This window comes from Myodes glareolus, chromosome 1 (assembly GCF_982192425.1).
Source record: "Myodes glareolus chromosome 1, mMyoGla1.1, whole genome shotgun sequence".
NCBI lineage: Eukaryota > Metazoa > Chordata > Mammalia > Rodentia > Cricetidae > Myodes > Myodes glareolus.
The window spans coordinates 113329269-113905984 of NC_142026.1; the positions used below are offsets into that span (position 1 = coordinate 113329269).

A 576716-nucleotide genomic window follows, 5' to 3' on the forward strand; every position below is an offset into this window, starting at 1 on the left:
CACATTCTGGAAAAGCATCAGTTAGGAGTATGGAAATATATATATATATATGTGTGTGTGTGTGTGTATGTATGTATGTATATATATGTATGTATATATATATATGACTTTCTAAAGCAGGCTAGCAACAGCGCATTAGAATATAGAGCGAGAATAATCAAAAAGGACACATTGTTCACAAATTGAAGTAAGCTGGTCTATTCCTGAAGCCAACATTTTCCTTTCCAATATTCTGTTCTTTATCCCCAAGAGGAAAAACAATCTTTTTGAGATATTTTCTCACTAGTCTGAAACTCATAACAATCCTCCTGCCCCAGCTTCCCAAGGGCTAGGATTGTAGATAGGTATGTGTCACTAAGCTAAAAGAATCTATCTTAAGTAGCTCTGCTTTTAGGTCTTCAACACCATTGAACTAACAAATGTTTACACCTATATTTCTGGCGTTAGCAGCTTCAAATAACAAGTATAGCTCGCTACAATGAATGAGCTCTATCCTGACACCCTTTCCCTACCCTTCCACATCTGCTTTTTGCCTTCGAGTTTTTTTAGGTTACATTGCTATTTTACGAGGTTTACTAATTGAATGGATAGCTTTAAACAATACGCTTTAAATATCCAGTTCTTGACTCCTCAGAGTTTGCCATGCGCAACACATTTGTAGTCAATAAGACGAGGAAAGGTACATAGCCAGGAACCTCAATCAGCCTCCGCTCTTCCCTCCCAACTCCAGCTGATCAACATCTAGCCTGAAGATAGAGATTCCAAATGACTGGAGCTACTGAAATCTCCTCTGGTGATACTCAGAATTGGTCATGGGCTAAGCTAATGTAGGTTATGTGTCTCAGTTAGGAAAGAAGAAAGAAAGAAAGAAAGAAAGAAAGAAAGAAAGAAAGAAAGAAAGAAAGAAAGAAAGAAAGAAAGAAAGAGAGAGAAGCGAGCACCATGCAATAAATTCAGAGTTCAAAAGGAAGGAACTGAGCTGAGAAGTTCAGGAGTCCAAGCAGCTAAGAGACCCAGTGAGTGAGGAGAGGGGAGAACTGAAGGAGGCACCTGAATTGCACAGCTGCTGCGTAGGCCTCTCACTCAGGAGAAATGGAACCACTGAGAGAGGAGGCAAGGAGGGAGATCCGGAAAGGAGACCTGCAACAATGTCTACCAGAACCACAAGTGCTTCCCTGCTTCTGGAGCACAACCCACAGCAGGAGCGAAGGGGACAGAAGTCCTGAGCTTCAAAGGCTGACGTTCAAATCCCACCTGTGCCTCTTGCCTTCTGTGTGACCCTGAGGCTGCTCCTCAACTTCTGTCAACCTCAGTGTTTTCCTCAGAATGTTCAGAGGATGTGCGAATCGGGCGTTAGACCGACTTTTACTAGTAGGAAAAGCTATACGTCTAAGAGAATGAGAATAAGACAAGTAATGGACACCTCCAGGCGTATGTCAAACTGATGAACAATTTATTGCTCCTTTGAGTTAACTGGGCTTGACAGTGAAAAGGGATCAAACTAGGTTTCGTGTTCCTAGTTTTCTCTAAAAAGCAACCACTACTTTGCTTTCCTCTATTCTTACCAGACATGTTTAGTAAGACCTGTCATGCTTGACACTTACAAGCTCCTTACAACCATCACTTCCTGTTATCAATGGAGTCAGCCAAGTTTCAATCAGTTTGCCAGTGGCTGGGGAGTTAAGGTGACCATCTCCACAGCTTCATCAGAGTAGAAAATGATGGGGGCAGGGGCTGACCACTTCAGGTTTGCTGCGGTTGTTGTTGATGGTGGTGGTGGTGGTTGTGTGTATATGTGCGTGTGCATGCGCACATGTATGTAGTGGGTGTTATGTGCCACCATGTCAGGTTTTTACACCGATGTTGGGGATCTGAATTCAGTTCCTCATGCTTGGACAGCAAGCCAACTTCCTGGTCTCCAGCTTTGTAGGCCTTCGTTTTTATTTTGCCATTTATTTGTAAATGAAAATATCTGATTTGGGCAGCTTTTCAAGAATCCAGTCAAACGATGACATCTATGCAGCCATAACATGAGGACCAGGGAGACTGCCAGCTGGTTGGCTTTGTTACATCTCCTCTTTCTTGTTCTCATTGCACATTAAAAGCTGTATTTTTTATTCACAAGCTGGTAAAAAATACCAGCTAGTGAAGGTCAGCAAGAGCTAGTCTCAGGGCAAGTCAAGACATGGCTGAACACATGCTAAGATTTCTGTCTTCTGCGGTCCAACAGTGATCCTCTGCTGTCTGGCATTGGCCGCAGCTGCTTCTCCACAGGAAGGAGTCAGTGCTTAATGGTGATGGTTTTTATTTCAGTGAAGAAGTCGAATGAGTCTTTGGCTCCTTCTCTTCCGATTCCAGAGTTCTTCATCCCCCCGAAAGGCAGGTTCAGCTCCCTGATGAGCCAGCAGTTGGTCCAGACCAAACCCGACTGGAGCTTCTTAGCCACCCGGTGGATGCGCCCCACATTGCTTGACCACACTGTAGCTGCCAGCCCGTACTTAACGCTGTTAGCTCTTTTAATCACCTCCTCTTCACTGTCAAAAGGGACAACACATGTCACTGGACCAAATATCTCTTCCTTCATGCAGCAGGACTCATCCTTAATATCTGTTATCACCGTGGGCAGCATGAAGTAGCCTGCCTGGTGTCTGAGGGGAAGACTCAGCTGGTCCACACCCTCACCACACAGAATCTGGGCCCCTTCAGCACGAGCTTTCATCACGTAGCCTCTGACCTGAGGAGATGAAAAAAACCATAATTACACACCTCTTGCCGTTTGGTGTTTTACGCACACCAGCAGAAAAATCAGTATTCTCTAATGATCAAAAAGCAATACAAGGTCAGTGCTTAGGAAGCAAGGGTTTTGTCAGCACTCAGGGGCAAAGCCTAAAGGCTGAGGAGTTCCCCCAAACTTGAATATTTAGCCCTCTTGTAAATGGCAGGGAGATTATCTCATGCCTAAATATCAGGCACTAATATAAGTAAATTCATGTATTGTCACTTAATTCTTTCTATATTCTATCAGCTATTTTTATCTCCAATTTGTGCCTCAGGAAGTATATAGGGTTCATGCAGCTAGTAAACAATACGCTTAATCCATACTCAGACATACCCTGTAGTTAGGTAGAAAACTCTCTCTCTTTCTCTCTCTCTCTCTCTCTCTCTCTCTCTGTCTGTGTGTGTGTGTGTGTGTGTGTGTGTGTGTGTGTGTGTGTTTGCAGGGGATAGAGGTGTGTTCATTGTAAGAAGTTGGAAATTCCCTACAACTGGGTGACAATGCTCTTACTAGACACCACAGGCTAACAAGTAAAGTGTCCAATGCCAGGAATGGATTACCTCCATTGAAGTTACTGGCCAGTGAGGTCTCATAAACCTTCTTTATTTTTGGTTACCGTCTTACTGAAGATATCACATACTTGAGTCATAGAACATGGGGAAATGAAGCTGTTTTTGATATGGAAGCTTCATCCCTACTGGCTAGCTTTTATAGCCATGGAAATTGCTACACATACTTCAAGAGGAGAAAAATAATCATCTCTCCTGCCCATATGTAAACCCTGCAGGCTACAATAACAATATTCACACAGATACGTTCATTGGTGCAATATTAGCATACATATCACGGGGGTAACCAACCATCTTCTGGTTGGATTTAAGATCTGCTCTACAGAAAGGAATCCCTTATCTGGTACTAGTATCAGTTCCAAGAACTTGTGGCTAGAGAGGCCATTGACCCCAGGGGAGAATCTACTATTATTATTTTGTTAAAGAGACATAACATAGTATTAAATGACTCTTAATGATTTATTGTTAACCATAGATCAGTACATCTCTTAATCCTCATCAGAAAAGCTTTTTCTTTCAGAAGATGGTAATAAACACACAGGTCCACAGCTGGTCATAGGGCAGAACATTGGAGACCAAAGAGTATTCAGTCATACACGGACCATCCATACCACACCACCTCCTTAGGGATCTTTGCAGAGGAGGGAAATAGAAAAACCGGAAGAGCCAGAGCCAGAGGCTGACTACACGAAACAGTGCTTTCTGCAGAAAACAGGGCAATTGCTCGTGTGAAGTCACACACAAGACCAGCCCTAGCTCTAGGCAATCAACTTTCCAGCATGGAGGGAGGAAGTGAGCACAAAGTCCCACCCCCAGTTGAGTAGCTATAGGTAACAGATGCTGCTGGGAGAGGGAGAGTTAGCTTTCTTAAAGGTATTGTCCCTGGTAGATTGACAGCACTACAGGGGATGGCCACGCCCCCGAGAGTACATAGACAGCACTCTGAACTTGATGGGGTAGAAACTGAAGACACAAATGTGGGTGGGTGTGGGATAATACTTGGAGGAATTGGGGGAAGGGTGAATATGATCAGAATACAATGTATGCATTTCTCAAAGACATAATCAAAGGGTTTCAAAGGAAGTGGGAAGTGAATAATATGTAAGACTTAAGATGTCTTAAGTAGCTAAGATTCCAGAAGAAAAAAAAAAGATTTCTAGATTACTGCTGATTACACTCTAAAAACAAATGTAGGCAATACAGTATAGCTGATTATAATGTAAAATAAATTATTTCCTAAGTGAGCCCAGTGACTCAGAGATAATGACATGAGTGCTTTCTTGGATGGAGGCTGGGTAATTGAGTTTCTTTTCCATTTGGAGTCCACGCTGAGTCATCCCAGCAAGAGAGATGTCCAGAACCCATGGGTCTAGATCTGATCCCAAGTACTTTAAGCCAGGCACCAAAAAGAGAATTTTCAATCCCTCTTCCAATGAATACTGTGCACTGCTGTGCTTCTTGAGATTTTCTAGTCTCAGAACACAGCAGTGAATGAACTTGGCCCCTTTCTGCTCAAGGGAAGACAGCCACTGAGGGAAGAAGTACAGATTTTGTGTTGGCAGTCTGAAGAATTGCGGAGCCAGCTGGAGAGATGGCTCAGTAGTTAAGAGCACTTGAAGATCTTGACAAGGGCCTGGTTCAGTTCCCAGCACCCACGTGATGGCTCACAACCATCCCTAAATAGCCAATGACCTCTTCTGCCCTTCTCAGGTGACAGACATACCCATGGTACATAGACCCACATGCAGGTCAAACACTCATACACATAAAACAGACCTAAAAAAAGAAACAATGGAAAAAATAAAGCATTGGAGAGTTAGAGGACATTCTAGGGAGTGTAGTTTTATATATGATGGGCTGAAAAAGTCTCATTCAGAGGGAACCATTTGCTCTCAGGATGGGGAAGAGAGGCTCAAGCAAGTGTCTGAAGGGTTCCATTCTACTCTTGGTCCATGAGAAACAATTTTCCATAGCTGATAATTTCTCAAAAGTAATATTTCAAAGCCTGGTATGTCCTCTGCTTACACCAAGTTTCTCTCTAAGACTTATGTGTGTATGTGTGTACATGTGCCCATGGATACCAGAAGGGAGAGTTGGATCCCTTGGAGCTGGAGTTACAGATATTTAAAACTTCCCAGTGTGGGTGCTAGAATCCAAATCCCACTGAGCCACTTCTCCAGCCCCTGAGTTTCTCCTCTGCCTATGTGGCTTGGACGATGGCCAAATAACCTGTTGGATTCATTTAAATAACCTGTTGGATTCATTTGCGTAAGTTTGCTATGCAACTCTCTTACACACACCCTCTCTGTCTGTCTGTCTGTCTGTCTCTGTCTTTCTTCCTCCCTCCCCTTCACCATCTTTTTTTAAGACAGGGTTTCACTATGCAGCCCTGGCTGTCCTGGAACCCACTATGTACACAAGGCTGGACTGGAATTCAGAGATCCACCTGCCTTTGCCTTTCAAGTGCTGGATTAAAGGTTTGTACCACCATCCCCCGCCTCTGAGTTTCTCTCTAAATAAGAACTTTCTGGAACATACATGACATAGATCACTTACTTTCTCCAAATGTGCTTTACTTATCAAAGCACCCATGCTGGCTGACGGGTCAGAGGGCATTCCAACTTTCCACTTTCTGGTAGCTTCTACAAACCTCTTCAAAAATTCACTATAGATGCTCCTCTGGACGAAGATCCTGCTGGTACAGAGGCAGATCTCCCCCTGCCAAGAGTGAAGACAATGATAAAGCTGGGGACATTCTTCATGGAAAGATGCCCCATGTTTTTGATTATCTGCCATGTATCAGGCACTGGTCCAGGCAATGAGATCCAGCTGTCAGCAGGACTAGTCCCTACCACACGGAACACATAATCTCACAGGAAGACAGACAACAGCAGAAGCAAACATCCACTACATGATACAACTTCAGAAACTTATCAGAACAATAGAGGATCACTAGGCAAATGATAAAATTAAGGATTTTTAATGAAGGAACCTGTGAACAGCACTTACAGAGGAGATATTTGAAGGAACTTTTGGTTGATACGAAGGAGCTGGATTAAGTAAAGACTGGGAGGAGAGAGGTTCCAGTGGTTTGAGTGGGGAACCCACTGTGGGACTGGAGCTGGTGTAGGTGACAAAGCAAGGAGGTGGGTGAGCTGAGGACGGGAGTGAAGGGAAGATGGCAGGAAAAAGAGGGGAGCAAGTTGGCACTCTCAAAAGTTCAGAAGGACTTTGTTTCACTCTCAGCATCATGGAAAGGAAACCACAGAGTAATGTGATCAGATTTATATTATGTCTGTGTGTATATGTGGTGCAGGAGAATTATCTGTATTCTGTCAAGCATGTATTTTAATAAAACGCTGATTGGCCAGGCGGGAAGTATAGGCGGGAAAACCAAACAGGAAGTAGAGGTGATGCAATGAGAACAGGAGAAGTCTGGGAAGCAGGAAACTTCCTCAGTCATTCCTGTGCAGACCACCGAAGAGACATCATGTAATCTGCCCAGCTGAAAAAGGTACTGAGCCATGTGGCTAAGATAGATAAGGATAATGGGGTAACATAAGTTATAAGAACCAATAAGTAGCCTGACCTAATGAGCCAATCAGTTTATAACCTTATGGAGTCCTGTGTGTGATTTCTCTTTGGGATTTGCCCGCTGTGGGGTACCGGGCGGGACAGATAACAAACCGGCCCCCTCATGTTACATATATGCATATATGTATGTGTGGGTGTGTGTTTGATATGTGAATGCATGTGTGTGCTTTTATGTATATGCATGTGTATTTATCATATGTATGTGTTATATATGTATGCATTATGTATATGTATATGTGTGGTACATATGTGCTGTGTAAACTCCTTCAGCCAATAACCTTTAAGATACAAATGGCTACATTGGGCGCCATTTTTAGGCAGAGACTGCTCATTCATTCCCAGCTGCCCAAACACGAATAATCACATAGAAACTATATTAATTACAACACTGCTTGGCCGGTTAGCTCAGGCTTCTTATTATCTAACTCTTACATCTTAAATTAACCCATTTCTATTAATTTGTATATAGGCATGAGGCTGTGGCTTATAGGTAAGAATCTAGCATCTGTCTTCTCACCTACTCTCTCTCTATATATATATCTCTTCCAGCCTGGCTATATTCTGCCCTGCCATAGGCCAAAGCAAATTTATTCATTAACCAATAAAAGCAGCACATATACAGAAGTACATCCCACATCACATACGTGATGTGTGTGTCTATATGTGTGTGTGTGTCTGTGTGTGTGTGTGTGTGTGTGTGTGTGTGTGTGTGCATGTGAGGGGGTTATGTAGTGTGTGTGTGTTCATGTGGAAGCCAGAGAACCACCTCAGGTCTCGTTACTCAGGAGCAATTTGCTTTGTGTTTTCCTCTTGTGGTTGCTTGTTTGGGTGTCTTGTTTTTTTAGAACAAGGTCATCTCAGTGGCCTAGAGCTCTCTGTGTAGACCAGGCTGAGTGACCCCTGAGCCAGAGGACCCACCCATCTTCATCGCCTCAATCCTAGGACTACAGTGTGTGGCTGGCTTTCTTAAATGGGCTCCAGGGGGTTAAACCAGGCTCTCACACTTGCATGGCAAGTGCTTTACCAACTGAGCTCTCTCCCCTGACCCTGAGAGCTACATTTCCAGATGATCATTCACAACGTTGTGTGCAAAACTAAAACAGAAGGAAACCAGAGTGAGGAGTGAGGGAACTATTCTAAAGGCTGAAATCAATGTCGGTAGCTTCTACTGAGCAGGTAACAGTGGGAGGGGAGCAAAGACGTATGTTTCCACTGAATTCAGGATTCTTGATTGGTGTGGGACCCCTAAAGTGTAGGAGACCTTCATGGATACACTAGAATGGTAATGTTTTAGAATATGTGTTAAAGATAGAGGCAACAAATTTATTTATAGGTCAGATATAGATACAAGGAATTGAGCAAGAACAAGGCTGTTCCAAGCTTTGGGCTTTGCACCACTTTGGACAGTATGCCGTTCCGTGAAAGGACAAATGGGAGGCAAAGAGAAGAGTCGTTTTCCAGTGGGTGGGGAGAGGGGAAGAGCAAGGGTTGTGCTGTGGGCTTGTTAGGTTCCAATGCCCACTAGATACCTAAATAGAGATGCCAAGTGTTCAGGGATAGGTCCTGGTATGCTTTGGAGAGAAAAACAATCCTAACTGTCATTTAAATATGAAATAGTTTATAAACCACATCGAAACATTTCAAAGGAAAATGCATGAAAGTATATGCATGCACAAATATTAATAACATTTTTATCACATTAATATTTGGTGTTTACAACAATCCTAGGGAACAGGATGCATCTAATTATCTTGGTATTTGCACAAAGGTTTATTGTCCAAATTAAGCAGTTGATGTTCTGAAATAATAAATTCTTTTCCCAATAGCACCACTATCCCATCTGCCTATGTGACTTGGAAGATGGCCAGACACCTGTTGAGTTCATTTGCATAAGTTCCCTATGCAAAGGGTGGAGAGACTTGAGAGTTTTACCAAATTTCCCATCATTTCATGCTAGGAAGACATAGTTCACACTGAGATCGCAGAAAGGACGACTCCAAAGGGAATGAGCAAAGGAAGGAGCTCATTCACTGAATCCCTATGCCATGCCAAGCACTGATTTGGATACTTTTTCCCACAAAAGTTCTGCAGTGTGTTAGCATTCTCAGTTCACAGTTAGGAAACAGAGTTTTGAATTAATATATACCCAAGGTCACACTGAGAGTTTACCCCTTCCTCCCCTGAAGCCAATTATCTTCAATTAAAGGAGAAATATGCTTTGCCTGGAACTCGTCAATCAGCTAAAGCAAATAAAGAAGTTATTATAGTTTGCTTAAAATCCATCTGTTGTCTTGGCTTGATCTTATCTTTTTCTCATTGATACCTTAACATACCCCTCTCCCTCAAAGAAAGGTTTGGTGGGCTGAACCAAGTCCTAAAAGGACCCTGGTAGCTGAGTAGCCTCAGTCTGTGTCCCCTCGCTTAGCACGCGGCTACCTTATACAATCTGTCAACCCACTTCCCCTATCTCAATTCTCAGAGTGTGTGCCTCTCTTGTCTTGAAGCACTTGATCACTAGTTTAGTGTTTACTGGACATATGCTAAGTTTAATAATTAAATCACTTTTGTTATAACGTTGAATTGTCTACCAATACCCAAACACTGTGTTTCTAGCTATCTTCTTTGGAAATTATGGTAAAAGAAATGACTATCATTACCATTATCATGAAAAAACTCATTGAAAGCCACTAAACATTCCCAGAAGCCCTCGGGAAGGAAGCATCATTATCGTAAAGGTAAAGAAATGAAGGCATCGCTCCCATCTGTGGGAAGAGCTGTTGCCCAGTGACTCTGGTCTAGGGTTCTTACTCCTCTGGGAGGCTGTGATTTTGAAGAACCTGACAGAAATGACGGAGCCCACAGAAATATTTGTGATGTAATAATAATAGAAGTGGCAAAGGTGGCCTGAGGTTCCCTGCCACTCCAGGCTCAGAAACTTGCTTTGGAGTGTTACAGGAAATAGGAACTCGGGGTGTAAAGGCACCAGGGATACTTTGGGGAGAGAAGAAAACCTACTAATAGGATATGTGGGTGCAAAGGGGAGACAGGCGACTGTGTAAATAAAGAAATGGAGATGCTTAGAGTTGCAGAATCCGTCATTCTGCCCATGACTGGTACTCGATAAAAGTCGTGTGACTCAAGACGAGGAACTTGACAAAAAGAAACTGTGCCCGCACCAGGCCACTCCTGGGTGTCAGGATAACACTATAACTGATCCTACTTGCAGAAAAAAAATAGCAGGACCATCATCAAACCCCGTGGACTTGGCTCTGTGTCAGAACAGATCCCATCTGATAGGGTCCGTGCGAGCGGGACTCATACCTGGTTAGCAAAGCTGGACTGAACGGTTGCTGGAATACACTCCTCCAGACTGGCATCCTCAAAGATGATGGCGGGATTCTTGCCTCCCAGCTCCAGGGAGAGCTTCTTGCAGTGGGGGGCACTTAGCTGGGTAATGCGCTCAGCTGTGGGCTGGCTCCCAGTGAAGGAAATCAAGGGTACCTCTGGGTGGGACACCAGGGCCTCACCAACCTTGGGCCCCGTTCCAAACACAATATTGATCACACCCGGTGGAACACCTGGATGGGAAATAAAATCAGCGGTTTTATTCTCCTAGGTTTATGGAGGACAGCTGAAGAAATACAGAAGTTCTCCTTTGGGAGTCCCAAAGCTGGGAGGGTGGGGGTTGTGGGTTTGGCAGCCCCTGGAGATTTTATACTGGCTGATGTATAACAGCAAAGCCAATGCTACAGCGTCATCTCCGCTCATAGACTCCATGAGCAGGCATGTCTCTGGGCGCTCTGGCCTGGAAAGATGCAGGGTAAAGGACTTGCTGAGAAATGTGTTCTACAAAACTGGCTAAGCTCCAGGGGCTGACTTGCAGGTACTATCAAGCAACCTGAGCGTCTGCGGGTGCTCGCTCCAACTTGATACCTAGAAGTGGCAAAGCAGAGTGACGGTGTTCAGTAAACAGCTGTGTGGGCCTGCAGAGATGTGACGACAGCGACTGTCTCGGCCCAGAGAAGCAGGAGGGGTCCTTGTCCCAGACGGGATAATTTTTGACTTGAGGCCCTGCACCCATGGTTCCGTACAGCATCACCACCACCCCAAATCATGCAACAAACACCAAGAACATCCAAAAACAGGCACTTCGATCATTTCTACAGCAAGACACTTTAAACATATATTTACATGTATATGTTTACTTCTTTTCGGGATTAAATTCTTGTCGGGGGTGAAGGACTGTGCAGGTGCCTGGATGTGTATTCACATGAATGCACACATGTGTAAAAGGACAGATGCCGAGCACACTCTGCCACTATACGCTATATACATTTATCCAATCTAGGCCAACCTTGGTTGATACATCACAGCTAGAGGAGCGCTGTGTACCACATAGAAGAGCAAAGAAAAGTCTAGAAGGAGAGCCACTGATAGAAGAAAAACAAGGACAAGTTTCCCCCATCCATGGATGAGGCCCTGCAGTTCCAACATATGGCATCTCTTCCGGGTCGATGGGAGAGTAGCGCTATAAGGGGGGCTGTTAATAAATCGTGTCTGATATTTACTGTGATATTTTTCCAGAGGCTGACAGAAAACACAGGAGTGTCGTGTATATATCTCACCATGGGACAACGAGCTCATTCCGCAGGCTGACCGATTTCCACGCACGTCAGCCTTCTCGGTTTGCCTGGGGTCTGACAGTCACGGGTTAAGAGGCAGCAGCTTGTGTGGTTTCTCAGTGTCATCTGCCATCTGAACCAGACAGTAATAAAATTTTTGTACAGATAACTGCCCTCTCAACTCTTAAGAGATTCTGGTTGCCAGAGAAGTAAAACAATTTAGTGGACAAACAGAAATTGCAAAATAAAGACTGGGGTGAGTGGTTGGTAGATTGGTCAGGAACACATGAACACACAAGAATGTAGCCTTTCAAGGGCTAAGGCTTGAAAAAGAGGTACAGCCCCCTTCTCCTCCACTCTAAGAACCCTGTAGTGAGGGCTGGCTTGTTGGGGTATCTGTCCTGCACAGTACCCCACAGTCGGCAAGTCCCAGAGAAAATTAACCACACAGATCTCTATAAGTTATAAAGCTGATTGGTCTATTAGGTCAGGCTACTTATTAGCTCTTATAACTTATGTTACCCCATTATCCTTATCTATGTTAGCACATGGCTCCGTACCTTTCTCAGCTGGGCAAGTTACATGCTGCCTCTTTGGTGGTCTGCGCAGGAGTGACAGAGGAACCTCCCTGCTTCCCAGAATTCTCCTGTTCTCATTGCATCACCTCTACTTCCTGTCTGGTTTTCCCGCCTATACTCCCTGCCTGGCCAATCAGCATTTTATTAAAATATGATTGACAATACAGACAATTCTCCCGCACCAGAACCCACAGTCAGCAAGCTGGCAAGAAATCACTGATGCCCATGTGCGCACCAAAGACTTGACTTTGCAAAGAATGGAATTAGAAGGTGGTCTGCTTATAATGAAGAATGGGCACATCTGGGAAATGGGAGAGTGGGCATGGTCTCCATCTTCTAGGGGCCTGGGGCATCTATATAGGTCATCTCGAAGACTGGTTGGGAGGCCTCATTCCTCCCAACAAGGACTCGTGCTATTCTCCAAACAAGCCCAGGTTTAGCCTATCATTAAAATCCCAAAGAGCTAGCTAAACTCCACTGGAAGTTAATGTGCATGCTTTATCTTCTGAAGCATCCAGACGGAGGGAGTGGGGAAGGAAGGAAGGAGAGAAAGATGGAGGGAGGTAGGAAGGGAGGGAAGGAGAAATAGGCTTCTACTTGTTGCCCATTCTAAGGAGTCGGGAGAGCCCTACTGAGCCTTCTCTGTGCCGAAAGTCAGGAAGCACATAACATGTTGGCCAGACAGAAGGTGATAAATCTGTTCCAACTACCCAGTCACCATTCCTATCCTAGCTGTAGGGGTTCACAAGATAAGGAGTCTAACAGAGAGAGGCCTTTCAAAGGCCCCTTGCTGAGATTTAAGTGTCAGGACAATGCCAGGGTTCTCCATGCAGAATCCTATCCCAAATGAAACCAGGAAGGAAGCCTAAGTGAGGACATTAAACCATTAGCTGAAAGAAAATGAGGAGCAAACTAGTAGGTGTTACGGCCTATCCACTTCAGCCCCAAATGCAAAGAGGCTGAGGGATGTGTATTAAATCCCTTGGAAATGGCTGGATCTAGTAGTCATTGTAACTAGTATAAACCTAGTAATACTCAACTTCCAAGATTGACTGGTAGCTCAGACTTAAATCTAAAGTGATTGTTGATGATAACAACACGAACTGGTTGGTGTCTTTGATGTTATCAGGACTCTCTATAAGCCTGCAGTATTTACTGCACAGCCTTCACCCTATAGGGTGACGCTATTCGTGAGTGGCGTCCTGCTAGAGTTAAAGAGGGAAGGAAGGGACAGTAGAAGAGAACCCTGCTGCGGATGAAGACATGACCAGGCAGGATCAGGGTTACAAAATGAAAAGACATCTTCGGAGTCGGCGCTGAGTGAAGGTGGCCTCTGGCAGTTTTGCCCTCGCTCCGTGCCTCCTCCCTGCCCCCACCACACCCTGGTACCTGCTTTATCCAAGAATTTACACAACATCCACGCGGTCACAGAAGTCAGCTCACTGGGTTTGGCTATTACGGTATTCCCAGCAGCGATGGCTGGAGCTATCTTCCAGGTCAGCAGGTAGAGTGGCAAATTCCAAGGGCAGATTAAACCAGCTAAGGGACAAGAGCAGAAGCAGGGCTATGTCTCAGACCAGCTAGCAAAATTCCCTGCTGCCTGGAAACCCAAATGTCACTTCCTGGTGGCCAGCTTCAGGAAGGGCTGTTCTAGAATCCTTGTAAGCAATTCACTCCTTACAACAGCGAAATCAACGCATGCACCATGGTCTTGGGGAGCCACGACTATAATTAGAAACCAGGGCAACACAAGCTCTGGGGCTAAAGGCTCTTGACAACTTGTCAATACGGTCTGAAGAGAATGCATATTGAAGTCTGCAGATTGAGCTTTACTTTTTATTTTTATTTTATTTTTGGTTTTTCAAGACAGAATTTCTCTGTGTAATAGTCCTAACTGTCCTGGAACTCACTTTGTAGACCAGGTTGGCCTTGAACTCACAAAAACCCGCCTGCCTCTGCCTCCCGAGTACTGGGATTAAAGACGCACACACCACTGCTCCGGCTGACCTTTCCTTTTTAAAGAAAGCCTTCTCAGGCTGGAGAGATGGCTCAGCAGTTAATAACATTGCCTGCTCTTCCAAAGGTCCTGAGTTCAATTCCCGGTAACCACATGGTGGCTCACAACCATTTGTATTGAGGTCTGGCGCCCTCTTCTGGCCTGCGGACATACACGCAGAAAGAATATTGTATACATAATAAATAACTAAATATTAAAAAAGAGAAAGAAAGAGAAGAAAGTCTTCTCCCAGTGTAGTATTAGTCAGCGAGGTTGCTGGTTCCTGACGGCTTCCGCTACTCTGTTTCTAACCTGCTGTCACTGAGACATTCAAGGCCAGGCCTTGCTAAACTGCGTGTGCAGCAGGCACAAAATGATTTTGAATGTTCCTCTAGGGAACAGTTCTGCTGATGGACTCTGACGCACAAGCTGCGAAATCCAGTCTGGCAACAGAAGATCTTAAAATCAAATTCTGTCCACATGTTCAACTGTACTCTGACCATGGCGGTTTGCTGGGTAGCAACACCCCTGACTTTTAGAAGGGACATCCAGTCTCTGGACTTTGTGACAAAGTGTTGTCATCACTTAACTTTAAAAATGGCCCAAAGACTCCCAGGATATTTTAAATAATGTTAAATAATTGCGTATTAGGTCCCATTCACAGGTTGGGCGTGACTGGATGTATCTCTATGCACTGTTCTTAAACTGTCCATTTTCTGTCATAGCCTGCACACATTTACGCTCTCCCTTATAAACGAAACACTTTGAGAGGGCAAGGCCAGCTTGGTCTACAGAGGGAGTTCCAGGACAGGCAGGGATACACAGAGAAACCCTGTCTCAAGAAAAAAAAAAAAAAAAGAATTCACTTTATTTTATATTTTGTCCTATGTAAGTATATTTTATACTACTAAATTTCTCATAGAAAAAAATATGTCCTTTAAGAGTTACAGAATGTGTTTGCAACAAAATACATTCGTACGTTTCTTAATAGGAGATCAGAGCTTCCTACAACTCCTTGGAAAATGTTTTCTAGAGGGTGTTTCCACTTGTTTTCTTTTTGTGGCCCTGCTGTTTGCAGCGGGCAAAGCATGGCGTTCTTCTCAGGGAAACAGTGACACCTACCGATTACACTCAATCATTGCAGACACTTACACGTTAATCAAAGGGCAAGGGGCAAAAGGTTAACTCTTCTTTACCAGACAACCGGCATTACTTGAAGGAGCATACACTCATTTATTTAATGCTTCTTTGTTTGCTTTTTAAGACAGGGTCTTGTGCAGCCCAGGCTAACCCCAAACTCACTGTGTAGCCAAGGAAAACCTTGTACTTCTTATCCTCCTGCCTCCCCTGTCCAAGCGCTAGGAACACGCCTGTTCGTGCATCCAGCTGAACTACACATTTATTCATTGACCCAAATTTCTCACATTATTGAATCCTATAAAGAGAAAAGTGAACTATTGTCCCAGCTTTTCGGAATCCGGAAGCAAAGACGCAACTCTGCAGTCCGTGCACGGCACTGTCTGGATTTCTTGTTTTCTTATTTTAATCATAAGAAACAAAGCGCTCCTTATCTCATCCCCTTTCCCAGCGACCCTCCAGGACATTTCTGGAAAAGGCGGAGAATTTGATACAATGAGAATGAACTAAAATCATGTTTAAAGTCAACGAATTTTCAACATAAAAGAGAAAAATCAACCCCTCGCGTTTCCATATTCTGTCCCTAGTAAGCGCTTGTCCAGAATTTTCTGAGCATTCTGACACAGGCTTTCCTGGAACGTTACCTACCAATGCCCACAGGGGTACGGACAGTGTAGTGCATACAGTTCAGGTGGTCCATCTGTGTGCACTCCGTCGTGTGGTGCAGGATAGAGGAAGCAAAGAACCGGAAGTTCTGAACAGACCGTGGGATGTCCATGGTCCTTGCCAGGGTGAGAGTTTTCCCTGTAGGAAATGGACAATGTAAATGGCTGCCTGTGCTTCCCACGGAGTTAGCGCTGGCCCTGCTGCTCGCCTCCCCGTGCTCATTTCCAGCCCATGGGAGGCTCCTCCTTCCCTCGCAGAGTTGACTCTGATTGGCTCAAGCCATGAAATATTTAGGTGCGAGGTTATAGAATGAAATATTTAGGTGCGGAGGACCTAAAATAGAGCCAGAGTATCTTTGTCCCGCGAACACCTCTTAGCTTTCATTGTGAAGCTACCAGATGACGCCACGTCACCCACACTGGCTCTGGTGTGTCAGCAGCTCCGAAATGATGTGGTTTAAATAGTCAGGGTTAAAACAGCTCAATGTGCGCATCGCATATGAATGCGAAAGGTATCTTAAACATCCTCCACACACACAGAGGAGTCATCGGAAGAGCTAGTGAGACCCTCAGCCCAGTATTCTGGTTTCTGGATGGGGTAGGAGGGAGTCTATTTAAACTTCTCCCAGATGCCCTACAGGAGCCAAGGGAAACGGACTGCCCCCAGAACAGGAGCAAAAGAGGGTGTGTGTGTGTGTGTGTGTGTGTGTGTGTGTGTGTGTGTAGCCCACATGGTCAGGAACTCACAATCCTCCTGCCTCAGCCTCAGCCCCCTCCATGCTGCCATCACAGGTGGGCACCACCACCTTAACCTGGAAGAAACCTGCTCTCTCTGAGTGTCTGCCTGCTGCCTCCTGACTTTAGGTTGGCTTAAAGCAGGTATATTTTAACAGCACGTGACTAAAAGACATTTATAAATTTTACACATTCACCCTATCCCCATGTCCTTTGGGAAGCAGTAAAACCATGGGCATAGAATAGTGACGATAGATCAGAAAATTAGCCGATGTCCAAATTGTCTTTACTCTGGGATCCTCAGAACAGAACAGGGAGATGGCAAGGCCACCCCTAGTTCCTCCTGTCTCCCTGTCGTCATACACTGTTGTGGATCCTTGCAGCTCCTTTAACTAACTTGGCAGGATGCATTCCGCCATCACTGAGCTTTGGGTCCAGCCACTGTCTTGTTTCAATGGGGCAGAGCACATCAGCCACAAAACTTGGCCTTCTGCATCCTGCATGTTTTTGCCTCCATCTCTACTTTTGTCTTGATAAGCAAGTATGTAGGTCAGCTTGGCACCTCGGACAGGAAGACATGACTAACTTGCCCTTGAGAGCAAACTGTCTACCAAAAGGCGAGAGATTGTCTGACAAAGTAGAGTGGGGATGCTAGCAGCCCATGGACTGCAGTTTTCGCAAGCATTTAGTAAGACACACCTGTACTCGAACCCAGTCTCTGTTGGTAAAAAGAGCTTGGAAGGCAGACAGATCCTGCCAGGGAGCCCCCCTCACCTTGGTCTTTAGATTCAGCCTGGGCTAACTCCTCCAGGGACTGCTCCACTAAATCAGCCAGTCGGTTCAGGACCAGAGAACGTTCCTGGGGGCTCCGGGACGACCAGGCAGGAAAGGCCTCTCTGGCAGCCGTCACTGCAGCTTCGATCTTTGAAGAGCAAACCAGAGATGGTCACTTCAGCACCGCTACTCCTGAGCAGCTGGCAGCATACGAATCCTTGGCTCCCTTCATACCTAATGGTCATTCTGCCCAAGTCCGGCTACTCAGCATGTCCTAGTGCTAAACTACCCGCAAAATAGACAGCACAGGTGTTTATGTAACCAACAAACAGCATAACGAGAAAGGAAGGGTCATTTGCTCTCTGCCTTCCGCTGCCCTCAAGGTAAATCCAACCATCTGAGTTCTGAGTCATTGCCACCATGGGTTCACAGTGATCCGCTGACCATGTGACACCATGTGCCAAAGCCTCTCCTGTCTGCTGGTCCCCTTAGCGATTTGGTCTCAGGCCAACTCACATGCCGTGGCACAGGGACTGGACCAGACTCAGGCATGAATTTCTAGCAGGCCAATGATAAGCCCAGGGATGCCCCCAGCTTCTGTGAATAAGGCAGCCCAAGTGGCACCAGGGATGGAATGGAGGATCTCAGGAGTGTCTGGGCTGCTGGCACCTTTCATGGTGAAGAGACAGAAGGACTAGTCAGCAGTTTCAAAGGGCAGCCTGAGGACCTATGGAGAATACATGCTCATCATAGAGCTGACAGGTGCTTCTGGTATGCCCCATACGAAGAAACTACAACAATCAACAGCAAAGACACTAGCAAGTTAATTAGGAAATGGACAAAAGATGTGAACAAAATGGACAGAAGATATATGCCCAAGATAAATGAGGATATGAAAATATGTCCCATCAGTAGTCATAGGGAAATGGGCATGAAGTCATTTCAGCCATCAAAAGATTCTGGGCTGTGAGTGTGGCTCCGTGGCACAGTATTTTCCCAGCATGCCCAATGCCCTCAGTTTGACCCTCCAGAACCAAGGAAAAAGGGGGGTAGGAATAAAATAAAACAGTGACAATACCAAGTGCTGGGGAGCATGCAAAAAAAAAAAAAGCCCTGTCATCCTCTGCTGATGGGGATGAGAAAGACGGGCACCTGGGCAGAACAGGACAGGGTGTCGGCTCTTAGTCAGGAACACCCTCTTGGGCATTCATCCCAGAGAAATCAACACTTATCTTCAGGCAAAGAAAATGTGTACAGGAGGGTTTACAGCAGTGATAGTCATAGCAGCCCCAAACTGCAAGCCACCAGCTCTCTGTGGTGGGTGAAGGGTAGCCCACTGTAGCACATCCATGCTTTTAACGCACACTTCTCTGCTCTGAAAGGAGCAAGCTGCTGCTCTAGGCAATGTCCCGGAGGGATCCACAGAGCTAAGCTGAGTGACAGAAATGCGACTGGCTACCTTCACCAACTGCAGTCTTTCATTTCACAGATAAAGCAATAACAGCCCCGAGGCCTAAGCCAGCCAGGCAGAATGGGGATCTAGGAGAGGTGAAGGCTGCCTCGCAAAGGGACTGAGCATAGCCATTGTCTCCCACCGCATGCAGAGCGAAGGCAGGTCAGATGCTCGGGCTTCCAGTTCAGAGAAAAATGCAAAGACAAGTGCTGGAGGTGGGGAGGGGATCATGCGCCACCTCTTCCAAGGTTTCTAAAAGTCGGTCATCAAGCAGCTTGAAGACGTGGTTTTAATTTTAAAAGATGAAAATTTTCATTCATTTCCCAAAGAATGCACAGTTTTGGATCTAGGGTGGAAAAGGAAATCTGCCACGATGTGTCGAATCTCTAAAGCTCTTAATTCAGCGCTAACAGTTTGTGGAGTCTCACATTCTCGATGTGATTGCATCCTAGGGCTGTTACAGGCACATGGCGTGACTAACCTAGTCACTCACTGGCTAATTTGCATATCTGAGGAACTATAACCAAAAGCATAAAGTACTTAACGCTTCTTAAAGCTTCACACCTAGAGTATTGTGTGCTATTCGTAGTAAGAAGGCTGAAGCACAGAAAGATCATATGTGACTTGCCGGATACAGTGTGGGGGTACAGATCCAATCTGTGTGGGTCCCAAGACCGTTAACTGACACCCTATAGCACTGTGGTTCTCAACTTTCCTAATGCTGCATAAATTTTTGTTGCTACTTCGTAACTGTAATTTTGCTACTGTTATGAATCGTAATGTAAATATCTGATAGGCAGGATATCTGATATGAGACCCCTGTGTTTGATACACATGGGTTGAAAACCATTTCTATGGCAGAGCAGGTGGCTTTGCCCGGCCCACGGAAGAGAGGCCTATGTTGGAAAGGAGAAGAGTAGGGGGCTCCAAAGAATAAATACATGAAAACAGATAGGCCCTCTTGTGGCCAAAGTGCAAAATGCATCTGTGAGTGTTAGTATCTCACTTGGCTCTTTTTCATGCACATGAACACACATACACACACACACACACAATTTTGCAAGTATCCTGTAACGTCATCAAAGACACAGCATTTGTGGAACACACAATGTTTGCAAACTGGACTTCTATATGTACTAGGAGGTGCCAAGATCTGTTTTATTCTACTTCCTGAAGAAGTTAGAGCAGTTACCACACTCGTTACTTTTAGCATCTCTTTGGACCTTGGGACTTGGAAGAGCAGAGGAGACCATTAGATTTCTCATGTAGTTGCTTGCTGTCATTGGAAGCAAACAAAATTGCCGGTTACAATTTAACTAACAAGATATCCAATATCTGTAAACTTTAGTACAAAAGTCTAAAGTAACATTTTTCCTCTAGAAGATGATTTAAAGTTTAACAAAGAAGAAAAGAGCTGAAATTTTGAAGAAAAAAGGCTTTGAGTATAGGAAGACTGAAATGATATTATAATCTAGTTCTCTGTGCTTTAAAAAGAATACAACAGTATTCACTTGATAACTTCACATATATCAGCCACACTTACAATGGTAGGTACTTTTTATTCTCCATGCAATAAGTTAACTAATCAAATGAATCAGATATTTTACCAAATTCCCCAAGGAATCTTAATTCCTCATAACTAAAAAGGAAAGGAAAATGGAAAGGAAAAAGACAAGAACAGAATATAAGCCATTAAATTTTTTTTTATTGTTAAGTATAGTGAAAACACAAGAATCTAATTTTCAGCTCCATTAGTCAAACGACTGGTTTTGCTTCACTGGGTATTTGTGGAGATATGAGGAATTATTAGATGGTGGTTTAGAATAAAGTACTGGGCTTTTTGTGTTGTTCTCAACTGAAGTTTTTAAAACTTATTTTTATAAATCCATGGAGCTAGCAGACACTTTGTAGAAAGAGGATGCATTTAATATGACAATAGTTATTAAGAACAATACATTGCATTAGATACCTATCATAGCCTGTCTGAGAACTACAAAAATTAAAACCAACTGTGCCCAGAGCTGTTAAGTTGGCAACAACTGTCTTCTGTTCATAGTAAACCGAGAGCCACTCTGCCTCATACCTGTCCAGTCACAAGATAAATGACCTTATGAAATTCTACACTTCCTTCACCCCCTGTATACAATTCCACAGTTTGTCAACACAGTAAATGCATTTCCATTTTCTAAGTAAATGCACTCACCTCTTCTTTCCCGCTGTTTGGTACTTTGCAATATACTTCCCCTGTTGAGGGATCATATGAATCTATATATGAGTTACAGGGTAAAAACTTTCCACCTATGAAATTTTCCAACATCAAAAGCTCCTTTTTCCCAGCAGCCATGTTCAGGGGAATGCTCTTCAGCCTGACCAGGAGCTCACTGCCCCTGTCCTCAGGACTTTGGGCTGACACTCACCCAGCCCCAGTGTCCTCATTTGCATACCATGGACCAGGAATCCTGCTGCTTTCCAGAACATTCCAGATTCCAAACTCAGGAGAGGTCTTGAAGGCAACTGTTGATGCATTAAACTCTGATGCATTATGAGAAATAGATAATGTGTTAAACTAACATCATCATGTGTTCACGGGCTCTCAGAGCCGCCTGTTTCTCCAGTCAGCAATGCAGATGATGATTTCACGGGAGTCACACCGTGTCCGCTGTCTAAACACTAACTGCAAAGCAGCATGAGGAAGTTGGTTCCACAGAATAATTTTCTTTCTTTCTTCTTTCTTTTTTTAAAAATTTATTTATTATGCATACTGTGTTCTGCCTGCACGTAAGCCTGTAGATCAGAAGAGGGCACCAGATTTTATTACAGTGGTTGTGAGCCTCCATGTAGTTGCCGGGAATTGAACTCAGAACCTTTAGAAGAGCAGTCAATGTTCTTAACCTTTGAGGCTTTTCTCTAATCCCACAGAATAATTTTCTATGATGTGGTTCTCATTATTTCCCCCTTTCTAGAGAAGAAACTGAGCCTCTGAGAGGTTAGTCAGCATTCAAAGTCACACCCAAGCAAGGGATGAAACTTTCGTCTCACCACCTTGACCTCCACACAGATATGGAGGACAGAATTCCTGTGTGCATCGCTCATCTTTATCTTCATCTGGGCTGCCGTCTCCCTCAAATGTACCCTCCATCCCAAACCAGGGCTACAGCGATAGATCACAAACCCTATATAAGCCATGAAAATAAAGGTACAAGCCAAAAGTGTATACAACATAGACAGCAAACCATAGACTCCTGCTCAGTTCTACACACTGGTAAGACAAAGGAACCCAACAAGAAAAGGTAACTGAAGTCTGTAATAAAAGCAATTTATCTCTGAGAGAACAGGTGGCCATGCATGTGTCAACAGGTGTTGGACTCATTGTTAATAAGAAATGCGGCGCCCAGAAAGTCTCTTCATTGGGTAACTGGACTACAGATTGGAGGTATGAAAAGCACACATGTTCCTTCCCCCATGCTGGCAGGTGCACAGAACACTTCTTGGAGTACCTTGCCAGATCACCATGCCACCATGCCTACTTTGTCTCTTGATCTCCCTTCAACAAATCTCTCTAAAAATATTTGCTACGGGACAAGAACTGAGAGCAAACAAATGACCATGACTTGATTAATATAACAGTTCCTCGGAATAAGGAATATTATGTAGACCTTAGAAGGATGTGTTGCTGACAGGCTCAGTGTGGCACATAGTCCCAGGCTGAAGCAGGAGGCTCCTTAATTCCAAAAAGTTGAGGTCAGCCTGGGAACCATTGCAAGACCCTACCTATCTAAGAAAGAAGAAGAAGAAGAAGAAGAAGAAGAAGAAGAAGAAGAAGAAGAGGAGGAGGAGGAGGAGGAGGAGGAGGAGGAGGAGGAGGAGGAGGAGGAGAATGAGAAGAAGAAGAAGAAGAAGAAGAAGAAGGAGGAGGAGGAGGAGGAGGAGGAGGAGGAGGAGGAGGAAGAAGAAGAAGAAGAAGAAGAAGAAGAAGAAGAAGAAGAAGAAGAAGAAGAAGAAGAAGAAGAAGGAAAGAAAGAACAAAACAGACAAACAAAACTGTGAAAAGGTGTGTTAGTGAGAGAAAACTTACTGACCAATGTGTGTGGTAGTCTGTGTGTGGCTGTACAACTGAGGGCATGAGGTAGAGGAAAGTTTTCTTCTTTTTATTCCACATACTTAATATTAAAATGACTTAATATTTGTGATAAGCCTGTGCTCAGCTGCTACAGCAGGAATTGTGTCGCTGGGTGGTAGAAATCAATGTTCTAAGGTTTGTTAATCAGCATTAGCTGGCCATGCAGCTCCCCAGTCTCTTTCTGCTTTGCTGTCTGGATGTTGTACAAATTCTGTCTTACTCCCGGTGCTTAGGAGCTGCAGATCACTCTGTGCGTAGGACTGGCCTCCAGCTGCTTCCTGCAGAAGCTTTGGGAGCAGGATTCATTTTCCTTAACATAATTGCATTCTCTAGAAAAGCTCCTCCCATTCAGGAAAACAACAAAGCTGAATAAGATAGCTTTTTTTTTTTTTCCTTCTCAGCCTGAAAATCTTCACATTTCCTTTTTCAGGTTACCTTTTTCTCTTTCATCTCATGTTAATGGTTTTTTGTCATGTTGCTGTCCTTTTGCTGACACTCTCTGTTGATGGGGAGACTGCTTGTTGATTTCCCGACTGCCCAAACTCAAAATAATCACATAGAAACTATATTATTTGCAATATTGTTTGGCCAATAAGCCAAAGTGTATTTCTAACTTGCTCTTATATCCTAAACTAAGCTATCTCCACTAGTCTATGCATCACCACGAGGTCGTGGCCAGGCTCCAGCGGAGGCATCTGTCCCTGGTGGTGGCTACATGGCTTCTCCCTGACTCCACCTAATCTCTCTCTCTCTCTCTCTCTCTCTCTCTCTCTATATATATATATATATATATATATATATATATATATATATATATATATATCTTCCAGCCTGGCTATATTCCATTAATCTATTGGTCTAAAGCAGCTTCTTTATTAACCAATAAAAGCAACACATATACAGAAGGACTTCCCACACCATTTCCCCTTTTCTGTCTAAATGAAAAGGAAGGTTTTATCTTTAACATACAAAAACAGATATCAAGCAAGAATTAAAGTTACAATATTTATATCTATTTTATCTTTTATCATAACTAAGGAAAACTATAACTATCTGTTCTTCAACTCCATCAAAGACTCCAGGATATAATATTACCTAAGTAAACAGGAAGTGCATTGTTAGCAACTTTCAAAACTCTAGAAATAACAGAGACATCTTGCTGCCTGGACAGTCACCCAAAGTTCTTCTGTACCATTGGGACATCCATCTTCAGCCTACAGGCCCATAGTATCTGGCAGACTTTTTTTTATGAAGCAGGAAATTCCAAAACAGTTTCACCTATATTGGCAGTTTGTCAGTCACTTTTCTATGTCCTGCATAATGTCTGGCAGACTCTTTCATAAAGCAGGAACTCGAAGGACTGTCTCTCCTTTAGGCAAGTTCAGCAGTCATCTCTCCATGGGTCCCACATGTCCAGCTCACACAGCATAATATCAAACAGTCTAGTCAAGAGCAATTTCTTGCCCAAATGACCAACAAACTCCATAAGGAGCCTCTTCAGTGCTCATCATCCTCTTGAAGGAGATTGGTGCTGTCAGGAGCAGATGAGTCTCACTGTCATAAAAAAAAAAAACCCTCAGTTTTTCAAACATTTAAATACCATATTCTGAAGTTTTCTGAAAGATTTGAAAGATATCTAACTGAAATATAACTCTATATCTCTAGAAAACCTAACTAACATGACTACAAGCTTAACCATTAGAGAAGATATCTAGCAACCTATATTTCTTAATTATACATTACATTTTAAATGAGTTACACAAGCACAATACTTTAATCAAGAGCAGAACTATACATATAACAAAACTGACCTTAAATCTGTATCAATAAACTAAGATCCATACCAATGCAAATCTCTATAGCATATCCCCCTTTGAATGTAAACAAACATTTATAAACAATATTTGGGAATTTGGGTGTAGTTTTCTCCAAACTGCTTCTTGCTTTTTGTTGGGCAAAGTAATTTTTGGGGTTGTTCATGTTGACCTTCTGGGGGATCTTGGGCATCAAACCACATTAGTCTGGAAGGAATCCACAGGTTCTCATCTTTTGTGAAAACAAAAGAAGAACCTCTTTTTTAAAGCAACAAATTTTTAGATCCAAATTTTGAAGTCAAGATACCTTTAAAACATATATGTTGTATCACTAACTATATAAATGATAAAAATACACATATATTATGTAAGTGGCATTTACAAGAATGCTCAACAGAGTACAACTGCCAAAAGACCCAAACTAGAAAAACAAAAACATAATGAATTTGTAACTTAAGGGAAAGTTGTTGGCAGAGGTTTCTGTCCCACCCAGTCCCACAGTTCAGTCCTAAAGAAACACACAGGAGTCTATATTAATTATAAACTGGTTGGTCTATTAGCTTGGGCTTCTTATTAACTCTTATATCTTATATTAACTCATAATTCTTGTCTGTGTTAGCCACATGGCTTGGTACCTTTTATTAGTGATGTATTCTCATCTTGCTTTCTCTGTGTCTGGGTAACAACTGCAGACTAAGCCTATCCTTTTCCCATAACTCTCCTATTCTGGTCGTCCCAACTGTGCTTCCTGCCTGGCTATGGCCAATCAGTGTTTTATTAAGCCAATATAAGTGACCAATCTTTACAGGGTACAAGACCATTGCCCCACAGTACTTCCCCTTCTTTTTAAAATAAGAACTGTGAATCTAATTTCCTTTGTTTAGCTTTTTTTCCTATTATTCGTAACAACTTGTAACCGAAACTCTAAACAAAAACAAACATTTATAATCCTTTTTTGAGGGGGGGGGGATGCGTGCATAGTTTTGCAGTCTACTTCCTGCTGATTGGGGGCTCTGATAATCTTATGGGGACCGAAAGAAAATTTAGGATTATGGTCAAGTTCTGACTGCGAAGCTTAATCATCTCAGCCAATAGTCTCGAGGGTGCTCTGGATGTAGAACTCAGAGGAAATTCCAACAGAGGTCCTCTGAAATGTTGGATCATCTAGGCCATCTACTCCTATTGAAGATTTTTCAGGGGATCTTCCTTAATCAAACCTGATTTTTTTCTTAACCCAGAATGAAGCCACAGCCTCTCATTTTCTGTAGAAACAAAAGCAAAACTTCTTCTCAAAAGTAACATATCTTTTAACTTAAATTTTGAAGTGAAGACTTTTTTAAATATATGTTGGATTAATCCAGCAGCATTTATAATTAAATGTCTTTTAGCAGCTGCTGCTCCTTCCTCAGCCATCAAACAATTCAAAGACAACAAACAGCACACAGTATCTAGATTCTCTGTGTATTTTTATCTTTATGTGGCTTTATTTTAAACTCTATTTCTTTTTTAATTTTTGGTTTTCTGAGACAGGGTTTCTCTGTATATCTTTAGCTGTCCTGGAACTCACTCTGTACACTAAGCTATCATTGAACTCACAGAGCTCCACCTGCCTCTGCCTCCCAAGTGCTGGGATTAAAGGTGTGTGCCAGCACACCCAACTACTCTCTCTCTCTCTCTCTCCCCCACTCTTTTTTAAGGACTTTATCCTTTTTATTTTTTCTCCCAAGCCTGCATATATTTTTAAACACACCGTAAACCATTTCAAGGTTTGTTTGTTTCTTGTCTGAATCCATCTTTAGTGTATATCTTTCTTTTTCTGACCACATGAGTCTAATTTGCTAAGCAATATAGCTAGGATTAAAGCTGTGACTTTGAAGACTGGATCCACCCCATTTCTTAGCTTTCTAAGAGTCTAACTTCACGGTGGAGGTATTGGCGGGAGTCATGTTTAACGCCACAATTCTATGGAGTTTAAAGGTCCCTGCTACCACCAAGAAGTATACGGTCAGCTATTCATAAACACTATTTAAGTGTTTAGTAGTGGGGCATCTTAAAAGGTTTTTGCAGCTAAAACTGAGTCAGGAAGCCTCACTTAAATGAGACTTACTTGCCTCTAGCAAACAGAACCCACCTGAGAAAATGCTGCTACTAAGAAGCTATGCTTAACTCTGTTCTTTTGTGTCTATAATTACTTTCCAAGTTCTCTCAACTTGGATGTGGATATAGTTGTCCATGTTAGGTGCCCATTGTTAGCGGAGACTGCTCATTCGTTTCCCAACCACCCTGACTCGAAGTAATCACACAGAAACTATATTATTTGCCCAATAGCTTAAGTATATTGATAGCTAGTTCTTATATCCTAAATTAACCCATCTCCATTAGTCTGTGAATCACCACAAGGTCGTGGCCTACCAGAAAAGTTTTGGCAGGTTCCAGTGGAGGCATCTGTTCCTGGTGGTGGCTTCACGTACTCTCTCTCTCTCTCTCTCTCTCTCTCTCTCTCTCTCTCTCTTTCTCTCTCTCTCTCTCTCTCTCTCTCTCTCTCTCTCTCTCTCTCTCTCTCTCTATATATATATATATATATATATATATATATATATATACACACACATACATTCCAGCCTGGCTATATTCTGTTAAGCCATTAGCCTAAAACAGCTTCTTTATTAACCAATAAAAGCAACACATACACAGAAGGACTTCCCATACCACTCTCTGATATTTTTCTTTTACACATTACATTGGTCATATTTACATAAATAAATATAAACATCCATGTTTAAATGAGTGCAGTAATAGACACACAGTCAGGGTCCATTCTGGATCTAAGACACCATGGTTGGCTTTTCAAAGTTGAAGACAAAGAAATGTTTGTACAGATGAATAGATGCTAAAGACCAGAAAGAGCTCTGGGAACTGCTGTGATTATTCTTTTTGTTATGTGTGGGCATAGAAGTCTTTCAGAAAAAAATAATCAAAATATCCTACGAGTAATTAAACACACATATGGAATACCACTCAGGAATAGACAGGACAAATTATCAACAAATACAACAACTTGGATGGGTTCCAAAGGCATTATGTGGTATCTGACTACCAAGCACAGTCTCAGTCATGTAGTCCAGCTGGCCTGAGCTTCTGAGACAAGATACGTGTACTCTGGATGGCACAGTCAGAGGAGTGGAGCCCTTTGGAGCCTGGAAGATGGTGAATGGGGCCCAGGATCAAGCACTTAACTCGATACATTTGGACTTTAGTTTAACTTTGCCTTGGTTCTTCCCTCTTGGGAATAAAAAAACTAGTTGTTGGTTTTCTAGGAGTCCACAGTTGAGACTTTATACTTTTAAAGAGACATTGGAGTTTTAGAAAGACTTGAAATTTTAGAGAAATTTGGATATTTTAGACTTGGCTATTTGTAATATTTTATATTGACATTAATTTGCCACTTTAGATACAGATGAGACAGGAAAGATTCTAGTTGAAAAGTGATGTTTGTGTAGCAAGTTGACAAGGGGTCAGCTGGTTAGTCTTATGTTAACTTGCTATGAGCGAGAGTCACCTGAGAGGAAGGAATCTCAACAGAGAAAAACCACAAGATTGGGATGTAGGAGAGACTGAAGTGCGTTTTCTAAATTAGTGATTGATGTGTGAGGGTCCTCGGTGCTCTAAGAAAGCAGACTGAGCAATGAGGAACAAATCAGTAAGCAGCACTCCTCCATGGATTCCTGCCCTGACTTCCCCAATGGTGGCTACGTGGAACCAGAAGACTGAAATAAACCCTATCCTCCCAAGCTGCTTATGATTATGGTATTTTATTACAGTACAGCCACAGGAACTCTAAGACAGTGTCCCTGCATCCAGTCTCCTTTCCTGGTCATGAGACTTTACCCAGAGACATGTTATTTGACTCCAGCTAGTTATTTTATTTTCCAATATGTGCTTTTTCTTTCATCCCCTGTAGTTTTGCTTCAGGCAAAACTACTACTACTACACTACTACTATTATTTACTGTTATTATCTGTAAAGAGTATGCCATTGCAATTTGAGTCTACCATTAACAGTTTACATCAAAATGGATTTGCCAACATTTAGGGACTATTAACAAAAATCCAGTTCATCCATAGTTTTTACCTTATGCTATTCTTCTGTAGAATCCCACTTATGACCTCACATTACAACTGCTATTCTTAGCAATGAGCTTGATTTTTTTTGTTCAATGACCTCAGTTTGGGGGTCAAGACTTTTGTACACCAGCCTTCTAATGGAATTTGACGTTTTCCACAAGATTAGATGAGTACTGCAGATATTTGAGAGGAAACCCATGGAGGTCACCGTTATATTATACATGCTGGTACCTGTGATCAACAAGACTTCACTGCTGTTCATCTTGACCACCTGGCTAAGGTAGTATTCAACAGGTTTCTCCAGTTAGAAGTAATATCATTCAACTATTTTTCCATAAAGCATTCTCTAGAAAAAGGTCACATGCGTAGCCCAAACTTCAAGTGGTGAGGGCCAGTCATTTATAAAATATTGGCTTAAGACCCTGCAGAGTTTGAGAGCTGAGCCTTGAATTTGGTATGAGCTTCCTAGCAGCCCAAGAAGCCATCAACCATAGCAGGTACTATGGGAGCCTCCTTGTTTATGTCTAAATGCTATATTCGTATGTAAAGAAATGTTCTAGTGGTGAAGCTTAGCTCACCCCAGCACTGGGACCCGGCAGTCAAAGCAGTGGGGCTGGCGGGTTGACCCTATCGGAAAAGAGGATGAGGAAGGATCATCAAACAGGAGAGCCCCAGGGCCTCACACAAGGCTTTAGGGACAGCTGGGTTCCTGGCATGGCCAATAATCAAGCTGTCAAACACAGTTCGAAGGCCAGGCCCTAATGTAGTCACACCAACTGCAGAGGTCCCGGCTCTAGTCAATTTGGATGCTGTGTCCTATGCCAATGTCCCAGAAGACACTACTGGTCTGCAACTTCAGTCTGGCCACCCGGAGAGTGGAGTTGCTGCAGACTGTGTAGAGGCAGGGGGCACTGGGCAGATTAGATTCCCAGTACAGCAGCTGATGGGAACTGGAGAAGTGAACAGTGCACTGGAGGTGGGCTCCTCTTCAATCTGCATCCCCATTCCTCTACAGCCCCCACTCAGCCCCCAGTGCTCAGTTATTTAAAGTTCATGTCATCAAGATTAACTGACTGTTCTTTAGTAACATGGAACGTGTGGAGATGACGCTGCTGACAATCCAAGGTTTCCTTCATCACTTAGTTAGAAATACACGCTTATATTATGTTTCAAAAGATAAACCTAAGCACAGGAACAGCGACTTCGATGAAGATGGCGGCACGTAGTCACCCACGGGGCAGCTATAATATGCCATAGGATTATACATACTCTTGATATGTTCTGGCTTATGTGCTCAGCTGTATATTATCAGTGCAACAAGCCTATTTAACAAACGCATGAGACTGCTATTTTAATATTAGTTTCCCTACTTATTTACGAACTATGAAAATCCCACATTCACAAGTCATCTCTGGAACATTCCCTTATCTGAACAAACTATAATTACATTAAGCCTGGAAACCAAACATGCAAAGGTCACATACTGGCACTTTTGGTCTCAAGCGAAACAACTTAGGAAACTGATAAAGAATAAAACACTAAAGTACTAACAAGAAATGAGAAGCTAATTAATACCTAGTAGTATCTGAGCTTATTGCAGCGAGACATATCCATGTTTTTGTAGGAACTAGCCATGGGAGCCAGGGAGTCTTTCTTTCCAACCTAGGGTGCTATGGTTTGAGTGCTTGCATCCCTTCAAAACCCAGGTTCAAGTTTAACACTGCAAACAGTATTTAGGAGGGAACTCCGGGCATTAAGACTGCTCATGGCTCTGTCAGTGCCCTTGCATGGGACAAGAGGGTACAGTCACCCTTTGTGCCCTCAGCCACTGGAGCAGTGTTGCTCTGCCTGGTGAGGTGGCTGCAAGAGGCATCTGGAAGCAGGGAATGTTTAACATACACCCAATTTACTAGCACCCTCACCTTGGTTTCCTGGTTCTAAAGTGTTAAGAATTAAGTTTCTCTTGCAAATGACCCAATTTAAGGCATTTGGACACAGAACAAACTTTTACATGGACTTTGAGTGGACAGCATGAGCCATGGTGCGCTCTGCTAAGGCCCCATGGATGACCAAAGTCTCTTGTGCATCATGGTTTTAGGTTTGTGGTTTTTTGTTTTTTTTTTTTTAAATTATTAACCTTCTAAAGACATTCTGTATCTTCTGTCCTCTACATGGTCACCTCTCATCTCTGCCGTGCATTTCTCTGTCCTCTGAAGGGGTCTTCTTTGGTGTCCCACACTCACCACCATGCATTCAGGAGAGGATCTGTCTCATTACCAGAACTGGAACAGACTGTCTTCCTACTGCTGACTTCATCAGTTCTGGCACCTTTTTGGCTGTTGTAACCCTGTGCATTGTTGAGCATCCATTCCCTGTATATCTACTTTCTAGAACTTTAAAAAAACGAAAACAGACTTTCTCCTTTGACTTCTGACCACGAATTTCCCCTTTTTCTCTGATCCACCTGGGTATGTTTTCTGATCTCAATTCCAAGCCATATTTGTGTTCCACCTAACATGATTGCAGTTTTATAACTTTTGCAATTTTATAACTTTGCCCTCTAGAAGTTAACTTTGTAAAATATGCCTGGCATTTAAAAAAAATAACTTCTTGCTTGCATCCCTACCTTTTAAATAAATATAGGCTTATGACATTTTCACCATCTATTTCAATTCTCCAGCCAATACTTCCATAACTGCAGTCCAAGGAAGGAAACTAAAACCATTTAAGGCACTTTAAAGCAAAAGGTGAATTCTGTGTCTCTGGCCCAGAGCTGATTCCAAAGCAGCATTTAAGTTTTCGCTGCTGCTAGCATTTACTCATGAGGTTAACAGTGTGTTCTTTCTGCATGTATGTTCATTCTTTCTAGTTCTGTATGGGATTCCTTTACAAACTTTGCTCGCATGATTGATAAGTATGAGAATTTGAACATCTGTAATTATATCACTTAATAAATTTTCATTATGCATTTTGGGGGGAGAGTAAAGGTCGATATATATATATATGTATATATATATATATACATACATACATATATATATATAGCAAGTCTTGAATTCATGATCTTTTTCAAATCTCATTAAATCTGGTTAATTACAGATTATTGAAAATAGTCTTAAAACTTGTTATGGTTGTTGGAATAGAAAATAATGTAGCCATAATACATCTTCATTATTGAAATCAGTTCACTTATTTCAATGTTCTTTTAAGTCTATTTTACAACTGTGTTTACATTGCTAATTTACATTTTAAGATGGCTTCTCTGTGGAGAGGATGCAGTCTGGCAGGTAAAGGCTGGTACTCACCGATGGGCCAGGAAGCTCTGAACACTTATAATTTTCAAAAGAGCAAAGTCATTAGCCCCTTCATTTGATTACTATTTATACTAAACTCTAATTTAAAATGCTACTCTTATCATGCTTCCATATAATACACATATAAGCCATATATCAAATTGCACCCTGAACTTTAACAACCTACAACTCTCAGCTCTACTTTGAGTTCTAGTCACTTCAGTGTTGGGAACATGTCCCAGGGACAATTCCAATCAAGGTCAATGTTTTTATGGCTTTCCCCAAACCTGTCCTTGCTGGAGATGGAGGGTTTGAGAACCACTACATCCCATCTATAGCCTGGTCTTGCAGAAGAGTCTATGGGTCTCAGGGACAAACTAACAACACCAAAACAAGGCAAGCAAGGCTGTATCCCAGCACAGGTCATGAAAATTGCCCCTCCTAGACTAATCCAAAGATAGGGTTACTCTGCTTCAATTGAGTCAAAATGTTTTGTTACTTAAGTCAATTTAAGATTGTTTTCTATAAGTATCTATAAATAACATATGAATAGGACACTTCTGTCTTCACAAGATTCATCTCTACTGACAGCTACACAAATGCTCTTTATTAAAGAATTTGGCATGAGGGCAATCACCTAGGAACTGCACCCTGCAGCAGTTCAGGATGTGTGCAGCCGACCGTGTGGATGCTATTCGGTTATGCAGCAGCAGGCATATGGGGTGGTACACACCTGGAATTCTAGGACCTGGCCCTTGTCCTTCATGCCTTTTCTAATTTCTGAAGTCTATGATAGAGTCCTTCAATCCCAGGCTTGCTTAAGAACAACATCTAACCTAAATTTCATTAGAATCAGGAAATGGTCCAACAAATCCTTGTTAAGTCGATAAACCTTCAAGTCTGTTGTTGAAACACTGAAGAAAAGCCTGAGTCTTTTTCATAGGGAGCAGAGAAGACCAGATGTAGTCAGTAATTAATTCCACAGAAGAGCAAACCCAAGGTCGGGTTAAAGTGACTAAGACTCAGCTTGATTTACCATTAGCATAAAAAGCCAAAACCATGTCAGCCAGAAAAGATCCCACACAGCTCCTGGGGTCTCATGTGGTGATGGGGTAGACTCCCTTGTGAATATTTAAGGAATACAACACATTTTTGCTAAGGCGTTTTATTAGCTGGTTTGTCAACTTAAATAATACCTTAATGACCTAAGAACAGCTTTCAGTCACCTCATATCACACTTCTGAAGGTAGACTTGTTGAACGGAAGGGACAATCACATTTTCAACACAGAATAGATGGTAAGTAGATTTACCACCAGCAAATCTTTCCTTAGTGTTAACGTGAAAAAGCACCAGGTCAAAGACTGACTACATCAAAAGCCCCAGTTAGATGCCCTTCCGTAACACATTCATAGGAGACTGAAAAGAGAAAACAAAGACTGTTTTGGTTTGGCCGGAAGTTGAGTCCGTTTCATGATAATTTAAGTATCCTCGTATAATCCCACAAGTCTCAGGGAAACAGATACATTTTACTACCCTCCCCACCAAAGGGAAACACTTTTGAAATCGAAGTATAATATTGTTCTTTCTTTGTCAGGTGGCAACTTGAAACTTTTGCAGGAGTGATTATTAAAACTTCATGGCAGCTAATTATAGCTTTAATTTCTCTCGCCTACAAAACATTATCAACTGCACACTGTTTCCATAGCTGAGGCACTGGACGCCTCCACGGCTGACTGTCTCTCTGCACTTGGAACATGGTGGACCCATCACTCTTTTATCTGAAAAAGAAAGAAAAAAGTGCCGCTATCACTTCAGACCCTTTACAAGAATAATAACAAAAGCAGGGGACAGTGAAATAAGCTTTTCTTTTTCCTTCACTATTTTCCCCCTTCCCCTGTCATGCTACTCATTTGTTTTTTAAGATAAATTACTCATGTTAGTTATGGACATATAGAAGAAAATCCAAATTACTGAAATTCCCTGGTTCAGTTCTGGCTATTTCCTTCAAAATGTCACCGTACTTTATCATATAAAAACCAGGCGGTGCTGGCGCACGCCTTTAATCCCAGCACTTGGAAGGCAGAGGCAGGCGGATCTCTGTGAGTCTGAGGCCAGCCTGGTCTACAAAGCAAGTTCCAGGATAGCCAGGGACTGTTTCCAAAGAAACCCTGTCTCAAATAATGAAAAAAAAGTTATGGTTAAGAAAATGTTACAACTACATTAATTCAATTTTTTGAATGAATTATTTCAAATACACTGAAAGCCAGTAATTTAAAGAAAAATAACAGTTTCTTCTACTAACTAGACCCCCAATTTATTTGATCCTACATATATAATACTTTTCTCCTCTCATCATTTAGAGACTATTATAGTATAAATTTTAATTTCTTGTTCCAATATCGTGTGTTCCCTTAAGCCATAAGATCTCTGCAATCACCCAGAAAGGTGAAAAAGACAGATTAACTATGGACAGTCAGTGGCTTCAGTACCTCAGTGACGACACCAGCAGCTATTGTGGAGCCGCTGTACCGCAGCATAAACCTCCCCAGCTCCTTGAAGTCTTTGTAGAGCTCCAGAGCTACCGGTCTCTGCGTTTGCAGCTCTACCAGTGCATTCTGGCCCTTGGTCAGCAGCCTGTTAGGAGTGGAGGAAAGAAAAGGGACCGATGGATATGCAATACAGATAAGAGAGCCCCTGAAAAGTGAGCAGTTCACATCCAAGCCGCTTATCAACTCAATCTTCCAATCCAGGAGAGAAAGTTGTATGTGTGTATGCCTAAATTCAAGGATATGCCTTTGAACTTTTCTGGGTTAAAATAAACGAGGGTAATTCTAGACTTAAGAACCATTAGGGAGATGTCAGGTGGGAGTAGGGGTGTGTATGTGTGTGTGCGCATGTGTACACACTCACTCGTGTGCGAGCCTGCATGCATGTGAACCAATCTGAAAACATATCCTATCCCTTAAATGCTCAAACACCCATTCTAATCATTCCCTGAAGAAATCTACAAGTTTAGTTATTCAATGAAGGGAATGATACACAGTTTATCAGGACACTAAATCTAATCCTCTTTTAAATAAACGCCGTTATTTATTTTCACAGATCTGATGAGTCAGCCTTCGCCTTCACACACGCTGCATATATTACACTAGGATTCAGCAGCAGGCACAGAGAGGAAAAAACATCAAGATAAGAAGGGCCCATTTCAACTGAAAAGTTCTCCAGATAATCGTCATACAACCCAGACACAAACAATCCCACAGAGAAGAGCATTTATGAAAGCCACTGAGTCGGGTAGAATCTTGTCTCTGCCCTTGCCAGCTTTGTGACCCTTTGCTGATTCATGTGATTGCTGAGAATCAATCATGGGAAAATACTCATGACAAAGTTTAGAAAATATGGATCTTTGAGAAATGTCATCCTTATAGTTCTGTGGTGTTTCCCAGAGCATCACGGCAAACACTGACATGAGAAGCTAAGGGCTCCTTCGAGAGACGTGCAGGCAATCCTTTCCTCCTGAGGAGCAGACTGCTTTCAGTTCTCTTGGCTGGCACTCATCCCATTAACCCATTGGGCACCCTGGGCCTCTTACACAGGTGCAAACGGTGAGAATACTCAACGGCACAGAAGGGGATTTTGGGTGGGATTCCCCATGGGGCTCAAGATGAGGGAAACCCCAAAGTGCTGGCAGCCAACCAAACTAGGACAGCCTTCAACTCTACCGAATTAGAGCTGTATTTTGCAATATGCACTTGCATTATTTTATTTTATTTACAGTATGCTTAGTTTCTCAGACAGTACTTCCTGTGTCAGGCAAAGAAGAGCTGTGCAGACCTCAGCCTGGACACTAAGGATGATCAGAAAACCAACATGATCACCTACCATGTGGACGGGAACACAGTTACATCACAAGTTGGAAAAAGGAAGGTGCTAGAGAACATGCAGAAACTTTTTTCTTAGGCTAGGGGACAAGCTCAGTGAGCAGGTGACAAAGTTAAGAAAAGCATGAGACTTAAATCTAGAACAAGTGGCAGGCAAGGTAATATTCATCTTTAAGAACACAGGACTAGCTTTTGAAATGTCTTTGGTCCATCAATATCTGTGCTTGATACATACATATACATTTGTACTTATACTTTTATTTATAATTCATATCACCATCATACATAACTTTAATCATATCTAACATTTATTCATTCCTAAACTAGAGCTTAAACGTTTATGTAGGTGTTTGTATGATGCACATGTATGTGTAGGTGAACGTACACAGGGGTGTTCAGGCATGGGAAGGTGCAGGTCAGTCTTAGATGACATTCCTCAGCACTATTCACCTTGTTCTTTGACATGGGCTCTCAACAAACTTGCCAATTGTGCTAGGCTGGTAGACCAGTGAACTTTAGTGAACTTGGCTCTGCCTCCTGGATGCTGCCATTACAAGTAGGTACCAGGTCACCAAGCTTTCTTCCATGGGTTCTGAGGATCAAACTCAGGTCCTTATCCTTGAACAGCAAGCACACACTTTACCAACTGAACTATCTCTCCATTCCTTAAATGTTTATTAATACACACACACACACACACACACACACACACACACACACACACACAATCTAGTCACTAAAAGGTAACTGGTAGAAAAACTGGACTCCATTTACCTCAGTACACACATGAGCTTATGTAGTTAATTTGCGTACATTGATAGTGTTTATGACTTCTCCACTAAAACACTTACTTAGGCTTTTTCTTCGTGACTTCACCAGTACTTTTGTTCAGGACACTGATCAATCGCTTAATCACAGCAGGCTCGCTGACGGTTTGGTAGTGTAACAGCACCTGAAGCAAACCAAAGCAGGTCACACTGAGAACTATTTGCATAGTACTTGCAGCCTTTTCTTTTGGCACATGACTAATTACACTCCATCCACCACCGTGGCCAGAGTCACTGCCCAGGGGCTCTCCAGCAGCCCCCACCCAGCCACCCACTAGTGAGGTGCTCCTTCGCATTTATCCTGCACTCAGTGTAAACTTTGGTAGGCTGCAGAGCCTCCCTGTTCCCTTTTCCACTGCAAGGGCAAAGAGAAGAGTAGCTTGGGATTACTGCAAAGGCTAAAAAGCAGCTACTGTTTATAACACTTACAGCCATGGCGACGCATAAGGAGCAGCAGGGAAAGCATCTAAGCCTGAATTCCAAGCCTCTCATTTAATCTGTCTCATTTTCTTGTAGGTCAGCTTCCTTGGTGGTAAAACAGACTTCACAGCATTGTGATGAGAAATAAACGGGGTGAGATAAAGTGCTCAGAAGCACAGAAGTTCAACAAGTGAACTGTTTCACCATGAATCATGAGGGAGGGGCTCTGGCATGTTCAGCAGTGATCACTACATCCACTCTTGGGCAAAAAGAATAAAAGCTCTTATATACCGAGAGAGATAAAGGGGAAAGCAACATTTGTAAGCATACCTGAGTGCCAAGCATTGTGTGACAGATTTTATAGGCAGTAGTTTTATTTCTATAGGAGATTAGACTGGGTTTAAAGTCTAACAGACATACATTCAAATCACTTTTACCTGGGCCAAGCTCCTTGACTTGTCTACCTGCAAAGTCCCTTACTGAAGCTCCACACACTACAATGAGGATGATCACATGTCACCTTGTATTAACAGTACCCAGCACATGGGAAACATCACACTATCTATGGCCATCCTACCCTGAATACTCCTGCTCTGGCCTGACTTTGGATCAGTAGATCATACACTAGGTACTGTAGACTATGTTTTCACGTGAAAGAAAGAGCAAAAGGCCTCAATCAGTGAAAGCTATAAATTGCTGTCTCTTCCCATGTTGGCTACAAGAGTCCTCCAGAAATCACATGGATGCAATCTTCTGTTTTAAAAGAGAAGCTTTTATGAAGAAAGGGAGAAGCTTCAGTGGATTGCAATCAAAGTCAGAACGCAGACTGATATTCTTATTCAAATAATAAGCCTTGAGTGTGCTCCCAGTACATCTACAGTGTGAGAACAGCAGACCACATTCCCAGGAGGCTGCCCTACTTTAAAGGGTTTGCAAACATCAGTTTGAGCCATTCAGTTGTAGAAACAGATACTTCCTATCTAGAATTTCTAACCAAAATAGCTTGCACTTGAAGAAAGAGAAAAGCAAGCCTGAGCTGTAGCTCAGAGGTAAAGTGCCTGCACAGCATGCACTAGGCCATGGCTTCTATCCCAAAGGAAGAGTGAAAAAGAAAAGAAAGATGGTGCTGGGGGGCTGCAGATGTGCAGACCTAGACTTGGGGAGCTTCTAAAAGTCCTATCAGAAAGCGTAATGGCATACTGAAACTCCAACACTTCAAAAAGGTCAACTGGTCTTCTTTTTCAATACTTAATGATGTGAAATGCAAAGATTTCAATATAAGGAAGTCCTGAGCAGAGGGATGTCACAGCTGTAGCGGCAAGAAACAATTCCATAGTCAATGGCTGCAGGTCCTAAACTATTCACTGTAACACAAGTATGTAAGAAACCTCTTCAGGACCAGATTCCCCACACTCATCTCACACACAACAGGGTCTTTATGGCCTACCACATATCAAAGAAAAGGGGCACACAAACTTCACTGAGTTTCTCCTACTATTTGCTGAGCTGTAACATCAGGACTAACAAGTGGATTGTGAAAATGTGGGGCTACATTTGATTTTTCCTTCTCTCTCCACAGCACCGTATATTAACTAAAACAATCTATTTACTGTGGAGGGCCGGACCACATTCTCCATTGCTTCTAGGAACAAAGGTAGAGATTGACCTCTGTGACCCCAAGGTGTGGCGGTACACGCCTTTAGTCCTGATGCCTGGGCGGCAGAGGCAGATTGACCTCTGTGACCTCAAGGCGTGGTAGTACACGCCTTTGGTCCCAATGCCTGGGAAGCAGAGACAGGCAGATCTCTGTGAGTTCAAGGTGATGTAGCACACGCCTTTAATCCCAGCGCACGTGCTTGGTAACTCTCTACCGCTGCGTCCCTACCTACTCCCGAGGCATCATCTGGGATAATGGGCAGCGGACCAATCCAAGAGTGACACGTCAGAAGCGAGGACTGTTTCCTTTATAAGGGCTGGGTTCCCCTCATTCTGGGTCTCCGCCATGTAAGCTTATGCTCTCCCTCTCAAGACGCATAAAGCTTTACTGCAGAAGAATCCTAAGTGTCCCGCATCGTTCTTGCTGGCGAGGCCGAGCGCGGGGCAATTTACAATCAAGAGAATTACTGTATAATATCTTGATGTCTTAATTAATAGTATATGTAAAATCAAACTCATTTCTAATCTAAATCTACAGCACTGTGCCAACGGGAAACTGTTATGTCTCACAGCGGAAGTGATGAAAACCTGCGTCCTGGCTTCACTGTTATTGTTTACCTAGTGACAACCTCATGCGAGTCTCTACTCTGCTTGAAAATATCAACAATACTAACACAGGTCCAGAACTCTTACTCACAACTCTGAAAACTCAAAGCATTTTTCAAACTCTATTATAGACTCATCTAAGCAGAGAAACTTGACGTGAGGCAATTCTGTCCTGTGTATCTCATGAGTTACGAACATTAACAAATTCTGTACAGAGAAGAATGTGTTGAACACGGTGCTGGGTGTGGTCTCTCCCTATTAGGAGTTCCATATAGAATATTTACAATCAGCTTTCTAATAAAATCTTTAACACTTCTGAATTCTGAAATACACTGATCTAAGGGCGACAGGGATTGAGCCAAATCATCTAGTGTCTCATTAAGCTATAATGTTAGGCAACAAATAAAAATTTTCCATAAGTAGCCTGCTAAAAATATCAGTGAATATATGTGAGTTGATATTCGATAAAGGTGCCTATGTTAGTTACTGGGGATATAACATGCTTTGTTTTCAACAGATGTTGCTAGGAAACTGGATGAGCAAATGTAACGGAATGACAACGAAGCTTTGCCCAACATCATATATGAAACTAACAACCACATCAGGTAAACTGCAACGCTCTTAAAGAAAACAGACAAAGGCTTCATGATGTTGGCTTTGGCCCTGAGCTCATGGACATGACACCAAAGGTACAGATAAGAAAAATAAACTGGATTTCTCCAAAATTAAAAGGTTATTACATTGTAGGACACTAAGAGAATGAGAAAATAACCACTGAACAGATTATACTTCTTAGTTCACTCAGGACAATGGCTGCAGGGTTTGTGTGGGGTGATGGTGCTCTTGAGATGCAGCAGTGATGGTTATCCAATACTGACAATGTACTGAGTTATATATTTATGATGTAACTATAATTAAAATAAAATATGAATTAAAATGTAATCACTCTTACAATGTCTTCTTTAAAAGTGTAAAGCTGTCATGACAGATAAGGGAAATTTACATTTACTTCTGTATGTACTATTATCAGAATTGCTAACTAGTAATTTGAATTGTTTAAGAAGGACTTTGTTAATTTCTTTCTACCCAAGTGGGTAGATATAACCATGTTTCCCAATCACATTCTGATATGCAGCAGAGTCTCGTAAAGCAGTTGAAAAGCTTCATTTGATGCTTATTTTTAAGAAACTGCTATAGGTAAGAAGTGACTACATTGATATAGAAATAAGAATCATAAAACATATGATGACCTCATAGATATATAATCATAAAATGAATTAGAATGTCTCAATTAAATTTCTTCCTGTTTTCTCAAACACTATCATGGACTTTAAAAAGTTGAAAGATCAATTACTATTCCTGCTTACTTCATTTTTCTTCTCCTGCAAAAGTTCCCAGGCTCAGAATCAAAATAAAAAGAAAATAAATGTGATTATTAAATTCTGATGTATATCTTTCTAGATTAGAATAAGATGTTGATTTGAAACAAATAGTATATATTTATGTAAAGACAGGAACACTGCATGGTAAAAGTGACTTTCACCTTCAAAGGGTTAAATGCTCAAATCCACTGAGACACATGTTTGCTGTCACAAGTGTCTGTATTACATGATCCGATGGGGAAGGAACTGCCTGTCTGCTATGTTACAAATGCATGAACAACATGAGTGTGGTCTTAAGTCTCTGAGAAGAAAATTACGTAAGAAATAAGAAAATCTCAAGTAACGTCTCTCTGGGATAAAAAGCACCATGAGAAGTGAAGCAACCGTGGGCTGGCCAACGGCACCCTGCAGAGCAGTCACACCATGCAGGGTCGACACAGCAGGAGTTCACCAGTGTGGCAGAGCTCGGGATACACCTGCAGTCTCGGTGTGCACACATGCCAGGTGGATAGTGCGCAAGCATGAAAACACCATGAAGTCAAAACAGCAGACATCTACGGACTTTGCAAACACAGAATACTCTTATTCTCTGTATTTGTGTGACTTTCTAACCTTTAAAACTAATCTATCACCTTTATACTAAGAAATACCAAAAATAAGTATATTAAACAAAACAGAAGTACCTAAATTAAAAAGGCTACGTAAGCTTTACTACCCAGTAAAAAGTCTATCATTTTCCCCAGAAAAACTATGTTATTATCAGTTTGAATCAACTGATTATGAAGTATCCTCTCTTGAAAAAGGTCTCAGACTCAAGAATCAAAATAAGGCTGGAGAGATGCCTCAGGTTAAAAACACTGGCTGTTTTTCCAGAGGACCTGGGTTTGATTCCCATCATCGCCTGTAACTCGGTACCAGAGGATCTGATGCTCTTTTGGGCTCTGCGGGCATACACATGGTGTGCAGACAACATGTAGACAAACACCCATACACGGAAAATAAAGAATAGAATACATTTTTTAAAAGAATGAAAATAAGGAACAAAAGAAGTATTTTCAAATTATAACTTATCTTTTTAAATTAGAAAAAATGTTGCTTTGAAACGACTGGCACATTTTAAGGTGAGTTAGGACTTTTCTGAGTTCACAGAAGCAAGGACCTCATACAGAAAACTTACAGGAAATCCTTTAGTTATAGGAACTTCAATATTGAAGATGAGGATCCGGGCTCTGAAGCGAGTGCAAGCTTTGATAGGTTCTTTGGGGCCACAAAATATGCAGCCAACACTATAACAGAGAAAGAGAGTATGAATGGATGGGCACGAAGATCACTTGTAAAGAAACTAAAACAATTAAGCAAATAAGAATGTGTTCTAAAGACCACCCACCCCCAAACTAAAGCACAGCTTCATGCATTACAGCGTTCATCTCAGCACATGATGCATGTGTGTCAACATGAATTAACTCCATTTTAGATGGCATTTGCTAAAATTATGTTTGGCCAAATAAAATTCTGGCTAAAACGTAACTAGTGGATCGCAAAGCTCATGCACTCCGATACATGTATCCTGAGCCTGACACAAAGCTCATGCACTTCGATACATGTATCCCGTGTCTGATACAATGGCTGTTTAAACTCATGTACTCTGATACATGCATCCCGTGTCTGATACAGTGGCTGTCTAAACTCATTTCCTTACTCACTTGATTTTGATGATATCCATCCCAACCACAGTGAGACTAACGTGATCGCCCGCTGCTGCCCAGTCAACAGGTTCATCGTGCAGAGTGATTCCTGGAAATGAGTAAGAACCAAAGCCTACAGTGAAATACCTCTGCACGGAGCCTTAAAAGCCCAGGGAGTTGGTGTCGTGTGCTCATCACCGCACTCATCGTTTTCAATTTGAATGGGTTAGGAGTGACAAGTGGACCAAGCGTGGAGGAAGCACAGTTCCCCTAGACTTGATGCTCTAGAGCACCATCCTAAACACAATGGCTGGTATCTGCCCACAGCAGGCTGGGCAAATTCATCAAATATTTCAAACTCACATGATTAAGCAACAGTCTCCCAGCAGACTTCATTAAAACACTGCTAGTATATTCATGGGTGCAGGCACAGTTAAGTAATCCAAATTATTAAATTACGCCTAGTGACATAAAAGATAGGACTGGCAAAGGTGGCTAGAAATATCTTATTCTCTTGAGCTGCCTTCCCTCCCTTTCATCTTTCCCCCCAAGGAAGTCCCAAGGCATATCCTAGGCTGGCCTTAAACTCTTTGATCCTCCTGTCTTTCATTCTTAGATTCTGAGATTCTAAAAGTGTGTCCTTATACTGGGAAAACTTTGTTTTCAATTAGAGAATGACCTAAATGAAGCCTGTGTTCAGTCTGAGTCTTCCAGAGTTCACTCATCTAGCCCTTAACTATTCCTGCTCAAAGACAACTTCTTCTCAGAATCTGCGCACTATGATTCACTGCAGGAGAGACAGAGTAGGAAAACAGCAATAAAATTTAACTTAAAAATCACCACATTCCTAATATATTATATAGGTATACCCAATCACCTCAGAACAGTTCTGAGAGCAAATCCTCAGGGCTGTATTTAGGAAGAAGGTTCCTTATTCCATGGCTTTTGAAACAAATTCTGTGTTATTTCATTTTATGGGTTAGACTTATAGGTTAAATTACTTTTTTGCTGGAAGTTGTGCCTTCCAATGAAGACAGTGTGCAGGCCAGTCATGGTAGAACTGTTCTGGACTGACATTTTTAATATAATATAATCCCTTTATTTCTTCATAAAACCCTATTTTTCACCCTTATGTGAGATGCTCTTTTAGGACAATATTCTTGGCTTCGAAAATTAGCAATTTAAATTGTAAATTTAAATACAAAATTGATTACTTTAAATATCACTCAAATATCAACTAATTACATTTAATTTTTAAATGTAATCAAAAATGGCTATATTTGTGTCTACTAGGAAATGGGGACTTGAAAATATGAAGTAGTTGATCTAATAAATTAGAGACTGTCTTGACTTAATATTTTTAAAGGGTTTTTCATATTTAATGGCCAATTTTCCAAAATACTTAACATTGTTTCTTCTTCCTCCCATCCACGTTCTTGTCCCACACCTATTTTCTGCAGGCTTTCTCCTTGGTCAGACATTATAAAAGGGGCTTTCTTTGCTTTTATTTTTTTTTTTCTTTGAATACTCCAGACACTGGATATGTTTTTTGTCATTTGTGTTTTAGGGTTTTATTCAGACATCCCAACTCACATTGTAGTCTAAAAGGCCCGGAAAAAACTGCAATTCTCCCTCCCTAGCTTCCCAAGGCTGGGGTTATAGGCACAAGCTACTAGGCTACTAGGCTGTCACTAGAGTTGTTGCTACCTGATGGCAGTCACACCTCCGTTCTGGGGGTAATAGGGCACCACAAGTGTATCTCACATATTTAGAGCAAAGAGAACATAGCTCCTTCTGGCAAACCTAGTGAAAACAGAGGGCAGAGCCAAGGGCTGGGACTGCCCAGAGAGCAAGGCAAGTCTCAGAGCAGGAGGCCTCTGAACTGCAGACCAGAGGGAAAGCTCAGTCTCCATACGGAGAACAGGCGCACAGCAGAAAGGAATGTGCAGCTCCCACAGGTGACCACAGGGACTCAATAGTAAGGCCTGTGGTAATTTTGGGACCATGTTCTTAACTCTCAGCTGCTGGTTAGTTAAAATAATTTTTTTAGTTTATTCTATAAAAAAAAAACTCCTTAGCAGACAGAAATTTAGTATTTCCAAAGCGTTTTAGTTTTTAGTGAGTATGTGAGCGTGTGTGCGTGCGTTCATTCAAATGAGTACATTCACGTGGAGGACAGATGTCAAGCTCAGGTGCTGTTCCTCAGGCACCAACAATCTCACTCTGTTCTACTGTTTTGTTTTAAGGCAGGAGTTCGCTGAACAGTTTGGCTGCCAGTGAAACCCAGAGACCGGCTTGCCTGCCTCTCCAGCACTGGGATTCCGAATGCCCGTGGCAGCCTGTATGTGGGCTCTAAGGAACTACACACAGCTCTTCTTGTTGGCAAGGTGAACTTCAGCAGCTGAGTCACCTCTGCAGCCAGCCAGTGCTGTAGGTCTTAATCCCCTCAACAGCAGAAGCAGAGAGCTGCACACGCAAACAACAGAGCTACGGAAAGTGGATCTTCTTAAAGTAGACATTATTTCTCAGCTAGCCGGATACACCATGGCCTCTGGCATGCAAGAAGAATAGGGTCACAAGAAAAAGAATCTGTCATTCCCATATAACCTAGGCTGGCCTTAAATCTGTGATGGAGTGCCTAAGCGGCATAGCAAGACTGCTTATCCAAACACTAAGAATGGAGGATGTGACCCAGTGGTATTTCTGCCCAGCAGGTATTAGATTCAACCTCCACCACCTGAGGGAGTGGGGGTAGGAAGACAGGGCAAAGAGTGGCAGCAGAGGACACTCAAAGTTATAAACTTCCAAGTACAACTATGAGCACAAAGTATACGAAGAGCGATAGAGGATTGTAGCAAAATGTTAACCTGTCCAAAAGGTTATACTTCAGCTTATAATTACTATAAATAGTAGTATTCTATTAAAACAGCTTCCATTTTACTCAGAAGTCACAGAATTAGCTAGAAGTCAGATTAAGGTTAAATAGAACTGAGAACTTTGTAAGTTAAATTTAGATAAGAATATATACACACGAAAGCCTAAACTTGGACGGAAATAGTTATCAACAATCATCAACTCACACAGTACACCTCTGAAAAAACAGTGGAGGTGGCAACTTAAGTTAGCTCTACTTCTCTTTAATATCAAGTTTTCTGTGCTTGTCTCTTACTAATGTCTTCTTATATTTACCTTAAAGACAGAAAGGGAGGGGTAAGCAAAGGTATCATGTATAGGTATAAATGTGATCAAAGCTGTTATTTGATTCTGAAATGTAGAGTCCATGGTGACAAGCTGCCTGCTACTGACTAGCTACACTATCAGGCTGGATTCTTTCATTTCTTCTACAAATTATAATTTTATAAGTATCTGTCTGGTATGTATACAGCTGGCTCAGTCTTACACCAGATTTTATGATTCAGTGCCCAAAACAGAATACTACCAGGGTTAGAATGTTAGATGTACACACAGCCATGTGCCACAACAGAAGAAAAATCGTTTAATGTTTTCACATGTTAGTGTTCAACAGTCAGTATCATTTTGACAATGAGTTACAATTTCAGTAAGAGGATATTTACTCTGGAGTTAGAATTAGACTACTGAAGAAGAGATCTGCTGTCTCAAGACCTGTCAGCAAAAGCGAGCTGCACACTGGCCATACCTTTTGCAGTACAAGTTTCATTGGGTGGCATTGCTAACAGTCGGTCACCAGTCTGGACAAAACCAGCTTCAATTTTACCAGTCACACAAAAGCCAGATCCTTGATCTGAAAAACATACCAACATCATATGAAACATATAGTAATGTTACCTGAAAATTAATACTGTGACATTGCTTTCCTACATAGGTACAAAAGGCCAGGAGTTAAACACCAACCAATGTCATGTTGGAAACTTAATACCTCTTCTAAATATTCACACTCGCTTCACATTCCAGTTTTTCTTTCAAATAAAATTATTCATATTATAAAAAAGAGGTTCATTCCTTTCCAAATGTTTACTGAATGATTAGTAAACAGAAAGCTTTGGAGTAAGATAAGGAAATAGGCCATGATCCATAAGAAACTTAACCCAGTAAAGAGAAAGACAAAAGCAAATGAACTCAAGGGCCACAAATGTGATTTAAAATAAACAGAAAAACTGTGCACCTAAGAATTCATGGTGGCACACGGGGGTGGGGGTGTAGCTCACTGGCCCAGCACATGCAAGGCTCTGGGTGAGAGAGGGTGGGAGGCAGAAAACTAAGCAATAAGATGCTATTAATAGCTTTGGTTAACTTTAAATGCCTGTGGAGTCAGGTGGCCAACCCATAGTCTACTCTGAGGCTGAGGTAACAGGTTCAGGGTGGAGACATAAATGTGGGCAGTAGGGGAACTTATGGACATTCCTTCATGAAAAGTGTGCAAAGTAAGAGAAAGGAGACATGAGAACACTATTTCGGAATCTGAAAATGAAGCCCACACACCCAGGTCACAAAAATGAGGTGGCAGGAGAAAGTGGGTCAAAGAAAACCAGGAAGAAAAAAGTCTCACAATGGCTATGACAACAACCATCATCAAAAAGAATGCAAATTTAAGTACAGCAGGAGTCAGAACTAGAGAGTGTGTCACCCCAGGACAAGCTAAAAGGAACAAGCAAGGCAGAAGCTGGGAAGCTGCACAAAGAGCGAGCAGGAGGTCATCACACCAGCTAAAAGAAAGCAACCGCTTCTGGTGTTTCTAAGAGACAACGGGCATTTGAAAAGCACCACGATATTCCCGCTAGCTCTACCTCTCTGGGACTAATCGTGACTATGACTTACCTCAATTCCACCCCGTCCCTCTGCTCACATTCATTTCTTACTCATTTACTAAGCGTGCATTGTGCCAGGAACTGGACTAGACCCTGCAGATGCCTAAAACTCTGCTTGCCTTCAAGGGTTCACCCAATAACTGGCAGAGACAGCACTGTAATAATGAATACCAGTGCAGAGAAGGGGAAGGAAACAGTGGGTGCCTTACAGGTGGGCACAGAGCAATCTGTAAAACTCGTTCAGTGCAAATGCACTCTTTGCTTCTGTGTGATAATGGAGATTTAGGACACTACTGACATCTTTTTATCAACAATATTATATACCTCGTATCTTTTTTTTTTTTTTTTGAGACAGGGTTTTTGAAGCCAGTTCTGGAACTAGCTCTTGTAGACCAGGCTGGCCTCAAACTCACAGAGATCCACTTGACTCTGTCTCTCAAGTGCTGGGATTAAAGGCATGTGCCACCACTGCCTAGCTTAGTTTGTATCTTTTATTCTATTACCTTTCTATAGATGTCTAGATAGGGTCTTCTACATATTTTTAAGCTAGATATATTCTTAGGTACTTAGAATAACACCCTCTCCATCAGTCTGAACTTTTGCCTCCCTCAGTTCTAGAGTACAGAATTTCGTGGTTTCTTAATCACTAGTCTTTTATCATAGTTAATGGCTCTGATTTCTCATATTAAATTCCCTCTTTGTCTATGTGATACTATGCCTCACTCAGACTGGCACAGGTGCTAAGAAAGAGGCAAAGAAAGGAAGGGATACTAAAGTATGGAAATGGGGAGACAGCGCCAATGGGATCTTAAATATATATTTTATCAATTTTAAAATTATATTTATTTAGTGTCTCTGAGTGTGGTGATTGAAATCACCACAGTTAAAGTGTGTGATGCTCGGAAGAAAACCTTCAGGAGTTGATTGTCTCCTTCTGCCATGAGGGACCAAGGGATTGAACTCAGGCTTGGTGGCAGATGCCTTTACACAGTGAGCCATAGGAAATGATGAATTGTCCAATTTGCTTACAGACAGGAAGATAAGGCTTAGGCTTCTTTGTCCCTGACAGGTGAACGCAGAGTGGGAAGTGGTGTGTAAACTGAAGGGTGTCGGGGCTCTAGGACTGCGCCGTGTGAGGTACTAGTGACAGCCCGATGACCGTCCCACACTCATGCAGAGAAGACGAGCACAAAGACAATACAACAAGGAAACGAGACAGAGTGGGCGGGCAGGTGACACTGCAACTCTACAGCACAGCACTCACCTTTGAAGACGTCTGACACACACAATCTAAAAGGTTTGTCAATGGAGCGTTGAGGGGGCTTGAAGGAATCTGGTAGAAAATCGCAAACATTTGAATTTAAGTTATGGAACATGGACATTGCTCAGCAGATGAGCACAGCTTGCACAGGCCTGGGTTGATCCCCAGCGCCTTCAAACCCAAAGGAGGAATTATTTTCCCACTATCTCAAGAGTGCCCATTATTGTCTGCTTCTAGAAAAAAAATTATTTTGTAAATATTAACAGTAAAGACTGTCATTTATATACTTTACATTTATAAACCATATTTCCCACATATCACTTCATTTAATTCTAACTAGTCTATCAGACAGGGAGGGCCGCCTCAAACCTCATAACAAGGCTTCAAAGCACTGAGAATTACTTTAAATAGAACACATGATTTCAAAACTGAGAGCCTAGTTTCTCTGATTACAAATTCTATGCGTTTTCATAACTCTAAATAATAATTAATATCAGGTTTATAGTGCATCAAAAGAGCGTGGCAGCAGTGTTCTTACCAATTTGTTCTAATAAACAGGAACCTTTATACCACGTTGTGAGCTCACTCGACTGTGATCTTGTGATTAAATTTTCACCACTGAGACCACTCGTGGGGATGAAAGCTACATCACTTTCCTGTTAACAAGATGGGAGACAGAAACTTAATTACAGCATTACATAAGCAAAAAATGCAGACTCATCATGACTACAAGTGAATCAAGTTTGCAAAATGAACAGTAACAGACTTATCAAAAGGTGACAGGAACCAGCAAAGCACAGCCCTGAGGTTATCTCAGTCAGTATTTTTCAATTTGGAGGAAATTTCAAGTTTTTCTTCTAACCATTAAAGCATATTTACTCAATGATGCAGGCATATTGCAGATTTTTCCTGGATAAATTCTTTTCTACCAACATGCCTCCATGACATCCTTAAACTTTACTATCTAAGCTGGTAGGTAGGAGGAAACCTCTTATTTACATAAAGCTCAGGCCAAATACTCTATATATGCACATTTTAAAAATCAGGCGTGTTAAAGAATATATTATGTACATATACCAGAAGAGAAAAAAAATAAAATATATTTAACAAGATAATATAAATACAGACGGGAAGGGTGGGAATAGATATAAATAACACTAAGGGTTTATAGATAAGCTATGAGGTATCATATTATTTTATATTTTTCTAAAATTACATATAATATGAAAATGTATGTGTATACGTATAGTTTTAATGATGTTATTCCACTTGGGTAATAATACTACCCTAAGAGCAATAGACTAATAAAAACTCCAGTACTAGACATAAGAAACATTTCAAGTGTTGGTAAGAGGAGGCCATGAGATTCCACAAACAATAGAGGGTATTCCCGTTGCCACTGACTGTCTCCCAGAAGTTGCAGGTAAGACCCACGTACTTCAGACATGGGGCTAGGAGGGATTGGACTGATGTGTCCTTAAAGTACCCTACCTGTGAACTAGCTAGCTCCCGAGGGAGGGGAGCAATCAACAGTGCTATCCAGCTGAGATGCCTCTGAGGTGCAGTGACGAGCAGCATGGGAAGATAACCCTATATTAAGGTGCAACAGAGGTATTTCCATCTCTCCAGTAACCAACAGCTGTTTAACTGGACTCAAGGCCTGCTTAACAGAAGAGAAATCATGCCCGCTACTGGAACTATTCAACCACCATGGCTAGTGAGGCTATGGATCTTAGAGAACGTTGCCACTTTACTAAACCAGCATATCTCCTAAGTGCATTCTAAATACTTATTCTTTTATCCACAGAAAACTGCAGCTTCTCAACCTCATGAAAGAAGCTTCGCATTGCTGCAGATAGAGCCCATTACAAAAGTTACAAATGATTCAAATGAAGAGAACAAATGGTTGTGGGGCGCCAAGCGCCTACTGATACACCTACAACACAATCCCACACACCTAAGGCACAAGAATCATGGTGGAGAACTGGACAGAAAGACTGTAAGAAAGAGCCAGAGGACCAGGAAGTCTGCTGCAAGATTGTCTCCTAGAAATGATAGGGAAATTACATCCACGATACATCAGTAATATATATGCTGAGTAAGACCTAAACAATGATAAAGCCAACGGCCACACTAACACCCTTAGACAAAGAATAGCCAACTAAGGAATGCTGAGAGGGAAAAGAGGTCTTCCCCAAGGAAGAGTCCCCTAATTGATTAACCAGTACCAAAAAGATAGCCCTGGAATCATATATATACAAGCAACACTAAATAGACTCAGCAGGTTTTACTTACATATCCATACATATATATCAAAATTACATATATCTCAAAACAATACCACCTGACAAAAAAAGAGGCCATGACTTGGATTAGAGAGTGAATGGGGGGGGGGAATTGGAGGAGGTAGAGGGAGTAGAAGGGTGAGGGAAATAATAAAATATTTTAATTAAAAATTACAATATATAAAAATTTTAAAGACCAAAAAAGAATAAGAACAAAAAAGAATATTAACATAATAGCTTGTTTTCTTATATCAGTAAAATAACTTAGAGACATAACCAAACCAATTTAATTTAAAATTATCATACCTTAAAACCTGCTTGCTTAAGAAAATGCCCAAGTTTTCCAGTAATCTCTTGAAATCTTTCTTGTTGCCAATTTACCTGACAAAGATTCAATTTATACTTAGAATTATGCATGAGAATGACACATAAAATCAAAATTTCCATAATAAAATGTACATAGCCAAATATATAAAATATAAGCTAAAATTAAACCTCAGAAAAAAAATCTTACCATTAATATTTTATGATTAACTTTTAATAATCTAAGATTAACTTTTCCTAAAACAGGAAGCCAACAATCTCTATGAGTTAGAATCTACTAGTTATGCTAAAAGTGATTTCAAATTTGGAGAGAAAAGTAATTTATTAAATAGTGCTTTGAACAAACATTAGACTAAAATATAAGGACTAACATCCACCTCTGCCAATCATCCTAACCAAGTATGAAGAGTCAACTCTAGATTATATGCACAATTTAGGACTATGTACATTAGTGGCTACAATTATGTGGAAATATATAGCACAAGATGAGTGTGAGCAATAAAGTTCTGAATCTTATGTAGTGGCTAAAACACAAGTACATATCAAAAAGCTTTCTAGTTTTCTCTACGTTTGAAATTTTTTATACAAAAATGCTAGAGAAAAATTAATACTATATGTAATAAAAAACTATAGAAAAACTAACAAAGAATATTGGTGAATATTTATCAGAAGCTACGGTAAAGAAAATACCTAAACATAAAAATAAGCAAAATACATACTTCTATGTCCAAATTATCAAAATGGAAAATGAGTAAACTATACAAATAATTTCAAAAGGAAAAATATTCTTAAATATTATTACTATAATAAAACAATGAAGTTAACAAATGAAATATGTTCTGTACATGAAATTCAAAATTAATTTTTTCATAAAAGTTGATTTGCCAGTTTAGGGTCATAAATATAACCATATACCACATGCATTAAGAGTAAATAATCAGTACATTTCTCAAAGGCGCTCACATCATGTCTGGCAAGTTTCAAAAGTAGTAAGAGGCCAGAGACCCAGAGAACAAACCATTTTAAAATATACACTCACGTATACCCATAAAACAACTAGAAGTCGTCAAAATTAGGTTGTCTGAATGGATCATATCATTAATATAGCCTACAATAAAACCATAAAAATTTCTTTATCCAAGAAAACATTATAATCCAATGGTTGTGATGAAGAAAAAATGAAAACGCATATCTACAAAAATGGCATTGTATTTTTATACGTAGAATGTATGTACATATAATGTACAGTGGATGTGTAATGAAACGGTAATTGAAAAGTTTTAATTTTCAAAATGATATTGTTGCTTAAAAATTAATAATACCATGTTTCATTAATTAAAAGATAGCAAATTTGTTTTTCTGGATATGGTAATTAAGTTATTTGCATTTTCCTAAGTAAACCTCTGACTTATATCTGTGGGCCTCTACATAGGCAGAATAGTACCCATCTGAATTTTTTTAATTTGTTTATTTTATGTGCATGAGTGTTTTGCCTCATGTATGTGTGTGTGTACCACGTGAATGTCTAACGCCTGTAGAAGCCAGAAGACAGTGTATCCCTGGAACTGGTGTTACAGATGGTTGTGAGCTACCATGTGTGTTCTGGAACACAAACCCAGGTCCTCTGAAAGAGCAACAGATGCTCTTAACCCGAGTCATCGCTTCAGCCATTAGAATATCATCTTAATCAACATCTGAAACAAATTCTCACAAAGTCCTTCAGCTACCTGATCCATTTTATTGACAGCCACAGCAAGCTGTGTCACTCCAAGAGACCGGACCAAAAGGCCATGCTCCCGCGTCTGTCCTCCAGTCTCAAATCCAGCTTCAAACTCTCCCCTGCTGGCATCAACAACTAAAACAGCTACATCAGCCTGTGGAAGGAGAGAGAATCAAAGCTAGAAATAATACCACACTCCTTTCATGCAAAGGGCAAGTTACTCAATGAACCACGTGGTCAGATTTAAAAGCAGGCTATAACGTGACCCCAACCTGAAAGCAAACACCAAAGCAAATGGGAGAATACCATGATGGCTTAAGAAAGTTCAATATCTATTAAAGACTTGTGTGACACCAATAATAATGACATAAGAAGAGGAATAGAGTTGGCAAGACAGCTCAGCAGGTAAACCTACTTGCTGCCGAGCCTAACTAGCTAAGTTTAATATCCACACGGTGGCATGAGAGAACTGATTCCCACAAGGTGTTCTCTGACCTCCATACGAATGATGTCTCTCAAACACAGTCACACTCACACATACACACACATTCACACACACAATAAAGAACAAAAAGAAAGTCTATAATTGATTAAATAAAAATTAAAATGCTTAGCAAAAGGGGGGAAGAGGACATAAAATTAAGACATAAAGATGATCAATAATTTCAAGTGTCATCTTTACCAAAAAAGATGAAGAAGAAAAAAAAAGGGACACAGAGTCCTATAGAAAATTAGGTAAGATATAAGCCAGGGATTTGCTCAAAAAATGCAAATAGCCAAAAAGTTTAAATTTAAAAAGTTTCTCACTTAAAAAAAAAATCAAAACGACATATTCCCAGATCCTTTTTTCAGATGTCACAGGTTAGTGATTTAAAAGACAAAATGATTCACTGGAGGCAGTAGGGAAATGTTCTTGCACACATTTGTTATGGGACTAAACAGTCTCCCAAAGGGCATTTTCAAAGTATCAATAGCCCTAAAACTGTACATTTTACTTCCTATCAATTCCACATTTAATAATTTATCTTACAAAAAGGATTATGCTACAAAGATATTCAGATATGAGAATATTATCTAAAGTAAGAAAAATTATGACAAATTACCAAAGGTCGCAGTTCATCTTCTGCAGCTACTAAAACAGAACCTTGTGGGTTATTTGTACACTGTATGAAGCTGCATTTCTGTGATTGGTGTAATAAAAAGCTAAAAAGGCAATAGCCAGGCAGGAGGTATAGGTGGGACTTCTGGACAGACATAGAGAGGAAACAGGAGGTGCAGCAGGAGAAGAGTAACTCTACATGGCAGAAAGTAGATTATATAAAATAGGCTATACGAGCTAGCTGGGACAAGCCTAAGCTAAAGGCCGAGCTTTCATACTGAATAGGTTTCCATACCATTAGTTGTGAGCTGGTTGCTGAAGGAAGCTGGCTGCAGAACCCTGTATCCCAGAGTTCTCCACCCTATGACTTAGACATTTCTCCTTTCCTACACAAATCCACAGACAGAAAGAAAAAGTTCACGTTCCCTGTCAGTCTTCTGGTTCCCACAACTCCTGGCTTAGCCATTCTTCATTCAATTCTACTTCCAGAGCTTAAAACATTTTGCAAAAAGAAAAAAAAAATGCCCCACTGCTCTTCTTCCAGGCCCATTCTTATCTATTATTTCTGTCAATGTTTTGTCTGGATATTTTTCAAAGAATGCTGCTCATTTTCCCTTACACAGATTTTGCTTAGAGTTACAACTGTTGTCAGAGATACTCAGATTACAATGATTAATGCCTTATATTCCCCTCCTGAACCACCTGTGACTGGTAATACTGTCTCTCAAAGGTCTGCTGATATCCCATTAAGTGCTCTGGCCTCTTGGTACAGTTCACAATAGCTTTTTAGTTGTTTGACAAGTTTTATTGTTGTTTTCTGTACTGTGTAGTTTATAAGAACTTCACAAAGATTATCATATAATCCTTATATGATATGAAACGGTCATAAAGTAAGTCTAGAAGCTACACACAATACTACATTCTTTATAGAACTTTATCATGCAAATTACACTTAGCACTCATAAGCTCGGCATGGTAGCCTACACCTATAAACCCTGCTTGTGGAAGGTAGAAACGGAGCTCAGAGTTAGAGGTCACATGGAAGAGTCTGGACTATGTAGAAAATTCTAGGTTAGTCTGAACTCACAGCAAGCTCTAGTCTCAAGAAAACAGAACAACAAAAATAGTATTCAGGCACTGAAGGGACAACCTACATATTTTCATCTTTTACTTACTCAAATACTCTTTCTAGCTTAATTCTACTTCAAAGGGTTCATTATCATGCTAGACTTTAATTTTAGCAATAAATGGGGTGGAGGGATGTTCAAGAAATCTACACTTACATACGCTAATTTTGACACCAGAGTTCCTATCTCTGATACCTCTGCAGCTGAAACATGGGAAGAAGCTTACATGGCATACAGAAGTAGATCATGAAAAATATATCTCATTTTTTACCTCCGGAAAGTAAAACTTATAATTTGAAAATATTTGATGAGTTAAAATCCCATAACTGTTAGCTTGGTGGGTGTCAAGAACTGAAGATACAATCAGTGTGGCATCCTCAGTTGAGATAGTGGTACCTGGGCTGCTCCTGTGATCATGTTAGGAATGAAGTCTTTATGGCCTGGAGCATCCATTAATGTAATAACTTTGGTTGTGGTTTCAAACTTCGTCATGCCAACATCCATTGTTACTCCCCTTAAACAAAACATAAGATGGTTAAAATCTATTATATAAGTAGTGATGTGGACTAGACCTCTTAATAATAGGCTAAATAACAATCTAAATTCTTCATAATAATAGGAACTCTTTTACATATTTATTTTGTATAATAAAGCACAGGATTGAAATATCAGCTATAACCATTATCCCTGTATGCTTTGAAACCAAGGCTGTATACATAGCAAACTCAATCAAAATGATAGCTATTTTCCATCTCCTAATGTTTTGGAAGAAACTATAATTGTGAACAAAGAAAGCTATATATACACATCTCTAGATGAAAGAAAGATACATAGAGAAAAGATAATGTGGCAAATTATACTTTTGAGGAATTAGCTTTTCTAATGTTCTAGTGTTATATCACTATTATAGAAATAAATACAGAAAACTTTCACTTGCAAATTTGTCAAATTAAAATTTGAAAACAAGAAAAAAAATCAGATGCCCAATTCTTAACAAAATTAAGAGAGATAAAGGGAGGGGTTTTTTTTGTTCATATTCCATTTCAGCCTTTTAAGAGGGCAAACCAGGACCTCTTTTCAGCCACAAAAATGAAGATTTCAATTAGAAGAAATCCTTAGAAATGGCTAAAAGAGCCCTGAGTCATGTGACCTCGGAAACATAAAAGGAGAAATCAGTGGGCAATAAACCAGGTTTGCTCTAGACCAGTGGTTCTCAATCTATGAGTCACAACCTCCACAGGGGCTGCACATCAGATAATACATTACAGTTTATAACAGGAGTAGCAATGACATGGTTGGGAGTCACTATATTAAAGGGTCACAGCATTAGGAGGGGAGAGAACCACTGCTCTAGACCATTCAAACTGAAAAAACTCAGCCTTCCCTTCATAACAAGCGTCCCAACACTACAATAATAAACTAGAGGTCTGCCATGGCAAAGGGAAGTGGGTCTCCTTAGTCAAGCCATTTGAGCTTGCCAAAGTGATGCCTAATCCTGCTTAATGTTCTCCCACACCTAGGGGCTCATGACGTTTCTTAAGAATACGAAAATGTCATGCAGCTTATTAATTTCCAAATATTTAACATGATGAAGTAAAGAACACGTCAGTTTTTAAAATGTCATCTGGCAACATACAGAAGAAACCTTCTATTATGTACTCAGAAACTTCCGCTGTCTACAGAATGGAGGAATAGTCTAAATCATAGCATGGTGAGAAAGAAAGCTAGCAACCACATTATCACCGAATAAGCAGATGTTACAGCTGGACATCTCCAATGCCTGAACGTTACAGGAATGAGTGCATTATTAGCTCACTTGCAGCTCAACGCTGACACATAATTGGTACGTTTTACTAAGCCCTTCCAGCTTCAATTTCACTCTTCTCAGTCTATTAATCCACATAATCAGGGTACACAAAGAAAACAAAAGCCATATTTTTTAATAATCTGTTAAGCCGGTAAGAATTACTTGGACTTCTGATACTGACATCACATACAGTTCCACTGTTTTTCAAAATATGGCAAATAACAGGTTAAAGGGTAGAAAGCAGCTTTGCAATAATAGAGAGAGAAAAAGATAACCACATGAGGGAGAAAGGCCATGATGATCCAAATACCCAGTTATGAGAAGCACTAAACATTAATACAACCTGCTTTACTGAGAACTGACTCAAGTGATCATTAGAGAGGATTGCAGGGAAATGAACACACACAGCAAAGTCTGCAAATCCAGGTACACTCTCTAACCATACTCTGATTAAAGTCACCAGAGATGTCCGAACTGTTAACTTAGAAGAGCTTTCACAGGGCTCATGGGTGTTAGTTGCTCTTTTGAGTCAGCTGTTCCAATCTGTCATTTCGCTTTATGTAAGTGGCCTCCACGTCTCCATCTCTGATAGTCTTAAATATGATATACACTTATGCTTTAAATAACTTCAAAGAAACACTCTGACTCTCTGGCCAGAAATATGTGATTATCTTCATCCTTCTGCTAGCATCCATCCAAATGAGCACTAAGTCCCAAGAAAGGATGAACTGACTACACTCAATTGCTTCTTTTTGTACCAGCTCATGAGAACATAGAACATGAATTAGAAAATTGTGGAGGCCTCTGTTCTGGACCCACTGGGAATTCTGAGTGTAGGCAGAAGACAGTTTTACTCTTCACCTGCATCTATAATCTGATGCAAGACTGAGTCAAAGCAACTTTAACTCCAGTCAAGAGCGTGTGCTAACTGAGGGAGTGACAGCTGCCAGCTCCTCCTGTGCAAATCATCGCAGGGTCTGCAGGAGATCTGGTAGGTGGTTTTGGTCTTTGTTGTTTGGTTTTAGATAAATATTAACCTATTCTCACAGAATAAAAGCATGAACAATGTACCAAACAAAAGAATTTTTAAAGTTTTTTCTAACACATTTTATATGTTTTACATATTCAATACACATTGCATATTTATTTTAAAGGACTGTTATCGATTTAAACTGAAAATTTTGAAATATAATGACTACCTTTCCCTTTCTTCTCCAGTCTCATCCAAGACCCATGCATATGCAAAGGAAGCCTTGCCAGCCTTTTTAGATTCTTGCTCATATTTATGCATAGTTCTTTTGTTTACATTACCCAGCAGATAAAGCAAATGGCCCATCAGAGTACTTTTCCCAGCATCAACATGACCTAAGGAAGATTGATTCAGGATTAATACCAGGTTCATTTTCAGATAGTGTTCACACTGAGGCATTGCAGGATTGTATTCAATAGCTTAGGGAAGTATTTGAAGTAATAAATATCAATTTTTATCAAGGTTAAAACACCTAAACAGGGTTTGTGTGTGTGGGGGGGGTATTGTGCACACTGTTTTAAAGAGGGCAATTTTCCCCATTTTTTAAAAGAATACTTCCCATTTTCAAAATATTCACCAAATGAAAATGTCATAAGCCAAGTCTGATGCCCTCCTTGGTCACACGGCATCATTTCACCCAGGGTGGCTAGGATGCATTATGATGCAATGCCTCTTTGCCTGAAGTCTATGCTGCCCCCAGGGGCTGTGAGCCTGGAGCAGATCCTCCTGACATGGCAGAACAAGGGCATACCAATGACCACTAAGTTGAGGAGCTGCTTCCCGCCCTGCCGCTTCTCCAACTCTGCCTTCACGTCTATCTGCTGCCTCAGCTTGCCAGACTTTTTGACTGGTGTGGGAGTTGAACTCAGCTCTTCTGATGCTTGAATGGAGGGAGGGAGGAACGCAGATTTATGAGCACTGGTCTCAAGTACATTAGGAGAAGCAATGTTGCCATCGTCACCAGGAGGTCCTTTGTGAGGAGTATGCAGACTATCTCCGTTTTCCTCAGAGGTTAAACTACAGAAAGAAGATCAGAAGAAAATGTCAGGAAACCTTTTCAACTGCTGTCCTATTGTGTCAGAGCACAGAGATGCCTCCTTTTATAATTCCTTACATTTCGTATCTAAGCTAAGTGATTCAAGCCTGTTAAGGTAGAAATGAAAAGAGAGCAGAACCAGTCCATACAAATGCAGACCTGTCTACCCAACATTAAGATGCAGTCAGGTAGGGTGGTGTGCACTGTCAGCAACACTTCTGCATTCTATGAGGTAAGAGTTGCTATTTTAAACTTTCAAATGCCTCTGGGATCTGAAAATGACCATTCTGGGCCTCGGCCTACATTGACTATTATGACTGAAAGAATAAGTTGGGGACAATTTTTTCAGACACCTTCTCATGTAATTTTATGATCTTAACTAGTTAATGTGATTTCTTATTTCTAAACAAATTTTCCAAAAGTGAAGCCATTAATTTGTAAATCTACAGGTTTAATTTTTCTTCTTGAATTGGGCACTTAGACACTAATTTATACTAACAATTTTGAGTACAGAGTATCTGTCTTACATTTGATGTTTCAATCAGTTCTATTTACCTGTGTCCTATAGGTACCGCTACAATTCTCAATGCTGATAAAACAGAGTGCCTTCCAAACAATGAATACATGTGTGCAAATGGAGAAATGAATTGTCAGTGTATATTTTATATTCTCTCATTCAAGTACTGACCTTGTTTAGCTTCAATCAGGACTGGGTGTATGTGCGATGGTATGATCAGGATTGTGTATATCTGCATTGGTATGATCAGGACTGGGTGTATGTGCGATGGTATGATCAGGATTGTGTATATCTGCATTGGTATGATCAGGACTGGGTGTATGTGCGATGGTATGATCAGGATTGGGTGTATCTGCATTGGTATGATCAGGACTGGGTGTATGTGCGATGGTATGATCAGGATTGGGTGTATCTGCATTGGTATGATCAGGACTGGGTGTATGTGCGATGGTATGATCAGGATTGGGTGTGTCTGCGATGGTGTATTAACTATTGGTGTGATCACCAATGTTTCGACTTTATGAAAGGAACACTTTATTGACACTGATTTTCACCAGTCCCTTGGGCATGAATACTTCTATTTCTTCATCACGTTATCCAGTATTTTAGTTACTGATTTAGGAGGTCTGTGTGTATTTCCAATACAATATACTACTTTAAGCATATTGGCTGGCTGCTAAAACTTCTGAAACTTTCCACATTTAGACTGTGATGTACTTAACATAAGGGTTGTGTGTCTTATTTATTTTATTCAATCAAAGACTCCCTTGCTGGACATAGTGGCAAATGCCTTTAATTCCAGCATTCAGGAGTTAGGGGCAGGTAGATCTTTGTGAGTCTGTGCCCACCTGGTCTACATAGTGAGACCCTCTCTCAATCAAAACAAAACAAGGATCCCATAACAGAGTTAAATATAACATAATACGTTACAGATAAAGAGTATCTGCATTAATTCAATCCTAATTAAGAAAGGACATTAGTAACTTTATAACTTGAGTCACATGACAACCAGAGTCCCATTTCACTTATCACTGAAATAATATACACTGGAGGAATTGTGTCCCCTAAGCCTGAGCTCTTTTCCACACTAAACCTGAAACTGAGTGAATAAAACCTTGCTTTCAAATTCAAACACTCTGGTGGGAGACCATTAAAATTCTTCCCTACCTAGAATGGGGACATATATTATCATTACCACAGATTTTTATAAAAAGGCAAAATAAGGCACCAGAGACTGCATTTTAAATGCTGAAAATAAAAGTCATCCTTGCTAAAATCCGATGGCTCCCTCCATGCTTTGGTGAGTGAAGCATACACAACTTACAAAGAGTACTTCTTGTTTGCTTTGCTCTGTAAGACAGAGACTCATGCAGCCTAGGCTACTCCATAACTGTGTGTAGCTGAGGATGACCCTGAACTCCTGACCTGTCAGTCTCCACCTCCCACGTCAGAACAGCGAGTGTTGTCACCACACAGCGCAAAAGTGGTATTTAGAGAATAAAAATTCTCAATAATCTTAAAAATGCTAAATACCAATCTTTTACAATTTATTTGAAACATGTCTCTAGTAAAAACTCCTAGAAGAATTCTAGAGACTGATTTTAAAATAGCAAGTACTACCAATGTTTACTTAGTAATTTTTTTGATATTCTAAATTCTAGGACTTAACTGTATGTGTTTTTGATACAATGACATCTTACTCAGCATAAAAATTAAGAGGGGCTAAAGAGATAACTTACTGGTGTCCAAGAGCTTGCTGTACAATCATGAGGGTCTGAGTTCAGATCCCCAGCACCCACATAAAAGCTGACATGGTGTCACATATTTGTAATCTCAGTGCCGGGAGAGGAAACATGTGGATGCAGGGTACCCTGGCTAGCTGTCTAGCCCAAATGGTAAGACAATGGTTAAGAGTACAGAGGACCCAAGTTCAGTTCCCAGCAGCAACTAAGAGTGGCTTAATCCAGCCTCCTCTTCTGGCCTTCACATGTACCTGCATTCATGGGCACACACCCCACAAAGACACACTTACACATAATCTAAATAGTAAATCTTTAAAAAATAAAATTAGCAAGGTGTGAGGAGCAAGCAAGGATAACACCCAGTAATCACTAGCCTCTGCATGTGTGCATGGGTAAATGCAGACATATATACACATTCTATATCCACACACACAAATATATACTCTATCTACACGCAAATGTGCAAACACATACACACTATATCCACACAAATATGTAAACACACAAATTCACTAGTCATATACACAAGTGTGCAAACATATACGCTCAATATATTCACAAACATGCACTCATGCATCATACATCCAAACACAAATATGAAAACACACACACATTCACTACATCCACATACACAAGCGTGTAAACATATACATTCATACATACACTCAGTACATCCACAAATTGCGCAAACGTATATACTCACTACCACCAATACAAACACGCACACATACACACTATATCCAAACATATAAATATACAAACACACAAGAGTTAAAAGAGTCTCAAGGCAGTATTTTTATGTTATTTTCAATTTTTTTCTTTAATTTTATTTTGTATGTATAGTATTTTGCCTGCATTTATGCGCTGCAAGTGTGTGCAATGCCTGCAAAAACCAGCAGAGGGTGCCATCATCCCCTGGAACTGGCATTACATAATGGTTGTGAGTTGCCATGTAGGTACTGGGAATTGAAGGACTTGAACCTTAGCACTATGGAAAAATAGTCAGTGTTATTCACCACTGAGCCATATCTCCAGTCCATGGCAAGTTATTAAAAAGTCAGAGTATGATTCACCGACTCTCAAGTGCTGCTTGTCTACACCACCCAGAGGTGCTCAGAATGTCCTAGTTCATAGAACTAGAGACTACAAAGCAGTTTGGTTTTGTTTAATGTTAGAGTACTATCACTAATGTGAGGAAACTCATAGTGAGTCATACAATGATAAAGCTAGAATCAAAACTAAGTTCTCACCCCGTCTCTGTCCTTTGCTATATACAAGGCATGAGACACTTTAATGATAGTGGTTTAGTATAGGAAATTGAAAAAGATGCTCTCATCAATTCATAGAAGACAGGGCTGAGGGACTGAGTCTTACCCAGGCACTTCAAATCCCATAGTTTGCTTCTTCCCAGATACAGTCATTTTAGCAACTTTTGGCACAATTTCAGACTCACTCTGAGATGACCGAGATCCAACTGATTTTCCTAATTAAGGAGTAAAATATAAAAGGACAATTAATTTCCAGAAATGAATGGCATATTATCAATTAGAGATTGTGATTAATTTACAGAGAATCCATGTCTTTGTAAACCTGTCTTCAAACAGTGAGATGAAGATGCAGAAAGACTATCGCCTATTTTGGGAAATCCCCGACTGTCTGGACACTCATGTTTAACCTCACCAAAATCTCTTTCTAATTTTGAGCTGACTGTTGAGTTTCAGTATTAAGAGCTAAGGTGGTTTCTGCACGGGGCCTTATTCTGACATTCTACCTAGATCCTCTGCCTACCTCTCTGACCACACCCTTTCACAATACTAAAATTGTCTGGACAGTTAGCAGATGGCTAACTATTTTTGATCCCCTGAGATTTATCAACTGATGAACAAGCTCAAAGTCTGATGAATTTTGCTAGAACCCTTCATGTGCTTTACTTGCAGGCAGTACTAGAATCTGTGAGCTCTAAGATAGCCATATACACAGGAGACAGGACAATGTAGAAAAAACATGAAGGAGAAGCTATGAGCCAGATCAAAGGAAGATTTCATGCATTTGACTCTTTATACATAATTCTCTACATTTAAAATGTATTTTTTTAATTTTCAAGGAGTATCAACAGTACTGGATTCACAAAACAAAAAAAAACTATATGTCACACTAGAAAATATACACACAGTACCAAGTTAATTAGGAAAGATAAATGAATATGCAGAATTTACTACAAATGCTTCCGATTTGTCCACTCTAGGCCAGTCTTGCCAGAAATGAAAAGGTGAACAAGAAGAAAATATTTGTGCTCAGAGTCCAGAGGGGGAACATAAAATAATTTTTAAAATTTATTAGAGTCCATACATGGTGCCATAAGATCTTATGAAAGCACATAAGAATTAGAGAACCTCTCTAGGGAAGTAGGAAGTAGAGGTAGATGATCAAATAAATAAATACATACATACATACATTCATACATAGAAAAATTGTAGGAGCCTACCATTAAAGCAAAGCACACTCCAAAAGACAGGCTGTATACTGACCCTGCTGCAGCAGTCATTCTAAGAGAACAAATGGACCATGTGAAGCTGAAGAGGGCCAGACACAAGACCCTCATGCTTGTTCTATAGAAGTTGACACTACCATAATTTGTGACCAAATAGCAGGAAGGAGAAAATGAGGAGACTAAGGGACAATATGTGAACACATTCCTTCTGATGACAAGAAATTCATGACATGAAGATGCATTCAGAAACCAGATCATGTAAGAACCAACAAGTGGGCACGCCACCAAACCCATGCAAGGCTTGTACTGGAGTATACATTTGTGACTCAGGAGTAACTGGAATGAACTGGAAAGCTGAAAACAAAGACACGTGATTGCTAGAGAAGGAACAAACCTGGAAGTACTTCAGCATTTAATGCCAGAGGACGCACTTGCCAGAGATGGGGAGCCAGCGAAAGGTTGACACCAAGGAAGGAAACTGAGGAGCCTGTGGCATAGAGCTGGCGTCCACAGGAGCTGGGGCTACTGACCATTCAGTTGATAAGAGGCTGAAAACTCAGTGCCCTGGGACATACTAACTTTAGATTAAGGTCATTGGGAGTTTACAGGGGAAAGAAGAAAAGGCCAGAAGAAGCAGGAGAGTGGGAAGCAGAAGCGCATGCTTTCCCTCCACCTGTGACTGCAAAGTCGCCGTCACAGGCAGTTTCCAAGTTTTAGTGACTCATCTGGAAGTACATCTGACATGAACTAACATGAGGCTATTTGTTTATCTGCAGCCCTGACTTCAGACAGCTCCATTTCAGGGTGGGGTAGCACTGTGCTTGACGACAGAGCTTATCTGTTACTATCAAAGGCAGGCTAGCAGCCCCATGTGTGCACATGTAAAGGTTTCTGTAAATCCAATCTGGCCACACAGACTTGAAACGATCATCATGGGTGTGCAGAGTGACTAAGAATGCTTGGCTGGAAATGGAAGTGGGGAAGAATGGTGTAGACTCAAAAGGAAAGTGAGAGAGCTCACATTAACATGTATAAGAAGGCAGAAGGATCAGGAACCAAAGGACAGCAGGCACTGGGCTGCAGATTTTGATGTCTTGGAACTAAAAGATGAAACTTTCTCACAATTAACTCCTTCCGGAGACTGAACAACAACAAAATAATAATAATAACAATAATAAAAATAATGAATAATTGAAAGGATTTTTAATAACAAAAGAATAGACTTAAAAAGAAAGTAGGTGCAGCTGGGCATGGAGGCATGCAATTTTAATCCCAGCGAATGCAGGAAGAGCTCTGTGAATTTGAGGCCAGCCTAGTCTACACAGTGAGTTCCAGACCTAAGAACTACAGACGAAGAGAGAACACACAGCATTTGCCTTTCTGGGTCTGCCTTATCTCATTCAGTCTAATCTTTTCTAGGTCCACCCATTGCATCCATGCAACTGTCATGACGTATACATATTTTACGGATGAATAATATTTTTTTGCAAACATTCAGACAAGTCCATTCATCTGTTGCAAGATATTTAGGTTGGTTCCATTTCCTGGCTATTATGACCAGGGTGGCTATGTGCACAGTTAAGCAAGGGTCTGTGGAGTAGGATATGCCAAGACATGGCATAGCTGGGTAAAGCGGTACATTTATTGTTAGTTTCCTGAAGATTCTCCATACTGAGTTCTAGAGTGACTACTCCAATTTACAGTCCCAACAATAGTGAACCAGTGTTCTCTCTTTGCCCACACCTCACCAGCATTTGTTTTCCATTTGCTTTGTTCATCTTAGCTATTCTGACTAGGATGAGATGAAATCTCAAAACAGTCTCAAATTCCATTTTTGGATAGTTACTAGCCATTTTAATTTCCTCTAGCAAGTACTCAATTTAGATTTCTAACCCATTTTTAAAGTGGATGATTTGTTTCCTTTCAGCCTTGTGTTTTTTATTCTTTGTATATTCCAGATATTAATTCTGATTCAGGCAAAGATTCTCTCCAATTCTTTGACTTTTCTTATTCACTTGATTGTTTCCTTAGCCTTTGAGCTCCATATCCTCAAATGTCAGCATATAACACATGGTAACCATAGAAACTAATACATTATAAAGAAACCATAGAGGTGAGGGCAGGGGCATCAGGATACAGGTGATCGAAGTAGAAAACAGAGTAACAGAAGGATGGTCAGTACAGGAGGGACAAGGGACAGTGAACACCAAGGTTGTTGGATACAGCCTCAAGGAACCATGTTTTATGCTTACCTAAAATTAAACACAATACATAAGCGTATGTGGACACACACACACACACAGACACACACACACCTTAAAGAAGGCTAAGCCACTTGGCTATTCTCCTGTCAAGAACCATAGACTAACAAAAAAACAGTGTTAGGCACAAGAAACCTTTCAAATGGTTGGTCAGGGTATTCCAAATGACTCCTAAAAAGCAGTACAAATTACAAATGCAGCCCTTGGATGCTTCTCAAGGATTAAAGTGGGCCCCTCTTGCTGAAGACACCACACACTTTGGACACAGGACTCAGTTGATTGAAGATCTGACCAGAAAATTCCATGCAAGCTGCCAAAGGGCAGAGGGGAACAGTTAAACAGTCTTACCCAGCTTTGAATACCTATGGGCCACAACAAAGATCAGCATGGCACTGAAGAAATGCATAGGGCGCAAAAATCAGCACACACATGCTGGTTGCAACCAATATCCACAGACATAAAGCCTATTCAACAGGAGAGAAATCATGTCTGGTACTGAAAACTTAGCTGCCCAGGGCTCAAACTAACTTAAATCCTTCCTTACTACATTCTAAATCTTCTCCTTATGCCTACAGGTAAGTGCTGCTACCACCCTCACCATACAAGCCTCTTTACAGCACATGGAGACCAGCACAGGAAAGCACAACCGGACACAAGGCAGAGACGAGCAGATCATGGGGAGCCCAGCCCCAACAGATCCTTTTACATCACAGCTCCTGTGTCTATGGTTCAGGGAACTCTGTGCAAGATGGTAGAAAGACTGTAAGAGGCCAAATACCAGGAAGTCTGAGTCTACTCTTAGAAAAGGCTGCGTGAACAAGAGCAGAACAATCACAATATCAATGGATATGTGAATGTGAAGGGGGGAAATCTTGGGTGAGGGGGTCACCTCTAAACACAGACCAACAGGCACTAATGACTGCAGAGAGAATTGTTAGTCTCTTCCAGGAATGAGCCACCTTTTTGGTTGTTCAGTGTAAAGTAGTCAGTAGAAAACCATATATACACAAACAACAAAAGCAGACTCAGTAGGTTGTATTAAAATATATATTTGTGCATACACAGATACACAATAATAAAGAGGAAGGTGCTATCAAGATCCTCCGACAGCAGGGACAGAGGACAGGGGACAGAGGCACAGGACACATGATGCTGGAGGGGCAGGAAAATGAGCCAAACAGCTACAAATAAAGTGAAACACGCAAGTGCATAAACAGCAAGAAACACTAGTGGCAAAACTAGAGGGGCTGGCTTCAGGTGAGAAAAGCAATTAAGTGTTCAGCAGACGTGAAGTGTTAGAGGAAGTGAGAGACACTTCAAGAATTGTAACAGCGACGGTGACGCTGCTGGTGATGATAGTGGTGATGCTGGTGCTGTGATGGTGATGCTGGTGATGAGAGTGGTAATGATAGTGATAGTGACGCTGATAGTTGTGATGGTTATGATGATACAGTAGTAATGGTTTTAGGTGCTAAACGAGGGAGAAGACACCTGAGTAAAACAAAAGGAAGCAAGGTGGACTTTGACTTCTGTTGTAAGAATAAAAAGTACATGATGGAAGCGTCAATAAAAAGCCTATGAGAATTCTACACTCCCTTTAAGGCTCATTTTTAGTATCTTCTACAGTTTCATGAAAACCCTTTTTTGATTCACTTACACAGTGAGTATACTGAAATGCTGTAATTTTTACTTTTAAAGGCCTTGTAAGCAAAGAGAAAAGTCAGTGTGATCTTACACAATTTTTAAGGATGCAGTAAATATTATTTTGGTCTGTTTTACCTGTAAGACTCAACATTTAAATATTTTTTTATTAAAAATAAACACAAAGATGCCAGTACTATAGATAACAATACCAAACTCATCAAAGTACTTTATTAGCTGTCTGTCCGTCCGTCCGTCCGTCCGTCCCTCCCTCCCTTCCTTCCTTTAGAAAACCAGAAAAGCCACAGGCCATTCTTAACTTAAAAAAATGCAAATACACATATGATTTTGTGTGCTACTTCAAAGAGTTCACATACTATAGATAACAATACCAAACTCATCAAAGTACTTTATTAGCTAGCCTGCCTTCCTTCCTTCCTTCCTTCCTTCCTTTCCTTCCTTCCTTCCTTCAGAAAACCAGAAAAGCCACAAGCCATTCTTAACTTTAAAAAAAATGCAAATACACATATGATTTTGTGTGCTACTTCAAAGAGTTCACATACAAAGTCATCCTCATCCCTAGTAACATGCTGAATGGGAAGCAAATTCTACTGAGGTCACATTAACAACTAAGAGAGTCGGTCATAGATCAACAGGATTTGATATATATATTTCAAATTACACACACACACACAATCATATCCTCTCCAACCAAATGAAAATCCACTCACCCTGTGACAATCCCAAGGAATTAAGTACATTTCAGGAAACACAAAATGCAACAGCAGGCAATGGGTTCTGGATAGCAGACAGGTCTTTAACCTTCGGCCCGCCCTTCTCCTAACAAGCTGGAGCTTTGCTACCGTCACTCAACTTTCCTCTGAAATCTTCCTCAGTAGTCACAGCTGCACCACCACTCCTATGCCAGAACTGGAGAAGCTGGTCCTCTGAAATCTGATATGGTTATGACAAGTTTCCACACAAAGAGGTCAAAAAATTGGTACTCAGCTCTGTGAATGTATGTATGACTTCCAAACACTACTTTAACTCAGATTATGAGCTAGAAAGAAAATGTGTCCCTCCAAAGGATTATCAAGAGCCTTGCCCAAACCATGCAAGATCCACCCACCGACCACAAGGTACACATTCTGAAGATTCATATTTGATGATCAGCACTCAGTCCCTAGTAGAATAGGAAAAAATTGCTTATGTAGTCCATCCTTCATTAAAACATGTTATTCAGTTTATCAAATTGCTTTCCCGCTTTATAAATAAGGAATATACAAGTTAAATGATTTCACTATAAGGCTCTACATCCTAAACCAAATCACCTGCCTGTCTACCCTGTTCACCTTCTTCATGCTACAGTTACCTCTGCAAAAAGCTTTCTTAGAAAATGGCACCTTCGGTCTCTTTAGCTGATGCTTTCTCGTGGCTCCCCTGCTTCCCTGCTAGCTAAATGTGGGCCTCTTACTCAGAAGGCTCTTCTTCAATGTGTACTTTTGTGAAGGATGCAAAGGTAGACCACAGCAGCACAGAGCATTACTGACTCCTGCTAGATTTAATGGTGGTTATTCTCAAAAGCTTATCACCTACTCTGAGACACAAACTCTAAAAATTGAAACAGACACAATATATAAGATAAACTAAAAATATGTGCCTGAGTACACAAGGAAACTGGAAGAAGAAAAAAGGGGGGGGTGCAGAGGGGGAGAGCAACAGAACTAAACTCTACAGGCACCGATCAAACAGATCAAATGAGCTTTTAAGAAACATGCATGTATATATATACTCCTCTCCCTTCTCTCTCTTTCCTTCCTCTCCCTCTCTCACACAAACAACTTCAAAATGACTTCTTTAAAGGAACTTTTGCAGATTTATACTAAAGAACTTTTCCATTTAGTACATACAAAGTAAAAGCAGTATTAAAAATTCTTACGACAATTACTAACACTGGTAATTTTTAAACAGGAAGGTCAAATTGAAACTAGGCAAGAGAAAAACGATAGAAACAACATGTGACAATGGTGACTTATCCATGAAAAAGCTATGTCTTGACATTCTATAATTCTTTTATCTACACACTTATAATGGACTTTTCAAGTTTCTGCTTTAGGATCCCATTTACAACTCACAGATATACTGCTACTCTCCAGTAGTCATTGATTTAAAGAAGTTTCACATGGATAGAAACCTAAGAATATGCTATCAGAAAATATATAGGGAACAGCCTTATCAAAAACTGAGTTTATCAAGCCCACAAAACGAGTATCTACTTCAGGATGAAGTTGAAAGGTATATATTTGCAAGAGCACACTCACACAAAAAAATTCCCAAATCAGACTTTCATTATTAATTCATCATTAAGTGCTGTTTTAGAAGAAAATCTTTAGTTACAAAATAATTATTGAAGCTTGTGGTCAGTGAAGTTCATCTTTGCAGTATTCGGTTTGGACATTCCTAGCCCATTTATCGTCCTTGCTTCCTTAGTGACTACAATGATAGGATCAAGAAACACTGGAATAACAGAGCACACGCCTTGTCTTCAGCCCAATTTTTTTATTTGCTTAAGTATTATGCATTTAAGTTTCTAGAATACATAACAAAAATAGTATAAACCTGATAGTATAAGTCCAGTCAAACTATGTTGGAAGAAAAACATGGTTTTGTTGAAGTTCATTTGAAAAGTGAATGTCAGAAAATGAGCAATGAATGACATTTCAAAATTGGGAAAAATGAACTTGCAGCTTTCATGACTTTCTATAAAACAGCTGGAGTGATTAAAATCAGGGACTGTCACAAGAATAGTTCAATAAACTAGAAAATCTGAACTACACCATCAGCGAGGATACATTTGCATGTTTGTTATACACAGTAACCAGTAAGAAGTAAACACAGAAAAACATGGGACTAGAAACACACAAACCAGCAAATCATTTCTTGCCAGCATTCAATGTTCTGAGAAGCGGCTGAGGGATGAAGGATAGTGGGAATTTTAAGTGTGACTTCTTTCCTTACACAAGTATTACAGAGGAAAATCCATTCTGGACTCATCAGATGCTCCAGAAGTAGGATTCGTCAGTGTTACTCACTTTTTAATGCTGTTATTTGCTGGTGTGAAGGGACTGTCCTCAGCACTATAAGATATTTGGCAGCATGGCCCAAATCTTTCCAGACTGTGGGGCAGAATCCCTTCCGTGGACAGTAATTAGCAAAGAAGGGCACAGCACGTCCAATATCTAAATCCGCTCCCCCACAAACCAGCAATCCTTAGTAACCTTTTCCTAGCTTCCAACCATGAAACTTCTCATTTATTGAGAATTCCTTTCTTCAGAATTTTTCTATACGGTCCTTTACTTTTCTTCTCATGGATATGACTCAGATTTGTCCCTTACTTCATTAACTACTCAGATCCTTAGGGCCAGGTGCCTATGGTGTCTGACAGGGTGCTACCTTCATCCCTTTTTCAACAAATCACTTCTTTCCTGTCACCAGGATCTTTTACCCTCATTTACACACTCAAATATATTCAGTGTCTCTGTCCGTGACCGTGTTCCTTGTCAACACAGCCCCAATTCCTGTATGCAGACTAGTTCTCTGACATCAACAATCTATTTCCTCATATACATGGCAATGACTACACCATATCTGTGCTCTGTGCAAGTGTCTTAACTTTGACAAAAAACTGTAGTTTCATTAATGAAATGAGCCATGCACTGCTAAACATTGGCTTCTTTTATTTAAAATTAAAGATTCATGAATTTGAAATCAAGTAAACCAATACTTCTTAACAGTGCATGAATCATGGAGGCCAACTTCTGCACTGTATGAGGAAACATCTTTGGATTCACTCTATAGAGATGTGCTGAGCTTCTAAAGTAAAGACCACAAAACTGTCTCCCGTAGGTAACAGGCAATAAAACACAGTACCTGAGTTTATGCACACTTTTGTATCCTGTGAGAGTACTAATATGTCTATCCCATGTCAAAGACTCAAGTTACCAGTCACTCAGAGGTTAGTAACATCAATAAAATAGGAGCTCTGCTAACCACATAGCTCAAGTTTGAAGCCAGCCGTGTTACTACATGGTCTCAGTAAAACAGTGATATCTATGTGATGGGGTGTCTAAGGAACTCAATGAATCCATTTACAAGCAGTGCTTTAAAAACAAAAGTCCACTCCCAACAGAAAGCACACAGCCTGGCAGCCACAGATTATAGATAGTAGCAACAAGTCATTCATGACGGAAAGATGAAACACACCAAGCGTGTGGCACTGTGTACACGAATCAAAGAGTAAGACATGATTCTAATGCAAAGGGAACTGCCCAGGATGTGCTTCAGAGTTAACACTGAGCTGCAATGATCCAGCATGGACACAGCACATGAAAAGATTAGGGGAGGTGGGTTTTGAGATTCTACCCAACCCTGGAGAAAAACAAGAAGAATAAAAGGGGATGAGGGTGCAAGACTACAGTCCATAGAGGATTCCGGCCTAAACAGATGATGAAGACACCAAAGGGTTTATCTTATAAGACACTGTTTACATACTGAGTCTTTCAGAGCTCTTCGGGTTAAATTATGATAGTGTCCTGACATGGGGAACAAAAACAGGAGCTACAGTCTGTTTGCAGACAGTTCACTCTAAGGGATGTGCCTGACATCAGGATAAATGAAAGGGAAAGAAATAAGGCAATTAAGAGAATTCTGAGAGACCAAAGTAATGGCTCCAGATGGGCAAGTACTAGCACATACATGGAAACAGAGGGACGGTGACCGCAAAGACTCTAGGGTGAATTGCATGTCATCAGGAACCTGTGACTGCTAAGATCCTAAGGAAATCCATTAATAGAATATGGTGATGAGTTAAGTGGTAGAAGGGGGAAAACCAAACAGGAGCCTCAGTAACTGCTAAGGCTAACCAAAATGCTGTGAATGAACACAGATGCATGGGGGCTGAGATTCCTTTATGAATGGAAACCCACAAAAAACACTCGATTATATGACTACAGAGCAGAATTAGTGCATGAGCCATTAAAACACTAAAGTCACTCAAGACTCATACAGTGAACACAAGACAGCGGCTGAGTGGAAACGTGAATGCCCGGTGGGGAGGGCAGCAGAGAGTGTTCACTCACTTTCTTTGCAGACCAATGACTTCTTCAACGGAGCCAAGTTTCCCACGCATGAACTGTGGATCAAATCTGTTCAAGCCGATTTGGTCAAATCCCTCATTTTAGACAAATATTAAATGACTATCCAAGATAACACAGATGGTTAATGTAACTTTTCCTCATTTCCCCCCAAGGCATCTTCCCTTGTTCCACTGTGTCTTCTGAGTCCATCTTCTCAGAATGAGGGACATAGGTTCCCAAGCTAAATCAAGGTCATTTTAAAGTAAAATAGTCACAAAATCATCTTGAGTCAAGTACCTAGAGGAAATGAAAATGTGTTGTTCACATCTTGATCCTGTGAATTGAGGCACATCATAAATTGCTGAGATACTCTGAAAAGGTAATGCTAAAATCAATCTTTCTGCAAGGCATGGTGGTACATGCCTTTAAATCCAAAGGCAAAGGTAGTGAGCTCTAGGCCAGCCTGGTTATAAATCAAGTTCAAGGACATCCAGGGCTACACAGAGAGAATGTCTTAAAATTATTATTTAACTATACTATTGGGTTTAATGTTTAAATTTCAAAGTCTCTTACGAATATACTGAATGAGGTTAGTCTAGCAGTTAGATCCCTCTCTACCCAAACAGATAAAGTTTTAGTATAAAATGATTTTAATTTCTACTGGGAAACTAGACGCATAAGCCGTTGTTCCTCTAGGAAAGACCTGGACAGTTTTCTGTTCATTCTGAATTTTTGGAGGTAGAAAAGGGGCATCCAGGTCCAGTAAGATGCTATCCACTTTAGGTCACAGGTGAAACAAAATCCTAAAAGTGACTATTTGAATAATTTCTAAGCAATGTGAAAGGCCTTTGCTGTGCATCTTTGTGCACATACACATGCGTGCGCACACACACTGGTGCCCTGCTCCCTCTACTCTGAAAACTGTTCTCACTGATGAGTAGAAAACGGTGCCGATTAATCTGCAGGTTGACTTAATAGCCTTTGCCAAACAGAGGTACCTACCCTCCCACTGAGTGGTTTCATATACCCACAGGTATATGCAGACCTACTGAAATCAGGAGACTTTTGAGGGGGTGGGGGATCAAGACAGGCTTATACTGGGCTGTGTAGCCCTGATTGTCCTGAAACTCACAACAATCTGCCTGCCTCTGCCTCCGAGTACTAAAACTAAAGGCGCCACCATCCAGCTAGATGACCTTTAAGTCTGTGCCTTTAGAGTTTTCTTTTAAAAATAACTACCTAGTCTTTTCAATAGGAATCTTTGCTCCATGCAAACATTAATCGTTACATGACTGCAAAATACTTGAACACACACACACAAAAGTGCTTGAACATACACTATCACTATGAAGTGCTAAACAATAAAAACTGTTACTTAAGGGGGAAAAAAATCTTCTTAAACACAATCAAAACAACCAAGGAGCTTTTGCCCACCTCTATATAAAACCCACAATAAGATGCAAGAAATACAAGGCAGTTTTTATATATAAACCTGCAGTATCAGAGTAATTTTAACCTAGACTAGTTCTCAAGCATCGGTGAAAACCCTGGGTTTGCTACCAGCACCACCAGGAAAGAAACAGAAGGACAGACAGACAGACAGAAAGACAGACAGGGAGGAAGGGAGGAGAGAGGGAGGGAGGATTGATTCAAATGTATAGAGTGCACAAAAGGATGCAAGAACACTAATTTGTGCTTTAATTTAATAATGTAGGCCAGTGAAATGATCTGGCCAGCAAAGGCACCTGCAGCTAAGCATGAGGACCTGAGTTCCATCCCTGGGATCCACCATGGCAGAAGAGAACTGGCCCCTGAAAATTGTCCCCTCCCATGTAGTACCCAGCCCACACACAAATAAATACTGAAAGGGGTTTAAAATGCATTTATACTTCTTAACATTTTAAAGAATAGTAACTAGGTTCTAAAAGCTAATTCCTTATTTTAAAACACATGTGGAAAAGAGAAAACAGGATGCGCAAAACTGTATGCTTAGTATGACCTTAGACCTGAAAGAACACACATGTACAGACTGTGACTGTTTTCTCTAGATAAGAAAACACTAATTGACAACTCTTTCCTGACCCAACCTGCACCTTCTTAAATGAGACTAGGCCTCACTGATGCAGCCCAGGCTGGCTGGGAGACTCCAGGGATTAGAGGTGTGCCAGAGCACCCACTTTTGTCTGATGCGGGAGAATTGTCTGTATTCTGTCAATCATATTTTAATAAAACGCTGATTGGCCAGGCAGGCAGTATAGGTGGGAAAACCAGACAGGAAGTAGAGGTGATGCAATGAGAACAGGAGAATTCTGGGAAGCAAGGAGGTTCCTCTGTCATTCCTGTACAGACCACCGAAGAGACAACATGTAACCTGCCCAGCTGAAGAAGGTATGGAGCCATTATGCCTAACATAGATTAGAATAATGGGTTAATATAAGTTATAAGAGTTAACAAGAAGCCTGACCTAATGAGCCAATCAGTTTATAATCTTATGGAGTCTTGTGCATGATTTTCTTTGGGCTTGCCAGTTGTGGGGTACTGGGCAGGACAGAAACCCCAACAAGCCGGCCGTCATGTTACATATGGCGCCAACGTGGATAACTGAATCCACAGAAAGCTTGAGAAAGCTTGGGAACGAATAGAGTAAAGCATGTTTTCTTGGTAGCAGCAATTTCTCGGTTCTGCTCTGCTTGCTAAAGGCAAGCAAATGCTCTCATCTAAGAGAGGCTTCCTGACTCAGCTTCAGCTGCAAAACCTTGCAGCTCATTAAGAGGTCCTGCCACGAAACACTTAAACGGTGTTGATGAAAAGCTTAATGCACGCTTTTCGGTTTTAAGCTGTAGCAGGAAAAAAGCTGTGCTGTTTTAAAATGTCGGCTTTCTGGGCCGTCCTGCCAGGGCAAACTCTGACTCTTTCAGGCAGGCAGTCCGACTGAGTGTGGTCTGTGAGCAGAATGCTGCAGCTTGCTTGCTGACAAGGACCTTGAAACGCCATAGAGTTGTGGCAGTGAACACAGCTCTGGCTGGTACCTCAGCCTTGAGGCTGAAAAGCTAAGGAATGAGCTGAATCTAGCCGTCAAAGCCACGGCTCTCCATATTGCTTAGTACATTAATGGCTCATGTGGTCAGAAAAAGAAAAATATACAGTAAAGAGAGATTCAAAGAGGAAGAAAACCTCTAAATGGTTTACAGTGTGTATATGCAGGCTAAAAGTTAAAGTTCTTAAAGTTAAAAGGAAAGAAAGAGAGTAGTTGGGTGTGGTGGTACACACCTTTAATCCCAATGCCTGGGAGGCAGAGGCATATTGACCTCTGTGACTTCAAGGGGTAGAGGTAGATTGACCTCTGTGACCTCAAGGTGTGGTAGTACACGCCTTTAATCCCAATGCCTGGGAGGCAGAGACAGAGCTCTGTGAGTTCAAGGTGTGGTAGCATACACCTTTAATCCCAGCACTGGGGAGGCAGAGACAGGAGGATCTCTGTGAGTTCAAAGACAGCCTGGTCTACAGTGTTATTCCAGGACAAAGATATACAAAGATCCTGTCTCAAAAAGTAAAAGTAAAAATAAAAGAAATAGAGGTTAAAATAAAGCCACATAAAGATGGAAAATGCACAGAGAATCTTCATACTGTATGCTATTATGCTCTCTTTAAATTGTTTGATTGCTGAGGAAGGAGCAATAACTGCTGAAAGACTTTTGTTTATAAATGCTGCTGAACTAACCCAAGATAGGAATTTTGAAAATACCTTGGCTTCAAAACTGAAGTCAAAAGGTATGTTACTTTGGAGAAGAGATTTTGCTTTTGTTTCCACAGAAAACGAGAGACTCTGGATTTATTCAGAGTTAAGAATAATCACCTTTGACCAAGGGAGGCCACCTGAAAAATCTCCGATAGGAACAGATGGCCCAGATGACAGAGGTCTACATCCAGAACTGATCCAAGACTGTTGCCTGAGATGATCGAGACTCACAGGATACTCCAGTCAGGACTTGAATTATAACTCTAAGTTTTCATTAGGTCCCCATAAGATCATCAGCGCCCCCAACCAGCAGGAAGTAGCCTGAAATACTACGCCCACATTCCCAACAAATGGACTGTGGGTATTTTCCTTTGTTAAAAAAAAAAAGGGGGGAAATGATGCGGGAGAATTGTCTGTATTCTGTCAATCATATTTTAATAAAACGCTGATTGGCCAGGCAGGCAGTATAGGTGGGAAAACCAGACAGGAAGTAGAGGTGATGCAATGAGAACAGGAGAATTCTGGGAAGCAAGGAGGTTCCTCTGTCATTCCTGTACAGACCACCGAAGAGACAACATGTAACCTGCCCAGCTGAAGAAGGTATGGAGCCATTATGCCTAACATAGATTAGAATAATGGGTTAATATAAGTTATAAGAGTTAACAAGAAGCCTGACCTAATGAGCCAATCAGTTTATAATCTTATGGAGTCTTGTGCATGATTTTCTTTGGGCTTGCCAGTTGTGGGGTACTGGGCAGGACAGAAACCCCAACAAGCCGGCCGTCATGTTACATTTGTCTACATTAAAAATATTTTGCTTTCACATCACAGAAGGGTAACTTGGAAATTTCAAAAGAAGGAATGCTTTTTTTCTATTTTTATGCTTCAGAAACATTCGAATTAAATTCATAATTAAACTCCTTTCAGGTAAAACAAATTCTCAACCTTACGTTTTTCATATTAAAACATCATAAGTTCAAAAACATTTAAGATTAAAAGAAAGCAACAACAGGGTTTTCCAGGTATTTTTTTTTTGGTCACCAATCATTTTCCTGAAAGTTCATTTCAACATACCAGTCCATATTAATTCACACATTAAGATTTTCAAAGTTTCAAGAAATTGGTATTGATTTTCAAAAGAAAAACTATTTCAAATAAATCATTTCACTGAATCTAAGCAAACAATGAAATTCTAGTTATCAGAGGTACAGTAAGAAAGTACATCAACAAAGCTAGAGACTAGACCACTTCCTTTGACAGTACAGTTCCACTTTGGTCTGAGCTATTCATTTCAGAAGAGCTACAGAGCACAAATCCCCACTAAATCATCATTCAGAACCCATCTCCAATAACGAGAAGGGAATAAAAAAAAAAAGAATCACTGGGACCAGGTTTTATTTTTATTGAAGTACCATTGAATCCACTAACTGGTGAAAAAAAGAAACTTAAACATCCAGGGAAATGGCTCAGAGGTTTAAGTGCTCCTTCAAAAGCTTGAGGACCAAAGTTCAGATCTCTAGAAATTAATCTAAATGCCCAGCGGGTATGACCACCCACCTGTAATTATGGTGTCAGAGAGCTGGCACAGGGGATTCCTAGACAAATTGGGTAACAAGATCAACAATATGAGTAGTTCTGGTTTGATTGCGACCACAGTTCAATGAGTAAGGGGGACAAAATGATGGTGGATTCCTTACATTGCCCTTGGACATCCACATACAGAGCACACACGTGCATATTCATCCACTTGTATACACACACATGCAAAAACGTGCATACACACAAGCATACTACACTCATATTCATTCACACACATATAGTAAATAATTTTCAATCTGTGTTTCATCATAAGTCTTGATACAAAATCTAATACACAAAATAAAACTATAATCATTAGAGCAATCAATAACAATTTCTACTGGTCATTTAGGAAATAACTTTGATAGTGTGCACTAACAATTATCCTTTAGGTTTGGGGAGACAGAGTGAGCAAAGTGCTCACTGCACAAGCAGGGTGATCTGCCGTCAATCCTCAGGACTCACAGAAAAGCCAAGCCAGGACAGGGGTGAACCCCAGGAGCTCACCTGGCAGCTAGCCTAGCCTAGCAGACAAGCCCCTGGGTTGTATGGAGATAGTATGTTTCAAAACAGAAGGCGGACGCTCCTCAGGAGTGACACCAAAGACTGACTTTTGGCACATATGCACATACACACACAAAACATACACACATCTGGGTAAAATTACATTTTATTTATAAATATTATATTTATTTATTAATGTTAGAAATAAATATACATTATATTTATAAACATTATTATTGTTGTGACTAAAAATTTTGCTTGTTAGGCCAAAAGCACAAGAGTCTAAATAAAAGTCTAAATCCATATCCCCCTCCCAAAAAAAGCCCTCTAGGTAAGTACACTGCTGCCCTTCAGCATTCCAGCTTAGGCTTTTGTTCCATGTCTTCTAAACTCTGGCAGATTTCTTGCATATCCCTGTAAATTACCTAATTACCTGCTAGAAACCTCTCCCTAACAATTCACATGGATCTGCTCAGGCACAGTAGGTATGAGAAACATCAAGAAGGGGGCTATGGCAATACTAAGTAAACTGCTAGAATGGACCTGCTTCTCTACATACTGTGCAAACTGAGTGAGAATTAGCAACTTCCAGTCACAAAGTCAGGAATACTAACCATCTGGATAAAGAAAAAGTCTGAGAAGAAATAAAAATCAAGATATACAAAGCTAGAAACCAGCAAAAAAGTTCACAGGAGTTCAAACCAACAAGCACCCAAACTGTTTTAATGATGCATGCAAGTGTTGATTTCATTACCATTTTATTTAGATGCCACGATGCCATGTAGTTTTCCTGACATGAAACACCTCCCCCGCTCCCCCTCTCCTCTCTCTCTCTCTCACACACACACTCTCTCTCTCTTTCACAAACTCAACCTCACTTTTCTCCACAGTGCTCAGAGAGATCAAAACCACAGCCTACACATATTGAAAGCAATATACCTTCCAGCCTAGAGCTTCTCTGCGGATAAATAAAAGCCCTATTTGGTAAAGGTATGTTCAAGGATGTTCTACAAACAGAGGTAAAACTGGAAATAGGCATATGACATAAAATGAATGAGCTTCTATGTAGAAGAATTAAATGAGCTACAGTACATCTAAATCATAGAATATTATGACTCCATTTTTAAAAAAATTTCATTTTAAAATGAAAATTCCATTAAAAAATGGAATAATCACTCTACTAAAAATAGGTTATAAAAGGAAACTGATTATATCTTAGTGCACTCTTCCTAGGAAAAACTCCCCATATATTTTTATGTGAATACTTTAAAGAATGCATATTAGAATGCTAAAGCCCAAGTGACGAAAGCCCACAGACAACTCAACTAAACAAACCCTCCACAGCAGCCAGCTGTGTAATGCTAGCGCCTCGGTTCTAGACTGGACTGAGAACCAAGCTCAGTTGCCTGTCTCCGGCATTGTCCATCTGCAAGATGCTACACTCGCAGATTCACATGGAAGCCTACTTCTCATAGAAACGGCAGAGCGGGGCATTGGCAATGCTAATCCCTCACAAGAAGCTCCAGGTACCACAAATACAGTTCTCGGGAGCACACTAACAAGTGGCACCACAACAGCACAAAAAGTGCCACATAACTGTCCTGGCCACTCATTCACAAGTAAGAGTCTCCATACAAACTCAAACCCATCAGTGTAGCATGAATTCTTTACTAAAAAGCTTCAGAGAGCTGTTAGGATTCAAAATTAAATATAAGGAATAAATGAGTGTAACACTTCTGAAGAGTAACCTCAGTATGCCCTGAGCGCTCACAGCAACAAACCCTTCCATCCAGCAGTTACACTACAGAATCATAACTTTCAGCAAATGACTGAAACTGCACAAATTTTACAGTAGTAAATAAATGAGCAACTTGAATTCATGAGGCATCTGATAAAATTAAGCCAGACACCTAACAATGGAATACTACAAAACTCTTAAGGGGGTTGGAGATAGAGCTAAGAGCACAGATAGTCCTCTGAGAGGACATGAGTTGAGGTCCCAGCACTCGTGTAAGGTAGCACACACTGCTTATAACTCCAATTACAGGGGATCCGATGTTCTCTTCTGGCCTCTGTAAGTGTTACATTCAGGCATGTGTGCACATGCAAACACACACATATAAAAATAAAATCTTAGAAAAATAATTCTAAGGAAACTAGATAAAGTGCTACATGCCTGTAATTACAACATTTGCAAGGCGGAGACAGGAGGGCTGAGAAGCGGGCCCAGGCTCCTCCAAGGCTCTCAAACCTTAAGGGAAAGAGAGGTTGTGCATAACCTTTTATAGATCCCTAATGCTAACATATTTCCTGATTTTTTTCCTATAAAAGGAATATAAAATAATCAAATGTTGGCTGGACTGAATCTGATCAGTCCTTTCCTTCCCTGTGTCCTTCACTGAAGAACTCAATAATAAGTAGTATCAAACAAGCATTCAAAAGTTATTCTATTAAACACCTATTGCAAAAGAATTAAATAATTATATGTAAATAAATGATCTAATTATAATATTGGTAATATTTAAAAAGCAAAATTACAATTACAAATACTACATAATATTCAAGCAACTTACAACTAAATAACCATTAAGTAAAAAGCATAAGAGTCTAAAGTATATTATTTTTAAATTAAGAAATTCATGCTTCAAGTTTTCCAGTGTAGGTGGATATATAAAGAGAATCTTAAAACATCTGAGAACATTACAAACTACTGAAGTTTCTTCACCGTATTCAACCACTTCCTCTCAAAAAACTCCCACATAATATTAAGCCCAGAGCCATTCTTAAGTTATCTTTACAAGATGTATAATTATTGTTGTTTGAATAAAAATACTCAGTAATGGATAAATTGGTTACATTTTTCCAAGAAAATACATTTCCAATGGAAAATTAGAAGTCATTTAAATATACCTATTTTAACAGACTACAAAACAAGAACAACAGTAAAACGAAATATTATTTAAGTGCATATCTGAAAAGTTATATAGACTCTCATATTAATAACCCTTCATTATAGCAGTCTTCCCATCAATCACAGGATGAGGTAGGAAAGGAGAAGAAAGACTACATCCCTAACACCACTCCTAGCTCCCCCATCACCCTGCAGTCCAAGGTAGAAAAGCCAAGAAAAACAAAGGGTCTTACCGTACGCATGTGCTTCCTTCCGGTTCTGCTTGCTTCTTCCAATTTCTTGACTCCTCTAAGAAAAATCCTGACAGCTATGCTCTAAGACTATTTAAATAACACGGCCTATGCTGTCACAGCAGGGCATACAGACACATTACGTGAAGTCTGCTAATAAACAGAGCTACTACCAAAACACGGTATTTATTTACTTATTTTGAGGTAAGGCCTCTCTACATAGGCCTAGTTATCCCTCAATCTCACTATGTAGACCAGGTTGGCTGAGAATTCAGAGAGATCTGTCTTACTGTGCCTCCAGAGTGCTGGGATTAAGGGTGTGCGCCAGCACAAATGAGAGGAGGAAAATAAATCAGAAAAGATTACCCCATGATTTAATGCCTTCTCCCACATGCTCTTAACAGCTCACTCATATGAATGGTAGCAGAACTGTATTGAGAACCCATTCTTAGGCAATGTGTATTTGCTACCAGTATGATTTATATACATGTTAACACAATTATCAAAATTAAGAAAGATGTTAGCATTTAGCATACTATTTTAGAAATTACACTTATTACTATAAAAGATAAAAGGTGAGTCAGGTGGTGGTGGTAGTGCACTCTTTTAATCCCAGCACCCGGGAGGCAGAGGCAGGTGGATCTCTGTGAGTTCCAGGCCAGCCTGGTCTACAAAAGCTAGTTCCAAGACAAGCTCCAAAGCTACAGAGAAACCCTGTCTTGAAGAACCAAGAAAAAAAAAAAGGTAGAAGTTTTATGCTCTGCCTCCAAGAAAGAAATGAAATATTTACAAAGCTGTACTACATATGAGTCAAGAACAGAATATAGCAAGGTCAAGAACACAAAGTGGCCCCAGTTCAGCCCTACACACTCTCCACTCTTCTTCAATGGTGTTGTTGAAAAGTGAAATTCCAGTGGCTGGACAGATGCTAGCAGCTAAGAGTGTGTCCTGCTCCTGCATGAACTCAAGTTCTATTCTGAGCACATGTTGAATAAACCACTTTAACTTTAGCTCCAGGGGAATCTGACACCATCTTCCTGTCTCCATGTGCACCTGCATCCATATGCACATGCAACCCCATAACACGTATCATTTAAAATATGAAATAAATATACTTTAAAGCTAAAATAAATAAGCAGAACCCCCTCTTTCAAATAAAAAATATTCAAACATGCCAAGACAGAGGTTATAGGAAGATACTCTAAGAAAAATAAAAAACAACTTAAAAGCAGATGAATACAGAACATGAATGAGAGAAGAATAGTCTACCATATGTAATATAGTAAAAATACTGTGGCTAAGAAGAGTTAGAAAGGAGGCTGGAGCAACAGTTACTGGGCACTCCTCATCCTCCACAGGATCTGCTTCCCAGCATCCGGTGGGGCCAGACAACCACCTGCACCTCATTCCAGGGGTTCTGATGCCTTCTGCTCTCAGCAGGCCCCAGGCACCCACACATACAGTACAGCCAAGGACTCAAACATACAGAAGAAAATAAAATCAAAGAGATGGAGGAAGACGATCCGAAAGAAAGCTCAGGGGAAGAGAGGAAGGGTAGAACACTGCTACAGAAATAAGAGCCACAACAGACTCAGACTAGTTGTGCAACTGTGATCTGTCCATTTAAAGAACAGGTCTCCAGCTGATGGCAGTGCTTTGGAAGGTTTTGGAACTTCTCAGAGATGGAGCCTCACTGAAAGTGGGTCATAAGAGGACAGAAACAGGGTTTATAACATTTGCTGCTAGCCTTGTGGATTTAACCCACAAACCATGAAACTAAATCCTCGCTTAAGCTGCTTAGTAGGTTCATCACAGCAACAAAAACAGTAACTAATTCACTAAAAACACACAAGAATATAACACCTGGGAGGAATTCCAGGCAAACAAGGGGGCTCCATCTCCGACTTGTCATGAAAAATATAAGCCATAAAATCATGATCATGTACTACTAACTCAAAAAACATTTTTCAGTATTATGAAAGAAAGATAAGAAAAAGGATTCAATGTAAAAAGACAAAGAGGGTCTAATATTAAGACGTCAATCCATTTAAAAAATAACTGAGGACTGGGTATAGTGATAGAGACCTGTAATTCCACCACTGAGAAGGTTGAGGCAGGAGGAACTAAGTTTGAGAGAGCCATCCTCAGCTACACAGCAAGTTATAAACCAACAACTATAAACTAATTTTATGAATGGATATCATCTTAAATAAAATGATAGCAAAAAGAAACTAGCGCATTAGAGAATAGTCAATGTGCTGCATTGTCAGACTAGACTTGATATTAGAAGATCTATTAGAACACTAATAATGTAATACTTAATGTTACCTAAAGCCATCTGTATCCATTTTGACAGTGTTTCTTGTCTCCAAGGGCATTTTGTAATCATTAAATAACCTTTCTCTAAAACTTAAACAGGGGAAGAAAGCTATTTGAAAGATAACACAGAAAAAACTATTGCCAGGCGGTAGTGGCGCACACCTTTAATACCAGCACTTGGGAGGCAGAAGCAGGTGGATCTCTTTACGTTTGAAGCCATCCTGGTCTATAGAGTGAGTTCCTGAACAGCCAGGAAGGTTATATAGAGAAACCTTGTCTCAGAAAACAAGGGAGGGAGGGAGGGAGGAAGGGAGGGAGGGAGGGAGGGAGGGAGGAAGGGAGGAAGGGAGGGAGGGAAAGAAAAGAGGGAGAGAGGGGAGGAGAGAAAGGAAAGAAAGTCAGTCAGTCTACAAAAAACTGAACAGAAATTCAAAGCTACAGCAGGGAGAAAGGGAGGAAAAGAAAGAAGAGAGGGAGGGGAGGGGAGAAGAGGAGAAGGGAGGGGAGGAGAGAAAGGAAAGAAAGTCAGTCAGTCGACAAAAAACTGAACAGAAATTCAAAGCTACAGGACCTAAAAATGTATTAGTAGAGCCCCAAGATAGAGAACAATTTAGTATATGTCACAACAGGTGTAATAAGAAACCTACCTCTCTATAAAGAGGAAAGATGCTGGTAGGGAAACCAAATTTATTTTGTTAGCCCTCAATGTCACTGAATCAAAGACACAGAAGTTAAAAATAAAAGAATCTGTTAAAGGTATTAAAATACTGAATTACTCTATATTAATTAATATAACAAATCAGAACTTTCAAACGAAAGGAAAAAAAACAAATTTGATTTAAAAACTGAAAAAAGTTTATCTTCTAAGATATACCCTAAGAGCTGAAAGTAAAGGTACACACCTTGTTATCCCAGCACCTGGGAGGCTGAGGCGGAAATGGTTATGAGCTAGAGCCAGCATGGGCTACACAGTGAATCTAGGCCAACATGGACAACAGAATAAAACTATCTAAACAAAGCCAAAATTTAACACATGGCAAAATAGGAATCAGAAGTAACAATTATTATAAGGACTAATCTATGTAGCCTGTGTGTGTGTGTGTGTGTGTTTATAGATACATATACACATACACACACATATCCCTAAAATTTACTAACGTTAAAGCAGAAAAAAAGTAGACAAAAAATAAGAAATAACAGCTTTAAAAAGAATACAAATAACTTAAAAATATGGAAAGGCAATAGAAAAAGTACATATCTGCAGGTGTGATAACAATTTCGTATGGGGTGAAAATAAAAGAATACAGTGTGGTACAGATGCATACAAAGACAGCATAACCCAGGATATTATAAAACTCTATATGAACTCTGGTCTGAAGAGAACATAGTCAGGTACAAGAGGAGAGGGAAGGGAGAAGAGGCTCAAGGAGGTGTGCCCATAGACTGCACAGTGTAACATTAAACATATCAGTTAGAAGAAGGGCTTAAGAAAGAAAAGCAGAAAAATTAGGCAGAAAAAAAAGAAAAATACATGAACACTTCAGAAAATTTACTTTGGGTCTAGTATATGAAATACTTTAAGAGAAAATGCACTTAATCAAGAAACTACTTAGATGTTGCTGTAGTTCTTCAAAAGCTAGACGTCTTGAAAGAACTCACTAAAGATGGGGAATAGTGAATCAGACTCCCTTGATTCATGGATCCCAGATCTGGGTATTCAAATTTTCACTACCATAAATCTGCAACCCCAAATCACGACTCAGGGCACTGCGGACATCACTTTCAGACCTGCATGGAACACTGAACAATTAGAGCCATGAACAGATAAGTTCCTCGGTGAGGGCAAACACAGCAACACTATTCTCTTGTTTCAGCTCTAGTACTGTAAGCATGTGCTTTTCAGGGTTCATTTGCTATCATGGTTTTTTATTTTTGCCTTCTTGGGAGAATACTGATATGCCTAAAACCCCAAGGCATAAGAAAACTATGAGATACTTTATGAATACAAAGTGAATGTTAGATGAAGTAGTACATTATGAATCTCTGTGAGCTCAATGTCAATGTATTAATGAGATACAGTAATACATACTAAATAATGTATCTTTAATAGAGGCACGTGTAAAACAAAGTTATATGCTGAGTGGCTGATGGACATGGAACCAGTGGCTTATCAACCATATAGAAAGAATGTCTCAGTATATCCTAATTCAGTATTTGCCATCACTCAGTGAAATGATTACCCTACATAAGAACTGATACTATCTGCATGCATATATGCATACATAAATGCTTCCTCATACATTAGATATTAAGTGTGGCAATCAGTTAAAGTAGCAGGTCAGGGAGAGAGGAATCAAAGATGATGCTAGGTTTCTGATCTGAGAGACAGAGGGTGGGACTGATAAGACAGGAAAAAAGCAAGGAAGCAGCAGTTCAGATGCGGAAAAGAAAGTTTCAGGATTACATGTGCTACAACTTGCTATAAATACATGTCTACATCTACCCACCTCTTTGAAGTAAGAATCCTCACACTCTTACCTTGGCATGTCGCCTGCACCTAAAATGTTCTGCTTTAAATAGCACAATACAACCCAAGCATGACAAGGCAGGAAATATGTATTCAATTCTTCCTCCTTCCACCATAACCTCTGAAATCAATATTCACCCTAACTCCTAACCTGTACGGCTAATTATGTTTCTATATGACTCATAAAATAACAAACAACACACATATACATGCATGCACGCACACACATCCTACAGAAAACAAGAACTACAAATGATGAAAATATTAGAAGAAACTCTTCACACCAAGATGGACTGTTTTTAGTTCATTTATAGACATGAAACAGTAGTACTTTCCATATTAATTACAAAATACCATTCTGAAGTATCAAATTTCTATAGAAACTTCTCAGGGGTAAGTACCTAACTTAAGAAACCCTCAGAACTGTAATTTCTTTCAACATAGCTTTTATAAAAATGTACATATACACTCAGAATGTGACATATTTCCAACAGCCTGAAAATCACTTACACAATTACCAAGTTTTATATAATTATAGGTACAAACGTAATAGAAATATCTATTAATTCTTCCCTTTCTAGTCAACATTATCTTTGTTTACACACATTCCATTACTAAAATAACAGAAAACAATTTCTAAGCTACTACATAACTCATTTTATAAACAAATATTTATGTATTTATTATAAATAAATTTTATCAACAAATAATATATATATTGTGTATATATATATATTTGTGGACCTAAAAAAGAAAATTGATGATACATCATTTTTTCCAAAATTTAATAATCCAAATATAGGTTCAAGGCCAATCTAAAAAATAGCAGCCATTTACAAACTTGTTCTTCTTCTCTGCACTGTATTATCTTTAGTGCTTCCTTTATAGCCAAAGCACCTTCCTGACACTATCACTGGGGTGACAACTAGATGCAGGATGGCCCAGATACTGCAAGAAATTAAGATTGAAAGCCAAGAGGGTAAATAGGTGAGAACACAAATGGAAAAAAAGGAAAAGCTAAGTGTTCTGTACTGAATGAATTCCTGGTTCTAGACAATCGATTTTAAGAATTCTGTCCTTTACAAAGACAGGACAAAATACTCATGGACACAGTAGAACAAAAAGAACAAAAAGCAAAATTTTTGAACATTTTTCACATCATTTAGGACTAATTTTATTGTATTCCTATGTAAATAGAGACATGTGATCATAAAACAAAAAAAATGGCTTTGTTTGTCACCATGAACATCTGAAAGAGAAAATAAAGTAAGCCTTACACACTCAACATCCCTGAGCTACGAAGACAGCAATTGGTCAATGAGCAGCAGCCAGTATATATTTAGTGTAAACACTCTAACAACGGTTTATTTATCAATGAGCACACCTCTTTGCCAAGGACCATGGCAACAAGTGGAAGCAGCAAAGAGGTTTCTTGGCTTCACACTCTGAGTCTCAGAAACTGTGACATTCCCACAGCCAAAAGGGCGAGGCCTTGTCAAGTGTCAAGAGGCCTTGTCTTGGCTAAGCACAGTAGCCAAGACAAGTGGTAGTTTCAATCCTAATCAGCCAACAAAGGAACACATGGTTCACTTAAAACAGTACAGTTCTCAAAGTATTGTTTTTCTTCTTGAAAATTACTGTCATTAAAAAGTAAAATAATACTATCACACTCTTCAGTGTGGATTAAGTGAGAATTTGTGGCTTTATGTGCAAAGAGAACCACTTGCATAGGGCTTACTCTATCCAGAGTAATGATGCGTCACAAACTCTCAGAATACAATTCCACTCTAAACGGGACAATGCCTATACATAACTCTAATTGGTAAGTCACATACAGAAGTCAGCTACCGAACTGATGGAAGTGAAAGACTAGACAACCCAAGAGTAGCTGGGGGTAACCCAAATGTTAATGCTAATCCTAAAATGCATGTTCTGGTTTTTACAATCTCCTAGACATTATAAACAATGAAATACTCAGTTACAAATTTTATGTGGGACTCGTGCTGTGGCTCAGAAGAATACTGGATATGACAGTATTATGTACAGCTAAAACTACTGGAAAAACTGAATATACACACACAAAAAAAAAAAAGAAAGGAAGGAAGGAAGGAAGAAAGAAATCAAGGAATAGTGAAGTAGCTTCCAGAAAAAAAAAATATTCCTACTTAGATGGCAGCTACTCAATGTTCACTAAGAAATGGCTTTATGCAAGAAATATAAACACTATTTTTTATTCATTCTAGGCAAAAGGTCATTATCCCTGATAAGTAATTTTCCTTGATATTCCTGATTATTAGAAGTTAAGTTGGTCAGATATATTTGGCATTAAAATTTTACTATACAATTCTCCAGGGAAAGCAGACATAAGTACCACCTGGAGACCATCTAGAACCACATTCCCAGAGGATCCTCAGAAACCAACTCAGACATCTGAAAAGCAGTAACAGTGGCTGTATTTAGAAAATCTTCTCCAGGTGAGTCCCAAATTCTAGGACCAGCTCTACTGAAGACATATTCTTCTCCTACTGACTACAAGCACTCTCATGGGATCTGCCACCTCTGATGGGCCACTGCCAGGCATAGTCATCAGGAGCAAAAAGGAAAGGTCTATATCTCATTTACTACAAAGAAACTATTAAAGAAATCTGGCAAAAACCTATTAAAATAACATGCGCACATACTTCCAAACACTTTCTATATGTTTATTTTAAAGAAGATGCCTTCCAAATCTATAAAATATATAATGTATAAAAATAATTTATGTATTAGTTCAGCTGCAATATATACATGGTCCCTTAAAAGATTTTCATCTTATCATTAAAAATGCACCTCAACCATAATTCATAGTACTTTCAAAAATCCAGAATTTCAAAAGTTTCTAATAGGAAAGTTTTAGTAGTCACCTAAGAAAAATAATAAAACTACGAATGATGCCAATAATACTTGAAAATATAAGCATATCTCAACTATGCTATGCACCCTAAAAACAAATTTCATACTATAAGCCCAAGTAGTTGCACATTGATTTACGAAAAAAAAACCACATAAAACAGTTCATAGAAAAAAAAAATCTCCCCATAAAACTTAAGAAAGTTGTATGTCAAATGAAACATCTGAGGTGCAATTCACAATGTTTCCATACGCACATTGTAAACATACTCTATGAGCTAGCATTCAAATGAAACCAGTCATTCATTACTCCAAAAAGACATTGTTAAAAACAAAAACCAAAAAACTCTCAGTGCAAAAATCCTTACCAACTTAAGTTGTTAAAATGGACTTAAGACAATTTTAATAAAAATCACAATTTGATCCCATAATCGAAAATGATCCTACAGAGACTTTACATTAAGATTAAAAAGCTTGCAACAGTAACTGAGTTTTCCTCTCATTACTATTCTCTAGTAAATGCTTTCTTCTGATTGGCCTTTACAATGTCATCCGGGGATGCTGATTTGAAGTCAAATGGTGTTATTGCTACAAGAGGACTCATTTCTTTGTCCGATACATCTTGAACTTGTCTGCTATAAAGGAAAGTCTTGTAGAGGTCAAGAGTGCGCCTCTTGCAGCTCTTCAGCGGGTAACGAAGACACAGCGTTGAAGCAAAAGCTGAAGGCCTAGCAGCAAGAGCCTTGGTCCACGCCAGAGACAACGGTGCTTTCTTAGCAGGGGAACGTCTTTTACTTTTCTTACTATCCTTAGTAGAACTGGAATTTTTCCCTAACTTTGAAGTTAGAACTTTAGTGTCTGCTGTTGGAGCAACTGATGGGTCAACTACAGGCTTTGAAACAAACTCTGGAGTTTTTATCAGGACACTAAGATCAATATTTGAATCAATTCCAGGATTCCTCAATTCAGATAAACTGAGCTCAAAGGAATCTCTCTTAATCGGAGAGTTGTCTAGTTCAATCGTTTTTGCAATCAAATCAGAAAGGGACAAATTCTCCAGGTCTCTTGTGGGAGAAGTTTTGGAAAACGCCAACGATGACAGAGATCCTGTTAACTCTGATACTTCATTAGAAGACGGAGAGCGGGTTGCCAGTTGTGACAGGGGAAGGGACCCCAAGCTAGCAGGTGACTGGTTACACAGGTCGGATAAAGTAAAGCACTGGCTGGGACTGTTTTCTCTGTGTTCCTCAACCAGCTCAGCTAGGGATAGACTTTCACACTGGGAAAATGGTAAACTGTTATTCTTTACAATATTATTCTTGGCACTTTGTCCAGCTTCGGTGTTTATACTGGGATTAAAATTATTTTCCAATGAGACAGGTAAGTGCAACGGGTTATTTAAACTTCCCAAGATGGTCTGCAGTGGCATGCTTTGAAAATCAGGTAGCACACTGCTTTGAACACCCAGAGAACCACTGGCTGCTATGTTCCCTCTCATTAAGGACTTTAAGTCTGGTATTCCTTTGAAAGTGAAATCCTCCTCGGGAGCACACTCAGATGCAGGACCATCTGGAGTCTTACAAGGCCCACTCTGCAGACTGACTGTGGGGGACAGACTGACTGACGGCTGACGTGTACAAGGATCTCTTGGCACATCATCAGTCAGGGGTGTCAGGGACAGCTCCTTTGTTAACTTACATGATTCTAGTTCCTTTTCACTTTGGGGTCTGTCAAGTTTCTTTTTTCTATGAAGTAAATAGTGACTTGGCACAAGTGAAGAATTATGTGATCCATATTTTGCTATTGCACTAGAATAATCAAAAGATTTGCTACTGCTATCCAAATGATTTTCTGATTGAGGGCAAGAATTTTGAACATTTTCAACTGAAACTTCATTAGAAGAAAATAAGACTCCTTACCTTACAAGAGCCATTAATGTTCAGATGAGCAAGTTGACATTTGCAGAAGACAGTCACAGCAACAAAAAGAGACATAAAATAAGGCATTTAATTACTAGGTGCTTCCTTTGATTACAACTAAAGCGATACATGTTCATTATTTAGCAACAGGGACCATGAGGAAAACAAAAGAGGAATATTACCTCTAACAACCTAAGATGACCTTCACACTATTTTCACTGCCATATGTGAGCAAACATTCTAATTTTCATGGATTTATCATGGAATCATAGATTTTATGAATGTGAAGCTCTATCACAGTGAAATTGCCATGATTACCATTTTAAAACTTTTTAAATTTTTAAAACTTCTTTTAAAAAATAAAAAACTGGGTTCATTTTTCTCTGTATTTTAATACATTAAAAACAACAAGCAAACACCACCTGTGATTTCCTGTGTTCTAGGGACACTTTATTAATAGAGAAGACATTATCATTACAATCAATTAAAAGTACACCTGAACCGGGTGGTAGTGGTGCATGCCTTTAATCCCAGCACTCGGGAGGCAGAGGCAGGTGGATCTTTATGAGTTCGAGGACAACCTGGTCTAGCAGAGCTAGTTCCAGGACAGACACCAAAAGCTACAAAGAAACCCTGTCTTGAAAAACCTATTAAAAAAAAAAAAAAGTACACCTGAGCCCCAACAGAAACATACTGATTTCACAGGGGTAGGCTGCGTGCACTTTTGCAGAGGTCTAACCCAAAGATTAAAGGACATATCACTCCAGTTAACAAATGACCACACTCCCACTAACAGAATCACGCCAATTAATACAACTTTACCTCAGTTCTCATGTCCACAAAATTCTAAACCCCAAACCTACAAATTTAAAATTAAAAATCTATTCTTGTTTTCTTATGCATTAGCTAAAAATGAAATATGAAGAGTACAATTTTAGTACTTTATATTATTTAATGATACTCAAATAACATGAAATCATAATTATCTATGACCTAAGTACAGAGGAATTTTTATCATTAAAAATTTCATTAGGATTTTATAAAGTTCAATAAGAAACTAACAAGAAGGAAAATGTTTTATTTTATCTGATTTTATTTCCTTTGTGCTGTTGGTTATGCAAATACACAGGAAGCGAACACAAAACTCAAATTAAAAATCCCCAAACTGGGGGCTAGCGCTGGCTCAATAGTCAAGAGCACTGTCCATCTTCTCCTACCGAGGACCATGGTTTGGTTCCCAGCGCCCACACAGAGGCTCACAACATTCCTTAACTCCAGTTCAGGGGATCCAACACCTTCTTTTGTCCTTCTAAGACACTTCATACATGTGGAGCACAGATATAAATGTAGGCAAAACACTCATATACATAAAATAAAAATGCCTTTACATAATTGCAAACTAGAAAGCCAACTGATAATAACTGAGATTACTCAAGTAGCCAACTAACAACTCAAGCAAATTAACGTTTTGCTCAGCACCATGAACAGTGGTCTCCAGGCATCACACAAGAGCTACGCGAAGTGAAAGCATACCTTTCGAGGCCTTTCCTGCAGATACTGCTCTTTCGCTCTTCTCCCTCACATTGTGCACATTGTCTCGTTCCAAAACCACTGACAAAGCCTTCTGGACATCAAACTTGTTTTTCAGAATCGCTTCAATCAGTATGTCATCGGGCGCAGCGTCTCCCAGCACCTCTCGCATGTGATCAAGGCATGAGTACAGACGAGCTAGAACACAGAGCAGAAAAAGCTGTGCTATACAGCGTCTCCAAAGATCTTCACATTTGACCAGAGAATTTTAAGTTATACTAGCAAGTCAAACTCTCCTTTCCTTCAGTAGAAATTACTTACAATGGTTATATTTTATCTACTAAGCACTGTCTTCTCACATCTCATAAATGAAGAAATGAATGTTTCTAAATAATACTTGAAAAAATACATATAAATTGTATACAATACATATTCTCAGTACAGGATAAGGTTACATGTTCCCAACTGCTTAAAAAATACAAATGGATGGAGCTGGAGAGATGGCTCGGAGGGTCAGAGCAGAGAGGTACTATTCTTACAGAGGACCCAAATTTGGTTCCCAAGCACCGACATTGGATCAATCAGATCAGTCTGTAACTCCAACTCCAGATAATCTAACACCCTCTTTTGAGGTCTCCAGACATCTTCACTCATGCGTACATGCCAACACACAGACATACACATATACACATAATCAAAAATAACAAATCTTTAAAAAAATAGAAATGACACACTAATATTTTGAGACAGTCATGGTGAAATTTCTCCCAATCACTCCCTGTATGCCTAGACAGGGAAGAGGATTGTGTGAGACTATTATAAACTTGTTGGTGATCCCAGGCAACCACTAACTAGATTTCTTACATGTCACAAACCGCTAATTTTTTTCCAAACTAAATGAGCTCTCTCTCCATTACCGACAAATATTATCCTTTAAAATTATCAAAATAATTTAAGGCCAAAATAATCAAATCTAAGAAACAAAGAAGGAAAGGAACATTCATTTTTAAAACCATAATTAAACCTAGGATTGCACTGCTTAAAGATTTTCATTTTTCTTATAACTAAGCTATGATTAAAAAAAGTCAGTATAACATAATCAGTCTTACATCCTTAAGAGCTAAAATGGGACCAGGTACCTAGAGGCTAACGAATCACAACAGATACTCATTTCTGTATATGGCACTTGGCAATTTCATACTGATAATATCCAATCCTCACAGAAACTCTGTATGCCAGACTTGTCACAGAATGTAACTCACATGCACCTCATAAGTTTCTGTGTTGAAAAGGATAAGGCATCTACTATCAAGACTTTCCTTAGTAAAAGCTATACTGCATGCTTAACTGCACTTTCTAATTACAAAAATAAATTCCTTAAATACCAAGACAATTCTGCTTTGGCTCTCTGTAAGATTTACACAGGCTTTCCCTGTTACTAGGAAAGAGTTATGTACTGAACTAATACATGAATCACTGAAATTGGATGGCAATATTTAGCAGAACAGGTATCAGAACGTCTAATCATTAATCATCTATCTATCCCTACACATTCATAAAGAGGAAAAGTACTAAGGAGGTGAAAAGTGGAGACTACAGTCAGGCTGACCTAATTAATCCATAGCCTATTCGTGTTCCTATGAAATAAGACTTACCAATAAGGCCAAGCAGACCCAGTACGTTAATAGAGAGCCTGCTAAGCAGTTAACATGGGTCACAATTATCCCTGCTATGTAAGTAGTTACATGTCAGGATGGAAAGTTAGCCTCCTTTCTCAAATAACTTGGACTTAATCACTGACCACAGAAGCACACGTGGCAGAAAAAGGACCTCTACTCTACTCCTGCCTTCTTATTCCTCATGACTATGCTAACACTCCTGAGTACAGCACTACCTCTGCAATCCACCAGATGTCCAAGTCAATCCACAGAGTTGACAAAATTTAATTTCTCCTACTTTCTGATTTATGTATTTATGCCTTCCTTCTATTTACCCTGATTTTGTTAGCCCCCGGCATTTAAAAAATATTTATTCCCTAAGGAGTGCTCTTCATGTATGTATTACATCACGCCCAAGTCTGCTGCCCCAGAGGTCAGAAGTGAGTATTTGATCCCATGGAACTGGAGTAATGGATGCTCTGTGGACCACCATGTGGATGCAGGGAACTGAATCCAGGTCTCCTAGAAGAGCAGCAAGTACTCTTAACCACTGAGCCTCCTCTCTAGCCCCAGTAATTGTTTTATTAACATATTCAAAGATCAGCTTACAGATCTACCATTTCTTTCTGTTTTCAAGTCAGTTATAAACTTTACATTACAACCATGTATAGGAAAGTACAACTGCCAAGGGAGAGCAGACCAGCTCCGCCTCACTCATTCTCCAGACAGCCTTACTCACGTACCTGGCCAGCTTACTCTATCAATCTATGGTTTGAGAAATTCTTGAAGCAATGTCACATGTGATACGTATTAGTAAAAGGAAGCCGAAACATAGCTATTCTTTTCAAATGTTTAAAAGAGTTAAAAATATGCAAACAATCAATGCTGCTACTCCCACAGGTTCCATCTTGACTTCACTCACAGACACAACAGCTGCAGTTGTTATTCTGGGTTACTCTGCTTTTCAGAGGTTTCTTCCTTAAACCTCTTGGAAGCTATCCTTCTTGTAAATAAAAGAAGGTCCTGTCATTAAGTCATCAGCTCTCTAAAACCTCACGGACCACAGTTCTTTAAAAATTGTTTAAACAAATCACTGGAATTTCTCTTCCTTGTAAAACATGAAAGAACGAGAAAACTCAGTCAAAAATCCCAGTTATTCAACAGCTGATAGGCTTAATGAAATCAAATTCTCAGTCATACAATCTAACAGACTTCTCAATAGACACATTAAATAAGACGCAAATTTTCCTTCAAAGAATCAGATACGCTTGTATCATTACTGTTCACATTCATTACTATGAATAATCTCAATAAACTTTACAAATTTTTACCTGTTGATTAATCATTTTCAGCTAATGAAGATATCCTATTTTTAAAAAGCCATACCTTGGTCAAGTTCACTTAATTGGTGATTTAAAAGAGAATTAGAAGACTCTTTCAGATCTTCATAATCATATTCTTCTACAGGGTTGTCACGTCGTGAGTAAATGAACTGAGCAGCTAGAATACAAAATGAAGAGTGCTGTAATATAGCCGGCTCCTAACATTTTCTTATTTTTTAACACAAATTAAGATAAAGGAGAAGGGACTATAGTTCATTGGTAAAAGCTTCCCTAGTGTGCATAAGGCCCTGGGTTTGATTCTCGATACTGAAACTGAGAAATCCCACTGAAGCAGAAAGAAATAGAGGAAAACATCAGTATGTACTGTGATGAAATTATAAATATTCCAAGACAATATAAATCCTACCCAAGTTCTAGTCAAAGCCCTTGGACTAGCACCTCACTAATCTCTCGTTCTTCCTTCCTTCCCCGAGTCTCCAAGACCATTCCATTCATTTCATCCTTGCCCACTATTATGCTCCTTTATTTTCTCTTGGCACTGATATTTTAAAGCACATATCAAACGTACTTATTTGCTTAAGAAAACACTCAAAATGTATTTGCATAGTGAAGTCGACATTAAATTTTGCTATCCAAGAAACATTAATTTTGCCAGATTCCAAAAGATTACCAAAAGTTAAGTCCTAAATTTAAAAATATACATTTTTAGAATTATTTTCTTTAATTGACTCTTTGTGAATTTCATATCATACAACCCAATCCCACTCGTCTCCATGTCCGCCCACCACCCTTCAAACCTCCCCCCAAAAAGAAAACAAACAATCTCACTGTGGAAACTGCAGTGTGTCACAAAAAAATATATCCTTTGACCAAAAATGTTCATTGCAATGAGACACAGGTCTGGTTCCAGGCCTCAGGTTTCTGCCACACTATCAATACCAGATCCTCACTGGACACCTCTCCAATATCCTCTCTCTTGTTGCATTGTGTCACGGAGACCCTGCAGTTTGGATTACACAGGACTGGCCCCTCACAGACTCCGGCAACTCAGGGATGGGGTAGATGTTGGAGTGGACCAACTCAAAACCCTGGATCTGGGTCTGGGTGGTAGCTGAGTTGGTCATCCCACCTGCTCTCCTGTGCCCGTGCTGCCAGGGCCAGCTCTCCCACTTTTCCCAGGGGAGGGGTACAGGTGACTCTCCCGCCTGTGGAAGCTGGCAAAGGCAGGACTGGACCTCCTGCACTCGTGCCATCGGGGCCGACTCTCCAGCACTGCCCTGCAAGGGGCAAGGTCATCTATCCTGTGCTGGCACCACTCCATGGCCAACAAGAGGCAGGGCCAGTTCTCCTACACTCATGCCCTCAGAGCTCTCCCACACCCACACTACCAGGGCGAGAGGTACAGGCCTGCTCTCCTGGGCAGCCAGCAAGGAGTGGGGCCAGCTGTCCTGGAGGGGCATGTCCAGCTAAGCACCACACTCAGATGTGGCTTCAGGCAGCAGCCCAGACCAAGGTCATCCACTTGGCCTTTGATGGTAACACAGGCCATGGACATCAACACAGACACCGGCTACAGTAGGGCTTCAGACCCAGATATGGCCCTCAGGGGCAGCACACAGTGACACCACAGCCCCGGGACATCAGCATGGCTCCTCATATAGGCCTGTTCCTCACCACCATTGCATCTCCAGTTCTACCTCTCTCCACAGTGCATGAACCACTCGCTTTTCTTTCTCTTCCTTCTCTCCATCCATCATGTACTCTATCTTCCCCATCTCTCCATTCTATATTTGTTCAGTGTAGTGGCATCTGCTGCCCCAGCCTGCTTATGTGTTGTCTTCCATGTCCTAGATTTCTAGATTTATGTAATGTGTAAATATTTTGCTTCAGTGTAGGTCTGTATATCACATGCATGCTAAGTGCCCTCACAGGTCAGAGAGGGCACTGGATCCTCTGGAATTGAGGTTATGGGTGGCCCTCTGCAGGAACGGCAAGTGTGTGCTTAACCCGAGTCATCATCTCTCCAGTCCTCAATAGGCCCTAAGTTTTCAACAACTCATTTTCCAACCATACAGCGCCACCATAAACCAGCGACAGGTATCTAAAACTTTGACTTTGGCAGTAATGGTGCACACCTTTAATCCCAGCACTTGCACTTGGGAGGCAGAGGCAGGATCTCTGTGAGTTCGAGGCCAGCCTGGTCTACAAAGTGAGTTCCAGGACAGCCAGAGCTACACAGAGAAACCCTGTCTTGAAAAACCAAATAAACAAAACAAAAAACCCAAACCCTGGTTGCAGATAGTGGCCCACGTTTCTCTAACATGCTGGCTGTGCTACTGAGCCGTCATTCATGCAAGCCCAAAGTCTGGGCACATTCACCTCAACTGGACACCACTGAGCTTCATCCTCAAGACTGTTCGACTGCAAGAAAGTGAAGTCAGTATGTTAACTGACTTGACATACGCAGCACAATAAAGTAAGGCACTATGGGTATTCCATCATTTCACTTTCCATAAGAACACAGTAAGCCCACTGCACAGAATTCCTACATTTGACTAGAGCATGGCTCCAGGAAGGTACTGATGTTGGAAGAGAAACTACCTCCAAAATTTATAGATAATGCGGAGAATATAAAAGTACAGCTCATATAAAAAATTTATAATCAGAAATCAGACAGCCACGAGCCAATGAACTATAGATTAGCAGGTAAGAAAACAACTGTAGCATCACACTTTAAAATCCAAATTTGTAACACAGTTACCAAGTATTAGAGAAACAAATTAATATAAAGGAGGTTAAGGACATAGTAAAAAAACTACAGACTCAGTAAGGGAAAAATTCAACACATGCAGAGAAACTGAGAACTAAACTGCATGTTTCCTTTCCTCAGATTAGGTCATCAAAACTGATAAATAAGGGCATGAAGAGGGGACACATGAAAGATGTTTTAGTTTTAAAAAGGCCACTCTGACAAGTCAGCATTCCTGGGAAGCCTCATTTCTACTGCCCTGTAACTACACTGGACCAACTCCCGCACTCTCAGCCACAGCCTTGTCCCACGGATGCTTAATGTGAATATTTGCCTTTGCACCACTACTTTATACCTCGCTCAGCCGAGCTTCTGCCTTTGTAAACCATAGCCCTGCACCTGTATTCACAGGAATACATCCCTCTAGACGTGCCAGCACTTTCACTAAAATGGTTACTGGTTTTGTTAGGTTTCTTAGGTTGAATGACCTGTCCTAATCTTATTTTCCCTGTAATTATTTTTACTCTTACTTTTGAATACCACAAAGTATTTCAGAAAGGCACACATGTGATTTACATATATGTGTACACTTCTGCAACTTATTCAAGGAGATAAATTAGTATTACAGATAAAAGACTGAAGAAACATCCTGTTTCACATTCTATAATACCTTTTCCATTGTTAAAATCTCAGGTTAGAGTCTTATAACCAGAGAGCACCTTAACGTCATGTAATGCTTAGATTGATAGACTTTTATTTCTAGTGATCTAAATTAAATCCTTAAAATCTGTGACATTTTAGATTTACTCTACCAACTATAATAAAAATGGTGTCATTTTCTGCCTAGAGATTTACAAATTGTTTTCCAGACTTTCCTAAACTCTTTTCTGTTTAGTCCAACATTAACTGTGCAATTTCTCCAACTATGTCTCAAACTACTGTGACCCAAGAAATTGAAATCAGTCCAGTGCTGACAGAGATGAGAAATCGAACACTTCCTTCAACAAACCTCATTCCAAAGATTTCCATAGCAAAGCAGAAGTTCTTACTTATAAGCTCCTATGCCACCTGCTAGAAGCTTCTATTTCTGGATATATCCCTTACTGTTACACCTTCTCAAACAAAAACTTCCAATTTCCAAACTCGTACTACTATAGCCATTGAAGCCCTTGCTAGTGATTGGGATTGCCACAGAGGCCAACAGAATAAGGAACCATAGAGGCTGAGGTCAGGAGGAGACAGGAAGCGCAGGACACAGCAGGCAGAAGGTAGTCTAAACTCTGAAGCTGAAATCAAAGCCCAAAAGGTAACTAGTACAAATAAAGATCAAAGCAAGGGTGAGAATATAATAAAAGTAAGAATTTTTTTAAAAAATTTTAAATCTTAAGCTTCAGTGCATTTTTTGAAAGTTATTCATGTTAATTTTTAAGTTCAGGCTATTTTGACATACATGAAATTCCAAGGAATTACAATTCTAAGTCCTGAAACTGCCCACAACTATTTCCTACACATTTGTGTGCATATTAAAGGCACGCCTCTCAGCATCCTCCCAGAAAAAAGGCAAGAAAACTGTATTTAACAATTATTCTATCTTTCATACCAGCAAGGAAGCTTAAGAGAAACACTGCCCTGTGGGACATGGGGGGCATATCTTTAATCCCAGCACTTGGGAGGCAGAGGCAGGCAGATCTTTGTGAGTTTGAGGCCAGCCTAGTTCGCATAGTGAATTCCAAGACACCCAGAGCAATATAGTGAGACTCTGTCTTGAAAAAGTCAAAATAACAGATAAAAAACAGAGAAAGAAAAGAAACTGTCCTGCATGCTCCAGTTCCAACAGGTCCCAGCGTAGTCTGCTCGTCTACTCTGTACATTATCCGTCACCTGCGAAACTCCATCCCTGTACAAATGCCTCCAGTCAAAGGGAACAGATATAAAATGAAAAAGGCCTTTCATAATCTGGTTCCCACTTTCTGTTCTGGTTCCTATTTCCCATCCCAGGTTTTTTCCATGCTATAACTTGTAAGAACTCTGAATCTCTCAGAACAGACAACATTCAGTAGCCACCACTCTACCTACATACTCCCCAGTTTCCCAGCCCACTCACCTCTCCTGTCAAGCATGCTCAGGAATGTTCTCCACCCATCAGACTACAGCAGTTAACTGTCTGAACAGGACCTCACACCACTGCTTTTCCAGTAAAAAGACCAGAAAGAGCGGAGAAGGAGGAAGGGTGTTCTTCTTACACACAAATTGATACTGGGTATTGGTTTTGAACTAAAATATATCAAAGGGATATTTTCAACTCACATTAATTGAAACAAAATACATTATTCAAATTGCTTTACCTAGTTCTTTTGTTATTACTGCCCTGACATACATTCAACAATCAGTATGAAAAATCTTTGTAAAGGAAATTTTTAAGAGTTACATTTTAAAATCACTTTTTATCAAGAAAAATATGCTCAGAAATCAAAATACATGTATTTGTGACTAAAGTTTAGAAGTTTGTATTAATTGGCAAAGCAACTCAATTACAGGCTTTATCAGACCATGAGTACAATATGCTCTCCTCTGGAATGAACAGAAGGTGGTTTGATTTTTATTCCCTGAGCTACTCAACAATCATCTGTTCATTAATTCCTTAAATGAGACATACCGTCTAAAGGGTATTCAGATACTGAGATGCCCTATCGTCCCACCTGAGGAATTAGCACCCAGGATGGCCCATGGGCATGTCTGTGGGGCGTTTATCTGCATAAACCCTTTCCTCCTCAAGTTGCTTCATGTCCTGGTATTTTCTTACAGCCACAAGGGAGCAAACTAGGGCAGACACCAACCATGACGGCAGTAATGAAGAGTGGTTCTGCTTCACAGAGCAGCAAAGCCTAAAGCTCTGCCACAGGCTGCTGCTGTAAATAACAGAATCTATTCTAAAACTACTCATTTCTCATTGGAAATTACCTGAAAACACACAGTAAAAAATAATCTAGGCCCAGCACATGGTGCTCAGTCCTGCTATTCTAACTTCTGAGACTCTGAAACAGGGAATCTCTGCTGTGGGACAATGCTTTTCTACACTATGAATATGTATTACTCTCATTGGGTAATGAAAGGCTGACAGGGCGTAGCTGGGCAGGAAGTTAGGTGGGAAAGCCAAACTGGTAATGATGAGAAGAAAGAGGGTGGAGTCAGAGGAGAGGCCAGCTGCTGCCGAGCAAGCAGCAAGTGAAAAAAATGAGGTAACAAGTCATGAGTCACATGGCAAAGCATAAATAGAAATATGGGTTAATTTAAGTATATGAGTTAGCCAATAACAAGCCTGAGCTACTGGCAAAGCATTTATAAGTAATAGTAAGCTTCTGAGTCGGTTATTTGGGACTGGGCAGTCAGGACAGGAAACGTCCATTTACAAATTCCAGACTGCAGGTTAGCCTGTGGTGCGTGCTGCGATCCAAGCCAGCAGAGGTTAGGGTGTGTTCTGGTCTAATGCTACTGCTATGCCACACACGTTCCTTTCTGGACTGTTTGTGGTGGAGTGTTTTGGTTATTGCTGTCTTCCTACAAGGTGGTGTTGGGCCTCACACATGCCTACTAAGCTACATGCATGCCTAGTAAGCTACATTTTGCACCCGGTAAATGTGCTAGAAAATCAAAAAAAAATTCACATTCTCATGCTTTTGTTAAAAGTGAGTTTATCAAAGAAGCAAAACTATTTCACTACCTACTGTTCAGTGCTGTCAGTAGACTTCTTATTGTACACAAAAACAACTCACAGCTTGGGTGTCCAGAATCTGAACAATGCAGGATACACATCAAGCCATGAGAGACACACAGAAGTCTCTGATCAAGGCATCAAGTAAGGCAAGCCCATACATGTAAATGTCTGGAAAACAGGCTGGCTTCAACTCAGAGATCAGCCTGCTTCTTACTCAAGTGCTGGGATTAAAGACATGTGCCACCACACCTAGCAGACCTTGACTTTATTAGCCTCTCAAATCCATAACTAAGCACTACTATTCTTTTCCTAAATAAATGGTTCCCAAATGTCAGTCTAATACTCTAAATACCCCTGATCAAAAGTTACTACTATCTACCTTCAGAGATCTTAGGAATTCACTATGATCAACTGACATTTTAATGAATTTATATAACTATGATATAGAGACTATTAGAAAAATAAGTCTTCAAAGTTTTCCTTAAACTGATTCATTTTTGTTTAAAATGGGTAAGTGGGTAAGAGCTCTTACTATACAAGCATGAGGGTCTGAGTTCAAATCCCTAGTACCCATGAAAACCAGGTGTGGCCATGTACATGTCTGTAACCCCAGTGCTTTGGGTGGCAGAGATAGCAGGATTCCTGAGGCTTGCTGGCCAGCCTATGAGAGATACTGTCTCAAAGAAGTAACATGAAGAGTGACACAAGATACCTGAGGCTCCCACACTCTCTGTGTATGCACACAGCATGCACCTACACAAACACAGACCACACACACACACACACACACACACACACACATACACACACACAAAACGCATAAAAAATTATTCATGAGTAAGAAACTTTTACAGGTGAACTTGGTGGGGCATACTTACAAACTCATCTAAGTATGGCCAAAGCTAGAGGATTACCAAGAATTCAGGGCCACCCTGAACTATATATATATATATATATATATATATATATATATATATATATATATATATATATAAAGTCTATTTTCTGTTTTCAAATAGACCATTATAAAAAACTTTACATTTTAAAATGTGAGCATATAAATAAATACACACATACACATATCTTGGTTTGTTTTGTGACAGGCTTTCTCTGTGTAGTCCTGGCTGTCTGGAACTCACTCTGTAGACCAGGTTGGCCTCCAACTCACAAAGATCCACCTTTCTCTGCCTTCCCAGTGCTGGGATTCAAGGTATGTGCCACCACTGACCAGCTTCATATCTTTTTAAAACTTATGTATTATAGTCTTATGACTCTAATCCAGGATGAAAATCATACTTACTTGATCCTTTTAAACAGCCAAATCAAAGAAATAGTTTTTTGGTTTTTTGTTTGTTTGTTTTACAACTTACCTGTTGATGGTGAAATACAATAATCATCCTCCACAGACTGGCCATACAAATCATCTTCTTCGAAATCTAAAATACAAAACAGATTCATTGACAAGTTCAGTCTTCTATATTAATGAGAAAACACCTGAATTATCTACAAATAAATTAAAACAGCAACTGCCAAGGAACCTAAATGTCTACTTTTCCATAAATTCCAAGAATTCTACCCACAAAGCAGACATCCACTTAACCTAAATTACTGACAATTTATTCTTTAAAAACATACATAGGCCTTCTGTTTTTTAAGCTGACTGGGCTTTATTTAATTCTCCCACATCTACCATGTGATCAAAACTCAGTAATAATCCAGTAGATTTATACATGAATTGTCTAATTGGTCACAAAACCTAAGGTAAGCCACCCGCTGAAAGGGAGTGTAGGGTACAATCCAACCTAAGTCACTCTCCGTGAAAACCAGGAAGCCTAACTTTCGTGACCCTGAGACTTCAAGTGGAGTATGTAAGTGGAGCAAGTCAGCCTTGGCAGAGCATGCTCTCTAGTAAGGCTCCAGCTGCCACCTTTACCTTCAGCAACCACCTCTAATGTCTTGTCTTCAAAGTACAACACATGCTTCAATGCATAAATTATAGTTCCTTCCAGGAAAAACTTAGTTTAGTCAAGTACCTGGCATACGTGGGACACTAAATTAATGTGTTCACAAGTTAATGAGTCAAATTATTTAAAACCGTGAAGGAACATAAATTTATACCTGAGACTCTTAAAGAGACATTTTCAGTACAAAGTGTGCACATTTCCAGCTCTGTCAATGCCAAAAGTCTAGCAGCCCAGAAAAGCGTGATTACAAAACTTTATGAGTGCTCAACATGAGAGATAAAGTGATGGGAACACACATGTGAACTTCTCCAGGATAGAACATTCAACTCAGTTCCACAGGAGAGAGTAGCCAGCTTTCTAGTCACTCAGGCAGCAGGAGCAGCATGCTTAAAGGCTAAGACCAAAAATCATGGCAATTAAAATTTGTATGACTGCTAGTATTGGATAAAAATATGTGAGGTTCAAAAAAAAAAAAACCAGACTTTAATCCCAAATTTAAAAATGTTATTCACAACCCCCCCAAAATATATCTTTTGATATAACAAATCACTTTGACTAGTTCAGGTGACCTAAAGAGCTACAATATTAAAAATAAGGAGAAAATTCTTCTTGCTATCTTCCTAAAGCGGTTCATTTATTTCTTAAACAAAATGTTAGTTTGGTTTACTATACACACAGTATTGCACCAGCCACTGGACTACACATAAGATTAAGCCGGGTTTTTAAATAAGCCGGGCTGCACATGCAGAATAGTTGTTTGCCCATTATGCACAAAGTCCTAAGTTCCACCTGGCAGTACTACATAAGCCAGGTCTGAAAGTCCATGGCTGTCATCTATCAACTGGGAAACAGAATCAGAGGCAGGAGGATTAGGAGTTCATCGCCCTTGGCTAGATAATGGATTCAAGTCCAACATGGGCTACATGAAACTGTCTCAAAACAAGAAAAAACACTAGCTGAGGAGAGTCATGAAAAATACTCCAAAGGACACAGAAAAAAAGAAGCAGGTGTTACAAAGAGGAACCAATAGGTTTTAGACCTCAGACTAAGGAAATTAAAATACTTTTTATGAATTTTTAATTATTCAAAGTCCAAAGGGAAGCCTAACTGGGGAGAAGACAACTAGACATTGAAAACAAATCACACTTTTGTAAGCAGGGAGGGAGAAACATTCCATGACAGGACAGGACAGGCGTGGTTATGATGTCACCAACTGTTACAAAGAGGTATAACCTGACCTCAGGTAGCCAAGACAAGGTGATGTCACCAACTGTTACAAAGAAATATAACCTGACCTTGGGTAGCCAAGACAAGATGATGTCACCAACTGTTACAAAGAAATATAACCTGACCTCGGTAGCCAAGACAAGAAAGTATTCAGCACTGAGCCTCAGAGAACACACAACTCTTGTCAAATACTTCGCACAAAAATCCTGATCCTCTCTGATTTGGACGCTGTCTTTTACATGGCTCCAGCAACATAACCAGCTGCTCCTTTTAGACAGCCCTTAACATCTTTAGCAGTACCCAGTACTCAGTTATCTCTGAACGAGGAAATAAGGTACTAAAGAGAAGAGTGTCCTTCCCTTCATATCTACAAAATCTCTCCCAGTCTAAAGTCATTTCTCAGTTGCCGAGGCCTCAAGGCATTTTATACATCCGCTACAAGACAGTGGATGTTAGCAAAGGAAGACATTCCAGGCAGACTGGCAGCACAGTCTCCAAAGGCAGCACAGGGTGTTAGCTGTCAGACCCTATCCGAACACAACGATGCTCACAATCTCCCAGGGGTGTCAATAACAACCGACTTCAACAATGCACGTTCTCCAGTTTACAAAGCTGTAGGTCTCACTCCTTTTGCATTAGCTCACACTGTCTTTATTTTCCGCTTCTGTGATGCTTGGTGGTACCTATTATTATCCATTTATTGCAGGGCATATAGTCTTCCTAAAAGCACTTTGAACTTATCTCCTTGAGAATAGATTTTTTTTAATTAAAAAAAAAACCCAATGAGTCCTTTTCTAGGACTTCCCCTCTAGTGTTGCTTTTCATTTCCATTTTAAAATACATTTAAGTATTATCGGTCATTAACTGAGTATATGCTTGAAGATCAGCAAATCGACTTAATTTCTTGAGCCTTTTAAACGTGAATCTTTTCTGTTTCTTACGTTCCCAATTTTGAAATTCGCTGAAAATTCGGGTCAAGCGAGAATTCTGCAGTCAAAACACACGAACACTGGCAAAAATTAAAAAAAAAAGTTTTAGCAGGTCGGCTGAACGTAAGCACTAAGCCAGCCTGGGTTTAAAAATAAGTAACGCCTCGGCGGCATGTCTGAAGGAGAGCTTATGAGGCAGAAGTTAGAAACTGATACCTGGGTCCCCAAATGAAACAAAGAGAAAAAGGGTAACGTGTGGATACCAAAGAGCATCGAATCCCAACGTCGCCAAACATCCGTAGGCCCGTGAGCTGCCACATTCTCCAGGGGGTCAATCCAGAAGGCAGCAATCATGCTGTCTTCCTTCCCTGGGACTCTGATGTCCTACCCTTTCCCCCTCCTTCTCCTCTCTTCACCACAAACACCAGTTCTAGTGTGGCTCCGGGGTCCGCACTCCCATCCAGGCGGACGTACAGGCCAGGATCCCAGCTGGAACAGCTGAGACGACGGCCCAGCGCGGCCCTGCCACCCACCTTCATCGTAGTTATATCCTCGGACGTTCCGATGCCGAGCCATCGCGGCACGCAGGGCGTCTGCCACAGTCCCTTCCAAAGAACTCGGCTCAGACGCAGAGAAAGGACCAAGCGCGGCCCGCAGACCTGTTCCGCGCCATCTTGGCTTCCGCCAGGTCTCTGCGCCAAGCGTCTGCGCATACGCGACGTCCTACGTGCGCACGACGCGACGGCAAGCTCTCAGGGTCACAGCCGGCCTCCCGATAGCGCGTGCGCACTCGGTGGGCGTCGCAAGGCTCCGCCCACCAGCGAGTTAACTGAGGTGGATTTCCATGCCGGAAATTCTCTCAGCTCTTTCCACGCTGTTGGCAGTGAAGATGACGAGCAGTGATCTTTGACTTACACCAGCGTTCAGGATTATTTTCCAGATTTGGTTTTTGATCACCTGAAAAGCTGCCTGTTTTGCTCAATAAGAGCAAAGACTCTGTTTCAGCTTTTAGGCTATAGGTAAACACGACAGGCAATCCACAAACGCGTGTGAATGTGGCTTAATAATTAGTCCACGCTTTAGAGGAAGAAAGACATTTTGAACAAGTAATTAAAATATAGCCGCACTGGGTCACTATGTTTTGTGGTAATTCATGGCTTCAGGTATGGGCTCCATCCTCCATTAACAACCCTAGTAAACAACTGTCTGGCTTTAGCTATGTAAACTATTTTCATTACCGTGGATTAATTAAGAAAGATGCCTTAGGCGTTGATTGAGTACATAAACATGTGAACTTGCTAAGAGCATTTAGTACAACTTTTCAGACACAGCACTAGCCTTGGGGGCTTGTGATGTAATGCATAAATCTATAACCTGTTATTAAACAGCCTCGTTTCGTAAAACATAAGGCTAATAGTGCTGTGTAAAGACAGCCTCATTATCATCATGAACAAACCGCTTTGTTGTAGCTTGTTTTTGCAATGCCAAGACCTTGTATCAAAAGGCAGATGTCAAATTCTACCTTACTCAGCTTTTCTTATCCACAACAATGAGAAAACACAAATTAAATTCATATTTGTAAATGGCTCAGGTTTGAGTTCTGACTACCGAATCGTTATTCTTAACTATCATTCTTTAACATGGCTCCGAGGCAAAATTTTATGCAAAAAAAAGTAGACGCTAGTTTTATATGATTTTAAGTGTTTTATTTTATACCTTTAAGTAATTTCTATATTGCAGCCCATCTCTTTGTAAGTAAGGATATTATCTTACTTATATATTATCTAACTCATGAAGTTGTAAATGACATTTGCCCATGTTAGAGTACTTAGCCCAGAACATGAAAGCGCTGAAAAAAATTAAATGTGCTGGACATGGTGGCTCAGCCCTTTAATCTCAGTACTTGGTAAGTGGAAGCAGGAGGGTCAGGAGTTCAAGGTCATTCTCAGCCACACCGGGAGTTCCAGGCCAACCAACACTATCTGAGATCCTGTTTCACAGGAAGTTGTAAAACAAATGAAGCTCCTGTCCCACTGAATCCTCAGCGCTGCTAACTGGGACTCACATGCAGCCCTTGGAGCAAATGAGTTATGAACTGACCACATAAATCGTACAGGGCAGTGAATAAGGAAACAGTCCTTCTGCCTAACAGCGTACGTATTTGGTTCTGTGGATCGGTTCAGTTTGGGTTGATTTGTGAAAAATATCAATGAAAATAGCACACTCTTTGTGCTTGTTAGTGTCGTCACGTTGACATAGTCTACGGGAGAAAAGACGGTTACTGAGAAGCTGCACTTGATTTTGTTTTTGTCAGTCTAGAGTCCTTAAAAAAAAAAAAAGTTTCTCAGACTTTAAGTGAAAATTCTTCCCAAACATTTGGGTGCCATTTGTAGCACGATTAGTTAAATTAGTTAAAGTTAGAGTTACCTGGAGATTGCCTTATCAGATTGTCCTGGGAGGTGTTGTCTTGCTGGCTGGTTGATGTGGGAGGTTCCAGTCTCCTCTGGAGGGCACCCTCTCTAGGTGGGTGGGCCTGTGCTGTGTCAGAAGCCTGACCAAGCATGAGCCAAGGAGGCAGTCGGTAAGAGGTGTTCTCCAGTTTCTGCTTCGGTTTCTGCCTGAGTGCCTCCCCTGGATTCTTTCAGTGATGGACTGGAATTTGAAGGTGTGAGCCAAATAAACCCTTTCCTTCCCCCAAGCTGCTTTTGGTTGCAGTCTTTTAACACAGCAACAGAACGAAGCTGCAAGGCCCCCTGTTAACAGTGATACTGAAAACAATAAACCGTACATAAAGTCTGTAATTTGAAATATTTACATATTTGTAAATTCCAGCAATGCCACCAACCCAGTCAAGGCAATGAATATATGCAGACTCTCAAACGTTTATATGCAGAATATAAAAATATCCAGGGATACTTCTGCCCTTCATGACTCCCCGACATAGCCTTTGGCAACAGCTGATGGGGTTTCTGTTACTAAATGCCTGTTTGTATTTTTAAAAATTTGGTGTAGTCAAAAGCTGGCAGTATGTGTTCTTTTTTATGTCTTCTTTTATTCAGCGTAACTATTGTGAGATTCAGTCACATAGGTGCTTGGATCAACAGTCTATTCCTCTTTCTTTCAGAAAGAGTTCCATTGTGTAGAAATGTAAGAGAAAATGCGGGCATCACCCGGTGGCCACCCTACTTGACATAAGGTGCTTCTAAAGAAGAAGTATGGCACACCTTGCTCCTGAAGTCAGAACACTGCATTTTGAAGTAGACTGCGCAGTTGGTTGCTGGCCCATAGAGAGCCTAGACTCGTCCTATTGCCTCTAATGTGTTTCTTCCGCACAGAGACTCTAATGAGAGGAGTTCTCACTACCCAGTCTGAGCTAATGTACTAACCAATCATAGGACATAGGCTTCCACTGTGTAAGTGGTTACTCACGTGCAACAAATCAGACACTCTTCTCGGAAACCGTCTCCAGAGTGGTTTAGCTCCATGCCCTTTGCCAACCCACGGGCATTGCTGTCTCATCGGAGGACGCCCCGTAACAATGGCATAGAAGGACCAGCTGTATTCTTCCGTTAATCTATTGTTACCTACTTTGTTTGTTTCCAGTGTTAACTACCGCAAATAAGACTGCAGTAAATATTCATTACAAATACGTGTATGAAAATAACGACTACTTTTCCTAAATGATGTGAGAGACACCTTTTGAAAAAACGCCAGCGCTAAGGGTAGAACTCAAAGGCAGAACACTCGCCGGGTGCACACAAAACTATGGTTACGATTCCCAGCCCCACAAAAGGGAAGAGAACAGGAAGCACCCAACAGTTTCCAAGCACGGTTAGTCCATTGTCAACACTCTTGAGCAATGGAGGTGGACTTTTTCACAGCCGTCCAGAACTTCTCAGCAGCCGAAGGTGTTTGACGTTCTGACGAGTTCTTTCATGAAGCGTTGTTTGGGCTCACTGGTTGGTTGATAATGAGGTGTTTTCTTATTTCTGAGTCTGGAGAATATTTTTATATTCTGAATACAGTTCCTTTATCAGATACTTAATTTGGCAATATTTCTCCCAGTGTGCAATTCTTTTCTTTCCTTCTGTTAGGGTGGGAGATGGAACTCGGGGCCTTGTGATGCTCGGCAGGTGTTGGACCAGTGAGCTGCATCTCCAGCCCTTTTCATTCTTTTAATACTATCATTTGAAAATATTGTTTTGTTTTGATGAAGCCCTATTTATTTATTTATTTATTTAGGCTTTCATGGATTGTGCTCTTGATTTCCATCTAAGAGATCTTCACCAAAGCAAAGCTCACATAAATTTTTCTCCTACTTTTATGGTTGACAGTTTGAGGCTTTACATTTAGGTTTAGGATACATTTTTCAATTGAATGTTGGTTATGGTGCAGGCTTAGATCACAGCCCATTTCTTGAAAAATGGCTGTTTGTTGTTCCCACACCATTTGTTGAATGAATTCTCCACTGACTCCCTTCTGCATGGTCATCACGGACGTGGTTCTGTGTGGGGGTGTCATTCCCGACTCTGGGTTGTATTCCATTGATGTCCAGTGTTACCCCAGCTTAACAAAAATACTATAGCTTAATAAATTTTGAAGCAAAATAATCTTTTTTTCTTTCCCTTGGTTTTAGACAGCTTCTCACTGTGTAGCACTGGCTGGCCTAGAATTTGCTCTGTTGACCAGGCTGGCCTCGAACTCACAGAGATCCACCTGCCTCTGCCTCCTGGGTTCTGGGGTTAAGGTGTGCACCACCACATGCAATTAACGTATTCCAGCTTTGTTCTACTTTTCCTAAGTTCTTTTAGCCAAGTTAGGCATTTATCATTTCCAGATATGCCACATTAGCATAGAATAACAGTCTAAGATACCTAGATACATGTAAGAAAAGATGTAAAAGGTTTAAGCTAAAGCAAGGAAGCATTGCTGAGGAAAACAAAGTCCATTAAATGAAGAGATGGAGACTGGAAAGGTGGTTCTGGTCAAGAGCACTTGCTGCTTTTGAGAGGACCAACTAGGTTTCCCAGCAGCGAAGTTATGTGGCTCCCACCCTCCTGGAACTCCAGTTCATGGGATCCCATCCTTTCATCTGGCTCCTGAAAACATTCTCACTCAGACACACACACATACACATAAAGTTAATAATGATAATGACAATAGATAATAATAATTATTTTGTTAAATGACAGAATATTTCCCCACAAATTGATCCATATTTATTGTTATTCCAAACCAAGTTTTTGGTGGAAATTATCCACCAGATTCTGCACTGTTTGTTTCAGGATCGGGGACTGAATGCAGGGCCTTACGCGTTTTAGGTAACTACTCTATCTACCATTAAGTTATATTCCCAAGTTAACAATCAGATTCGGGGACTTACATTTCATAATTCAAATGTGATTTAGGGGAGCTTGGAGGATGACCCTGTGAGTAAAGTGCTTGCCAGACCAGTATTTGGATCCCCAGAACATACATAGAAATCCAGGCAAGAATGGCAAAGTGCATCTGTAATCTCAACACTGAGAAGGCAAGGATAAGCGCTCCCTAGTGATCTCCAGCCAGCCAGCCCAATGGACGAGGTCCAGGTTCAGTGAGAGACTGTGCTTCCAAAAATAATAGGGATAGTAACTGAAAAATGCATCCAACTGACATTGATCTCTGGACTGCTCTCTCTCTCTCTCTCTCTCTCTCTCTCTCTCTCTCTCTCTCTTCCCTCTCTCTCTCCTCCAAAAATGTAATTTAGATGTAAAGTTCCTAAAATGACCAAAATATTCAGAACAAAGAATTGAGCTAAATGAATTACATTACTAACTAGATATATAAACAAAGCAACAATGTACACATCTCAGAGACATATTATGAGCAAGGATTCACCACTGGATCTCTGTAGAGCCTTGTAGAGGAAGATCAACTATTCTATAGTAACAGAAAACAGAATTTTGCAGATCCTTTTTATTTATTTTATTTTATTTTTGGTTTTTCAAGACAGGGTTCCTTTGTGTAACAGTCCTGGCTGTCCTGGAGCTCACTTTGTAGACCAGACTGGCCTCAAACTCACAGAGATTCACCTGCCTCTGCCTCTCAAGTGCTGGATTAAAGGCCTGTGTCACCATGCCCATCTGTTTTATCCATTTTGACTGTGGATTTATTTTAAATGTTTTGTTTATGACTCCCAGCATACCATTTGAGATACACAAACTTTAAGTTTATCACTTAACAATCAATTCTCACTACTTTCTGTTTCTGTTTTCTACTCTGAAGTAAACAGTATTGATTCATGGAATTTGAATTAAAATGACTTTTCTATGGCTGAAATTCTTGGCAGGTGCTTAAATACCAATATGCTTTTTTAAAAATAAATTATAGTGATTTCTGTACTCTATAATTATTAAAGTGAAATGAAGGAAGTGATCTTTATCATAAGAAAGGAAGTGGGTGGGATGATAGTTAATAATTATGACATTAGACATGACAGTTCCCAAAGGTTCTAGAGTTTTATAATTAAATGTGGGGGAATGTTTAACACACTCTACAAAGTATAAAAATGTCCTAAGTCTTAAGCCTAAGGAGATAACTTAGTCTGTAAAGTATTTGCAGTGCAAGCATGAGGACCCGAGTTCAGATCCCCAGCACCTACATTAAAAGTCTGGTGCAGCAGGTGTCTGTAATCCCAACACCAGGGAGGTGGACACAGGAGGACCCTTAGAGCGGTCTGGCCAGCAAACAGTTAAGTTGGTGAGCTCTGGGTTTCATGAGATGTCCTGTCTCAAAAGCAAGGTGGAGAGTGAAGGAGAAAGACACCAAAGTCAGCCTCTGACCTCCCAGTATGGACAGGCAGGCGCACATACCTACACCAAACACACACACACACTGTCCTAAGTTCTTTGAGACTTTTGTAGTTCTTTGCAGATTATTTTAGGACTATTAATTACATAATAACTAAAATCTATTCATCCGTACTGTTGTTGCTAACTATCTGTAAAAAATATATATATAAACAAATAACTTTTCTCTTATTGAGCTTCCGAATCATTACCTTACCCTTTTGTCAAAGCTAATGATATTCTCGTCTTCCATGGGGCCTTTCCTTGCTTTCCTTATGTTACTCCTTGTTCTTTTTCTAACAGCGTTTCTTTCTTTTGCCTTTCATTTTTTGAAGGGCAGAAACGTAGCTAAGTAGAAATGGGCACTGTATGGAGGACTAGGTCCTTAGAGCACAGCCAAGATCTACTTCCCACGGATGATCCCGAGGACTGGGGCTTGACAGATGTGCTGACAGCGTACCTACACAAACACGGGGGTGTCCAAGGAAGCTGAAAGAGACCTTCAAAGAAGGCTCCGTGGTGCTCTTCACTTCTGTGTGGCTTTATGGACTGAATGTGGAATGTATTAAGAGGGTGGAAAGGGGCTGGTGAGTCATGAACATATCAAGCAGAGTGATCCCTGCAAGAACAGAACAGAACTCCGAGTTCCATCTAGAGACACGACTTTGCAGGGGAATACCCGAAGAGCGGTAACACCTGTGCGCCACCTTCTACGGACTGCTTTCAAGCCCCAACCCTGTGCTATCCAGCTGTCAATCATGTTATCACGAAAAAGAATAGTAAAGCTGCTTCACAAGTTCTTTACAAGACTCACTTTTCAAAAGTTCATGTTGTCCTAAATGCTCGAGTAAGCGTTAATCCTCCAGATTAAAACCTTTCACTGCAAACATTTTCAGTTCAAACCCCTAGAGAGACAGGATTTCCACGATGTTTCCATCATAGCCTGGTTCCTCACCTCACCTCTATTACCTGGCCAGTGGCACTCCAGGTCACAGATCCTACTTAGAAGGTTTCAAGTCCGGTTGTGTGTTCTGTCCCAGGGCATTAGGATGTGTTTCTTCAGTCTGTCCTCACCATGTCCTCTTTATTGCTCAAGATAGTACCATCAGTGTCTGCTGTACTGAGATTCATTCCGTGAGAATAAGAACATCTCTTCTGTGCCCTTTACTATCCTCTGCTAGAGCGTGCATGAGAAGTATTCCAGCCCTGCTTGTGCCCCCGTCAACCTCCTAACTGGACAGGAGTTCCTCAGAGGCAAGGCTGGTCTTTAGCTACTTGTCCCTCCAGCAGCCATTGCCGTGAGAGCTGCAAAACTGGGCTAAATCAGCTAAAATGTGCCGAGTGACTCGAATGAAGCATTTATTCAATTACTCTTTATCAATTAAAAACTCGGGAGTTGGATATCGGGCCAAGAACCTGAATGATCAGAGAAAGGGTGGAAAAGCGACCAGTGATTCCCCACCCCCACCCCCTGACCCCAGCTCTCTCTTGTTCTTCAAACTAGAGAGGCTGAGACCCTCTCTGATCCCCACCCTGCTACTTCCTGTGTAGGAAGGATCAGTCTGTCCTCGGTCCTCCAAAACCTCTATGGTTAATTTTGGTCCGTTAGTTAGCTAACTCTGCCCCCTGATTCAAAGCAAACTCTATTGTCAGCCTCAGGAGCATGGGAATGCGAATAAAATGCACTTGGATGTGTGTCTAACATGGAAATAAGTATGCTTTGTGAGGTATTAAAATTTACAACTTGTAAACATTAATATAAATAAGCCTGAAAAAAGGAACCATTTGCAAAGAATAAGAAAGTGACTAACCCAGGAATAGAGGCTGTTCCATTGTTAGTGTCTCACAGGGACACTCTTGAATTCCAGGTTGGCACTAACAAATACATTCTGAAGGGATGTTCTCATATAAATTTGAGACATGTGAAAGTTTTCAATATTACTGAGTGGATTTGGGGGAGGATGAAAGTTGAATAGGATGCTTAAAGAGTTGTATGTGTATAGCCTCCCAAAATGAAAATGTAAGTCCATGTAAAAGTTGTACATTGATATTCATGAAATCATTACCCACAATAGTCAAAAAGTAGATTGGGAACCTCCATTAGCCAATGACTAAATAAATAAAATGTTGGATATTCATACAATAGAATATAGCATTTGGCAGTGAAAAGGGCTCACGTTATGATGGTAAGTTGTAATACGTATAAACCTCAAAAACTATACATTAAAAGAAGGAAGTCAGTTAACAAAGACTACATATCGCATGATTCCATTGATAAGGACTATCCAACATGACCAAAGCTGTAGAGACAGAAGGTACACGCTCACTGCCCAGGGCTGAAGAAATTGTGCAAGGGTAGAGCTCCTGGGTATGGGTGGGAATAGAGAATGACAGTTAATAAGCAGAGCCTGCTTCGGGGCTGGCCAAAACATTCTGCAAGCAGTCATGCTGGGGGCCACACAGCACTATTCATCACAAGAACTGCTTTTAAAACTCTACACTTAACTGGGTATCTGGAGTGCATTTTGTTACTTAGCAATAGTATTGTTACCTTTTTCTTAAATGAAAAAAAAAGTCCTTTTCCACAAGCTGAAGGAACACTCAGTCTGTTGAAAGGCATCGTCTCTGCTGCCTGCATGAGTGAAGTGAGCAGCTTCTCTAACTTGGAGGCAGAGGGGCCCTGTCCCGTACAGCAGCCATAACTAAAGAGCTTATAGGCCATCCAAGTCATACACGGCATTCTGTCATTTGCCAGCCATAACCCTGAGTCAGTTGTTTCTCCATCAGCTGCCTTCATTATCACCCCCCAGGGGAAAGTGTAGAAACTGAGATGCCTTAATTGGCAATGAGGATTCATGGAAACACGTAGAGCAGCTCCAGTCATGTGAGTAGCCCAGCCGTGTACTTGCTCCTTGTTCCCAACACCCCCATCCTAATTCCCACAGCAGTAGGACGCCCCTGCTGGTTCTGGGCTGGTGCTTGGTGCTCGAGTCACGTGGGAGGCCCTTCAACTGTATACTACCTTTGTAGGCCTACTGATGGCTCTCCATGGCTTTCTCAGCTCTCGGGGGCAGATGTAACATTTTGTGCACCTGCCATTCTTCACTGATGAGAGTCTTCAGTCAGGGACCACACCTTCTCCTGTCTAGCTCTCAGCATCGCTTCTGCTCTATGGCAAGTGGGGACTTTGGTAAGGAACTTCAGGTTTGTACAAAGGAGGTTAGGCATGCAAAACCACCTTTCAAAACTCCAGGATGTATCTAACCCATCTAGAAATCAATCTCTCTCTCTCTCTCTCTCTCTCTCTCTCTCTCTCTCTCTCTCTCTTTCAACTCTTGCTGTGTGGTCTTGGCTGGTCTCAAACTTCTAGGCACAAGTGGTCTCTTAACACATCCTCCCAAGTAGTTGAGACTACAGACATTGACCACAGTGGCCTGCTCCATCTGGACATCTTAGCAGCTACTACTCGGGTTAGAGAGAACTGTTCTTTATGAGTATAAAATTCTTTAAAAAAAAAATACCTCAGTAAAAGCCAATATAAAAACCCATAAACTTGGTGTTTATCTTGCTCTATCCACACTTGTTGCACACCCCTTATTCATGTATACACCACTTCTAGGGTGTCTAATCTTCCCATTTGTGGGTGTCGTTGTGAACACTTTCTGTGTACGCATCACTTAGGGGTCCACGTGGTCCTTTAGCAATGAGAAAGAGTTATAGCCACAGGGCAAAATGTTTCAAGGCACGAACAGAATATTAACGAGAAAAATCAAAAGGAAAAGCATTTTTAAATCCCAAGGGGAAAAATGCAAAGCAAAGCAGATTTGTAAATCAATTTAAAGCGAGAAAAGATAGGGTTTAAAAGGTTAAAAGAGCCTCCGCTCTCTTTAGAAGTCATTTAGGACAGTGAGCTGTTGGAGGAATTTCCCCTCCTTGCCCTGTCTTGCTCTGTGCCTTTGAAAAGTGGATGACGTATAATGTCAGTGCATTGTTTGGAGCTGAAATCTAGAGAAACTCTGAAGAAGTAAGATAAAGGATGGTGTCAATCAAAACCACCTCAGTTTCTGGAGATGGCTCTGTCTAGATTTTCTTAAGAAGAACACTGGAAAATGTATGTAGAGTCGAGGTGTTGCCCATCTTGAAAACAAGACATAGGGCATTCATTCACTCATTCACTCAGCCGTGTAGCCTGTGTACTGACCATAGGTTTGCAAACTCTCCCCAAACGGTCACAGTGCAAAGAGGTTACTCGACACTGATGTTTTGTGATACTGATGTATGCAATAGGGCTCATTTAGAAGACTTTGCTAAATTCTCTCTCTCTCTCAAGATAGTTTTCAATGTGATTACACAACCTCTTTCAATTCCTTTTAAAAAAGACCTCTTCTTATTTCACAAGTTTTGATTCTACAGTTAACCAGGGAAGAACAATTTCTGACCCTAGTTAGGAGCTACATCACTAAACTGATGTAACTAAAAGGTGTATGTCCATGTTGAAAAATAAATAAACAGAAAGGGCCCTGGTCCTTCTGTCACAGAACACCCGGCAGTAATTAGCCTTCTGATTCCCTGCCACCATTGTGGTTGATTATCTTCTCCTAAGGTGACCATTCAGTATATCCCGTCCAGAATGTTCCTACCATGTGAGGCTGGTCCTCCTGCACAGAGAAGAATGGGAGCACTCTTCTCTTGAGAGATACCTCCTTCTGCTAAAGCTGGGTCAACCTGTGATGGCAGCGACAGCAGCATCATGCACCTGCTAAGGGTAAGCAACAAAAGATGAGATCTTTCCACCTGGACATCTTGGGAAAACTCACTCTAGAAAGCAAGTCACCATATTAGAAGGAAACGGAACAACTTCCTGGAAAGATTTCGTGTAGCGTTCTGGTGGTGCTTCAGTTGAGGGTCCAGATGACAACTAACACCTGTGACCAGATGTACCCCTGACAAGGTTCCAGACGTCATAGGTTCCAGACGTCATAGCTCCCAGCCTTCCAGCTGATGTCAGCTCAAGAGGGACAGTCAGTCTTCACCCATCCTCAATGAAGCTTTAGGAACAAGCATAACTGCTCTTTATTTCAAAATACTGGTTTCTATGGTGATTTGTTACATGGTAATACATAACTTGAACAATTATTAATACAAAAACCATAGGTGAGTACCTACATATGTCAATGAAAAGCTCCATGCCTATAGACTCATAATTTATAAATGTCAATTGATTAAATGGTTTAATAAATACAACTGACTGTGATCATTTGTGGGACAAGAATCCAAGTGTAGGAAGTGCGTTTTCCATGACGTTGGCTTCAGACACAAGCCACAGTTCTAAAAGCTGCCTCCTGGGTATACCATGAAGGCTCACAAAGGAACTTTTTATTCCTATTGAAATGCATGACCCAGGAAGGTGAATATGTAACAAGGACTTGGTTTACTGACTAGAAAACGCACATTATGAAATTCTGTAGTCCCTACTCTTTCACGTTACCCAACACATCAGTGCCTTGTAAGCTTTACGAAATGGATTTGTGCTTTAAAAAAGCCACAGCTCAACAATGAAACTTTTGATGAAGGTTCTCATTCCCAAGTGATGGTAATGGGGGTTGTTTATGATTTTCTAAATTACTATAGGCTTTCTTCGTTTCGATTGTGCTGATGATAATTGATTCCGATCTACCTCAAGGACTGCCTGTTCCTTAGGCTACCTTTTGATTAGAGATTGAGAAAGAGCAGGAAATTAAATAACAGGTGACTCATCATGTCACCAGGGCAGTCCCGATCAAATTTAATAAACACAGCAATTCTCCATGAGAATGTTTTCAAATGTTCTGGAAAATTCCAAAGAATTAATTACTCCCTTCCAGGTATTTCAGAACAAGCAGAGAGAGACTGAAGTGATTTTGTTCCCATGCTCAAGACAGCCTAGAATTCACTGATGTGCTCAGCTGTATAGGTAAGAATTGCCTTATCCCCTAATCGTAGCTTATTGCTATTCAGTGAGAAACAGTAAAGTGCTTGTCAGGAAAATTTTAATAGACACTATGATATTGGGCCATGTGATTGACAAGAATACAGAAAAAGCCAGTCATCCGCTGCCTTTCTTTATCTCAATCTGCTTTATTCTGAACTCTGAATGCAAGAGTGTTGGCTTGATAAAATCGGAATGGTTTATATCAAGAATATATATCTTGGGGCTGGAGAGATGGCTCAGCGGTTAAGAGCATTGCCTGCTCTTCCGAAGGTCCTGAGTTCAATTCCCGGCAACCACATGGTGGCTCACAACCATCTGTAATGAGGTCTGGTTCCCTCTTCTGGCCTGCAGACGTACACACAGACAGAATATTGTATACATAATAAATAAATAAATATTCTTTAAAAAAAAAAGAATATATATCTTCTGACTAACTCATTCGACTTTGGCAAACAACAACAACAACAAACAACCTTTCAAGGGTGTGCTAATGTTTAGAAAGGAAGTGACCCAGAGGAGAAAACCTGGAAATGTCCCTCAGACGCCATCGGAGGCAGTGTAGCCCAATGGGTAAACAAGAGATTTAGGAAGAATCCATTGTTGTGAGTCTATGGGGCCCTTCAAGTCATGACAAATGTCTTGTCCTTAATGTGTGTCCGGGTAACATGTATGTGATCCTGGAATTACAGCAATACTAGCATCCATGATCTTTGAATGTAAAAGCAGCGAGTACACCATTATAACCTGGATATAAAGTGCTCCCCGAGCAATTGTGTTATGTGGTCCTTCCGTAGCATTCAGGGACGGCATCACAAGGACTTTGATTTCACCAGTTGAGTCCATCCATAAATTCATAACTGAGTTAATAATTAGGAGATGTGACCTATTTAAAGGAAGTGGGTCCCTTGTCCATGGCCTTGAAATGAGTGTCATGTTTCCTCTGTCTTAGTTAGGGTTTCTAATACTGCAACAAAACACCATGACCAAAAAGCAAGTTGGGCAGGAAATGGTTTATTTGACTTGTACTTCCACATTGCTGTTTATCACTGAGGGAAGCCAAGACAGGAACTCAAACAGGGCAGGATCCTGGAGGCAGGAGATGATGCAGAGGGCATGGAGAAGGGCTGCTTACTGATTTTCTTCCCTGGCTTACTCAGACTGCTTTTTTTTATAGAACCAGGACCATCAGTCCAGCGATAACACCACCCACAGAGGGTTGGGACCTCCCATATATATAACTAATTTTAAAAAAATGCCATGCACACTTGATTGCAGCCCTATCTCATGAAAGTATTTTTTTTTAATTGAGGCTCCTTTCTCAGATGACTCTAGCTTGTGTCAAGTTGACACAAAAGTAGCCAGAACACAGGCACATACCCGAGCATATACACACAAAAGAGATATATAAGGGACAATGGAATCTCTGCTCTAAGATTGTTTATAAGCAATGTATACAAATTTGGACACTTTAAAATATAAATAACCAGATAAATATTAACACTGAATGACTGGAAGACCATGAAAGAACATGTTACATAGGAAGCTCATGTGTACTTCAAACTGGTATGCTGCAAGTCTGATCTCAGACAGGTAGTTGATGCTAAAGACTTTGTAAGATAATTAACTAAAAACGATAGAACTCGTATAAAAGGGACCAAGCTCTCTTTTCTCCATATGAAGACTCAGGAAAAGATGGATATCTACAAACTAGGAAATGTTTTCTCACTAAAGACTGAATCATTGTTTGCTATTATAATAGACCAAAAAAACAAAACAAGAAGCCATGGGAATTGTGCAATTAAACACAAACTCACTGAGACTGAGTTAGGAACCAAGTATGAGATAATGAGCATCATGCTGTAGGGAAAAAAATATGAATACCTTGAAACTCATTCACCAAGAGATGAGAAAGCCAAAAGCAGGTGAGAACACAGAGACCCAGTACTTTAAGAACTGCCCTGTAGTTAATGGGTCACTTTATTCTGAGTTATCGCAGAAGGGAGAACTTTGTTAGGGGATGGTCTCTGTCAAACAAGAGGACAATGTAAGTAAGATTTTCCAGCAATGAAATAAAGAGTCCTAGGAAATGGTGAATTTCCCATTATGAAAAACTTTCTGTTAAAAATGTAAGCATTTTAGATTTAGGGTCAGGGTTAAGCTGGCTGTTCTTTTAAGTGCAATTATTCTGTGGTTCTATCTTCGGACGGCCAGCTAGAGGCTGGACAGGTGTCAGCCGTCCCTACTCCCTGCTCTCCCTTTGGACCCTAGTTTGGGGTTGGGCACTCACATTAGGTGGCTCACAACCACCTGAAGCTCCAGCTCCTGGGACTCCACAGCTCTTCCCTGTCATCCAGGGACAGCCGTACACACACACACACACACACACACACACACACACACACACACCACATCACAATAAATAAATGAGTAAAGTAAATCTTTAAAAATAATAATCAAAGACAGGAAGACATTTAAAGTATAAAAGAAAGAGTGAAAGAAGTTAAAAGAGTGTGCAGGAGAATAAGCAGAAAACACGAAATAGGGAAAGATAAGATCGGTAAGGACTTTTAGCCAGGACCAGCAAAGCCCTCTGACCTTCACTTTGAGTATTGGTGCCTTGCTCCAAAACACAAATAGAAACAAGCAGTTCAACAAGAATAGAAGGCAGACAAACCAGAAAATTGCTGTAGTGGCAGAGGAGCGTGATCATTGAGCCTTCAGACATGTTGTTGCGGTTGGGGGGGGGGAGGATAGCTCAGAAACAGAACTGATCACCAGCACACAGGAGACTACTTTGCTTGATCCTCACCACTGGGCAGAAAGGGTGAAGATGGGTTTGCAGGGACTTCGATGTTATAGGAATCTAAATGGAAGAAGACTAGGATATGGGTTAAATCGCTGGCCATTGTCTTCTGTATATTTTGTAACTTATGCCAATGGGAGGCATGGTAGAGAATTAAAGGAAAGCTGAGAAGTTGGGAACGTGAGCAGAAAAGGTGACGTGTGGATTATCAGGAGGATGAGTATGTTAACTCAGCCTGCGGAGTTTACATACAAGGCTTTCACGCGATATTCCTAGTCAACAATCCCTTTCTGAAAAGTTCATAAGACAGGCACACATGTGCACATGTTAACAATTCCCATGTATTTCAAGAAGACAGTGTGCTAATAATATCCTTGCATCTTAGTTAAATTCCAACCCAAACAACTGCATTCTACCTTCCCAAGTCCTCTGCTGTGTGACTGAAGGAAGTCTGCTTCACTTCCTTAAAAGCAAATAAAACATGTCTAGAGTTATTTGTACAGTGGCACTATATGGTAGAGTGTGATTCTTAAACTTTTAAAAAATGGTTAACAGAACTCCCTGCATCTCCAAAATAAAGTCTCTTTAAATTGTGTCTGCTTGCCTTTTTCCCAGCGATAATATTTTGGATATCTATTTTGTTACTGTTCTGTATTTATGAACTATCATGACTAGGGATATAACATGTCATAATTGTTTTTATATAACATTATATTTTCTTTTCTAAAGTTAGATTGGTAAAACATCTTTTCAAATTTCCTCATATTTAAATGGTTTTCTGTGGAATACTATTTAGGTTCACAGTAGAAGCACCATGGAGTAAGTGGCATATGCCTGTCATCCTAGTTCTTGGGAAGCTGAGTTCAAGGGCAGCATAGGCAACATCATGAAACTTCATCTCAAAACTCGAAAGAGGGATGGGATCCATAACCGAGTAGTAGAGTGTCTGTCTAGCACATGTGGCGCCCTGAGTTCAAAATTCATCACCGCCAAAAGATTAGATAAATAAATACCTAGGTACAAACAAAGAAAAATCAAAAGAGGAAAAGAAGAAAAGAAAGGTGGGAAGGGAGGGGGGAGAGTGGAAAAAAAAGAGAAGAAACCAACGTCAGGCTCATCTTGTTTCTTCGCTTCCCCTCTTAGGTCAGGTTTTTTCTGACTTCTCTTTCTATGGAGACAAGACATAACTTGGCTTCCTTGTTAGAAAATCCTGGCATCATGAGAAGGTGAGACTTTGGCCCTGGCCCAACAAACTTTCAGGGTTGTATTCTTTCAACTCCATTCTGGGGGCTTAACCTGATAACCAGGAAGAAAAGAACTGCTCAGCGGCGTGTCAGCTCGCTATCTCGCTTGCTTCACGTGCTGAAAATGTACAATCCTATCAGCCATTGCTAGGATGGATGTCATATCATACAAAGCCTAATCTTGTTCAACGGATGCTCTTTTAAAATGCCCCAAATCTACTCGGGCACCAACCTGATAACAAAGCCATGCCTGCAGAGCGATGATTCAGTTCTATCAATGAACTTGTCACTCAGACCTCAACCAAGAAAATAAATGTGATGGGGCGGGTGGGAGTTAAAAGCATGCACAGTCTTGATAATAAGAAAATATTAGCAAAAAAAATGACAAAAAGAAACTTTTCGAAAGGTCCACACAAAATGCTGTCTTGTATGTTTTTCAGTCCTTGTGGCGTGTACACAGAAGACAAGTTGTAAGCTGGCCTGAAAAATTAGATAATTTTAATCTTAAGAAATCTTTCGCTTGTTCTTGCTGTGATCATGATTTTTTAAGTTGAGGCTACACATTCTGCTCTGCTGCATTCTTACATTGCAGCTGGAAGCATAAACTTTTAAACTGGGACTATACCTCTTCCATGCTTCAAGCATTGTAATTGTGTAATGGCAGGAAGTGAGGGCTAGTTCTTAAATGCACCTTCAGAAATTACAGCTGGCCTCCTTACTTACCCCAGATTCTTCTTATTTTCTTGCTCCCAGATACGTTCATTACTTGTGAGTACAATTTATATGTGATATGACTTTACTTACATAAATTATTGTCCAAGCATAGTAGACTCAAACTAAAGATGAAGGCTACAATTTATACATTCTTTAATAATTTGTTAAGATGCTCTGGCTGTATACATTTTCATGTGAGAAACTTCCTTTGAAATCCAATCAAACAATACTGAGGTAGGAATGTTTGGAAATTTTTATTAAGTCCTTCCCTTTAGAAACCAGGCTTTCTTAATTTATCTAGCCCCTCAGCTGGGCATAGAAATACACAGACCTGTAATCCTTGTCCTCAGGAAGTTGTGTCAAATGAACTCAAGGTCTTGGCCAACCTGGCCTATACAGTGAGTTTCAGAGAGGCCCATCTGAAAAACTAAATTTCATTGAAAATGTTTAACGACTACCCCTGTCTTAACCACTGCTCTGCTACTATGAAAAGACACCATGACCACGGCAATTCTCATAAAAGAAAACATTTCCCTGGGAGCTTCCTTGCAGTTTCGGAGGTTCCATCATGAGAAGGTTCCAGCATGAGAGCATAAAGGAAGGCAGTAGTGCAGTAGCTGAGAACTATATTCTGGTCTGGAGAGAGAGAGACAGAGAGAGAGAGAGAGAGAGAGAGGGAAAGAGAGAGAGAGAGATTACACCAGGCATGGGTTTTTCAAAGTCCACCCCCAGTGACACCATGCCTCTGGCGCTAGCAAGCCCATATCTACTCCCACAAGGCCACACCTCCTAATCCTTGTAATCCTTTCAAACAATTCTACACCCAGATGTGCAAGCATTCAAATATATAAGCCTACATTTTTACTCAGACTACCAAACCACCTGGCCCCTGTAGGCTTGTAACCACATCATAATGCAAAAATGTATTCAGCTCAACTCCAAAAGTCCAATAGTCTATCACAGTCTCAACACTGTTTAAAAGTCCAAAGTCTCTTTTGAGATTCAAGACAATCTCTTAATTGTAATACCCTGAAAATAAAAATAGAAAAGCAGATCATGTACTTCTAATACTCAGTGGCAAAGAATACACATTACCATTACAAAAAGGAGGAAGGGGAGCCTAGTGAGGAAATACTGAGCCAAACAAAAACCTCAAATCAGCAGTGCAAACTCTGAATTTTAGATCTCCATGTCTAATGTCAAAGGGCTTTTTAGATATCCAAATCCTTTCAGGTTTGTTGACCACAATACATTTCTCTTTCTTGAGCTAGCTCCACACTGTGTTAGCAGCTGTCTTCAACACGTATCCCAGGACTCTGGCATCTCTAATTTCTTGTGTTCTCCAAGGCACTCCAGGCTTCATCTTCACAGTTTCAGGCAATGGCCTCTCTGGGCCTCCATGCAGGGACACTCGTGACACATGCATGGCTTCTGAGCCTTTCTTTAGCCACAGAGGAAGATTCCACAGCCCCTTTATTATATCCTTGACTCTGAAACCAGAAACACAAGGGCAAATCTGCCAAGTTCTTCTGCTTAATTGGACTGAAATCTTTCCCCTCCTTCAATTACATTTACGTCAACTTTCCTTTGTTGATTGCTTCTTTCATTTTTAAAATTTTTCTCCAATTACTTTTTACAATTTGGGATCTTAGCTGAGTGGGGTATGGTCCTGAGGTCACCACTCCATTTATTTCACTTAGCAGCAGGCTTTTCTTTAAACCTTGAGCACTTCCTCGTGCTCCTTTTCTCCTCAAACTGGACAATCTGTATTTCTTCTTGTCCCGCTTGTTCCTTTTCATTATAGATCTTCATAAGAGTGATTTCTAATAACCACATGACACAGTCAATAGTAGGCTGTCTTGAAATCTCCTCTGCCAAAGCCATTGATCAAAATAACTTTACAATTTAGTCTCGGGCAGATTTTAAGGACAAGGGCAAAAAGCAGCCATGTTCTTTGTCAAAATATCTCAAGAACAGTCTGTAGGTCACTCACAAATATTCTTCCCCTCTGAAACTTCTTGGGCTGCCATAATATACACTGCTCTTGGCACTGATGTGGGAGAATTGTCTATATTCTGTCAATTATTCTGTCAGTTTTAAATAAATGCTGATTGGTCAGTAGCCAAGCAGGAAGTATAGGCAGGACAACCAGACAGGAAGTAGAAATGGGGCAATAAGAAAAGGAGAATTCTGGGAAGGAGGAAGCCCTTCCGAGTCCTGTCCAGACACCAAAGCAGCAGGATGTGACCTGCCCCACTGAAAAAGGTACTGAGCTATATGGCTAACAAAGATAAGAATAATGGGCTAATGTAAGTTAAAAAGAGTTAATAAGAAGTTTGAGCTAATGGGCCAATCAGTTTATATCTAATGTAGACTCTCTGTACAATTTTCTCTGGGACTAAAAGACTGTGGGAACCAGGCAGGACAGAAACCCCAAAAAGCAGCCACTCATGTTACATGGTACCATGGTCTTCCATCCTGCTACTACTGTGTCCCATTAAGTCCTACAAAAGCCTTCAACTACTTTTCTAGTCAAAATTCCCAGAGTCCACATTCTGCCAACAAGCAGTATGGTCAGGACTGTGACAGTAATGCCCCACTCCTGGTACCAACTTCTGTCTTCGGTGCTGTTCTATTGATGTAAGGAGATACAAAAACTAAGGCAACTCTTACTTAAAATAAACAAACAACAAAGAAAGTAAACATTAAATTGGGGGCTTGCTTACAGTTTCAGAGGTTTAGTCATTTAGTTCATTATCATCATGGCAGGAAACATGGCAGCATGCATACAGACACTGGATGAGTAGCTGAGAGCTATATCATGATCTGTAGGCAGAGAGAGAGAGAGAGAGAGAGAGAGAGAGAGAGAGAGAGAAAGAGAGAGCACAAATGGGTCTCGCATGGGTGTTTGGGACATACTTCCTCCAACGAAGACACTGTTTATAATCCTTTTCAAATAGTTCCACTCCCTGGTTACCAAACATTCAAATATATGAGCCTATGGGAATGATTCTGATTAAAACCACCATATTTTCCCTCTGAGGCAGGCAAGCATAAGAGATAGATTAGTTTGGTTATTTTGTTTTGGTTATGCAGACACATGCACACATGCATGCACCTCACACTTAGCAGTCTAGTTCCTTCACTGACATGCACTATGCAGACACCCTGCTCTTCAAACAATGCACCTAGCACCCTCAGACTCCCTAATACCCAGCTGTGTCAGGTTACACATATTTCCACCTCTGAAGAACAGTGTAATATTCACCTCCACAGTATCAGTCAAATTTTAAAAATTTCAGGTAAGTATATTCCCATTGTACACCTTAGGAAGAATAGAAAGGCTGATCAAGCCTGAAATGGTTTGGAGTCCATATACAGTAAGGCGAACCTGTATCCTCTCTCTAATAAATTTTTAAGAAGAACCCCTACTTATCATTTTACACTTGTGTGTAGTTGGTTGTGCATATTATTAAAATAAAAAGCATTATAGGAAGGGACGTGTGTGGTAGAAAAAAAACTGAGTCCCTTAACCAAAACAGAGATTTACCCAAACTATGATATTTGTAAAAAATACCCTCCTCTTAAACCGTCTAGGTTTAAGGAAGTCCTGAGCAATAATTGGAGTTCTTGCATACTCTCACTCCTTTTGCTCTTTATAGTTTATCTACCTCTAATTTGCTACTTTATTCTGAATAGTTAGTTACTACTTTTGCAAAGCTGTGTGAGCTCTTGTTTCCAATACTTTGGATAAGAGGACAAGAACCTGGAAACTGCAAGCCCCCACCACCAGTGACATTCCCCTATGTTAGAAAGCACACAGAGTCAAAGGAGTATTTAGTTATCTGACAGATTGTTCAGAGAATTTTATTGTTCCTGGAACCTGAGTTTGTGTTAAATTATATAGGCTAAGCTAACATGGTTATTTTTTACAGTGAGTGAAAAATCTTTATTGCAATGATTGAATATGATGATATTCCAAATCATGAGATATTGTGTACCTAATCACAACTGGAAAGCAAGCAATAAAATGCTATATATTCAAATATTATTTTAAAAACCTATGTGAACAAATTATTGTTATAATAATGATACTGTGTGCTGACAATTTTAATGTTCAGTGCCATGGAACCCATTTCTGCTTTGTTGAAACACGTTTTTAAAAATGTATTATTAACTAAAATCAAAAGTATTTTCCCTAATTTTTGATCATAAACATATTGACTTATAATAAGCCTTATTTTTGAGTTAATATTAAAAATGTAACTTTTCCATAAACCAATTTCTCTCAAAGAACCTTCTCATTGTACCTTTTACGTCTTTGCTCCTCAGACTGTAGATGATGAGGTTGAGCATGAAAAAATAATGATGTAAAATGTGGACTCCATGGCATAGCTGGAGCTAGGTCTCACATACATGAAGATGATGGTTCCATGATGTATGAACCCTCAAGTGAGGTGAGGAGCTCCACATGGAGAGAACCCTTTTCTCTTCCTTTTGGCAGTATGACATCATAGGAATTAAAGATGATGGATAATGATGATCTCAGTGATGCCCACAGAGCAGAAGAAGCTCATCTACTTTATTCTTTATTCTTAATATAGAATTCTTTATAATTGTCCTTATTCTTAATATAAATTGTCCATCAATTTCTATTTATCTTACTTTTCACCTTGTATTTAATTAAGATACTGAAATACACTTACTTTTTCTCTCTTCCTTTAGTGTCGGAGGCAAAATCATAACAACTGGATTTAAAGATTAAGCTTGATTTTATTTTGGCTTCTAGTGATTTGTGTTCTTGAAGCGTGACAGGGCCTTTCTCAGCTCTTGGTGGGCTTAACTTGGCAAACTAGAATTTGGGCAATCGTGATCATCAAAGCCACCTTAAATCAATGGCTTGCAAATGCATTGTCTCACTACCCCAAACAAGAGAATAGGTACAAAGAGGAGTCATAGCAAATCTAGGTTTGTTAAGGAAAAATGAGAAAGGAACCCCCAATAGTGGGAGGGGCTCCAATGGAGGAATGTCTTTGTGCTGCCCTCTCAGCAGGGCCCTTGTAGGTCTCAGGGCAGGTGCTAGATGGAGACTGAAGTCATCTCTATTGGAATTGGTCACTTTTGAGCTGTGGTGGACTGGCCCAGGAATACCATTTCTAACTCCACACACTTGGATTAATACCTTAGCTATAACCCAGCTATGTATCCATATAATAACACCCAATGGTTCTTTTGCACTTCTTGCTTGCTGCCTATCCTAGGGGATTTGAAAGCAGGAAATATCTTTATTGTTATTGGCTACCACATCCCCAATGTCTTCCATATAAAGCCAAGGCCTTAGCGGGTTCTCTACAAGTTCTTTTTAGCTGAATCAATTGAAAGAAAGCTAGGAATATGACAGCACGTTGACCGCAGTGGTGGAACTTGGCTGCCCATCGTTCAAAGTCCATAGACACCGTCAGGGCTCAGCTCCAACACCACCCTTTGTATGCTGGGATGGCGACTAAGAAGTACATTACACCTTTGCCGTCTGGCTCCCTGGTAAGGCTCAACTAATAGAAGATGTTAGAAGGACATAAGAAGGCTAGGGTTGGAAAAAAAAACTTTCCTCTTTCTTTCCTTCCTTCCTTCCTTCCTTCCTTCCTTCCTTCCTTCCTTCCTTCCTTCCTTCCGTCCTTTCTTCTTTCCTTTCTTCCTTCTTTGACAGGGTCACACTATGTATCCCTGGTTGGTTTAATACTCACTATGTAAATTCGTAGAGATCTATCTGTCTCTGCCTTCTGAGTGCTGGATTTACAGGCTTACAACTAAAGACCACACTAGATTCTTGTTTATTTTCTGCATCCACCACGTTCTTGGCCTAAGAGAGTGGTTTTTGTTGCCTTTTCAAGCTCCCCTGGAGTCAGTTTCTTGGTGGCTTTATATTGGCAACATGAGTGCTCAGTCAGGAAAATTAGGGTGTCAGTCAATGAAGACCATTAATAAAAGAAACTGATCAGATATGAGCGATGTTTGAAAAAAATCAAAAAGAGAACATGGAAACCGCACAGAGAAGAGTAGCCACAGAAGACACCACCCAAAAGCCAAAAAGATGCCAGGCTTGCCAGAGCCTCGAAGCCTAGCATGGCTGTGTCTCAGGTTTCAGTAGAGACCGCACTTGGCTAGTACAGATCCCAGGGGCTCAAGGGCTCATGGAACTGGGACTCAGGCCTTGAGACAGAAGTGCTACCTGGCTGGTAGGCATGTCCACAAAGAGCTCAGCTTCATCTTGGTCTATGCTTATGAGTGTGGCTTAGAAATAAGTACAAAGTATGTTTGCTGAGCCTGTGAGATGACCAAGAAAGCCAGTGCTTATCAGTGGATATAGCCATTGTTTTAGTATTTTAGTTCCTGGTCTATTAGGTCTCTTCCTCCCTCTCCTTCTCCCTTTCTTTCTCCTTTCCCTTCCCTCCTCTCTCTTTCCCTCCTCTTCTTTCCACTTTCCTCCCCTCTCCTTTACCCTCTTATCCTCCTTTTTCTCAGCCTTTGCCTGTCTCTGTCTCTCTCTCCTTTTCTCTCCCTGATCAAAACAGAGGAAATGGGTGACCAAGTACCAACTCAGAAAGACTGAAGATAAAAAGTCACCCATGATATTTAATTCTTAGCCTAAGAAAAGACAGAAACTAGAAACAGGGTTAAGACATCATCTTCATGAGGTTGTTGTAGAGTTCAAGGCTCTTGCAACGGTGGTGGTTCATACTCAGTGGGATAAAGTCAGTGTGGCAGGACTAAAGACGTAGCTTAGAAGACCATCTTCCACAAATACTTTATCAGACAAGTAAACTCTAAAATTACTGTGTGTGTGTGTGTGTGTGTGTGTGTGCGCACGTGGTCATACTAGAGATTGGAACTAAGGCCTTTGTGCTTGCAAGGCAGGCACCTTAACATTGAGTTGTATCCCCAGCCCTAGAGGCTGCATTTTGTTTTCATGAGGCTGCTTATTAACTAGCTATTAATATTTTCAGAGTATAATACAAGCTCTAAAGTGTGACTCAGAAACTTCTATAGATACTTATTGATAATACATACCCCTGGTAGAAAATTCAGTTCTGTTAAAGTATGTGTTGATTTAACTAGGCATTGCTAGTTGTGTGGCATGTGGGAAGCACGGGTCACAAATATTGAAATTAATTTATTGCAATGCATGGATCCAAGATGCTCTTTATAAAGCTCGTTCTCTCACTCAACCTCTTGAGTAGGGAATTATGAAAATCAGCCATTCAACTTGTGGTTTGCTATTTAAAAAAAAATGCTGCCAGGCATTGGTGGAGCGTGTCTTTAATCCTAGTACTTGAGAGGGAGAGACAGGTGAGTCTCTGAGTTCAAGGCCAGCCTGGTCTACAAAGTGAGTTACAGGACAGCCAGGACTACACAGAGAAACCCTGTCTTTGGAAAAAAAAAACCAAAACAAAAAAAGCAAGATGTCTAAAAGTACAGAAGCTGGGTCATCAAATTCTATCCATAAATTTCACTTAAAAACCTTTCATCTTAAATTAGATTAAATATTCTTTCATGGATACTCCTTATAGTTACAGTCTTTAGAAGTTTTATTGATACTAAAAAGCATTAATTGTCTAATCATGCCTCAGGGTACACACAAAATGATGTCAAACACAGGAGAGTACTTTTTAAGTGCTTTGAAAACCACCACTCCATATGTCGGAGGACGCCCTGCAATACTATAGTATATCCATGCAAGCGTAGTTCACAACAACATGTTTGATATCAAGAACAATATTTAACTGACCCATCTGTTCAATTATTTACACTCTCAGTCTAATGTAAGCCTGACACATCTGCCATGAACAGCAATGTTTTTCTGTGGAGAGCTATTAGTAAGCATTGCTGCATGGTCCTCAGGATGCCTGAGCACAGGAAGGGGGAGGCTGTTGCTTTTTATTGAAAACAAAGTCTGCAAAAACTAGAGAAAAGAAATACTGAGGTTTCGCTATTTAAAAGTGTCTTGAGGATTCTAAAAACTGCTGTGAATTAGAGACATGGAAGATTTGTGGCAGATTGTGGCATGAAATTTACATGGAAAAATCCTCTGGAGTTGTAAGTGAGGCTCAGGGACACACACACACACACACACACACAGTCAATTAGCAAAGGGTAGAATACCTACTGTTCACTGGCCATTAATTAGCTGACCACTAGGCTAACCGAGCTGAGCCATATATAAAAAAACCTGCAGACTTTACAGAATGACCTGGGACAGTTACTAAATAAGCAAGAGACAGCCATAGCAAGAAACTGTGCATCAATAAAAGAACAGGAAGTAATGTCTACACCATTGGCCTAAGAAGACCTGGAGAAGCTTTGCCATCAGTGTGTCTTCCCAGAGGAATCCTGGCAGGCAAGCTGTGCCTCACTTGACGGCTGTCATCTGAGTCACTTCTACTGCTGGCTCCTTCGCTCCTGGAATCTTTATTCATGGCATCCACTCACGTGAGCACCCAGAAAGGTTCTGCCTGATCTCTACTTCAAAGATCATGGAGAAATTAGAAAGGAAGGGTAGGCCGTACCAAGGAGGAATGTCAAGGTGAGTGGACTCCTCTATGCCAAGCTCCCTTTTACCTGTGCTCAGAGACTGGTCTAAGGCAAATAGGAACTCTGCTTGTGCAGTAGGTCCCTAATGAAGACTGGAGTGGCCCGCTTGCCACCAAAGACTGTCCATAGCTTCCAGAGTGAAGCCATTTGGTAAAATGAAGATAAGACATAATAGAAAACAAAACCAATTTTTTAAAAAAATATATATTTAAGCAACACTTTTTTCTTGAGACAGGGTCTCACCATGTAACTGTGACTATCCTGAAAGTCACTATGTAGATTACGCTGGCCTCAAACTTCCTGAGATCTGCCTGCCTCTGCTGGGACTAAAGGCATGTGACACCACGCCCTGCTAACATGGGAAATTCTTATCCCTCTTGTGAAGCTCAATTAAAAAGAAAAAGCTAGAGAAGTAGAGAGCTAAGAGGACCAAGATGGCTAGGCTAGCACAGCTGGGTCATAGAGTACCAGATGGGCGAGGACAACTTTCCTCCATCTATGTCCAACCTAGGGATTACCCTCCCGATGTGCCCCAGCTAATGTTTACACAACAGACCTGCAGGAATTCAACTGTGTCCTGCCTCCTTCACCTTGCCTCTTCCCACCAGCAAGTCTAAGAAGCCCCTCTAATATGTATTAGAGTTAGTCTGTACTGCTGAAAGCAAAACGCACTGATATTGCATTCAAAGACCAAGTTTGACTACTTTAGATTTTTTTTAAAAGAAAATATCATTTCTCTGTTTTTCATTATTTATTTTGTGGGTATGGGTGTTTTGCCTACATATATGTTTGTGCACCACTTGCATGCCTGGTGCCCAAGGAAGCCAGAAGAGGGCGTGAGATCCCTTGGAACTGGAGTTAAAGATGGTTGTGAGCATGTGGGTGCTGGGAACAGCGTGTAGGCTCTCGGGAAGAGCACCGAGGGCTTTTGTCTGTTTGCTTGTTTTTGTTTTTTTAAGATGGGATTTCTCTGTAGCTTGGGAGCTTGTCCTGGGACTCGCTCTGTAGACAGGATGGGATGGCCTTGAACTCACAGAGATAGGCCTGTCTCTGCCTCCCTTGTGCTGAGATTAGAGCCACTGCCCAGCTCAGCCAATGTTTTTAACCACTGAGCCATCCCTAAGTTCTACTACTTCAAACATGATGATATGCCTGTGTTCTTTATTCAGTGAGAATAATATTTCACCTTTGCAAACTGTATAGCAAAGGAGCAAGACGGAGCATGAGTCACACATACACATGGGCACAACGTCCAGACATGAAAGCAGACAGTGTCCCAGCTCCACGGCCTGCCAGTTTCTGGGCTGTGAAAGGATTATCACCCCTGCCCCCCACCATCACCACCACTAGGCAAACCACAGCTACTTGTGTGGTTGGTGGGTAGCTACAGACCTCGGCTCTCCTGCCATGCGATTTCACATAGAGCTGGCGCTCTTCCAGCGAGCAGGTGCTAACGGTCCCGGAAAACGAGCCTTTAAGAGAGAACTGAGAGGGGTCAGGAAGATGTCTCCAGCTGTCATCCAGGGGAATAGGCTTTTGAAATCGAAGAAGCCCAGGTTATCCAGGACACGGCTATCAAAGCTCAAAGGAGATCCAACGCAGAACGTGATGGACCCTCTCCCCTGACCACCTACTGTGTGCCGTGCCAGTGAACCCTTCACAGCCTTCCCTGTTTAAAATCTCGCTGTCCCTTTAAACTTCAGGCCATGATCACTTTCTTAGAAAAGCGTTTCCTTCCTTCCTTCCTGGAATGCACTCAGATATTTGTTCAGCTTCTTATTTTGTGTGCAATCTTGACATGTTCTGGAGATTTTATTGCAGCTGATCTAGCCTTGAGTCTACTGAGATAACAGCTAAATGTTAATTTGGTGATAAAGAATATGTTTATTCCTCCAGAAGAGAAAAATTAAGCGAATAATCCACCTTGATTTCTCTTATTTTGCTGATTCCGTGGAGTCAACACTCCTACCACATGGCCATTTCCAATTCATGCTATGAACATCAAGTCCCTGATCCTGAACTGGGAAGAAGGGCTCCCATCAGATCTCATGTTCAGTCTGGACTGGTAGGCACTAGCATACCGTAGCTTCACACCCAGAGTTCCTTAAACAGTGCCTCACCACTGCTGCCTATCATAACAGGAGGCACAGAGGAGCACTTCTTCGTCCAAGGCTGCATGTCATCAGAGACCCCATGGAATAAGGTCTCACACAAATGGTTCTTTCGAAGAAGCTGACTTAGTTCTTTTATTTTTTCATTGAAATAATTTTTATTGTTTTTGAGACAGGGTTTCTCTGTGGAGCTCTGGAGCCTGTCCTGGAACTTGATCCATATACCAGGCTGGCCTTGAACTCACAGAGATCTGCCTACCTATGCCTCCTGAGTGCTGGGTTTAAAGGTCTGCACCACCATTTCCCAGGCAAATAACTTTTATACAGTATATTCTGACGGCTGTTTCCCTCTTTTGCCTTTCCCCAGAGCTTCTCGGTCTCCCTGTTTATCCAGGTCCGTGCCCTCTTTCTCTGTTTAGAAAACAAACACCCCCCCAAAAAAAGCAAAAATAAAAACAAAACAAACAAGCAAGCAGACAAAAAAAAACCTGAAAGACACCCACAACATACACACTCACCCACATACTCTCTCTCTCTCTCTCTCTCTCACACACACACACACACACACACACAGAACACTTGCATATAAAATAAAAATAAATTTTAAAAAATATGAAGCTTACTCCTGTTGTCTAGACCAATATATAGCTAAAAGTGAGAGAAACAATTCTCTAAATGAGGGCTTAAATAACTTCAATTAGGAATTTGCTTTTATTTTCTATTTGTTGTTTGTTGTGCTCCTGGTGGAGCCCAGGGCCTCACACATCCAGTTAAGTGCCAGCCACTGGCACCCCTATCCCCCAAGCAGGAAAGACCCGCTCTGGTCTCTAGTTCTGACATTCCACTAGTAGAAGTCCAATTCTTTGATTTGTTTTGAAACCTTGGTTGAACTTTAAAGCCCCTATAAAAATTGGTATTCTAGCCCCATGTTTTTTAATTCATCATCAACCAATATGTCCTGTATGTAAGGAAAGGGTTAGTATAAACAGAAAATGTGAACACATATTCTGGGAGAGAAATTGGAAGTTTGTATAAACAAGTTACCAGTTTGATCTTATTTTCTTTTCCCAAGTCCAATCTAAGGAGCTAATTCATATTTTTCCAATGCCTAGTATTTTATTTTTAGTCATGTGTCTTTATGGAGTTTATTAGGATTTTTGAGAAAATGAAAAGGGACTAGAGAATTAGATATAAAGAGTTGTTAGCTTTAGCTACAGTTTCTATGTTGTGTAACTAAGAAATAACTTTATTGGTTGGCAAAAGTAAGAAAGCCAACTGTATAAATGACTGTCATTTACTTACAGTGGTGGCCGTAGGGGCTCTGCAAGCATTGCACTGTCTACCTCAGCCTAGGCATCTTCATCTGGACACATCTTTGACAACTGAGGAGGATCTGATCATGCTAAGCATGGCCAGCATTATACTCTCAATTTGAGAACTAAGTCTCGCCTATAGCGTGTGTGAGTGATACCCTGGAGAGTACGCCTGGGACAAATGAGACTCAGCCCCTAGGACTGGCATTTGTGGCCCCAGGATGCACTCTGGGGATTAAATGCAATGTGTCAACACACATTGAAGCCTCTTGTGCAGATCTGACATGGGTAGTTAGTAGAAAAGCCTTCCTTTAATTAACTGCAGACGTGAATGTTTGAAAGAAGACCTCTGTAAAAGATCTTAGGGCTGAGAACTTCTTATATAACAGGCATGAGACTGAAACAAGTGGGGCAGATGTGACAAGAGAGCCTTTGATGTTGATAGAAAAGCAAACTGGAAAGATTCATTCATCCTTTAGAACCTCAGATCCACCCACACTGGAAATTGTCACTAACGTACTCTGGCCCAGGAATAACACATACCCGGACTTGTAAAGTTTGTCTTGTTGTTTGAGTCTTATAATAGAAAGAGGTCAAGAGGCAAAGGGAGTTTTATGAAAGCAAAATTGAAATGTATTAATGCTGAAGTGGTCACCAATGAACTAATTCAGACCCCAATTGACGAGATACACAACACCGAAAGTTGTTAGCCCTGTGATAGGTTGAGCCCCTACGAAAAGCCCCTGGGTTTGAAACAGCTTATCTGCTTTCTCAAGGATGATGTCATTACTGCTTCACCTTATTATACTGCCCACTTTGCAATAAAATCTTCTGCTTACATCTCTAATAAAATGTAATTCATGTGCATGAGGTTTGTGATCAACTATTTTGAGGATGCATAAAGTGTTGGTCACTGCTTTGAAAGAAAACATGGACTGCTCTTCTTCAGAAGAACTTTGCTTTACAACGTGTTGAACTGAGTAACAGCTTCCCTGGGTGTCCAGTTTCTGACTTCCAGATGTAAGAAGACATTTGTTTATGTGGAGAAAGAGACTCTACCTGTGAGGTTAAGATTAAGAACTTTGAGATGTAGAGACTGTCCTGGTTTTGGTTGGTTGGCTTGTTGGTTGGTTAGTTGTTTGCTTGTTTGTTTGTTTGGTTAGTTGATTGGTTGGCTGGTTGGTTGGTTAGTTGTTTGGTTGGTTAATTAGTTAGTTATTGTTTGGTTGGTTAGCTTTGGCTTTGTTCTTTGGTTTTGCTTTTTTTTAGGTGATTTCAGGGGTTCTTAATCGATCACATGGGCTCCAATCACATGGGTTCCTAAAATCAGAAAACTTTCCCAAGCTAATGTCAGAATCGGAGGGAGGTGTTTTAACAGCAGACAGCAGAAGTGTTAGAAAGGTATGACTCAAGGAGACAGTCTGCTACTGTGGGGTTTAAAGAAGGAGGTAGAGACCGTGACCAGGGAATGTGGACAGACCCTAGAAGCAGCAAAAGGCAAAGAAACAGACTCTCCCCTCCAGGTCTTCAGGAAGCTGTAGACAGTCATACCAATATTTTAAGTTTTAGCCTCATGAAGCCTCTTAGACCTATAAAAATGTATGATAATGAATAAGTGTTTTCTCAAAATACAAAATTTGTATGAATCTGTCATGCAAGCCATAGAAAAGAAATGCAATCAGTATTGGATGTATTCTCTGCTGGTTGGTTTACATTCTTTCTTTATACACACTTTCCTTTATTTTCAACGATAGCATACTTTTTTGTTGCTGTTGTTTTTCGAGACAGGGTTTCTCTGTAGCTTTCTGGAACCTGTCCTGGAACTCACTCTGTAGACCAGGCTGGCCTCAAACTCACAGAGATCCGCCTGCCTCTGCCTCCAGAGCACTGGGATTAAAGGTGTGCGCCGCCACCACCCAGCTAGCATACATTTTTAAAATATCATCTCATATTACAATTAAACCCAACACATAATCATCAGCAACTCGGGTAAATTAGATAGAATCAGCCACAATCTAAGTAGCTACGACAAATTAATGTTTGCTCAAGCAATGGCAAACACATTATGATTGTTTCCTCTCTGCCAATGACTTTAGGATTATAAGATGCACTGCAGTTTTAGAAGTCCTAGGATGTGAAGGAACAGAATCCATGGCAAGGGGAAGATAGACATTAGGCCTTCCATGTTCACTTCCATTGGGCACTCTCTTCACTTCCTGTGCTCAGTGGCTTTACTTTAGGTGCTCTGGCTTAACCAGTAGGCTTCTTCCTTTGTAGACAGAAAAACAGCATCCTCCCACAGCCTCATCATTAGTGCCGTATCCCCTCCTATGTCTTTGTCCTCGCCTTGTTTACCTGTGTTTAACAGGTCCTGGCGCTCTCTGAAGACTCATTTTGCAAACCCCATATTGATGCTTTGACTGCTAAAACACACCATTAACTTACAGTGTTTTTACCCTGGCTGATCTTTCTTCCTCTACGCATACCAAAGTTCTAATAGTCTATTAGAAGTGACCGTAGGATTAGGCATCTCCTTTATCAGCAAATCCGGTCCTCAATGGTCACCTCTCACCCGCTGTGCCTCATGCTAATGTCTCTCCCAATTTTCCCACATATATAGATAGCTTCATTCCTTAAACCACAGTAGACAGCCCTTCCTAGTGGCTGGGAAAATCTTCCATGGTTCATACGATGGCGGCACGTTCACCCTTGTACTGCTGCCTCTTGAGGTCAGCTCGAACCCTCTGCCCTCTTCAGAACGCCTGCCCTGCTGCATACACTGTTCAGACTTCTAATATGGACAGCTGTGTTTCTTCTGGACTTTACCTCAACCTACCTGATCTGTAAAGCTCGTGGGTTTTCTTCTTCACACTTCAAATTCGTTACGACTTTTCATCATGGGTTTTGAGCATTGGAGTTCTATGCCTATGTTGCTGTGGGGTCTTGAAGAAGTCATTCGGTAGCCAAGAACCTTCCATTTCCTCATTTGTAAAATGTAGAAAAAAGTATGCATGAGAAGGGGATGATGAGGAAAGTACCCGACAAGAAGTAAGTTCTTCTGAAATGTTTATTGTTTACGTAACAGTCGTTTAGAAGCTTTGATCCCGTCCAGTCCCCGCCACTCTGTCCACATGAACAGAAAGGCTGCTTGTTACGTTAATTATTCCAGCCCTAAGTTGGTGTCATTCTAATCTTTGGACTGGTTTGTTGCTCACCACAATGACCACAGCTAATGATATGCTATCCATTTGACAGGCACTCCCACAGGCTGCTGCTTTGTTACTGAGATACTGAAGGACAGCGCTGTCATCTCACCTCTGACCTTTACGTGCCACACATAATAACACCTGCCTCTTTAACAAGGACTTTGGGAGGTGCAAAGGAGATAAGTCATGTGAATACATTTTATATGCACTGGTAAATATTTTAGAACATGTCATGACAATTCGCTTATTCCAAAGTCCCCGTTCACAACCTTGCTTTCATTCCTTGTTTTCTCAACCGCAAGCAGTGAGATGCTGCAAACCATTCCCAAAGGTCAATCATTTATTCTCTCAGGGAGAAAATTGGTCCTGGCTTCTTATTATAGTCAAAGGGAGAACACAAAGGTGCAATAACCTGCCCTCGCCACACTTCAGACTGCCTTCTCCTTGCTTTTCACACTATGCCATCCTGTTTATGCACCTACCATTTTATGTGTCTGCTCGTCAAACAGGATGGAGTGGGGAAAGGAACTGAGTAGGTGACAGGGCAGGAGACTCGTGTACGATCAACCCTGGGTACCAGGCAGACCACAAGGGTTATATTTGTAGTGTAGTGAATCTTCTATAGATGAAAGCCCCAGCCCCAGAAAGTAATGCCAATTTATGAACAATCTGGAGGCAGAAGAAAACCACCAAAGGATATTCTTTTTTTTTTTTTAAGTATACCTCTGACCACATACCATTATGACTCATAGTAAAATGGCCCTTGGTGATTCACTGCCACCTATTTTTCTTTAAGCGTGATAATTATCTTTACTGCTTAAATTAAGCTTTTCTTATTTCCAAAAACAATCTTTAAAATGCTCGAGGCTTTGTTGGATTTTTTTTTATTCCATTGTTTAATGTAAATAAGATTAAATGTCCTGGTCCTTTCAAGTCTAACATGAGACCTGGTTACAGTTTTGTAATGTGGGATGTCTTCTAAGTTTCCATTCTAGGTCAGTTTTGGAAGAACAAAACTTTTTTTTTTTTTTTTTAAGTTCACATTAACTCTAAGGTGCCCTATTTCAAGACAGAATGTAGCAATGCGATTTCAAAGCACTTCAGACACCAAGCACTTAAAGGTAAGCAGAGGAAGGGGGCAGGGGGCTCTTGGAAAGATTTTTCAATACCTTTTCTTCAACAAGTACTAACCAATTTCAAAACCACTATCAATTTCACGGTAAATGAGTTTTGACATGCGCATGATTATGGTTATATTTTCAGAGAAAATGCCCTGGCCTGGGGCTGAGAATCTCTTGAGACACTAACTACTTCAGCTATTCTCAACGCATTAGATCTTTAATGAGTTAATTCATTGGCTAGGTGGATTGGAAGCAACTGAACTCTGGATAAAATAATTGAGTCTATGTTTTAAAATCTAGCTAATTTCTCACTGGGGAAATAAGTTAACATGGTCTAAGAGTAGTGTAAGCATGCCCTCCACACAGGAGTAGCTCTGGAGCATGCCCCTTAATGCCTTTTTAAATTCTATCCCACCAGCATGATACCTGGCAGGTTGTGTGTTATTATTTTTGAATGACAATGAAGAAATATAATACTGACCCAAATTGGGGAAAGAATATATCCATGCATATTCAACACTGACATCTGACTTAGTAGATAGAAATTTTTACTTTGCCAAGTAAAAACTTATTTAATTTTTTTACTTTTATTTAATAAATTTATTTTATTTTTATTTAATAAAATTTATTTATTTAATTAGTCATCATTTCACAACCCAGCAGTAGATATTTCACTATTTAATTAATCGGCATGTGCGTCCTCATCCAGGTTGTGCATATGTGCGCACACTTAGTACTTCCTTATGAAACAGGACTGTGGTTTTTGACTTTATAAACGTGTAAGGTATTCTTTATCCATGGGCAGGGAGGGATGGACGATCAGAACTTCCTGTGATGTCACAAAGTGATTAAAGTGCTAATACAGAGTGTTTATGTCGGGGTACATAAAAGTGACAGGATAATCATCCTAGAAAAAAAACCATCATTGTCTCGTGTGACTCCATGTCTTTCTTAGACACTGGTGAGCAGGCTTGGAACCTGGCATACGCTAGTCTAGGGCTCTGCTTCTGCTATGCAAGTAGTGTACTTGAAAGGAACAGAATTAAGACATTTAGAAGATCATTATAGTTTCAGAGTTATTTCCAGACTTGACCCTAGTTATTACGTGACCCCTTTGCTCTTCCATCTCCACTATAAAACGCTAACGAAACAAGTGGTGGAATAATAGAAAAATAGCATTTTTAGCGTAAAAAGTTTTTAAACATTTCCCATCATTTAACTTATCCAATGGTGAGCAAGGTAATAGTACTGATTCCATTTTCAGATTAATGTAAGTTAAGCAAAACACTGGGTGATAAAACGTCCTAACTAGTTCAGTGTGTACACAGGAGCATTTCTTAGAGGTGTAGAGGAACTGCACATAGACGGAACGGGAAGAAAGAGAACAACAGGGCTATCCATTCCCACTATCGATGTTAAGCAATTAGCTGTGCGTGTTGTTTGATGAGTACCTACAACACTTAGGAAGTACTAGATGTACTGGAGAGATGGCTCAGTGGATAAGCATGCCCAGTGCTCTCCCAAAGGACTCACACTCAACTCCCAACACCCTCAGTAGGCAGCTCATGGCCTCCTTCAACTCCAAGTCCAAGGGATCCGATGCCCTCTGTCCTCTGAAGACACCTGTGGTGCACACAAACTCAGGCAAGCACAAACACATATGCATAATAAAAGTACCAAATACCATTTTAAACACATTACACACAGTCCTTTTATATCCCCCTTGATATGTTTTGAGGTAAGCTTTGTTTTCGTCCCATTACAGGTAAGGAAGTTAGAATCCAGAGAAGTTAAAGTCAATGCTCCCACAGTTAGTACATGCAGGCGCTGGAATCTGGGCCCAGCGTTTTGGGTGTTGTTTCTAAATTACCAAGATTATTTTCAACCATCACATATGCTTGCTATAATAAGTGTAGCAATGACTGTATCGTTCAGTAAACTGAAGGTTTGTTGACTAGGTTTATAGCAGGCAGGGCATTTTGTTTGTTTGTTTGTTTTTGGTAATTAGTACCAGTAAATCATTACCTCCAAAATACACCCAAGATTATTTTGTTTTCTGAGGCAGTCAGAGTTTCAATGAACTAAACAAACCAGAAATGTCATTACGCCTCACTCCACAGCTTAGAAGCTAGATAAACTTGGAGAGCTCAGTAGGCTCTCTGGACCTCAGTTTCTTCATCAATGAAATGCGCACGCGGGGGGGGGGTGTTTAATAGCCTGAGAAAAGAAGTTATGAGGGGTGCGGATAATAAAGCACCACAGAAAGCAATATATAGCCATCACGTGACTAATAATAACACTGGTAATTATGATTATGATTCTCATTAGCTCCAAAGCACACCTGTCGCGGAGGGAACAAATGGGGCCGGAACCTCGGTCTTCAGATCTCTAAGCCAGCCCATGCAGACAGCCACTGTTGTTCTCTGGCTTAATTGGAGCAAATTAAGTAACTCCCATGCCCTTGGATAGCAGCAGCGCACTGCCAGTGCACACCGTTTTTAAAGATCTGTTTGGAAGGTGCTTGTGAAACTCCCTTTTGCAATGTTGCAGGAGAACAAAGCAATTTGGTGTTTCTGATTAAGGGCACCCCTGACAGGGCATCAGGATTACATTCACCCTGGAAAGCAGATGTTGCTGTATCAAAACCACAGAATGTTATCAGGGCGGTTCCCCCTGAAGACACTTACTGGCAAAAACCTTCTGACAAGGACTATCATAAATTCAACATTTCTCTCATTTAGGGGAGCTTGTGGGAGAAAATAAAATACAAAGGATAAAAGGAACGAAGTGAAAGGCTCCCAAGATGGAGTCCCACTGTGTAGCCCTCGCTGGCCTAGTCCTCACTGTGTAGAGTCTACATTGTAGACCAAGCTGGACTCAGATCCAGCAATCAGCCTGCACTGCCTCTCCAGTGCTGGGATTAAAGTCACCAGCAGATATTCTGCTATGACCCTGAAATGCAGAATCCTCTTCTATGGAGATACATGAATTTACCTCACTGAGCACATAAGGGTTTGTGACTTTTTCACTGTTATTAACAGTATTACTATAAAAATTCCTGTGTAAAAATGTAATTACGAATCTTGGGATAAATTCTGCAGGTTATAGCCATAAATTATCTTGCAACAGTAAATATTCTTGCTAAAAACAATCTCTTCCCAGTTGTTGTTTTTCTTTAATTGCGTTTAAATCCATAAAGTAGGGACTGAAGAGATGGCTCGGTGGTTAAGAGCACTGACTATTTTTCCAAGGACCTGGGTTCAATTCCCAGCACCCACATGGCAGTTCACAATTGTCTGTAACTCCAAGATCTGACACACTCACACAGACATACATGCAGGCAAAACAAAAGAGCACATAAAATAAAAATAAATACAATTTTTTAAAATCCATAAAGTAAGAAGAGATAGTCAAGAAATGGTCTTCTGACAAATAAAAGGTTTTTAGAAAACCTGTATTTCCTTGGTGATTTCTGATACTCTGTTTTTAGGGGAATTTTTATCTTTCCTTTTCCTTCTTCTTTTGACATGTCTGTTTGTAAAGTTCATTGTTCTCATACTGGACATCTACTCTTTTCCTAGATTCTTTATACAGTGATTGTTGTACATACAACTGTGTTTTCATTAGTCTCCCTCATTTCCCATGTGTTGGGGATCAAACCCAAGGCTGTGTGTCTGCTAGGCAAGCACTCTACCACTAACCTATACCCATGGTCCTTGGTTTTACTTGAGACAAGTTCTCAGCATGTAGCTGAGATGTTGAATTTACTACATAGCCCAAGCTGGCCTTCAACTGGTGATCCTCCTGCCTCTGCCTCTGGGTTATTGGGATTACAGATGTACACCCCCATATTCAGTCAGTCTTTTGTCTTTGTTTTTAATTTTTGATGTTCTCCCACCACCACCCTCAAGGTTATAATTCTCATGTAATTTTTGTTACCTTTAACATCAAACTTAGAAATTGTTACTCTATCCAAAGACTGTAAAAAGTATTAAGTTATTCTTTGACACAGAAGTTTTACCTTTAGCATCAAAAAGCTTGCTGTCTGTTTGGTGGAACTGCTTGAAGCAGGTAGACACACGTGGGGAGACTCAAAGAGTGCATAGGATATGAGTTTCAGATTCCTTTCCTCTAATGATCAGACATTTGTCATAACACTGAATTTCTCTTCTTGTCACTGATGGCTGCATGCAGCGCTCCATCCTTCTCTCTGCCTGGGACTGTTTATAGACTTTCTGTGTTAGTGTTCAGCTCGTTTATACGTCAGCTGCACACTCTTTTAATTATGGCAGATTTATATTTCTTTGGAAACCTTCATTGGACAAACCCTGCTCTTGGTTTTCATTTTCTAACATTCCTTAGCATTCTTTTTTTTATAAAAAAATTCTTCTAAGTGAATTTAAAATATTCTTTGATTGACATTTAGAGCTAAGGATCCACAATTTGTACCTTTGTGTTTTCAAAAGATGCTATTGTTCCAGAAGTTGTGTACAGATCCTTAGAGATGTTTCCCATAATATTTTTGAAAGAAACTTATCAGACTTGGCACCCAAATCAAGCTGACAGACACTCACCCAGTTCAGTGTCCTCAGGGTAGAGTGTACTGTCAGTACACACCCCAGCGATGTCTTCAATCTTGTGATTCCATAATTTTATTTTGTTTGCCCCAATACATTTCCTACTTAATTAGTCATAATTTTTGTGGTAGAGTAACATTGACCTTTACTTATTGTGACACTCATTTGATTTAAAATATTACAGCTTTCATAATTGGCCAGCACCACATCGTGGTGGCATAGGCCACATAGAAATCTCTGCTTTTAAAGAATTCTGAGGAGCATGTTGACGAATAAGGCAGGTCACACTTCAAACAAATGACTTTACACACACTAAAACAAGTGACTGTATGATTGTATTTGGACTATAATCTTCCAAAGCCAGTTTTGATGATGATGATGATGATGATGATGATGATGATGATGATGATGATGATAATGAGAGACAACAGCATTGCTGGAGCTTCTAGTTCTTTCCTGAATAACTAATAAGGAGATACAAGTCATATTTTTGTATGACCTAGAGATTTTGTAAGGTATTATCTATTGATGGGTATATTTGGATGGCTGTGGAAACAATCAAGAGAAATTCAAGAGCAGAAACAGCAGAAACTAACATAGACCCTTAGATGAGGTAGAAGAATGCCTGTTCCATCATTTTTCCCATCTTATGCCCCAGGTGGTCCAGACAACAGTGTTGGGCGTCTGATGAAGCCCATACACAAGGTAGTCTTGTTAAATGAGTGAACCATAAGTTAGGCCATTTGCCTAACCCTCAAAAATGAAGTATGTTTCTCCACAAGGATCGCACTGCTCCATGTGGAAAGAAACCTAGAATACGCCTACCCTGCCTCACAGAAGGCAGTACTTGTACTAAGTCAAACATAAGCAACATGGAAGGACTAAGCTCAGCACTGTGGCCATTTTTGAGTATAGGATTCTGTGTCACTGGCTGCACCCAAGAGTGTCAGACAGTTGTCTTACAACTTTCCATCTGCACAGCTTATTCGCTCAATTCCCCAGCCCCTTCTCCGTGACACCTCAGCAACCATGAACCTTTTTGTCTCTGTGAATTTGACTATTCCAAATCCCTCACATGAAAGTTATTGATCCTACTGCATTTGACTTACTTTATTGTACATAACATTTCCAGGGTTCATTCATGGAACAACTATCAATTTCATTCCATTTTAAGACTAAAGACTATTACCCTTGTGTGTGTGTGTGTGTGTGTGTGTGTGTGTGTGTGTGTGTGTGTTCAGCCAACAAACATTGTAACTGAGTCTCAGCTTCAGTTATGGATGGCGCACTTCTAGCATGAAATTGTTATGTACTATGGAAGGCTTGTTTACTCAGTTGCTTTAGGAACTGCCGTGCTGTTTTCTGAAGTGGCTATGCTCATTGATATTTCCATCAGAGATGTACCACTATCCCAGTTTCTCCACTTCTTCGCTGATGTTTTGCTCTCTTACTTCCTTGCCTTTAAGTTCTAATGGTCATGAGATGGCAGCTCCTGGTTCCGCTTTGTTTTCCTGGTGACTAGCACTCTTTAGCATCTTTTTGGTGCTGTGTTTGGTCACTTGTGTTTCATCATCAGAGAAGTGTCTGTTCATGACCTCCATATGCATTTCTTCAAATAGCAAAGACGTTAGAAACACACATATGAATTTATCTGAAATTATATGTATTTATTGGGTACCATGTTATGCTGCAGTCACTATGAGCATTGTGTGATTTTAAAATTGCACAGTTTCAGTTTATACATCTCCTCAAATTTTCGCATTTCCTTGTAGTAAAATCATGGAAAGTCCATTCTAGCTTTCTGTAATATAAACTATATTATAGTTATGGTCACTAGACTGCACAATAAACACTAGAATTTTTTAATCCTTTTGAACTATAATTTAGCACATGCTGTTCTAACTTCCTGCTCCCTCCTTCCTCCACACTTGCCCCAGCCTCTGCTAGCTACTGTTTTAAGCTTCTACTGGATCAATTCTTTAGAGTTTCTCATATACATGTTTATTTGCATTTCCATGTGTGACTTAGTTCAACTAAGATAACGTCTGTCAGTTCTGCGTGTAATTTTGCTGTTTTTAGTGGCAGATGTGACCCTCGTTGCGGGTTGGCGCCATGTTTTCTTCATTCATCAGCCAGTGAACCCTCAGGCCTTTGCCTTTGCGGGCAGTATGAGTGAAGTTGCATGCAGGGAGTGCGCATGCGTACACCCTGAAGGAGGCTTGCCGGAACTGCTCCCTGCTTTCTATCCAGCTGTATTAACTTACACCCCAACCAACCGTCTGCAAGAGTTCCCTTCTTCCTGCAGACTCTCCACAAACACTTTTTAATCCCCTGTCTTATTGGGAACAGCCATTTGACTGGAGGGATCAAATATCCCACTGCGGGTTTTAAATTTGTATTTCCCACCAGGCGGTGGTGGCACACGCTTTTAATCCCAGCACTCAGGAGGCAGAGATTGGCGGATCTCTGTGAGTTAGAGGCCAGCCTGGTCTACAAAAGATAGTTCTGGAACAGGCTCCAAAGCTACAGAGAAACCCGTCTCAAAAAAAAAAAAAAATAGTATTTCGCCGATGGTGAGCATTTTTACATCCTAATTGACCAGGTCTATGTGTTCTTCTGAGAACTGTCCACTGACATCCATTACCCGAGCTCTTGTTTTTAGCTCGTTGAGTTGGATGCCTTACATATCTTGAACTCCTTACCAGTTCTATCACAAGTTAGTTTTTCAACCCTGACACAATACCTGGAGCAAACTAGGAAGCAGGAAGGTTTCCTTGGCTTGGTTTGGCAGTTTCTGACCATGGCTACCTGACGCTGTTGTTTTGGCCATAGGAGGACAATGGAAGAAGGCGCTCACCTGGTGGTGGCCAGGAAGCAAAGAGAGAAATGAGGCCGCTCGATACCCAACTCCTGTCTCGGCACTTTCCCTAGGGACTTGGCAACCTCCCACATCGGTTCCCTTTTAGGTTCTCTATGTGTATGTGTGTGTTTGTTGTGTGTGTGTGCGCGTGCGTACACACGTGCACACTCACATGCATATATGCATATTTTGTTTTAGGGGAAATTGCTTATTTTACTTTGTTTTGAGATAAAGTCTTTTATATTCCAGTGTTATCTTGATCTCAGTACTACTCGAGGTTAGCCTTGAACTCTTGATCTTTCTACAGCAGCCTCCTGTGTGTGGAGATCACAGGCCCACACCCCCAAGCCTAGCTTTTGCATACTTGATTTGATGCTTGCATCATGCTGTCTTGATTCCTATATCTTTGTGGCGTATTTTGGATTCTGGTAGCACAGTGCTTCTGGCTTCTTGGTTTCGTTAATGGTTGCTTTCCTTCCCCCACGTTTGAACTAGGTTTCCTTGATGTTCCAGTTTAGTTCTTTACACGGTCCAGAGGCTAATGGTGCCGATTCGCAAGCATTTTCTCCACCCTGCGGGTTGTCTTTTCACTGTGCTGATTTTGTTCTTTGCTTCATGAAAGTTCTTACTTTGATAAAATCCGATTGAGCAGCTTGATCTTTCGTAACTTGTGCTTTGGTAGCATGTCTCAAAGCATTGCAGGTCTACTCTCACACTGAAGGTTTAGCCAGGGACAGTGCAATGGGAGCCTGGGTGTCTCCATGGGTGTGCCTTCATGACATAGTGACCCGGGTTGCCGTGGACCTGGTCTTCCCACTGCCCCTACCGTCACTTCCTGAAGGTTGTCCATGACATGCTTTTTCTTAAACAACTTGAGGCACCTGCCCTTTGAAGTGGTGTCAGCTGCAGATGAGACACCGCTGTCACATGACATCTGTTTTTAGTGAGTGGAAAATGCTGTGATACTTCACTTATTTGCCTCCCTGCCCGGAAATCCACAACTTCACAGTTTCTCACAGGGGATAATTTGGCTTCTCTCCAATAATTTTTTTCTTTCTAATACTTAAATGCATTGCTGTAAATCTTCACAGTTTTGAAGGGAGATAAACACAGTGGCATATTTGAAAACAGCATCTTGCGTATCAGTTGTTAGCCAAACTTCTCGCCAGCATTCCAACTGGACAGCCTGATGCATGTTCAATTAAAATGCCACCATCTGATAGCAATGTCCCAAAATAAAGTATTACAAGTCAATTAAGATGACCAATCTGGCTTCTTTGGTAGTACTTCATCATAACTTTTCTAATCAGTAACAATTATACTTATTTCCTAAATTAAACAAACTATAAACGGAGAATACCACATTCATCCAGAAATGTTTTCCCAACTTACACCAATGAATGCATATCATGAAATATTATTAAATCCCCTGATCCATCTTCCAGCATGGCTGCAATGATTTGAATAGGAAATAAGTGCTCTAAATACACTCTGGAAAGACCACTGAAAATTCACTAGTGGTTCTGTTTTATACATATATATAAATATATATATATATATATATATATTTATTTAAATTCAAAGTTTATTAAATTATGAAAGTTTCCATTTCCACCCCTCCTCCCAACACCCTCCCCCTCCCCCTACTCCCCCTTCTCCTCCCTCTCCCCACTGATACAAGGGGACTGATCTAATGAGAGTTCACCAAGGCCAGTTGGACTGGGACTGAACGAGCACGTGATCCAACCAGATTCTCTGAATGTGGCCGGATTCTCTGAATGTGGCTGGCCCCGAGTCTTTCTGAAAAGCCATTGACAATGACACTGGGACTTGTTTCCTCTGCATATACTGGATTTTTGTGGCTCTGTTTTTTAAGACTCGCATTTCTCGTTCCAAATTCTGTTCCTTTGCCTAAACTTCAGTTAAGAAAGATAGGAAGGCAGGGGACGGAATCGAGAGCAAATCAGTGATTGACAATTTCTTTGTGGCCGTCAGCCCAGTGTACAGGGTGAGCCTGGTTCATAAATGGTTCCTCCTCAAAGGTTCATGTATTACAGACTTGGTTCTCAGTGTAACAGTATTGTGTAGCAGAACTTTAAGGAACAAACTCTAGGACTGGAGCAGTGTATGATTGTTTAATAACATTTCATGGTCTTCGAGAGATCCCAAGTTCAGTTCCTACCACCAAGTCCAGCAGTTTACAACCACCTGTAACTCTAGTTCTGGGGCATCTAACCTCTTCTGGCCCCTATGGACACACCCCACACGTTGCATTTTCACACACACACACACACACACATACACACACACACACACACACACACACACACACACACACGGAAAAGAACTCTGGTGATGGGAAGTCCTCTGTCATTTGAGACCTACCCTTGGACAAGCGTAGGCAGCAACCCTCATGTTCCTAGGCTTCTTCTCACACATACCCCTCTCATGTTGATGTCCACTTTAGGAAGCAATACAGTCGGGGTCCATTCATCTGCCCTCTTACTGTGTTATTTAGACTTTCAAAGTTGTGAATTAAATCAACCTCTTTTCTTTAGAAATTATAAGCTTCAGGTATTTTGTTATAATAACAGAAATAACAGAAAGCTGTTTAATACTGATGGGTAAACCGGCCCCTCTGCAGTTCCTGGAAAGCATCAAGATTCGGCTTGAGTTTGCCAGGGTACAGTTAAATGGCTACAATCCTAAGAACAAGAGCACGAACAGTAACCGCTTTGTTGCAAGCGCTGTTGTAATCACTAAGAAGAGAAGTCTTATGCAGACCCAGCCAAGCTCCTCAAATGTCTGTTCTTGGTGGAGCCAGATAACACAGCTCGACCTGTGATATATCCAACCAAAACTGGTGGCTACCATGTTGTCTGTGCTCTTTGCCTACTAACAGGGATGTGTAACAGATGTCCATAGGCCAAAGACTGCTGCTTCCTTTTTAATGTTATCTAAAATCGAACTTCAAAAGCAAATTGCCAAAATAGTCAAGTAAACACATGATCACCCATCCATTCACCCATACATCAAGGAAGCCCTCTGGGGGTGGATAATTCTGGCTGGCCGTCCCCCCACTGTCATCTGGGACAAGTGCTGTGGGGCTGTGGCATCTAGGGAGTCAGTGCCTACAAAGGGGCTTAAGACAGAATGAGAAAGACAAAGACGCTGGCCAACCTGATAATGAAGTGAAGAGTGACCTATACTCAGAGTAACGTAAGAACAACCGAGCATTGAAAACCAAGCCTTGCTTGATTCAGAGCAGCGCTCTGAGCCCGGGACCCAACCGTCAACAGGTTAACTCCAGCAAGCATGGAGTTTCCTTTGCTGTCTCACATTTTTTTTTCTTACCGCTGGGCAGCATTTCATCAAGAGAATCTTCTGTGACTTAATCTTGTTCAGAACTAGGCTGACCTGCGTCTGGTTGGGCTGATTTCATCAAACGTTCTGTTTTGTCCAGAACACAGTTTGAGCATGTCTAGTTGTCAGGCTGAGGTTCTAAATGAGATCAGACCGAAGAGCGCTCACTGGGTGAGACAACAAGAACATCTTTAGAGATGACGGTTAGAGCACACATCGGTGATGAGTTGTCTTCGGTGCATAGCTGTTGCCTCTGTCCTCACCGAAGGTGAGAGATGGGGCGGGAAAGGGACATCATGATGACAAATGAGCATTGGCTCATGTGTTAGCTGGTTTCCCATCACAGTGACAAAACACCTAGAAGAATCAAGCCAAATGGGGAAAGGTTAATCTGTGACTCACCGTTTCACAGGTTTCTTTCTGAGGCATCTGGCTCATTGCTTTGGGACATAAGTGAGGTGGTACATCATGGCAAAGAGAGCATGTGACAGAGAGGGGTGGGGGGGATGGGCCACCAACCAGCTCCCAAATTCTAAGACAGAAACTTATTATTAGTTTTGGATGCTCGGCCTAGCATAAGCACATTTCTGGCTAGCTCTTTTAACTTCAACTAAACTGTTTCTCTTTATCTACCTTTTTCCTTGGGACTTTTTATGTTTTTTTTTTTCTGTGTATCTTACTTTCACGGCTTTTCGTGTCTGCTGGCCAACCCACTGTTGCCTGGATGACCCTGGCTATCTCCCTCATTCTCTCCTCTCCTCTCTTCTCCTTCTCCTTCTCTCTTTTTTTCTTTTCTTCTATTTATTCTCTCTGCCCATCAGCCCCGCCTGTCCTTTCTCTGTCTAGCTATTGGCTGCTCAGCTGTTTATTAGACCAATCAGGTGCCTTAGGCAGGCAAGGTGAAACAAATGCACTCCATCTTTATATCGTTAATCACACATCTTTGCATTGTTAAACAAATGCAACATAAACAGATGTACCACACCTTTACACAGTTAAAATAATATTCTGCAGCATAAACTAATGTAAAAAGTCTTTGTGTAGTTAAAATAATATTCCACAACAAAGAGCGAGAGAGAGGGAGGGAGGGAGAGGAGCATAATAAAAGTCACTAACGCTACTCCAGGGTTGGCGAGATGACCTAGAGAGTAAGGGTACACTTGCTATGCAAGGCAGGTGACCTGAGTATGACCCCGGGGACCCACGTGTTGGAAGGAGAGAAGAACTGTCTCACACAAGTTATCCTCTGACCTCAACATGCACCCACCCAAAATAAAATAAAATGCAATTTTAAAATTAAAAAAAAATATTCAAGAGCTTTAATTTTCCAAGGTGCCCATTTTTTAGATTAATTCACCATCTGCAAATGTAGATGTGAAACAGAGCAATAAACTATGTTCAGATCATGTGAGCTGTGGAGAAAGACATGACTTCCTCTGTCTTACACAGACTGCTACTTTTAGTCTCTGAACCAGTAGCACTCAGCAAAATGAATGCTTTGTTTTTCCTATGTCTCTTCCAGTTCATAGAAAGCTCATTTTCTCTTCACTCTGAAGAAGGTGGTACCTTTAGGGCTTTGGTAAATATGTCCCAGGAATTCTACTTAACTGCAACAAACATTGAGTGTTCCCCAGAAAACACTAGGGTTATCAGAATAAGAATCCAACAATTTTTGTGCTATCCATGGGCACTTAAACTATATGAAGCCCACCCAGGGAACTAAATTAAATCCTAGAAAGCTCATCTTAATGGAGTGTGGTGGGCTGAACCATAAGTGACCGGGCATTCTGTGCAACATAAACAATACACTAGAGACCTCCTCCCCTGAGAAATCCTTCAGAGACTAGAGCAAGGCAAAAGAAGACATGAATGATGAGGAAGGAACATATTTCTATAAACATGTGCCGCCTCATTGAGCAACACAATGAGAAAGGTAAGGGTCCTTAGTTATTTTTATTTGTGTGTGTGTGTGTGTGTGTGTGTGTGTGTGTGTGTGTGTGTGTGCATGCACACAGTTGCCTGTGTGGATGTGAGTGGAAGCCAGAGGTTGCCATCAAGATGTCTTCCTCAATCATTTCACCTCACGTTTTGAGATAGAGTCTTTGACTGAGTCTGAGGATTGCCGTTTGAGGTAGACAGGCTGTCAGGAAGCCCCCGGGATCTGCCAGGCCCCTCCGCAAGGGCTGGAGTTACAGACAGCTTTTGCAAAGGTTCTAGGGATCCAAAGCCAGGTCCTTATATTTGCCCAGCAACCACGTCTTGCACTGAGCAATCTCTCAAGCCCTAAAGGTTATTATCTATGAAGGGCTGATTTGCACCACATTCATAAATATCCCATTTTAATTAGATAACTAGGCAAGGCAAACTCCATTTGAGGTGGCCTTGAATATTTTGTAGCCTGACCTAAGTGCAGCTTACAGTCCATATGAAATTTGGTCAGTGCCATGTGTTCAATTGACATAGAGTGCCTCATTTTTCTTTTCCAAATATTTAATGAGTTTCCTGATAATATTTATTACTCTTCTATAGTTTTTCTAAACAGTTCATTATTTATTTAGCACAGGCATGGCTCACGGGTGGCTTGCACGTGTGGAAATCAGAGGACAACTTGCAAGAGTCTGTAGTCTGCTCTCTCTACACCACATGGGTTTCGGGGTGGGACTCAAGTTCTAAGACTCAGCAGCAGGCACCCTGCACCGACTGCATCTTATGGACTTCTTCCTTTAGATTTAAATTACCTTATTTATCATATCCATGTATTAAGAGGGCTGATTTCTAGACTACATATTCTGGTTGATCTGTATCTCTCTTCAGTAATCACCTGCAATGAACCCCATCAAAGCTTTCTGATGTGATATCATGTCATATACAGTAAGGACATACATACATATTACTCACTATATATTGCATATATATTTTTACTATGAGTACAGTAAGACATATTCTGATTGTGATTGCCTATAATCATTTGCTAAAACCCTTCACATGTTTTAGCTTTTAATTTTAGACATTGTTCTTAAAAATTCTAGCAGCGTTTTAGTTTGGTTGATGTCAAGTTATATAATTACAAAATAAAAATGGTTTTTTTTTATAACAGTTTTGAGTCCTTCCGTTTTCTCTGTCAACCTGAGGAGAAGCTGTTGATCTTTTCCTTTACATGGGTGTTAGTATTTGTTGTTTATAGTATTAAGTATTTTATAATCTTTTTGTTGTTGCCACTTAAAAAGAGGATTTTCCTTTTTTATTCTCTCTCTCGCTCTCTCTCTCTCTCTCTCTCTCTCTCTCTTTCTTGTCGATTTTTGAGACAGGCTTTCTCTGTATAGCCCTGATTGTCCTGGAACTCGCTGTAGATCAGGCTGGCCTTGAACTTACAGAGATCCACTTGCCTCTGCCTCCTGAGTGCTGGGATTGAAGGTGTGCGCCACCAATACCTGGCCCATTTTGTATTTTCTTATACACATCATAGAAAATACTTTTTTGATTTGAGTATGTATGTGTATGTATGTATGCATGTGTGTGTGTGTGTGTGTGTGTGTGTGTGTGTGTGTGTTGGTGCTAAGGACTGAACCACATAAACTCCAAGCCTTGGGTAAGCTAGGCAAATGCCTTACCACTGAGGTTGGTCTCCAGCCTCGTTTCTGCACAGTGATCTTGCTTGTTGTCACTTTAATACACTCTTGTCTCCGTGGTTGTAGCTCATCTATTGAGCCTTTTCCTAATCTTATCTGCATGAGTTTTCTTTAAAATTCGTATTCTTAATTTATTTTTCAGCATAGTTTTAGTATCTTCAGTATATGTTGAATGTTAGTGAGCAGAAATTCTTAGTGTTGTGGGAATTTTCTGATATTTTCCCTGTAAGAATGTTGGTTATAGGTTCTTGGTAAAAACCATACACGTATACATATATATATATTACACACACGTATATAGTGTAAGTTTCTACTTATTTATCAGTAAGTGCATTTTTTGCATCCATTGGGATAATTACAGTTTATTTTTGTTATATTTTCAGATTGAATCTTACTGATGATCTAAGAAGTCCTAACCATTATTTCCAGAAAAGTCTATGCTGACTCTTACCAGTTTCCACAGCCCTAATTTTTAAATTAGGGCATTATCGAAACAGGGCTATGTTGAGGTCACTGGGGTTCCATACACTGAATTTGTCACATTGGTCAACACGTTGACAGATAGTCTGGTTTCCTTTGCCTCCGTCGAGACAGAAGATACAACCATCTCCAGTGTGTGCCCTTGCACCTTGATCCTGTACCTAGTGGAAAAGTAGCCAGCTGTGTGGCTGTACGGCCGGGCTTAAGGGTCAGTTGAACTCTCCAGGGTTCTCCTGCGACTGTGACCCTGTCGATGCACTATCTCCGGCAGCACATCTGCTGCAGCCTCTGTCTGTTGTTGGAGAAGGCTGCGGGCCTCTTCACTGTACATCCTGATTGTGCTAACTTCCTTCTGTAGCCTCCAGATAAGGAAAAGTTCTTGATTTATCAAGTGTCTTTGTCTGCTCTTACAGTCATTTGGATCTTATTAAGGACATTTATCAGCAGGGTGGGTGATGGATCTTTTAATCTAATGGCTGGTAAAATATTTTTTAATATAAAATGATTCTTTCATTGCTGGAATTTATCTATAGGTTATGTTATTTTAATTTTTATACGGACACTAGAACCAAACGTATTTAGAAATGACATAATGGAGTTTACTTCTCAGCTGAAAGCTCACTATGAAAAAGATTTCTTCAATAGGATATTTAAAAAATTACACATTGGACATCTCTTTTACTTTTTACCTACAAACACACCAATGATTAAAAGAAAATTATGGTGTAAAAAAGGGAAAGGTGCAAGAATAAAATATCTGCTCATTCTTTACAAGTTTGAGAGGGAAAGAAGCCTTCCTAAAACCAAGTCCCAAATTCAGAAGCCAGTAATAGTTTGTTTAAAAAGAAGAAACAACATAAAACTACAAACACATCTAAAGCAAACGAGAAACTGGACTAATACATTTGCAGTTCATAGAGGATCGATACTCTAAAAGCCACTGATATAGTATCTATCTCAAAGGCTCTGAGAAATTGAGGGGAGCTAGCAACCTGGAAAACACTAATACGGCACACGAGAGGGAACACGGAGCTCCCGCCAGGTCCTGTATGTCCCTCCTCACTCTCGGCGGGGAAAATGCACAGTGTGTTGCCCACTTAGAAGAGCTCCCCACAGCCTGGCTAGGGTCAGAAGGCAAGTGGAGAGGGCTCCATGAAGGGAACTGGGAGGGGGTCTGGGGAAAGGGCAGCTTGCCTCCCATCTCTGAATTTTTGTACCATAAATGTATCTGCTTCTATATAAAATGCTATACTTTCAAGATTATTATGTGACTGTCGATTATTTTAAAAGTGGATGGGATAGAGAGGGTTCAGATGTCTATCAAAGAAAACTGCTAAAATGTAGTAAGTCCAGAAAGTGGAATAGCAGACTATGTTTTTATTACTTTATAAATAATACCAAATAAAATTCCCACTTCCTCCCCTCCTCCCACTTCCCTCCCACTCCCCCACACACCTTCCCCACCCCAGTCCTAAGAGAGGGCAAGGCACCCTGCCCTGTGGGAAGTCCAAGGCCCTCCCCCTTAGATCCAGGCTTGGGATGGTGTGCATCCAAATAGAATAGAATCAAAAAAAAAAAAAAGCCAGTACGTGCAGTAGAAACAAATTCCAGTGCCATTATCATTGGCTTCTCAGTCTGCCCCAATTGTCAGCCACATTCAGAGGGTCCAGTTTGATCCCATGCTCATTCAGTCCCAGTCTAGCTGGAGTTGGTGAGCTCCCATTAGAACAGGCACACTGTCTCAGTAGGTGAACCAATCCCTCGTGGTCCTGACTTCCTTGTTCATATTCTCCCTCCTTCTGCTTTTCAACTGAGCCTTGAGGGCTCAATCCAGTGCTCCAGTGTGGGTCTCTGTCTCTATCTCCATCCGTCGCCAGATGAAGGTTCTATGGTGATATTCAAGATAGTCATCAGTTTGACTACGGGACAAGGCCAGTTCAGGCACCCTCTCCTCCATAGCCCAGGGTCCTAGCTGGGGTCATCCCCGTGAACTCCTGGGAGCCCCTCCAGAGCTAAGCCTCTTGCCAACCCTGAAATGGCTCCCTCAATTAAGATATCTCCTTCCCTGCTCCCATATTCTTCTTCCTCCATCTCAACCATCCCACTCCCCCAAGCTCTCCTAAACCCTCCCCTTCTCTCTTCTCAGTCCCCTTCTCCCCTTTCCTCTACCCCCCTTATGCTCCCAAATTTTGCCTGGCCATCTTGTCTGCTTCCAATTTCTAGGATGATCTATATATGTTTTCCTTTGGGTTCACCTTATTATTTAGCTTCTCTAGGATCATGAACTATAGGCTCAATGTCCGTTTATGGCTAGAATCCACTAATGAGTGAATGCATACCACATTTATATTTTGGGGTCTGGGTTATCTCACTTGGGATAGTGTTTTCTAATTCCATCTATTTGCATGCAAAATTCAAGATGTCATTGTATTTTTACCGCAGAGTAGTACTCTAATGTGTAGATGTGCCACACTTTCTTTATCCATTCTTCCATTGAGGGGCACCTAGGTTGTTTCCAGGTTCTGGCTATTACAAATAGTGCTGCTATGAACATAGTTGAACAAATGCTTTTGTAGCAGGCTATTATGAAAAGAAAACAAACATCTGTATCTGTATTGGCATAGAAAGAGCTTCAGGATCATTGTGAACCGAAAAATGGGGTGAAGATGCAGGATACAGCAATAGTCTACTAATGCCATTGGGAGGGAGTCATTGTTGTAACCACCGTGGCTCCTGTGACCTGGAGATCTACCACTCTCTGGAATTAGGTTCAAGTCATTTTTTTCAAATACCATCAAAAATGTATTGATCAATCTTGTCTACTTTCCAAACTATAGACACAGTAGTTAAAAAATATTCCAGAATAAATATTGTCTTAGGTAGATTCAAAATTACTGTCTTAGTTACTTTTCTCATTGCTTTGACAAAATTCCTGGCAGAAGTAATTTAAGGGGGAGAAGAGTTCGTTTTAGCCTACAATTCAGAGGGTACCATCCACTACGGCGAGAAGGAATGACAGCGAGGGAAACTCTGTGGTGGCAGGAGCTTACAGCGTGACTCGTTCACATCTTGACGGATCAGAACACGTAAAACAAAAGTAGATACTATCGTCATGGCCCGCCCCACTCCTTCCTCAGTATTCCACTTAGACTAGCTAAATCACACGTTTCATTGGTTTCACAGCCTCTTAAAACAGCTCCGCCACCTGGGAAGTGGGTATTCCAACACCCAAGCTGGTCGGGACATTTTACTTCTAGTTCAAGGTCTCTGTCATTTATACATGGGCCATTACGAACGGCATTTTGGTCAGGCTGTGAAGAAATGAATAAGCACTGCCCAGCAAGTCCAAGGAAACACACCACAAATGCTGCCATTTCGAGGCTTCTCTCCAGAAAGAAGGTTACAAAAATAAAAAAAAAAGAGAGAGTCAAAACTGGTTCCATAATGTCAAAATAAAGACTTGCTTCCCCTCTTCAGAGTTAAGAGTAAGACAGCTAATAAATGTAAGATGTAGATAACACTAAAGGGTGAAGTGAGTGTTTTACTTGTTTAACTAATAAATATAGACCTATAAAACACAGGTTTGTGGTCACTGTTAAATGTGGCCAGGTACCAGATGCTTGCTTACAAAGGCAACTGAATGAGGATACATGACACCCAGGACAATAGGAAAACATGTGACATTTGCTGTTTATAAAACTGCATAGATATTTCTGAACCATGGTCTCCCAGGCACACACATTGAGCTGTTTTTTTTTCCTTTGCACAAGCTAACCACATTTTCATCTGAGATTCTCCATATGACTGGTGAAGCAGAACTCTGAGGTTATGATTTAGGGGAATATCTGTGGCCCCAAAGGGCATGGTGTTGACTGGATCCACTCGCTACCATGAGCAGAAATGGATAACTACTAACCAGCTTAGCTCCTCCCCCTTCCTTCCTTTTTTGGGGATGGTGGTGGTGGTATTTTGAGACAAGGTTCTGTTACATAGGGCTGCCTACCTAGGAACTTACTATGTAGACCAGGCCAGCCTTAAAATTCATGGCAATCCCCCTGCTTCTGCCTCCTGAGTGTTAGGGTTACAGGCCTCTGCCACCAAACCTTATTCTTCCTTTACTTTTTCATAGGTAAGGACAGAGAGTGTATCTGTGTGCACACGCTTGAGTATATTTGAAGAGAGTGAATGTGCACTCACATGTGCGTGTGTGCATGTGTGTGCCTGAATGCATGTTTGCTCACATGTGGGTACAGGACAAAGGCCAGTCTGAGGCGTCACACTGAAAGTACTTTCCTTTTTTTTTTTTTTTTTTTTTTTTTTGAGATAGGATCTCTTAATGGCTCAGAACTTGTCAAGTAGGCTAAGTTAGCTGCCACCAAGCTTCCGTGATCTGCTTGTCTCCACCCCTCCAGCGCTGTTGTTACAGGTGCAAGGCCCATGCTGGCTTTCTGAAGCATAGGCTCCAGGGATCGAGTTCAGGCCCCTGTGCTTGCCACGCAAACATTTTTGCAGCTGAACTATCTCCCCAGACCTGCTTTTCATCTTTTAACTCACGGTTTAAGATTATTTATTTAACTGTAATCATATGAAAAGTCACGTGTTTATATCATAAATTAAAAAATAAAAACCTAAGGCTTATTATACCGATTTGTGGATTTATGCCCTCAACCCATCAACCGTATCAACGTTTGTTAAATCCTTGTAATAACTCAGCCTGGAATGTCCTCCACAGGCTTGTCCTTCAAATATGTGGTTCCCAACTGGCAGCAGAATTTTAGAATTTTTACTTTTGGATGTGGGAGCTAACAAAGATGTAGGTCATGGAGGGTGGTGGGTCGTTGATGGTTATATCTGCCTTTGATTCCAGCCAATCTCTCTGATTTCCTGATAAATCAAGACAGAAAGAGCCTTCGTTGCACATCCCTTCTGCTGTGAATGACTCCATGCTCTCCCTACAGTAATGGATCAAAACTGTCAGCCAAAATAAGTCATTCTCCCTTCAATTTCACTGTTAGGTTTTCTCTGCTGACAAACGAGAAAAATGATAAATATAATCTCATATAATAATTCTATCTCTTTACCAAGACATAACCTCCTAATTCTCTTATGTAGTTAATTCTTGCTATCTTCATAGGTCACTTTCTCTAGCAAGCCTTCTGTTTTCCCTCTGAGCAGAGACAGACAGAGCAGCACATCAATGTGGTCCCCTCAGGGGGCCCTTCCTTACAGATCAGTACGCTGAACAGGGAGAATGTTGGTATTCTGTGTGCGTATCAAGAAACGAAGTGCAAACAGCTGATCAGTGTTGTAGTGTGTTTCCACTGTTCTGGAAAGAATAAGATGGACAAATGTGTGTGAACTGCAGAGCACAACTGTGCAGTCTTGGTAACTCGGCCGCGGAAGGCAGAATTCTTACATTTACCTGGAATCTGGGATGCGCACAAAAGGAAGGGACGTGGCAGTGTCTGTACCTAATGATTTCAAACGTGAATTTTTTCTTTCTTAGTATAGCATTCAAGAGGAAATTTAACAGGCCTCCAAAAGAAAAGAAAAGGCCTTGCTGCATTTTCCTTGCCTGCTTTTTGAAGCAGGAGTCCTACTGTCTTTTCATTTGGCACTGGGCCTCATGTATCATGTCACATTTTATATAATGACACAATAATATCCCGAAAGGCTCAATAGCTATCTGAATGCCAGATGGATAGAAATGTGACACATGGGTTCGTTTATTGATTGGTTAAAAGACGGTGATGATAAAGATAGATGATTGATAGATAGGAAAATAGACCAGACAGACAGATAGATAGACAGACAGATTCATACATACATACAGAGAGACATAGATAGATACATAGATAAAACAGACAGACAGACGGATAGACAGATACTGTTAACTTACTTTGCTAAAGCAGTCACGGGGGAAGCGTGTCTGAACTACACTTAGCACATGGCTCCCTATAATCTGCTCACCAGAACTCCCTGCTTTGACCGTGTTGTAGTCTTTGCACTAGGAGGGTTGTATGTTTTTCAGTATTGCACCTGCGCTGGGCTTTCGGGGCTCTGGGGGCATTTTCGTGAGCTCACAGGGTGCTCGATGACCTTTAAGGGAAGATCAGGTGGTTCCTCTGTTCTTCACACCTGGGAAGGAAAGACCTGCTTATGAAATGTAACAAATGTTTCCTGGGTCGAAGCCAATTTATTTTTGATCTTCATTTGATCTTTATTTTGACTAATCCTTTTCTCTTTGTGTGATTTCCTTTTGTTGATATGCCAAAATTCTGCCAACCTGTTTCCTTTCTCAAAGGAAAAAAAAAAGGTCTCGTTTCTGTTCAGTTTAATTTAGTATTCGGTCCTGTTTGCCAAGAGTAAATTAAATTCCCTGTGCCCCAGAACCAACCCCTATTCAGGTCAGAAGCAGATCTTGTAAACGTCTTGACAATGGCTCACCTAAGTGCACTGTACCTTTAGACTCTAAGGAGAGTTATGTGGTGGCCTTGAGAGACAGGATTTTCTTTCCAGTTATTCATCTCACAAATAAGAGATTGTTATGAATGACCTCATATTTTATGTCGCTGTGATCGACTGCCCAGGTAACAGGCCTCACATGCAACTTTACTTTGAACTGCACCATTAGTCAGGACGCCTTTTGACCTAATTCAGGAGCATAGCGCAGGTCTTGGCTGGCTTACTCTGCCTGACAGTCTGGCTTTGTCGGAATATGTGCACCACGAGCAAGTCCGAGGTCTGCAAAGTTTTCCTGAAGCGTCAAAGGAAACCTTTGCAGGTGCGATTCTCTTCAGATGCTTGGGCAGGGCAGGCTGGGGTGCCAGGCAGCTCTGTCAGCTCAGCACTTTCGGCATGCAAGCTTTGCTCCCAAAAACCTCCCTTTGCGCCTGAGTTTGCAAGAGGTTCATATCTCCTGAGTTTCACTTTGAGTGTCAAGTTCAAACGGAACCAAAAAGAAACTCAGAGCAAAGCCTGCCTCGGACCCTCTGAGTTTCACCTGACTTCTCCCTGAAAGAGCTACCCCCGTGTTCTCTTGAAACATCGCCCAGGTTCGCATGCAATTCAACACAAATCCAGTTCAGCTGTGCAGAAAGGTTTACCAGCCCCATGAGAGGGGCCATGAACCTTTTAGTCGTCCTTAGTAATCTAAGGATGACTTCCCAAGTGTCCAACAGACTTAAACAGGAGAGTTAGGACCTGGTGAAGAACCTATGCTATTCTTGGAAGGTGTAAACTTTCTCCTGGAAACCTACAAATCACAGAAAATTTACCCCAAGAGAACAGTTTTCTCTGCTTTATATAGTTCTTTTTAATGTTTTAAATTAAAAGACAATTACATCATCTCCTCTTACAATTCTCACCATCTCTTACATGTCCCGCCACACCCCTTCTCAAATTTGTGGTCTCTTTTTCTTTAATTGTTATTGTTAAATATATATGTATATGTATTGCAATATATAGGAATTGATAGACAAAGGGTCCATTTAGTGTTACTTGTATGCATATGCTTTATGACTGAACACTTAGTATTTAATAATCAGTTTGGGGTTCATCCCAAACAAAGACTGAGAAAGCAGTCTCAGCAGTTAGTGATTGCCTATAGCGCTGTGTCTAGGGGGTGGGACTATGTGAGACTTCCTCCATTTTGTCGACACATCAACCGATACCGTCATTGTTTAGGTCTGGCTTCGGCAGCCATCTTGTTGAGATTTCATGAATGTAGCTTTTCTGCCACATGTTGAAGACACAATCTCACCAAGCCAGGGTTTCATCATGTAACTCTGCTGGTCTTGGACTCACTACATAGATCAGACTTGCCTACAACTCAAAGAGACCCATCCACCTGCCTCCAGCAGCTGTGCTGTATTAAAGCTGTGTACCACATCCAGAAGCGCTTTGTATAATCATTAATTTTCATCTCTCCATATCTACTTAAAAGGAAAGGTACAAGTTCCTGGGTGAAAAGACAAAGGGATGGGGGCCTCTTATTACTTGCTGTTTTAACCTCACCGCTATATAAAATGAACTCCACAAATTCGGGATCCTTATTGGGCATTCTCTAAAGAGTGACCCTGGGAAACTCTCCATTTCTCATGGTAAACAGTTGAGATAATCCAGTATCTCTGCCCAGCACAATGGGTAGGAACAATCTGTCACATTAGACAAACTTCCACTTCTTCTCATGAAGATAAAACTGCATGTATTCTTTTCTTCAGCTCTTGGGCAGTTTTTGCAGCTCCGTTCTCCATCTTTTCTCTCCACCCTCTCTTCTCACCACAAAGCCCTACTTGTGCTTGCTGATAATCCGCATCCACGCTTGGTTCTCTAACCACCCACCCTCTTCACCTTCCAGCCACTTTGCTCCTGTCTTCTGTACGGCTGGACTCCAGCCAGCAGCTCTCTGCCTGACTTTTCTATTGTCTTCCTTCTGTTCCCTCTAAGAATGGCAGAATGGGTCTCAGACTCCATTCTCCCACTCCTCGGCCTGAGTCAAGTTGTAATTTCTCAGTCCTGTACACTTTGTTCTCTGAGTCCCTCTCATGAGAGACAGTTATATTATAACTGTCTTCAAGTTCTTAGAGAAAACACTGAATCAACTGTGGATGACAGAGTCATTATATTCCATCAACTTATATGCAAAATGTGTGTGTGTGTGCGCGCATGCGTGTGTGCACACATGTGCGTGTGTGCACATGTGTGCGTGTGTGCACATGTGTGCATGTGGGTGTGTGCATCACATATAACATAGTAGGAGGGAAACATGGGTTGGGTGTCAACAGAATGCTTGACTAGCATATCTGACACTATGACCTTGAGTCAAATAGCTGTCCTAAGAACTTCTTGGAGCTTGGCTCTCTCATCAGCAGTAGACAATCATATCTATGAAAATGTTAAAGGAATAAATGAAACAATGACCATCATAGGGGTAAGTTTGTGTTGGTTTTTATTATACAAGAACTCATTAATATCCTGTATCTCATATTGTAAGCTTAAAGCAAGACAGTTTACTGGGAAATTCATAAACTGCTCATTTTTAACCCATTCAATTGCTTAGCATGATGAGGGATGTATTATCTTTATACCAAAGTATAAAAGACACCGTACTCAAAGCGATCTCATTGTTTCCTCTGGGACGGACAGTCTAAAATGCTCATTGTGCTGGAGCCAAAGTGTTTCATGCAAGCTACTTAGTTTAAGGTAAACACTTATGAAATAAATGAGGTTACTACCAATGATATAGCCATTGTCCGCATCTAGATACTACTTATATATAAACGTCATTAACTGTTATCTAAAAGGAGAAAAAGTTAAAAATAAATTGTGTGTATAATAGTAGACATTTCATTTTGTTACAAACAACTTATAAATATTACAATTAGAAGAACTTAACTCAGTTTAGGGCTGAAGTCCCAAGCACTCAGCATCGTGCATTGTTTCACTGAGTCAACTGGAAAGCCATTCTCTCTGATTATCAAGAATCATATATTCTTCTCCATTCACTTTGGCATATACAGCTTTAAGGGTTATTTGTTATGAATATGTGCATTTTGAGATAAGACAGATTGTTCCTGGAATTTACAGTATCTTTCATATGTCTTTTTTGTAAATACATACTTTGTCCAAATAATAACTTGGAAAATGTAAATATTACTAAATTTTTATTAGTATTAAATTCTTACTAAATATTAAAGCCTTAGTTAAGGTTTCAGACTGAGGAAAGATCAAAATGACCAAATCAACCATCTATTTTGCTTTTGTTTAATTTTCTAAGGGGATTATATTTATTTACTTTTAGTTCTAGGGTCCAAATCGCAGGTCTTTCACATGCTAAGCATATACTTTTTGAAGGCACTGTACCTGCTGTCCAAAGGATGTTACATTAGGAAGCAAGGAAGTTAGGTAACCAAGTGTGGTAGCATATAGAGTCTACCTGGATGTAAAAGGCCTATTGGTTTTGCCTGGAAAATCATTATCTAGTATGACTTGAAGGGAATTAGATAGATACCTAACACTATTGGCTTTGTCAGATTTGATAGAACTCGCAAACTTGCCAAAATAGAAGTTAATAAATTAAAAAAGGTCTGTTGCCTTCTCTTCTACTGTCAAAGATAAAGCTTGATAAGTTTTTATTGAATGGATTAATCTGATTAATCGCTGAATTACTCATCCACGGAGACAAGCCTGGCCTAGCATTGGCAGGGAAGGAGTGGCCTAGTGAAATGGCTGTGCCTTCCTAAGCATGTTGGACAGGCCCAGTGTAGGAGGATCTACACAGGAGACCTGGCAGAGCAAACCCAAGTTGGAGTCTACTCGGGTGATCTAAGAGACTCAAAAACCACAAACTGATGCAAAGTCTAAGTAGGGAGACAAAGGAACAGGATTGTAAAGTGAAAGTAAATCAAGAGTTCAGAGCTACGCTGGAACCAAACTGTGGAGGTCGGTGAAATAACCAGGGCAGGAAGGTTCCCGGGTCAGCGTTTGAGCCCAGACCCTTTGTTTCATGAGTAATGGTTTGTACAGGTAGGTTTTCCTCGGCTTCAGAGGCAGTCACATCTCAGCAAATCCACCTTCAGCTGAAACCCTCATAAGTCAAAACACGTTTAACAATTCTAGGTCAGTGATAAAAAAAAAAAAATAATCAAAATCCAGAAGCTGACATATGGTTCCAACTGAAGACTTCCACACCATTGTAAAAACCTAAAAATCGTGAACCAGCCCTCATAAAGTGACTGCTGGCTGTAGTTTGGACTTCCAAGCTCCCGTAAAATTGCCTAAAAGAAAAAAAAAATGACGAAGGGCCCAGGTCAAAGTGGAATGGAGAGAAGAAGGAAAAAGTGGAGGAAGACTGTGGGGTGAAAGGAAAACACTGAAAAGTAAGTGTAAGTGTGTGTGTGTGTGTGTGTGTGCACGTGCACACACGCACACACACACACACACACACACACACACACACACGGACACGGACATAGGATAGGAAAGGAAGAGCTTCCCCAAGGGCTACACAGCCATCTTTGAAGTTTTACGGCTTTGGCACAGAAGTGGCTTTAGTCTCGTAAGATAGCTCAGAAATAAAACGAGGGGTGTTTCATTATAACCACAAATCCGTAAGAGCGAAATTCAAAGAAAAGGGAAAATGAAAATAGTGTGTCTGGTTTTATAAAGCTCGTCCTGAAGTCATTACCTACCCATGATTCATTTTACCCAGCAAGAAAAGTTAGGGGTACCCCTATCATGAGTCAAAATATTTTGCTTGTGGATTTCTTTGTTTTGAACATTTTGTTTCTTGATTTGTTATAAACATATTAATGTCAGGTGACATAACCAGGGGAAATGAAGCTGTTGTCATTGCCACAAAATAAGGTTAAAAGCAGGGCCTTCAGCCCTTTAGGGAATATTTGATGGACATCATTAAAATTTTCATCTTCATGGTCATTACATTACTAAGGAGAGTCAAGTGCACTAAATGCTTTGGTACCATTGCTGAACCGGAATTTAGCTGCAGACTTAGACTCGGTTCTCATTACATTCCCTGATATCACCTGGAATGTGTACTTGATGGAAATATATTGTACTTCTATAGCACATAGTGAATGTAGGGACACTATCAGACTTAACAGAGGCCTGGGATAATACAAATGGGCTCCACAGGGAATTGATTAAAAATTATCACAGCAAAGTCCAAGATCGACAGAAGCATACGTTGTCTTCCACAACACAGTTCTCGGTACCTCTGTCTAAAACGCTATGCTGAGAGTATCATTTCTACAAGCCATGAGTGCACCTATGAATAATGATAATGCTAATCAAAGCAATACTTGGCATTGACTAAGCATTTACTGTGATCTTGAAGCTATTGAAAAATCTGTGCAAACTGATGGAGTCAATCCTGGGAACAACTCTGAGTGATACTTATAATCCAACCCCATATGAGGCATTGGTAAGCTTAGAATAGTCCATGGGAATAAAAAAAATTCAAATATAGGCTGGGCATGGTGGCACATGACTCTAATCCCAGCACTCAGGAGGCAGAGGCAGGTAGATTGAAGACAACCTGGTGTACGAAGCGAGTTCCACGACAGCTAGGGGTGTTATACAAAGGAACCCTGTCTCAAAAAATGGAAAAAGGGAAGAAAAGAGAAGAAATAAAGAAAAAAGAAAGAAAGAAAATAAAGAATAAGTTAGCAAATTGCAACAGCTAACAATAATGATCGCTATTGTTTACCTGGCATGGTGATAAAATGGTATGATTACTGCATTATGAAGTCTTTTCCTGTTTCATAAAGGTTGCTTCTAAGGTTCATGGCATAAACAAATAATAAAAATAAAAGGCAGATAGACAGAAAAGCAGAAGACAGACTAGGTGGTGGGAGGCAGATGACCAGCTGGAACAGCAGGGAAGCAGGAGAGGGTAAAGGAACATAAATATAATAAGAATAAATTACAAGTACTTATGAAAATTCCACAATGATATTGAGTATTACATATGATCAACACATACTAATTAAAATATATAGCTTCATTCTGATAGAAAAAGTATTTATTAGACGATTTGAACAAGCAAAAAAATAAATAGACGTTCAAAAGTCTCCATCAACGTATTGTAAATACATTTGAGCATGTAGCCTCATAAGAATTCAATGGTTTATGATTGGACATCTACCTCACTAACTTTCTATAGCTACTGTGTGTTAGTTGGGTTCTTTTGTTTTATTGTTGCTTTGATAAAATGGCCTCGGGAGTAAAAAAAAGGGGGGGGAGAAAAAAGCATTTTGGCCCACCCTGGCTGGTTCAGAGATTCCAGTCTGTGGTCACTGGGCTCTGCATGTCCCAGCTACCATGAGGCATGTACTGGAGACAGGCTGATCACCTAATGGTGGCATGAAGCAGACAGAGGGAGGGAGCAATGGGTCTGGGACAAGATACACCTCAGGAGCATACCCCTAATGACCTATGTCCTCCAACTGGGCCCTACCTCCTAGTTTCTCCCACTTCCCAAGCATGCCACCAAGTCACGAGTCTATCAGTAGATGAGTCTGTGGGTGATGTTACAATCCTTGTGCTTCAATACTTCCCCAAAGTGACTGATGACCAAGCCTTCAGCATAGGCACCTTTGGGGACAGTCCATCATCACGTTGGTATAGGGCTCTATGTCTTGGTCTCTAAGGAGCATGCTCCCTAATGCCAACAAACCTGCACTAGAGACCTGAGTGAACTCTGCTTCAACACAAGTGATGTTACCTTATTCATAAAAATGGGGCAAAGCTGTTTCCTTGCAGCTATAACTTTTTGTGAAAATTAGTACTCAGAATGCAAAATTACCTTATAAGCCTTTATCATTTTCAGTGGTACTAAGTGTGAGCACAGCAGATGGTGGGAAAATGAAATGCTCAAGGGTGATGTAACCTTTGACTCCCATTTTTAGGACTTACGTTTATCCTTGATAAATGAGATATCCTTTTGTCTTTTACTATGATAACCGATGGATCCTGAGTTCCCACTAAAATACTGTGTATGGGTTAGGCAGCTTAGTGAACTTTAAACCAAATTTGTCTGTGTTCAAATCCAATTTCTACACCTAATAGCCATGTTACTCTAGTCTCTCAGTGTCCATATCTGTAAAATGAGAATAAGACTAATATCCATCATATAGAATTGCTGAGATGACTAAATGAGTTACTATGGACATAAAGGACTTAGAGTTGATGGCCAACGCGCTAACCTCACCGTCAGTGTTTGCTGTTGTGATGAACTGTAGTAGGAATTCAGATGAAAACAAATTCTACCGCTGTCTTTCTAAGTTGTTCCACATGCATAATCAGAAATTTCAAAGGCAAAATGATGTATCCCTAATGAATCCGTTTCACATTGTTATTCGCCTACACTGTGTTAGACGCTATAACTGCCAGTCACAACAACAAACCCATGTGATATGTTCCTAGGCCATCATGGGTTTATAACCCAGTTGGTACTAGATTGGTACTCAAAGGAGTGCTTTGCTATCAAGCTAAAAATACGCACTGGTTTTGAGGTGCAGGAGAAAGTCATTATTTAGGGTGATTATGGTAACATGAGAAGGTGTGTGGAAAAAGTTAATTTGGTATTAGAATGCTCAGAGACCCCAATATCTTCCTTTTATGTTCCCAAGCTGAGTTGATGGTGATACCATGTACCAGGCCGCTCAGGCAGAATTCCAGAAGTCCAGTCAATCCCCGAAGTCTGCCAACATAAGAGACAAGAGAGCTCCACAAAGCGTTTCTTGCTCAGAACAAACTTCCCTGTGTCCTGCAGACTAGAACCATTACTCCCTCCCCCCACCCCACAAACACACACTACCACACATCATTCCCTATTCACTGAAAGGGCTTCCTAACTTACTTAACGTCTTTGAACCCCTCAAATCAAACTAACTCTCCACTACCTCTCTGAAGTTCGTATCTGACCTTTCATCCACAAATGTTTATTTCGGGGTTACTCTCTAAGAGATAGAGTTCAAATGTTGAGGCAAAGCAGATATGGTTTGTTAACATCAGAGACATTGCAGTGGCCTTCAAATTACTCTCATAACCAATACTGACTTTGGGTAATGTTAAATATATATTGAATGCAGTCTCAGTTTACCCATAATTGAAGGATGTAAGACATTTCACAAGGTTGTTAGAAGGATGAAATAAGGTTATCGTTATGTGTGATCAGGAGCACAGAAATCATAGCTAAAGACTGGGAAGTCATTGGTAAGGGGTAAGAGGAAGGAACGGAAATGGATAAACTCTGCAAAAGAGAGGCAGAGGAAAGTAGGGGAAACTCAGAAGTCACTGCGGAGGAGAAAGAGAAGCCATGAAGGAGACAGAATTTGTCAGAGAAATGACAAAACAAAGGAACCTACTGCTACTTTATAGTCAGGGAAGTTTGTGTCTCCACTCCTTAGGAGTTGGTTTCCTCAATAGTCCTATACGCAATATCAAATGACTTTGTGGGAAGGATTTACAAGTTGTCTTGTGTTTTGCTTTTGTATATGCACCCTCACACAGCCAATAATAGTCCCCAGGTTTTAATGTGAAGGACAAAGATGTAAATGTCATAAATTGCTTAGAGAGATAATTACCCGTAGCTGGTCTACCAAGGTTTCTGATGTGGTTTGAATGTGAAATGTCCCCCCATAGCCTCATGTGTTTGAACCTTTAGGTCTCAAGTGTGGCTTCGTTTTTGGAGATTGTAGAACCTTTAGAATACAGAGCTTCGCTGGAGGAAGTGGGTCGTTGGGAGCAGGCCTCGAGGTTTTATAGCCTGTTCCCACTTCCTGTCTACTCTTTGCTTTCTGTCTGTGAATGAATTGGGACTAGTTACCTGACGCATCAGGATCCTGCAGCCATGCCCTTCCCTGTCATGATGGTCTGTGAACCTACCCAGTCAAAATCAACCGTTCCTCCCTCCCTCCCTCCCTCCCTCCCTCCCTCCCTCCCTCCCTCCCTCCTTCCCTCCCTCCCTCCCTCCCTTTATCCTTGGTTTTTTTGTCTGGTTGTTTTGGGGGTCAGGTGTTCAATCACTGCAACAAGGAGAGCATTTGGTGCATCTCGCTTGCAGGTTCTCTGACTCAACTCAGACAAGATCAGGGGAAAACCAGGCTAAACAAAGGCAATCTACGAGTTCTCTGAAGGATATTTTAATAAATATTCTGTTTGTTTTGCATCTAGCTAACGACACTCGATTAGACCCAAAGGAGTATTAATTAGCAAACAGGTCCTTCCCAAAGACACTTTCAAAAATATCAAGAAGTATAATTCTAGTATGTAAGGTAGACTACATAACTAAGTGACAATCACACTGCCAACTGAAATACATCTCCTCATGCTGCTGTCTTCTATTGCAATTACTGCCTACTGGATTCATTGAGCAGAAACATTCCAAAGACAGCCTTTATCACAGTCTCAAATGAACCTTATTCTAAAGCAGGAAGGAAATCTCAGAAACATTGCCATCAATATCTCTGGATTTCATTGTTCTAAGAATTTGTCCTAACTTCTTTCCAACTACCAAAAAATGCAAAATTGGCCAATTAAGGGATTGAAGTTCTACCATACTGAGTGCTCAAGCTGTGTCGGCAATAGCCTTCCATGTAAAGTTCCACGGAGAATTCAACAGTTTCTCCATAGTCCAAATTATCCGTGGCCAATAAACCCTTTAACCAAGCAAGTGTGTTTGAGTTTCTGAATGATTTTTTTGTTGTTGTTAAACATGATGTCTTCTTCTCAAAGGTGAAATCGGGTGTATTTATTCCATCCTTCCTCCCCTCCTTGTCAGGACTCATCTGAAATTCTATGATCAGTTCCGAACATCCATTTTAGGAGACATTGTAATGAAATGAAATCTTATTTGCAAAGAATAAAACTTGAAGCCATCTCATATGAGGGGCAGCTGGAAAATGGAGGTGACTGAGTCTAGAGAAAATGATGACGAAGGAATTATTATACTTCTCTCAGCTAGCTGCAGGACACAGATGTGTGTTGAGGACATAAACCTTGTCATTTGGCTTCAGAGAAGTGAAATTTAAGAAGGTGGAGACACACACTGTCATTCAAAAGGCCCTGTGATGAGGAAGGGAGAGAAAGCTGCATTCCCACAGGAACCATGGGTAACTGGTTGCAGGTACACAAAACACTTGTGAACTCTGCCTCGCCATACAAACAAGACCCAGAAGCCCGATAATACCAGGAGGCAGACTCCAGCTCGCTGTGTAAGAGAGGACCTTTCTAATCATTCTGAGGTAGAAAGATGTATCTCATGAGACTGCATATTGCTAAGGTCCAGCCAGACCCTGAGTGACCACAACCGAGCTGTCATACACATGGCTGGCTACTGAATAGCCGAGGCCACTCCACGTGAGTGGTTTATTCCCTATTTGGATGTTTGAGACAGAGTCTGTTTAGGGACATCTCAGGTTGGTCTGAAATTCTCTGCCTAGTAGTCCAGTCTGGCCTTAAACCCTGAACCCTCCCATCTGAGCCTCCTGTGAGCTGGGAACTGGGATAAGAGGAGTGTGTTATTACTTCCAAACTCTGGGCATATCTATTTGTGCAGTGTTGCTAAAGATGTCAGCTCTGATCATTGTCCCTTACAAAGAAGTTACTTGGTAAGAGGGCCATAAAGGAAGCAGAAGGACTAAAGATCTCTGTCCATTTAGATCCGGAAAGTGACATGTCAATGACCTTTTCCCAGAAAATTCCTAAATTATCTTCAACAGTAATTATAAGGGAAAATTCTAATACTTTTTAATCAAGCACTCATTCAGCTATCTTGGGACTTCTCAAACATGAGAATAACTTGACAGGTGTTGACCAAAGAGGATAAGAAACCATAAATGACACAAAGATCTGCAATACAGAGGTGAGATTGTGGTAGCCCAAGGGAGGGGCCGGGGTCACCGCACAAGTTCCCGGGACAGGGGTGCTGAGAAATGAACAGACAAGAGCTGACGCAAAAAAGTGTCCCTTCAAATGTACGCCACTGCTTTCTGTTAATCCAAACTCCATAGCTAGCATTACGTTTACTTTAGGCAAGCATTCAAATTCAAAACTTGAATTGTGAGAAAGAAACAGGAAGAGAGATAACACCTTTTCATATCCTGGGTAAGCCAACTTTGACATTGACAAGGAACAAGCGAATTCATAATAGGTCACTTGTGATGGGGAGCCAATACTGAGACATTAGTTCCACTTGTGGTTTGGCTATGAGTTGCCAGGCTGAAGAGTGTGAGAACAAGATGTGGGGCCCCAGTTCACATCCTTTCCTTTCCTAACACAAAATCTCTTCATCTGTAGGGTGCAGTGCACGCGTTTGAAAAGCGGGGATAAAGTTCAAGGGTTTGCGTGTGCCTCTTCATCTGAGCATGGGGGAAGAAAGTTGTCTCAAGCATCAGGACTTTCTAAGAGTTGACATTCAAGTTGAACTTCAAGTGACCAGAAGGAAATCTCAAAGTCGGGTATGACACCTAGAGATCAGGTAGGGTGAAAATGAATTCATGCCTCAAACACAAAAGATTATGCTCCTGGTGGAACAGCGGCTGGTTTGTAAACTGTGTGTGTTCAGAAGGATCCATACTGTAGCAACAGGGCTTGCAATATTTCTGAGGCTACAAAGCGTACCCTCAGTGTCCTCATGGTAGAGAAGGATTGAGCAGGAGAGGCCACTGGACCCGAACAATAGCTGGATACACCTTGTATACTCTGACTGAGGCTAGAGCCCATAACCAGACCTGTGATCAGGTTGTATTACAGGGGATGACTTCAACCAATGAGAAAAAAAGGAAGAGCTAGCAGATTAACTGCTTGCTTTTCCTCCACTAGGACCGTCCATGTCTCGATAGGATCAGGCAGCCTCTTTGAGAGATCTTGTGAGACCGGCTGTGATGGTTAAAATTCTCATTGTTATCTTGTCTAGGTTGAGAATCATGCAGGAGACTGACTGGTAAGGCACACATCAGGGTGCCAGAGAGAACTAACTGAGGGAAAAACACCCATTTCGAGCGTGGGTGGTACCATCCTACGGGCTGAGACAAGGTGGATTTAGAGCGGGGAAAGAAGACTAGCTGAACACCGGCAATCCCTTTGCGGTGCACTCTGGCTGCAGGCGAGCTCTCATTCTCTGCCATGCTCCGGCCGCCGCGACGCGGCAAACGTTCTGAAACCAAGGGCCGAAATAAGCCTTTCCCCTTTGCAGTTACCACACCAGGTGATCAAGGAAGCACCCGGCACAAACAGCTCCACTTTCTCTTATCAAGTCTCTGCACTTCTGATCTACAAGGGTTTGACCGCGTCCCATTTTCAAATTCACATTTCATTGCCTTGGGCAGTTTTCTAACAAAGCGTTGTCAAGGGATGTTAAATAATCCACTTCATCTTCAAAGAAATCTCACGAGATGGGTACCCTTACGTTTCCCCTAATGTAAGGACCAAGCAAAGGAACGCACATCTAAGTACTGTGGCTGACTCAGTCCTGACGACGGCACCAGCCCAGTCAGTCCACCGGCTTCTAAGGGTCAGTCCCCAACTCAAGGTCACATAGACAGCCTTTGTTAAGTCCTTCAGGCACTAACAAATCCACAGCTTGAAAATGAGGGAAAGAGAGAGGGATGTATGTAGGAGTGGGAGAGAAACCAGAGAGGGTGGGGAGGGGAGCCATATACGAGTGTCCATTTGCTAAAGAACACAATTTACCATTGAAAACACTGAACAGGGAAGGGAAGATGTTTCTGTGCAGGCTTTTACAGGAATGATGAGCCAGTTATTCACAGTGTAGTGGCCTTTTCTTCCCATCTCTCAGAAGAGGCCACGAAGCACATTTTTATGGCCTCTTAGTCAATGTTGTTGGACTTGCTCTGTTGGGGACATCTGGCCAAACTGTCCCTTAGTCAGCAGCAGCAGGATTCATCACGCAGCCAACATTGGTTCCACACTGAATTGGCTGGTCAAGCGGTCGGTCAGAGATGGACCAAAAGAAACACAGCCATATCGGGATCTGGGGCCGGGAGGCACTTGCCTTGGGTACAAGATGAAGAGGGGTGCCAATAGATTTAGTAGTCTTGAGACGTCATCAATGCAGTGATCTGAAATGTCTGAATCAATGGAGAAAATGTCATGGCTATTAGGAATGGTGGCATGCACCTGCAATCCCGGCACTAGGGAGGTGGTAGCAGGGGGATCTGCATTTCAAGGTCAGTGTCAGTTGAGAACAACCTGGGCTATGTGAGACCTTACCTATAAATGAATGAATAAGTAAAGAAATAAAGTGACCGGTTGATAGCTCAGTCAGGGAAGTGCCTGCTGTGCAAACATGAGGACCGAGTTCACTTCTTAGGGCCCAAGGGAAAAACCCAGGTGTCGTGGCACACACTTGTAATCTCGAGCAAAAGTAGGCAGATCTGAGAGCCTAGTATAATGTAATTGGTAAGTCCCAGGCCAGTGAGAGATGCTGTCTCAAAGAGAGAGAGAGAGAAAGAGAGAGAGGGAGAGAGAGAGAGAGAAAGGAAAAAGTGGATGACAATTGGGCACACCTCTAGATGTTCCCGTCTGGCCTATATGCACATTAGCACATACACATGCATGTACTCTACATACATGTGCATACATACACATATATATGAACACACATTAAACTGTGGGGCAGAAGAGATGGTTCCATGATTGAGAGCCCTTGCTATCCTTGCAGAGAACCCAGAATCAGTTCTGAGCACCCATGTATTGGCTAATGACCACCAATGTATCTCATTCCAGAGTATCTCTTGATCTCCAGTGGCACCAGGCACACACATGATACACATAAGACATGTAGGGAAGCCACAAATATACATAAAATAAAACAAACTTTTAATAAAAAGTGTAAGTATGTATTGTGCCACGATAAGGAAATACCAAAATTATGTTCACAGATACGGTAGGTTTTGGTGCCTTCCGAGCCCTGCTAAGCACATGTGTGTAGGTGTGCATCATCTGTGAGTGGTAACACCAATCGATGCCTTGCTCAACTCTATCAAAGGAATACATAATTGAAGATGTGTGTGCCCATTTCTTTGACCCTAGGGCTACACTATATTATAGAGTGGAACCAATATCACCTTACAAACACAGTTGCGAATTCTACCCTCGACTAACAGAGAGTGGACAACTGTAGCGTGTGTCCCAGCGATATATTCCCCTACGGGCATCCTGTGAACACAAAGTAATACTACTCAGAATTAAAATTATCTTTAATTGCAACTATCTTTGAAAAGGGGGGAGGGGCGGGAATCCCCATGGTTTTCATAATAATGACTTTTTGAATTGGTAGAGCCAAAAAAGGAAATATAATCACAGGTGACAGAAAATGTTAGCCCTTAGTAATATCAGCAATGGCCAGTAAATAAGGAGCCTGAAAATAGGATATTTTAATCAACCTTATATTTTATTCTGTTTTGCTAGAATAAAGGATAAAATACTTAATAATTTCAGCCTTAAAATTATGAAACTAAATTTATAAGACTGTATGTTTTTATTTAAGATTGCAAAATTGATCTGAGGCTGAAAGCACAGCGGTAGCATATGTACCTAGCAGGCGTGAAGACTTGGATTCTACACAAAGCGCCACCATGATAAGAAACAGAACAAAACAAAATAAAATTCTCTATCTCCATATACCCTGACTTGGAGATAAACAGTTGAGAAAATCTTTTGAGCCTTTGAAGGACAGTCCTCAGGGGCATGGGGAAATGATTCTGTGAAGGATGGAGTTCGGCCCGAGCTGCTTACTGTATTCAGTGACCCCAAAAACGCATGACTTAAGCACGGATCCCACAAAAAGGAATCAGAGCTCTGCTTGTGAGCAAGCTGCCCCCCGGAGTTCTTGGGGGCAGGCGGCGAGGCAGGAGAAAGGTAGGGAAATTCCCACCTCTGGAGGGGAGCGAGAAGGAACACCCACAAGAACCTGCGATAACTTGGCATCGACGACTTCCTCTTCCTGAGCTTGCTGAAACAGTCCTTCAAGTCAAAATAGGACACAACAACAACAAAAAGGCTTTTTCTTCCTTCTCCCACGGAGGAACAACAGGGGTAATTGTGAGGCCGCTAAACCGTACTTTCCCAGCCTCTCAGGCTGGAACTTGACTTTAACTGCTCTTGCACTGGGACAGAGAGAGAAAGAGAGAGAGAGAGAGAGAGAGAGAGAGAGAGAGAGAGAGAGAGAGAGAGAGAGAGAATCTTCCCTCACCCCATCCAGAGTCTTCTGTTTGGTACTATAGCTTGCAGACATTCTGAAGTTCCTTGAGCTTCCTTAACTCCTTTACGTACTGATAGGAGTCTTGGGTGGGCCAGAAAGATAAACTTGTCATTCTGAGTAACGGTTAGGGGTGAACTCCTCTCTTTCTTTCTCGATTGTTTATTTGTTTTTAACTTTTATTTAGATTATATGAATGCATCTGTGCAGGCATGCGCACATGAGCGTAGGTGCTGACCAGGCCCAGGGTGTCAGATGCCCCTGGACTGGAGTTGTGAGTCACCTTGATGAGGTCTGGGAACTGAACTCTGGTCCTGTGAAAAAGCAGTCCATCTTTTTGTTGTGACTGTTGTTGTTGTTTTTGTTGCTTTGGTTTAGGGTTTTTTGATTGATTGTTTATTTGTTTGTTTTGGTTCTCTGTGTAACTCCGATTCTTCTGGAGCTCGTTCTGCCGACCAGGCTGACCTCGAACTCACAAAGATCCATCTGCCTCAACCTTCTGAGTGCTGGGATTAAATGTACACTCCACTACCGCCAGGCACATGCTCTTAAGTGCTGAACCACCTCCCCAGCCCAGGGGATGAACTTCCTAGTGGGAAGTCAGAATTAATCAAGCAGTACAGCTCCTGTGACTGGGTTCTGCCGTGTGCCTTAGAAAAGTTTGCTAGTCAAAAGCCTGGGAGAAAGAAAAACATAAATGAAATAAGGTTAATAGCCATATACCTTCAATTAAGACCCTGATCAATTAACCATCTTTCTAGGTAACAGCCAGAGGGCAAGGGTCCACATGTATTGTATCCCCAACACCTACTCCTCCACACACACATCCTTTAGGAGGGGGGCAAGACAACCTTCAAATCTCAATTCAGAACAACTCCAAAATTTCCCTAAGAGTCTTTGTCCAGAGGAAGATTCTGGGAAGTTTATGAGCACAAATTTTAATTTTAAACTTTTAGATCTCCCCACCTCTAGTCTTAGACATCTGCTCTACTTAGGGAGGCAAAATTTTAATACATTTGCTCTGATTCTGATTCTTTTAGTGACCTAAAAAAAAATATTACTTCTGCAAGGCAATGGTGGTGCACACCTTTAATCCCAGCACTTGGGAGACAGAGGCAGGTGGATCTCTGTGGGTTCAAGGCCAAACTGATCTACAAGAGCTAGTTCTAGGACAGGAACCAAAAGCTACAGAGAAACCCTGTCTCGAAAATCCAAAAAAAAAGAAAAAAGAAAAAGAAAAGAAAAGAAAAGAAAGAAAGAATATTTTCTTTCTTTCTTTCTTTCTTTCTTTCTTTCTTTCTGCCACTAAAAGAATTAACATACCATAGTCAATTTTTCCACTTTAAGGATAATCTACATATCTAACAAAAAAATCTCATATTTTTCAGGGTTTTGATTTGGACACAGAAATTCTTCAAGAGTTTATATTTTTAGCCAAGTTTCCATTTATGGTGATGTTTGGTTAGTTTATACACTCAAGCTCTATAAATACTTTGCTCTGTGAAAGGTCTCAAGCATAACTCAACAGACCTTCAAAACTTTAAGGCTGGAACAGTAACTAATCCTTTATATATTTCAAGCCAGAAAAGGTAATGTGTCTACACAAAAATCTATACATTAATTTTTATGGCAGCCTTATTCCTGACTGCCCCAGTTCAGGAGGCACCAAGATGTCCTGATGTAGGATGGTACATCCTGATAATGGGATCATATTCCAGCAAAAAGATCCCGAGCTACATTGCATAGTGTTAAGTGAAAGAAGCAATGTTAAAGGCCACAAGGCTACCTGATCGGAACTCTATGACATTCTAGAAAAGGTGAGACTGCGGAGCCTGTAGGAGGACCAGAAGTTGCCAGGAATCAGAGGCAGGAAGAGGGATAATGACGACACCACAGACAACCGTTAGGAGATGCCTCTCCGCATCTGACAAACCCTGACACCAACAGTATGAGCCCTAATGTGAACTCTAGGTTGATTGGTAAGGACATGTCAGCCGTGACAAATGCCTCTCTGATACGGTGGGCAATGGTAGAGACTGAGCTCACGTGGAGTCAGAGGGTGGACGGGAACTCTACTTGTCTCTCAGTTTTGCTCTAAGGAAAAAAAAAACAAGCTCAAGCCTGGAGGTGGTGGCGCACACCTTTAATCCCAACACTCGGGAGGCAGAGGCAGGTGGATTTCTGTGAGTTTGGAGCTAGCCTGGTCTACAAAGAGAATTCCAGGACAGCCTGTTACACAGAGAAATTCTTTCTCAAAAATAGGGGAAAAAAACTCAAAGAGAAAGTCAAATAACTGTTTTAGGTATACACCAGACAAAAATTAAACAATTCAGCTTTGAATGCTACCTTTAACCCTCACCTCCCCAAAAGAAATTGTTTCTCATGTTCCAGCAATGACAAATTGTCAACTAGTCTCAGTTTATTATCTATAGATTTCATACCTCTAGATGTGAATTGGATATACACCAGATGTAATAGGTAAGAAGAATAAAACATAAGTTAATGTACCTTACCCCCAAAGGTGACCATATGAGTTATGGAATTCAGACATCTAGGGAAAGGGACCTTGTTCAGCCTCAGATATACATACAGTCTAGGACTGATCAGCATTTCGTTTCTCTTTTCATTCACCTTTATTTGATAGATAAGAGGAGCTGTAGACGGCCACACTTGTCCAGTTGTACAATACCATCCACTCACTGAATAAACTAAGTTCAGAGGTTTATGTGCCCTGAGGAAAATGTCGATAATCTATATGGATGCACAGCTCCCTAGCCCTGGATGTATGTGGGAGGCCCTTGGACTTCCCACAGGGCAGGGTTCCCTGCCCTCTCTCAAGCAGGGTGGGAGAGGGAGGAGGGGGTGTGGGGGAGCAGGGAGGGGAATTGGGAGGAGGGAAGGAAGTGTAAATAATTGAATGGAAAAACAAAAATAAATAAAAATAAATAAATAAAAAAGAAAATGTCGAGAAAGTTTATAACCTTGAAAACATAATCAAATCGGTTAACTTCAACTTCTTCACCTGTCATTTAACAACTCAGTGAAGCAACGGAGTGACGTCCATGTTAGGCTAGGAATCACACGGATTAAAGTTCAAAATATCTCCTGGGAGAATTTTTAAAAAACAAAACAAAACCATCAAGTCATGCATGATATTGTTTAGGAGTTGGGTTTTCACTGTTGTGGTGGCATCTGCTCTAAAGAGCACTAGTGATCAGAGAAGAGGGATTTCCAAGTGGACCATGGTAATTCTTCCTCAATGTTCTCCCCTAATCAGGACAGTGTTGGTGCTGAGACTATCACAGTTTAAAAAAAACAAAACAAAACAAAACTTTGACACAAATGTAAGAAGGATTGCTTTATGGGAAGACATGATCCGTGGAGACAAGGGGCAGCATCCTGTACTCCTGCTCAGTGCCAGCCTGTACTTGGAATGCTGCGGGGAACACAGAGTTCATGGGCTCTGCCTGGGAACCCAGCCCCAGTGCTATTTATGCCTGGTGACAGTCACCGGGTCTGGTGGTGATGACTTATCACGGGCACCACAGGCCGAGCAGGAGATAGAAAGAAGTGAGGCAAGAGCTCAGACAGGAAGGAAATGACAGCTCTGTGGCAGTGAGATACTTGTCCGGGATCACAGGTGAGACCTGAGTGTGACCCAGGAATTATGACCGTGTCTAAGTTAGGACCATAAAGTCAAAGGTGACAGAAGGAACGAAGGCCATGTGGGCTGATATACACCCTTTTTTGGGGTTTTGGATTGAAATCTTTAGACTTATACATAAAAGAAAACAAAAAAAAAAAAACAGGAATAGACAATTTGAGCTGAGTCCAAAGTGAAATAAGTTTAAATTAAAAAGTCAATTGGTGATCGACTTTCTTTTTTCATTCATAAATTTCAACATAACAGTCATAAACTCTGTGCATTAATAAACTCTGGGACATTAATGTGTTGTGGTATTTCTTCTCAGGTGTCATTACTGAAAAATGCACCATCTAAACTCACTGGGAAGTAGGGGCACACACTTCTGATAGAGCACTCTTCCTGTCTGTTGTCTTGCTGAGACAGGATCTCACTATGTGGCCCAGGCTAGATAGTCTTGAAATGTTGATCCTCCTGCCTCAGCTTCCAGAATACTGGGATTAAAGGCCTGAGCCGCCATACGAGTTCTCTTGCTCTAGATTAGAGAAAGAAATTCACTCCAGAAGGTCCGACCTCTCTCTCATCCAGTATCACATGAAGCGTCAGTAACAGAAGAGGGTGAACTCAGTGCTTTGGCTCAAAACGCAGGGCGCCTTGCCCAGCTGCCGGATCTGTCAGGCTCCAGGCTAACTATGGGAAACCCTAGGGAGGCCGCTTTGTTGTTGTTCTGCTTCCATTTGACCTTGGGAAAGTCACTTAACATTCTATTTTATTTCCTCACATGTCAGGTGGGTTGGGGAATAATAACTCCGGCCCCACCCCACCTTACTTGAATGTTACGAGGAAGAATTAGATAATGTCTGCCCGGAGTTTTGCTCTCCTCAGAAGAAAGTCCCTATAAAACAGGAGGCAGAAATTGAGCTGACTTTATGAGGGCTCCTGAGATCAAAGCCAGCAACGAGGGCCCAGGCAGCTTTCTCCAGTACAGAGGGCACTTACCGCTCCGCACTCTAATAACGTCCCTCCCTCAGGATCCTACACTGATCTGCAGATAGTCATTAAGTAAATCTTGCTGCCCTCCAGCGAGGTGTAATTTGCACCCTAACAGCCTAAAGCTTCGTATAAATGAAACCTTGGGAACAGCGCAGGGGATACCTCAAAACAACTCAGGAATTATGATCTTTACTTCTGTTTTCTAATTGCATACTCTTATAGACACAAAATAAGATTTATATTTAATACATAGCTACTAAGTGACCCATTGAAAGTAGATCTCGTAGGATCCTTTGTACAGATATTGTTAAATGCAAGCAAGATGTGAAGACTTTGGGTACCTCTAAAACTTGCTACGCATGCCTGTGTTTGCTACCAGAATGAGCTAAAATGCTTGGCCTTTCTTCCAGAAAGCCATCCAGGTCAGAGAAAAACCACTGTTTGAGGGAATCCATCTTCCCTGAGCATAAGGATCCATTAAGCAGGTCTTGAGGCGTTTGCAGGATGTTGCATAACCTGCCTTTCTGATGTCTCAACTTGACTGCATTTCGTTTTAATTTGTTAAACTCTCCTGGCAGAGTCTCACAGTGGAGTGCTGTGCTATCTTATTTTTGAATCTACATGTTAATCATGTCTAATTGGCCTTCCTTTCCATTTGCACAGATCGCTGGTCTTCATTTCTGCAATTAGTAGATCAAATTTCCAAACCCAGCCCCAGTCATGACCTTATGACGTCCATGTAACTGTCTCAAAGCTCTTGTCCAAGCCTTCAAATCTAAGCGACCAACGTGAGCAAGGGCTAGCCGCTCAAATGACGTGTTTAGGCATTTCTTCTTTGGATTAGATACATTGAAAGACAAAGGTTTGAAAGTCCTAGGGGCCCATTATTCGGGAAAGATCGGCACGGCCTGTGCATCTTGTTTTGTGGTTTTTGGGTTTACTCTAGAGTTCTAAGAGGGGAACACTGAGTCCACGGTTAGTGGGCAACACACGTTTAAAAGAAGCTAAATAGGAGCCACCAGCAAACGTTCTCTCTCAACACCCCCAAAAGGTTGTATATTGTCAGTGTAGTCTTAAATGGCGAAGGTTGGCTCCTTCTGCTTCATGCTTCAAAAAGCAGTACGCCCATCCGTATCTGTAGCTCTCTGTAGAGACACATTCTAGCCACCCTGCAACCAGGGCTGATTTTGACAGAGCGGGGTTCATTAGAAAGGGACCTCCCCACCCCGAGGAACAGTCTCTGTTTCTGCCCCTGCTCAGCCTCCAGGAAGAACCCTTCAAGAGATGACCTCATAAGGGGCAGGGAGGCCCCCTTTTCACTTTTTTTTTTTTTTTTTTTTTTTGCTGTTCCCTTTAACAGTGTGATTTCTCCAGGTAAACACAAACAGCTCCAGGAAGGGTGACAGATTAAGTCTTATCTTTTGAGCAGGTCTGTGGTGTTTGAGAGGGGACTGAAAGCCTTGAGATGTCTAGGTGCTAAGGAGAAAGCTGTTGAATTTTCCTTGGCCATTTATTTTCTTAAGAACACCACAGTCAGAGTATATGCACATGCATTGGGGCGGGGGACATTTAGTTAGAAGGAGAAGAAGAACAGGAAAAAGAAGAGGAAAAAAGAGGATTAGAAAGGTGGAGGAAGAGGAGGAGGCTGGAGGAGGAGATCAGGTCGGATCTTGAGGTTTAATCTCCTCTCTGCCCACGAGGGCGGGCCGTGAACAGCAGGGTGATGGGCAGGAAGCCTGCAGCAACATGCCTGTGTCCAGGGTTCCAGACCTGGGCAGGGGAGGGATGAGAGCGTCTCATTTTAATTATGCCAAGGAGTCTGCACTGGAAGAAGGAAATCTCAGCAACACAAGGTTGTAAATTGAACTGGGCTTCATAATGGCAGCAGGAGAGCCGCTGTCTCTCCTCAGCGGCAGACCCGCCACGGTGAAGGGAAACCTTGTCTCTGTAAAGTGACGCAGACTGAAAACCCCAGACATTTGCACTTGGGCCTACGGCCTAAAGTGAAGTCAAATTATAATTTCAAGGAACTTGAATCCTCCTATTGCTGAGAGCTCGTCCCTTGCCTTTCTTGTACTTTCATCGTCTTTCTCGTGTAGTAAATAAAATCATTTGAATACCAAGACTGAATGCCTGGGAAGCAGAGTACTGCCCCTTCACCCCTCCCCAAGACCCCAGACTTCTTCCTCGTTCTCTGACACTCTCCTGTGGGAACCTCAGCTGGGATCTCTGAGTCACTTCCGCTCTCCCGGGAGCTTGCCTCTTAGTCAGTGCTGTGCAGGCCCTCGGTGTCCCGTAGCTCTGCACCCTGTCCTCTCTCTGCTGTTTCACCTTCAGAAGGTCACAAGCCGTCACCATCAGGCCCTCAGGCATCTCCGTCTCTTCTCAAAGCAGCATCAGCACCCAGCACACAAACCTTGAACGCCGGGTTTGCCCTCACTGCGCTAAGCCCTCGACTTGCTCTTCTCTCCTCCCGGCCTCTCCAAGCCCTAATGTGCACCCTTCCCATCCCAGGTTCAGTAATAGCATCGAGGAAGAGAAGAAGAGAATCAAGGAGAGGGACGGAGGATAAAGTCCGAGTTCCAAGTGGCACTTTTCAAACTTGATTGGCGGCCTGCTGATTACCAGAACCCGGGAGCTCTCTGTCTGCCGATGTCTATCTCTACCCTGTTGCGAACCTCAGATCTAGAGCATGTCAGATGTGATTATAGAAATAGCTCCACGCTGTCCAGTACGGAAGAACTGACCCCAAAGGGAGGGTTTGGGCGACTTTCATAATGTAAAGAGACCCACCCTACCCAGCTAACTCCAAGCTACAAACTTCATGTCACTAAAGGTGCAGCTGGGGAGGCCTGAGTGTAGACTGACTTTCAGACACAAATACGAGCCAGCTCCAGTGTATCAGTGGCTTAATCCATTTATTCCACGCTGTCACGGGCCTGGCCACCTGGCTTTCTTTCAATTCCCTTTACTGGATCTGCTTCCTCGTGCAGCGGGGCCTGCTGTACTTTCTGTTCCTTCTGCTCATCCCTTCCTTTCCACCTAGTCAATGGCTGCTCGTCCATCTGCTCTCAACACAACCGTGACTTTTATAGGCAAGCGTTCTCTGACCCCCCCCCCCCCTGTGTCAGGTCAAGTGTTTAATTCTAGACTCTCACTGTGCTGGGCCCCTTTCCTTTGTAGAGTGTCACAGGGATAATTTTACACTTGTTCAATTGATCATCTGATTGCTGTCTGTCTCCCTTCCCGGATGGCAAGCTCCAGCAGGTCGGGCTGTGCCTGTTTCGGTTCAGGCTGTGTCCCCAGCACTTTAGCCTCCTAATCACCTACATGTGGTAAGAACTGCGGCCGAAGAGATGAACATCGCACAGCCTTCTCCGAACCTGGTACACCACGAGTCAGAAGGGGGAAATCGCTTTTCTTCCCCAGTACAGCTATACCCGGGAATGCTTTGGCCAAGAGGCAGTCTCTTTTCCTTTGTTTCCTTATGACCGGCACCCAGACCCCTGCCTGCTTGGCAAGTGTTCTGTTGCTCAGTCTCAACCTCGGTCTTTAAGAGGTATTCTCTTGATCAGACCGACCAGAATGTGAATCTGCAGCAAATGCTTCCCATATAAAGAACCACATGCACCAAATGCCTGAAGAGGTTTTGGATGCCTTAAAATACATAGCAATGCCTTCTGTGGGCGCTGGTAACCTCTTCATTAAATTCCCATAGTTTCAAAACAATTTTTAATTTTTTATTTATTTGTGGCATGTTTGCGTATGTATGAGAGAGATGCAAGTGCACACATGCATGCTACTGAGCACATGTCAAGGTCAGAGGACACATTTGGGAGCCAGTTCTCTGCTTCCACTTTGTTTTAGGGGCACAGTCTCTTGTTTCTACCACTGTACCATGTATGTAAGCTTCCAGCAAATTCTCCTGCCTCTGCGTCTTAAAATAAGAATGTGGGATACTATTGCATATGGGTTTTCCCATGGATTCCAGGGACCAAAGTCAGACTGTCAGGTTTGGGTGGCAAGTGTTTTTACCCACTGAGCCATCTTCCTGTTCCCATTCTTTCTTTGGTCTGTGTCTGCATGATCTGGATATGTGAATATGAACACATGAACTAGGTATATCCAGTTTAAATCAATTTAATCTAAAGTAGAAGTGGAACTTTTAATGCTACGTATGCAATTTCCAGTCCTCAAATACTAATGTGTCATCAGTGAAAAAGTGTATCAACCTTTAGGTGATATTCATGATATTTAGCAAATTGAAAGGTCTCACAAATAAGCTAATAAAAAATCCATTAAAAAATAATGACCTTCATAGAACATACACTAAATACAAAATACATAACTGTATACTAAGTCCTCAGGTCCCAATGAAGCTCAAGGTCAAACGGTTGGAAATACCGGAGGGTTGTGAGGCCTGGCCTTGAACAGAAATGCCAGAGCTTCTAATTGTTCAACTCTGGAGCCTAAGGGGAAAAGATCCAGGACAAAAATACAGAGCCCATCCAGTCCAGGAAACCTAAGGTGGATAGAATCATGCAAATAAAATTGGAAGAAGGCAAAAGGAAACTAGAAGGTTCTCTCTGAAGATCTGCTTTTAGCACTTTAAAAAGGTCTTTAAAGATTGTTAGCAAGTTTTTTTTTTAAAGAAAAAAAAATGCAATGCTCTGCATCTCTTGATCTGTGACGAGCATGCCCCTACCCCAGCATTAGCATGTAGCTCAGGCAGCTCAGAGGAAAAGGAGGCTTCTGTGTATTCTTCTCCAGTCATGTGAGCTGTGCCCTGGCCTAGTCATAGTCGTAGAAGCATCGTTTGGCAGTAAAATTGCAGTTAAATTCGGTTAAACTGCTTAGCTATGCATCGCAAGTCAAGAGTTGACTATGTGAAGTTTAATATGGCTTTATGAAAGAAGGCATTAGCAACATAAAGGCAGACTTCAGCGAAGCTTCAAAGACACCTTTGGAGACCAGCTCAATGCCATTCACCCCATTCACCGGAGCGACAACTGGGTACAGTTCCTGTCCTCAGTAACACCTCCGCCTTCTCTGAGGACTTCCCAGCGGCTGCTGCTGGCACCAGACTCGGCTAAGCGCTAGCGATCAGGTTCTTGATTCTCCTCAACTCCTGGGAGGTGTCTGCCATTGCTGCCCACATTTTAGAGCTCAGAAGTTGACAAAGTAGCTGCAGTTGACACAAAAAAAGAAAGAGAAAGCAGAACTCTGAAAGAAATTATGTCTATCTGATTCATTCTACAGTTTTTTTTTAATGATTGCACAAATTTAAGAAAGAACTTTTCAGTTCCAGATGGCTTCTGACAGGATTGGATCATGGCGACCAAGTCAGTTCATAGCAATTTCTCTCTAAAAAAACACTTTTATTATATTTAATCTTATTCCACTATCTTTTGTCTTTGTGAGAAACCCAATTACACAATCTCTTTGCTTAGTAAGTGGGGTAAGAAAAGATCCTACCACTGAGACGCCTCAAAAATCATTGCCATTTTCAACTCTGATATATTCGAATCTTCTGGGGGAATTTTGAAAAGATTACTTATACTTGGGTTTCATCCTAGACCGTTTCATTTGGATTTCTTAGGGACAGGAGTTGCACTTTCGTGATTCTTAAAAACTCCCATGATCTAGTGTGTGCTAGAGTGTGGCGCGTGTTGCTTGTTTGTGCTATAAACACCACAGATCTCCCGGGAGTCTTTTCTGTCTCCTCCCCATTGAGTATGCCTGACAAACACGAGGCTGCTTGTGCAATGAAAACAATGACAAAAAAAAACCCACAGCATTTAAAAACATTTCCCCTTAATAGGCTTAATTTGTACACATGTACAACCGCGTGTAAGGACAATGTTTGTAAACCTGACTAGGCTCTGTCACAAGAATTTTCTAGTCTTGGGTCATACCAAAATGCACCAGTAGGTGGCTCACCTCTCTCAGAGAGAAAGGGAAAGCCCAGACTTGTGTTTGAAACCGAAGCCCAGTCCCTTTTACGGAGTGCTCAAGGAGAAGCAAACAGAATGAGTTGCTAAAAAATAAAAATCCGCGAATCCGAGAAAAAATGAAGAGAGAAAGAAATAATCACTTAAAAAAAATTCCGGGAGGAACGGAATGTGTGACTATGACCCCAGGATCGCGTACGATAACCAGAACAAAAGCGGTGAAAGTCAAAACCGGGAAGTTGGCAAACCAGAAAAACTGAGTGTCAAAGTTCCCCCTAATTATGGATCTCTCCCACACTCCACTTTTGGGGTAAAAGTGGAAGGTTTGGGTTGATGCAGACACCATCTGTGAGGGTTTGGTTAGATCTTCCTCCGGTCACCGATGTGCACCATGCAGAGCGCCCAGGAGGCCAGGGATTTTCCACTGCATCAGGTCCGCTGAAGTTGACTAGCGATTTCACTTTCCCCAACTGTAGCACACGGTCGCGGGACCAAGTGAGCATCCCCCCACTTGGGAATGAATGAAAGTAAATGTCCAGTTTATAGGCTACCTTCTGTCTAGGCCATATTTTAATATAAAGGATTTGCTATTGCCGTATTACTATTTTAAAAGTGTGATTTTTGCCCTACTCCCTTCTCTCTAACCCTCTCCCCTTCCAACAACCCTCCACCCCCCCCCCCCCCATGCACCCGAGGTTACCTGGGACTCTTGTCTATTTCCAATCTCCAGGCAGATAGCTACATGATTTTCATCAGGTTCACCTTCTTATTTAGCTTCTCTAGGATCACGAATAATAGGCTCAAAGACCTTTAATTATGGTTAGAATCCACTTATGAGTGAATACATACCATATTCCTCTTTTTGGGTCTGGCTTACCTCACTCAGTAAAGCGTTTTCTATTTCCATCCATTTGCATGCAAAATTCAAGATGTCATTGTTTTTTACCGCTGAGTAGAACTCTAATGTGTATATGTTCCACACCTTTATTAACCATTCTTCTATTGAGGGGCACCTAGGTTGTTTCCAGGTTCTGGCTATTACAAATAGTGCTGCTATGAACATAGTTGAACAAATGCTTTTGTAGTATGTTAGGGAATCTCTAGGGTATATTCCCAAGAGTGGAATTGCTGGGTCCTGAGGGAGGTTGACTCCCAGTTTCCTGAGAAACCGCCACACTGATTTCCACAGTGGCTGCACAATTTTGCATTCCCACCAACAAGGGATGAGTGTTCCCCTCATTTCACATCCTCTCCAGCATAGGCTATCATTGATGTTTTTGAGTTTGGCTATTCTGACAGGTGTAAGATGATATCTCAAAGTTGTTTTGATTTGCATTTCCCTGATCGCTAAGGAGGTTGAGCATGACCTTAAGTGCCTTTTGGCCATTCGGAGTTCATCTATTGTGAATTCTCTGTTCAGTTCAGTCCCCCATTTTTTAATTGGGTTAATTAGAGTTTTAGTGTCTAGTTAGGTGGACTGGGATGGGGGGAGGGAGGAAGGATAGATATGAGATCAGGGAAGAATATATTTCAACTAAGGGAGTCATTTTAGGGTTTACAGGAGACTTGATTATAAATGGGATCCCAGGTCCAAGGAGAGATCCCCAGACTGTTCTCTAGACAGAGGAGAGGGTGCCTGAATCGGCCTTGGCCTATAACCATACTGATGAAGATTTTGCTTATCACCATAGATCCTTTATCTGACGATGGATGGCGATACAGACGGAGACCCACATTGGAGCACCGGACTGAGCCCCCCATGGTCCAAATGAGGGGCAGAAGGAGGAAGAACATGAAAAAAACTTAGGACTGCGAGGGGTGCGATCACCCACTGATACAAGGGGACTGATCTAATGAGAGTTCACCAAGGCCAGTTGGACTGGGACTGAACGAGCATGTGATTCAACCAGATTTTCTGAATGTGGCTGGATTCTCTGAATGTTGCTGGCCCGGAGCCTTTCTGAAAAGCCACTGACAATGACACTGGGACTTGTTTCCTCTGCATATACTGGATTTTTGGGATCCAGTCTGTTCGGATACTCACCTTCTGGGACCTGGAAGGAGTGGGGAGGAACTTGAACTTCCCACAGGGCTGGAAGCCCTGACTGCTCTTAGGGATGGAGAGGGAGGAGGAGGGGGAGGAGGGAGTGGGAGAGTGTTGGGAGGAGGGGCAGAAATGGAAACTTTCATAATTTAATAAACTTTGAAAAAAAAGTGTGATTTTTGACCAGTAAAAATAAGCGTTATCGATAATTTCTCATGAAAATCTTGATAACACTGAAAAGGTCGCACCTCTCCGCCTTTCTGTTCTTTGAATATCACTATTCAGCCTCTGGCTGGCTTCAAACTCACAGACTTCTGACTACCTCTGACTCCGAGTGCTTTAAAGGTATTCACCACCAGGCTGGCAAGTAAAAAGAGTCTTCTTTTCATAAAGTTTTCAGAGAGCTTCTGCTCACAAAGAGACTAGCTGAGGGATGGATGAAGAAGACGATGTGACCGAGAGCGTCCTGTGAAATTGGTCTCAACGCTCGAAATCCAGACTTCCGCTTTGAAGGAACTTTTCCTACCCTGTTTCTTCTAGTCTCATAGAAGTTTGAGGTGACGTTGTCCTTGCTAGCACAAGTAGTATGCTAGTTCTAAGGCCTCAGCAACTGAAATATCAGGGTCCAATTTTCGTTGTTAATTCGGCTTGTGACCCCAAAGTCAACCTGGACCTTTGTAAAGCCAGAGATCCTGCCTAAAACACCAAGAAGTGTATATATGTGTCTGTGTTTGTGTGTGTGCACATGCTTGCCCTCACTCATGTGTACTTGTGCATGTTTGTGTGCTTGTTATTTGTCCCTTTGACAGGCTTTTTGTTTGTTTGTTGTGTTTTGTTTTTTTAGTTTTTCAAGACAAGGTTTCTTTGTGTATTAATCCTGACTGTCCTGGAACTAGCTCTGTAGACCGGGCTGGGCTCGAATTCAGAGAGATCCGCCTGCCTCTGCCTCCCAAGTGTTGGGATTAAGGACATGTACCACCACTTCTCTGCCCTTGACAGGCTTTGACATGGGTACTGTGTTTGTCTGTGTGGGGGCAGAGGAGAACATATCCATATTGCAGAACCAGTCTATGCCCTGCTTCTATTGGATTAGACATCAGAATAAAGCATGTCCCCCATGCACAAGGTTCATCTCACCGAAGTCCACATTTAGCATTAATATCTTAAAAACATGCTGAGTTTGTCCTTAAGCCCAGAGTTGGTATACGTAGCTAGGGCAGTGCATTGCGCCTGCCCAGAGCTGTGGTGGAAAATAGTGATGTTTTTGCTTTACGCCCTCTCATTATCAGACCTCATTGGGGAGAGAGCAGGGAGGCGGAGGGGTGACCTAAGGTAGACAGCTGTGGCCAAAACCAGATCCGTAGCCATGGTCACAGGTAGGCACAGGTCACAGCTTAAACGCATTCTTCTGACATGATGTCACCCCAGCTCTGACCCCAAAGGTATATAGCTAGGGAAAGGTAAAGCTGCTTCCTGATGCATTTATCCTACCTGTGCATGTCACGTTTTGTTCTGTTTTGGGTGTGCTTGTCTGGGGATGGTACCCAGGGTGTTGTGGCCAAAAGGCATGCACTGTGTCACTAAATTCACCCTAGCTCCTCTAGTACTTGCTTCCTGCCTCCTTCCTTCCCCTCCCTTGCTCCCTCCCTCCCTTCTTTCCTTCACTCCTTCCTTTCCTTCCTTCTTCCTATTTTGTGAAGGGAGCTGCTGGAAAGATTCCTATCAGTGGGACGGTTTGGGCAGTTCCCCAATTTAAACAACAGTCTGTGTGAACCCGTGTGGTGATACCTAACAGAGCTGTCCGATGGCTCCATGAGCCCTTGAGCACTTCATACGAATACCAGCTCCAGACAAGTAGCGGTGCTATCCCTGTGCCCGCTGCCTCTGGGAACAGAAAGAAATACTTAGTTTTTCAAGTGAAAATGCAATGGCTATCAATGTTTTTCCGAAGTCAGGGTAAATTTGATTATCATGGTGTTTTTGCTATTCTTTGACATTTCTAGAATGAAACGAATGGTCAATAAAGAGACAGTGGGTCTTTCATAAAGTGTCTCCAAGATGACCTCTGCAACTTTGTCTGCTACCACTTCCTGTCATCTCTCCCGTCCTAGGGACATACTTATCTGCTACCCAGAATTGGCCATCTTTATCTGCCACCCAGAACTAGCCATCTAAGAGTAACACTGACGGAGAAGGCTAGTTGGAAGTCAGTGGATCCGTCCGTTGGGCCTTTGAGTGAAGATTTTAGGACATTTTATAGGACTTCTGCATTTTTGTCAAAACTGGAAGACTTGCCAAGGCTGGCTAATATTTGTGCACTGTGCATGGCATCTTCCAGTGACAGATAAGCAACGGCCCTCTGCTTTACAGAAGATACAGGTTCCGGTTCTCACAGTCCCCACCCCTTCCATTTGCATCACTTTCTGTCTGGCCATTCATATTCCGTATCTGACTTGTCCCTGTAGGGACACTCACACAGCCATATTGTTCCTTCAGGGTAGTCCCTCACTGGCAAAGTGTCTTCTGAGTTTCATTCCAGTAGCACGTACCCAGGCCAACTCCTTCTTCCCAGCAAGCGCCTTCCTCCATCTCTGTCTCCTTAACTATTGTTCTTATACACATTGCTGCGGTGACATTAACAACACAGATTTTAATTCAGGCTTCAGCTACCTAATTCCTGACTCCCGACTCCTTGAACTGAAGACTCTGGAACATTTATCGTGATTCTGCCAATATTTGGTACATGCCAATGAATCAATAAGTACAAGAGAGAGTCATAACATAAGGAAATGAACTGACTCCTATAACAAGGAAGGGAGAGTAATTTTTTTTTAATCAGGCGTCAGTTGCATTAAGTGGCTGAATGTAGAACAGAAAAAGTAGATACATATGAAAGAAGACATGTAGACTCCTTGCTTAGCAACAAATTTAGAGATCAGGACACAAATTTGTATACACCCACAAATACAGACATATGGAGGCAGTGGAGGAGGAAGAGGGAGGAGGAGGCGGAACGAAAAGGAGGAGATTGCAATGAGCGGGGGAAAGTTGTGAAGGAAATCTAGAAGACTGTATCTATATCCACTAGCTAGAAACATATCCGTGTGCAGTCACATTGCTCTTCCAATTAAAGAAAGACAGTTTCAGGAATTGTGTGTAAACTTATCCACCCTTCTCTCGCAATCCTTTACCAAAGAATGGACTAATGCAAGAAAATATAGAGTTTATTATATTTAAATATTATATTTAAAACGTTTGACTTATATGTAAACAAGAAGCCAACTATATTTCTCGCCAAAGCAGTAGTTACCATGACATGACTTGAATGTCTCTGCTGCTTGTGCTGTAAGTTAATTCTAATCAGCAACAAAAAGACAGAGAGACGTGCAAGAGGTTGCTGACTGATCGAGGCATAAGAAAAGTAAAAAGTATTCCGCGACTGTAGCAATGAACCCAATGCCCGTGCCTGTGGATGAGAGTCCGGCCTTGGGCAGGAGGGTTTGTTGCTGCTGTTATTGCTTTAAGATGTGCATGCTCTCCTGAATAACCCAGAACGACCATGATAGCCTCGACCTGAAGTCCTGTGACAGATGCGTGTTCACATTCAAATGTATCTCTACGGTGCCCACTGTCAGCTTACTCCCTCTTCTTTTCCATTACCTGCTTAGAGAGGAAAAAGAAAAAAAAAGAGAGAAACGTTTAGAAATTGACCTAGAAAGGCAAAAGTTTCACCTCTTGAAAGGAAGCAGGGTGGCTGGAAGGAGGCAGCTTTCTGTGGGAGGGTCTTTCGAATGGCTCCTGGGAGCCTCCTGTTTAGTACAGCACCAGGTTGATGGTGGCAAACTCCTAATTATTTATAAAGCAACTCCTTTTCCTCTTACAAAATCCTTTCTGAAGAAATAAAACATAGGTATATAAGATACATATTTCTTCAAGCACGTTCTGCAGAAATAAAACATACCCGTCTATGTATAAGATACTAATTTCCTCAAGCAAGCTCTGCAGTTACAAAATTGATGATGAAATAACAGCTTCTTTAAGCAGTGTGTTCAATATCTCTGCCTTCAGCTTGTGCCGTTAGAAGGCCCCCGCATCAGCTCGCCCACCTCAGTCCCAGGCCCCAGGCCGTCCTAGGCAATGGGGGGGGGGGGGGTAGAAGGGCGAAGAGGAAGAGGGAAATATCTTCTGGGGGGAAGAGAATATGCCTCTGCGTTATCACTCTGAAACATCAGTGACTGTAGTCAAATCCTTTCCTGTCACCAGTTTTTACAGCTAAATGCCTTAGTTTACTTAAATGAGGCAGAAATATGTAAAAATCTCACAGCCTCTCTCTCTCCCTTTGTGTGTGTGTATGTGTGTGTGTGTGTGTGTTGTATGTGCACATATACATATACATAAACATAATGTCTTCTTGAGCTGTTTTGGATCCTAGGGAGCTAAGCTTCTTTTGGGGGGGAAATTGGCTAAAATTTCACCAAGAAAGTTAAGACAAAGCAACATGAATTCCAAGCTTCTTGTCTTCTATTTCTGTTCTTTGGCATGACCTTTGACTCTTTTTGTTTTGTCTCATTTCAGACAAGGTCTCATGAAACCCAGAGTGGCCTCTAACTCATTATACAGCTTAGGATAACCTCAAACTCTTTATCTCCCTGTCTCTACCTCCCAACTGTTGGGATTACAGACATGTCTCATTATGCAAATCTTAACCTTTAAAGTGTATGCGTGTGTGTGTGCGTGTGTGTCTATGTCCGCTTGCATGTATGTCATGCAGATGGGGTGTGCATGCGGATGAGTAAGGGAGAACCTCAAGTGACATTCCTTAGGTACTATCCATCTTCTTATTTGACAGTGTCTCTGGCCTGGAACTCACCAAGTTGGAGCAAAGCACTGGGATTACGAGAGCATACCACAACACCTACTATCTTTACATAGGTTTGAGAATTGAACTCAGGTCCTTGTGCTTGCAAGGTGAGCACTTTGCCAGATGATTAATCTCTCCAGCCCCTTGTCCTCTAACCCTTGAGAATACTAAGTTCATTATCTCCTTTTCAATAAATTAGTCAGCAAGAACTCTCGCCCATCATCCGCTGCTGATATGAACCACGTCCTAAACACAACAGGGTCTATTGGAGTTCACCTTACATCGCTTAGCTTTTCTTGTTTTTTTTTAATACGGGGTGCTTTATTTTATCATTCATTCAGTACTTGGATTTGTGACACTGTTTGTTAACCATTTGAATCCAAACTATTTGAAAGTGGATCTCATGGATATACAGCAAGTATAGAACTTGTGTCTCAGTGGACAAAATAAAAGATTTGTGAAAATAAGGAAGGGTGACTCTATTGCACATTGGAAAGCAGTTTGAGTCCTGAAAAGAAAAATTAAGCATTGGCAGGGCCGTTGGGAACGTGGTTGTAAGGAGCTGTCGTTTTCACTGAAAAGGGAAGTTTAAATGGAAGCTACAGGATATAGAGGAGCAAACCATGTGAACAGAAGGGGGTTCTGCATGCAGAAGAACAAGCAAGAGCAAATAGATCTTAGGTGAGCAAGCATAACATATTCCAGGACTAGTCCGGAGGTCACAGGGATAGGAATGGCCTGGGCAAGCATAATTAAGTCACAGGTTCAAAGTTCTTATGGATGCAGAGATGGAAGCCAGTCAATCAGGAAACAGTGCATCCTTACAGACAGAGATGCTGATGCTAGACAGAGTGGCAGCAAAGGAGTGGTGAGGGATGGTCATATTCTGATATTAAAGGTGGAGCCCACATGCTTTCTTGATGAATGATGAAGGAGGAAATCAGAGGATAACCACAAAGCGTTCTAACTCGAAGAATTCAGTTCTCATTGCCAAGCAGGGAAAGACAGAAAGAGCCACATTAGATGAAAGCGCTGGGCGTCTAGCGTTCACCTATGTGAATCTGGAGGTCAAAGACAAACCCAGACAGGAGATGCAGTTAGAGAATCATAAGCATGCAGAAAATGCTAATGCAGATGAAAGCATCTCCAGAAGCCATAATGGGATAAACACCCGAAGCAGACCCTGAGTAGAGAAGGGCGCAGCAACGTGATTTTAGCCACTGAGAAATCTCCCCAGCCCCTAGAAAGAATATTTTTATCCACCTGCTGCGAGTGTGAATAAAGCGTCATGCTCACAGTGGCCTTTGCTTGTGTTTGTGTGGCATTCTAGGTTTAGATGGTAGAACTTGGAAAGGTCCATCCCGAAGGCCTGGGGAACCTGGAGCTTTGGGCTTCTCTACAGAACCATATTGTGTTCTCCGTTGCCCTTTCCTGTCTCGCCTCAGGAACTCTGCTCTTGTTTGCTCATTCTGCATATTCTTTTGAAAAAGCAAACACCCCATATGACCATCATGGTCATTTGAATATCCCTCATTTCTCACTGCTCGGCGTCACTCCGTTCTGTGAAACCAATGCATCGGTAGCTCTCCTCATCTCTCATGGGCATCTCAAAGACACGCTTGTCCAAACGTTATTTTCTTTCCCCCAAACCTTTCTCACATTTTTTTTCAGAATGTTCCCTCACACAGCGATGTTGCCATTGGAGATATCTTCAAAATAAACCATCTGGGAATGACCTGACGCTCTCTCACCTTACCTCCCCTCAGCCTGTTTCCCAGTTAGTATTGGCCATTCTACAATTGAACATTACTCACTATGAACCACTTCAGTAACTCCTACCTCCATCTCCATTACATATATCACAAGATTTTGAAATTATTTACTTACATGCCTGTGTCCCTTGTAGTCTGAAAATTCCCGAAAACAGTGGTTCGCAACCTTCTTAATCTTGTTACCCTTTAATTCAATTCCTCATGTTGTGGTGACCCCCCCCCCAACCAGCCATAAAATTGATTCTGCTGCACTCCATCACTGCAATTTTGCTACTGTTATGAACATAATCTGTGTTTTTCGATGGTCTTAGGTGACCACTGTGAAAAGATCATTCAAACTTCCATGGGGTTGTGACCCACAGGTTGGGGGCCACTGTCTAAAATGCAGTTTCCAGAACTTCCTATGGATGTGATACAGATGTCAGTAGCTGTAGACACAGGAGCAGGAATGACATATCCCATAGCAGTTAAAAGCCTTGCAAAGTTGTTATTATATGGCGATCATGATTAAAGATATTTAAATCCATGAATGACAAATCACTGAAAGATTGATAAGTGTCTTATTTAGGACTGTGGTTGCTGTGATGAAACACCACAACCAAAAGCCACTTGGAGACTAAAGGGTTTATTTGACTTGTGTATCTTGAATCAAAGTCGATTGAGGGAAGCCAAGGCAGGAACTCAAACCAGGCAGGAACCCGAATCAGGCAGGAACCTAGAGGCAGGAACTGATGCAACAGCCATAGATGAGTGCTGCTTACCAGCTTGCTCATCCGGGATTGCTCAGCCTGCTATTTTAGAGACCCCAGGACCACCATCCCAGAGGTGGCACCACTCACAGTGGGCTGCACCTCCCCCATCAATTATTAATGAAGAAAATGCCCTCCAGGTTGGGCGACAACCTCATCTTATGGAAGCATTCTCTCAATCAAGGTTCTCTCCTTTCTGATGCTTCTGACTTATGTCAAGTTGATGTAAAATCTAACCAGTATTATAGAAACAAGACAGGGAATATTCAACATCATGATAGAAATTAGACAGGGAGTAAAGACATGTCAGACCCTGCAACCACAGTAAAGCATTATCACACACACACACACACACACACACACACACACACACACACACACACACACACATGCATATACAGGAGAGAGAAAGAGAGAGAGAGAGAGAGAGAGAGAGAGAGAGAGAGAGAGAGAGAGAGAGAGAGACTCAGTGGTCCTGTTCACAGAAGATTCCTATTAAGCTGGGAGAAGAGGTAGCTAGAAATACACAATAGTATAGGCCTGATAAATGTACTTGGTCTTGCCCCAGGATGGCTATGAAGGTAGCCCAACATATCTGTAGATGAATATGTTTTGTAGATGATATTGCACTGTGGTCTTGACTATGTCCCAGAACATTTCTGGTCTTGACTATGTCCTAGAAGGTCAAATTCAAGAAAGCTAGTGAAAGGTGTAGTTCAGGGGCAGAACCTAGCAAGGGATATGAACACATAGATTTGAGAATATGTTCATGGGATAGCTGAGGGTCTGACCAGCCGGAAGAGGTGTGGGAAGGTTGGAAATGGGTTAGAACAGGAGGAGGCTAGAAAGCTGTGCACAGGATAGACATACGAGCCTACAAAAGTCATTACTTTGAGAGAGCTGTCATCAAAAATTGACTCCATAGTCTAGCAAAAATTAATATTTCCTTTGGCCCACATACATTTTCTTAGCTCTTTTTATAGAAGAGAGCAATGAGTCAGAGTGGAGGGAGAAAGCATTGCCTGATGTCAGCCCATGGAGACACAGAAGCTGATAAAGGAATGGAGTTATTCATTCTAAATGGAGGTGCTCCATCACTCTGATCAATCCCTTCAAGGGGAAGGAAAACACTGGAGAGACTCAAGTGATGGACAGCCAGAGACAGAGCTCCACAGTGGGGCATTGATTCCAGGTTCTACACATTGGTTCTAAACTGTGCTGAATGCAAGAGTACTTGGGGACTGGCTGGTCCAGAGGAGCTTCTTGTGCACGACCGTGATGGAAACAGAAGACAGCAGATAAAGAAAAGGCAAGAAAGGAAATGAAAGAGAGGCGTGAGGTTTGTCAAGCCTTTCTCTAGGCACCGTCTCCAGCTCTCAGCTAAGGCAGTGACACTGCCCCACATGACACAAAACTCATCCTGAAACTCCAGCCAGTGGGGGGGGGGAGGCAGAATGAGCAATTTCGTCGCTGACAAACCTTCATTCTGCTGTAGAACTTGAAGAAGGAAGAAAACGGCTACCAAACCTCCAACAGTTATATCTACCCTGCCTGCCTTAGGAGGCATACACGAAGAGCCCATGGACCTCTATGCTGATGTAAATGTTTGCCTTTCTACGCTTGCGTAGACACTGATACGCACCAGACTCTAGGAGATATTTTTTCTGTAATTTGTTGTGCATTATCAGCTATTTACATAATTACCATAATTAAGCCAGTTACAGCAGTTCCTGTAAATATGGGAGAGATCACTGAAACGTGTAATTATGTCCTTATATCATTAATTAAACTCTATCAGCTGGGAAAATTACTGTAAATATGTCTGGAGGTGTCGTTAGTCTGTGTAATGGAGACACAGAGGTCTTTATTGAACTACAATAAAATGCTCAGCATTAATAATCCATTTAAAACATCATTTGTGACTTTTTTTTAAAGTTCAGGATCTCTGTGTAAATGAAAAAAAATACATTTATCTTTCTGTCCTACTGGTTTGAAATACTGATAGTGGGGGGCTTCTTTTCTTGCAGATTTAGGGAAATGGTCAATACTTTCTTCTCTAGTGGTCATTCCTGGCATTGCAGGAGTGGCCCTTAGGAAGCCCTTTCCTCCTCCCCTTAGACAGTGCTCGGCTGAGGCAAAGACAGAGGAAACCCCACAGAGGACACAGACACTACACAACTGTTCTCCCAGGTTCTCATTTCCTACCAAGCAAGCTCTTTCCCTTAAGGTTTATGCCCCGAATACCCCTAAGCCAAAACATTATAAACACAAAAGACAACTTTTCAAAAAAGTTAAAAAGGTAAAAAGGTGGAAAAATTCCCACCAAAAAAAGAAAAAAAAAACACTTTTGGTGGGGGAGATAATTACTCAAGAGAGACCTCCAGACAGGGTGGCTACCAAAGCTGAGAATCCAGCACCACATCCCTTCAGGTCGGCTTCGGCCTCCTCTTGAAGGACCTACCTATGGCTCCACCCGGCCAGACACCAAGAAAAGGTGCCCTGATTCTGTTAAGAGGAAATGTGGATGGCTCCCCCAAGAGACACAGAAGCACTTGTTGATTCAAAGATGGTCCAAGCAAAGAAAGGCTGCTGGGGAGCCAAGACAGGAGATCCCCAGAGCACGGGAGACACACAGGAAACCCCCTCCTTCAGAAAATAACAGAGAAACCTTTCAGCTCTTCAAGTGCAGAGAACAGGGCTTGTGACTAGAATTCGGATTCTCTTTAGTCGACTCTGTATTTCTGGGAGTGGAAAAGGTTAACTTGTTCTTATTAAAAAAGAAAAAAAATGCTGCAAGTTTTCTTTCTTTTTCTTTTTTTTTTCTTTCTTTCTGTCTTTCTTTCCTTCTTTCTTTCTTTTTTGAAAAGCAACATCTACACTTTAAAAGTAAATTCTTTGAAGTAGACATTTCTAAGTTTTGGAAGAAATACTATGATTTTATTTTTAAAAATCACAAGGTATAACACTTCCGTGTGCTCTTTGCTTTCGTATGTAACCGATACTAGATCTTGATGTCGGTTGCATCGGATTCAGTTATGGACTCAGTAGTTATTTAACAACTAGGTTTGGATTTGAATTTCTGCCTTTTAACTTCATGAAGCATAATTAAAGCCAGGCTTCACTCTCTGTCTAGTCACGTGTAAAATGACATGTGACAAATGGCCGCAACTTCTTACCCCGCCAAAAATCTCATGAACCTATGATCACTGTGGAAATAGTCCCTCTTGATCAATGGAAACTTGTACATATTTATTGTATTTTATGTACGTTCCAGCATTTCCTAAAATCTCCTCACAAAGCCAGATTACTTCAAACATACTCTTAATTTTTATTGGATGATGGGTATTCTGATTCAGGAACCCTGGGATAAACTGTAAGCTAAGCAAAAACTTCTATCTTTTTTTCTTCTTTCTTTCCTTCCTTTCTGTATTTTTGTGTTTTGTCTGCTTGCTGTTTTGTTTTTGTTTGCTTTTTTTGTTTATTTCCAGAATCTTGCCATGCAGCCCCGTATGAACTGTTGGAACTCAGCATCCTCCTGCCTTAGCCTCCAGAGTACAGGTATCAATACTATTTCTAGAAAATGAACATAATGAATGAAACATGACCGCTAGCGATATGCAATACGGAATGGTGGCAATAATTTGAAGTAAATGCCATTCATGAAAAATAGATCAAATTATAGTATGCAAAAATACATGAGATGATGGTTCCATTTCCCAACCCTCCTTCACGTAATTGTTAAATTCAGAACACTGTGTGTGTGTGTGTGTGTGTGTGTGTGTGTGTGTGTGTGTGCCTCTGTGTGTATGTGGGTATCTGCATGCCTGTGTACAAGTGTGCATGTGTGCATATGTGTGTGTGTGTGCTATTTTCCAACAAATTCCTTCTGTAGCCTCATCTATCTGACCCGGCAGTGCCATAGCCTTGTTTGCCTGGCAGTGCCCTAGCTTTGCTTGTTTGGCAGAGTGAAGCAGCCTCAGGAGACCCATTACCAGGTCTATTTTACCAACTTCTGTCTTTAATTCAGCATTAAATTCCCTCCAAAAGTAATCTTGTCTTCTTGAAGTGAAACAGTCTCTACCCCAGCAGAGGCAGAGGAGACTATGGAGAGAAAAAAAGAGACTGGGGGAGGCCTCCCTTGGACCCCTAGCAGCTGTTGTAACTTACTAAACAGATATCCCATCAGGGACACAGTGTAGTCTGCCCGTGGCACAGAACTTGGTTTTCTGGATGTACCTGTGGCTCTCATCTGGTGATAGCCAAACCATGACCTCCTTTGGAAGCCCTCAGTTGAGCTGTTTGATGCTTTTGCAGGGTGTAGCAGCCTTCTACCTCTATAGCAATGGAGAAACAACGTGGCCACTGCTGGCTGAACAGTGTTTTGGAGTTGGATTCTTTCAAGCAAGTCATTACTGAAGCAAAACTCCAGGTCACCGGAGTAAATAGATCTTTACAGAGTCACACGCTTGGCTGACTCGAATGGTGGTGCCCACGTCTAATCCCAGCACTAGGGAGACCAAGGCAGGAGGATACCTACAAATATGAGTCAACGGGGGATTCAACCTGAGTCCCTGATTTAAGAAGAAGAGGAAAAAAGAACAAACGAATGCATTATATTAATAATAAGTAAACCTATATGTTAATCTCAAAAGCAACAACTGGGAGAGCATTCCTGCCTTTCCTTTAGGGTCCTTGTCAGATAAACAGACACAGGGTCCTTGTTTAGGCTGTTTGTCCAAGTCTGCTTCTGTTGCTGGGATAAAGACCATGGGCAAAAGCAGTTTGGGGAGGAAAGGGTTTATTTTGTCTTATGGCTACAGTTCATTATTAGGGAAGTCAGGGCAAGGCAGGAACCCAAAGACAGGAAATCATGCAGAAGTCATGAAGGAATGCTGTTTACTGGCTTTGTCCCCACAGCTTGCTCAGCCTGCTCTCTTTCACCACCCAACATTGTCCAAAGTTGGTAGGCCACAGAGGACATGGCCCTCCCACGTCAATTATTAATCGGGAAATGCCCCCACAGCCTTGCTTGTAGGTCGATCTGGTGGTAACAATCCTTCAGTTAAGGTTCCTTTCCTCCTGATGATTTTGCTTGTGTTCAGGGGACAAGAAGTAACCAGCACACTGCAGTATGGGTTATAAAGGGCAAGTCATCATCAATGCCTTAGCTGGTTGTTCTACAGTTAAGCAGAGCCCCATCTCTCCTAGATCTTTGTGTATGAGAGCCACCCAGGCTGGTCTTCCTTGACTCAATACCTTCAAACCAGGGATTTGGCCACTCAATTTTGACTTACCGTCTCCTTCCACCACAAGACAAGTCCCAAGTGAAGTTGTGTTATTGACCTCCAAGGAAGTGATCATTTTTCTTATTTTTCACACGTGAACACAGCGAACACAGCACCATGTCAACTCCAAGTCTTTAAGCAGGGTAGGATGGACAGACATACAAAGTCAATTTCAGTTCCTGAAACAGACTGCTTCCAACATTTGGGGTATGTTACAAAGCACAAGTGATTTGTTTAACAAGGGTTAATTGGACCCTGCATCCAGTTTTCTAGGAAGCTTACAGTCAAGTACAGTGTTCCTCTATAAATCCTTCTATCAGTGTCGCCTAATTCTATTGACAATACGGATTCCCAGAGCTCAGTGAGATCTACCAATTCAGACTTCTGAACATTGGCAACATATTTATGCCATTAAATACCACTCTTCTAAAGGGAGAGAGACCAAACAAACATGGGACATGAAGTTTTGTTTTGCCCGTCACCGAAGAACTTAATTTATCATTGAAGAAATTTTGAGCACCAGGCCTCTAATTAAGACTAGTACAATAAGCAAGAATTTGTCACTAAGTAAGGATAGGCAGATGGTAAGGCCTGCCTATAAATCATAGTCCCTAGGAACCTGAGGTAGGAAGACCTTGAGGTGAGTTCAAGGCTAGAGACCAGGATGGACATAGCCAAATCCTGTTTCAAACAAACAAACAAACAAACAAACCAACAAATCAATAAACAAAGTACCTGGGCACAGAGCTTTATGGTGTTTGAGGGGTGGGGAGGCGTTATTAGCTGTGACTTGAGACCTGTGCAGACATGATAAGAGATTTGGAAGACTCTTGGATGCAAAGAACGGAGTTAGGATCTGTCATCTTTACATCACGCTAGAGACTGGTTCTTAAGATGAAGGAGACATTGACGGAGGCAATAGAAGAGGCTTGTTCGTTTGCAAAGTTCCCAGATGAACTTCCTGCTGGGGTCGAGTCATCTGTACCGGCAAGGTTCTGGGCAACTTGAGTTTTAAAACTCCGACTCTTTACGATCTCTCCTGAATAGCAGCGTCTAAGAGGATGATTTCTGAGAGGCCCAGCCTAGCATCAGGTTGTTGGTAAGAGGCTAGCCTGAAGTAGTTGGTAGCAGGGGTACAAAAAAGATGGACACTCCTGTATAAAGTTGAAAGGGAGTAAACTTAACAGGCCTTTGTTTTCGATTAAACGTTAGGGCAGGGAGAGTTTAGGGCGGTTCTGAGCTTCGGGCTTGACTACAACCGAAAGGGTGGCAATGCCACTGGCTGAGAGAAAGTATCTTCAAGCCAGCCTGCTGTCATTTCAAAACTTTACTTGGCATGCTCAGTCCAGTGAGTCATCTATGCAAAAGCTGTTCACAGTTTTGAAAGATGACCAGCTAAGAAATAACATGGCACAAAAGTCACAAGCCACTACCCAGGAGCGCCACCAGTTTTTGCTCCCAGAAACTCCGCCTCGTGCCTAGGTTTCTGGCAAAGGCCTGCTTACTTTTTTGAGAACCTGAACCACAAGTGATGTCCTCATAAAAGGTCCCATCTTTACATACTGAAGGGTAACTTTAAGAACATTATGGTAAGAATTTTCCCCATGCTTTTAACCCTAGCAACATCTACTTCCTATATCCACAGGTATGTCAACTCGTTAGTTAAGAAGAATGTAGCTCGGCATGGTGGTCCAGATCTGCAGTCTCAGCACTGGGCAGACTGAGGCAACAGAATGGTGAGTTTGAGATCTGCCTGGGCTACACGTGTGATAATGTGATGTTAAAAGTCATGGTCTTTAATAAACCATTCTCATACCTATTGTTCTCAATGTTCAGGATGATATCATTCACGCTCTGTTATTTTAAAAGAAAGGAACCTATCAAAGGGTTTTCTTTATTTTCCCTCAGGTATGCCTGTATGTGTGTTGGTGTGTGTAAGTGCGTGTATGGCAAAGCACATGTGTGGAGGCTGGACCTCCCTTAGGGGTTGGTTCTTCCACCTTGTTTGACACAGAGTTTCTCTTTTTGTTGTTCGCTGTTACATATGCCAGGCCAGTTGAACTGGGAGCTTCTGGGGATTCTCTTGTCTCTTCCTCCCTTCTTGCCTTAGAAGCACGAGGATTGGAGTTTTGCATTATTGCACCCGGCTTTACATGAGTTCTGGGGATTAGAACTCAGGTCCCTGTGCTTGTCTGCTGAGCCGCAACTTCTTATCATCAAAGGCTTTTTAAAATAAAAACTACGTAATCTAGGCTAAAACATAAACATCTATCCATATGGCAAAATGCTACCTCATACCCCATAAATATATCCAGTTATTTAGCAAGAATAAATGAATGAGTTAGAACTTGTACATGGAAACTTTGTTGTTCCTGAAATTTTTTTTTTTCAAATAGAGCATTGCTTTTCCATGGCAAAGTGTCTGTTGGGCTCTGAGCTACAATAAAATCAGGTGATGTTCCTCAGCTTCTCAGAAGAGTTAGTGCTTTAGAATTTTCTCTAAGTTTTCATGCAAAGGATTCCAAGTGCTTTGCTATGGTTTTGCTTAAGGCTGCTTTATTGACGAAAGTAAAATGCTTGCTTAACAAAAAACACTTTCGCTTAACAAATATTACAAAACAAGATAACTCTGGAAGCAGTTTTTTTCTTAGGTTATTTTTTTTATTAAATTTGTATTGCTACTGTTACTTGGAAGTAAATTAAGGTGGTATCTATACACATCATAACTTGGTGGTATTGGTTTTATATCTTTGCAAACTTTTCATATTTCTACTAATAAGTTTAAATCCAGAATGGGATGATGGTGTGTCTTATTCTAAGAGGGCTCACATTTAAATTATGTCATTTACTTAATGCCAAGGGTCTAAAGTATATATAATAACTTTCTTAGGGCTACTTCCTTCTTGAACTGTTTGAGTTAAAAGCATCACATTTCTAAGACTTTGAATGAAGAAAAGGAGGAACAGAAATGGTGCCCACAAAGCAGTTAGGACCAATTAATAATTAGGAAACATGCAAGTTTACCAAATGGTTTTTACAACTAAGAAACCTTTCTTCAGGTGCTGGAATCAGGCATTCATTCCCATATCAACTTTTGTAACTAGCTTTAAATATATGGCCACTTGCATTTACATCATGGTACATCCAACATTAGATGAAGATATGTTACAAAAAATAAATGAAGAGGAATGCACAGCAATAGAGAAGAGAGGGAGAAGCAAAATTCAGAAACATGATATGACAAACAAGAAGCTTCAAAGAAAACCCTTTCTACATCACACTGCCAAAGGACAGCACTCTATAGACAGCTGAGAAACTGAACAGAGCTACTTAGATCAATGGCGATGCTGTGCAACCTCCAAGTTTACCAACCTTCACCCAAGGTATAATGTCCATCTGTGGGTCCAGCTAAATTGCAAGAATACACACACACACACACACACACACACACACACGGCAATAAAAGTTGGAGGCTCTCACAGAGCCCTGGTTAGAGATGAGGGTTTAGCATCAAAGCCTAGATTTCCACTCCAGCTCTGCCATTAGGCATCTGGGTCATCCAGGGAACCCACGTCATCTTCCTCAGTCTCAACAATCCCATATGAAGATGGAAAACAATCATCACAATGGTGAACTAAGCTACAGTTCAGTGGCCGAGCACCTACCTAAATGTGTGGAATGCTCTGGTTTCAACTACCAGCGCCAAACAAACGAAGTAAAGCAGAAGGAAGCCGGCAGTAGATGGGAGAAACAGGACCTGCTGAATTAGATGAAGCAACGTCTGAAACCCAAAGGTAAGGCATTATTGTGCTTTAAGTAGGGCCGGACAGATGGATTAGCAGTTAAGCACATGTGCTCCTCCTACAGAGGACTCAAGTTCAGTTCATAGCCCCTGCATCAACTGTTTCACAACCTCCTGTAAGTCCGGGCACAAGGGATCCAATGCCCTCTTCCCCCCCTCCACAGACAACCACACTCAGTTGCACATATTCCATATATATGCATATCACCATCATCATTTATGAATGCATCTATGTAATTAAGAAAATAGTAAAAATAAGGGCCTGGAGAGATGGTGCAAAAGCTAAAAACACTTTAAGAACCTACGCTCAATTCCTAGGGTCTATGTGATGTGCCACAACAATCCAGAGCTTTAGTTCCAGGGCATCTGACATCTTCTGAACTCCACAGGCACCAGGCATGGATATGATACACATGTATGCATTCTGGCAAAACACTCATACACATAAAATAAAATCAATAAAAATCTTTAAAAATTTTAAAAGAAGACAATAAAAATGAAAAAACGACTTAAAATTCGTTAAAGAAGTATGTTTAAAATAAGCAAACATGCAAGCAGTCCCAACAAGTTCCCTGTCAATTGCCAACAGCACAGCAAACATTTGTGTGCATGCTTGTGCTCAAGTTCAGGAACTGAGAGTACAGAAAAATTAAAGGTGGGATGATTCCTGCCACCCAGCTTACATTAAAACTCCTGGTGAGGTTGACAAAGTACAATTATTAAAAACACAAAGAGAAGGGAAGAAATAGCCTCGAAAAAAGGCAGGAAGGCTGGGAGGAAAATTTAGTTGGTAGAATGCGTTCCCAGCACGCACACGGGCATTTGAATCCCCAGAACAATGTAAACCAGACCTGGTAAGGCATGCTTCTATCTGAACACTTAGGAGGGTAGAGGTCAGAAGATCAGAAATTCAAGGCCATATGCTTCACAGAGAGTATGAGGCCAGCCTGGGCCTCATAGACACTGTTTCAAAAATAAGTAGGGGTTGGGATGAGGAGGGGCACACAGGGATTTACAGCAAAGTTAGGATTAGCCTCATGAGAGGGTCAACTGTGGGCTACAGAAATCTGGGAAAGCTCAGCAAAACTGAGCTTCAAGGAATGAGCAGGTTTGAATGAGAAATGTCCCCCACAGGTCTGGGTATTTGAACATTCAGAAACCAGCTAATGGCATTGTTTGAGGAGGCTCTGCCACCTCTAGGAAGTATAGTCCTGCTGGAGAAAGAACTTCAGCAAGGGGTAGGCTTTGAGAGTCTACAGTCTCGCCCCAATTCCAGTTCATTCTCTCTTTGTGTTTGCACTGGAAGATGAGATCTCCCTGCTTCCTGCTTTGGCCTCCTGTTGCCATGACTCCCCTGCCATTATGGACTGCCTTTCTAGAACCATAAGCAGAAATAAACTCTTCTATATGTTGCCTCAGCCATGGATGACCAGCACATACATGAGCCGGAAGGAGGAAAGTGAGCATTTCCAGCTGAAGGCATGCTAGAAGCAGAAACCTCCGAGTGCCAAGGATTTCTTTGTTTTATTTTGTTGTGTTAGGGGGTTGCAGACACATTTCGTAGGAGTTAAGGTTGGATGGTAAGTTGGTTGTGAGGCAAAATGGCATTCTGCCAGTGTCCCCAGAGGAGCTTTGTAGGCTGTCCACAGTGAAGCCCCTTCTGATTGGCTGGTGCATGAGCCATTCCAATTATTACATACCATCACCCCTGGGGGTAAGGTTGTGTAGGCACAGAGGCCAAGCAAACTCGAGACAGGGAATGCCAAGTTAAGGAGTTCAGATCTTATCTTGTCAACATTAGGCAGCCAGTTATAGGTCTTTACCCAGATGACTAAGTTACTGAAAGTGCTTATAATGAGAGCCATCAGGCAGTGGGATGTGGACTGAATGGCAGAGAAAGAAGCCATAGGGTGGGGGAGTAATTAGGAGGCTGTGAGGTAGTTCAGGGATGGAAAGGAGGTTTTGTGTGTGTGTGTGTGTGTGTGTGTGTGTGTGTGTGTGTGTGTGTGTAGAAATTACGTAACTAAAGGCTCGATTCTTTCTTTACAAAAGTTCATGGCTGGTACAGAGTGTAGTGTTGAGTACACACTCTACATGTGTTTATCAGTGATAAGGAGCTATGGGAACGCTGTCAGGTACACAGAGGTGAAACAAGGACCTATGGATTTCACGAGGAGAATGCTAAAGATGAGAAGCCCTTTTACTGTTGTGATAGGCAGCTTTCTGTTGCTGGGATAAAACGTCGTGACCCAAAGGAACTGATGGAAGAAGGGGTTGTTGTGGTTTTGAGTGATAAGGGTCCATCCTGGTGGGAAAACATGGCATCCAGCCATGGGCCTGGTGACCGGAGAGAGCGGCTGGAGAGACTGTAAAGCAGAGAGAGGGCAAACTAGAAGCCAGGCCAGGCCTGAAGCTTCCAAAGCCACCCCCCAGTGACAAACTTCCTCTAGCAAGGTCGCTCCTTCTCAGCCTTCACAAATAGTAACACTACCTAGAGACTGAGTATTCACGTGCTAGAGCCTATGGGGGACCTTTCTCATTTAAACCATCATGACTACACCCTTCGGGTTTAAAAGCACAGAACATGCCACCCATAGAAATTCCATTCTGCCTTTACACATATGGGTTTGACTTAAACTTGTTGTTTTTGTTGTTCATTAAGTTCCCTAAATGTCACTGACTTCTACCGCTGTTTCTGTTTGCAGTTATTTCTTTTAAAACGTTCATTTCATGTGTTTGAGTGTTTTGCTTGGATGCCAACATTTCCCCTAGGTCTGGAGTTATAGATGGTTATGAGCTGCCATGTGGGTGCTGAGAGTCAAACAGAGGTCCTCCGGGAAGAGCAGCCATTGCCCCTGACCACTGCGCCGTCCTTCCCTCCGCCCTGTTAGCGTTTCTAAGAACAGAAGCTTGCATTTCATTCACTGCCTGAAAGCTGCGATTTTACACTTGTACTGTCGGTAAAGACTTGTAGAGGAAGATCTCACTGAAAGCAATTGAAAGGAGAGAGAGAGAGAAATACTTCTGTAAACAGAATTGTAGGATTTTTCTCAAGCTTTGAATAAATGGCTTAGAGAAAACTTAGCTCTGCGAGGCAGGTTTATCAAAGGAGAAATAGGTGTGGCCTTCATCGTTTGCACCATGCTCTCTAAACTGTAGTTTTCCGTCTGTAAATAGGGCACGAAAGCAATTTAGGGTCCCTGACAAATGTATACAGACACACCAGAACAGAGTTCATGGTGCTAGGAGTCAGTGTCTCTTTTGTCTTGTCTTGATTTGTTCCGTTTTGCTTGGTTTATGAGGCACAGTCTCCGTAGGTAACTCCAGCTGACCCGGAACTCGCTAAGTAGACCAGGCCAGCCCGAGCTCAGGATGGTTCTCCTGGGATGACTTGAGTTAATCACCACCTACACAACTCGGATAAGCACTGTTTTGTAAAACATGTATTTTGCTTAGGGAGCCACAGAACACACACTCTACAACTGACCCGCAGCCCCAGCCCTAAAACGTATTTTTAAGTGTGTGTGCTTATAAGGTAGGATATAGATGCTTTTCTTTTTTGAAAAGGTTTTATTTTACTTTGTGTGTGTGTGTGTGTGTGTGTCTGTTTTTGTGGGTGTGTGCCTGTGTGCATATAAACATGTGTGTGCAGGTACCCAGGGAGCCCAGAAGAGGGCATCAGGTATCCAGGAGGTGGCGTCATAGGCAGTTGTGAGTCCATGGATGGGGGCGCTGAGACTCCAGTTCTTTCTAAGAGCAGCAACTGCTTCATCATCCCAAGACGTGCTTCTTGCCAGACAGCTGAAAATGCTTGAAAGTCACCACCCTATAACACCTTTTTTCTTAAAACAAAGGAAAGTCTTCTAAAATCAGTTAACAAAGCTGTATTAAATGAAAAAAATCTTGGCTGGAGATGTAACTCAGAGGTAATACACATGCCTAGTCTGCACAAAGTCCTAGGTTCAATCCCATTTCCACACATTATATATAATAATATAATATAAAATATCACACATTATATTGTATATAATATATGATACCATCTACTATATAATACTGCATATGTAATAATACATACTATATATAATACTGCATATATAATAATATACCATATAATACTGCATATATAATAATATACCATATAATACTGCACATATAATAATATATACTACATATTATAATGTATGTTATAATATATAATATTTATTATATATATGCAATATATATCTTCACCTAACCTCTATTTTTTAGTCTGAATCCCTCTGTCAATCTTTTACATATTCTCTGTGGCTTTCCCTTGCTCAACTTTCTGTACAATAGGTTTGTATATTAGCAAGTTGTGATAGGAAGCAATTGTGGCCTTCATGCAAACAAACTTCTAAAAACAGCATTGCTGAGTGTGGTGCTTTTTTTTTTAAACAGATGTTAAAGAATGCATTTTCCAAAGGAAACAGCTTCTACCTGTAGGATGTGGTACTTTCTGTGGTGGGGGCACTGAGGCCATTGTCAATTTCTAGCTAAGATAATTCACTAAATGCAAAACTAGAGACAGCATGTTGTATAGTATTTCCATCACAGAGGTGTATCAGAAATGTAGCTAAGATAATTCTCTAAACACAGAACTAGAAAGAGACAGCAGGTTGTATAGTATTTCCATCACAGAATTGTATCAGAAGAAAATATAGTAAAATTGGAAGTGGTGAGTTTTAGATATTATTTTTGAACGATGTTTATGCATAAATTATTTATTCATCTCCTTTTGTGTAGGGATTTGACAGAGGGCTTCACACATGCAGGATAAATGCCCTTCACTGAGATGCACTCCAGCCTTGGGCTTTACTCCTTTTTGCAATCGTGTCTAACAACTGGTTGGTGACATTTAGCTCCAACACACACTGTCCTGGTTCACCTTCTCCACCATCCCTCTACTGCATGCTGGACAAGTTGCTCCAATCTCTTCTACGAGAAACCACAAACTCAACAGACTGAAATCTACAATGCTTTCCTCTTTGAAATTTCTAATGCACAGGTCTCCTTCCCTCTTGACTTCACTGTGTCTATTAACTGGGTCTCCAGTTGTTTCAATGAGCTACGGACTCTTAAAAAAAGTCTGTGCACAGGCAACACTCTCTAATATGCCTCCTTTTCATTTCAGTTGGGTTATTGTCCTCCTTCAGACCAACTGACCGGCCTCTTCTCTTTCAGGCTCTTTTCACTCCAATCTGACAATTACTGTATTAAATTAATATTCCAAACACACAGCTCTAATAATCTAGCTTGTCAGTTCAACACAAACACACACACTCACACACCGCTGGCCTTCAAAGTTCTCAGACCACCTAACTGGACAGCTCCATGGTCCCTAAGCTTAGAGCATGTCCTGTGATTTATGATTCAGTTCTTCTGCCCAAATCACTCTTCCCCTTCCTGTTCCTAGAAAGAATCAAAAACCTTTGATTCAAGACTCATTTCAAGCATTAATGGAAATACGGGTGTTGGTTGTGATGGGGACGTATAAATCAAATTGAAATCTGCATAATAGAAACAAACAAGGTATGCCTAATCCAGTAATCATTGAAAGATGCATTTGATCACCACCCTTTCTGGAGGATCCGTGACCCATAGTGCACCGAGGCAGTACTTTCTTCCTTGTTAGGATTAAAATGTTTGCTGGGAGTCAGCATGAGGTTTCTCGCCAACCTAGGGATTCCAGTTATACATGCCACAGCTGTTCTTTATTAACTGACAGCACCAAGAATTGTCTGTACTTTAACCATTTGGTATTGACTGCAATTATTTCTCTTTTTAATAAAGCTGCGAGGAAATTGGGTTGAGGGGATGGGAAAGGTGGGTGGGTGGTAGAGACCTGGGACCCCTGGATCCAGGGCTGTGACTAGCACTGATAACGTTCGCCTTGAGATGCTGATTTGATATTAAAGGTCAGCAGCGGACAAAGCATTGGGAATTCAGATCTTTTCTGTGCCCCTTTCCCTTTAGCGTTCCTCCAGCGTTGAGGGCAAAGTAAAAATGCTTCCGAAGCTGGTTTTTGTGAGAGGGAAAACCACAAAGGCCTGCAAGGGACCAGCGATTCCTTTTCCTTTGTGTTTCAGATAAGAAGCTAAGCAAACAGGTTGGCACAGCCCTCTTGGTCACTGACACTAGCTTTCCTATGAAGATGAGCTATGGAGAGACACTTGGCACAGGAGAGATGAAAGGCCATGGGAGAAAAAAACACCCAAGGTGAAAGAATATGGAGACATACGAGATTGCTACTAGTGGTCCAGAGATATCTCCCAGGAACACTGTTTGAACACTTGCTGAAATGTGGGGTATCTGGAACTGCCCCAAGCCCACTGAAACACATTTACTACAGGTCAGATCAGGACCATGCGTTTTTTGTGGGTGTAGCCAGTGATCCTGATGAACATTCACGATTGAGAATCAGCACTGCCTTCCAGTGGACAACAACCTTTGAGTTTCAAAAAGAATAATAATAGTAAGGTTTTGTTGTTTTACATTATTAGGGTTTGGAGAGAAAGAGGAGGAGGCAGAATAAGGCGGGGAATGGAAGAAAATACAGCGCAACCATGAAGTCTATAACTTTTCTATTTAACATCTTGTCCTTTATAGAAACATTTTCTTACCTGTGTGGTGCATCCCAACTAAAAGGATGTACCTGAATTTAGTTCTATCTCTGCCCTGCCACAGCTGAAATACCCGGTTTATGAGAGTATAAAAACAAATAAATGAAAGGTGAGAGAGACAAAAATAAAAAGTTAATATTTAAATACATTTACCATTCTTATGAGTGGAGGGAGAAATACATAAATACAGCCCCAGCAGGCATTCTGCAACAACTTTAAAAACACTTTTTCACCCGGACAGGAGTTTTAATGGCGACATTTGAATATTATGGATTCCCAAAGCCACATACATAAAAATGGACAAAGGCATTAAAGAAAATGTGAAATAAGTATTTTTTTTCCTACTTAAAAGTTTTGGTTTGTTTTTTTAAGAATCATAAAATAGGTATACTTCCTAAGAACTTGGTGGAGGAGACTGTGAAATACTGCAAGAAGGGTTCAAAGACTCAGGTGGGGAAACCATTCCAGTTAGATGCAGAAAGTTTTGCCAAGCCAGACTACCATTCCTTTATGAATCAGCAGCTCCTAGAAATGTTCATTGGCGGTGTGCAGAAAACTCATTGTGGGGTCTATACATCAGCACTGGCTTTGCGTCCATATTAACCTGCAAGGGACTTGCCACGGTGAACCAGGAACTGAAGCTTCATCCCCAGCAGTTTTCTGCTTTCTTCTCTCCTGAGGAAAAGGTTGTGAAAACTTAGGAGCGACCAAACTGCTCTGAATCTTTATGAATCTTTTCATAAAGATTGAACTATATACCTAATTTTAAGAAGCAACGTTTCAAACACCAGATAAAGTCTTGAAACCCAGCTTGTCTCACCATTTAACAAAATTATGACTCATTTCAGTAAGAATGTGCTTTTTTAGTAAGAAAAAAAAATGCTTTCTGAGCTAAGTTTGAACTGCTAGGGCACTTGGGACACTCACAAACCCAGTCAGCAGAAGTCTCAAACTCCTAAAAGATTAAAGGCAAAATAAATTGGCGTGTATTGAGAATGAAAAGAAAAAAAAATCCCCAAGGGTACTGATTTATAAACAGAAGTAACGCTGAAACTCCCCTGAAATCCCCCAATTGCCAATCCTTATAAATTCAGCACCAAGCACTTTTCTCCTCTGGGAACCTATAGTTGGGGAACAGGAATGCCTTTGCTGACTTACAGCTGGTAAAAACTTCAAAGCACACCCACCACGACACTGACTCCATTGGGCACTGTGTGGCTCACTGATTCTCAACCTTCCTAATGCTTGCGACCCTTTAATATACAGTTCCTCATACTGTGGTGACCCCCAGCCTTAAAATTATTTTCGTTGCTACTTCATAACTGTACTTTTGCTACTGTTATGAATCATAATGTATATATCTGATATGCAGGATATCTAGTATACGACCCTTGTGAATGAGTCCTTAGACCCACCGGTTGAGAAACGCGGGTTTATGTTTTAAAATCATGAGTACAAACGTGAGATTTCCTGAGAAATGCTAGGGGTTGGTTGTTTGGGATTCAGTGGATATGTCCAGCAGGTGTGTGATGTTGAAACCTAGCGCAGGAGGCAGAGGTACCAGGGGTGGGCGCTGCCTGGGGTGGGTGGGGCCGGGACATGTGTCTAATTAAGGGAGGAAGGGCCTGCGTGCGACAAAATGTAAGTGGTGTGTGGGCTGCAGGATCAGGGAGGGGAGCGAAAGATGAGCCCGGGGCCCTATCTGTCAAAGGCCACAACCACAGGTCGGCCTGTTTTTAGTATCCTTTGTCACTTATGAATGAATTTAAGATGTCCCGTTAAAATTAAAAGTGGAAAAGTAGACCTAGCCAAACATCTTTAGGAGGAAAAAAAAGTATGTTCCCATTCTCTATTTAACCGGTCATCCTACAATCGCACGATTCCTGCGTGGGTGGGTGGGACAGATTAATCCCCCTCTTTCCCGGTGGTGGTGGGGGGGTCCAACCCTCAACGCAGAAGTTTCCCCCACCCATCCGGGTGCCAGTGAGTGAAAAAGCGCTGTTGGTTCGGGCTCGGGAGCCCTGGAGCCTGCGGAGTAGAGTGACCGCGTTGCTCGGCTGCCGCAGCCCCAGAAAACCGCATCAGCCGGACAAGGCGTGGGTCGGCGCCACCCGAGCCAACGAGCGGGGTTTGCACAGGAAAAGGCGCCGCGGCGGGCCCAGGTCACCCCTCTCCAGCTCGGGCTCCCCGCCCGCCCGCCGTCCCAGCCTCGCTACGCGCCAGGAGCAGCACCGCGGCGCGAGAGGCGACTGGGAGCGGCGGCCAGGCGGGCTGCAGCTCGGGCGACCGCGGAGGCGGCGGGCAGGGCGCGTGCGCACTGCAGGGGCGCCAGATTTGGCGGGAGGGGGGAGTGTCCAAAGCTCTTTGTTTGATGGCATCTGTTTACAGAGTTACACTTTAATATCAACCTGTTTCCTCCTCCTCCTTCTCCTCCTCCTCCTCCTCCTCCTTGACCTCCTTCTCCTCCCCTTTCTCCTGAGAAACTTCGCCCCGGCTGTGCGGAGCGCCGCTACGCAGCCGGGGAAGGAAGCAGGCAAGGCGGAGGGCAGCGGGAGGCGGCAACCGGTGCGGTCCCCGGGGCTCTTCGCGGAGCCCCGGCCCGCCTCGCCATGGCCCGAAGACCCCGGCACAGGTAACGGGGAGCCTGGGCGGGCGGCCTTGGGCAAGGGCGCGCGGAGATCCAGGCACCTGAGAGCAGGTGGGAATTCCATCCCAGATCGTTTGCTGGGCTGTCAGTCGGTACCTTGGTGGCAGAAGCCACTCTGGAAGTGGATGAATGAACAACTCTGTGAGGAGTGCACCGGTTCAGTGGGAAGCACCTCCAGAGGCTCATTTTTCTCCTCCCGCAAGTTGCATGGGGATAGGTTTCTCTTTCGGGGAGGGAAAAAAAACCCGGCGCGTTTTCAGCCAAGGACAGAACGGTTCCCTAAGACCTGGGGAGCCCACCAGGTGTTTGGCTTGATGCCCCGAGTGTCGGCGAGGGAGTCGCAGCCTAATTGCTGAATGCATTGAGATGTTTTTGCACTTGGATTCGAAGAGCATATGGCAAATATAGAAAAAGGCCGGACTGTTTAGTGGCTGCAGGTAGTTCATTTACATTTCATTCATTCATTATGGAGGCAAGAAAGGTGTCAGCTGACAGGCTGCTGCAAAGATTTTAGGCGGATAAAATGGGTTTGCAGATTGTTTCAAACCCTGTTTTTGAAGATGCGAGTACTTGTTCTGGGAGAGGCTTTTATTTCTACTGCAAGCATTGCACGCGCCCGCGTCGCACATGTCACCGCACTCGTCGGGGTGATGGGTGCAATCTTTTTCCATTTCGGCCCCACGTTTGGGACGAGAGATCAGAAACAGAAGAGAGCGCTCGTCGGAACTGTCAGTTGCTGGTAGTTTGGGTCCTGCCGACCTCGGGATTTCCCGAGGACACACGGGGGCTCCCAGAGAGCTACGGACACGGGGGGGGGGGGGTTGACTCGGTTGGCGGTCATCACTGGGCGCAAAGTGCTGGAGGCCAGCGGCACCCAAGGCAGCTGCAGCGTCCCCGGGGCTACGTCGCCACGGCTCTTCTGACCTGAGAGTGGTCCAGGCGCCCCGTGCACACGTGGACGCAACTGAGGTCGCCACTGCTCCCGGCACTCCGCTCCAGCCGCTGCCTCAGGTATCCCGCCTTTGGCAAGGCCACCGGACGGCCCTAGTGAAGCGCACACACACACACACACACACACACACACACACACACACACACACACACACCTATCCGCCTTTCCACCGGTGGTTTGATTTTTGCTAAACTTAATCTGTTTCTTTGGAACGAACAGGTACTGGCCCTGCAGGGCGCGGGCTCTGGGAAGTTGCAAAGAGCGTGGGCGTGGGGCCCTGCAGCGCACCCTCGGGCTGGGCCAGGCGGGGAGCGGCAAACCTCTGGGCGTCGGAACAAGAGGGGGGTGAATTGGGGAGACCTTGGATCTTGGCTCGCAGTGCCTGGCCTCAGGCCTGCTGCGCCGGTCCAAGTGCCACCCCTTAAGACGTTTTGCCTTTCGCTTTTGGGACCTAAACCGACTGCACTCGGGTCACCTGTAGAAAGCTGAAACTTGACCGGGAGGAGGGAGCTGGGAAAGGGTGTTCGGAGGAGGCGCGGCCCAGGTTCGGAGCCTTAAGGTTTTGTCTGCACGGGGCGTGGCCGCGCAGGTTCCCTGCGGCTCTCAGGTAGCCCGGAATGGGGGGGTGGGGTGGAGAGGAGGGGCGGGAGCCTTGAACTTGGCTCAGGGGGGAAGAGAAACCCGGCTGCGGGCTCAGAGCCGTTTCTTGCAGGGCGAGCGTCAACTCGGCAGGCATTATTAACCAGGTCAGCGAAATGAGTCTGAACCCCTTTTCTAGAATCATGTAGCAGCCACAGACACTTCCTCCCGTTCCCCTCCCTCTTCCCAACCCCCAGCAACTCTTTTTCGTTTCTTTGCACGGTTTGTTTCCTTGATAGAATGTAATATTCATAGTTGTACTCTTGTAACCACACAGGCTCTCGCAGGTGGAGGAGCCGAGAGCATCTAGCCTGAAATCAGCCTTTGAAAGTCCTTTGACTGTTGGGTCTGAGATCTTGTCAGAGCAGATAAAGGAAAAGTTATTTCTGGTCCTTTGTCGAAATTAATCATGCTACTGAGGCGACCAGGTCATTTTAGGGCAAGGAAATCGCATGCAAAGTTCGAAGGCGAGCCCCTTGCCAAGGCTGGACTCGCCCTACTGCCTCTAAAAGCCCTGCAGGAGCTGCTAGAGTCACATGCCACGTTTCACCCCCAAGACTTTGGCTTTGCACATCGATTCAGGGCTTGCTTTGTAAGAGGCACGGAAGACAGTGGAGACATGCGCTCTGGAAAGTACCTTATAAAACGCCCTAATCTATAAGACAAGATTCACGAGAGGGAGAGAGATTTGTCCAAATCAAACAACTAGGTTCAGACAGGACTGGGACTGGTGGAGCTTTGCTTCCAGAATCCCTGGTCCTGAGAGCCCAGTTCTCCCTCACCTGACTCTCGACTGCCCCCTGTGGGCGACTGAGTCTGTTGCTTGTTTTTTAGTTAAAACTTTGAGCATAGAAAAACCCAATTATTTGCTTGGAAAATGTCTCCAGTTCTGAGAGCTGCATCTCCAGATCTCGCCAATCCTAAAAGGCGAATCTAATGAGAGTTAAACATGTGGCTCCACTTGCAGATCCCGTTGGCTTTCTTGGTATCCCTGATGCTTCGCGGAAGGCTGCTTCATTTGGAAGGCTTTCCAAACAGTTCCACAGCAAAAGGGAATTCTCACCCAAAGATGCTGACTTTACAGTTTGGGGCTTATTATTTTCGTTCTTTCGTTTTGGCTCTTTAGCACTGTGTTGTATATGAAGAGGACGTTTTTAATTATTATTGTTCAGAAATTATCTACTGTCTCTTGTTTACTGTAGGAAACAAAGCTGTTCTTGGTTCAAAGGGTTGATACTAAGTGGAAAAAAAATGTTGTATATCAAGAATACAATTTAGTGAGGTTTTTTTTGGTGATGTTATTTTAAGATCACACCCTGCCACGATGCAACCTGAACCATCAACTTGTTGCCCAAAATAATAGTTTTAAATGATATCAAGGGGCTTGGTAGGCACTTCTGCTTAACTGGTAGCGGGGCTGGAACTACGCATGCAGTGAGGTAGTTCGGGAAGACAAAACCTATTATGAATGCTAAGTTTGTTTTTTTAAAAGTAATTTTTATATGATATTGTTTTATATCATTTTATTGGTCTGACTTGATGGGTTTTTTTGGTTTTACAATGGTAAATTTTAATGAAGTTGTTAAGTGTGTCATTTTTCATATCTTCAGTTTTATGGAGAATGATAAGTACAGCTAGACGGCTAATTATTCTGTGTATGATTGATAAGTTTGGAGTTACTTCAGCAGTCATCAGAATCCACAATGTTACTCAACTCAGTAAAAGAAAAGGCTGTTTTGAAAACAGTATTTTTTTTTAACCTGTAGATCTCGTCTGGGGGGAACCCCTTGGTTTTTAATTAGGTGCATTGCAAGATATTTTAGACACCATTCAGTCAGAGACAGAGAAAACAAGAGTAAGTAGGATTCTGACTCGTCAGTACCCTAGTAATGTGCTTAGTTACTCTGGGAACAGTTTTGTAAACACAGCCACGAGTTGGGTCGACCAGACCTTGAGTTTTGAATGATTTGCCATTTATGTTAATCAGAAAACAGACAGATGGCTGTATCCTTTCCCAGGTTTTGAAACCATTCCTGCTTAATTTTTTTTTCTAGTATTATGTGTGGACTTTAAGGGCTGATCACAATTATGCTTTTGAATGTATTCTGTCTTGATTTGTTTTTTAGCTTATTTTAATGGGATACCAGCGCTCTTGGGACATAATTGATTGGTTTGTTGTGTTCAGAAACTATTTAAATGATTTGACATATGCCAAAGAGTTTGAGTATGCACTTGTAGAAAGGACATGGGCTCTTGTTCCTTTTATTGTCCTTAACATTGAGCTTCACGCTCAGGCGTCCATTGGTTGGGCGGCTGCCAGATGTGTAACTTGTCGCTGGTCTAACAGTAACAGCAGGTTCAAACATGCAGAGCCATGGAAAGTGCCAGGGCTTCTGGTGTCTCTGTGGATACCAGCAACAGCAGAACCAGTTTACAAACACTACAGCAACAGAATGCCGACAACAAGCTCATTGCGCAAGGGTGCCAGGTTTTGTCTTTGTGGACTTTGGAAAGCTTTTGTGTGAGTTTCATAATCCAGTAGTCTAGATCCTGTGCTTTCAGCCCATGTCTGTCCCTTCTTATTTCTGCAGCATATACAGCAGTGATGAGGACGATGAAGACATTGAGATGTGTGACCATGACTATGATGGGCTGCTTCCCAAATCTGGAAAGCGTCACTTGGGGAAAACCAGGTGGACCAGGGAAGAGGTAACTCGTCGTTTTAATCAAGAGCCTGTAATGGGTGAAAACCGAAATTATAGCTAAGTTGCATGTGCTTGTGTGAAGACTCTTGGTGGGTTTACCCTGCCATGCCGGACAGAAGGTTCCCCCCACCCTCACCTCTGCCAGTATGTTCCTTCTGCGACCTGTTTCCAGATGGTTTGTTGTTCTTTGAGTGTTCCCAGCTTTCCCCTTTATGATTTGCCTGTTGATTTCTCATTCTGGAGCCTCGCCACTTTGTATGCCTTTTCATTATATATATCTTAACAAATCGTTTGTCCTGTGAAACTCTCACTGGCTGCTCTCTTTAAGGCTGGATGCACCCTCTATGTGCCCATGCCACTGAGTGCCTACTTGACTTCCCTGACATTTCCACGTGTATGTCTTTCCCAACTTGCTGCAAATCTCTTGAGGGTGGGGATTAAAGTGTCTATCTTTATCAAAATCACTTGCTAAAACGTAGGATGGTAACAAATGTTCCCGGGGGGGGGGGGGGGATAATGCATTGCTTTTTTTCTAAACTGAAACAGTCATAAAATTCATCATGCCATAATATATCCATCTAATATTCCTTACATATGATGCTTCACAGACCTGTGTGTGTGAAAGGTTATTCTAAAGACATCCAGTAATGGGAGAAGATATGCCCACTTCTTGCTAGAACAAAACCATTAACGTATGAAGGTTTCTTCTCGACTGAACTCTGGAATTCATTGTGTTCTAAACCTGGGAGCTCCTAAGAGCAGGTGGACAAGACTCCCAGGGGGGCACCTAGGCCATGCGTGTTCCACCTGTCACGGTCAGGCCCTCGGCTGCCCCCTTGGGATATGGAAGTTCTGTTGTTAACCATGGTTTCCCATTCCTGTCTGTCTTGTCATTATGTGTGAATGGCATTTTTGCAGAACCCTATAAAAGCTATGTTTGTAAAGGCACGTGTGACGTAGTAGAGTGGTGGCCAGTGTACAGGCTGATAGAGCAGACTGCCTGAGAACGCTTGGTGTCTTCATTCATAAACTCTGAACATATTGAAACAAAACCTTAGTGACCTTACTGAATTAAATACACCTCTGAATGAAACATGTAAAATATCTTCGGCTTCTGTACGAAAAAGACTGAGCTAGTGGGGAATCATCTCTCCCATAGTCTCATCTCTTGCCCTGGTTGAATGGTAACTAGGTTTAAACACTGGAATTTTCTTTCCCCCATTCAGTAGAAGTGCCTACAGTTACCATCTACTAAACACCAACATATGCCAGGCTTCACTGTTTTGCATAATGGTATTGTGTAATCTCCAGACAACCCTGTTGGTAGGTACTACCATTCCTATTTTATAGATGACAATAGGAATCTGTTTATATAACTATTCAACAGCTGTGTCAAAGTAAAAGCTTTAGTCTGCCTGTAGATGAATCTGTGCTCAAACCAGCGGAGTACATTAATATTGGCTTTATTGAGATGCTTTTGGAAACTATTTTTTTTTCCGGATTGGCTCATGAGGTTGGTTCCTTTGTCCACTATAACTTGAACAGAGATATTCAGTAGACAACTGATATCCTAGGATTGCCTTTAAATGCCTTAGGATGAAAAGTTGAAGAAGCTGGTGGAACAGAACGGAACAGATGACTGGAAAGTGATTGCCAATTATCTGCCGGTAAGTTAGCTCTTGCTTCTTTTTGTGACAGAAAAACCTCCGCTGGTTTTAAAGAAAAATTCTTGGAGAGTTTATTAAGATACTATACATTTGTTTATGTAGATGTAAAGGGGACAGATCCAGCCACAATTTTTATTTCTGAATACACAACACATAATTGAGGTTTCTTAATATACTATCCAGAGATTTTGATTTTTTTTCCCAAAAATTGCTTCTTGTTTTGTTTTAATTTATCCTGATAATGTAAGTTAACATTCTGAAGGGTTGTTACAAGATAGAATTTTAAACTTGATATTTTCTCCAAATTAGTTTCTAAATTCCCCATTTTTTGTCAAAGTCACATTTTTTGGTATATGGATTTAAAATTCTGGAGTGCCTTTGGAATAATACCCTCCCATCTAAATGCTGAGTTGTGAACCTAGGATTCCTTTACAATCCTTTCATCCTTTTAGTTCCTATGTTCTGGCCACAGGGTGGCCGCCCTGCCCTCTCTATTACAATTGCGTCCTACCTTTTCACGCGTCCATCAGTTCAAACGTGATCAGCTGATAGAGCGACCTAAACTGTAGCTATTCCTAATGAGCCCTGTGCTGGCCTAGAGTGTCTGGGCTCCTGGGTTTTTGATCTCCTGCACCACGTAAACAAATAACAATTAAACAAAGCCCCACCAGTGGTGACATAGATTCTCACAAAGTAAATGAACTGTCTTGACCCGACACCCAAAGGCTCTCCTATCTGGTCTCAACTTATGGTTCCACTGTTGTCTCTCCCCCACCACCACCCCCTCTGTTTCCTACTTCCTCCCCACAAGCAGGTTTAGTTGTGTTCATTTCTGCTTTTTCTCCTCTGGGCTTTTCTTCCTTGTGATTTTACCCCCTAGAATGTTTCTCTCTGTCTCTCTGTCTCTCTGTCTCTCTCTCTCTTGCTTTTCCTGTTAAAAGTTCTGAGCATCTTCCAAAGGCCACGTCAGGAGCTCCTGAATGTCTCTGAAGGAAGCAGCATCTCATCTTTAGGGGTCCGTCTCCCCTTAACCCCAACAGCACTTTGCTTGGGTCTCTTCTTGCAGATAAATCAGTTTAAGCCATCTGTGATAATCAATTCTGTGTTTATCGTTTTCTTCTTCTAAGATGGGAAGCTCTTAGAAAGTGAGACCCTTTTATTGTTTTCATTCCTCCTCAACATGGTCCCGAACTAAGCATCTCTCGGTTTGAATGGGAAGCCCTTTAGTTCTTTCAAATGGATTTTCATTGAAACCAGGCAGTATGGGCTCTCTAGCCCATCTTTATCCACGGAGTTACAGACCACAGGCTTGGGTTAAGGTTAAGTTGGCATATGTGTGTGCCATAAGACGTCCCTTTTCTTCATGTGATGCAGCTATTCCCTTCACTAGTCACAGACTCCAATCCTAGATGCAACTTGGATATACTTTTAAGTCTGTAAACAGTGTGGGACAGGTGGGCTCTCTCTATACATGCCTTTCAATGTTTGTGAAAGTTTGCACTCTGTATTGTCCACATATAGTTCATGTTGAATGAAGTCTTTATGGGCTCATCACATTTTATCTTTGCGATGGTGCATGCTTTGTCTAGAACCGGACGGATGTGCAGTGCCAACACCGATGGCAGAAGGTGCTAAACCCCGAACTCATCAAGGGTCCCTGGACCAAGGAGGAAGATCAGAGAGTAAGTTCTGTTTCCAGGAGTTGTGTGAACTTGTAATTAAGATTATTTCTAAAACATGTTTCTCACCCCAAGGAAGCAATTTGTTGTACAAAAAGAAAGTAAAGGGCTCGCTCCCATATATATGTTCAGTGGATGAATGCAGGTTTATTTTTTCTTAAGTTCTCTAAAGATCTTGTAACATTGAAGCTTGATGACACTGACTCATTCTGTAACGTTAAAACACAGATTGCTTTTGTGTTTCTCTGAAGGTGATAGAGCTCGTCCAGAAATACGGCCCGAAACGTTGGTCTGTTATTGCCAAGCACTTAAAAGGGAGGATCGGGAAACAATGTAGGGAGAGGTGGCATAACCACCTGAATCCGGAAGTTAAGAAAACCTCCTGGACAGAAGAGGAAGACAGAATTATTTACCAGGCACACAAGAGACTGGGGAACAGATGGGCAGAAATCGCAAAGCTGCTGCCTGGACGGTAATAATTGATCAATACATTGATCGGGAAGAGCAAGAGGACGGTCATTGGACGTTCTAAATGTGTGAATGTATTGCAGTCTATCAATGAGAAGAATGTTGTTAGATAGACCATCACTGAGTTTTAGAAGTGGAAAAGAGATTTTGGAATTTATTTTGTGGCGCACAGTTATTGTCACCTCAGCAGTGGAATACATAAAAGCCCTTGGGCCAAGCCTTTTCCCCTCAACCTTCGCTTCTTCATTTGCAAAATTACTAATAGTCTATTTCATGAACTAATGTTAGGATCAAGGAAAATGAATGTCAAAGCGTCTTATAAGCTGAAGAACTCTAGCCACCTAGAAGGAAACCAAAGACACATAGATTGGTTTGGTCCCAGCCAGTTGAGTGATTGGCAATCATTTTGGTCATTCCTCTGCTGTAGTAATATCCATTTCTTACACCTCATTCTACCATTTGCATACTCTTTTTTCCAGTGACTAAAAAAGGCTCTGTATGTAGAATTATCATGCCATTTCCAATTTCTAACCAATTCCAGTGTAATGTCTTCTTTTTACTGCACAAGGCAGGAAAAGGGCCCCTTTATGAAAGATAATTGTGAAAGTTCACCTTTGACCCATTTTTCTGTCTGTATTTAAATATTAGGTATATAATTGATTTTATTTATTTTTGAGAAATACTTTTGCTATACATTTTAAAATAAAAGAACATTAAAAATGTTTTTATTCTTGAGCTTCTTAACCCCAAAGTGGAGAAAAGATCGTTTCAGAGATGGCTTATTTAGTATTTCCCAGTGTTGCGCCAAAGCATCTCCTCCCTTGTGGCTTGAGAGCTTCAAGAAGTCATGGATCTGGTCAAAGGAGATCTTTCCTCCCATGTGGCCTCAGGATATGCTGTTGACTTTTCTAAAAACTAAAGGGGCACCTGAACTTCCTCTTTTTAACACTCATTTCCCCACCCCCATGGAAATAGTAAAAGAGAGTCTTTAATGTTTTTTTCTTTCTTTTTTTTTCTTTTTTTTGAGCTGAGAATTTTTTCCTGAGGGTGGAAAGAATTTATAGTAAATGCTTTGTAGTTTGAAACTATACTAGGCAGTCAAGTGTGGTAGGTAGCACTTACTTGTAATCCCAGCAACTCAGAAGGTAGAGGCCCAAAGATCAAGGCCAGCCCAGACTACTACCTTGTCTCAGGAACAACCCTTACCCCTCCCAAAAGACAGAAAAATGTGCTGGGGCTAACAGCTTTCATGTGGGATCCTATTGAGGCTGGTGGAGAATGTCCTTACCACATTATCCAGTCTCTTCTTTGTCTAGTTATAAGAATAATGGGAGGGGCCGGGTGGTGGTGGTGGTGCAGGCCTTTAATCCCAACACTCAGGAGGCAGAGGCAGGCAGATCTCTGTGAGTTCAAGGCCAGCCTGGTTTACAGTGAGTTCCAGGACAGGCTCCAAACCTACACAGAAAACTCCTGTCTTGAAAAACAAACCAAGACCAATGAGAGTGGTTTCCAAAGGTAATAAAGATGTTTTTACTCTAACTTTGTACATAGAGTTATGAGAGGTACAGAGAAGGCACTGAGGCTTTGTCGTTGCTATTCCCAGGCTTGGCTAAGTCCCTGCTGTGGTGTCTTGACCCTGCTAAGGCCACACTATAAGGGTTTATAACCGCTGGGACTTTAAGTTGTATTAAAGTCCAGTAGCACATGAATGGGCAGAACCTAGAGGAGGATTATTATATTGAACATCGCCTTTATAAAGGAGTCAAAATGCTGAAAAGAAAACAGAATTTGCAGAAAACTCAATACATCCCAGATTGCAGTAGGAAGAGAAATCTATGGATTGTCAACTAGGCAGCCGGGAAAAGATCAAGACAATTAAAAAGAGAAAGTAGCGGTTATTGGAACCATAGAGATGATTTTTTTGTTGTTGTTTTTAGAAACAGTTTTCTGTCAATTAACTGCGATCTGAAATAGCATTGTTGTCAAGTTTGTCTGGGGCGCCTTTCCACACAGGACTGACAACGCCATCAAGAACCACTGGAATTCCACCATGCGGCGCAAGGTGGAACAGGAGGGCTACCTGCAGGAGCCTTCGAAAGCCAGCCAGCCCCCGGTGGCCACTGGCTTCCAGAAGAACAATCACCTGATGGGTTTTGCTCAGGCCCCACCTTCGTCTCAACTCTCCCCAACTGGCCAGCCGTCAGTTAACAGCGAATATCCCTACTACCACATCTCCGAGGCACAGAATGTAAGTCCAGTTCATATATATGAATTGCATGAGCCTGGTCTCAGGCGGCCCTCAGCTAGACTCTAGCTGAGGGTACACTTGAGTCTGGCTTCTGTTTCTGGAGACAAGAATGGGAATAGTTTGTCCTCTGCATAGACGTAGTGCTAAATAGAGTCTAAGTTGTCTGATTCTCACTCCCTGCTCCAAGTCTGATTTAAAGTTAGCTTTTGAATGTAAATGTCCTTAAAATGTTGCTAAGTCTTAACACTGGGTGAATGCAGATAGATTTATAGTCCAATATTTTGCTTTGTTCCAAAATGAAAAATTAGAAGGCTAAAGAGGAGACTATCAAGAAATGCTCATCATAGAACCGTCGATAAAATGACAAAACTTGCCCGCTGGGTGGTGGTGGCACACACCTTTAATCCCAAAACTGGGGAGGCAGAGGCTGCAGGATCTCTGTGAGTTCGAGGCCATCCTAGTCTACTGATCTACTGAGTGAGTTTCCAGGACAGCCAGGACTACACAGAGCAGAGAAACCCTGCATCAAAAAAAAAAAAAAAAAGAGGAAAAAGATAAAGCTTACCCAAGAATTATAAAGATGATATGCAAATGTTATGTAAAACATATTCATGAATAGTTTTTACTTGGCTGTATCAGTTTCTTAGATTTGCCTACAGAATTTCCAGAAAGGTCTCTGGTGAATGAATTATCATAAACGCTTCTGTGCTTTTTATTAGAGCTAAACATTACTCTAAGAAAAATATCCCTGGTAACCAACAGCGAATGGTAGCAACATCTTCTGCATGAATCCTTTTCTCCATGGTTCCTTTTTCTGATTAAAGAATGCCTTCTGTTGGGGTAGAAAGACCCTTTGGGCTTCTTTCTCCACGTTTCTTGGACTATTTAGCCACTTTTCAACACCTGGCTAAATTTCAAGTTAGAGAAGTTTTGTTTTGGTTGTTGATCGTTCTGTGAGTTTTACCCGCCAAGTACTTTTCCCCTTTGGTCCCAGAAGGAATGCGTCCGAGCGACGCAGTCCTAAGCCTGAATGACTTAGCCTTCCTTTGTTGTGCTTCTTGGTCTAGGTGTCCAGTCACGTTCCATATCCTGTAGCATTGCATGTAAATATCGTCAATGTCCCTCAACCAGCTGCTGCAGCCATACAGGTGAGATGGGGAGAGGGGCAAACCCATTCGCTGACCAAGGCACCGCTTTTAAAGACACTTTATTTCTGCCACATAAGCACACGTGTTCCAATCTGTAATAGAAAGAAAAGCTAGCAGTTTTGAGGACCTACTTTGGGACAGGCGGTTACCAATGGTGGCTTCTGGAATGGTCTGATGCATCTGTGAGCATGCGCACTGGCCTCTGCTTTCCCTTTGTTGCCTTAAGTCCCAAGTTACTTTGCGCGACCAGTGGTGAACTTCGTGGGGGTTGGTTCCCCGCGGAAGCTCTAGGGGCTGTGTTAGGTGCCCCCCTCAGACCTTGTCTTTACCTGCTTCACTTGTCACTCCAGAGACACTATAACGATGAAGACCCCGAGAAAGAAAAGCGGATAAAGGAATTAGAACTGCTCCTGATGTCAACTGAGAATGAGCTGAAAGGCCAGCAAGCGTTACCAGTAAGAGCATCGCCGTGTGACGGGCAACCTTGTCTCGGCCCTCTTCTCTCTCGGGCTTCTCCCCTCCTAAATATTGCATCAGCCAAGATCTGTGTATCTGTGAGCAATGCTCAAACGCCGGGAATTGCTGCTGGTAAACCTATTAGCGTCAGAATGCCCATTAACTGAATCAGAAGTGGTCTAGCTGTCTGTTTTATAATAGGACCGCAGTCACCACTTGGGAGATCAGCATCCGCTTCCTTCAAAAGGACGGCCATCAATTTTAAAACTAGGAAAACTAGAATGAAACATCTGCATTTTAGCAAAGTTTTATAGACATGTAGTTACCATTTGTTGGAGCCTTTTTCTTTTACTGTTATTTTCTTAGCCTGTGTTTACACATTTTATAATCTCAAATTCAACTTGATGCGTATTTTGTCTATGCATGTCTAAAAAGGAGTACATAAGTCACTTCTTTAAATGTTTGCTGCTAACTTTGGTTTGCATGTATGAAAGCTGTGTGGCCCATTTCTATTAGTAGTGATAGTCCATTTCTGTACACACACACACATGTTCCCATAGGTGTGTACACGTGTGCATGCCGGTGTATGTGCACACATATGTCCAGGCCAGAGGTTGATATCGAATGTCTTCCTTGATAGATCTCTAGATTAAAAGTCTTATTATAATTGTGCCTGTTTGTGCACGCATGCTCACATGCACTTTTGGAGGTAAGAGGACAGCTTTCCAGAATCAATTCTTTCCTTCTACTGTGGGCTCTGGGGATCAAACTCTTTTTTTAATCTGCCTAGTCATCTCGCTGTTCATCCACCTTTATTTTGAGACAGGGTCTCATGAGACCTGGAGCTTGCCCATTTGCCTAGGCTTACTGGCCAAGGAGCTCATGGTTCTGCTTGTCTCTACCCCTCCAGCACTTGGGTTACAGACTCGAACTGCTGTGGATGCTTGGGGATCAAACTCAGGGTCTCACGCTTGCGCGACAAATCACTTTTCAGAATGCGACATCTCCCCAGTACCTCTACCCCTTCCTTTTTCTGTACTGACGATCGAACCTAGGGCCTCACATCAGGGGAAGATAGCACTCTGACCCTGAACTACAACAGCCCTAGCCTTCCCACGGGCTGTTTCTTGATTGGGCAGCAAACTGGAAAAGCAGATTATACTTTGGAACGTATGTAGTTTACCCAAGAAGTGAGTATGTGAGAAGTGGTACCCAGTAAGGATTCTTCAGGTGGAACGTCTTTTTTGTTGTTTTCGTTAAATAATAAAATAGCATGCGCGCGGTAGTTCAACCACTTTTGAACTTTTGTTAACATTTTGCAATTTCTCCCCTTGCGCGGTCACAAGGGAACTTCTGTTAACTTGATCCACTTCCTAACCGCGTACACTCTGCAGCCCCACCTTGCATCAGGGCAACCTGTAGCCTTAAAAAAAAAATAGAAGCAACAGGATATGTGCAGATAAAGGTAGCAGCTCTAACCATAGAGTCCTTAGACTTAGGCTTAGAATGCAAATAGGACCATTGGTCAGTCACAGCAAACACGGGCAGTTTGCAAATTAAACTCAAATGGCTTTCTAAAACACTCTAAGACTTTTGTGTTTTCTAGCAGTCCCAAGGTTTTGCATTTGACTAAAATCATAGCTGGTGAAGCAATCCTGTAGGTATAAATTAGAGAGCTATTGCAAAGCCGTCAAAAAGGAAACATCTTGACAACTGTCTGGCAGACCCGAGTTTGAATGAGGCAACAACTTTTTATCTTGCCCTCAAGAGCGCTTGATGCCTTGTGCAACATCATTGCTAAGTTTCTTCTTCCTTTCTTCTCCCATCCTTATTTCTACACACCCCCTTCCTCCCTCAGACACAGACCCATACTTGCAGCTACCCCGGGTGGCACAGCACCTCCATTGTGGATCAGACCAGACCTCATGGAGACAGTGCACCTGTTTCCTGTTTGGGAGAGCACCGCTCCACTCCTTCCCTGCCTGCAGATCCTGGCTCTCTACCTGAGGAAAGCGCCTCGCCAGCCAGGTGCATGATCGTCCACCAGGGCACCATTCTGGATAATGTTAAGAACCTCTTAGAATTTGCAGAAACACTCCAATTTATAGATTCTGTAAGTAGAAGTGCCAAGGCACGTCGTTTCTGGAAGAGGAATTGAGTACTGATAACGAATCATTGCCATTTTCTATAGCAGATATGTTTGGGCCTACACCCTTGCAAAGCGAAAGGACTTCAGGTCTGGCGAGTCCATTTCTCTCAGCGGTCTGATTTCATGTGCTACCCACACCAAGGATGACTTTCCATAGCTTGCCTTCCGCATGGGAATTTCCTTAAAAAATAATTTGACTTACCAAGAAGGGCTCAGGATAAGAACTGCGTCTGAGCTGTTTTAAAACATAATTTCTTGTATTTTGCTTACTTCTTGTGATACTCTAGAAATTTTTCCTTGCTGTTTTCGTTTTTTTTTCCCTTTGTTTTGTTTTTGTTTTGACAGCATATTTGGGCTTAAATTTCCTTGGAGCATAAAGACAAACTTTCAGTTTAAGGGCGGGACATAGCTTTCTCTCCAGAATACTGAATATTGATTAGCAACTTCATTGGTTCACTGAAATAAACCATCTTCAGTGAAACAAATTTAAGTTCAGCAAACTCTCATTTTCTTTTCTTGGTCTCCTGGTTGGTTAGAAAGCAGCCAGTACCATAATGTGTTGTCTAGAAAGGTTTTCCACTTGCTTTAAATGCACGCAAAAGAGAGTGCCTGAGCTCCCCACAGTAGATGGACCAGGCTACCCATGGACGCCTGTGACCCCTGAGCTAGAAGTCCAGCAGACAGACCCAGGGTTTTCTTGCCAGCAGCATTCCTCGCTCGCTTGCTCGGTGCTGTGTTTCGGGTGATGGTGGCACTGGCCACACGCACACACCTTGTCTCAAAGCTCTGTGCCTCCCACATTGTTTCAGGACTCTGCATGGTGTGATCTCAGCAGTTTTGCATTCTCTGAAGAAGAAGCAGCTTTTTCACGTAGCCAGCAGCACACAGGCAGAGCCTTCCAGCTTCAGCACAGAGAGGGCCATGGGACTAGACCTGCTGGAGAGCCTGGCCTGAGGGCGAACAGCCCAGTGCTGAGCCGGGAGGCTTCCCCTGGCCCAGCCAAAGCCTTACCTCCTGCGAGGCACAGCATGGTTCCACTGGTCATCCTTCGAAAAAAGCGGGGCCAGGCCAGCCCCTTAGCCGCGGGAGACTCTAGCTCCTTCCTATTTGCTGACCTCAGCAGCTCAACTCCCCAGCGGTCCCCTGTCAGAGGCTTGCTCTTCTCTCCCTCGCAGGTAGACCACAATTTCTGCACAGCTGTTACTAATTTTCAGCAGACACCTGAGCCTTAATAATTAGAGACTAATCTCCTGGACAAAATGACTAATGACCGCTGTCCTGGCCGATTTAACTCTGTCTCGGATCTAGCTGGGGTGGTTGCAGATGGCCTCCAGAGCGTGGGCTGGCGGCAGGCTGGCCGATGGCTTTGTCGCCGCTGTGCTCTCTCTCTCTCTCTTACTCCTGGTGGTTTGGAAGACAGATAGCTGCATGAGATGCGCTTTCATTTCCTTCTCCGCCGGAACCGAGCATTTCCGTGCCCTCCTCTTCCCCCATGTCATCCTCCCTCTCCAAATTCTAACATGGTTTCTGCCTCTTTGCTCGTTTATTACTAAGTGATTTACTCACCCCTGGGGAGGAGGGAACCAAATTATGGTTACATAACATTTGGATTACAGCTAGAGAACGGAATCATTAGAACCTGTCTGTAAGTGGAAGTGTTGAGGGAGACAACGACAAACAGATGCTTATGCAAAAATAATTTAACGTTTTCAGCATCGGCTCTTTTCAAATTTGCCAGGGCATTTTTACCGGGGTACTGTTTGCCAAGACATATTCTTATTTTCATATAGTGCCCTTAAGGCATGAGCATTAGAATGCTTCGCGGAGCCTTGTGTTCCCACATTATAATTAAGAGACAGTCTGTGTCTTTAAAACATTTTCCCCCAGTTATATCTGTTGAAGGTTTTGCATTTCGTTTTATTTTACTTCATTTTATTTTCATGTGCTTCTGCGACTCGAACCCGGGAACTCTTGCATGCTAGCGAAGTGCTCTACCACTGAGCAACACATGCTCCTAACCGTGATTTAAAAAGAACTTTAAGGGTAGACCAACGTTCTTCCCATCCCCCGAAATATAGATTTAGGTGGTTTTTTTTTTTCCCTTCCCTTCCTATTTTCCTAAACTGTGCTCTGTGAAATTAGTTCTGAAAGACCTAAAATATCTCGGGGGGGGGGGGCGGTTGAGGGGAAGATCTAGATAGATAGAGAAGTTTGGAACACTGACTCAGGGTTTTAGAAGACTTCTTTACTAGGGTACCCCTCAGACTTTGTTTTTGTTTGGATGTTTTTATTTTTTTAGTTTTTCAAATTGCATACAGAGTCTTTCAGGCTGCCCTGGCTTGCCTTACACTCCTGGGCCCAAGAAACCTTCCTGCCTCTGAATAACTGTGATTACAGGAAGCGGCCACTGTGCCTGGCTGCCCTGTGAGTTTTAAGTGTGCTGGTGTGTAGCGGGTCTTCCCAGGAGTTAAAATCCCTTACGTTTCCCAAACCTATTTTGCTTTGGGAACATTAGGATTCCGAGAGAGATAGCTTCTTACTCAGTGATTTTTCCACATAATGCAAACCTTACATAGTATTACTCTAAGTTACTAGATCATTGAATCGAGAAAACCAAATATGAAAGAGAAGTAAGATAATAATTTTTTTAAGGTTAATCCAGGGCATGCCCCGTTCACTTTCATGCAAGTGTCACTTATGGAGAAGATTTGCCTTTGAATTTTGCAAGGCTTTAACTTTGACCCTAGATTTTGTTTCTTATAAATAACATGCCAAGTTTTGATCCTCAGTGGAAGGAAATCAATATCCCCATCAACACTGCCTGGTTGCTAGCGTTGTCAGTATTTGGGCTCGTGAGTCCCTGGAGTATCCTTGCTTACTATCTGGGTCTGCCTTCAAATTGGGATGAGCACAGATTCATTATTTAATCTAAGCTAGTTTTTTCTCTCTTTTCTTCCATATTTAGTTCTTGAACACTTCCAGCAACCATGAAAACTCAGGCTTAGATGTGCCTACTTTAACCTCTACCCCTCTCAGCGGTCACAAGCTGACAACACCATGTCATAGAGACCAGACTGTGAAAACCCAGAAGGAAAATTCCGTGTAAGTCCTTGATTCAGTAAGAAAATGTTTATATTTATTTTAATGAAGACACAGTCCCAGAAGTTGACCCTCTTGTATATAAGTAATTCGTTCACTGTATGTATCCTGTACACTCCCACAATGAATATATCCTGAGCATGTTACGACTAACCAGGGTAGGACAAAGGAAACAAATTGCTTTTTCTAGTGCAGTCTAAGCACACACAACGGTATTTTTCATACACTTCTCGCAGCCAATTTTTCTCCCCATTATTTTTTGATGTTCTTTAAAAAAAGATTAAAGCATTCAGAATAGAATTGAGAATGGTTCATAGTTTATATTTTTTTAATTTTACTTTTTCTTTTTTATAAGATATATGCATTAGGATCTCTTTAGATACTCACAGGAAAGAATGGATGGATGGATGGATGGATGGATTTATGTGTGTGTGTATATATGTGTGTATGTGTATTTCAAAGCCCAGGGTGATTAAGTAATTGAGAAGAAATAAATTCTTTGAAAGAAATGCATTCTTATTACTTCCAAGTAAAAGCAAAGTGTTAGACATTTGCATGTTTTCTAGTTTTGGCCCACTTGAGGGAGTAGAGAAGACTGATTTGTGATACCAGATATCGCCAGCACTTTCAGTCCAGGGCCATTACCTGTGTCGTCGGGACCATTCTCAAAAGATGGGAACTGGTTTAGAGCTCTTAGTCTTAGGACAAAGCATTTTGAAATATTTGTAGATCTGCAGTATAACAATACTGATCCCACTACCCCTTAATCTGCAGTATAACAATACCGATCCGCTACCCCTTAATCTGCAGTATAACAATACCGATCCACTACCCCTTAATCTGCAGTATAACAATACCGATTCGCTACCCCTTAATCTGCAGTATAACAATACCGATCCGCTACCCCTTAATCTGCAGTATAACAATACCGATCCACTACCCCTTAATCTGCAGTATAACAATACCGATCCACTACCCCTTAATCTGCAGTATAACAATACCGATCCGCTACCCCTTAATCTGCAGTATAACAATACCGATCCGCTACCCCTTAATCTGCAGTATAACAATACCGATCCACTACCCCTTAATCTGCAGTATAACAATACCGATCCGCTACCCCTTAATCTGCAGTATAACAATACCGATCCCCTATCTCTTAATGGCTATAACTAAAAGCTGTGATTAGGCATTGAGGGGGGATGTAAGCAATGTGTGTCTTTTTCATTGAGCTTTTGATGGTTCTCTTTTTTAGCTTTAGAACTCCAGCTATCAAAAGGTCAATCCTTGAAAGCTCTCCGAGAACCCCCACACCATTCAAACATGCGCTTGCCGCTCAAGAAATTAAATACGGTCCCCTGAAGATGCTAGTAAGTTCGAGAAAGGTCCTTAGGTTTAGCGTGCTTACGCGTGTAGACATTAAGTGTCCTCTGATCCAGAAATGTCCACTCTTCCCTTAGCCTCAGACACCCTCTCACTTAGTGGAAGACCTACAGGATGTGATCAAGCAGGAATCCGATGAATCTGGAATTGTTGCTGAGTTCCAAGAGAATGGACCCCCACTACTGAAGAAAATCAAACAGGAGGTGAGCCACCCTAGTTCCTCTGCACTCTGAACTGCATGGCATCCGTGCTAGGTGGCAGTGACCCTTTCCTCACAAGACTGTCATGCAAAAACAGTTGAAAGGCACTGGTGTACTGTGAACTCCCATCGTCCATCTGAAAATTCAACTTCTTTAGACAGAAAAAGTGCTAGAGAGGAATAAAGGGAGGAAGGGGCCAGTAGGTTTATACTCCACTTTCAGAAATTACTGATATAGTGGTAATGAGGTCACCGATCCAAATCATGGCCAAATTAATTAAAACAAGATTTTTTTTATTCATGCAGATGGACTGACCCTCTCTATCATAGGGCTCAAGAAGTCAACATTGAACATGGGGAAAATAAGGGTTTTTATAGCTCGGGGGTAGGGGTTACAGGAGCAGAACATAAAACGTAACATTAAGCATAAGCATGACACGTTGGTTATAACAACCTCCTGAAACCAAGACATATTTGCAAGGTGACGGTCATAACAACTTTTGAAACAAAGGCATGGTTGTTGTTTCCTGAAACAGACAATACAGAACCGTTTGTACTTAAGGTCATAGGTGGGGCATAGCCCAGTCCTTGAGAAACAGAGATTTAATCATAACAGGAATGAACCTAGTCTATCTTTACTGTAAGACAGCTTTCAGGCCTAAGAGGGAGGCAAGACTGGTTTATCAGTAAGGGAGATGGATAGGTAGCCGAATAGACAGGCAGGCAGGCAGGCAGACAGGCAGGCAGAGACACAGACTGACAGATAGACAGACAGGAGATAAATGACAGATTTGTACCTGTCGTCTTAAGTACCAAGAAATAGTTTAGTCTAAGACAGAATGATCATGGCTAGAGAATATAGATTCAAGAATAAGAGTTTATAAGCCCAACAGAATGAAATTTTAACCATCAAAAATTAAAGTGTTAGATTATTGGGAAGAGCCATTTCCAACAGGTTGAATCCGCCTTTCAGGCTAGACTGTGTGTTCCAAAGACTGAGTAGAAATTTACACCTGACAGCAAATGTTTCCTGGAAGTCTCTTCCGTAACAAAGCACTTCCTGTTTGCTCTTAGGTGGAGTCACCCACGGATAAAGCAGGAAATTTCTTCTGCTCAAACCACTGGGAAGGGAACAGTCTGAGTGCCCAGCTGTTCGCTCAGGCGTCTCCCGTGGCAGATGCCCCAGTGAGTATCATGTGGGCTCTTCTGTGACTGTGTGTCTCATGGACTCCCGTGGGTGGTGTGGGGGAACCACAGTGCCTTTGGCTCTCACTCTTTAGTGTCCTTGGGTTTCTAAGTATTCACACCCACACGATTCCTTTGCAATTGCTTTGTCTTCTAAATGTCGTATTTCCTTCCAGTTAAGCATTCTGTTGTTTGGTTCCGTGCTACCTGGACAGTCATGGTGTGCAGCAAATGCTTGGAATTCTAGGTTCTACCCTAGGGGTTCTTCTATAGCCACAGGAGAATGGTCCCTTAGCAGATGCTCACCTGCTTTAATTAAAATGGCACAGTGTTTGCATATAGCCCATGTTCTATGTACTTTAAATAGCCAAGTCCTATTAACTTTAAGTCGCTTTTGGATTAGCTCCTATCTCACATGGTATGTAAATGCACTTTTCTGTGTGAGTGTTTTGGTTGGTGAACCCAAGCACGCAAAACAGAAGCTCTATCACCTTACTCTGGTTGTTAGTACATTCTAACCGTTAATCTGTGGATAGTGTCTCCGACATCTTAGGGACAAGCAAAGCCAGTGAAAATTGTTCATAGTGTGTACTAACTGCTAAGTACAAATTCAAAGGCTTTAGGTGAATTCATTCTCGCAGTCCTCAAAATGATGTTGATGACATTTTCACTTTCATTATACCAACTGTGCCACTGGGTAACTTAATGATTTAGTGGCTCAGTATTAGAAACTTAGCTGGGTGGTGCTGCCTTAGAGCTAGGAAGGTGTTTTTGCCAATGCCACACTTGGACCACGTACAGCGCTGCTCTTGATTTGTAGTTCTCAAATACTTCTGTGCCAATAGGGAGCATAAAGGGCTCTCGTGAGTACGTCTCTTGTTTTTAGAAGCATGGATTAATAAACTCATCGAGTAGATAGATTTTTTTGTGTACAATGCTATATGTCTAGAATTAGGTGGGACCCTGCAGCATTCTTATTGTTTTGGTGATGTTCCCAACAATGGGTTGGGAAGCGAGTATAGAGTCGGCTCCTTTGGGCTCAGAGAGGAAGGAATTTCCGGCAGACACTTGCATGTCTTCATGCTAATGCGTGCCATCTCATAGTAAGCTACTCTCTAGAGTTGGGTTTATGTTCCTTTTTGTATTATCCCACCTCATTTAAATTTCAAATGATTCCTTTCCCTTTAGAATATTCTTACCAGCTCTGTTTTAATGACACCAGTGTCTGAAGACGAAGACAATGTTCTCAGAGCATTTACAGCACCTAAAAACAGGCCCTTGGTGGGTCCCTTGCAGGTAATGACTCTTCTAGCATTTGGTGTCTTAAAATTCACTAACCGCAAATCTGTTACCTTACATTGTTTTTAGTGTTTTAGATATAAAGGAATGCTGCTTTAAAGCAACTTCGTAGTGTCTAGAACTCACCCTGTGGTGTTTTTGTTACTACTCATGTGAGATACTGGAAATTCTTGTAAAATCAGGGCCCCCAGCATGATGAAGTGAAAACGTGTTTTTTTTTAGACTGTAACTGAGACTAAAATCATGTGTTACCCTACAATGTGCTAGTATCTCCTTCTGCTTTTAAACACTCTTAAAAATATGTATCTATAGGGTTTTTTGGTTTCAGAATTTTATTATGTATGCTTGCCCTACCAACTAGCAATCAAGAGCCGAGAGACTAGATTTCTAATGAAATGTGAAATTAGTTAGAAAATAATTACAATGCGTTTGACTAGGAGAACAAAAAGGCAGCCATCAGTGCTACACAGATCATCTGTGATGTCCATCTGCCATCAACTTTTCATATCAAAAGAGATTTCCCTGGTAACTCTCAAGTAGGTGTGTATTGATGAAATACAACAAATTCCAAATTAATCCTGAGCCAAGTGTAAATAAGAATGCAAATTTGTTCCCTCAAATTATTTAAAGCAGCTCCCAACGTTAAATAGCCTAGCACCCAGCCAGCTGCAGCCCCCCTTCACTGCCCCACCCCCGTTGTTACTCAGAGGGAAATTCTACCTGATAACCTGGTTAGAAGTAAAAAGTCTTGTGTGATGCTTTAGCAATGTAAAAGGAGGGTAGACTTTGAGAGCTGACCTCTGTTTATAGGACCTTTCCACCACTGGGTTAAGCCTGTTTTCTCCAAGTTGTGGAAATCTTTTCTCCACCCCTCTGTAGAGCCCTGACTGTCCTGAAACTCACTCTGTAGGCCAGGCTGACCTTGAACTCACAGAGTTCGGCCTGCCTATGCCTCCCTAGTACTGGGATCAAAGGTACGCGCCACCACCACCCAGCTAAGTTGAGAGAATGTTAAAACCTGTTTTCAAGTATTTGTGATAGTTGCTATCATCTAAATATATTTTTTATTATTTCTTTGGAGGATTTTATGCATTATATCTGGATCATAGGCATCTGCAACTCTTTCCCTTAACTCCTCTGAGATCTACTCCCACCGCCCTACTTCCCAAATTCTCGTCTTCGTTGTTGTTGTTGTTTTATTCGATAACCTATTGACTCTAATTTGGTCTATCGATAATACTTCTGGGTGTGTGGAGCCATGCACTGAAGCATGGCCAAACTGCCAGGTGTCTTGTGCTCTTAATGAAACTGACTCTCCCTTCCTAAGAAGCCATCAACTGCCCATGACTCACAGTTAAGGGTGAGGGCTCACGCGCCCCTTCCCACTGCATCCTAGCCTGTTGACTGGCATGTGCAGTCAGCTGCAGCTGATGTGGGTTCGTGGGTGCCATGTTTCTGTCGTGCCCAGAAGACACTATTTTGCTTGAGGTTTCCCTAGTCTCTGTCTCATTCCTGCCCCCCTCTGTGATGGTTCCTAAGTTTAGAGAGAGTTGTGACATAGATATTTGTGGCTGAGCACGTCTCAGGCACTTATTTTTTCTATCCAATAACTTACTGACTCCAGTTTAACCATTTAGGAGTTTCTGTTAGCCACCATCCAAGACACAAAGAAACTTCTTTGATGAGGACTGGGGGCTTCACTAATATACTGGTAGAGGGATACAAATTTAGAGTTTAATAATGTGTTCATTTATCAAAATAATCGTAGATTTAAATACCTGTAAACTCCCCAACCATGGGTTCTTGAACAAATCTTTAGTACCCAGTATATTCTTACTCCTATGAAGCAGGCCTTACATTTAGTAAGAAAACAGTTGGTTACCCCCTATACATCTGTGCCACTGTGGCCACCATGGGTGTATCTTGTTATGTGGGTCATTACTGCATTTCACAGTGTAAAACTGAGTAACAGTGATGCTAACTCTCTGCCCCCTCACAGTCCTCATAGCATTGTTCAGTCCTGTGAAAATTAACCAGTATGGAGGAAGCTTCCTGGTTAGTAATGACCCAGAAAGACAAACATCGCATGTAGATTTTATTGTTGGATCTTTTTATTTGTGTGTTTAATTTGGATTGCCTGTATAATCTAGGTTCATTGGTGTGGATGAAGAAGAAAGATCTTAAGGCGGGGGGAACAGTAAAACAAAGGTGATATGAAGGGGAAAATAGGGATAATGGGGGGAGGTTTAAGTGGAGAGAGGGATGGAAGGATGGAATAGAAGGTGTAGTTAAGAGAAAGATAACCAAGACTAAGGATGTTTGAAAAAGCCATATAGAATCCTAGCTATATAATGATTTTATCTATATAATTTAAGTTACCCTACAAAAAGGATTATGCTCATTTCAGAAGCATAGGTTGCTAAATAAAACATCCAGTGCTAATTGGGGGATAACTCCCCTCTAGATGCTGATCAGAGGTGCTGTGGCAACCTCAAAACAATACAAGCTATTGTCGTTGGGCTCGGTTGACATTTAGACTCTACTTCTGAAGACACTGCACGCTTTGGTCACAAGACACTGAGAAATCAAGGTGGTCCTTGTTATCACATTTTGGGTAATATAGACAACCAAATGAGTTATGGGTACAGTCATTCATTAATTCAGTTGGATCACTTTCCTCTTGCTTTCCTCAGATACTAACTGCTTTGATGAAAGATGGGTGTGGGCAAGAGTATGGGAGAAGGAAGGCCAATACTTATGCAAAGTCAGTTCTTGGGGCAGTCATGCTTGAGTTGGCTCTATGTAGTGCAAACTCAGAACACCACAAAGGTATGGGAGGTAAAAACACACTTCATCCAGGCCTGGTGGGACACAGAAAAGGGACTAAAAGGGTGTCAGGGCAAGGGGCAGCCATTTTATCGAGAGAGCTGATCACTGGTGTAGAGGGAAACCCTTGCTTTGTTCCTTAGCCCTTAGTTCCCAAAGCATTGGATTTGACTAATGCTGTTCATACTTTAAGCTGCGTTAAGTTTCATGCACATTTTATAACCTAGTCCCAAGATTCAGCCGATGTTTACTGAAGCTATAAAAAGTGTAGCCTGGCGTGAAGTTGCATGGCTTTTATCTGAGCATTTTGGAAGCAGAGGCAGGCAGATCTTTGAGTTTGAGGTCAGCCTGATCTACATAGAGTTCCATACCAGCAGAGATGCACAGTGAGAACATGTCCAAAAAAAGAAAAAGAAAGAAAAGAAAAGAGGAAACACTTTGAACTTCACAGCAAATGTGTGAGTATGTTTAGTGGCTGCAATTATTTCATATATTGAAAACTCATGATTATGCTCCTAAAATTAAATCCTATTGGTTTTTGGCTTAATCAAACAGTGGTTAAGCCAAACTCTTCAGAGCTGAACATGGATAGATATAAAACTTAATAAAAAATAAGTTGTCTAAAGTGTCAGTCTGACCTTTCCGTGTTGTTTGAGGCAGGGTCTCTTTACCACTGTGTAAGTCAGGCTATCTGGCCCATGAGCTTTAGGCGGGGGGATCCACCAGTCTCCAGCCTAGGGTCTCCACATGGCGATTACATGGGTTCTGGGCATCCAAACTCAAGTTACCAGGCTTCTGCAGCAAGTATTTTTACCCACTAAGCTCTCCAGTTCCTACTGCAGCATTATTAATGCTATTAACATTTTAAAAGCCAGTATGGGACTTTGTCAACAGGGGCATCTAGTCTCTAAGACTATAGATGTACACATGTGATTTCTAAAATGTTTCAGACTTTCATGATGAAGATTGACGAGTACATAAAAGGATTCTGAATATTTAAACACATCCCTCATGTTCTTATTTTCTCAACCCAGCAACATTTAAACAATGTTATTCCTTACCTATGAGCCTGTGTTTTTCTCTTCCCCTTACCCGCACCCCCAACACGTGGTGCCTGAATCGTGGCTGATCTGAAATATTACACTATGTTTTTATATACCTATCATAAACTCTCATGAATAAATTAGGCAGTGAGAGTAACTACAACCAACAATGAGATATAGCAAGTATAATGATATACTGTAATACATGTTATTTTAATCCCATGAATGCTTATTTCTGGATACTCTAATGCTTTCTGACCACCGTTGACCCACCCCCACCCCAACTAATAACAGAAACTAAAAAAAACAAACACCCAGAAAACAAAACTGAGGGTAGGGCATAAGTTGATCCGCTGTTATCTCATACAACGGTGATTTTGTTTATTTAAACATAGTGGTGTTTTCTGCATTTCTGTTGGTAATCCAGTCGGAGCTATGGGTGAACATACCATTCACTTATTAAATGTCCTGGCTGTTCAACTGCCTTAGACACTTCCCTTGCTGTGAAATAAATAATCTGACAGAAGCAAAATACAGAAGGAGGCACGTGTATTGGCTCATAGTTTGAGGGTACCAATCTTTACAGCAGCAGGAGCTTGAGACCGCAGGTCACATCCAACCAGGAAGCAGAGAGCAACAAACGCTGGTGTTCATCTTGCTTCCTCCTTTATAGGCGATCCAGGACCCCAGCCCAGGGAATAGTGTTGTCCATGTTTCGGGTCTGTCTTCCCTGTTCAGCTAACTAACCAAGATAATTCTTCAGATACTCTAGAGGCTAGCATTCATTAGATAATCCCTCACAGGCCGCCCAGAGACTTGCCTCCCGAGTAATTCTAGATCCTGTCAAGTTGCAACCACTCTCAACCATCTCATTGAATAAAGAGCATTTTATATAATCTATAACTTTTTAAATTCTTACCCTTAATAAATCAAATATTAAATGGTTCTTTAGCCAACCTGTCTAAATATTTTTGTCACAGCATAATGTTTTTGTTTTTACACCATGTTTTTGGAAATGTAGTCTTACTGTATACTGGATAGCCCAAGCTGGCCCCAAATTTGTGGTGATCCTCCTGCCTTTGCCTCTTGAGTGTTGGGATCACAAATTGTAATTCACTGTGCCCAGTTTTCAACTGAAACAACAAATTCCCCAAATATTTTCAATTTGAATGTTTTATAAAATGCAAAATATTTGCCACTTATGTAGTGTAATTAATTATAAAATATAAAATATTTGCCACTCTTATAGTATAATTAGTAATAAAATGTAAAATATTTGTAGTTAGTTACAAATGTAATTCAACATGATCTTAATAATCCCAGGCTTGATTATGACAACACATTTTTAGATAGCAGCTATTATCATTTTGGGGTCCATATACTGAGTGCTTTATGCCTTTGTTTCTAATATATATATACTATTGAATAAACATGCCTATATACAAAACATTTGATATTTCAAAGTTAGAAATATAGGAAGCTGGGATGGAGGTATAGCCGATGGCAAACTTTACTGAGCGTGTGCAAGGCTCTGGGTTCCATCCCCAGAACCACTAACGGAGGGAGGGAAAGCGGAGTGCAAGAAACTGGAAGTATTAAACTTTATTATGATAAATTTCAAACATACAGAGATATACAAACTATTGTGTTCAAACTATTGTGTTCTCAGCAGTGCCTAACAATTTGCCATGTTTATCTAATTTTGTGAGGAATTAAATGTAAACCCAGATATAATATCTTATTCCAATGTATTTCCAGTCTGTAGAAATCGGCATTTTCTGCATAACACCATACAGTTATCAGACATCAGTAACAATCATTCCTGAACACTCTGATTCTCAGGGCATAGTTAACTTTCTCTATCAATCAAAGGAAAGCAGTCTAGTTTACTTGTTTGATTAAAACTGAAATAGTTTTACTCATTGAGGTCGATTTTCTCGTTGCTCCAATCTCCTTGGACCGCATCATCCAACGGCCTAGCTGCAGTGGCAGTGACGTCAGCTGGGCTGTCTGTCGTCTGGGATTCCTGGAAAGTTGTGCGACTTGGAACTGAATATTCAGTTTTGTCTGTTTGTTGTTCGCCCTGTGTCCTTACTCTCCTTTGGACTCATTATTTCCCCGAAGTGCTCCGAATCCTGTGTGGGGAAATGATAGGTAGAGGTGAAAACCCTGGGGCTGGGTGTGCGTTTTGTTGCATGGCTTCTTACTGGGACAACACAGAACTTACCACAGGGCTCCTATAGTTTAGGTTGTGAGCTGAGCCTTTAACAGCTGGACCATCTCTCCAGCCTGATTAAGATTTGTCTTCTCATCTATATGTCTAGTAAATTAATTTAAGTAAACAGAAACATAAAAAGTTTATGAGCTATAGCCATGTGATCTTTCTTTCTTTCTTTCTTTCTTTCTTTCTTTCTTTCTTTCTTTCTTTCTTCCTTTCTTTCTTTCTTTTTTTGTTTTTTCAAGACAGGGTTTCTCTGTGTAACAGCTCTGGATGTCCTGGAACTCTCTTTGCAGACCAGGCTGGTTTCAAATTCACAGAGACACATGCGCCTCTATCTCCCGAGTGTTGGGATTAAAGGCGTGCGCCACCACGCCCAGTTGTTATTTGTTTCTTAAATTATAGTTTCTTACCCTGTTTTCAGAAGGACTTTGTTGAAGCTGCAAAAGCATAACTGTTGGGTTTCTTTCTCTATTAGACGTTTTTTCTTTAATTTTAAACTGAAAGTGTGTGCACTCATAACGAGTTTGAGACACTTTTGGTGTCTGTGTCTTTCATGTGGCTCAGTAGGTGTGAAACTTTCTCGTTTTCTCTTTAGCAGTCCTTAGCCTATTCCCCAGGTTATGTGGGGAGTAGGCTGCAGTCTAGATATATACAGGGATCACAAAGGGAGAAGCAGAGAGAACATTCATTCATCTTAGAAAACTCAGTTTGGAGCAGGAAAGTCAGATTTGTGGGAGGCCACAGCATCTTTCCTACTGCTCAGCGTTTACCCTGAGAGAACTGAGGTAGACACCCAGAGAAAGCTCCTCCACGGGGGAAGACTCGCCTGCTTTTCTGTGTTCTTTCTATTTCCTTAATGGGCTGAAAAACATACTCTGTGCCAGTATACACGTCTCAAGGTAGACGTTCATATCGCCTGACTCAAAACTACATTCAAGCTACACGCTGCCCGAGTTTCTGTATTTTTCTCTCAAATTATATTTTCTTTATTCCTGTTTCAGAGTCGAGCGTAGAAGCTGTGTCTGTCGGCTGTTTCACCCACTTTCCTCTTTTCTTTCTGTAACCACAGAATGACAGCCTTAAATTTTAATTTCCTGACTTGGTTTGACAAGGCCTTACTCTTTTACTCTTTTTTTAAGCACACAATGAGTTTAAATAAATTTATTACATAAACACATTCTCAGATCAGAGAATTTTCTGATGATCAGAATCAGACTGTAACCAGCAATTGAGACTCAATTCTCTCTCTCTCTCTCTCTCTCTCTCTCTCTCTCTCTCTCTCTCTCGATTTAATTTTTGTTCTCTGTGTTTCAGCTGGTGCTAATCTTTCTGTGACTTGTTTAGTAATGTCTGTACTGTTTAAACTGCCAGGCCAGCCCTTTCCTTGTGACGGGCACTGCACAGAAGCCTCATGAATTCTCCTGTGGGCTTAGCACTTCCTATTCTGATGGCTTCAGTTCATTAAATGAAATAAACTGCCCTTGCCTCTGAATTGAGGACCGTGCTATATCCTCCACTGATCTCGTAAGGTCGCAGTGAAGAGCAATTCGATACGATGCTGTTTCCAAGATGGCAGTGCACGAGCCGATGTGTTCCCATATTTATTATCAGAGGAAAACTATGCACATTCTCTGTCCTTTAAAAAGGACATAGCTCAGTTTGCAGAGTGCTTGCCTGGCATGTATGAAGCGCTGGGTTTGAACCAATGCCATATAAACCAGGTATGAGACCTCATCTTAAAATAATCATAGTAAATGAATGGAAGATCAGGTAAAGAGGTCTTTCTCTTGCCAGATCTTCTTGAACTGCTGTGCATTTTTTCCTACTAGCACATCCTTCCTTGCTCTACCTTGCAGAACCATGACAGTGGGTCACTGAAAGAAACAGGCTGATCAACCATTCAGAAACTCAGGGAACACAGGCCTCTTGGGACTGTGGAGACAAATGGATGATAGATAGACTGGGTTTCATTCCTTCTCTGCTGTTGTGTTGGTACCAGGAAGGCCTGTGGACCGTACACATTCTGCGCATCTTTCTACTGTGCTGTTGAACACAGTCACTGCGACTCCATCCGGTCACCGTTTTTTCCCCTTACATTCGCAGAAATTCACGTCCCCATCAGAAGTATTTCGGTGACCTGCTTTCAGTGGGTGATATAAATCAAGAATGTTTTCTGTGTGCCTCTCTGGAATGGAGCTGAGAGAGGCCAAGCAAATGTGGCTCTCAGAGGAGCTGAGTTGGTTGCCCTGCCCCAGTCATTCCAAGATGGGCCCGGCTTTGTTTGATGACGTTTAGAATAAACACTGAGATAGAATCTGCCCTGGGGAGGCCAGGGCAGATAAATGGCAATTGTCTGGATGTTAATAATCAGATCCTAGGAGGTGTCCAAGAGAAAGCTGTTCCTCTAAAAATTTGGGGTATCCCAAGCTATAGGATAAAAATGATCGGAACATCTATAAAAGTGTAAGAATGCAAACTCTAGAGACATGTGGATCAGAGCCCATATCTACAAACGATCCCTGTGAGCTAGCACTTGTTAGTTTAGCCTAGGAAGTGGAGGCACTGGTGGATAGGGAACGTCAGCTGCATAGTTCATCCTCTCCCTCAGGAACTCTGAAGGCATAAGCATTTAGTTGTGCATACCTTACCTCAGCAACATCTTGAATTAAGTTACAACCCAAGTTTTCTATGATATCCTTCACGAATGACATTTTAAACAGATGTCCCTCTGGCAAGGAATTCTGACTTTCAGAATTTCATTCAAGATAAGTAGTATTTTTGAGCGAATTAAGTAAAATCAGAGAATTTTTGCTTCTGATTCTTTAAGCATCATCTCTCTTTGCTTATTAGTTAAAAAATTAAAAGAAAAGCATAGGGTTTTCTGGGCACCTTGACCTTAGTAGACACTGTATAAATGTAATAATGCTAGCAGTTGTTGAGGTGATGGAAAAAACTATCTGGAGTCTAAGTGAAGATGCTAAAATAATCTAATTCTGGCTGGGCTGTTATGGTGCACACCTTTAATCCCAGCACTTGGGAGGCAGAGGCAGGTGGATCTCTGTGACTTCGAGGCCAGCCTGGTCTACAGAGCTAGTTCTAGGACAGCTAGGGCTGTTACACAGAGAAACCCTGTCTTGGAAAGAAAGAAAAAAAAGATAATCTAATTCTGGCAGAAAACCACCTGAGGACGTGGTCTTGTCTCCTTTCATTTATTCTGCTTCTGCAAAGGGTCTGGGTTTTTTTTTTTTTCAAAGTGCTTTAACAGGATATCCCAGTTAAAGTTTTGACAGACTGTTTATAGTTCACTTCTGCCCAGGGGCAATGGAAGATGCATTACAGGATAAGCAAGGTGCCTCTTGGGTAGGATTATTAACATTGAAATGACTTCAGACAGGCTGATGTCTGCCGGAAGACCAAGGGTTAGTAACAGAGCAAGAATTCATGAGAGAGGTCTGCAGTGCCTACTGACTTCCTTAAAGCAAATGAAACAAAAATTTAGGGGGTGAAAACAAGAACACACAGACTTGGGCGACAGTATTAAAAAATAATCCTTAACACTAAGACACCTAATCCTTTGTCAGAGCTCTTCTGCTTGAAGGGTTGCTGTAGGGCCCTGAGTTCAAGATCCTAAGACAGGGGAAGCTCTTCTTTTTCTGTATATGTATATATATGTATATATATATATATATATATATACGTATATATATGTATATATATATATGCATTCATGTTCATTTGTGTGTCTGTGTGTGCGTGCATTCATGCATGTGTGTATTTGGGAGAAGCACACGTGTGTATGCGACAGCTGGAGGTCAACCTCAGGTGCTGTCCACCTTATCCCTTACCTTTTTTTTTCTGAGACCTTGGCCTGGAACTCATCAAATCGTCCAGTGAGCTAATCTGACTGACTGGTGAACCCCAGGGAGCCACCTGCCTTTGCCTTCTTAGTGCTAGGGCATTAAGTGCACACTACCATGCCCTGCTTTTTATTTTTTTTTCCCGCACTCCTGCCTATCAAACTTGGGCTCTTCCTGATCACAAAGCAAATACTTTCCCCACCTGGCTCTCACCCTGGCCTGAAGAATTCTCTTCCTTTTAACCACAGAGTCCACCTATCTGATCTTCCTTCCCTTTCCCGCCATTGGCACCTGTCTGTCCTCAATAGCTTATTACATTCCCTGTGGGGTGGGCCTGCTGTGTGCTCTCCTAGTACAGAGGGAGCTGCTGGGCCCATGCTCGCTGGCTTTTCTGTCCACCGTGATTCTCGCACACAGTAGCTTACTGCACACCAGAACCAGGTGTTCCGAGTCCTCTCGGTAGCCCTAGGCTCCGAGCCTCTGGACACGTGCTGAGGAATTTAGATATTTTTGTGGAGTTTTAGCTTCATAAATTCTCTTTTGTTGTAGGAGAGGCTGGCCATTTGAGACATTCCCACAAAGTACTCATGAAAAATATGTGGTACCTTTTTATTATATTGATTCCATGTTAGATGTCTAGTCCTGGAGGAGGAACAAAGTGCGAGTCCAGGGATAATCATGTAGGGGACTTGTCAAGATCACAATCGTATTCAAATGGAAAATAGAAGTTAATAAGAACTGCTGAGCACACTTGGACAGTCTGAGACACCCACCCTACCATTCTACAAAGGCTCAGAATGCGGCCATCACCACAAGGCACAAATAAAAGCAAACAAAACTGATTCTGTTGTGGAACTTTAAGGTAATTAATCTGCATGTTTAGAAATTGTATTCCATATTAATTGAAGCCTAGTAGAAAGGTTCAAATTTTTTAATAGAAAAATCAGAGAAATAGAGAAAGAATCCTTTTTTGCTTCTATTTTGTTTTCTTCATTCGTTCCTCTATCTCCTCCATTTTTTGAAGATACATGTTTTTGTTACTATATATCTGTATATTTTAAGTCTACATAAACAGTATCATTAGGGTCAGGTACTGTGTTAGACTCCCTCATTTGATTCCCAGGATCTTCTCCCCTTGTTCTCAGTATCAATTTAGTCGTTGATCTTAAGCACTTAGAGCTCTCTGTAAAGGATGCATGCTATTGCATTACTGCCTCTGGATCACTAATTATGACACCGTATTTTGCTCAGGACTACTAGCACTAACTCAGTCATTGAAAATAAAACAGAAAACTTTAATATTTTAGGTGATTTCACGTGTCTGTATGCATTTCTGTGCTGCGCTGGAGAAACTTCAGCTTCAGCGAGTAAGCAGTCAAAACTGAAGCAGGGGCTTTGGGTGAACTGAAGCACCATGCTGAGATATGTGTGCTTGTCTGCACATCTGAGTCCAGGGAAATACTCATTTCACAGTGCTTTTCCAACTTCCTAATGCTGTGACCCTTAAATACAGCTCCTCATATCTGGTGACCCCCAACCATACAGTCATTTTCATAATTCTCATTTTGCTAATGTTATGAATATGAATATAAATATCTGTGTTTTCTGATGGTCTTAGGGGACCCTGTGAAAAGGTTGTTCGATCCCACCCCCAAAGGGGTAGCAATCTACAAGTTGAGAGCCACACTGCTTTAAAACCATTTCAAAGAATGTTGTAACTAAATGTATTGTCTAGGAAAATATTAAATGTGACTTTGTGTTAGAAGCCAACCTAGAACACAGGCCTTCTTTGCTGTATCATGTCTGTGATATGCCCTGTAGGCTGACCCGTTTGCTGTGGGGCATGACAAGTCACATGTTGCACCTTAGAGTACATTTGTGCACTTGACTGTGCCATTTACATCGATGGGGAGGCAGGGGACGGGCTAAGAGGCGGTGGCCCAGGGAAGGGAAAACATCCACGCTGCAAACGTTAAGTCGCTGGAACCAGGAAACCTCAGCCCGATGGCAGCAGTGCCTGTCCAGGACGGTCGTTTGCCAGCAAAGCATGCCACTTCTTCATGTCCCCATGGCTCTGTGTGCCTTAGGAGGTCCTGGTAATTGAACCCCTGAATTTCCTTATCAACTTCCTCACTGTGTTCTTGGCAAGATGTCTGCTAGGCGCAGCCTCGCATACTGCTTAGGGGCGTGGCCTCTTGTATCCCTTCAGTTCAGATTCTTGCTCCTTTGTTTCTTAGCAGTGCAATCTTGAACATGTTGCCCATACGCTCTCTCCCGTGTTAACTTCCTGATATGTAAACTAGGTGGGAGACCACAGGGTAGCTATGCCATGGGCATTTAGTGTTAGAGTTAACATGGAACGGGGTTGTGGGTGGTACACAGTAAGGGTCTGGTCCGTGCTGTTGTGTAACTACTCTCTCCTTTGTCTCTCTGTAACCTGTCAAATGAAGACTGTCCAAATCACCAACTCCGCACCCCACTGGGCCTTCCCTCCAGCAGTTTTCTACCTATACTGCTCTCAGTGTCCCATGCCCTATTCGCTTGCTTGTCCGCAAACCGCCGCAGACTGTTTTTACATGTTATAAAAGCACATGTGCAATTTAGGTCTCAAAAGAAACACCAGGTTCTGGAGGGCAGAGCCCTTGTTGGAGACAAGGCATGGCTATGTAGCCCATTGCTGGCCTGGAGCTCACTGTGTAGCTTAGACTGGCCAAGAACTCTTGATGTTCCTACCTCTGACTCTTAATCGCTGGGGTTACTGTGGTTCCCCACTGTTCCTGCATACGGTCTTTCTTACTTTTCTTTTGTCCCATGAGAAAGAATTCCTGTTCAATGTGAATAGTGTGTTTCCTAAACTGCTGGCTTCATTTTTGATTTGGGAGCTTATGTTCGTCTTCTCCAAAATGGTTGATGGGAGCTCAGAGACTGAGCGCCATTTTGCCTCTGTTCAGGCACTGTGCTGTTGAAGACATAGTTTGTGTACAAGTCTTTCCCCCTCTTCAGGCAGAGCAGTACTCAAGCCCCTGTGTGCACACCATGGCATGGGTTTGGGCATCCAAACCCCACTGCTTCATTTTCCAGTCCAACTAAAGTTTGTCTGGACCTGCCTCATGGGGCGGGTGTACAATGTACATGTATGACTGTGTCCACACAGGGCCCCAGTACTGTCCCAGGTGTCTGGACATTGTTCTTTATTAGTTCTGTCCCTTGACTTCCAATGTATCCATACAAGCTAAGCTGAAGTAGGGCTGGAGATGTCGCAGACTACTTCTGTGTAGTACAGGAAGGCCAGAGCCAGCACTTGGGAGGTTGAGGATGGAACCTTAAAAGTTCAAGGTCAGCTCAGCTACATAGTGAGTTCATATTAATAAAGTTAATTTTGAAATACAGTGTGTGTGTATAGTTTACATATGTGTATCAAAATGTGCAGGCTTTATCAGAAGTTGATGCATTATAGAAGTTAAGTCAAATTTTATTGACTTAATTAAGTAGTTGGCTCGTGCACTCATCAGTTTGTGAGTGAATAAAGGCCTAGAACTTGCCTTACGTATCTGGAGAATGACACCCTGTCCTGCTCCCAGCTTGTAAAACTGCCAAAGAGGCGGAAGGCATTCCAGTAACAAGATGTCACTTTGTAAGGAAACATTGGCTCTGAGCGTCCCATTGTTCCTGACAACGAATGGCTTCCTGGCATGGACAGCGTCTCACCTGGCTGCCCCGCTGGGGTGGGGATGCCCCTTTGGGTCACCTGTGCTTCCTGTTCTGACCTCCCGCTGTCTCCCCTTCTCCCCATCAGCCCTGCAGTGGTGCCTGGGAACCAGCCTCCTGTGGGAAGACAGAGGATCAGATGACGGCCTCTGGTCAGCCTCGAAAATATGTGAACGCGTTCTCGGCTCGGACTCTGGTCATGTGAGACATTTCCAGAAAAGCATTATGGTTTTCAGAACACTTAAAAGTTGACTTGTGACATATCATTCCTCAGCATGGAACTCTTCCTGACTGAGAGAAGAACCTATTTTTGTTGTGGTACAACAGTTGAGAGCACCACCAAGTGCATTTTAGTTGCATGAAATCTTACTGGGTTTCACTCAACTAAAAAGATTTTTTTTAAAAAAATTAATGAATAACAGTCTTACCTAAATTATTAGGTAATGAATTGTAACCATTTGTTAATATCATAATCAGATTTTTTTAATAAAATGATTTATTTGTATTTTAGAGGATCCAACAGATCAGTATTTTTGACTGGGGTAAATTTTAAAACAAAAAAAATTTATACAAAGAAATACCCCAGTATTTCACATTTCTCAATCACTAAGAATACATACAAATATTTTTAATAAACAGTGAAAGCATTATTCTGAATGTTGACTAAATACCAAGTAGCCGTTCACAGAGCCTATGAGACTCATTTGTAGTTAGTAATATTGGAAAGACATTTATTGTGCTAAACCAGTTCATGAGGAGTTTTTGTTAGCTTGCTTTAAAAATTATTACTGTATGAAATAGTTTTATAAAAAAATTATATTTTTATTCAGTAATTTAATTTTGTAAATGCCAAATAAAAAAAAATGTGTTTCGCTGCTATGGTCTTAGCCTGTAGACATGCTGCTAGTCAGAGAGGCAGTAGAGCTTGGATGAAAGAAAGAAACTTGGTATTAGATAATTGATTATTCACTAGTATTTCAAACTTTTTTATTTTTATATATGTACCTTTTCCTTTTTTAACTGGAAAACTTATTTGGGAGATTTTTGCATTTGTTGTACATTTTCTTTTTTTTAAGGAAAGTTGTTTCTTTTTTGTTATTGTTGGTTTATAAAAACATGCATTGCACTTCTTTTTTTGGGAAATTTATGTTGTTCATGTCATATGTTTTGTTTTGAGTTCAGTCTGACTGTTCATCGATTCAGGCACTCTGAGCCTGCTCAGCTTTCCCCATAGTTATTAAGTGTATGAACCAGAACTGCCTCGTGGTTCTTGTGTTTGGGGGGAAGTCAACAGTCGGTTTCTGCCTCGAGAACACTGGGTACAAGATGGCCGGCCCTGAGCTTCTGAAACGACAGTGTACTTACTGCCTTGTAGCATAATAAAGCTGTGCCCATGTTTTACACACTTCCTGGCCTCTCTTACTTTTGTGATTCGGGGTAGTAGTTACACATCTAAGAAAATGGGACAAACTCAGAACACCATTTTCTTTCCAAAATGTGCTTGCCACCTAAAATGTATATGGTGTCTTTGCCACAAGACAAGTTAAGTAGTTCATAGAATAATCACAGTGACAATTGTGTAGACTCTTTCATCATGTGTCAAGCAAGGGCTCAGAAAACTCTTAAATTGGGGGGGGGGCGGGGAACACACTTAGAGAACTACTGATATCTGGACTGGGGAGATGGCTCAGCGTGTAAAGTACTTTCTCCATTGCGTAAGGAAGGACTCGAGTTCCAATCCGCGGAACCCACACACAGTCAGACAAGGCATCCAGGTGGGCAGTCCCAGGTTTCCTATGGCAAGATGAGAGATGGAGACAGTGGAGGGAGTCCCAGGAAGTTTGCAAACAACAAATGGCAAACAGCAAAGAAACCCTGTCGGCGCCTAAGTTGAGAACTGAGAGCCAAGGTTGCCCTCCACCCTCCACGAATGTGCTGTGTGGCATGCACGTTCCCATGCCCCCATCACACACAGAAATATAGGTGTTCATGGATACACAGAGTTTGTTTTTAAAGTGATATTTAAATAGATATCGTAAGGGGATACTGAAGGGTCATGCTGTATGGAAAGGGAGAGTCAGGAAAGACGCTTAGAGAGTCTTGGGAGACACTGAGAGATGCAATAGCCTTGGTAAGGTGAAGATGAAGTAGCCTTGGTAAGAGCTACTCTGATGTGAATGGCTCTGCTCTCCCATCCTAAGGGGCTGACATCTATGAGACTGTGAACCAAAATAAAGCCACCTGTCTTCAAGCTGCTTCTAGATTTTATCCCAGTGATGAAAAGTAACCAACACAGACTTTCCATTTAGCCCAACTCCTCCATTTTATAGATGAATCCCCACGCCATGTTCAATATCTTTGAACAAACTCTACTTTTCACCCAAGGTACTTGGATCCAAACTCCAATTTTATGAAGTTTCATATGCATAACACAGTTGGTGCTCATAAGGCAAGGATGAGTTAGACCTAATGACTAGTCTTTGGGACCATTTTACAATCTTTTTTTTTTTTTTTTGGTTTTTTGAGTCAGTCTTTCTCTGTGTATCAGCCCTAGGTGTCCTGGAACTAGCTCTATAAACCAGGCTAGCCTTGAACTCACAGAGATCCACCTGCCTCTGCCTTTGCCTCTTGAGTGCTGGGATTAAAGGCGTGAGCCACCACTGCCTGGCTTCCTTTTACAGCCTTTGGTTGTCCTGATGAGTAACATTTTCTGAACAACCGGATGCTTTGTTGATCTGGCACCTGGCTGCTGAGGTCAGAAAATGGAGCCTTGATGACCACTTGGTCATCTCAGTGTGCCAAACTAAGTAGCAGAGATGGCGAATGTGGGGCTAAACGGTGGGTTTCATCTGTGAGAGGGATAAGGGTGTGGCTCAGTAGTAGGGCAAGAGCTGAGCAGGCGAAGCCCTGGATTTGACCCAGTATAGACTGTGATCTCTGTGGATACCATAGTTGCATGGAAGCCAACTGTGAGTGGCTAGTCTACTACCCAGACTTTTCTAGTGGCTTCAGGAAGGCTGTGGTCAGAGATTTCCAGTTCATTGCTTTAAAGTTTATTGTTCTATAGTTCTGGGTGCTAGAAAGCTCAGAACCACTGTCCTGTAGGTAGATGTGGTCTGACTGAAGCATACTTCCTGCTTTACAGAAGATACTGTTTCATTGTGTAGTCTATCTTTACACGACAGAAGGACCTGATTTATTTGGTTGGTTGGTTGGTTGGTTGGTTGGTTGGTTTGCTTATTTGAAGCAGGGTCACCTGTGACCCAGGCTGGCCTTGAGTTTGTTATGTGGCCTCAGATGACCTTGAGTTCCTTGAACCTCTTCCACCCTTTCCCAAGTGTTGGGATTACAGGCATGGGCCAGTACACCCAGCTCTGGCTAGTTCATTTTTGTTGTTTGCTTTGTTTCTTGTTTTAGTGATCCTTCTCTCTGTGACAGGAATTCAGGGGACAAAATACATGGAGCAAAAAGTGCTCTTAAGTTACTGTGTAGTGACATCTGAAGAACAGGAAGGATACTGAGAAGATGAATCTGTCCTTTGTCCCCTGTTCTCAGATGAGACTCGTGGATGCAGGAGATGTCAAGGAATAAGATTCTGAAGGAACTTCAGCATCATTGGGGTCTTCTATTAGAGCCCCTGCAATGCCTACTCTGTTCTGGAGTCTGATGACATTTGGTTGTAATTCAGACTTGGCCTTTTACCATCTTTGCGACTTTACACCAGTTTCACCTCGCCTCTCTAGCTTCGTTTTACTCACATTGGATATTAAAGTGGATCTCAAGGCTTCTGAGCAGTGTGAAGGTGATGTGAAACAGGTGATCCATTCATGGATCTCTGTAAGACTCTGTGGTACCTGTTTTTTGGATGCATCATGATGACATATGAGCAGCCAGGAGCTGTCAACTGCCCGGTGATGGGGAAGGAAACATTTCTGAGGTCCATGGTTGTGAATTAAATATATTCAAATATAAATATCTCTCCCTAATATTCTCTGCCATTCTACCATACACTAATCCTTTTTACATAATATATATGCAAGTGAGAGAGTGATTTTCCTTCAACTTCTTGATTTCTTATACAGCATATCTTACATGTGCTCTTTCTCCTCCGTTGTTAGTAATGATAGAAGCAGTGATACTGTGCTGGCTAAGTGCTTACTGCATGCTGTCAACGAGGGCAGGAGGGAAGTTTTCCAGCAGTGAAAAGCATACAGTGAAAGCCAAGGGGTCAGAGCATTAAGAAACTGAAAGGGAAATCTGGCCAAAAAAGGGGAAAGATAGGAGGCCGTGAATTGAGGTGTGAACTTCGTCCTTTGTGATATGGGGAGTTATTAAAGGCTTTTAGGTAGATAAATACAATGATTAATTTTTATCTGGCTTATAGAAACTATCCTGTTCAAACTCTTTATTCACATAGAGTATAAAATTAATCCTCAGGCTAGTAAAAGATGATCAGAGTCCGGATTCCATGACAGTTAATTTCTTTTTCAAAGCATATTTCCTGCTGCTGGATTTCCAAGGGATGTGTGCTTTAATCCTAGAAAATCAACCTGATCTGCATTTTATTAAAAGCTTTACATTTTATAATCCATAAAGTCATAATTGACTCAGGAAGAAGTGATTGCATAGGGCATTTTTCTCCTTTAGAAGCAAGATATTTTCAATCAGAATTTTCTCTAAAACCTTCCCCACCAAACTTTTCACCAAATCTTTATATGGTACAAACCCCCTTTTTTATATATTTGATGCATTTTTTATTCATCAGTTAAGGAATTCTGCCAACATTTGTTCCTAAAGAAGTTTCAGCTTCATTTTATACCGTATTCTGCCCTCAACTATAGAACACATTCCGATAATCACTGGTTCTCGAGTTTTATTGGACATCAGAGACTTAACGCTCTGTTAGATTGGAAATTCTCCATCTCACCCTCAAGAATTTAAGTAAGGGATGATATGTGGGCTCTAAGTCACCAGTGTTTAACAGCCATTAAGTAATTCCAACACGGGTGGTTTCAGGGAATTGAACTACAAAAAACCCTGTCTTACCAACAAATTTTCAACCTGCGCTTTCTATCTGAACATTCTTCAAGATTTCCAGTTTCTAATGGAAATGCCCACTAATCTACCAAACATTAGAAAAACAGCCCATAGCTATAGGATTTTCTTAACTCTAGAGACTCAGTATGTTACCAGTGTTGGTAATTAGACCTTGGCTTTCGGGTCTGTCTTGGTCTGGTTTTGCGTTTAGAGGAAGCATAATTCCATTCACAGTGCATTTGGACCTCTTTTATCACGTGGTTCTATTGCCTACAGTCTTTCAAAAGGCAATCTATTATATTGATGAATTTAACATGGAAACAAAGCAAAGCTGTCTTTCAAAAGTCCTTGTTTCTAAACCAGGCTATAATGACCTTGTTGATCTCCCTTGTGTGTCTAAATCTCTGTGCTTTGGCTTTCTGTTTAAATGAAGGAAATATTTATTGCCTATAAACAGTTACATTGTATACAGAAGTCCTCAGATCAATGATAAGCAAAACTCAAAGAAAGCTTCAGTAGCCTAAAGACATTGGAACACACACAAGTAGATTTTAGGTCAAGAACAACCTCTGAGATGAACCTACAAGCTAAGAAGCCATCCTCAAACTGCATTTAGGGAAGACATAAAAACAGAGTTTGCTCTCATTTGGCTGATCTCTTTAAAAAGGTAGTCTGCTCACCTACTTTTAAATAGTACTAAATATCTAACTATGGCCAGACCTAACTCATCCAGCTCTTCACATAAGAACCTAGCACTCATTTATTCAGAGATTTCTTATTGGGCATTTCCCAATACATTACAATACATTTCCAATACAAGGCACAGTTCTATTGAGTATATATTGATGTGGGAGTTCCCTCTGTGTGTTGCTTGTATCGGTTAATGAATAAAGAAACTGCCTTAGCCTGATAAAGCAGAACTTAAATAGGCAGAGAAGATAAAACTGAATTCTGGGAGGAAGAAAGCAGAGTCAGAAAGATGCCATGGATCTGCTGGAGACAGACGCTGGGAATTTTGCCTGGTAAACCACTACCACATGGCGATACACAGATTAATAAAATGGGTTAAATTAAGATGTAAGAATTAGCCAATAAGATACTAGAGCTAATGGGTCAAGCAGTGATTTAATTAATACAGTTTCTGTGTGGTTATTTCAGGGCTAAGTTAGCCAGGTGGCCAGGATGAGCAAGCGAGCCTCCTCCAACAATATATCTTACATATATCCTAAGCGCACACACGTGTATGTGTATATATAACATTCATGATTACAGACAGGAATATTTCTTGGCTATCTCCAAACATACTAAGAAAAAAAATAGGCTTATACTTTGGTAGCTGTATTTCTTTAAATTTAAGATGTCCCATTTCTTAAGGCCTACTCCATGAGATGAAACCCAATCCAACACTGCTTGGGTGACCAAGAACCAGAGACTAGCTAGAGACCTACAATAAAACCAAACACTACTGGTCTTAAAAAAAGTAAAGTAGTGGTAAAATGGCTCCCAAATGACTCCTGATGATAATCTGCTATACTTATAGATCAATGCCTCGTTCAGCCATCAGCAAACAAGCGTCCTCTGACACCAGATGGGAACAAACACACAGACCCACAGCCAGGCATCAAGCAGAGAGAGTCCTCGGAACACATAGCTCTAAATAAGATGTCTCCACCAAATCCCTCCCCCAGAGCTCAGGGAACCTCATCGAGAAGGAGGTTGAACAAGTTCAAGAGCCAGAGGAGGTGAAGGACACTAGGAGAACAAGGTCCTCTAAATGAACACGAGCAAAGCTCGTATGAACTCACAGAGACTGAAGCAGCAAGCACCAGGCCTACACGGGTCTGCGCCAGATTCCCAGCATATATGTACTAGCTTTTCAGTTTAGTATTTCTGTGGGATTCCTGAGTGTGTGAATGAGGGGGTCTCTGGTTCATTCGTGACTTCTCTTGGGACTCTTTTCCTTCTGTTGGTTTGCCCTTTGGGTTTTTTTTCCTGTTGGTCTGTTTGTTTGTTCTATCTTATTATATTTTATTTTGTCATGTTTGGTTATTATCTCTTAAAAGCCTGCTCTCTTATTTTCTGGAGGGTGGAGTGAGGGAGAAGGAAAGGGTTTATTTTGCTCACAGTTCCATATAACAGTTCACCAACAAAAGCAGCAAGAACAGGAACTCACAAAGGGCAGGAACCTGGAGGCAGGAGCTGATGCAGAGGTTATTAGGGGTGCTTCTTACTGAATTGCTCCTCATGTTTTGCTCAGTCTGCTTTCTTACAGAACCTAGGACCACCAGCCCAGGGATGGAACCATCTACAATGGGCTGGACCCTCTCACATCAATCACTAATTAAGAAAATATTCTACAGGCTTGCCTACAGCCCAATCTTTTTTATTGTCATTTTTTCAACATAATATTTTTATTGATTATTTGGGAATTTCATACAATGCATCGCTATCATACTTGCTTCCCATTCCTCCTAGGTTCACACTCCTACCCTTATACCCCCACAAATACTCCAAATCCAATTTGTGTTGCCCTTATACTCATTGGAACATGATCAAACTTCCAACGGCCAGCCCCTTAAAGATAACTGAAACCTTTTCCAAACCCCCACCCCATCCCCACTCCCCACCCCCACCAGAAACCATCAACTGTGAAGAGCTACACTTCAGCATCTTTTTTTGTTTTGTTTTGTTTCTTGGTTTTGTTTTGGTTTGGTTTTTTTTTAAAGTGAGAACATTTAAGGCATATATTTTCTTTTTTTCTTTTTTTTATTACTTTAAAATAAATACCACTCAAAAGTTCCACTTCCTCCTACTTCAGCATCTTTATCACAACTTTAAGAACTCTCTTCAATAGCTTTCTGTTTGGACTATTTCTTTTTCTTTTTCCGGGGTGAGTTGGGGGGGTCTCACAGACACCTTCAATGTCTCTCATTCTCAATTATGAGTCTGCGGTCATTGATACCACTGCAGAAGGAGCTTCCTTGCCCATAGCAGTTGGCAGCAGCATGGATCATGGACTTCTACATGGTTTCCAGCAGAAGTATGAACCGCGGACATCCCCACAGCCTCCAGCAGCCACATAAAACAGGGACCTCAACATGCCTAGAAGCCTTTCTGAGTGACAGAAAGGAAGTGGCTCTGGATGGGGGGAGGGACAGTGGGGGAACTGGCAGGAGTAGAGGGAGCGGAAACTGTTATCAGTGTATATTCTGTGAGAAAAGAATCTATTTTCAATAGAAGGGGAAAATAAATCTAAAATATCCTTTGCGATGTTTTAAACATCCTGGCATCAGACTCTGTCTGTCCCTCGGTCTGGGTTGCCTGTCACTGAAACAGCTACAGACCCATATTTCTTCTAGTTTTCATCATCTCTAAATAAAAATTATTTTAAAATGGGAAACTATTGTGGTTTTAGACTATTTAGCATATACATTGCTTATGATGGTGATGCTGCTGAAATATATCCTAAAGGATCCAGCAACATTCGATTGTGCTTTGTGCTTTGGAAGGCTGTTCAGCACATGGAGGTCCTGAGTGTCCAGTGACCAGTGGCTATCCTCATTCACTCCACAGAACAGTTAAAGCCCACTCACATCTACTTCCTACCATTCACGACAGATCAGCAACCTAGAACAAGGGCAGGCAAACTGCAGCCCCAGACCAGATCTGGGCCCGTGCCTGTCGAAGTGAAGTACGTTCCACTGGAACGTTGCCCTACCCTCTCATTTCCATATTGTCTATGACCGGTTTCAGCTGCTACAGTGGCAGAGTCGAGCGGCTGGGGGGAAATGTGTCCTGCAAAGCTTTAATGTTTAAAATTGAGAAAAATCTTTGATCCCAGCCCTAAAAGAAAAATAATTAAAAATTATGATAGCAACATTAGTGAAGATGATAGCTTCTGCTTCAGTTAAACAGGCTGATTGAGTTTAAGATTCCCCACTCCCCAGGCCTTCTTTTTCCTGTCTGTAGACCATGGCTGCTTCTGCTTGGAAGCTGAGACCATCAGGTGTGTTAAATCTGTGAAATTTCCAATATCTGAAAGACTTGCCATCCAAACACAGCAACTTTGTTTGAATCCACTGAACACAGGCCTCCTTCAAGGAGTTCAGTTTTGTCTCTCTAACGCCTTTGTTTTTTGTCTGTTTGATTTTATGTGTATGAGTATTTTGCCAGCATGTATATATGTGTACCATATGCATGCCTGGTGTCCAAAGAAGTCAGAAAAAGGCTTCAGATCCGCCCCGAACTGGATTAACTGATGGTCATGAGCCACCATGTAAGTGCTAGGAATGAACCTGGGTCCCTTGCAAATATGAGTGCTTTGACTAATGAGCCATTTTTCCAACCCTATCCCCAGCCCCTTTATAATTCCTCTACTAGCTCAGTTGTTAGCAAGTTTACCTACACATTTCAGTTACCAAAGGAATGTTTTCTTAAAAAAAAGTGAAAGCCTGGGCCACACCCAGGAGCAATAGAAGTAGACTCTCAGGAAAGAGCAGGCCCGGTATTTCATTCTTTTGGAAAGAATCTCATGTAATTCTAAGATATAGCCAATGGGTTGGAACCCCAGCATCTCAAAAACCAAAGCAGAGTCAGGCTTAAGATTCACCTAGCTACTGAGAGGGTGCTATATATTATGGATCTACCATCCCTGGATAAAAGAACATGGAAAATGGAAACAAATAACTGTGGTGATCCAGGTGGTCCTTAAATGCTTCCCTGCATCATGTCATTGCAGGACTGTGAACTCAAAGAGCTACGGAGTCCCCAGGCCTGAGATGGGGCTTAAGATTTTATATTTCTAGTGTATTCCCAGGCAGTGCTGATGCTGCTGTTCCAGGATTCAAGTCGAGAGCTACTGTGCTGGTCCTGTGTTCTTGGGCACAGTGCCTTGTTCTTAGCAAGTCCCTCATAACTGTTGCTCACACAGTAGGAGAGACATGGCAGGCAGTAAAGTCAGTGAGAGTATTATGTTAGAGGTGTAGGCTGGGAACGAATGGTTTCTGTCCTCGTGGAATTTGTTCTCGAAAGAAAGTTGTGTCCTTTCAACAGCTCTGTGAGTTCAGAGAAAGGGAACACATGGCTACTGGAGCTGACACGGGAGTCACCTGACTCATGGGTCCCAAGTCTTCTGAAAACCCTTTTAGAAGCAGCTTGACCAGGATTTATCACCAGACTAGCTGGAACCCAAGAGTAGAATGACCTCTTGAGAAACAGACGGCAAGAGAAGGAGGAGGAAGCAGATTTCAAGAAAAGGAACAAAGTAAGCCAACCAGGACTCAGATCTGGGCTCCTCTGGCTTGTTAATGCTAATTATACACAGAGACCTCCTTAGTCAGGTATAAGATTAGATGATCTCTAGCCTCTAGCCTATCTACGGACCTAGCAGTTACCAGGAGGAAGGACTTGGAGATATGGGTGAAGATTATATAGCTCCTTCCCTGCCTTCTCTTAGACTTATAAATTCCGAGATGCTGATACACAAGTCTCCATTCCCAGTTACTTGAACTACAGAGTGCTAAGAGCCACGTGCCTATAATCCAGCACTCAGAATGCTGAGGCAGGTGACTCATCAGTTCCAAGTGAGCCTGGTCTTCTTAGTGAGCTATAGACCAGGGCTTTATAACAAGACCACATTTCAAAAAACAAAGACTGCTAAGGTCAAAGCCACATTAAGGTCTAATCTTAGTTAAGGTTTCTATTGACTTGAAAAGACACCATGGCATGGCAACTCTTATAAAGGAAAACATTTAATCGGGTAGTTTATAGTTCAGAGGTTTAGTCCACTGTCATCATGGTGTGACATGGTGGCATGCAGGCAGACATAGAGCTGGAGAGGTAGCTGAGAGTTCAATATCTTGTGCAGACAACAGGAAGTGAACTGAGACATTGGACTTGGCTTTAGCATACTTGAGACCTCAAAGGCCACCTCCACAGTGACACACTTCCTCCAACAAGGCCATACCTACTCCAATAAAACTGTACCTCCTAATAGTGCCACTCCCTATGAGCTTATGGGAACCAATAACATTCAAATTACTACATTCCACTCCCTGGCCCCCAAAAGCTTGTAACAATATCATAATGAAAAAAATGCATTTAGTCCAACTTCAAAAGTCTACATAGTCTATCACAATCTCAACAATTTTTAAAAGTCCAAAGTTGAAAGTCTCTTCTGAGATTCATACAACCTCTGAACTATAATCCTGTATAAAATCAAAATAAAAAAAAAGAGATCACATACTTCCCACATACAATAGTACAGGCTATACATCACTGGTATGGGAAGTCCTTCTGTATATGTGCTGCTTTAATTGGTTAATGAATAAGCCAGGCTGGAAGAGATATAGAGAGAGAGTAGGCAGGGTCAAAGAGACATCACGTAGCTACCGCAGGAGACAGACACACCAGACCCTTTCCTGTAAAACATGAATCTCGTGATAAAATATAGAACAATAGAAATGGGTTAATTTAAGATGTAAGAGTTAGCTAGAAGTACACTTAAGCTATTGACCAAAAAATATTGCAAATAATACAGTTTTTGGTGATTATTTTAGGTCTGGGTGGCCAGGAATGAATGACCAGCCTCCGCCTATGCATTACCATTCTAAAATGTAGAAAAGGGAGCACAGTGAGGAAATACTGGACCAAAGCAAGATCAAAAGCCAGCTGAGCAAACTCCAAACTCTGCAACTCCACGTCTGATGTCAAAATGTTCTCCAGATCTTTAATTCCAGCAAAGATGAAAGCATCTTTGTTGATTGCAACACACTTCTTTCTCTCGGACTGGTTCTACTCCCTGTTAGCAGCTTTCCTCAGCAGGTAGCCCATGACATCGCTAACATCTTGGAGTCTCCAAGGCAATCCAGGCTTCTCCTTCACAGCTTCACAAAATGGCTTCTCTAGGCCTCCATTCAGGGACACCCCAATACATGCATGACCTCAGTGGTTTCCCTTCCTTGCAGAGGAATATTCCACAAATCCTTTCATATATCTTTGATTCTAAAGCCAGTATGTGGCCAAAGTTGCCAAGTTCTGCTTGCTGGGATTGGAACATACCCCCCTTAGTCAATTAGTCAATTGCATCTTCACCAACTTTCTGCTTTTGAATGATTTCCTTCACTGCCTAAGGTCAGCTGTCCTAGAACTTGTTCTGTAGACCAGGTCTGCCTTAAACTCAAAGATTTGCCAGTGCTGGGATGAAAGGCATGCACCACCACATCTGACTCTAAGCTTTTCTTTAGACGTTGGAAACTTGGTTGGGTGGGATCTTGCCCCGAGGTCACCATGACCTTTATCCCATTTCTTAATCTGTGTATCTCTTTGAAAACAGGATTTGGCTCCATTCCACTTCTGGGTGCTCCTTTTCTCCTCAAATTTTACATTTTGTATTTGTCCTTGTTCAGTTTTCTCCTTTTCATTATAAATCTTTATTATGGTTATCACTAATAACAACATGACAGAGTCTATACTGGGCTGTTTTGAGATTTCCTCTGCCAATGGAATTAATAGAAAACTCTTTACTTTAGCTTCTTCCGACAAGAGCAAAAGCAGCCACATTTTTCACTAACCTATCTCAAGACTGTGTCAAGGCCACATACTAACATTCTTCCCTAAAATCTCTTGGTACAGGTACCCACAGTTCAAATCACATTCCACACCACTGTCTTCCATGCTCCTACTAGTATATGCCCCATTAAGCAACACTTAAAATGTTCAACTGCTTTTCTTATCCACAGTACCAAGGTCTATATTTCTTGAAAAAAAAAAAAAGGTCCTGGTCAGGCCTATCGCAGCAATACCCCAGTCCCTGGTACCAACTTCAGTCTTAGGATTTCTATTGCTGTGGAGAGACACCATGGCCATGGCAACTTCTATAAAGGAAAACATTTAATTGGGTAGTTTACAGTTTCAGAAGATTAGTTCATTATCATCATGGCAGGACACAGCAGTGTGCAGGCAGACATGGTGAGAGTTCTACATCTTGGGCAAGCAACAGGAAGTGAACTGAGACACTGGGCATGGCTTGAGCATATGAGACCTCAAACCCCATCTCCACAGTGACACCCTTCCTCCCATAAGACCATACGCAGTCCAACAAAGCAAACTTCCTAATTAGCTCCACTCTCTAAGAACTAATGGGGGTCAATCACATTTAAACTACCACAGACCCACATGCCCTCCACTGATGGGCATTTTTGTAAAGATGCCAAGGGAAGTGTGTAAGAAACAGACAAGGCTCCAACAGCAATCCCCAGGTTTGTAAGAGCTTAGGTTGTCTTAGGTATTGTGACACTTCCATTGATCAAATGACTTCCAAACATTCTTCTAGTCACACAGTTCAATCCTAGTTCCTTTCCAGCTGCTCCAGATCTACAGCCTTTCCCACAAAGAACTCTCTGTCCAAGGTCTCAGCTACCACTTTAGTATGGTTATTATCTTGACAGTAATTAGAATGCCATGACTATTTTTCCTGGGCTTGATGTTTCAATTTTTTTTTCTCACAAACCGTTATCAGAAGCACTAACAAGTAGGCCAAGACTCAAGTAATCTTATCCATGAGAAAATTAATAAAAAATGTACAATGCCAGCAATAGACATTTCATCCTTACACTAATCATCCTTTAAGACACGTTCCTGCATAGTCTTTTCCTTCCACCCATCTATCTGGTCAGCAGTTTCCAACCTGTGGGTTGTGATCCTTTGGGGATCACCTATCAGATATCCCTCATATCAGTTATTTGCACTACAACAGTAGCAAAATTACAGTTATGAAGTAGCAACAAAATAATTTTATCATTGGGGGTCACTACAACATGAGGAACTAACAGTATTAAGGGTCATAGCATTAGGAAGGTTGAGAGTCCCTATTCTAAGTGCTCTTTCTGATAAAGGCTAACAACTTTAACCTCCACCCATCCTCAGGCAGGAGGAGAGTCAGTGGCTACAGCTCCTGGAGACTCACTGACAGTCGAAAGAGAGAGCAGAGCCCAGGAACCTGTTTCATTCACTGCACAGTCAGTACCCACTAGAATTTGTGGGATTCTTAAGCCATACATCTCGAATACATTTATAATGCTCATTATGGATTCCCATTTCATGGGCAGACTGAGGCACAAAGTTACAGGTGCTTGAGACCCATCATCAACCAAAGGGTTTAGAGGCCTCTATTACAGTTTTCAAACAGGAATGTAACATTTCCATGGTCCTGCTTCCAAACCTCTGTAGCCAGCCACTCCTCCTCCATCTCCCCGGACTGTACCGTCTGCCTTTTCTTTCTCTGTGTGTCTCTTAGTCTCCGGTGCTCAGTGTATTTCACCTTTTATCCCGAATTTCTACCCTGCTGGGAAAGCCACAGGGCTGGTTTCTGTCATCCAACATCCCGTAAGTCCTTGATCTCCCTCCTTGATTATATTTGATTTTATCACAATAAGAAGGAAGTCCCAGAACTCTTTTTCTCTTCTTAATAAAAGGGGGGAAGCTCAAACGATGACTCAGAGTTAGAACATCAATCTAGGAACTTTTTCTAGGCCAGTAGTCAGGAGTTGCATTCTTGCCAATCCTTACTAAGAGCAGCTAGGTGATGCCTCCACTCATCCTACCTAAGTCATCTTGAAACTGAGGGTAGTCAATGCTTTTATTGACATCCTTCCTTTGAAGTTGACTTTGCAGTGTGTCAGTGGTTTCGTCTGCAGACCCTAGTGATGGGGCAAAGAGGCATAACATGGTGCCCAGTGCAGCGTTCTTAACTTGCGTTTGTCTCTGGTTAATGAGTGATCTGACCACAGATGGATACAAGACAGGTTGATGAATGGATATGGAAGCAGACATTTGCGATGGCAGAACAATTACAGTCCTGCGTTAACTGCAGACCCCAGACAAGGAGTGTCGTTGCGTCTGCTTTGACTCTCATTTTTTCCTGAATCTTTAAATTCCTCAAAATGTAGAGCTTGGATGTAGTGACGCACGCACACCTTCGATCCTAGCACTCAGGAGGCAGAGACGGGTAGATCACTGCCTGAGTTCTAATCCAGCTTGGTCTACAGAGTGAGTTCCAGGACAGCCAGGACTACACAGAGAAACTCTGCCTTGAAGAAAGAAAAAGAAAACCCAAACAAAACAACTATGCAAAGGAAATCAAAATACATCGGCCGTGAAAAGTTAGCAGCAGATTAAAATACATGGAAGTTGAGCATACAGGTGACTGCAAGATGATGTTTTTAAAAATTAAGTAGCTTTTTATGATTTTGCCATTCAGATTAATGTTTCTCAGATTAAAGATTGATGTTATACAAGAAATGAATAGCATTTTGAAGGCCTTTGATAAAGCATACTATCAAACTCCATTATCAATTGCCATTTATTAAGATTTGTAAAAAGCATGGGTTTCAATGTTGGATGAGCAAAAATCTGAAGGATTAGACACTGGCAGACTCACTGAAATTCCCTCTGATCTGAAGGCCTTGGAATTTGCTGTACAATTCGGTGCTGTTTGGTTTTTGTTTTACACTTAGGTATGTTCCTGTGACTATCAAACCTTGAAGCCCATACTTTTACTAAACTCAATAAGCTAAAATAAATTTTGAATTTGATGGAAACTATAATTTTCCTATTACAGTAAGATGATTCACATGCTGCCGAAATGCATAGATTACAATACTCTTGCAAAGTTCCTGTGAGGATATTGTCTCAAGTTACTACTTAATGTCACCAAAAGTGGAGTCAGAGTTGCCTTTTAATCTCCCATTTAAGAGGAATAGAGAGCTACAGCAACAACAGAGTCTTCCAAAACTGGGCATCTGTGGTGGCTTGAATAAAAATGGCCCCCAACAGGTCCATAGGGAGGGGCACTATTAGGAGGTGAAGTCTTGTTGGAGTGGGTGTGTCTGTCATTCTGGGGAGAGGTCTCAGAAGCTCAAGCCTGGCCAGGGTGTCACTGTCATTTTTTCATGGATCCAGATGTAGAACCCTCAGCTACCCCTCTAGCTCCATGTCTGCCTGAGCCACCACGCTTCCCGCCAAGATGATAATGAACTAAACCTCTGAAACCGTAAGCCAACTCCATTTAAATGTTTTCCTTTATAAGAGTTACTGTGGTCAAGCCAGACAGTGACAGAGCATCCCTTTAATCTCAGCATTTGGGAGTCAGAGGCGGTGGAGTTCTGTGAGTTCAAGGCCAGCCTGGTCTACAAGAGCTAGTTCCAGAACAGGCTCCAAAGCTACAGAGAAAACTTGTCTCGAAAAAACAAAAACAAACAAACAAACAAAAGGTTGTTGTGGTCATGGTGTCTCTTCACAGCAATAAAGCCCTAACTAAGATAGCATCTTTATTTATTTTATTTTTTTCAGAGACAGAGCCCTGGATGACCTTGAACCTGTGGCTGTCTCCTCAGCCTCAGCCTCCCGAGTATGTTTGATTATAGATGTGAGCTACCAGTCCCAATTCAGTTTGTCACAATGATAGCCAATCGTAGTCTCTTCTGAGTCCATAGCCCTCCTGACCTTAGCTGGGTTCCTTCAGCTATCCTTCTCTTGCCCAGTTTCTGAATGTGGTTGTGGGCTTGGTGAGAGTTAACAGAGCTCCCAGGGGCAGGCAGAGCTACAGTCTGGAGTCTACTGATGGAGCTCAGAGCACTTCAGCATCCCAAGATCAGCTGAGTATCATAGAGGGGCCCTGGATTCTACCTCCTAATGGTAAGCAATAGACGCTTGTTGCAGAGGAACCAGAATGGCAGCGGCCTACTCTGAACTCTCTCAATTCAATCACCTCCTCGGCAATTCACCTTTAAAGACATCATTAAAGGAGCTGACTCGACTGATGTGGGCCGTTAGTTCTAGAGGAAGTGTTTGAGTTTAACATGCACCCATTGTAACGAGAAAGATGTGATTAGCAGAAACACACTGACAAATACAGTTATCAAATTTAATGTCTCCTTTTCCGTTTTTCCTTTAGATGTATATAGATGTATATAGATTATATATATACATATATAAAGATACAGTAATCTCCCTTCTTATTTTTCACTTTCTGAGGCTTAGGGTTATTTGAAGTCAGCCACAGACCAAAAATATTAAAAGAAAAATTCTACAAATAAACAAATCATTAATTTTAAATGGCATTTTTTGCAGTATATTGTAACAATTACTATATACTGTTGTTGTTGATATCACTGTATCTAACTTATAACTTAAACTTTACCTAGGTTTGTAGGTACTACAAATAATATATATTATAGACAGGACTTGCTTCTGTGTGAGCACCCATTGTAGGTCTCATATCTCTTATGGATAAGTAAAGGCTAAAGTTATGAAAAGCACAGGTTTTCTGTTATCCATGGAGTGAAAGATAAAACATTCAGATGGAGATAAAGCTTCCTTAGAACCTCAAAGTTACCCAGAGGGCCATGCGGCTGTTACTACCTACTTCTGTGTTAGTTAGAGTGGAGGCCACCAAGCGTGAGAGCCTGGACTCCTCCAGGCCAGCTCGATTCTGGTGGAGCCCTGCTTTCCTGCCTGCTCACTGCAGTGAGTGCTACCCGATCCCATTCTCCTGAGCATCTGTGTCCACTGAAGGGAGCTCTTCCCATCGTGAGCCCACACTCCCACGGGCTCCTTGATTTTAGAGGAAAGCACACGATGTGTAGACAAGCACCAGGTCAGAACGAATGAGAAAAAGTGGGAGTCACGTGTCTGAGACACTGCCACCGTAGCCTACTAGTGTCCATCCACCCTGTCCTACAAGCGACACTCTGTGCCAGGAGGGGGACAGACCACTAAGCGACATATGATGTCAGTAGACAGGCATCCTGCAGCCGGCTTGAGACAATGGTGCTTTTCCCTCTGAACATGTGAAAGACTCGCATATATAACATCAGGTGGGTGGAGCATAGACCGTGGTTCTGTGGACCTTTTAATGCTGCAAGGAGTTCTTTCCTTAGCAAGGGGATGCAACGATCGGCCTGCTGTTGCTTATATGACAGGATGCCCAAGGATATAAACTCTTCCTTCTCTGCCCACATGCCCACGAACTTTCTGTTCTTAGACATTCCACAATTGCATGTATGTTCTCATCTTGGGAGTGTGGTTTCAAAACTTTATCTATCTGACGTGCTTTTTGGCAACTGTTTATTTGGAGGGGCATGAGATTCCAAAGTTGGTTTGCTTTTTTTTTTTTAAATTAATATTTTCTGAGCTCACCCAACTAGGTTAGCTCTTCTTGCCAGGAGCCACCCAAAAGGTTTTCATTCTACATAAGCATCAGTATGCTTGCATTGTGAACACAGCCTGGACTGAAACAAGAAAGGAATGGGACTGTGAAGAGATCGTGCGGAAAGTTGTGTGTCGCTGCGTGACACGTTTCACTGTGTGACAACATGCCCGAGAGAATCCCAAAGGAGGACAAAGTTCATCTTGGTGTCTGCTTTCAGAGGATTCAATACAAAGTTGGCTGGCTCTGTTGCTTTGGGCCTAGTCCAAGCAGAATTTCTTCGTGGCAGGAGTGTATGGCAGAGGCCGCTCATCTTGTAGCGGCCAGGAACCATAGTGTGAGACAAACAGCCGAGAGCACCTCGAAGAAGTCAGAGACAAGGTATGACTTCCCAGGATGCACCCTCATGGCCTGCTGCCTGTAACTAGCACACCTACCCATCCCCTACCCACTCCCGCCACTTCTACTAACATTCTAACATTCACATCATCGCCATCTCTCAATAGTCCAGTCAAATTATGAACCCATCAGTACATTGGTCCACTGATGATGCCAGAGCTCTCAGGAGCCAATCAAAACCACTAGGAACGATGCCTTGAACACCAATGTCTTGAGGGGCACTTTATATCCAAACCATAATGCCTCCTGTGTGTGGGTTTGTGTTTTGTTCTGTGTTCTCATGAGACGGTCATCAGCATTTGGGAGCTCTAGTCTTAACCGTGTTAGGATTTTCTTGGATGCAACTGACAGGAATCTATCAGAACTACGTCTTCAAAAGAGTAGGAGAGGAGACAGACTCAAGGACACCCGGAGGCAGAACCTGCAGTAGCAGTGCTGGCTCTCTGCGCTTCAGTCCGTCCACCAGCAGCAGCTGCAGACTCCCGGCCTGATAAGACTCTGTCTTGTAGCTCCAGGCAATCATCTCAGTGGGCCAGGCTCACAATCATCTCAGTGGGCCAGGTTTGGATCACATTCCCTGGAAGCCAAAGCCTGTGATCAGACTGTGCGTGCAAAAGAGATGGATAATGAAAGGTCAGGAAGAAGGAAATGAATGGAGAGGTAGGAAGGGTGTGATAAGGAAGGGTGGGACTTCAGGTAAAATCCTGACCTTGGCCTGATTCTATCAGGGGGCTCTGCTGTGTAAGTAGTGTGCTGAGTTTCTCCAGACACAGGGCATCTTTGCTGGGCTTCTGAACTCCTAGATCAATCATTAGCTAAGGACCACACTGAGAAGCGAAGGTAACTGATGCTTCTGACTCTCGGCACTTGGTTTCAAGTAATGCATGAAGGGAACCGTCTCAAGTAACCTAAGACAGCCCCATGAAAGTCACAGGAGTGAGCTCTCAAAGGCACAGTGCTCCAAGGCCAAAGGCACAGGTGTGCAGACACAGTACCCATAGAGGATTAAAGAACCAAGAACTTCACTAACATGATTTGCAGAATCAAACACTCTGATCAGTATCCACAAAAATCTAGAATGCTGCATATCCCTGGTTGATTGCTCTTGACCAGTCAGCTGTGGCCAAAGTGATGAGACTGTTCACGTCAATGTTGGCAGTTACTACCAACTAGATCAGCGATAGGGAGGGAGAGAAGTTCCCCCAAAGGAATGCGATGGACAGCTGACCTAGAATCGTGTATGTAAACTGTTTCTCCCAAAGAGCCGTGAAGCATTTTCAAAGCGTGACTCAGCACACAGCCTGGATGTCATCTGAGAAGCCTGGTGTTGAGGGCTAACCCTGGGATTCAGCATTAGGAAGGACCCAATTCTTCTTAACGATACTTGTTCTTTTAAATGTGATTCATGGAGATGTCATTAATAGAAAGTATTTGAAATGGAAATCAACTCTAGAGAATTTCAGAAAGTGTTGATAAAATATCCTTGAACACAAAGCAATGTTTGAGCATAGAAGAACTTATTGATGTGCTATTCTGTTTATCTGGAGGTGGATGTCAGAAAAGAGAATACATTAGCATATTTTTGTTGAAAAGTCTTGTTCCCTCATGCTAACAGTCAAAAGAGGGGCCTGTGTCTTTCTGATTGTTTTTTTCAAAGTTAAGTTGAAAGAAATGGCAAGCATTATTATTACTCCACAGTTGATTCCAAAATAAGGCATGCTTCTGAACAAAATATGGCAAAAATTTCTTCTTCTGTTCACTCAAAAGCTATGTGCAGCATTAGCAGCAGTCCAGGCATCACTGAGAACTGGGATCACTGAGAACAGGCATCACTGAGAGATACTTGGGTTCATTGATGCAGACCATGTGCACAGGCACAGAATCATAAAAGTTTGCTGCCTGTGGATGGCAGGCGCAGCCAGGCCCATGGCACTGCTGCCACTACCAGGAGGAAGCAGAATCCGGGATGTTCCCAAGACCATCACTATCTGTTTCCTGAGTTGTTCTTGGCTTCTGATTGCCCTGACACTTACCCTACATTAGAGCGTAACACATTCCCCTTGGACCTGAATCTTAACATTTCCCTCGGATGTGGATTGAATCTTCCCCTTGGCAATAATTTGTGTCAGTCTTTAAGTTCAGGCTTCAGGCTGTTCTGAGCAAAAATTCATTAGTCCAGCTTGACTCAGAGTGTCTGGTGCTAATTGCTTGTCACCCGTCCCAGGCAGCTCAGGAGTTATTCAAATGAAGCTGGCCAGTAGTGGCATGTGCCTTTAATCCCAGCACTCAGGAGGCAGAGGCAGACGGATCTCTGAGTTAGAGGCCAGCCTGGTCTACAAGAGCTAGTCTGAAAGCGATGTCATTAAATCCTGATGTGATGCTTTCAAATCTGTCGATATGCTTTCAAATTTTACTTAAAAGAAGAGACATAGATACCAAAAAATATTCTAGAAAAGAAAAGAACCAAATGGAAAGCTAGCACCGTCCATTCCAAAGCAGCCATACATGATAAATACATACAGAGCACTGTATTGGAATATGTGATAGTGTTAACTGTCAGCTTCCCAGAACTTAGAATCACCTGGGGGATAGGCCCATGAGGAATTATCTTGATGGTGTTTATTGAGGGCCAGAACCACCCCTGTGAGTGGTAGCGTTTCCTGCATGGGGTCCTGGACTGTGTAAGGGTAATGAGAGATAAACAGAAGCCAACATGCATGCATTCACTGCCTTCTTCTTCTGGATTGTGAATGCAGTGTGGTCAGCTGCTCCAAGTCATCTTCCATCCCCTCTGTGATAGACCCTTGAACTGGGAGCCAAACCCCTTCTCCTGTAGGTTGCTCTCATCAGAGAATTTTTTTTTAATCACAGCAATAGGAAAAGAACTCAAGATAGGAGAGTTTCAAAGTTTTAAGAATTTAGTATATTTTAGAAGAGGTGATGTGGCATTCCCCTCTGTATGTTATGAATATGTTTTATTACTACTGATTTGGCCTAGGCAGAGCAGAGTAGAGCTAGGCAGGAAAATTAAACTGAATGCAGGGTGAAAGAAGTCAGAGTCAGGGAGATACCACGTAGAAACTGGAGGAGAAAGATGCTGGAACCCTACTGGTAAGCCACAGACTCATGATAAAACATAGATTTTAGAAATGGGTTAATTTAAGATGTAAGAGCTAGCTAGGAATACATCTAGGCCATTGGGCAAACAGTGTTGTAATTAATATAGTTTTTGTGTGATTATTCAAGTCTGGGCAACAGGGAAATGAAAACCCAGTCTCCATTCACAAATGGTGCTCTCTGTCTGGGGCATGGATCCACATAAGACCCAAAAAAAGGTTAATAAAAAAGGAGGGCTTCTAGACTCACAAAAATGGGAGCCAAGTGCAGGTTCTTGGTAGCCACGTTTTGTTTTTATTTTGTTTTGTTTTGTTTTGTTTTTTTTCAGTAGGCTCTGTTTGCTGGTCTCAAGCAGAGATGTGACTCCTTTAAGAGATGACTTCCTGATTTATGATGATGGCAAGAATGGCTTTGGCTCTTTCGGAAGGTCTGGCTATGGAGCACTTAAATGGGGTTTGTGAGCAGAGTGCTACAAGTTGCTTAATGGCAACATAGAGCCGCTGTGTCCCTGGAGCTGGGGCAGTAAGCATGGGTCACAGAGGTGGTGAACATACCTCTGCCATATTGAAAGGCCAAGAGAGGCGGAGCCAGCATCTAGTGCTGGCACGACCATACTGATTATGATTTTAAAATGCTCCCTGTCAGAAAAAAAATTCAGATACACAATAGACAGATTTAGACATAAAAGACCACTAAACAAGACACAGTGTTTTAAAAATGTGTATAGGCTTGGGAGAGAGAGTAAAAAGAGTATAGACAGTTATTTTTTTTAAAAAAAAGGTAAATAGTTTTGAAAAATAAAATGAAGTCTTTAAAGAGATAATAAAAGTAATAGAAAAGACTACAGTCAGTCATAGATTAAAGGAGTAAAGAGAGTAAATATTAAAAAGTAATAGAAGAAAAAAGCCACATAAAGATGGAAAATACACAGAGAGTCTGGATTATGTATACTATTGTGTTTTCTTTAATTTTTTGACTGTTATTGAGTTAACAGCAGAGAGACATTTGATTGTGGGGACTGCTAAGCTAAACCAACATATATACTTTAAAGGTATATTGACTTCAAAATTTGAATCTAAGCATATGTTACTTTGGAAAAGAGGTTCTGCTTTTGTTTCCATAGAAGATGAGAACCTATGGATTCCTTTCAGACCATTATGGCTTGATGGAGCAAGATCCTCTGAAAAGTCTCCATGAACCCTAAAAATACTTCACCCAACAAACATCAGAAAACAGCGACTAAATTCCCCAAAATGATTGTTTATAAATGTTTGTTTTCATTTAAAGGGGAATATAATATAGAGTCAAATACTTGGCATTGGTATGGATCTTGATCTATTGATACAGATTTAAAGTCAATTCTGTTATACTGTGTGGTATTGTTTGTGCAGCTCATTTAAAAATGTAATGTTTATACAGAGATATATCTCAGTTGGACAGATAATCTTCAACACATCAAAGACCTACAGAATATGGCATTTGAAAGGTTTTTAAGAACTTAGACTTTTCTCAACAGTGAGACATGTCTGCTTCTGGCTTTACCAATTACTTCAGAGAGGTTGATGGGCATTGAAGAAACTTGCTATGGAATTTGCCTTCAATGTGACAAGGCTAGCCATTTGGGTAAGAAACTGCTCTTGCCTGGGCTGCTTGATGGTATGCTTTATGAACTGGACATGCAGGACCCATAGGAAAATGACTGCTGAACTTGTCAAAAGAAGGTGAGAGACCTTCAGGGTTCTTGTTTCATGGAAGAGTCTGCCAGACATCCTACATGACACAGAAGAAAATGACTGACAGACTGCCAATATAGGCAAAACATTCTTTCAAATTTCCTGCTTCATAGAAAAGTCTGCCAGATTCTATGGGCCTGTAGGTTAAAGATGGATGCTCCAAAATTACAGAAGAACTTTGGGTGACTGTCCAGGTAGCCAAATGCTCTGTCAATTCGAGAGTTTTAGAAATTTCACTTCCTGTTTACTTAGGAAGTATTATATCCTTCTGGGGTCTTTGACAGAGTTGAAGACAGATAGATATAGTTTTCCTTAGTTATGATTCTTACTTGATACCTGTTTTGTTATATGTAATTTTACTATGTTAAAGTAAAATTAAAAAAACCTTCCTTTTTATTTAGACAGAAAAGGGGAGATGATGTGGGATTCCCCTCTGTATACTGTGATTATGTTTTATTATTATTGGTTAATAAAGAGGCTGCTTTGGTTTATGGCAGGGCAGAATAAAGATAGGCAGAAAAGTTAAGCTGAATGCAGGGAGAAAGAAGCCAGAGTCAGGGAGATGCCATGTAGCTGCTGAAGGAGAAAGACACCAGAACCTTACCAGTAGGCCACAGCCTTGTGATGATACATTGATTAATAGAAATGGGTTAATTTAAGATGTAAGGGCTAGCTAGGAATACGTCTAAGCCATTGACCAAACAGTGTTGTAATTAATATAGTTTTTGTGTGATCATTTGTGTCTGGGTGGCCAGAAAATGAAAGCCTGGTCTCTGCTTACAAAGAGAATTCGTAAAATGACCAGGAAAAAAAGGATAGTGGTTAGTAATGACATGTAGGAATAGAAAATCTATAGTGTATCCCATCATAATAGAGCAAAAAGCAAAATACGGTTTTTTAGAAAAGTAGTTGAATATTTATCAAATATCTAAATACTAGTTTGCTGTTAATGTTTTCACTTTAGAAGACTAAACCACAATACTTGAAGTCAGTATATTTGCTAGAATAGCCTTGAAAACATTTTCATCTCTTAAAAATTTCTTGTCTAACCCACGTAGAAAATCATACAAAAAGTTATGAAATCTAAACTCTAGACAGCAAACTCTTTGCTCTTCACAGAATATTCATACAAATTGGAAAGAAAAGCAAAGACCTAGTGGATAGATAATTTACATACTAGGAAATATAATTAGTATTTTAAAAGATTTTATGATATGAACCACACTATAAGTATGTTCATATGAATGACGAAGAGAGCTGTTTGACAATTCACATGTGAGAGGAGGCATGTAGAATTTGGGGCCCGATCCATCTACTGTATTTGCGTGTGTGTGTGGCGGGGTGGGGGACAGGGCTCATCAGGGCTCTCTGTAGCCCAGGCTAACCTAGAACCTAGATGGGAATGACTCCTGATCTCCGGCCTCCACCACCCTAAGAACACCACCAAGCCCGACTGCTACAAATGTTTGGGGAAACTACTTTTAGCACTATAAGTAAAAAAAAAAAACCAATAAAACACTGTATTTACCTTGATACCAGTATCCCACTTCAGGTGTCCAGGAGAAAAGCAGGTAAAATAAAGAAGAAATATTAGAATTTTATATGGAAAAAAGCAAAGAAAGGAACAGGATTAGAAGTTTCCAAGACAAGAAATGCTCCCAGTTCAACAGCAGCACAGGAATGAAATGTTGACCAGTGCAGTCATTTGAGGTCCTCGGGAGCCCCCAGAAAACAAGGAACAGGCGTCCACTGAAATTGGGAAAGAAAGCAGGCTACCTCCTTGCACATAGCAAATACAAACACGGGAAACATAAAAGAAATAAACTGCTCTGCTTATGACATATTTATTTTGTGGTGTACGCAACCACAGCCAGTCTACATGGGGAGACGTATAGTAGGTAAGAGACTGCTGTATTTCCGTATGGGCTGTGAAAATGCACCTGATGATTTCTGAAGACACTGACGTGTGTGTGTGTGTGTGTGTCTTTGTTTTGCTCATCACCTCCATCAAGTAATAACCTGTTGCTGTTCAAGGCTACAGGTGGCCACACTGCCCTTTATCTAGTAACAATGTGCTTTACCCTCATTAAAGAGATGCTTTTAGGAAATAGGGGGATTTGACTTTAGGAGGAGCTTTGTCCCCCGCCCCCTCCTATCCCACCATCCACTTGTCTGTAGAGGTGCTGGGTCTGGTCAGGGGGAGGGAGCCGAAAGACTAAGCCCCCTGCTGTACGGAGTTCACTGCTGACAGGAGAGGGCATACGTCCCTATTTTCATGATTAATAACCGCACGGTGGGATTTTCCCATTGTTCTGCTGTGATTTCTAAGCTCTGCGTTGCTCTCACCCTGGCAGCCGAGATTCCCTTCTGACAGCCCTCAGTGTCGCTGCTCTGGCTTGGGACCCATCAACCAGCAGCTGTGTTGGGAGCTGACAGCTCGCCAGAGAAGAGTTGTCAGTGGGAGGGGCTGTACCTGCTCTCACCTCCTGGCCTGTGAAGAGCTGTGAGGGCCTGTTTCCTTTCAGGATCTTAACCCAGCCAACAACGCACAAAGAGGGTTTCTACTTCCTGCGAAATAAAATATCTTTGTGATGGGTTATTAAAATCTCCAAAGTGAGTACAAGGATTGAACTTGTCTTCTTTTAAAAAGAGCTTGTAGGGAGAGTTGACAAACATTTAACTTTCTTTTACAACATTATTTACTTACTTCTATTGCTTGTTTATTTATTAATTAAGGTGGGGGGCAGGCTTTGCTCTCTCTGTTTCATGCTTGCCGTTCAGGGTCTCTTGGCTTCCTGTTCCTGCCACCAAGCCTGCCACGTGCTGCCGTGCCTCCCTCCCACGATGGACTCTTAGGCCTGTAGAACCATAAACCCAAATATACATCCTCCCTTACGCTGCCTTGCTTGGTGAATCCCAGCGATAGAGAAGCAACCAGTCTGCTCTGTCATACAGTCAATAGGATTTTGTTCTTAGTCATGGGTTTACTCTCTGCCCAGGATGCTGGTGAATAGCTGTAGTTCTAGCTACTTAGGAAACCAAGGTGGGGCATTCACTCATGCCCAAGAGTTTGAGAAGAGTCTGGGTAGCATTGTGCTGTCTTTTCTCAAGAGAACACACGAACAAAAGCAAAGACAAGCAACCAAAGCAAGAATCTATTCCTTCTGAGAAACTGGTATGAGCAGCCAACTAAAACAGGACAAAACTCATGAATACGTATTTGTACTGAGGCTGTGAATGGTTTAAAATCCATATGGAATGACGGGATTTGGGCCATGGTACCTGATGTGGTCATGAGGAAATGGTGGAATCGGGGGCCCTTCTGGGCTTCTTTAACTCTTCCCTACAGCATCTTATTAAACGGTTACCCCAGGGATGCCTTCCTTCCACCCAGAAGAACAGAGCATCTTTCCCAGGGCAGAGAGCCTATGAACAATCTAAAAAAGCCTTGTGCAGTCTCCCAGCTAAAGCATTAGGTCTCACCTCTTTGTCCACTGGAGCCATTTCTCAGCTGTCTACATAGGTGGTTCTCAACCTCTGGGTCATGACCCCTTTGGGGGTGTGTCAACCCTTTCATAGGGGTCACCTAAGACTGCTGGAAAACACAGATATTTACATTATAATTTATACCTAACAATTATAGTTATGAGACAGCAACGAAGATAATTTTATGGCTGGAGTTCACCACAGCATAAGGGACTGTATTAAAGGATCACAGCATCGGGAAGGTTGAGGACCACTGGTCCACATCATCAAACTGGACATAAATAGCCCAGTTTCCCTGTCTCTTAGGATTGGCATTTCTGAGGGTTCGCCTATTACAAAAAAACTAAATGTAATAAATTTGTAGGATATTTTCTTGTTTACTTGTCTTTTGTTATAGGATTACATGATTAAGTGAAATGTGAAAAGAAAAATATAATATTGTATTATATATAATATTTATATATAAAGTATTTATATATAAAATAAATATTTCCCCTAAAGTTCCTGGTGCTCCATGTGGGCCTGAGATACTTCATCTGCTCTGTAGCTTGCTGATGTGTCCCTGTTGTGATGGGAATTCTCTCTGCGATCAAAATATGAAGTGTTTCAGCAAAGAAGATGTCAAAATTCTTTTAGTCCTTATTGCCTTCCTTTGCTATCTCACTTTCCTTAAAGGAATAAATTGCCAATGATTTATTTTACGTGCATTGGTGTTTTGCCTGCATATGTCTGTATGAAGGTGTCAGATTCCCTGAAACTGGAATTGCAGACAGGTGTGAGCTGCCATGTGGGTGCTGGGAACTGAAGCTGGGTCCTCGGGAAGAGCAGCCAGTGCTCTTAACCACTGAGCCATCTCTCTACAGCCCTGCCCATTTTTTTAAAAAGTCACACTGTATTTATTTTTTATTTGTGTGTGTAAGTATGGACGGCATGCTGTGTATGTGGAGGTCAGAGGACAACTTGGAGAAGCCGCCAGTTTTTTCTTTCCACTACGTGAGGCCTGGGGGTAGGATTCAGGCAGTCAAGGTTGGTAGTAAGTGACTTTGTCTGTTAAGCTGGCTCACTGGGATCTTCTTAGTCCATTTTTTGTTGCTAATGACACAGTTCCACAAACTGGTGATTTACCAAGCAAAGAGTTCTATTTTGACTCAAGATTCTGGATCAGGGTCAAGGAACCGCATTTGGTATGCTCTTCTTGTCTATGAAATCCTCAAGCACTGACCTAATGGACTAGCTAAGTCAGCACTTACAGCAAATCTACTGTCAAATGATTCATTAACCTTTCGTAGTGGTTTGCAGAGACTACCCCCATAGGCTCATATATTTGAATGCTTGGTCCCCAGCGGGTGGAACTCGTCGGGAAGGATTAGGAAATGCAGCCTTGTTGAAGAAGGTGTGTCACTGGGGGTGGCCTCAAGGTTTCAAAAGCCGATGCCATCCCCTATTAGCTCTCTACCCCCTGCTTGGGAACCAAGATATAAGCTGTCAGCTGTTACCCCAGTGCTGTGTCTACCTGCGGTCATTCTCCCCACCATGATGGCCACTAACTGGAACCTTCTGGAACCCCCAAATGAAATTTTGGGTCATGGCATTTTGTCACAGCAGCAGAAAAAGTAGCTAAGACTTTTCAGTGCATGAGTAGGGTTCATCTACCCATGGGGCAAAGTGCTAGTCGCCTGCTACATCTCCGTTTTGTATCCTTCCTTCTTAGTAACTCAGGGCAAGAATTACATGCCAACAAGTTTTTGGAAGAGGCAAATCTGCACAGATCAATAGTGCAGCTTTCCAAATTCATGAACAAACATTCATTTGGGATGTGACGATAAATCTGTGTGCTTTTATTGTGTTAATCTTTCTGTGGCTACAAGCCCCTTGTAGATGAGAAAAAAATAATCTTTCTTTTCTCCCTATACTATCAGTAAAAAGGCAATTTTCCTTTTTAACTATTGAAAGTACTTTTTCATTATCTATAAAATTATCCTTTTACCCCATGGTGTAAGTATTTCTATAAGATACTAGATATTTCTAAGAAATAAGGAAAATTTGCCAATAGTGTCATGTTCCTAAAAAGAAAAGCAGTTTTAAGAAATCCAATTATGCCGGACAGTGGTAGCACATATCTTTAATCCCAGTATTCGGAAGACAGAGACAGGCAGATCTCTGGGAGTTCGAGGCCAGCCTGGTCTACAGAGTGAGTTTCAGGACAGGCTCCTAAGCTACAGAGAAACCCAGTCTCAAAAAACAAAACAAAACAATCCAATTATGGTTTTAGGCCAATGTTCAGGTTCCCAGGAGTAACTAGAGGACAGGGCCTGTGACTGCTCACATCTTTATCATGGACCATACCAGCCCCAGACTTTCTTGGCTCCCTGATCCTGTGCACCGAATCCTTCAGGGTGTCCCTCCAAAACAAAGGCTCAGGTGGGGCAGGAAAGGTTGGTTGCTCTCCGGGGCAAGGGAGAGCCAGGTCACTTCCTCCTTCTTCCTGGCTGTAGACAGAAGGCTTCAGTTTTGTCTTCTGTAGTGTGGACAGAATACCCCCTACTATATGTGATCCTCTTGAGGAACAAAGTAGCGAAGCACCTGATCTAAACAAATGACAGCTAAACCCTCAGGTACATGTCTGAGAAAGGAATCTATACTGCTTAGGGTTTTGTTCATTCCTTCATTTGTTTGCTGTTGATTTATTACAAACTCGGGTCATTTAGAAAGAGGGAACTCAATAGAGAAGAGGTTTCCATCAGATTGACCTATACACAAGTCTGTGGGGCATTTTGTTGATTAATGACTGATGTAGAAGGGCCCAGCTCGCAGTGGGTGGTGCCTGAGCTGTATAATAAAGCAGGTTGAGCAGGCCATGGGGAACACACCAGTAAGCAGTGTTCCATGGCCTCTGCTTCAGTTCCTGCCTCCAGGTTTCTGCTCTGAATTCTTGCCTTGGTTTCCCTCGATGATGGATTGTGATGTAGAAATACAAACCAAACAAACCATTTTGTAGTGGCATTTCATTTGTATTTTAATAAATAAAGCTCGCCTAAAGACCAGAGAGTAAAGCAGCCCCACTAGTTAGCCTTATAGACCAGGCAGTGGTAACACACACCTTTAATCCGAGTAGCAACACTAGCTGCTGTAGAAACCGGGCAGTGCATACCTTGAATCCTAGTGGTGCATGCATTTAATCCCAGCCCTAGAGAGAATTATAAAACAGGAGGAGACAGCTCGCAGGCACAGTCTCACTCTGAGACTCCTGGAGGCAGGATTACCGTTTTCGGAGTGAGGTTGAGGTAAGAGCCAGTGGCTGACTGCTTTGCTTTTCTGGTCTTCAGGTTGAACCCCAATATCAGTCTCTGAGTTTTTATTAACTATGCTTTACCCTCTTCTGCCCAAGTTGTTAATGGTCGTAGCGTTTATGTCCGCAATAGGAAGCAAACTGGGACTGCATCGTTAGGTGAGGTCGTTGTGCTCACACACAAACCTAGGAGGCATTGCTCACTCGCTCAAGGAGGCTGCTTGAAGCAGGAGACCCAGCCAGCATGGGCTGTAGGAGGCCGTGTGCCAGTGCAGTGAGGCATGCTGCTTAAAGCACACGTTGTTTTCTCGAGTAGTACAGTCTGAGATCACGACAAACATTAGGAACAAAACAAAGCGGAAACCCAACAACCCAGGCACCTAGCTGTGTGTTATCACCATCAAATATGATATACGGTACATAGCTGCATTGCTGCCCTTCACACAGCCGGCAGTGCAGTGGGTGGTTTTATACCAGCCATCCCCAACCCCCAACACACGAGCAAATACATAGGCCTATCACGATAATGACAGCTACACCACTGGGCAATAGCAATTCTTCTGCTTCATTACAGTCTTACAGGACCACTTGGCTAATACGTAACGATGTGCGTGGCATGAGCTTGTATTAAGAACATTTAAAAGCCCCCATGTGGTGGGACATGCTTTTAATTCCAGCACATGGGAGATAGTGGCAGGTGGATCTCTGAGTCTGAGGCCAACCTCATCTACATAGAGAGTTCCAGGACAGCCAGGCTTACACAGAGAACCCTGCCTCAAAACAAACAAACAAACAAACAAAACAACCAAAAAAAAAACATTTAAATTCCGCAACACACACATGATTCAACACAGCCTAGAGAAGCCCATTCTCTGTTTCCTATGTCATAAGTAGCCTTTCGCTAATCTTGAAGACAGTTGCTGCAGATTATGGTTCATAAATTCATTCTTATTTTGTACGCCTGCACTTACTGTTCCTTGAACTACTGTGGAAGATTACTCAAAACTATTACCGGAACCCACAGGCTTTCTTATTAAAAGAAAGAAAAAAGTGTGACTTCCAACTGGAGAGCTAGCTAAAAACACATCCATCCTAATCGCTTTCTCCCCCCACCCCATGCTTTCCTATTTCTTTGTTCCAGCTCACCAGCATCCTGTAGCTGGTGTGAATACAGGAACAAGCAAGCATCCCCAGGCCTTGCAACTTCAACAACCTCTGCTTTGGAATAGGTGAGTTCTTCCCTCATCCACTTGCTGCTTTTCCTCCCTCTCTGTGACCCAAAGCTCAGGCTGATGCCCTCTCTGACCTGCTGGAAGCGTGGTGGTACTTTCTGGATCTAAATAGCCCAGCCTTCAGGGATCAGCTTGACATTAGGGCTGAGCTCTATTTTAATGAATTTGTGATTTGTAGTTTTTGTGTTTCGAAAGTTCTTTTGGAAATTTTAGTTTCATTAGAAAAGCATCATTTGGTTCATTGCCATTGAAATATTCTTTCTAGTCAACCTTCTCTGGTCACAGAGGCGGTGGCTGGTGAAGAACGAAGTTTACAGGATGCCAAGGGATGAAGGATTTTTCTTAAACGTTGCTAAGTCCAAATGGGTAGTTCTGTGAAGCCATTGAAGAGTTCAAGAGTGGCCTTACAGTTACGTATTTATTAAGCGTTTAGGCAGAGTTCTATTTCAGTGACTATGGGAAATAACCAAAAATATGGAAAAAATGACCCCAGCACACAGTGACTCATTTAAATCAAAGGAGGTGGGGACTTTCAAGAGATTTTTGTCCAGGTTCCTTATTTCTAATTATGTCTGTAGTTGTCAATAAATAAGTAATGTAACTCAAGTGTTGCCATGTCTGTGGATGGGGGTCAAAGTAGAGTCACTGAGACATCACATGGGTTATTTGGATGTAGGTAAAGAATTATTCTCTCTCCCTCCCTCTCTTTCTGTATGTGTGGGTGTAACATATGATTATGAATCTACATCACTTCCATCGTCTTGGCTAAATACACCTCCTCCATCTCTCTTTGTGTAGCATCTGACCTCAGAGATAACTTGTGTCCAGGCCTGCCTGCAGCCAAGGGCAGAGATTCCTTCGGGGATGAAAGGGAATCCATTCTTGCTCCCTGGCATCCAGTGCAGACAGGCCTCCGCTGTGGAGGTCTGTCCATCGAGGGCCTGAGTGGCCCTGGCAGGCCTTCCAGGGGGCAGGGCCAGCGGTGGGATGGGGGATCAGGCCCCGAGGATGTGGGAGGACACTCCCAGAAAACAAGGGAGACTTGGGTAACTCCATAATTCGATGTGACAGTGTGCCCAGGGCAGGGCAGCCTGGGGAGAGGGCCAGGAGTGGTTGGTAGTTAGGAGAGGATTTGCATAATTACATTCACCTGAGGGACTCCATTTAGTCAACAATGAAGCTCATTGTGGTAAAGCCAGCAGCTGGCCATACTGTTGGAACAATGTGAGCCTTTGGCCTTATTCTTCCAAACCAAATGCTTGGACTCTTGGAAGAAAAAAAAAAGACAATTAGCATGTCAAATAGAATAGAGTTAGGCCTAGAGCAAATGTTACCCTGTGGTATAGCCCTCCACTGTGGGATGTGTGTTTCTACATAGCATCTCTATGCAAGTCAGAAGGTTATATGTTACTCATGTTGCTACGCTTGCATGTGCAGTGTGAACACCGTATTTTCATATGACACACAACACACTTGAGATTTATACAAAAAAGCCCATGAACAAAAGCAATGATCCATGAAGCACACATTTTCCCCTCACTGCTTGGTGGCCAGTTACCAGTTAAAGGCTTCCTTTGTATAAGCCTCTCGCTGTTTGGAGTTCGAGTACATCCTTTTGTTTTCTGTCTATAGATGCTGACGGGTTTGGGAGCCGCTGATCAGGGTGTAGGGAGGAGGTGCTGTTTGGAAGAGGCCCGGTGTGCTCTGTGTCCTGCTCGGAGGCTGGGAACATGTTTTCCTAAGACTCTGGATAGATATGGTGGAAGAGCTACAGCAAACGTTCTGCCAGGCTGGTTTTCTGGCCTTGCCCACATTTATATTAAAGAGGGAGGCGTCTGGAGTGAAGTCTATCCCCTTAGGAGCTGGTTCTTTTAACCTGCTCAGAAATGGTTATATCTTGTTTCTCAAAATCAGAATATGGGATGCATTTCCAAGGGAGAAAAACCCTTAGAGTGTTTGCTTATTTGCAGCTTTAATTCAGTTTATTTTCTAAATGTGACTTTGGTCTGCTATTGGTATTCTTTCCTCCCTCCCTCCTTCCCTCCCTCCCCCCTCTCTTTCTTTCCTTCTTTTGTTGAGAAGCTGGGGAAGATGACTGAGGAGGCCCTTCCTTTGAAGCTTATGCTTCTCTTAGCTAATGGAAAGAGGAAAGACCATCCTCTTTAGCTGTTTCCAGACAGGATGAGAAGGTAGAAGCAAGCAGGATTTCAGATTTGGAGGTCAGTAAAAGGTCTGCATATCTGGGACTCGGTTGCTGTCTTCCAGAGAGACCATCCCGACTAAAGACAGCCTCAGTTGGTTTCTCTTCTCCTGCAACGAAGGCTGGGTAAGAACGACAAGTGAATGGCACCTTGCTGCCAGGGAGAACACTCTGCCAAAGAGAAAGAGGTAGTCACACCGCAGCCCCTCCCAGGAGGGATGGCAGGGCTGCAACACCTGGCACACACAGGAAGCCTCAGCAGACCCATATCTAAGACCCCATCAGTTCTCATGACCCAGCCTCCCACTCCAATCCCTGTCCCATCAACCCACCACCCCCTGCCCCCCAAAGGAGCTTTCTCAAACAAAAGAAAGCCCTTCCTAGAACTCTTCCTACTCCCCCTGGTTAATGGCAGTGGTCCCTAAGCCACACAGGAACCATCTGCATACAACCCCATTCTAAGCTGTGAGGAGCAGAAGTGCTAGGAACAGACAGGGCAGAAGTGGGAAGGTCACATTCGCCCAGCATCTCCATTCCCTGTAGAGGAAAAGTCCTAAGGTCCCCAGGGGTAGCTGAGATGCAGAAATGTCAAATTCTTTATACACACACATACACCTGTGATAATATTCAATATTTAGGCACAGTAAGAGATCAGCAACTAACAACAAGGTAGAGAAATTATAATAATGAAATAAAAGTTATGCAAAGGTAGTCTCTCTCTGAAAGTATCTTATCCTACAGATCCACGCAATCTCAGTTTACAAATTTGTTTTTCATTCTTTATTTAAATGAGAACTTTTACCTCTTCATTGAAAAAAAGCCCTTTAAAACCCAGATGATGCTTCTTCCACCTTGGGGCTCTTAACAGGTGAAATGAGGGCTACCTGGATACAAGCATTGTGATTCTCCCGACATGCTAACTAAGACAGCTGCCAAGTGAAGCCCCGTCGGGTAACATAGAAAGCACAGATACACTGGCAACACGAAGGGTCATGGCATGGGCACAACAGAGGATGATGGCTTGAGAATTCGTCACAGCGCTCAGGATGGCACGCAATTTAAAGCAGGTAAATTATTTATTTCTGGAACTTTCCATCTTGCGCTTTAGATGATAGTTGATTGTAGGTCAGGGAGGCAGCAGAATTTGGAGGATGAAGATTACTTTTAAAGTCCTCCAGAGAAGTAACTGTAGTCACGGGATACATATTCTCAAGGGAATTTAATTTCCTTCCTGAGTCGTCCAAGAATTCTTAAGTGGTAGGAGATAAGGTACCCTTGGATTTCCCACCATCTTTTTCCTTCCCTTCACTTCCACTCAGAGTCCTTGCCCCGGTCCCTCCTCTGGGGCCCATTTGTTGGTCTTATTATTACGTGTCTGTACTCTTTCCCTGGTCATTGTCACTATCAGGATCACATTGCGTAGTGGTTACTAAAGCTCACCTAGTGATTTGGGGAAGAAAAGGCAGCACAGGCAGGAAACGATGATATCACCAGATACTGTGCTCCTGAAGACTTAGCCTTTCACACCGTTAGACAAGCCATGGCGGTCAGTACTGTGGCCGTATCTACCGCTGGCCCAGAATGCCCCTGTGCTATCTGCTCTCCTCCTGCTACCCCACTTCATTTTCTTCCCTGCCCCCAATTTCCTCCCATACCCCAATCCTCTTTGGTGGCTTCTTTTAGGAGCAACGCTGAAGGTGCCCACATTGGAGGTCTCCACCCCAGCTTCTAAGAGACAGCCTTACATTTTCACAGAACAATTTTACCCTTTACTTCCCATCATCTCACCCCCCCAGCCAAGTCTCCCTGGGTTACTTCAAAACTTATCTTTGTAGCCATGGGTTCCCAAAATGAAGGTCGCTGTTCTTCAAGGACAAACTCTGGGATTTTCCTTATGTAAATGGAACTTTAAAATTGTAAATATAAAATTACCCTTGTTGGGGATTTTGATCCCAATTGTCCTAATTCATTCCTGTCCCTGGTTTGGGAACATTCCTTTCCAAGTGAAGGCCTTCTAGGGCTCTTCTGTGGATGCATCCCTGCTTCCCTTTGCTCACGGAATCTCTCAGTGGCGACAGCCTGAGACTTCCCTTGTCACACGTCCCAGCCAGCCTCTGTACTTATTGTGTGGAAGTGGCCATGCTGCTGCATTGGAAGTTGTCATTCTCAGCCTTCTGTTCTGAGAAGGCACTGTGATGGCAGATCTTGTTCCAGTAGCTTAGAAGCTTGTGTCCTTGGCACAGAGAGAACTGAATGACTCATGACATTTACCGAATGCAGGAAGATGTGGGATGATACCACGGGCTTAGGGACCTAGAGGTCATGAGAATGGCCACTCTAGGGGGAGCGTTCACCGAGCACAGGCTGCCTTCAGCGCTGCTGCCTGTGGCCAGCCAGGTGTGCATAGGGTTTCATTGATGATGGGTAGGCTAGAATCCTGCCCACCCGCCCACCCCCAGCTGCCTGAGCTACCGGAGGACATGGGTTTACAGAGGACATGGGTTTACAGATCGCCGGCTGCAGGAGGCCCATTGGGAGGGCACAGAGTCTGCAGCAGAGCGTTTGAGCTGTGAGTTCCTCCCTGCTTGGGGCCCCAAGTGAGTCATCTCACTCCTTCTTCTCTGTCGATGGAGAAAACATCTCCTTCAGTTAAACGAAGATACTCGAGGCAGGCCATCGTCATCCTGAATGCAGAAAATGTTCACAGAGCCCTAACTTCCCACAGACTCTTCCTTCGCATGTAAAAGTAGTTACCAGTTCTCCTGGGTGGGCCCTCTGGTTCTCCCCCAACAGAGAGTCCTGACTGTCCAAGCTGGAAGTCCACACGTACCACCAATCCTGCAGCCTGCCTCAAACCTGTTAGCTTAATTCTGATGCTTTCTCTCTATTCTCTACCACCACCCTCCCACAGCTCCTCTCCCCTCCAGACTAAACTCTACCTGTCTTCTAGAAGCAGTCTGGCTCCCCTGTTTATGTACTTGTGTCTTCCTGTTTGATTCTCGGCCCTCTGGATGAAGTCAACGTCTACAGCTTGGTATACGGTCTGTGTGGTTCTGTGCTCAGCTGCCCAGGACCCTCACGGTCATGGGGTGTTATCCAGGAAACAGCAGGCTCCCTTAAGCTTCCCTAGCTGAGCACCTGCTGCTTCCCCCAGGTCCACGCCTTTGCCCCTTGTCTATGGGACTCACTGGCCAGTGAAGGTGGGTTCCTACCAAGCTTCTCCCTCCTTCCCTACACACATGTGCCTACGTCACAGCTGGACACGGAGTTTTTATTTCCTCATAACCTTGTCGCCAGTGATACTGTGCTACTCATTTGTCACGGTTTGTCCTTCCTTCAAGCACTGAACATTTTATAAGCTGAAAAATTCCTAAATTGAAGGTTGCACCCATTAGGACAGTAGCAGCTGGCTCTGGGATGTTGAACAGTTACCGAGAACGATGGATTAGACCTGGACATATTCATTACAGCTTCTGAGTGATATATACGGTGTAGTTTTAGAAAAGGCACACACAGTTGTCTGTCTAGGCCAGTCTGAATACAAAGAAGCTGCGGATGGCACCCCAATGTCATCTTTGACACTTCTACAAGTGAGCCAGGAGGAAGGAGGGAAGGGTGGCTTTTCTGTGTAAATCCATTGTTTGACTTGTCACAAAGAGCGTATGCTGTTTTTGCAAAATCAACTAAGACAAAGAAATGGTTGCTCAATGGGTAAACAGTCTTCCGGAAAGACTTTTCCGAAAAGGAGGAACATGGCTACTTTGGAGATAGCTAGAACAACCAGGTGAAGAAATTCCGAGTCCCTGGGAGCTGTCACCAGGCATCATCGCTTGCTCCCCTCCAGAGGAACCGTCACAGTTTTCTTTGACAAGAGGCAGTTCTATCAAAACTAGTGTGCATTAGTCAACAGGTCAGTAAGTCCAGCTCTTGACACAGGGTCAGCGCTGAAAGTCAGGAAAGTTGGAGTCAGCTGAAGATGACTCTGAGGTGAATTTAATTGCAATTGGTATCGAACTATAACTATAGTGGAAATCGTGGCATTGACCAGAGCCCAAGCACACCCAGCTTTTCTGGAGAAAAGAAAAACAGAAATGAAGGAAGGATGCTGAGCAATGACCATCTGGACAGTAGCCAAGTCTACGCCCTACATCTTATGAGCAAGCTCATCTTCTTCATGTGTCTTCCATTCATCAGAAAGGAATGGCAGGAAGTGGTGGCGAAAAAAACAAAAATTCCTTTTTTGAGATAAGGTTTCATGTAGCCTAGGCTAGCCGCAAACTTGCTATGTAGCTGAGGATGTCTTTGAACTCCTGACCCTCCTGCCTTGACATCTCAAGGGATCAGATTACAGACTTAAACTGCCATGCCCAGATGTGAACAAACATTTTAAAAGTAAAAGAACAGCGCCAATGGGTAATAAGATGGCTCAGTGGGTAGAGGTGCGTTCACAGGCCTGAGGACTGGAGTTTGAAACCTGGATCCCACAAGGTAGACAAGGAAAGCCACTGACTCCCGAGAGTGGTCTTCTGACCACATGTGAGGTATGGCAATATATGCTATCGGCGAATCAATCCCACACCAGTTATGTTTTAAGGGGTTATTTATTTTGGGGGGTTAAACTTACATACACCATAAACCGTCAGGAAGGGAGCCTAGTCGCTGGAGCAGCAGCCGGGAGCATGAGCCAGGACCAAGCGCCGGAACCAAGAGAGCCTGATCCGGGATCTGTGGTTCTTTTTAAAAGAGAAATATACCACGCCCCAGTGGGCTGGTATTTCAGCGGCTATTGGCTGACGGAAGGCACTCCCTGCCGCACTGTGGGCTCGTGCTTCAGCGACTATTGGCTGAGGCAGTGGAAGATATTCCCGCAACAATATACACACACACATATGCACAAACATACATGCACACACACATACATACACATAAACACATACACACACCACATATCACACACACACTACATTAAAAAATAAAATTACAAAAGAAATAGAACATTATCAATATAATAAGTGAAGATATAACAAGTTTTTAGTAATGAAAGCTGGAGACAGAGCTACCGACACAATTTTAGTACCTCATGGAAGAAGAAAAATCAACAGGACTTGTCTTACTGACATGGTAATGTTCTGTCACTAAAAATCATTAAATCTTCTTTTCTGACAAAAGAAGAAAACCAATCCACTTGGGCTCTTGGGTTCCCACCTACAATTTTTTGTTTGTTTGTTTTTGTTTTTCAAGACAGGGTTTCTTCTTGTAACAGTCCTAGCTGTCCTGGAACTAGTTCTGTAGACCAGTTTGGCCTCCAACTCACAGAGATCTGCAACCTCTGCCTCCCTAGTGTTGGAATTAAAAGCCTGCACCACCACCGCCCAGCCCCACCTACAATTTTTATATGAGAAAAATCAAGTTTTAAAAAGTGTGAATCTGATGAGGAGAAGAAGGCAAGCCATGCCAGGCATTGGGCTTATCTTGACAACACAGAACTGGGTTAGTTGATTTGGCAGGGGAGAAGGTAAAAAGGCTAAATAGTAAATATTTCAGAGTTTGGGGAGCAAAAGGACAAAATTTAGCCTACTAGACAGATATATAATGAAGGCAAAAGTTTTTTCCCTTACAGATTTTTAAATTAGTGAACTTTAAAGACTTTATGGTAATTCCATTCAACTTTGTAACATTTTTGTAAGTCACAAAATACTATTCTTTTAAAATTTTCACCAATCATTTAAAATTGTGAAAAGATTTCTTAGCTCAAGTATCACACAAAAACAGGCTATAGCCTGAATCTAGGCCGTGGGCCAGGATTTGCTGACCTCTGCCACAGAATATGTCTGGATCATCTTAGGGTTCCAGAGTCCCGGAATGACTCAGGGACCAGGGGATCTGGCTTGTTGACTCCTGAAAACACAGTAGAATTTGCTCTCCATCACTGTTGAGAAGTGGCCTGATATTTAAAAGGTGAGTAAGTCATTCACTGCCATGAATGACTTAATGCTTTTCTTAAGGGACAGGGGTCCCACTCTCCGGAGAGTGGGCTAGTTATTGTGAGAGGGTGATTTTCTCTCATCCACACGTACCTGTTTCCTTCCTTGTTCCTGCCATGCTACAAGGCAGCAGGAGGCCATAACTGGAAACCGGAACCATGAGATCAAACCTCTTTCTTTTATAATTCATTAAGTCTCAGGTATTATGTTACATTAAGAGAAAACAGACTAAAACATCCTCCAAGGATGTTTTAATTATGCTGGGAGAACCATGGAACAGAACAACGTGATGGATAAGGGGTTGTTCAATAGAATAAGTCTAGATCCCATTGCAATGTGAGGACAGATGTCTCTGTTCAAGAAGAAGCTGAACATCCGGGGCTGCTGCCACAAAATACCATAGAATGAGGGTCTACAAATAATAGATCTTTATTGCTAATCATTCAGGGGCGGGGCGCTGAGAAGTTGAAAATCAAAGTTCTTGGCAATGGGCCAAACTGTCCATATACTAGTTGATGAGTTAGGGCCAGTGGTTCTCAAACTTCCTGATGCCGAGACCCTTTAATACAGCTCCTCATGCGGTGGTGCTCCCCCAACCATAAAATTATTTGTTGCTATTTCCTAACTGTAGTTTTACTGCTGTTACGAACTGCCATGTGAATATCTGATGTGCAGGAAATCTGACATGTGACCCCTGTGAAAGGGTCGTGACCCCCAGGTTGAGAACCGCTTGAGTTAGGGGCCGTTTTGACTGAAGAGGGATGTACTGGCTGCAGTATAACCTGGAGCATTTGAGTTTGTGATGGTTTGGCACATTCGCTCTCCAGAAGAGAAATTCTGGAACTTCCCATTGGAGAAGGGGCAGTCGGCCTCCTGGATTTCAGTCCTCCCAGACTCTGGCTTCCTTCTGGTACTCCCACTTTCCACGAGGTTTGTTAGCCTGACCCTGAAGACACAGCCTAGGAACTCTAGAAAGGTCATCAGCGGCTATGGCAATAGAAACACTAGCAAGGGAGAACATCTCAGGTTTGTATGGTGTGATTTTCTGGTCTTGCTGTAACCTGCTGGCTTTGCAACCGCAGACTACATAGGACTGCTCAGATCCAACCCCAAAAGCTGGGGATAGTTTTGCTGTAAACATGACTCAATTCTCGGCCCATCTCCACTAGCATGGAGCCAATTCTGCTTGCCTTCCCACTGAAACTGCTGTTTGCCAGTCAGATAGTAATCGCCGGGTTTGGCAAATAAAAATTCTGGGCAGCCAGTCAGGTTTAAATTTTGTCACAGATTTTTTTTACCTTTCTTTCTTCTTTCTTTCTTTCTTTCTTTCTTTCTTTCTTTCTTTCTTTCTTTCTTTCTTTCTTTCTTTCGACAGCCTTTTCCTATCTAGGTCTGACTGGCCTGGAATGTTCTGTGTAGACCAGGCTGGTCTCAAACTCACAGAGATCAGCTTACCTTTGGCCCTTTTGTCTAAGACCAAAGGCATGCACTACCATTTCCTACCTTACCACAGACTCTTTACTATAGGTGTGTAGGTGTGTAGCAAATATCTATTCCCAATGTTGCATGGGCCATACTTATACTGAACATAATTTTCTGCTTATGTGAAATTCAGATTCGATTGGGAATCTTCTACATTAGTTGGCGGTCTTACCGACCAAGAGACCAACTCTACCACCTCCATAAGGTCTTTCTATTTAATAGTCCTCATCTGGGTTCCAGACCGAGCTCTGCATACTTCCCTCCAGGAGAGGCTGGAGCTTCTAGAACAATTCCCACACATGCCTTCATTCATTTCTGTACACACAGGAACCCTTGCCTTTCTGGGGAGAAACATGCTCCCCGCACCACAGTGAATGACAGCATCCACACCATGTCATGTCTATTTGGCTGACGTACAAAAGCCCTGGATATATTTCTAGTTGCTTAAGGCATGAACTCTTAGAGCCCAGGGTAGCCTCCAACTTGTTCTTTTCCTAGGCTGGCTTTACATTCCTGATCCTTTTGCTTTTGCTCTTCCTGGTGCTGAGATTGCACACCTCCACACCTGGCCTCCTGCACGTTTCTTTGACAGACAAAGCCTAGTTTCCCCCCAGTGACCACGCTGGAAAAATTCCAATCACAGTAAAGCTTCCAGGGGAGTTGGAAAAGATTGAGACCTGAGCCCTTCAGTGTCTCCTACAGATCAGAGGATTAAGTCATCAGCCAGTCATATGACATGCCTAGAAGCCATTCGTAGCTCGGCGTTAACCCGCTGAACTCCAAGAAGCAGCCCCTATATTGTCTCATGTTTCCTTTGAGGCAGTCAGTCTACAGGACACCCAGCTTAAAAAGGCATAGCTAACAAGAGAACAGCCCATGGAGCAATTACAAAAACACAGGCATCCTTTGCTTCCACTGCTAACGAAGCCCACACCTTCTCCATGTGTCTGAACAGGATGGGCAAGTAGCCATACAATTCTGTGCCTTGTAACCTTGTAGGTCTTGTCTGCTAGATCCATTCCCTTCCTGGTCAACACCATCATGTCTGAACTTCCTGTTGTCTCCTGTTGAAGCAGTGTCCCTCTGTGTAAGTCAGGGATAACGACCACAGTGCTGTGTGAACCATTCCAAGATGAGCCGCTCTTTGGCTCTCACACTATAGGCAAAATGAAAGGTGGCCACTGGCCACCTCGCTCTATGCCCATGTGTGTTGTTTATCTATGGTGCAGTGGCTGCACCTTAACCTGTTGCTATTTCAGCCAGCGACTGTGACTCGGGAGTTACAGGCCTGCTTCTCTGGCAGTGTTGTCCTGGTTGCTTAGGCCTCAGTCTGGCAGGATTCTGTCCCCGCAGGCACTGGCTCTATCGCTGTTGCTGAAGGTAGTTTTAACTAAATCTCTATCGTTTTATTGATAAATAAGACTCGAGATTCAAAGGCTGGGGTAAAAACCTGCTAGCCCAGAGCGGCTGAGTAGCAACTAGCTAACCTTCTCTTCCTGTTGGTGTCTTCCCAAGACAGCAGCCTTCTGCTCCACCAAAACAAACAAACAAAGGTGGGCCACTCAAAATCCTTCCCTACTACTGGTGCGCCTCTCCATCTCTTCCAGAGGCCCTCTGAGGCTCTATGATAACTTCCTGTCAACTAGTTGCTAACTCAGCCCCCTGACCCAAGGTTAATTCTATTTAATTAACACAAATGCAAACCTGGGGTTCACAGTGTGATCAAATATCCCCCGATACACGTGGGCATGATGTTTTGCGTTCTTTAATAAGCTTTCTGTCCGCCAGACTCCAGGCCCCGTCTGACTCACTGCTTACTGCTGCCCTAGGACTGCCGCATAGGATACTATGATCTGAGTGGCCTAAGCCACAGATAAAGACTTGTTTTGTAGCTGTTCTGGGAATTAGAAGTTCAAGATCAAGGTGTCAGCGGTCTTGTCGCGGGGCGTCTCTCACTTGCTTGTAGGCCTCTGCTGTCTGCGTCTTCACCTGACTTTTCTTCTGTGTGGGATTGCTTGGCACCCGTATTTCCTCTCCAGGAAGGAAGGCTAGACACAAGGATTCAGGCCTACTCTAACAGCCTAATTTTAACTTGTTCTCCGCCTTAGAGGCCCTGTCTTCAACACAGTCATATCGTAGAGTTCTAGCAGTTCGGGCTTCACCAAGCGAACACTGAGGGGTGGGGAGGCTCACCACTCAGCCCGTAACAACCACTGTGTGTCCAGCAGCTAACTTAGCACCGTCACTCAATAGGCAATGAATATCTGTTGTATTAATACAAGACCTTTGAGGATGTGATTAGCAAGGCGCATGCACGGGGCTATTATATTTCTTTTTCACCCACGTATTACTCGGGCCAACGGCTGTGTAATAGAAAGGAATACAGGCAGATGGAAATCTTGTGATGCTGGCTCCCAGCGAGGCAGGGGTGCACAGTGATTGCATACTTCATCATGGAAGCCACAGGCCTCTCTCTGTCATGCTGGAGGGTGACTGGAGGGGTTCCCCAGGCTGTCGTTCTCCTGTCCTCCTTCAGCCACCTTTGATTTCTTTCAAGCCATGTGTCACCACTATCTTCTCTTTGTCATATCTCCTTTCTTTCCTTCAAGCGGGAATTAAAAAAAAAAAAAAAGAGCACACACCAACGATCTTCTGCTTCTTGGGGGTACCATGAAGATTCAACAACTTACCCATTTTTTTTTTTTTCTGAGCTTTGCTCTGTCAGTCTTTCAGGAAAGGGAAGACAAAGAAAGAAAGCCCAAAAACTTTGATCCCTGGGGAGGTGAAGCGGAAGTTGATCTTCACTATTAAGTTTTTTTATAGATAGCAAAGTCCATGCTTCCCACCTGCACCCAAAGCGCGCAGGCAGCTGGCAGAACAAAGCACCAGGGGAAAGTAGCTGACCAGAACCTCTTAAATTGCCGGGGTACAGGTGCAGCTTGTTTTTCAGCTTGGTGGCAATCACTAGTGATAGACAATATTTTACCCAGCCAACTTAACCCTTTCTTCTCCTGCGTGCCCCATGGCAAAGCCCCAGGCTTCCGAAAGAGTTCCTTCCTGTTGTGGGTCTCCAGAGGACTCATTCCAGGAGGGAGGGGACCAGGGCTTCGCCCACCAGTGCTGCCTGCCATGGATGAAGAGGATGTCAAAGAAGACTTAATTTAGGGTTTGGAAGGAGAGGTGACTCAAGTTGAAGGGAAGGACTTCTTTTTAAGAGACGCCTAGGTGAAGATGGTGCTTGATGCGCTCTGCGCTACTTGACCTAGAAATCCAGTTCTTCTGGCCCGCAGCTGCTTCTCCTCGCCACCAAACACACGGCTGTGTAGGTTAAGCCAGAGCAGAGCAGAGACTCAGTCCTAAGGCCAGGTGCAGAACTGCCCCCAGAGCATGCTGGGATGTCCTGCTGGCTCTGTAGCTTGCTTGTGTACCCCAAGAGGCTCGTGATATCCTCACCTGGCATTTCATTTCATAGCTGTATGCAAAGGCATGGGTTATTGGAAGTCCCCTACATAAGGGCCAAGTTTGTATGACATCCAGATAGACTTGATGGGATGCTTCCAGTGGTCACGGCGGGGGTGAACTGAAGGGTCAGATAAGAGCAAACTCATTCATAGACTGTGAACTCTGCAAGGCTGCAACAGTTTACCATTGGAAAGAGGCCAAGTGCATAGGAGGAATTGCTTCCTAAAACTGAGCCCTCCTAGTGAGAGAAGTGGTGTGTGTGTAGCTGTGGCTGGATGCTGACTCTCCAGGGGAAGGCCCGGGAGCTTGGCAGGACTCTGTGGCAATCTCAGACACTCTGGGCATCCTCAGCAGGGCTGTGAGATCAGGAAAATGGCTTGTTAGTGAGCTGTTAGCATCAGGGATGTGTTTTCATTTGGACAGTCACATTATGAATCTTCTTTTAGCATTAAAATGAGCACTCTCAGAGGTTTTGATCTTTGGACTTACACCACAGCCAGCAAGACCAGGGCCCTGATTGCTCCCTCTCACAGCCCTGCAGTGAGGATCTGGCTTCTGAATGGGGAAAACGGGAGGCAGGAAGCCCTGACTCTTCCTTTGTGAGTCTCGATACAACTCCAGTGATCACATAGGAGCCACCATGCTGTGTCTTTAGGCTTGAAAGGAGTCCTTGTGGGTCAACAAAAAGAAATTTGTCCAGATGTTCAGGTTTCCATGCTCAAGTGAGCTAAACGAGAGTAAAACAATCAAGGGGAATTTGTGGCCGAGAAAGCAATCTACGCCATGCACAAAGCAGACCTTTAGACACGAGACTTGATGTAATTCTGTGGCCCAAAGCTACGGAATTAAGAAATAAAGTTTGAATTTTCATTAATCCTTTTGATCGTGGACGTAGATACAGTGACTGTGCATGAAATGAACACTTAGATTGTGTGGAGTCACAGTGGTGATCCAATGCAGCGACGTTTGGAGGGATCACAAGGGCACAGGCTCAACAGGTGCTTTTTAGCCATCAGTGGCCAGTGTTGCACTTCAGCCCTGATGGGCAAACCTCCTCCCCTCCATCGGAGCAGAAGACATCTCCCAGACTAGGCTGTGCTTTAAAAGACTCCCCAAATACTTGTGTGTCACCACACCGGTCACTCCTCTATCTACTCTCATCTGTCCTGCAGTGTGGAAGCTTTAGCATTAACATCATAGGGGCCCACGGAGACAGAGAGAGCTGGCGATTACATATATAATTTCCTCTCTGCTTCGCTATTCCAAGAGGGAGAGACTTTTTAAAATCCCCACCCTCATTCTAAGAGATTTGCACACAAAGAGTGATAGCGCGCTCTAGACTTTGGATATTCTTGACCTTGGGAAAACTTTTTTTTTTTTAAAGTTTGTAAAGGTAATTACCATTATTTACAGTACTGAAGGCAAAGCCCCACCCTGGGCTTCAGGCCAGGGGATCTCGGAGTAAGAGTGTAGTGGGGTGAGCCAAGTCCAAGACAAAAGCACAATTATGCTCACCTAAAAGCTCACTCTGTTGAGGGGGTGGTTAAAGAAACGCCCACACTGGGGGAGGTGTGTACAGGGAGGGGCTACCTTTGAAGTTCTTCGTGCATCTTGAACGGGGTCCCCCTATGTACAGTGTTGGGAATAAAGGCGCACGCTACCTACCCTGGGTCTCTTATTGTGTTGTGCCATAAGAAAATGGGCTTCCTTCTTAACCGATTTGCCAAATTTGCCAATGTAAAAAAAAAAAAACCCATAAAACCAAACTTCAAATCAAAGAATTTTGGAAGAATTATGAAAACGGAAAATGCCTAGGAAAGTGGCAGTAAGTTTTCTTAACTTTCCCCCAGAAAGGGATGCCAAGTAAACCCCCGTCTCCCTTTCCACTTCTTAATGCCCACTTCACTTTCCAAGCTTGTTTTCTTTTGGATTCAGGCCAGGAAGATTTGGGGAAGGATCTAAAGCCATGCTTGTGGCTGGGCTCAGTGATGCTGTCATCTGTCTGGTTCTACAAGACAAAAAAAAAAAATGCGCTAATATATGGCTACCTGTATTGTAGGATGTCTTCGTGTGTACCAAGCTTTTCCTTCCTGCCATGGTTAAGGCCAGAGATTAGCTTGGGCTAATGTCATGAGTTACTAACAAGCTTGTAAGGGAGGGTGCCATTCCTTCACACTCATGGCACCACACGGCAACAAATGAGAGCAGTCAGTGACAAGGGTATACTGGCAACAACAGCCTTGGGGTGCAGGGACAGGAGTTTGTCACCGACGCTCTAGGGTGTGGATTCCCCAAGAGCTATCTCTGGAGATAATGCTCTTGGGCACTGGCTTCAGAACCGCCATAGAAGGTGAGGTTCCCCCTTTAGTCCTGGAGGCCAATACTTAGACGGCAGGCTATAGAAGTCTGAGCTCACCGCAGTCTCAGGGAAGCCAAGGGCTAGAGAAGTTTGGGGGCAGTCATGGTTGCTTCACACCCCAGATGCACGCGTCTAGTCGAACGCTTGTCGGCTGTGCGCCGTTTTCAGCTGCCTGCTGCACCAGGAAGGGTGAAAGCAGGTTGGACCAGAAACAGCACTGCCCCCACCTGAATCCCAGGGCCTTGGGCAGTCCTTCCAACCACCTGGCTCTGAGGCTGACTCAAGAGACAGGCACAGGATTTGTTTGTCTTGCTTTTGTTTGCACCCTGTACCAGCTGGGGTGCAGGAGGGCCCTGCAAACAATTTTTGATTGTATGTAACACAGGCGATGTTAAGAGTTTAATTGGTGGGCTGCTGCAGCTGAGTTCCAGAGGTGACACAGGTGAACAGCAGAGGCCGGACGGAGGAGAGGGAAGACCGGAGGAAGAGCCAAAGACACCAGTTTCCATTGGAAACGGAGAACCTCGCTGACTTTGTCTTAAGTCAGGATGTGAAGTGATTGCGCCCTTTCTGGTCTTAGCATCTCTACACGCAATTCATACGTAGGCGGTTTGCCCGGTGACTGGGCCTGAATCTGCCTCTGTTCAGTATGTATTAAGCATGCCGATTGGGGGTGAACACCTGTCACCACCATACAGCGAAGCAGCAAGTAAACACGGTGAGACCATTGCCCACCACCGAGGCAGACCTAGGGTTTGAATAGAAAGGGGCTGTATCCTTAGGATACAGTCATGGAAGTGTACCGAAGAAGGCTTCACACCTAAACCTCGTTTTTTGCCTCTATCAACCCTAAAAGACATCATTTCCACAGGGTAAACACATTGGCAACCGCCTCTTATTGCTCATCTCTGCACCAAGATAAATTTCCTTTAACAGGAGGATCCAGGAATATTTTACTTACACTTTAAAGACTGAAGTCAATGTCTCCACAACAAGATGCAATTTCAGGACTAGTTGGCTCAACCTGTTTTGTTTTTGCAGAGGGCTGTTATTATAAGATACAGCAGAAATTTGGGTAATATTAAATGTTTTGATTTCTTATTCAGTGTTCAATAGTAGAAAGTTATGTTTTGCCCACCGTGATTGGAATGAGCGTTTTGTTTAAGGAAAACACAGTATGTAGTCAGCTTGGCAAACTCTTGGGCAGTAATCTAACGGTAATAAAAGGGAATTTTTGAATTTGACAAACTGGAAATATGATCCTGCCGTTCTAACTTAAAAGTCACACACCTTCTAACCTCGGTGAACAGGAGTTTTGCTTTGAAGTGGGAATAATACTTACCTTGCAAACTTATTTTGAAAATTGAGATAATATGTGTAAAGTCCTTGGCAATGAGCTTAAAAAAAACCCTAGTCTGTTCTCAGTAAATGCTAGCTTTTTATCAGAATTGGTTATATAATGATGGATAATTATAATACGAAATACCTTTCCTTTCCCTGCTCAAATATGACTGTACAGAAGACAGGGAGCTTAATATAATGGTGTGCGTTTCATGGTTATAGCAGCTGACGTAGTTAATGATGCACCCATACATGCACACATATACCAAACATACAAGAATTCAAAAGCTGAGGTTAGAAAGGGTTCATTGGATGATACAAAAACAAACCATAAACTCACAAAGCCCTGAATTCTTGCAGGGAGCTCTCAGATCCAGCGACAGTGGATCTAGGGTCTAGGGTCCCTTCCCTTAGAAAACTACTAAAAAAGCCAAGAAGAGAGTCGGCAGGGTGTCAGGCTCCCGAGAAGCAAAGCACACACTGCACAGCTTTAGAAGGCTTTTTACCCAGGATGAAAAGGAATGCAAAATGCCATGCAAATGAGACTTAACCTTCTGGCTCATTTGCCTCCATAAAAAAAGCCAAAGACCCAAAAGATTACATCCACATTTGAAGATCATGTTTTTATGTAAATAAGGAGTTGTTCAGAATGTACTAGGTGTGTGAGGAATGCCATCCAAGGTCACTGTGTGGGTGCTCCAAGGTGGAGTCCTAGTTTCGGAGTCTGGCCCTCAGGAAGGCTTTTGGGAATTTAACTACTGTTAACTGTGCTGATGCCACGCGGAAGAGAAAAAAGGGACCCCAAAAAACAGAAAAGGGAGGAGTGTGCGAAAGAGTAGAGAATTGAAATGCTCCAACAGGTGCAGCTGAAAGACAGGCACTAGGCACTGTTCTTTGGAGTTCCACAAGATCCTGGTTTAATAGCCCCGCGAGCTGGGTGTGGCGGCACAACCCTTTAATCCCAGCACTCAGGAGGCAGAGGTGGTCAGACCTCTGTGAGTTCAAGGGCAGTCTGGTGAGAACCTGTCTGAAAGAAAAGGGAAAAGGAAAGAAAATGAAATCATGCAATACTGGACCACAGCAGGGTGCTAATGTAGTTATATCATTGGTTTGGTGTTACATTTCATTTGGTTGATTGATTGCTGCTCTGGGCTTTGAACCTGGGCCCTCACACATGCTGGGACACTGCTGTTCCATTGAGCTACATTGGGATTGACATTCAGGTTAGTTAACATTTTACTTTTTTACCTCCTACTATTGTGTGAACTCAGCGGTAAGTTCTGGGCCCACAGTGATGTTTCTACACGGTTCCTGTTTCCAGTTCACCATTAGTTTCATATCATGTGGACCGTGTTCCAAGAGGCAGAAGGCACAGCACATTGTGAGAAGACAATGAGGGAGGTCACTCTTCCAGGCCCCAATTAGGAATCGAACCACATTCGATATTAAACTGGAATACCCTTTCCCCCACAGAGGTACTGGGGAGGTCTTCCTTAGCATCAGAATAACCTAAGGGCTTGAAAAAGTTGAAAAAGGCCCTTGGAGGCCTTCCTATAGGATGAATAGTGGGGCTCCCACAGGATACCCCTGACTAGAGATGTCTTGTGACAGAACACCGAGGGTTTTGACTGCAATGTGGAGCTACTCCAGGTCGCCATTCCTTCCCATACCAACCAATTCTCTTTTCTGCTGTCACCACCAAGGTGACTGGATTTCATTTCAGTGTCCTGATACCAGCAAATACCAGAGTAGAGCTACAGGAATCTCTAAGCCAGCAGGATAAGTCCAATGCTGTTCAGAATAGTTAATGATAGTGATGTGGGAATGTCTGGGAAGAGTTTTAAGACAGGCTTTCATTTTACGAATGTGCCATGGCCTTTCAAGTTGGTGAGTTGAGCTAATGAAATTGTAGGTTAAATGGGAATTTATTGTCCATTAAGAGAACAACGATAGAAAGTATAATTTATTTGCATTTGGACAAATCCCCTATAGCTTAAATAGATTATGCATGCAAGCAATTTGTTTAACTTTTTAAAAATATGTTTTTTGTTTATTTTGGAGATGGTAATTTAATTAGGTTTCTTCCTTCCTCTTCTTCCCTCTTGACTCTCCCACATAAACCTCTCCACTCATCTTCAAATTCATGACCTCTTTATTCAGTGTTATTGTGTGCAAAAGAAAGATTTTGGAAAAGGAACTAGAATTTTCTGTGTACCCCTTCCTCCTCTGCCTAGAAAACACGAATTAACATTTAACAGTGGCCTTATTTGAACTCTGTGACAGGTTCATATTTTAAGTTCTTGCATGCTAAAGTATATTCAGCTTTAAGACTTCAATAAGAACACAAACACCTTTTCACAGCTGACTACCTAAAGGGGATAAAACCCAATTCCAAAGGATGCATGTGTAAATGAGTCTTGCTGCCCTTTAAATGGGGGGCACCACTTGGCTCTTCTGATAATGTACTTCCATATTTTTCAGATGTCAGTAAAGAGTTTTCCTGTTTGGCAAAAATGCAGTGTATGGGGAGGACCCCATTCTGGTGAGCAAAACCTTATGAGTGGCTTGAAAACACGGGGTGGGGGTGTCTTCCTGGTAGACTGTTAAGGGACTCAAGTCTGAAAATTTAGGGAAAATTCTCTAAAAGCCACTCCGTGGTGGCAATGGTGGTAAATACTTGGGCACTTCAAGGTGATTGTCCTAGCTCAACTGTATCTAGCGTCCAGGAATCAGTTGTTGAATAAATAAATGCAGAATTGCACACAAGCATGAATGCACATCTAAATGCAGATAAATATGTGAAAATCATTAAGGGTCCTAAATTTATTTTGTTATGTTTTCAGCCCTGGGGATTGAACCCTAGGTTTTGAGTATGCCAAGTAAGTGTCCCATAGGGGAACTACATCCCCAGCCAGAGTGCCCTAAATTATCAATGTACTTAACAAAGTAGTTGATTCCAGCTCTTGATATGCAAATAGATACTCTGTATCTAATTGTTAAAAAGAAAAATCTTATCCTACATGTGTATAGAAACATCAACTCCTCTGGCTATTGCTTTATTTGCATGTCAACCTACTATGAACCCTTGATTACTTAGATCAATCATTTGTAATACATAGACAGACCAAGTTATGGAAGGGATATTTATTTATGACTGTAAACAAAGTTTTAAAAATGAGTATTTCCATAATTAGGACTAAATAATGCAGTTTTATAAGATTGTTACCTAAGAAACACCTGGATTTGGAATTTGGAGTGGCCCTGTCACTGGGTCGTAGGCAAGGTACTTAGTTAAAAAATCTTAAAGCACAGAGACCCAGGCCCTGTAAACCTAGGATTTGGGAGGGTGACGCAGGATGACTTCAAGTTTGAGGTCTGCCTGGACTACAACCTTGTCTCTAAAAAAAACCCAACCAACAAAAAGATCATTTTTGTTTGAACCATCTCTGAGTCTCTACTCCATTTCCAAAGTTTTGGATGAGCTCTGGAAGGAGATGCTCCCAGGAAGAGGTACTGAAGATCCAAGGCTTTTTCTTCACTTCCCGTCACCCCGTCTGCCTCCTCTCCTCTCATTCCAACTCAGCAGCAGCCTTCTTCCTCTCCTGCATCTGGGACCTTTGCCCTTTTCCTGACATTTTGAGATACTGGGCTCCGGGTGAATCAGGTTCTCTTGCCTATTGAAAGAACTCTAAATTCTCCTAGGAAATGGACAAGGCTATGCACATTTGAACAACGTAACTTCCACTTTCCAGAGATGGCAGCTCCACTTTCCCAACAAAGAACATCCTTTACTATGGAGTGTGTGTGCGCGTGCGCACGTGTACGCATATACACATCAGGTCTATGGGTGTGTGCATGTGTATATGTGTATACTCACCCATGTGTGTACTTGTGGAGTCCAGAGCTTGTCATCTTCCTCAATCATTTATCCACTTCATATTTTGAGACATGCCATCTCAGTGACCCTGGAGCTAACCATTTGGGCTACGCTTAGCTAGTCAGCCCAGAGAGCCACCTGTCTCTTACTCGCCAGGCCTGGGTTGCCGGTGGGTGCCACCTGCCATGGCTCTAATGTTGGTGCTGGGCATCTACATTCATGTCTGTGCAGCAAGCACTTTACCTACTATGTCATCTCTGCCCTTGGGCTCATTCTCAGCACCAACCACGACAGCACCTGCGTCCAGCCAGGCAGTGATCATTCTATAATCCTGGTAGGAAATGGCAAGGCCCTTACTGTGAGGGTCCATTTTCATAATAACAAAGTTATACTTCTCTGTGCTGTTCAAATTTCAAGAGGATGTTAGACAAATAGAGGTGGTTTTATGTGAATCTTATTCATATGAAAAGGAGTTTTCTAAGAGACTTCCAAAACCGATTCAAATCTCCCGTAAGACAATCCCATTATGTCTAGTGCCAAACACATCCTGCGGGGAAGGGCTGAGCTGGCTGCCGTTCCTCTGCTAGGCTACTGCGGAAAATGACAGACACAGCAGAGAGTAAACCAGGTCCCTTCTCGGAGCCCAGAGCATTTCCATGTGTTAGGTAGTTTTTGAGATTGCAAGACGACAAATTGCTCCTGGATATAGGGCGCCCTGAAGGGTCATGTTTGGGAAGAAAAACTACCTTTGCTTGGCATGCTTGTGGGTCAGCAACCACTGTAGTCTAACAGTCTGTTGCAAGCTCCGCGAATGTTTCAGTTTGCCAGACCTGTCACGATAAATTAATTACAGGATGTTGCAGAAATGGCACGGCTCCAGCAGCATCTTGCATGGTTTAATATAGCCCCATTTCCCCATTTCAATGTATTTGTGGTTAGATAAATCCTCAGAAATTTACAGCTGCTATAGACTAGTTTATTATGTAGTCTGCCTGCACACATGATAAGTATAGTAAGAATTTGATGTTCTTGAAGTGTGAGATTGGACTGACATTCCTTTACCACTCTTCATTGTACTTTGTTGCCGACAGGCGTATGGACATAGTCTTCTGAACGTTAACTTGTGTTAGCAGTCAGGGCTGGTGGAGAGCCTGGCTGCCGAACCACCTCACACCGGCTCCTAGTTCAGAAAAATGATGTGAGGCACTTCTATTTGTTCACATCCCTGTGAACAAATTTAGCTCACACAGAAGCCAACTGATGCTCTGCTAAAAACACCAAAAACTGAACTGAATCTACCCAACTTTTCTCCAGGGAACCCTCCTTCCTCCACTTTTTTTTTTTTAATTTTAAATCTTCAGTTGCTTTTTTGCTCTTTCAACAAGTTATCTTCCTAGATGGCATGCTGTTTACCCCTGCCACTGCTATGTTCATTAAGCAAGCTACCTCCACCCCAAGGTCATCTAAGAGCCGTCCTTTGCTGTGGGCTTAAGTCCATAAGAATGTCACTCCTAAACGTTCGTGTGTGTTCTCTCCATTCTGGAGAGGAATCAAGCGATGGATTAAGAAATGAGGTAGGAGCACACCAACGCTACCTTGTTCAGTACTGCGAGCGTCGACACTCGTGTGTGCTAGCAGTTAAGGCATTCTGACCTAGGCAATGAGAGTTGGTAAAGGAATTATGGATTATGACACATGTCCCCTTTTTTAGATGGGAGAAATAAAATTGTAGGTTCCTGCTAGTAACCATCTCAACTTTTTGAGGCAAAACTTACCCGTCCATAAATGGTAGTGAAGCGTAAGATCAGAAAAGGGAGGTGCCTACAACCTACTGCTAGAAGTGAAGAGGATCCAAAGATGGCCTTCTTTGCGTTTACAAAACAAACTTTTTTTGTTAACCAGTTCCCGCCTTAGCTTAAAGTATACCCTATTCAGCTTAATAATTAGAGCAGAAGGAGATGATGAATGAAAAGTCTCATTACTAATACTTCCTGGGTCTCTGCAGAGAGGAGCCGGCTGCCTTTGCCGACTTAGCCCATTGTTAACCCTAAGTGATGCTGACATTCAATTCTCCTGCAGATAATTGGATCCATCCATAGATTGAGTTCTTCAGTCAACACAGTCCTGTGATTGACACTCTGCTTGATGTTGTTATTATCTTTCATATGTCTGAAAGGGCGCCTTTTCTGTTTCATGAATAAAATGCTACTGTACACATAATTGCTTTGTTTCTACAGAACCCATTTCTTCAGGACATGTTAGAACTATGGTATGATAAGGCCTTACTAAGAATAATTATAGGACACATAAGCGACCAGTTTTATAAACCATTTTCACTTAGGTATATACAAATTTCTAGACTTGGGTGGAAGGTGGTTTTAACCACCCTTACATGTGCAGGAGTTTCCAATTTAACTGCTGACTGGCTTTGTCCTCTGCAGCACTTGAGGACCTGCCACGGACTCTCCCGTCCATTTATGGCTACCACGAGCATCTCCAGGGTGTGCACACATGGCAAGCTGCTTAGCGTTCAGAGCCTTGTGTTGCTTATTTGTAGAGCACAGGAGGTTTGTGTCCCTCAAAGATCTGATGCAAGGAGGAATGAAGATTACGTGTAATAAAAATGAAGATCTGGGAAATATTTTCTGTAGGTAAGTTCATTTGGGTAAAACTGATACCATCATGCTGATTTAAAAATACTTCCACCATTTAATTAACATCTAAGGACCTCGGATGGAAAGTAGCTGAAAATATATAAAAATATCATCACTAATATTTTGCTATCATTTTTATTTTTTCTTACCTTCTTAAAAATACTTAATGTATGACAAAAGCAACATGTCATACTAAGCTATAACATGGTGACTTCCAGATACAGTTGAGTCAAAAATTTCTAAAGAGAAAATGTCATGAAGGATAAAATTTTACAATAAGTTATACATAAAATTAGGGTCAAGAGGAAGCTTTTAAGTGCCAGAAACCATACACAGAATTTCATATGTAGCAAGTTTTAGCCCTTTAATATATTAATTTCAGTTAAAAATTACATTTTATGCCCCAAATTTTCATTTTTGTTGTAAATACTCCATGATAGAAATCTTTTAAAAACCTGATTTTTTAGGTGCCTGGGGAGATGGCTTGGTGGATAAGCATTTGCCATGCAAACATGAAGACTAGAGTTTGGATTCCTAGCACCCATGTAAATGTCACAGGGTAGGTGTGTCAGCCTGTATACAGGTACACGGCCACACATGAAAGCACGTATGCATACATGTCTACCTCTCACCATGGGAAAAATATCTTGGGTTTTTATTATATTATTAAATGCTTGCAAATCTTAGTCATACTATATATTTGATACTGTAGTCCTCAAGATACAAAGATAGTGCCAAACTGCTGGTTTGAACCAACAGTGTGATAACATTCAATATTTTTATAATTACTATAAAAAATAAATGATAAAAAAACCATATGGTGCTGTAAATCAAGTGGATGTGGAGCCTTAGTTCATGCAGGAGCCCAATGAGGACCTGTGACCTGAGGGCACTGCTACAGGGACCCCAGTTCTTCTAGAGGGTGTGCTAAAGACCTACTCCATCTCGTCCTGAATGGAACAGGCTGACCCTGGCAAGCCGCCAGCCTATGGACGGCGTGGGCTCTGAGGAGAGCCGCGGTTCCTGGTACAGGACTCGTCTGTTCCTGCTGTCTTCAGTAGGTGCAATATAAAGTCATCCTTCATCTTTTCATGTGCACACAAAGATCGCAGCGAATGCTCCGCCCCTCGAGTGTCTTTCAGTCTTGAAGTATTTCTACAGCTTGTTGAAATGCTTTCTGCTGAATTTAAGACCAAAATCAGAGAACTGACATTCAACTGAAAATCAGGAGCTGGCCCATCTGAACGGTGGGCAACCAAAGGGGGTTATCTGTAATTACAGCTTCAGGGGCAGACATGGGGGATCCTTACTGGTGAGTTCTAGGTTTCCCGAGAGACCCTGCCTAGAGGAATGAAAAAAGTAGAAGAAGGAAGTGGAAGAAAGATTGAGGAAGATTCCTGACATCAATCCAGAGCCTCCACACTCAGGTACAAATGCACACCTGCACGCCCACACATGCACCCCCAGAAGAACACACACACACACACACACACACACACACACACACACACACACACACTCATAAATGATGAAAAGAAAAACACTCGAGTCAAAATGGTAGGGACACATATCTTTATTTTTTATTGTTTTAAGCAGCACACTCACAAGATGGAAAACAAGCACGTACAGAGCGACTCGGCTGCCTGGCCCAAATACACCGGGAACACAGACACACACAACCAGAACAATGCCGGCCTGGCACTGGCAGAAGAGACTCCTGTGCTGGCTGTGGGCTGCGGCAGTTTTCAGTGCCACTCTATAGGTTCGAAAACTCCTCTAACAACAACGATACTACAAAGGGTCCCCACAGCAGGCTCATGTTTACCACTTTTAAGCTTCTACAACATGTGCAGGGATCAGAGCCAAATATATTTGTACCAGAAGCTGTTTCACGCTGGTACATCTGGACAAGTTTACACCTCAGTGCTCAACCCAGTTTTTCTCACTTCTTATTTCAATGGAATCAATTGTCTACTTTGGTAAATAAGGTTTTCTAACTTTACCACAGGCTTTGACCTTGCTGAGGTTAGCTGTTTTATTGACAGACTTATCATGGAGTTGAAGACAGGAAAGAGTTAAGGAAAAACCAAAAAGGACAAATTTCTCTGTTACACCCAACTTCAAAACATATGGTTGTATGGTAACGGCATTGTTACTCTGGAAATAAAGACAGAAATAATGTGTAATAATTTAAAAACAAATATTCAGGCTAAAATAAATATTAAACAATTTATATCTATAAATTACTTGTATGTTTAAATATGAACTGCCTTTAAAAGTGGAAATAAATTTGGGAGACTATTGCTAGTCTATCCAAAATTACTCTTACTTTTAGGCATGGTGAGTTATACATATAATTCACTCAAAAACAATGTAAACATTTAGCTCTTAGAAGCAACTTGTTTCTTTTAATGCCTTTGTTACTGAGGCAGTCTGAATCCACAATATTCAGAGGCTGCTTGTCTTTTTACACAGTTACTTCAAAAGCAGACGCTCTGCTTTCTGAGCAGCGTTACACCGACAGCCACGTCACATACAGCAGCACTGGATGACAACTTAGGGAATGCGTGAACAATGCACACACTTTTATTCACGTTTGCTGAGTGGCAGTTCTGGGATTTCTTTATTGGTTTTTCCAACAGCAGCAATATAATTTTGATGCAGTTACTAACAGCACAGATACAATACTTTGACCAATAACACTCACAATGGTTTATAACAATTAAGCCCAGAGGCCACATCAACTTTTTTTTTTTTTTTTTTTTTACAGCCAAGCCTTATTTTATATTTTTCACAAGGTCAATAAACAGTAGATACTTCTTTTCTTCCAAAATCTAAAGAGAAACCCATCTGGCTTAGCTTTTTATTTCATTTCAATTCATCTGGTTGTTTCTTCATTCCTTTCCAACTTTTTACTAGGAAGAAAAGTATACAAAGATAATGAGCAAAGTCTTCCTGTTATAACCTTCGTAACAATGCACATAAGAAGCCCATCCCCGCCCACACACTAAACAGAAGCATTAGGTTAATTTAGCTATACCAGTTTGCCCCAGGCGTGCTCCTCACATTTCTGTGATCATTAGCAACTGGACTGACTGCCCTACACTGACAGCTACCCTGAGCAAAAAGATAAGCGTCTCCAGAGAAGATGAGGCAGGATGAAGTGAGCGGGATTCTAGGAGGAGGCACTCAGAGCCGGTGAAGTTCTTCCTTTCATGGGCAAAGATTCTTGTGGAGGACACTTCAATTTCATAACGAGAAAGAGACAATCTACTTTCATCAGGATTCTTTCATTTACCCCTCTGGTGTGTCTACTTTTCAAACTGGGCACATTATTATATTTTCCAGACTATATGAACCAAATGTGAAAATGTGTACTTCATTTTTGATTGACCATGATAGTGATGGCTAACCATGGATCTAGATACAATTTGTGGATAAAACAAATTAAATCATTACTAATCACCAAGAGTTGAGATACAGATGTTTCCTTCTTAGAGACCACAGTGGCCCGTCAGCTAGTGATGAGCACTGAGGTTCGTCCTGGCTGCTGGGTGTCACCACCCATGGAGCACGGGACTGTCTGGATCAAGCATGTCTGACTTTCTGCTAACCAAAGAGGCTGTAACACTGGACTGTCAGTCTTGGAGTGACGACAATAGGTAAGGTCAGCTCTGCAGACCACCTCTGAGAAAAGCAATCGTTGACACACTGTGGCAGGCAAGGGCAGACTGGTGGTTCCCCACTGGCTCTCCTGGGAGCCCAGGAGGAAGGCAAACACTTGTGTTTTTCAAAACAGGCTTTATCTTAAGTGCGTGGTTACATTATTCTTTTTCCACATAAGAAAAATTTACTCACAAAGGTTTGGAAAAATTCTGCTATGGGTTCAGGTTTCCTGACTTTAACTTTGGTAATGTAATTACATAGAGAAGCTCAGCAACAGAGTCAAGTGAAGCTCGTGAAGGCTGCTACAACATGCTAGGATATATAGTAACAGCAAGGGTCAGAACAGTCATTTCTCTTACCACATATAAAACAAAGAGAATGCAAAACTTTCTCCAATTAGAGACTGATAAAAATGGAAAAGAGTAAAGCAGAGTAGGGTACAAGTCACACAGAGACTTTAAACCTGCAAAGTGCATCGCGGAGAAAAAAGGTTTTAGGGGGATAAGACAACACAACAGACAAAAGAGGAGGGGCTCATGGTGATGGCAGGACAAACAGGAGGACAGAAAGGGAACGGTGACAAAGGGGGACACACAGCTGGAAATCAGTGGGACGGCTTCTTCTGCAGGTGCAGGAGATGTAGGGCAAGTTGAAGGAGTGTGTGTGGTGGTGGTGGTGGGGGGGGAGAGCCTGCACTGTGAGAAGTAAACAGGAGAAACCCCAGAGAGGAAACCTGAGCGAAGTTTAGAAAAAGCTGAAGCAGCAGCACTGGAGAATGTCTGAAGGGAAATGGTTCAGAGTACCAAGGGGAAGAAACCCTGCAAGATCCGCAGACTGCCCGGGAGCAGGAGCGGGAGCAGGAGGCAGCGTCAGGACGAAAGGGATAGAAAAGACAGTGCACCACGGCTGCTGGCAGACAGGGCAGGGATGTCAAAGCAGAGACACAGTCCCACTTTGCCGAAGGCAGGGAAGAGGTCCCATCTAATTCACAAACACAAGCCTGAGTCTGAGCCCAGTCAGAGGCATCTTTATACAGAGCATGCCCACAGTGAACACAGGAAAAGAGAGACAAACTGAAGACTTCAAAAAGCCACTTCAGACAAAGGAGAAGAAGAATCTGTACAGCAAGATTATGAAAACGACTATGAAACTAGGCTAATGATTGTGTAAAACAGTGAGATTCAGTAGCAGGCTGGGCTAACGCCATAGGAAACTGAACCTGGTCCATACACATTCCCCAGGTTTGCTTCTGTGCTGAGCCCCAGGCTAACTAAGTACAGGGGAGCAAAAATACCATGGAGGCAGAGAACCTGCACTGCAAACAGCCCTCAAGCTGCAGCAGAAAAGCACACCTTACTTAAGGAGCTCTACTATGAGACCTTGGGCCTTGAGCTCTTGTGTAGAAAGAACAGATCATATTAGAAATTTCTGAAATTCTCTTCCTTTTGAAAGGAATCTTAAAGTAGTATAAAAAAGTTGAGTAGAAAAAAATCAGAAAATACATGGATGAAAATGAAAATCACTACAACTTCAACACCTAGATAACATTTGTTGGTATTGCTGCCTTCTAAATTTATCCATCATTTCTTTCTATTCACATAAAAACAATTTTGTCATATGAATGAGGACCTGAAAATCTATTATATAAACATTTCATAATTTAATAAATTCCATTTCGAAGAGTAGAATCCATTGGAACAACTTTACAGTCATTACAAAGAATTCCCATTGTCTCTGTCCCCAGGTGGACTCAGACCACCAGCCTCCCCAGTAACAGCCAAATCTACTGTACCAGCAAACTGAGTCAGAGATATCTCAATCCATGCTTTATCATAGAGATTGACTTTTCTTCTTTCTTAAACATCTACTTCGAAGCATAATCTCAATTGAATCTCTCCATTGTCTTCAAAGGCTTTCCTACCGTCAAGTCAAAGGACATTTGTACTTTGAGATGTGGTTTGACTAATTTGCCCAGAATGGTTTTCAATTCTTGGGCTCAAGTGAGTCTTCTACCTTAGAACACGAGTCACTAGGACAACAGACACTCCATCGCATCTGGCTAAGAATTCTGTGGACAATACAGCCTCACATGCCTCCTTTTATGGAAATAAAAACCTTACCACCAAACTCTCATCCATGAAGAACAAATGGATTATGCACAGGGGCATACATTTAAGAGGATAACCTACTTCCTTGTATTGTCATACAAATTATAGTTCCTAAATTTTGAAACTTGGTGTCATTTTGTGATGAAAATATTACCTAATTTTGTTGTTACACTTTTCATTTCATAAACGGATTAGTGCTAAAGTAAACATTTGTGGCCTAATATATTTATTCTTTTAGTAAAATTCCCTATACATTCTCCACTAGTTTCCTTAGTGATACATTTCTCTTTTTGATGATTTCTTGGAGCAAATCCTTTAGATAAAGTTTTTCTCCAGTCCAGCTATTATTGAAAAACTTTATGGGGCCAAAGATTTATTTTTATTTTATGGGTATGAGTGTTTTGCCTGTATGTTATGTATGTATGTATGTATGTATGTATGTATATAGTATGTGTGCATGTATGTATGTATGTACACCATGTAATACTCAAGGAGGACAAGGATAGGGCATAGGATAACATGGAACTGGAGTTGGAGATAGTTGTAAGCTGTGGTATGGGTGCTGGAACCCGGACCTGGGTCCTCTGCAAAAACAGTAAGTGGGCACCACTTTTTTCACTTCTGACATGCATGATTATAAAATTTCCATTACATAAACCCAAATATCCATTTCAGAATGACTCATAGCTGAATATAGGAGTAGGTGGCTACACGCTCAGGTAGAAGAACTAAGAAGCTAAGGCAGAAGAACTGTTTGTGTCCAAGAGTCTGAGTCCAGTCTAGGAAACAGAACTGTCCTTCCCCTTCACAACCACCACCACCACCACCACCACCACAACAACAACACAAAACACAAAACCACCACCACCACCACCACAATACAACCAATCAAAACCCTGAGCAAAACCAAAAACGTTTTCTAATTCCAACATCATGCTTATATAAAAAGCCATTCCCAGGATTAACTACTCATCTAGGCTTTCTGTACAAGTAAATTTACTTATTTTTTTCAAGTTAAAGAGTTATGGAACTCTGAATCTAATTCTAGAAAGTAACAAATGTATGCTTGTGGGTGTAGCTAAATAAACTTAATTTCAACAGACAAACTAATTCTGCCTGCAGAGAAGACAAGGTCTCCCGAGAGGCTTCCTCCCATTGCTGGGGCTCACCCTCCCACCACCATTCCCCAAGGGCCTGTCTCAGAGGCAAACATGCTCCACCTGGCAGTGGAAAACACAAATCGGGCCCCAGGCCTCCTTACACGTGGAAGGGCTTCCACGTGGCTCTCACCTCTCTGCAGAGATTCTTGTTATCCCCTGTATAAAGACCTCTACAGCCTGGGTTTTCTACTGATTGCTGAACAATTTGTTTCTGCACTTCCAGCACAGAATTTTGGAAATAAAGAAAGACAGTCTAAGTTATGCTTCTAGCACACCATCAACCAGTCCTCCAAGACTGCTAACAGCCTCTTGGCCGCAAATGCCAATGCCCTTGTCAAAGCTCATCACATTAGTGGTGCTCCCTGGCATCTGCCACTGCTCACTAGGACACCTGGTCTTTCCCTGGTAATGAAATGACTTCCTCCTGATCTTCTCTCACTCCTGACTCTGCTGATTCTCTCTTACCTCTATCAGGGTGACTTTCCGGGCCAGCGGCTCGCTTCTCTTTGCCTGCATATCTGCTCTGTGTCCACGGTCCTCCCAGTTTTGCTCTTTGCTCTTCTCCGTCCTACAGGAAGGAAAGATTAGAAATAAGGAGCCAGCAGGACAGCTGCTGTAGTGGGTTAGATAAGGCCTGGATCTAGGGAAGGGACAGAGGGATGGACAGGGATGATAAGTCGGGGGCCTGAGAAAAACCACTGGGAAAAGTACAAGTGCCACTCTCCAAAGGGGTGAGACGCAATGCTCCATCTCAGACATGAAAGGGACAAGAATTGAGCAAATTCTGTTTAGATGCCAAGGGAAAACCAGAAAATGTTATCAATGTAGATGGAAAAACAACCCTTTACTGTCACAGGGTATTTCTTAGAGGCAAGGGAAGAAGTGGGAGAAGCTCCTACTAAAGTTTAGAACACCCAACTGTAGAAGACCGTGAAAATCTCAATGGTAATAGCAAAACATACACCATGGTAAAGGTGGGAATATCCTAAACAGCTTTAAAAAGATACAAGAATTTAAAAATCAAGGGATTACCGGGAATGATAAAGTATTTGTACACAAAACTGCATGTATATACATAACTCAAGTTCAAGGTCTAGCTTTCAATGTGACTGTGTCTGGAGACAGGGAGCGTGAGTAAGCTCAATATGGTTTATCCAGTTAGGACAATAGCAGTGTCTTAAAATGATGTGTTTGCTTGTGTGATCATGCACACACTGTCTCCACATGTGTGCAGGCAGAGGCTCTGTGAGGCTATAGTGAGAGGCAGCGCAGAAGAGTCAGGAAGAGAGGCCGTATTCAGAAGATGTGGTGTACTCCTGAAGCTTAGTAATACTAGGTCTGGAGGGATGGCTCAGCAGGTAATGCACGTGCCACCAAGCCTGACAACCAGAGTTTGATTCCCAGAATCCATATGAAGAAGGAAAGAACTGACTCCTTCAAGTTATCCTCTGAACGCCACACACACCATGGTATACAGGGCCCTCCTCCAAAAATAAAGAAATACATGTAGAAAAAAATTAACAGAAGTCTTTCAAGTATTAAAAAGGTAAAACACTATTCAAATAGATACTCATTTCACCAAAGAGATCATAAATATATATGGGGACACACACACACACACACACACACTCATCCTTGACATCACAGGCCATTAGGGATAAGGATCCACAAAGTCAAAGCACATGAGGCCCCTCTCGAACTGGAAGGGCTGGGATTACAGCCTGACTGTGTCTTGTCCTGGGGAGGAAGCACAACTCTCTTGCGAGTAGGTAAGCCTGTAACATGAGATGACACAGAAAATGTATTAAAACAACTCTAGTCACCCAATTCTAGTTATTTACCCAATAAACACGAATGCAAATATCTATGTGATGATTTACACAAATACTGATATTTGTAGTGGCTCCAAACGAGACAACTCAAAGACATATAAACAGGTAATGAATAAACAAATTGTGGTCTTTGAAACTCTGGAAGGAGAGAGAGGATCACTGGTTGTCAAGGGATGGTAGTTACAGAAAGGAAGAAATGAAAGAACGTGAAAAGATTGAGGAATTCTTTGTGGTGATGGCTCATGAGTGTCTCTTTCTTAAAATCTGAAATGTACGTCATTTATTATATACCAAGTATATTTCAGTAAAACTGTCACAAATACATCTGTATATATAAAACCAGACCTATAAAAATACATGTATGCATATGTGTGAATGCTTGTATGGATGTGTGCAATGTTGATTACTTGTTGATGTGTATGTTGGTGTGCAAGCACTTGTGTGTGCATATGAAAGCCAAGGACAACCTTGGCGGTGTGCTGGATAGTTTAATGTCAACTGATATAAGCTAACATCATCTGGTGGAGGGAGCCTTAATTAAGAAAATGCCTCCATAAGATGGGGCTGTACACAGCCTGTAGAGTATTTTCTTAATTAGTGATTGATGGGGAACCCACCCCGTTGTGTGTGGTGCCATCCCTGGGCTGCTGGTTTTGACTTCAACAGGAAAGCAGATTGAACAAGCCATGATGAGCAAGCCCCGTAAGCAGCACCCCTCTGAGGCCTGCGCATCAGTTCCAGCCTCCAGGTTCCTACGTTGTTTGAGTTCCTATCCTGGCTTCCTTTGATGATGAACAGCGCTGTGGAAGTGTAAGCCAAATATATACCCTTTCATTTTTGGGCATCATGGTTTTGGGCATGGTGTTTCGTCACAGCAACAGTAACCCTAAGCAGGGCAGGTATCATCCTCAGGAACACTGTCTGTCTTCCTTGAGACAGTCTTTCATTGACCTGGTGCGCACTAATCAGGCTGGACTGGCTGGCCAGCAAGCCCCAAGGATTTTCTCTCTCCACCTCACCGGCGTTGGGATTACAGGCATGGGTTCCCATGTCTATCATTTTTTAACATGTGTTCTGGGCATGAAACTCATGCTTTTTAGGTAAGGACTTAGGTGACTGAGGGACGACCCAGCCCCAGTTCTGACCCTTTCACTAACCCCCTTGCTACCGTACTTCCTCTAGGTATGGCCGAATCTCTTCTGATACTTTTAATATGATCTTAACTAGTCTCTCTGCCTTCACCCTCACCTATTAATGTGTATCCATTCTTACCTCACATGTCAGAGTGATGTTGAAATGTGCTGTTCCCTCTATTTAGTGACACCCACGTTATATGGTCTGACCACTGCTTACCCTCGTCTTTTCGAGTTCTCTCAACTGCTTTATCCATTCCAGCATGCTGGCAATTTCCCCACTGTTTCTTTAGGATACCGAGTATGCTCGCTCCTACACTCCTGCCTCATGGCCTTCCGCACCTGTCCCCTCGTACACACATTACTCAATTCCTTTTCTCACAATTCAACTTAAAACTACAACAGACCCACTGTAGTGGCTCACATCTAGAATTCCAGTTCTTGGGTGGATAAGATCAGGAGGATCACCTATGAGTTCAAGGTCAGTCTAGGATTCTGAACAAGACTTGCAAACAAAAATATTAACAGAACAAACAAAACTCAAAACTGCAACAATTACACCTCCCATTTCTATCTCCTCCCCATACTTAACTTTTCTCCACAGTATAGCATATTCTAACACAAATGTTTACACATGTAAGTAAAATGCCAGCTCTCTAAGATGAGGATTTTGATAGGTTTACTCATGTCTCCAGTACCTAGAACATTTTGATGGCATGTTAGGTGCCTGACAAACTTACATTTAGAAAATGATGTGCATAGCGTGAGTGTTCCTTGGCACACTGGACACACTCATAGGCACATATCATGTGTCATTACTAGTGCACATCACTGTCTAGCTCAGCAGCTACGGCAGGAAACTCCCGGTCAGCATTTTCTCCATCAGGCTGATGCTCGCAGTGGCTGCCAACTCTCACCTGGAACGCCTGCCTTCGCAGTCAGGTCAGAACAGGACTAAGCCCTGATACAGACAAATGCTTATTCAGGCTCATGTAAAACACCAGGTAAACAGAGAGCTGTGGCTCCCAATTCCACCTTCCAAGCCTCTGCTGCTCCCAACTCCCCAATCCCATTCTCCAGGAATAAGAACTCCAGTCCTTTTCCCTGCTACAGGTCTCCGATCCCACCACTAATTAGTCCTCTCCCAATCCGTCCTTGATAGCTTCACGTGCCTCATTCCTGTGTCAGTGTGACCGCTTCGAAGGCTCAGTTCTGGAAGTCCAACCAGAGCCTGCTTCCTCCTGGAAGTCTTCTAGCTCTCTACACTCTTCCCTCTCACAGTGACCATTTGTGCCACCTCATCTTGTACCTAATTACATAATCTGTTGTCTTCCAAACACTTAATTCTGTTTCCTCATGTCATCTGTATACTTTCTCATTTCACCATGCTCAGTGCTAAGTACACTGAGATACTCACACAGGACAGCAGAAGGTTTTGATTTAAGAAATGACATAGAGGAGTAAGAAAAAGCTTAAGAACTGGGCAATCAGAACAACAACCTAGAGGAAAGTTCTCAGACACAGACAATTTTAGGAGATCCTCAAGGAGAAAAGGAAAGATGAGGAGCCGGGAACAGGGTGCGCCATGCAGGGATGAGAGTGACCACTGAATTCTATTTCATTTCATCGACTCATTCAGTTTCTGAGTACCTAACAAAGGAATTCAATATGTTGGCTATCTGAGGCAATCTCTTTGACCAAAGCTTTTAATGAAACAAACCCAACTAACATTGAGAATCTGAAAAACTATATCCTAAGAAAAATCAATATAGGACATAGGGAATAGAGAACACAAACAGTACATATTACTTATTACAATGTGTTTACAGAAATGTCATTATAAACTTGACCAGGGCATTAGGTAATAAATAAAAACATCATAGGGCATGAAATACAAAGGGAAGTTTAATTTTCAAGAAAATGACATAGCTAAATTAAAAGTTTTTCTTATATTCTAAAAAGAGTTTAGATTTGGTGAAATCTATATAAATTGATAATACAAGTGATAATTTCTCAGAAAGAAAAGAGGGTAGAAAAAGAAGAGAGAGGATGAGAGATGGTTCAGTGGACAAAGAGCTTGCTGTGAAAGTGAGTGGCCTGGAGTTTTGATCTCAGCATCCACATAAAATCTGGATAGGCATGCAGCCTGCCTGTATTCCCCCAGCTTGGGAGGCATAAACAACGGATCCTTGAGGCAAGATGGCTATCTAGAGAAGCTGAAATGAGCAAGCTCTGGGTTCAGCAAAGACCCTGAATCCTTAAACAGTGGAGAGTGACTGAGCATACCAGACACTGACTTATGACCTAGACACACACATATGCGCAACACACAACCATGCATGTACATGCACACACATTAATGCAAACATGAGAAAACACCTACATGCATCTAGCACTGTAAATTAGAGAGTGAATGCAGCAACTTTCTCTGTACATACTGGACAACTAGCTAGTCCACAGTTTTCACGTCACAAGAAAGTATATCTTCGCTGACCTAAGAAACCTTGAGTACAGATAATTCCCAAAGGGTTTAGCTAAACGAGCACTCGGACACATTTGAACTTCTTATAATTTTCTCTTCCTTTTTGATTTGCATAAGGTTCTTGAGTGCTCTACATTCAACAGAAGTAGAGCTAGCTACCCTGACAATGTTTGGAACCCAAGTGTCTGGGACACTTCCTGCACTTATCTGAGGACGCAGAGTGGGTCTAGACATCACCTGAAAAGCCATCCAATGTGGTATATATGGAAGGTCCTGTTTAATCTATGTTTAATAAGCAATTCTAGTTTTTTAAGATGTAAATTCCTAGGCATCTGTGATTTTATTATTAACTACATTATTTCGTAAGATTGCAGTGAACTGAAAAAATGTTTGTCAGACAGAAACTAAAGGATGTGTGTAGGTACCAAAAACTAAGGGCAGGGAGGCGTGGGAAGAAGAGTAAACTGGAACTTCAAACTGCTGCCTTCTAGGTTTCTTTCCTCCACTGGCAGGAAGAAACTAGATACTTATTCTTGGGGACACTGTGAGGATCAAATGTGATGATGTGGGCAAATGTGCTTACGTCTCACATGCATGCACACACACACACACACACACACACGCACACACACACCTATCATTAGCATTCATTTCTTAAATATAAACAGCAAAGTGACACGTTTGGGCAGCGATAAAAAACTGCTGAGAAAAAATAAATACTTCTGATGAGAATAGGATCCTTTTCTTTTTATCTATTTTTGAAGCACACTTTCCCTAACACTCCAGGCTTCCTTGTTCTTTCTCTAAAGTCTTTCTCCCCACCATGGCTGTTTGTCTGTGGTGTTTACTAAACCCCATGCCAGCTTAAATGGATGGTTTGCCTGCTTGCTTTCCTTCCTCCCTCCCTCCCTCCTTCCTTCCCTCCCTCCCTCCCTCCCTCCTTCCCTCCTACCTCCCTCCCTCCCTCCTTCCTTCCCTCCCTCCCTCCCTCCTTCCCTCCCTCCCTCCCTCCCTCCCTCCCTCCCTCCCTCCCTCCTTCCCTCCTTCCTCCCTCCCTCCCTCCCTCCCTTCCCTGTACCCTCCTCATAGCTGCTGAGATCAGTGGGCTGCCCTGGGGCTTTCTTTCAAACTACAACACTTGTCCTTGACTTTGGGTCGAATCCATTCTTAAATTCTTTTATTTATGAGACTGAGGACCCCAAGAAGAGACCCTCATTTCTCCTGTATCACTTGGCAATCACTAAGAGACCCCAGTGATTGCCAGTAACAATATCTTCCCACAGAACCTGTGGCAGAGAACCCAGCTGAGAAAGAGACAAGCCCAGCAACAAGGGTTGGATGCTGAAGTCTTAGTTTAGTAGTGACAGCGATGCCCTATGACATTAGCACCTAGCTTTCCCTCTTGAATTTGTCAGCTCTTAGATCAAAGGGGATGTGGAAAGAATTGTAAGGTATCTTCTAGATTATAACTCCATGGCTCTTTTAAAGTCCACTTAATGCCACATCTCTCATCTGCACAGCAGAACGTCTTGTAGCATGCTGCATGGCTTATTTGGCAATTTCTGTCATTTCAATCAGGACACACATTATTCTTCAAATTTTGAGAGTATGTGGGACATCTTTAACCTAAGATGATACGTGTCTAAGGAACCCAGCAGGGATGATCTGTGTCACATGCGTTTAGGACACGGGAGGTGCCAGTGGACGCTGTGCTGTTCATGGACACTGTCCACAGGCTTTGCTGTGACACAGAGCACATTCACCCTGACAACATCCTGGGAACTGGATGTTTCCCTTTAAAGTTTCAGAGGAGATAGTTCATAATTTAGTTTTACCTAACCATTCACTTGTATTCAGTTAATATTATTTCAAAACATCGCTCAAACAAAGTAAACGAAAAATAAAAATGAGCCTTCTGCTGTTTAGTGTGTTGCCATTTTATACAACATTATTTCTCTGGCATCTAACACTTTCTTAAAGTATTTTTTTTTTTTTTTGAGACACGGTTTCTCTGTAGCTTTGGAGTCTGTCCTGGAACTAGCTCTTGTAGGCCAGGCTGGTCTCAAACTCACAGAGATCCGCCTTCCTCTGCCTCCTGAGTGCTGGGATTAAAGGCGTGTGCCACCACCGCCTGGCCATTCTTAAAGTCTTTTAAGAGTCTGCTATTTGAAATTTAACTTGTAGTGTGATCATCGTGCCATGAAAAAGGGACATGGACAGATGATCCTCATGATGACCACGTCGACAACAGTAACAGCAGCAGCAGCAAAACCCACTGCTGTTTCTCACTGGACATTATCCGAAAGGAGAAGCACTTACGGGGCCATGGACTGGGAGCCTAGTCTGGAATCCGGGGACCTGTCCTTATTCAGGAACCGCTGTGAAGAGGGAGAGAAAGACAAACAGTAAATCAACAGAAAGAGAAAAGCATGGTCAGCATCCACACACCGAGTCCCATCAGCTTCCTCCATGAAGGCAGAACAAGAATGTCTACGTCCGTATTGAACATGGATGTCTAGCCCAGTAACATACTCACTCCTATGGAAAATCAAGAGCTAATCTACCACAGTTTAAATCTTCTTTATAAACAAGGTTAGTTTTCAGATGCTGGTACTGGAAAAAAAACACCAAAACAAACAAAATTTTCATCATCAACAACAAAACCCACAAAAAGAAAAGAGAGGCTGTTTATTAGCGTCAGGTGACTTAACCGCGGCTGCTGCTCAAGCTCCACACACATCTTTCAGCACTGCATCTTTTCTTTCTAGTCTTGTCACCGTTTCCATTTTTATATTGAGGTTCAATTGAACTGAATTTGAACACTCTAAATCTTGTACAATTTTTTTTTCAGTAAATCTTACTTTATTAATGGCGCCCTTGAGAAAAAGGCTGAGTACACACTTTTAGAGGCACCAGCTTAAACTCCGAGTGCTTTACACTTCCTCTAGAATTTGAAGCACACCGAGGGAATGGTGTTTAATGTAACACAGAGCTTTATAAATCAATCCAGTGCTGCCATATCACAGATGGAGATAATTAGATGATACAAAGAAGATCCATCTGATATTCAAAATAAGACAATCACTTGCAGAATCATGTACAGATGAAAGATACCTACACAATCATTCAGAGAACAAAACAAAGAGCCACAATGACAGAAAAGGACACAGCTTTTCTTTGAACCTGTTTGAGAACTGCTTTTCCAGCCTCCCCTCCGCTGCAGCTCACTTTGCCTCTCCCCTTTTCCTCCTTCATAATCAGAGTTTTGCAGGACGGTGCCTTGGCAAGCTTAGGCACCAAGTATCTTTCAACGAGCATTATGTGCATATTAGAATATTACAAAGATGTTAAGGCAACTGCTTTTCCTGACTATGGCTGTGTGTTTAGTATCAGTCAGCTTTAAATCAAACATTTAGGACAAGAATTAAAGAATGACGAGAGGAAGTGAAAGGTGGGTGCAGGAGAAGTAACCCCAACAACACAAGAACTAATAGCATATCTTGATTTTTCTTCCCCGCTAAAATTGATGAGACTCAGTTAAAATATACTGAGAAAAAATATATATCCACAGCCAATTTCAAATTCAAAGTCTAGTCCAGATTGCTGAAAATCCTACCTCCCTCATCCAATGGCACACACAACAAGCAACAAAAAGCAGCAAAGCCAAACTCAGAGAACATTAATTCTCACAGAACTTTCTCTACCTCTTTATGAGCATGTACGTTCCAAATACATTAATCAAATTAAATGGAAGTTTTAAATTTTAAAAATGCCCTACAAGGTCTAAGTATTATTTCAACTTCATATCCCAATGAAAGCTAGCATTTTACCAAATTTTTTTGTATGTTTCTAAACCATGGTCAAATGACTGGACTTAATGAGAGAACCAAACATAGAGCTCTCATCATAAATTCTCACCAATCTGCACCTACTCTGGAGCCACCGAGAAATCAAGCCAAATCTCCGTTAAGCCAGTGCTGCCCTGTGTGGGACTTAGTGTCGTTTATAACAGAGTCTGCTCATGTGAACGGGATGCTGGGATACCCTCAGAAATGTTGTCTGAAGTACACTGTAAAGAGTGTGACAGAAAGTAGTCAGAATGGCTGTGTGTATGTGTGTGTGTCTGAGAGAGAGAGACAGAGAGACAGAGACACACAGAGAGAGAAAGAATAAAACAAACAAACAATAAAAGATAAATTAGCAATTCAATATTGTCCATGCTGTGTTTCCCCTGTGGTCTTACCACTGGTATACCTGATTCTCTTTTTATCCTCTAAATCTTAAATTAGCAGGGAGCCCATAGCGCAATGTTCTGACACTTACTGAACGAGGACGAATACTTTACTGTAAACCCCTTTACTCACTCATTCCTTGGCTCAGCAGCAGCACGCCACATGGTAGTGACTCATGGAGGCAGTAGGAGGGGAGAAGGAGTTTCTGTGAGCTGTGGTTTGTCTTTAAACAGAAAGCCCCCAAGGCTGGAATGCAATCAGCCCATAGATGCCCCCCACCATCAACAAGGCCAAGGAACATGGCTGCCCTTCCTTCCCTCCTTTCCACACACACACCTCAGTTGTTTTGTGATTCCGCTTCCTCTTCATGGGCACCCCTGATTTGGAGAGGAGGATGAAGAGAGGAAGATGAGCAAAGCGAGGATGAGGGATGGGAGGACCAGAATCTAGAGACTCCTACTTCCCAAGCCCGAAGCTTCTTGAGGGTAATTTTCAATTTAGAATGCAATGAAGCTTAAATATGAAGGGAATGATAAATGGAGTGACTTAAATGATACCACTGGTTATGTGGAGATTTACCAGGAAGTAAACAATATACAAACAGCTCGAGGAAAGAGAAAGGGGCCATGCAAACAAACAACTCATCCGAATGGATACGTCTAAAAATGTGAAGAATGGGGAGAAAATCATATGAATGTTCAACCAATGTACATTGTAGCTGGTACAGCAGCATCAGATAAGGCAGGGTTATGATACAGTATAATAGCTTTATTTTACATGCTGTTATGCACCCACTGATACATTTACCTCTCCAAATGTTTCACCTCTATTTAGTGGGATTGATTCTTTTTTTTTTTCTTTTAGAACATAGATACAAGAGAAGAAAGTTGCCAATGAGGGTTTGGTGGTTAAATTCTAGTCTTGGTTCTGTTTACTGTTAACTGTGTATGGCCTTAATTAGTAAGCCACTTAACCTCTCATGGGATTTCTGTTAACTAGTAAAGGAAGAGGGGCTCAGAACCAAGCACAAGTTCTCACAGTACCACACTCGTATTTCTACAGATGAGGAAATGGAGGCCCAGCTTGGCTTGGCTTACACCAAGCTTTCTAAAGCTGAGTTAACAGGAAAACTAATTCTCAGTACAACTTTGTTTGAAGTCTCAAGTGCAAACATGTAGAAGTATAGTCCTCTGGGTTAACAACTAGGTTTACATAGCTTGTCACACTCTGCCACTGGGATAGATCCCAGTGCTTTAATGCACAGGCCTCAGCCCTGTAACTAAATGTAGGGCTGTGTCATGCACCTTCACCAAGTAGCCTTGGTACTAAACCCACAGCTTGGACACTTTGCATTGTGGTTGCCATTATGCCACTTAGTGCCAGCAAAGGCTGCCTGAACACAACTAGGATCTGAAATGACTGTGTTATGGATGTCAGTGTTTTTATTATACGTACAGTTTTCTGCACTTATAGAACCAAAACAACTGTATTACAGAATGAAAAGAAACAAACACAGCCTTGTCTTGGTGTCATTCTTTAGCATGTGACAAATTAATCTGTCTCTGGATTGTTGAGTTAAAATGTTGGACTTTAAAAGTTGCTGATTGAGTTTCATAAAATATTGATTAAATGAAGTTTGTTTGGGATTAGGACAGACTTTCTAACTATGTCTGAAATGGCTTTAATTGTTCTTCTGACATATTATATGAAGTATTTATGCAATGCTTTAATGCAAGAGGGGATATCCTAAAAGAGAGGTACTTGTTCAACTCTCCTTTAGCTATCAACCATCACACTTTTTCACTAGCAAAATCAGAATGTCTAACAGGTATGCAGGGGTCAAGTTTGAAGCCAACATCCATACAATGAGCTCTCACTCTGCATCTATCAAATAGACCCAAGGACAAGGAACTCTACCAGGCCAGGAATGTGAAGGGCTCTAACCCCCTCTTCTCTATTCTTTTCTCTAAAACAAAACAAAACAAAACAAAATGAACAAAAACAAAAAACAAAAGCCAGGGGATCTTTAAAATACTTCTGTCTGTGGACTTGAATCAAAGCTTGTAAACCACAACAGAGACAATGGCGGTAACCTGGGCTAACCTGTTTCACAGATGCATTGACACACACTCTGGTCTTGTCTCTTGGCTTTCTAACACTGTAAGATGGCCACAGGCACTGCAGAGAGGAATTTAGATGTCTTTCTCCTTTCTGCTTTGGCCAAAATTAAATAAATTAACTTTCCTTTTCCAATTTCTGTTTGCTGATTTCTTTGGAATACAGAGAAACTGAGGCAGTGAGTTTATGGGCTAAGCACTCTGAACCTTGAACACAGACAACCTTTTCCACTCTTATCACAGATTCTAGAGTGAAGAGTTGTTGGTAAGATGTTACAAGTTAGGGTATAAAATGCTTTCTATCAGCGGTTTAATATGCTGATCGATGCAAAATTTAATAGCATCACTGGGATGTATGGTAGGGCCTTGGTGGAGGAAGTAGGTCACTGGGAACACTCCCTGGAAGGGTGTGTCCTGCTTTCAGCTCTTTTCTCATCCCCTCTGTTTCCATGGTTGCTGAGAACTGAGTGGCTCTAATCCCTCATGGTTTCTCTACAAGAATGCTTTACTTCACCACAGGCCTGAAAACAATGGACCCAGCAGCCTGCTGGCGAACCCTTGGAAACTGTGAGCTGGAATAAACGCTCATGCTTTTAAACAGTTTCTGGGAGGGATGCTGACACAGCAACAGAACCGAACCCACCATGAGTCCAGGGGTATGAACCCACAGGCATGTTTAAGCACCTCTCATCTTTATGTTTCTTCTGGTGGTGGTGTTGGGGAGCAAATCCAGAGCCTCAAACTAAGCAAATGCTTTCCTACTGAGCTACAGTCTTAGACAAAGAACGCACTTTTGAAATAGATATTTGATCACATCACCTCTCTGCTTTCTGCACTTTGATGGCTCCCGACCACACTTGAATAAACTCCAACTCCCTAACGTGTCATATGAAAGCTTTTATTTATTTGGGGCCAGTCTCATCGCTTATCTCAAGCTCCTACCACGATGCTACATTGGGCTTCCTTAGGTTCGTCCCAGGCTGTTTCTAATGTCCCAAAGGTATCCCCCCGTGATGACGTCCAGTTTCCACAAATGATCCCACAGTTTCCTGTCACTTTCCTTCACTGCTTATGTCTAATTTTGTGATACTCTGACTAATGCCACTTTCATTCTCTAGGCTGCAATGCCGGAACTAGTTCTGATTCATTGGCCATCACTATCCACACTCCATTTACCAAGCTTTCTTCTAAGTTCTAAGCAAACAAGGAAGATGCCGAAGCAGGTGAGAAGCAGTGAGCATGGGATCAATCCCCAGGTGAGGGCTGAACACCAAAAAAAAAAAATAATAAAAAATAAAAAAAAATAAAAAAAAATGAAAGCAGAAAATGATCCCAGCTTGAGGAGGGGTTTTCCACGTAAGAAGTGCAGATCTCTCAAAACAGCTGCAGAAACAGGGTGAAATTACAGAAAAATAGAGAAAATCAGGATGGAAACAGGAGGATTCGTGTTAGACGGCAGCTCCTGTGAAAGGCAGAGCCAACGCTGACTGGGAGCACAGGAGTCACAGCTTGGGGGACGTGGTACTATTTTCTTTGACAAGTGTCGGGGAGTGTGGCAGTGTGTCAAAGCGAACAAACAGAAAGATGACAAGACAGTGTGCCTCACTGAGGCACGTAGTCATGGTCAACAAGGTGGTGATTTTTTGGAAAAAAAGCAACAAATAAACATAGAACACACATGGCAGAAGTGGACAAGGGGTTTACTCTAGGCTTGGAGACCCATGAGACAAATGACAGGTCCTAAGTGCTGCTCATGCAGCGGGCATCAAACTGCTAAACAATGGGCTTCTATGAATTGACTTCCTGCGGCCCAAGTGGACTGGACTGCGAAGAACAGAAAAGGACTGTGGGTAAGCAAGAAGGTAGAAAACATCAGAAAACACCTCTATTAAAAAAAAAGTGTACTAACTAACGAATAGTATGTGCAAATGTGCATGCACCTGTGAGAATGTGTGTGTGTGTCACAGAGGGTGGAGGTCACATAACAAGCGACAGGAGCCAGTTCCTTCCTTGGACTATGTGGATTGCAGAGATTGAGCTCAGGTAGTCAGGCTGGAGAGAAATTACCTTTACCAGCTGAGCCATCTTGCCCAGCTGACACCTACTCCCCTCCTTTTTACAACTCCTGCAAACAAAAGAGTTATTTGGGTCTCTACTTCCTCTTTTGAGCAAGAATTATTTTCCAATCTCCCATCATGAGGGAGTAATTCTTCCCAAATCAGGTCATATGGACTATAAGGAAATTCTCTGCATTAAGATACAGTAGCAGGTAGGTGGTGGCTGCTGAGACACACCCACAGTAATAGGGAAACAAGGGTGAAACAGAAAAGGCTCATTCAGTGCTGGAATGCTCAAGTCAAAGAGTGCTTAAAGCAAATTTGCTCCAATATGTGGAGAAAGATGTTTTATTTCATGGTTCATTTGAATTTAAAAAAGGACCCTTGAATAAGAAAGGGTCCATTTCCTTTTATGTTCCTAAAAAGAAACCTTAAAATTAGTACCACTATTGATCACATTAGTATAATTGTTAAGTACTAACTAGAACATCAGCATATAGCTAATTTTCTATGGTTTTTGCAAAGACTAGCTAGCATCAATTCCTCAAACACAGGAAACAAGCAGTATCAAGAAGTATCTACATCTGATTAAGAGACATTTTATAAAGCCAGTCTAGTGGCTTATGAGATAGGAGGGTTGCTTGGTTCAAAGCCAGAGAGTAAAACTCTTTTCCCCCCACAATATTTAAACAACACCACAAATTCTCAACCCTTGACAATGCACAACACATTCCTAAGCAATGCATTATTATCCTGGAATGCCAGTCACGCTCAGGATGAGCATCTTGTAAGTAGGAAGGCTGCCAAAATGAACACAGCAGAGTTAGGGTGTCAGAGAGCTCCCAGGGAAAGGTCATGTTGCTTGTCAAGGCAGAAGACATTGTGGCTGATCATAGTCAATCCTGCCACTATCTAAAGGACATTTCTGGCAGAATGACTGGTGGGGAGTTCATCTTTCATATTTCAGATCTCTAACAGATTTTCAGAGAAATGTTATTGATGTTTAGATTACCCTGAAGACATCATCACGAAGAACAAACTGTGTTACTCTGTTAAAGAACCCTTAGAGTCTTAACAGAGAGTCCTGGGCCACGTGAACACTGACAACAGCACAGCAGAGTGTAATGTCATGTTTTATACATTCGTATAGTCATTATTCAAGACTTCTTACCTCAGAGAAATCAATGAATTTTACACAAGCAAACAGTCCACGCCCATGATACATTCTGAAATGAATTGGGATAAATCCTCTAAAAATACTTATTTGAGTGTCTTACAAAAAAAAAAAGAACTTTCACTGAAAATCTATTATTAGTCTATAAATTGAGTTTTTGATGGAAGATGGGCATAATAAAATGTTGAGTTTAGGTTCAAATTAGGAGCGAGATGCTAAATGAGAAAACAATTCATATGTATTTTAAAAATATAAATTTAATTAGTGGAATTAAGAAGACATCAGGAATATTTTCTAAACCTACTTCTGGGGTCAAACTGCTGAGGAACTGTCCCAGCGACTCTGTATTTCACAGCTCGTGGCAATATTCTAGACCCTACGCTAGGCTAGATAATCTGAAAGCAAGCTGCAGTCCATGGGGCCTCATCCTCCACCCAATGTTTTCATGAGATGCTAACAGGAACCACTAATGTAAAGTGTGTGTGTGTGTGTGTGTGTGTGTGTGTGTGTGTGCACGCATTGGAAGACAAACTACGATGGAATTATTATTCGATGCTTTGGGGTTCTCTGTTCTTACTTTGGACTTGACAATAACAACAACAACAACAAAAAAACAAAATAAAAAAGGCAGATGCTACTGAATATAATTAGACAGTGCACTTTGGCTTAGGAATTGGTCATTTTGAATTAAACCAATTTGTTTTTACTGACTCTACATGCCAGGGAAATACTGAAAATAATTAAAACACATTCTTTTTACATGAAGTCGAGCTATGATGTATAGTTTTAGAACTTCCTTGGGAAAATAAAAATAATGGTTAGTATTTGTCTAGTGAATTTTTACAGATAATAACCAAAGCAGCACCATGATTGTGCTGTGTTTCCAGAAGGCATCTAGCATTTCTGTGTATAAGTTTCACTAAATCTGGCAGCAACTGAAATTAGTCATATAGATATGTAATATATATATATATTATATCTGTGTCAATGATGAACTACTTATAGAAGATAATTGATACTTCTCAATTTTAAGTATTTTTTAAAAAAATTCAAAAAGAAAAGAAAACTGAGAGTTTATCAAAAATAACAACAACACCCACAGCATTTTAGGAATTAACAATATTCTGGATGTTTTCGTAATTAAAAATGGTCTAAAAATACAACTTTTCTGTGTCAATAAGAATTGTTCAAGATGTATTAGTAAGAGTAAAAAGTACTTTAAGTATAATCCTAATTAATTAAAATAAATCAATGTGAATGAAGTCATGCCTGCTCACATGCAGAGATCTTAGAAGATCTTAGAATGTCATGAAAAGCTTAGAATCAACAGGATTATAAGTGCCCAGGACTATACTATTTTTTATTCACTAAATTTTATAAAATACAAGGATGCATTACTTTTATAGTAAAACTAATTAAAAATGTCTAAAACACAAATGAAAAAAATAAGATCAAATTGTTAGAATGGCTTTTTTCTATTAGATGCGAATTGCAGCACATCTTGGTACAGAAGTCCTGGATGAGCCTGGAGGAAACATCCATCTCCACACGGGCTTCCAGTGCTGCTGCCAGCCCCCCCACTTCAGTGTGTCAGGGTTTGCACATGGAGCCACACAGCAGGTGTGTCCCCTGAGAAGACCTTGGCAGAGGTGGCAGCTGCCATGCCTCTGAAAGGAGTAATTTTACTTTTTATTGTATAGTTTGAGCAGAAGTCAATTTAAAAAGGACAATCATTGAGGCTTCTTTCCTTAAAGTATAGAGACTAAAACAGCACCGGTACATGTCTGTACGCTCAGCCACTTGGGAGACTGAGGTGGGAGAACCCTTGAACCCAGCAGTTCAGGGTCAGTCTGAGCAGCAGAGTGAGACCCCCATCTCAAAAACAGAAACAAAACCCAAACTAAAATAAACAGAACATAATTCTTACAAGTTCCATGAGAAGAAGGTACACTGAAACAAACATAAAACAGGCATGTAAAAAACCATAGTGACACAAAACCTGGCTGTGGAGGTGAATGCCTGTCTATTATAACAAGATGCCGAGAACAGAGGACATGGTTTGAGACTATGGAGGCCACACCCCTTATTAGTAGTGTCATCTGAATGAGTATCTCTCTACTTCATCTGTTCATCTGTACAATGATAGCTGAGCTCAATTTGTTCATCTGTACAATCAAGTAGCTGAGCTAGAATCATAGCTTCACCCCTGGCACAGCTCCATAGTGCTATGTACTCAGACCTCTCACAAATCCTAGTCACTTCTCATGCTCTTTAAAAAGCTTATCTTCTATATGATAACAAGAAAAGGCTTGCATTCCAAATTAAATCTCTGATGCATTCTTATGGTATGTTTATAAGACAGAATCTTGATCAAATCAACCATACTTATTTTAATAAAGAATTAAGAAATACAATAGACTAGTTGCTAGGGACGCTTAGGTGCAAATTTATCTAGGTTGACTGTCAGATGTGACTCAGTATTCAAGGCGTTTTAGTGCCTGGGGCAACATCATGTTTATGGAGATTTCTTTTTACATTAACACAGATCATTTCACAGATTCTCTCTCCAGGAATCATCACACCATCTAATACACATTTAACAACAAATTCTTTGGAAGATGTCTGTCTGTCTGTCTGTCTATCTATAGGAACACATGCACATTCCTAATTTTTTAAAGTACTGGAGACTGAACCAGTGTCTTGTATTGTTAGGCAGGAACTCTAACACTGAATTATACCCACTGCTCTCTTGTAGGATTCTAGTCTAACACATGGATTCATATACACAGATCAAATTATATTCTCCAAGTAAATAAATTCATTCATCTTAACTCTAAGCCCTGATCCAAGCTCCATCTTTTCTGTGGAAATGTCCTATTTCCTGGCCCACACGGCTTCTTACTCTGTGTGACACTTGCTTTATGCATTAATACTGGTAACCATTCTTGTGCATTCTAGACAAGTGTTCTACAACTCTGCTACATCCTCGGCCTAACGTCTTCATTTTAAAAACTATTTTAATTTGCATGCTGTATGTTTCTTTGAGATTTATTAGAATTAAGGTTTGGTCCTTAAAGGCCAGGCTTGCCATCTGAAGAACTAGCATGCTAGGAGATGGATGTAAGGGTATGTCTGCAGCATGGAGATCCAAAATGGACACAACTGCAGTCTGAACTAAGACCATGACACAGTGAGTCCATCTAAGGAGAAGTGAGGTACAGGCAATAAGTGAAAGCTCTCTAGAGTAAGCAGTCCCTTAGGAACACTGGCACATCAGGAAGAGGAAGGCCAAGACAAATTTCACATGAGTCGTTAAATATAGAAAACTCCAATATCTCCTGTGGCTAACAGAATCAACAGAGAGAAAGGCTCTTAGAGTCAGGAGTACATAGCCTTAATGATCAGCATGGTGCAAATTGGGGACACCAGGAATGCTTGATCTTTCATTAAGTTTCATACTAAACCAAAAGCCTTGTTATTGCCCCCATGCTAATGTTATATATTCATTGCACTGATTTATCTAGGTTGTAAATTTAGTATAGAATTGCTGAGTTGGTGACATGTAGCTTTTCAAAATCCCCATGCTAAATTTCTAAGCCTCACAATGACAGTTTTTGGAGATAATGATAGAATCCTCACAAGTGGAATTTGTGCTTTTACAAAACAGGACATAAGAGAGATTCTTCTCTATTTATCCTGTGAGGTTGCAATGGAGCTGCAAACCAAAGTCCGCCTTTAATAGACACCAGATCTACTAGCACCTTAACCTTGGATTTGCTAGTCTCTCCAGTCTCCAAACTGTGAAAATTATTCATCGTGTAAGCCATTATAAATTACTGCATATTTGTTATAACAGTCCCTAACTAAGACAAGCATCTGCCTAATTTCATAAATCTGGTGTTCATTAGTAGAACGGAGAGCTTCCTGTAACCTAGTGGCAAACCTGGCTAAGTCTACCAGCCTTTTCCTGCTTCTTTGTCTTCTCCAATCTGGTGAAACATGCAGAAAATCTCTCACTCTTTGTTTCTAAGTTATCCCTTCTCCCTGCCCTCTGCATTGGAAAGGGATACTATGCTGTTCTAATTTCGACTCTCTTGCCATATTTAGTTAGTCGTGTCTCTGTTGAGTTGTAGAAGGATAAGTGATGACCTCTAAATCCTGCGGAGATGCCAGTAGCCCCCGACCCACTCCATGTAGTTGAAATAACAACAAAAATCACTAGACATTGCCAAATGTATCCTGGGAGGCAAAATCCCTACCAGCCAAAAGCTCTGGTCTATCCAAGACTTATCTAGAATTTTGTTCTTCTGTAATGAAACAAACTCCTACACCTTCCACAATTCATCATGTCTTGATTTTACCTCCACAGCATATCAGTCTGTGTCTCTTCAATACTTGAAAAATAACTGGATATCTTGTCTCCTCCAACAACTCCTCACTCTCCAGCCCTCACTTCTCTGAAGTGAAACTTTGAGAATGTCTTCCACTTGCTTGTCACTTTGATTCCAGTGCAAAGCTATCAGGGTCCTCTAGACTACCAAATGCTCACATAATCCAACCGCTTGGCTGGCAGGCCTGTCCAACCTGCAGCCTGTGTCCCACCAGTTCAAGGACAGCTGTGAGGGTGGTCCAACACAAGACTATTTAAAATAAACTTATTTAAAATATTATTTAAACTTATTTAAATACTAGAGACTTGTAAGTGCATGTGTGTGTTTGTGTTCTTTTTCTTTTTGTAACTCGAATGCATGGTTTTCAAGCAGGGACTTTGTAGACAGTAAGGTAACGTCACAATGTCAAACAGTTGGGCATGCCTAAATATATTATTTGCTTCACCCTTAGATTCCAGGGCATGTCTTTTTCTTTTTCTTTTTTTTTTGTTTTCCAGTCTAATCTACTCTTTTTCTTTTTGACTCCCTTAATATCAGTGTCAACTGGGCTCTGCCTTTGGCTTCCTTCTCTACTGACTCTGCAGACCTTATCAGGGCCACTGCCTTTACCACAAACCCTGCTTCCTAGCAGGGTAGGCTGACTACACTAATTCCTCTTCATTTGGTTTTGGAGCTCTGCTTTCTCTCAAATCCCTGTCCTGCACTTCTGAGCGCCTGTGGATATTTCTACCTGGGATCTCTGAAGACATCAGTAGCAAACTGGAATATCTAAAACTGAGCTAACCAGCTCTCCATAGCCACCTTGTCTCACCACACTGTTCCCAAAGCTTTATGGCTCATTAATTTTGTAGTATTGTTACCTATTCAGCTATGAATAACCCAGCGACTTCAGAGTGACCTTAGGTTCTCTGTCACTAAGGAGCTGAATAATGAAAGGCTTGGCAATCACAGCCGCTGTCTACCTCTCATCTCTTAACTCAGTCTTCTGTATTTTCCTTCTGTGGATCCTTAATGAGTTTCCTCCTGCTAGCTTTTATTACCTCTGTTTTAACCACTAGTGCTAGTGCTATAATTAACATCATTTTATGTAATTTCCTGGGGTACCTCCCCCAGGGGAACCCTTATCTGGAGGATGGCAGAGTGCACTAACTAGGTTGCTTGTGGCCCAGTGCCTCCATTTCTCCTCTAGTTTTCCCCTTTAAACCTACATTCCTCAGATACAATCATGACATTCTACACCTTATTCAAGTACTCCCTCTTTGGGAATGTTTTGTCCTAAGTTCATGTAACACTTCTTTTAAATCCCCGAAGCTTCAGGCTATGCATTTTTCCTTGGGAACCATGTCTGGTTCTTCCAAGAACAGAATGGAAGGCTTTCTTCCCACGTGTTCCCAATGAAACAGGCACATTATCTCCATCCAAGTTCCAAGAGTCTGTTGAAACTACCGGCTCACGGGTGGCTTGCCACCAGTCCGTCAAAACCGTTAGGCTAAGTGCCTTGTCCACTTATAGCAGCTTCATTTGGAGTTACCACAATGCTCGACATGGAAGAACTAAGTAACTATGCATTGAAAATCTGATCCAGAATGGGTTCAAATGCCAAAACTATAAGATGCATATATTGGGGTGTGTGTGTGTGTGTGTGTGTGTGTGTGTGTGTGTGTGTTCAAGAGCTAATGCCATAAGTGGAACGGGTCTAATAAGCCATATGCATAAGAAATACTATTCCTACCAGAAAGATACTGCTCTCTCTAACAGCATAGAACTTAAACGGCAATGGCATGTCTCTGGCTGATAACAGCTGCAAGTGCCTTCAATTACTAGCAAGTGAAAGGAGCAGTCTTCGAGGGCTAGTCTTTATTCTGTGGACTCCTGTGAGCCCTGGCAACGGTGTGCGCCTTCTAGGTGAGGCTGATGCGGTGTTAGGGTGACGCTGGAGATGCAAGCGCAGAGTGGAGAGCAGCAGCCTAAAGCCACAGGCTCCACTTCCGGGCTGCGTACCAGCACGGCTGAGGACTTGGGGGCTAGAACTCTATCCTCTCTGAGCCTCCTCAGTTTCCTTATCTGGAAAATGGCTGCAACATTTACTTCATATACTTCTCATTGGTGCCCAGTTCAAAAGAAGTAACAATGTAAACAATGGTAGATCATAAGCATGAAAAATAAAGGAATATTTTATACAGATTGAAAAAAAATCAAAGCATCATATATGTAACACACATTTTTGACAATACGTACCTTTTGAGAAGCTGAAAGCTTTTCTGTCTTAGTTTTCTCCTTGGGAGTTAAAGGAGGAGATCGCTCCTTTACCTCTGGAGGCGATTCTCGATACAGTGCTGGAATTAAAACAGGAAGTCAAAGAATTAGATCCAGGAGTACTGTTCCACCAGAGACCCAACTATGATGGAGGGCAGATATTTAAATGTAAAGAAACTGATATTCAACACGCGGTTGTAGCAGCAGGTGATGTGGGATATGCTCGCTAAGGTAGTCTGCAGTCTGACCCATTAGTTACAGGTAAAAGAGTTTTAATCATGAGGATCTAGAATGCAGACGGTATCAATTCAACTACTATGTAGTCACATGGATGCTTATTTCATTTTTTTCTCAATACACAGTTACCAGGAACCTGCTGAGTGCAAGGTTACTGTATTGGTGACCTTGGTGGCCACAGCCTCTGCTCTCCAGGGGCTCCTGTCTGCCCAGAGGCAGCCATGCCCACAAATGCAGCATCATTTGAAAGGCAGCTAACGACAAAGACAGTGATATGGGGGACGGAAAATCCTGAACGGAGGAAGTGGAAGGTGTGCCAAGCTCTGAAGAGCAGGCAGAACTGTGCCCTGAAGGATAATTTGGGAACAAAGACTGAATAAACACAGATTTAGGATAATACCTAAGATTTTAAATTTAAAACTTTTTAAATCTAAGATTATAATCTACATAGTTTATTGAGTCTACATGAAGTATACGTATGTAAGAAATCATATGGGAATCTTAAAGTACTAAAGTGAAAATCTACTTTAATTAAGAGTAATTCAAAATCGAGAAATCCCAAAGATGTATTTAATTGAACTTGCACAATTAAGATTATGAGTTTTTAGCTGGATGTGAGTATCGGTTGGGGTTACCCCTAGGTTTTTTTATATCTTGAGAAAAGGGTGTCAGATGTGACTAGGAGGAACTGACGGTGTTGTCTTTTCAGTGGCTCAGACACAGAATCAGACTTTCACAATGGAATGCTGTCTCCTCTTACTGTGCTGTTCTAAATGCCCCCTTCTCAGCTGAACAGAGGGTAGAGATTCTGTTCATATCCAAACTCACATTCGCTTTGCAGAATGCAGCTTCAGATAAAGATCAAGGACAATCCCTCCCACTAGTTTTAGAATGGGATATGTTGCTGAGAGTCATTTTCCCTGCTAATGCTAAAATCGGCAGTTGAGTTTTTGATACATTTAGAAAACAAATAGGATAAAAGGGAAAAAAGAACCTGCTGAAGGGTGAGATTCAGTTCTTATATTCTCAGGTATTCTGACTGTTCTATTCTCACCTACACAAGTCTCTCACAAGAAACAGAACTAAAGGAAGCATTAATTATCCTAAGGCACAGTAAGAAATGATGACGACTGCAGGATGGCCATAAGTGGAGGCAAGGCGTCAATTCCGCACAAAGCCATCAACCATCATTGCAGGTGCTCACTACATAAGGAAAGTAAATTTTGTTAGGTTTTCACTCCCTGCAGATCATCTGTCTGTCAAGAGAGGTGAGCCTAAGGGTTTATTTCTGCAGAACATGCTGTGGGAGACACATGATCTCTAAAAACAGTATCTGCAGACATTTTCACTAGTATCTGACAGGAACCGGCTGATTCCTGGCTAAAGTCACAGACATACTACCGTGCTTCACGACAGCTCTGCCACTGCCACTAAACTGAGCTGTGACCCTGCTCCAGAGCTTGCCCAGGGAAAGAGTTGGGGGAGTGTGGATGTTTATGGCAGTCAGGAAGTCAGAAGTGTGGGAAATGTGGGAGAGGACTTTAACACTGTCTTAACTCTACCTGGGAGCTACTCTGCCCTACAACAGCCCCCTTCCATTCTCCCGTAAGCTTTCTTCAGTCTGTATTATCTTCAAGCCATGTACTGAGCCTCCAGGAGAATTTACAAGCTGTTAGTCATTTCTTAGAGGGGGACATTAAAAGAAGTCCCTCCATCTAGCATAATAATCCAGTACGACATTCTTCTTCCTCCTTTTCAGTTTTAAAACTGTCCCTTTGCTCTCACAATCTGAACTTGAAGGGGAATTAGTAGTACTTCTGTTCACTCCTAGTTTGGCTTAAACGGGTTTCAAAGATTAGCATGAAAATAGACGATTAGGAATAAATAATTCTTTGTAGAAACAAAAGAGAACCAATATTCATAACAGTGTTGCCTATTTCACTTTAAATGAGAACTGCATGAGTGTCTGTGTAGGGGAGCTTAGCGGACGGAGCTCAGTGTCTTCCTGGGATCCACAAGTCTCGATCAACTGCTGGGCATGGGCTCTGAGGTGGCTTTCCTGCTTAGAGTGCTGGGCTTTCCCTAGCATGCCACCAGGCCAGCTGCTGTTAGAACATTCTTCTAAAGAAGTACTGCTGCCTGCTCCTCTCGTGATAGTTCACCTCACTTTCAGGCTTTCTGTGGCAGCTCTGTTTTCTCCTTGCAAAGCCTCACAACAAAACTACAGTTCTTAGAAGGCCTCATCAGGAATCTTCTCCTGTTCACTCTTAGTGAGCTTGCAAATGAGCCAGCCCCCATCACTCATGTTTCAGAAGGTCAGAGCTGAGGTATACACACAGGAAGAGCGAGAGCTGAGGGATTTGAGATTCTTCAGGTGCTAGTCAACTGAGGCGTCACTGCGGCGAGCGAGGAGCTGACAGACCTGTGTGCAGCAGCTGGCAGGGCAGAAGGAGCTGCAGGAAGGAGTTGCTGGAGGGTCCCCAGGGATCACCTCCCATCTCACAGCTTGGGAGCTCTCTGGCACCCTAGTGCCTTCTCTTTTCAGCTTTTCCATTGCAAGAATGAAAAATGTTTCCTACTGGTAAACTCATGCAATGGTTATGTAGACAATACACGAAAGGGTAGAAAACGATTAAATCTTGGGCGCAGTTTTACCATCTCAGTGTAGCAGGAAGGGAGCATGCACTTACTTTCACTAGCCACATGATTAGCTGGAAAAAACCCTTCCTGCCCCTTTCCTAAGCTGCCGTACCACCAGTCTTCATTATCTTTGAAAAACACTCGGATAATGTCTCCGCGATGGATGGTTAGTTCATCTGATCGGCTCGCTGTGTAGTCATAAAGAGCCACGACCTAAGAGAGAGATAAGACCACCACAACTTTATCACAACTGTGCCACAGAAAAAGCCCCAACACTCACTTCCTCTTGCAGAAGAGCAGCTGAAACCAAAGCAGGACTTTGGTAAGCCTGAGGCTGTCTCAAGGGTTGCTAATAGGATCAGGGGTGGTGGGAACACAGCAGGAGAAGCAAGATAAAAGACTGTGGGATTGAGAAATGGTTAAGAGTATTCAACACACAAAGATTAGTTTCAAAATACCAGATGTTAAAGTTTTAAAGTAAATTACTTTGAAGAAAAAAAAAACAGCCCATCACACAGCATTCCATTTCTTAGAAGTAATTTCTGGTATACCTTGAGGTCCCATTCTCTGCTCTAAGCAGATGCCTCTGAAAGAAAAAAACTTCAGGTAATCAGTTTTACAAAAAAGGAAAAGCTCAATGGAAGAACTTGATTATATAATTCTATTATCATTATTGGGTTTACTGCTGAAGCCTCTTTTTGAGAAAAACTTTTCTTGAAAAAATAGCTTTTGATATTTTTATAACAACACCTACACCTTCTGACTTTCCTTTAAAAGCTGGTCTTTGCTAGACACCAACTAAGAGGAAAGGCCTTTCTATGAGATTCTTCTTCTTTGTTTTATAACAATATCCATCCTATTTGATTTCTTTTTCTTAAAAAAACTAAAAGCAAGTCAAAAATGATGCTGCAGAGCTCCACAGCCAGCGTTTGGAAAGAGAGCTCAGCCCATCTCGGATCTGTTGCGCTATGTATGTGACGTGGGCATAATAATATGTATACACATGAATATGCTAACTCTACTGTCTCTTCACTAAACAGGGCTTCAAAAAGTATAGGCCCAGAAACTGTAAAATGGAAACACACCATTATAGCCCTCTGAAACTACGCTGATGGATTCCTTCAATAAACAGCTATGTCAATCCTAATGTGGCTGGTGCTGCACCAACAGCGGTAACCCTGCAGCAGGATCATTTCTAAAGGAGTTACCTCATGTAGGCTTTGTAGGAGAATAGAGGACAATTAGGAATTAGATAGGCAAAGTGTGAAGGTGTGGATCTCAGGCAGATTCCATAGTATGTTTGAGTTCAGTTAAGAGGAACCCCCAACTGGTTCAATATGGTGAAGCCCTGCATGATGAGTGGCAGTCAAAGGCAGGGAAGCTAACGCTTGGGTAGTTAGCGGGGTCTGACGACACACACTAAAAGAATACTGTGGTTGCATGGGGCCAGCAGGTTTATTTGTACATTTCTGGTTCTTCTGAAGGACAGCAGGAGGATCAGCTTAGATAAACGTATCATGTAGGAAGCCGCACATCAGTTTTTGTCATCATGTGGACCACTCCTAATTTAGTTCATAAAGCTGATATATTAACACTTTCACTACATTTTCCACAAGGGTCTGCTGAGGAGAGAATCTCTTGAGAGAGGTTCCACAGACCTAGCATGAGACTGTCCACTGTACCCCTATGGTACATGTTACTAGTTGCTATTACTTGTGAACTTGCTACACACATTTTGTTATGGATCACGCTGCACTCTTCAAAATGAAACCTTAAAGCCCTAGCCCCTAATATGAATATATCTGGAGAGATAGCCTTTAAGTAGACAATTAAAGTTAAGCGATGTCATAAGTCATCCTGATCAATAGGATCACTATTCTTGGAAGAGGAGGAGATGCCAGAAGCACACAGGCACACAGAGAAAAAGACTATGTGAGGACAGAGTGTGAAGGTGACACCCTGCCAGGAAAAAAGGCCCCAGGAGAAACTTACACAGCTAATACCTTGGTCTTGGCCTACTAACCTCTGGAACTGTGAGAAAGTAAATCCCCACTGTTTAAACCACCAAGTTTGTGTATTCTGGAGCAGCTCTAGCAGACTGGCGTAGTTCCACAACTTGATGGCTTCAGATAAACCCTCACCACCATCCTGTCTGGGAAGCACACACGAGGAATGCCTCCCATGCATTTATTTCCAGCCCCGGTGAGTTTAAGTTCGTCTCTACACCACAGCTTTCTCACAACTGCGCCACAGAAAAAGCCTAAGCGCCACCTCCTGAGGCAGAGGCAGTGCCTTTCTCATCAAATTACAACATTCTTGTTGATGGAGGGTGATGGTTGATGAAGCTTCAGCCTCTAAATCAGTGGTTCTAAACCTGTGGGTCACGACCCATTTGAAGGTCAAAGTACCCTTTCAGGGAGGTCACCTAAGACCATCTGAAAACACAGATATTTATAATATGAGTTATACCAGTAGCAAATTACAGTTTTGAAGTAGCAATGAAAATAATTTTATGGTTGGGGGGTCACCACAACACAAGGAACTGTATTAAAGAATTGCAGCATTAGGGAAGTTGAGAATGCAGTTCTGAAGCAATGAAACAGTCTTTGGGGCATGGCAACATGATATTGCTATTGACATCTGGCACAGCTGTCTATGTGTCTAACAACAAGGACCAGTGTGCCTGTCACGCCAACAGTCTACATTCTGGCAGTGGAGTCTGATCTTTGGCTATGACTCTCCTCCTCTACGGAAAGTTCATGACAGAAGCCATGTGGCTCAGAAGAAGCTGGTGGCATGGTATTCAAGTATGTGTTCCTATCTCAAATGCTATTACCTTCTCATTTGACAACACATTCTCTCTTCTGATAATCAGAGTTTAATGGTGCCTTCCTTGGTTGAATTTGGCAGAAAATTCTGAATAAATACTGACCTTTCTATCTACAAGATTTTATTTTCTGAGTGTTTAAGCAAAACTGTAAAAAGAGTTGGCAGGCAAAAACCCAGCAAGAGGGCAAGCGGTTTGTCTCCAATGAACAGTATGTGGACCATCCTCTTGTTCCAGCAGCCTCCCTATCAACAGTCTGTTTGGAAGACTCGCAACGCGTGTCTTCTGTCACATACTATTTGGCACCCTACAATGATCTACATGTATATAGGACAGAATTGTTTTCTGCAATATGATTCAATTATTGAGATAAAAGAGTAGTTATGAAATCTTTCTATAACAAATGTTAAAAGATAAGTGATAGTGTATACATATCTTATTACATTTTGATAATAAAAGGTCTGTGAAATAAAATGTTTCATAAAATCCATTTGTTTATATATAGCTGGTCTTTGGCTTTTGAAACTGTTTGCTAAGAACAGAACTGTAAGTTTAAGAATCATTAATTGGCAAATATAATATACCTAATATACCTAATCATATCTTATCCTGGCATGCCTTAAATGTACTTTAATAATTTATATTAAGTCTACACTTGGAAAAAAATCATCTAACCAGTAATCTATTCACAAAAAGTGTTGAATATTGCATACAATTAACCGAATATTATACTGGAAAACAGTATAATATTCCTGTGCCACTCTGAGTGAGGACCATGAATATTCAAAACGAATCTCTCAAAGCCAAGTAGACTGAAAAAAAATATTGAGTTTGTTTCTATTTGCTTGTTTTTTGAGACCAGGTCTTACTGTGTTACCCAGGCTGGCCTCAGCCTCCGTAATGGTGAAACTATAGGTACATGAAACGACACCGAGTTAGGCTGGTCATTTGTTGTTGTTCTGTCTGACGCTCCTCTTTCCTCTTTCTTTTTTTTTGGGGGGGGGGAGGAGGCGTGGGTACTGGCAGTCAAACAAGGCCTTCCATAGGATTAGCAGGTGCTCTGCAATGAGCTATATCTCTAGTCAGGGTTCCTTTTGAGACGGGTTTTATACTGTGTATCCCATGTTGGCCTTGAATTCATGATCCTGCTGCCTCAGCTCTCCCCCCGCCCCCCAAAAAAACCTGGATTATAGGTGTACTACCCAAATGGGGCATAAACTTTGGTTACGGATGCCTACATTTTTCAGTCTTAATGGAACTTCCTACTGAAGACTATTTTGTATTTTTTAAAAAATAGCCTGGTTATTATAAGATGCTAGGTAGAGTTTTCTTTGTAATATCTTTCAAGAAATTAAGCATTGTAACTATCTCTGAAGGATTCTCACTGACCCTTGTAGGACTTGAGCAGTCAAGTTCAGCAGTCTGGCTGTTCCTTGTACTTTTATCAAGCGTGAAATCCAATAGTCAATATTCATAATGTCCTCAGGCAGTTTACCAAGCCAAGTTACGTTGAATAAACTCATACTCTTGAGCAAAATAAGGCTTCAGCTGGAGAACTTTGCTCTGCCAGCCTAAAACAAGTGTGACACTGGGACTCTACTACCTTCTCTATGCCTTCTCCTTAATTTACTTGGTCTCACACTTTCGTCTTCAGAACTGTGAAACAATGCATTTTGCTTGTTTTGGTTACCAACTGTGCAGTAGTTTGCTACAACTCCTCCAGGGAACTACAAAATGTGCAGTTTGCTTTGCAAATGAGCTGGTTTTTCCTGTATTTTAAAATGTGAGTTGGACCTTGCTGTGCCATGCAGTGACCCAAGGTCATCTTGACCCTTCCCAGGATAACTTTTAAGTTTTGTCAAAATAATTTAAGAGACAACTTTAGGCCTAAATTGGCTTCACTGCCAAGATGCAATACTGCTAACAATTCCACTCATGCCTTTCTACTCTGGCTACCAAAAATGTAAATTTTCCCAATTGGCAGATGGACATTCATCCAAATACTTAAGGATACGTATAATGGTTACTGGTAAGTTACTACCAATTAATTAATGTAAGATGAAATTTAAAGTGCTGTTTAGCATTTATCTTAAAATTAAATAAACTTCGAGAAAGTTATCTCTAATACTAATTAAGAAATATTATTTTTACTATTAAAACAGAAATAAGATAAAATATCATGAAAGGAAATTTAATGATAAATCCCAAATTGTGTAGAAACTCATAATTAAATGTTATATGACCCCTTTCCACATAGTGACACTGGGTTCTATTTTACTTCATAAGAAGAATGAGGAAAAGCACATTGTATTTCTAGCATAGTATGGCAAATCAGCCTTCTACTAATTATTTATGGGAATGCAATAAGAGAACCCAGTAAGTATTTGTACAACTTTGTAAGTAAGATGCTGTTACTTTTAACTAATCTTTTCTGGATAATCACAGATAAGGAATGAGAGATAAAGAAAGCAAATAATTTCACAAAACATACCGTCCTGTACTAGACAAAAGCTTTGTTGCTGTTATGCTTTATAATGTTGGTATATGCAAAATCAGCAACATTTTATCAAAGTATTTGAAAGCATTTGATTTATATTATGTTCAGATAAAACAACAACCATGAGTAAATCAAATGAATATCAAACTAAGACTCAAGAGAATGAATTTCCAGTCTTTCTCTGTGTCCCAGGTAAAGTACAATACAAAGCACCACGTTTGTATGACTTTAAAATAAGAGGTTTGTGTAAGATGGTATCTGATACACCTACCTTTCAACTTTAGGATTTTACTACATGTGTTCAAATATAATTATTCCAAAAGAACAGCATTTATAGATTTAAAAGTAATTTAAACTATGAATATACTGGATAATAATGTGGCTTTATTTGTAGTCATATATAAACTGTAAAATCTTCTATCTCATTGATGCAATTCCATAGAAGAAAAGTCCTTAGTAATAATTAGCTAACAGCTAGAGAATGCTCATTAGTTCACCATTTTGGGAATTCTCTATCAAACAAATGAAAATGGGAGTTAATAAATTTTACTTTAGGTTTCAAAAATAAGCACTTTATAAGTGAAGGTTCATTTTTATATGATGACTAGTGAGTTTCTATGAATTTTGGTGTCACTCCGTATCAATGTTTTGAAAACTAATTACCAATGTGATGGTCATCAGAATCTAGGGTCTGTGGAAGCTAACTAGGGCACGGGGGGAAATATATCCTGAATTTGTGATACCACTAGAAGATGGCTGAACCTTTCAGCAGAGTTTTTCCTTAAAACGAATTATGGGGTTCTGGTCTCTTTTTTCATCTTTTTGCTTCTTGTCTACAATGAACAGCTTCATTTTCAATATGGACTTTCTTCATGTTGTACTATCCTTCCACAGCCCCCAAAGCAACAAGGTCAAATATTAATAGATAAGTTCATGAACATGCATGTGAGTATCTGATGTGGAATATTGATAGACAAGTTCATGGACATGCATGTGAGTATCTGATGTGGAATATTGATAGATAAGCTCATGTACATGCTTGTGAGTACCTGATACAGAATATTAATAGATAAGTTCACAAACATGCATGTGAGTATCTGATGTGGAATATTAATAGATAAGTTCATGTGCATACATGTGAGTACCTGATGTGGAATATTAATAGGTAAGTTCATGTACATGCATGTGAATATCTGATGTCGAATATTAATAGATAAGCTCATGAACATGCCAAACCAAGCAAAAAAGCAACAAACCCACATTATTTGTAACTCTTTTTATATCCATTTAGTTGAAAAGAAACTTGGTATATAAGTAATTATAAACACATGCCGATAGGCTTACAACATACAGAGATAAAACATACATGAAAGCAGCAGCACAGATGATAAAGGTGGGGAAGAGTGACACTAAAACTCTTCCTAATCCAAATTAAATTATATTAAGATGTTAACTGAAATTCTAAGGGTAATTACTAAGAAAACAACTCAATAAAACTGCTAAAAAATAAAAAGGGAGAGCAAAAGAAAGATATGAATTTGCCTTCTCCCAAATTAATAGTGGAAATATAACAGAATAACAACAAAAATACATAAAAGTATTAAAAAGCTAAACAAAATTGTAGACTTACCCAAACCTTATCAGTAATTGAGTTAAATGTAAACAGATTAAAATTTCAAAAAGAAAAACTACAGGAGTGAATAAAAGTCATGAATTAACAATAAATTGTACAAGAGGAGCACTTCAGACTTAAAGGACACCCATTAAATGAACTGGAGCACAATGTGGGAAGTTCGTCTGGATATGTGTTGCTTTTATTGGTTAATGAATAAAGCTGTTTTGGCCAGTGGCTTGGCAGAATAGAGCTAGGTGGGAAAACTAAAGTGAATGCTGGGAGAAAAAAGGCAGAGTCAATGAGAAGCCATGGAGCCACAGCAGACAGACACTGCCAGTAAGCCACAGCCATGTGGCAATACACAGATTAATAGAAATGGGTTAACCAAAAATAAAAGAGCTACCTAGCAATATGCTTAAGTAATTGGCCAAGTAGTGATTTAAATAATATAGTTTCTAAGTGATTATTTTGGGTCTGGGCAGTCTGGAACAAATGAGCGGCCTCCCCCAACAGGAGAAGCTGTCTTTGTATCAGGCAAAATGTTCTTCAAGACAAAACCTGCAACTACAGGCAAAGAATGATGTTTTATAACAATAAAATGCCAGTCAGTCAGGAAGATAAAAGTAATCACAAGCATGTATTTACTGTATACAGCCTCAGAACATTGAAGATAAAACTGAATTAGAAAAATGAAATAGTTCTAGAATAGAGAATATGCTAGACCACAAACTAAACCTTTTTAAGGACATAAAAATTAAAAACTCAAATTCATAGAAAGCATATTCTATAACTACAATGCACTGAAAATGGAAATCAGTTACAAGGTGAATTTGGGAAAATTCACAAATGTGTGGAAATTAAATAAAGTACTTTAAATAACCACTAATGTTGTGGGAGTATCTTCCGCTGCCTCAGCCAATAGTCGCTGAAGCATGAGCTCACAGTGCAACGGGGAGTGCCTTCCGCTCCGTCAGCCAATAGCCACTGAAATACCAGCCCACTGGGGCGTGGTATATTTCTCTTTTAAAAAGAGCCACAGATCCCGGATCAGGCTCTCTTGGTTCCGGCGCTTGGTCCCTGCTCCTGCTCCAGCGACTATTGGCTGAGGCAGCGGAAGATACTCCCACAACACACTAGACCAGAAAAGAAAGCTCAAGGATAAATGGAAACAAATAAGAAATTAACAATAGTAAGTGAAGATGCAGAGAAACTAAAACCCTTATTCATTTCTGGTAGGATTTAAAATATTTTGGAAATCATTTTGGAAGTTTCTCAAAATATTACATAGATTTACCATATCATGATATAGCTATTCTCCTAAATTTCTTTTCCTTTTTTTGGGGGGGGGGGAGGATACAAATGCACTGTTGTGTATATGTGTGCATGCAAACTGGCATATTCTTGGACACGTGTGTTTGTGTGTGAGCATGCAATTTGTGTGCATGTGGAGGCCAGAGGTTGAAATCAGGTGTCTTTCTTGATGGCTCTTCAGCTAATAAACTGAATGCATTATGACACTGTACAAGGTTGAACGTTGTAAAAACATTTAGTAAGCCTGATACAAGGGGCTACGTAATACATGCGCGCGCGCGCGCACACACACACACACACACACACACACACACACACACACACACACGTAATAAGAGGCTAAATTTTATGGAATGGGAACCAAATTAAAATGTAGCTGTTATGTAAAATTATAGTTACAACTGGAACAATGGTATGGGAGGTGAGGGTGCTTAGGATAGGCACAGCGACAGTACAGGTAAAAGCACAAACACGGAGATTCGGTTTTCCATGTCAGAGAGCAGACTCTTGACTCTGGCCATGACAGCAAACGGTAAGAGGTTAGACTGTAGAAATACAGCAGACAGAGAAAGCAACATATGTGGAATACCTGCGACTAAACAAGCCTAACAATTACCAAGGGTTTACTTGTAGGAACCAATAGGCTGGTAGCAATGTCATAGAACACTAGAGCAATTGGGAAGGCCCTGGAGAAGACAGGAGTACTGGGCACTACTTTTTGTTAGTTTAGTTTTGTTTGTAGGTTCTCAAATGCCAACACCCTAAATATTGATTATAAAGATTATTTTCTTGAGTAAATGGAAACAATGGTCACGATCAGAGTAACAGCTGGAAAATGATTCATATTTAGGTGTTAGATGTAAGTGTTTCAGTGAGCTTTCAAAATAGGTCTCAAGGAAGAGTGCAAGGAGGCCCAACCCCGCTCATTGGTGACACTCATAACTACCTTCTCATTCCTCCACTCCCGGCTTTCAAACAGCTGTCTGTGGCATGTGGGTAGCAGAGCTGCAGGGCAGCAGGTGTCCCTGATTTCCTTTCTCAAGGTCACAGGTGACTCTGCCTATGCACTAGAAAAACCACAGCTTCTGGGCTGCGTTCTTCCCACCAAACCCCAAGATCCCCTTCTCACATCCATGTTACTCTGACTTATATCTCTGTCAGCCCTCAGCTCCTGAAAACCTCAAGGTTACTTTTCCTAGGAACTTACCTAGGTTATATCCACTACCTCCAATCATCTGCTTGAGACTTCTTCGTGGGCTGATAGAATGTTTTACAAGACATTGTACTTGTACTTGTACTGGGCTACGTCCCAAACCAAGGTCTTCCCAGTCCCTCTCCTGTGTGGTTTTGATCAGCCCTTGCCATGGTGCTCAGCAGTCTACGGGCCTTGTCACACAGCTCTCCATCTACCTTCTAAGTGTTACCAGTTACAGTAATGTAAGGCAGGTTAGAAGAGCTAACAGACACCATGTAGCAGATGTCTAAAAATATCAACTGTGTTACAGGACTAACTGCCCTTATTACCTGAGCAACTCATGATTGCCACAAAATCTGTCTTGTGCTATGGAGTAACATAGGAATTTAATGACTTATTAATGTGGATCAATAATACTTCTAGAGTTATTGTTATCAGTCCATCTCCCATAATGCATTAACACATTAAACTGAAGTGTTTTTAGACGATCTTAAAAGACTGTCTGCCTCAGTTTCTCCTTTGGTTATGATGTTAATGAGAATACCCTTGTGTACAGAATTATGATAGACAATGAAATCACTTATAAAAAACACTACACAGTATTTGGCATACAGAAAGTACCCAATATGTTGGAGATAATTATTGCTATTATTGGTATGTAACTTTTCAAAAACTCTTCAATTCATAGAGGAATATTGTTTCCAGTAAAACATTTCTTTAGAACATTTAAAGTTATAAAGATGACGTTATATTCTAATACAGATGTTAACTCCAACTATAAATCTGAAAATAATCATTTTTTTATTCCCATATTGATAAAATATGTTCTCAATCCCCAAAGTGCTCCGAGTGAAGCCTGCCTAGGTTGTACTAAGCTACCAGCAATCTGCAAGGAGACGTGGTGATCAGGAAGCTTTCCAACATCGAATACAACCACATAATAAGCTTTCTTCTTTTTAGGAAATCATCACGGTCGTTATGCATCTAGTCAACCTGTGACTCAATGATGTGGTTATACCAAGGGGAGCTGGTGTCAGGTTACAGCAGTGCTGCCATCTCTGGCCAAGGCACAACTTGCTGTATATAACAAATAGCACCCAGGAAGATGGAATTTGGTCTGTTTGTATTTGTCAAAGAAAGAAAGTTATTATTTGAACATTAGTCATCATGGCAGACAATGGATGCCCAACTAAGTAGTTAAAACAGTACCAGTTTGATAGTCTTTATTATTTTTTTCGAGGTTGGGGATCAAACCTAGCGTCTTATGAATGCTAGGTTCTATCACTAAAGCTGGGCCCCCATCTCTTGTTTGATACCCTTTAATTAAATTTATCCTGAAATGAAAAATATTTCATGTTCATTGTTTTCTTTTCTGAATGAAAGTTTTCTTTAATAACACGGTTGACTCATGTTTGGTTTCTGTTGTAAAATATTTTGATACTTCTTTAAAATGGTCAAATTTAATTATATTTTTTACAAATGGTAAATTTTAAACAATCACTAAATCCTGCTTTAAAAGGTACACAATTACAACTTCGTTAAACACAAATAAAACTGAAAATACAATAATAATCCTTGAACAAAACACTGAAAAACAGTGTTACCTAAAATTAAAGTAGTAGCTGTCATTCAATTGTTTTGTATTTTCCTAATGCTTTGAACGGAAAGTTCATAAAGAGACACTATAAAATATGACAATTCCAAAGAGACTGGAGAAAGCTATAGTGGTAGTTTGAAAGAAAGTGGCACCCATAGGGAGTGGCATTATTAGGAGGTACAGTACGGCATTGTTGGAGTAGGTGTGGCTTTGGTAGAGGAAGTATGTCACTGTGAGGTAGGCCTTCAGATCTCCTTTGATCAAGCTATGCTCCTGACAGTTCCCTCCCGCTGCCTGTCGATCAAGATGTAGAACTCTCAGCTCCTTTCTCCAGAACCAAGTCTGCCTGTATGCTACCCAGCATAACAATAATGAACGAAATTTCTGCTTCAAGAGCTGATTAATGGGCCATCCTAGTAGAAGCATGGAAGAGAGCAGTGCTGAGGGTGATTAGAACTGTGGGGGCCTGGGTTCCACAGATTTCAGAGAAGAACTATGTTGCCTAGAGATCATTGTTGTGATGCTTTGGCAAATAATGTGGCTGCTTTTTGCCCTTGTCTGAAGAGTCTGCCTGAGGCTAATGTGAAGAGGTCTAGAATAATTTTATTGGCAGAGGAAATCTCAAAAACAGCCTAGTAAAGTCTCTGTCATGTAGTTATTAGTGTTAACTCTAATGACGATTTATAACGAAAGGGAACAAGTTGAGAAAGTAAAAATATAAAATGTACAATCTGAGGAGAAAAGGAGCACAGGAAATGGAATGGAGCAAAGTCCCTTGTTCAAAGATATACAAAGATTAAGAAATGGAATAAAGGGCATGGTGACCTCAGGGTATGATCCCACCTAATTAAGTTTCCAACTTGTGAAAAGGAATTATAGAAAAGTTTAGAGCCAGATGTGGTGGCACACGAGTTTAATCCCAGAATGGGGAAGGCAGAGGCTGGCAGATCTCTGAGTTTGAGGCAAGTCTAGTCTACAGATGGAGATTCAGGACAGCCAAGCTTAGGCAGTGAAGGAAACCACTGAAAACAGAAAGCTGGTGAAGATATAACTGAGTGTGTGTGTGTGTGTGTGTGTGTGTGTGTGTGTGTGTGTGTGAGGAGGGGGAATTCTCCAGTCCCAGGAAGCAACAGAACTTGGCAGCTTTGACCACATGGTTCTGGCTTTTTTCATCAAGGACAGATGAAAGGGATTATGGAATCTTTCTCTGTGACTAAGGAAAGCAGAGGTGTCTATCAGTCTATAAACTGTGTGTGCTTCCTCCTATGATCTTTGGTTACACTGCCACTTTGGTCTGGAATGTCCTATTACTTTCTAAAGTTTTCCCTCTTTTAAGATCCAGTTTAGTACATACTTGTCCTAACCTGCATTCCCAAATAACTCTGGTCCTGGGAATCCTTACAGCATTCAGGCCTATTCTGTATTTCTGTACTTGTGTACACGCTGCCATGGTGACATAAAATCCCTTCCATAATTGCTCTAAGCCTGGTTGGTCATTTTCTACTTTTTTTTTTTTTTTTTAAAAAACAACTGTGTATAGGTCATCTTTCTTACGGATGTAAGAACTAGTTAAAGACACATTTCCTAGTTTATGAAGACATGGATTATATGTTTTGTGGGTTTTGTTTTGGTATTTCAATAACGCTTGCCATACTGTTTTCCCATGTAAACTGTGTATCTTCTGGTACTTTAGAATTCAGTTCATGCCACTGTTACTTTATAGTGATCCAGAGATAGGACCATTTTAGAATAAGTTTGATGGATTAAAAAAAATAGTAAAGCAAAAAAGAGAATTAGAATGAAACCTACAAAAAACAATGTCAGTGGAGTGGCAATGGGAGAAACTTAACACAGGCTTTATAATTTACAATGTTCAGAGGAGAAAAGAATGTGAAAGCACTTAATAAAATGTTTATTATGAACAGTCATAAATGATTTTAAAAGAGCACCTATTTTGCATTTGTTTTCAAGTTTCAATAGAAATTTTAGCAGAACTGCTTTGAATTGCTACTTCATTGATAAATGAAAACAGGCTCTTTTATGGCAAGCTATAAAAGCTTATAGTTTACAGGTTCCCTCTCCACCCTGCAATTACCTACAGGAAGAGATCAACCATAGGTTCTATTTTATGAGTTTTATAGGGGCATAGTCACCTCAGTTTACATGCTATGAATTCCTGGAAAATGCTATACATTGGAGAAGATAAAGTGTGCCCTTTGAATCAAGACATTTCATTTAAATCCATACTTTTATCTACAAGTATGATATTATACATAATACATTAAACATGAAACTATCATATTGTACATAAGTATATGTATAAAAACTATGTTATAAAATGTAGTAATATAGTATGTAGGAATCCTGTCAACATCAGGGCTAAACAATGAAAACAATATAACAATAATAATTCAAAATGCTGCAAAATAAGACCTATCATCATAAAATTTCAAAGAGAAAATAAAAATTATATGACTCAATCAATAAATTTATGAACAAATTTAGTGTTGAGGCCATGAACACCTCAAATATTTAAAAAGTAACAAAACAAGTCTAAAACTTTAAGGTTTAATACTACTAAGTTATGTGACAAAAATTCATCAGTTAACCTTTAAAAACTTTACTGTTAATCTAAAGAATGAATATAAGACCAACTATTGAGCTAACATTCAAATTTCAAGTCAATTTGGATATTTTAAATCCTAATGATGAAAGGGCTACTTTGACAAATAATAGTTATTTCACAACAGGCATAAACCTAATAAGAGACTGTACTTTGTCTGAACCTGTTGTAGCAGATGTGCAAATATAAACTTCTCAGAAAATATAAACTATAATCTTAAAACTGCTTCAAATCCATCTATTAAAAGAAAATGTGTACTCAGTAACAGGATCACTGAAAAAATGAAGAGCAAAGCATATTAGTAATTGTTACAGATGTGAAAGGGAGGAACTTTGCAAAAAATTCAAGTCATTAATCAGAATAGGCCATTTTGATATTGTTTGCATTTTGATTTATTATTTTATTGAGGAGATTAAAAAAAACTCAAATCACTAAGAAGCATGTGTACATTTGGCATGGCTTACTATGTTTTAATGTCTTCTGCAAGCATAATAACATGCCACAAAACATAAAATGACATGCTATGCATATGATAACATATTAAACGGCAGGTATACTTTAACTGTATTTCCGAGGAACATTTACTCATGTTGGTTGGGGCTTCTTTTTGATTTGCAAATAAGTCCTTCATTTAAAGCAAGTAAAGGACTCACGCCTATGCTGACTTAACTATTAACTAACTTTTACACCTGCCTTTCAGGGTTCAGAAAAAGACCTCTGAAAAATTAGAGGCTGATAATTTACCCTTACCTTGCCACAGGCCATCAGCAGGTGCACAGACTAGTTTTTAAAGGGCATAATCTAATTATTTTCATATAATCTTTCTATAATCATCCAATTTTCATATAATCGACTAATGTGCCTTGTTTGCGTTTTTGTAGAGTGTTCAAGTGAATACTGCTCAGCAAAGAAGTCAGCATGAAGAAAGTTACAGTTTTAATCTTCAAATCAGAACTGGGATATTAGGTACATATAAAATAAAGCCCATAATGTACAAGCAGGCCTAACAGGTTAGCTATAAAAAAGAATACTCGGCTAATGTCCAATAACTTGCCTAAGACTCTGCCAGAAGGCAGAGATGATCAACTTCTATTATATTTTTAAAAGTCATACTACCAAATAAAAATATGATTGCACCAAGAATACTGAGAGATAGTTTTAGATATGTATACTTAAGTAATTCATCTCTTTTTTTTTGTTTTTTTGGAAAACGTATCTTGGAAATGCACTCTCAGGTACAGACAAGATTAAGAACTCGGCCTTTGCAGGGCTGGGAGTGCAGCTCAGTGGGAGAGCACCTGCCTAACATGCCAGGCCACAACTCAGTCCTCACTTCTAAACAAGGAAAAGCAAAACACCAGCTCAGTACAGAAATCAAAAGGGTGGTCTGACTCATTTGATGCAGGGCATCAATCCATTCAGGCACAGCCCTAACTCCATTAAAGGTAGTGCAAAAACAGGGTGCTATGTATGCCAAAGACAAGTCCCCGACCCAACAATGCTCATGTGTTCATGTAACAAATGAAAATAAAAAGTAAGTAAGTAAATTGAAAAGAGGGCTAGGCAATGTAGAACAAAGGCACAGTGGTGGTTTTGTTTTCAGGCTAATCTATATTTACTTATGTGGCACAGCATTACAGTGTTAAGAAGCAAAATCGCCCCTATAACCATATATTTAACTGAAAACTCTTCAGAATTCCACCTGGGACTATGAAGAAGCAGTTCACCATTTCCTGGGACAGAGGCTGAGAAATATTAGTTACTCCCTGGCCTCATGGCTAAAGAGTCACAACTAGCATTTAGCACTCTACAAGGCATGGGCTGTTTGCTGGCGCACTAGGAGCAAGAGCAAAGAAAGAACAGTAACAGGTAGGAATGAGAGACACTGAGGTTTCCAGACAAGTTCAAGATGTCAGTTAGGGTCCAGCACCAGCCATTTTCAAATCTTGGGTGATTCCCTTTCTATTTTGTTTTTGGGCACAAAAGGGGCTTAACAATGAGCTCTTCAGGCCAGGGAATACAAGGTTTGGATTTACAAATATTTCATGGTGATAATTTTAAGGACTGATTGCCTTCTTTTTCCCATAAATATATTGGCCTCTTAAACAATTAAAGAGCTCAAGGACAAAAGTTATGTAGAAATATACTTCTGCAAAAGTCAGACTTAATCTGTCCTGAGAACCTCAGGGTATCAGATAGGAAAAGACTTGTGATTCTGTGGGGAAGGGCCGAGACTGTTAGCAGGCTGAAGAACTGCAGCCGCGGGCAAAACATTCTTCAGTTTGTAGCAAAGGAACACATAGAGTAGCTGGTCCTACCTCAGAACAACCTATAAAAAGAGGGCTGGAGGTTTGGGAAGTTCACACACACACACACTCACATGCACACACACAGGTGTGTGTATGGTATGTATGCAAAAATGTGTTGACTGTATGGGGTAAAATGGTAAGAATTCATTAGTAGCTACCATTCATGATCCAGCCAAGGGAGCAGAATCGTAAGACAACAGTCAAGCACTACATGCATGAGAACCAGCTCCGACCTCAGGGTTCTTCTGGGGTCATTACTGTATACCTGCCATAAGTACTAATAACATCCCTGTTCTTGATTCCATGTGGATTGGGCTCTAATACTTCACAAATTAATAACAGAAATTCATCTATAATCATCTCAGAAACGACATAACAAGAAAACTGATGGGTTGTACTTTTTAGGGTTCTAGAATCTACATATGAAGCAGAAATTTGACACAGGTGCCATAGGAATGCCTGTAAGATTAAATTAGATTTCAAAAGTATGAAAATAATCTAAAGACTGAGTACATTACTCAAATACATTAAAAATAACAAATTTCCTAGTTCAGCTTCTAATTTTAGTAATGAATCAAACTTACATAATGTTGTGGCTACTCTCTTAGTGTATTTACTGAGGAGAACTGGACCGACCCTACAGTTGAATATTTTTTATGGTTTTGTTGGTGACTAACATCACATACATATCATACCTTAGATGATAAAAAACATTAAACTAATCAAATATATAATAAAGTCAGTTTTCTAGGAAGGCAATTTTTAATCACAAGACAATATCCAAATGTAGTTCAATATTGTTTCTATTTCCTTTAAAAATGATGAGCTGTTCCTCACAACAGAAAACGGTGAGTGATTTGAAGAGCTTGGAAGACATACCAACGGTGAGGAGACTATGCTGAAGGGAAAGCAGATATCCTCTAGATGACATCATCTGAGGAAAATTCCAACTGGAAGCTAGTTACCTGGGCTTATTCCATACAAGTATGTTCAGAGACTAAAAGAAAACACCATTCTATGTATGTTACTATAGTAAACAGTATAACTAACTGTCTTTTGTTGTCTAGACAACAGGTACAATGTCACTCCCATAATAATGCAGTAAAATAACTTTTAAGAGAAACTGAGCAATAGGGAATTCTTTTACTACAATAAAACATCCACTCTAAATAATATTATTCTAGAAAATAATTCAACTTAAAAGCAAGTATCATATTATATATTTACATTATTAAAAGTATAAATTATTTTAGTTGAAATATAAACACGTGGCTGTTAAGATTGCATATTATTTTCCTATATTTTGGCAAAAATTAGGTTTTCTTTTATTGTCAACATGAAATTAATTTCTTGTAGGGCTGTGACTTTGGGAAAGAGAAGGTGCAAGTGTTTTCAGGAATGGTGTCATCAACCAGCACCATCTTGTAGTTTCTTATCGGTCTTAACAAGGAGGGGGGAGAGGGAGGGATGGAGGAAGGGAGAGAGAGTCCCTTACCATTGGTGGTGCATCTACTTGACGGGTGAAAGGCCTTCTTTCTATGCTGATAAATGCTGCAGAAAGGAAGAAACCTTTGGTTATTATGCTCATTACCTTGAAAACATCATAGAGTTATAGAGTTCATAAGAAAGAAATGTTCCTCAGAAGGCAGGATTCGTCCAAACTGTCACCAATTCTCTGGTCAGGAACAGTTGGTGAGGTCAGCTAAGCCACTTTTCCTCCTCGGGTGGCATCTAGCAACTGTTGATGATGTATTCATATGCTGCTCTCAGCACAGAACTTCTACCATTATCTGGTCTCGGCTGCAATTCTTCTGGGAAAGTTCTATTTCTGACTTGAGGTCATTAGATTTATAATGTAACACCATAAAAGCTGTGAAAGAATCACTGCTTCCTTATTTCCCCAAAAGAATAAATAAATCCATTTGAATTTTTCTTTGATATGACTTCCTACTGTGATGTATTCTGTTATTTATTCAGTCACCACAGGCTGTCAGAAAGTTCTGCTTTCTCTCTCTTTACAACGGCAACAATAAGGCTAATCTTGAGAAATACCCTTTTATCACATGTAGACTTATCTTTTTGTTCCCAGTGTCCTTTATTGCATTTCTTTGTCATAAGAATCCTGTAAAATACATAACACCCCGCATCTGATCTGTAAGACATTAGTTCAAAGTCAGGCACAAGCTAAAAATGAACACAGATGTGGGTCTCACTTACTTTTTAGTGTCTGTCCAGTAGCAAACATGTGAGTTTGTAACAATATATTAGAACAGTTTGATCAAATAATGCCAATGGCTGTCACACAGATGCTGGCGGTGAGAACTACGAAGTCTACTACTAGCAATTCACAAAATTCCCAGGATAAGCAAAATGCTAAGTTTCACTCTTTTGTAAGTACTTATCTGACTTTCTTAAAGTAAAAAGGGTGAAGAGGGATCAAAAAAAACCCTATAATATCTTTAAAAATGAAGCATAATACATTTAAGAATGCAGCTTTGCTTCATTTAAACTTTTTTTTCTTCAAGAGCTGAGTACAGTGGTGCATGTCAGCACTGAGGAAGCTGAGGGTGTCTGTCACAGTCCTCTAGAGACAGAAAAATAAGAAATAAGTAACTTCTAGTCAGAAAACAAAACAAGCCTTCAAGCAATACAAAAACAACTCCTCCCACATTTTCAGGGCCTATTGTTTGCCAATAGCTTATGAAGTACTTTAGAGCCTTGGTCCAACCAACTAATATTTACTGAGTGCCTATCTGGTACTCAGAGAAAAAGATGAAATAGTGTAATAAAACAGAACTGTTCTGGACTGAAAAAATAAAGTAGAGCAAACGAGGCAGGGTTTTTCCTTAAGTGTAAAGTCTTTAAGGTAACCCCAAAGAAAAGACATTCATTCACAGACTGATCTTACCTTTGAGTCAAAAAAAAGACAAAAATTGGAAAAATTTTAAACAATTTTGGTTTTTGTCATTTTGTGCAATTTCTATTGTCCCGCATATCTTCTACCCTAGCTGCAATCAATGAGCAGAGTGGGGAACGGCTCATTTGCTTTCATGTGAGAGTTGTCTTGTTTAGTTAGAAATAAAAAGTAATTTAAAAGGATAAGAACAAAACAAAACATTCCCTTTATTCACATTCTTAAAAGCTTGAACAACAATTGCAGAGGAAAAAAAAAGGAAATCTTTCAGATTTCAGTTCGATAGTTTTACAAAGCCAGTACTACTTTTCATGTATGATACTGGTACTGTGGTTACATAGTAAAGTCCTTCTTTTCATCAGATGTATGAAGTTTCCAGAAAGAAAAGCAGATATAAATTTATAGCACTATTTTAGTTTTGTCTCAGCATTTGATTATCAACCACATGCCTATAATGACAAACATGTTAATTATGCAAGTTGTTATAATATATATTTATACTTATATACTGACTGACTTGCTCAAAAGTAATATTTGGTGCTGGAGATATGGCTCAGTGGTTAAGATCCCTGACTGCTCTTCCAGATAACACAGGTTCAATTTTCAGAACCCACAAAGGTACCCCAAACTGTCTGTAACTCTAATTCCAGAAGATTCAATGCCCCCTTCTGGCCTCCATGGGCACTGCACACACAAGGTGCACATTCATTTAGGAAAACCACTCATATATAAAATACAAAATAAAATGAAAAATTTCAAGTTATATTTATTGAAAAGTAGTAATTTTTACCAAACCAGAGGGATGAATTATTTATAACCCTCTCATTAGTTTTTGCTGCTTTATAATTAACAAAAACTATCTTTGTAGGTTCAGTGGTTGAGAACACTGGCTGCTCTTCCAGAGGACCTGATTCTTGGCACCCACACCATGGCTCACAAGCATCTGTAACTCCACCTCCAGGGAATCCAACACACTCCTCTGGTCTCTGAAGGCATTAGGCACATATGTGGGCAGGCCTGTACATCCAAGCAAAACATTCATATAGACAAAATAAAAACAAAATAAATTCTATTTTAGGGATAATTATTCATATTACAATCAATTTATCAATAACCTAATTTTGGAGACATACTGTTTGTATTCAAAAACTGACAGGAATTTATGAGATATGTGAACTCAGTTGCTTGTCCACTCACAGTTCTCAGAAGAGTTCCCAGCCTATGCCACTCTTAGAAGATCTGTTCCACTCTTTCTCAAATACTAATAAAATATTAAATTCACACCAGAGGTGTAGCATACACTTATAATCCCAGCACTTAGAAGTTTGAGGCAAGGGATTACTGGACCCAAGAATAGCCTATGTTATACAGCATGACTCTCTCTCTCTCTCTCTCTCTCTCTCTCTCTCACACACACACACACACACACACACACACACACACTACACTCCTGCCTTGGTTCTTGCTTGGAGAGACACTATTTTCTAGATAACACTTACTGTCTTTCTTCTGTCAAACTCTGTTCAAATATCAGCTTTTTAAAGAGAATATTCTTTGACTAATCTATTTAAATAGCAACTATTAGGCCAGTGAGAACTTACTGGGTAAAGGCACTTAATGCACAAACCTAGACTTGAGTTTAATCCCTGGAGCCCATACAGAGGTGGAAGGAGAGACCTGACTCTACAAAGCTTTTGTCTGACTTCCTCCACCCCCACAAACCCATACAACAATGAAGTTAAAAATAAATAAATCAATTAATAAAGCAATCGTCCTTATACTGCATGTGATCCTATCCTATGGTTTGGATCTTAAATTTTCTCTACACACCATGTATTGGAAGCCTGATCAATGGATTAGTTTTTCCATGGGAAAAACTAAGGTTGCTAGTACTGTGCCCTGGAAGGAGACAATAGGGTTGAAGATCTTCCTGCTCTCTGTCTATCATCAAGTGAGCAGCTGTGCTAGGTCATCCACTCCCTGCCATGTTATTGTGCTTGTCATGGGCTCAGAAGCCAATGGGGACAATGGATCACAGCATCTGAAAAGTGAGTCCAACTCCATCTCTACTCTTTATTTGACTATCTCAAATATTTCATCATTTTAATGAAGAGCATATACGTTTTCTCTACATTACATGCCATTTCTTCTATGTTTATTTATTTACTTATTTATTGTATTTTTCACTACAAGGCTAAGATATACCCAACATTTATCTATATAGGATTATCTAGAATACCAATGAAAGATTTGTAAATTTAGACTTTCAATGGATCTAGTGCCCTCAGGCAGAAACACTACTGGGTCCTTACTTAATATATGATTTTGCATTTCAGATCTGAATATATAAGAATAAAGTATCTTTATAATTAAAACAAAACAACTAAAACTAAGAGCAAAGTTTAAGAAAGCAAACAGTGAAGAAATGGTTTATTTATTAGATTGGCAAGATGTTGACAATTTTGGAAGATGGGAATCTAATTACATTATTTACAAATAATGGCAATAATAAAATTTAATTTCTAAAGAAAAATTATAAGTTTTAAGCATAACCATGATTTAGAAATTTCCTATGCCTTTAATTAAAGAGAAGTCAGATTTAAAAACATCCTATCCATTTTCTCTATAAAAGATCACATTCCTGAGTGTCCCACTGAGCCATCATCAGAGAGGTTTTCTCTAGCAGGAGATGAGCACTAACAGAGACCCACAACTGGACAGTGTGCAGAGTGAGACCTGGGAGTACTCAATTCTAAATGGGCTGCTTCATCAAACCCTCCCCATTCAGGGATCAGGAAAGTATACAGAAGAGGAGAAAGAAAGACTGTGAGAGCCAGGGGGGATGGAGGACACCAAGGAAACAGTGCCTTCCTGACACAACAGGACTGCACATATGAACTCAGAGACTGTGGCGAATCCAAGCCAGATAGACTCTACTGAGAGGGGAAGTGGACACAGGCCTCCATTCCTAACACAGAATCTATCTCCAACTGATTATTGCTTGCTAAGAAAAACTATTTTTTTCCAATGGAGTCTCACTGGTTATACAAACCACACTTAAGTGCAGGCTCCCTACCCAACAATAGATGGCCAACACAAAATTGGTGCGGGGAAAATTGTCTGTATTCTGTCAATCATGTTTTAAATAAAACGCTGATTGGCCAGGCAGGAGGTGTAGGCGGGAAAACCAGACAGGAAGTGGAAATGATGCAAGGAGAGCAGGAGAATTCTGGGGAGGAGGAAGTTGATTCCTCCCACTCCTGCCCAGATCACCCAAGCAGCAGGATGTGAGCTGCCCCACTGAAAAAGGTACTGAGCCACATGGCTAACATAGATCAGAAAAATGGGTTAATCAAGATGAGAGAGTTAGCCAGTAAGAAGCCTGACCTAACGGGCCAACCAGCTTTATAACTTGCAGAGATCCATGTGTGATTTTTCTCTGGGACTAAACAGCTGGGGGACAGGGCGGGAAAGAAACCCCCAAACAAGCAGACCCCCTCATGTTACACAAAATGAGCTTAATAATATTTTTGGAGATGTTTTATCTTATAATGTTTTACTTGGGAAAGCTTTTTTACTTATTTGTCTTTTGCTTATCTGTTGTGGCTGTGATGCAACATTTTTTATGGGTTTTGTGTGTGTGCGCATGTATGTGTGTCTTGCATGTTTGCTTTGTTTTATTCTTTTTTCTTTTTAATTGACTTTTTTTTTTCCTAAAGAAAGAAAGAAATAAGACATGGAGTTGGATGGGGGTGTGTGGAAAGGGTCTGGAAACTGTGATCAAAATATACATTTGAAAAAAATTAATTTTCAGTAAAAAGTTCATTTATAATTCTTATAACTGCCTTTGTCACTAGCTTTTTAAAATTGTTTTGCTTTCAACTCTTTAAATACTTACTTCAAAATACAGATTAAAAGACTAAGATAATGTCTTCGTAATGTCACTACCAAAGGCAGCAGCGCACGCCTTTAAACCCAGCACCCAGGAGACAGAGGCAGGTGGATCTCTGTGACTTTTAGGCCAGTTTGGTCTACAAGAGCTAGTTCCAGGAAAGCTACACAGAGAAATCCTGTCTCAAAAAAACCAAACAAACAAACCAAACCAAAACAAAAAACAAAAACAAAAACAAAAAACAAAACAAAACAAAACAAACAAACAAAAAACAAATAAAAAAGTCAAACCAAACAAAAACAAAAAAGAAGCTCAGGGATTATTAAATGGCAAAAATGAGAAGCCCAATCCCTTCCTATTTTTCTCAAATTCAAAAGCCATAACTATGCGGAGCTCAGTCTCAACCAAAAGAAGGACAAATACACAGACCAAGCACACACACCTACAAGTGCATGGATGTATCTCCTGTCTATATGACAACACGAATGCATTACTCACTCTCAGGACACTGCAGCCCTGTCAGCAGCTCTAGTCCTAAAAGTAGGGTAGCCATTGAATGCCCACAGGACTTGGGATACACTAGTTCTGCCAAAGCTCAGTGACAAAATTCAGAATCTCAGGTCTGAACTACCATTTAGCAAATCCCTTGAGCAGACAATAGTACTCTATATTGCAGACACAGCACAGATTTCTAAATGTGACCATGGAACTAAGAACATTTTATAAAGTTATACATGAATCAGATTTATTCTCTCCTTGTGTCCCCACAGCGTGGTTTAAACTCAGGGCCGTCATAGCACCATGGCTTCTTTGCCTGCTGGTCTCTAGACTGGGGGAGCACGAGGACACACTCTCATGTACTCCTTACCACGTGCTGGGCTGCGGCCCTGACCAGAGCAGGCCCTCAGGAATTGCATGGACTACTTTTTTAAGTATAAGTATTTATTTTTTAAAGCCAAAGAACTTTTATTAGAAGATTTCTGTCAAAAATAAAGTGCTTCTGATTCTACTTTAAAAAGGGTTAAGAACTGTGCAAAAGTCATTTTTAAATTCACTAGTTATGAAAATATGCTATGCACATTTTCAGAGAGAAAATTACATTGCAATGAGCACATAGTCTCCTTATTAGACATTTGTAAGGCAAACCCTTCCACACTATTCTGAAGCACTGACCAATCACCCTGCTCAGTCATTTGTCACTTTCCGTATTCCTCATCACCCTGGCTCGCAGCCTGGCAGGCAAGGTGCTGACTAAGAACAACACAAAGAGCCATTCTTTACATTTCATTCATTTTTTTTATCTTTCAGGGAAACAGCTTCCTGAAAATGTATACTTAAAATTCTGGAAAATACAAATCAACATTGCTTTGATCTTGAGGTCTCTAGACTTACCAGAAGGTCAGGATCCTGGACCTAATTTCCACTGTTAGTTGATTATTTTCAATACATGATGGATATTCATTTCCAGAACACATTACCAGTAAGTTTTATGATATCATAGACACTCACTACTCAACCCAAACTGAATAAACCACAAAATGCAAAAGCACACACTTAAGTTCTTTCAGGGAAGCCTTGGGACTCTCAGTTCAGACCCTAGGTGGGCAGCTGTCTGAGAAGGAGTAACTGAGAACTTAACGTAGACAGCTCTTTTCCTCCCAGAGCTTGTAACACTGACATCTTAAGATGCTTTAAAACCCGAAGTTTATTTTGTTAGAGCTCTAATTAAGTATTAGCTTGAGTCAGACAATCTTACATTCTTAATCTAAGTCATAGATTATATTTTATCTCTTGTTAAGGAAGGAAGCATGAGGAACATGCATACTTGGTTATAGAAATGCCCACTCTAAGTAAATTAGTAAATAAAATACTATTAAATATTATTTAAAAATTGTAGACTCCTAGAATGGCTGTGAGCAGCACTGGTGTGAGACACGTGACCGCACTGGTCATGTGTAACTGGAAGGGGCGCGGTGTCCACGCACTGCTTAGAACAGAAGGTGAATCACTGTGACACTAAGCAATTAGAGGATAGCCTAGTAATGATGGCATATTCACTTCCTTAAAACCATGCTTTAAGTTTATTATCAGGGTAGAGATTAAAGAAAAATTTGTCCTAAAATTTGAGTACTTTGAACTAAATTCTAATATTACTTTATATGCCTTATTATATGAAAATCTTAAAAGCTGTCAACTTTAAAATTATAAAAATAGTAAGATGTCATAAATGGTTGACAGTAACCTATATTAAGACAGTAAGCGATTTTATTCTCAAGTGTGCAAATAATGGTGAAATTATACCTGGTCAAAGTAATTTAGTCATTTTATAAGCAGGCCCCTCTTGCTTTCCTTTAGTCCTTACCTTGAGTGAACTAACTGCCAACACTGCTCTCCCTGGAGGCACCGCATGAACTTACAAAAATGCAGCATTTCGGCAATGGCAGGAATTACTCAGTCTTCTACTTGGAATGACAGAACAGAAAATGCTTCTGCCGTGGAAACATTTTAATTGGTACTCTAAAAAGCTGTATTTTGAAATAATACATATGTACCAGAGGAATAAGAATTTTAACAAAAAAGAGTCATTAAAGTTTGTCTTTGAACATTGTGCTTTCCCTTTGTAACATTTAGTGGGAAGTTAGGAAATTTCAAAAGAAGGGTTACTCAGTAGAGCGATTCTGAATGCAGCCATACAACAGACTTCTGCAACTTCTACTATATTGGAAGCTACATATATTTTGGCATTTAAATATTTCTACCAGCACTAAACATTACAAATAAACACTACCACTAATTTTCCATCACAAGATGAGAAAAGGTCACTCAAGGTCATAGCATAAATAATGGAATATATATCTAAATTCTCTTGGCTTAGTGCTACTAGAATCTCATGCATCAACTTAAATGATAAAAGTAAGAAATATATAGAATCTCTCTGCAACTCATTCAGCATATTTTTTGCTACTTTTTGAAACAAGATCCTAGATACAACCCAGGCTGGCTTCAAATTCCCTTTGTAGTGAAGGTTAACCTTCAACTCAGGATCCTTTTGGTCCCAACCTCCTGAGAATAGAATTTACAAATACATGTCACCATGCCTAGCAACAAGATTTCTTTTAATAACATGGTCAAAATTGGGTTGATAAAGGAATCTAAACCCCATCTAAGGAAATATGTTATTAAAAGCATTATTCATATCGAATTAAAAACCAACAATTCTTTAACAAATGATTTTCTTAGGATCAGATAATGAAAACTTAAATAGAAATAGATTAAATAGAGCTGAATTATGTATGATATCTACAGGTCATATAAAGTTTTTAAACTAAAGTTTGAGTTCCAAAGTCACACTACCTACATTTCACATACTTAACAGTCACACGAGTCTTAGGGGCTACTGTAATGGACTGTGCACATCTGGACTTCAGGAAAGATGTCCAGGCCGAATGTAAAACATTAGACAGTCACTGGTATCTCAGTTTTGATTTTAAGTTCTGTAGCTACCAAGGATGCCAGTATATGCAGGTAACAAAAAAGAGCTGAACTGTGGAGGAGTAGTCTGTTGAGACATGTCAGGAACCAGGAAGCATCCAGCATAAGAAAATAAAGAGGAGGGACTTATAAGATAAGAGAAAAATCAAGAGAGTGTGGTGACCGGAAACCATGCACTAAGAAGTAACCAAACGTATCAGAAGCTGATGATGGGTCAAATAAGATAGGGAGCAGAACTGCCCACCGGGACTAGCAGCGCCAGGGCCGCTGCAGAACTCGAAAAGAACAGATAGGAAGTTCAAACCCAGAACAATGGAAATGACTAGAAACCTCTCCTAGAAACTTTCCGTGGGGTGGGTGCTGCGGTTGGTATGAACGCCATCCTGGCTATCATAAAACCTATGAACATGGAGCCAGCATATCCGGCGGAAGTTGAACTCAAGGAAACCTGAGAATAGCAAAGACTCAAAGGTAAAACATTTTTAAGGCAAATAGGTTGCCAGCCCTAAATAACAGGGGTGTGTGTGGGGGGGAGGATGGGGGAGTGAGGAGGAGTTGTCCAGCATTAACCACAGACAGGGAGAAGAAGAATCAGTTTCCGAAAGAACACTGGGAGGAGTGAAGGCTTCTAGAGTAAAGACCCTGTCCCAGGTATTCTCATTTTGCAATTATTCTGACATTCTTTTCCTATTTATCTGAAATATATATTGTGCATTATTTGTTCTAGCCACAAATAAAAAACTTTAATAGATGGACATGGGCAAACAAACCAGTGAGATTACAGTTCTTCACAGAGTTGAAGAGGTAAGCCATATTTCTAACTGCTTCTCCATCTGAAGACATGACCAACAAATAAAGAAAAGCCACTGGCATGAAGTAAAACATAGAACACGCATGCCAATATAGATGAAAATGGAGATCAGAACTTTGAAAGACTTAGGCAGATGTAATGACACCTATAACATGTGACTACTGGAGAAGTCATCCCAGACAGAAGAGGGGGCAGCCTATCAATTGAGAGAGTTAAAACAAGGAAACTAGAGAACTCTGGGGTAGACAGAAGGAGGGAGGTGTCAAAGGTGAGTCCCACGCTTTCATCAGCAAGAATGGCACTGTGGTCTCACCCATGAGACCACTTCAGAAATCACAGACACTTCTCTGAGGACTGTACACTCAAGGCAACATGGCATTCTGCTGCATCCATAGAAACGAATTAGCATATATATCTTGCTACACATTTGTAAGAATAAATGTTTTCTGTCAGATTAGATTTTATATTTATTTCAGTCACACACATAATAGCTCTGTTCAACTTTTCCTAATCTTTACAATTTTATATTTGAACTTTCTATAAAAAGATGTCACAGATAACTTTCAAATCTCCAGAATGAAAATAGATAAAATTAAATATTTAACACGCCAACTGGAAAGCTTTAGAAAAAGTGAATATCAAGAGTATCATTAAGATATAAATTTACACTTTGGTTATGTTAGGGTTACATAGTTTTTATATTAAATAGTAAATTAGACCTTATTTAAAGTTTTCCTACAGCTTACAATTTCTAGTTGCATGTTTTTATTTTCCATTGGCAATTAGTATACCAACTGTGCAAATACTGCAATACGCTATGAAGGCTCCTGAAAAGAAAAATCCAAACAAACAAACACCATAGCAGCACACAATGAAGTGACTAAGAAGTAAGAGTTGAGTAAGTTTCTTATTTTGAACAGATGGGGGAAAGGCTGAAAGTTGTAAGGCTTAAACCATATGGACTCTATAAAAACTGAATAAAAATGATTTTCTCAGAACATAAATGTCTAGGAAACAGCAGGCAGATACAAGCTCATTTGAATCTTCTGACTTAAATGAGAAAAGTTTACATTCTCATATAAAAATTCATATTCTCCCTCCTAAACTAGGAGGGAATTAATGCTCCATGGGGATAGTCATGATAAATGCATATCCCTGGGCATGGCAATCATCCATTAATGTTGATAATAATATTTTTAAAAATGAGAAATTACATGTAGCATATATTTTAAACTATCAACAGTGTTAGAAACAATCCAATTATAATAACGTTAATTACTATTATAAATGGAGGCTAAATTAATAATAGTAGATTAATACCAATCACTGAATACTTAAGAACAATCCTCTTCTGGGGAGTGAAATAGTAACCCACACCTTTAATGCAGACATCAAACACAAGGTTCACAGGTTCCAAGTACAAAGACAAACTCTAATAAATGAAGTCTCTGTTTTGAACAAGGGAATATAAATAATGATGTGTTAAAGGACAAGTCCAAGCAATTAAGATCTGCCAGTGATCAGAAAAATTCAAATATGAAATGTGTCCCATCCTCAGACGCTGGGGTTGACTGATGATTAGGGGGACAGAATGGCATGACCATCGGCTTTGGAAGGAAGTCTTGACCTCTGGTAGATTGGAGGGATGGCTTCAGAATTTACATCACTACATATTCATCCTAGCTTTACTTTTATAATTAAAAATTATGTTAGTTATGGAATAAGCTACTATTGTTGGATGAGTGCTAGAAAATTAAAGTGGTATCCTCTACATTGGGTTGCTCCGTCATTTTACAAGTGATTTCACACTGCATGTTTCCATGTTAGATCTCGAAATTCTTCATGAAAAAGCAGGAAGATGAGGCATGATAGTGTCCACTTAATACATGGGAGTCGCTGCAGACTCTTTCCACTCCTCAGCTTTAAAGGTCCTCTCTCTTTAATATGTACTAACTCTTAAAACACTCAGTTCAGCAATTACTGACTATTTCAATTCTGTCTTGCCTTGACCTGGGCCCTAAGTCTGACTTAGGTGTTCTTTACTGAACGACACTCATTTGCTTTCTTGTCCGTTTCTGACAACAACAGTAACGACAAAACCTGCTGATTCTTTGAAGGCAAGGTCTTAAAAAAAATTGATTTTAAGGTGTGGGGAATCAAACCCAGGGCCTTAAGCATGCTGACCACAACTACTGGCTCCTCCCATCTATTTAAGTTCTTACTCTCATCAGTCAGCATCAGCATACTGTTTGGTCGACTGACCGCTCTTTAGAAGAAGGTAAAATAGTTAGGTGACTTGCTGAGCAACAACGGCAGAACAGTTTATTAGGCCAGGTCTTAAATAAGATTTCCTCTGTTACTTTAGCTGGAATGCAAGTTACATGATTTCAAAATGAGAATGGGGAAACTGTGGATAACCTCATGATATTTAATCTCTAAATATTTTGTGTATTTCAAAGTCAAAAATATTTTTACGAACCTAGCAATACTGTGAAGTAGGAAATGTAGGTGCATCTAGTTGGAGAGGGGTGTATATGCTGAATTCTAAAAAGTGATTTTTTTAAAAAATAAAGTCTTTCTTTCAAAAACTACACATTAAAAAGCACTCTGATTCTTTTTAATAACATAAAGTACAGTTAAAGATACCTGCTTACAGAAAAATCAGTTAATTCTGTAGATTATCTTTAATCTATGAGAATTAATTAATTCTTTCCATTTATCTCACCACTGAATTGAAATTCTGGAATTTTGAAAAGTTTGAAATAAGAATTCAATAGACACTCTTTTTCAATGAACAGTTTGAAGTTCATTAAGTAACACTGGCAGAGAGCTCTGCCAACTCTGATGGGCTGAGAAAACTCTTTGAAGCTTAATTTACTTTCTTTAAAATGGAAACCCCCTCAACATCAGCTGTGTTTATTGAGTCATTCTATCTCCTATTTTTTGCCAAAATGTATTTTTCCTTTGAAATGCAAGAATCATCATGTTTCCAGGTTAGATGTAATCCAAACCCAGGTTTGTAATTAAAAAGATATGAAGATTAAATGAATAAAGTTACTTTATCTTGCTTGACTTATCTATTTAATCTGAATTACATTTAATTTAGAGAAATGATATGAAAAATACACCGAATACATAAAATAATCTCTTTGAACAATAATTTGCAGAGATGATACAAACACTGCACTGCCAGCAACTAATTTTTTTCATATTTTCTCCCCATCTACTCATAGCAATGAGTATATTATTAACTAATTATTAACAGTGATTGGGTATATTATTAACTAATCCACACTTAGGATTTTGCTTTGTGGTCCAGGTTGGTCTTGAAGTTGTAGGCTCGGGTCTCCTTCCTGCCTCAGACTTCTGAGTGAGTGGGACACCATGTATGTACTCCCATGCCCAGTGTCATATTTTAAAATCTATCTCAACAGCAAAGACTTACCAAGGTGGTTGAATGGGACCTAGATTTAGGCAAAACAACACAGAATAAAATGTCTCTCCAGAGAGCCTCTTTATTTCACTAGAGATCAAATGCCACATTACACTAGAACCCAGACTTCAAGAAAAAAAAACAAAAACAAACAAAAAAACAAAAAAAAACCTGTAATAAATGGCAAACACAATTCTATTTAAAGGTCAAAGGAAATGTGAATTTATTAATAATCAAGAATTAAGAAATCACCTAAGTCTCAAAAACCATACTTTCCCAAATAGCACTGTTCAAGTTTCTATTTTTCTGAAAAACCTGGCAAAGTGACTATCTGCTACTGGCAGAAAAGAAGCTAGAAGCACACAGAAGCACAGTCTCTCTGAGGCCCTTGAACAAGGAGACTCCTTGCCCTCCTAAATTCGTGCCCTCCTTAGGGATTGCCAGTCTGAATGGGTGAGAATGAAGCATTGAGTTAGATGGAGCTGCTACCGGCTGCATGACTCATGGCAAGCCATTCCCCCACTTCTCAGATTCACTGTAAGTTCACCGAATGACAGGTTCAAGCTCTTGGAAGATTTAAATGATTTTACTCAGCATGATTCATGTTTAACTTCTATAGAATTTTGTTGTGGAGTAAATGAAGATACACATAACATTTCAAATGATTCTGTAAAGACGAGGTGCTATTAGTTGGTATTTCTTTATCATATTAAAAATATATGGAAGCAATTTTGATTTTCCAATTTAGTGGCATATAGGTTTTAGAAGTATGTCCTTATGAGTCTCTGGATTTCATCACTGTCTGTTGTTATGTTCCCCTTTCATCTCTAATTCTATTAGTTTGGACCATCTCCCTTCATCTTTTAGTTAAATTGGCTAAGGGTTTCTCAATCTTAATGATTTTCTCAAAGAACTAATTATTTTATCGATTATTTATATTGTTTTTGATATTGTTGTGTCTATTTTATTGATTTCATCCCTGAGTTTGAGTATTTCTTGTAATCTTCTTTTAGGCATTATTTCTTCTTTTTGTTCTAGAACATTCAGGTGTGCTGTTAGCTTACAATTTTGAGAGCTCTCCAATTTTTGAAAACACTTTATATATATATATATATATATATATATATATCACTATATCATAAAGCATACATGAACTGTAACCTGTAATTTCACCTAAAATATAAGAATTAGAATTTCATTTAAAAAATTACTTAATAAAGGTATAGTTCAAAATTTAAAAAGGTTGACTTATTTATTATTTCCTTATCAGGGGTTTGGAGAAATATCTCAATGAATAATACCTAAAGTAGGTATTTCATTGCAGCCCCTTCCCACTTTAGCTTGTTTCTCACATAAGTTTTAAAACATAGTTTCTCTCATAGCATGTGATATACTTCTCATAGTCATGCCTTGGGTAACTTATTCTCTATAGAAAATTGAAAGTGAATTCCTGGTTTAGTATAGTTTAACCACAATCTGTCTTTGCCACAGGCAACTGAGCAGGGGGCGGAGCACTGCACCATGAAGATGTGACCTCAGCAGTAGGGCTGGAGGTCAGGCAGCAGAGGTTGGCCTGGATGTGCAGTCCGGGAGCCTCATAACTGCTCTGTGCTACTGCTTTCCAGCGACACTCTTTTTAAACCTGCGCTTTCAGAATTCACCACACGAGCTTAATTTACTACAAACTCAGTTATCTCCCCAAGCACAGCATCTGTTTCTTGAAAGCAGGGACTGTAATACTACACATCTTTAAAAGGCTATAACAAAGAACCATTCACAACGATTTCAGAACAAAGTATTTTCTAACGTTTGAGGATTGTAAGCCATTTAAGAAAGAAATGCTTACTTTTCTAGCATTCCCAATTTCCTAGAACTTGCCTTGAATAAATAAGGTTAACATAAACTCACTTCAGAGTATAAGTTCATACAAGCACTTTTCTACATAGTCTATGGCGCAAAGTCCGTTTCTATTAGTGCTAATAGGTCATCCATTACATTTCTGGACGAAAGCTTTCTCCTGTACTAAACACTGTAGGGCCTGCACATTTCATCTGGGCTTTTAGTGAAGGTTTATATCTCAGTGTGTGTGTATATAATGTGTGTGTGTGTGCGCGCACACACACACACACACACACAAATAAATAGATTTCAAGATTTATTTTATTTTTAGTCATGTATGACCATATATGTGTATATATGGGTACGAGCTCCTTTGAGTACAGGGACCTGTGGAGTCCAGAAGAGGGCTTTGGAGTTCCAGGCTGCTTGTCAGAGGAAATTGAACTCAGGTTCTTTGCAAAACAAATATTCACTCTTACACACATAGTCATCTCTCCAACCCCTAAAATTTCTATTTTTATATATTATATGCACATTATTTGTTTTGGTGTTTCTATATTTCATATCCTAACATATTTGTATAATTAAGAACACCTATTTAGCCACATTTAAAATTTATTTGAATAATAGACAAGTAGTAAATTTTTTTCTAAAATATTTTTATCAATTCTTTAAGAATGACATATGATTTATTTTGAACTTACTCACTACAACTCTTCTCTCAATCTCCTTCTAGACATACCCCCTAGAATTACAGAATTTTCTGATAGAAACCAAATGCCTCAATTGTCTGCAGGGTTGAGAAAACTAAATCCGAAAGACATTGTTCAAGACTCTACAGTCAATTACAACTGGGGCTAGGGCTGAACACCAGTTCATCTGGCTGTGAGTGACAATTTTTTTCCACAAAGACTAACTTGTTTGTTTGTTTTTTGAGACAGGGTTTCTCTGTGTGTAGCCCTGAATGTCCTGGAACTCACTCGGTAGTCCAGGCTAGCCTTCAACTCAAGGGATCCACTGCCTCCCAAGAATGGGATGCCCAGCTAGTAGTCATTTACCACTGATCATATATTTTATCTTATATATAATATATATAAACTTTCTAGGAAGGTTATGACTTAAAATGAGGTCAAGCATATTAGTGACCAAAACAAAGTCAGGCATAGCCACATTACCTGCATCCTACAGCTCACTGGCAATGCCTCTGAGATAGTACGCCTCTGAATAGACACACATGATACAAATATGCAAACTCACAGAACTCACTGCTATGAAAGTCTGAGGCAAATGGAACGACTCCCACCTAAGTTGCTGAAGCTTGCACGAGCCCCTTTGTGAGATCCAGCTGTTTCTCCATTCTGAATCTTTATATTATCTGTTTCTGTGAGAATCACTCTCCCTGCTGCTAGAGACTTCCCATCTGTCCTTCCTGTTCTTTCCCTCCACAGAACAGGAACGTCTTTATGCTATCTATACCTTATTGGCTGGCAGGCATAAAAAATTTCTCAAACTGATTTAAGATAATATAGCAATGCAACCAGATACTCAACATCTATGCCTTTGAGACCAAGTTTCTTCCCAGGGGGGAAAAAAACTGACTCGGCAGAAAAACGTTAAGAACTGATGGACAAGAGCGATCTCTTCCTTTCTAGTCATTGAAAGGAAAACCTTTAACTCAAGTCAAATATTCCTGTGCAGTATATGGAATAAATGTGTGATGGGTACACTACATGGTACACTTTCCATAATATATAACAGTGATAGGTATTACTGTTATAAATTCTGGTGGACATCTAAAGCATTAGAAATTAAACTCCTAAGATGTGGAAAAACTTAGTTATTGTAGTGCTTTAAAATTAGGATTTCATGTATTTTTAGACTTGGCTTACAAGCATGTTTATGATGTAGATGTCAAATTTATATAGTACTTTACACTTACAAAATGTTTTTTTTTGTCACTTCAAACTTAAGAGTTACCTCACTAAATACCATTTTCAGTTTTGTAATAAAAATTCTAAGACAGGTGTAATAATAGTTACAACAAGGATTATATGTTAGATTTCTAAATATATAGCTCAATAAATACTGAGAAAAAAATTTCTAAATCTAAGCATTTCCTCATTAAAGTATATAATTTATATAGAGATTAACATAACCTCTATAATGATAAATTCCAAATGTCTTCACAGAAGAAAAGTGATATGGCTCCCAAATTTCTGGGTAAGTTAAATTCAACTATTCAAGTTTAAAATTTTTATATTAGTCTCTTCATCACAGATAAGTATTTTGTAATTTTTCAGTTCTTGATTAAATAATTTTTAATTAGAAAAAATAGAAGAAAGAAAGAATACTAGCAGTAGTAAAGAATACTATGTAGTAGAAAGAATATTGTAATTTACAAACAGTTAAAAATAAAATTGTCTATAAGCCATAGTTCTTTTATTCAACTGAAAAACTCAGTCAGATTTAATATTGTACACGTCTAAATATTGTTTGAAATGATCTCCTTAACAGTATATAAGCTCAAGGTAGTTAATGTTAACATTACCAATTCTGAACTTTACAATCATTGCTATTTTAGGAAACAAAATTATTTCTTTATGAAAAGGGGGGAGAGATGCTTGGAGAGCATCTCTTTTGTCAAGTGTGAGAATTGACTATTAGATTGCAGAAGTGTTATTTCTGAATAGAAATAAGTACATTCATTAAAAAATAGCACTGAACATTTAAACAAATATGCAAAGCAGGAAGCTGCTCACCAGTCTGAGGGAACCCAAACTGATGAATAATCTCATCCGTGGTCAGCACAAACGACTGCTTCACCCTCTGCTTCTTTGTAGGGCCTGGTGGTGGTGAAGTCATTGAGAGATTTTTGTTGACCTGTAATAGGAAAGAGAAATCAGAAAGCACCTTAGATTTCCTGGGTTATGGATGCAAAAACTAGATGAGAAAGATTTGCTTAGTATCCAAAACAGGACATGCAACAGATGGAGGGGAATGGTGGTGACTTGGATGGTTGGTTTTTACAGCTGGGAGACAGGACAAGTTTTTATTAATGAGGGAAGATGATGACTCAAAATAATTGACCTTTCTAATCTACTTACTCTGGAATTGACACTATGCAACAATTTAAAATACGGGGAGCTTAAGTTTCAAAGAAATGCAAATATAAAAGCGACTCCTTGATTGTTTATAAATAAGAAAATTCAAATGTTTTCTACCCACATTTTTCTAGTATTTTTGTGAAATAGCAAAGAAGTCCCTTTTTCCAATGGAACAGAGAACAGCTGTGCTATTCAGGTTTATAGGTACAGATATAATACATTATACTCTAACTTCATGAAAAAGTTTCCATGGCATAAAAATCTTTTTGTTTAAGACTAAACACAGAATGATTGATTAAAAATGATAATCAAAGTTTCCACAAGTAAATATAAAATACTATAACATGTAAAACCTACCATGATTGTTCTGAGTATAACAGTTCCAAGAAATTAAATGTATAACAAGTGCATTTTCATCTGACTAGTTCACTAAAATAGTTAAAAAGTTTATTAGCAAATTTATCTTAGAATATAACTAATTTGAGGAAAATCTAATCTTGTTCACTATGAAAACTTCATTTTATATTTTCTTAGAATCATAAAATGTGATCCCCTTTTTTAAAAAATTGAGATAGCCTAAGGTTTAAAATTCACTTCAAATTCAAATAATCTTTGAATTAACAAAATACAAAGGTAACATACTATATATAAATATTGCTATGTAAAAATGTCTTTCTTTTTATTTTATTTACATTTCTTTAAAGAATCAAAACCACACAGAACTTTTCTAGGATTTTCATTGCATTAATGTTTAAAAATGATGTGTTCTATTTAGGCTAATGTTGGGCTATGGTTTACACACACACACACACACACACACACATACACACACACCCTTTATCTGTCTCATGAATCAGACTGGAGAAAACTTAATTAAGACCATACAGCAATACAGCTCTAGAAAATCAAAATCGTTATGTTATCTCATAAAACATTAAAAATAATAACTTTTCATGGTATGACTATGGGAATCAAATCAGGACTCTACACATGCTAGGCAAGCACCCCAGAGCTATGTTCCCAGCCACAATAATTAGAAGGAGTCAAAACCACATCAGTGTTAACTGATTGCCAAATGGAAAAATTCTCAGGCTCCATTAATAAGCTCTGGCCAAAGTTAATATACTCTAACTATATGCTACTAAATAACAAAAAATCCTTTGAGATTCATCAATCACCTATAAATGGAGATTTCAATAAAAGTTATATATGTGCTTTAATAAGAATGTGCCATTAAATATGACATGGAATTGTAATATTCTACTTACAAGTACTAGGCAATACAGTAAATAGGTTAAGCAGTGCTGGTGGTATTGTGCAATGGCAGGGCTTCGTCTGTGTTATAAAATATCCACTACTTCTCTCTGTGAAAATAAACTATAAAGTGTAATACAAACATAGTACTGAATAAATATTAAGTATTAATATCATTCATCAGATAATCAGGCAAATCTAATGTAGATGATGCAGTAAGTAATTATTTCTGAATTCTGTTTTTAGTGGAAGTTTCTACATATGAAAAGACATTTATCACTTAACTAATTAACCTCTTGTTAGAGCCACTTGTTAGTTTTACTTTTGCATTCTTGGAAATCATTTTCAGACATGTTAACCAGTGTATCTAAAGTGCGATGTAAATGAGCAGGTGTATCCTAGGGTTGTAATTATATAATTCTAAGTCTATATCTATGCCATGGATATGGATATGCACATAATGTGTCTTTCACAATCTTTCTCTTTGGCGTTTCATCTGTGCTAAAACAAAAATGAATAGCAGAAAGTTAAAACAGCATGTCAAATGCCTCTGCTCAAACAAGAAGCTTCAACACACTTTAAAATGCATTAATGTTGTGTGGGGGGGAGCACAATAATTATATGTTTTCCCTAAGCAATTTTTATGATTCTGATCTTTCCTGACATCTTTTTTTGGATACCACTCAAATGTTAATAAAGTGATGAGTACCAACATTATAGAGCAGGTAACTCAATTTAAAAGATTTGAGATAGCAATCAATTATGATTAGTGGGGATTTGAAATTAGAAGTCAAAAGATTTTCAAAGTGATCTGACATATATTTAGAATTTCATTTAGAGGAAGGAAAATAATAATAACTGTAACATGAGGAGGCCTGCTTGTCTGTATTCTGTCAATAACCATTAAATAGAGTGGAGCAACACCTGCTTCTGAAATCTATGCTGGGGAAGATTGCTCCATAGCTTCACAGCAACAGAGAGGTTAGCTAAGACAGGCTGCCCTATACCAATCGACCCTCTTTTCACAACACAGTTTTCGGCTTGCTTCATGCAAAAACCACAGTTTGCCCAAGTCAGTTTAATGCCTCCATACTGGAGAAACCTAAAGGCACAAAATTTGAATAAAATTTATAATAAGGAAAAGGAAAAAAAATACCTAGATCTTCTGTCAAGTTAGTTACAAAACTGTTTTTCCTGTTCTTTCATGTATAAGCAGCTTCACACAAAACATGCAAGCACTCATTTTTAAGTAGTGGGTTAATCCTTGTTAAAAGTCATACTGCTCCAACATAAAACTGAATGCAAAAAAATAATCACACTAATAAATGGTTTCTCTTTCAGTATTTAAAACTTAAACCCCTAGGAAAGACAGAGCATTCCCTTCCATGCAGATTTACAAGTCTGATCACACCAGCCAATTTTACATCATCTGCTACTTTACCAGAACTAGAAATTTGTGAATTTTCAACCTCTAGTGATTCTTCAAAAACTGGCTTAGAATTAAAACTGAAAACACACTGATGCTACCTTGTTAAAGGTTCACAAATTCATGTCTTTCCCTGACAGCTGCCATTTTTCTACCTCAGAACTTACATTCTAAGAATAACTATGTTGCTTTGGCTTACAGGATAGTGAAATGTATGAAAGGAGTAGTTTGTAGTATTTTAAGGAAAAACCTAAACATAATCTACAGACTCAGGTGCTTTCTTTATAAACCAGGACAGCGGAGTGCAAAAGAGTTGTAATGAACTGCATGGGAAGTTTACAACAGTCAAGTGCAGGAAATCCTTACTCTCTCTCCCTACTCTCAAATCAGGTCATTATACTATCAAAGCCAGAGCTCAGTGTGAAGCAGTCACTGAGAATCTCCCTTCTATAATCTAGTTGTTTGAGCCTGTAACCGATATCAAGGAATCATGATTCATAGACTACATGAAGTTCAAAATTAAAATCAGTCTAGCTCAAGCCAGTAATACAGCAATATGCCTCTAAGTAAGGCCACCTACCTAAAGACTCTTGGTTTCGTTAAGCCTTTACCTCTTTCCTCTCTTGCTACACTGTCCTTCCTCACAGGGACACTTCATCACAAATGGCCCGAGTTCCTTACTTCTAAACCTATGAAACACTACACTTCTTGAACTCGCTCTACTTTCTTCTTTCAGTGAGGGAGAAGGGGTGGTTCTGCTCAAGGCTACTCCGTCTTCAGTTTCTCACAGGAGTCAATAACTAGGCTATTCCAAAGTCTGCGAAGAAACTCTACAGAGTCCTGTCTGCTTAGGACAAAAGAACAGTAAACCAACAAAAGCTCTCCCTCTACCTCAGGAACTCCCTTAGGCTTCATTAAAAGAAAAGTTCTCTGAAAAACAGCACAGAAGCAATACCTCAGCTTATTTCAACAGAGCTCGTCTCCACAGCATGCTAAAATCAATGCCAAGTGGAGCACACTGTTTAGACGCGGTCGCTCTCCACCGTGCCATGTACGCTCACTTTCTTCTCACCCTTTCCTGCCATTCCTCACGTCTACCCATTTGGTCACAATGGTGTTTGCTAGATGTGACCACTTCTTCCCGCATATCACCTCACCTCATGGAGTTTCCCCAGGTAGGAACATCTATATCATCACTTCATGTGCTCTCTAACTGTGTCGCTGAGATCTAGGAAAACCTAGGCATAGAGGTGACCTAGCCTTTCCCTAGGAGCACTGCCCCCTCCCTTGGTGGACCAGGCAGGAATTCTTGATTCATCCCAGACTGCTCCTCACCTGCACATAGAGACCACCAACTACACAGCAGGTCCTCCATCCAAGTCAGCCCCTCCATGCACCTCAGAGCAATGAAGATTAACTGGTTCTTATCTAGTTTCCAAATGTCAGGAAGAGATTATATTTTTAAAAGTATATATGTATTGGTTCCCTCACAGACCAGAAGATGGTGTTGAATCTCCTAGAACTGGAGTTACAGGTGGTTGCAAGTCACTTAATTATGGGTACTGGGAACTGAAGTCAGGTCCTGTGCATTAGCAGCAAGTACTCTTAATTTCTGAGACATCTCTCTAGCCCTTACATGAGAGGACTTTTGGGTGATGACAGCCACATGTTAACTGTGTCACTTGTCTATAAATATGAATGGTGACTGGCTGTGGGTACCAATAGTAATTGCTTATGAATATCTGACAGTAACTGGTTATAGATGTTTCATATCTCCAGTATCAGGTATGACTAACTTGCAGGATTGTACCCTACACTGCTCCTAAAACAAAAGCTCCTTACTTGCATTCATAAGTAAGGCTCTGAAGATTCTCAGAAACTCTAAACAGATATGGGTCAACCATGCTTGAACCAGAAGCACTCAAACTCCATGACCTTCTGATCCTGTTATATCTTTGCCCAGAAGCCCCAGCCATTTTCCTTGTCTCTGATTTTTCATAATATTTTGTATTAATTAGTCATCAGTAACCACAATATTAATAAAAATTAGCCATAATAGTCCAGCCACAGGAACAGTATGTGTTCAGCAAAGGACAAGAAATGTTATTCTTGAATCATGAACAGTAGCAAGAAGTAGGGTTGTTGACAAGAATACAGGCTAAAAATATATCTCATTTTGTAAAGTGCCTGGCTCGCAAGCATGAGGACCTGAGTTCAATCCCCAGAACCCACATAAAATGCCATTTATTATTCTAGCACTGGGGGATGGGTATAAAGACTGGAAGATCCTTGCACTCTTTGGCCAGACAGTATAGTGGACTAGTGAGTTCCAGACAAATGAAACTCACTATCTCAAAGGAAGTAGATGGCATTTCTGGAGACTGAAGTCTCTAGCCTCTAGATATGTGTGTACTCATGCTTGTGCACATGTATGTGTGCGCACACACACTTTCACACACTCAAACCCCAGAAAAATTAATGCACATGAATAAAAAGGAACAATTTTCTCTTCAAAATTTTCTTTGTATTTCAGTTTTACTCATTTATAGTTTTTTTCCAAATACTTTCCAGTACCCACAATGGGTCGGTCTACCTCCAGTTCTTGTAATTAGTGAATATTCCCATCCTGCAATTTTTCCTCTACTGATTATAACTATTTGTGTTCTCTTTCCTCACTATGCACCTCAGTTAGAACTGTCTTTTGGAAGAGAGATGATACCTCTTTAGGTCTGCCTTTAAATCAAACATCGGGATTGTTAGGGGAAGTACCCAAGAAAACTGGTTTGAGCAGGGAGGTTGAACTGAGCATTTACTGTTGAGGTTGTTGAATATAAACCCGCTTTTAGTTTGTTTAAATAAAATGTCTTTTGGTAACAGCAAGATGACTTAGTGGGTGGAAGGGCTTACCTTCAAACCTGAATACCTGAGATTGTCCCCCAGAGCCCACATGGTGAAAGGAGGGAATCGATTCCCACAGGCTACCCTCTGACCTCCACACACATGCCCACCCACAAATAAATAAATGAATGTAAAAGCAAAAAAAGTATTTTAAAACATTTGCAAATAACTGAAATCAACTCTTGAAATACTATTCTACTTAAACCAACTGTATCTTCTTTATGATGAAAATATACAAGTAGATGTATACAGAAAATATTTTTAAAATTTTAGACATGGTCTCAGTGTCCAGGTTCTGAATTTACTATTCAGGTACTATGTAGGTAAATCTGGCTTGAACTCCTAACTCTTAGGCCTCTACTGTTTGAGAGTCACCACTAAACTCAGCATATATAAAATATATATCATATGTATGTAATATATGATATATTATGTATAATAAACTCAGCATATAGTTATATTCTCTGAAATTTCTATCATTTAAAAATTTTTAGAAACATGTTTTTGGTAAATAGTACATTTCAAGATAGTTCTGACTAAAATACACATCCCTTTACACCAGTCGTGTATGTGTGTGTGTGTGTGTGTATGTGTGTATACAGGTTCATGAGGGTGAGTATGCACGCATGTGCAGGGTTATCTGCAAACGGTGGAGAGCAAGGATAGAAGTGAGGTGCCTTTCTTAGTTAATGTCCACCTTTTGCTTTGAGCCAGGGTTCTTTACTGAGCCAAATGAGTTGGTCCAGCTTCCCTGCCTGTCCCGGCCTCCCAGGTGCCTGGCATTTTCACAGGTGCAGCACCCACTGCTCACCAGGCTTCTGCGGCAGACATTTTACTGAATGAATCACCGCCCCAGCCCTTTTAATTTTTTGCTCCATATTCATGTACTAACCACAATCTATGGCCACAACACCCTTAACATGCCCAATCTTATCACATATTAACCATTATAACTAAATTAAACTTGACTGCATTTTTATTAATATAGGATAAGAGATAATACTATTTTTTGAAAAGATGAAGTTCCCTGGCTTCAAGTTCTATTGCTTACAGAGCAATGTGGAGAAGCAGATATGCAAGAAATAGTTGTGGAAACAATATTATAAAAACTTAGTATTTATGTTAGTATGATTAATAGGTTAGTAAAAGAAGAAAAAAGTGAAAAGATTCTTTTTAAGTAACTGATGATCTGATATTAGAAAAAGACAGAAATAATCACATACAAAGGCAGAATAAACCTATTTATAAAATAAGCCAGCTATAAATAAATATGTCTGAGAGTATGGAAAGGTCAGTTTCTTGTGGAATATTTGTTTATACTGTGTGAATATGAGAAATCACAAACAATACTTAATGGAAACAGAGTCAGGCAAAAGCACTACTGATATACTTCCATCCAATTAGGAGGAAAGGAAAGCACAAGGCCATTTGTAAATTGTAAATCACTATGAAGAAATTCTTGGGCTATCTTAATTCAAAAGAGCCTAACCTGACCTGCCACATGGGAAGCAATCGGATGTGACTTCTCATCTCCCCATCGGCAAATCTGCACCTGTGCATCTACCTAACTTTACCTGCCAATTAGGAGAAGAAAATTCCCTTCTCTTAAAGCCGGTTCTTCTGTGAGAACATGTGCTTCTATCCCTCCCACTCTTTAAAGAACTCCATTCCATTAGTTACTACCTTCATGGCACATTAGCAATAGCTAAATCACCACCAAATTATTCACAAAAGCAAAGGAACATACTTCAACATCCATCAAATGTCTCAAATGGTTTCTACCGAGCTACTCCTCAGTATGACACACACTTTGGAAAAACTGGCCTGCCTTTGTGATCTGGCATTTTTTTTTTTCTGTCCCATTTCCAGTCCACTACTAATGTGTTTTTGTGATCATTTAAGAAAAGTAACCAGAGCCACTATCTTTCCAAATACAAAGGCCAACTCTCTTCTCTCTTTACCACATGTCTTAGGAGCACATGGCACCCCGATATTCTTCTTTCTGAAATCCTCCTCTACACAATCCCCTTGACTTGCCTCCTCAGGAACCATAGCCTCACCGACGCTGTCTCCATAGGAGTCCTTGTCCAATTTCACAGCCTTTTAAAAAGAGCTTTGGTCCTTCCCCTCCTGAACACAAGATTCACATAGCTATTATCCACTTCAGTTGTCCTTGCGTCCGAGACTCTACTTCTAACTCCCGTTCCTTCCGCTCCAGCATTCTTCACCTAATTAAAAGCTTCCAGCAGCATCTACACAATTGTTGAAAGCCCCGAACAGAAGATGTCCAGCATTTCTTTTCTTTAACCACAGTGGATATATCTGAAGACCTAGCTTCAAAATATATGGCCCCAAACAATAAACGTAACATTATCTTCCCTGTTCACTATTTGCAACTTCATGCTGTTAGTATAGGCCTCCCCGGCATGTCTTCTTCTAGGAACAGTGTGACTGTCTGCTGATCACTGTGCCTGCAAGACCTTATTCCACTACATCAGTTCTCCCATTCACCCTGGGTTGTTTCTCCAGTACAGCACGTTAACGCCACCCTGCTGAGAGAATTCTTTAAAAGGATGCCCAATCTACTCCTTTTTACCTTTCTAGCCCTGTCAGAAAGCCTCGCTTGCCTTTGGCCATTCACTACCCAGTTAAGCAAGGTAATAATTTCTGATCTTTAAATAGCCCAGCATCCTTATTCCTAGTTCAGGATTTTAGGTGTTTGTTAAATGTTTCTCTCTGGGAAATCTTCCTTAATCCTCCTCTAGAGAACAGGCTCTGCCCCTTCAGCCATTCTCCATTCTAAAATCTTATTTTGTTCACTACCAGTTATTATCTGAAATTACTTTACTCAGTTTGCCTTCATATATATATATATATATATGTATATATGTATATATGTATATGTGTGTGTGTGTTTTAGTTAATGTTACATCCCAAGCATCTTGAAAAATATTGGTAAACATTAAAATACTTGTATAAAGATCTGAGAAAGTGCTGGGTGGTGGTGGCATATGCCTTTAATCTTAGCAATAGGGAGGCAGAAGTAGGTCAGTATCTGAGTTTAAGGCCAGCCTGGTCTACTGAGTGAGTTCCAGGACAATTAGGGGTACATAAAGAAACCCTGTCTCACAAAAAACAAAACAAAACTCCAACAACGAAAAATAAAAAGTTGCAGAAAACAATCTGAGCGTTTGAAATTTTATCATCATACTGAGATTTAAAAAGAAGGAGACCCTTACTTTTATTAAGTACTTGGGGAAAGCTTACGCAGCACGGATATCTAAGAGACAGCATAAACGCGCTCTGCTGCTGAGAGCAATGACCAGTGACAGGGTGACAAGAGCACACAGTGGGGCCAGGAGCGGTCCTTAAAATAAGGGGCACTAAGACAACTGGAAAGCTATGCGACGAGGTGCAACTGAGCTTTCAAACCACATATAAAAAATTAATTAAAAATAACCACATATCCAAATGTAATAACTAAAACTACAGAAATCCAAGAAAACAACAAAGAAGTAAATACATAAGACATAGGGCCAGGTAATAAGATTTTGTATATAATACAAAAAAGATAGATAAAAGAAAGAAGATAAACTAAACTTCACAAAAATTAAAACATTTTTTTCTTTTCAAAGGGTGGGAAGAACATACAAGTGGCATTGAACATTTTTAGAAATTATATTTGAAAGACAGTTGCCATTACATATGTCTTCATGTATGTATGTATGTATGCATGTATGTATCTATATCTCTATATCTCTATATATAGATATCTGTATGTATGAAGCACTACTATAGTGAGGGGCTGCGGGCAGGCCTGCTTTTTGTCCCACCCGGCTCCCACACGGCTAGCTTAGCCCTGGAAATAACAACACACAAATTGTATTCATTTAAGCACTGCCTGGCCCATTATCTCTAGAGAGTTAGTTACTGACTAACTCTCATATCTTGATATTAACCCATTTCTAATAATCTGTATAGCACCACGAGGTGGTGGCTTACCGGAAAAGATTCAGCATGTCTGACCTGGTGGCTGGCTCCATGGTTTCTGCCTCATAGCCCTCTTCCCAGCATTCTGTTCTGTTTACTCCGCCTACCTAATTTTCTGTCTTATCAAGGGACCAAGGCAGTCTCTTTATTGACCAATGAAAATAACACAATAGACAGATAACCCTCCTCCATCACACTACTAGAAGTAAATAATAAAAAGACAAAAAATAAATGGGCAAATAATTTTAACAAACATTTCTTCAAAGCTCTCAGAAAAAACATGCCTAAAATGTTCAGTGTCATTAGTATCAGGAAAAGGCAAGTCAAAAATCACACCATTAATATCATGTCTCATACTCTAGAGCAAGGAAAATGAAAAGAATGCAAAAAATTCAAGTATTGGTGAAGATGAGGAGAGACTAGAGCCCTCATATCTTTCTTTGTCAGGTTCTAAAATTATTTATCCATTTAGGAAATGAGTTTGAGAATTCTTCAGAATGTTAAAAACAGTTATTATGTGATCCAAAAAAACTATACACTCCCAACTCCCAGAGACAAAAAAACACAGGTCGACACCAAAATTTGTTCATACCAACACATGGTCATAGCAGCATAGTCTTAATGCTAAAATGCAGAAACAAGCCGAATGCTGATAAACTGCTGAGCAGGTGGGAAAATGCAACATACACATACCTGGCAAAAATAAAAAATAAAATAAAAAACAACGTACCACAGATGCACTGTATAAATGGGGACATCTTGGCGCCCATAAGTAAAGAAGCCAGTCATAAAAGGCCACACACTAAAGCCAGGTATGGTGGCTCATGCCTCTAACCTAAGCACTTAGGAGGCTGGGAGAGGAGGATCACAATAAGCTTGAGGGGACATAGTGAACATCAGGGCAGCGTGGATTGCAGAGCTGAATGCTGTATAAAAACAAAATGAGTCTCAACTCCTAACCGCAAAGACAACATATTATGGTTCCATTTAAGTGAAGTTTCCAATATGCAGAAACTACAGACAGCACTTTAACTGTTACCATGAGTCTATATGAATACATGTTATGTTTATAAATTGGAAAGGGCTGCTAACAGGCATTAGGTGTCTTTGGAGGAGGACTCGCATAATGCTGAATATAATTAAAAACAGTGAACTCACACCCTTTTTGAAATTTATTATGATTTTGTATTATCATGTATAATGTATATTGACACACATGCACCACAGTGTGCATGTGGAGGCCAGAGGACAGCTTTTTAGAGTTGGTTCTTTACATGGGTCATGGGGAACAAACTCAGGTCCTCAGACTTTTGCGGCCTGTGCCTTTATCTCCTGAGCCATCTTGCTCATTACATCTTGTTAAGTCATGTTCAGTTGATGTCCCTGGGAGGCCTGCTCTTTTCTAAAGGAAAACAGGAAGAGTATATCTGGGGGAGAGAGGAGATGGCACAGGCTGGGAGGAGTGGAGGAAGGGGTAACTGTTGTCGGGATGTATTTTATGAGAGAAGAATAAATTTTAAAAAACGGTATTAAGATGTGTGAATTATATCCTAATAAAAACTATTTAAAATCATGCAATAAAGGTATTAGTAATGTTAATCTTTCCTAATTTTGATTTCCAAATATATAATTACATTTTTGATGAATGTTGATTCTAAATCTGTTACATGCTAGGGATACAAGACAAAGATGCCACCTATCACTCTCGGTGAGTTTTCAGATTAACAGAGGACATTCTCCTTAAATACTGGTTAGGTATATACAGAATATGACTCAACTGACTTGCAGACAGCATTAGAATAGAAGGCTATGGCACACATTGAGGTGAGGAGAGAGGGAGAAGGAGAGGTCAGGGCTAGTCAGAACAACTGCTACCAGTTTTATATATATAACACACTTAAGAAGATTTAGTAATCTTGGAGTTATAATCACTATAGCAATCACTGCTATCAGGAACAAGTTTCCTGAACATCTGCAGCCAAGTCAGAATAGAGCTTGTTCCCTTTTCCCCTCCCCATCTTTCTTCCTCTTGTCTATATTCGATATCCAGTTGACTTGTGATAATTAGGTAAAATGTGATGGGTCCTGACTGATACTGAGCAGCTCAGTGGTGGGGTAAGCCTAGTACTTTCTGGCATGCCTGTCTTACCCCATGTTCCTGCTATCTGGTGCAGATGCTCAGTCAACAAACTACTTTCTCTAGTCACCCTAATTCTCTCTCAACAAACTACTTTCTTCCTCTGTACGACACTGCATGAAGATCTCTTCTAGTCATCCTAATTCTCTCCCTTCCAGATATCTCATCTTTTACCATGTGACATAAAATTCTATTTGGTAAATGACAGACTATCTATTCAGATGAATTTTGAGAGTGGTTAAGGAGGAGGGAAGGATGTAAACAACTATCATTGTGACTACTTAACTGCTTAAAGGTTGTGTGTAAAAATGGGCTTGCTTGTAAAAAGAGGGTGCCTGTTGTGTGCTGGACTGGTACTGAAATTATATCCTGATTACTACGATTCTAAATCTCCAAAACTTTGAAGCTTGAACTTTGGGGTTCGAGATTATAGTTTTGGTAATTGGAAGTTCAATAAGAAAAGTATACATCAGGTCAATTTTTGTAGAAGCTGCCAAGTCTACAAAGGTGCATTCCAATTCTCAAGTATAGCATGAAAGAAAGTGTAATTTTACAGTTGTCTTCCCGGTGATAAGAACTACTTACTTTTGCAGCACAGGATCGTATCACCTCCTAAAGGAAATACAGTACAATAAAGAAGGAGTCACAATTTTATTTAAATAAAGTATTGTCTCTTTTCAAAACATTCACATGTCAATCTTCTAATAACCAAAACAAGCATTTGAAAGTTTTTTTTTATCACCCTGGATTGTCACTCTGCATTCTTTCCCATGAGCTGCAAATAGTATGAATTCAAGAGACTTAATGACATTTTATAGTAAGACCATCCTGCCAGTGACAAAGTCACTGGCCTAAACTTCTGAGGGTCCAGTTCTGGTTGTCTCAGGAAAGATTTGGTCTCCTTAATAAGCCTGGCATAAATATCAAAATTCTGTCCTACCACAGAATTCAGCCAAAAATATAAACTGAACTTGCTAAAGTACACAGTTATCACCATAAATGGAATCAATACTCATAATTTCCAAATTAGCAATTTTAATCTGATAAAAATCCCATAAATACTAAAGTTGATAAAGAATGGGGCAAGTAATTTTTAAAAGCAGAAAAGGGACAGTTTAAAATTCACAGGATAAAGCCATAATTATCCATTTTAAAAAGAAAGTAGTAAAAATCAATGAATAATAGACAAGTTGAAAATTTGCTATTACAGAGACAACAAATATATTCAACCCCAATTAGAATTAATCAACACTTATCATCAGCCTGGTATATTAAAACAAAAACAAACAAAAAACCAACAGCAGGCCTCAAGTCTAGAATAAACAAAGTAACAAACAAGTATAAAAGAAGAGCCCTAGTTTTCCTTTCAGACCCCGTGTTGGGTCTATAGGAGAACTGGGAACCCAGCTTGAGTCCTGGCCTGAACCCCAACTCCACTCTGTCCAGTCTGTGGGAATTCCACTGCTCTATAGGCTTCCTGAAGTCATGCTCTACTATCTTACAGTGTTGGAGGAGCAACTATAACAAAGCACGCAAAGCACTTAGAAAGTACCAGAAACACATGACAACAAGGATTACTAATAATGAAATATTACTTATCATTAACTCTACAGAATGAATTGCTTTTACAATAGAAAAAATTAACCTTTCTCAATATGGAAATAAATAATTTTAAAGTCATTCCATTCTTACGTCTGCGGTTCTACTTGGCAAGGATCTCTGTGACCATTAAGCTAGGCTCAAGTTAATGTGAAAATTGGGGCAGTCTTGAGTGGTCCAGCAGATAGAGAGATAGGTCTGCCTGTCATCTGGGGATGGTTTTTCTTAGGTTCAGGTCAACAGATCAGTTACTTGTTAAACTGGTTAATCCTAACAGGTATCCAAAGTTCTGAGCAACTGTGGATGTAGTCATGAAGGCAAATCTCTGAATCTAAAAGTTAATAATGAGTGTATCCCTGAGGAGCCTCACCTGAGCTGTAGAGTGCCTTTTAGGTATGACTGTGGGAGCAGCTGTCAGGTCTGCAAACTTTGAAACAAATGATTTATATGATGACTGAATGACAATCTCTAAGGGTCAGATTATCACCTATTTCTACGTCCTTTCCTAATGAATAAACACCTTTTAAATGCCTGCTGAGACGAATTTATTTGTGTAGTTTAAATATATACAAATAATACCTTAAACCCAAGTTTTATTAGAAAATGTTCCTAGTTTAGTTTTTTTTTAAAGGCTATGTTGAGCTATTTATCTTCTATAGCTAGATGGATCTATAATGAAAATGGTATTTGTAATCTACTAAGACATAGTTACAAGAAACATGATAAAAAACATTCCGACAAGAGGTAGGAAATCTCACCAACCTAAATGCTTGTGAAACACAAAAAGAATGAAGGTACCATAGGCTAAGAATACATCTTAGTTTATTCTTATATATACTACTTTATGGACAGACTGAAAGAAAATGGACCATACAAAACATAAAAACAACAAACAGTAAAATATCTGGGCAGGAGAAATAATCTTTTCTTTTCTTTTCTTTTCTTTTCTTTTCTTGCCACAGACACTGGACAAAGATTTATTTCCAAAGGCAGCTTTTGTATTAACTCAAGACATACACATTTTCTGATTTAAAAGGGAACTATGTGCTCAAAGATGAACAACTAAAAACATATACATTTTCTCTCATAAAATTACTATTTCTCCTGCCTTGGATTTAATTTCTTAAAAATATTTTTGACATTATTTTTCTTTTACATCTGTTTAATTTTTGTTTCCATTATCTGAAGATATAAAATGATATCAGAACGCATACCACAAGAGCTAGGTACCTTCAAGATGTCAGTTTTCAGACTGAGAGATTACAGGAGAGTGCCACTATGTCTAGTGCCTACTGGCTCTTGTGTCTACAAAACCTTGTCACACAGACAAGGGCTCCTTTTATTTTATTTTCTTCTATTGGAGATGTATTTTTCTCTAAATTTTAAAGAGTATCATAGCTATTATAATTCCTTTTACTATGTGGAACACATCTGATTGGGTATATTAAAAACGCTAAAAATATGTAAGAACCAAAACACTGAAACAAATAACTTAAAGTTGCATATTCTTAATTTTAACTGAATAATATAAAAAAAGACAGAAACAAATATAATCACCCTCTACCCTACTTTCTGACTAAATCTACACCCAGGGAAGAGTGTACCCTGTACACCCCCCGCAGAAGGAGAAAGGGAGCAGCATGGCAAGGACTAAGGCTTGCACTACCATTCCTGGCAGGTTGGGTTTAAAAGTGGTCGAGAAGAGAACCAAGGGGGGGGGGGATAACATGTATTAAGAGCCAGGTCCGGTGCCAGCTGAAGAGAAAACAACAGCCCATGAGCAAGGTGCTTAGTTGGCTTTCAAGGAGCCCAAGGTTAACATTATCTAACGGACCAAGGTCAAAGAGGCTACTATTCTTCAGAATGTTTAAGCTTCTTAACCCATCCTAACACTTTTTTTTTGAAAGAGAGAGAGAGAGAGAGAGAGAGAGAGAGAGAGAGAGAGAGAGAGAGAAAGAAAGAGAGAGAGCGCTTAGGGAGCTATGCTAACAGTACACCTTGTGAACAAAGTCCCCTCCCTGTCCCCATTTTCACGATTGTCCTGGTGATAGCTGGTTTCTTTGGCACTTAAGGGTAAAAAAGAAACCTCAAAATATGGTTATGAAATATTGATTTCTACTTGGAAGTTACAAGTTTTTTCTTTTATCATTTCTTTGAGGTTTTACTATTTTCTTTTAATGTTAAATGTGTGTGTGTGTTCTTATAAGCTAATAAGATTTTCTTTAATACATCTTAACATTTTTCTATGTTGGTGTTTGCCACATATATGAAAGTATATATGTGTATGTATCATGTTATATATTACACATATATACATTTATATTTATTAAACAGAAATCTACAATTTATTCATATCTGGGGACAATTACTAATTTTAAGACTAGCAAGTCTTTCATCCATTTACATAAGAGAAATACTAGTCAGCACATAATCCTAGGTTTGGGGTGTGTGTGGTGAGGTGATGCATATTGAACCCTGGGCTCTGGGCATAGTAAGCCAGTGCTCCGTCACTGAACTTTATGCCCGTCTTCCTAGTTATTAACTACTTATTTAACTTCTTGGTCAGTAAAGTTCTATTTGCATATGTAACCTAACATGTATGTTCTTCAATTAACTTATGCTTATGCTTCCTAAAATTATAATTCCTTTTCCCTTCTGGTATATCTAGTTTTATGAATTTGCATCACAATATTTATATTATATTAGCTTAAAGATATATTTAAATATCTGGCAAGAAAAAAACTGTCTTAATTCTTATCTGTTCTTTTACCTGGCTCATCTGGAGTAGTTGAAAATACTTCGTGGCAGGTCACTATCATTAATATATACATGGTTTGCCTCTTGAAACCACTTATCAATAATATACATGATTATTTCATGCACATACTTCTGTTCTTATCAAAATTAACAACTATCATTATTACACTATATCTTAGACAACTCAGAAAGCCTTGCATTCAGGACCTCACTGAATCTCTGAAGTTCAGTTAAGGTGAGGTATATTAGAGCCCTAACGTTCAGGGAGGAAGATTAGGCTTACTTGATGTACTCAAGAGTCACAGAGCAAGCATGGTTAGTCTAAGCCCTTGGGCCCTAGAGATACCCGCTGCTCCTTTACATGCATTTTTAGCATGCTGCTGAAAACAGTCCCCCACTTATCTTAGTAACTGGGTATTTTAAGTGTCAACTTTCCTCCTACCATTTGCATTGCAGAGATTTTTAAAAATTTGTCTTTGAAATTCCTTTATTTTTATCTTATCCAGGGTGTCTTTTTAAATGAAATTCTCAGACCACCTTTGGACATCATTAATAAATATTCTGATTTATTCTATTTAATAAAACACAATCTAAGTTGCTGTTTCTGATGTTTTGCCTATAATACCCTTTTCTTGTTAATGTGCACAGTCATAAATGTGTGTGTGTGTGTGTGTGTGTGTGTGTGTGTGTGTGTGTATGTGGCATATGCACATTTGTAGGCAGAGGTGTACATCTGGAGATCAGAGAGAGGTAAATGTCAGATTTCTGCCTCTATTGCTCTTCACCTTATTTTTGAGACAGGGTCTCCACTGAAGTTGGAGCTCAGTGATTGGTTGTCTAGCTGGCCAGTGAGCTCTATGGAGCCTGTGGTCTCTGCCTGCACAGTACTGGGACTACAGACACACATCACCATGCATGGCAGCTTTAACGTGGGTGTTGAGGAACTGAACTTATGTGCTCATGATTGTGCAGTAAGCACTTTATCCACTGACTCATCTTCACAGTCTTGAAATTCACAGCATTCATTAAACGGCACTCTTTCTTTAAATGAGATTATCATTTCTCCATGAATGCCTATCTACTTTTACATTCTCATTTCAGTCTGTCCAGAAGGTTTTATGCAGCTCCATACATGAGTTTCACTTAGAATATCAACAGAAGTTAGGGAGCTAGTAATGGTTTGGGGAAGAAAGGAATCTTTCAAGGAAGGGGAAATGTAGTGCTATAGTGGGATAACATAGAAATCATAAAAGGGGGTTAAGTGGGGTGGGAAATGGGAGGACAAGGATGGGGGCAACATGGGAAGGGATAACTGGCACTAAGGACTTCTAAAAGGTCACAAAGAAGCCTATCTGTGAAGCAGCTTCCTAAAATATATACATATATATCAATGGAGTTTAGATGAAGTTACTATAAAATGTGGGTAGCAATATAACACCCCAACAGACACCATAACATTCCAAATAAAACTTTAAGTATCAAGAATAAATTACATTTTTTGAGTCATAACCCAAACTTATTTCTAGTGGACTGACATTATGCCATTCAACTGAATGCAAATGGAATTTGGTATCCCTCTGTCTAGTTTTTAGTGACTGAAAGGGCAATTTGTCCTGATATACTTAACATTATTGACTATTCTTGTTTTCCATTAAAGTCTCTATAATTTTGAGCAGTACTTTCTTCTGCTTCTATCTTTAATGACTTCTTGGCCTTATGTAATAGTTTACATATAAAATTATACTATGTCATTTAGCACAAGCAGAAGATCACCAGCCACATACACAAAAATTAGTTATTATAGCTTTTTATGTAGGAATTCTTTTAAAATAAATTTTGTACTATTTATACTTGAAAAATCTATGAAACCTGTCTTTTGAATACAAAAAGTTAATAGCTGCTTTGTTTATAGAACAAGGGTACCAAGCACTATAGTGCCAATGTTACACATCTGCTACAATAAGTAACAAGCCATGATAGATAAGAAATATGGATTAAATTAAATATAAGGGATAGCTAAAAGTAAGCCTGAGCTATTAGTCAACCATTTATAAGTAATATTAAGCCTCTGTGTGGTTATTCGGAAACTGCTAGGTGGGGCAGAGAAACCTCTGATTATAGGGAAGTTTAGGAATTCAAATTTTTCCCTCAACCATCTACCTATACTGAGTTGTGAAAATCAGCTTAGTAGACCCAGGATATAAATATGCTAAAAACAATCAGGGGTGCCTTCAAGGAGATTACAGTGAAGACAAGTTGATGTATGACTTTCTTATATGCTATGGATTGAACCAGACTAGCTGCTCTCAACAGAGAGTGCCCTGACCAGCACCTGGAAACTTTCTAGAAATGAAAACTGATAGACTAAGCCAGATATATTTAGGAATATAGCTTAGCAATTAATGCTTTAATAAGCCTGATAGATGACTCTGCTGTACATTGAAGTTCAAGAAACACTCAAACTTAAGCTTTTAGAAAGATATTACAAGGATTTGAATGCATGGACTGAAATATCTTGTTTAAGTATTATCTGTTCTCTTATGAATTAATTTCACAGTGGTTCTCAACCTGTGACCCCCTCAATAAACCTTTCTCTAAAATATTTACATCATAATTCATAACAGTAGCAAAATTATAAATATGAAGTAGCAATGAACATAATTTTATGGTTGGTGGGTCACCACAACATGAGGAACTGTATTAAAAGTTTGCAGCATTAGGAAGGTTGAGAACCACTTCTCTAGAAGTTTTGGCAGGGAGAATTCATAGGACGAGTGTCTAAACCTAATAGCCCTACCATTGATGATCCTATTATGCAGAGCTCACATGGTGGTTTCTCTTCCTTTCCTAGGAAATCAAATTGTATGTGTGTGACAAGTGCTAGGTATGATTCTTTGATTCAGAATCCTTCCTTATTATGTCTTGACCTGGTCTCTAAAGAAATGTCAAGTCCTAATAGTATGATGAGTTGACCAAACTTAACTTTGTATGCTGTAAATAACAGCTTCCTAACTACTACTTGGAAAGAACTACATAAGAATATAAAAAAAAAACTACCTGCCTTATGTTAATCTTTATTGGCACGGTAAAGGAAATGGTTCTAAATTTTCAACTACCATAAACAAACAAATAAACATACTGTGACAGTTTCGAGTCTCTGCTTCACAAGTTGAATCTTTCTTGATGAATTATTTTCAGTGTTGACCAATTCATCAATCTGAAAAGAGCCTTGAGGGGGCAGTTTAGGGCAGGTGCACAAAGCATCCTGACTTTGATGGATGCCAGGCAATGGGAGTGTCCCATTATAGCGTTTGAACATTTCAGCCTCTTGCTGGGCTACTAAAAAGAAAAAAAGAACCTAAAATTAGCAAAAAGACAATCAAATATTTAAGCCATGAAATGATAACATTTAACAAACAGTCAGAAATTGAACAGTACATTTTAATTGCTAGGTTCAAGAATGGCAAGACAAAAATTTGTAGGCAATATGAAATCAAGGAAAATTTATAATTTCACATCAAGCAATTTTATAATTGATCTTTGAAGGTAATCCAAATTAAAATATAAGTTTAATATATACTTACATACATACATATATATTTCAAATATTTACTAATGATGCAAAATGATAAAAATAATCACTCAAAAATACATAGGCCTAAACCATTTTTATCTCTTCCAGTTTTATACATATCTATGTAAAATATCAAAATGTAAGTATAGTTTAAATTTTTGTCAATTTAAATACAAAAGGTTTCAAATTTTTAGAACTTAATTACCATTTAAATGTTTTATAATACATAAGAATTATAATTCTAAAACACTCTCCTGTCATTAAATATTTACAATATTTTGTCTTTTCATGTTGTAGATATTGCATGAAAAATTACTTTCATAGTTGGATTTATTTTTGAACATAATTTTTGTTTTGAATTAAATCCCTAGATCGAGACAGAGGCCTGAGTGGTGAGTGTTTTTTGAGAATAGTGGTCAACTATGGAAACCAGTGATGAGAGGAAGATCTTCTTCACTGCACTATGGTAACCATGGTAACTAGTTATGGGAGGAACATCTTCACTGCACTATAACTATGGTAACTATGGTAACCTGTGATGAGAGGAACATCTTCACTGCACTTTAGGGTTCATAAAATGCACTCAAATACACTCTCTTACTTGACTGGATAAATAAATCTGAAAAAATTAACTCAAAGGAGAAAAATACATAAAGTTATCATTTAAAAACTATTTTCTTAATTATACAATACTGAAATGGAGGGCTTTCTAAAAATGACATGAAAGGAAAGAAATCAAAACCTTAAATCAATGTACAAGTGATTATATTCTGTATACTCCTAAATTTACAAACAGAAACATGAGGTGGTATGTGTGTGTGCATATCTGTGCGAATGTTTCAGAAAAAGATTTATTATATTTCATAGATTATCCATTATAGGGTTATGTGAGTCATAAAAAGTTAGGAAATACAAATATTATTATGAAAAATAGGATCAAAATTGTTTCATAACCATTTAAATCTTCAGACAAATGAAGTCCTACAAGGCTAGAAGTTGAAAAGAAAATGACAGGCAATGACTTTTTATCTTTCAGGATAAAAATGGAATAAAGGGAACCTGAAATCACTAAATAATGAACAAAACATATGAGAGGAAAAATTAACAGATTTCTTTGCAAGAAATACTTTTCTATGTAATATAAGACAGGAGAGAAAACAAAGGCACCTAAGGAACAAAATTTAGGAAGGCATTGACTCCTTAATAGTAGGTCTATATCTCTGAAAAAATATCTGCATGAAATAAAAACAAACAAACAAGCAAAAAATACTCATAAGCCACAAGAGTTAGGAACTGACTTCAGTTAAGTTGCAGAACATGAAAGGAATATACAAAAATTAACTGGATGGCTAAACAAAATTAGCTGTTGCATAATGGTAAACAGATCAACAAAACACAGAACCCATCGCATATAGAGACAAGGAGTAAAGGTGACTGTGAAGGACAAACTTTTCATCAGATGGCATTGGGACAGTTGGACACTTCTATGTGAAAAGAATGAACTTTGGTCCATACTTCATGCATGTATTAAAATTAAAATGAAGCACAGATTCAAACAGCAAACATAAGAGTTATGAAAGTTATAGAATGAAACACAGAAAAATCAATCTGGAGCTTTGAGTAAGCAAAAATTTCTCAGATACAGGATTAAAATCCATGAAAGGACAAACTGATAATCTGTACTTCAAAATTTCAAACTTCTGCTGATCAAGATGTTAAAGTAATTAGAAGACAGGATAAACACTGGGAGGAATATTTAAATCATATTCCAGAGAGCATTTGCATAGAGAACTCTCAAATCAAAACTGAAAAAAAAAGAAAGGAAAGAAGCAAACTTTAAGCAAAACAAAACATGGTCACCAATGTAAACGGATACTGAAGAAGCTCCAAAGATGGCAGACAGGCACCTAAGAAAGCAGTCAACATCCCCAGTTAGCGGAGATGCGCAGATCAAAACTAGGGCATAGCAGCAAGTCTGTCTGTCAGACTGGCTAAAATGACAAAGACCTGCCATTTCAGATTTGGCAAGGATCTGAAGAAGCTGGAACACTTCAAGGGGAAATGTGACTTTTGCAATTAAAAGTATGAGCTATCGATAAACGATAAAACATAAATGAAATTCAAAATAATTAAGAATGAAAAAGCCAGACTTAAAAGAATTCAAGGTATATACAGCATCATTTATTAAAAAAAATTCTGGAACATGGAAACCAGCCCAGAGTGCTTTCAAGGAATGAGAAGGGGAGGAAAGCAATTAAAATAGGGCAGAAAGGAACTCAAGAATGGTAGGTATGCTCATTGTTTTGATTTGAGGTGATGGTCTTGCAAGTACATAAATTATCAAAGCACATATTTAAGATCCAGACAATATATTGTATGTATATGATCCCAATAAAGTTGCATACACACACACACACACACACACACACACAGCAAATGGCACAACAAAGATGAAAGTGGGTAACTGCTTTTGATATGCGGACAGGACCCACAACAATCCAGGTAAAATGAATAATCTAATAGGAAAACAAAGAACTATAGAACATTGCAAAAGAAGAACTATATAGCAAACAGCTAACAAAGAAGAAAACAGTAGGAAAAATACAAATAAAAGTATGTCTTTTTTCCTGTTTGACTGATGTACTTCAAGACAATTGTTCCTAAGGAAAAAAATGGATAAGAAAGGTATGCACTTAAACATATACCACAATTACTGTTTAAAATTATTTAAATAAATTATTGATGTATGTGTTGGTGAGAGAGGTAAAATGCAGTATCATGGAATATCACCACTGATTATCAAGTGCAGAAATACAGTTATTACCATAAAATAATAAAAAGTAGGTTTAAAAGTGTGTGAGTATGTGTGTGTTTGAGAAAGGATCTCTCTATGTAGCCTTAGCTGTCCTAGAACTTGCTATGCAGACCAGGTGTGTCTAAAATTCACATAAATTTGTCTGCCTCTGCCTCTGCCTCTGCCTCTTTGGGTACTGGGATTAAAGGCAAGAAGCATCACGCCAGATTCTAAAGTAGTATACACAGTATGAGCACAAACATGGGCTTCTTACAGTAAAAGAGTCATCTGTGAGATACAGTGCCTGTAGAAAACACGGACTTTAATATCCATACACAACTTCATCTATGCAAACCCAAGAGAAGAGCCAGCTAATGCCTAGAGTTCTCTCTTGAGACCATGCTGGATGAGTTCCAGAGGACAGGGCCCTGGGAGCAGGTCTGCTGACTATCCCAACTGTTGATGACAACAATTCCTCAGTACCAATTATCTGTCCATAAGTGCAAAAGTTGCCACTGCACATCAATTTTTTTCTTTTTGCGCATTTGACTCCAGTTTTTTTACATATATTTTTAAATTATTCTAGAGTAACAAGAACATTTACTTCACCTTCGGTTATTCAAAGATAGCTTTAAAAACCTAGGAAATCCAAAGCTGTAGGAAAAGACTAAAGAGTAGTGCTCCACGTGCCGGCATGTGGAAGGCCCGCCTCTAGAGGGGACGGCTCTCAGGGCTGAGAAGTCAACGAACATCATGTTTGATGATCTCTGCCTTCTCTGTTTTGAAAATTGTGCTATCAACCTTCAATTATCTTCTTGCTGTATGTGAAGTTGCATCTAAGAACAGTCTGTCACTCTAGCTTCCTAGATTTCCTGAGATTCTGTATTTGCCAACCACAATTTCATCCTTGTGAGAAGCAGTCACAAGGATGGCCAAGAAGCACATATACTGGTGTCACTAATAAGTTAATGGGACTTAATTATTTTTCTCTTTCAGTTTTCATGAAGCCATTCTTCCCTAAGTATTATGATACACTGAATATGTACTACCTTTTCTCTTTCAAAGAAGATTTTAAACTGATAAAAATAGCAAATAGCAAAAGGCACTGACTAAACATGTCTTTAAATTTTTTTGAAGTAAGACATATTTAGCAATGGTACTAAACTATTCTAAATGGAGTAAAATAACAAAACTCCAAATACCCTATGGGCATTTATTTCCATGAAGCCCTGTTAACATTTTATATAAAAAGCTGGACTTCAAGCAGTCATTTCAATACCCAACTGTATCACCAAGTCAGCATCCCCGCTCCTTGACGAGGGCCATCACAGTCTGCACAAGTATTCACGAAGCGTACTTTCTCAGACTACACACAGACACTGCTTGTGAGTGCTTCAGTCCCCATACCACACAAACACAGATGAACACAACCGCTTAAGGCATCCAGTTTTCAGGGTAAAATAGTTGGCAATAGATAACATTTGAATTTTCCTTCAAGCTCTATACTTATAATAATCTGGAGGCTTCCAAGTTACTTTTAGGCTCCAGTTAGAGATCATGTTGCAATTAGATAGCCCTGTTTTTTCTATTTTATCACATTTTTTTCTTTGTGATAATCAATTCTGTCCATTTAAGACTCAGCTCTGATCTAACCTGCTATGTTAAAGCTCACATTTTTAATATTTTCATCCTCACCCTTTCATCCCTTTTTAAAAAATCCCCACACACATGTACTAAAGCAGGCTTGGAGAACAAAGACTCCTTTTGGGGTTCCAACCTCTTGGAGGTGAACCAGTTACTGCAGGGAACTAAGTGACATGGCAGAGGAAGGGACAAGGGTCAGGAACATGAAGGTGGCAACTGTATTTACTTAAAAGAATGTTAGGACCTGAAATGCTCAAAGCTTGTCTTCACAGGCTGCCTGCAAAAGCCCTGCAGTAAGTGCTGCTCCTTCCTGTTGTCTTCCTAGCCACATTATACTGCGCAGCTGGAAGTGTGAGACGTGGGCCGCTACAGAGAGACCACCAACATTGCCTACTGAAGCCTGGGCCATGACCTTTGTCAGTTCCTAAGCTCATGCCTTGCTTTATAGTCTCACTGGACCATCTGGTAAAATATGGAGGTGAGATTAAGTGTGTATTAGTGTCACTCCACAGCTTAGAAAGAAGATGAATACATAAAGTGAAATTATTAGATGAGGGCTGGACAAGGTGATCCCTCCTGGGCAGAGCCCCTGCCACGCTGCTGTCAGCCTTGGTCACATCGTCCCTTTGCTGTACTTTACAGGGCACCCAGTTAAGCATAAAAAAGGCCCAGAGAAGAATTCATAGTTCTTGTTGATGCTCAAGGCCATCATGTTGATATTTTCTTAGTCACTGAATGTTATTGGTTTTAAAAGCCAAGAATCTATTATATGAGAAATAATAAATACTTCAGAATACAATAAAGCATCTTCATCAAACCTTAAAATGTGGCAGATTTCATTTTTAATGTCTTCAACCAGGCTAAAAATAAATATTAAAAATTCCATCCTATAATCAGTACTATCTGGTAAAATTTCATAAAAACATGATAATTATAATAGTTGAGCCTGATTTAGAAGCATAAATGATACACTAGCTGTGGCTATTAAATTCCTATCACCTAGATACGAATATCTTATCGTGAAGACAACAGCCAGACAGCCTAGAACCAAATGGTATCTGTACCAAGAACTATTGCTTTATTCTTCTGTAGCTTGAGTTTCACTATCTGCAAAAAGGTGACAATCTTTTTCAAGTATTTTGGAAGTATTCTATTTGAAAGCACATGATATCAAATTTACTAATGATGCCTATCTATATTTTCATAAAATTTAAGAAATAATTCTATTGCATAAGAATTTTAACTTTTAATGCAAACATGTATTGAACAGAAACTATGCTAAGCTTAGTACTTTATAAACACTATAGGCAATTATCAGCTTGAGAGATGGGGTCTCCTCCAGTACAGGTTAGCCTTGAATGTTCTATGTACCTCAGGATGACTTAGGCGTCATAACCCTCCTGTCTCTATCTGCCAAGTACTACAATTTCAGGCATGCACCTGTGCTCAGCTATAACAAATTTTACAAACTAAAACATGTGTATTTCCTGCACTATGGGAAAGTGTTCCATGGTGTAAAAAATAAAGCCACCATAGTGACAATGCAGATCACTGATGAATACAAATTTTATTTCTAAAATTCTCAATTGTAGGAATGGTCTATCAGTTTGACTAAAGTTTTTCCAGTACTTTAACCAATTATGTTAAAAAAATAAAGAATAAAGCCTTTAAAAGAATAAAGGCTAGCAATAAGCAGGAAAATCTGAGTCTGATTCCTGGTTTTATAGAGTATCTAGTGCTTCAAAAGGTTCCTACTGCCTCAGAAAGGCAATATTAACAGTCCTTCAGAGGAGACACTGCCACCTAGTGAGAACTCAGGCTCCTTACCTAGGAATAACAACAAGATTAAGAGTTTGTCAAACAGACTTGACCCTACTCACGAAACTGCATAAACAGTCAGTATATGTCACTATTCAGGCTAGGTACTAGTAATAAACAAATGAACAAGTCTATATTGCTTCCTACAAGGCATAAAGATGCCATAAAATTAATATCCCACAGAGAAACTGACAGAAAAGTTTTAATATTCAAAAGTGAATTCATTAGGTCATTTGCTAGTAAGTAAATTTAGTGGGCAAATAAGAGTCCAGATTTCAAGAACAGTCTATATTGATTCAACTCCTATATCCTGTGACACAGTGTGAAAACATTTATATCATAAAACCATTGTGAACAATTTAAACACATGCACACACACAAAGTTGTTAAAACATAGTGCTATGTAGGCACTATAATTATTCTTAAATAATGTAGGGACATTACAGAGACATAAGTAGACAAACAATGTTTAATAACAAAACATTTATTGCTAAAGTCTGGCTTCATAAAGTTAATTCAGCAGAAACCGTTTCTCTGCCCAGCACTTTGTTATGGGAATCCTCAGTGTACATTATTTGTGGTACCCTGTGACTAAACTTTGTATTACTAGATGATTAACCCTTTCAACACCAGGCAAATAAGACTGCCTTCTGAAAGTAAAAATCATATTTCTTACCCAAAAAAAAAGCAAAAAGTCAGTAGAATGAAAGACTGAAAAGACCACAAGCTGAACATATGCTTAGCAGGGAAAGACTCCTGCTGACTCTTCACAGGTTCTGCTAGAACTGAAAGAAGCTGATACATTTAGCTACCGCTGTGGTCTCTTCTGGAGCTTATTTAACTTACAAAAAAAATGAACTGCTTCTTTTTCCTTGAAAATTTCAGAAGCTATTTTAAAGTAACCTAGCCGTTCTGTTTCTTTTGAACTGTATATCATTAAAACTTAGTAAAACCACATATGAACTTCATTCTCAGAAAATACATTTTGAGCAAAATACCTTTGTTAAAAAATAAAGTATAGGGCAAAACAGTAATAGGTTAATTAAACATTAAAATTTTAATTAAAAATGTAAAGATTATATAAACCACTGATTGCAGTCTGTATTCAATGAGTAAAATCCTTCAGAGACTGAAATAACTCTTGTTTCTGTTGTATCTATACTATTCAAAAGAACTGTACCAAGTCTTAGATGGCTTGAGGTTATTTAACTTCTTCCTAAGCTTCCCCTTTTTAAAAATAGGCAACAAAGAGTTTGGAGAATATGTTGAAATATTTTCAGCTTAAATTCTTTTTGTAAAGGTGTATTAATTAATTCTTTTTGTAAAGGTGTATTAGATCAAAACCTGTGCTTTAAATATGCTGCATAAACTAACTGCTTTCATGTGCTGTTACTCAGATATCATCATTTCTGAGATGCTCACCCAAATCCTTCCTCCTGCACTCTAAGACAATGTGGATACAACAAGCTTTTAACCTTCTGTATTTAATGCTGTAGTACAGATGGGCCGGGATGGCATGTGGGTTAATAATAGAAAAAGCTGACTAACAGAGTAAAGGGAAGACTGTCTTTTCCAATTCCATTCCACAGAGAGATGCTACCGGCTGTTAAAGCATAAATTCCTGTAAAGTTACATGGCTACTGGTGGATGAGCATAAACACAAATATTAATTTTGGTTTCTTCAACTAGAGTGCACCATTACAGCCACTGTCTTGGAGTCCTTAGAGCTCTCTTTGGGGGCGGGGGCGGCTATTACTAGAAGTATCTTTCAAGAGATGAAAGAATGGAAGGTCAGAATGGTAGGAGTCAGTAGCTAAGGTCACAGACATGAGCAGACCCTGAGATCCGTGCTACTGTCCAGCTAAAGCACCTCCTTCTTTCTGAGCCAAGGGACTCTTCTAGCAATGAAGAGAGGGAAGCTACTTGAAGACAAAAACAGAGCGGAACTTAACTAATCTTTGCAGTGAAATTTCAAAAGTTTAAAAAACAAATTATAAACTGAATGAAGATGGTTGTGAAATCGCCTAAGACTCTGAGGCAATAACTGTGCTCTCTTTTCCTGGACAGTAGTTCCAATTATATAGTAATTAGGGGCAATTCTTTTGTCTATGGGAAAGCTAGAATGGAGCAGGTGACTGTTTCAGGATACTTCTTAGAATGAAACGTCAAGCTTTGGACACTGGGTGACCTGAGAAACCCATTTGGCCAACTGTGTAACAAGGAAGCACAACTTTGCTAACAGCTGCTAGTACACCTAAATGGTGTCCGTTGCCTGACTGCTCTATCACTAGCCTCAGCAGTTCCTAAACTTGAGTGGGAATGCAGAAATCATTTCTTCTCTATAGGATCAATAAGAGAAAAACCTTCATTTCCTGTATTCATTTTTAAGATAATTTATTGGGAAATGTATACTATAATCTGTACCACGAACAAAACCTTCAGGGTTATAACAGCTCAGTTGTCTAATCACATGTATCATAGCTTTAGAAAATTCAACATATTTCATTAAAGTATGTTTACAGCTTTACAATAATATCACCTACACAATTGTACACTTACATGTATATAATTACTATATACATATATATATCACTCTAGTTTATCAAAATACCGAATGATGTTATATTATAGTCAAATTAAAGCAAAGAGAATAAAAAAGACTTTGTTTTTTTACAATTAATATATGAAGGTTATAAAATATTTCTGAGAAATATTGTACAATTAGAAAAGCAAAATCCTAATTTCAGAAAATAAATATTTAAAAAACAACATAAATCCAAATAATCTTTGTAATAACCTATGCCATCTTTTTGGCTCTTTTATATAGTATAGTCAAAAAGACTATGTTAATTTAAAGGACGCTAATAAACTTTATAGTGCTCATGCTATCTGGTCCATTATAAAGTAACCATTACTTCATCTGCATAAGCAGCAGACTTACCATGGAAATCATAAACATAAAGAAGAACTGGCTCACTCTGCCCAAATGCACAAAATGCAACCATATTTTCAAACGGATGGTAGGATATGTCTCGGATAGTTGACTTGAATGGCAGGTCTGAATACATTGCTACTTGTTCTCCTAAAGAGAAAAGAAATAAAGCAACGTGTACTATGTCACATATTTCTCATTCCAAGATTATTCTGTATCTTACATAAAAATACAGAACGAGGCTCAAATTATTTGCATAAAAAGTTCATATACTTGTAGGTGCTGAGCACCACTGTGATGAATAATTATCTCTATTTTGTATTTTACTGGCTTTTTTCTGTGTTTTAATCCAAGCTTTTCAATTTTGGGGAAACCAAATACACATGAAGTGTTCTGATGGGAACAGGTATGTATGCCCGAGAGAGACCTGAGAAAAGCGAGGAAACTGTAAGTAACAAAGAATTTGGCAAAACTGGGGAGGGATCATAAAACTCTGTAGTTGAAGAAATTCCCTAGACAGGGAAGAATTGGCAAAGGCTCAATTTTTCTGTTTTACTTTTTCTCCTAGAGGCCGAGGTGTTAGCTACTTGAAAGGTCTGTCTTATGTCTAGAGCTAGAAGATACAAACAGAAGTCACTGAAACCTAGGAAATCAGCCAGAAGTCAAAAGGCACCAGAAACATTCATCAGTGCTCACCCACCTATCTACCCACTTACAATTCAGCTTACAGTGTTCAGTATTTTGAATTACAGTATTCATGAAATACTTTTCAAGCATCTGCACTATCTTATAGGTACAGAAAGAATAAATCTGGATTTATAATGTGAATTTCTAAATTTACAAGGACATTAAAGCAATCAAGAACAAATTTAATATGTATTTAGATACAAATGAATTTAATCGAAAGCTATCTGCTGTGGATTGATAAAAAACATTCCCTGTGGGCTCAAGTACTAATATTTGAGTACTTGGCTTTCAGCTGGTACTGCTTTTGAAGGTTCTGAAACCTTTAGGTGGAAGAGGACCTAGAGGAGGGGTGGAGGAGATGGAGGAAGAGGAGGTGGAAGAGGTGGCATTGAGGATGGACCTAGAAGTTTTCTAGTAGTCCTATGTCCTGTTCACTAGTCAGTCCCCCTCCCTCTCTCTCCCTCCCTTCCTCTCTCTTTCTCCCTTTCCCTCTGTATGTGTGTGTGGCGGGGGGTGTCCTCACCTTATATCTTATTTTAGACCGAATCCTTTACTTGCCTTTTCAGAGGCCAGACTAACTGGTCCAAGAGTTTCTGGTGTTTTCTCCACCTCTGCCTCCTTTTTGCCATAGGAATGCTGGGATACAGATAGGTGTCACTGATTCTGGTTTTACATGGTTTCTGGGGATTCAAACTATATCCTCACACTTACATGGCAAACACCTTTTTTTATTTACTGAACTATTTCCTCAGCCCTAAACTCTCTGCTTCCAGCTCACCAAGGTGAGCAGCAAACTCCTGCTCCTGCCCAGTATGCCTTCCTCACCACTGACGTTATATCCCTGGGGCTGCAAGCTAAAAGCACATCACTCCTTCCTGACAATGCTTCTTTCAGGGGTTTTGTTACCGTGATGAGCAAAGTAACGAATATACTACCCAATTTTAAAACACAAAGTCAGATTTAAAACATGAAGTCAGATTTTTCTTAAAAATATCAAAAACCATAGTTTTCACATACTTTAAACTTTCTATCCCATTCCCTAAAAGATTTTTTTCAAGATCAATAAACAGTTACCTGTCTCTGGGTTCCAAACATACACTATTCCATCCTCACTCCCAGAGAAGAGGAAAGTCCCGCATGGGGTCAAAGTGCTATGGATCTTCTCCCGGTAATTCGCGGCTCCGACAAATTTCCTTGCTGCTAGTCTATAAACAAGCAAACACGTGCAAATGTAACCCATCGTAACCGTTTAAAGACTAGTGGAGGAGAAATGTTCATTGTAAACACTGAATTTAGGCATTCTGTGATGAAAACTCAAGAAACAAGAGTAGTTTTCATGTTCCGTGACCCATTTCTTCTCTCCTCTGCTGAGTCCTCATAATAAAGAGAAATATATGTAATACAAACTACCTAGATGTTCTCACCTAGAGCAACTGCTGACATTGTTTCAGCGCTCACAGGGTGTCAGGTAACTCAGACTGCATATGTCAATGGACTTAGGTTATTGTCTAGATGTATCTTAAGAAATGTTCCACTGTTTGACAACGTTCAGTGTAGTTTTTGCTTTCTCCTACCATGAACATAACCATGACAATCTTGCCGCATGTATATGTATTTATATTTTAACATTTTCAATCTAAATTTCCAGTCCTCGAGTTACTGAGTGAGACACTTCTGGAGTCCTTGCAGTGCTTCTTGTCAGCACTCTACTTACTGACTCTCCCACTCCTCCACAAAGCCTTAGGGACAGGATACACTATTTCTCCCACCTGAGAAACGAGGAAGGGGAAGAAAAAGTAGCAGTTGACTCTTTTCCTGCCTATGAACCCAGGTATGATATTATAGGGCTTTAAAAGGGAATAATTTAGTCTCTTAATCCAGTCCTACATTCTATTGTTTTTTCTTTTTTGAGATGGGGTTTCTCTGCAGCTTTGGGGCCTATCCTGGAACTAGCTCTTGTAGCCCAGGCTGGCCTCGAACTCAGAGATCCACCTGCCTCTGCCTCCTGAGTTTTTGGATTAAAGGCATGTGCCACCATCGCCTGACCTTACTTTCTATTTTTAAAAAACTTCCCTGTTAGTATTCCTTGTCAAGAAACCTCTGCTTGGGCTACCCATCTGCCTTGAGCACATCCCCAGTCTGCACTTTGTTTCATTCTCTGCCCTTCTGAAAACCTCTATCGTATCTAAGTTATCCATCCTTCAGGACTGAACTCAAATGCTAGTCTTTCAATAGAACCTTAATAGAGAGGCTAAATTACAGCTTTCACCTTTATTGTTGCTCTAACATATACAGTAATTATACCTTACATTTATATTTATTAAGATACACATATTGAGAGGTGACTTATTTATTTGGTATGCCATGGATGTAAAGTATAGAAAAAGGAATATTCAGATTCCAATACCAGATCTCAAGTTTTTTGTTTATTTGACATAGGGTTTCTCTGTGTATCCCTGGCTCTCCTGGCACTTGCTCTGTAGACCAAGCTGGCCTCAAAGTCAGATTCCAGATCTCAAGCTTTAATCTAAGTGTTGTTGTTGTAATGTGAAAGGTAATGACTAGATTATAAGCTCCAGATGTAGTAATTTTGCTGTTAGTTTCCCACAGTACCCATGCTAGGGTCTTGGGCTATTATGTTTAAACACTGAAAGGCTAATAGAACTAAAAAGATATGTGTGGGATTAATTCACATAGACTGATATGCATATTTCTAAATAAAATAAGAAACCCATGAGATAGCTTTCTCTTTTGTTTCCCATGGAATTCTAACACCAACAAAAGACACACTAGTAGTCCATACTGTTTTTGCCATACTCCACTAGTATTCTATATTACGGTATTTCCCACCCTTTTCCTTTGTTGAAGTAAAGCAGACAAAGAGGCATTAACCAAAAGCCATCTCCCTCACAGCCTCCATCTATTGTGTATTATAACACACAGTATTATAATCTCAGTAGTATCACGGAAGCAAAAGGTATCTCCATGTTCATGGTATGAGTGCCTGCGTTTCATTGCAAACATAAAAACAGCTGATTCCATTTTAGCCTCAGAGCGATTAAAACAGCACTAAGTAACTCTGCTATGTGGGCTGTCTTAGCTATAAAGCACGCTTAGGAACAGCTCTGACTTTGATCCATTAGCTGGAAGAAGCAACAAAAAAATCTCTACAGATGATGCCCCCAGTACACAAAACTGCTGGCTCAAAAATATTGCTGCATTTTATAAACATAAAGGAACCAACTGAAGTACTTCTCCTGTTACTACGAAAACACTTACATCCGCAGATCCATGATCCTCAGTGTGCTGTCTTTGGTGTGGATTAATAAACGTTTTCCACTGGGGTGGACCTCCAGATAACTTATTGGAACTCCCCGGAATTCAGTCTCCTTGATTTCCTAAAATGGTGTCCAAAAGAAAAAGAAAGTCAAACTATTGCTACGGAAGTGTTTGTTTATAAAGGACAGAATTAATTTTAAAATGCCATTTCCAGCTGAGATAGCACCATATCCATACAATGCCAGCACTTGCAAGGCTGAAGCAGGAGGACTTCCATGAGTTTAAGGCCTACAGTAAGTTTCTGGTTACCATGGGCTACAATATAAGAGAATTTCTCAACAAAAACAAATAAAATAAAATAAAATAAAAATGAACCAAAAATTCAATTCTACTACACCGAATATTTTAAAGTTATTAGTAACAAGGATTTTATCAACTTTAATTTATATTTAAAAATAAAAATGATAAACTGCATTATCTGTTATATAGTGCTATGTTCAATTATTTTGTGTTCTGTCTGGAACTCACATCCTCAGTTGGTTCTCAGTGTCAGTCAGTCCTAACACAAGTGCTCCACAGACACCTCCTCACATCGTCTTTTCTGTTCATGTCATGTAAAAACTACTTCTATACTTGGGAAGACTTGGAAGTCTTAGTTAGATTCAGACTTTCCTTATATGTTGGGAGCTGCAGACCCTCAGACCCTGAATGTTCTATGGCCCCTTGCCTGCTAGAGTAAACAACTTGCTTTTCTATGCTTCCAGCGGCTTTGAGCACGGACCCCTCAAGAGTTCCTGATAACAAGGAAGTGGTTTCTGGTGGGCTTGCAGCTGAAAAACCCCCGAGAGCTAGGACATGGCCACTAGTTGAGGAAAGTACTTACATAAGAACTACCCTTCCTCACAATAAACATTACTTATAGTAAATAAAATATGTATGGGTAAGACCAGAAACTATAAAGCTGTTAGCAACAAAGGGGAAAGCTTCTGAGCATTAGCCTTGGCAATATTTTTTGGAAGGGAGATGTTGGAGGAAGGTCAATGCCAAAATGTAGGCCACACAAATATAAGTAAACATGACTCCATTAAACTAAAGGCAGGTGTACTGTGGAATGAGCAATAGCACAAAGGACTGCAGTGTATACACTTGGAAAATAATTTGTAAACCATCTACTCGATAAGAGATTGACCCTTTCACACATAAACTGATAACCAGAAAAAACAAGTCACTTGGATAAAAAAAAATGGGCAAAAGAATTAAACAGACATATCTCCACAAAAGACATAGAAATGGCTGAAAATACAGGAACAGATGTTCAGTATCATTAAGGAAATTCATCAATCCATCCATCCATCATCCATCTATTTTCTCTCCTCTCCAGTATTATTCATCCTCACAAAACAGAAAAGATTTTCATTTGCCACAACAAGGATTAGTCTGGAAGATACAGTAAGTCAGATACCATGTAAAAAATATTGCCAATACTGCAGTCTCAATTTTATGTGGAACTAAAAAAAAAAAAACAAATGCATAAGAAACCAAGTTACGAAGGAAACAGAAAGCCTTAGGTCAGGACACACTGTACAGTGAACAACTCTGGTCATGTAGTATGCAATATGAAGACTACATGCAATGAGATTGTACAGAATCGTGAAAAATGTACAGATGAGCTTCTGGTTACAGAACAATTAAAAGGGCAACACAACACAATGGTTTAGGTTAATTCGATTCACTTTAGCAACAGTTTTACTATGTGTACTCTCATAACCGTACTATAACCTTTAATGTACAGAATAAACATTTTCAAAAATGATTACCAAAGATCTTTCTTGGTATTGCCACAGGAAAGAAAAACTGCAAACGCAAAATAACCTAGGTGTCAGCGATGCTAGTACCAGGCTGAGCAGAGCTGTCTCCCCAAATAACTTTGGTTAAAGTCCAAAGAGTCTAAGGAAAGTCCCTCAACCTGGGGCAGAACTCTGAATCAGCCTTCTTCTCACGTGAGCCTTGTATTTTTCACCAAGAGGTTCTCCTCTTCAGCGAGGGGACTACACCAACAGTGCCAGGCAGGCATCCTGCTGCTGCCCAAAGATCAGTGGCTGAACCCCTGCTGCCATCCAGTTCTATCAACTCTTGTTAAACATCACAGAAAACAGTAAAATACCGACACTGTAGACAGGAAGTTGAGTAAGCTAAACTATCACAGAAGGAGAAGCACTGAAGGAGAGCTGAGCAACTAGAAGAGATGCAAAAGGGCAAAATCCAAACCATTGAGGGACCAGTGTCGGGTACAAATCTGAGAAAGCAATGGCAGACAGTGGGTATCTGTGACTTCCGTCATTCAAACTGTTCTGAACCATAGTCATGCCAAATCAAAACACCCTTGTTTTGGAGCCTGTGCAAGGCTAGCTAGGAGTCTGCACATGGCCATTTCATCTTTAGGGGCAGATGAGTGAGTACCTCAGCACTTCCCATACTGCTGGCAGAAGGCAGCTAAGGATGAAATCAATCCCCCCCCCGCCCCAGTTTACCATGTGCATTCACTCCTAAAAGGACACACCAGCTCACTTCCTATGTTTAGTTCTGACTGTTTCAAATAATGCTAACATGTAGATTTTCAAGGCAAGCAGATGTCTGGGTTTAAGACACCTGTTTTAAGGTGTTTAAATACTGTTAACACTGTTTAAGACACTGTGTTAAGACAAGGAAACACAATAGTTAAGTTGATATAGGTTCAAATGATTGAAAATTGGTGCCTTTATTACAGACTTAGCAATCCAGTAAGTGTTCATGTAATTAGAAAATTCTTTTAAAAATGTAATGTATGAAATCAAGCTACATGATGAGTCTTAGGGTGTCACCTGTTAATCTGACAGATCAGATAAGAGTAATTAAAGACAGAATACTCTCGATAGATCTGATAGACTTGATTTAAGTGAAACTTACAGAACTTTTTTCAAACATGTTGGTATCTATTGTCAAAATTCATTAAAAATAAAGAAAATTATGCAACAGGTAGAAGCTATAACAATATAATAATATATAACAAAACATAAGATCAAGTTTACCAATCCATTTATCTTTAATTAAAAAGAACTAACAAAATTGCTTACAGACCATAAAACTTTTTCCAAAAAGGAATGCACTTCCGTATTTACTTCAGTCAGGAACACATTTCCTTATTAGTTTCTATCATCAGCCAGTTTCAAATGAAGCAGTTATTACAATTAAGTGACAGCTTCCTACCATAATTACATTGCTCAGACACAGAGCACTGACGCTGTTCTTAGTGACTATCGTGGACTGAGGAGAAAACACAGGCTATAAGTACCAGGCTTGTGTGCCTGTGTCACTGTGAACTTCAGTGACTGCCATGCTGCAGCTCGGACCTCAACAGACGACAAATGGGACGAGGCTGGAACTCAACGGGAGAGTCGCTGCCTACAGTGTACCAGGCCCTAAACATAGAGTAAAGTGTAGCACAAAGAAAAAACCTTCACTGAGTTGAGATCAATCAACTATCAGAAAGACGTGAGAGTTAATTAATGACTATTGACTTTAGCTGCCAGGAAGATATGATAATTGGCTTTTGGACTGAGAGAAGCTCAATTTTTCAAGGGACAGACTAGTTCGAGCCCTGTGCTTGATTCTCCTCAGTTTCCTTTGCGGTATGAAATGGGGTTCTGTACCTTATTTATTGTCCAGTGGCGCACTGAGTGCTGCAAATCTGTCACTTTCACGTAAGTGTCCCAAACAACAATCACCCCGATGCAGTCTCCTGAATACATGTGATGACCTATTGACAACAGCAAATTACTCACTTAAGAATGTCACAGAAGCTAGAAAACGGTATAAAGCTGGGGGAGCCATATCTCAGACCAACAGGCAAAGTATTGAATAGCCAATGAAAGGTTTTTCAGTAAAAAGTTAAAAAGAAAAAGAAAGCTCACACTATAATCCCAATTATCTTCAAGAAAATTCACCTTTAAAGAGCATTTTTGGTAACATTTCCCTCTGTCATTTATCTGAATCTGAATTCAAAAAGAAACAAGCAATGTAATCTACATGTATAGTACCCATATACTCATATCCAAATTATTTAAATTGCCCAACATGTATCTGTATTTATCATTATTAGACTATGTAATATTTTATCTACCAAGGAAAATACCTGTTCTAATATATACTGCTAACATAATCCCGGTGACCATTAAATTTAAAATGATCAGATAATTAATAAAACCATAAAAACAAGTATTAATACCAGTCTTTAAAAATTGAGTGGCACTCAGAAAACATTACAGTCATGCAGGAATATGTTACACATCATTGCTAACAAATATGGTTATTTAGCACGGTGAATATAATACTTTACAAAATAGCTTATTCAACTGGTAAATACTGCTATGTAGTAGAATGCTCTTTTTTAATTCTGAGCAAAACCAAAAAAGTCCTTAATTTACTAGAATCTCTAAAGCTGATCTGAGTATCAGTTCAGTAACACTTACAAATATTAATGCAAGCTCTCTCAAGTATCACCTATTAGTGAAATAAAATAATCTCTCTCTTTAAGTAACTATCCTGACTTAGAGCATATTCTGTGATATACCTTCATCATCAAAACAGACGGAGTTGACAAAACTCTTGTGAACATCAAGCTGGCGGACTAATACGGGAGTATCTTGTCTCATATCAATTTTCCATATCCTTATCATTGAGTCATAGCATCCCGTAACCACCAGATCTCGTGTAGCTGGATGGAACTTCGCCGTGTAGACGAAAGAAGGATGAGGTAAGACTCGGAAGGTACTTGTACTGTTTATTTCATTCTTCCAAACCCTGGAAAAGGATAGAAAGTAACAGACTGATGAAATTCAAAATGTTCTTTAACTGTCCTTAGAAGAATACAGTCAATAAAACTTAGGTAAGCAAATGCCAAACGATAAACTTACATAAATTAATATTTATAATAAAAATATAATAATGACCACATATTAGATTATCCCACCATTTTAAAATGCAATTTCTCATGAAATATATTTTATCTATAACTGTAACCCATATTGTAAAATTAAAAACTTATTTTCACTAGGAAATAATCTATTTTTAAAAACCAGTTTTGACACTGGGTAAATATACACTCAATAGCTGGTAAAACATTATTTAACACAATATGCATTAAAAGGTAGGGAAGAGGACTGAAGAGATGGCTCAGAGTTCTGGTTGGCTTTCCAGAAGACCCACGTTAGGTTCCCAGAACCCATACAGTGGCTCACAACCAGTGAGACTGTCAAAATGACTCAATACTCTGTGTGTGTGTGTGTGTTTTAAATGAAGCTTTTTGTGGAAAAACTGAACTTGTTAGTTCATGTTTTTATGTAAAGAACAAGGAGATACAAATTATTAAAGAGTAGATGAAAATGCAAGAAAAACCATTTTAGACAGGAAAGAGAATGCACATATAAAAAAAGTTAAACAAGTATGTGTGAAATGGGGTATAACTCTGTACACACGAGCCTACTGCAGAGCCATTACAGGTGTTTCTGTCTTTCTGTTCTCAAGTCAGAAGCTGCTGACTTGAGAAAAACCAGATTCTTCTAGAAGCACGTATAGGAGAAAATAAGCTAAAGCCATATGGCAAGGAACTAGCAGGTCAAAAATGGTTACCTGGGAAAAAGCAATGGGAACACGTGAAAGTGATCCCAGGAAAACAGAGAGAAGGCAGGGCAGAGGACCCACAACTTGCCACTGTGAGCACGACCAACCCTCCTAACTTCCTTCTGGCTATCACTTCCTCAATACTAACATCCTCCTATCTGTTTCAGAGGCCTCGTCTTCATTTTAGTCCTAGTTATAATGCTTTTTTCTTCACTCAGCACTTTCACAAATCTTTTTATGATCTATAGAGTCCAAATTCATGCCCATTTTAAAGGTACTTAGAGAAAAACATAATGAACGATATGTGACATATGGATACCCATGGTGAAATCTTAGTTGATTTAAAATGTGTGCACGGCGGGGGGGGGGGGGGAGGGGGCTTTCATGTGCCACTGCACACATGTGTAGAGTAAGCAGACAATCTGCATGTGTTGGTTGTCTCCTTCCACTGTGTGGATCCCAGATATCCCAGGTTTACAGACTAGTTGTCTTCACCTGACGAACTTCACCAGCACTCTGGGTTGGATTTTAATTGATTAAGGAGTCTATGCCCATACAGTCAAGAGTTGCACAGATATAAAACTGGGTCCACTGATAGACATTATGGAGACCATACATATATCCAGTGAAAATTTTATCATAAATTGAAGTCAGAAAATAAAAGATGATGAAACTGATGCATCTAACGTCTGGACCTGCTGCTGGTGGATGAGAAGAAGGAACTGAGAGGCTGAAAGATGACTCAGCAGGGATGAAGGCTCAGGAGACTTACACCTTAAAAGCCTTTGTCATGGCTCAGCAAACTGAGACCTTTTCTCTACTGTTATTACCCACCTCTAGATAGAATGGCTGTCAAGACTAAGCCAGTCAATAGCTTTAGTACATTTAATGGAGTAATAATTGCCCCAGACTGATAGAGACGGAATTAAATTGTCATTAATTATCATTTTTCACTTAAATATAAACTGAACAATGGTGACATACTGACCAACAGTCATTTTACATAGAAAGGGAAGTTAAGGTTAGCAGAAGGAGCCTACCATTAAAAATCACACAGCTTGTCAAGTAAGAACAGGAGGCAGGGAAAGTAAATGAGAATGAAGTTAGTGCAGGTCACAAGATAGCAGTGCAGTTTCCCAGGTGGAAGAGAATGCGTGTCTACCTAGTCTAATTTACACAGAGAAAGAACCTTGAAAACCTTTTCTTTTAGATCATGAATATTCAAGGTTAAACAAGGAGCTAAAAGAAGTACATAACATTTAAAAATTAGCTCTAAATGTATTTTATTAAGCCAGGTGTGATGGCCATTCCAGTAATTCCTGCATATAGAAGGCTGAGGAAGAAAGACTGCACATTTGAGGTCAGCCTGGGCTACGAGTAAGACTGTGAAAAAAAATTAAAGAATCATACAATAAATACAATGTTGTGTTGTGATCCATATTAAATTGAAAGGGAATAAGTTTAGACTGATTTCACAAAAATGCAAATATTTAACAAGCTATAAAGCTCTACGGTACGTAACTGAGTCATTTACTGGTCTATTCCTACCTACTGAGCACTACGGGTTCAGGCCCCTACACCCAGCCTACAATGAAGACAGAATCCTCAGTTACAGTATAGGACAAATACCACACACTTCTTGCAAGATATTAGTTAGCAGTTTACACAAAATCATTTAAAAACATCTGATTAAAGAAAATCAGAAATGATATACATTAAGTAAATAAAAGAGAGTCAAGACAACTGGCACCAGTTTTACTGCTGTCTAATCAGACGGTATGTATGACGCACAGCTATGATGGTCAGAGGCGTATCTGTCTCTCTAGAGTCTCTTAGCTTGCTTTAATGGCAAACAACACAGACAGTAAGAACTTCTGGAACGTATACTAACCTGGCAGTGCCATCGGATGATGAAGTAACGAGATAGCGATCATCTTTTGACCAGTCAAGATCATAAATGATATTGAGGTGGCCACACAATTCTCTCATGAAACGTCCAGAAGGAATTTCATACACTAATAAAAATATTTAGAAATTAAATGTCTAGGATATCTTTAATTCAACAAATATATAAATTTATAACTTCTAATAATTTAGAAAAAGTTAAACATTATTTGCAAAATTAAAGTAAAAAATATTTACAATATTAACACAACTTCAAAACTCAAGAACTATTTTAATTTGATCCCAAGAGTTTACATAAAATTTTTATATGCTAAATTTTGACAATATTCTTTAATATGCTATGAATTACTCATATTGCTAGAATCCCTAAAGAACTTTTCATAGTCAATTTATTAGTAAAAACTAAATAATATTTACATTGCAATTCACTTTAAATAATTTATAACTTAGGGTTTCATGAATAAGGTATTACTTTCCTCTAACACCAATTAAATTCCAAAAATTTTTGGATGTAATAAGAAATATAAACTATTGCATTGTCAAAAAGAAATTCTAATAGTAAAATGTTAGAGCGCATAATGGAATTAGCAGCAAATGAGTTGAATAAACAAAGCAAGGTAGTAGTCTTAGGGCAGATACTCAAGGAAATCTAAACTGAGTGCTTAACACAGAATAGTGTCCTAGCCTCTACTCCCACCTAGTGGTGAAATCAACCACCCTTCAGACAACTAAGCAGTTCAGAACCCAGAGCAAAATCGGGACTTCGGAAAATCTAATCCCCTGTAAAAGAAATTAGAAGATTTGCAAATGGCGTGACCGAACTCAGAATTAACCGTGCAAGGCTTGGGGGAGTTGGAGGAACACTTACTTGAGAAAACAGTTGAGTTTCAGTAAGAACACTGAGCTTTGTGTTGTTACAACTATCTAATTCCTCTTTCCTAAACAAACACTAAAGAAACCGTAAAAACAAAAACAAACAAACAAAAAAAAAAAATGAAAATCAGAAGCCCAGAAACCACTCACTGATGCAGAAGAGGTCTGAAGCTCCAAACAAACAACTCTAGTCCAAAGACTTCTTCCTATGTGATGACCTGTCCTACTCAAAGCAGACTCCAAAGCTTATTTAACTACGTTGTGTAGTTTCCCCTAAGCAACTGCTTCTAGTGTGCACGCAGAAACAACCAGAGACACCTTTTAATGCTGTGGTTGCTTTAGAGGTTAATACCAGCTGGGAATAAGAAGCAGCTCACCAAAGAACACAAAATCTAAATACAAGCAGAACCTGGAATGGGATGGTTATGGGAACTATATACAGCTTCAAAATATTGCTAAGAACCTAGGTTCCCCACACAAGTATGTAAAGGCAACCTGCATAATCAAGAAAAACCTGGAGGCTTTATCTTTATGTGGATGACCTGAAGAAGCTTAGCACAAACAGGAAGTTAAAGCTCAGGAACTTTTTTAAATTGTGTGCTAAATAACTGAAAGAATATCCCAGAATAATGCTCCCTAGCAAAGGGCAGCATCACACTAGCTGACTGGGTACAGTCTACAGAAGATTAATAACACAGCAGAGCACAAATTCTTTACAGAATTTGTCTAGGAGATTAACCGCACAACCAGAAGCAGTAACAAAGCTTAGGTAGCCGAAGGGAGAATGGAAACAGCGTTATACTGCACTATATTACTTCAAATACACAGTTTTAAACATAAAGTTGTGACATGGAAACAGGCAAACAAACAGAAAAACCTAGCTACACACGGGAAGAAAAAGCAGTTAGCAGACACTGTCCTTACAGAAACTTGGGAAGCCCAGTTCTGATCTTTCTTAGCAAGATAATTAAACCTATCGTTGTCATATGGTCAAAGACCTAAAGAAAGACTCTCCTCACCAAAAGAGAAAGCATCAGTAAATAAACAGAAATGCTAAGGATGAGCCCAAAAGAAGCTTCGGAATTGAAAATTATAATCACTGAAATAAAGAATTCAAGAGAAGGGCTCAACAACAGACCTGAACTGGCCGAAGAATCACTAAACCTGATTTTAGGGGAACTGACACTATCCCATCTAAGGAACAGAAAATGAATGAAGAAAAATAATTAAGTGTCAGAGATCCAATAGACAACACTAAGTCTCCAAAGACAGGTATGATGGCAGTCCTCGGAGAAGAAAGACAAAGGCAGCAAACAGAACATCTGGAGAAATAATGAAGGAATACTTCCAAAATTCATGGAGCAAACTGGGTGAATTCTCAGTCAGACATCCCATAATCAAAGAGTGCAAAGCTAGAGACAATGATTCTTATCATATTTGTTGAGATTAAACTAATAAATAAATCTAAGCACAGAATAACATTTAACAGAGAAAAATATAAAGCACACAAATCATGAATAACCATTTCATTCTCCAAAAGATAATAATGACAATTAATATGTAGGAACATGTATTTTATGAATATCATGAATCATGTGAAGCTAGGTTAAGTCCAGTGTGGCCTGGAAATCAGGGAGGATGCCCATGAAGAGCTGGCTTCTTCTAGACAACGAGAGCTAATGTCATTACCGAGATAAAACAAACAACTAAATCCAGAATATTATAATCCTGCTTTTAAAATCTCCCAAGGCTAAACAAAAAGATCTCTTGCCTTTCTGCTGCCTTCCCTACATCGGGAGCTTTCTTTGTGGTCTTTCAGGATCACGTATTAGAATTTTAGCACATGGCAAAACTACTGTACTTTGTAATTCAGATCATGACGACTACCAACTAAAATCACAATGGGCTAAAAGTTTCCCATGATACTCAACATTCTCCTAGTACTAGATGTGTATATTTAAAACAGACAATGTTTACAAAAATCCACCTGTTGGTCAAACAATTAACATCTTTCACTCAATCTTCTCATTCTGAATAGATATTATACAGCAACTATCCCTTTATTTGAAGAAATATGATTGATTTACTAGGGAATTCTTAAATAAGATTTCAGTTAACTAAAAACCCAATATTGATCACACTGAATACAATCAGGTCAAATAGGTAGCATTATTCTCACGTATAATCGGATATCCATCTCGGCTGGCACAGGCGGCTGCTAATATTCTTCCGTTGTGGGAGAAACCAAGACAGAAACACCCTCGTTCTCCAGCATTCAGTGAGAAGAGGTGCTTGTTAGGGATACGACAAGCCTAAGAAGGATGTATTAAAACTACATAAATTAGAAAATATTATAATAAAATGACCCCATAATTTCCATTACCATAATTTCTCGCTAAAGTTCTTTTACTATAACACATAGGAAAAGAAAGACACGTACACAGAATAATGAAAAACTATAAAAAATTATTCTTTTAGTACAGAATTTGTTTTCCATAAAACAAATTTATGTCTAATTAGCACTTAGGTAATCTAAAGCACAAACAAACAATTCAGTATCTAATGCTTCAACACTATTATTGTTATATTGCTTTCATACAGCCACACTAAGAATGTTTTTCATCTCCTTACTCCATGACAACAGTCACTTTTCCTAAGGTCAGAAACATTTGAAAGCTAAAAATGCCATACATGTCCTAGTTTAAATTCAGAATTTAGGAATGGTCATTCTTGGTTTTCTCTCTTAAAATAACTACCCACTGTTGCTATCTCCAAGACAGAGAGCCATTCTCTGACTTATCTGCAGTTTTGCTTTGGGTAGTTTGAGTTATTCATGGTCACTATGGTCTGAAAATATTATGTGGGGAATTTCAGAAATAAATGATTTCTAAGTTTTAAAATGTGTTTCATTCTAAATAGTGTGTTGGAATTCTGCCACCTCACATCCTACCCCGGATATGAATTATCTCTGCTTATTATATCAATGTTAAACATTTTACTAGACCATTAGTAGTATGGGAGAATGGTCTGTATTCTGTCAATTATAATTTAAATAAATGCTGATTGGCCCAGTAGCCAGGCAGGAAGTATAGGTGGGACAAGAAGACAGGAAGTAGAGGCGGATCAACGAGAACAGGAGAATTCTGGGAAGGAGGAAGCCCATTCCTCTGGAGTTCTGCTCCGATCACAGAACAAACAAGATGTGACTGCCCCACTGAATAAGGTACTGAGCCACATAGCTAACACAGATAAGAATAATGGGCTAATAATGGGCTACATAAGTTATAAGAGTTAATAAGAAGCCTGAACTAATGGGCCAATCAGTTTATAGTTAATGCAGACCTCTGTGTGATTTCTTTGGGACTTAACAATTGCAGGGAACTGGGCAGGACAGAAAACCCAGTCAACACATTAGTAGCTGATTAGCTGTTAGACTATCATGATATTGCAGTGTTTGTGTTCAAATGATCTTTATTTTCATTAAGGGTGGCACCAAGCATAAAAAGCCAATTTCAATATACCAAGCTGTAAAATGGTTCCTTTAAGTGTGGATGGGAAAGCCTAGTTCCTGAGCTACTCAAGAGGATGAAGTAAGTACACACTGAGTCCTTATTGTATATCATGAATGTTGACATCACTACAAATGTCTTTAGCTATATTCATCACAATAGCCCTACAAATAGTTATCAGCTGACTGTAAATATTAACTAAATATAGCTAATAAAGTATTCAGACGGTCAGGCCAAGCATACTGGATGAAGGATGTTGGAGCCAAGTGGACCTTTGCTTCCTTAAACCACTTTTCTCAAATGTTTTGTCACAGCAATGACAAATGAACAAATGCAAGCAACCCTCTCACCTGACCCGGGAGACGTTTCCACTTTACCACTTCCTTTGAATCTTCTAATCCTGGTTCTGTGTCTACTGAACTTGTCTCACGGTGGCGTTCACAATACACGGGTATACCTTTTTCCTCCTGAAGAGCCATCATAGAGCGGTAAGATGGCTTTATCTAAATTTGTAAGAAAAATGAGAAATGTTAAGCATGCACAAACATGCTAATTGCACACTTGTGGAGGTCAAGTAGTAAGAATTGGTGCATTTCTTCCTCCACGGGGATCACGTGGAAGTCAAGAAGATTGTCAACAAGTTGTCTTATTTTTCATGCACATAGTTTTTAAAGTACTGAGACAAAGCCCATGTGGTGGAGCACATCTTTAATCCCAGCACTTGGAGGGAGAGGCAGACGGATCTCTATGAGTTCAAGACCAACCTGGTCTACATAGTGAGTCCTAGGACAGCTAGAGCTACATAGTGAAACCCTGGCTTGAATAAAAACAAACAAACAAAACTTAATAAAATTAAAATACTGAGACAAATGGTATGGAAACCTTTTTGAAACACAAGCCAGCATTTTTTTTCATTTGTATATCATTCTAAATGAAATAAAAGTTATTTGAACTATTCTCCTATAATCACAAAGCTTTAGAAGTTTGGATAAAATAGTAGAAACCAATAGTAAAAATGGCTTTTTAAATTATTCTTATTACATTATTTTAGTTTTTGATACAAGATCTCATGTAGCTCAGGCTGCCTCAAACTTACTATGTATTTGAAGTGGGCTGTGTATTCCATATTCCACTTCTGATGTGCCTGGGATTACAGCCCTTGTGTCTGCTTCTTAATAAACACTTACCTAATGTTATGCCATGCCTCCGATAAAACATAATACTGTTGGCTTAAAAACAATCACAAAACCAATATCATAAAAAAATCTGAAATTCTTTAAAAAAAAACCCTACCATCTGATGGATTTTATTTAATTCCATTTAAACCAATGCAAATCAATTCTGTGCTCAGAGCATACAAAATCAGCTACAGACTGTACAACTTACATGAAAGATTAATATAAAAAAGACAATAGCATAAGTTTTTCAATCTTAGGTTCCTTGAGAATGAGATCATTAATAATGTTCATTCGTAGACAACAGAAGTAGAAATGCTATTCGCTGGTTAATAATATTTACTGATTCTAGTGTAAAATATGTAAATCAAGATCTGCAAAGTAAAGCCCAAGTGATTTGGTTCACTACTAGCTATAATAAATAAAGATGTACTGGGACACATTAAGGTGTTCTTTATTTTCTGTGTGCCTCTACGGCTACTCTCCCACTACAAGGTTGAGAAGTTGTGACACCTGGCTGCAAAGCCTAAAACATTTTATTTATTGCCCTTTATATGAAAATGTTTCTCAATACCAACTTTCCATCTATTTTCAACTACAAAATACAAGATTATGCCAAAACAGTTTTCTTAACAGTGAAGTCTACTCCTTAAAACGTACAAGCTCATCTACTCTTTAACTGTTATAGACTAAACACATAGTCTTTGCAGGATTCTTTCTGTTACAGAAACCTGTTAAAATCATTCTGAGAGCTTAGATTTTTAAATATGGAAAGTACATTAAGTCATTCTTAATTTTGGGAATAGAGAAGAGACATTTATATATACTATTAACTTACACAGTCCGGAATTTTCAGTCCCCGTACGGTTACATACAATGTTGATGGATAACGATGTCTTGGACACTTGGACCACCATTCAAAAACCTCAACAACATTTGATTGAGATCGAGGCTTAGTGGGTGGGTAGTAGAGCTGGAGACGAAGTTTTGAATTGATGTTTGCGTTTCCATTGGCTCCCAGAAGCTTAAAACAAGAATTTGTTTAAAATGTTAACTTTTTTGAAAACACACATCCAATAAAGCAATCACAGAGCCAGAAGCTTGGTTTTAAAAGACTAAAACAGGTTGAAATGGTTTAGATTTATAGAGAAAAAGGGAGATGAACCTAGCAGGAGGCACTTTCTGATCAGTTTGGCAAATCTGAAGGCATTTCCCAACAGCACTCTTTTCGGCTGCAGAACTGCTGCAGACTGCTGATAAAACATTTACATCATGGGCACAGAAAAAGAGGAGCAACAAACACTTGTTTGAAATAATTATGATAAAGAGGAAAGTACATATTACTCAACACAAGCATTTTCTACTTACTGTCAGTACTTTTTCTCTAGCAGTACTGAAGATGAATCCTATTGAGGTCTTACAGTGTCCCCCACATGCTCTATTACTAAGCTATGTCCCCAACCCTCCTCTTCCTTTCCATTTTGAAAGTAAACTACCCAGGCTGGTCTTGAAATCTGGAACTCAAGCAGGTCTTGATCTTATAACCCCCTCCTCCCGCCCCGCCTCAGCCTCCCCAGTATCTGGAACTACAGGACTACATTAATACTTTTAATGAATAAAATAGTATACACAAATCATTTTAAGATAAGTTAATTCAAACCAACCACTCTATTTTTCAGTATTTTAGTCTACCTTCTTTGAAAGGTCTATTTAAAAAGCCAAGTAAACAAAACAAGATAAGCAGATAAATGGAGAGTTAGGAAAAGAACTCAGCAGTTCAAATTAAGCTTTCTTTTACTCCATAATGGCTAAATAGGAAATGCCCTTGTAAGCACTGTGTCCGTTGTGAACCTGAGAAGAAAATTAGTGTTTCAGTGGCAGTTCACTGCAAGGCAGTTCACCTTGCAGGTGGCTAGGACGGGAAGTAAGACACTGAGTGCAGGGCACTTAGTGCTGTTGGCTAATGCAACTTGGAAAGAAGAAAAAAGAGCCAAAAAACTCTTTGTAGAGTTGTCCCAAGGACCTATGATGGCAGACGTGCCATTCCAATGTAAAGATACACTTGGGCTATCACATGAGACTGTCAAGTCCTTAAGTGTGACTCGTGTAACTATGGAAGTAAATTTTTAATTATATTTCATTTGAATTAATCTGAGATAAACATGATATGTGTTATTTATGATTATAAACTCACAAGCCTGGGCAGACAATATGTGGAGAGCTAAGAGACAAGAGGAGAGGTAAGAGATTTTCCAGGATAGTCAAAGCTGAAATGTCCAGTAAGTAACTGTATTCACAAATCCAAAGAACAAGAAACAAAAGTGGGTTTAAAAAAACTGAATCCTTCAGTAGATATTCAACCCTTTGGTGTGTCTGTAAGTGTGGGGAGATAGTGAACATGAGAAACTCCAAGAGAATTATGTAACAAATTTAATGCAACAATATACAGCAAATATAAAATAAAACCCAAAATTGCTCAAAGAATTAATCCAACAGAAATTACTGATAACTTTGTAAAGCTTGTAAGTTTTACAATGAAGAAAAAGGCACACAGTATTATGAATGGGAAACACATAGAATTCATTACCCTTTATAGGATCAGAGATATGGACTCAAGAATTCATACCTTCTAGCAATGGTTCAATATGGCTGAATTAAGACACATTTGATCTTTAAAAGTAAAAAATAAAATGATGTGACATTAAGTGTGTGGTAATTGCAGTTTATAGCTCATATAGCAGATGTGTACAAAACTTAACACAGAATAAATATGAACAGTTTCTAATAAACTGCTTTTGTTTAAAACATTATTATTCTTCACAACGTTCTTTAAAACTTAATAATGGCTTAGACTTTCCCATCTATCCAGTGCTCATGTTATGTGGTAAGGAATTCAGGGTTGTTGGCTGAACAATGACTGGCACATTGAAAAGGCTAAGTAATATCTCATAAATTGAACACAAGATGCAGGAATGTATGTATCTTTGAGTACAGTATCTTTATGGTCAAAAAGCATAAAAGGTACACACTGGGTAATCAGTAAGTATTTCAGCCTCTTTCTTTTTTTGAGACAAGGTTTCTCTGTGTAACAGCCCTGCTGTCCTGGAACTCACTTTGTAGACCAGGCTGGCCTTGAATTCAGAGATCTGATTGCCTCTGCCTCTTGAGCACTGAGATTAAAGGCATGAGCCACCAACGCCCCCATCTCATGTGTTTTATGTGCATTTGTGTTTGACCTGCATGTATGTCTGTGTGAGGGTGTTGGATCCTCTAGAACTGGAGTTAAAGACAGTTGTGAACTGCCATATGGGTGTTGAGAATTGAATCCAGGTCCTTAGGAAGAGCAGCCAGTGCTCTTAATCACTAAGCCATCTATCCAACCCTATTTCAGACTCTTAGTAAGTCTTACTAAGACTTGAATTAACAACTTTTTGAGACCAAAATGACATAGGAAAAAAACAGCCAGTAAAACTTGGAAGCGATTATTTTAAATGTATTCAAAAAACAGGTGATAACATACCTTAAGAAATGCCCAGGCAATTTTCCGAAAGCCACATTCTTGGTTTTTAACCTCAGAGTTATTCTTAATTTCATCCATGCTTAAAAAGTCAAGAATCTGTAAACATATTTTTAAAATTATTCCACAGAATACTAGACTGTCTAAATTGAATATTCTCTATGGACACATTATCATCTAGGTATTTAAAATGTCTACCTTACAAGGAATAAAAAATATTTATCTCATTTACTTATTTTCAAGTTAACTTATCCAAATATTAAGGGTTCAATTTTGATATTAATAATTCCTTTTATTAGGATTTGTTTCAAAGCATTAACTACCTCAAATATCATAACTATACCAGTTAATCCAGTTTTGACTCCTACATATTGTATAAAATACTGAAATGTCACATTTTTATCCCATAAATATACATGGTCATGGTTGTATCTTTTTAAAATCACCTTAAATATATTCTAGGCACAAATAAACACAACATAAAATTATCAAGTTTTGATCATTTCCCAGGTATCTGAAGAGGTGTTTTTTTGTATTTAATGCTTATTTAAAATTTTTTCGATTCTATTTTCTGAATCCTTATTTAGCTATGTTACTGAAGGCATGGATTTTCCCTTTGGATATGCTATTACTAGGCCTCCTGAGGTTTTCATCATATTTTCACCCTGCCTGGATATTAGAGATCAAGAGCGTGTAGGCAATCTGCCATGGATGGTATTCCGGGTACTTGTTTAAGGATATCACTTTGAATTAAATAAATCTGATTAAAATAAAAAAGCTCAGTTGAGATAACAAATCTTTACAGAAGGCTGGGGATCCACCTGTCTCTGCCCTCTAGTACTGCGACTGGAGATACATTCCACTGGGCTTCACTTTCAAGTGGGTCCTGAGGAGCTGAACTGAGGTATCCATGCTGTGCAACAGCATTTTATACACTGCCATATTCCCCCATCAACAACATTTGTTTATGCAAATTTAATGTTTTCTATGCATTCTTAAGTACATGTATGCATGGAACTACAAATGCAATACATTCTATTTTGCAAACAATTTGCATACAAAATGAAATGGGTATCTATTTTTATGTTAATATATAAACATGAATCTCATTTTAATGGTTACCTAACTGATCTATATATATTTTATTCTCTTAATGTAAATTATAAAAAACGTAGCAATAAGTAGCAAATGGTAAGTTTTTATTAAAGTTCCTTGAGATACATTATATCCTTTAAAAACATAGCTTTGTATAAATCACACATAATGTAGTCACAGATCTATCAACTACAGCTCTAAAAATCAATCATCAGCTCTAGTCACTGCAGTTTCTTGCTGTTCTCATCTTAAAATTATCCAGCTTAGTTATATTGAATGAGTGGCTTTCTCTATTTCCATTTTGTTATGGAAAGAGAACATAAGTCAGACAAAGAGGAACATCATACTTTTGAGTTATCGTGGGAAACAAACTGCCCATACAGACAGCTGGAGTGCCTTTAGGAAAATCACTGTCCTCCCAGCCCCATAGCCTTTGCAGGTGAGAAAACTGGAACAAGTCAGCTCAAAGTTCACCCTATGCACAGGGCTTCCTGACTGCTCCCCAAGTCCACTCCACATCTAAGAAGTTCTTACCATGTGTTACATTGTATTTGCTAACTGATCTGCACATGCGTCTCTATTCCAGGTTACATGCCTATATTTAGGTAGTTTGATAGAGTTAATGACTTTGCTTTTGTGAGATGGATTCACAACGGAGGATTACAGTCAAATGGATGATGGCATTTGTGACTTTAGTTCATAATCATTGAGCTGATGTAAAGATTACAAGGCATTCTAGAACAGACCAGATGACTTAACTCCTAGCACTGGGAAGAGGCTAGCAAATACGCCATCTGTTTCTAAAAGGGCCTTCTCATTGGCACCCACAGAGCATACTGCAACAATAAATTTCAGGCATTAAATTCTTACATTATCGCATTATAAAACTATTAAATCTATAACTCATACTTGTATGATAAATATTTACTAAAATTGAATTTTCTTTCTTTAATCCGTACCTCAAAGAAGAGGATGACTTTTGGACACTCATCAAACTCTCGAAGCAAATAGGGAAAATTTTCATTAAATATAATTTGTTCTTCCCATTCTGGAAGCCTTGATTTTAACTTTTTAAAGTCATATGGTTGAGTCATAATAGGAAGAATATAATCCACATTGTCTTTTTCATAATAAGATGAAACAGGACGTTCACTGTTCAAACACAAAGTTTCCATTACTACAATTCAATACATTTTTTAGAGGAAGAGAGAAAAATGTATAGTCCATAAAAGAAGCAGAAAAATAGCTATAATGGCACAAAAGCAAAAATAATGTTCTTTAACATATAAAAACTATAAATTTTATTAAAAAATTAAAATTGATGGTGTCTTACTACAATATTGCATTATATTTTTTTCCTTTGGGTCACATAATTTATTATAATAGAAAATGAAAGGTATAAATAACCTTCCTTTAATGTACAGAGCTAAAACTGAGCAGCTACTTCTGAAGTTTAAATGTAAAAAGAACTCTTTTGCATCCTATTTTCTGTGTATGTATTAACACAACTAATTAAATGGGTGTCTTGTTTTGTAATAATCTTGTTTTCCTCCCAATATCCTTTCAAGCAAATTTTATTTTGAATTAATATTATCTAGTATAATGATTTATTTTATTGTTTTTTTTAAATCTAGACTTTCACACATGCATTCTCTCTAGATATAACCTCAGGGGAAAATAAAGTCATTATACATTTGCTGCACCTCCGGTCCATATAACACATTAATTTCAGAGGAAAAGTGGGAGGTTAAACGGTAGAAGAACAATTACAGTATTTACAATGCAAATTTATGACCTAATTACTATGCTTGATAGACTTTACACTCAAGATGGATGCACTTCCTCCATTTCCCCTATAAAGTCTGCTGGTCAAGTTGAGGAATGCCTGTTCTCTAATACCAGTCACAGCTCTATTCCTAATAACTTTCAGTCATGAAGGACAGCAAAGAGGATTTCTACTTCAGACAGTTTCAACTTAAAAGTGGTTTAAGTTTTTAAAAATTACCTATCATCTTTCTTGACATATTGACCGGTATGCTCATCAACCACATGAATTTTCACCATTGGGTGAGAAATCATAACATCTGCCTTAAGCCGATCAGTTCGGTGAATGTAAACGCCCATGACAAGATCATCATCAAGCAAACATTTGGGATGAACTGGACTGTCTCGGCTTGTTATTTCATGAACACCATCACCATTCACGCCGTCCTTCTCAACCAGCCCTACGGCAGGGAAGAAAAACCAGTGTCATAATTGCTCTCATGTTAGGTTTACACAGAATTACTCTTACCATCTCCGACTGCCTTTCTCCGCTAATCACAGACCTTCCAGGTCACTCACCAAGGTAAAAATTTGCAGTTCTAACATCACGGGCTGAAAAATTAAATTTTTAATGCTACAAAGCAGCTACAAATCATACCCTTCTTTAGTTAAATTAAGTCAGGAACCATAAACTCAACATGCAGACCCATAGATAATAGTTATTAAAAAATGAACACCTTACTCCACAAGAATTAAGATACACCAACGAGTGTATCTTGACTTATTTTAAATTATATCCTTCAGTTTTTAGAACAAGTTTCTAGGGCCAAGTTACCCCACAAAGACACATCATTTTTATTTATTTTGGAAACAAACCTGTTTTAGTTTTCTTTTTTGTCCTTTTGGGTTTGGGTTTTCTGGTCTCTGGCATACTGTTACCTCCCTTCTTCTCTTCTGAGCGTACTTCCTCGTCGGGGTGAGGCCCTGGAGTAGCCGTCTCAAGGGAACACTCTTTCTGTTGTTCATCTGCAGCTTCACTACCACAGACATCGGAGGTACTGCAAGTAGAACCCAAGAAGGAGCCATTACAAATGGGTTATTTTTATAATTATTATTTATGGTATAGAAGAATGAATGGTAAATGGAAAAAATAATATTTTTCTCTTAAAATGTCATCATTTGGAATTTTCTTATATAACAAAATAGGAACCATAGATAATACTTTCTACCTGATAAAAGGCTACATATCTTGGAAGCCAGTTTAAACAAAGCTATAAATGTCATAGTGTACTCTCACCACTAAGTAGACTCAGGCATGAGGACCACACAATTACCCCCCCAGGAGCAAATTGTGATGCTGTCTAAAAGCAAATAAGCAAAGGAGAAATAAAATAATATTTTATGATTATGGACCTGTATCACATGGAATTTCAGAGTAGCCTCATCCTGCTGTTGACTAAATAATTAATGGGTAAATGTCTAAATTACTCAAAAAGTAGAAGAAAATTTCAAAGTTTGTTCTTAAGAAACTTTAGCCACACAATTTTTGATTTCTAGTCAAAGTTCATTGCTTTTGATATCTAGAGGCTGGTATATGACTACATTTTTCAGAAGTCTTGATTAAAATAAAATTTGTACCACATCCATACAGCCAGAGGTAGCAGGCAGGAACAGAAACTGGCCTATTAGAGTCTGTTCATAATTTAGGAAGTAAAAATGTTTTTAAATAATAAAAAATAAATTTTCAACATACTCAGCTATCTTTTGAAAAGGAGCACTGAGAAATAAAAATATGTAAGTACTTAATGTAGTTGTTCCCAAAACTATGCTATTATTTAATTTTTTTCTATTTATTTAGTTAGTTAGTTAGATTTTTCGAGACAAGGTTTCTCTGTAGCTTTGGAGTCTGATCTGGAACTAGCTCTTATAGACCAGGCCTGCCTCTTCCTCCTGAGTGCCAGGATTAAAGGCATGCACCACCACTACCCAGTCAAAACTATGCTATTTTATCAGTCAAAATACTACTCTTACAGGACAGTCACACTGGCATGCCACCATCATGTATGGCATAGTTTGAGTTAGACTTCATAAACTAGTTCTCATTTCTAGAGAGAACGTCTTCCTGTTTCCACACTAATGTGGTAATGACTCACAGTACACTATGGGCAGTAGCCTATATGATGGCTCTGGCGGATCTTTGCTTCTGCAAGTTTTTCAAGAATCTCCCTCTCTATGACTACCTGCTGGGCCTCACCACCCAGTTCCAATAGGATATGGGAAAATGGATGCTATTTTTAACAGTTTCACTTCTGTCTTGCTATTACTCTGTCAGAACCTTGATCTGGGGAAGAAAGTTGCCGTCTGGGTGAGTTCACAATGGATTGACCCAAGTGGAAAAGAACTTTCTTCTCTGACTAAAAGTCAGTCAGGACCAGAGGCTGCCTATGGCCTCACGGTTATGCACAGTGGTTCCTCTGAGGCCTACCCAGAAGAGCTGGGTATCACTGGTTATGGCTCCCTGTCAAGGTATCAGCAGGCTAGCTCCCTGACTGAAGCTTATGAGAGCCTGTGAAACCCAGAGGTGCCCAGATAAGTTACTCTCTAGTGATCTGAGCAGCAGCAGCTGGGAGACAACAAACACCTGCTGTAGTGAGCTGCCGTGTTCTGGGGAAAATGGTCACAGTGCCAACAGAGAGCTGATTTGTAAATTAAAATATCCTTGAAGCACTTTGGCTCTCTTGTTTTTTCCATATCCTAGGTACAAGTATCATCTTACTTCTTCCAGAGACTTGGGTAGCAGTGTTCACACATACGGTATGCATAAAGATCATGGGATTTCTTTTTAGCTGAGAGTTTAGGGAAAATCCCCAGACTGCCAAAGGCTAGTCACATGAAGATGGAGGATATAACTAGTTGTTTAGGTAAACGAGGATTGCAGGGGAAAAGGATTATGCCACCTGGGAGACATTTATAAATCTCACCGTTTCTATATAGAGAACTTATAAACATGAACATAGTCTCAGAAACACTTACCATATATAGGAATATATGTGTAAGCATCATACATAAAAATAGACTAGAATATTAAATTGCCAATAGTTATCACCTTTGTAATTGTTCCACAATGAACAAATGTTATTTGTTTAACAAGGAAGAAAACATATCCACCCCAAAATCGAAATAAGTTTCTGCATGTGTGTGTTTGGGTATAGTGACTTTCTGAGACAGGGTTTCACCATGGTGCTCTGGAAGGTCTCAAATTCACTATGAAATGTAGGCTGGCCTTGATCTCCAGAATCTCCTGCCTTGGTGCCCAAGTGCTGGCATTACATGCATGAACCACCATGCTCAGCAGGCCTGTTATTTCAAAAGTGGGTGTAAGCAGGTAAATGTAGTCAGTTTGGAGCTAGACTGTTAGTGTTCTGGCTGAGCCTCTTACTGGTGCTGGGGCTTATACCACTCAGCTTCTTAGAAAAACAGGATCATCCATTACTGCTCCTCATGGTAATGATTCAGTGAGTGAATTCTTGTAAAGCTTCTAGCAATAGCAAACATAGGACTGCATAAAGCGTCACAATTATCCCTTCAGTGGCTATGTTACAAACGCAGCACCAACTTTCTTTGTTACATTATAGTTTTCACTTAGAACGGGAAGGTACTAGCGTGTGTGTCTATTTGTCAACGTGAAGTACCTCTTTTCAGGTTTAGACGGGGCCGGGACTTTCTTCTTCTTCTTCTTTCTCTTTTCACTGGCCAGCTTGTCATCATGTAAGAGAGTATCCGAAGGAAAGTACGTCAGCTGCTCTTTCAGTTTCTTTCTTATCTTCTTCTTAATCTCCTTCGCCATTTCTTCAGCCACCTGGAGCTGATAGGCTTCTGCCAGTTCCTCCTTCCCTTCCAGTTCAGCCTTTTCTCCTCTGTCATTTGCATCATCGCCTGCCTCTGACTGGGCACTAACTTTCTCCTGTGCAGAATCCACGTTCTCTGGAGTTTCTTGTTCCATTTCTCTTGTTGTCTGATAACTCTGATATGTCTTTTCTTGCTTGCCTTCCTCTACACTAACATTGTCCTCTGAATCTTCAGCTTCTGATCACGTGCTCCTCAGTGCTCTGGGTTATTAGTGTTAATTTGAGTTTCTAAGGTATCCTGAAGAGTACGCTTAGGGTGGCAGCCTAGGAGAATACACAACAGGAAAGGCCCAGTTCAGCATAGTTCAAGTGCTTAAAGGTAAAAATAAAGACTGATGCCCAACACTACTGAGACAATTACTTGTATTTTTTTTTTGTTTTGTTTCGTTTTTGGATAGAATGGTGCTTCTCTTGAGCATCTGATGAGCACTCTCAATTTATAGTTGCAGACTTAAAAATCTCCAAGTGATTTTAGATTAACTGAGTTCATTAATATTGATAAGGGTACTTACTTAAGGGCTTTACAGAAATAAATTAATAGTTCAGTTGCTATTTCCTTACTGGTAGAGTGATCCAAAATTTAATTTGGCTAAGATATGTTTGAGAAAACTCATCAGAAAGTTATAGATTATAAAACATTTCAAGTTTCCCAAGGAAAAAAATGCATGGGTTATTAATATTGCCTCAAATTATACTCTCAAGCCAAGACTATACAGAAAGGTCATCCTGCATTTTTTCAACTGTATCACTGAAACACTAAATATTAACTAGCAATTCAAGTGACAAATATAAACATATCCTTTTGTTAAATTTACTTAAGATAATTTTTAATACAAACAGCAATAGGCTAAAATTCATAAAAGAATGTTACCAGTTAGAAAGTAAATTAGAGAAATTCTCTAAGAATTTAAAAATAAACAATATTACATTGATATTCAGCCATTAAAAATGAAATTCACAGAAAAACGGATGGAACTGAAAAAATACTAGAGGAGGTAACAGGCCCAGAAATACAAACTATATGCAAAGCCTAGCTTTGAATTACTGCATCTGTGTGTTTGAGTTGGAGCATCTGTAGAGGTCGGGAAGCAAGAAAGATACCACAGTGTCAGGAGAGGTGTTAAGGATGCAATTGTTTAACTACAGGAGAGAAGAAAGTAAAACATGTGGGGAAATACTAGACACATGAGAGAAAGATGTGGGGAGAGGACAGAGTTAACAAGAACTCAGCTAAGTTTGTATGAAAAAGCCATGCAGAAATCTATTATTCTGGCCCTGGAGGAGAACTGTCTCGTTCTTAAACCAATATACATTCTAATACTTATTCTTATACCCACAGAAACATATATTCTCACTCCTTATCCAAGGCTCCTTTTTGTAGCAGTTAGAAACCACTATAGAAATCTACAATTGGTCAAATGCTGAGAACAACTGGCTATACAATCCTTACACCTAAGGCTCATGAACATCACAGGAAGGAAGAAAAGGCTGTAAGAGCCAGGGATCAAGGACATCTGCTTTGATATTCTATATATGACAGGGAAGCTCAAGAAACCTCAAGAACACAACTGTCTAAGCAGGATCAACACAATGAAAATACTAGTTAATAAGAGGGACAATCAGTTTTCTCTAGGGATAAGGTCCCTGACAGGTTATCCAAATCCAATCTTAATGAGTCAACGCTAAACTCATACACATATGAGCAACAGACTCAGCAGGGTGTGTGTGTGTGTGTGTGAGAGAGAGAGAGAGAAGGGGGAGCGAGGAAATAGCACATTTAGTTTTATGTATCTTATTTCAGGAGCAAAATGTTTAATTTAAAATAGTAACATGCAAATTAAAAAAAAGGAAATTTCAAAGATGAAGCAGAAATAAAAAGGCCTGTTCAATTCTAGCAGCCTGCTATGGTGAAAAATGCTGTTTATCTTTTCAGAAACCGTTTTTAGTTACAGTTCAATAACTGAATTTCCACTACGCTGAAATGAAGCATACACAAATTTTTCTTTTTCAATGAATATCAGAAATATAGTATCAATGTGCACAAATTGTAAGGACACTCAGAAGGAAATAAATAAGATAACCAAGACTGCAAAATCAGAGATTTATGATCTCAAAGAAAAGAAATTCTCAATGAATAAAAACATTTTAAAAGCTTACATTAAAGAGCTAAAATAATATAGTTTCTTAAACTGGTTAAAACTTTTGAACTGTGTTAGAACAGGGTAAAATAAAATCTGGCCTCCTCTGATTAGCCTTCCCACAGTTCCTGCAATGTGCTTGTTCATGTATTTTCACCTCCCCAATCTTTTCAGATTGTCCCTACCCTCCTAACTTCATGTTCTTTCTCCCCTTGAAACAAAACAAGAGCAACACAAACCTTTAAGATAATTTTGGGTTGGATAACTACCCTTGAGCATGGAGCCTGTCCTGGAATGTAGTTGACACGCCACTTGAAACCATTGAAGAACACTGCTCCCACTTCCAGAAGCTATCAATTGTGAGTAGCTTTTCGGCTAGGGGTGGGGCTTCATACCTACTTCTCCTCTGTGCTGGGATTTTGTTTGGCTTGGGCTTATGCAGGTCTTGCGCCTCTGTGAATTCATACGTACATCTACCTGCTGTGCCTGGAGGACACTGTTTCCTAGAACACATCTATTAACCTGTGGCTCTTGCTATCTTTCCACCTCCTCTTCTGCATAGATCCTTGAGCCTTGAAAAGAGGGGTATGATATAGACATTCCATTTAGGGCTGAGCATTCTAAAGTCTCATTCTCTGCACTGACTAGTTGTGGGTCTCTGTTAATCATCACCTACTGAAAAAAGCTTCTCTGATCAAAGATGATCAATGCCCTGATATACGGATATAGCACTATGTCATGATATGTCATTTTATTAATATATTCACTTAGCAGAATAACAGTAGTCTGTTTTTGCTCTAAGGCCCATGACCTACTTTGCTTCAGTTTCTTGGCCTCATTGACAATGTCAGGTGTGGGCTCCATATAAAAAATGAGCCTTAAATCCAACCAAAAAGTAGTTGATTATTCCCATAACATTCTTGTTACTATTGCATCAGTGTACTTTGCAGGTAGGTCATTATTGTAACTCTGAAGGTCATAGCTGGGTGAGACTGATGACTACTTTTTTACTCTAATAATGTGTACAGCACCTTCCAGCACAATAAAGGCTAGACAATATGAATGAAATATCCAATAGAGTACCAGCCTCTCTCCATATTCTTTAACTCAAGTATGTGGTGGTCTTCAGCAATATGCAATTTCCACTAATTGGTGGAGTACAACCAATAGCATTGGCTAAAATCTATAAAATTTGTGGGTTCCTAAGGAATCCCACTGATCCATTTCTTTGTATGTATGTTCATGCCAGGTGGTACACATACATGTATCGGTGTGTATGTAGAGGCAGGAAGTCATCAGGTGTCACTTCTCAGTACCAACCACATATTTTTAAATACACAATCTCTCACTACCTTGAAACTTCTTGAGGAATCTAACCCGACTAACAAGAAAACAATGGGAAGGCAGACCAGTGTATCCAGCCAGGATTATAAACACATCTCAGCTACTTGTCTTAACATGGGTGTTGGTGGTTGCACTCAGGTCCTCGTGTGTGCAAGGCAAACACTTCACTAAATCATTTCCTAGCCATCTTTGAGCATGTTATGGTTATTATGTTCTGTATAGACATCCAATTGTCCCAGGACCTTTTGTTGAGATTAGCCTTTTCTTCACTGATAACTTTGACAATTTTATAATGAATCAACTGACCTGGCCAGGGGTATAACTGAGTGGTAAGTATGTTCTTAACTATGAGCAAGACCCTGGTTTTCAACCCTTAATGAAAGAGAAGGAAGGTAAGGCCAAAATTTCATAATTAGTAAGTATCTGTGTTGTTATTTGGGAGCTGGCTGGTAGGACTGACAAAGACTCATTACACCTAGCATAGTTTTCTTTCTAAGAGGGTTTTTAAGAACACATTCAAATAATTTAAAAGATATACAGTATTCAGGCTATCAATTTTTGGGAGTTTTTTTTCCTTTGAGGTATTCCATCTCATTTACTAAATTTACTGTCAGAGATATTCATACTATTCTTTACACTTTCAAAGTCTATAGGCCTACAGTGAGTCTCTTCTTAGATCCCAAGTACTGGTGATTTGTGTCTTCTTTCTTTTTTCAAAGTCTAGTTAAAATTCATGAAAAGAAGAGTGATTTGCCCAGAGTCAGTGAAATGGCTCACTGGAAAAATATGCAAGCTGTCAAATCTGACAACCCCAATTTGATTCCCAGTACCATCATGATAGGAAAGCAAACTCCTGCATGTTGTCCTTTGACCTCTACGTACACACCACATATGTGCACTCACAATAATAAATGAAAAAATTAATTATAACACATAAATGTATTTTTAAAACCAAATAAAGCAAACAATACAGAAGAAAGGCTATGAAATGCCACATTCTAACCAAGATACAGCCACTGTCATCTCAGCCTTATGGGAGCTGAGATTCTAGGCCTGCATGAGACTTGACCTACAAGAGTCATCCATGGGACCCAACTCCTCACTGCTGAACTATGGGTTAGTAACAGAATCTGGGAGAAGAGGAGCACTGCCTTCAGTTATTTACCCACTGCTGAAGTCCTAAGCTCCAATGGATAGGTTCAAGTCTTGGGTCACACAGATGTTCCTGGGGCATTCAGTGAATAACAAAATAAAAATTTAAGTTCGTGGAAAAGAGATCTGTAGAGGAGGAGGCCTCACAGGTGGGAAGGAGCTATGAACGGGTGGAGGGAAGATAATTAGAATACATCATATCTATTTATAAAATTGTCAAATAGCAAAGCAATTTAAAATATATTAATATAAAGGTTTATTTTAAATTGTTTCATGTATATTTCAAATCCCAAACAAGGTCAAATTTAAGGACAACCCCTTGACAGGATGCTAGAAAGGTAACTCCTAGTTATTGGGATATTGTGTTAGGTTATAATTTTATATACCTGAAGCCTTGAGTCATACTGTATTACTATGATCAAAGACACTATTAAAAATATGATTTATAGTGAATATAGTTAATAGTGAATTTTCTTTGTATAAGATTCTGTAATAAGAGTAGCTACAGTCACTCACTCAGGCACTGCATATGTGACTGACATACTCTTATCCACATAAAACAATGAACACCAAGACTTTTTATGGGCTGAGTCCCATGTGCTGTTTCTCTGCTGATTTTATTAATCTGTAGCCTTTTGGGCTAACACAATCCAAGTACATTAGCTTTTGAGTACTGTGAATATCTTTAGTAAGTTAGCAAGCTTGAAGCTGGGACCCTGAATATATAAAATAACCAATTCTACCACTCCTTTATAAGATTTGGATTTACTATTCATATTTTCCTCTGTTTATTCTGGGATTACTTATCGTTGATACTTGCTTTTGAAAGCTTCTATGATGAATTTAAGATATCTTTATTTCACACATTTAGTGTGTATAATCAGTTTTCTGTCGCAGTGATTAAGTACCATGACCAAAACAACTTAAAGGAGAAAGGGTTTGTTTAGGTTGCCATAGTTCCAGAAAGGGTAGTGCAGCATGGCAAGGAAGGCAGAAAAGCAGGAGCTTAAGATTGCCTGGCAATCAAGAATCAAAGAATCACATGCTATCCTTTCTTCCATCCTTTAAATCTTAACCTGTTTTTATAGTCAATGTATACTTGTAACTTTCTTATCTGTCAGTCTCTACTTCTCCACTTCTTGAATTCTTTTGAGTTGACTTTCATTATAAATCATGGGATTCTTGATATGCCAGAGTTCAAACATATTTTCTTCTATTTACTTCTGTTTGTTCTTTTTCTTGTTCCATTATTTTTCTATATTTCTCCATACCATCATTGACTTTTAGATAACCTTTTAAGCAATTACTTCACATTTTATAAAATAAGGCTAACTTATCACCATCTACAGATAATGTCACATCACATTTTGTGAATGCCTGTGTGTGTATACATTGAGGGTAAATACACACGTATGTGCAGTTACTTGTGTGTGTGAAGACCAGAGGTCAACTGTCAATGTCATCATGAAGAATACGATTCACTTCCTTTGAGACAGTGTCTCTCATTGGCCTGGAGCTCAATGAATGATAAAGCTGGACTGGCTCTCCAGTGAGGTCTAGAGTTCCTCTTTCTCCATCTCTCCTGATTTCTTATTCTTTCAAGATATCTTCATGTGAGAAAGCGCCCAGTTTCTTTACACAACTTCATCATCTGTATTTTTCCACTTTCATTTTTAAACTTTGTGGCTATTTTGTTTGGTTGTGAAATTTATACATATATGATCTGTAAAAAAGCAAATTTGTGTGTGTGTGTGTGTGCACGTGCCCATGCACACATGTGCAAGAAAATTAACACTTGCTTGTACAGGTAGGTACAGGCACACAGATGCCACAGTTTGTGTGAGGGTCAGAGGGCATCCTTCCTTTGTCAATCCTAGTCTTTCAGCTTCTCTGAGACAGAGTCCTTCTTCACTGCTGCATAAGCCAGGTTAGCTGGCCTGGGATACTCAAAATTCCACATTTTCTACCTTCCTTCTCTCTGCAGATACATGCTGGGATTATTGATACTTATGTGCAAACACTCAAGATATTAACTTTTGACTTCTACATTTCTTACATTAGTTTCCTTCCCTTAAAAAACAAATATAACCTGAATTCTGATAGCTTATAAGGTACAACAAACTCTTTTTAAAATAAGATCTATGTTGCTTAGTTGTTCCAAATTCTAGTATGAAATAAACACTAACTACCCTCACGGGTAAAAATCATAGTTACATGACATTTTCTTTCTTGCATATAGGTTGTTTTGCTTGATCTTTGAAAACTATTAGGTTAAAGGCAGACCTAGTAGCAAAGGTCTAACATCCCAGTTATGGAGATTTTTGTTGTTGTTGTTTTTCGAGACAGGGTTTCTCTGTAGCTTTTGGATCCTGTCCTGGAACTAGTTCTTGTAGACCAGGCTGGCCTCAAACTCACAGAGATCCACCTGCCTCTGCCTCCCAAGTGCTGGGATTAAAGGTGTGCACCACCACCACCCTAGTGGCAAAGGCCTGAAATCCCAGTTATGGAGATTTTGAAAAGGGCCAAGGGTGTGTGTGTGGAGAGAAAGAGAGAGATTAGCTGTGGTAAAGGACTTGCTTAATTAACATTTAAGGCCCAAATGAAAAACTCAGTGTACATGTGCACACATGTAAAACAATAGAACACTAACATAGCATGTTTTTAGTGACATACAAACAGAAAGGAGTAAAACAAAACAAACCTATAACTGACGATTAAATTTCTGTTAAAAAAGGTACCATTTGCTATGATATGTAAGATCTTTTGCATGTTTTTTTGGTTTGATTTTCGTTTTTTTTTTTTTTTGGTGGTGATGGTGGTGTGTGTATGCACATGCATGTATGTTTCTGTGTGTGTAAACACTAGAGATCATAATAAAAAACAGAACTGAAATACTGACGTAGTATGAATACTGAACAGTGCACTTACTATGAGTGTAAGTACAAATTCTTTATAATATTAAAGGAATCAAACCATAGTTACTGATTTATTTATTCTTGTTTTGAGTTTCCCTCAAAATAAGCTAAATTCCTCAGTTTAAAGTGTGTCTCCAACATGAAAAGATAATCATCCCTTAAGAATCATTTCTTCTTGTTCTACAGGGTAGGACATTACAGAAGAAATCCTAGTAAAGGCAATCCACTGAACATCTGATATAAAACATTACTCTATGCTCTTCAAAATTCTGAGTAAAAGCATTTTCCTCAACAATGTACAGCGTACACACTTTACTGGTGTGTTGTTTTGGTAGACGGCAACAGTCAAAGTGACCCAAATACTTTAAGGATGATGTGGTCCTAATGTGAACTTTTACTATGCTATTTATCATGACAGACTTACTGACCTCAGTTCTAAACTTTGTAACTTTAGTAAAGAGCTATACTTTGATGCAGATGTTTACATATAATAACCAAGTGAACAATACTCACTGTGATGTCTTCTCCAGATTTATCAAGTATTTTCTTTAGATTTTTAGGGTTTTTGTTTTTTTCTTTTACCTATTAGACAGTTTGATACTTTAAGTAATTCTTCAAATCCAACTTCAGTTTTAACTATGCTCTCAAATATAAATGAAGAGACAGTAATTTTCCAGACTACTCTTACTATACAAATGTGTACTAATATCATGTTAAGGATATAGTCCTGTTTGAGTTCCCTGGTTTTATTAAAACAATTTAGCAGTCCCCCTTTCTTCAAGTGATTTTTAAAATATTTTGGTGACACAATTCTTCCTGGTATTGGAGACTTTCTCATAAATCCTCCTTTGCTAAAATAACATCTGAGGCACACTAGCACCTCCCTCCATTAGTCATGTGACCTTAGACAGGTTATTTAACCTTTCTAAATTTTGTTTTCCTCCAGAGGTCATTCTGCATGAGAAATAACTAGCATTTGCTTAATTTCTAGTCAGCACTGAACACATACTATTTCTTTAAAAACAAATCAAACCACATTATTCCCTGCTTAAAATACCACAGATTTCTCATTCACTTGGGATAAAACAAGTCCTTCACATATGTCATAGGGTTCTAGACATTCTAACTCAGATCAAGACCAATGTTCACTTAGATACTGATATCCCAGTTATATTTCCTTTTAAAGTTCAGGCAAAATAAATCTCTCTCATGGGAATAAATCTGCTCTTATTGGTACAAGTTTCATTCAATTTTTCAGCCGACTGGGTGAAGCTTCTTATTTAAAAACTGCACCTAAAAACCTCAACTGTGTTTTCTGCTTCTCACTTACCAGAAGCCCTTTTCTCCCAGAGTACGTAACCCATCTGGAATACAGACGATTACGTGGCTGCCTGCAGAAACACATTGTCTTGCCCACTGTACTATATATCTTAGATCCCTATATTATATTCATGCCACTAACATGAAGTCTGGTGCAGAGGAAGTAGTTGATAAATAGTTTTTCTTTTTTTCTAAGATCTGTTTTTATTTATGTATATGTATGTGTGTCTGCATATGGACATATGCCTTATGTGTGTTCAGACAGAGAGGAAGAAGAATTTTCACAAATTTAAGGGTAGCAAAGTGTATATAGTGATTTCCAGGCCAGTCAAGGTTCTGGCGACCCTGCCTTAACAAAAACAAAGAAAAAGAAAAACGGAGGAATAGATGTGGGATGAACAGATTTATGGAAAACAGACATGCTCACTGCATTAAGAATTTTTGGGCTACTTTCATGCTTTATTGACAGGGTTAAATAGTTAGCCAGAGCAGAAACCAAACTTAAAATAAGTATTTCTATCTCTAAATATTATTTGACTAATTACATTTACTTTTTCTGCTATAGAATTTCTTAAATTAAACCAAATTTAAAACTGAATGCATAAAACATGAATTTTGTAGATTTCATCAATGTCTTACCAGTAGACATCTACCAGCTTTATGTCAGAGCTGGTAAACAGGGTTAACTGTTGACTCAGTCAGAATTCTACAGAAACAGATGGCTAATTTGTAATACAGAACATCCAAATAGAAAATCACAGACCATCTTGCTCTTGAGATTGTGCTACAGTGTATTCACTACACCATCAGGTTTATTCTAAAGTTCTGTTCTCTTATACCAATCTTCCATGAAGGGCTGCAGGACATTTGAATTAGTTTAGGATCCTGATATCAGGTCAAGCAAGCTGCATTATATTTGAATAAACTATTTTCACACACAAAAAAAATTGAGAAAAGCAGCAAACATGTCCCTTTGTATGTTAAACTTCTAAAACTATTTTAATAAGGAATGCCTTAACAAGCTTTGAAGGAATCAACCTGTCAAGAGGACACACTTATTACACATTAGGAGACATAAGCTTCAGGAAAGATGCCCTGCTTGCCGTGATAAAACACTGAACAAGTCAACCTGGAGGAGGAAAGGGTGGATTTGGCTTACATTTGCACATCATGGTCCATCGTGAAGGAAAATCAGAGCAGGATATCAAGACAGGAACCTAGAGGTGGGGTCTGAAGCAGAGATCATAGAGGAATACTGCTTACTGGCTTGTTCTCCATTGCTTGCTCAACTTGCTTTCAAATATAACTCAGAACCACCCACAGTGAGCTGGGCCTTCCCATATCACTCACTGATCAAGAAATGTCCAACAGCTATGTCCACAGGACGACCCAATGGGGCAATTCCTCAATGCTATTTCTTTCCAGGTGTCCAGTTTGTATCAAATTGACAAAAGCTAACCAGCAGAGTAGCATTTATGGATAATGATTTTAAGTATGCCTGTGTATGCCACTAAAAGTTATGTGACAACAGAAAAGCTTAGTACAAGCATTTGTACCATTTTTCCTCTAATGAATACCTTATGTGTTTTGTGTCAAAGCTATTGAATCCATGGATAACTCAGCACATATATTCTCAAACTGCCCGTTTTATTTAAGAATGAGGACAAGTATCTGCAATGAAAATACCAATTCCTTCAGCAGAATACAACGTTTCTATTTTCAAGAATAAAACCGGAGGTAATATTAGAAAATGAGGGAAGGAGAGAGGAAAGAAAATGAAAAACAGAAACATATTTTGTACCGACTCAGGCTTTATTAATGTTCCAGGTTTCCCAGGCATCCTCATCCTTGTTCCTTGGGAGAGAAAGAGAATACTAAAAAGAAAAGAATGATTATATAAATGAATCTACTTAACACATGCAGTGAAAACCACTATATTTTGCTGATAAAAGGTGGTGTTTATTCTTTAAGCAGATACAGACCTAATAAACCTGGTCACCTACTTTGCTTTTAAAAAAAATCTTAGTTTTTGACAGTTTCATATACAGATAGATGAGATAGACAGGTAAACAGATAATGAATTTAGTTTTTCTCAGTGCCATTTCGTTCTCTCACTTGCCATCCCCCTCCCCCACTGAAACCCTTCTCCCTACTAAGTCCCCTCCAATTTTCAGGTCTCTGTGTGGGACTCACTGAATTGAAGTAAGGTTGATTGTATAAGCAAGAATGACAATTATTTACTGGAGCTTGGGTAACTTATAAGTGACTACACTGCTGAAGAAAATGCCACTCTCGTGCCCAGTAACCATATTCTGCCAATTGTCCCTAACGCAGTTGGGTGGGTGCTGTTCACGAGGAAATGTTGAGGGGTCTGCCCTTATACAGGTTAACCACAGGAGCAGCGAGCTCATGGATTTAAGTTATCTCACGTCCGGAAGACATCATTCCGCAGCACAAACCAGCCACCCTCCAGTTATTACATTTTTTCCCACACTCCTCTGTCCCTCCAGTTATTACATTTTTTCCCACACTCCTCTGCTGCGCCCTGAGTCTGTGGGGGGCGGTGGTGGAGGTACCAGTGTTCTAATTAGAGCCGAGCACTCAGCGGTCACTTACCCTCAGCACTCCTCTTGTCATCTACTTTCTAATCCACGCCAAACTACAGAGACACAGGCTGCAAGGCCAGTGTGATCAGACCTTTGGTCACACCTTTGCCCTTGAAGAGAACGTTTTTAATATTTTAGGAACACTCCATAACTAGTAAAGAGGTAAGAGAATCAAGGATAGTTTCTTCTGTGTCTCTAGAACTAGAATAAGCAGGACAATAGTATTAGCTATAATATAATGCAATTACTATAACAGAATAACTTTAAACCCAACTCCTAGTATTATGTTTCCATGGCTACCTGTGTGGCATTAGACATTCCTTCACCTCCTTATTTGTAAACTTTACCTGACAGTGCTTACTCACGGTTCTATGGGTTATTCTAGCAGTTAAATGACTTACCACAGTGCATTAAACAAGTACCAATAAATAGTAGGTACACGTACAATAGGAAATTCTTATGGGAACACAACCCAGTGTGAGGCACACTGACTGAGCAGCTGAGGAGTACCAAACAACCCCAAGCATCAAAACAGTTCTCAGACTCCTGGGATCAAATCCTAGTTTTATCTGTCAGAAGACTAATATCTGTGGACCTCAATTTCCAAACTTTTCAAGGGAATAAAAGTAAATCATCCATAAGGTTTTATAAAGAATAAATCAGAATATACAAGCAACACACTTGGTACAATATTAGTCACGTAGCAAGCTTTCAAGTATCTGCATATATAGCAGTAAGAACAGCCATCATGACACTGTTTAATAAAATAATAGCATAATGTTATGTTTAGTAAGCAGTAGAATGTATTAAGCCAGCAGAGGCTGCAGATTTGGGCATTACCTATATATATATGATATTTTCAGTAACATAAAATGCCAAGGGGTTTAACTCTGGACCCCACAAAATAAAAAGAATTCGAGGAGAATGTTTTTTTAAAAAAACTGAGAAAAGGGAATGTTACAGAGAGAAAATAATCTGTACTGTGAGATGTCAAAAGATGCTACAAATTTTGAAGGATGCCTACTAGGTTTACAATCAGGAAGCCACAGGTGCCACAGCTGTTTACAGAAAGCTGACCGCCACAGACGTAAACAATGGGAGAGGCATGTAGATAAATTCTTTCTAGAATTTTCTTCTACCTCGGAAGGACAAAACCATCTTGAAAGGCTTTGACTTTCTTTGGCTGCCGTGGGGAGGGGAAGCTGAGGGGAAGCTCAATGGTGGAAGCCTGTTACACACCTGCAAGATCCTGAATTTGATACCAGCACCCCAAAATTCTCCACTTTCATCTGTGTAAAATGTTCTGTTCTGTAGCACACCTCCAACACACACACACACACACACACACACACACACACACACACTACACTGCTAGCCTCTGGAGGGGCCAGCTCTGTGCCTCAGTCAAAAAAAAAAAGCGGTTAACAATAATTCTAGTACCATTCTGTGATTTACTGATAAATGGCTTTGAGTAAGGTATTAATTTCACTAGGCCTTGTCTATTTTAATGCCCAACATCTTAAAATGGCACCTACTTGTTGAAAGGAGAAAAAGGAAATTGCAAGAAAAAAAAATCACACATTTCATTGCAGGTGCTCGGTAATTCTTTATGTCCAGTTAACAAATAAATAACTAAAAAAGAAAATACATGATTAATTAAATATATTATCTAGTATTATTTTATATTTTGAGGCACAACTGAATAAACACTAATATTTAATGATAACGCAGCAAATATATTACAGAAATAATCATCTTTTAATGTTAAGGTATACTACAGAAAAACAGAATTAGTAACTCATATTTAATTAATAGTATCACCAAAATTTAAGGTTAGGTTTAATGAAACATCTCTGAATTTTGTGTTTATTATTTTGTAAAATAATTTTTTGATTTTAAAAATTATCATACATGATATTAGATGTCATTATACCATTATTTTAAGACTTCCCCATTCGAAGAAGCTTTATAGGAGCCTCCAAGAGAGACTACGCAGAAAAATTAACGGGATTACGTTCCCTCCCTCCTTTGAAAAACATGGAGTATACGCCTACACATCAAGGCAAGAAAAAAGGCATACGCACTTGATGATTCGCTCTTTAACAAAATTTCAAAGCAAAGAAAAAAAACCAACAGAAATTTTGTTTGCATAATTCAACCAATAAATCAGTGATAGTCCTCATAAATAATGATATTCTAAATATGGTTAAAAATTCTTTTGGCATTTGAATGTTTCAAATATTCTTCTAAAATTTCCCCATCTTCCTCGTAAGTCTTCTCCAGAAAGCTCAAACAAAGATTTATGCAACAGGTGAAAAACCTGTTAGCATCATTTTCTAAGAAAAAAAAAAAAACGGAGAGGAAACGTTTCCGCGAATGTTTTTGCAGTAACAAAAAAAGGCAGAGCAAGCATCTGGTAGGTTTTTCAGTAGACTCCGTGTAGGGGGGCGGGGGGGGTCGTATACTGAAATGACCCTATCGATATAATCTGACTCTTATATAAATAGAACCCATCGATTACTCTTCTTAGATGTAATTAAGAGAGCACGTCACTTGGCTGTCATCTAAAGGGAAAGAGACTTGGTGCGCGTCAACAAGAGGCGCATTTAAGCCCGAACTGGGAGCAGGAGAGGAAGAGGCTGCATCCCCTCCATCCGAGCACCAATGCCGGGCAGCCTGGACCGGAGAGCGGGAAGTAGCAGACGTAGCTCGCAGCCGCATCCTGCGCCGGGGCAAAGGCCGAGCTCGACCTGCAAGGCGCAGTGCTGCCCCGTGCCCCGTGCCCCGGGCCTCCAGCAGCCCCCTCGCCGCCCCCGAGAGGCCGGGCCTGGCCGAGCGCCCGCACCCCGGCTCCCGCCACAGCGCGCCCGCGGGATACTCACGGAGAGGAGCGCGCAGCGCGGCCTGTCCCGCCCGAGCGACAGCCCGGCAGTACGAAGCGGCTCCCCGCGCCCGGCGAGGGAGAGAGACGGCCCCTCGGCAACCTCCACCGCTGGCGACGCGCGCTTTGAAGAGTGGGCCCGGTGCCGCAGTGCGGGCTGCGCGCCACCCGTTGACGTCAGGCCTGCCTCTGCCGCCGTTACCTAGGTAACCCGGTCGGAGGGCCCGAGGTCTCGCCTGGGCCGCGGCCCCGCCCCCTCCCCGAGTGCCGCCGAGCGCCGTCGGCCGCTCGTGCCCGCGGGCTCCCGGGATCCGGCGGGCACGCGCTCCGGCCCGGGTGCACGCGCGCGGGGCCGAGGTTCCGTCAGTGGAGCCGGAAGCCGGTCACGAGGGCTCCTTCTCTCAGCGGACACCACGCCTTCCGCCGTCGCGCGGGGGGAGAAGCGCCATGCTTCAGGACTCAAAGGCGTGTGGGGAGAAGCAGAGGTGGAAGCCGACGGGGTCGCGCCCAGAGTAGAAAACATAACTGAATGAATAAATGAATGAATGAATGAATGAATGAATGAATGAATGAATGAATGAATGAATGCAGTGCGGCCCAGAAAGACTTGTCACCCCCTACGCAGTCGCGCCCACATAATGAAACGTGTTTTTAAGTGTGAATGAAGAGCCCCACTACACACCAGTTTGCAGGGAGGACGGATTCACAGCACCACTGGCACCGTTGACTGTGTTGAAAACAAGAATTAAGAACGTCACGTTTTCCAAACGCCCACTCCCCCTCTTTGTTCATTTATTGCTTCAGGCGCCATCTTTGGTTGTGAGTCACCAGGAGTGGAAACATACTCGGTGCATCATTCCCTCCACGAGAATTAGAGGCCATTTTCTGCAGCTGCCCTCCCACACAACCTGTCGCGTCCATTGTGTGGCGACGGTGTTGCGTGCTCTCGTTTGGAGGCCAGCTTTCCCCTTACTGGTATCATCCTGCCTAACAAAACAAATCTCATGTGGTTTTCAAAATGCAATGAGGAGACAACGGGGAAAGTCACCCATCTAAAGCCTGCCAAGTGGAGCTGCTGGGTTTTCCACTCAAAAATCACAAAATTCCCCTTCTAAATCTCTTTTTTGATTTATGCTACCACCATCCCATCAAATCACCATCCCTTCAGGGTTTCAGCAAGATGCCCTTAGGGATTCTTAGATTAATATTATTATTTTAAACTAAACCTGTACTTGTGTTCCCACTGTATTGCCTGTCCATCCTTACCATTGCCTGAGGCAAGCAGCCAGTATGTCCTAATGGGTAACTGGCCTCATTCATGAATCCTGACTTCAGTTTTGACGACGAATTTTCTTTCACTCTGTCATGAGCCTAACCTTACTAATGTAGAGCTGATAATGCTACCACCCACTTTTTTTTCTTTTTCTTTGCTTTTTTTTTTTTTGGTTTTTTCAAGACAGGGTTTTTTCTGTGTAGCCCTCTTTTAAAAATTACTTCAAAGGAGAAACTCTAATCACTTTGCCATTGATACAGATGTTCCATCTCCCTGGGTTTTCTCTCTCATTTTCTTCTTTTCCCAATTTTAAAATTATGTACATCATGAAATAAGCAATATTGAATTACATATTGCATATAATTTTAGACAATATTGAATTATGAATACGACGCTAAACAATTTACACTCCTTGCAGCCCTGGTCCTTGATCATATTGTCCTCCTTTCCTTGAAAATCTTTCCTTGTAAACTACTCCCAAGTGATGGCCCTTCTGTGGATCTTAGTTACCTACTAAATAAAATATTCTGAGCATTGCAAACATGTCCACCTTACTAGACTGTGGGTGCTGGTTCTATATATTTTCATTGTTTTACTGTTTTCATGCACAGCATGTACTGACGTATCCAACAGTACTTAATCAGCATTTGTTGCAGGAATAACGAGCCCCTTCTAGAGCTGTGCATTGTGTCCTACTTACTTTTCATATTTCCACATAACTGGCATTCAAGTTCCCAGTTTCACAGTTATAATGCTGGTTGCTTATTCTTGGTCAGCTATTGTTTGGAGCACATGATTGGCTGGCATCCACACCAGTGACCGTTCTGATCTCCATCCTTTTGACAGCTTGCAGAGGTATATACATGATGAGTGTTCGCAGAGCTACAGTACGGCATGAGATAGTATTTCTAGCAGAAATGACATTTAAAACCTAATAACATGTACACTTGTTTGGGTTGCAAAAAAATCTGGGTAAAATGATCTTTGTATCTGCCTATCTATGGTTTTGCCTGTTGGAGACACCTAGGAGCAGTGGAATAGAGCAGTGGAATACTAGGAACAATGAACATGAGCACATGGTACCTACGAGATCTTGGTTTCCTGAGCACCATTCTTCTTTAAAAGATCTAGGTCCCCTTGGAGAAATGGTTGATCTTAGAATGGGAACAGATAATGTACAAAACGGAACTGAAAAATATTGTACCAGAAACGAAGGATGTTCTTACAGAATGATGAAACATACCAAAGATTGCCAGAAGTCATCTTGAAACGGTCAGTTGCGTACAGATGACTCAGTCTAAGCATCATTATAATCATATGTGACAATGCACTAACCAAGAATACTTAAGGCCATAAGTGAAATAACAGAATATTTCAAAAAATTTGAAATAGAGAGTTCTCCCTTATGAGTGGAGGTGGGTGGATCTCTGTGAGTTCAAGGTCAGTTTGGTCTGCAAGAGCTAGTTCCAGGACAGCTCCAAAGCTACAAAGAAATCCTGTCTCCAAACATCAAAAAAAAAAGAAAAAAAAAAAAGGTTCTCCCTTACATTAAAATTCCAACCAAGAAATAGGGAAGGGTGGATATGTGCAAAAATATCACCATTTGGCAATCATTAGAATAATCATCCATTTAGGAAAAAATCCTCACTGTATGCTAAAACCAGAGGTTAAGAGTTTAAGAAGCTCTTAATTTTATTACTACATACATACTAAGTAACCTATTAAGTATACATTTGTAATAAAAGGGAAAAGGCACAAACTTGACACTGTAGAAATCTGCCAGCAGTGATCAAAATCAGTTACCAACCAGGCAAATATCAACATCAAAACCCACCTGGAAAGAGGCCCTATCTATTCTTTGTCTGCCTGTCTGACTATTATCTGTCTGTCTGTCTGTCTGTCTGTCATATATCTCTGTGATATGTTTACAAAAACAACCCCACAATCTAAATCATAGCATGAGGAATGATTGGACAATCCCAAATTTTTGAGGGACATTTAACAAAGCATAGACTTGTATTCTTCAGTTATCAAGTCCGTGAAAGGCAAAGTAAATCTGTTTTTGTTTTTTTTATCAGAGTAAAGTAGTTTAGCAATATTCACCTCTTAAATATGGTACTCTGTTGTACAAAAATATTTTTGTGGTTTTAGAAAATACACAGTGGTGACGTATGTAAGGAAAATGAAACATTCACTTTCGCACTTTTTTTTTTTTTTTTTTTTTTTTTTTTTTTTTTTTTTTTTTGGAGACAGGCCCTCACTCTTTGTAGCTCTGGCTGTCCCGGAGCTCTTTTTGTAGATAAGGTTGGCCTTGAACTCACAGATATCCTCCTGCCTCTGCTTCCCAAGGGCTGGGATTAAAGGGATCTGCCTCCACACTTGATCGTGTTTCTAAATCTTATCACAGAAGGTTAACCTCCACAAGCCCACTGCTGAAGTTGGCATTCAAATACTATCTATCATTGTGATCATAACATTTCACCATCACCAACTAACATCTCCTTTTTGTTTGGTGATGTAAAATGCATTTAACTCATTTATAAAAGTCCCCATAGTCTAGATTCACAACATTGTTCAAAAGTCCTATGTCTCAACATAGACAAACTTAATTTTGTAAAATAAAAACATTACCATTCACACACACACACACACACACACACACACACACACACACACTACAATATTTCTAAAAGATAAGGTACTGGGGTTTCTGGCTCAGGTACCTGGGTGGACAATGGCTACTTGTTTAACAACACAGACAGCCAGAGAGTACTGGTATAGAGACGTTTAATTTCAGTAGAGTATATCCAGCAGGCTGCAGAGTCTATGAAGCAATAAATACATTAATTAGCTCAGACTCATTATAGATAGAAAAATCTACAGTTTCAGTTCTTATCCAAGAGAGTGAGGTTGGTGTCACTGTTGTCCTAAAAGGAGCTGTGGCCGTATAATAGTGATAAAATTGACCACCACTTATGAAAGAAAATGCTACATATGTACACACGCATGTGCATACTTTCCAGGATGAAATTGTTTAAGGGTATTCAAAACGTTTGATGTGCAAGTGATGAATTTTATTAAATGAAATGTGTTATCGACGTCTTAGTGACCTCTCTATTGCTGTGATAAAACGCTATGATGAAAGCACCTTAGAGTGGAAAGGATTTATCTGGCTTACAATTCCATGCCACAGCCCATTGTGGGGAGCCAAGGCAGGAACTCAATGCAGGAGCAGTAACCGAACCAGAAGCCGTGCAGGAATGCTGCTTATTGGCTTAGTCCTCTAGTTTGCTCAGTATGTTTTCCAATACACCCTGGGAACATCTGCCTAGGAGTGGCACTATCCAGAGTGGGCTGAGACCCCCGACATTAATCAAGAAAATGCCGTATAGACTGGTCTACAGGCCGGCCTGATGACATTTTATGTTAGCTAGCTAGCTTGTGTCAAGTTGACAGACAAAGAAAACCACCTAGACAATTGATATACAAAAGTTTTAACCTGTGGTATAGGGTACCCAGCAACCAGACTCGTGTTCACTTTACTACTTGTATTCATGTACTAAAGTCGTCAGAATTAACTCATTTAAGTCACGCATCCTGGGTGACTTAAAGAATAGAAATTTGGTTTTTCACAGTCTTGGAAGTTAGAAGTTCAGGATGAACGTATCTGCAGGATTTCTCTCCTTGGCTCTAACATGACTGTTTTTCCTTGTGTTTTCACGTGATCTGGTACCACTTTACCTGGCTGTGTCCCAGTGTTCTCTAAGGGCTCAATCATACCGGTTTAAGACCAACCCTAATGACCTCAGTTATCTCTTCAGAGACCCTCTCTTTAAATATAGCCACATTGTAAAGCATTAGGTTCAGGACGTAAGTGAATGAATTTGGAAGAGGGTATAGTTCAGCCATAACAGTTAAGTGTTTGATTGAAACAAAAGTTCTATTGAGTGGTTGGTTTCTGCCTCAAGTGAAATGACTCTGTAAAGATAAGTATTATGTCATCAAATTTTTATTGTGGTCTAAGTATTAGATGCTCTTAATGGCCTGTGGATGTGTCAGTATTTATCTTAAATGTACAGAAGGGCAAAATTCGCTTTAAATTTGCTTTCAAGTATTGCATACTAAAATCAAAAAGTAAAGAAGACACTTCTAAATCTAAAATTTGCTACTTGCTCAAACTGACAATTTGCCGTACTTCTTCTTTGTATTTGCTATTTTCATAGCAAACATATAAAGTAAAAAAATACACATATTAAGAAGAATTTGAAATATAGGGAGTATAAGAAAAGAAAAAAATAGTCAATGTCACTATTGAAAGAGAATCTTAATTAGCTTTTTTGACAAATTTGTTTCCTATCTGTTTTCATGCATTTTAAATTTTAGTCATAGTGCATATAAAATGTGTATTTCTGCCCTCTTGAATGCATGTGACACTATAATTCCATTTTTAAGTTATTCTGTATGCCACATATAAAAATTCTCACTTTATGCTTAATATGCATTCAAGGTAAAAATTCAAATAATCTAGAGGTTTAGAATGTAAAATCTAAAAGGCAGTTGTAGGTTAGTCACATCTCATGGCCTGTCATTTTTTCTTCTGGTAGTTTTCCATGCACACACTATTACCCTACATTATGTCTGCGTGCTATCAATTTTGTTTTACCATGCTATTTTTGTCCTTCATTATATGTTATTATCTTAGGAGACTTTACGCCAGGAATTCAGTGTAGTTGCTTAATATGCTGTCATTCTATTACAACAAAGGAATATCATCTTAACTCTAGCAATAATGTCAGAAAATGATGTGGTGGGTTCTTTTTAAATAAGAGCCCTTTCTCACGAGACTCATTACTGCTTATTATTCCACCCTTTATATATTCTGCAGCTGTTTTGAATGCAGTCACTTCTTGTCTAACCAGTGATTGCGTATTTTCTTGCCTCTCCATCCAAGGCTCTTGGTGTCATGTGGTTATTTGCTTAACTTCTTGATGCTGTGTCCCTGAGATAAATTATTAGATTAATTAGCAGCTAGGCACTTTCTTCCAGGTCTACAGTCCACAGGCCGCTGTCTCATCCATCCTGAACTTGAAGAGACTCGTAAATCCAACTGCACACTACAGGTCTCTATTCAAATGCCATATAGATAACTCAAGCTTAACTTTCCTAATCCTGACCTCTGTATTTTCTGCCTCCTTAGAACATACTTGAAGGAAATGTTTTCTATATCAATTAATAGCATCTACATTTTCATCTTTATTCAAGCCAAGCACCCATCACCTGGCATTTTTTTGATCTTTCTCTTTGTCCCAAATCTCCTACTCATATCCAACTGATCAGATCAGTATGTATTTGAATTCTAGTCCATGTAAGAAAGACTATGTTTACAATTTTGGAAGGGAGCTATTTTTTTCTTCTATCCAGTCATTGACTCTGACCAACATACCTCCCTGTTTCTCACTGCTGTTAGAGAAAGCCTGTTGAATGTTCATACAGACATCTTTGTTCCATCATAGCAAGGCCATGGAGCCTGTGCTTCAGACATGCGTTATCTAGAACTTCATTTTTGCAGTTAATAAACCCTCCCAGGGTGAGAAACTCTCAGTCTTTGTTTTCCACTCTGGTTTCTTCTCTTCTTTGTGTGAGTGTGTATGTGTGTTTGTGTGTATGTGCATGTGTGTGCCTAAGAATTTCCCCTATCTTTTATCACAGCCAATGATACAATTCTTTCAGCATTCTGATTTTCAATTTCCCTTTCAGAATATCTCTTTGAGCAAATTTGAGTTATTCCTGTTTAATTCTGAATATTAATGATAATTGGTTTGTAGTAGTATTTTTCATTTATCTTTAGAAAATTACTTCTCGAAATAATTTTCTTTCTCAAATACGTTATTTGGGGTGTGATTCTGAGAAAACCATTTTTATGTATAGATACAGACTTGGCTGGGGTTCTCTGACCTTTCCACAGTCCATAACTCTCTGTAGATTTGTTGTCTACATATGAATACTACTGTATTTGGAAACATTTTGACTTATTGGAGTCTTTCATGGAACATAGAAACTTCTGCAAAGACTAAAAGAGTAAATCGTCATCATCATCATAATCAGCCATCGTCATCGTCATCGTCTTCATCATCTCACCACCACCTCCACCACCATCCATCCTTCCTCTTCATCCATGCTAGCTTGTGCTCACTCTAACGTTCGAAGGCAATGACCACTAGGGGGCAGCATAGCAACACATATCCATCTGTACCTTTACTTAAAATTGCTGTGAAGGGTGTATTGAGACTTCATTACAATTTCCTAGTCTCAGACTTGTTACTAAAATTCTTTCACTGACATTTAGTCTATGAGCCTGAATTAAACCTTTTAATTTTATTTATTTTTATTTCTATTTTATGTGGAAGAATGTTGACTTGCATGGTGTATATATACCTTTTGTCTACCTGATTCCCCCAGAGGCCAGAAGAAGGTATCAGATTCCCTGGAATTGAGTTATGGGTTATTGTGAGCTATCCTGTGTGTTCTCGGAACTAAACTCAGGTCCTCTTTGAGAGCAACAAGTGCTCTTCACCACTGAGCCATCTCTTCTTTCTTTCTTCCTTCCTTTTTTTTTTCTTTCTTTCACTCATTCATTTTGAGACAAGGTCGCAGTAAGCCCAGGCTGGCCTTGGTCTTGCTTATTGCTCAAAATGAACTTGGACTTGTAATCCTCTTGAATCTCAGTTATGAGGTAGTGCTGGAATGCGTACAGATTCTAGAATCCTGCTTGAGTGTGTGACCTACGTACGTTACACTTATAAGCCTCACATCCTCATGAGTAAACAAACAGATATGAAAATTTAATTTTTTAGGGGATGAGTTATTGTGAGGATAAATGGTTCAATGCAGTTAGAGCGTTAAATTGTTATGACTGATATATTTGTGTATTTTATGATTTTATTACTATCTTTACACGTTAAATAATATGTTTATCTCTTAATTTTAATCAAATATATGTGTGTGTTTTTTCTTTCTTTTTTCTTCTTCCTTCCTTCCTTTCTTTCTTTCTTCCTTTCTTTCTCTCTTTCTTTCTTTCTCATTGACTTTTTTCAAGACAGGCTTTCTCTGTATAGCCCTGACTATCCTAGAACTCACTCTGTAGACCATGTTGTTCAGAATTTATCTTCTAAACATCTGATAAGTGTTTTATGGTGATGAAAAATTATTTATAACTTCTAATGGTTTTATTTAATCTCTAATGTTCAGTTTTGCAGGGTTTTAAAGACTCCATTTCAAACTATTATACCAGACGAAGTTCAGCCAGAAAACATTTACATAGGGAAAGTAATTGTGAACTTAATAAGTAAAAGATGTATTGGTGACTAAAAGGGACGCCGATGGTGTGTACGAGCAGTAACTGCAGAAAGCGGCACTCCTAGGAACAGTGCTTGAGTACGAAATACAGAAACTGGCGAAGAGGAAGCCTAGAGGGGGCCCTGTTGCCACAGAAACACGCAGGCTGCTGCTATGACAACCAAAGCTACCCTTGCATTCGAGATGAGAGAGAAATAACACCAGAAAGAAAGGTTCTTCTGCTCTATAGCGTATGACCCTCTTAATGAGATGGTGAATTCAATTTGCTAGTGTTTTGCATTCATCTTCTCTAGAGATATTAGCCTATAATTTTCTTTCCCTGCAATGTCATTGTTTGTCTTTGGTATCAAAGCAACCCTGCCCTTGTTCTTTCTGTGTTGAGGGAGGGAGCTAAAAAGATTGGCATGGGTACCAATGAGGTGATCTGCAACTAAGCTTTGCTTTGGGCAGATTGATTACTGTTCCAATATTCTTATTCATCATAGGCTTGTGCAATCTATTTTAAAAAATTCTTCATGACCCAGTTCTCTTTTAATATATTTTTAGGAATGTATTAATTTGAGGTTGTTGAATTTGGAATGCTCTCAGATTTCTTTTCTGTATTTCTACAGTTTTATTTACTTGGATATTTTTCTTTATATCTTAATCTAGATAAAGGTTTACTAACTTTATGTTTCAAAAGACAAGTTAGTCTTAGTGGTCTTTCCCAGTGTTTATTTCATTTATTTTTGCTTTAATCTTCATTAGCTCTCTCCTTCTGATAATTTTAGACCACAATTTGCTCTTTTTATATTATATTGGTGCAAAGGGAATTGTATTTTTTAGACTATGAATTTTAAATAGTTATAAATAGGCTTCATCAAATCTTTCTTAATCAAAATAGGAACCATTACAATGCACATTTCTTTTTGGCAATGAGAAATAAGTGTATTCCTGTAGCATAAAAATCCAGGCCTTGGGATTTGATTTACTTTTGGAAAGAATATGCTGCATCCTGCTGGTCATGGAAGTGGTTTTTCCTGCAAAGAGCTGTTGAGGTGCTCAGAGCAGTACAAGTCTATTGAGGAGAGGTCAGTTGCCTACAGTGGAGAAGGCAAAGCTTGTAACACACTTACTTCAGTTTTTGAAGCACCTGAGTGTGCAACTTGAGGTGAGACATCATTCCAGAGAAGAACCAGGCTTTTTATGGTGGCAGAGACCATCTGAACCTGTCGCAGGTTTCAGTATGTCTCATCAATTTGCTGAACACTCTGCCCAGCTGTGATGGTGTCACCGGGACTCAGAAAGCTGAGGAGGATCAGAACATCAGCAGGTGATGACATGTTAAGCTGCCCATTGCTGGGATGAGTTTGACTTCAGAGCTTCTTTTAAACCCAACCATTAAACTGGTCATCAATGGTGACTGTAAACAATCCAATCAAGAAATGACTTGTGTTGGAGCTAGAGAGATGGCTCAGCGGTCAAGAGAGCTCACTGTTCTTCAAGAGGACATAAGTTTGGTTTCTAGTACCCATGTTAGGTGGTTCACAACATCCTGGAACTTCAATTCCAGAGTACTTGACACTCTCTTCTGACATCCCCGCACCAGCATAACACACACACACACACACACACACACCTAGAAAAAAACTTAATAAATAATAAATGGTTCACTGTTGTATGGAATAAGAGAGAACATTAGTTTACAACCAAAAATTTAAAAAAAAATCTTGTTAGCTCATGAAACACCCACTTAATGAGCTTTTTCACCTTTCTGATTTGCTTCAAATGACAAAGGACCATCAAATGGTTCTTGTCTTACTTACTGTTCTATTTCTAGGAATATAGACTCTATATTCTAGACTCTATGACTAAGGCAACTCATACAAGAAAGCACTGAGAACTTACCTGATGTTTCAAGAGGTTGGTCCATTATTGTCATGGCAGAGAGTGTGGCAGCAGGCAACCATGGTGCTGAAGACGTCACTGAGAGCTTGCATTTGATCTTCGAGTTGCAGATCAAGAGAGAGACACTGGGCCTATCATGGGCTTTTGAAACTTCAAAGCACACCCACCTCACATCCTCCAAAAAGGCCACACCTCCTAATCCCTCCCACACAGTTCCACCAACTGGGGACCAAGCATTCAAGCATAAAAGCCTCTGGGCACCATTCTCATTCAGATCACCACAGTCCATTCCCTTGCTCCTATAGGTTTGTAGCCTTTGTGGCTGCATCATAACAAAACTGCATTTAGTCCAATTTAAAGTCCCATAGTCTTTCTTAGTCTCAAAGATGCCTAAAAGTCCAAAGTTTCTTCTGAAACTCGAGGCACTCTTCTAACTGCAGTTCCTGTAACATCAAAATACAAAAGCAGATTACATACTTCCTACATACAATGGCACAGAATATACGTTACTATTCCAAAATGGAGGAAATACGGCAGAGTAAGGAAACACTGGACCAAAGTAAAACTGAAAACTGGCAGAACAAACTTCAAATCCCACACCTCCATGTCTCATGTCGAATGACTTATTGATTGCTCTTCCCTTTCAACTTTGTTGCAGAATGCAACACCTTTTTCTCTCTTGAGCTGGTTCCACACCATGTCTGCATCTCTTCTGGGTAAGTATTTGATGGCTCTGGTATCTGAGGGGCCCCTGGCAGTGGGACCAGGATCTAACCCTGGTGCATGCACTAGCTTGTTGGAGCCCATTCCCTGTAGTGGGATGCTATGCAGTTTTAATGCAGCAGTAAGGAACTGGGTCCTGACTCAATTTAATATGCCTGGCTTTGTTGACTCCTTATGGGATGCCTTACCCTTTGGGAGGAATGGATGGGAGTGAGCTGGGAGGCTTGTGAGTGGAGAGGGAGATGGGGTAGGAGGGAGAACTGAGGTTGGAATGTAGAGTGAAATCTTAAAAAAATTAATAAAAGAAAAAAATTTCTAGAAATTGTTTTTGGTTTAGTGCCATTTAAATGGTAGAAAACAAACACGAATTAGTAGTTTATTAACAAGAAAAGAATGAAATGAGAAATGAACATTAGAATGATCTATAAAATAGCCGTATTTATTTAAAAATATATTCCAGTGTCTGATGACCAGTTTCAACAATGCAAAAACCAAAATTACTTTTTACCAGTCTAATAGCTCCATAAAGCACAGAATTAACTTTTTTATTTGACATCTTTCTTTTTCCCACATAATTTATTGCTATAAATGCCTCTACTAATTTTTTTCTACTATGAGTTTTAGTATGTTGCATTTCTGCATTTGTCTTAATGTTTTCTTAAATGTTCTTTAAGAAACATTTTTGTTTTTTTCTTGGTCCAAGGTTTGATCAGGGTTATTAGTAACCTAAATGTCCACTAGCCAGTGGGCTATAGGAAGAAAATCTGGCATATACCATTAAGAAATTGTTCCTTTCCCTTGAAAAAGAAAATCTTCCCATTTTTGACAACATGAATTGATGTAGAAAATGTTGTACTAAGAAAAATAACTCAGACACAGAAAGTCAGATCTGTATGATTCCACAGACTTATGAAGTGGGAGTGGACTAGTGATATCCAGGGGCTAAGGACAGAGAGAAACTTATAGTTAAAGAATACAAAGTCTTGGGTACATAGGAAATCTACCACATTGCATGATGCCTAGAGACACAGTTTTATACTCTAGTCTTAAAATGTGTTGCCAAGTAATATCTCATGTCAAATGTTAGCCATAAAGATTGAAGGTGTAAAGGAGATGAACATTTTAGACTTTGATGGATATACAAGTGAGTACTTATTTCCAGATTAGTCAAATCATATCATGAAATACACTTCAATCATCCTTCAATCAAGTGGTTTAAAATAAAAATAAAATATGACAAAATACTTCATCACTAATGACATTGCCAATTTTAGCCCCAGTGCTTTTTTTCCTTCTGAAGCCTACATAAAACCAACTGCCAATGACCAGATGTGGAGTGCAGTTGCAGCATCTCAAGCAGGAAAAAGAGGAGACAGCTTAGAATCAACAGGTAATAAATTATTAATTGCTATAACTATCCACATGCATTTTCAAAAACCTTTTTTATTTTATTGTTGTTTTCTTCTTTTCTTTGAATTATTTCAACTTTCCAGATTTTCTTTTTTTCCCCCTTTCTTTAAATCTCTCCTAGCCACTCCTTAAAGTCTTAATCTTTAAAAAAAATATTGGGGGCTCCCTAGTTATTTGTTACTTGTTAAGAAATAAAGCAGTGAGAAATGGGGCAGGTTGACAGCTGAGATCTTCTGTGAGTCAACGCAGCTTTGGTGTCTGGAAACACATTCCCAGTCCTCACCAAATGGTGGAGTTTCTATGGTGAGCATTAAGTCAAAATCTTGCTTGTGTGGTAGATTCCTGGCTGGCGGTCATCTCATGGTTGGGGAGGTAAGTATTGGGAACAACCTTTTTGACTTCTACTTACATTTCAGCTTGTTCCTGTGGTAGTTTTAATGTAATTGGCTCCCATAAACTCATAGGAAGTGGCACTATTCAGAGGTATGGCTTTGTTGGAGTGGGTATGGCTTTGTTGAAGGAAGTGAGTCATTGTGGGGGTGGATTTTGAAGTTTTCCATGCTCAGGATATCACCGAGTGCTGCATGCAAGATGTAGGGCAGTTGTGAGATATTTGATTACACTGTGTAAAGATATGTCACTCTGATTGGTTTAATAGGAAGCTGGATGATCAATAGCTAGGCAGGATTTCCAGGCACAGAGAACAGTGGGAAGAAGAGATGTTAGGGATGCAGAGCAACCAGCATGGGCATTACAAATAAAGGTAACTGAGTCACGCAAAAGAAGTAGGTTAAAAGAAATGGGTTAATTTAAGTTATAAGACCTAGTTAGAAACAAGCCTAACCTAGCATCCAAATGTTGACAATTAATAAATCTTAATGTGTTATTATTAAAGACGGTCCCGATGAAAAAGTCTGACTACTTAGTACTCTCAGCTACCTCTCCAGAACTATGTCTGCCTGTATGCTGCCATGCTCCCCACCATGACTATAATGGACTGAACTTCTGGAGCTGTAAGCAGGCCACCCTAATTAAATGCTTTCTTTGTAAGTTGCTGTGGTCATGATGTCTCTTCACAGCACTAGATATCTTTAACTAAGATGGTCCCCAAGTTTAACTCCACGTTCTACTTTCTCTTTTAATTGATGTTTTCTGTACTTTTATGTGTTTCTTCAAGGCCAGTTTTTGTTTTTTTTTCAGGTTCTTGACACTTTGTGTATTAGTTTCTTATGGCCACCCTAATAAATTCTTAACTCACAGAGTAGTTTAAAATAACAACACCACCACCAACAAAAAATTCTTTCATGAGCCTGGAGGCCAGAAGTTTAAAAAGAAAAATGAAGCCACCCCATACAGAAGTTCAAGGGGAGGGTATGATCTCAGTCACACTGAGTTCTTGGTGACAGCTGACATTCCGTGGCTTATAGTTACATTAATTCCGTCTGTGCTTCTGTCTTCATAGGACCACATAACCTGGTGTCTGTGTAATTTGATGATGACTCTTCCCAATTCTAATAGAGATGCTTATCACTGTATTTAGAGTCTGCCAAGAAAAACTTTCAGCTTTCATTATCTGTGTAAAGACTCTCTTCAAAAGGTATCATTAATGGGATACTTGGGGCAAGTCCTAGGCTTACCCGTGGACATCACCCTTCAGTTACCATGATCCTTACTTCTTCATAGCTAAGAAATGAGCTGGAGTGTGATGTCTAAGGGCTTGCTCTCTGATCTCATTATATGTTATTAATTTTACATATGGGTTTTCATGCTCTCTCAGTAATGTATAATGCTTGCTTGTGTGTGTATATTTGTGTTCATGTCCAGTATATGTATGTTAGTTTCCTTTATAGCCATTTACTGGGCTGATAGGAAGCAGGATAAATATGTGTGGTCAGTCTAACGTCTTAGTTTGGCGTATATTCAAAAGAATTTTTAGAAGGTGGTATCTGAATAAATCAAATTAAACTAAAATTTTAAAAGTGCAGGATAAGCCAGGTTATGTAAAAGCATTCAGCAAACACATTTTCAGTCCTTTTAATATTTTTTTTCTGCTTCAGCCATGATCCACTAAATATGCAAGTTCTTCATGTTTCCATGGTAACAATAAGCATTCAGCAGTTTATCTGACACCTCTCAGCGATGACAGGAATTGCATAATAGAAAGGAAATATCATTACCTTATGCAACACTAGTCATTATGACATTTTGGATATGTATCTTACCTTTTTAAAATTTCTGACTTCTTTTGCATGATTAACACTGAAAATTTCTGGCTATTGATAACAATAAATGGCATATGTGCTGCCACCATGCTGCACTTATTGCTAGTCGGTCATATCATTTCTTCATAATAAGCCAGGCTGTTTATTCAGAATTATTCTCAATATAGTACTATTACTGGAGCCATCTCTGTTCCTAATTCCCTTCCATAGAGAGCTCATGACTTCAATATAGCCTAACACTGTAGGTCTATTGTAGGATTGTAATGTGACATCTCTTCTGCTCTGGCTAATGTAACATGACGGCCGGCTTGTTGGGGTTTCTGTCTCGCCTGGTACCCCACAGCTGGCCAGTTCCAAAGAAAATCACAGAGTCTACATTAGGTTATAAACTGACCCACTAGCTCACTCTTCTTATTAACTAATTCTTACATCTTACAATAACACATAATTCTTGTCTGTGTTAGCCATGTGGCTCAGTACCTTTTCCAGCGGGGCAGGTTACATCTTGCTTCTCTGTGGTCTGGGCAGGAATGGAGGAATGGGCTTCCTCCTTCCTAGTCTTCTCCTGTTCTCATTGCCCTGCCTCTACTTCCTATCTGGTTTACCTGCCTATACTTCCTGCCTGGCCAATCAGTGTTTTATTAAAATACATGATTGACAGAATACAGATAATTCTCCTGCACCACTTCCCCACTTCCCCTTCTTTTTTTTTTTTTTTAGAAAAAAAAGGAAAATATCCATAGCCCATTTGTTGGGAATGTGGGCATAGTATTCCATGCTACTTCTGGCTGGTTGGGGGCACTGATAATCTTATGGGGACCTAAAGAAAATTTAGAGTTATAATCAAGACCCTGACTGGAGTATCCTCTGAGTCTCAATCATCTTAGGCAGCATCTTGAATCTATTCTGGATGTAGAACTCTGACATCTGGACCATCTGTTTCTACCAGAGATTTCTCAGGTAGTCTTCCTTGATCAAACTGGATTTTTCTTAACTCAGAATGAATCCACAGCCTCTCATTTTCTGTGGAAACAAAAGCAAAATTTCTTCTCCAAAGTAACATACCTTTTGACTTCAATTTTGAAGCCAAGGTATTTTCAAAATACCTATCTTGGGTTAGTTCAGCAGCATTTATAAACAAAAGTCCTTTAGCAGATGTTGTTCCTTCCTCAGCATTCAAACAATTCAAAGAGAGCATGATAGCATACAGTATCAAGATTCTCTGTGTATTTTCCATATTTATGGGGCTTTATTTCAACCTCTATTTCTTTTATTTTTACTTTTAACCTTTGGCTTTTTGAGACAGGTTCTCTGTATATATCTTTGTCCTAGAATAACTCTGTAGACCAGGCCATCCTTGAACTCACAGAGATCCCTCTGTCTCTGCCTCCCCAGTGCTGGTCTCAAAGGTATATACTACCACACCTTGAAGTCACAGAGGTCAATCTACCTCTACCCCTTGAAGTCACAGAGGTCAATCTACCTCTGCCTCCCAGGCATTGGGATTAAAGGTGTGCACCACCCACCCAACCACTCTCTTTCTTCTTTACTTTAAGAACTTTAACTTTTAGCCTGCATATATTTTTAACAATTGTAAACCATTTAGAGGTTTTCTTCATCTTTGAATCTCTCTTTACTGTATCTCTCTTTTTCTGACCACATGAATCTTTAATTTACCAAGCAATATGGAGAGCCATGGCTTTGACCACTGGATACAGCCCATTCCTTAGCTTTCCAGCCTCACGGCAGAGGTACCGGCTGTAGCCATGTTTATGTCCACAACTCCAAGGCGTTTCAAGGTCCTTGCCAACAAGCAAGCTGCAACAGTGTTAAACAACACTCAAAACCTCTGTAGTCAGGACCACTTGCTTGAAAGAGTCAGAGTTTGCCCTGGCAGAACGGCCCAGAAAGTCAACATTTTAAAATGACGCAACTTTTTTCCTGCTATGGTTGAAAACTGAAAAGCATGCTGTCAGCATTTCATGAACACTATTTAAGTGTTTCATGGCAGGACCTCTTAATGAGCTGCAGTGTTTTGCAGCTAAAGCTGAGTCAGGAAGTCTCTCTTAGATGAGAGCACTTGCTTGCCTCTAGCAAGCAGAGCAGACCTGAGAAATTGCAGCTACCAAGAAAACATGCTTTACTCTATTCTTTTCCAAGCTTTCTCAAGCTTTCTGTGGATTCAGTTATCCACGTGGGCACCATCTGTACCATGACGGCTGGCTTGTTGGGGTTTCTGTCCCTCCCGACACCTCACAGACTCTCCTCTCCGAGACAGATGCAGGTTAGGATCTTTCCCGGTAAGCCACCACCTTGTAGTGCTACACAGATTACTAAATATAGGTTAAAGCAAGATATAAGAATTAGCCAATAAGAGGCTGAAACTAGTGGGCCAGGCAGTGTTTGAATGAATACAGTTTCCGCGTAATTATTTCTGGTGTAAACTAGCCGGGGAGCTGGGATCCCTGTGGGAACACAGTCCTCCACTCCTTTTACAACAGGCTAAGATGTTAGAGAGGCCAGCACAGTGTCTTCTGTCCCATGAGCACGTAATCTGTCCTCTTCTCCATGTAAGAACACACCAACAGGCTGCCGTCATTGAAGCAGAGGCTACCTCCCAGTAGACACAGAATTCTTACAGACCTTCATTTTAGGACCTGTCAAGCTGCCACTGTGGACTAGGAACTGAGGAGAGTCTCTGGTACAACTCTAGGCCAAAGACTGGCTGGCCCAGCAACCAAGGTTTCGATTAGAATCCAAAGGCATGGAAAAACCCAATCACAGGTCCAATGGCGTGAGATGGGAGGAATTTTTTGTCTTTAGTTCTGTACTGGTTGGTTTTTGTTAAGCTTGGTGCAGATCTAGAAATATTCGGGGAGAGGCAATCTTAATTGACAATAGGTGCCCCCTGAAAATTACCCCATAGGCAAATCTGTAGGGACTTTTCATTGTTAATCAGTGATTTGTCCAGTTCATTGTGGGTGGTGCCACTCCCAGACAAGCAATCCTGAATGATGTAAGAAGGCAGATGGAGCAAGCCATGGGGAAGCAAGCTAATAACCAGCGTTCTTCCATGACCTCTGCACCAGTTCCTGGCTCCCGGCTCGAATACTCGAGTACTTGAATACTCAAACCTTGGCTTCTCTGATGATAGACTATTTCTGTGAGTCAAATAAACCCTCTCCTTCCCAAGTTGCTTTGGTCATTATGTTATCACAGAACTATGACAAAGTCTTTGAATGATTTCTTAAGACACACCAATGCTAGCAAGATCAATCTATTTGATGTGCTCTATATTTTCCAAAGTTTAACTCATCAAAACTACTGTAACAGAAGCAACCAGCATAATGTTAGACCAAATATCTGGACCCACATTGCTCAGTTGAACACCCATTCATTTTTGGGTTTTTTTTTTTACTTTTTAAAATAAGACCCAATAAAATATTAAATTTCCCCCTTTTAATGGAATAAAGAAATAGAAACTTTTTTGATCCCTCTTCTGTCTGTGGTTGGTACGACATCGCAGGTGATATAAAATGCATGATGATATGAAAAGAATGAAGTGCAAACAATTAGAAAAGGGTGTCATTGCCAAATTTTGTCAGCCTGTGCCAATGCTTGGTGTTTGCTGAGGCCCCATTGAAATGCTAGGTATATGCTAGCTGAGTACATAGTATGCTTACATTGGGGGATGAAATTCATTTTAAAGAGCTATATTCTATTATAAAAGTGAATGAAGAGTTTTAATGTAGTTTTATGTTTATTTTAGCTTATTTCAGGGTTTAAAAATGCCTAGCCTTCAGCTCTTACTTAGTCATGACTAATAGCAAATGCTACAAGATGTAAACCTGTAGATACAATGTTACCCAGATGGTACCCAAGCTTGGCAAGATGATGGGAGCTCCACTTCTATAAACAGAGTCTGGGATCATCTGCTACCCTAGGCCTGCTATTGAGTGAGCTCTGTATAAGTATCCACTGGCCACCAATATTAAACCTGTGTTCTGTTACTGATCCTCACCCGACAGTGTAGCTAGACTATTGTCTCTGTTTCGGTGTGCACATTATTCTCTGCTGGAAGTGGATTCCAGCCTTGAATCCCAGCCAAAGTGTCTGGGTCTGAGAAGCCAACTAGTCTTGCCAACATCTCCTCTCCAGGGAACTTGGATCTTATCCCAATGTTCTTCCCTCTGCAGCCCACTGATGAAGATCTTATTACAGGCCAGACAACTCTTCCCAACCCAAGCATAAAACTATCATCATCAGATACTAGCCGGTTTCTGGTACTTTACTCCCTCCTCCTGGCTTATTTGAGATGATGACCACCAATCTTAGCCTGGTTTGGGCTTGAGTTCATGTGTTATGTCTCAGATATGAAATTTGGGGAGTTCTATAGCCATATCCACAAGGCTGACCCTGCCCCCACAGTTGGCTTGTTTCCCTCCTACAGAACCACAGCCAGAGTCCTCTCCTGGTTCTCCTGCCAACACCAATCAGATCACAGTACTAAAGAGTAAGAATTTCCAGTAGTCTGTACAATCTGCTTTTCTGAACAAGTCTTTAGATTATGATGCATCTTATTAATGCTTATAAGTAACATTTGATCCTTTCTGTAGAATATTAGGCCCCCTACAAAATTGTCATTTTCAAAAATGTCCTTTGATTCAAATATTACATCCAATGTTTTTGCTTTTTGCAAGCAATATGGTCCTAATTCAACATATCCAGCAGAGCTCAGATCAGTGGTTCTTCTAACTTCAACAGTATTAAGCTTCTGCTATGTACATGGCACTAGACCAGATGCTGTTATAATGATTTTTCATTTCCAGAAAAAAATAAATTCAAACATGGAATAAAAAGTCTAAACTCATGAAACTGGACTTACTTTGTGTTTTAGAAATTCAACATGCCATAGCTGTGTGCTTCAACTGGGTTCAAAGAGGATGATAAAATAAGGCATCATTATGGTTGGGAATTTGTTACTGTTTGAATAAATAGCCAAGTGAAAAATGCTTTTAAAAACCATAGCATATGTACTTGCAGGGTGTAATGAAGTTACACATTTCCCCACTATTCTGTGACATGGCCAGTTCAGAGTACCTTCCCACTAATCTTGACGCTCTTTAAGGTGTCAGCTTTACAGCTCCTTCCCTTTGAATGTGTCTGTGAATTTTATTTGTAATAAAAAAGAAACTCATAATATTTTATTACTTTTGGATGTGACATTTCTATTGAATGATAACTGATTAAATCAACATATATGTGTATACATACAGATATACAAATACATTATTGAATGTATTTAGGTTTTCTAATATTCTTACCATAGAAAATAGAGTTTTATGTGTGTGTGAATAGGACAAGAACAAAACCATCTGAGCCCCTATTGACTTCTTCCTGAAGTCTTCCGGCATTGAATTTTAATTATACTCTTGAACAATTCAGATTTATTGCCTTTTGTTTTTCAGATATGCAGAACAGAAAACAGACTATGTGGAAAATGTGGATGCATTAGATAATCTTTTAAAATAATTTTGCAAGTCTATACAATAATGTTTGATTTAGAAATACCAGCATTTAGATTTTATGCTCCAAGCATCACATCTATGAATGGAAAAAGCCACATGGCTACAACTGTCCAGGAAGACATCTTGTTCGATTGTGTCAGATTATATTGACACAATCCCAATATATTTATTTCATACGTGTTTTGCTCTCCAAGTCTTTCTGATCCTGACATTATAAAGACCATACTTAGTAAGTTAAAAGATGACTTGTAAAATGAGGTTTTTTTCCCCCCTCGAATAGTGCCTAAAGTATGTGAGAGGTAAGCAGTATTGTATGATAAACATTTCTTCAGATGAGAGATCTGACTCTTATGACTACTTTTCCATAGAGTCTTAGTACGGTTATAGTTTCAAAGACGATTTTCCATTTTTAGTGAAAGTATAGTTTAGTAGAGAGAATTATGCTAATATAATTATGCTAAAATATTGCAAATAGTAATTCAGTAATCTGTGTCTCTCCAGCTATCTCTGTCTCTGTCTCTGTCTGCCCCCACCCTAGTTTCACACATGCCAGGAAAGCACTCTGCTACTGAATTTGTACCCCAACCTTCTTTTTGCTTTTACTTGAGACAGGGTCTCACCAAATGGCCTACTACAGTCTTGAATTCACTCTGGGGCCTGGCAGGACTGCAAGTTGGATTCTCTTTCCTTAGATTCTCCCGTAGTTGGGATGACAGATCTTCATCACTTGAACCACTGAGGATGTTTCCAGTGATTGAGGTATAGATCATGAAGTTCAGATGTCAACTACTACTTATCTAGTCAAGTTAATTATTTAATAGTAGTGGTTGTAATTATCAGAAGGAATGTGAGAAAACTATATTTTCAAATGTATATAAAAAGAGGAATAACAGTGAATTGAGCCAAGGAACCCTTTCATCGGGACATAACAACAGGCATTTAGTGATTCTTTACTGTGTTGCTCGATTCTTTGCTAAGGTCTTTGTGGGCTTTATCTAATTTAATCTAATTTACTATGTAAAAACAACCTTGAAAGACAGATACTTGGCTATCTGCTCAATTGTACCACAAGGACATGTGCTCAACTAAGCTCATAGTAGCATTATTTGTAATGGCCAGAACCAAGAAACAGCCTAGATGCCCTTCAATCAAAGGATGAATAAAGAAAATATGGTGCATTTACACAATGGAGTACTACACAGTGGTACAAAATAATGACACCTTGAAATTTGCAGGCAAATGGATGGATCTAGAAAAAAAACATATTGAGTGAGGTAAACCAGACCCAGAAAGACAAATATAGTATGTATTCACTCATAAGTGGCTTTTAGACTATAGGCCACAACCCCAGAGAAACTAGACAACAAAGAGGACCTAAGAGAGACATACATGGATCTAAATAGGAAGGAGAAAAAGACAAAACTTCCTGAGTAAACTGGGAGCATGGGGATCATGGGAGAGGATAGAAGGGGAAAAGGGAGGAACGGAGGGGAGAGGAGAAAAATGTGTAGCTCAATAAAAACAATAAAATGAATGAATGAATAAATGAGAGAGAGAGAGAGAGAGAGAGAGAGAGAGAGAGAGAGAGAGAGAGAGAGAGACTTAGGATGGCCAGATGGGTCATCAGGTAAAGGTTTTTAGTGTCAAATGTGATTGCTGATTTCAGTCTTTGGAACCCACATGGTAGAAAGAGAGAATTGACTGTCCCAAGTTGTCCTTTGATTTCTACATACATACCATGGCGCACACCCCCTCCTCCCCCTCCACACACATACACACATGTGTGTACACCCGAACAAAATAAATTAAAATGTATTGAAATATATTTTTTAATTAGCTTTGCTTTAATGTTGCTGGTGCTCTGAGGAAAGGTAAGTGTTCCTACGAACAAACTGGGATCTTCACCATTTTCTTTGACCCATTAGCATTTTATCATTAATTAAGTTCGTTCTCTGACAGTTCACACACACACACACACACACACACACACACACACACATACACACACACACACACACACTGCACTCTGTTCCATCTTTCTTCATCCTTTCTCAGTGTTATCCTCTCCCTTCTAAATCTCTCCCTTCCTTCCTTTCTTCCTTCCTTCCTTCCTTCCTTCCTTCCTTCCTTCCTTCCTTCCTTCCTTCCTTCCTTCCTTCCTACTTCCTTTGTTGAATGGAGGCCATTTGTTGATTCCCGGCTGCTCAGACCAAAAATAATCACACAGAAACTATGTTATTTAAAACACTGCTTGACACATTAGCTCTAGCTTCATATTGACTAACCCTTACATCTTCATTTAACCCATTTCTATTAATCTGTGTATCGCCATGTGGCTGTGGCTTTCTGGGTAAAGTTCCGATGTCTGTCTCCTGTGGGGCTACATGGCTTCTTTCTAACTCTGCCTTTTTCTTCCCAGCATTCAGTTTAGTTTTCCCTGCCTACCTCTATTCCCTGCAAAGGCCCAAGACAGTGTCTTTATTAACCAATGGTATTTACAGCATACAGAGGGAAATCCATTCTTCCTTCCTTTGTTCCTTTATTCCTTCATTCATTCGTTCTTTTGTTCCTTCCTTCCTTCCCTGCCTTCTTCCTTCCCTCCCTCCCTCCTTCCTTTCTTCCTTCCTTTTTTCTTCCCTCCATTCTTTCTTCTTCCTTCCTTCTTTTCCTCCTTCCCCTCTCCCTGGTTCATGACTTCCACATTTATTCTGTGACCAGTTTCACTGAACCAGTATGATCTTTGTGATCACTGAATTGGACTATCCATTGAAGCCTTGGGGCAGTCACTAGTGGTCATACAATCAAGGCTATACCTCACTGGGCAACAGATAATTCTGGTAGCACAGTCACTACTCCAGTAGTATTTTGGTCGCAACTCTTTTATAAGAGTATCTCTTGTCTTGCAAACTTGTTGAAAGAAAAATTATCTCTTTTTAGACTTGTCTTGGGCATGGTAGGAGGGTACATTTATTGAATGTTTACACTTTGCTAAAAATTGATAAAAATAACACTATGATATAGGAATATATGAAAACATTTTAAAGGATTAAATAAAGATACCTTGCAATTAAATTACCTCATTGTTGCTTAATGTGTTTAGAGGTCTAATATATTAGATGCCATTTTTGTTTTTACTATAAGTTTTAGTCAGGCTAAGTAATCTGCCATTCTGACATAAACAAAATGACTCATCAATCCTTTGGAATGGTTTTACTGTCCTTGAGTGAAAACATTCATTTAACAAGTATTTACTGAACATTTACTAATTGCCAAGTGTTACTGCAGCCACTGAAGACAGAGGTGAAGATAGGAAAAACAAACGAAAGCCCTTTCTCTTACCATGATGGTAAATTCTAGTGCAAACAAGAAGTAGAGGCAAGGCAGAAAATAAAACTTAGAAGAAAGATCACAATTATAAGAGTGTCTCTGCTTTGGTGTGAGAAGTTGGGAAAAGCTCCACCATAAGGTAGAAGGTTCGCGGAGATCTGAGAGTGGGAGAGACATGAACTTGGTCAGCTTAAAGAGGAGGAAAAGTGATGGTTTAGTTGGAGCACAGTGAAACAGCACATTTTTTAGCTATGTGAAACAAAGGCAGGAACCGCCTGAGCCCCTCCATTCCAGACTTGCTAGATAAGCGTGGGATAAATAATTCCTAGGAAAATGTTCATGTGCTTGAGTTTGACACCACGGGGCCTTTCAAAAAAGTTTTTAGCATAGTTTCAAAACCTCCTACTCTGGTCATTTAAGTGACTACTTGGAATATACATTCTTCTGGGACATTATTCTGTCTTATTCTTATTTGAGAGAGATGTGGGTGATTGAATCCATGGTACCGCCTTTGCTATGCATCACTCTACCACGGAGATATAACTCAACCTGAGATATAACTCAACCTGAGATATAACTCAAATGAACCCATGTTCATTTGAGACAGGGTCTTATGAAGTTGCACAGGCTGGTCTGAGGATCACTCTGTAACCAAGAAAAGTCTTGAAGTTGCAATACTCCCTCTCCAGTCTTCAAAATAATGGGATTACAGGCCTGTTCTTTTATACTGCCCAGCTCTCTATTTCATTTTTGTGTTTCTGAGTCATCTTGTTATATCTTCTGCCACACCAGATATTTCATTTGTACCCTTAGACACACATCAACACGCTGTGTATATTTGAAGACTATCAACCTCCTTTCTAATCATGACCAATGACTGGCTTTCTTAGGGAGACAATTCTAGGTTACTGTATTTTTTTCCAGCCAAAACTTATACCCCTGGGCCACACTCTTGACTGACCTTCTTTGATTTCTCCTCCATATCTGGCAATCTGGATGCACTCAATTTTGTGGCCCTTTACAACCAATGCTTCATCAGACTTCCAGCTCTTCCCCTATTTATCATTGGTTTCCTGCTGAGCAATGTATCTCATCTTTATCTAATGTAGCTCCTGAACTCATTCTATCAGTTTTTAAACTACTTTAGCATCCTTTCCTAGTCTAGGCTCCATGACTTATTGTTGGAGTCACTGTTTAGCAATAGCATCCACAAGTCTCTTATATCCCTGAACTTCCCCATACAGACAACTACTGATGACTGGTATCTGCTTGCTGAGGGTCTAATAGATGCCTCCTGGTTCTGTTCTTTGGAACAGCTAAGTAACTCTTGACACTGTTTTCAAGAACCTCTCAAAATTTCTTTTATCATCCCTGTATTAGTCTATTTTTCATTACTGTAGTGAAATATTGGAGTTTTCTATTCCAGGCCCAGTTTCTTCTCTCTGGATGTGAGCTCTCAGCTGCTGCTCCATGACCATGCCTGCCTGCTTGCCTCCTGCCTGCTGCCACATGACCTGCTATGATGGTCATGGACTAACTCTCTGTAACTGTAAGGAAGCCCCAGGCAAATGCTTTCTAAGTTGCCTTGGTCATGGTGTCTCTTCACAGCAGTAAAACAGTAACGAGTAGAGCAGTAACGAAGACAACAAGCTTTTGGATGAATTTTGATGTAACAAGAGGATTCCTTACAGCATTTTGCAAATGCTAAAGACTGGATAGCCATCTGTGCCACGTGGTGCTACTAACATCTGAAAGCTTGATACTTACACAGCTGAAAAGAAACAGCATTAGCAGCATAAATCTTAACTTGCACCTCAGAGATACGCCAGCCTAAAGGATAAAGAACCCGCGTAAAACACTTTCCAGTTGAGTCTTTTCAGCACAGTTTTGCAGTAGCAGAGTCGAAGACAGCAAACTCTTTATTTATTACTAACAATAAAGTAGAAGTAGCTATATAAATTGCATTGATTTCTGTCCCCTTATTTATTATGACTATTATAGATTAATCGAAAAATAACTTAAAGTTCAAAGATTTTGCATTGAAATATTTCACTGCAACATTTAAACATTCGAAAGCAAATCGCTTACTTTGAGGTTATTTGTATTTTCAAAGTTGTATATTAAGATTTTTCCCCTTGGTCCCCCAGCTATACTTCCTTATCAATATACTTACTAATTCAAGAACTATAGATTGAAGTTCTAGCAGCAGAGAAAATTGACAAAATTCTTACTTTCAAAGAACTTATTTGTGAGAGAGAAGGGATATAAATAAAATGATGCTGTAAATACGCCAAAAATGAAAAGACAGAGTACAAATGAAGTAGAAAAGGAGGCAAAATGTGGACAGATATTTAAGTATTTCAGTGCCATTCTACTCAAATTCTTAAATTAATAAGACATACAGTTTCTGGGAAGGTTATTATCTACAACTCCAATTTCTATGCATATTCCTTGTTCCTGCTCCTGAGAATCACCCCTATGAACTGCAGAACTCAAATGTGCCTGTTCACCTTTCCCTTTTCTATTCCCCCTTGCCCTTGGGGTGTAGACAACTGAGGTCATGACATGGTCAAAGAAAAGAGTGGTGTAGTGGTGCTTTCTTGCCGTCCCAAACATCACAACAGTTTTAGTAACGGTTGTATTCCTCAACAATTAGAACTCATCACTGGTAATCCCGTTCTTAACAGTACTTGCTATTAACAGCATTTTTGCTTTTCACTTAAAATTAAATGGATTGGTAGTGGTGTCTTCCTTTTGCTGGACTCTGTACTTTGCCTGCCCTGCTGGTATGAACTACTTCGAATAAAATATTGGGAGCTTGATGTTGTTGTTTTGTTTTCTGAGTATGTCATCTCTTAGCTCTGACCCAGACAGTTTTGAAACTATTTCAAAAGAGATCTATCACAGAGTATTTGCTTTAATAAAGCCATTTTAAAGTTTTTATATGAAGATACTTACTGAAGCATCATGGTTAATAGCAAACTGAAAACAGCTTGTATACAAGTGCTGCTACATCAACACAATAAAATATTTTTCATCTCCAAAGTAAGACTTAGGAAAACTATAGAGACCACAGAAATAGAAGTAATATTTTCAAATGAGATGCAACTTCATTGTAACCATGTACAATTATGACCATATTTGAATGAGGATTAGAGAATAATAAGCAAATATGGAGATAATTGTGTTTGAGTGTAGATTACCTGATTTTTTTTTAATTTTAGAAATTTATGTAATTAAGTTTTAAATTGTTTTAAGTGTTTCACAATATTCAGGATTATAACATTTTAAGTAGTATACCTAACATAAATCAAGATAAATGCTCCAAGCAAGGGAGAAAAAAAATTGCTAAATATTAATGTTCCTCTTCTTACATACCTAATTGCAAACCCAGGCACTAATGATTAATACACCTGGCTTTAATGGTTGAACTCTAAGCCTTGTATATTGGAAATTATTATTTTATGTATAATCTTTGTTTATAACCAAAGCATAATCTCTTAAAATTAGCTTTAAAGAAAAACATATTAGCATGTATACACAGTCATGCATGCTAGATGACTTAGTTCTTAGCTCTGCAATGAGCTCCAGTAGCATTTAATTTTATGTGCCTGTTTCTCAAAATATCCAGGTTTCCTATTTCAGTCCAATATAGACAGAGTCATAAAGCTGATCACATGCTAGCTTTCAAGGAGTTAGAAACAAAGAGAAACAAATCGTTTAGCAGAACCTTGCACTTATTTCAGATTTCTTAACAGATAAAATGTAAATGCATCTGGTTATTAAGACAGTGATTTTGTGAAGGACATGCTCATTCTACAGAGTTCTGAAAATGGTGTTCCTTAGCACACGGAAAACAACAACATTCACTAAGACACGATGACATGAATCCAAACCACTGTGCCCAAATTACTACCCAGCCTAGATTTAGTTGCTGGCTATATTCTCTTTATCCAGTTGCAAAGTACTTCACTTCATTGGCAATTCTATGTATGTAGAGACATTCCCAAGCTGCGGTGGGATTTTGGCTCTTAGCATACCCGCCATTGCTTTCCCTCCCACATGACAAAGAAAACCCGTCTTAGCGTCTGTTCTAGAAGCGTTTATTATGGACTGCTAACAAATTACCCCACAAGAGGTCACCAAAGCTCTAGTGTTTTGTGTGTGGTTTTCTGAATTTCCCCCTTCAACCGGCATAGACAAGATTATACATTTCCTGGTTCTTGTTCTTCTTTTGCTTTTGTGAGAAAGGGTCTTATTTTGTAGCCTGAACTGGCTTCAAACTCAAAGAAGTCCCGTTGTCCCACTCTCCCAAGGGCTGAGATAGTAGGCAGGGGCCACCACATCCAACTCTAGTTCTCGGACTTTCTACCTTGGTTAAGCAACTGAGAGTCATTGTTTACTGTAGCTCTCTAGGTGAAGTCTATAACGTGGGTTTCAGAGCACTTTTCATTCCAACTCGTTTTTAATTTACTGTTTTAAACCTTTCTTTTTTGAGATTATACAGTAATTACATTTCACCCTTCCCCTCTTTCCTTGCAAACCCTCCCATATATCTGTCCCTTGCTGCTCACCTTCAAATTCATAGTCTCGTTGTTCACTAATTGTGTACAAATATGTGTATATGTACATGTACTCCTAAATATAAGCCCAACCCGTACAATGTTATTTGTATGTATGTTTCCAAGACTGGCCATTTGGTACCAGTTGCTTGCTCTTCCCTGAGAGAAGACCACCTCTTCTGCTCCCCACTTTCCTCAGTTGCCTAGAGCTCTTTGTAAAAGCTTGAGGTCTTATGTGCTTTTCCCCATCAACTTTGGCAGGTCCACTGGTGTCATCCTTGTTCAGTTCGCGTTTGGGAAGTCATGCTGGTGAGACTTCATGGGTCTCATGAAGTCTAGTAGCTTGTGATATTACTAGGAGACACAAACTCATAGCAAACTCCTTAATCCTCTGGCTCTTACAATCATACACTCCCCTTTCCACAGTGAGTATTTTCTAAGCCTTAGGTGTGGGAGTGTTTTGAAGATTTTTCCATTGCTACTGAGCTCCATAACTCTGTATTTTAATTAGTTGTGCTTTTCTGTATGTATAAGCACAAATGTTCATAAGTTGTTGTTAGGGATGATGATTGAAAAGTTTTTGCCCCCTGACAAGCCTCTCCGCGGACACAGCAATCCAAATCAGACCAAATCAAAACAAATTAGCCACCAGCCCAGGCCAGAACTGAGTTGGAATTCAGCTCTTCGAATTAGAACCCAAACTTACCACCTGAGTTAGGAAGAAATATTAGCGCTACCAGCTCCAATTCGCCCCAGCTTAGCTTCCATGTAAAGAGGGAAAATACACAGAGAATCTGGATACTGTATGTTATTGTGTTGTCTTTGAATTGTTTGACTGCTGAGGAAGAAGCAACAGCTGCAAAAAATCCTACATGTCAGGCAGTTATAGAAAGATCAAATAGAACTATAAAAGATATGTTAAATAAACATAAACAGATAAAAAATATCCCCAGAAATGGAATGCATAATACTTTATTAGCTTTGAATTTTCCAAATGCTAATGAGAAAGGAACAACAGCTGCAGAGAGACATTGGATAGTAGGAAAAAAAATGGGATTAAATCAGCCAATATACTTTAAAGATGTATGACCTCAGAATGGAAACCAGGGCATGGTTATGTTGGGTAAGGGGTTTTGTTTTAGGTTAAGAAAATGGGGATTCATTTTGGGTTAAGAAAAAGAAGGTTTGATCAAGGAGGACCCCTTTTTGGAGCCCCTCTGTTGAGTGTCCTCTGAGTTCTACTCCCAGAACAGTTTCAAGACTGCTGGCTAAGATGACCCGGCCTCAGATAACACTCTAGTCAGGACTTGACCAGAATCCGAAATTTTCTTTGCGTGCCCATAAGATTATCAGTGCCCCCAATCAGCAGGAAGTAGCCTAGAAACCTATGAACACATTTCCCAGGAATGCATTATGGAGATTATGTTTATCTTTGTTTAGAGTGTTGGTTACAAGTTGTTATGAATAATGGTCAGAAAAAAAAGCTAAACAAAGGAAATTAGATTTAAGGTTCTTGTTTTAAGAAGATATGATAGGATAGAAGGGTAGGTTATTGATCTACTCTGAAAAGAAAAAGGGAGGATATAGATGTGATAAGATAAAAAGGTAGATTATTGAATCTACTTTTAAAAAGCAGCTACTAGTTTTAAATGTTTTACATTGGATTGAACTTCTGTGTATTGTATACAAATTTTGTATATCAATATAAATTTGAGAATAATTTTGTTAAAACATACTGTACATATATTTCTAATCTTGTTCAAGGTATTGCACCTATACAGCTATATTACATATATAGCTGTATATAATATATATGTATTATATATATTATGCTGTATATATTGCATTTATGCAATGTAATGCAGACCTCTAGTCCTTGAAAATTATTACTAACTGTTTAGGGTAATAAGGAAATATACATTAGCAATTAGTCACCTAATGTAATTAAACTTGTGGTCACATTAGGTATGTTTTCAAGGTCAAACAAAGATGTATTTTAGATAGACAGGTAATCTTCAAACAGTTTAGAGATCTACAGAATATGGTCATCTTCAAACAGTTCAGAGATCTACAGATGTTTTAATAACCCAGGTTCTTCTTTTTCATGACAATGAAACTTATCTGCTCCTGGCTGCAGCAATCTACTTCAGAGAAGAAAATGGGCATTGAAGAAACTCCACATGGAGTTTAATTTCTTTGTGGCAAAAGTAAGTCACTGGGCAAGAAAATGTCCCTGCCTTGACTGCTGATAGTATGCTAATTAGACAAACAGGACACAAAATATTCTGCTTCACAGAAAAGTCTGTAGGATATGCTAGGCCTGTAGCCCAAAGATGGATGCCCCAATGTTACAGAGGAACTTTGGGTGACTGTTCAGGAATTAATCACATTTTTTTGAAAGTTGCTTGCTTGCATTTCCTGCTTACTCAGTTCATATTATTTCTTCTTGGATATCTGAAGGAATTAAAGACTGATTGTTATAGTTACGATTTTCCTTGTTTACCTGATGCAGAAAGCAAATTATGGTAGAAGGTAAACTAGGTACAAGATTTTGGACTCACCAAGATAGGATAGATATGGAGTATTTTCTCTGAATTTGTCAAATGCAAATGGACTAGATATTTTTAATGTATTTATCACCTGTATATATTGTATATAGTTATTTTACTTATTATATACAGTTTTTCTTATATTAGTTATAGTTTTCTTTTTGTTTTAGACAAAAGGGGAAATATAGTGACATTTCACTTGTATTTTATAAATAAAACTTGCCTGAGAATCAGAAAAGTAAAACAGTCACAATGGTCAGCCTTATAGACCAGGCAGCAATAACACACACATTTAATCCTAGTAGCCACACTAGTTCGCCATGGAAACTAGGCGGTAGTGGTAAATGCCCTTAATCTCAGTCCTGGAGAGAATTATAAAATGGGAAGGAGACAGTTCTCAGTTCTCAGTTTTGTTCTGAGATTCCTGGAAGGTAGGATTGCCATTTCAGACTGAGGTCGAGGTAAGAGCCAGTGGCTGACTGCTTTGCTTTTCAGATTTTCAGGTCGAACCCCAATTTCTTTCACTGAGCTTTTAATTAATCATGCTTCAGTGGCAGGGTTTAGAGAGAGATGGGGGAGGGGCTTGGGGTGGAACTTCTACCAGAACTATCCAGACTGTTGGATATATGGATGACAGGGGCTGGGGTGAAGCTTACACCAGAACAATGATAGTTTAGTAAATTAGTGTTGTAGATTCTCCTCCAATAAACACAATTTTAGGTGAACTGAGTAGTTAGCTCAGTTCCTAGTACTGGGTATGGTCTCTCTGTGGTTTAGGGTGTCTTAGTCTAGTTACAGAGCTGATGGTTACGGCCAGGGCATGTGCGCCACTCTTGTACCCTTAGGGATAGCCTGCCATGTTGGGAGCTGATGATTACAGCCAAGGCATGTGTGCCACTGTTGTACCCTTAGGGATAGTCTGCCGTGTTGGTTGCTGATGTGCTTCATAGGCACATCTGAGTAGGACCGCCCTCCCCAAAGAGCTCCCTTGTCCTATGTATTTGTCCTATTAATCTTTTGTGTCTTGAAATATTTTTTTCTCACTCACATGATGTCTCATCTTTTACTGTTTTAAGTGGCTGAGTTATATAAATCCAGCTTGTGTGTCTTGAAATATTTTTAAGTTGATGAAAAGCTTATAGCTCAATAACTGTATTAAAAGTACCTATTGCACATTTTAAATGGGTGAATGGCTTAGTATGTCTATCATATACTAACAACTGTTGAAGAAGGAGGAGAAAGACCCAGTAATATTCATTAACTGATTATAGTTACTGCTAAATCCATTTATAAAAATGTTCTACACTATGTTCTAAACTATGTTCTAAGTGTTCTAAACTATGGGCATCTATGAATGGAAAATGTAACATATATCATCTTAATCCATGTACATATGGAACATATATCCATCTTTGGTCCATGGATAGAACAGAATAAGACATGTTCAATTGTAGACATTAAGGAGAAAAGAACCATCTAAGCATATTCTCGGGCAATCCCATTGAGAAATTAACTGGGTACTTTAGAGCATTCCTCCCACTGGGAAATTTTTCTCATTCGATTCTGCAGACACTGCCCACTGTACCCACTGAGACATGGTTTATACCACCATATACAAAAAACCTAATGCCCAAAGGGAGGTCAGTTCTGTTATGAAGTGGCAACAAATGCAACAAACATAATAACACTGTGTTGATTAAATGGTTTTCCTAATACAAGAAAAATGTGTTTTCATGAAAAAAAGCTTAAAATTTGAGACTGCTACCCTCTACTCTTAAAAGAACATTATCCTAACACAAAGTTTGATTTCTTGGTTTCTCCATCTCTTGGGTCTTAAAGGAAATGGTGTTGCTCTTAGTATCCTTGGCTAGTGAGGTTTCAGGTGCACATCCTGCCAGCTACATTTTCAGTATGGCCTCTTTCGTGGGGCAGGGGCTCGAATCATTAATTTAAAATACTGTGATTTATTTATTTATTTATTCACAATGGGTTTATCATTGTGAATCAAAGATTCTAACAACTTTATAATCAGTTTCATAGGAATAGTATTAAATTTTATTTTATTATTTTTTTTAGACAAGGCTGACCTCAAACTCACAGAGATCTGCCTGCCTCTGCCTCCCGAGTGCTGGGATTAGAGTGTACACCACCACCGCCCAGTTAAAAAATTTTTTTTCTTTTATATAATTTTATTTGGAAAGGGCCACAACAGCACAGCGACTGTGCTGTGTGACTAAACTGCAGACGATGTCATTGGTGCAGGCATAATCAGTTTATTATAAAAGGAGGCACGGAAATTATTTACAAGGTGAAGAGCTCAGAACGTCGGCGGAATGGGCAGCTTCTCGTGACACCATTTCAACAGTGACCAGTCCACGTACTTTACAAGAATGTCACCATCTCTAAATAAGAAATAATCCTTGTCGTCTAGAACTACTTTGGTGCCTCCATACTCAGGGAGAAGAACTTTGTCTCCAACCTTCATGCTGACTGTTTGAATCTCCCCACCCTTTCCTTTTGCACCTGATCCCACAACCGCTTCCGTTGCTTGTAGTACTTTCCCTTGCGACTTTTCTGGAAGCATGATGCCACCTTTGATCACTGTTTCGGCGGCACTCCTTTCAACCAAGACTCTGTCAAAGAGCGGGAGAAACTTTTGGAAAGCCTGTCCAGCCATGACTCGCGCTGCTGTCTCTACCGCTTGGACTCTGCACTCAGGCCGCCGCTGCAAGGAGAGTCCAGTTTAAAAATTTTTAAATATTAGTAGAGTCCTCGCCCGGGCTGTTATGCTGTTCCTCAGTTACAGCTGTCAATCATCCGTGTTCCTGTTAGTAATCCTAATAAACTTATCGGCCCATCAAGCTGGCTTGGATGGAATCTTCTTTCACTATTATTATCCTCTATCCAAGAGAAAGAATGTGTAGCAAACTCTGTTGAATATACCAAGGCGGCAAATTCTGAAGGCACAAAAATGGCAAGGGAGCATGGGGCCAGCTTTGACATGGTAACTTTGACATGGTTTTTAATTGCTGCTTTACTGGGAATGTCCTTTTTAAAGTGGACTGATGCTAGGGTTTGATGTTCAGCATGTCATTTTCCCCTTCCTGTGCATTATGTTGAAACTAATCCACAAGGCAGCTTTATAAACATGAGGGATGTTGAGTTGATTCAGTTATGAGGACTGTCTTCATGAGTGAGACTAGGGCCCTTAAAAGGACTTAAAGACTTCTCAGCCTACAGAACTAGATTTTCTTTATTTATAAAGACAGTTTTCCTCTGTAGCCCAGGCTGGTCTCAAACTCACTATGAGCCTCCTGCTTCAGTCGATCTTTCAAATTGGAGACAGCATGAGTTATCAGTGCCTGGCTACCTTTTCTGTTGTAAATCAGAATCAAACGTATTTTGTAACTGGGGCAGTGGTGACACATGCATTCAATCCGAGCACTGAGGAGGCGGAAGCAGGCAGATCTCTGTGAGTTCAAGGCCAGCCTAGCCTATAGAGTGAGTTCCAAGACAGCCAGGACTACACAGAGAAACCCTGTCTCAGGAAGAAAACAAAGCAAACACAAAGGTATTTTGTTATTGAAGCCTAAATGAAACAACTGACCATTTTTAAAAAGGGATAGCCTGAACAGTATTTGGCAGCCTGATAATAGTTACGTATCACTTAACAATGGTGATTATAGACTCTTGTAGTAAGTACGTACTGCTTATGTCACCTCTGGAAGGGGTCTTCAGTCATAAATTTCAGAGTCTTGTACCTCCTCCTGAAACAAGATATTGACAGGAACTTGTCATCAAGCTACTGACCCAGAAATGAAATTAAAGGTGATCAAGAACTATGAAGCGGGGAGAAAAGTCGCTGATGTCTGTTGTTTATTAAGTTGGCCATTGCACCGTAGCTTTACCCTCGAAGAAGAAGAAGGAATGTGGCAAACTGTTGGAGCAATCTGCTGCATTGAAGGCCAAGTGTTTCATGAGCCACCCTGCTCCCTCCAGGAGGTCTATGTTTCTATGAAAAGAGATTAGCTTTACAATAAACCTTTAGGTCACACTAAAAAAAAATTAAATATTTGAACTGTAAGGATGATGCACCTATAAAAATTCCAACACTATGAATATTGTGAATATTAAACAAATTGATTTCTAAGGTCCCTTCTAGCTGTAAGATGTAGTGACTCTCTTTAAATTCTCCTGCTTTTGAGCTGTAGAAGGTTCATTTTTGTTTCAGTGAGGTTGAGGTCTTTCCTGTTTTGAATAGTTGTTTTATTACAGCACCATAGTTTGAAGTTAAAAGTTCATCCATTTAAGATTTATTTTCTGCAGCTTCCAAGATTTTGCATTATGTTCTCAATAATACTTATCTATTTTTATCTCTAATATCTGTTTTAATGAACACACCGTTGAGCTGCAAAATGCAAATGTAATTCTTTCCTCCATTTCATTCTGGAGAAAGGTGCCACTTTAAAAGTCATGATCATGAACTAAAAGACCCAAGTGGATAATAATACAGAGATATTGAATTTCTATTTGACTTTAGCCATCCTTCAGGGGAACAAAAAAAAAAAGAAAAGAAAAAGGAAATAGGCTAGCTAGGAAAGTGGGGTGTGAGCTATACCTCCAGAAGGCAAATTCTAAGGAACTACTGATAAGTCATTTTTAATATCAATATAATCTACTTTACCATCCTGGTCTAGTGTCAGCTGAGAAAGCTCTCTGGCTGTCTGAAGTTTGCTCATATTAAGCCCTAATGGGCACAGCTAGAGGACATTTCAAGGACCCGCCGGTTACAAACAGACAAAGGTCACAACCTTCTAACCGAAGTTGGGAAAGTATGAGGGTAGCATTTATGTCTTTTATGCTTGCCTCTTGTCTTCACTATATTCTGTCCTGAATCCTGAGGCTTTTCTTGTCTTAACAATCAGCTCACTGAGCAGTCCAGGGAAAGAGAAAGGAAGACCCCAGACAGCTACAAGATTGCATAAACACTCAAACCTTTACTTCTTTTTTTTCAGTGTTTCATAACTCAGAAATCTGATAATATCTCACAGTTGATGGTATTGTACTGACACTGAGTCTGGGTGGCCGTCCTAAGTGTTCTTGATTTGTGCAAGCAGAGGCCTACTGAGAACTCTTGATATCATCATTCATGCACTCATTTTATGCATTATAGATAGGGGAAAAGCCATATTTTTTGCCATTTGAAACACATTTAAACAGTAGGCCATGCTTCAACATTAGCATAAAAAGCCGTCAAGCTAAAAATAGTGAGGTGGGGAGTATATTTTGTGCCGGACAGACACTTATCATGTGTTGGGATAGTCTCTTTGCACACTGTATGAGGATGTGTTTCTGCCCTCCATCCCCTTCTGATTGGTTTGGTAAGGAGCTGAAGGGCCAGGAGCCAGGGAGGAGAGGATAAGCAGGTCTTCTGGGGAGAAACAGGGGCTCTGGGAAAGAATTTGAGGTGAGGGGGATTTATAACCAGACATGGAAGAAGTGGAACACTTGGTACTGAGGAGACGTAATGAGCTACACAGCAGAACATAGATTAATATAAATAGGTTAATTTAAGTTTTAAAAGCTAGTCAAGAACAAGTCTAAGCTAAGGCCATGATTTCATAATTAATAAAAAGCTCTGTGTCATTATTCAGGAGCTGGTTGTCCAAAAAATGACTTGTAACAATCATGGGAGTAATAACCTCCATTTCTTATTTTCTTGTAAATTAGTGAAGTTTTATGACTCTTGAGAAAAGAAAATACAAATGATCTCAGTTGATGCTTTGAATAAGATACAGGCAAGAGAACGGTTTTTCACTTTGTCACAACACATGAGGCCTTTGACCAGAAGCATCAGTGTCATTTAAGGATTTAGTGGAAACTGGATCATAGGCTGCACACGTGACTTTCAACACCAGAACCTGTGCTTTAATAAGGTCCACAGGAACCACAAGGAAAGCAATTCACCCTGATGCAGGAGACGCCACCAAAACTTCAAAACAGGGAGCAACCGATGGGATGGATTCGTCTCTTGCGAGGGCTGTCATCAAGTGCCAAACTCCACTTCCAGAAACTTCCTGCTGTGACACGTGACGTGGCAGAAGTAAATTGATGCTGTTAGTCAGTTAAGTAGGAAATGCCGACAAAACCTTGGGCTCTTAGATGCATTACATACTTTCATTAAGATAACTCTTTTGGTATGCATAAAATCAAGGTTCTAAGTAATAAGACTATTAAAATTTTATTGGACTATTTAAACAAAAATCCCTTCAGTGTTTAGTAAGCTAACCGTGTAGTTTGCGAATTCTGGTGTCGCAGAATTGATGGAAAGCAGTGTAAGTATGCTAAGAGCTACAGCAACAAGACTATAGATAAGGAGGTGCACGTCTCTCGCAATTAGAGAAGGTTATTTTAAGAAAATGTTAGCAGATGAAGATGACCTGGAGGAAGGTGAGATGCAGGGAGAGAGCATTCTAGGAAGAGTGAGTCACCTTTACAAAGACATCAAGACTGCCTGTCAAGAAGTGGCAGTTCTGATTTTTTTTTCTGGGGGTGTACAGAGTTGGAAGAGATGGTAGATTGCGTTTAGCTAGGTTGCTCTAGCAAAGGAAAATATCTCTGAAACTCTAAGAGCATTTGGTGTTCAAAGTTCTCCATTTTCCATTGGAAGAACTGAATTCAGGATTATTATGATTATTATTTGTAGAATTAGGTTTTAATTCCATGAATGAGTCTGGGTTAGAGGAATGGCAGCCTTTTCTGCATATTATTATTGCCCAAAGTTATGCCTAAATCCCACTCACAGAAACTCCAATTTCTGTGGCTGGAGAAATGCCTGAGCATTTAAACATGTTTTCTTTCCCTCCCCCCATGTCTATGTCTGTCTGTCTATCTATCTATCTATCTATCTATCTATCTATCTATCTATCTATCTATCTACCTACCTACCTACCTCATATATCTACCTGTGTGTCTATTATTTTAAATAAGCTACACAGTCTGTGGGGGTATGGTTTATCCCCCCCCATGGTACTACTGTATATCGTATTCATAGCAATGAGCTCAGGCTGAGGAGTTACAGGTGATATAGGTGGGTCAGTCAAGGACAGGAACTTCAGAACCAAGAACTCAATACAGACAAAACAAAGCATCATTCAACACCTTCCCTTGCTGGGTAAAGACAGAAACCTGTAGCAAGGAGGCCGCTAGTTAGTTCCTGGCCACTTAGTCCCGAAATAATCACACAGAAACTGTATTATTTAAATCACTGCTTGACCCATCAGCTCTAGCGTCTTATTGGCTAACTCTTACATCTTAATTTAATCCATTTCTATTAATCTGTGTATTGCCATGTGGCGGTGGCTTACTGGGTAAAGTTCTGGTGTCTATGTCCTGCAGGGCTACCTGTCTTCTCCCTGACTCCGCCCTTCTTTCTCCCAGCATTGTTTAGTTTTCCCCACCTGGCTCTGTTCCCCTATAGCTCTGCTATAGGCCCAAAGCAGTTCCTTTATTAACCAATGATATTCACAGCATACAGAGGGGAATCCCACATCAGTAACCTGGTGGGCAGGAGTGATGGGGAAATGGAATATGATTTTATGCCATTTCTTCTTTAACTCTACGACTCATTGACACCTTTGACAGCTCAGAACTCTCTCCTTCTAGCATAAGCAATCTCTTTTCTGGCATCATGTGGCTGTAAAAGACAGATTCTCAATATTCGCACTCAGCCACAGATCAGGCACAGCTGGTAGAGACTGTGAGGTGTGCCTAGGTAGGTAATCTGGTAATCCAGCTGCTTTCTGATGGTACAGAAAATTGGCAGACCCTTGTATGAGCTGTGCTGGATAACTCAAGTGGTATGTAGCAGGGAGTTAAAAACCCAGGGTGGGGTGCTCTCTCTATGTCTACCTTCAGAAAAGTTCCATGAGTTCACTTAGCCTTGCACCCCCAAGCTTGTGGCCTGGAGCTACAAGGCATCATGGTAGTATAGTATTTATGTTTCTTGCTTGCTTCTCATTGTCCTCATTTTGCATTGCGAAACACACCCTCAATTCCCAGTCTATATATTTCAAGTAAAACGTGTAGTCCAGAGAATGCAACCTATTTATACAACACTGGTGAGGCAAAAATGGTTTTTTATATTTTTAATTACTGCTAAAAGATCAGAGGGATAAAAAAATAAACTCTCATGATTGAAAACTGTGTAGGTCTTAAATTCAAGGGTCAAATAATTAAGGTTGTTATAGCACAGCTGTGCTCACCGTACATAATTTACTTTTGCTTTACAATGGCAGAGTGGAATAATGGTGAGTGACCATAATGGCCTGCAAAGCCAGAAGTATCTTAACCTGGATCATTACAAAAAAGCTTTGCCGACCTATGTTCTAGATCATTGCTGTCCCCATAGTAGCAGGGAATGGTCAGTGCGTTACTAGGATGGAATACCTGGACCATCTTTGAGCTGTCCCTTCTGCCAGCTTAAGTCAAGTCCTTATGTCAGGAACCATGTGTGAGCCTCTGAGGATGAGGACTCAGTCAAGCTTGTCTCATACCATCGTAACTCTGGAATCTTCAGCTATCAGAAGCAATCGCTAAAATTGGCTTTTGTCGCTTATAGGCAAGGACACTTAACAAAACCACTTGGAAAAAACTCTATTGTATGTGTGGGAGGAGAAGATTAACTAATTACCAAGCTCCTGGTGTATCCTGGAAGCAGCTGTTTCCTGACAAGAGATGGGAAACCAGTCTTAGTCACTATGCTTTCCAGGACCTCAGCATATGCTATTCTGAGGAGAAAGCCTTAAAGTCAGGAATACAGGGATACAGTCACTGTTCCTGAACTTTGTTTCAGAGCACACCCCAGCCTTCAGTCCTATGGCTTCAGGACTTAAGATTTTTATTTCTTTGCCCTACAATTATTCACACAATATCTGACTTATCGCCTTTAGACTCTTTAATTCCGTGTGCATAACTAACAAAACTACTGTATCTATAATTCCAGTGAAATTCATGAAGTTGTTTATAGAGGAAAGAAAAAACTCATTAACAACAAAGTAATGACTAGGCATGTGTTTTGAGTTTTCAGACTATTAGCCAGTATGAAATATAAGTTCATTTTAAAGTAAGAACAAACATACATATACTACTTTGACCATTGAATGCTGCGGGAGAATTGTCTGTAATCTGTGAATCAAGTTTTAAATAAACGCTGATTGGCCAGGCAGGAAGTATAGGCGGGAAAACCAGACAGGAAATAGAGGTGATGCAATGAGAACAGGAGAATTCTGGGAAGCAGGAAGCTCCCTTAGCCATTCCTGCCTGGCCAATCAGCATTTATTTAAAATATGATTGACAGATTACAGATAATTCTCCTGCACCAATTGAAGAAGTGTAAATCAATTTTTTTTCTATAAACTAATCTTTCTCCCTGCCACTCTTGCAGCAAAGATTCCTTCTGCACAGTATCTCAGAGAAAGATACATCATGACAGTAAACAGAAGTGGACAAACAAACAAACAACAACAAAACCTAGAACAACCCAGCAAAAAAAACTGTAGACATTTTCAGATAAAAGAATCTCTCACCATTAGAATAGGGAGAAATACTTGGTGGGGATAAAGGCAAAACATCGTGGGTGACTGCTTTTACCTAAGGGAGAGACTGACTTCAGGTCATACATACATAAAAGAACGAGAAAGAGAGGGCAGAGAGAATGGGCTGGCAACTCAAAAACATGGTGAGTTTCAGAGGGAGAGAGAGACACACATATAGACACACACACACACACACACAGAGAGAGAGAGAGAGAGAGAGAGAGAGAGAGAGAGAGAGAGAGAGAGAGAGAACATAAATAGGAGGCTTCCCGAAGATGCCTCATCTCAACTCAACCTCAGTGTGGTTGCAAGTTATGCAAATGTGGGTGGGTGGGTTCTCCAGAAAGACGGTCAGGGAGCTGTGGCGAGGCTGTACCTGCTGTGGGCACACACTGTAGTCAGCAGGTCTCCACCTGTTTTTCTCTCTCCCTCTCTCCTGGTTACTGATGGCCTCTCCTTAACAGAAAGAATCCCAAGGAAGTGGAAAATTTCCCCAGCTGTGTTATGGAAGTAGAGAGTTCTGAACTTACTAGGTAGGATTTTCACAACCCCCTTCCCTGTCCCCAGCATGAGAGTTTGGACACAGAAATAAAATTAGGTCAAATACAAATGTTTCTGACACACATGGATTTAGGGATAGAGACCCATGGTGTTCTAGATCATCAATAGCTGTCTCCATTAATGCAAGTTGACGTCACTCCTCCCTCACTCTAAATGTGACAGCAACAGCACAGGAGGATCAGAACAGGTCACTCAATCTTACTGCATCACAATGGTGTTCGTTTTTTAAGAATGGCCTCTTCCCCCACCTGTTTGATAATGAAGTCTATTATTCACCAAGGAAGGTTGAGTCACTGGCTCTCACTGGGGAGCTCTTCAGGGAGATTTTCATACCTAGTTCATTTTCTTTAATGTATAACCAGTGGATTAATAAAACAAAACACTATCTTTTATAATTGCTCCTCTCCTTTAATACATAGCAGATTTTGTGGAAACATTGACATAGCAGCTCTTTTGAATAGCTCTCTTTCACCCAAAGAAAGAACAATATGAGTAACCTATTATTTCTAAAAATCTCAATTTCCTGATGCTGTTTTTCCCACCAGTCACCTGGGGAAAAAGCAAGGTGAGAAAACAGACACAATGAACTATGGCAAAAGCTTTTCACTTGCAGCACAGAATGAGATTTTGGTGCTGTTTGGGCCCACAGAAGGGTGGGAAAACTGAATAGGCAAGCGACTCTTGGCCTGGAACTATCCTCCATATTCCATCCTGGAGGCTATTGGGCAATTCTGGGTACATTTCCCGCTGTGCTTGTGGAGCAGGGAGTGGAAGGTGTGTTTCTGGCAGGGCATTTACTGGGGAAAGGCTTAGGATGGGCACAGCCTCACCCATAACAAAGAATTTCCTGACCCAAAATGTCAATAATATCAAGATTGAGAAATTCTTATACAAGAATAAAATTTCACAAAGAAGACAAGAACAACCAGGGAGGATAAACAGGGTTTTTATAGAGTCGGAGGAGGCATGTGGACTTTTGTTTCAGAAGGGGGGAAAGCCATTGGAACTTGAAGAATTAGATCATTCTTTTATATTTATGGCATATTTTAAAGGGAAACCACTTTATAAACATATTGTTACAGACTTTGAGAAAAGTAGCTAAAGCTATTTGTTTTTCTGCATTGAGTAACAGCAATAAATATAGAAACAAAAATATAAATGTGAGAAGGCATGGTCTATTTCCATTCAGTTTGACTGTAGATTGTATAGGCCAATACATGCCCTAGAAAAGGTAGTCATGTGACCTTCACTTTGGAGGTTCTTCAATGACAAATTAAGGAATTTAAAACCAGTTGTGATATCTGTGTATACAGAGAGGTCCTGCACACACACACACACACACACACACACAGAGAGAGAGAGAGAGAGAGAGAGAGAGAGAGAGAGAGAGAATTTTATTTGTGAAAGCTAGAAAGTCCCAAATCTTATTGAGAGATTCACCAAACTGTAGATTAAAAAAGGACTTGTTTTTGCAATCTGGGATTGGAAGGCTGGAAAAGGCTCGAATGTCTGTTTGGAGACGGAATTCCTTCTGAGGACTGTGAGCAACAATGTGCACTGTCCCATTGTCATGTTCCTGGGTGTCTGGGTTAGCTGATGATTACTAAATTCCTTGCAGAAATACCACTCTAGTCCCTGCCTTCATCTTACAGGGCATTTCCCCAGTGTGCATGTCTGGGAACAAACCGCCCCCTTTGCTGTGAACCCCAGACCTTTTGGAATAGGGTTGGCCTAACAACTTCATCATTACAGCTCTCAGAACTTATTTCTATTCTGAGCTTTTGGGAATAATGACCTCAGTATATGAATCTGGAGGTGACAGGGACTTTACATAAGTATGTGGCATTTTCTAAATTGTTCTAAATGGATAGCATTATATAATTTTCTACTTTCCCAAGTATATCAGTTATAAGAAAATGTTGCAGCAAAGGCAAATGAGACAGAGTCTTAAAATACTTTTGAATATTTATTATCTTGATCTATGTCAAGACACACCCATATATATGTAGAACCATTGTTATATTTCTTGGCAGAAATAATTTTAGTAATAAAAACATCTCTAATACAAATTATGTAACTCCATCTCCAAAGCCTATTAACTTATGATTTTGAGGACAAAGTTTCCAGGATGAATTCTTGCCGATAAACACCCAAACTATAGAAGATACATAAAAAACATCCAAACCATAGAAGATGCATAAAGTAAATTTCAAAATGCTCTTAACCTCTTTTTGGGGGTTGTTTGGTTTATTTTTTATTTAGTTCTAAAAGAAATGGTAGGGTAAATGCTACTGAGCAAACATCATTTACTTGTATATTTTCAGATAAATTTCTGGGATTACAACTGGCAAGCCAAAGGGTGCAACCACAATAATTGCTATATTAATAAAAGAACAGTTGCTGTTTCTCTATTAATGCATGCTCATTTATCCTCCATAGAGCTCTACCAAGAGATCTCAGTAACACTGGTGCTCCTTTCACATGGAGTTTGTTTATGTTGTAATGCTAATTACATTACTATTGAAATATTAAACTGTAAATTTCTTTTAGTATTTGTCACCAAAATTACATTCCATATGGCGCACTCTTTGAGTTTTAGTTTCTCAAACATGAATTAAAATGCATGTTGAAACTATAATTACTATCTAAAAGGCTAAAAAAAATTGTGAGAGGAGACATGGCATTAAGTCTGAGAATTTTTAGAGAGAGAGGGTTGCCCATTCAGTCTGAGGATTTCATAGAGGGAAGAGCTAGTGACTGGATGCTCTACTTCTCCTATCTTTCAGCTTTCACCCCCTAATAGCTGACTCTGGGTTTTTATTGGTAAGACCAATTAGAATTTGTGCAACAATTTAAAGAGGACTTTGTTTCATGAAGTTCTGTGATTACAGAAGGGTGATATGGGATGTCCTTCTGTATATGTTTTGCTTTTATTGATGGATAAATAAAGCTGTTTTGGCCAATGTCTTAGTAAAGCAGGAAATCTGAACAGAGACAGAGAGAGTAGGCAGAGTCAAAGAGACGCCATGTAGCTTTCAAAGGAGAAAGATGCCAGAACATTACTGGTAAGACACAGCCTCATGGTGATATATAGATTAATAGAAATGTGCCAATTTAAGATGTAAGAGCTAGCCAGGAATACATCTGAGCCATTGGCCAAACAGTGTTGTAATTAATGCAGTTTCTGTGTGATTATTCAGGTCTGGGTGGTTGAGAAATGAAGGCATAGTCTGATTTCAGAAGGACTGTTCAGTACTAACTGGTTTCACAACAAAACAACCTTCTCCTTTTATTCAAGGTAGGGTTGTTTCAGGACTGCCAGTGGATGCCTAAAACATCAGATAGTACTGATTCTTACATGTCATGGTTTTCTCTCTCCTCTCTCTCTTTTTCTATGGTCCTTGGAGCATCAAACCGAGGACTTTGCACACTCTAGCAAACCCTCTTTCTGTGAGCTATCTTCCTGGCCCCGAAGTTTGTAAATCAGGGATAGTAAAAGATAAGTCCTGCAGGATTCTGGCGGGTATCCTTAGGGTGAGAGGTAAAAGTGGGTGCAGTACCAATGACACGGGCATTGGGAACAGGTTGAAATAAGTTCTGGTTTAGTTTAGAAAGGGGTAAGCCTTATATACTTCCCATCCTGCCGGGGAGCAGGGGTCTGCTGAGCAGGCATCTGCTGAAATGATGTGGTCATTGCCCATAGGTTCATGTCATCTCCTGCCAGACTGGGCCACTGTTGTCAAGGCCCCCTGGCAGGGCTAGGCTGACTTCTAGGGAATAGCTACTGTGCTTACTCTTTACTGTAGGTTTAGGCCAGCTGGCTCTCAGGCCCATTAATGCTTAGCCATCCCACAAACAACAATGGATAATACAGCAGATAATTCTAACAATGTATTGTAGGACAGCTTGCAGTGTTCTTCCTTGGGATTGTAAAGTAAAATAGTGTCATTGCACAGAAGCACCGTGACACCACCACAGCTGGCCTGCTAACGTGGTGGCTACTAAGTGACTAGTTGGTATGTTATATAAACATCGTGTCGTGGGCAAAGCGATGGCTCACATGTTGGACCGTGTGAAGTGGCACAGTGTGAGAGTTCACCATCGCAAATCCACTGTTTGAGAACTAGTACAGTGCCCAGCATTAAACACATCTCATAATTAGTAAGTAGCTGTGGTTATGTAAGAGTGAGATAACCATTTTAATATATTCATTTTTTAACACTTATGCTTTCGTATGTGCGTCTGCCCCTGTGTGATATCTGAGTGTTTTGGGTACACACATGTGGAGATGAGAGGAAAGCTTGCAGAAGTTGATTCTCTTTCCGCCCTATAGGTCCTGGGGCTCCAACTCAGGTGGCCAGGTTTGGAGGCAAGCGCCTTTGCCCATCATATCATCTCATTGGCCACACACATACTATTGATTTAAACATAAGAAAACCTATGCATAGCAAAATGATCAATTAAATGTATAATAATTTCAGGCTTGTGAGGCCTTAAAGTATTTTCCTGTGTTGCCTAGTTTCTCAGAAACTAAAGAAGAGGATGTCTTCATTGCTGATAAAGTGATAAGTCAAGAAAGAGGGTCAGGCAATAGAATTATAACAGAAGGGAACCCAAGGGAATTCCCGATATTGTTGCAAGTTGCTAACTTAAATACTTTGCCTATTTGCCTGCTGAGATCTTAGTCTTTTCCTTAATGACTCAAGGTCTTTATTAAGTATGAAAGCCCTTTGTCTATTTGTGCAGTTGCAAATTTTCTCTCTAGGTATTCTTGCCGTTTGGTTGGCTATGACTTATTTTATTATAGAGAACCTTAAAATTTCTACACAATCAAATTTGCCAACCTAAGTATAAGTTTTACTTTTAGATCCTATGGGCCTACTAAGTAGAAATGAGAGTAGGTACATGGGAGGTACAGAATTGCAGGTCATCATCCCATATATAATTCAGGTTACACCTACAGTACTACTTTGAGTTACAGAAACTAGGCTAGTCGTTTGATTTCTTTGGACTTTAGTATCTACAAAATAATGAAATTTTTATTAGATATTTGCAAAGTCTCTTATAACTATGGATGTTGATCTCTTTTGATGTCATGTAATGGGAGGCTTTGGCAACAAATTTAAAACAACCTCTGGAAGAATAGTTAGAAACCATTGATAATAAAAATGTTCAGAGCGAGACATAAGAAAGACTAGTTATTTAAAAACCCAAGAAAATTAAAAATCTAAATAGCACAAACTTTCCAAGTGACTAAGGACGTCAGAGAGAAAAAGGCTACACCCTCCATCCAGCTGTGGTTTGGTTCTTCTACAGCGGCGTGTGTGGAAACAAGGCCACCAAAGTGCTTAGAGATATCCAGCTGGAAAGGAGAAGCAGGTGGGGCCTTGCTGATGCTCTGCCTGCGGCACACTTTTAACTCAAACATGCACTTTTTGTTTTTCTGCTAGAACAGTTCATTCACTGTGGAGACACGTGACCAGAGAGCTTTGAAACTCACCACAGGACAGATTTACAGAACACTCTCTTCTTACTCTCCCTAGCGCAGGCAGGAGGAGAGCAAGGGATGGCTGACTGTATGACTTTCTTCCCTCTGTACTAGCACTCCATCAAACTTTTGCCCAGCTCTGTCTCTGTGGTCCTTTTGCAAGGCTATGACCTGGGTAGAATTTTCACTGGGACTATCTACAAACAGGAATGAGACAGTGCATGCATTTGTTTGGATAGGACAGTGCGCTGGCTAGTTTTATGTCAACTTGTCGCAGCTAGAAACATCAGTGAGGAGAGAACCTCAATTGAGTAAATGTCTCCGTAAGATTGGGGAGTAGGCGAGCCTATAGAGCCTGTTTCTTAATTAGTGATTGATGGGCAAGGGCCCAGACCACGTTGGGTGATGCCATTCTGGGGAAAAAAAATGCCGACTGAGCAAGCCATGAGGGGCAAGCCAGTAAGCAGCACTCCTCCAAGGCCTCTGCATCAGCTCCTGCCTCTAGGTTCATTCCTTGCATGAGCTCCTGTCCTACCTCCCTTTGATGAACTGTGATGTTGAAGAGTAAGCCGAATAATTACTTTCTACTCAAAGTTTCTTGATCATGGTGTTTCATCACAGCAGTAGATCCATAACTACGACAGACATAAAACATTACTTATCCTTTTTTTTCCCCGAGGCAGGGTTAGCTTTAGAGCCTGTCCTGGAACTAACTGTTGTAGACCAGGCTGGCTTTGAACTCACAGATATCCGCCTGGTTCTGCCTCCCGAGTGCTGGGATTAAAGGCATGATCCAATATAATCCTCTCACCTCACTGGCAGGTTTTTCATGTGTTCATCCAGATCATCAGTAGTGGACCTGATTTCTCCTCTTTGCATGGACACTGTTTCTCATATTTTCTGTTGAAAGTTGATGCTTAGTCTCACATGCATACTGTGGTAAAGTCCTCACAGTTGAATATTTTGTGATTTTGTTTGGCCTTGAGGAAAATTACTTAGTCAGAAACATTTCATTAGTGTCAGACAGACAATAATATAAATTTCCAACCTCTATCAGTGTGAATGGTTAGGGATTGAATGAGCTTGAAAACCCATTGTATTTTCACACATTGATTTGGGCAATAGACTATAAAAGAACTCTTTCTAGATTAAGCAATATAAGTGTATTAGGTTTTTGGAGCAGTAGAAGTCTGCCTAGATTAAGTTCTAAATGAGAAAAAAATCATATTCATTTAAAAGAAACTGAAATATACTAAAGACACTCTACTAAAAGATGTGTATTCATTATCACTGCAGAGTCATTTTAATAATGATTTATATGACTGTATGATGCTAAGCATTTAAGAAGGTTAGACATCCTTTTAATTGTAAAATAATGGGGAACATGTTATGAAATATTGGAATGTAAGAAAGAACACAATACCATTACTCTAGTAAACTACTGCTTGCATTTTCATTCCAGCAAGCCATTGATCTTGTTTGCTATTATCTTATAATTTTCATATTCTTAAAAATATGCATTTATTTATTTCTAACTTATGTGTATGTATGTGCTCCTATGTGAGTTTAGTATACTAGGTACATGCAGTATCCCATAGAGGCCAGACGAATGTGATATGTATCCTGCAACTGGAGTTACAAATAGTTGTGAGCCACTATGTGGGTGCTGGGATCTGAACTTGGGTCCTCTACAAGAGCAGTAACTGCACTTAGTCACTGAACCATGCCTCCAGCCCTATGTGCAAGGTTTTCTCTAGTTGTTTTATCTGTATTCAGTAGCATATTCAGTAGCATGCTGAGTAGAATTTTAAATTAACTACGTTTACATAAACATATTTGTAGTGGTAAAGATAATGAAAATAACTTAAAGGTATATTGTAGCTTGCTTAAACCTTTCTGGTTTCTTGTATTTTTTTTCATTTCCTATTAAAGCACCATTATCCTGTACACACATTATATATACTTTTTAATCATATTTGGGTGATATTTTTTAAAGAAATATGGTTAACAAATTAAAACTTGTAACAGTTTTTATAGTTCTTGATACAGATAGAAAAACCGCTTTAAAATTATTATATCCATTTAGAGTGATGAGCATTGTAGAACACTCACCATCACGAAAATAGAATTTTAAGAAACTATTTCAGTAAATTAAATAAGTAATTATTTTTATTTTGTTTGGCTTTAAAATGATAATTTTGGCAGATTGGGGCCATTTAAAATATTGTTATAGTTAGACAGAATATAATCAGCCATCTAAGAGTTTTTGGTGGAATTTAGCAGGAAGGGAGAGAATAAGAAAAAGAATATTTCAGTTGGTTGTGGTATGGGGTACAGAAAGGATTATGTTTTAAAAGAAAAGATTTTTTTTCTACATTTTGGATTCTGATTTTAAAACGTGATCAATTCCTATTCCTTTACTACAACTTCGTCTGAAAAAGGAATAGCTATCACCTGCTCTTTCAAAAAAAAAAAACCCAAACATTTATTAGTTTTGTCCCAGGGTACACTCCCTTTCTGTGGGTCAGACAGAGGTGCATGTGAAGCCTAACTGTCACCTTCCTGTGTTATCACAGTCAGTGACCAATTTTGAGATACAGCCTGGTGAGGAGACAACACTTTGAATCTAAAGCCCAACTCTGGAGTTATGTTTGTGTTTTGCACAAATTCCAGTCCAGTGGTCCCTTGTCATTTGGCTACTGGTGACTTTCACAAGCTTTGTCATCAGCAGTAGACAGAATAGGAAAACATAGCCAGGGGCTTAGTGTAGTTCATGCATGAGGGAAAGTCTGCAACCGACTTACTCCGAAAGGTAGGTGCGTGTGTGTGTGTGTGTGTGTGTGTGTGTGTGTGTGTGTGTGTGTGCATGTGCCTATGTGTACGTGGGCAACCACCTTCCCTCCCAAAACAATGACCCTTGTGTTACATTATCATCTACATAATACAGGACCCAGGCAGACACTGTAGCTATGTGTGTTTTGTAACCTTTGCCTTTGTTATGGTTTGGGTATTGGGAAGTGTTGAGAACTTTGGATGGCGGGGGTGGGGGGCGTTGGCAGGGCATTGAGGAAGTGCCACTGGGGACACTGTGGGTCTCCAGTCCCTTCCTCTTTCTGCTTCCCGGCAGCAATCTATGTAGCTGTCTCTGCTCCTCACCACGAGGCCCTCTGCTCCCCATCACAACACTCTTTGCCCCCCATCACCATGGTCTCTGCTCCTCACCCTGATCTCTCTGCTTCTGATCATGGTGCTCTCTGCCCCTCACCACAGGGCCCAAAGCAATAACGTGCCAATTGGTCAGGCCCAAAAACCTCCAACACTGTGAAGCAAAATTAATCATTTCTCATTATAATTGCTCATCTAAAGTAACTGGAGTGATGACAGAAAGCTGACTAGCGTGGCCTAGAAGACCTGTAGTTTTCTTTAAGCCAAAAACCAGGACTGTGTATTTGGTTCCTGGTTCTACTACATAAAACAAAGCATAAGGTGACTATCAGTTAGAAGAAAAAACAGTTTGTATGTGGGCACGTACATACTAGTGGCTGTGTTCAGCAGAAAGGTCTGGGTACACACTAAGTGGCACACAGGTTTGCATGCTTCTGCTTTTAAAGATAGACAAAAGCTATTATGGCCTCTAAACAGATTCGGGGAAGGGATCTCAGAGATACCTTAGTGGTTAGGAGTACATACCACTCTCGCAGAGAACCTAGCTTTGACTGCCAGCATCCAGGCTGGGGCTCTTCATGGCCACCCTTAACTCCAGCTCCGGGGGGATCCAACAACTGGGCTCTGCAGGGACCCACCTTCATTCACATGCACACACCCCCATAAATGTAATTTTAAAAATAAGTATTAAAACAGATGTCGGAAAGAGAGGCGATGTCTGATAAAACAATGCCCCTGGCAGATGGCTTCTTCAAGGAGATACGGCTGAGCAGGCAGCAGAAACTGGAGCAGACTGCTCAAGAATTGGTGGGTGACATGGCTCATTCAAAGACCACAGGTATAAATGTGCTTGACGCAAAATTTATATTTTAGAGTGATTTAAATGACAAATTTTATGCTATGTGTGTTCTACCACAGTCACAAACCAGAGGCCTTGAAATAAATGGTATGTTTCGTAAAATTACAGCCATCTCTTGACAAACCAGCCTTTGGAACTATATCCATTTTTATAGTTTACATTTTATAGAAGGATTTAAAATTACAAAATATTTCATATTTGCAAGGTTTGGTTTCATTTCTCATTTTTATTCCTAAGTTTGGCCATCAACATTGCTTATTAAGCTCCATAAATATTCAAAATACAAATTTCTGGGCTCTGCCCCAGAACCGTTGAAGCATAATCTCCAGGAATGGGAGCCAGAATTTAGTATTTTAACAGGTGCTTTGAGGATCCTTAGGCAGCAAAAAAAATTTTAACTCCTCAAATTTCTCCATCTTCATCAGACTCTGGTGTAGCTCTAGAAAAGTGTGCTGTTGGTTACTTTTCGCATTGTTGTGACATAAGGCTCCACAGAAATAAATGAAAAGAAAAGGCCGTTTGGTTCGAGGAACTTAATTTCTTGTGATGGAGAATTGTGATGGGCACAGCAGCTCGTCATACCACAGCAGAAGAAATACAAGAAGTGGGTGAGGGGAGGGGCCAGGCAGAAAGAGCCTGTAAGCATTCCAGCCCTACCTAGGGATCTGTGTCATCCTGCTAGGTCCCACCTCCTACCTTTCAGCATCTTTCAATAAAGATATCATATTGTAGATCTATTCAGGGATTAATTCATTAGATCCAAACCATCAGGTCTACTTGCCTCTGGAAATACCACTGTAGACATCTTGTCTAGGGTTTCTATTGCTGTGAGGAAACGCCATGACCCAATAGCAAATTGGGGAGGAAAGGATTTATTTGGCTTACACTTCCACACCACTGTTCATCGAGGGAAGTCAGGACAGAAGCCTTAACAGTGTATATGAACCTGGAGGCAGGAACTAATGCAGAGGCCTTGGAGGGGTGCTGCTTACTGACTTGCTCTCCATGGCTTGCTTTTTTTGTTTTTTATAGAACTCAGCACCACCAACTCAGGGATGCAGTCACCCTCAATGCGATGAACTCTCCCCCATCAATCACTAATTAAGAAATTGCCTTTCAGCCAGATCTTATGGAAGCATTTTCTCAACTGAGTTCCCTCTTTTCAGATAATTATAGTTTTGTCTTTCAAGTAGAAATAAGACTAGCCAGCATGCATACCCAAAGGTGTGTAAATACTCTCATGAATACACCCAGTAGTGTGCAAATGCCCTCATAAAAATACCCAGAGATGTATAAATCAGCTGATAGACACACATAGTGGCATGCCTTTCTAATTTCCTCAATGTCTCAATGCAGTCACTTGAAAATATAACTATTACAAGGGAAAAGTAGACTTAAAATTTTTATTCTCTTAGCAAATGTATGCAAAAACAAGCCGCAGGGAATTTAATACTTTCTTAAAAAGACTTGTTCTATTTTTAATTCTATGTCCATGTGTATGTCTGTGTGTGAGTATTTGTACATGGGAGTATAGGTACCTGTTCAGTCAGAAAGGGCATCAGTTCCCCTGGAGCTGGAGTTACAAGCGGTTGTGAATGGACTGATGTGGCTATTTTGAACCGAATTTAGTCCTCTGCAAGAACAGTATACACTCTTAGTGAGCCATCTGTTCAGCTATTGATATTTTATCACGCTAACAAAAATAAATAATTAATGAATAAATTAATGAAAAAGATAGTGTTTTGCAAAAGAGGCTGAAGAAACACCAATAACAGACACTGAATTATTGCCATTCTTAATGAAAGTTTAGTATGACATATTGTTTGATTCATAAAAAGAAGACTAGAGATTTTCTGATACATCAAGCACTATGGAGCAATTAACACACATACATTGTCATTAAATATTAGATTATTACAGCATTAACTTACTTTAAAGCCTTAACGTAAATGCTTACATTGTTTTGCTACCATAATTACTATACAGACATGTCATAATCCTAATGGTTATTAGTTAAGTGCCTTTTGCAAGATTTGGCAGTCAGGGCCTTTGAGGCTGCACACAGAAGGGTGCAAACGCAGAACACTATATTTCAAGGCGGTACAGAAGAAAACGGTCCTCGGGCTTTCTCAACAGTTCGGCAAGCTCACGAGGTAGATTTGTCTCAGCAGATCATACACCAGCAAGAGCGACTCTGTAAACATTCTGGAAGGGGATTTCCTACCAGAGCAGACTTTCGGTGACAGGTAGGCTTTGCTGCGACTGAACACATCGTCTTTCAGGTTTTTATGTACTCTGCTTTTGAGTTTCCTGTATGTCTAGCCATTGCATTTCCCTTTCTGCACATCTTTTATTTTCTGTGAAAATGTTCAGCCAACCAGATGCTCTGCCAATCCCAGGACTCAAGAGCACAGTTCCCGTGGTTGGTGAGGGATTACGATAATCATTTTCGTCATGGGCATCAGCATTATGCGCCGACTCTTCATTGTTTTAAGAGAAATTGGACAAGTAACTAAAAGCATTTTAATAAATGTGCCAAGGCGAGGTACTGACATTTTAGGGGAGCAGTTTATCCACCTCTCGCCCTCTCTTTCTATTGAAAAAGGAAGGAAAAAAAATAAAGAGAAGCTGACTTCTCTCCCATGGAGGATCGTGATGAAGTAGAATTGAAGAAGCTGAAGCCTGTGGCTCACCTTCTGTCTTCTAGTAATTGTGGTGATATTTGTCCTGTCGAGGGCACCAGAGACAGAAGGACACCTCTATAATCTCTAAAAGCGGTTCCACCAGCATTTCTCAATGTCAGGGGCTGATAAGTGTGGTTCAAAGGAGGTGCAGTAGTAGGACAGCCATAATGGAGTAAGAGCCTGGACCCTCCCGATTTTCTCTGTACAGGGCTTTTAAGGGAGTAAGAGTCATAGGAGAGGTGGTGAGCGCCAATCAGCTGCTTTTATGCTTATATGGAGGAATATTTAGATCCAGGAATAATTGGATATAAGAAAAGAAGTTGACCCAATGTAGCATCCTGTACTGTGGAGCAATTCATTGTGATACATATTACCATTTGATGGTGGTGGCGGCAGTAGTGATGGTGGTGGTGGGATGCGTGTGTGTGCACGCGCTTGTGTTTGTGTGTTTGATCATACCCACAGAAAAGTGAGTCTTTGCATGAACAATGTATGAGATAAATAGGGAAAGATGGTGGGAATGTGTCTGTGTGAAATTCTACCTCCTGGCAAACATCAGTGCCTGCTTTAGAATTGGGCAGTTTTCAAGAAAAGACTTTGATACAAACTCAGTTTTTAAGACTGTATTTAAAACGATCAGGATCTAGAGCAATTTTTTTTGTTTTGAATTTTGTTGTTCTGATGGTGAAATCCACTTGCTGTTAAGGGGCTGTGTGAAAATACAGTGGGAGGCATTTTCTTCCCCTTTAACTGATTAAACTGTGTGGAGCCGCTGTGATGATCTCCTCTGTGTTTCCTTTGGCTGCAGATAATACCACAAAGATCACTCGATGACGCACATGGGCAGCTGATAACACCTGACATGTGAACTTGAGCCAAGTGGGTATTATCAGAAAACAACCTAAAAGCCCCATAAAACTCCCCACTGTCTGCCTCGAAAACACTCCTTTTCTAATCTTTTAATGACACAGTAGATGATAGTTTTAATTTTGCACATTGAAACGCTTGCATTGAAGTCTAAAATGAGGATAAAGTCATGTTCTTTATAGGCTACAAACACAATATACTACATAAGTATAACATACATCTCCTTAGCAGACAGAGTAACTGAAAATTGTATGATACTAGTATCCTTTCTTTGGCTTTATGATTAGCTATTAGACTGTGTTTATTTAATTTTTAATTAATACCTTATTTAGAGCTAAACTGGCAGAATTTTAAAAAGCAATCCACTAGCTCTGCATGGTTTAAAGAAACATTGCTCTGCTGGAGTGTTAGCACCAAAGATCCCTGCTTTAAGCAGAGCTTCAGTCACTGCGTTAAGTGTGTTATTTGCTGTGATGTTTTAAACTAGTCTGCTTATACCATTATTTTTTCATTTTCCCCACCTAGAAACTATGTAAGGACGTCTTGGAGTGAATGCACAAATTTCACTCTCCATTACCCTATATTTCTCTTTCCTTTCTTCTGATGTAGGTTTTGATTAATTGTTTTAGCACCTTTTCTTGGTTAAATCCCATGTTTATTACGATTATTCAAATAAATCCAGCACGGACCTGCAGTGAATTAGAATTTTTCTTGTGCAACTTATTATTTTTTTGTATGTCCATAATTAATTTATTCCCACACTCCCCATAGGACAGACTTAGGGCAGTCTTCCATTTTAATGTGCTCAAATATGGGGAGGCATTGCTTGGCTTTCCTTTGAAGAAAACCCTTCATAAGAAGCAGTGATGGCTGTCACCAGTAGCTGCTCTTCTATATGCTCCGACTGTACATGCCCCGGTGCTGCTTCCAGACAATGACTGAGTTTGGTAGGAGTGTTAGTGTCCATTCTTACCCTAGTATCAACAAGTAGCCTTTGCTGTGGAAGTTTCCATTGGTGTGGCCTAAACTTTCTCTTAACTGTGTTGTAGTCTAGAGATTTTCTGCTCACTCCCTCCTTCCCCTCTCCTTCCATGGGGCGAGTTCTTATTCTTTCACAGTCTGAAGGGACTTCATGCCTAATCCCAGGCCAACCTCTTGGTCTTTCACAGTTCCTTCCCCTGAAACTCCTGTAGAACTAATCTTATCTTGATACTTCACAGAAGACAGATGAAGGCACAGAGATACTGGGAGATATCTGAGAAGACAGACAGGGAGATAAGATTTGGGAACTGGCTTGCTATCTGCCTGCGTGGTGAGGACCTGTGAGTTCCATGGAAGCTGGGTTAGGTACAGTTGGAGGCCCAGTCACCAAGTATTTCAATCATAGTGATTTGGGAAAATGGACATCCAGCGGGCTGAGCAATGATGGTTAACATTCTGTTGATGTCCTAAAAGGAAAATGGAACACCGGGGTGGAGTGGGGTGATACACAAATAGTTAAGAACTCAATGTGAGGTCCGAAGCTGCTCTTGGTAGCTTGTAAGTAACCATTTATATTCTACAGTGGAAGGATACAGTCGAGAAACAGATGCAATGTTTTGGAGTTAAAGCCACAAAGCACTGGAGACATTTGAATAACTAAGGCAAATTCGGGGACCCAGCAACATGGGATAGAGACATCCAGGAAGACATCCTTGAGGAGTGTTGGCACTATAGATTTCCTACAGCCTTAGAACCTACAGTGATAGATACTTTCTCAACAATGAAGCATACTGCTGTCTCATGGAGGAAGATTCTGCTGGAAGCTCTCTTCCACAGGTTGAGTGTCACCTTAGGAATGCTTCCAACTCCTGTCATGGTCACTCAGATAATCACCGAGGCTAAGAGCTAAAATATCCTTAGTGAGCGGCTTGATAGGAGGACAAGAAAGAACTTTCATGTCTTGGGAGGAACTAGGGTACTCCATGAGGATTTAGATTTTGAGGATGCTTGATTGACAGGCCCGAGAATGAGAGTGTAGAATGCATATGAGCGAAAATGTATTGACTTTTGGGCAGGTTCTTGGGCAAAGGATTATTAACACACTGGAAAGGATCTTGGGCAATGAAACAGACTTGCTGCCGGTGAGAGTCTTTGGCACCTAGTGGAAGCTACGATCTGAGTGAGGGGAAAAGAATAAGGGTAGAAGAAGGATCACGAAAGCTACTCAAAGTGAGCAAGGAGAGAAGCTTTCATATATTCCTGAAAGAGTACATGATGAAAGAGGCCCCAGGCAGTCAAGTGGACAAAATGATTGGATGTTGGTGTTATCTAGTCTTTGTGATCAGGAACTAATGAATGACACGAAGAGACTAGTTATGGTGACAGGAATAAAAGGTGTGTAGGGTGTGTGTGTGTGTGTGTGTGTGTGTGTGTGTGCAGTGACTATTTGTGTACCAAGGTCAAAGTTGCTATCATCCAACTTGCAGCTAACTAAGAGGAATGCTAGACCTCTGATACAGTAAATCACTCTAGAGACCGAATAACTTGGTGGCAAGTCAAACATATTGGAAATAATACATCCTGGAAAAGCCACTGTTTGTCAGTGGTTTCCCCACTCAAGGGTAGATATCTATTTTTGGTATTCTTCTGTCTTTTGTATCCACAGAGGTGTACACGTCACCATGTTCTCAGGGTTTACACAGTATCTGATCTATCAGCGTGAAATTCTATATAGCATGGTATCAGAGAAGAGATGCGTTTGGCAGTGATAGGGTCGTGAGGGAGACTATGACTATGGCGTCACTAGTCTTACCAGTTGATGCTCCACCTAGAAACAGCTGCTTCAGACTGTTAAGAGAGCCTTGCAATGACATGGTAGTAATGCCAATCCAGTAGCATTTCCATCCATGATTATTTGAGCAACCAATGAGTGTATGGGAGTTACTTACAGAAACATACTTAAGGAGTTATTTACAGGAGTATGGGTAACTTATGGTACCGCCCAAGAACAATATTTCCCCCAGCAATGGATCACTGCTTTTATATCCTCAGTGAGGGTTGATGTACTCTGCCTTAAGTACATCCTCCCTTCCATGAGGAAATGAAAGTAGGCCTATTCTTGTGACTGACTGTCTTGTCCAAGTAATCACAATTGCTCTGATTTCAAGACAGCAATGCAATGCCTGTCAGTTTGCTTTTTGGGTTGCAAATATACATGCATGTGTATTTGTATATATATTAACAATCTATAGAGTTTAAAATATATATTTGTATATATCAACTATATCAATATAGTTATCTTATACACTATATATAACTATATGCATATATATTTAAATCTTTAATGTTTGCCTTGAAAATTAGGTAATAGTGCCTCACTGACTGTGAAAAGTGTGCTGTGTTACTTACTCCATCCCTTTTTCATATGACATTCACTTAAAAACTCCAGTTGTGTGCCTGGCATCTTTCTCAGTTTAGTAAGAAAATGTTCAATTAATCAAAGGAGGGGCTGTCTGATGTGTGAATCTAGTCATTTTAGAGTATGACAGTTTACCATAGGTCAAAAATGAAATCTCTGATGGATTCACCTATTTAATGAGACAGGGAACTATTACTTTATACAGCATATGCAAAAGGTTATTCCATCATTGTTATTTTACTTCAAGTACATTCAAATGATTGGAAGTTGAAATGTATAATGTCGCTATTGTAATTTAGTAGATGGATTATTATCATGCCTTTTAATGAATTTTATTTTTATATATTCAAAGGCAACGTCTTGAAGGATTCTAAAACTCTCATGAAAAGATTACCACTAATAGATTATATAGAGAATCTCTCTTGGGTTGCAAATTATAATGGCTCTGACTTTGAAGAAATAATTTGCTGAGTAATAATTTATGCAAAGTTAAAAGAATTATCATTAGCTTGAGGAATAGTAGTGGCTGGTTTTAATTCATCACCTAAAACGAGCCATGTTGCAGATCGTAGTTTGTTTCTTTGTTAATGACTTCAGCAATTTATTGAAGCATGAATAATATTTACTTGTACACCCTATTAGTGTTTCCAATTTCGTTGGTGTTTATATTCTTATTGGTTGCAGATGGAAATGAATGAGCATCGTTGGGCCCTTTGTGTATGTAAGGCTTTAGTGGAGAAAATGAGGTAAGGCTAAGGCCATACTAAAAACAGCAGGGACGGGACCATTGGGCTAAGTGCTGTCTTGTAGTAGTTGCTGTCATGACATGAGTTCTGGCACTTTGTGGTGAAGGGGCTTAAACAGCTGAGCACCTCCAAAAGCAGTGCTGACCTTTGGGCAGATACTGTGATGAACCAGAGACAGACTGCAAATCAATCACCAAGAGTTGAGTAAGGAGGGTGAACTACACTGCCCAAATGCTGGTAACTTTAGGACTCTCTTTGGGAACATGTAAGCACTTAAGTCTTTAGGGTCTAAATTTGGGTCATTCACAAGTGTGATATTGCCAGCCTGTTAAGAGAGGCAGAAATTATGCAATGCTTTTATAACACAATTTTAATAGAAGCCTACTGGACCAGACAGGGAATAGCACTATTATGTTAATGACTTTTATTTTCTTATGGGAGAACTGTTAATTGATTCCATGAGGATGGAACAAAGCTGTCTTTCTAGAAATCCATGTGTCCTTCTAGGAAGCGACAGAGGGGCAGGATTTCTCCCTTTTAGTCAGCCTCTGACTTAGCCATTCCTCTTCATTCAGAAAGTATTTCCCCTAATAAGTGTGTGAAAATATTGCGTGGTTCAAGTAAAAGACAAAACTACAAACCTATGAAATCTCTAATTTCCTTAAACTACCCAAAATAGTCTAGCACAGCCATTCATGGCTCTGCTTGCTGCTGAGATGTTTGCGGAGAGGGTTTGCACTCCTCGATACTTTCCACTTTTGCGACTTTCAAACACAACTCCTCCTACTATTCCCATATTTCACTGTTGCACGAAAATACATGCAATGAAGTTGAACACATTAAAGTTTTTTTTTTTAGAATAAATGTGTCCCTTCTGCTTCCATTCAGGATCCAGTAGCAGGGACTTCCCATGTGAAACAAGCAGGAAGTCAGGTCTATAGCTCTATCACCTATGTATCTAGATAAATAGTTCTAGGATTTTAGACATTAGACAAAAAGGTAACACAGAATTGTGATCCTCTGAAGAAACGAAAGAATGAATTCACAATTGTGTCTGTGCGGCACAGAGCACATCAAATGCACCCTGGAGATGAGAAAGCTTACAGTGTTGAGGAGAAAGAGGTGACATCAGAGCTCTGTGGCAAACCATAGATGAGAGCTGCAGAAGAGACAAATTCTTGATTCAGGATAGAATTTGGATACAAATTTGCTTCATTTCATTTCATTTTATTTTTTATTTCTGTCACCGAGGAAGCTGCTAGGATCTCGCGTGGACTTAGTTGATTTACAGCTCATGTTTCCTTTTCCTTTCTGTTGCTGCGATAAAGCAGCAGGGCAAAAGGCAACTTAGGAGAGGAGATGTTAACTTTTGCTTTCAACTCCAGGTTATAGTCCATCATTACAGGGAAGTCAAGGCAGCAGGGACTTGAAGCCACCAGCCACGTCACATCCACAGTCAAGAGCAGAGAGAGAATAAACGCATGCCCGCTTAGTGTTCAGCTGGCTTCCCTTCTTACAAAGTCTAAGACCCCAAGCCAGGGAATAGTGCCATCCACCAGTTTTTAGGCTGCCTTTCTTCCCAGGTCAGTGAAGACAATCAAGGAAATCACCCACAAACTTTCCCGTAAGTCAAACTAACATAGACAAGTTTTGTCAAGTGACAACTGAAATGATCATCACACTAAGAAGTTATTGTGAGTGAAGAGCCTTAAAGACAAGGCCTGACGGTTGATGGTGAAGGAACAGATGTGCAAATGGTCCCTGGCTTCCTTCTTCTGACAGTTGAGGAGGAGGAGGCTCAAATTCGTTAACTGTTTTATAGTTTTACATTTATGTCAAAGTATAGGATCCATTTTTTTTGTGGGGGGGGGAGCTGGTTGGTTTCTTGAGACTAGGTATCACTCTGTAGCTCAGATTTGCCTTGAATAATTCTCCTTCTTCAGCCTCCCAAGTGCTGGAATTACAGCCACTGCTGTTAGCTCCTACTCGGAATTACTTTTGTAAAGGGAATAAAAATAAAACATCATTCTTCCCACATAAATATCTAATCATTTTGCTTTATTATTAAGACTACTTTTTCCAACCCATTCAATTATCTTGACATTTTTGTTGAAAGTCATTTTATATAGATTTCTTAACTCTTAATTTTATTCTATGGGTTTTTAAAATGTATTTTTATGTTGCTGTCTTGATTGCTATAGTTTCATAGTTGATATTAAGACTAGCAGCTAGATTCTATATGTTTTTCTCTGACCCTCTTGAGTCATTTTATCTTGATGTGGGCTGCAGAAATAGAAGTCAGGTTGTCAGGCTTATTGGGTAAGCTTTAATCCACCGAGCCTTTGCACTAGGCCCTTCAACAGAGTAGTTTTGTTTTTATTTCTGGAAATTATCATGATACAGAACACATTTAGTTATTTGTGTCTATGTTTTTTGGGTCACAACAATATTAAATCTACAGATTCTAGTTCCCTGATGAGGCAGGGTAGGTAACTGATTCAGAATTCTGTCCTAATGAAGTTCATTTCCCTTTTGAGACATACATTTCACATCTACACAGCATGAAATGCTACCACAGAGATTCCTAGTAGCTGACAGACACAGCTTCCCCAGATCAAAATCTTGTGCGGGGAATGGGTTTGTTTGGAAATCAAATAAATGCTATTTAAATTTGGAAATAAATACATCTGTAATGGACTCTAGAGAAATAAGGCAAGTATCTGCAATATGAGAATGTTTTCTTAATTCCCTCTGAATACATTTGATTAAAAATCAGCAAAATCATTTGAAAACCCATTTACTTGGGTTCTAGTAGTGATTTTGTGAGAATCAGCATTTCACAGCCCAGTCTGATGACAGCACAGTCCTGCTGAGCCAGTGATCCTGAAACCACAGAATTGAGTTTTACTGCAAGGGACCCACCTGCACATTGTTCTCTTCTTATAGGGCGTAGAAGGAATCAGTAAGATTAAACTTGTTCTAACATAAATGCATAAACCAATGACCATGTTTTAATTTTATTCTACTTGTTTAGTCTGACAATACCTTTAAAATGTATTTGGCATAATAGATTTAAAAAATATGCAAATGAGACTCTTGCCTGCAAGCATCTCTGTGCTCTGTGTGTCTGGTGCCCTCAGAGGTCCGAGGAGGATGTTTGGTCTCCTGGAATTAAAGTTAAAACAGGTATGAGCCACTATGCGGGTTCTGAAAACTGAACCTGAGTCTTCTGCAAGAACAAGAAGTGCTCTCAATCTCTATCCATCTCTCATCATCATCTCATTCTTATATTCACCTTTTTATTGAAAGCTTTTTCTCTCTCAGACTTCATTATTATTTTAGAACAAATACTATCATGATGAAAGTTAGATAGTGCTCAAAACTTAAAGAAAAATTATAGATAGTAATGAAGAAAACAGTTCTAGGACGAATAGGGGCTCGAATACCTAAATGGAAAGCAGAGTCCACCCTCACAAAACCAATGAATGAACATTTATGACAGAAACGTGACTAAGGGCCAGCTGTCAAAGACAACAGGCTGTTGAAGGTAGGCAGAGCACAACTCATGGATACAAATCAAGAGGTGATGAGCATTTTCTTCCTATTCATTAGGCTCTGATTCCAACCTCATACACAAAATGGGTTAAGTGCACAATGCTTGTGCAGAATGGTTGCTATGGACAAAAGAGCTATCACAGCATTGTGATCACCTCACCATCAGGATGACAAGGATGACATCATAATTGATATTCTTACCTAATAAGCAGAAGACTTGAGTGACTTGGAGTCTTAGAGGTAGGCCCATGACTATTGCTGATTGATTGATTCCATTTATTATCAGTTGAAATTAATAGTTGATCTGATCCTAAAACACTGAAGGAGAAGGAGAGAAAGGGTGTCCTCACTGGATCCTTAGAAAACACGTTGTATCATGTGGTATGCACAGGGCTCTGTTTGGAGGGCAATTGTCATGAGTGTTTACATCACAAGCATGTTCCTCCAGCTCAGGCCCCAGTGTGTCCTTTTCCGTTCTGTCACTCATATGGTTTTGCCACAGTGTTGATGTGCATCAGTGCGGCTGTTCTGTGGTTTTCTTGCGGGTTCTAGAGAGTCACAGACCATGCAAATGATTATTGATCACTTTATCTTTTCAGATATAGAGTGAAATAATTCTTAAATGCTGGAGCATTATGGAGTAGCCTTGCAATTTTAATTTGCTTTTCCATGTTTAAAAACAAAATACAAAACGATTACAGAAGTTCAATGGACACAAAAGACTAAAAGAAATAATTAACACAGAATGAGACTCGTGAACCTATGGAGAAAACAAATAGCACCAACACACACACACATACCACACACACACACACACACACACACATCTTAATCGAACCCATTTCTCTTACTGTTCTCTATTTCAAGTATTTCTTAGCTACATTTTACTGGGAAAAAGTCCAAGGATGTTTCGCAATATTTTTAACATGAGAAAAGGTTAATGTAATGTTATATGAATCTTTAGTTTGTAGCAAGTGGTGGAACAGAGAGAGACAACATAAATCTGATAATGCCAATAATAAAAGACCTGTTACTACCTCGAGAATATTTAGAAATGCTGTTTGTTTCTTGCTAAAGTTAATCAGGATATCCAAATGGAAGTAGCAAATTAGTCAGTCTTGAAATCTTGGAATTCTCTCTTTTTAACATTCTAAGAGGAGGTAGACTTTTAGGAAGAGATGGTTTCTTTGGGGAATTTCCAGTCCTTTCTTCCCCCCTTTTAGTGAAACCCTGTCTTAAGGAGCAAAGTAAATCTTTTTTGCTCCTCTTACATGAAAAATACGTGTTTTGAAAAAAAATATTTGTTTTTTTTGTTTGCTTGTGTGTGAGTGTGTGCATGTACGTGTGTGTGTGTCTGTGTGTGCACATGTGTGTACGTGTGTATGCATGCGTGTGTGTGTGTGTGTGTGTGTGTGTGTGTTAGAGGATCAGATCTCCTGGAGCTGGAACTTGAGTTACAGAAAGTTTTGAACTGTCTAGCCTAGTGTGATTTCTGGGACCTGAACTTGGGTCCTCTAGAAGAGTAGCAAGTGCTCTTAATCACTCAATCAACTCTTTGGTTTTTCAAATATCTATTTTAAAGGCAAACTTAGAAGCAATATTTTTGTTGTTAAACTGTAGAATGGGATATATGTTGCTTTCTTGTAACAACCCTCTCTCGTGGCCACACAGTAAACCTCAGATCTGAGCTTCAGGAACCTCAGTGTGTCTATGAATCCAGCCATCTTATTGGAGCTCTGGCCTGGGGCCAAAGATTCTGTGCTGATGATGAGCTCCCAGGGACTATCAGCTGTTTGTTTGTTGTTTTTTTTTTATCTTACTGTGTTAAACCATCATGACCAAGGCGATTTATAGGAGCATGAATTTTTTAAGAGTTTATGTGTACAGTTCCAGAGGGTTAGAGTTCATGATGGCAGAGCAAAGGCAACAGATGGGAGCCATGGATGCTGGAAGAGAAACTGAGGACTCACATCTTGACCTGCAAGAACAAAACAGAGAAAGTGAAACAGAAACATCATGGGTCTTTGAACTCTCAAAGCCTCCACTGATGTACTTACTCCATTAAGGTAACACTATTCAAGCATCCCCAAACAGTATCAGCAATTGGGGACCAAGTATTCAAATGCAGAGACTCTGTGGGACATTTATTATTCAAAAGACCATAATGCCAAGGAGGGAGAGATGCTTTGAAGTTCACCAGTCCATAGGCTAAAATCATAATCATAAAGATTTTGTGAGGCCCAAAGTAACTTTAAAATATCTATCTATCTATCTATCTATCTATCTATCTATCTATCTATCTATCTATCTATCTATCTATCTATCATCTATCTTTTTTTTAAATTTAGATTGGGTTTCACCATGAAACTCTAGCTGGTCTTGAACTTGTTATGTAGACTAGACTGGCTTCAAATTCACAAAAATCCACCTGTCTCTGTCTTCCCAGTGCCAGTATTAAAGGCCTGTGCCATCAACCCTGGCTTCTTGCTGAGATTTGGATTCACTGTATCTAATACAGGGTCCAGGAATCTGTTGAGAGACACAGTTTGATTCTAGTGCAGATATTCTACAGACCAGGTTTTGGTTTAGCAAGGATGTGCCTGTTGTAATTATGCCCTGGAACCTCACCAAATCATCATAAGCATAGTTCCTGTGCATCTGCAAAGCCTTAAAAATCCGTCTAGTTGATATGGAAACTGTTCTACAGGTTTGTAACAGAACTACTGTCATGGGACAGTGATAGGGCCGCTGGGCAAGAGAGTTGGAGGCGTAAGTGTGACAACCTGAGCTTGAGCCCTGGTACCCATGTGAAGGTGGAAGGAGAGAACCAACTCTACTATGCTGTCCTCTGACTTTCCCATGTGCCATGGGATATGCCAGCTCCCTACCTACAATGCAATAAAAAAAAGAACTACCATGTCATGAACCTAGTGTAAGCATTGCAAAGGAGAGTGCACACAGTCTTAGTAGTTACAGACAGTTGTGAATTCCCAAGTGGATGCTGAGAAGAGAACTCAGGTCCCATGCAAGAGCAGTATGTTCTCTTGATGGCTCAGTTATCGCTCCAGTTACTTCCTTTCCTATTTATATTTCTTTGACTTCTTTTGTCTTATTGCTCTAGCTAAGACTCTAAGGACAATACTGAATAAGAGTGGAGAAAGTAGATACTCTTTTCTCATTCCTGATTTGAGGTGAAACATTTAAACTTTCACCCCATTTACTATGAAGTTGGCGGAAGGTTTGTTGTATGTAGGCTGTGTTATGTTGAGGTATGTTTCTTTTATTCCAGAGTTTTTATGATGGAGGGGTGTTAGATTTTGTTAAGCTGTTCTCTCTGTAAAATTCAAAAACTAAGCAAGTGGATCTATTTTAAACTTACGCATTAGGAACTTGGAGAATCTAAGCACAGTCCATAAACTCTTGAATTAAGAGGGAAGAAGTATTAGACCTTTTTTGGTAGTACTTACTGGCAGGTTTTACGGTCTGGAATAAAATTATAATGATTTGTAAAAATGTCTCTAAAAGCTTTACATACTTAGTAAGTAGAAAATCCTGTCAATTGTGACAGGAAATTTATTATGAAGAGTAGCTTAAATTTATTACTAGGAAGATTCTGAAAAACCCTTGCTTAAATCTCTGCTTTTGGTGTCCATCTAAATCCTTTAGACTATATAAAATTCAAAATAATGCTTTCCATATCTTCTTTTCTCATCCTTTCTAACATTATTATTGGAGAGAAGTGCTCAATGATTACGTCATAGTAATGACACTTACTGCATAAAATAAATTGAAAGTTGGCACTTTAATCAAATTGCTACTTATGAAATTAGTATTTGCTATGATTAAGATAACTGAAAGCTGGGAGGTGGTGGCACATGCCTTTAATCCCAGCACACAGGAGGCAGAGGCAGGTGGATCTCTATGAGTTTGAGGCCAGCCTGCTCTACAAGAGCTAGTTCCAGGACAGGCTCCAAAGCTACAGAGAAACCCTGTCTCGGAAAACCAAATGAAAAAAAAAAAAAAACAAAGAAAAAAAAGGGGGCTTCGTTTCCAGTTGATGGTGCTGTTGACACATGATTGAGACATGAAGGGTTAACTTCATCTATAGACTCATTTGCTGATAAGTTCACACTATTAGGAGGTACGGCCTATGAGGTCTAATTGGAAGAAGGAGGTTACTAGCGGCATGCCTTTGCAGAATATATCTTATTATAGATCCTCCTCTCTCCCTCCCTTCCTCTTCTTCCCCTTCCTTCCTCCTCTCCCCCTCTCTCTTTTCCTTCCTCCTTCCTTCTGACTGCCATGGAGTAAGTAGTTTTCTTCACCATGCCTTTATTACCCTACTGTTTTTCCTGGCCAAGCCCAAAAGTGATGAAACCATGCAACTGTGATCTGAGACTTCTGAAGCTGAACCAAATTCTTCCTTTTTTTTTTTTAAGTAGATTTCCTTAGATGGTCTGTCATAGATGAAAAAAATTGACTAGTACTTTTTTATACAAATTTTGATAAAATATGATTTAAGATATGAAGAACCTATATGATTAAAGTGTCTAAAATGTTAATAATGAGGATTATTATATAATTAATATATAATAGACATTAATATTTAATATAATATTTTAGTAATTTAGAAAATTTGTTACATCTGCATGTATATTTTCATATATAACATTGGATGTAGTTTCTTGAAGTTAATCAGATTCAAATAAAACAAAAATGTTAAGACTTAAATGAACCTAAAATTAATTTGAGAGCTAAAGAGATGGCTCAGAGGATAAAGACACTTGCCAGTAAGCCTGATGGATCCACATGGTTGTCTTTTGACATCACACGTGTACTGTGGCATAGGTGAGTTCATATATTTACACACACACACACACACACACACACACACACACACAAATAAATAATCAAAATGACTTGTAAGTAAAAATTTTAACATCCTTATTCCATTTTTTGTAAGAAAAAGATTAACCTATGTAGACTTCCTCACTAAGATTCATGTTTTGTTTAAAGTTTACTGGACAAAACAAACAAACAAATAAACAAACAAACAAATAAATAAATTATGGAGGCAATTGTAGAGAAAAGGACTTGCAAATAAATGAAACCTGCCTTCTAGGGGAAAGTAGAAGCTCTGAAAGAGAGTTCTGTGTATTATAAACATGTAATTTAAAGTTGGTATAATAAAAACTAGTTATTCTGTTAAAAATATTAAAATAGCTCACTTCATTACTATTTGTTTAAGATACTTTAATGAAGGAAATTATTGGCCTATATATACATATATATATATACACATATGTATAATGATTTATGCTAAAATCAACATATACAGATAAAAATGACCAATGATCTAAGAAAACCTTGTGAAATATATCTGAAGGTCAAGTTTAAGCATAATTATATAATAAATGAGACATATTGTTAATGGGAACTCATTAATGTTTTCAATAGACCTCATACATGACAGATCAAAGTAATTTTAAACATTATTTAAAATAACTGTTCATTAAACAGTTTCATGATGTGGAGTTTTCCACTTGCCACACCATTTGGAAACACAAGTTCCAGATTTGGGACATTTTGCACTTAGGTGTTCAGATGAGGGATGCTGCATAACAGTACAAACTATGTTCAGGAACACCCTAAGCTCCATCAATATAAAACTGGCAAAAAGAAGTGTTTCTATCGTCACCTAATGGGATGCTAAACATTTGTGACAGTGTTTGTATCTGATATCATAAACCCATGTTATACTGTGGGTGATTGTCTTTATGAGACAAATTATACAAATGATTGCATGTGCATTAAACATGTACAAAAGTCTCAAGGTATTTCTCTTTCAGTCGAAGACTATGGGAATATCTGTTTCCTTACTGTGAGTTTAAATAAAATTTAGTTCAGGCAGTGGTGGCTCACACTTTTAATCGAAGCACTCAGAAGGCAAAGTCAGGTAAATCTCCATGAATTAGAGGCCAGCCTGGTTTATGGAGTGAGTTCTAGGACAGCTAAAGCTATACAGAGAAACCCTGTCTTGAAAAACAAAACAAAATTTACCATTCAGCTAAGTTTTAAATAACCATGTAAAGGTTGAATTTCTACATTTATAAAGTGATCTTGACTCCATTGCACTTAGTTTTGTGAAAACACAGAAGTAGTAAAACAGTTCATGGAAAGTATCTCCAGCTCTTAAAGATTTATCTAGTCCCATCACAAGTGACACATTAATTATAGATTATAGATGATACCCACGTGTAGAAGTGCATTTGTTCCTCGTGAAATTGCTGAGCGAAACTGGAATGCACAGAAAATATACTCTAGGTTTTGAAAGCACAGATTTTTTTTGTGCTAGTTGTGCACACACATACACACACACACACACACACACACACACACACCTAGTCATGGCTTCCAAAACACGTTCTATAAGAGGAGAAAGTATATTAGGGTTTGAACATCTTATAGAAGCAGAAGAATGGTTTGGAGAAGATTCATGTTTGTGGTGTGAGGGGTCCTTCTGTCTATGTGTTGCTTTTATTGGTTAATGAATAAAGAAGCTGCTTTGGACCTATAGCAAAGCAGACCTTAGGTAGACAGGGAAATCCAGGCTAAATACTGGGAGAAAGAAGGGTGGAGTAACAGGGACGCCATGGAGCAGCCGCCAGAAAACAGCAAGAAGCTGTGTTAAATTCTATATTATGCCCTTTTTATGTTTATTATCTGCCCAAATTTGATCTGAACCAGGACACCACCACTGGTCATGTTAGCATGGACAGTATCTCGAGTTGCTTTTTGGGGGAGACTTCTGCCAGGCTCCTAGCCATGGCAGGTTTGAACATTCCAGGGTAGGGGTATGAAGATTAGAAAAGTTAGGTAGGAGGAGCAGCAATAAGAAAGAATCACAGAGACATAGGATAGTATCGGGAGGGTCACTCAGTGCCTCCTGCATACTGAGTTCTGACTTTTATACCTCAACACCAAGCAAGGGGAAGAAGACATAAGACTGCTTTAACATGAAACAAAGGACAAGGAGAACAGTTACTTGCTTCAATACTTTAAGACTAAGTGTAAACAGAGACTGCTTTTTCGTTTTCCAACTGCCCAGACCAACTATATTAATTATAATACTATTAAATTATTTCAGCTATATTTCTGTCTAACTCTTATATCTTAAATTAACTCATTTATATTAATTTATGTATCACTATGAGGTTGTGACCTACTGGTAAGGTTCCAGCTTTTTTCTCCTTCAGCAGCTACATAGTGTCTCCCTGACTCTGCCTTCTTTCTCTCTGCAATCAATTTAGTCCCCGCCCCGTCCCCCACTGTCCCAATGTAGGAGGCTACTTGTTTGTCCTGGCTACCCAGACTGAAATAACCACACAGAAACTGTATTTATTAAATCACTGCTTGGCCTATTAGCTCTAACTCTTATTGGCTAGCTTTTATATCTTAATTTAACCCATTTCTATTATTTTATATTTTACCACGAGGCTCATAGCCTACCAGCAAGGTTCCAGTGTGTCTGTCTCTGGCGGCTCCATGACTTTTCTAAACTCTGCCTTCCTTCTCCCAGCATTCAGTTGAGTTTTCCCTGACTATCTCTATTTTATTTACCCCATCACAGGCTAAGACAGTTTCTTTATTAACCAATGGTATTCACAGCATACAGAGGGGACTCCCACATCAATCAAGCCATTAATTCATGAGAAAATCATTCTGTTGTTTAGGCAGTGAACCCACCCTAGACCAAGTATCCTGAAGGCAGCCACTCCCTAGATCAAGCTTCTGATTTCAAAAGAAGGAAGGAAGAATGCTTGAATTCTCTGACCTTTGGTCAGGGTGGAGTAGATCTACCTGTGCGGGCCATCTTAATGTCCAAAACACCAAGTAACTACACCCTAGGTCAGGGTGTGTAGCTACAGTTGTTGCCAACAACTTTGGGTAAGTAAAAACTCTCCGACCTTCAGACAAGGTGGGATAGGCTCACATTTGGCCACCACTGGACAGAGACAAAAGCTCACAAACCTTCAACTGCTGACAGCTGAGAGCAGGAGAAATAGTTTTCACCAGGAAAGGGTGCAGCAGTTGATTAGCCAATACCCAGTGATCAGTCCTGGAAACAGGCACACAAGTAACAGTGTATTGGCTAAGCAGGCTTTATGTATCAGCAGCTAAAAAAAAGTCCATGAGCTTGAAAGAGAGCAAGGGAGATACATGGGAGGTCTTGGAGGGAGAAAAGGGAAGGGAGAAAGTCTAATGATTAATGGAACATTGCCGGAAGTCAAAAACTATCACTTTTTCTTGTGTTGAATTTCATTTGTCACATGATACTGATAAAGGCTTCTCTTCTTGGCATGAGGATTATTAATTAAATGTACAGAGAATATTTCCTTTTTAGTGTAGAAACTTCATAAATGAATGAACACCGTAAAATTGCTCTAAGAACCATTTTCATTATTGTCTACTTTTTTGAGTCTTTTCTGCTGCTGAACACAAAGTAAGGAAATTATTTTAGATTGCCCTCATAATTCATATGTAAATAAAGCCCCAACGTGGCAGAGATTATTTTATTTTTCAAAGTGATAAAAGACTATTGCAGGTGGCGGTAAGAGGGGTAATAGAGAACTTTTTAAATTTTATTGGAAGGTTTATACTTTAATAGACAGATTTTGTAGATCCGTAAGCATTTCTTTTCGAAGCATGGTCTGTATAACCTCAACATCCATAGTGTTATCCCGAGCCACTGGGTCTGGAATGCAGTTGGAAGGAGAACACGAAGAAGCCACATCCATCTCCCAAACTCTGATTTCAGACATTTTGTCTTTTTAAATTCTATATGAGATTAGACTTGAAAATATAGTATATTACAAAAACAACATGGAAAGATTTAAGTTTGTTTTGTTCCCACAGTGTACAAATGAAGAAATTGAGATTGTGATTATATGTCTGTCTTAGTCAGCCTTCTGTTGCTCCGGTGAAATGTCAGAGAGAATCAATTTAAGGGATGAAAACTGATTTAGCTTCTAACTTCTGAAGTTCCAGTAGATGGTCAGTTGTCTTCCTTTCTCTGGGTTTTTATGAGGAGGAATATTATGGCAGGAGTGTGTGTTGGCTTAGAGTTGCCTATTACGTGGTGTCTAAGTGATAAAAAGGGAGAAGGAAGGATCCAGAGTCTCAGTACACCTTTCATGGACACCTCTTCATTGTAAGGGCTGTGGTTCAAGTTTATTCTATAAGGATCATACCATGTCATAAGAAATAAGAGATTGTGACTGTACTATACTTACATGTGTGCATATATACACTACAGATTTTATTTAATTATTTCTTTGTCATTAGACATTCATTCTTGGATCTTTGTAATTTTAATTATTAAAATTGATACTTTAAAACATGAACCATTTCTTGTATCTCTAACAATTTCCATACAAAAGATTCCTGTTAATTCGATCATTACATGAATCTAAATGAATTTAAAATAATCCTTACATTGCCAGATTGCACTGATATACTGATCAATGTTAGTACACTTGCCCAGCATACATGAAGCTCTTGGTTCAATTTTCAGGATTGAGGAAAATGGAACAAAAAAAAAAACCAAGTTCTGGCTGTGTTAGTTCTGAGAAGCCAGATACTACAACACAGAAAGAGGTAATTAGAGTTTAAGAGTTAAGAAAGGACACCACCCTGAGTCAGTTAACAGAATATTGCTCCAAGTTTTAATTCTTGCGTTGTAGCACAAATTTAATTGTGCTGGGATGACAGGTGAGCATTCCCTTGCCCAGCTCAGTACTGGGTAATGGGCACAATTTCCCATGTAGCTACAGTTTCCTTGGAAATGGTTATATCCAGAGAAGGATTGCTCCTTCCTTCTCTCTCTCTGCCTCAATATTTCCTCTTCTAGTGAAGTTTAATGTGTGTGTGTGTGTGTGTGTGTGTGTGTGTGTGTGTGTGTGTGTATGTGTGTATGTGTTTTTTAGGTCAGAGTACTTTTTAAAAAAGATTTATTTATTTATTATGTGTACAGTGTTCTGCCTGCATGTCTGCAGGTCAGAAGAGGGCACCAGATCTTATTATAGATGGTTGTGAGTCACAATGTGGCTGCTGGGAATTGAATTCAGGACCTATGGAAGAGTAGCCAGTGCTCTTGATCACTGAGCCATCCCAGAGTACTTTTTTTGTTAAAGCTGAAGTATTTGTTTCAAGTTTTAAAACTGCTAATGTAATAAATTAATGATGTTTGGAAATACAAAAACAAACAAACAAAAGAAACCCCAAAAACCAAAAAAAAAAAAAACCAAACAAACCCACCTGCAGTCTGAAATTGGAGTAAATGCTGAAATATGAGAGAAGCAGAGCTCCTACCTCTATGAAATTCTCAGACCAAATGGACCAAATGGCGTCTCTACAAGTCCTCAGACAGAATGCCTTGAGCTCCTGTCTCCTCCCACTTTATTCTTCTCTCTACCCAGCCATATCCCTTCCTGTCTGCACCTTCCTAGTGCTGGGATTAAATGCCTGTAAATCCCAAGTGCCATCACCACTTGACTCTGTTTCTCTTTTGTGTAGCCCAGGGTGGCCTTGAACTCACAGAGATCCATCCTTCTCTGCCTCCTGATTGCTGGGAATAAAGGTGTGTGCCACCCCCGCCTGGTCTCTATGGTTAACTAGTGGCTAGCTCCACACTCTGATCTTCAGGCAAGCTTTATTTGTTAAAGCACAAGTTAAAGATCGCCACTTACTTCTTGTGTAGCTTTGCAAAATATTAAGGCTTTTGTAACTCAGTTTCTCTCTCTGTGAAAACTGAATAGAAATATATTCTAATCAATTAAATGAGGTAGCATCTCTAAAGTTTAAAAATTTGTGTTACTTCGTAAATTCTTTTTAAATTGGCAATCATTACTAAATGGATAAGGACTTAATAATATACATTTGACAAGAATTCAGATGTCTACACAATTAAACATTTACCACAATTTAAGTGAAGGAAGGTTGTTGAAATTATTATTTTTTATTGATTTTTGAAAGGGAAAGAGAGATATATCTACTACTTTCTGTTTTTATCCTGGCTTTTCCTTGGGATCTAGGAGCTCAATAATTCAAAAGCTGGTAGACCAAAGGAAAGCATAAATACATATGTTTGCATCTATTCCATTGATACTAGAATCTTCACAAATCCAAAGACTTGACCAAGCTTTATGCTTATCACTTTTTAGACAAAGAGCATGATGAATATAGCAAGTAGGAATATTTGAGATGACATAGCCTTAATTCCTTCACCTTTTACACACCTTTTGCACTTTCAAACTAACACTTGTGAAGTCCATGAACAAAAACGGGACAATGGAAAAGGAATAAGTATCTTCAGAGCTTTGCCAAAAAAGATAACTATTAATTGTTATTGAGATGTTTTTATTTGACCTTAATATGAAGGGAACTTAGACTTGATCTCATTACTCACATGATACTTGTATGTTGTAAGGTATTTATAAAATCAATAGCTAAACATTATATAAATACATTTCATGAATTTGTTCTGATAAGTTACCACCAGGTAACAAAGCTTCAGACGTTTTATTCCTTGGGTGAGGAATTTTACCCAGCGTAGTTTTTCAAATATGCCTCTGTGTTTCATGGGGCTTATGTACCCCTAATTCCTAAGTCTTATAGATGGAAATGGCCAACTCTCACCCTAAAACATCCAGAGATCCGCACTACAAGAAACCTAGAGTTTATTTTCTACAGCCTCCATTTATCAGTAGAGGGAAATCCAGCAACGACTGGATTCACTACTCTGCTGTGAGTGCAAATCCACCCCTAATGACCAGGGGTACTACAGTGAAGAAGAGTTTCAAAAAATATTCATGCATTTTAAAAAAAATTATTGGCATTATGTTCTTAAAAACCTCAGTGTGACTTGGACTTTCCCCTGGAATCTTAAAAAATTCTTTAAAATACTCTCTAAGCCATAATCATCTGAAGATTAGTTTTACGCTCATACACACCTTGTGAATGTGGATCTCCAGGTGGTGAAAGATTGGTTGGCAATGGGTTCATCTGCACAACTCTTTCTCAGTGCTATTTTAAGATCACTATGCAATGTAGTTGGCCACGCAGAGGAACAGCTGACGCCATGTCTGATGCCAGGGTCAAGTTTTTCCTGAGTCAGAAGTCACTCGCAATGACTTCAGATTTCTTATAAACATGCTTTGGACATACTGCATCTTCTGGTAATTGAAAATTAGGAGAATGTGAACAAAATGCACTGAACGTGAATCACTCAGCTTCCTTGGTGGCTTTCGTCAGCATGGGCTTTTGTAGAGCTATCTTCCTAGGAATTTAGTTTTAATACAGGCTAATGTTCTAGAGTAATTCTGGATCTGAGGCCTAAATATGCATCTACATGACTTTCCTGTTTCCCATCTTGTATATCCTCTCTATTGTTTTTATGTCTTTTGTTTCCTTGTATTTTTTTAGCAATCATCAATATCTAATATACGTTTCTTCTGCTTACCTCTTCATGGTCTGTCAATATCACTAGAAAATTCAATTTCTTGAGGCACAAACTGTCTAGTCCACTGTCATTCCTACAGTGTCTAGGAAAAACTAGGTATTTCATATATACGTTATGGATATTTTGAATGTTGATATTTTATACAATTTATTTCTGTGTCTTATAACGGTAGAAATTCCATGAATATTATGTTTGCAAACTTTATAGAATGCATATCAAGAGGCTTGACAACTTATGTTACCTACCCCAGAAACACTTTCAGTGACGAAAACCAATTTTTGTGTTATTTATTTGAGTTTATTAACTTCTCAAAGATATCAGGTATGTAAAGGTGGCTCTGGTCTGCTGATGCTCTGAGTATTAAAACTAGAGGAGACATAATCCTTTGCCCACTTCATATATTACTTTTTAACCTAAGCTAAACTCTTCTAGCTAAGCTAATTTAAAAGATGTTAGAAATTCAAATCCATTACCATTGACCTAAATGCAGCAAAATTCCATCTTCCAAAGTTGATGTTATGCTTATTTCCTGCCTGAGTCCGATTTTTGTTCGCATAACTGAATCCTATAGACTTGATAACAGAGATTTGTTTAACTCATGTCCTGGAAGCCCAGGAGGATCATGGAGCATCTGCTTGGCTTCTGGTGAGGGCCTGCTCTCAGAATGATGTATGTGGAAAAGCATTACATGGAAAGACAAAACTGGCATGTTCGCTTACTCTCTCTCTCTGTTTCTTACAATGCCACTATGCAATCAATGAATCCTATTACTCTCCCAAGGACCCTACCTACAAATGGCATTTGCATAGACTTTGGAGATTAAAATCTTAATACTTGAAATTTTGGGTGAATCATTCAAATATAGTGCTCTACTTCTTGCTTCCATAATTTATCATGTAAGGTACCTCATTTTCTCCCAAACCAATGATCAGAAAAAAAAAATCAACAGATTTTTCAAGTCCCAAAAAGTCTACTTTGTGAGAATCATAATTGATCCCATGATTATTTATCCTTTCTTATGTTGCAGAAAACTAACTTTCCATGCTTAGCAGGAGCGATGAGTGGAATGAATAATCTCACTGCTTGTGTTGCAGCCTCTGCAGCTGGGTGAAATGGAAACCAAGCCATCTCCCTAGGGGCGATTTTCTCCCCCTTCCTGACGCTGTGCATCACCCCCTTCCAATTCGAGGATGGCAACTTCTTTCCTTAGTTAAAACAATAAGAAACATATCTGAATGCAAGGTATTATTGCATTCTTTTAAATAAAAGTAACTTGTTCTGAACTTTTTGTTTATTGAAACTTAAGCAAAGTGACGGGCGCTTCACATTCTGAGGGCAGCGGATGCTCTTTTTCTGCTTAGAACTGCCCCCCCCCGCCCAATTAGCTGGGGACTCAGTATCAGGAAGTGAGCACAGAAAGCTGTAAACAGAAGCTCAGCTCATCTGCTCCAGGGCCCAGAAGGGCTGCTGGGAAACGGAAGCTAGGAGCTGACAACACAAGGCATGGAGCCTGGGAAAGGGACTCTGAACTTTACAGATTTCTGAGCTCTCTCCAAGTAAAATATTTAAAGAAATATATTAGAGAAAAGCTGTAATTTATGTTTTTTTAAACATTTTTTTTATTTTAAGCTTTATTATAAAAAAGTTGTAAATCAAAAAAACAAACATCACTCAATAATGCTGTCACCATTGTTGTTACTAACTTAAAGCATTTAGGGTGCATTAAGACACTGGCAATCTCCATATGCTAACTCATTTTATTCATACAATAAAATACAGTCGATTCCATTGCCATTCCTATTTTACAGAATATATATCTATAAAGCCTCATCATATTGCCTTGTCCCTTACATCCATATCACAAATTTCCAAGAATCCTGGTCAATACCCGAAACTAGAAACCCCTAAATTTTTTACATACTTTATTTTTCACACGTATACATACTGAGAACAAAGTCTGATGTGAAGTTAAACACAATGAGATTAACATCTGCTCTGTAGCAGTTTCACCCAATCAGTGGTCAGTCCTGCGGACGTTCTTTAAACTAGAAAGTAAAGAGCTCAAAATAGCTTCAGGAAGTCCCTGAAACTGACCCGATGCACTAGATCCCAGAAGTAAATAGTAGAAAGTGCTGAGAGTCTCTCTCTCTCAGACAAGGCAAGATGAAAAGAAGATTCTAGGATGAACCCTGCTGCCTGGAAGAAACTTAGAGTTCAGAGAGCTTGGGGCAGGGCTGCAGATCAGTCTCTCCTAGGAGCCTGACAGAAATCTAAGTCTTAGATTTGGTTCACTAAAATGGGACAGAGCTAAACAGACAGTCCTCAGAAAAGCCTCAGAAAAGCCTTCTGCTGGCTCAGCAGGTACCCCATGGCCCTTCTGCTGGCTCAGCTGACCCCCAAAGTTCCTTTGCTGGCTCAGCAGGCTGCCCCCACCACAAGTCTCCTGATAACTAAAGGTAGCTTTCCCCACCCTGCCACTGGAAGGCCCTTAGCCACTTATCAGTCCCCATACTGATCTTTCCTCCACCAGTCAGGCCCAGATTAATCCCTCCTATCCAGAATTTTCCTAAATCCACTTAAAAGGAGCTTGTGACTTTCTTTTGGGGTTGCCAAGTGCCACCCCAATGTAGGAATTAATAGAGTACTCTTTTTTATTGCATACATGGCTGTTGGTCTTCTTTGGGGACTTCTCTCAAACATAACAGAGTCACTTGGAAAGGACACTCCAGCCTGTTGAGTGGCCTGCAGGCTGTGTAGAGTGCTCTAGGTTTTCAGCTTTTGTGAGCTGTCACCCATGTTGGGGTGCAATTTGGGGAGGTAGTTCCTTTTGAGTCATTTTCACTCCTGGAAAGAATTTTTTTAATCTATATTACTGGAAGTAACCTCTCCCCTGTATTCCTGAAAAGAAGCCCAACATAATTCATTGGTTCTCCAAGTTTGACTTTGATGGTGTACCTGCTTCCATCTGCCATGGGTTCCCCTCTGAGGTGAGAGATGTTTGTGTTGCATCTCTTCAGGAAAAGTTCGTCAGACATCTAATAATAGAATACGGTAACTGCAACAATATGCTATGGTTAAAATAATTTAAGATGTTTGACTCTCCTAAATTTTCCATTCAATGCTTTAAAATTAAAGTTTACTGCTGGTAATATTGTAGAAAATGACACCAGAGACTGAGGTGTGTGGGTGATTTCTGCACTACCTTGATTGGTAATGTGTGGGACCACTATCATTACCTGGGTTGTAATGTGGGGTAGCTACCGTACTGTCTTGAATTATAATGCGCGGGGACTATTGTACTGTTATGAATTGTAATGTGTGGGAACCACTGCACTTTCTTGTTTTGTAATGTTTGTTAGCATTTGGCTATCTTTTTAGTTTATTAAGTCTAACTACAGTGAATTTTTATGGGCAACCTTGTTTCTGCTGCTCTGCGAATCACGGTCCCACTCTCCCCATAAGCTTGAGGCTATGAACCCAGAATCGAATAACCTGTGTGGCAGAGTTGCATCGAGATTTTTGCAATGTAAATATCTCAGTTTAGAGACCAAAATTCTCCATCTTGGATTATGACATGTAAAAGGAACGGTGGGCTGCGTTCCCGCCTGGCTCCCGCACGGCTAGCTTTACACCCGAAATAGCAACACACAAATTGTATTCTTTTAAACACTGCTTGGCCCATTATCTGTTTTGTAACTCTTACATATTGATCTAACCCATTTCTAATAATCTGTGTAGCACCACGAGGTGGTGGCTTACCAGGAGGATTCTAACCTGCGGCTGTCTCGGAGAGGAGAGTCATGGCATCTGCTTCACTTCCCTTCTTCCCAGCATTCTGTTCTGTGTACGCTGCCTACCTATGTTCTGACCTATCAGGCCAAGCAGTTTCTTTATTAATTAACCAATGAAAGCAACACATAGAAACAAGGCTCACCTACATCAATGACAATTGATTCCCAGCTGAGCATTCCATTTTCTTCTTTATCAGTGGCATTCTCTCTCCTTAAGGTTAGAATTACCTTGATTAGTTGCTTGCTTGGTTGAAAAAAATAACTTCTCAATAACACTAGGATCTACTCTCTGATTCTAAAATCAAATCTAGCCACACTTACCGCTCATAGCATCTTCTCTAACTAACTGAAAGCAACTAACCCTTATTTAATCTAAAAAAGGATATATCATTCCTGCCTCTGCTGCTGTATCACTTTACCACTTTTGATTAGATTATCAGAATAAATTCAATGTGTGTTAGTTACTGAAGCGTAGTGTTGTACTGGAGTGTGTGCTCAACTCTTTTGTCCATTTTTGTTATAGATGAAGTAGTCGGCTTATCCAGCATTTGCATGTTCTGTAAGTGGAGCAGCTTGGATTTGAACTAAAAAGTATTCTAGCTACAACTAAGTTCTTAGATGCGAGGACTCCTACTTATTGACCATATGAAGAACATGGATGAGATAGCATCAGCACTGCAAACGTAACCCACACACAAATCTTGTCTCCAGGAGACATATGCATGCCTCCGGGAAGTTCTATTGGGAGGAACTGGAGTGCTGCTACCACTCCCTACCCTTCCAGTATCTAGTCTAGGGCTCAGCAGTGCACTTGCCAGTGCGGGTGAACAAAGGTGGAGATACCCCTCCTGCCTTTGATTCGAGATCAGTTGCTTCTTTCATGTTTTCCTTTTATTTGCTGATAAAGGAGAAAAATAACAGGATAACAGATGTGAATGCTTAATCACATTGCTTAATATTACAAAGTGACACGAAAACATGGTTTGCTTTATCTAGACAGATGGAGTTTTATAAAAGAGCCATGAATACTCTTTTTGTTAGACTTGCAGAATAATTTGTGCACAGAATTTGAGTGTACTTTCTGAAAAGGTCATATTGACCTCTGCATGATCTCTTTAGGCTCTTCGTGATCACTATTTCCTGATCAGTTGGTACAGGTTGAAACATATTTCAATTTTTTTTCCTTTATGGAAAATGTTTAAGAAAAAATAGGGTTGTCTGGAAATTAAAGTTTAGTTACCAAAATTTCCTCTTAGGTCTTCTGAATACTATTTTTTACAAAGGCAGCTTATCCTTCCTTTACTATTCTTTCCGATATCAAGAAATAGAGTTTTTTATGCACCCAGCATATGCTCAATAGCGGTTGAAATAATTAGTCCATTTAGCATGTCCATCATGATACTAAATTTGCATTTCAGGGTAGTTTACATTTCAGTTGTTGGATCAATGTGGGGAACAGTTTCAAACCAGTGAATTGCTTTGGAATAGATCATCATTAAATAGAAATTAATCAGCAAGATAATGAAAGATCCATAATGATCAACTGGAAGTCTGAGTGTTAGGATGATACAATACTGAAGCTATTAAGTTTTGCATCTATTAGTCATACTTTGAAAAAGAGTATGACCATTCTAACTGTATGAATATGGTTTATAATACACATAGTACATGTACAATGGTTGCTCACAGTTACAATAATTATTAGACCACTTTTACATTATTATTTATTTTTTAAAACAATTTTTTAAAAAATTTATACATACCAATCCCAGTTCCCTCTCCCTCCCCTCTTTCCAGTCCCTTCACCTTCCCCAACCCCATTCTCCCATTCACTTCTCCTCCCATGGGGAGTCAACAAAATCTGGCACATCACTTGAGGAAGGACCAAGGCTATCCACTCTGTATCTAGGCTGTGCAAGGTATCCCTTTATCAGGAACACACCCATGATCACTTGATTTTTGACAAAGAAGCTACATTTATACAATGGAAAAAAGAAAGTGTCTTAAACAAATGGTACTAGCAGAACTGGATGCTGACATGTAGAAGAATGTAAATATCCTTATCTATCTCCTTGTATAAATCTCAAGTCCATATAGATATATCAAAGACCTCAACATAAATCCAGCCACTGAACCTGATAGAAGAGAAACTAGGAAGTAGCCTTGAATGAATTGGTTCAGGAGATCACTTCCTGAGTATAACACCAGTAGCACAGACACTGAGATCAACAATTAATAAATGGAACTTTCTGAAGCTGAGAAGCTTTTGTACAGCAAAGGACACAGTCAACAAAACAAAACAGCAGCCTACAGAATGGGAAAAATCTTCACCAACCCCACATCTGACAGAGGGTTGATCTTCAAAATAAACAAAGAACTCAAGAAACTAGACATCAAAAAACCAAATAATTCAATTAAAAAATGGGATACAGATCCAAACAGAGAATTCTCAACAGAAGAATCTCAAATGGCTGAAAGACACTTAAGGATTTACTTAATATTCTTAGCCACCATTTTACACTAGTCAGAATGACTAAGATAAAAAATATCAATGACAGTTTATGCTGGAGAGGATGCAGAGTAAGGAGAACACTCCTTCATTGCTGGTGGGAGTGAAAACTTGTACAGCCACTTTGGAAATCAGTATGGTAGTTTCTCAGAAAATTGGGAATCAATCAACACCCAGCAATACCACTCTTGGGCATATTCCCAAAGGATGCACACTCATACCACAAGGACATTTGCTCAACAATGTTCCTAGCAGGATTATTCATAATAGCAAGAACCTGGCAATAACCTAAATGACCCTCAACTGAAGAATGGGTAAAGAAAATGTACATTTGCACAATGTAGTACTACTCAGTGGTAGAAAAAAACCAATGACATCTTGAAATTTACAGGCAAATGAATGGAACTAGAAAAAAAAACCCACCTACATGAGGTAACCCAGACCCAGAAAGACAAATACAGTATGACCTCACTTATAAGTGAATATTAGACATAAAGTAAAGGATCACCAACCTACAGTACACAACCCCAGAGAAGCCAGGAAACAAGGAGGACCTTAAGAGAGATATACATGGATTCCCCTGGAAAGAGGGACTAGACAAGATCTCCTGAGTAAATTGTGAGTGTAGTAAGGAGGGAGGAGGGGGAAGAGGGAGGGGAGTGAGGTGAGTAAAGGGGAGGGAGAAAAAAAAAATAGAAATCAGGAAGGTCAAGTTGGGGGAAGGTCAGAAAGAGAAAGCAAAGAAAGAGATACCTCGATTGAGGGAGCCATTGTGGGATCAGCGAGAAACCTGGAACTAGGGAAATTCCCAGGAATTCCCAAGGATTTTCCCAGCTAAGAATCTAAGCAATAGTGGAGATGGTGCCTGAACTGGCCTTGCCCTGTAATCAGATTGATGACGACCTTAATTGTCATCATGGAACCTTCATTTAGTAACTGATGGAAGAAGCAGATGCAGAGATCCACAGCTAAGCACTGGGCAGGGCTCCTGAAGTCCACTTGTAGAGAAGGAGGAGAGATAATATGAGCAAAGGGGTCAGGACCATGATGGGAAAACCCACAGAAACAACCAACCCGAGCTAGGCAGGAGCTCACTGACTCCACACTGACAGGTGAAGAACCTGCATAAGACTGATCCCTCTGAATGTGGGGGGTAGTTGTGTATCTTGGGCAGTCTGTGGGGCCACTAGCAGTGGAATCAGTATTTAGCCCTAGTGCGTGAGCTGACATTTTAATAGAACACCTTTTAAAAATGTTTCTACATTTATTATCCATGGAGATAACACAAGGGTAATTAGTTATTCTAAAAACACCCATACATTAGGTGCACTTTGAATATAGATTTTGGTAGCTTGTGTTTGAAAATACCACTTTCCTTAAAATTGTAGACGTGTGTTTTGAAAGTGTCTGTGGTCTTTAAACATAAATCGTTTTAGCATCTGCTAGCAGTCCGCAGCCTTAACCCTAGAGTCATTCTGTTTTACAATGTGACTGTATGTGATGGACACAAAGAGAAGAAATGCTTCAAGTCGCACACAAAATTCGCATGTCTTAGCTCCTTGGTGCATTGTGAGAGGGTGTCATAAGTTAATCTTAATCAGTGGCATTTGCGGATCACAGTGCATTTGAAAACACTGTCAGTTACAGGGAAAGCGCCCAGACTTTGAGATTGTCACATGCCACCAGAACATCTCAGCTCAGGTGAGAAGGAATAGTCTGGAAAGAAATGGAAGAATTACGAATCAACAGCTAGTTACAGGCTAGGCACACTTTAAGTGTTTTAAGACATGTTGCATCATGAATACTCACAAAAATCTTTCCCAGTAGAGATCCATATTGATTAAATATTGCAAAATGCAAGTGACTCACAGGTGGCAAGCTCAGGGACAAAGTGGCTGACTTGCTACACATACAGAGAGTGATTGGCTGAGATTGAATTCTGGCAATGTGACTTCACAGATAATGCTTGTAAATGTTTTATTCAATCAATGTCTCCCTTAAGATAGAAGTTTAGACCTAGGTCATAGAAATAGTTGGTTTCCCTGACCTTCCCTTGGTAAGAAGCTCTAGATCCTTGCCATGAAATGTCCAACTATCCTGGATTGTATATCTTGAGGATATTCAGGTCCTGGAGTTTGTTTAGTTATAACAGAGGTCAGTCTAGTTTTGAACTGAAGTCATTTTTCACTTTAGTGCTTCTGCTTGTTTTTATGAAGATGAACGCCATCATTTTCTTATGGCTCGTTCCTGAGTCCGCCGAGAAAGAGCTGCGGCCCTCTCTTCCCTCACACGCTCACAACCACCTAGCTGTTCCAAGGCTTGCTTCTCTCAATCTTAGTCCTAGCTCGATCTCATGACTACTGAGCACGTTCCAGAGGGATTCAACGCTCCGATCATCACAAGCTACCTCTTTCTTCGCAGTTCTCATATGCAAACCCAACATGAAAGCTCAGCTCTACCAGTCAGACTGGAAATTCTGGAGGTTCTTTTTTTCCATTCCATGACACACATATAAGATGGGGCTTCATGTAAATTTAAACTTCATCAGAAAAATCAGGTCATTGGGGGAATTATAAGAATTATGAAGCATAGAGAGTTAGATATACATATAATTAATATCACTTAATCGGAGGGTGGGCTCCTTGGACAAGGTCTCCTTGGGCTGGATCTTCCGTTGCAGCCTTACCTTGAAGTTATTAATCACAATTGAGCCCTTCCTGTGTATAATATGATTTTGTGTTTCTGAGGAGAAAAGCCTCTCTTGAAGAATCATATAATGTACTCAAGGCCACAGGATTAGGAAATGGAGGGGCGAGAATTCACCCTCACTTTTAGGCTAACATCCTTCTTGTCGAAAGTTTTCTATCCATCGCCCCTCTTTAGATATAAGAACCACTCAGTGTTCCCTTTATACGGCCCCCTTTCCTCACCCAGTGTCTTGCCTCACTATGCCTCCTTTAAAGTCCCTTCCAACTCTCTATTAAATGAGAAATATTGAGATCAAAGCTACAGATGCATTTGAACTTCCCTATCACAGAACCAAAAATTCCATTTTTATATGTTTTATAAGAACGAACAGAGCTATAACTTTTATATTGACTGTATATACTATATAATTATATTCTGGTCTTTATAGAGGGAGCTAAATAATTTTAGTAATAAAAGCTCATAATTATGTAACATTGCAAAGGATGTTTTTGGACAGGCTAGTTTAGACTTTCTGCCAAAGCGTCACATTGGCCTAAATGACAAGTTCTTCACTCACTGCTAGCACATTGTTCTCTATGGCTTTGCTTTTCTGATGAAATCTGTCCTTAAGAAAAAAGCTCCACAATGGACAACACAGAGCAGAGAAAACGCTCTCTGGCTTTTCTGTCTGGTTGGTGGGTTTGCCCTTTTCCACACATGCATGCATTTACTTCCAACTCTACCCTGGAAGATGATGTATAAATGAGTCATAGTTAGCAGACTTTCTTGAGGTGTTTTTGAACAAGTCCTTTCATGACATGTTGTACATATTTACTTTGAATGACTGTGAGTTTTAAAGTTAGATTTAGGAAGCTGATAAAATGACCCCTTACACACATAAGTGCACATCCACTGAGTTGTGCACACACACACACACACACACACACACACACACACACACACATAAAACATCTAGGAGAGAAAATTCATGTTTACTATTTTATAGAAGAGCAGAAGCTGTGATTATGAAATGATAGCTTTGGATATTTCTGGATCGATGGCACCAACAGGTAAACGTCTGATATTGGTGGCACACATCTTTAATTTCAGGATTCAGAAGGCAGAGGCAGGAGGATGTCTGTGATTTTGGGACCAGCCTGATCTACAGATCTATAGAGAGTTTCAGTGCATCCACTTACCTGGTAAGACTGCATTTCAAAAGTAACAACAAAAATATTTTAGTGTGTTATTATATGGTCTGAGATCAAATAGATCATGGAATTATGAACCGTGTGTGTGTGTACACACACATACATACACACATGTATATATATATATATTATATATATACATACACATACAATGGGGAAACTGTACCCATAAATCCTCAACAATATGACCACTTAAACAAGAGCTAAACAGTTAAAATAACAGTTAATCACTAATATGGATGGGGGAAATCTTACAGAAACCCCCTCCTAGATGAAGACTTGTAGACAATTAACAACTCATTAAAAGAGGGATAATTAGTTTGCTCCTAGGATGAGCCCTCCATTTTATTATTTAGTATCAAGTGGCAAGTGTTAAAACATATAAATAGGGGCAACACAAATGGATTCAGCAGATTTTATATATACATATATACAATACAAATATACAATAACAATAGTTATTAAAGGAAAAGAGGCTGTGGATTTGAGAGAGTACTGAGGGAGATGTAGGAGGGAAGGTTGGAGGAAGGGGAGGGGAGAGAGGGAATGATATAATACATATAGAAAATTTAAAAATTCCCTACAGACAAGATTCACAGCATTCACAACAGTTGGACTACGTGGTGTAGAAACGTAGAGCCTAGCACTTAGCTCAAGAAAGGACTTGAGGAATGGGAAGTGTGGCGAGGACAAGCTCCAACTCCTAGCACAAAACTAGAAGAAAATAAACAAAAAATACCACTGTGTTAAGAATTTTAAAATGAATCCATGTGACTTTTGGCCCAAAATGTTTTTCATCCGAGAATGAAGATGTTGGAATAAAACTGGTTTTGAGGTTCTTTCTGGACTGAACTTTATAGTCCTGTGGCTTAGAGGGTTTTTTTTTTTTAAGACCAATTGAATACAATGAATTCTGTGAAATGTGATACCAAAAAATCGAATTTGCTAAGGGAAAGTGCAGTCACCTCGCTTGGCTGGAGAGTCAAGCTACAGTTGTCAGAGGTGAAGGAAGCTGAACAATTAACACATCATTTGGAGGGCAACTGAGGTGGTGGTTCTGAAATCAATGGCTAAACAAACAGGGAGGTGAGCTGTAGTTTGTTACCCCAACTGAGCAGGCCAGAGCTCAGGGAGGAATTTTATAGTAATGCTTTCCAAAAGTCTGTACAACAATAAGAAAAATGACTTTCTAGTCAGCCTGAAGAGATTGAGACAGGGCCAGCCTGGACCGTAGAATGAGTTCCAGGACAGCCTGGGCTACAAAACAGGTCTCCTGGAGGGGAGGGGAAAGGAACTTTATAATGAGTACAGTTCTGGTAATAAGCCGGTTTGTGAGATGAAACTTCTTGAAGGAATGTTGTAAGACCATCATTGGGTAGAAGGTCCTGGGATGCAAAGTTGCTTCCATCTAATGTTTTTCCTGAGCATCAGTTGCTACTGTCAGATGTTACTAATTTTTGTGACAAACTAGCTTTAATGTACCAGAAATACACTCTTGTAGTTACCCGACGCAGATAGTTTTGTTCAATTCTGAGCGAAGAACGACAGCCTACACCCTGCTCTGGGAGTCTTCACCAACTCTTCCTGAACCTGGCCGCCTTGTCGTTCACAGAATGCCCCCGTCCATCCCTTTCACACTCTGTTCTCCCTTGGCGTTTGCTTCTGTGAGAATCGGAACCCCACTCTTTCCTCTACAGCTTTGAAACGGTCTGTGCTCTTTCTGCAGACAATCCCTTACTGTTTGTAGGTATATGGTTGAACTAAATTGGAAGTTTGCCATTTTCCTCTTTGTAATGACAGAGTGGAGATAGTTCAGCGTCTATAAAAATGGTCCATTGTTTTAGGGAGAGCGTAACAATTTAGAATTAAAGTTTTCAGACTACATATAGTGGAATATTTGCTCTCGTTTAGTAAATCTGCACTGGTGTGGGCACGATCGTTATGTGTAGATGGGGCTGTTGATGGACTAGGGGGAGGAGTTGCATGTACAAAGTCCAGCACAAAGACTGGCCAGGCAAGTCTGTCTACCCTCTGGTTTTGATCTCAGCCCCTCTTCTGTGGCCTTGGCTAGTTTTTCTGTCACTGCATCGTCAGTCACCCCAAGCTAAGCATTTCCTGCCAGGTAGCTAAGAAACAGGAAACACCATGTGCTTCCTGACTTGGGTGGTGGTACATGACCGCGGGGCAGCCAGGAAAAGCAAACACCTATGGCTGCATGGGATTTGCTGACCTGGTCAATGAGATTTTGCTTTTCAGCAGGATGACCCAGTCACGTGTCAAATTTCTGTCTCCACTCAACTAGTGACTAGGGGAGTGCACTGTAGCATCTTTTCTGGCACCCAATTTAATAAGTCAGAAAAGACAAATACAGATTTATTCAGGAAAGACAGAGGTTCACCTTGCATAGCAGCAAAGGAGAAAGGGATATGCAAACATTCTTTTGTCCTAAAGTGGGATGAGGCCAAGATTCTTGAGAGTTGTGGAAAACAGTGAAGCTGTGGTTTTGCTTTTCTTTTATTTTGTTTTTGATTTTTTTCAATTTATGGAAGTGTTTATTGGGGCTTATGGTTACAGAAGAATAAGAATTCCAATGTTGGCAGCTTTAGCTCTTGTCCCCAGGTTTTAGCTCTTGACTAAAATTTTGGTTGCTTCAGTCCCCAGTCCCCATCCCCAACTTCTCTTATTTCCAATTTCTTTCAAGGCCCTGAAACCATGCAAAGAACAGGCAGGAAAGTAGCAGGCACGGCTGCTAGAGCAGCAAACTAAGATCTCACACCTCGACTGGAAAGCAGAGCAGAGAAGAGCAGCTGGAAACAGCCTGTCTTTAAACCCTCAAAGGCCACCTCCAGTGACACACTTCTCCGACAAGACGACACCGCCTCAGTATTCCCACCAACTGCAGATCAAGTGTTCAAATACGTGAGCCTATAGAGAACAGTCCCATTAAATCAAACCACGACACTATGTCTTACTCTATTTTGTTGTTTAATCCCCACTGCCAGTGGGTACCTAAAAATTTTGCTGCATTTAACTGATCAGTTTGAAGCCATGTTTTTGATAGAGAGGAGAGTGTGGTCGTTTTAGTCAAAGGGAGGCCTTATAGACTCAGCTTTGAGGCAAATAGAAATATTTATGAATAGGAGCCATGAACTTAGATAGATAGTAGGCTCCCAAATAGTACATAAAATTACAGATTTTATAAGGTTATAAGGAAAGACATATTTAAATTATTTTAATACAGAGTTCTCTTAAAGGAACAGAAGAGAGCCTTGATTTTTTTGTAACCTCCCCAGGACAGCTCTCCGTCACCTCTCCTGCTGGTACCCACTTGTGAGGATGAGGCAGTGTTACGATTTTGAAACAAGAAGTCTTGTTTCCAGGTGACAGACCATACAATGTAGATATTATAAATGAGGGGCTTGGGTGAAATGTGAATCTGAACAACCATGTCCTCTGCTAGTCAAGTCATGTGGGCGAAGTTAGCCAGTCATTCAAGTTCCAGTTTCTATGTGTGCTAAATGGGGGTAAATATTAGTGCCTACCATGAAGGGTTTTTGTCAGAACTAAATGGGTGTGGCTTGGGCATACTGTTAGGAACATTCTATGCTGGCGCATGTTCAAAAAGACTGATTAGATGGCTTACCGAGAAATCCCAGTACAACACTGTGATTATGACTAAATTGTTCACAAATGGGCTGATTATGACTACCTTAAGTTCTTCATTAAATTAGCAACTTTGATGGCTTAATCCCAATTCATGATTGGTATAATTAGCTTTTAGCACAGAACAGTTTATAGTTTTGGCAGGGGAATCAGAAAGACAAAACTATTCGGTGCATTCTGAATTAGAAACAAGACCTGCAAATGTTTAATGACTGAGAAGCATAGGTAAGTGCTTCTATAATAGAGAATCAGTGATTGGAAAATAAATAGACTTTTCTATTTTGTCAACAATTACTAGTTTTTTTAAATAATGATAACTGATATAAAAGACAAAATAGGTGTGTGTGTGGGGGATGAATGTTCTGCAATTTAGATTGTGACCTAAACCTAAAGTCTAAATCAAAAAGTTATTAGATAATTAAAACTCCTGTAAGTACAACCGATTTAAAAATAGCCAGGGAGTGTGTAATAGTGTTTGAGTTTAAAGTCAATGAAGTTATCTGTGTTCACCTTAGGGTTCCCAGATTTTTTTTCTGGTGTTTTATTTTTTATTGTATGGAAATGAAATTGACAGGATAGAAAAACAAAATAATGCTATTCTCTGTAACTGAGATTCACCCTTAAGCAAGGATCGCCCCCGACTGGGTACCCACTCTTTGGCTAATGTTTTGTTGACCTCTGTAAGGCTAGCGTTATCAATGAAATGATAACTCTGAACTCTCAAGAGATGGTTTCGACTGGCACAGAAAACACGAAGAACTCATTTGACGGAAGCTTTTGTGCTTGCCTGGCTAACTTGCAAGCCCCATTCCACTGAACAGTTGGAAACTGGTTTACTGCTGAAGACTTTTCTACAAAGAATTTCCATATGCTTGAGTTTTCAGTCAGGCTCATTCACTGTCCCGAAGACTTTATTAAACGTGCATCCTGTGCTGTGTGCTGCTGATACTGCTGTCGCTGCTGGTCCCCATCCTTTATTAGCTTAATAAGCCAGAAATAAGATGTGGCTAAGCTTATTCAACAACACATTCAGAATACACTTCATTCTGACGTATTTCTTTAGATGCCCGGGCAGATGGGTGCCTTGACAGTTTTGTTTATATGAAATTAGGAATTTTGTGCTCAGGGTAATACGAAGTTCCATAGGTCAGAAATATTTCTGGTGGGTGGAGAGATTGCCCAATGGGTAATATCACTTGCTGTGCAAACACAAAGACCTGAGTTCAGATCCTAGTACCTACAGAAAAGAACAAAATTGGTTACTGGGCTACCTCAAGGTTTTGTAAGAGATCCTGCCTCTAAGAAACACAGCAGTGGGTGATAGGACAGGACAGCTGGCAGCCTTCTCCGGCCTCCTTGTGCAAACACAGGTGCCTGTACCTGCACACACATATGGGCATGCACCATACACATTACACTAAAAATTAACACACACACACACACATACACACACACACACACACACACACACACACACACACACACACACACACTCCTTTAATATAACTTAAACTCTCAAGGCATTCATTTGCTCCTCTCTCTCTCTCTCTCTCTCTCTCTCTCTCTCTCTCTCTGTGTGTGTGTGTGTGTGTAAGCTATTTATCTGCTACACTGTTTCAATTAGAGCTATTTTCTCTGCTAAGCACCAGAATAATGAGCGATTTCTTAATCCCTGTGCTGTAGCATAATTACTTAGTTTTCCATTTTGTTTTGATTCTTTAAAGCTAATTTAACATCAAAATTAATGAAAAAAAACATTGAGTAGAAGGCCAGTTTTGTTTCTGCTGGGAAGAAGTGATTAATCTCTTACTTCCTGCTTCTCCACCTACATTCTTTCAAAAGCACAAATAATTTTCCTGTCAGAAACCTCCTAAATCTCACAGAACTCACAATGTACACTGACAAGATGCAGGAAACTGGCTCAGTCCCAGAAAGTGGGTGACATGTTTATATGCTCAAATTCACAGCTTCCTTTATTTGTGTTTCTTCTGCTCTTTTGGATTTAAAGTCTGTTTTGAGTAGCGGTATATGCAGTCTTCTTATTAAAGGCCCCAATATAATGTCAATTCCTGGCAAATACACACACCATTATAGCAGTGCACAGTGGCCTTTGAATTATTGGCTGTCTTAACGCTGTTCAATGAACCATTGTTCTTGTCCTCTGCGGGGAGGGGACACGGATAAGGTAGAGGAGATGGTGAGGAGGGAGGGCAAGGAGAGCGCTTTGAGAATTGTCAAATGCTAGGATTTCCAACATGGAAGTTGGAATTTTGTTTACAGTTGAGTGACATAATGTAACGAAGAAAGCACAGAATTAAAAACTAAAAGCAAAACCTGGAGTTCCAGTCAGTGGGAAATCCACACACCTTCTCCATTGCAGGCTTAGCTGCTTTCCTTCTGTTCTTACAGCTTCTGCATCCCACTGGGTGACCCTCCATGCCGTAGGAACTACCCTCCCACCTACCTCAGAAATTTATTGCTACCTCTTCCTCCTCCTCTTTTTCTTCGCCTATTCAATCAACCCTCCTCTTTCTCTCCATCTTCCTTCTCCTTCTTCCCCCTTTACCTAAGGGCTCCCCCACCCCTCTCCACACACACTGTAAAGACTAAAGTCTTGTAGAGATCACTGTCACCTAGGTACGATACTGAATGTCCGCTACCCTCTCCCCATACACACCAACACACATAAAACCCACCGAAACACACACATTTTACATTATCCTTTACATAATTAGCATGTATTAAATAAGGTAACTCAAGGTCAGAAAAGCAAAAACCTTATGTTCGTGTGTGTGTGTGTATGTGTGTAAACTAGTCTCCTTTAAATATGCATGTCCTGGTAGAGGTAGACACAGTGAAGGCCAGGAGGCTAGAAGCAGCCTAGGGGACTATGTAAAAAGGAAGATTTAAGAAAGTGAGGGGAAGACAACAGAAGAAAATGGGAAGAGGAAGTGATGGAGGTAAAAATGTCCTCTGGTGAAATAGAGTGGGGTACATGGAGATGAATGGGGCCATAATTAAATATGTATGGAGGCTCCATATGAAATTCCCGCTGACTTTTTACTTTACCCATTGCCTGCCCTTTCTTCTGTTCCTTTGACTTCTCTGTCTACTGGGTTCCTACACATACTCAAAAACCCCGTTTAACACTGCAGCTGCCCTCCTACTACTCCCTGACTTTACCTGTGCACAGAAGGTAGACAGTTAAGCTTTGTTCGGTGACTTATTTCGTTAGTTCTCATTGTTTACTAACCCTTTGAAAGGGTTGAACACAGTATTCAGACCTCGCACCGCACCAGAAGAAATAGCGGAGCTAGTGTTACATGGAGTAGACCTCCACTGACTTGGGCTCCACGATTCCAGGTCCTCTTGCTTTTCTACTTCGTATCAAGTTGTTTTTCTCATTAGTTCTTCATCAGCCAGTATTTTCCTTTTGATCTGTTACAGCTGTACTTGATGCGTGGCTCTGGATGATCTAGTGTTCCCTATGCAGCCCAGCTTGGCCTTTACACTGAATAATCCTCTTGCCTCAACATGTATGTGTGCATTTGTGTGTGCGTGGGCATTTGCATGTGTGTGTGTGTGCATGAGTGTGCATGTGTGGATGTGTGTGCACATCCATGTGTAAATTTTTTAGACAGGGTCTTATTCTGTACCTCAGGATGGCCCAGAATTCACTTTACAATCCAGAGTAGCTTTGCACTCAGGGAGGTACCCCTTCCCTGGCTTTCAAAGACTGAGATTGCAGGCGTGCCCCACCATGTTTAGAATATTGTATTTCTTTAAGTTTTAATCTTAAATCTCCCATTCTCCAGATACCATACTTTGTCAATAAGATTTGGATTTATCAAATTCCTGAGTAAAAGTTATCTCCACAGTGCAGCATATATCGATCAACATGCTTATAACGGACATAAAGCAAAAGCGACATTAGCAAAAGAGGGTCCCATCCCTGCTTTAACTCACTCTCCTTTGCCCCTGTCAGCCACCTTTCTAACTCCTTAACATTTCCCTTCAGAACCCTGACAGTGACTTTGGATTCCGGAATACACTTCTAATGAATAAGGCTTTTTATGAAAGAGATCTAAGACACCGGAAGCAATAGGAAGCCTTGAGATCAGATCACCCCACATGATTGCCCCTCCTAAGTGCAAGCAATTGCTCCAAGACAGCAAGCGAGAAGACACACCTCTCAGAGTAATCATCACGTGACATCGGGTTGCCCTCAGTCAATGACATCAGTAAGTCCTTCAGCGGCTACATCCCCAGAGTCCTGAGGCAGAAACAGTCCTGAGATAACGATCAGCTAGACCTGGGCCCTGACCCCAGTTCTCTGCTATGTCAGCTATGCCTAGCCTTGTTCCTTGTCTCTATTCCTCTTTTCTGAAAAACTGAACTTTTCTATCAACCCCTCAAACACAGCTGGGGTCATGGAGTCTGCAGAGGCGGAGGAGAAACGGAACCACAGTAGCCGGGGCAGTTCCCTGTCTTAGGGTCCTTAATTACACCCCAGAAAGGGATTTGAGGATGAATCTGGGTGAAGCAAGTTTAGCAGATTAATAAGTGGAGACCAGAGAGAGTAAACGGCTTGAGGTTTCAGCCCAGGTTTAGAGAGAGCTTGCTGCACGTGGGTGTCTTCACAGCGGCGACGTACATGATTCTGTGGGTTTCTGAGCTACATTGTTCAAAGGGTATAATTTACTACCATGTTTAAAGTTTAAGCGAAGCTTGAAAATTAAGTACAAAACTATCTGCTGATTATTTAATTTTGAATTGTGAGGCGGTTTTCTGAGGCGTGTTATTTAGGGTTTGCGCAAGGGAGGAAAGTGCTGACACGGCTAAACTCAGTCACAGACTTTCTTCTCCTTTCGAGCACCCTTGCGTGAGACGTCTTCAGGAAAGCGGGGCTTGTCCCTAGAGTAATTTGGATTTTTTTCCAGTTGGGTTGAGATTTCTGACCCCGCAGCAGGGTTCCCGAGGGAGGGTCTTTTCTCCTTTGGAGGCCCTACGACCTTTTTACACGCCCCGTTCTATGGAGCCTCTTCATCTGTCTCCATCAGAGCTTCTTTTACTCCTTTCTATGCTGCTTGCCTCTCTGACAGGGATGGAGTGGGGTGGTAGTGGGAGGGTGGGGGGGGGTACAGGAGTATGGGGAGGTGTTTGGACGGATGACAGCACTAGCTGTAGGGGGTTCAGGGGCAAGGGCTTTTGTCCTGAAATCCCATAACATTTTTTAAAATACGTTTTAAGGAGAGAATGACAGTTTTCTGTGGAGCCGTTTATTTTGGCTAACTCATCATTAGCCTGTCTCATTTTTTTGGTTCCCCATCTCACTAACAATATTGACTTAAATGTAAGATTAAAAAGTATAAGAATTTTTTTCTTAAGGAAAAAAAGAAATGAAAATCCCTATTTGCTTTCTTTAACATTGCAAAAATAGACCTCAAAGTCTCATCACAAGAGTTCAGTACATGGTTCTCGTGTATAGCAAGAGGATTTCTTTTATTCACAACTAAAAATGCCATTTAAATGAACTTTCTTTTTTTTAAAAAAAAATGGGGTAGGGGAGAGAAAGAAAAGAAAGCCAATTAAGCTTATTTTAAATTTTCAAAATTTAGGTTTTTTTAAAATAAATTTTCAACAGTCACAGATTAACAATATATTTTTGTTAACTAACTGGCTGAAGCAGAAGTGATATTTATTTTTATGAAGGTATAGTTGATAGATTTAATTAAAATTTTCAAGATGATTTCATTAATGATAAGAACACAGAGACATTATGAATGCTCCATAGAAATCACCAACATTAATAAGCCAATGCACTGAAAATAAAAATATCATTTGTTACATGTACATATAAGCATAATTTGTATGATGCATGCACATGCATTTTAAGACTAACGAAATATTTTTTAGTGGGTGACATGATTAGGCTCAAACTTAGACTTAGTAACTATAAAATTATTAGGCAAATATGTTGATTTCTTGATCTCCTTTAGAGGTCTAATGTGGATAAAAATATTTTTCAATAAAAAGAATGAAATTTATGTATTTAACATGAAACCTATGGTTTGATTTTTGCCGCAATAAATCTCAATACTGGTTCAAATGTCTGAGAAAAAATTTTTTCTTTGCAACAGATGGAAGACATTACAGAAAGCCACAACTAATCAGAATGCAGAGTCATGGAACCCAGTTCCAACAGATGCATCTATAAAACACATCCACACCGATGGCTCAGGGAGCATTGCAGAGGAGGGGGCAGAAAGATTGTAAGTACCAGCATATCAGGGACTTTACTGTGGGGCTGTATCTCCTAGTAATGTCAGCGGCTAAGTGCACAGTCTCCCCACCATGGCTCCTAAACAGGAGATGAACAAGACTGCCATCGATGGACAGGCTAGAGTGGATGTGTGAGAGCTTGGGAGATCTCAGCCCTACACAAAGAGCTATAGTAACTATGAAATGCTGACAGCAGGAGAAAGAGTCTTCTTCATGGAAGAACACAACAATGGTTATCCAATACCAGATGTTCAGCCTTGAAAACATACATATAAGTAATGTTCACAGACTGAACAGGTTATGTGTATTTAGGAATATATATATATATATATATATATATATGTGTGTGTGTGTGTGTGTGTGTGTGTGTATGTGTGTGCATATATATGCACATATATGTACGTATACATATGTGTACTGCATGCAATAATGATTAATGAAATATGAGGCCATGAATTTGAAAAAGAGTAAGAAGCAGTATATGGGAGGGTTTGGGGGGTGAAGGGAAGGGGAGACATAGCATAATTAAATTATGATCTCAAAATAGAAGGAAGAATAAGTAAATGAGTATTCTATTTTTAACTACAATTTTAAAAAGTCTGTCCTTGTTTGTCTGCTTTGGGTTTTTCAAGACAGGGTTTCTCTTTGTAACCTTGGCTGTCCTGTAACTAGCTCTGTAGAGCAGGCTAGCCTCAGGCTCAGAGAGATGAGCCTGCCTCAGCCTCTGCCTCCTAAGTGCATTGCCAGCTGCCTTGTTTTCTATTTATTTATTTATTTATTTATTTATTTATTTATTTATTTATTTATTTATTTATTGTCCTTGTCTTTTTGATACTGGCTAGTTTTAAAAAAAAAAAGCAATTGATTATCCTAAGTCAAAAAGGCTGAAAACCACAGCAAAATACTCAGCACTTCTCTCTGAGAGGCCAGATTCTCTGCTGCCATGGAAACGCAGAACTCCCAAGGGCTCAGATCATCTTCGGGAGTGAAGAAGCTGATTTCTGCTCAGAGTTCTTCATTTTCCCATCATGTTCTCATGCTCGCGAGCCTCAGAGCTTTCCTGAGCTGTGTTCTCTTTGAGTCTTAGGATGGCTTCTGTTATGGCTAGGTCCTCCTTCCCTTCCCAGATCAATGATCAGTTGACATATCCCAAATTTCTTTGTGATTCGATTTTTCTAAAGATTTTTTTATTACTTTTACATTCAATAATCTATCACTTCCTTTAAAAACATTTCCTCTCGATCTTCATAAGAAATATTTAACAGAAGAAAATGTGATTTCTGAAAAACTTTCTAAGTGGATGTGCTTAGTGGCCATTATCCTTAGCAAATATTAACCAAACCTGACCTGCTCATTTCTTGGCAACACTTCCTTTGTAGAGCCAAACACCTTGCTGAGCGCAACTCCTCTAAAAGCCCTGGGTATAAATGTTGAAGGTGGAATCTTCCACAATGAACTGGTCTTTGTCTAATAAAGTTGGCCAATTTTGATTTCATCATTTAATGGTTTTCATTTCATATTGGAGAGTTTTCATTACTCTCTGGGGAGTAATTAGTGAGCTGTCTATGAATTTTCATAGGGCGCCATCCACACAGATGCCACTGTAGCTCTTGTAATAAATAATCTTTCTGCTTTTGGATACGATGATAAACATCAAATTATCTTGTCTTTTGCTGTTTTGGACAGCGTCTTGCAGTGGTAAAACAGGTGCTACTGCATGGCATTTGTTGGTGAAGTTTGTTTCTACATCAGTCTTGGCTGAGAAGCTATTATTTTCAAGGTGTTATTATAAAATATTATTGGCATTAAGAGACATGTCATCAGTACTTTGACATTCACCCTGGCTGAGATGGAGACTTCTTTAGCTTCTTGGATGGACTCCAGTTCTGGAATTTTCTAAATTACCATGACCTAAGTTATGGTCTCAGCAAGTATCTGAGGTGCAAGGTGGGACTGCGGATGCCTTGGCAGTGTGTGTGGGGGGAACAAACACGCCATCAGACAGAGCTTACATGGGAAGGAAGTTTACTGGGGAAGGGAAGGGTGGGAGGGGAAAGAAAAGAGAGAAAGAGAGAGACAGAGGCCTGCCTCCTCAGAGAAACAGCAGAAAGAAGAGAGCGGGAGTAGGCAGGACTTTTCTCTTAAAGGGACCTTTGTACCCATGCACAGAATCAGGGTACTGCCTGCCATGCATGCAAGGGTGGCCTCTCTGCCTCTGTCAGATCCCCAAGGGTCGGGGCCAGGTTTGTGTTTGCCTGGACGGTAAGAGCAAGGATGTAACTTATCCTTTCCTAAACAGTATATTATACTCGACCAATCCCTGTTTAACTTAGTCTTTAAGCCTTTTCATTGGATGTGGTTGTTTTGTTTAAAAAAATGCTCATTCTGCTTATTTGAGACTCACACTGCTCTTTTTAAAATAGGCAGCACCTTACCACGTGTGGTGGCACGTCCACGTCAGCATTTGGAAGGTGGAAGCAGGAAGATCATGAGTTCAAGGCCAGCCTTAGCTTCATACTAAGTTCAAGGGCAGTCTGAAGCCAAATAAGTAGAAAAATACATACAGACATACATATAGACAGATATAATAAAGCAATATCCCACATCTTTACTTGTGAAATGAGCGGGAGTTACACATCCTTCCAGGCTTTCTCATTCTCATGTGTTTTCCACTGAGTGTGCACGGCAGAATAAGACAATGGGGTGGACTATTCCAGACATGGGTGCGTAGCTTTCACTACAAAGATGACCCTTTGGTTCTTTTGCTGCCCTTGTACAGCGGATTGACTCAGAGCATTGAAATTCTGCATCATTGAGCACAACGTACCTGTCCATGGATCTATGCTTAGGATCCTTCTCTCTCCTACATGCAGTGTTCTGGGATAAGCATATTTCCTGTCAGACATATTTATGAAACACAAAACTAAACAGAGAGGATTAATACATCAGAAATCTTTTCAAAATTTTTCTAACTTAGCAAGGCTACACACTTCATTTTTAACCTACGCGGTTCATATTTTGTGTCATTTGCCAAAGAATGAAAACACAAGACCAGGCATGGAGGTACATGCCTTCCATCTCAACGCCGAGTAGGTCAAAGCCAGGTGGATCTCTTGAGTTTGAGGCCAGTTTGGTCTTCAGAGTGAGTTCCAAGCGAGCCAGAGCTACGCTGTGAGATGCCATCTCAAAACAGGAACAACGAAACAAAAGAAATCAATGAAACAGCGGGGGTGATAATCATCTTGGTGTGTGTGTGGGTATATACCTTAGAATAAAAGTATTCCTTATTGTTTATTACACTGGTTGGGCTATTTGCATCCCTAGTTGTCTGGCTATGTATAAAATCAGATAAGAAATGTGTAGAAAAGTTTGACATTCGCCCAATGTCCTCCATTTTGTGTGTATGCGCAGAAAACTGGGTATTTAAGGGCTAAGAACAGATATCCCCAGATGTCCAGTGTCCTGTGTACTGCTGTAAGGTGTGGGAAACGCTCTAACACAGGATGTGGGAAAAATGATGTTTAATATCTTTTCAGTCAACCTTCCTCAGGGAAGCCTTCCTGACATTTCACAGACCCTTCAGATTGCAGAACCTTTAGTGAGACAATCTAATTTGCTACCATGGCTTCATTCATTATCTTTCTGGACACATACAACCTTCTCTTACAGTTTCCGTGTAGACATTTCAGAACAGCAAGCCAGGTGTGCCCAAAGCAAACCGTCGACTGTGTCTATCTGCTCTCTTCCCTATCACCCCAAAAGGAAAATTATGAGCCTCTTCCAGGGTTGCCAGTTCCAGGAAATGATAGCAATGTCAATCAGTTGTGCATTTCAAAAACCCTGTGACACTGGTTCTCAAGTTTCCTAATTCTGTGACCCTTTAATCCGGTTCCTTATGTTGTGGTGACCCCCCAACCATAAAATTATTTCCGTTGCTACTTCACAACTGTAACTTTGCTTCTGTTATGAATTTATGCTGTGGGATAATACTCTTGTACACTGTAAAAATGTGTCACGTGTATTGGTTTAATAAATCGCTGACTGGTCAGTAGCCAGGCCTGAAGTAGAGTAGGGGTGACCAGACTAGGAGAATTCTGGGAAGAGGAAAGGCAGAGATGCAACACAAGCCAGGTGCAGAAGGAGTATGATGAGGAGGTCTTACCAAGAAAAAGTACAAAGCCACATGGCTAAACATAGATAAGAATTATGAGTTAATTAATTAATTTATTTTTTATTGATTTTATTGAGCTATATATTTTTCTCTGCTCCCCTCCTTTCCTTTCCCCTTCCCTTCAACCCTCTCCCATGATCCCCATGCTTCCAATTTACTCAGGAGATCTTGTCTTTTTATACTTCCCTTGTAGATTAGATCCATGTATGTCTCTCTTTGAGTCCTCATTGTTGTCTAGGTTCTCTGGGATTGTGATTTGTAGGCTGGTTTTCTTTGCTTTATGTTTAAAAACTACTTATGAGTGAGGACATGTGATAATTGTCTTTCTGGGTCTGGGTTACCTCACTCAATATAATGTTTTCTAGTTTAAATTATGGACTAATTTAAGTTGTAAGAGCTAGTTAGTAATAAGCCTGAGAAACAGGTCAAATAGTTTATAATTAATATAAACCTCTGTGTGTTTATTTGAGACTGAATGGCTGTGGGTCTGGGTGGGACAGAAACTTCCATCTATAATCCTAATGCAAATACTATGTTCTCCAATGGTCTTAGGTGACCCCTGTGAAAAGGTCATTCAGTAACTCCAAATGGTTGAGAGCCAAAGGTTGAGAACTGCTAACCTAGGAGTTGCTCTGCTCTGCTTGTAGGCTGCCTTTGCGCCTTTGCTAGGCTGGCTTACTCTCCTTGCTCTCCCAGCATCAGCAATTGCGCCTTCAATTCCTGTACCTTGTTTCCTGACCATCACTGAGGTGAGATCCTGTCATCCACTGCTAGTCAAATTAGTCTTCATTTTTTTCTGACTTAACAGAGTCCCTGAGATGGGCTTCCTCACCTACCAAGAAGTCAGTCCAATCCACTCTTCATTTTGTGCCAATTAAATGATTCCAAAGATGCAAACTCTTACCAGGTCTCCTTTGTGAGTTTTCCCTATTTGTTTGGACCTGTTGTGAGAAGCTCCCTGCAGCTCAGGACTGCTGCACTGCTTCAGGGCACTAGCAACCCACCCTTACTCTCCCTTCATTTCCAGAGAAGCTACGAGTTCTCCATTGCAATATTCTTCATCCTATAGCACTCCAAGGATCAAGTTGACGGCATCATTGGCTGGGTATTAGCTACCCTTGAAGACCTGTGGTCACTTTTGGAAACCTGGGGATGCACTGAACCCCCAACATTAACACGTTTCAGAAATAACCGATATGATGAACGTTGAAAGAAATGAATAATTCACCATTTTGCTCCATTCATGCCATGCTTCTCAAGTTTAGGAATGGAATACAATCACCACAATAATTACATAAAAGAAATGCGAATTTCTGTTTTAATTATTTTTGTTAAATGAACTTTTTACTACGATCAAATTTTGCAATATTTGAAACCTGTGTAACCACACATTTCTTACCATCTCATGCATACATTTTATGTGATTAGGATGCAGTTCTGAAACTGCAGCAGTGATGGAGCCAACACAGTGGCATTAAAATTATTAAATTACTATCTGTGGCTTGAATTTATTAGTATGAAAATTTCATTTGTAAGAACATATAAAATATTGATTTGAGGTTGCACTGTACCTGCTGAATATTAAATGCCTGCTAAGTATAGTAGGGTGTGGTTTTAAAACTACAAAAATAATACAAAAGTCACTTTATGGTCTTATTTTTTTGCATTATTGGAAGATATTTTGAAGACAGTATTTTCTGTAAAAATACCTAAAAGCATAATTTTAATAAATTTATCTGTCCAAATTACTGCTTATTTTCTTTTGGGTTTGGAGACAAACCAGCAGGGCTATGAACTTAGCTCTTTCCTCCTGGGATCCAAGGGCACACTATTCAAATTGAGTCAGCATATCCATGTGTAAATGGACTGTTCATCCAGAGGACACGGATGTTCATTTTGGCTTCAGTCCTTCCAGACTGGATACATATCAAGATTTCTTCAGTGCTGTTACTGTTAATTATTAGTTCTGGTAAAACTTAACGAATAGGGCTATTCTAGCTTGAAATCCCCAGACTGACCACTCATCTCAAAATAAAAGCTAAGACTTGAACAACAACGATTTTAAGTAGGAAAATTGAAAACCAATTCCTAGGCTGGGGAGATGAAAGCAGGTAGGAGAAATGGAATCACAACCGCTCAAATCCTACTTAAATTCCAGGAAGGCATGTCAGCCTGCCGATGATATTGTTTCTCAGAGGTGGAGGCAGGAATGACCCAAGAAAGGTAGGTAGCCTAGCCTACATGATCTCTGTGTGAGATCAACACACCCTGTCCTCAATAAATAGGGCGGAGAGCAATGGGGAAAACACTCTGACGTCAGCCTTGAGCCCCCAAAACGTCACTCTGTGCCGATTACTCTTCATTGTCAACTTGACACAAACAAGAATCATGCAGGAAGATAGCCTCCATGAAGGACTGCCTACATCGGGGTGATTTGTGGGTATGTCCGCGGGGGTTGTCTTGATTATCTGGTCTGATGTGGGAAGGCCCACCCTAAGGGATGTGAAAGAAGGAAAGCTTTTCGCCACTTTGTTTCCTTGAGTTTCTCTTTCGCTGTGAATTCATCTCTTCTGTTGTTGTTGCTGCTGCTGCTGATTCGTTTGTTAGAGAGATCTTCTTCAGTCTTCCACTATAGTCTGAAGGCCAGTGGCTCCTCAGGAATCCTTTCTGGGACCTCTGAGAAGACCAGCATCATATTCTAAACAACTACCAGATTCTCAGTTTTTTTTTTGTTCTGATTCAGGTATCATTAGACTAAACACACCACGTGAGCTAATCTAAGGAAGTCTTCAATGTGTCATGGTACTGGTTTTGCTCTTCTAGAGTATCCTGACTAATACAAGCTAGATTTTAGAAAAACATAATGCGTGTTCTTCAGAAAGAAATCTAAAATCAGAAGTGGAGAACGGTGTGGACTTTCAAGTCTTCTCTATCATCTTTCACTCACGTCTTTCTACATGTTACAGATTTAAGCTGTGGCCCTGCTGGTGGCCGACTACTTGCTGAGTGCCCAGATATGACCACACAAGTGGTGAAATCCTGTGGTCAGAGCACCTGCCGGAGTGATGAAAAATGTAATTTTCTTGCTAGCTCCAAACAAAGAAAATTGCAACAAATATGTCATATATGCAAATTATCTTACCTTGCTTGTCCGCCCTCAGATATTTCTGGTAGTAATACAAGATGTCATTGATTTTTCAAAACTTGACCCTATGTTTTCCAAAATGGAAATTTGTCAAACGTTGCTAGTCACTGTGTCTTAAAGCAGCGATAGCCTGAGACTCTCACAGGATCTCCTGAACGGTGAAACCTTTTACTCTTGAGTAAAATACACCCATGTTTATGGAGTGTCTCTCACACTTCCTTGTGTTTAGCATATATTTGCTAAGAAAATGCCATCTCAATTGTGCACATGCTACCATGAAGCTAAAAATAATACATAAAGGGGAGATAGATAACTTCTCATTTATAGTCTGTTTGACGGTTTATGTGTCAACTTGATTAGATCCCTGCTTCTATAATCTAACTCTCAGCTAGCTGCTGCTTTGAAGATGTTCGTACCTACAGTTACAACTTCAGTGCATTCGAAATGAAGTGGATTATTGTTTTGTTTTTCAAAGAAGAGGCAAACCCAGGGTGGGACATGCTATCTTTATTATGCTTGCTTGCTTGCTTATTAATTAATTAATTAATTGTATGTTTACATGCCAGGACATAGGTGTAATTGGTTCTCTCTTCTAACATGTGTTGCCAGGAATCAAACAAATCACCAGGCTTGGTGGCAAACTGTCTTTATCCACCAAGAGATCTCACAGGCCTTAGTATTTTTAGTAAAAGGAGCGGAGCTCTTCTATTAACTGAAGACTTGAAAGAAAAACCAGGTTTTCTAGGAAAGAGGATTTTTTTTCCCCCCTCAAGACTATAGCATTAGGTTCTGCCTGGGTTTATGATCCGCTTCCTGGTCCTACAACTTTCAAGCACAGAACTACCACTTGCTGCCTGCCTTCTTGCTCTGTGGATTTCAGATCAGGTCTCATAATCAGAGGAGATGTTTTCTTAGAACATATCTTTCATTTAATAGGCTGTACCTAGCATCTTTGTTTTATTCCTTTATCCCTTTGTTTTATCCCTCACTAAGACACTTGGAATGGGCATGTGGGCACAGCATTCATGTCTTTCAACCTCCTGACAATATAAACTAGGTAACAATGTCACACTCTCACCACCATGACTCCCCTGCCTCAACACATTGTATCTCCTCAATCCTGGAGCCCCCAAACACAAACTTTTCCTCCCTTAGCTTTTTGCTGTCAGGTATTCTGTCATAGCAATAAAAAGTATTAGCACAGACTCAAGAGTTAGATAAAGTAAGGAATGTGCAGAGACAGAAGAATTATGTTGGCAGAGATGGAAACTCTGAGAATCCAAAGGAAATATTAGAGATGATGAATAGTGTGATTGAGATGAAGAGTGCCCATGGTTGGCTAATAATAAGACTTGAGACAGCTGAGGAAAGAATCTCTGAGCTTTAGGATATATCAATAGAAACTTCCTAAGTCTAAGGACAAATGGAAAAGGATCAAAAATGATGGAGCATGTACTACAAATATAAAGACTAATATACATATATTCATGTTAATATAAGAAGAGAAAGGGAGAAGAGAATAGAAACAATGACTGAAGTAATAATTACTGAGCGTTTTCCCAAAATTAATATCTGAGATCAAACTATAGAACCAGTAAGCTTAGAGGTCATTAACTAGAATAAAAACAAAATCAAACAAACAAACAACAAAAAAATCAAAGGAAAGAAAACTCTGCACCCATATGTACCATGGTATAAATGCAAAATCAAAGACAAAGAAATATTCTTGAAAAACAATTCATGGAGGGGGGCAAAGGGAAGATTTGCATCCAGGTTTTGAGAACCCTTGAAAACATGAAAAGAATGGAGTGGATATTTGTTGTTAAGAGAAAAGGAATTCAGCAATCCTGTACACTGTGGAAACAGCCTCAAGACGAAGGAGAAATAATGACTTTCTCACACAAGCAAAAATTGTGGATCTGTGTTGTCAGCGGAGACACAGCAAGAAATAGTAAAACAAGTTCTTCAGAGGGAAAGGAAAAGATACCAGTGGGAAACTCGGCCCAGAGAAAGAGTACCGAGAGGGAACAAGTAGGAATAAAACCAAGTTTTTATTTCTTTTTATTCTTAATGGCCTCTAACTTACAATAGCTTGTTAAAATGATAATAGCAACCATGTACTTGATTATATATGATTGCATGGCACTTACATAAGCAGATGAGTAAGTGAAAGAGAATGGTATCAATGATATGAAGGATGGGAGGAAGAATTAGGAATACACCATTATAAAGTACTTATGCTATGGCAGCTATGTAATATTATTTGAAATGGGTGTGGTTGGTTATAAGTCTGTATTACAACCTTTACAAAGTGCAAAAAGAAGTCTAACTTTTGTACTAAGATAGAAAATGGTGTGAGATTAAATGCTCAATTTAAACCTCAACAAACAGAAAAAGAATAGAAGACAAATTGAGAGCAAAGAACTAGGTCCATGAATCGAAAATGTCAGTAGGCAGGAGAGTCTTCATCTAGACAGGCAATCCCTTTACCTTTCTGTAGCCTGAAAAATGTCAATTAAAAGATATGTGCCAGAGTGGAGAGAAAACAGCCACACTGTCTGCTGTCTGTAGAGAATCCATCTGATATACAAAGACACATATAAGGTAAAAATGAAAGGATGGAGAACGATTTCAAAATAAATCACATTAGCAGCAGATCTTCTGCAAGCGTAGATATCAAAACAAGGAACCTTGTTACACGCTGGAAGGACCAGAATTTCGCGAGGACTTGGTGGCCGCACCCACTTTAGCACTTATTTTTTCTCTTTTGAGTTGTATAGTTTGAATAAAGCTGGCAAACTTTTGAGGCTCCGTTTATTAATTTGTACAGCAGTCAAGCCTTGCCCACAGTACCGTGAACTGGTTGTAAGGTAAAGTGTGTATCTGCACGTAGTAGATGTTTGAAGGGTCGGGTTCGTTTTTGGAGTTCTCACATACCTTTTAGTTTTTCTCTAAGTCAAAGAATAAGAGTTTCTGGCAGAGCAAGGCCAAGTGAATGAGTCAGTTAGCAACGCCTTCCACTGTGAGAATCTTTCCATGTTGTGAGGTAAGTGTATTAAGGAAAACTCAAGGACTGTAAGAATACTCTCAACTACCAGAAATCTCCCAATCTAGCTATAGCAGTTAACTAATTCAATATTAACAAGGAGATCAAGTGATTCCCAAGGCAACAGTAGAGTAAGTATTTTTTTTTAAATTCCAGCTAGTCATTCTGACTACTTTAGGCATTCCAGTCATCTTGCAACCATGTACATATTAAAAGATAAATAAATATATTCGGTCTTGGAGAAGCCAAAAGTAAAGAGTGAAGGATTTATCTTATCAACCTGTCTTTGCTCAGTTCCACATCAGAGCAGATATGACTGCCCAAGGCTCTGATTCTTATACAAAACACATTTGAGGCTGACTTTGTCTTTATAATAGACTAAAGACCCATGAGACAGTGTGTATATGTAAGACCATCTACTGAATAGAGAATTCTGTATTTGGGGAGCTGAAAACTATAATCTTTATGTTTGAAAGACTTTCAAGTTTTTAAAATATGTATATAGAACAATAAAGTATTCATTTAAAATGACAGACATTACTTTATTCTATGAACAAGGCTCACTAATGTTAGGCTACTGATTAAAAGGAGAATATTTTAAGAGCGGCTTTGCTCCATGTAGTACATACCGTGCAAAGCAAGTCATCTTAACTGTACGAAGAAGATACATGTATTGAATAAACTTTCATTGTCGCTCTGGTTTTAGGCTCAGAAAATTAGCAGAATGTATTGGCCATATGGAAATAAATATTGTTTCATTAAGAGTATCTGGTTTCTGCTCTTTTTAGAGGACACAGCAGCCAAAGCCTTTGCTTGGGCAACTGAGTTTGAGCTAGGTTCTTCACTCAGCAGGACTTAACCATCAAAGGTAATAAACAGTTGGTGAACTTAGGACTTAGACTTTCCATATGAGCGAAGAAAATAAAAGACCCGAAGGAATATCTGCTCACATGGCGGGAGCGGTGGAGACATAACTGAAATCATCGGCAGGGTAAGGGTCACACTCTACACCAGGGTCTACCCCAAAGTGCGAAGACTTTGCTTTTACAAACAGACCAGATGCTAAGCCGTAAACGGTCCTGGGGCTGTTGATAGGAAGAGAGGCACTACTCAATGAAGGTCAGGAGTTCACTGGAGAAACGACATAAAGCTGGTGACGTGAGTGGCCAGGCTCAGAGCCACAGTGTGCCTGAAAGACTATGGATAGAAACGGACTTGTGTGGGGCTGAGAGGTGGCGCCGGGAGAGAAGAGAGGAAAGGGCAGTGACTGAGTTGGGAGGCTTAGGGAGCCTGTCTGTGAACAGAGGGCATACACAGGCTCCTTCCTTCATGCAGGGCCAGCGAGGGCTCTCCAGCCCCAAGGGCCCTTGAAAGGCACCGTTCTGCCAGGCCAGGCTCAGAACCAAATGGAATTGTGCTGCTCGTCTACTTGAGAAGGTGCCACTTCTTGAAAGCTCAATTCTCTGGCTTCCATTTGTGAACTTTCAGTATTGTTTCAACACAAACATGCTCTTATTTTCTTTATTTCCACCAACATCTTTACCTTGTGCCCAAACATTTCTGATCTGTACTACTTACATGGCAAACAGAACATCTTTCTTAGCCTTTCAGCCACTCACTAACAAACAGATTAAAATGGCAAGACATGACATTTCTGAAGCCGAGGAAACGCTGCCGTTTAAAACAAAACAAAACAAAACTGGACAGCAAGGTCATAAATTAAAAACACCGTTGTTTAGAATACAAGACGGGCATTCTTAAGCTCTTTCGGCAAGAATCTATTAGCTCTTTTCAGACGGCTTCTGTTCATGTGCCTGTATAATGTCCGCATGCTATTCTGGGAGAGCACCCCCACTGTCTCGTTTCTGATTAGGGAGGAAGTATCTAGTCTTTGAGTCTCCACCTCACGTCAGCTCTCCGGCGAATGCATTGAGGATGTGAGGTGTGACTTTGCTGGTGTCCCACTACTAGAAAGAGAATGACTTTTTTGAGAGTGTTTTTACTATCTTGGCAATCAGGAAATGATATCTTCTGACTCATCACTGATACCAGAAATTTTCTTAATAAAATGTTTTATAACTGACCTTTGAGCTCTTTCTTTATATTTCCTTTTGGTAGATATTACTCTGGAGTTACTGCCCACATAGTCTGTAACGTTTTTCAAGTAGAACAACACCACACAGTCTAGACGAAAATCTGAGTCTTCTCGTCTTTCCTTATACATTCAGAAACACTCGGATTATATTCTGCTCCCAGTCGAGAGTGGTTTAACATCCCTAGACTAACTTCCCAACACACTGGTGACATTTGTTCATGGAAAGTGGCTCTACAGCAGGACTCTCAGACTTGCATGCACATGGGAGCCATTTGGTTCTCTTCTACAAATCACTTTTCATCAACTTTATGTGATGCAAGGAAGCTCTTCCTTAACCCTGGCCCAGGATTCCTCGGAGCTTTTCAGAAATGAGCTCCAGGCCCCATTCCGGGTCCACAGCATTGTTCAAACTTTCACCGCTCTGACAAACCCACCAGAGAAATGCCTTGAGGAAAGAGAGACTTAGGCTCACTGCTTCAGTGGGGTCACTGGCTTCCCGGCTATGGGCTTATGATAAGGCCATCATGGTATCATGAACAGGTGATGGGGATGGGTGTTATCTCAAGAAAGGAGAGAGAAGGCTAACAGGAAGAGGTCAAAGCCAAGGGCAAGATGCTCTCAGACTTACATACTCAAAAACCCATTGCTTCCATTGAGTCCCTCCCATCTGTAGTCCTCACCATTTCTCAACAGTCTCTAATTTTGAACTTGCAAATGGATTAAACCATTGGTTATGCCGTGCCCTCATGACCTAATAGTCTTTGGAAATACTCTCAGTCATAGCAAGATGTACATTCACCATTCAACTGCATAGCCCTCAATCCAATCCAGTGGAAAATTCAGATCAACTATAATCACTGAACCTATCTACATTTTAATAAGATCCCAGGTAGCATGTACGGAAGTCTGCGAGCCATCATACTGAAAGGCACATGGGATCGGTGATGTAGTGGCCAAAGTGGACTAGTTACTACATCCTGGCTGACTCAGTGTAAATTTGTGGAGCAGTAGTTGTGGAACTGAACGCAGGTATTGTTGAGGGGAAAATGATTATCTGCTATTTTGATGAACAATGAAGCAAAAAGTGTATTTTAAGGAATTTCAAAGGGCTTTAATTACATTTTGCAGTTTGAATCTCCCATGCAACATTTTCCAGAGAGTCAGAGATCTTTGCCATTAAGGGCCTCCAGGGATTGGAGGTCTGTTTAGAAAAGGGATTAATTAACACAGTGTAGTGTTCGGAGTCAATTCAACCAACCACGACTTTCTGTACTGACCATGAACTAAGAGTAGCTTTGTGTATACTAAGTGCTAATAAGAGACTTTTTTTTCATGAAATATCAGTTATGTGAAATTTAAACTTCAATTTAAAGAAGTCAGATTTTAGTGGAACGCCGTCACAGTTTTTAGCTTATTGTGACCTGTGACTGCCATCATATTCTAACAGCAGAGTTGAGCCGCTGAGATGGGGGTTCCATGGCTTGTTAAGACAAAACATATTTACGATCTCACATAAAAACTTATGCACACCCACTGAGACCATTCTGTTGATGTGCCCTCGATTTCTCATGTGGAAAACTGATATCATCCTTTATCTTTCAGTGCAAGAACGAGAACAGAAGGAGCATTCTATAGTAAAACAATGAATTTGCTTTATAGGTGCTTCAAGAACAGTATAAAAATCCTATAATACCAATTTTAACAAAATCCGATGACAGTCTCCTTCTGAGAATAATTATGATGAGTTTTAGAGTTCAAATTTATAAAATTTAGTTCTGATAGCCTATGTATACAACAGCCTGCTATTATTTTTTTCTGAGTATAACTTCAGATGGCTGGTCTATCTAGAGTGTCACTTCTCAAAGTTTTTGGTCTTAAGAGCTCGTCATACCCTTAAAAATTCTTTAACATTCAAAGGATTTTTTTTATTTGGGCTAGATGCATCAATATTTTAAGTTTAATGATTAAAATAGAGAGCTTGTAAGTACATGTAATAATTACAATTTTAAAAATAAAGATCCCAAATCATATTAATATCAATAATGTGCATTTTGTAATGAACATCTCTATTTTCTGAATGGTGTTTCTGGGATTCTTCTGGAGAACTCTGGAACCTGCAGGGTTCCCTGCTTTATACATTGGAAACTATTTCTTTTGTTACTGAGGACATGTTAATCCTGTATAAGACACACACACAAATACACATCCAGCATTTGGATGTTAAAACTTGACTGTCTCCAATGAAAATGGGTTTCAAAATTTTGCGTTCAAGCAATCAAATTATGTATTGGTTCAGCTGACTTGTATCTGCTAATAGTGTTCCTGAGCCCAGTGTTTCACAAGGTGGTAATTCTGTGGGAGAAGTCATTTCCTGTCGAGCTTGAGTGGCGGGACAAGAGTCTCCTCTTGCTGATGAGTAACCGTGTTGCAACTTCTATGCCTGCATTGTTCCTTTCCTAACAGTGGTGTTTCTTCAGTCCTGAGCTAGTGTATTTGTTCAGCTTCTTAAAACTCAAACTAGTTTATTTAGAGAAAACGTGTTTTATTGGCTCATGTAACTTGCAAAGTAGGGGTGGACAAGGTATAGAGTGAACTTCAGACATGGTCAGACTTTGTTGGGACTTTTTCTTTTCAGCTTGACATTCTAGTTTGATTCAATTGTTATGTAAGCTAAATCTTCTCATGTGGTAAAAATGTAGCAACCAGCCTGCATATACTTTATATAAGAAAACAAATCTGTATGGTCGGTGCTTTAATCTCTCCCAAATTGAATGATGCTAACTGGTCACCCAGGGTCACATGTCCACCTTTCCGTAAAAAAGGGGAGGCTTTCGTAGGAAGCTATCTAGAATCACATGGGTCGGAATATGGAGTTTGTTGAAGGAATTTAAGAAAGACAGTGATGGAAAAATCGCTCTGCATTTCTTGCTATGTGAAATGAAAAGAAGACCTTTGGAGTTTGCTAGGAGTCTTTGTAACTTCCAACTTTGTTATTTTTGACAGGGTCTAACTGTGTAGTTCTGGCTGGCTTGTAACTCTCTATGTAGATCAGACTGGCCTTGAACCTGTAAAGATCTACCTGCTTCCATCTTCTGAGTGCTGGGACTAAAGGCGTGTACTGCATGTTCTGCCCATTCTCAACTTTTTGTTATTACTGGGAGTCAATCTACTATAATAGTTGCTTCAAAGGGAACTAATAAAATAGATTCCAAACTACAGTGAAGATAAAAAGTTTTGGAAATCTCATTCTGCACCTCACCCCCCTGTCCACTACTCCGCATGGCTTCTTTTTGTCTTGATCCTTTGGAAGATGTCCTTCTCTTATGCTTTCTCTTCCAAGGTGATAACCAATAGACAGTGAAACCTAATTTTTATCACCATAACTTTGTTCTTTATAGTGCAGATCCTATCTATCACTATGTTAAATGTCTTGATAACCAAACAAGCTCTAAATATGCCTATTCATTTATTATTAATATTTTATCAATAAGTATTGCTCTAAAGCAGTAGTTCTCAACCTGTGGGTTGCAACCCCTTTCACAGAGGTTGCATATCAGATATTTATGTTGCGATTCAGAATAGTAGCAATATTATAGTTATGGAGTAGCAGAAAAAATAATTTTATGATTGGGGGTTACCACAACTGTATGAAAGGGTCGCAGCATTAGGAAGACTGAGAACCACTGCTCTAAATACGGGAATACACTGGGAAAAAAGTGACAAGTTCTTGCCCTCGTAGAGTTAAAATCCTAGTGCAGGAGACAAATCAATTGATAAGTGTGTAATGATGTCACATGGCAACAAAAGGAAGGAGAGAAAGAATGCAAAAGTGTGCGTGCTAGTGTGCGCATGTTCATGAATGTGCACATATGTGTGACTGGAGGCCAAAACATAATGTTGTCTATCTTCCTTGATTATTCTCCACACTGTTGTAGGGTGAGAGTCTCTCAGGGACCTGAAGTTCCCTGATTTGGCTCTACTGTCTGACCAGCTGAATCCCGAGGATCCTCCTGACTCCACTGGCCCTCAGCATTAGAAATCTAGAACCATGCTACTGCACCTAGATTTTAGATGGGAGGTGGAGATCTGAATCCAAGTCTTTATACTTACGTGGTTATTATTTTATTGATTCCATTTCCCCCTCCCCATCATGAGCTTTTGACATAGGATGATTAGGAATGATATCTTTGAGGGAGGGACCTCAGAGAATCCAGGAAACGTGGCAGGGGAGCATTGACAAGAAGGACATCCCAGATAGAGAGAAGAACAAAAGCCCCGAAATGCGGTTGATCATGGCATGCTTCCAGGAAACAATGGGGAGGCCACAGCAGTGGGAATTATTTTGGGGGTATGGTTTGGGGCAGGAGAGGATAGTATCAGAGAGGTAGACACAAACAATTAATTTAGTCAGGAAAACAAGGCAGATGATAACTTCTCAACTGAGTAGTGCTGTATTCTGAAGGGCACACACAAGGGCTTGTATCCCCGGGTGTTTACTTTGAGAAGGTGAAAAACAGAACCTGCCATGATTTGTACCAAGTGACAGTGGACAAGTCCAGTTATTTAGGCTTTCATGCTTTCTGGCAATGTTATTAGGCAGCCATATTGCCTAGACTCAGAGCTAGCTTTTCTAGCTATGAAATGGAAAAGCTGGATTGTTTTCTCTGCTCTAGGACTAAATATGAGAATATAAAACAGAGAAGGGACTGCAGAGGTGAGGATGGGGGTTAGTTTCGTGTTAGGGGTGGGGGGTAGTCAAGTTGACAATGGCATCGGGCATTACTGTCCATATACCCCGCCCCCACCCCCAAGGTGGTTTTCCAAGCCCTAGTGCAAAGCTTGCCCCATATGGTCATGCTGCTACAAATGTTTAAATGACTTATTTTAATAGAAATTGAGGGTACGAACGGGAAGCATCCGACTTCCTATTGTTTCAGAAGAGTTTAAACATGTTTAATTTCCATGTTGGAAGTGGAGCCAACAAAATACAACTCAAAGAGGAAACAAAGGTGACAAGGGACAGAACAACACGAAGCAGTAGGCCACACCTATGACCTTCTCCTGGCGTTAGCCGCCCCCCCTCACTCTCCACCCCCCCCCCCCCCCCCACACACACACAGACAGAGACTCAGCATAGGAGAAACCAACTGGAAAAGCAAACCACATTCCATTTTGCTTAGTGCAAGTCAGGATGAAATCTCCATGTGATATGCAGAAAACATTTTTAGCGTTGGCTTCCTCTGTGCCGAAATGAGGAAAACAGCAGAAGGAAGGCCGGGTGAGCGGACTGCGTAATGAGCTCTGGGATCAGAGAGAAAGCGGGTCTGCGCAGGGGCCTCTGACTCCACCGTCCACGGCCGCCTGCCAGCTGGCACCCTTCCTGCCCACGGCTCTTTCATGTGCCTAGCCCTCAGAATAAGAGAGGAAATCTGGGCAGATCCCTTCCCAATGCCCCTTCCCTTCCCGTCCATCTCCTTCAAACGTGTTTGAAGTCCTCACACATTCTGTACCGGCCGCATTGCGATGGCTGGTTACGTGTTACAGCTCCGGAGGGCTGGTTTGCCTTTCAAGGGCAGGAAAAGACTGTATGTTGAGTTGCCAGCTCAAATCCTTGCCAAATTCGTCCAAGCTGATGAGAAGGTTTGCAAATCCAAATGGACTAGATGTGGGGGACAAGAATCCCAGCCGCCATGAGTGGGTGGCAAGGGATTTTTCACTGTTGTTTCTTTTACGGAATATTAAGTTCTTAGGAATTTTGACAGCAATTTTCTTATGAATTTCTATTCATTTCAAGCCAGCGCTACACTGTGACTTAAGCTACCAGAAGCCGGGCAATTCTTTGTGCAATATGGAGGATCATTTATTGCTGTTTAAGAATTACACATTTAAGAACCATAATAAACTGGCAAACAGCAGATCACAGAAGTGGACGAACAGTAAACGGGTCATTCCTCTCTGGTGCCTAGTTCTCACCCTAGAGCAGAGATGATTAAGATTAGAATATCCTACGCACTCTGATGTGCTTAGAGTTTGGTCCTCTCACTATATCACGCTACTCTTGACCCAATCAATCAATGGACATCAACTAGTTTTCATTTCTAAAATGCCCCCTCCCTTTAGCTTTTAGAATAGTGATTCTCAAACTGTGGACCACGAACCTTGGGTCCCATGACCATTTCACAGGGGTTGCTTTAGACCGTCAGCAAACACAGATATATTACGATTCATAACAGTAGCAGAATTACAGTTATGAAGTAGCGATAGAAATAATTTTATTATGGGGAGGGGCGTCACCATAACGTGAGGAGACAGTGTTAAAGGGTCACAGCGCTAGGAAGCTTGAGAAGCAGTGCTTTAGAGGCTGGGTCTTGTATGTATTTGCCTTAAAGTCTCCTCAGGACACAAGGGATTTTAAAACTCAAGTCTGAGTCTTTGAAATTCCTTCAGAGCAGAAGGTCATTCAGATTTAGAGGCGTTCTCATTTTGTGTCTGAAAGTTAATTCTTAAAGGACTCTTAAGTAAAAATTTGCTAGATCTACCTGGGCAGAAAACGAAAGAAGAATAGCTAATACCTTTGCTAAATCTCCACAATTCAGTAGCTTAGAAATAAGACAAAACATCAGTCAACTTAGCATAATTTTCACTAGGCACATTTTCCAGGTATATTCATTAGAATGTCTATTTTTCTTATAGCTCACAAATTGATATTAAACATTCTATTAAACAATTTTTAGTAAAGACAATTACAATGACTGAAAGTCGAAAGCGCTCGACTCAGAATAACATACTGCTAAATCAAAAGTGTTTTCATGGGAGTTACAGCTATGTTAATTTTAGATGTGCGGACGGAAATTGCTTGGACTTTGACTGTCCATTAGTAGAAAAGTCTAACCAGAGAGACAAAATTAGACTTTAATTTAATTCCCCTTTTCTTTCCTAGTCTTTCCTTCTGTGTGATTATGGTCACTATTAAAGGGGAATGAGTCTAGTAAATACACGTGGAATGACCATGTGTTATCGACAAGACGCACATTCCCTATTTTTAGTGAATTGAATTGAAAAGAAAGGCAAACAACTTGCTGCATGCTTTTGTAAAATTCAGTAATAAAATTGTAATGGTGGTTTTTGTGTTCTGCTGTTTTCTTTTAATTGGATTTGTGGGGGGCATTCTTAATCATGTGTTTCGTATGACAAGGACTGAGGGACCAGAGTGGGTTAATCCAGAAGGTGGTGAGTAGGGAAAGAAGGGAACAGAAAGAAAGCCACGCTTCTGTGTGGTGCATGAGATCAGTTCAGGATGCAACAGGGTTTGGTGTGAGGTGAGTACTCCTACTAAAGGACGGAACATCTTAGAGGAATCCTTTGGTACTAACCACTTAACTGTCTAAAAGTCATAGGTTATTAATCAGAAATTTCTGTGCCAACTTCTTAAGAGTTGTTGTCAAGGAGGATTCAGGAACACTAGAAAAATACATACTCTTGCTATTCTTCTTGGTTGTTCATCAGAACTAATTGCTAAGACTCTATTGCTGAAGACAGAGAAATTAAGCTGGAAACCTCATAATTAGCTATTGTTTGCAACGCTGGAAGCTGTTATGCAGTGTTAGTACAATAGTGGCATGAAGTGTTAGGGAGGCAACTAACCACTCTCTGATTAGATTTGTGCCCTCTGCATATGAGGATATTTAAGCTTGGTAGTGTAAACCCTGTCAAACACCCATGGTTGAGAAGGTCTTATGTCCTAGGAAATAACTTACTATTGGTGTTTAACTGAATTGACATGGCAACAAACTAGCTTCTGAATATTTGCATTCTTGCACGTTTATCTCACATACTTCAAAGAAATTACTGGAATTAAATGAATTCAACTAGGTCATGGGATATGAAATCTACATGAAAAAATCAGTATGCCAATAGAAATTAATATAGAAAAGAAATCAGGAAAGCAAAAATGCTGGGGATGACCAGATGGCTCAGTATGTAAAGCACCTGCTACACAATTCTTATGAACAGGGTTTGATCTACAGAGCCTAGAAAAAATTGGAAAGAGAAATCAACCCTCAAATGTTGCCCTCTGACCTCCACACGAGCTCTGTGACATATATGTATTCTCTCTCTCTCTCTCTCTCTCTCTCTCTCTCACACACACACACACACACACACACACACACACACACACACACACACAGAGAGAGAGAGAGAGAGAGAGAGAGAGAGAGAGAGAGAGAGAGAGAGTCACCTAACAGGATAAATATAAATTAAAGCAGACAGCAATCTCACATTAAACAGTTATAGAAAATAGTAATGTACCAATAAATAAAATCAGCCAAAGAGGAAAACGATCTCTACAAACAAGATCAATAAAATATTAATGAAGTATTTGAAAGTAATAAATGAAGAATACCCTTTGTTCAGAGATTATAAAAGTGAATACTTAAATATTTATACTCTCCAAAGCTGTTTACTGATTCACTGCAATTCTGGTCAATTCACCGATGATATTCTCCAAAAGTTATGGCCCTAGAGGCCCATCTGTTTGAATGCTTGGTCCCCACTTGGTGGAGGTGTTTGGAAAGGATTAAGAAGTGTGGCCATGTTGGAAGTGTGTCACTGAGGATGAACTTTGAGGTTTCAAAATCCCACACCATCCCAGTTTTCTTTTTCTCTCTCTCCTTTATACTTATGGATCAAAACGTCAGCTCTCGACTACTGCTCTAGTGCCAAGCCTGCCTGCCTGCTGTTTGCTCCCACCACAATGTCCATGGACTCACTGTCTGAACTTTAAACCCCAAATAAATTTTTTCTTTTATAAGTTGTCTTCTTCATGGTGTCTTATCACAACAATAGAAAAATAAAGATCCTAAAGATAAGAATTTCAATATTTGCAAAACACCCCCCCACACACACACACAGAGAGAGAGAGAGAGAGAGAGAGAGAGAGAGAGAGAGAGAGAGAGAAATCATGAGCAAAAGTACAAAGCACACAACATTATATTTCTTGAATTCAAAATACAATAAAAGATGCATATTAAAACAACATGACTCCAAAACAGATACAAGATTAAAGAAAAGGACAGACTTGATAACCTAGAAGCAAGCCACACATTTGACTGAGAAGACACATTGGGATTAGGACTGTGCTTTCAATAAGCAGTGCCTGAAAATTGGAAAACTGGGTCTACAACAGAGAATAAAGAAACTTGATCGCTGTCTTTCACTTGTTAAAAAATCAAGCAAAAATTAGCCAAATATGTCTAAAATCAAGAAAGAGAACAGGGTGTCCATTCTACCCACGTGAAGCAATATATTGCTTCCATTCTTAGTGAGAACAACATGATTTTAAAAAAATGAAAGAAATACAGTTAGGAAGAAGTCAAAAGGATCCACAGTAAAGCTGGCACTTGATTTCTGAGATGGGTAATAAAACCCGCATGGCACTGAGACAACACTGGACATGTAGATAAATGGAATTCAACCTAAGACCTGAAATAAACTCATTGGTTGCAGGTATTTTATTATTAATATTTTTATAGAAGTGCCAAAACACATACTATATAAAGCCTTTCCAACAAATGGTACATGGAAAACTAAATATCCATATGGAGAAGAATGAAACTAGATCCTTTTTTCTCATCTAATACACAAAATGGACCTTGAAGCAAGAACTAAAAATTTAAACTGGGGTAAAAATCATCACAATTTTCGCGTAAGCGTGCCCTGTACGGGACTCTGATTGCTCAGAAAATAAAGCAAGGTTTGAAAATGTGATTGCATCAAATCTAAAAGTTTCTATACAGCAAAGAAAACAATGTACAATGCAAAGAAACAACTGCAGAATGGGAGAAACTTTCTGTCAACTATACGCCTGAAAGGTAGTTACTATCTACAGTCTATAAGGAACTAAAAAAATAGACATCAAAACTTCTGATTATCCATATTTAGCATATGGACAGATGGATCGAACATACAGTTCTTAAAAGAAGACACACAAGAGATTGGAGAGATGGCTCGGTGTGTAAAAGCCCTTGTGCAAACATGAAAACCTGGCTTTGGTCTCAGAACCCACATAAAACAAACGGAAAAACACAAGCATGTCTACGTGAATGGCTGTGCTTGTGTTCACAGTCTAGTGCTCTGAAGAGTGGAACAGAAGGATCACTGGGGCTTGCTGACTGACAGCTTTCTCCTGCCTCAAGAGAATATGGAAGACACTGATGGAGAGACCAAGATACCCAGTCTCCCCAGGATGCATCCCATTCCCTACCCCACCAGGCTTTCACACAGATAAACATAATTTGAAAATAAAAGAAGACATGCAAAGAATTTATAAATACTCTGAAAAATGCTCAACGTGCTTAGTCAGTAAGAAGTGTAGGTCATCCCATCTTAGCCCCATCAGGATGACGATCACCAAGCAAACCAGAGTAGAGATGTTGCAGGCAATGATACTGAGGAAAAGGACGTCTTGCATACTGCTGATGGATACAACAAACTATCAGTATTAATTATGAGAATCAATGCCCAGTATCCTCAGGAAGGAATAAGCTGAAAGTAGTGCTGTATCCTGCAACAGCATCACTCCGCATTGGGTGCCCGAAGAAATCCAAGTTGAAAGGCTGTAGAGCTATCAGCACACTCAGTCACTGAAGCTTGGTTCACACTAGCGGAGATATGGAATCTGCTTGGATAGCCACCAATCAATGAATGGATATAGAAAATATGGTTAATATAGAGAGTAGAGTTTTACTCACCTGAAAAAAAGAAAAACTATGAACGGATACATCACTTAGAGGAAAATGAATGGGAGTGTGGATCATCCCATTAAGGAATAAGCCAGACCCAAGACAGCATTGAATGCTTTCTCTCATCCACAATCTATACTTAAATATATACTTTAGTGTGCTAACCTCCATTTGCGGTAAAAAGGGGCTTATTTGATGCTGAGTGGTAGCTTCCCTTATCTTTGGATACTAGAATAAGATTTAGCATGTAGGAAGGAATTATGCTGGTCTAGCAAAGTGGTGGTAATAGAATCTTTTCTAAGGTCCATGACCTTGCTAGCCCTGGGAAGCTGGCTATGTTTACAGAGCCAGGCATGAATTCCCTCCTGTTGAGTGGGCTCTAAGTGCAATTATACAGCTGTTGGTGGCCACCAACTTGTGAGTGTCACTTCTTACACCTTCACACTGGTAATTGCTGTGGTTCGTAGGTGTCACGGGTAGGTAGAACTCTTAATTGTTCCCTTCTCTTGACAGCTTGGAGTATTTTCTGGAACCATGAACTCCAGATCATAGAAAGAGGTTTTCTTTTCAGATCCACTTTAAGTCACCTATGTCGTATGACCTAAGTGTGTGATATCTTCATCCATGGGGGCCACTGTCAGTCCCTGAGAGGCAACCAAGGGCTATATTGGTAATCTATATTGTTTTGGGAGTCACTTGGACTAACTATCCTGACCAACCCTTTGAAAGGCTTTCTCAGGTTTGGTACTGGGGTTTTGTTAGCCTAAACAACAACTGGACACAATGCAGAGATCAAAGGATTGCGGGGATCCCAGACCCAGTGTTTACATATGTATCACAGCTCCTGCATCTATGGCTCAGGGAACACCATGGAGAAGGAGCAGAAACACAACTGTTAGACTCAGAACACCAGGAGGCCTGCAGTAAAGCAGCCCCTCATAGAAATTGCTGCATAAATAAGACTGGAAAATTAGCAATATCAATAGATTTCTTAATAAAGAAGGGGGAAACTTTACAGGATTCCCACCTTTAGATAAATTGCTACAGATAACTATCGACTGCTGGGAGATGGAGAATTAGCATCTCCTAAGGATAATCCATTTTTCAGTTATCCAAATGCCAAATGGTTAACCTTATACCATAAATATACAAAAAAAAACCAAAATGTGCGCTCCTCAGGCTGTGTGTGTATGTAATATATTTGTGCATGTAATACACAATATGGTGTGTGTGTATGTTTGTGTGTGTGTGAGTGTGCGTGCACGCGCGTGCTTGTGCAAAAAAGCAACATAATCAGTGGAAAAAAGCCTATCAGTCTGAGAATGGGGTGGATGGGAAGGCAATGAAGGGAGATAATTGTAGCAGGTTAGAAGGAAAAAAGGAGGGGGAAGAAGTGATATCAGTTTATTTAAATTATGAACGTTAAAAATACATATATTTTCATATGAAAGCCGAGGAAGAACTTCTGAAGGAAGAAGGGGATAAGTAGGATGAGGAAAAGATATAAGGAGGCCAATGAAGGACAAAGCTGAACCAGGAACGAAATCATGCATGCATGAAAATGTCCCAATGAAACCATTGTTTTCTATTCTAACTGAAAGATAACGAAGCAGGCACAGTCAGTGACAAGGCTGTACACTGCTTCTTATTTGTCTTTAATGTTTGCTGATGGTAGGGACACATGTCATTTCTTAATGTAGTCACAGCCAATTGCATCGCTTTGCCTAACAGGAGACTGGACAGTGGGTGAATGGATGGAAAGCCTTCACGGGCTGATTGGTAAGTATAGGGCTGATTGGTAACTATAGTATCCAGTTACTTCTTGACATTGTAAAAATACTTGGCAGGGCAGTAGGTGTGGGTTAGGGAGGGAGAAAGTTCACTTTGATCTGTTTTGGCATATCTGCAGTGTGATTTAATATGTGCAGGGGAAGTGAAAGCATGAAGCTCAAAACAACACAAACAAACAAACAAACAAGAAAGGCTGGGCTCACTGGCTCCCTGTTGACGTTTGGACATAACCCATCCTTTCAGGGAGAGCCTGGGAACAAGTAGGGAACAATTCTATCAAAGGAGAGAATATGGAACAAATTTAGCAGAGACCCAAAAAGGCAGAATTGTATATGCAGTCTCCATGAAGATGAGCTCATAAAATGAAAGGTAAGCGTACCTGCCTGCAAGGACTGTAGTGAACGGCTTTTGATGAATGGCTGCAGAAGCTAGAGATGCATATCAGCTGAAATATGTATCTGACTCCTAAAGAAGTAAAACAAACTTCTGATGAAATCATGTGACATTTATTGGTGGCAATTATTTATTTTTTGCTATATTATATTATTATGTTTTATGTATTATATTATATATTATTATATTTTATTATATTTATTGATGACATTTATTTATTGCTATATTATACCCAAAAAAATCTTGATGCTATATGCAGTAAAATACCCAAGGAGTTTGTTCAATAAAATGGACCCAAACTTCGCTTCTGCATCTTAAAGTCGATACCAGTGGTTCGGATTGCCTGCTGTTTCCCGGAGGGGTCTTGGGAACTCCTACAAGATGCAGTCGGATGAGTATCAGCTCTTAGTTCCCGTCTTCACCAGAGTGGTTTCACCTCGTAGGGTCTTACACATGATCTTGTTTGAGAAGAAACAGCCCACACTGCAGACAGAGTGAGCTACTTTGATCTCTGAATTCAGTGTTAGAAAGCCGTGGCAGAAGGGTTTATCGTTTCTTGTCTGAATACCATATTTCTCTCCCATTGGCTTTCCTACTCTGAGCATGCTCGCCTTTACAACCCACCATTCATATTGCTCCCAAAGTGTTCATTCTCAAACGTAAATCCAATTCTGGTGTCGGCTTCCACGGGGCCTTTATCGACTTCTTTTTACTGTTTGTACAAAGTTAAATGGCAGAAGGCGCTTCATGACTTGCGTGCACGTTCCTCTCTCTGAGCTGGATTTCAGGATTCTGCGGTTCTGTAAGGCTGGGCTGTAACAGATAACCGACCAGCCGGCTCTGGAGGTGCAGACACCTTCTGCCTGGCTAGTTCTACTTCTCAGCTGCAGTTTTGGCAAATCTCACCAAACACAACTTCCTGAACTCCATCAATCTGGTCCTAAGTCCTCCTTAGAGCATCTATGGTGATGAAATACGTACCTCTCTCATAACATGTAGGCCACATGATGCTATTCATTGATGTTTCTGGGTTGGCTTTTTTACCCCTAAACTGGAGATAAATGAGTCTTTGAGGAAAGAGACCGTCTCACCAACTGTTTGTCCTCAGGCCATGGTACTATACCTGGTACCCCCAAAGAGTCCAGCGAGAACATGAATGAATGTAGCTCCTTTTGAAGATGTTTAAAGTAATCTACATCTCCAATCTATTTCGTTCATTTGAAAAAGAATTGGATAATTGATATCGGCTATTTTCTTAACATTTTGTTTACACTGTTAAGTAAGTCCGTTGTTTTCCTCCTCTAGACCTTAATAGCCTTCGGCAACATGATGCTAAAGCAACAGTAAAGTAGCATTAAGGAACTATTAAAGTCATACTTCAGAACAGCTGAGAACAGGGCAAACACTGACCTTAAAACTTAAATAGAATGTGACATACAGAAAATTTATAAAAGAATTTTGGTTAAAAAAATATCTTCTTTAGTGGAAAAAAATCCTAATAAGACTGCACTGTGTGTTTGGAAATGTTGAGTTGCATTCTCCTGCATCTGGAGAATTTTCATATTCCTTGACAGTTTAAAAAGGGAGCCCATTTTTGTTTTGCTCTCGTTTTGCCCATTTTGAATAACTTTTCAAGAGAACTTTGTGTTTTGCAGATGTGTTCAGGCTTTCCAGACCCAGGGATGTGCTGGAAACAAGCTTGCCAATGGTTTTCTTCCTTCAGGCACCAAATTAATCAGGACCCTTAGCAGGGCTTTTCTCAATTCTCTCAATTTCTACCTGATATTTACTTACATTGTTACAATGTTACAATAGCTTAATGTTTACTATTTGGCATTTTATGAAATTATAAGGTCTTTGGAAGTTGCCCTCTCTGTTGACTTTCTGAATATCTCCATACTGAGTTACTCAGAAATGGCCTTAAAATAAATTAGTCCCAAAGCAGGATTGACTGAAGTAATAGGCACAATTGGAAAGAATAAATTCACAGTGTTTCAGACTTGATTTGGAAGGATTTTAGCCCCCCAGGGAAACATGACTTGCTGGATTTTGTTTTCCTTTTTATTCTGCTTATGATTTCGCTTGGGATTCACGGATTTAAAAGGTCAGAGAGATGTTCTGTAAAGTCCTAAGTTAGCGAAGGAGAACTGAAGCTTTTATGTCCAACAATGTAGAATTAACATGACCAGTACAACCCCACAGAATGTGCCCCTGGTAATAAAAGAAACTCCTTGAACCACTGCGAAGAATTAGGTGCTTTCGTGAATGTCTGCTGGCAGCTTAGCCCTGAGTAAATGTATAAACCAATAGTTGCTTCTAGGATCTGCTTTCCCAGGGAAATGTTTCTGAGTTCCAGTTCACGGGCACGTAGGAAGCTACCAGATGCAAATTGCATTCCAGCACTGAGTTGACCAATCAAGTTGTGGGTCCTTCTGAGGTCTTAAGGTTTGACTGTGAATGTGGGAACACCCAAGGGCACCTTCAAATTAAAAATAAACACACTGCTCTAAAGAGTCCTGGATGTATAATTTGGTAGAATTTTAAGAGGTATCTTTTTATAGTAACAGAGTGTACGAAGAAAATAAATTTCAGGTAGGGCTATATTCTTTCCGGGCATATGAGTGTTTAAATGACCTTTGCCGTACATTCAAGCATGCTGGGCACACCCCTGCCTGCCTCTACACTCCTCCTAACCTGTCAAAACACAAGGTGCTTTTCCCCCCTCAATTCCAGGCACATTTTTGTAGATGGATAGATGCCATTGGATAGATGCCAGCAGAGACAATATGAGCTGACCTTTGTGTGACTGCCTTGAGTGCTGGTCTATGTTCTTCTCTACAGTTCTTGCTCCTGATACCCAGGGAACCCTAGGATTCTGTGGCCTTGATCATCTCCCATTCGGCTAATTTACCCAAGTCACAGGGTAGTTTCAAATGACCTTGAACTTCCTTTGTTTCTCCTTGCTATTTCTGCTCCCAGTTGAAAAGGGGAGAGAGAGAGAGAGAGAGAGAGAGAGAGAGAGAGAGAGAGAGAGAGAGGCTCTTGGAGAGATTACATTTTGTTGAGCTGAGAGGGAAAGTCAGCAGTGTTGGTTACCTTAGCACACCTGATACAACTTAAACTCAGCCGCTTCCTATGGTCAGGGTCAGTGGTCAGCTTCTTCTGAGCCTGGTTCTCTGGCCACGGCCACTGGCTGAAAATCGACACATTGTGGGGTCAATGTAATTCCAACCGTGGTAATTTAAAAATCCACCTGTCGACACCTCTGTTTTTTTTCTTTCTTCCATTCTTGCTCTAATTTGTAATTCTTTTATATAGATTTTTTTCGTATGATTTATTTTGATCATATTTGTTCCCCTCCCCCAATTCCTCCAAGATCCACAGTTTTACCCAGCAACTTTATGCCCTCCCTTCAAATGAGGGAAACAAGCAAAAATATAACATAAAAATGAGAATCGAAACAAGTGGAAGAGGAATAAGAGGAAAAAAAGCCAAAACAAAGCAATGAAGAAAGAAAGAAGCAAACAAAAAACATGGAGGTTTTTTTTTGTGTGTGTGTTGACCATTACTCCTGGGCATGGAGCTTGCCAAAAGTGTTGTTGATGTGATCAGTGGCACTTTTTTGGAGAAAACTCATTTTTCCCTTTGCCAGTGGATATCAGTCACAGATAGCTTCTCAGTTAGATATGGAACCCCATTCAATCTTCCCTGTCCAGTTCCAGTTCTGGGACCCCATCTGGCTTGAACCCATGTAGGTTATGCATGCTTCCAAAGTCTCTGTAAGATCATTTGTGTATCAGTGCTACTGTGTCTGGAAGACAGTTTCCTTGGAGTCATCCATTCCCTAGGGCTCTTACAAGCTTTCCGCCTCCTCTTCTGTACAGAGATGCCTGATACGTGCATGGAGGTGGTTTATTAAAACATCCCATGGAGCACTGCTCCAAAGTCTTTTATTCTGCACATTGTCCAGTGTGGTTTCTATGTGAATTCTCATCTACAGCAGAAGGAAGCTCTCTTATAAAGGCTGAGCAAGGCACTGATCTATGCACATAGCAGTATGTCATTAGGAGTCATTTAGTTGTTATATTCTTCCTAACAGAACAATAGGACAGCATTTCCCCTAGGCCCATGATTATCTAGTCACAGATTCCTAGTCATATTAGGAGTGTATAGTATGGGTTCCTTCCTGTGGAGCGGACCTTATATCCAAACAGAAAGGAGTTGGTTCCTCTCATAACAGTTGTACCACTATTTCGCCAGCACATCTTGTAAGTAGGCTATCATGGTAGATTGCAGGATTTGTAGTTGGGCGATGTTGATGATTACCTTTCCCCTCCAGTATTGTGCGGAGTACATGCCAGTATGTCACTAGGGGTGAAGTGTCCACTTAAGCACTAGCTCAACTTCTCCATGTACGATGACGTAAGTAAGCGTTGTCTTAGCAATGGAGTCTTTTTTTGTGCATAGAATAACCGATATTCTTGGCCACAACCTATGATTTGGGGTGGGGGGGTTCATAGGATCACTTTAGCCAATGACTCAACAATATGTAACCCATTCCTGACACTGAAGACTCAACTTGGTGGTGTGAGATGTCTAAGCAGTTTTCTGCTTCCTAATACATATATTAGGAAGCTTCTAATGTACCAGGTTTCCAAATGGAGTTTCAAATAGCTTTAATAACTTAAACTTTAAAAGGCCTCCAAAGCTTGTACATTGAGGACTTGTTTAGCAGTGTGTGGCGCTATTGGGAGGTGGAGGAACATTTATGAACTGGTACCTAGTGAGAAGATTCAGGTCATTGAGGATATATCCACTGAAGGTGATTCTAAACTCTTTGATCTTCGCTGTGACATGAACAGTTTCCTCTATCTTGGGTGAAAAAAAAAAACAAGGGCTGAGACATCCAAAAAAAAAAAAGATAAATCATCTCTTAAATAGACTATTCTAGATATTTTGTTGCAATAGCAAAAGCTTATTAATTCAATGTCCCAACTCAATCAATGTCTTGGAAGCTGGTACCTACTGCTGGCTATTTTAGGGCATGGCACACATTTTCCAATGTGCTTGGAGTCCCCCATTTATATTCTATTTTCTCAGAGTTTCATAGTCAAATATTTTTTTTGCATGTGTGAGTACACATGTGTGTGTGGGTGCATACAGATGTGTGTGCATGTGCACATGGAGACTAATGTCTGATGTCTTCCTCAATCGCTCTCTCTATATTAAGGCAGGGTCTCTTACTTGAGCCCAGAGTTTGCTAATTTGGGTAGTCTCACTACCCAGCTTGCTCTTGGGATCCCCTGTCTATGCTTTCTGCATTCTGGGATTACAGGTGGTCTGTCTTGCTTGGCCTGTGCTCACATGAGTTTTCTGGATCCAAACTCCACTTCTCAGGGTCTGCACAGAAGTGCTTTTTCCTACTGATCCCTCTACCAATGAACCCCACTTCTGGTTAAATTTTTATTTGCAAAGGCATAAAGTTTATAATTACATACTTAAAAACTTTGTATTTTCATATTTAGATCTGATTTAAGGACAAATAATTATCAATGCTTTCTGCCTCTTTTTCAATGTGGGCTCAAATATTGGATTTTAAAGTTTCTTAGCATAAATATTTTAAATTTGGAGAATTTTGGATAGAAAAGAATGTATAAGGTAATTAGAAGCGACTGTTTTAAGTTAAATTATTTTCTCCATGTACTGCACTGAAGAAAGCCTTTGACTCTAGTCAGGGTGACTCCAGCAAAAGCTTCAGTAAGTTCCCTTGACTTAAAGAACCAAGGGTGGGGAGACTTGAGCAGGAGAAGGGGGTGTCCAGTATTGCAGGTGACAACCTTCGCAACACTGCCTTTCCAACATTCAAGAGTCAAGAGGAGAAGATACTGTCCTGTGAAAATATAGAATGCTCCTAAAAATTGATTCAAACAGAACTCTTGGCATCATTCCAATAATGTGGGTATGTAACATTTATGATGTACTCAAGAGGAAAAACCTCTTGTTTGGGTTTTAAAGAAAATGCTTAACAATGAATTAATCCTAACAACTTAGTACTTAAGTGCCTTCTGCAACCCAGTGCACTTAGTAATGAACATGAGAGAAATGCAAAAACTCATTTCTTTTTTCCCACTGATTTTTCAAAGGAAAAAGCTTTTCCATGATAATTACGCAACAAGCCACACTGCTAATTGCTCATGCCGATTAGTGGTTGAGTATAATGTCATAAAGGAAGCCATAGCACCTTGTGATTTAGTTTTCTTTATAGTTTCATAAGCTCTAAGTACGAGTGAAAACTAACTTTGAATTACTGACCTTGTCTCGTGAAACATGACTGATGTGTTACTCCCCATCAGTCTGATATTTGAAATAATTCCATCATGCATTATAGATTATGTAACTTCAGCAATAAATTACTTCTTCAATGTCTAGAAGAATCTATCAATCAATCAATCTGTCTATCTTCTGACTTCTGCCTATCTATCTATCACCTGTCAAAGAATGTACACTGGGTGATTAAACCATGTTAACATGGTTTCTACCTCAACTAAGTACTTTCAATGTATGTCTCAGGCTTGATGACCTAAAAATTGAAAAAGAGGAATTCGGGAGAAAATGGTGATCTCATTAGTTCATAAACTTGGTGTTTATTTAGAGTCACTGGTGAAAACAGAGCCCAGCTACAGACTTAACTCATCTGTAATCTATCCTTAGCTGGACGATGTTCAGTTCAAGAAACACTGAGAATTTAAAATACAACTTACCTTGCTTCACTATAAGCTTACACCTTCCTCCAGTTCCCAGGTTTCTTCCTGAATTTACGGGTTTTTAAAGCAATTTTATGATATTAATTTCTTTTCAATATTTGGCATTCCTCCCAGAAAAGGGCAAGACTGTGAGCAATTGATTCTTGGTCAGATTAAGTGCTCGTGGATACAGGCAGTGGGAAGAAATTGTCCTAACGTGGTGTAGTTGTTTCCTCTGAGCTTGACATAACTATGACCAACTTGGGCCCCTCAGTCATGGCTGAAATCAACAAAACTACACAGACCTAGATAGCTAGGTCTATAATAGTGGTGTTGTCAACATCCTTTTTAGAGGGAGTTGGTCAAATGACCCTTCAGTGACCCTCCCTGAAAGTCAAACCACAATCCCTTCTGCCCCAATTACGCGTGATCTAATGAAAAAGTACACACGAAATCCCAAAATAAGAAATTGTCTGGGAATGCAGCTGCCTGTAAGTCACCCATGCTCCCAAAAGTAACTCAAATAAATCTATTATTCACCAAGCTGGTCCTGGCAGAATCGTTGGTCTATGGTCTCCATTTCTATGGGGTATATAGCACGTCTTCTATTCCTCCCCCACAAAGTCATGTGAGAACCCTCCCCCTTCCCATCCCAGCTTGCCAGCCTAGAGGGTATCACGGCCATGATTTGATTCGGGACCTACAGAGCTGATTAGCCAACCTTAGAAACAAAAGAGGCAACAGCTGCTTCCAGGTCACTCTGGGCTCTAAATCTGTTTTCTTCAAATTACTGCTCAGCTTACTTCTTAATTAGTTTACACATCTGTTCAATCATGCCCTTGGGTTAGCTGCTGTTAAGCCTGGCTCCAGATTAAAATCACTGGTAAGTTTTCCGGATGATAACGCATGGATGTGCTGCACCACCATTTCTGGGCATAGGCTCCAGTCACCTATAATTTCAAAGCTCTCCAGAAGCAGAGGACATGGTGATATACTACCTGGCATGTAATACTTTCACACATCTACCCAAGGCATCCCTAAACTTGCATCTTCTTTTGCTGTTCTTTGCAGTACAGGGTTCAAATCCTACACCCCTTGCATGCTAGGCAAGAGCTCAACCACAGAGCTACACTCCTACGAGTCCGGGCTTTTCAATGGGTGTATTGTAGCCACAGAAACGTGGTCATATATAGCTTTGTAATTATGCTGGCCCAGACTCACTTGTGTGATGGCAAACAGACAGTCTAGGGACCTAGAGAGGATGGTTTAACGGAACTCCCTGGAAATACCTTAAAGAGCCCTCTCTGTGGGCAAGTATTACTCCATTGTCTGGGGGCTGATTGGTTTATTAATCCTTGCATTATGATGCACAGGGTAATGGGAGCAGTGTTTAATTGCAGGACCATGTCTCCAGAGTCAGTAAGCTTACATACAGGTGACCACCAGGAGTGGTCAGTAGACACACCAACTGTAGGGAGGAAGGTGACGTCCTTACACTTCCATGTCACACGAAGCTGTGGCTGAGTTTCCTGGGGTCATACAGTGCACAGAAGAATTTGAACCCAAGGAGCTTGACCCCATAGTTTATGCTCCATTGGTCATAATTTAGCCTCCCCCACTCCTCACAATACAACTGTTCAGGAGCTGTCGATAGAATTGGGCATAGCAAGTTCCACACCTGCTACTTAACTTAGTCTTCATGTTTTATTCTGAATTTTTTTTAAAAATAGATTTGTTTTTCAATTTATAATTTCCTTGGAAGGGCCTCTATCTAATGAAATAAGCTGTGGCTGCTTCCTCAGTATTGTCTCTGCCTCCACTTTTTATTTGACTTGTCAGGTGCCTCAAACCCATGGAGAGCAGATGTGGGAAGAAGAACAATTCTTTATTCCCGAAAGTGCTTTCAATTTCCTTTGTTGGGTTGGCGTGCACTACATACTACTCCAGTCTAGATCTCCTCAAGCTGTTGGGCGCTGCTCTGCTTCAACCTTTTAAAACAAACTCATCAGAATGTCACAATAATAGCCGTGGAAATAGAACAAATTTATCTCAGTCCTTTGGCGAGCAGCCTGGAGGGTTGAAATACTTTCGCCTTATGCGTGCCAATCAATATAACAACTATGGAGCACAGCCTTTGTGAAATCAGCTCGAAATTGGGAGAGGTGAGTTGAAAAGCTCCTTGCTCTCCATGTTGCAATGAGCAAAACAATCTCCTGAGGCTGTTGTTAAAGTGTGACCCTCTAACTGGGGAGGTTTGAAGTGAGACAAGACTGTACTTCTGACAGGCTTGTAAGCAATGTCTGCACTAGGGTCTGAGGACCACACTCTTAGGAACAAGGACTCAGTGCTAGCAGGATGCTCCCCCAGGGAGGAAACTAAAGCTGTGATTCATAGTGTTTGCTGATTTCCATAATCTGCTATTCCTACAACTGTCAAGTTCAACCACCAACATGTTGCCCTTAAAAATCGAGTTGAAGAGATGGTTAACACACTGAGTACCAACTGACTCTACTGAGTAGGTACAAACTAGCACCAGTTCCACGCAGCGATCTTTGTATACACACACACACACACACACACACACACACACACACACACACACACACACACACACACACTTTCGAGACTCCATGGAGTGGGTTAGGTTGCTTAACTCTATAAAGAATTTCAGAATGGTTAAGGAGGCAAATAATAATCTAAGAAAAACAATGAGACAATAGTTGGAAAATACATTCTAATATGTACTGAAAGAAACTCAGGAAGCTTCAACAATATTCGAAGAAGTACAGGCAACTAAGGAATGCTAAGACCTGGAGAATTAGTCCAGTACTAATTATCTAATAATATCAAATGGCCATTCCTGAAAACATACATACAAACAACATTGTACTTACTGAGCAGGTTGTAATTATGCATTTAGGAATGTATTCATGTGTGTTATTTAAAAGGGGGCCATGAATTTGAAAGAGAAAGGAGAGGTATATAGGGGAGCTTGCAGAGAAGAAAAGGGAAAAAGAAAATGATGTAACTGTTATAACCTCAAAGAATAACAGAAATAACTAAGACAAAAATGAGTACCAAAAGCTTGGTGTGGGGTTCAGTGACAGACCCTGGGGATTTCAATTGACGGGGTGCTGTAAGGAAAGTGTGTTCTTGAGCTTCTCTTCAAGGTTGCCCAGAGGCGTACCCTAGGAAAGCTTACTCTACAGAGAGGTTTCCTAGTGGAGGTGAAGCGTGTCTCACAGCCAATTAGGTCCTTAAGAGATCCAACTCCTTTCGTCTGTAAAACAGGGCTCACTGTCTCTAACTCATGTGGCCTGGTGGTGACTGTGTGATCAAGGTTAATAAATAACAGTGATCGCTGATAACTTTTGCTGTTGTGGGCTTCTCTTAGAGAGAGCCTGAGCCAACTGTGTACAACGTTTGAATGCCGAGGAGCCATCCCTGCTTCCTGTGTGCGGGTTCCTTCTCCACCCTTCCTTTAGTACAGACTCCACGAGGCTCCTCACGCTTCTGAGAGTTAAACAGAGGTTTATTTTGAAAAGAAAAATAAAATCTTCCTCCTGACTCTTGGACTCATGTCCTTAATTTTAACTATGTTAAGAACCAGGAGAGGGAACTTAAGGTCAGTCGCCTCTCAGGTTGAGTAACTCCAAGCTATAAGTTCCAAAATCTTGTCTTTGTCTTTGATTCCAAATGGGCTTGTGGGAGAACGTGATATAACCATGAGCTCACTGTGTTCTTTCAGATGATTTCCTGTTTCCTGTGGATTTAAATACACAGGGAATAATCCCGCTATTAAAATGAGACCCTGAGTGTGTGTATGGGCAAAAGTTCAATGAAAAAGGAAGAAAAATATGCTTGCTGAATACCAGATGTAGAGCGCATAAATCCAGTTAGAACAGGCCGGGAATAGCTTTATGGCTGACGTGCAAGAAATCTCAGGGAACTGGGAAGTCAGATAGGCATGTGTCAAACAGACGTATTTAAATCGTCCACTTCCTCAGCAAAATAAAAGTTTGAGGGAGTTTTGTTTCCTCTTGTGGTTTGAAATTACAGTTGTGGGCTATAGAAGTCCTGCTTGATTGAAGGCTTCCAAGCAGAGGAGTTACGTGACCCAGTTCAGCAGCACACAGCACTGGGATGGCCTGGGGTTTCTTACTAGGCCTCCTACATTGCCCTGTTTGTACTTTCTGTCCTTTGTCATCTTGGCAACAAATTGCAGTGCAGCTGACCACTGCTTCATAGTCATCTGACTTGCTGCTCTGGAAAGCTCTTGCATCTGAATGGGAAAGGCATCTAACAGTGTCCCTGGTAGACTGTAGATCCAGAGGACAGAGCCATGTTCTCCAGGTACAGAGACTAGGGAACTCCTTCTGCCAGCCTTGTCCTGTCCACGGTTGCTGCAGGGTTCGTGGCCTTTAGCATTCAGTTTATGTTAAAACAAACCTGACTTAAAGCTATAACCTGAAGACTGAGAGGAGGCTTAGTGAGAAGAGTCAGTGTTTACCTTCTACCCTCAGAACCCATGTAGAAAAGTCAAGGGTGATGCTGTGTGCTTGTAATCCTGGCCCTGGAGAGACTGAGAGAGCTAGATCCCTGAGCCCTTTGGCCAGCTGGACTAGCCTACTAGGGTTCCAACATACTAAGAGATCCTGTCTAAAAACAAAGCAGAAAGAAAAGATCTGGAATAGTGAAAAGGAGTTAGGCCTGAGGTTGTTCTCTGAGAATACACATGTACACACGGTTCTACACACACTGATAATGTGCATACCAGCTACAAGAACCACACTGATATGTGGTGTGGGAGGTCCTTCCGTCTATGTGTTGCTTTTATTGGTTAATGAATAAAGAAACTGTCTTGATCTGTGATAGGGCAAAAGAACAGAGCTAGGCGAGGAAAACTAAAGTGAATGCTGGGAGGAAGAAAGGCGGGATCAGAGAGAAGCCATGGAGCTGCCTCCGAAGACAGACACTGAAACTTTGCTGGTAGACCACAACCTCGTGTTGATACACAGATGAACAGAAATGGGTTAAACTAATATGTAAGAGTTAGCCAATAAGAAGCTAGAGCTAATGGCCCAAGCAGTGGTTAATTAATACTGTTTCTGAGTGGTTATTTTGATTCTGAGTGACCGGGACCAACAAGCAGCCTCCTACAACAGATATGTATGTTTTCAGGTATGGTGTCTTAACAGTCAGTTCCTTCAGGAAAGACACAGTAGGCATGAAAAACCTCAGAGCAAAAATATTTGAGCGCTAACAATGTCCCTTAAGGTATCGAAACTCGCTAAGCTGGTCCTCTCAGGATACTTCTGTTCAATAGCATTCAGTGAGATATGCTGTTGTGTTAAGATTCTACTCAATGGAATAGAAACAGATGGAACAGCATGAAAAACCATGTGCTTTGTAGCTATGGGGCCAGATCAGTTACTCTAATTCCTTTGCTTACTACTACATGAACTTCAGCATAGTACTATGGCACTGCAGTCCTTGGTCTTATTGTCCTTATATATAATTTATAAAGGATCTAGCAAGTTGTCTGGCATGTTGAGAATGCTCAACATCTTTCTTACTCCTTAAGCTTTCTCCATCCCCCTGCTCACTAAACGCATGCCCCTTTTCACTAAACACTCCTTGAACACATTTTATGTGACAACCGCATTGTCAGCAGACACGGAGACAACAAAGAGTGAGCTTTGAACTTAAGAATGTCTCTAATGGTATTAACAAGGCAGGCTGGTGATGTTAATAAGGAAATGTCCCATCTTATTCTGATGTGAGTGTGTGGAAACGGGAAACCTTTAGCCAAGGAAATGAAGACATTTCAAAAATGGAAAGATGCCCATTTTTATGGGTTGGTAGAATTAATATTGATAAAATATCCACATTATCTAAAATTATCAATAGATCTAGTGTAATTCACTTCAAAATACCAACAACACTCTCTATGGAACTAAACATGTTGCAAAATTCATGTAGACCTATGAAAGACCTGGAATAGCTACTGTAATCTTGACAGTAAACAACAAAGTGAGACTGTGGCAATGCATAAAATATCAAAACATACTGTGAACCTATTGTAATCAAAATAACATGGTATTGACACAAAACAGACCCACTGACCAATTTTAGAACAGGATAAAAATTAAGAAATTAATGTATGTATGCACAGCCAAGTGATTTTTGAGAAAGTGATGAGAACTCTGGAGAAAAGGCAAGATCTCTCCCAAACATCACTGTGAAACATGGAGATATACACAGAACAGAATGAAACCCCTCCTCTCATGCGATACAAAACCCACCTCAAAAGAGAGCAAGGACTGTAAGTCCTAAAATAAGAAAAATACTGAAGAAAAGATAAAGGAATACAATACCTTCAGGTCTTTTGGATAGACAAAGATTTTTATAAGACTACAAAAGCACAAACAATAAAAATAAATGTAAACAAATAAGGTTCTCTAAAACCAAGATGCCTTTGCACCATAAAGGAAACAATCAACAGTAAAGTGATAATTAACAAACTGCCTAGCAGATAAGGGTGGGTGGCCAGAATACATACAAACACATATATATACATACATATGTGTGTATATGCCTCTCTCTCTCTCTCTCTCTCTCTCTCTCTCTCTCTCTCTCTCTCTCTCTCTGTCTCTTCCAACAATAACAAAAAGGCAATCCAATTTTAATAAAGAGCAAATCTAGCACTCGGGAGGCAGAGGCAGGAGGATCTCTGTGAGTTTGAGGCCAGCCTGGCCTACAAGAGCTAGTTCCAGGACAGAAGGACAGGCCCCAAAGCTACAAAGAAACCCTGTCTCGAAAAACCAAAAAAAAAGGAGCAAGTTACTTTAATAGACACTTCTTAAAAGAGGAAAAGCAATTTGCCAAAGAACATGTGTAGCAAAGTGTTCAACATCACTGATCACCAGTGAAATGTAGATAAAACCACACTGAAATTTTATTTTCCCCTCTTTAGAATGGCTATTATCCAAAGGACAAGAGAAATATTGGCAAGGATGCAGAAAGCGGGTAACTCACCTACTGTTGGTGGGGATGTAAATTGATAGAGTCATTATCAAAACCCTTCTAAAAGTTCTTCAAAAAACAAAAATACAAGTAACATATTATACAGCAACTAAGTTACTGAGTTTCTTAAAAAAAACCATTTTGTCAAAGAGATACTTGAACATCTAGGATTATGGCAACACTAGTCACAACAGCTAATATACAGTATCA

The 576716-nt window shown here is 40.4% G+C and overlaps 5 protein-coding genes and 2 long non-coding RNA genes across 25 annotated transcripts; 2 read left to right on the forward strand and 5 right to left on the reverse strand.

Moving 5' to 3' along the window:
• Positions 1–1436: 1436 nt before the first annotated feature.
• On the reverse strand, positions 1437–21314 carry Aldh8a1 (aldehyde dehydrogenase 8 family member A1). Of its 2 annotated transcripts, XM_048425163.3 has the most exons (7): positions 21103–21310; positions 17447–17594; positions 15921–16076; positions 13529–13678; positions 10261–10517; positions 5902–6063; positions 1437–2734 (listed from the first exon to the last, which is right to left on the reverse strand). In XM_048425163.3, exons 1-7 carry the CDS (start codon positions 21241–21243, stop codon positions 2282–2284), a joined length of 1467 nt encoding a protein of 488 aa, XP_048281120.2. In that variant the 5' UTR covers positions 21244–21310; the 3' UTR covers positions 1437–2281. The 2 variants fall into 2 exon arrangements, with proteins under 2 accessions (XP_048281120.2, XP_085545306.1); XM_085689180.2 differs by lacking the exon at positions 15921–16076 and having other exon boundaries at positions 21103–21314.
• Positions 21315–33399: 12085 nt separating this feature from the next.
• Positions 33400–107422, reverse strand: Hbs1l (HBS1 like translational GTPase). 4 transcript variants are annotated; one of them, XM_048425125.3, is made up of 18 exons: positions 107236–107411; positions 103953–104018; positions 96162–96275; positions 93121–93315; positions 62818–62926; positions 58900–59165; positions 58318–58483; positions 55708–55825; positions 53093–53239; positions 51348–51422; positions 49295–49412; positions 48760–48828; positions 46367–46471; positions 42727–42817; positions 42201–42309; positions 36984–37084; positions 34741–34885; positions 33400–34029 (listed from the first exon to the last, which is right to left on the reverse strand). In XM_048425125.3, the coding sequence occupies exons 1-18, from the start codon at positions 107276–107278 to the stop codon at positions 34018–34020; spliced, it is 2049 nt and encodes a 682-aa protein (XP_048281082.3). In that variant the 5' UTR covers positions 107279–107411; the 3' UTR covers positions 33400–34017. The 4 variants fall into 4 exon arrangements, with proteins under 4 accessions (XP_048281082.3, XP_048281084.3, XP_085545287.1 ...); XM_048425127.3 differs by lacking the exons at positions 93121–93315; positions 96162–96275; positions 103953–104018; positions 107236–107411 and adding an exon at positions 91367–91463; XM_085689161.2 differs by lacking the exons at positions 33400–34029; positions 34741–34885; positions 36984–37084; ... (8 more) ...; positions 58318–58483; positions 58900–59165 and having other exon boundaries at positions 62814–62926; positions 107236–107414.
• Positions 107423–215491: 108069 nt separating this feature from the next.
• Positions 215492–251985, forward strand: Myb (MYB proto-oncogene, transcription factor). Of its 9 annotated transcripts, none has more exons than XM_048425339.3 (16): positions 215492–215634; positions 219832–219949; positions 221541–221612; positions 223202–223294; positions 223543–223763; positions 225773–226007; positions 227075–227155; positions 227506–227610; positions 229470–229724; positions 230570–230935; positions 232726–232862; positions 234115–234229; positions 234320–234445; positions 235516–235626; positions 236815–236922; positions 250669–251985. In XM_048425339.3, exons 1-16 carry the CDS (start codon positions 215612–215614, stop codon positions 250783–250785), a joined length of 2283 nt encoding a protein of 760 aa, XP_048281296.1. In that variant the 5' UTR covers positions 215492–215611; the 3' UTR covers positions 250786–251985. The 9 variants fall into 9 exon arrangements, with proteins under 9 accessions (XP_048281296.1, XP_048281300.1, XP_048281301.1 ...); XM_048425336.3 differs by lacking the exon at positions 215492–215634 and adding an exon at positions 219361–219728; XM_048425338.3 differs by lacking the exon at positions 215492–215634 and adding an exon at positions 219600–219721.
• LOC146895833 (uncharacterized) lies at positions 225925–230574 on the reverse strand. The gene is made up of 2 exons (XR_015001730.2): positions 229963–230574; positions 225925–227247 (listed from the first exon to the last, which is right to left on the reverse strand). It is a non-coding gene; the product is annotated as an uncharacterized LOC146895833 (long non-coding RNA).
• Positions 242449–443144, reverse strand: Ahi1 (Abelson helper integration site 1). Of its 7 annotated transcripts, none has more exons than XM_085689094.2 (24): positions 442934–443144; positions 428361–428840; positions 425545–425726; positions 424910–425129; positions 423864–424056; positions 421813–421908; positions 419131–419316; positions 417468–417620; positions 415788–415920; positions 412722–412845; positions 409782–410011; positions 408862–408968; positions 405173–405291; positions 402968–403098; positions 401216–401356; positions 391584–391780; positions 384674–384700; positions 372039–372159; positions 354394–354449; positions 336975–337137; positions 334030–334127; positions 320140–320198; positions 312839–312941; positions 242449–242929 (listed from the first exon to the last, which is right to left on the reverse strand). In XM_085689094.2, exons 2-24 carry the CDS (start codon positions 428669–428671, stop codon positions 242852–242854), a joined length of 3228 nt encoding a protein of 1075 aa, XP_085545220.2. In that variant the 5' UTR covers positions 428672–428840; positions 442934–443144; the 3' UTR covers positions 242449–242851. The 7 variants fall into 7 exon arrangements, 6 of the variants coding, with proteins under 6 accessions (XP_085545220.2, XP_085545205.2, XP_048281285.3 ...); XM_085689079.2 differs by having other exon boundaries at positions 242450–242929; positions 391584–391783; positions 442934–443141; XM_048425328.3 differs by lacking the exon at positions 442934–443144 and adding an exon at positions 439247–439265 and having other exon boundaries at positions 242450–242929; positions 391584–391783.
• Positions 443145–455252: 12108 nt separating this feature from the next.
• Positions 455253–468530, forward strand: LOC125394466 (uncharacterized). Its single transcript, XR_015736788.1, has 3 exons — positions 455253–455561; positions 463944–464090; positions 468085–468530. It is a non-coding gene; the product is annotated as an uncharacterized LOC125394466 (long non-coding RNA).
• A 7556-nt stretch (positions 468531–476086) lies between these two features.
• Positions 476087–476452, reverse strand: LOC125394472 (10 kDa heat shock protein, mitochondrial). The gene has a single exon (XM_048425326.3). The coding sequence runs from the start codon at positions 476444–476446 to the stop codon at positions 476087–476089; it is 360 nt and encodes a 119-aa protein (XP_048281283.2). The 5' UTR covers positions 476447–476452.
• Positions 476453–576716: the final 100264 nt, after the last annotated feature.

What these genes read in the sequence shown, in the direction of transcription:
- Hbs1l (XM_048425125.3), bottom strand. Translation starts at nt 107,278, where the DNA reads ATGGCTCGGCATCGGAACGTCCGAGGATATAACTACGATGAAG. An exon ending in ACTGGAGAAGAAAGGGAAAG is followed by an intron (nt 55,826 to 58,317) that starts GTAGTCATTATA and finishes GTTTTGTTTAAG; the next exon opens with GGGAGTAACAATGGATGTTG. An exon ending in GTCACGAAGAAAAAGCCTAA is followed by an intron (nt 34,886 to 36,983) that starts GTAAGTGTTTTA and finishes CACTCCTAACAG; the next exon opens with GCTGCTGACCAAGGGCCAGA.
- Aldh8a1 (XM_048425163.3), bottom strand. Translation starts at nt 21,243, where the DNA reads ATGGCTGCTGGGAAAAAGGAGCTTTTGATGTTGGAAAATTTCATAGGT. An exon ending in GGCTGAATCTAAAGACCAAG is followed by an intron (nt 16,077 to 17,446) that starts GTGAGGGGGGCT and finishes CATTTCCTACAG; the next exon opens with GGAAAACTCTCACCCTGGCA. An exon ending in GTAAAGCACATTTGGAGAAA is followed by an intron (nt 2,735 to 5,901) that starts GTAAGTGATCTA and finishes TCATCTCCTCAG; the next exon opens with GTCAGAGGCTACGTGATGAA.
- LOC125394472 (XM_048425326.3), bottom strand. Translation starts at nt 476,446, where the DNA reads ATGGCTGGACAGGCTTTCCAAAAGTTTCTCCCGCTCTTTGACAGAGTC.
- Ahi1 (XM_085689079.2), bottom strand. Translation starts at nt 428,671, where the DNA reads ATGGAACAAGAAACTCCAGAGAACGTGGATTCTGCACAGGAGAAAGTT. An exon ending in AGATGGATATCCGATTATAC is followed by an intron (nt 412,846 to 415,787) that starts GTGAGAATAATG and finishes TATTTTTATTAG; the next exon opens with TGTATGAAATTCCTTCTGGA. An exon ending in AGAGACTCGAAACTGTCACA is followed by an intron (nt 384,701 to 391,583) that starts GTATGTTTATTT and finishes TATTTCCTTTAG; the next exon opens with GAGGTGATACGATCCTGTGC.
- Myb (XM_048425336.3), top strand. Translation starts at nt 219,376, where the DNA reads ATGGGATACCAGCGCTCTTGGGACATAATTGATTGGTTTGTTGTGTTC. An exon ending in ACATCTCCGAGGCACAGAAT is followed by an intron (nt 226,008 to 227,074) that starts GTAAGTCCAGTT and finishes TTCTTGGTCTAG; the next exon opens with GTGTCCAGTCACGTTCCATA. An exon ending in CTCCCGTGGCAGATGCCCCA is followed by an intron (nt 235,627 to 236,814) that starts GTGAGTATCATG and finishes CTTTCCCTTTAG; the next exon opens with AATATTCTTACCAGCTCTGT.